At 40.9% G+C, this 575134-nt stretch overlaps 3 protein-coding genes, 4 long non-coding RNA genes and 1 pseudogene across 16 annotated transcripts; 5 read left to right on the forward strand and 3 right to left on the reverse strand.

The window, feature by feature from the left end:
• Window positions 1-82008: 82008 nt before the first annotated feature.
• LOC148145288 (uncharacterized) lies at window positions 82009-112557 on the forward strand. Its single transcript, XR_015761389.1, has 3 exons — window positions 82009-82061; window positions 93873-94029; window positions 110240-112557. It is a non-coding gene; the product is annotated as an uncharacterized LOC148145288 (long non-coding RNA).
• A 34791-nt stretch (window positions 112558-147348) lies between these two features.
• Window positions 147349-221123, reverse strand: LOC148145289 (uncharacterized). Of its 6 annotated transcripts, none has more exons than XR_015761386.1 (6): window positions 220995-221123; window positions 218205-218426; window positions 216937-217140; window positions 215557-215698; window positions 214067-214226; window positions 147349-147934 (listed from the first exon to the last, which is right to left on the reverse strand). It is a non-coding gene; the product is annotated as an uncharacterized LOC148145289 (long non-coding RNA). The 6 variants fall into 6 exon arrangements; XR_015761385.1 differs by lacking the exon at window positions 220995-221123 and adding an exon at window positions 220184-220309; XR_015761383.1 differs by lacking the exon at window positions 220995-221123 and adding an exon at window positions 219945-220062.
• Window positions 154623-168541, forward strand: pirt (phosphoinositide interacting regulator of transient receptor potential channels). 3 transcript variants are annotated; one of them, XR_006315192.2, is made up of 4 exons: window positions 154655-154761; window positions 162603-162727; window positions 164313-164467; window positions 168406-168541. XR_006315192.2 is itself a non-coding variant. In XM_088000484.1 (2 exons), the coding sequence occupies exon 2, from the start codon at window positions 162366-162368 to the stop codon at window positions 162768-162770; it is 405 nt and encodes a 134-aa protein (XP_087856610.1). In that variant the 5' UTR covers window positions 154623-154789; window positions 162338-162365; the 3' UTR covers window positions 162771-163051. The 3 variants fall into 3 exon arrangements, 2 of the variants coding, with proteins under 2 accessions (XP_087856610.1, XP_087856611.1); XM_088000484.1 differs by lacking the exons at window positions 164313-164467; window positions 168406-168541 and having other exon boundaries at window positions 154623-154789; window positions 162338-163051; XM_088000485.1 differs by lacking the exons at window positions 164313-164467; window positions 168406-168541 and having other exon boundaries at window positions 154637-154761; window positions 162338-163051.
• On the forward strand, window positions 220225-224549 carry LOC148145290 (uncharacterized). Its single transcript, XR_015761382.1, has 2 exons — window positions 220225-220897; window positions 221055-224549. It is a non-coding gene; the product is annotated as an uncharacterized LOC148145290 (long non-coding RNA).
• Window positions 224550-229115: 4566 nt separating this feature from the next.
• On the reverse strand, window positions 229116-348310 carry LOC148145291 (uncharacterized). Of its 2 annotated transcripts, XR_015761391.1 has the most exons (5): window positions 347848-348310; window positions 344719-346417; window positions 322556-325476; window positions 301711-301814; window positions 229116-229295 (listed from the first exon to the last, which is right to left on the reverse strand). It is a non-coding gene; the product is annotated as an uncharacterized LOC148145291 (long non-coding RNA). The 2 variants fall into 2 exon arrangements; XR_015761390.1 differs by lacking the exons at window positions 229116-229295; window positions 301711-301814 and having other exon boundaries at window positions 322323-325476; window positions 347848-348270.
• Window positions 348311-348333: 23 nt separating this feature from the next.
• foxk2b (forkhead box K2b) lies at window positions 348334-487223 on the forward strand. The gene is made up of 9 exons (XM_043714480.2): window positions 348334-348972; window positions 452154-452348; window positions 454224-454377; window positions 457955-458101; window positions 458208-458401; window positions 469213-469388; window positions 476113-476397; window positions 477653-477862; window positions 481740-487223. Exons 1-9 carry the CDS (start codon window positions 348443-348445, stop codon window positions 481934-481936), a joined length of 2088 nt encoding a protein of 695 aa, XP_043570415.1. The 5' UTR covers window positions 348334-348442; the 3' UTR covers window positions 481937-487223.
• On the forward strand, window positions 373035-373908 carry LOC148145292 (ufm1-specific protease 1-like; annotated as a pseudogene).
• A 13983-nt stretch (window positions 487224-501206) lies between the features above and the next one.
• Window positions 501207-555967, reverse strand: wdr45b (WD repeat domain 45B). Of its 2 annotated transcripts, none has more exons than XM_043714482.2 (10): window positions 555783-555967; window positions 535055-535129; window positions 525313-525414; window positions 521487-521574; window positions 519193-519287; window positions 517366-517556; window positions 516090-516175; window positions 508322-508423; window positions 506556-506677; window positions 501207-503569 (listed from the first exon to the last, which is right to left on the reverse strand). In XM_043714482.2, exons 1-10 carry the CDS (start codon window positions 555847-555849, stop codon window positions 503463-503465), a joined length of 1035 nt encoding a protein of 344 aa, XP_043570417.1. In that variant the 5' UTR covers window positions 555850-555967; the 3' UTR covers window positions 501207-503462. The 2 variants fall into 2 exon arrangements, with proteins under 2 accessions (XP_043570417.1, XP_043570416.1); XM_043714481.2 differs by having other exon boundaries at window positions 535034-535129.
• Window positions 555968-575134: the final 19167 nt, after the last annotated feature.

The raw sequence follows: 575134 nt of genomic DNA on the forward strand, positions 1-575134 counted from the left end.
GAGTAAGCAGTTGATCATTTAAGCCTTGTGTGTCATGCAACAAGGTCAAGGTATATCTAAAGAGCTCATATATTCCTGCCTACACTGAACAATACCCAGTGCATATCAAGAATCATTCCATGTATTTCTTAATATATTTAAAGGCACTGGAATGAATAGTATATGCCCTCACTGGATATGTTTTTGGTGGACAGCTCACTCACCTCTCAAACTCGCCCCCCGAATATGAGAATAAATCAGCAGTTCACCCACCTACCTAAATAAATAATTAAGGACGAATTGTGCTTGTTAAAGCTTAATGGACCCCAAACTTACACTCACTAAACTATAAAACAGTCATTATGAGCAGGCAAGCAGGAGTGAAAGTTCTTTTTTCTTTTTGAGTGTTAAAACTGTAAGAAGAAGTAGACTATTATTTTTGTGCATTGACCTTTTGCCTATTCAGGACACTCTTTGTGGAATGAGTGTCTTTCTTCCTTCCTTCCTTCCCATCTATAGCATAAACCCCACTCCCTAGCGCTAGCTGTCCCCTCTCTGAGGTGCCAAAAGACCCTTTCCTCATTCTGAATTCCATGAAGTTTGCTTTGTGAGCATGCCTGCAGTTCTGGTGCTGTCGACGTTGCTGGAGCTGAGGATTTTCTGCAGTTGGTAGAGTTCTCCCTACACATGTTAAGGAAATGCTCAAAATCCAGGTTGATTGACTGGTTGGGTAAACTGAAGGTAGCATTGTCTAGCAAAACTAAAAAGGCAGGGATAATTGAGATACTAACATGGCACTTGCATTTCGAGAAAATACAAAAGGAATCAAGAACTCCAAGTAATGAAACATTGGAATCAGATGATTTTCAAGTCGCGGTTTAACCAGTATGAGACTGAAAGATTGAAGAAACTAGTGTTGAAAATGAGAAAACTAGAATTAGAAGCAGAAGAGAGATAAAATGAGAGAAGAAGAGAATTTGAGTAATCTTTTGAAGACCAGTAAGGAAATGATTAGTTTGCCACAGGCAAAATTTGAGGAAAAGGATGTGCAGGCATTCTTCATGTCATTTGAGAAAATGGTTTAATGAATGAGTTGAGAATAAGAGTACTGGACATTGATCATGCATGATATGTTGACAGGTAAAGCACAGGAAATACATGTTTTACTGTCTGAGGAGGTTTCTTGGGATTATGATGCTGTGAAGAAAGTTATATTGACAGCATATGAGTTTGCACCTGGGGCATACAGACAAAAGTCCCAGAATAGTATGCAGGTACAGTAGCTAATAAGAAGAGCAAATGGAATTTTGGCATTAATTGTTAAAGGAATGAACTAGAAAAGTAGGGAGGTATTGTTGCAACTGTATGAGGAAACGGTGAGACTCCTTCATGAGCACTGCATATAGTCTTGGTTCCCTTACTTGAAGAAAGATATAATTGCATTGGAGGCAATTCAGAGAAGGTTCACTAGGTTAATTCCAGAGACTGCCAGAGGATGTGGTGGAGGCTGGTACAATTGCAACATTTAAGAGGCATTTGGATGGGTATATGAATAGGAAGGGTTTGGAGGGATATGGGCCAGGTGCTGGCAGGTGGGACTAGATTGGGTTGGGATATCTGGTCCGCATGGACGGGTTGGACCAAAGGGTCTGTTTCCATGCTGTACATCTCTATGACTCTATGACTCTAAGACTGGGAGATCTATTTGAAGAATGTAAGATGTTAAAGGAGATTCATAAAGTAAATGTAGAGTAAATTTTTCCCCTTATTGGACAATCTAGAACACGAGGTCATAGTCTTAGGATAACGAGTGGTAAATAGTTAAAACAGAAATGAGGATGAATTACTTCTCTTAAAAGGTCATGAATCTGTGGAATTCATTGACCCAGAGTGCAGTTCGGGACATTGAATAAATTTAAGAAGGAGATAGACAGATAATTTATGAGTAATGGGTTGAAGAGGTGTGGAAAGTGGGCAGATAAGTGAAGTAGAGGCTGAGATGAGATCAGTCATGATCGTATTAAATGGCGGAGCAGGCTTGGGGGGCTGAATTGCTCATTCTTATATTGCTATGTTCATGTTTTCTTATGTATTTTAAGGAAACAGCCGAAACAAACCTATATAGAAATTTGAAAGGGTTAAGCAAAGCCATTTTTATTAAGTACAGAAACCTTTGTCAATCTGGTCTACAAGTCAAGTGAATAGGGAATGTCGCATACTTTTAACAATATTTAATTTGAGAATAGCAAGGCTTAATTTCCAATGTGCTATCAGAGTGAGATGTAACAAATAATTCCAATGAAAATCCAGCTTGACAAACTTGTTCTTTTTATTGTATAACAACTAATCAGAAAATCTTCGTCGATTGACAACTCTGATAAGCATGATTTGGAGATGCCGGTATTGGACTGGGGTGGACAAAGTTAAAAATCAGACAACACCAGGTTATAGTCCAACAGGTTTATTTGGAAGCACTAGCTTTCGGAGCACTATTCCTTCATCAGGTAGCTGTGGAGCAGGATCATAAGACACAGAATTTAACACTAAAAATTACAATGTCATGCAACTGAAATTATATATTAAACAAACCTACATTGCTGTTATGTCAATATATCATTTCAGTTGCATGACACTGTAATCTTTTGCTATAAATTCTGTGTCTTATGGTGCTGTTCCACAGCTACCTGATGAAGAGCGCTCTGAAAGCTAGTGCTTCCAAATAAATCTGTTCGACTATAACCTGGGGCAGTGTGATTTTTAACTCTGCCAAGAACATGAATAACGTAAAGAAATTATTTAAATTATTTTCAAGTAAATGTTAAGAGAAACTTGCAGTGAGTGCAGCATAATGAGAATGCATATGTAAATGACATCATGAACATGTAAAGGTATAACTTTGACATCAGCAAGCATCTGCAATTAAGATTCTGAAGTAAAGGTTAAGTTGCCTCCCAGACCATAGGGCTGCTTTCTCATTAAAGAGAGAGGATTGGTGGTGGTTTAACCTGAGGGTCACGGTGTCGCAGGCGAAGGAAGAGGCTGAGAAAGCAGTAACATCAGCCAGTGCGTGAATTGAACCCGTACTGAGAAGGTAGAGCTATTGTATCAGGATGGGTGTTCTATACTATAGTATGCAAAGTAAAGAGTTCAGTAGATTTCAAGAAAGTCTGTCATAAGTTGGTCTTAGATAAGGCAAAACTTGAGATGCTGTAGACTCAGAGTAGGAACGGTTTAGTCAAAAACAGCAGCTGCTACGTATTGAACTCAGCCACAAACCTCATGGTTGGCAGCATTGATGAGGACAGAGCAACTTGTTTGTATCCATCAAAGCAGATCAATCCATCATGCCTGCTCAAGCTAACCTGAGAATGTGATTGTCATTCCATACGGCAACATCTCTGTACCTTTCTAACATTCACCCTGGGTTCAATAACAAGCTGGGCAGTTTCCTGTCTGGACTGCTGAGTTATTGTAGTCTGCAACTGAGTCCTTCAGGTAAACTGTCAGGGATGACCACAGTTATCTTGTGAATCTTTGATCAAACCATAGCAGCTTATTTCCTCTTATTTGCAGATTGTGTCCTTTAAAGCACTGTAGGAGGTAAGAGAACATTTAAGATATGTATCACAAGCACAGACTAGGCCTGTTTCTAAGACTGAGCCTGCTCCCATAGCAGGTCTGGATCTTACAAGATTACTAATATGCACCGAGTCTTTGACTCAGTGTGTTAATTGTAGAAAAGACTGGAAGCTATGTTGTGAAAATCTGCATTTATCCATTAAAGCACAGAGATGCTCTTGAAACTTGCTTCCAGTTTGATTATTTTGGAAAGATTGCAACAATGTATTAAATTTGATGAATTTTCTACATGTGCAGAGTGCTCAAAAGCACAAAGCAATCAGTCTTCAAGGAGGGTACAATAGAACCTACAATGTTCCATTTTGAATAATTATCACAATCTTGTTGTAGATGTTTTAAACAGATAAGGTTGGACACTATACAGAGAAAACTGATGAACATTTGTTAAATATATAAATCATGTACAAAGCCAAATTTCACTAGAACCTTCTTCACTCAGGTCCTCTTTCTATGAGATCTGATGGCACAGATGGAAATGTGTTGCTGGAAAAGCGCAGCAGGTCAGGCAGCATCTAGGGAACAGGAGAATCGACGTTTCGGGCATTAGCCCTTCTTCAGGCACTTTATTGACTGATCTGATGGCACAGTTTGATATAATCTAGCTATTAACATCCAGCTATTAATGCCATTTACTACAGCTTCTCTGGATTTGTATAAGTAATTATTTACATTTTCATCCTGCTCCTATTTTCCCTGGCTGCCACTATAACCACTGCTAAATTCGCTGTCAAGTCCTTGGAATCAGATTTAAACATGCAATGGTTTGACCAAACTGCCTGAATGCATTCTCACAACTGGGCTCTGGATGCTTAAGACAAATGAAGGATGGTCACTATTGTTGTGTTATAATCTGAAGAGAAACAGTATGTCAGTATACCTTTAAGAGACATACTCACGATATCATCACTGTATTTTAGCATGTGAATTGATGGTGTAAAGGTCTCACATTCGGCCACTTGAAGCATGACAAGCTGATGGAAGCAAACTACTCTTTGTATAACAGTCTGTGTAATGTAGTTGAATCTTGGCATGTACAATCTTTCCACATAAACCACACTCATTCCTTGACTTGTGAAACTTGTCACCTGGTTAAAGAACTAAGCATGTTGCTAAAGATTTAAATACGGATGTGCGTGATGTGCTGCTGTAATTAGAGTTAGTATTCAACTCTGGAAATAGTAAGATAGTAATCAGTTTTTCTGTAAGAAATCACATAGTGTAAAGACTCTGAAAAGAGATGCTAATGTATAGACTTTGTCCTATGTCTTAGAACGTAAATAGTTTATAGCATGTTGAATAAACAGTAATCTTAAAATAACCTTAGATTTCAAGAAGCTCTCTAAACATTGGAGAATTCCTAATATCTTCTAATAAATCAGCAGGTACCTGCTATTAAGATTCTGAAGTAAAGGTTAATTTGCCTACTAGACCATAGGGCTGCTCTTTCATTAAAGAGAAAGGACTGGTGCTGGTTTAACCTGAGGGTCACCATGCCGCAGGCAAGGGAAGAGGTTGAGAAAGAGGTAACTTCAGTCAGTGCAGGAATTGAATCCATGCTGAGAAGACAGAATAGCTGTACTACAGAGCTGTAATACAAGGATCAGTGTTCTGTACAATAGTGTACGAAATAAAGAGTTCAGTGGTTCGTTGTCAGAGCAGGGTGTTTTACTGTTCCTCAGAACACATCTGTTTGACTATGCAAGAGCGTGTGCTTTGTACTCTCCCAACAATTCTGCACAGCAAGAGAATTGTCAGAATGAAAACACAGCTCCACTTTCCTAAGGGAGCTCTGAACAGAATCGTCTGACAGAAACAAGGAAGTCTCTCCCTTCTTATAAAAGAAAGGGTGGAGTGCCAATCTGCGTGAGATTACCATTCACTGGAAAATGCAAAGGGGTCTGGTCCAACCTTGTACTAAGATTAAAGAACCCAAACCAGATCATTGTCAAACAAAGTTGTGCTTCAGTTTTCCAAACCCTTGGTCAGATTTCATCTGGATTATTGCATTTCTTTCTGAACATGGCACTTTAGAAAATTAGACTTGGTATAGGATTTTTGGTCTCCAAGAACAAAACTAAATAATGTACCAATTAAGCTCAGCAAATATGAATGGCAAAACTATGCACCCAATTCACCAAGTGTACCTTTATTGACTATTCTACCTTCACAACATTATGATAGCACTATAGGTCTTTGTGTAGTTTGAAGGAACAGTAATATATTCTCATCCACAGAGAAACATTACATCAAGAAATCTATGAAACTTAGTGCTCTCCTAAATTCTTTTAAGTTATAAGACTGTATAATTAATAAAGTATTAAAAAGGACAGTTAAGTATTAAGTTGTTGCTTCAAAAGAATTTTTACTAGTCTATTGCTACATGTCTGTGGATCTGTGCAGTTGCATGATTTGTAATAGGCTCAATCATCATTTGTAATTGAGTGGTATAGGTTGACAGAATGGCATTTCCACTCAGGACAGGGTAACTTCAATAATTCTCCAGAGTATTTTATGTTGGTTTTTAGTAATTATTAATCTCTATTTATTTTATGTGATGCATTAAAGAGAAGAAAGTTTCACTTTATGGGTATTGCAGGCCAGGCTTTAGAAAGCGTCAATGCAGTGTATGTATTACTAAAGGGAATGCAAGACAACCCCAACTATAACAGTGTCAGTGAGACTCTTGAGCATGGTCTGGAACACAAAACTAAACAAATTGCACAAATTCCTAACAATGTAATTCAAATGTAAGTGCCTTATTGTTCTGCGAAAAGGTATATTAGTGATCTCAAAATATGTGCTTTTTCATGATATCAGTTTGGACAATCCCCAATGTCTATAATCAATAATGGTGTCATGAATTATGGGAATATTTTCCCACTTCAGATTTAAGAGGTCATCTGTTAAAATATCCTGAACAGTTCATGTTTAAGGTAAAGTTATTATTGCAATCTGAGGATATATACTTCTCTACAAATGTTACAGCTCTTGTCTGGAATGAAATTGTGCCACAAAATATTTGATGGTGAGCGTAAGAACAAATTAATGCACAGCAGTAGTGCAGGGTTATCTTGTGTTTAATACAGGAATCTTATTTTCAGCTTAGATGGAATATTAACCTTTTTGACCTATAAATTGTATCGGTAGCTAGAGATGACATGGCATTCAAACAGCAACAGAAGTACCAGCCAGACTTGGAAGGAAAGTAACAACGTGGACCACACCAATAGGATTTGGAGTTAATATTTTCAAATGTAAGTCAATGAATAATTCTGCTTTTCGGTCAGTGCATTGTCCAGGGTAATCTTTCTGAATCCTATAATGTCAACTACACTGAAGTAAATCATTCATCAAGATCTAAGAGTAGAAACTGCAATTGAAATCTATAGTTATCTTGTCACATGCCATAAGGATTACTTGCCATAATTGTAATAACTCGATAGATTAATTCGCCTTAGAATAATGTGAATTACTTGGTTCAGTTGCATTATTTTATGTGATAGCATTATGTACATGTTAGATTGGTTGAACAATAAATGCTGGCAATAACATACAATGTTACATTTCAACTTATGATCACAATTGATTGAAATTTCTTGTATAGTTCAGCAAAATATTACAGTACTGACATCTTTACTGTTTATGCAAATCTCATTATTTTTGTAATAAAAAGGAGACTTGTCCTGTGTTTTTCAGAAAGCTCACATACTTTGAATTACCTCGAGGCTTTATAACACATAATTGGTTAGTGTGGAATTCAACACTTGAATTGGAAGCTGTTAAAAAGTAGGTGCCGTTTTTGAAGATATCAACTATAATCGTTTGATTTATTAAATAGCCGTTGGCAATTTTTTCAAAAAAATGGAAGTGGATCTAACTGGAATGAGGGTACAGTTATTGTCTTTTCTCATTTGAAGATCATATTTAAACATGGATCATAGAATGAGATAATAGTCAAAGGCTTTAGTTGAAGAGTTGGTGAGATCATGACTGAGGCAAATCGGTAGCCCTGTTTCCAATTCCCAAGGTACACTAATCTCCAGCATTCACAGTTAACAATTTATCTGTTCCAATTCTGAAAAGGACAATTGAAGAGTGAAAATGGCTCTTGAACAGCAACATCTGTGAAAGTTGTTCTTTTGGTGTAAAGAGATTCCTCTAGCCAAAGGGCAAACGGAATATCAGCTACTTGCCATGTTTCTAAGTGTTGAATAAGGTAATGGTTCTGACAGGCTTAATGTTCATAACTGCATTAACATCCATGCAAGTTATAAGGCCTCACTGGGAAACCAGAACACCTCAGAAACTCCTCATAGCCTTTGTAACAATATCTAACTCATGAAAGTAACTCGTACATTGATTGCTATCATTACAATTAACTACAACTTACAGTCATAGAGTTGTGGAGTCATAAAGTTATACACATAGGGAAACAGACCCTTCAGTCCAACCAGACCATGCTGACCATAATCCCAAACTAAACTACTCCCACCTGCCTGAACTTGGCCCTTATCTCTCCAAACATTTCTTATTTATGTAGTTATCTAAATACCTTTTAAATGTTATAACTGTACCTGTATCCACCACTTCCTCTGAAAGTTCATTACACACACCAACCACTCTCTGTGTAAAAAAAATTGCCCCTCATGTCTTTTTTAAATCTTTCTCCTCTCACCTTAAAAATATGCCCCCTAATCTTGAAACCCACCCTAGGGAAAAGATGCCAGCCATTCACCATATCTCTATCTCTTGTTATTTAAAAATCTATATAAGGCCACCCCTCAACCTCCTATGCTCTGGTGAGAAAAGTCCCAGGCTGTCCTTATGACTCAAACCCTCCACTCTCGGCATCATCCTGGTAAATCTCTTCTGAACCCTCTCCAGCTTAATAATGTAGTTCCAATAACAGGGAGACTAGAACTGGACACAGAAGAAATCTCAACAACGTCCTGTATAATCTCAACATAATGTCAACTCCTATACTCAAAGGTCTGAGCAATGAAGGTAAGCATGCTAAATGCTTTCTTAACCATCCTATCTATCTGTGACGCAAACTTCAAAGAATTATGTACACTTATTAATGACAAGAGCCTCTTCTTGTTAATACTCACTGGTGGTTTTCGTCTACCACTGTAAACTAAGTTTTCCTTTAGACCCAGTCAAAACATTTATCAACCACATTTACATTCTGATCCCTGTGGACACTGGTAACATTTTTAAAGAAAGAAATCCCCATTATGTCAGAGGAAAGAAAATCAATGAATGACATTTTACTTTTGAAATCTTTTAATGTAATACTGCTGAGATGGGGGTGGGGTCATGACATTGGAACTAACCCTAACTCCCAATTCTTGTTTCTGATGAGAAATTCCAGCCTTGATCTTTAAATCTATAGTGCAGGCTTATTCATCACCACTCAATCTGGGTCATGATGCCAGGAATTTAACCAACAATTCTAGACAATCAGTGGGTTGACCAGAATAGACTGGCACCCTCTCTTGACTTTATTTTTCACATATGATTTCACATCTTGCACTGGGCATGAGAAGGTTTTTGGACTAATATGATATATTATGCTTTCTTGGAATACTCATGAAGCTGTCATACATTATTAATGTGAGACACTGTTCTACCAATCTCCAGTGCATAATTTACAACTTCCCAGTAATGTTCTACTGGGAAGAGTAACTGTGGGAGAATCTAGAAAGAACCACTTACAATTATTTCATTTTACAGATGCCTCAGATGTGCAATCATTTTTTTTCATTCATGGGATATGGGTGTCACTGTCTAGACAGCATTTACTACCTATCCTTAATTACCCAAAAGGTGGTCAGGAGTCAAATATATAGCTGTGGATCTGGAGCCATGTGTAGGCCAGACCAGGTAAGGACGGCATTTCCTTCCCTTAAGGACATTAATGAACCAGATGGGACTTTTTCTTGATGATTGATAATGGTTTCATGGTCAACACTCGATTCTTCATTCCAGTTTTTTTTTATTGAGTTAAAATTCCACCATCTGCCATTGCAGGATTTGCATGAGGGTCCCCAGAATATTAGCAGGGTCTCTGGATTAATAGAGCCAATACATCTCCTTAAATTTGCTCTATTTTCTCCCTGGGCTTGCTTACTCATAAGTCAAAATATAGCACTTTCAGCCATGATCTGATTGAATGGTGGAGCAGGTTTATAGGGCAGAATGGTCTATGCCTGCTTCTAGTTTCTATGCTCTGTTTCTCATATTACTTGTCTAAACAAGGAACTGGCATTAACTTGTGAGGCCCCTGTATATAAAAAATAAAAGAGATGAATAGCACAGGAACAGGCCCTTCGACCCTCCATGCCGTAACCTATCATCATGCCATAACTAAACTAAAAAACAAACCTTCTTCGGTCCATATCCCTTTATTCCCTCCCTCTTGATGTAACCATCCAGATGCCTCTTAAATGTTGCCAATGTGCCTGCTTCTACTACCTCTTCTGGTAATGCTTTCGAGGATCCTTCCTCTCTCTGCATGAAAACCTTCCCCCACACATCTCCTTTAAATGTTCCCCCTCTCACCTTGAACCTGTGTTCCCTTGTAATTGAAACTTCAACCCTGGGTAAAAGTCTTTGACTATCCACCCCTACCTTTGCTTCTCAAAATGTTGTAGACCTCTATCAGGTCTCCTCTCAGCCACCGTCTTTCCAGTGAAAACAATCCTAGTCTTTTTAACCTTTCCTCATAACCAATACCCTTGAGACCAAGCAACATGCTGGTGAACCTTTTCTGCACTGGCTCCAAAACTTGCACGTCTTTCTGGTAGTATGGTGACCAACACTGCATGCAATACTGCAAGTGCAATCTAACAAGGGTTTTATTTGGCTCCAACACGGTTTGCTAACTCTTGTACTCCACATCCCAGCAAGCATGCCATATGCCTTCTTAATCACCTTGGCGACCTATGTTGCCATTTTTAGGTAACTGTGGAGCTGCATCCATCTATATATTAATGTTCCTAAAGGTTCTACCATTTACAGTATAATTCAACCTAAATTTCATCCTCCAAAATGCATCACCTTGGATTTGTCTGGAATAAAGTCCATCTGCAATTTCTATGCCCAAGTTGCCAACCTATCTATATCCTGTTTTATTCTTTCGAAATTATCGGCATGATCAGCAACTCCACCAATCTTCTGTCGTGGAGTAAAACGGCAGTCTGTCCCAAAGTACGGCAATACACTAAATGGTAAGGTCCTCAGGAGTGTTGCTGAACAAAGAGACCTTGGAGTGCAGATTCATAGCTCCTTGAAAGTGGAGTCGCAGGTAGATAGGATAGTGAAGAAGGTGTTTGATATGCTTTACTTTATTGGTCAGAATATTGAGTACAGGAGTTGGGAGGTCACGTTGCGGCTGTACAGGACATTAGGCCACTGTTGGAATATTACGTGCAATTCTGGTCTCCTTCCAATCAGAAAAATGTTGTGAAAATTGAAAAGTTCAGAAAAGATTTAAAAGGATGTTGCCAGGGTTGGAGGATTTGAGCTATGATGAGAGGCTGAAAAGGCTGGGGCTATTTTCCCTGGAGCATCAGAAGCTGAGGTGACCTTATAGAGGTTTATAAACATCATGAGGGGCATGGATAGAATAATAGACAAAATCTTTTCCCTGTGGTGGGGAAGTCCAGAACTAGAGGGTATAGGTTTAGGGTGAGAGGGGAAAGATATGAAAGAGGTCTAAGAGGCAATGTTTTCACTCAGAGAATGTACGTGTATGGAATGAGCTGCCAGAGGAAGTGGTGGAGGCTGGTACAATTGCAACATTTAAAAGGCATCTGGATGGGTAAATGAATAGGAAGGGTTTCGAGGGATATGGGCCAGGTGCTGGCAGGTGGGACTAGCTCGTGTTGGGATATCTGGTTGGCATGGACAAGTTGGACCAAAGGGTCTGTTTACATGAAGTACATCACTATGACTGTATGATTCTAAGAGAGGCTCTGAGACCCTCATTAACAGTTTCCTCAGGTTTGTATTCAAACACGTTGAAAAAGTTGACGTGATAAATATCTGAATACAATTGGTGCACACATTCCAATCAGACACTTCAGCACTGCTCATCACCTTCTTGCCTGGGGTCTTCCTGCTGCTCAATGACAGACTGCAGAGCAGGGAGCATTTTGTGTGAAAGCACACATTGAATGCTGTTGTGAAACCAAATACTATCAATAGAAATCCAAGGGAGTCTGTATCCTTGAATCACAGCTGTGTGTTTAGAGGGTTGAGTCCATGTCCATTGCTTTGCCACAAGCACAGATTATGGTGTAAAAACAGGCTATGAATATTTCGAGATAGTGTGAAGAGTGATGATAGGATCTGGGATTTTAGAAGGTGAAAAGAAAATGAATCCAAGTGAACACTTAATTAGTGAAATAGCTCCACAGAGGCTGGTATCCAGTAACCAAGTCACCCTTCATTTACACACGACCAGTCTTTGACTCTATTACTGCATCTCTCAGAGTGCCAGAATCTTGAGCATTTCTGTTTTTATCTGTCAATCGGGCTGTTAATCTGGTCCAATCAGGAAACTCCTATTCTATGAGGTTCACCTGGCTGACCTCATTTCAATCACTAATTCCCTCCCCCTCTGAGTCCAAGGACACAGGCCAATTCTTACTCTTGGAGAGAGTCCTGGGCTGATTTAGCATTGGCTCAGGTTCCTCTAACTCAGCATCCAATACGGGCAAGTGTGTAACACATCAGGAACTCACCTCTTAGGCCAGGAGCACCTCAGCAGAATTTCACTCTCTCCTTCTTGTGGCAAAGACATCGAAGCAGCTACACCCATAGTGTCCATCTCTGATTCTGAGGACACGTCAATGCTTGACAGAGAGGGTGAAACCACAGGTTCCAGCAGCCTTTCCAACTGGACAGCACGTTTTCCTCCCACACCATTTGCAAATGCGTAGCTCTCGTATGGTCCACATGCTTATTCAGGACTGTTGCCCCCTACCCAAACTTTCCACATTGCATTGACCATGCCTCTTACTCATGCAGGACCATTTCTGTGATTCTTGCACCAAACTTTGTCTCCTGTATCAAACTGTCACACTCACTTAGCAGCATCTTGTGTTCAGCATTGGCGTTCCTGATGTAATTTCATCCTCCCACCCAGGACCAGTAAGATCAGACATAACCTGGTGTGGAGTCTTCTCCCCACTAGCAACTCCACCAGTGCCATCCCTGTAGTTGCATGTGGTGTGGTCCTATAATAAATAAGAACCACAACAGCTTAGTATCTAGCATGGCTGTAGGCTGTTCCTTCAAGCCAGCCTTCAACATTTGGACTGCTATTTCTGCCACGCCATTAGGTGATGGATGGTTTGGAGCTGTCCTTCAATGTCAAATTCCAAACATCGACTCTCCTGCTCCTCGGAAGCTGCCTGACCTGAGATCAGCAGCAAGTAGGATAGGAAGGAATACAGGAATGTTTGGGGAAAACTCAGTTAACCCAGGGTAAAAGTTTAGCCTGTCAAACCTCTAGTGAAGAGTGTTAACATGGAGGTGATTCACAGAAACATGAACACATACAGTTGCAGATTGTCTTTAACAACAAAACAGACGTTTATTAGATAAAAAAAGAAAAAAATGAATAAACCAAGTTCTGCAAATGTAGAACAGTTTGAAAAATCTTAAATCACACAGCAAAATCAAGTCATAGCTACTCCCCAACACCACCATTGCTATATCAAATCTTTCAATTTGACTCAACTGTTTCTCTCCAGGTCTGTCCTGTGAACTGTGAAGCCCTCTTACATTAATGCTTAAAAAAAAAACTAACAGCTTAGACATTCTCAGTATCATCAAAATCTACCAATTTCTAACCAAACACTTTTTACTGGAAGTTTCACAGGCAAAACTTTTACCCTGAGTTAACTTTCCTGTACTCTTTCCTATCCTTCTTGCTTCTGATCTCAGTCAGGTCATCTCCAATACTGCCCCAAAAGCTTTCAATCTCTGGGATATTCTACACTAAAACCCATCTTTGAGTATTCTAAACCAAAAGCAAGCTATTGCATTTCAATGTTTACTTTCTGTTGTAAAGCAGACAGTAAAATTAAACAATATTCCATTAACAGACTAAGGGACCTGAAGTCAGCTACTTTCTGGCACATACCAGATGAGGTCACATTTCCAGAGGGGGTGTGGGATCTTACAGGAGTCTGACCAATGTGGGCCTTGGCAAGCTTTGTGGCAGAAATGGATGGGAAGTCCTGTGAACCCTTTCTCAACATCAAGAGAATCTTGCAACACTTCTTCTGCATTTGCCAAGCAGAGAGCTAAGGTTTTCACTAGGCAGTGGCAAGTTCCCAATTAAGGTGGATTGTAGCTTGTTAAACAGTTTATTCATGCCATAACTCAACTCCAGAATATTCTGCTTCCTATCTTACCATAAGCACCAATAGACATCCTCCATCCATGGACATTGGCATCTAGCATTTGCCAAAATGTCCCAACTCCTTTGCCACCTTTCTGATGCTCTGGCAAGGCGCTCTGAAAACACACACTTGGTTTTGTACAACTCACCAGCAATTAGCCTTGAAAGGCTGCAGCGGGAAGACTTTGTGCAAATGGATAGTCACCCAACTCATGGATTTGACCAGGCTATGTCTGAGGGCTGCTCACTTGCTCTCACAGCACTCACTCACTTAGCGTCAACTTGCATGTTTGCAACACCCATACCTGACATTGCCTGCCATGCCAGTTAGACTGAAAATGTGTTGCTGGAAAAGCGCAGCAGGTCAGGCAGCATCCAGGGAACAGGAGAATCGACATTTTGGGCATAAACCCTTCTTCAGGAATCATGCCAGTTAGACTATTACTGCTTCAGCCCAAGCCAAAGGCTGTCAGGACTTCTGAATTGATAAGCACTTTTACGTAGACAATAGACAGGCTAATTGTGATGTTTGAGAGTCAGGATCTATCCAGTGAGGACATCCTGATGTACATCATACCAAGACTTTAGTTTAATGCCGACAGTACGTTCCAGCTGCTTGCACAGCTAACACACTGCACATTTATTTCACCAAATAGTCAAGTCAGAAGTTGAGTGGAGTTGCATTCTCAGTCTAGTCAGGGAGACAGGTGTCAGTGTCAACCAGTGGGCCCCAAACCATCAGTCGTGGGCACAGTCTGCAATCCCACCAGGGGTCTGGCCAAGATCAGTTATCCACCTGAGACGTTCACAGTCAGTGAATCTGTCAGACCACAGTCTGGGTAGTGTGCATTGGTCAATATTGTAGAGCCAACACAGGCAGTCAGGAGTATTGTTCGTCAGGGAGCTGCAAACACAGTGGTAAAGGGTCTGGTTAATCATGTCTGTTCATCAAAGTCGGTCAGACATGAACACAGTCCTGGGGCAGCATCTATTAATTGTTTAAAGAGGGTGCAAAAGGACCTTTAGAGGCAACAGGAGAATTACTGGTAAAAGGGACTGCGGTGTTAATTAGATTAGATTACTTGCTGTGTGGAAACAGGCCCTTCAGCCCAACAAGTCCACACCAACCCTCTGAAGAGCAACCCACCCAGACCCACTCCCTTACACTACGGGCAATTTAGCATGGCCAATTCACCTCACCTGCCCATCTTTTGGACTGTGGGAGGAAACCGGAGCACCCAGAGGAAACATACACAGACACAGGGAGAATGTGCAAACTCCACACAGACAGTCGCCCAAGGTGGGAATTGAACCCAGGTCTCTGGCAGCAGTGCTAACCACGTGCCCCCATGCCACCTCGCAAAGCAAAGGCACTTCTGAAGCTGGGACCAAAACGACAAGAGGCGAAAACTCATGGCCAATGTGCAGAACAGCATCTGAGGGCATGGTTGGCTATGGGAGTGGGAGGGGAGTTATTGCCATGACTATACCTTTGTCTACAGAGAAGGAGTGTACTGAAGTAGGGTGAGCATCAGTAAGCTGCAATGTGAAGGTTCAGGGGACAGGCAGGATTACTGGAGTCAAAGTTCAATGTGGAGTGTTTCCATATGGGGGGAATGGACTGTTAAGATAGAGAGAGCTAAAAGGGGACATGGAGATCAGGCCACCTGGCTGGCCGGCAGAGCTCCATACTGACGGTGTCTACTGCGCATTGTTGAATTTCAATGGAAAAAGGCCGGGACAATGCTCATGGTCGGCAGAGAGCCACTTTGCAACATAAACTGCAATGAAACTAGTGATTGTATTATGCAGTCATAACTTGTTCTACCCATCTAACAGTTTGCATAGCTGATCCCTTCAACATACAGGAGCTGTGACTAACCATCCTGCAAGTTGGAAAGCTGTTCAAAATAGGTGTCTCCAGGCTAAGATGGTGCAAAGTGCTGCTGAGAGGCTTAGTGGTGAGAGGACCTGTCTTGCTGCTCCTAAGGTTGAGAGATATTCACAAGAAACAGGCACATGTTAAATCAATACATGTAGTCAGGTGTACTGTTGTCTTGGAGGTAGTACATTACACATTTTGTACAATAATCTGTTACACCTGAGGAAACGTAATTTACACAGAGATATACAGTTTGAGTTCGACATAGCTGGAAAGTATTCTACTCATTCAACTTATCTGTCATCCATGTCAGCACTTATAGCTTTACAACGGATGACCTCTCTGATAGTACTTTAAAGAGGGTGAGAAGTTTAACCTGCTGAGACCTCCACCTGTCTGCTCTGTGCCTTCTGCTGATGGCAGCCTTCTTTTGTGGGTGATAAATATGCAGTGCCTGAGTGAATGTTCAGTCCTGTATATTTAGGGAGCAGCTTCCCAGCAATACAGCCTTATTATACTTGAATTACCTGAATATAAAGTGCTTTTTGCTACAGAAGGTTTGTGAGAAAGTTACAATTGTGTGAGTGCATGGTAATGTCAGCTGCATATCTGAATAATTACCGAGATCTTTCAATGTTTCCCAGCGACATCATTATGCGCTTACATTATCCTGGTTCAGCTGTGTACATTCTCAACCTTCTTCATTATTTCCCTTTATGACATATGAAGCTGAGCCAGGGATCAACTTAAATCCAGTAATCGAACAATCTCGACTGACATCCATAACTCATTTTGTTTGCTGTCAGCAGCTACCTGCACAGATGGCAGTCTCTATATAACATTATTCATGCTCATTTCTCTTTTCTCTCACCCTTAGCACCTTTCTTCAAATCTGACATCTTCTTTGAAATCTCTTTCCATCCTCTCATGATGCTGAAAATTGCGATACTAGTGTAATGGTTTCCTATCATCATTTTACTCCCTCTGTATTTATTGCCCACAACGCAGGCAAAGAAATGGGGCACAAAAGGCCAAAGATGAGGGAATAGAAGCTTCAGAGGACAATGTGGAGCTGTTACTGATGTAAGGAGGGATGAGGAATGATTTAGACATAAGCATTTTAAATCCTTGGAGCTGGAGATAAGACACCAATACAGGTCACCAAGAATAGTGATCAATACTGAGGGGCAGTTGATAGGATCCAGGCTGATTTGATGAGCTGAAAAGTTTATGGAGGATCAGGTATGGGAAGTGGGCTAGTAGGCAATATGATAGTCTTACCTGAAGGTAACTCAATAATGAGCTTTGCTGCAGCTGGGAGGCTGAGGTAGGGGAAGCCATCATTAACATATGAAAGTAAAAGGTGGCAATCATCACAGTAAGGTGGATTTGAGGTCAGACACTGTACTCAGTTGAATAGGATATCAGGAAACAGGAACAAGTGAACAGTAACCTCATAAAGGAGTAATTTTCAGATCTACAAAACAATCACTCTTGGCGAGGAAACAACATAGGTCATGTAAGAGCTGAAAAAGAAAGATAAAATGTATGTACAATGTAGCTAATACAATAAATTGGAAATAAATGTGATCCAGGGCTCTGAGTTTTGGCCAAATAATCTACTTTATCTTATTACTTATGTAATTACCTATCATAAAATGTGAAAAGCCTGAACTAAGAAAAACAAATATGCTTCTGAGCATTTTTCTGAAATGAATTTGTGAATCCATAAACAAATTAATCTCTCTTCAGAAATGCATTATGTACTCCTCTTGCCCACGTGATTGCCTGAGAAACCTCACAAGGAGAAAGAAATAGCTTGCATTCATATAGCGCTTTACACCAGCCCAAGACATTTCAAAGAGCTTTACATTTCATGAAATACATTTTGAAATGTAGTCACTGTTGTAATGTAGAAGAACCGATACTAATTGGCCTTTATTTCCTTTGAAACATTTACCAAGCTGACATTTTCACGTTTGATGTTTGCAGTGAGAACCAAGTTGCAAGATAATTGTAATCTGTCCAACAGTGACAATGAAATAAAATATAATGGGAATGGGTAGACCTGGAATTGAGGCACTATGCTGAAAGCAAATGAAAGGTTGTACATTGGATGTGGTTATTTCTGTCAGTATCTCTCATGATTCTTTTCTTTGTATAAAAGACATGACAAAAAAAGAAAATAATCTGCAATGAGTTCTTTGCAGTTATTCCCTCCCACTACCTGACTTTCTCTACTGAAGCTTTGAGCTGTTACTACAGTTCCATGCATCCTGACTGCCTAAATGGTGATTCCTCATATGAAACCAGGACAGCATGTGTTGGTGAATGATTTGACTGCGGATAGCATCAAAGATCAGCCCAACCTAGCAACAAAATGAAACCATTTCCAACAACTGATGTGTCAACACCAGAGAGCACAGGTTTAAGCTAATTGACAAAATAACCAAAGATAATTTGTGGAAAAGCTTTTCATGCGAAAGGTAGTTATGATTTGGAATGTGCAGCCTGATATAGAAATCAATGACCAGTATGTTCAGTTTGGCTGATTCTTAACTGTCCTCTGAAATAGCCCGAGCAATTAGGGATAGATAATGTCTGATGACACATCCAGTGAAATAAGGCAAAAGTGAGGACTGCAGATGTCCACTCTGATCTAAACATCCAGTGATATCCACATCCCATGGATGATTTTTTTAAAAATCAATAGAAGACTTCAAGAGGAAATTAGGCAAAAACTTAAAGGAGAAAATCTGCAGGGATATAAGAAAGGAGCAGGGGATTAATGGGATTACTCTTCAAAAGAGGCAGTACAGTCTTAACGGGCTGATTAGCCTCTATCTCTAGTCTATGTACAAGTCTCTGATTCCTCATTTCAAAGTACACACACACACACACACACGTGTACACAGACACACACACTACACGATCCCCCACACACACAAACATGCACAAACCCACAGATAGACACACTTACACACTTTCTAACTGTTGTCGCTGAATATGAAACATGACAGCATTTTCTTTTTCTCAGCCCATGGTTGGTATGAGTGAATGTGCCACCTCTAATCGCGCTCCCCAGACGAGATCTATAAAACCAGGACAGATCGGGGCTCACTACATCTGATCAAAGACTTCCTAATGATGAAACTATTTTACAATATCAATTTTTCAAATTTCCTAAAATCTTTGGTTTCAACTTATTGTAAATAAAACTTATTCAAAGTTCCTGCCTTTCAAAATAAGCCATGCATATTTCATTGAGCATTAATTATTATATTCTGCTACTGGATCATTAAACTCTGCATTGTTTATTTGATAGCACTATCTTAATGATATAAATTTGAATCTAATTTTAAGTGCCTTAAGCCATCTCTTTTATATTCATGTTTGAATTTACATTTAATTTTACTCAAAAGTGTTTCATGTCAATGAGATTTAATAGAACAGAGTTGAGATAGATCAATTTTATATGGTAATGGAAGAGAAAGCAGCGGTATTCTATTTAAATACAACTCAAATCAAGGACCACATACACTATAGTCCCCACAAACAAGGCAAACCAAGGATAAATTTAATCTCAAAAGTGAGCCACCATATGGAATCTGAACTAAATGGTTTGCTTTCTTACTTTTTAGATGAAGGTTGCTCGAAAAAAAAATCATAGTTCAATGAATAATTATCAACACTGATAGAATGAAGGAAGAAAAGAAGGAAAGAAGAACAGGGGAAACAAACAAGAGGAAGAAAAGAAAGACCTATTAATATTTATAACCAACAGACATCTCAAACCACTTTACAGCCAGTAAGGCACTCTTCGAACTTTAATTACTGTTATAATGTAGAAAACACGGCAACCATTCTTCACAAGCAAACAGCCATATGATAATGATCAGATAATCTTTTTCTTTTGTGTTATTGACTACAGAATAGATTTTGTAAGAATACTGGGTACAAATCCCTTGCTCTTCTTCAAAATAGTGCCATGGGATCTTTGCATCCACGCAGGTCAGCAGATGGGGGCCTCTATTTAAAATAAAGTTTCATCCACAGGCTGACAGTTCTGTCAGTGCAGCACTCCCTTGGTGCTGCAGTGGAGCATCCACCTTGACCTTTGAGCTCAAGCCCTCGATTGGGACATGAAACTTCAAAACATTTGACTCAGAAGGTGAGACCGCTAGCAACTGAACTGTGACTGACACAGAAGATGGCTTTTGCTTAACCAAATGCATTAACGTCTAATCATTGATATAAAGCTGAGAATTTCAAGATTTACAGTTCATTCATTGCAATATATGCAACCAAATTAAAATAGAAAATTAAGTAAATGCTTGAGTTTTCAGTTTTCCGATCTGCCAATGGTTTGATCAGCATTTCTTCAAAAGGTTGCTTCTATTTCTTATAAGCAGAGCAAATACAGCCTGGGACAAAACAATGCAAGGCTAAGGAAATTGCAGTAGCTTGGATGCTATCACATGAACAATCTACAGCTCTGTCGTGAGACAGAATCTTGCCAGTTGCAACTTCTGTTTCTACCACTACAGTATTTTATAACATTAAAACACAAGGCTGTCACTCATACACAAAGCAATATTTCACAAAGAGAAAGCATGACAGAGTAGGAACCTCTTCACTGTCTACATATTTCAAGACATTTATTCATCACCTTCCTGCCATAGCATTTAAAATGATATTCCCCCTCCCATATGTGCTCAGAAAGAAGTTGGGTGTTGGTAAGGTGACGCCTACAATTTCAATGTATCCTTCTATTACTGACCCACACAACCTTCCCATAAACTGGCAACGCAGACAGTCAGGACCGTGCACATACATCCTGAGACATCAGGTCACTATGGTAAAGGCATCACAATATTTTAATCATGACAGGAGGATCTTGGAATCTTAGGGGCACCAAGGGAAGTCTCCACTGGGGGTCGATAACCTTTCAACAGGTCAGTTGCTGTAGCGTTGAAACGAAACATAGCCATCTGTTCCATCAATTCAACTTTTATGGTTTGTTGACACGTCTGAGACCATTATGAGTGCTTTGCCTCTAATAGTCTGAACTCATTATTTATCAGTTCAGTTCAGTTTCTGATCAACAGTAACCCCCAGTTTGCATGGATTCATTATGGTAATGCATTAAGTGTCAAAAGGAAAGGGATAGATTGTCTGTTATTGGACATGATCAGAAGGCTATAAGACCATAAGATATAGGAGCAGAAATAGACTATTCAGCACATCGAGTTTCCTCTGCCATTCAATCATGGCTGATATTTTTCTCAACTCCATTCTCTTGCCTTCCCCCCATAACCTTGATCCTATTACAAATCAAAAATCTATCTATCCCTGTCTTAAATACAGTCATTGACTTGGTCTCCATGGTCCACTGCAGCAATGAGTAACACAGATTAACAGCTAAAGAAATGCCTCCTCATCTCCATTCTAAAGGGTCATCCCCTCACTCTGAGACTGTGCCCTTGGGTCCTAGTCTCTCCTACCAGTGGAAACACCTTCTCTACATCCACTCTATCCAGGTCTCTCAAGTATTCTGTTTGTTTCCGTCAGATACCTCCCCCCACCCTCCATGCTTCAGCAACATTTGACTCTATATCAGTTCTTGCTATAAATTTAATTTTGTTTCTTACTAACAAGGCAACAAGTGTACCCTTGGATATTTAGTTCCCAGCTCTGATCCCTTTGCAGACATGTGATAACCACAACATTGTACCCAACAATTTCAATCTGCACCACAATCAGCTCATTTACCATGTTTCCATTCTGCATACATGGACGTTCAACATCCTCAGTCCTGCATTGACTGACCCCCTTCTCATAGTTGTCATCTTATTTGCTGTGCCTGAAGTTAGATTCCTGCCCAGTTTCATTCTCTCTATCCTTATTAATTCTGGAAATATTAATAACCACTGCTTAGCTCTATCCCACCTTTAATTGTTCTCCTAATTTTCCATTCAACTGAACCCACCCCCATAAAGCACATCAATTCACAGGCAGTGCATCCCTCCTTTAAGTATTGTACTGATATTGTATGCCTCAGATTTATTGCTCCATTCTAATGTTTACCACTTGGAGTGCTCAGGCCTTGGGAAACTTGGCAGCTAAAGGGAGGTAAATTCTGCGAAACTGAGGTGTATATGTAGTTCCCTGCCACTGAGCTTCCCCGATGCTCCTGACTATTCCAATAATGATTGAAACTCCCCCTCTCCCACAAACTGAGCATTGCCATCTCACCACACTCTCCATGATCATCCTCCCATGATCACTGATCCTTCCAACACAGCCTCTTTCTCTTGTCTAAAATTCCATTTTATGATTTCCCGCATGCCTCATTCCCAACCCTAATCCTCTCTATCCCCGCAGTTTGGAAAGCTACGTGGTCCTGAGTCATGACCTCTGCTGCAGCTTTCCCCACCCAAACGTGGAGCCAGGCAGGGATCCCTTTGAAAGGAAAATACTCCTAGTCAGAATCCTACTGGAACACACCCTCACAATTTGGAAACTCCACTCCAGGAAAAGCCAAGGTGCCCAGTGTTTGTGCAGATTAGTTTTGGATTTGCAATTGTCGAACAGGCTCTCCACCTATAACTTCAAAGTTTAAGACTTGTCAAGCTCCATGTTGCTTGGATCAAAGTGAAATTGGACTCCTGGGGTACATGAGAGAAACCATAAACAGATAATGAAACTGACATAAAACACCATCACACTGTATAACAGCATGATGCTTGGCACTAGGGGAGCATGGAATAATATTCCAACGAAACTGTTAGACTGAAAGGAAGGTGTTAAGGTGAGAGAAAAGAGAAATCAGCATTAAAGATACCTATAGAAGTTGCCATCTGCGTGGGTATCTGCTGATACTAACCAAATTGAGTTATGGTTATCATCCCAGATTGTTTGGCTACCTGACTATATTGGATCTAAGTGGATCCCTGGTTCTGCTCCAAATGTACCATAAAGGGAAATAATGAAGATGATAGGGAACTTACATTGTGGATTCATGATAATGAAAGCACATAATGATGTCTCTGAGAAACATTTGAGGATCTCAGTAATAATCCAGGTATATAGTTGACATTACCATGCACTATTACCATCTAATAGGAGGCAGTAATGTAGTGATACTATCACTGAACTAGTAATGTAGAGATCCAGGAAATGTTCTGGGGACCCAGGTTCGATGGTAGAACTTGAATTCAATAAAATCCTGGAATTAAATGTCTAGTGATGACCATGAATCCATTGTCAATTGTCAGAAAAGCCCACATGGCTCACTGATAACCTTTAAGGAAGGAAGTCTAGATTACATGTAACTCCAGACCCAAAGCAATGTGGTTGCCACTTAACTGCCCTCTGAAACGGTGGAGCAAGTTGTATCAACTTAGAAACTGTCAACAAAGGGGTAAAACATGGCAAAACGTTGACTAAGGCAGAAACAATGCAAACACATCCCTATCAATCCAGCAAAGTACTCCTTACTAATATCTGGAGGCCAACTATAATTGGGAAAGCTGTCAAGCACAGGATGAAACATTCACACTCACAGAATCATATTTTACAGACAGTGTTCGAGACACCACAAGTGGCAGCAGAGGGCAATAAAGAGGGAGTTGCTCTGGGAGACCTCAACATTGACTGTGGACTCCATGAAATGGCATGGTATCATGGCATCATGTCAATTATAGGCAAAGAAATCTGCTGCTGATGACCACATAACACCTATCCTTGTTTGATGAGTCATGTTGAACGCCAGTTGGAGGATGCTCTGAGGGAGACAAGGACACAGAACATCACTCTGAGTGGGTGATTTCAATGTGGAGTGGCCAGCAACAATCCTGATCAAGTTCATCGAGTCCTAAAGGACTTAGCTGCCAGACTGAGGCTGAGGCAGGTGCTGAGGGAACCAGCAAGGGGGAGAAAACAGACTCATCCTTACCAATCTGCCTGACAGTACTGTCCATGACAGTACTGGTAGAAGTGACCACCACATTGTCTTTGTGGAGACAAAGTCCTACCTTTACATTTAGAAAACTTATAGCATGTTGTATAACACTATCGCTGTGCTAACTGGGACAGATCTAGCAATATAAGATTGGATGTTCATGAGACACTGTGAGCCATCACCAACGGCAGAATCAAACTCTAGCACAATCTGTAACCATCCATGACTATCCAGCAGGAGGATCAACCCTGGTTCAGTGATATGAAGGAGAGCTTGTCAGGAGCACCACAGGCTCATCTAAAAATGAGGTGTCAATCAGGGGGCTGCACGGTGGCTCAGTGGTTAGCACTGCTGCCTCACAGCACCAGGGACCCGGGTTCGATTCCAGCCTCGGGCGACAGTCTGTGTGGAGTTTGCACATTCTCCCCGTGTCTGCGTGGGTTTCCTCCGGGTGCTCCGGTTTCCTCCCACAATCCAAAGATGTGCAGGTCAGGTGAATTGGCCATGCTGAATTGCCCATAGTGTTAGGTGCATTAATCAGAGGGAAATGGGTCTGGATGGGTTACTCTTCAGCGGGTCAGTGTGGACTTGTTAGGCCGAAGGGCCTGTTTCCACACTGTAGGGAATCTAATCTAATCAGGTGAAACTGCACACAGGACTGCCTGCACACTAAACAATATAAGTCCAAATGACAGTCAAACCTCAGTTATTCCACAACCAATGGATCAGATCCAGTGTTTGTCATTCTGCCACATCCAGTCATGAATGATGGTGGACAATTAACTCAATGGAGGAGGAAGCTTCACAAATATCCCCATTCCTCAACAATAGAAAATCCTAGCACATCAGGGCAAAAGGTAAAAGTGAAGCGCTTGCAACAATCTTCAACCAAAATTGCCAAGTGGATGATCTATTTCAGCCTCCTGCAGTGGTCTCCAACATCACAGATGCCATTCTTTAGCCAATTTGATTCACTCCATGTGATTTCAAGAAATGGTTGGAGTAATTCGATACTGCAAACACTACAGACCTTGACAACAAAGGCCTATTCTTGTTGAAGGGCTTATACCCAAAAAGTCGACTCTCCTGCTCCTCAGATGCTGCCTGACCTGATGTGCTTTCCAGTGCTGCACTTTTTGACTCTGACTCTCCAGTATCTGCAGTCCTCACTTTCTCCTGACAGCATTCTGGCAATAGTACCAAAGAATGGTGCTCCAGTATTTGCTAAGCTCTTCCAGTCCAGTTACAATACTGACTTCTCCCTGACAATGTGGAAAATCAGGCCAGGTATATCCTGTATACAAAAAGCAAGACAAATCCAATGCAGACAAATATTGTCCTATCAGTCTACTCTCAATCACCAGTAATGTGATAAAAGATGTCATCAATCGTGCTATCAAGCAGCATCTGCTTAGCAATAACCTTCTCAATGACGCCAGGCTACTCAGCTCCTGACTTCATTACAGCCTTGGTTCAAACATGGATAAATTCCAGAGCTGAGGCGAGCATGATTGCCCTTGACATCAAGGTTGGGTGTAGCATTATGGAGCCCTAACAAAATTGGAAACAATGGGAGTCAGGGCAAACTCTATGCCACTTGGATTAATACCAAGCACATAGGAAGGTGTTTGTGGTTGTTGGAGGTCAGTCATCTGAGCTCCAGGACATCTCTGCAGGAGTTCGTCAAGGTAGTTTCCTCGGACTGACTATCTTCAGCTGCTTTATCAATGACCTTCCTTCCATCATAAGGTCCAAAGTGGGGATGCTTGCCATTGATTGCACAATGTTCAGCACTATTCACAACTCCTCAGTTACTGAAGCAGTCTATGTTCAAATGCTACAAGATCTGGACAATATCCAGACATTGGGCTGAAATGTGAAAAGTGACATTCATGTGACACAAATGCCAGGCAGTGATCATCACCAAGAACAGGGAATCTACCCCTCCCCTCTTGACATTCAGTGGCATTACCATCACTGAATTCCACACTATCAACACTCTGGGAGTTACTATAGACCAGAAACCGAACTGCATTAACTATATCAACACTGCGGCTACAAGAGCAGGTCAGAGACTAGGAATACTGCAGCAAGTAACTAACCCCCTGACTCCCCACAACCTGTTCATCTACCGAACACAAATCCAGAGTGTGTTAGGATATTCCCACTTGTCCAGGATGAGTGCAGCTCCAACAACACTCAAGGGGGTTGACACCATCCATGACAAAGCAGCCCACTTGATTGACACCGCATCCACAAGCATCCATTCCTTCCACTACGGACATTCAGTAGCCTACAGATGCACTGCAGAAATTCACTTATGCTCTTCCAAGCTTCCCAAACTCAAGACCAATCCCTTCTAGGAGTTCAAGGGCAGCAGATACATGGGAATACTTCCACCTATACATTTCCTCAAAGTCAGTCACCATCCTGACTTGATATAGATCACTGTTCCTTCATTGTCACAGAGTCAAGATTCCGGAATTTCCTTCCTAACAGCATTGTGAATCTACTTACAGCATGTGAACTACAGAACCATAGGGTCATACTGCACTCAAACAGACCCTTAAGTCCAGCAGTCCACACCAACTATGTTCCTAAACTAAACTAGACGTAACTGCCCACATTTGGTTCAGATCCCTCCAAACCTTTTCTATTCATTAATTTATCCGAATCTCTTCTAAACACTGTAACTGTATCTGCATCCACCACTTCTTCCAGCAGTTCATTCCACACACTAACCACTCTTTGTATAAAATTGTTGCCTTTTTAAATCTTTGTCCTCTCACTTTAAAGTACGTCCCCTATTTTTGAACTCTCCCAGCTGAGGGAAAAGATCTTTGCTCTTCACCTTATCTATGCCTCTCATGACTTTATAAAATTTTATAAGGTCACCTCTCAACATCCTACGGTCCAGTGAAAATCACCACCTTCCCAAAGGCAACTAGGGATGGGCAATAAAATGTTGGCCTGCCACTGATGCCCACATCCCATGATGGACAAAACTGTGGTAGATAGATTTCAATGTAAGCAAATACGAGGTTATCCATTTTGGACCAATAAAGGATAGATAAAGTACTTCCTAGATGGTATAAAGATAAATATAGTGGATACGCGAAGAGACTTGGTCGATTTCAGGTACAGGTGTGGAAAATACTCGACAGTGAATGGAATGCTGGCCTGTATATCTCAAGGACTGAAATGTAAGGATGTATGCTGCAGCTATACAAAATCCTGGTTAGACCCTGTTTGGAGTACTGTAAGAAGATCTGGGCATCACACTTTGGAGAGAGTACAACATAGTTTAACAAGAATGATATGGGGACAAAAGGGATTTTGAGGAGACAGTACACAAGTTAGGTCTGTTTTCCCTAGAATTTAAAAGGTTAAGGGGTGATCTGATCAGTCTTCAAGGTATGAACAGAAAAAGACCAGGTGGATAAAAATAAACCATTTCCGCTGGTTGGGAATTCTTGAACTAGGGGGCATTCTCGGATTAGGGATAGACCATTCAGGAGAGCTGTTAGCATAGTAGAGGTTTGGACTCAATCCTAATTTTCTCAAAAACCTTCTACAGCACAAAATGCTTTAAGTTCTGGTAACTCAAGTGAAATAAGTTATATTACTGTTGATCTGTTCTTTAAATATACAGCACTGAACATTCACTCAGTCCATGCTGTCAGCAGAAGGCACAGAGCAGACAGGTAGAGATCTCAGCAGATTAAACTCCTCGCCTCCTTTTAAAATACTATCAAAGAGGTCATCATTTGGGAGGTTTTGTGTGGTGACAGACAACTGAATGAGAGGAAGGCTTCCCATTAGCTTGCCACGCCAGCCTGCTGTTCAGGATTGGACCATATTCCATGCCATTAGATCCCAAACTAAAGTCTTTCCAATTTCATCCTTCCTCCTCAGCTACAACCTTTGATCTTCGTCATCCTTCAAGCCTTAACTCCTCTCCTAATTCCCCTTGTCATTTCATGTGATCTCTCCTCCAGTCCCTCATCCTCTACTCCTTCGATCTCACCCTGGCCTGTCCAATCTCTCTCAACCTCATGTCTACACACTCCAAAGACAGCCAGTCTCTCCATCTGGTTGACATCTAGAGGCAAAACAGGACTCAAAATAAAAATGGCAATCAACTTCTGCCATTGAACTTTTAACAAGTGGATGAAAGGGGCAATTCTGAGGCCCTTATGCAGGCACAAAACCCACAGTGGTTCAGATGCATGGAGATTTGTTTGATCATAAGAGTCACTTTCCAGGCTAAGGCAGAGAACTTGTCCTCAGCAGGAGGTCACTGCTGAGAAGCTAAGTAATCAGCCCCCAGCATATAAATAGATAATTGAAGTCAAATCTGTTTGAAATCAGCGACACAAGCTAAAGGGAGCCAGTGGTAGCGAAAATCTAACACCTACTGGAGAGCTGGGATAAACACTCCTGCTCCTTCTTACCCAGATGGCATTCCTTTCATCTGATTCCAGCCCTGTCTTACCACACACCATTCCCAAAACAACTCTCACTCACCGGACATCCACCGATATACCGGCAACACTTAACTCCTGTGTCACCTTTGAGAGGCTGCGGTGCATCTGGACAAGCATTGTCAATCCAGTGTTGCCCTCGCTGACACAACAGCACAGAAGCCATGCTATCCACAGCACACAGCCAGCCTTACTGACAGTCCTCAAATATTCGATCCCATTCTCTCACCCTCATCATTGTTTAACCACCAAGCCATAAACTCCACCTGTCCTTAAATACATCTCACCTAAACACCCTCTCAGAGTCCCTGCCATTCTTTCCATTGTGCCCAGTGGTCATCCTCACTGTGTCATTGTCCAGCTAAGGATATCATCTCATACAAGCAAATATTCAGCAATTGCAAACATGAGTGTTTATTATCTGCCAGTGAAAGGGAACACAAAGAGACTGAATCCAGGCTACAGTTTACACCCACCATTTGAACCAAATGCTGGCCTCTTGACCTTGACAGTCCACAATGATCCTCTGTACCCAGCTCACAGCTGCTGGAGATGGGTCTCACTTGGACAGCCTGTCTGCCTTGGACAGTCTAATATAGCTGAGCTTTGTCATCCGTAAGGAGAGCTTCCTCCAGCCCAACATCCTCAGCCTTCTCCTCAGACAGCTCCCATTCCCCGGTTCCTCAGCGTCTATCGCATCACCTTGTTGCTGATTCCAATTATGGAGAGCACACCACACTAGGAGAGTATGACATTATCTGTCTGGACTATACTCCAGGGTTATCCTAGACCAATCCAAGCTGCAGAACTGAACACTTAGCAGCCCTATCATCTACTCTGTCCTGGTCTGTTCACACATGTGTACCAACTTCATGAAGATGTTGTACCAACTGAGTGACCAACACATCACATCCAAAAAGAAATGTCAGCTGCATTATGACCCTCTTCCATTCCCACACCCACCTCAATCATTCAAGGTTTCATTCATTAAGTCCACCATTATACTTACATGTTAGATAATGCAGCAATGTCCTCCTCACCCCACAGCACTTGGAAGATCCACAAGTGATGGGATGCTGTTGGCCAACATTAACCTCTTTTTAAGTCATTGCTGCTAACTTCTCCATTGCTGAAATGACAATGTTAAATTTGCAAGCACCACTCCAACATGGACTAGCTTTTGATGCATAAGCACCTTCACCCTTCACACATTGAAGAAATGAGAGAGATGTAGCTGGCGTTTGTAACCACATGCTTCATGCCTCTTCAATGTCTTAACACAGAGCAGACATGGTCCTCATACTTTCACCTATCAAAGTGACACTGACACCACTCACCTTGGACATCGGTCCAATCATTCTCCAGTTATGGCAAGGATGGCAAAGTGCTGGCAGGGAATATAGCTCACGGCGAACATCAGTTCTGATCCCCACTTGATCAGCAGGTGCCCTCCCCCAGATTCTCTATGTCCCCTACTCTCTGACAATCTATTTTCAGTAATATCATTCATGTAGAGACCCAACTGAATATCACCCCTAGCAGTCCCAACTCCTGAACCCAACATTACAGCTTAATAATGTCCACCCTGCTCCACCATGCTCCCTGTTTGCAGACCACGTTAGTGGTCATTGCCAATAACCCTCTCTCCCAATGCCTACAATGCCCTCTGAGCTGTTCCACATACACCTTGAGTTTCATCTCATGAGTATCTTTGTTCCCAAACTTTACAAATGACTCTGCTTTCACCTCCAACAGTCTCCTTTTGATCTTCCCCAGCTCCCCAAACCCCTCCTTAGCGATCATTGGACAGATCTCCCAGAACTATATTTGCCCCAGATCTCTGACTGACTTTGACAAACAGTCCCTACATATGACTGAGCAGGTCCTTGACCACTGTCTTTACAGCTCCTCAAATGACGATATGTAACTCCCATGACTGCTGCTGCTGGCCTTCAGATGGACAATTGCTCACTGCCCAGGCTGCAGATCCCCTGACCATGAGTGTCCCAATCTGACGACTGACTGTGATGGAGTCCCTGAATGGAGTGCGAACTGTGCCAATGACCAGAGGTACTGGGATACCCTGACCCATAGCTGCACAGCTTTGGCTGGACTCAAGACCACCCAGTCTATGAAATGGCCATTCAGTTGAATACCCATATAGAGTGTTTGCCACTCAGGCAATGGCATATGCTGTAGGTATTAGATTGATGTTCCCCTGTACTGTACTGTACATCAAGGTATCATCCATACCTTGAACAGATTCCTAATAACAAGCATGACAAGCAGCTAATCTGTATTTCTGTGGAAAAGGACATGTCATTACAGCTGGGCTGATCACCATCCACTGTGGATGAAGTGCCAGTGAACTAACAGACATAGCAAGACAAAACAAGGCATGGACACTGTGACATGTAGGAAGGTGCAAATTGAGGCTAAGAGAGCAAGCAAGCAGCCCTGAGGTGAAGCCTGGTCCAATCTGTGGGCCACATGCCTGCCTGTGTACTCAAAGTGTCTTTGAAGCAGCCGCTTCCATGCTCAATGCTGGTGTGCCATGCAATGCAGGTCTGTGCCTCATGAGTGCCCTGAAAGTGGATCTGAGGCTACCACAATAATAGTGAGTGGTTGGCAATGTCAGTGGACGAGAGATGCATGCAGCTGGTGCCTGTGGATCATGTCCTGACATGCTGTTTGATGCCGAGTAACGCCAAAGTTCCTCACAGCCAGCAGGAAGCTGAAGTCACCCTGTACCCCATGTCGAGAATTCTCAATGTCCACTCAGTTTGACATGTTTGGTATAATAGGTCATTGAAGAGTAATGAGGCAAGTTACACTGTTCATAAGGCATTTAGCAAGCTGTAATCCTCTTTAATTGGCACCTTGCTGCTGCCTAGTGAGAAACTCACCTCGCCACTCGCCAAGATTCAGTAACATGCTCCTGAGGTCAAAATCACCTCGCCAAGCCTCCCATCTGATTCTACCATAGATCTCACCATAGCTAGCATTGCCCAGACCCCAGAGAGATTCTGATTAAAGTCTTTTACTCGACTGTTGAATGTGAAGAGGGTGGCAGCCACTTCATCTTTTCCAGGCAAGGCACATTTGATGGTCTAAAACGTTTGTACAGCTATTTATGAAAAAGAGAGCTTAATGTGCTGGGAATTCTTATGAAGCACAATGCAATAAATGCCTATCTATCCCTTCCAAAGACCGTCTGATCCAAGGAAATCTATTTTGGAGAGGTTGCTTACTTTAATTTTGAGAATTATTGACAGTGGCATAATTGTACTGTCACCGGAGTAGTAATCCTGGAGCCTAAGCTAATGCCCTGGGACATGGGGTTTAAATCCCATTATTGCAGATGAAATTATCATCCATTGCTGCAAAACCCCATCTGGTTCACTAATGTCCTTTACAGAAGGAAATCCCTTCTCTTAGTCAGGCTGTGACTCCAGACACTCAGCAATATGATTGACTGTTAACTGTCCTCTTAAATGGTCTAGCAAGTCATTCAGTTCAAGGCCAATTAGGAAAGGAAATAAATGTAGACCTTATGAGTGACAACCAATGCCATGAAAACAATAAAGCAAAAAACTCAATGAAGATATGTCAACAGTACTTTCTAATCATGGATGAACAAAAGGATTTGTGTGTCCCACTACACAAATCACTAAAATCTAGTGAATAAATGGAAGACGTAATCTAAAAGATTAATGGGATGTTGACCTTTTCTCAAGGACACTGTGCTTTAGTTGCCACCTGGAGTGCTGTATACACTTCTCCACGGCACATCTCAGAATGGATATATTAGCCTCAGGGAGGGTACTCTGATGAAGAGTACCCATTCATCAGAACGATACTGAGCATTGTCCAGATTGCTTCCTGTTGGCTTGTATTCCAGTCTGTACAGAAGACAAATTCAGTTGAGGCATTTAAAATGAAAGGAGAATTTGACGTTAGACTAAAGGAAACTATTTCCTTTGGAGGGTGGAGTCTAGACCAACCGGGTGTAAAGCTGAAGCTGCTCGCAAGCTCAGCCCTTCACAACTGAAGTCGGAACAGACCTCTGAACAGAAATCTCGAACTCAACCAACACTTCCCACCCCCCCCCCCCACCCCCCGCCACCCCTCAACCCACCACCACCACCACCACCACCAAATACAATGGTGGATGCTGAGACAAATCTAAAAATGCAACATATCCATTAGCTAAAGGTACAAAGGCAAATGAAGAAAAGACTGGTAAAAAGTGGTATCAATGAAACACAAAGAAACTGAATGAAATAGCCCAGAGAGGCTGAATGGCCTCTTCCTGTATGTTGGAAGGATGTGCATCTTCAGCTTATCCATTTACCTTATTCACTCTCCTTATTACTTCAATCTGCTTTCATCAAGCAGGAAGTCCATGTTTATACAGGACAGTGCAAACTCTTCCCTAATCTCATTCATTCAGAGAAATGTCAAATGTGTTTCCATGCACAATATTAATTTCTTTGTGAAATTAGGCACAGATTTGATTAAAAATGAACTAAATCAGTATTAATAAAAGGAGGAAAGTAGTGCTGACAGCCTAGTACATGAAACAGAACCAATATTGTTCTCCAATTCTCTATTATGTTATGATTAAGAGATAATTGACTGATGAATGACTATTGTTAGCTGCAGCCTATAATTAAGAATGATTGGATGTAAACTCTCAAAGCAGCTCAGACTACAGTGTTCACCGGGAGAGGGAAGTGAAAAGGTTATCTCTAATTTACTTTGGTACTAAAACTTCAATTTCCAAAATTACAGCCTGCCGCTTGCACTGTGACATGATTTATACCCTGCCGGCTTTCCCACTTTTCGCACAACTTTGTCACTGGAAAAATCAATTGAATTCTGGCTCATCTAAGGCATGTTACCCAAGAGTGTAATTTATGTGCTGCATTAGAAATTCCACGAGAAAAGATGATCTTCTGTTTTTGTGTTCTTGCTTTACCTTTTTATTCTTCAAAGAGTATAAATATCGAATTGTACAAAAGCTTTCAGAAGTAGCCAGTATGTGTTTTGTATTTCAGAGAACATAGTTAAAAGGTGGATATCTAAATTAATTTCACTCCAGTGCAATTCGATAGAATGATGTATGTGGGCGTACTAAACAAATGTGCAGAACTGTCACGATTAATTAGATACTTTCTGACAAAAATTGACCAGATTGTTGAGTGAGTTTAAAAGCGTTACCATAAATTTTATATATGAACGCACACACACATTAAGTTCAAGCCATACATTATCCATAAATAAATTCCTAAGTATTGCATAATGATTTTACAGTGGAATTATGAACATTTTTGTTCAGACAGCAATTTCTCTTAGACAAGTTCTGAAGATGGGAGAGAACAAGAGTGAGAAGAATTAAATGTTCTTTCAAAGATTAGGCATAGACTTGATCGGGTGAATGGACTTGCATGTGTTCTATGACACAATGAGGTCTCTTGGTAGTTACTTTTCTAATAAAATAGCTCAGTGCAGAATGCCAGGTGCCTTTCATGTTGCACTTTGTAAAAGAACTTTGCAAAAGTGGGGGGCTATAAGAGTCCAGGTAAAAGAGTGCAGGGTATATTGTCATGGTTTGGCCAACAATCATGCTGCCACCATCATCACCATAAATAAGTTACCCAGCCATTCATCTCATTTGCTTAATTTTGGATCTTGCTCTGCACAGGTTTGCTGCCACATTTGACAACATAAAAACACAATCGTATTTCAAAGGCAATTGATTGTTTATAAAGTGCTTCGAAAAGTCCTAAGGACGTGTTCGAGTACTATGTTAATTCATTCTTATGTATCTTTGGACCATTTATATATAGGAAGAAGACCAGGAATTTGGGATGCAGCCTTATAGAGGTGGACTATGTAGCTGTGGGGAGATGTGAAAAATCTCTTTGAGATGGGAGATCATAAGACCATAAGATGTAGGAGCAGAATTAGGCCATTCAGCCCATCATGTCTGCTCTGCCAATCATGGCTGATATGTTTCTCAACACCACGGTCATGCCTTCCTCCCATCTTTTTTGATATTACTAGCTAGTTTACCTTCATATTTCACCCTCTCATGCCTTTATGCCTTTGTTAGTTATCCTGTGCTGGTTTTTAAAGACTTTCCAATGGTCTGGTTTCCCACTGATCTTCACTACATTGTATGCCTTTCTCTTTTGCTTTTATGCTGTCCCTGATTTCCCTCATCAGCCATGGTTGCCTCGTCCTCGTAAACATGTTCCTTCTTCCTTGAGATAAATCTCTGCTGTTGCCTCCTGAATTGCCCTAGAAACGTCAGCCATTGCTGTTCCACTAGTTTTCCCTCTTAGGCTCCCTTTCCAATCAACACTAGTCACCTCCTCCCTCATGTCTTTGTTGTTACCATTACTCAACAAGGCCACACAGAGTCAGAAAACAAACTTAACTTCCCCTGCACAGCACCTTGGCAGTGAAGCACTCCTTTATCCCATGCAATTTCAGCAGGGGCCATCGGTAGTGATGGCATTGCTGAGTGCCAGTCCACTGATAGGGTTGGTCGCTCCAGGAAACAGGCTACCATCCTTAAATAGGTAGCAATCCTGGTGGTGGCCTGTCAATTGATTTTTGGTGGCAGAATTGCATCCCAGGTCCCACTGCCTGCTGCCTCACAGCCAAGTCTCACTTTTGAGCCCAGTTGTGGGAGGCTGTAAGCCTCAGCTCTTAGTCTGCAGTTTAATGCAATCATTGTTCTGATCGCAGATAGGGTGGTAGAGAGTTGTTAAAAGTTTTCCGAAGTCGCATGGAGGTGAATTTTTAGCATGGAGGGAGAGTGGAATAAATAGAATAAGCATGCAAGATCTTAAAGTCACTCTTAGAACTAGTGTGCTCTCAGGTGAAAGATGTTCTCTGATAAATTTTTTGGTTAGCTGCTCAATTGTCTCAGTGCAGTTTGTAGGATCGCACAGTGTACAAACTAATGGATTCAAGATGGTTACATAACAGGGATTGTGTTTTTACAGCGCAGGTATGTGCAGCAAAAAAATTTGGGTTATCCTAAAGGTCAGGCCTTTCAAATGTAATGTTATCTTTACTTGCTATTTTGAGAAGATTTTTAATATGTCTTCTGCTCCACTGGGACACTATGTCCATTATGATATCCTCTGATTGTCAGGATGTATCAGCAGGGTGAACCTTTGCTTATGTTCCTCTGTCCTCAGACAGCAAAGGTAAGGGGAAAATGACTCAAAGAATTGTATTTGACAATATCTCAGCAACGAAAAGCAACTTGCATTTATACAGCATGTTTTATGTCATAAAATGTTCCACTGATTTTAACAAGGGTATTATCAAGCAAAATTTAATATCAAGCAACAGAAAGAATTATTAAGATAGATTTGTCAAAGAAGAGGGTTAATAGAGAGTGTCTTAAAATAATGGAGAGAGGTAGAGATGCAATAGGATTAATGGAAGGAATTCCAGAGCTAGGACTCAGGTATTGAAGGCACAACCACAACAATGGAGCAATTAAAATCAAGATTGTGCAAGAGAGCAGAATTGGAAGAAGCCTGGGGATCTCAGAGCACTGTACTGATGGAGAAGTTTACTAAATGAGGATGTGAAAGATCACGGAGAGATTTGAAAACAAGGTCAAGAATGTTAAACACAAGGTGCTGCTGGGTCAGGATTTAATGTTGATTAAAGAACACACTGATCAAGGGGTCTCAAGGCAGAGACAGGCATGAACTCCTTACACTTGCTGTTGGAAATAAGAAAGGAAAGGACAAGGGAGAAGAGTTTCGGAATTTGGCTTGTTGAGGAAAAGAGAAATTGACTTTGTGTACAAGGATGATACTGGTATAGTTCACAGTTTTGAGAACATTGAGCTTGATTCCAATATTATTTCATATGGTCTGGCCAGATCTGATGTTGAATGGTTAAGCAAGATGTTCACAATCAATTTTCAAGTCAGTGCCTGATGGAACTAAAGGACTAGAAATGAGGGTGGTGCTCCTGAGACAGAGTAAATGTTTTAATGAGGTCTCAGGCATTAGAAGTACCAATAGGAGTGTGATTGAGCCAATGAGTAGCTGCAAAGATGTTGTGGTGAATGGAGGGATAAAAGTTACACAGTTGGAAAATTGAAATGTATCTGTGTATAACATGTAGGACTGCACTTTTTCGAAAGGTGAATGTGGAAGGGAGTTGGATTGGGAGGGGAGGGGATGAAAGTCGGGAGTAAGAAAAGAATGTGATCAGAGTTGACCTAATCTATGATTGAAACAATGTGCAAGATCAGTGGGACATCTATGAATATGGATTAGGGAGCTAATACAGATAAAGAGAGAGAGAGATTAAGGGTGTAATGGAGGGAATTGAACTCAGGACAGGCAACATGATGAAGAGCGATGAAGGCAGGACATACAGGGTAGAAGCTGAAGGATAAAAACACTTGGGATATCTCACTGACATTGTTGACATGGGACTTAGTTATGTGGTAGAGAGCAGGGGAACACTACAACTTGACAGGTAAAGCAGCAGAAGTTATAGGCGGGTGGGAAAGCTTCAATATGAGAAGAGGCTCTGTCACTTGAAAACCATGTGTCTATCAATGGCATAACATTGATATAGTAATCACTGGCCATGTCACAGCTAGGGGAGTGTTACGAAGGAAGATGCAGAGAGTGCTGTTGTGAGCTGATTGGGTACACAAGGTCAGCAGTGAAATCAATGCAGGACAGGAAAGTGATTGACAAGATTATTTTCTGAGTAAGCCATGAAGCAAAATCAGGAAGAGGAGGTTGGAGAAGTTAGTGGTCCTAAGGAGTCAACATCAGTCCCTCAGTTGTCTCTATGGTGGTTGCCAAGAGAGGCAAAGAGGAGGACTGCTAACTCGTCTTAAGGGAACCAAGGCTGGGATAGCAGCAGATGCTTAGATGATTCAATGATTGATGAGGGGTTAGCATTAGATTTGGAAGGGTAGAGCAACTAAAAGAAGGAGGCACGTAGACAGGAAAATAGGACATAAGGGGTAAAGACAAAAAAAGAAGTGGAGGAAAAGTCTCTTTCAAGGGGTATTGCAAAATAAATTTGCATATACAAACAGCAGTGAACAGTAAAAGATAAGTAAGTAAACCAGCAATGTCAAATACAACAATGATTTGGCCTCTATATGTTATACATCGCAATGTACTAAATTATATCTCAACTTGATTCCTAAAAATGATCCAAATAACTTTGGCATTATAGAATTAATACAACTTTTAAGGATTAATGATCAAAAATGATCAATCGTTCGTGCTTGATACCTCTTGTTATATTATGCTCAGTTCTACTTCCCAAAGAATATTTTTAAAAGTTTTTATTTTGTTTCGGGTGCATAATGGTCTAAACATAACATTCCAAATATGTGCAGGTTGGCCATACTAAATTGTCTGTCGTGTCCAGGGATGCGTAGGCTAGGTGGTAAATGCGGGCATACAGGGATCGCTGGGTCTGGATGGGATGCTATTCAGAGGGTTAGTGTGGACTCGATAGGTTAAATGACCTCTTGCTGCACTGTAGGGATTCTATGATTAGAGGAGGAGGAAGTGCTTTTTTTGTAAAACAAAAAATTTTCATCCTGGAGGAATTGGTTCTTATATTTTCCTTTAAGTATCTAATTTGGAAGCAGATGAGATGCAGCCAAGGATAATGAAGGAGCTGAGACTGGATTTTCCCGTCATCCTTAATCTCAAGGGTGGTGCCAGAGGACTGAAGAACTGTAAACATTAAACTCTTGTACAAAAAAAGGGTGTATGGATAAGCCCAGCAATTACAGACCAGTCAGTTTCAATTTGGTGGTGGGAAAACTTCTGGAAAACAATAATTCTGAATATATTAATAGTCTCATGAACAAATGTGGGTTATTTAAGGAGAGCCAGGATCTCTTAAGGGAAAAATCATGTTAACCAAATCACTGGAGTTTTTGACAAGATATCAGAAAGGGTTAATGAGGACAATGCTGTTGATGTGCTGTTTGTGGATTTTCAAAAAGTATTCATTATAATGCTGCTTGTGAACAAAGTTAGAGCTCATGGAATATAAAGGACAGTGGTAACGTGGATACAAAATAGGCTGAGTGATTGGAAAGAGATATGAGCAATCGCTGAATTATAAGCATCCAAATCACGAACACTCATACTAATGAACAAGAATCCATAATAATATTAATTTTAAAAACCTGACACGTGCACATTTGTTCATACTTACAAACAGTTATTTTATGTTGTACTGTGAGAAAAATACTTCCATACAGTGAGTAGATAGGTCTGGAATGCACTGCCTGGGAATGTGGTGGAGGCAGCTTCAATCAAGGCTTTCAAGAGGGAATTAGATTGTTAATTGAATAGAAGCATTGTTCAAGGATAGAAGGAAATAAGCAGGAGATTGACACTAAGTCATGGTGCACATTTGGAGATCTGGAGCATTATCAATAACCACTTCTGCAATTTAACCGTTTTATGACTCCATGAAAGCTGAAAACTGCTTTAAAATGAGCTGGTAAACTGAGACAAGAGAATGTTAATTCAAGTTAATGAAAAATTAAGTTAAAACACAAGATGTGGAATGATTTACCAGATAGACTAGAGGCAGGAAAACCCTTCAGACTGCATTTAAAAAATATCATTGTGGCAAAAGTGAGGACTGCAGATGCTGGAAACCAGAGTTTAGATCCACACCCAATAGGTGAATGGGGGTGGGGATGGAGGTGATAGGTCAGAGAGGAGGGTGGGGGAAGGTAGCACAGAGTACAATAGGTGAATGGGGGTGGGGATGGAGATGATAGGTCAGAGAGGAGAGTGGAGCAGATAGGTGGGAAGGGAGATTGGCAGGTAGGACAGGTCATGAGTGTGGTGCTGAGCTGGAATGTTTGAACTGGTTTTCCATCCCCACCCCCATTCACCTATTGTACTCTTTGCTACCTTCCCCCACCCTCCTCTCTGACCTATCACCTCCATCCCCACCCCCATTCACTTATTGTACTCTTTGCTACCTTCCCTCACACTCCTCTCTGACCTATCACCTCCATCCCCACCCCCATTCATCTATTGTACACTTTGTTACCTTCCCCCACCCTCTTCTCTGACCTATCACCCCCACCCCCACCCCCATTCACCTTTTGTACTCTTTGCTACCTTCCCCAATCCTCCTCTCTGACCTATCACCTCCATCCCCACCCCCATTCACCTATTGTACTCTTTGCTACCTTCCCTCACACTCCTCTCTGACGTATCACTTCCATCCCCACCCCCATTCATCTATTGTACACTTTGTTACCTTCCCCCACTCTCCTCTCTGACCTATCACCTCCATCCCCATCCCCATTCACCTATTGTACTCTTTGCTACCTTCCCCCACCCTCCTCTCTGACCTATCACCTCCATCCCTACCCCCATTCACTCATTGTACACTTTGCTACCTTCCCCCACCCTCCTCTCTGACCTATCACCTCCATCCCCATCCCCATTCACCTATTGTACACTTTGCTACCTTCCCCCATCCTCCTCTCTGACCTATCACCTCCATCCACACCCCCATTCACTTATTGTACTCTTTCCTACCTTCCCCCACCCTCCTCTCTGACCTATCACCTCCATCCCCACCCTCATTCACCTATTCTACACTTTGCTACCTTCCCCCATCCTCCTCTCTGACCTATCACCTCCATCCCCACCCCATTCATCTATTGTACACTTTGCTACCTTCCCTCACCCTCCTCTCTGACCTATCACCTCCATCCCCACCCATTTTACCTATTGTACACTTTGCTACCTTCCCCCACCCTCCTCTCTGACCTATCACCTCCATCCCCACCCCCATTCACCTATTGTACTCTTTGCTACCTTCCCCCTCCCTCCTCTCTGACCTATCACCTCCATCCCCACCCATTTTATCTATTGTACTCTTTGCTACCTTCTCCCCAGCGCCCCACCCCCTTCAACACCCCGCCACTTATCTCTCCACCCTGGAGGCTTCCTGCCTCCATTCCTGTTGTAGGGCTTTTGCCCAAAAGGTCAATTTTCCTGCTCCTCGGATGCTGCCTGACCTGCTGTGCTTTTCCAGCACCATTCTAATCTAAACTCTGATATCATTGTGACCCCTTTCTCATCCTATTTTGTTTGCAGGTTTTTGTGTTCCTAAGATGTCAATTAATCAATTATTCCATAGAGCAAGACATTCATTGTAGTTTTACATGAGAGAACAGTTTAGTATGGATTGGTTAATTTGGTTTCCACCGCACACACCACACTCCACCCCCCCCCCCCCCCCCCCCCCCCAACGCTGTATTGGCTTCTGTTTCCTATCATCCTCACTCTGACCATTCCATTCCACTTTCCTCCCCTCACTATTCTCATCTCTCATTCCCTTTCCTTTAACTCTGATTCCCCCTCACTGCTTTCCATAACCCTCCCCTCCCTTCAATCTCTCCTATTCCATCCATCCCCACTCAAATTCTTTTCTTTCCCATCAATTCCACTCCCCTTTCCATCTCACACTCTCAGCTTGCCGGCTTCTCTCCTTTACTTACCATTTGATTTCTTTATCTGCTCCTTCTGTTCTTCTCTTCCTGCCTCATTTTCCTCCCCTCTCCTCTTTTCTGTTTTGTTCAATCCCATTTGGTTACTTTTCCTACACTTTCCAGTTCCTTTTCTCCCACATATCTCCTTTTCATTTGTTCTCAGTCCATTCTTCATTCCTTCCCTCTTACATTTTCCCCTTTCATCTGTTCCCCTTCCCTTTCTCTTACTTCTATCTCTCCCCTCCCTTTATTTATCATCCCCTCCCTTTTATTACATTAACACAAATAAAAGGTTTTCACAATGTTGTTATTTACATGCTGGCCTGAACCTTTGCCCCCGTCCCCACCTCACGCTGGGCAAAACTGTCTCGGAACACTGAAATAGATGGTGTACTGGGCTGCAATTTCAAACTTCCCCTCTGATTCCCACTGTCTAACACTAGACCTTGTTGGGTAAAATGTTTGTGACTCAAAATTCAACATCTCTTTGCTACTTAAATACCTGCTGCAAATTCAAGCTCCCTTTACATTGCTGCTTTCATGGAGATTTACTGGGTACTGAAAGCCATGGGAACAACATCATATATATCAGTTCAGAAACCTGGAGAAAGCCTGATGTGGAATCACAAATCTCTTTGTAAATAAGATTAAAAACTCTTGCTAGCTTCAACTCTCATAATACAATGTTATTTGATGATTTCAATCTGTTGACAATGTGATTGCTGATCACACTACTCTGACCTTAAAGTTTAAGAACGCATTAACTTGATTAGCACCATGCGAGGGTGCAGATGCATTAGTTATCTTAGTGCAGTGGTTAAAACCCTTTGCTGCATTCTCCAGTATGGTGAATCAGATATCAAATATTGTAGGTGAGCTTGTGTTTTGATTTTCATGTTGATTTAATGCCATTGTAACTGATGAGACTTTAAAGCACTACTTCAGTATCGACTACCTATTTAACAAATAATATATTATAACATTGGTCAATCTTTCAAATCCTCATGAAATAAACAAAAACAATCAGTCATTTAAAAATAATTTGGTCTTTTACAATCTCAGGAAACTTTCAATCAAACACAGGCAGTGACAATTGAATTGAAGCAACACTTAATTCTCTTAACACCTCTTAATCACATTTAATTAGATAATCCTTTGACAAACCAGATCCCATCACCTTTTCCCATGGACTAGATGCATTAGTCAAGTTTGGAACTCAGCCAAACTTTCATAATGAGTGCATTAAGCTAAACAAATGTCTAACCATCTGTACAGCTGGCTTGTGATAATACAGTTGCAAGATGGCCTCTGATATTATTAAAAAATGAGGCATTCTTGCAATTCTCAGCAGATTATTTTACTAATTTGAAAATTGAGTTCACAATCAGCTTGATATTTTTAATAAACTAGTTTTCACTCATACACATTCATAGTATGCAGGATTCCCAATCTTCATTGTTTAAGATTAATTCTTCAAATTCAGCATTCACTCTCCACTCAGAAGGAGTACTGCAGGCTTTGTAATAATTTAGATTAGTTTTTGCACTTTGTGTGTTAATACAGATTCCTTATTACTTCATGCCTAAACTGAATGGCTCGAGCAGACCAAAATCAGATCTGATATATCATTGCTTGCAGTATTATTTTCTCAAGTTTGTATACGAATACTGAAAGCATACATTAGAACATGACTTGTTTTGTTTAAATCTTTAAGGTTTGAAATGCCTTTAGCTGATGCTTTAGTCCTCAACACAAAAATAAGCATTCTGAAAAAAAAAAGCAACAATTTGACACTCTCACTAAACTATTATGAGAATACAGGGTGATTGAAATAGAAATTCAGTTTTGTAATGTTGCATTGATATTATTTTAATGAATGGTCACTTCCAGAACCCGCATAGTAATGTGGTGAACAAATAAGATTCAAAACCTGCAGTCAATATTTGTCATATTATACCTTTATAATCAATGCTAATTTCAGTGCAATCTTAGAATCTATCAGCCTTTGAAAATGAAAGTGTTCTTTGATCACATTTTAATCAATGCCCAGAGAAATTTTAAATCAGCTCTGTGGGTTTTCTTTCTAATTAAGGAAGATTACTGGCCCACTCAAAGATTCAAGGTCATTGTGACATGTAAATGCATGTAACTTGCAAAATTTATTATTAAACAGGTCCAAAGTGAATTTATAAAACAGGCCAAATACTGCCACACCAGACGGACCCACAATGGGATGCATAATTGAAAGCATACTGTCCGGCTGCATGACAATACAGTATGGCAACTGCTCTGTGCAGGATCGTAGGAAACTACAGAGGTTGGAGTATACAGCCCAGGCCATCATGGAGGCCAACATTCCATCCATGGACCCCATTTACATGGCTCGCTGCCATGGAAAGGCTGCCAACATTAACAAAGACTCCTCGCACCCCCGTAATGATCTCCTACAACCTCTTCCATCAGGCAGAAAATACAGAAGCTTGAACAAACGTATCCGTAGGTTCAAGGACAGCTTCTTCCTGGCCATTAATGGGCTCTCTTCTTCTCAAATAATGCTAACGTTGATCCCTCTTGTAACCCTGTGCAATGTATGCCTCCATCAAAACCTTTTGTTCTGTACATCCGCCCGTACTGCTCATAAACAAAGCTCTTCACTGTACTTCGGTACAAGTGACAATAAATACATCAATCAATCAATCAAACAATCAAAGAACTACATTATAGAATATACAGTTAACATCCCAAGAATAGATGTAAGTCAGAAAAAAAAGGGGAGAACTTAAAATGCTTATAACTGTCTGAAAAGTACACCAAAATAAGTCATTGGAACTGTTTTCTAATAACTTGAAAGGGTTCAGAAAAGATTTACACAAATGTTGCCTGGGTTGGAGGGTTTGAGCTATAGGGGCTGTTTTCCCTGGCACAATGGAGGCTGAGGGGCGACCTTGTAGAGGTTTATAAACTCATGAGGGACAAGGGTACAGTTAATAGACAAGGTATTTTCCTTGGGTTGGGGGAGTCCAGAACTAGAAGGTTTAGCTTTAGGGTGAAAGGGGCAAGATTTAAAAAGGGACCTAAGGGGCAAATTCTGTACTCAAAGGGTGAAACGAGCTGCCAGAGGAAGTGGTGGAGGTTAGTACAATTACAACATTTAAAAGGCCATGGTTACGTGAATAGGAAGGGTTTAGAGCAATATGGGCCAAATACTGGCACATGTGAATAGATTAATTTAGGATATCTGGTCAGCATGGACACGTTGGACAGAAGGGTGCATTTCCATGCTATACAGCTCTATGACTCTGTGACTCTAGGTCCCCGTATCCTGATGGACTTCATTTTAAGATGTTGGAGGTATTGGCTAGGGAGATATCTGTTTAGTTTTAGAAAATTTCCAAAATGTATGGAAGGTTAAATTAGATCATAAAATAGTGAATAGCTCACTATTCAAAAAGGGAGAGACACAGAAAACAAGAAACTTTGAGAACAGTCGGCTTCTCACCTGTCATGGAGAAAATGTTAGAAGCTATCATTAAGGCTGTTACAGCCAGACACTTAGTGAAGTTCAAGGTAATCAGGCAGATTCAACATGGTTTCGTGAAGGGAAATCATGTTGAGCTAGCATGTGTTGTGAATAAATGGGAATTAATGGATGTACTATATTTAGATTTCCTGAATGCAATTGATATGGTGCCACATCAAAGAATATGGTGGAAAATAGTACCTCATGTTGTAGTGGGTAAAATATTGGCATGGAAAGAAGATTGGCTAGCTAATTGGAAACAGAGTATGCATAAATGGGTCCATTTCTAGTTAGCAAGATGCTACAAATGGTATGCCACTGTGCTTGTACCTCATATAGTTACTGATTTGCTGATGATAGATAGAAAAATAAGTTTTGAAGAGGAAATAAGGAGACTACAGAGATATAGACATAGTTGACATGTAAAGTTGTCCAAAAAAAAGCAGCAAGCCTGAGATTGGGAGTATTTTACAATTCAGGAAATACGGACAAAAAGTCTAATTAAGAGGGGAAACTAGCACGTGAGAGTAAAATTGCCAAGGAACATATAAACTGACCATAAACACTTCTACAAATAAGTTAAGAAAAAAAGATTAATAAAGATAAATGGATATCCCTTACAGTTAGAAGCATGGGATTTTGTAATGGGGAACAAAAAGATAACAGGAGAATTGAACACATGCTTTGGTTCTGTCTTCACAAAATAAATAACTTCTCAGAAATATTAGGGAACCAAGGGTCTAGTTAGAGAGCAGAATTGAAAGAAGTCAATATGTGTAAGAAAATGATGCTGGGGAAATTACTGGGGTTAAAGGCTGACAAATCACCACAGCCTGATAATCTACATCCCAGAGGATTAAAGTGGCTGTGGTCATATTGGATGCATTAGTGGTCATCTTTCAAAACTCTATAGAGTCTGGCATAGTCCGTCCAGATTGGACAGTGGGAGATGTAAACTCACCATTTAGAATTAGAATCCATACAGTGTGAAAACAGGCCCTTTGGCCCGACAAGTTCACACCAGCCCTCCGAAGAGTAGCCCACGCAGACCCAGTCCCCTACCTTATATTTTCCCCTGACTAATGTACATAACTTACACATTATGGACAATTTAGCATGGCCAATTCACCTAGCATGCACATCTTTGGATTGTGGGAGGAAACTGGAGCACCCAGAGAAAACCCATGCAGACATGGGGAGAATGTGCAAACACCAAACAGACAGTCGTCCAAGGCTGGAATCCAACCCGGGTCCCTGGAGCTGTGAGGTAGCAGTGCTAACCACTGAGCCACCGTGCCGCTAAAAGAGAGGGGGAAAAAAATTACAGACCAGTTAGCCTAACATAAGTAGTGGGAAAAATAATAGATTATAAAATGCCATGATGACAGAACACTTGAAAAGCATTAACAGGACTGGGTAAAACAAATATGGGTTTATGAAAGGCAAATCATGCTTTAATAATCTATGGGGTTTTTGAGGATGTAACTAGTAAAATAGACAAGGGAAAACCAGTGCCTGTATAGTGTTTAGATTTTCAGAAGGCTTATAAGAAGCTAGTGGGAAAGTTAAAGCACATGGGATGGCGTAATATATTGGCAAGGATCAAGAATTGGTTGACAAACAGGAAACAGGATGAAAATAAATGGGTGTTTTTCCAAGTAGCAGGCCATGGCTGGTGGGGTACCACAAAGATCAATGTTTGGGTCACAACTATTAATGATATGTACTAAATAACCTGAATGGGGGAACCAAATGGAATATTTCCAAGTTAGCTGATGACACTGAACTGGGTGGGATTGTGAGGAGGATCCAAAGAGGCTTCAAGATGACTTAGACAAATTTTGTGAGTGGACAAACACATGGCAGCTGCCGGACAACATGGCTAAATTTCACTTCAGTGTGAAAACAGAAAGAGAGAGTTTTATTGAATGCAGTGTTTGCTGACACCTGCAAGTGCAGGCAATTACACATGTGAGCTAACCCAGAAACATGCACATGTATGATTCCAGGCACCATATCACCATGTCAAATGTAAGTGTGACATTATATGCAAATGCCACATTGCACATTGAAATGTATGCACGTATGTGAAATGGGGTCAAAACTTGGGAGGAAGGACATAGGACAGGAAGGGAGAGAGTTAGGTGGAGGGGAGTGAAGTCAGGGAGAGTGTGGGTGAGGATGGGGGAGGGGGAGTGAAGAGGATGGGTAATGAGGATGAACAGGGCACTCCCAACCCCGACATCCCTTTCCCGACACCCTGACTGCCCCCTCTCCTAATCTCGACACTCCCAATCCCGACCTCCTAAACCCCCCAACCTTTTTGACTCACTGAGCCCTGATTCTCATCTCTCAAACAGGGATGAGGAGAACTTTTCACTCACGGAGAATGGTAACTCTTTGAAACTTTCTTGCTCAAAGGATGGCAGAAGCAGAGGCTTTCAACATTTTTAAGGCAGAGGTAGCGAGGGGGTGAACGGGTCTGAGGGCGAGGTGGGAATGTGAAATAATCAGTTCGCCTATAATCATGTTCAATTGCCAAGCTGACAATTGAGGGTGTTTTGTATGTTTGGAAAGCAATTAAACAACTTAACAGTGAGGTGCATACTCTAACCACAAATAGGTCCACAGGAAATTACATTACGCTGCACTAAACAGCTCAAAGCATCATGCATAAATCAGGTCCAGAGTAAGCGGAAAACAATCTAATGGCCTAATGGATTTTACAATTTATCTGAACATCATAGGCCTCGAGTATGCTTGGAATCAGACCTTTCAGTCCAAATCGATCATGTTCCCAAACTAAGCTAGTCCCAACTTCCTGCACTTGGCCCATATCCCTCCAAATCTTTACTATTAATTAACTTATCCAAATGTCTTTTAAATGTTGTAACTGTACCTGCATCCTTCACTTCCTCTTGCAGTTCATTCCACTCCCAAACCACTCTCTATGTAAGAAGGTTATCCCTTCATTTCCTTTTTAAATCTTTTTCCTCTCACCTTAAAAATACGCCTCCTAGTTTTGAACTCCCCCCGCCCTCGGGAAAGTGCCCTTGTTATTCACATTTTCCATGCCCCTCATGATTTTACTAACCTCAATAAGGTCACCCCCCCAAAGTCCTATGTTCTGATTGTGAATGTGAGATAAGGTTTGATCAACACAGGAGGCAATAAAAATCAAAAGGAAATAAAAACAGTTCTGCCCATTACAGTGATAACATTCAGAAGGTATATTGTCAAAGTTGTCACTGTACTCTCAACTGGGAATGGAACAATCATCTTTTTGATTAACTTGTTTCCTACAATTTATTTGTTTCAGTTTGAATGAAACAGACATTATTGTGGAGTTGTGATAGCAATTTTCCAATAATCCTACACCAGCCTCTTAAAATTGATACCGCCATCTGAAAAGGAACATGAATAAATCAAAAAATATCACAAGTGCTAGAAATCTGAAACACTAGCAAGAAAAATAAAACAATAAATGAATAGCAAGTGGGTCAACATCTGTAGAGAGAACAGTAATATTTTATTTCTGAGAGGTATAAAAGATGAATGGCTATACCAAAATCCGAGACGGCAAAGAGAAGAGTATGGAATGAACAAGCTATTATCAGAGAATTCATTTTCCAGCTTTTGCTGCTTTCCACAACATAAGGCCACTCAGATCATTGGCGCAATGGCAGCACTTGGCATAACTGTGTCCAGGGCTAATCTCCAACATATACTCTAGGGGATTTCAAATTAACTGTTTGTAGCCCAACAAAAAGTGAAACAACAAATCGCCCTCAGATAACCATACTGTTTCAATGTCAGTGCTTCCTACCTGATGGGCATTAATGTGTATTACTGAAAACAAGACATGCTGTTGAAACTTTTCAACTTACACTCATCAGGGAGATAGTGCAAAAATATTATACTTGCATTTAATAAATAATATTTTCATGACCACTGTCATAACTACAATGTACTATGGGCATTTTCAACTTATAATTTCAAAATGCACACAGAAGGACCCGACTCCACAAAAATTGTGAGGCTGTTGTAATGGAGCAGGCAGTGGCAGGACTGCTACTGGCTGGCTGATGGTACAACTTTATCCCAGGCTGGTACTCCACAAATAAGAATGGGGTTGGAATCTGAGAATTGGGTCCTAGCTGCCATTTTTAAACAGCAAAAATTCAGATCCATTTCATCTTAACCTGCTGCAGGATTAATTCTCAGCTTTGACTGCTTCTCAGAATGATTGGAAGAGTCGAGCAGCAATACTTAGCAATTCATGCTTGTATGGCATGGAGACTGATCAATGTACAGCCCTGGAGATTATACTTGGGGGAATGATACATAGTGGGGAACTTGAAAAAATTGAGATCTGCTCTAACATGGAGGTGAGCCCTTCTGTTAATTAAACCAAACACCCAGAAAAGCTTGCCTTGGCTCATAATCTGTTGAAATATGAGAGACAGAGCTCCCAAATTCCACAATTTAAAGAAAATAACTTCAATATATATTTTTTACACTAAAAGTGAACATTAAGCAACAACTATTCACAATTCCATGCCCCCTTTCACTTAACCGCACACTATCTGCCTCCAACTCTATAAAGATATGCTGTTCCAATAAGATACTTATTAAGATTACATCAACTTAATTTCAAAACCACACAGCCGCTGTCTTCGCCTGTGTCTTCACTCTTCCGGCTGCTGATCTTCCTGGGTCATCTCCTTTCTTTTTACTATGAGTATGTTTCACATGAAAAGGTCTCTTTGATAAAGAGTGTTTCTAATTTCTTTGACAGCAAGCTGGTAGATGGGCAATTAGCTCTGCATGATTTTCTCTCTCCATGGCAGTTACTCTCTGACCAATTTTCAAAATGTCCATGTTCTTATCCCCAAACATCGGATCTTCTCATTGGTTTAATTTTGGCAGAACAATAACGTCAAACTCAATTGGGTTTTAGTATCCTGGGGCATAATTTAAACTGATTGGTTAAATTCAAATTGTTGTCAAAACAGCAACCAAAAGTCAGGTCTCCATTTCACAGCCAAATGTTACTTATGTTCAATTTTCCAGTACACTCTGGGACTACCATCTAGTCATATACACAGGTGCGTGTAAGCTCTTAGTTCAGAACAGCATTCTCTCTTTCTTAAAGATACAGTACACATCTTCAGCTTCATAATAGATCATAAATAATATTTTCATGACCACTCTCAAAACTACAAATTATGATGGACATTTTCCAGCATGTGTGTTTTTAAAAAGAAGGCTGATAGAGCCAAAATAGTCAACAGATGCAGGGTTGCAGGGATGGGGGTGGGTCTGGGTGGGATGTTATTTGGAGGGATGGTGTGGACTTCATGGGCCAAATGGTCTGCTCTGTATGGATTCCATAACTACCAACGTCAATGCCACCAATGTCTTAATCTCCACTGCAACAACTGCACTGTTCAAATATCTGAACTTCATGGACAATTCAGGGACTAATCCATGCATCTATTTCCTTTTAAATTCTATCTGTTTGTTGCATCGCTTACTTCTAATCTATATTTATATGCATTGTGTTAATAATTCTGCTGATGATTTGTAATGAATAAACTCACTCTTTGTTTACTCCAGGAAACCTGGTTGCGTTAGCATTTTTCAAAAATATAAGTTCATTTTGGTCTAAGGTAAAGGTATCTATTTTTAAGTTGACTTTGCTGTGACCAACCAAGGGGGCAGTTTCATCACTATCTACCCAGGATCGTAAAAGTGTGGGGAAGCCCACCTAGAATTATATCAAATTGGGCAATCTCGCTCTTATGGTTTGTGTGTAAAAATATTAAAATATCTTTATTCATTTGTGATCGGTTTAAAAATCTGGCCATGACTAATTTTGTTCATCCATTCTAATCCTAATATCAGCAGAAGCCACAGGTTTGGCATTCATTAAATATTTTAAGAAGTATTTTAAGAAATGACATGGATACCATGAGTGAAATATCTCAAAGCAGCCACTATTTCTCCACAGGGATACAGAGGAGGGTGTTCAGAACTGCTGAACTACACCAGGTCACAAACAGCTATAGCCTGCAGTGCCTCAGCTTTTCTTTCCTCCTGGGACCTGTTCTGTGCGAGCAGCCTCCACTAGCCAACTATAGAAACGATTCCAGTTGCTAAACCTGACTTCAAAATTTCTACCCCTTGACGTCAGAAAGAGAATTTCAAGCAAATCAGATCTGCACAGTAGCAGAGATTAATTTAATTTTCATCTTAATATGTAACATTTATTCCTAGCTACTTTATATCATTGTGTTTTAATGTAACTTAATTTTCACCAATATTTATGTAATAAACTAACCTGTTATCTTGTTTTACACAATTGTTGCTAGTTATTTTTGACTTAAAACACTTGAAAACTAAAATTGGGCGACAAATGAGTTTATGCAAATTTGTTAATTCACAGGCCATGATTGGTGTGGACGTGACCCATAATACTGATCAGGATTTTCACCTCAAGCTTACAAAGTAAATAATCAACTTGCAGTAATTAAATAAGAAAATAATATGAGCCAATATGATTGTCAGTGCTTCTGGCTTTAAATTTGTAAAAAAAGTAAATAATATGTAAGGCAGTAATTAACCCTTTCAGTCAGGTGTATGTAAATTGACTTCACCAAAGCTATGTTTAGAGTTAGGTTTTCATGAATATCTGACCTCAGTAGTCTTGTGTTTACTACACTGCAAGAAAGTTAGAACCTGTACAGCAGAGAGTGCATTGTTCTGTATCTTATCATCTTCTATAGTTTACAAATATGCATTGTATAGCAGTAACTTGCAAGATTTTCCTGAGTTTGTAAGAAGACCCAAAGTGACCCACATGTTGCAACCTGTTCAGAAATGTTATGAGGCACCTCTAGGGCAGGTGGGATTTGAACATAGACCTTGTAACTCAGAGACAGGAACACTACCTCTGTGACATCAAACCCTTCAAACTATGGTGCACTTGCCTAAAGTAGGTTCCTTCTGAATGTCTGTAAAGCCAATTAAATGCTGGGAATTGGTATAAGGTGATGTCAAGCTGTAAAAGCGATTCTGAAGGGACCTTGTGACACAGTGGTAATGTCCATATCTCTAAGCAAGGAGACCTGGCTTCAAGAACCACATGCTCCAGAAGTGTGTCATCTCTAAACAGATTGATTTGAAAATACCTAAAATTCTATTCTGCAGGACAGAAGAATACCATATGTGTAACTTTGGCTCCCATTACTCTACTGAGCTTCTACCAGTAAACATGACAATGGGCAATACTGGATGCAGCAGAAAACCCTTAGCATTCAGTTGCTGCTGCCACCTCTTAACTGTATACAAAAGAGATCAAATTCACGAGTCATCAGAGACATGTCTATATATGGTTGGTTGTAATGTTTGTCGAGATGATGGATAAAGTACACCACAGGGGATGAGAAACTGGTTGCCTGCAGCAACTATTCATTAAAACAAAATTTCTGTGTTTCAAACAAAAACTTCTTCCACATTTTCTTCTTAGTCTTGATCAGAGTCCAGGAACTTGAAAGTAAATACATTTGTAAAGGTTTTTGACTTCATGGCAAAAAGGATTGAAATTCCTTTCCTCCTTTAATCAGGCATCAATTAAAATCACAAAGATTGTGATCTGATGCCCAGTACCTTCCTGTCTGAACAATTTATATTTTAGAAGAGAAAACATCTGTTACTGTGAATATAAGCCAGGTTTCGATGGGAGCACTGGAAAAGCCAAGTTGGAAACCGTCCTGGTTCTACAGACCACTTCCTTTCCTTGTCCACTATTTTCAATCCGATTGGTAGGAGTGCCTTTGGATGGCGGCGTGAGGCAGTAATGAAGGAGCGGGTGGAGAGACCAGTAGGCTAGAACAACTGCCAGCATCAACTGCCACACCAGTCCAGTTTTATAATAGATGTCAAGCCCTCAAACACTCACAGCCTATGTGTCCCCTATATGCCCCTCATATACTCCATTCTCCCACAATCCTACACTCTGTCAGTAGCCTCTGTAGTCACTCCCGCAGTATCCATTATGAACAGATATCAGGAGTCATATCTTTGAAATGGCAATAGAATAAAATTAAACTTCTACAATTTAATAGAGTTCTCCCTCAACACACATCATACTGAATTTTATCATGTGACAATACTATAGCTGTAAACAGGAACAAAATACACTTTTTTTTGAAGAGAGGTTTTAAGGTAGGGTTATTGAGCTATCTGTTTGAATCCAATAAAGTAAACAGCTTCTGAGGCCTTGGGTTTTTTTTAAGCAGCCTGAATGGGTGGGATCAAGCTCCCACAGAGCCAGGATTTGTAGGTTTAGTTTTTCATTGGCAGTTGTTGCTGGGATTTTGAAGTTGGGTTTGGAAGCTGCAATACTCTCTCTCTCTCTCTCTCTCTCTCTCACTCGCTCTGTCTGAGGTTTCTCTTGATGTTATTCCTCCTGAATTTCCCTTTCCCAAGGGTGTGTTTATGTGATGTTACTATATTGGAACAGTTACTCTTTAGTAAGTAATCTATTATTCTGTTAAGTTTTCCAGTAAAGTTATTCCAATTTCTTCATTCTTTTGTCGTATTTTAACTATAGTATATGAATAAAATGTGTTTTGCTTCAAGACTGGAAGTTTGACCAACTGAATTGCATCTGGAGCACAATGCCTGGCATTTGCCTATAAACTAAGTCTAAGTTAGGGTCTAGGCTATCTTCTTAATACACTTTGTGGGGATTTGGTCTGGTTTGTAACAATCATAAAACACAATCATCAACTTAACTGAATAGTCTATTACAAAGACAAATATATAGGCCATTTACTACATCTAAGATACATAATTCTGTAATAACCTTTTCTAATTGTAAGTCAAAATATAAAAATGGTTCTGGAGTTTTGAAATTCAGCCAAGAATTCATAACAGATCAAGCTGTAACAACAAACATTAGAAAACCTGAACAGTGGAGGATATGGTAACTGAAATAAAGATGGTCATGCTTTTAAGTTACTCTAGGTATCCACTCCAGTAAAGCAGGCAAGGAGTAAATGGAACCTTCCTTCTCCAAGTAAAAGCTGCTCAAGGACATTCTTTTTCAATTTTCTAGGGCTCTCGGTGTTTAAATCTTGTTAGGTTATTTCACTGAAGATCCTAAGAAATGTTTTCTTCAGTTTGAATGTATAAAAACAATCTCCAATGGGAAAAGTACATACCATATCCAATGCTGATCAATGTAATGATGCGCTTACTTATACAGAACAGAGAGCAATGAATAGTGAAAACACATCCAATGTACTACATGGCATATAATTTTGACACTAAAGTTTCAAAGTCGCAATGAAAAAATTCCAGGAAAAGCAACTATTTTTGGTTTCTCACTTGGGATTGTGGTCCTTACTGGTTCATGCCACCCATGATGTGAATCACTTTTGCATGCGGAATGGACTCAACTCGAATAACATTGCAATGGAGTAGGCAAAGGCAGGGCTACTACATGCTGTTCGATTACACATCTTTATCTCAGGCTGGTACAAGCTGGTACAAACAGGAATGGGTGAGGAACCTGGGAATGGGAACCTGCCAATTGTAAAGGGTAAAAATTCAGACCTATTTCATCTTAACCTGCTGTGGGGTTAACTCTCAGCTTTGAATGTGTTGCTGGAAAAGTGCAGCAGGTCAGGCAGCATCCAAGGAGCAGGAGAATCGACGTTTCAGGCATGAGCCATTCTTCAGGAATTCCTGAAGAACGGCTCATGCCCGAAACGTCGATTCTCCTGCTCCTTGGATGCTGCCTGACCTGCTTCTCCTAACTCTCAGCTTTGTCTGCTTCTCAGAATGGCTGGAAAAGTCAAGCAGCAATACATGGCTAATATATCCTCTGCAATGTTGATTGTCTCGATCACCTTAAAGCTTGATAATTGAGCTCGTATGCCATGGAGACTGAACACCGTGCAAACTGGAGATTATACATAGTGGGAACAATACATCTAAAAATTGAGATATTAATGCACATGATCTCTTCAGTTTCCCAGTCTTTCTCAGCCACACTCATCTGGGGAATATTTTCACAACATACCCATTCACACCTTTACTCTAAATTCTAATCAATGAGCAAACATCCTGCATCTGCTGATTATGTCATAACTACTATATATAGCAATCCTCACCACTAACACCACTAATTGCATGAGGCCATCTGTACTATTACTCACCATGGAGTAGATTTGCTGTCACCTTTCAGGAGGCAACCTATAGGATGCACTTGGTCGAGTGTAATAGAAGAAGACTATTTACCAATCTAACACGAAGAGGCTCTTGTCTTAAAGATAGAGTTTTTTTGTATAATTTAACAACATATTACAAGTTATACTAATACGATAGAGATTGTTACAGAGACTAGGAGGTGAACCTAGATTGGAGCTCTCACTTCTTCCAGGTTAAACGGTGTTCTGCCCCAACTCCATACAACATCATCATAGTGGGTACAGCTTAAGGCACTCCTTGGTATTAATCCTTCCAAAACCTGACACCCTTATACAGCAACAAGACAGAGAGGACATCATCCTCTAAAGTTCTTCAATGAGAAGAATGAACCTCCTGTGGTTAACAAAGGCAGTCAAAGAGCATATCCAATTAAAACTTCAGGCATACATAGCAGCAAAAACTAATCCTGGGCCAGAGTATTGGAAATTTTTTCATGAGCCAACACAAAATGACAAAGAAATGAATAAAAAAGGAGAGATTGATTATGAATATAAATTGGCATAGAATATTTTAAAACAGCAATAGCATCTACACATATAAATAAAGAAAGAGAATAGGTAAAGTGAGTGAGACATTTAGAGGATGTGACTGGAAAATTTGATCATGAGGAATGGGGAAATGGTGGAGAGTACCAATATTTTGCATTGATTTCATTGTAAGGAATAATATAAACATCCCGAAGATAACATACAAAAATGGTGTTAATGGGAGTAAACATCTTGTAACAGTCACTATAAGTCAAGGGACAAAGTATTTGACAAACTAACCAGGCTAAAGACAGACCTGTTGCTATGAACCAATGGACTGCAGCCAAGGGTTTTAAAGGAAGTGGCTGCAGAGATAGTGGAGGGATCTGTCCGAAATATTCCAGAACTCACTGGATTCCATGAGGGTTTCACAGGATTGGATGTAGTGTGTTTGGATTTCCAGAAAGCATTCAATAAGATGTCACATAAAAGGTTATTGCACATGTCAGAAGCTGACGGTATTGGGGGTAAAGTATTAGTATGGATTGAGGATTAGTTAACCTGCACAAGACAGAGTCGAGAATATGGTGCTGGAAAAGCACAACAGGTCAGGCAGCATCCGAGGAGCAGGAAAATCAACATTTCAGGCAAAAGTCCTTCATCAGGTTCCTGCTCCTTGGATGCTGCCTGACCTGCTGTGCTTTTCCAGTACCACACTCTCAACTCTAATCTCCAGCATCTGCAGTCCTCACTTTCACCGACACAAGACAGAGTCAGGATTAATGCGTCTTTTTCAGATTGGAAAGACATAGCTAGTGGAGATCCAGAGGGATCAGTCTTAGGTCTTCAGTTATTTTGTATCTACATTGGTGACTTGGAAACAGGAGCAGAGTGTCACATATACAAATTTATTGCTTATACAAAAAAAGAAGGGAGGCTATGTTGCGATGGAGACATATTGAATCTGCAAGGTTGAGTGAGTGGGCAAAAACTTGGCAGATGGAGTTTAATTGAGAAAAAAAATGCAAGGCAATATACTTTAGTCGGATGAATCAAAAGGCATATTCCTATTTAAATAGAGAAAGATTCCAAAAAACTGTAACACAGAGAGATATGGATGCGCGTCTGCATAAAACACAACATATTAGCCTGCAGGTACATCAAGTAATTACGAAAGCAAATGCAACTTATTAAAAAGTGAGATGTGAATCAACTTCTTCTCTGAGAAGGTAGTGAATGTCTGGAATTCTTTACCCCAGATAACTGCAAAGGTGAGATCACTGAAAGTATTTAAAGAGGAGGTTGATAGTATGTTTAAATATTGAGGAGTTGAGGACTATCAGGATCTGCCAAGAAAGTGGAATTGAGGCCTGAAACAGATTCCCCATGATCTTACGGAATGGCAGGGTATGCATGAAAGACCGAATAGCCTACTCCTGCTCCTTTTCTTCTGCTCTTATGTAATGTTCCTGGAAATATATGCCTGAACTTGGAAGATGAGGAAATGGACATTTTTGAATTATGTTAAAAATAACTGATATTGATCTAAACCATTTACATGTACTTAAAAGACTTACATACAAAGTATCTAATATGTGGAATCAGACAAGCAGCAGAGACAGTCACAGCTGAATATTGTATTGCTAAAGTAATGTTGCACTGGCCAGAATTATTGAGAATCAGAATGTATGATGCATGGCAGAATTTTATGTTGGTAGGGTTTCTTTGCTACTTGCATACAGAATTCCTTCTTTGGCATATCATTTTTTTCTTTCTGGCTGGACTGTCTGACTAAATCGTGTTCCATATTACTGGCACTGCTATGCTTCTGACAGTCCTCAGATTTACACACTTTCTGTGGTGATAAATGGAAACTGACCTTGGGGGTAGGCTTAAAGCATCTAGTATGTTTTACTTAAGAATACGCTGATGACATACATTGGGGAGACCATTGGTTTTCATGACTTAGTAGAAGCAGACTCCATTTTTATCTGGTTCCTGACTGTGCAAATTTGAAAAAAAAAACATTTGTGTCAGTCAAGCAATTAGATCATAACTCAAATAATTATAATGCCAATTGCCAGTGCATTATCATTTTGTGTTGTGCTTGTTCGTTTATCAACCCAACTGAACATAGCAACAAATAGGAGTAAACCATTCAACCAATGAGCTTCTGCAAATTTAATATGATTTATTGATGATTGAACACTTTCATACCTTTTACACACACTTTTCCCATAATCCTTTACACCATTAATAGTCTAAACTTTCTACCTTTGGTTTAAATATACTTAAAGACTGAGCTTTCACAGTCCTTTAGGATAGAGAATTCAAGATTCACCACCCTCTAAGTAAATATGTCTACTCACGTTGGTCCGAAGCAGCAGGTCCCTTATTTCTAAATTGTGTTCCTTGGTTCTAAACACTTCCAAGCAGGGGAAGAATCTTAAATTAAAGCAAAATAGTTCAGATGCTGGAAATCTGAAACAAGCACAGAAAGACTTAAGAAACTCAGTAGGTCTGGTAGCATCTGGGGAGAGAGAAACAGTGTTAATGTTGCAAGTCCCATATGACTCTTCCTAAGAACAGTTCTGAAGAAGATTATATCAGACTTGAAAAGTTAACTCTGTTTCTCTCTCTACAGATGTTTCCAAACATGCTGAGATTCCCCAACAGCAAATCTTACCTCCATCTATGCCTTTCTATCCTTTTAAGTATTTTGTAAGTTTCAATAAGATCACCTCTCATTCTTTGAACTCTAGGGAGGTTCAGGCCAGTATGTTCAATCTCTCTTCATTGGACAGTCCTACCATTCCAGAACCAAGCATGATGAACATTTGTTGCACTTCATAAGACCATAAGATCATAAGACCATAAAACATAGGAGCAGAAATTAAGCCATTCAACCAATTGAATCTGCGCCACTATTTAATCATGACTGATAAGCTATTCATCCCTATTCTCCCGCTTTCTCCCCGTAGTACTCGATCACCTTGATACCCAAAAAACTATCTATCTGGATTAGTGGTGCTGGAAAAGCACAGCAGTTCAGGCAGCATCTGAGGAGCAGTAAAATCGATGTTTCAGGCAAAAACCCTTCATCAGAAATACAGAGTGCCTGTATTTCTGATGAAGGGTTTTTGCCCGAAACATCGATTTTACTGCTCCTCAGATGCTGCCTGAACTGCTGTGCTTTTCCAGCACCACTAATCCAGAATCTGTTTTCCAGCATCTGCAGTCATTGTTTTTACCTAAAGAAACTATCTATCTCAGTCTTAAATATATTCAATGACCTGGCCTCCACAGCCTTCTGTTGCAGTGAATTCTATACATTCATCACTCTCTGGTTGAAGAAGTTTCTCCTTATCTCCATTTTAAAAGGTCTTCCCTTTACTCTAAGGCAATGCCCTCGGATCCTGGTCTCTCCTACCAAATGAAACATCTTCCCAACATCTACTCTGTCCAGGCCATTCAGTATACTGTGTGTTTCAATTGGATTCATCCTCATCCTTCTAAACTCCATTGAGTACAAAGCCAGATTCTTTAAATGTTCTTAATATATTATGCTTTTCATTCCTGGCACCATTCTCCTGAACCTCCTCTGAACAAGGTCCAAAGCCTATACATCCTTCCTGAGAGATGGGACCCAAAGCTGCATGCAATACTCTAAATGTAGTCTGACCAGAGCCTGATAGAGACTCAGAAGTAGATCCCTACTTTTATATTCAAGTTATCTCAAAATAAATCTCAAATAAAACTTCCTAAGGCAAATGCACTGACTGACTCAACCTACAAGTTTTCCTTGAGAGAATCCTGGACTAGAACTTGCAAGTCTCTTTGCACTTCAGCCTTCTGAATCTTCGCCCCATTTAGAAAATAGTCCATGCCTCTATTCTTCCTACCAAAGTGCATGACCTCATACTTTCCCACATTGTACTCCATCTGCCACTTCTTTGCCCACTCTCCTAATCTGTCCAAATCCTTCTGCAGCCTCCCCGCCTCCTCCATACTACCTATCCTTCTACCTATCTTGGTATCATCTGCAAACTTAGCCAGAATGCCCTCAGTTCATTCATCTAGATTGTTGAAAAGTTGTGGTCCCAACACTGAGCCTTGCCATACACCACTTGTCACAGGATGCCATCCTGAGAAGGATCCTTTTAACCTTGCTCTCGGTTTTTGCCAGGCAGCCAAGCTTCTATCCATGCTAGCACCTTGCCTCTGACACTATGGGCCCTTCTCTTACTCAGTGGCCTCCTGAGTGGCACCTTGTCAAAGGCTTTTGTGAAGTTCAGGTAGATAACATCCATTGACTCTCCTTGGTTTAACCTGCTCATTACTTCCTCAAAGAATTCTAGCATATTTATCAAACATGATCTCCCCTTGATGAAACCATGCTGACTTTGCCCTATTTTGCCACACACACTTCCAAGTATTCAGAAATCTCATGCTTCACAATGGATTCCAGGATCTTACCCACGATTTTCCATCTTTTGCCTTAGTCCCTTTTTAAACAGGAGTGTCACATCTAATGTGATTTTCTAGTGTTCTGGGACCCTCCCTGATTCGAGCAGTTCCTGAAAGATCACCACTAATGCCTCCACTATCTCTCCAGTTTTCTCCCTTAAGTTTCAGGGGTGCAGTCCATCTGGTCCAGGTGATGTGTCTACCTTCTGGCCATTCAGTTTTTCTAGCACCTTCTCCTTGGTGATGGCCACCATACCTAGTTCTATCCCCTCACTCTCTTGAATTTTTGGGATATTAAATGTGTCTTCCACCGTGAAGACTGACACAAAGTAATTATTCAGTTCTTCAGCCATTTCCTGTTCCCCACTATTACCTCTCCAGCATCATTTGCCAGCAGTCCCAAGTCCATTTTGCCTCTCTTTTCTCCTTTTCATATCTAAAGAAACTCTTACAGTCTTCCTTTATATTGCTTGCTAGCTTACCCTCATATTTAATCTTCTCCTTCCTTATTTCATTTTTTGTTGCCCTCTGTTGGTCTTTGTAAGCTTCCCAATCCTCTGGTTTCCCACTGTCCTTCGCCACATAATATGCTTTCTCTTTTGCTCCCTCTAAAGCAGTATTACCTTTCCTGAGAGAAGGAGTTCAAAACTCTACAATTATCCAAACGCAGTCTAACCAAGATCCTGCACCAATCAATCAAGATTTCACTATTCTTGTGTTCAAATCTTTGTGCGAAAAAGGCTAACATTCCATTAGCTTTCCTCCTGGCTTACTGCACCTGCTGGTTAGGACTCAGTGACTGAGTGACAAGGACACCCAAGTCCCTTTGCACTTCTCCACTTTCCAATCACTCACTATTTAAGGAATACCCTAGATAGAATAGAGAAAATGAGGGAAAGCAGGAGTGATATATTCTGCACATCTGTTCTTCCTACTAAAGTGGATGACCTCTCAGTTTCAAATTTTATTCCATTTGCCATGTCCTTGACCAATCGCTAAGCCTTCTGAAAATCCTTCTGAAAACCTTTTAACAACACACATTCCCATTGAGTTTAATATCATCAGCAAGTTGGAAATATAACATTTTGTGTCATGTACAAATCATCAATATATATTGTGAACAGCTGGGAACCAGGTACTTATCCTTCTGGTATATCACCAGTGACAGTCTGTCAAGGTGAGATGGAATCATTTATTCCTACACTTTGTTTTTCTGTCTGTTAGCCAATGCTAAATGTAAGCCTGCGCATTACCATCTATACTATGTCCCCTAATCAACCTACTGTGGGTGACCTTATCAAAAGCTTTCTGAAAATCCAAATATACTACATTCATCGATTCAAATGTCTCAATTTTGTTAGTAACTTCCTTAAAAAATCTCCAACAGATTTATCGAATTGATTGTCAATCTGCAAATCCATGCTGATTATGCCCAATCAGATCCTTTTTATCTAAGTGCCCATTTATCATGTCCTCTAGCATATTCCCTATGTCTGATTAGCTCCTTATGTTTTTTTTCCCTATCTTCTTCTCCTAAATAGTGGTGTGACATTTGCAAGCAGAAGGGTGTATACCACGCCTTGCCCAGTGATCCAATGTGCAAGGGTTACTAGGGATTTGGAGCCACAGGTATATTTCTTCTGCTCTCCTGTATGGGTCTGTGTTATTGGAGCCTCTCATCATTGGGTTTTACTGTCCCTTACCTTATAGTTCTAGCCAAATACATGGTCCCTTTCTTTGGCCATTTCACAGTAGCAAATTCTAAAACCACTGAGAACATTCTTTAGACAGTCATTTCCAGGCTACTTTTTTATACGAGGGAACCCCTCCCCCTCCCTAAACACCTAAATCCCCTTCCTGCCAGCTCATCCTGTGAACACCCTAAGCTTCACATATTGCCAGACAACACTCAATCCATAAATATGAGTTGTGTTCACCTTACCCCTCAACACTGACAAATGCCATGGGTGTTCATACACTGCTCCCCGCTTGAAGCCCAAATGCTGCTGCCCATGATGAAACCTCCTCGTGCATGCCTCAATTCCTAACCCCGCTTTATTGTATCCTCCCTACATATTGAGTTGCCCCCACCTTCACAATTTTATTCATCCCTACCTCTTAGCCTGCACCCCCCAGCCCGGCAAACAGAATCTCCTGTCTCCTTTCTGCAGCAGTCCCCCCCTACCCCACTGCCTTTATTGCATGGACCCCAGCCCTTTAAGAGGCCTAAATGGGCAGCCCTAGATAAGAGGTGCCCACACTTCTCACTGATGCCTGACTATCCACAATGGAACCACAGTGTTAACCATAACCCCAGAGTGCGGCAGCACTGACCCCGTTGGTTGAGATCACCATGACCAGCCTGACCCTGGTTAAGCTACTTTAGAAAGGCTGCCTTTGACATAATATTCCTGGACTCCAACTGAAGGGTGCCTTCAAGGACTTCAGAAAGGAGCACACCCCCATAGACATTCAGATGTGGCCATTTGCTTACTGCACGCGCTGAGTTCTCACTGTATGTAAGTTGCTGGCACATGCTTCAGATGTGAGACTGTCATACATAAGCCGTAGAGGAAGATGTCCATCCTCTTGACTGAGGACCGCTGTCAAGCTGCCTGTCTGTGTGACTGCACTAAGAAGCAAAGCAGGGCCAGAATGCTGTGAACATGCAGATGAGCGCTAAGAGAGTAAGAGCTGAAAGTGCAAGTCAGCAGCCCTGAGGTGTAGCCTGGTCCAGCCTGTTGGCTTGGCACTTGTCCCTGTGCACAAAGAACCTTTGCAGCAATATTGCAATGCTAGTCGTCGGTACACTCGCAATATTGCTGCTTTCATCCACTTGCAGAACACTTCTGCATTTTGCTTCTGCAAGTCGATCAGAGAGGTTCCAGGAGGGTTCTGAAAGACTGACAATTGTCAGTGTGTGGGGAGGTGTGTGTGATTGGTGCCTGAGATATTGTTGTTGAGTGTCAAAGATGGGGAAGCAAGCGAACTGGAGTCTTAAATAACGCTCAGACTGTCATATCTGGAATTTCCTAGTTCTATTATAGTAAGTGGGTCAATTGGAAGCCGCGTATTATTGAGAGGAAATTTGGTTTTAATGTGCTGCTCACAAGCAGTAATCCCCATTAACAGGCAACTCACCATTATTGCCTAGCACGAATCTCATCTTGACACCCAGAGCTTAGTTTGAAGTAGCAAAAGGTTGTTCTCAATGTTGATATAGGCCTTGATGGACTTTTCACATGATTCATTCAGATTTGTTGCTATAGACCCAATGAAGTTCTGCCCAGTGTTCACATTTGTGCATTTATATGATTAAAATTAAACACCTGATTCCAACAGAATTGATGTATCATAGAAAGCATTGAGAGTGATGTTGATTACATTACACACTGGAGTTCAACAGAGAGGCATTAGGACATTTGAGGACATCTGCCCTACTGTATAAAAGTGCTTCAAGAAAGATTGCACCAACCTTGAAATAATGTTACTATTATCTTTTTACATGAAAGGGTGTATATGCTCTGATATGGTCAGTCTGCAATAATAGTATATTTTGCAGTTGTATGTCTGAAAGTAAGATTTTCCATTCTAATTTCAAAAACTTTTAAACATGGATGATGAATTGGCATTGCAGTCATCACCGACACCTAGCAAGCTTTTAATGAAGCAAATCACTTGGATGCAATTTACACTGCAGTGTATTATTCATGAGCATTCTGTCCATTACAAGTGGTTTTCTAAATAGTTTTTCTGAGTTTTTAAAATTGGAAGGAAAGAGAAGATTAAGGCCTGGATTTTAGCTGTAATGGAGACCCTCCCTGTTATGGTGAAAATGCTGAAAATCCCTGAGAATTATCCCAGTGTGTCACTTTTGATTTGGGTCAGGGCAGATTTGTGGGCTTAATTTATGGGCAGTTCCCAGATACAGTTCCCTGTCCGTTCTCTCCATTTACAATGGATTTTGACAGTCTGCTTTCTGAGTGTGCAGGGCAGACCAGATCAAGCCAGGTCTGTCGATCAATCTATTCTGAGATGGCAATGATGGCCTTTTAGAGTGGTATAGTACCCCAGTGTAGATAGTTCAGGCTATCTTGAGCTGAAATTTGGATGCACTTAAATTGGAGATCAGGTGCCCTTCCTGGAGGTAGATAGCCCCTAGAGCCCTTAGGCAAAGGTAGTCTAATACCCCAAAAGGTAAGGGCTGGTGTACCCTCGAGACTCTGAGGTTCTTCCAAGGTTCTGCATATGAAGGTATACTGACAAATGGAGAAAAGCATATGCCTAAAGAGTGTATATGGGCGGCATGGTGGTTCAATGGTTGGCGCTGCTGCCTCACAATGCCAGGTACCCGGGTTCGATTCCAGCCTCAGGTGACTGTCTGTGTGGAGTTTGCACATTCTCCTCATGTCTGAATGGGTTTTGTCTGGGTGCTCCGGTTTCCCCCCACAGTCCAAAGATTTGCAGGTCAGGTGAATTGGCCATGCTAAATTGCCCGTAGTGTTCAGGAATATGTAAGTTAGGTGCATTATTCAAACATAAATGTAGAGTGAAAGGGAAGAGGAATGGGTCTGGGTGGTTTACTCTTCGGAGGGTCAGTGTGGACTTGTTGGATCAAATGCACTTCCCCAGACACTGGCATCTGACGCTTGCCAGTCTTTCAGAACTGGGGGAAAGTGAGGAATGCAGATGCAGGAGATCAGAGCTGAAAAATGTGTTGCTGGAAAAGCGCAGCAGGTCAGGCAGCATCAAAGGAGCAGGAGAATCGATGTTTCAGGCATAAGTCCTTCTTCAGGAATGAGGAAGGTGTGCCAAGCAGGCTAAGATAAAAGGTAGGGAGGAGGGACTTCGGGGAGGGGGCGTTGGGAATGCGATAGGTAGAAGGAGGTTAAGGTGAGGGTGATAGGCCGGAGAGGAAGTGGGGGCGGAGAGGTCAGGAAGAAGATTGCAGGTCAAGAAGGCGGTGCTGAGTCCGAGGGTTGGGACTGAGATAAGGTGGGGGGAGGGGAAATGAGGAAGCTGGAGAAATCTGCATTCATCCCTTCTGGTTAGAGGGTTCCTAGGCGGAAGATGAGGCGCTCTTCCTCCAGGCGTCATGTTGCCATGGTCTGGCGATGGAGGAGGCCAAAGACCTGCATGTTCACAGCATTCTGGCCCTGCCTTGCTTCTTAGTGCAGTCACACAGACAGGCAGCTTGACAGCGGTCCTCAGTCAAGGGGATGGACATCTTCCTCTACGGCTTATTTATGACAGTCTCACATCTGAAGCATGTTGTGTTCTTTACAGTAGAACACCAGCAACACTTTAAAAGTACTTGACTGGTTGTGAAGAACTTCATGACATCCTGGGATAGTGATAGGTGCTACATGAAGGCAAATACTATCCTTTGGTACATATTTTTTAAAGAATTTCAGAATGCTACCACTACCTTTTACCAATTGTTACACACTTCTGAGCCTCTGGTACAAATGTCAAATGTAATGACATTTGGTGCAGAAATTTCAGAACATTACTTTTTCACAGGCAAAGTCTCAAAACAGATTTCAACTGCCAGGAGACAGGCTCTGAAATATCAATAAAGATCAAATCTCTTTTTTACACAGTATGTGATTACATTCTAAGAAACTTGTCCATTGAAAGCAGGATATCTGTGGGTCAGAGGACCGGCTCAATGTGGCAACCACTAAGATCCATATCAAATGAGTTTACACTCAACATATTCACTGGCAGAGAATGACAGCCTGCACCAGCAGATTATGCAGTAATTTTCAAAGAATGTGCTCAGTTTATTTTTAAAAAGTCAGAAATTGCTGGAAATAGGTTCTGAAGAAGCATCACTGAGCCTGAAACATTAACTCTGCTTTCTCTTTACAGATACTACCAGACCTGTTGAGTTTTTTTCCAACAGTTTTTGATTTTGTTTCTGATTTCCAGCATCCACTGATAGTTTTTCAGTTTTATAGTCAGTTTCCTGATTGCAACTAATTCTGTTTTAAACCCATTAAAATCAAGGGACGTAGCACAGGGAGTGCACCAAGAATAAAAGAACAGAGAAGATTTGATAAATAAAGAAATAGTGGGTAGTTAGCTTCCTAGAGAAGCTTCACTGCTAATTTACTCACATATGAAAAGTTTGTGATGGCAATTTATCTGTCTTCTTTAGGCTGGAAGATAAAGTTGAAATGAAAGTGCATTAATGAATCACAAAGGAAGGCTAAATTTTCAATCAATGAGGCCAAGTAAACCATTGACAGGAACAGACAGATGAAAAGACTAGATTGTATGTAGTTTTGAACAATATGCCGTGTGATGTTACATGAATTTTGAGTTGACCTTGAATCTTGTGCACTTAAAGTTAAGCAAACATTAGTCTCTCTGAGGTGCAATGGAAGCACGATTGAAGTTAGACCTCTCAATCAAAGTTTTTACAATGTTCTCAATTGCATCTCAAGGCATTGAACTGCAATCCAGTGAAGCTGAATAATGGAATACTGTGACAGTTCAGGACATAATGTGAAGCATTGCTCATCTCCAATGGTTAGGTAATGAAGGAGCAGAAGTCGTGAATGGTTATTTTTAAGAGGTTATTATAGTAGTGAGATAAAAGGTGTCAAGTTAAGTACCATAAAGACCAGAGTAAATTTCAGTGTGTTATGATACAATCCCTACAGTTGGAAAGAGGCCATTCACCCATCAAGTCCACACTGGTTCTCTGAAGAGGGTATGCTACGAAGACCCACCCTATCCCTGTAACCCTGCATTTCCTATGACTAATCTGCCAAGCCTGCACAATTTAGCATGGTCAATCCATCAATCCTGCACAACTTTTAAAGGAAGCCAGAGTAAATCCATGTAGACACAGTGAGAACATACAACTCCACACAACAGTTGACCAAGGGTGGAATTGGACCCGTTTCCCTGGTGCTATGAGGCAGGAGTGCGAACTACTGAGCCACTGTGTCTATACATAGCATATATATCTATTAGGAATGTGAGATTTAAGACAAAACTAGAATGTTTCATTTTGTTAAGCTAATTCCACCATGAAATGCCCACCTTTAAAAGTGAAACCAAAAAGCTCTCATACTTCCTTATTCATAGAGTCATAGAGCTGTACAGCATGGAAACAGACATCTATGCCAACCAGATATCCTACATTAACCTAGTCTCATTCACCAGCATTTAGTCCATATCCTTCTAAACCTTTCCTAATCATATAGCCATCCAGATGCCTTTTAAATATTGTAATTGCACCAACCTCCACCACTTCTTCAGGCAGCTTATTTCATACACACACCACCCTCTATGTGAAAATGTTGCCCCTGAGGTTCCTTTTAAATCTTTCCCCTCTCACCCTAAACTAATGCCCTCTAGTTTTGGATTCCCCTACCCCAGGAAAAAAGTCTTGGCTATTCACCTTATCTATGCCTCTCATGATTTTATAAACCTCTATAAGGTCATCCTTCTATCTCCTTCCATCTCCAACAGACTGGGAAAATAGTCCCAGACTATTCAGCCTCTCCTCATAGCTCAAGCCTTCCAATCCTTCTGAAACATTTCATGTTTCATAACCTCCTTCCCATAGCAAGGAGAGCATAATTGCACACAGTTTTCCAAAAGTAGCCTAACCAATGTCCTGTACAGTCGCAACATGACCTCCCAACTCCTCAGCTCAATGAACTGACCAATAAGGGAAAGCACATGAAATACCTTCTTCACTAAGCTGTCTACCTGAGACTCCACATTCAAGGAATTATGAACCTGCACTCCAAAGTCTCTTTGTTCAACAACATTCCCCAGGACTTTATTGTTAAATGTATAAATCCTGCCCTGATTTGCCTTTCCAAAATGCAGCACCTCGCATTTATCTAAATTAAACTCCATCTGCCACTCCTCGGCTCATTGGCCCATCTGATCAAGGTCCCATCGTACTCTGAAGTAACCTTCTTCCCAGTCCACTACATCTCCAATTTTGATGTCATCTGCAAACTTCCTAATTTATACATTTAATGGTAAGGTCCTCAGGAATGTTGCTGAACAAAGAGACCTTGGAGTGCAGATTCTTAGCTCCTTGAAAGTAGAGTCACAGGTAGATAGGATAGTGAAGAAGGTGTTTGATATGCTTTCCTTTATTGGTCAGAGCATTGACTAGAGGAGTTGAGAGGTCATGTTACGGCTGTATAGATCATTGGTTAGGCCGCTTTTGGAATATTGCATGCAATTATGATCTCCTTCCTATCTGAAAGATGTTGTGAAATGTGAAAAAGTTCAGAAAAGATTTACAAGAATGTTGACAGGGTTGGAGATTTGAGCTATAGGCAGAGGCTGAATAAGCTGGGGCTGTTTTCCCTGGAGCGTCAGAGGCTGAGGGGTGATCTTATAAAGCTTTATAAAATCATGAGGGGTGTGAATAGGATAAATAGAGAAGGTCTTTTCCCTGGGGTGGGTGAGTCCAGAACTAGAGGGCATAGATTTATGGTGAGAAGGGAAAGATATAAAAGGAACCTAAGGGACACCTTTTTCACACTGAGGGTAGTATGTGCATAGGATGAACTGCCAAAGGAAGTGGTGGAGGCTGGTACAATTTCAACATTTAAAAGGCATCTGGATGTGCATAATGAATAGGAAGGGTTTAGAGAGAGATGGGCCAAGTGCTGGCAAATGGGACTAGATGAGGTTAGGATATCTGGTTGGAATGGACAAGTTGGAGCAAAGGGTCTATTTCAGTGCTGTACATTTCTATGACTCTATAACTCCTTTGTTCACAGACAAATAATTTATATAAGTTATGTAAAGCAGTGGACACAGCACCGATCCTAGTGGCACACCACTAGTCAAAAAGCAACCCTCCACCACCACCCTCTATCTTGTACCTTCAAGCCAGTTCTGTATCCAAATGGCTATTTCTCCCTTATTCCATGTGATTTAACCTTGCTAACCAGATTCCCATGAGGAACCTTGTCAAACAACATACTGAATTCCATGTAAATCACATCAATTGCTTTGCCCTTATCGATCTTCTTCATTTCCTTTTCAAAAAAAACTCAATCAAGCGAGAAACAATTTCCCATGCGCAAAGTCATGTTGACTATCTCTAATTAGTCCTTGCCTTTCCAAATCCACGTTAGTCCTGTCTCTCAGGATTCCCTCCAACAACTTGCCCACCACTGATTCAGGTGGTATTGAAATTAAACATCTAGTCATTTTAGGAATTTAAAAAGGTTTGAACATTAGAAATGTCTTTCTGCAAAACCCGTCATAATAAAATAGCCTTGCTATCTCTCCTAACCAAGTGTTAAACAATGCTAAACCTCAACTAATGACAGCATGTGTGAGCTCAGAACTCATCCACCATTCATAGAGAGCTCCTTGTGTAAAGGAAATGTCAGAGTGCTTTAAAAGAAAGAATTTGCATTTACATAGTGACTTTCATGGCTTTAGCATTTCCCAAAACAGTTTAGAACTAATTACGCACTTCTTAGGCATAATTACTATTGTACAATAAGAAACACAGCAACCCATTTGCCCACAGCAAACTCTCATAAGCAAGAACATGATGATGAGCAGATAATCTGTTTTGGTCATTCTGGTTCAGAGATAACTTTGGTCTAGGATAGAAAGGAGAAAGCTTCTGTTCTTTTTAGAGAATCGTGCAATGGTACAGGAACCACTGAGGACAGACAGGCCTCAGTTTTAGCACTTTAACAGACCAGCACTACTTCAGTACAGCACTGGATTGTTAGTTCAGATCCCATGCTGAAGTCTCTGGGGAAGAACCTGAATCCATAACCTTCTGACTGAGGCAGGAGCATCACCATTGAACCAGAGCGAACAAAAGTGGGGACTGGCAGAAGAGATTTGACATCCATCAAGAAGCGAGTGATTTTTTTGATGTAAATCTGAGCACATTTGAAGAGCCAGGCTGTTAGGATGCTTTGGCAGGGAAGCATATGAAAGAGCTATGTGATTTAAGGAGAGAATTCAAGGGCATAGAACATAGAACAATACAGCGCAGAACACGCCCTTCGACCCTCGATGTTGCGCCGACCTGTGAACTATTCTCAGCTCATCCCCCTACACTATCCCAAAATCATCCATGTGCTTATCTAAAGATTGTTTAAATCTCCCTAATGTGGCTGAGAAATTTGAATGTGGCTGTTGGCTGAAAATTTGAACACAGCTGCTGGAATATAAATAGTTAACGAGGAACGTGATGAAAGGCCTGAAGCCAAAACATTAGCAAGCGTGCTACAAATGGAAGTCTTCCCTCAGCCATAAAGAGCAGGATTTGGTTCGTTATGGACAGAAATCTGAAATTATACAGAAGTCCTGTGAAATAGCAAAGGTACTTTATCTGATTGTTAACTTTCTCTGATACTATAAGTTCATATTAGATTAGTGGTTTGAAACGGGGATAGTGTAGGAAAGTGATGTTAAAGTAAAAGATCAGCCATAATCTTACTAATTAGCAAAGCAGGCCTAGATAGCTGAATAAACCTAGTCCTGCTTCTACTGTTTACATTTTTCATAAAATTGCAACGTGGTCTGTAACATACCGATAACAAAGCAAACATCAAAACAAGCAAATGAGTTGCTTGAGCTTGTGAAATATCTGTTGTTACTATTGTTTTTATCATTTGAGCCTCAGTCTAATTTGGCTCACCATATCAATTCCATCACCCATGTGTTGATCATGTGATACACTATCTGTTTCACTAGACCAGCTGTTGTACAACTTCCATGTAAAGAAAAAATGCTTCACTGTTCAATTTTGAAAATATACCACAATATAGCAACTCGGTTTTTATTTGCTTCATTATATTCAATCTGAATACAATGAAAAGTGTTCAAATAAAAATTCTGATAATTTCAGGCAGATTTCCCTGGTTTCTGTAAAACAGGCAAGTTTCCTCTCTTGAATATATTTACAATTTGGCTGGAAACAACAAAGCCAGTAAGTCTTCCTGCTAAGTATCCCACAGCTGGCAACAGTACTGAAGATTTGCACTCCACAACTCACCACACCACCAGCCAAGCTGTTCCAAGCTACACCTCTGGCATCCACCTGACAATATGGAAAAGAGCCTGGATATGTTCCAATACAGAAAAAGCTAAACAATCCAATCTGGCTAATTTCTGACCAGCACAAGAATCAGGAATCACTGAACTGCTTTCCCAGTTTCTCTCTCTATCCATGGAAACTGTGCTTTCTTTTGGGTATGTGTGCATGTGCATGTGTGTCTGGGTGTCCATTACCTGTGTGTTTGTGTCTGTCTGTATCTATGTCTGTGTGTAAGTGTGTGTGTCTGTGTATGTGTATCTGTGTATTTAAAGAGGAGTTATAAAGTCATACAGCACGGAAACAGACCCTTCGGTCCAACCAGTCCATATTGACCATGATCCCAAACTAAACAAGTCGAACCTGCCTGGGCTTGGCCCATATCCCTCCAAACATTTATTTATGTTCTTATTGTGTACATATCTTTGACATGTTGAACTGTATCTACATCCACTACTTACTCTGGAAGGTCATTCCACACATAAACCACTCGCTCAGTAAAAACCTTATTCCTGTGTCTTTTTTAAACTTTCTCCTCTCACCTTCAAAATATGCCCCGAGTCTTGAAACTTCCCCACCCTCAGGAAGAGATACCTGCTATTCACCTTGTCTGTACCCCTCATCATTTTATTAACCTGATAAGGTCACTTCTCAACCTCCTATGCTCCAGTGAAAAAAGTTCATAAGAGGATTTGAGTCTCAGCTAGTTGGGTTATATACTGATGGTTCATAACTGTTTATCTGTAACTGGAGTCCATTGACTTGTAATTCTTGTGTAGTACAGAAACCTAGTCCATGCTTTCTGTCAACCTGGGTCTGAAAGTCAGATCAATTGGGGTCTTCTGCATATTTTTAAAAATCTTACACTTTTGCGATGATTCCAGGAATGGCAGGATATGACTTTCAGCACTCTACGCTAGTAAGACATGACAATACTGTGGCTGCAAGAACAGGTCAGAAGTTAGGAATCCTGCAGAGAGTAACTTAACTCCTGACTTCCCAAAACCTGTCCACCATCTACAAGGCACAAGTCAGGAGTCTAACAGAATACTGTCTGAATGAGTAAAGCTCCAACACTCAACTAGCTTTACATCAAAGATAAAGCAGGCCATTTGATTGGCACTACATCCACAAGCATTCACGCTCTCCATCACTGTTGCTCAGTAGTAGCAGTATGTACTATTATCAAGACACACTGCAGGAAGGTGCCTTTGACTGCAACTTCCAAAACCATTACCACTATCATAAAGGATGAGAAAGGCAGCCCATGCTCCAGGTACTGTAATTTTACCCACAAAGTCACTCACTGTCCATATTTCCATTTCACAATTTCTTCAATGTCACTGGGTCAAAACCATGAAATTTCTTTTCTGTACCTGCATCACCAGCAGATCAAGAAATCAACTCATCACCACCATCTCAAGTACAGTTAGGGATGGGCAATGAATGCTGGCAGAGATAACTCTCAAACAATGATTACAGTATCATTGCAATTGTTTTCATTTATACTGAAACTCCAAAAGGGCTTCATAAATTGGCTTGTAGACACCACATGTCAAGTCAGGAAAGATTAAAATTGGTGACTGTAGTGTTCAATTGATTTGTGTTCAATTATTTCTGTCTGCTAAGAGATCCATGTTCATTGTGCTTGATTGATTTAGTCTGGATATTGATTCGGAGAAAAGTAAAATTAAGCAACCACCACAGAAGGAGCTGAAGTTCTTGCGCATGTAGAAACTAATGACATCTTTGCATTGCTCTGAGACAAAATAAAAACTGTGCCATGAACAGCCAAAAGCTTTGATGAAAAACAGGTTCCAGTGAGGTTTTCAAAAGAGAAGAAAAATTGAGACGCAGAAGTTTAAAGATGAAAGCAAAAAATGCATGAAGGTGGCAAAGGTTTTGCCAGCTGTAGTAGTATGAAAGAAGATGGGTAATACAGAAGGGTTCAAAGAGAAGGAAACATAGGACTGAAGGAGATTGGACAAATAGTGAGTAGTAGAACCTGTGTCCCTGAAGTTGAGGAAAGTCTTGCTTTATCTGTCAGGTACTTAATTACATTTGAGACCTCAATCTGTGATTTTCACCATAATATTTTTAGGCTCTCAGAATCGCAAAATGTTTGCAGATAAGGACCTACAAAATAAACAAAATTTCAGTACTCTGCAGGATTGAAAAGAATAACACACTTTTAATCAACATAGCACCAGAAAGCAATTATTAAACTAGTAAGCATATTCAAATCCATGAGCTGAATAAATATACATAATTCAAAAAACTATACACATAATATCTCTATTAGACCAGCAAAAGGGATTCGGTACAGACACACTGACTGTTCTACCACTGATCATCAAAGTCAAAACAAATCAAAAACACAAAACTAACAACTGCCAGAAAATTGAAAGAGAAACTGAAAAAGCTGGAAGCATATGATGATAGCGCAGTGAAGAAATAGATAAGTTAATGATTTCAAGAACTAATACCTTCTGAAAACTGAGAAAAGTGAACAAGCATTTTGTTTTTCCTCTGGTACCTATTCACCTTAACTTTCTTGGATTACTTTCAGCTTTCTTAGCTATTCACAATTATTTTGTTCCTCTAATGCCTTTAATGCTACGTGTCTGATGTAAAAAAAAGTCTTCTGACAACCCTGTTATCCTTTCGATGCTACAAACACTATATTTAGTAGCATCTAAATATGTTACAGGTTACAATTCATCCCTCCCCTTGATACCTCCTGTCTTTTTGCCCTTTCCCCTCAACATTATTTCCATTCTATTAAAATTATGCTATGTTTCATGTTTTTCCCATTTTCATCAAGTTACTGGGTTTTTGGTATGTCCTCTCCACAAGATATGAACTGATTTGCTCTTGGTCTTCTGCATTTTCATGCTTTGACCTAAATTTGAATACAGAAAATCCCACCATTAATCTCCCGTTAGAAAGCATATTGTTAGAAAGATTTATAATCAAAAGGCTGCACTTGCTGATTCCCGGGAACATATACTTTTGCTTCGATCTTTCTTGAATATATTTAAACAAAGAGCGAGAAATACCTAACAACTAAAAAAACAAAAGAGTGAACGATGTTAGAAAACTCAGTAGGAATTTAATATTAGTTTAATATTGTACACACATATAAAATCAAACAAGATGGAAAGAGACCATTCAGTCCATCTTGCCCAAGTTGGTTCCTTGAATGATAATACAATTAATCTGTCCCTTGCTCTTTAGTCATAATCTTGTGATTTTTTTTTGTTCTTTTTCAACAACTTACCCAATGCTGTTTTGAAGTTTTCTGTTAAATCTGTCACTAGCACCTTTTAAGGCAACACACTGATGCATTCGTTCTTCATTCTTTCATGGGATATGGGCATCAATGCCAAGAGGGCATTTCAGAGGGCAGCTAAGAGCCAACCACACTGTCATGGATGTGGAGCCATGTATGACCGGACAAGGCAAAGATGGCAGCTTTCCTTCCCTGAAGGCCAGGTGGGTTTTGAGAACGATTGATGATAGTTGTCATGGTTAGCTTTACTAAGCCAAATCTTCAATTCTAGATTTTTAAAAACATAAATTTAAATTCTGCCTGTGATGCAAGAGAATTACAACTGATCTCTCTCATCAAGCAAAATCTTTTCATCCCTTGAATGATGTGGGCATGAAAGAATCAGTTCGGAAGACAGGGTGAGATCAGAAAAATTGAAAAATCCAATTCTCTAACCAAGTGTTATATAGTCATAGAATTTGCAGCCTGGAAACAGACCCTTCAGCCCAACCCATCCATGCTGACCATGTTTCCCATGTTAAACTAGCCCCACCTGCCTGCACTTGGCCCATATCCCTCCAAACCTTGCCTATTCATGTACCTGTTCAAATGTCTTTTAAGCATTGCAACTGAACCTGCATATACCACTTCCACAGACAGTTAGTTAGGGATGGCACGGTGGCTCAGCAGTTAGCACTGCTGCCTCACAGTGCCAGGGACCTGGGTTCAATTCCTGCCTCGGGTAGCTGCCTGTGTGGAGTTTGCACATTCTCCCCATGTCTGTGTGGGTTTCCTCCGGGTGCTCCGGTTTCCTCTCACAGTTCAAAGATATGTAGGTTAGGTGAATTGGCCATGCTAAATTGCCCATAGTGTTAGGTGCATTAGTCAGGGGTAAATACAGCGTAGGGAAATGGGTCTAGGTGGGTTACTCTTCCTAGGGTCGGTGTGGACTTGTTGGGCTGAAGGGCCTGTTTCCACACTGTGGGGAATCTAATGTAATCTAGTTCCACATACAAACCACTCTCTGCCTGAAAAATTTGCCCCTCAGGTCCCTTTTAAATCTTTCTCCTCTCAGCTTAAAACTGAGTATTGGCAGTGGAAAGGTGAGATCAATTGTTGAACCCAGTGGGTTTTTATATCAATTGATGATAGTTGGCATGGTTAGCATTACTAAGCCAAATTTTCAATTCCATATTTTTAAACAATTAAATTTAAATTCTGCCTGCTACGCAGACCTTTGCTAGTCACCTTATTTCTTTTAAGTGTGGAAACAGGCCATTCGGCCCAACAAGTCCACACCGACCCTCCAAAGAGCAACCTACCCAGACCTATTTCCCTCTGACTAATGCACCGAACACTATGGGCAATTTTGCATGGCCAATTCACTTGACCTGCACACCTTTGGATTGTGGGAGGAAACCGGAGCACCTGGACGAAACCCCCACAGACACGGGGAGAATGTGCAAACTCCACACAGACAGTCGCCCGAGGCTGGAATCGAACCCGGGTCCCTGATGCTGTGAGGCAGCAGTGCTAACTACTGAGCCACCGTGCTGCCCCTCAATGCCCCTTATGCCTCTTATCTGTGCCCTTTATGATTTTATAAACCTCTATAAGGTCACCCCTCAACCTTCTACGCTGCAAAAAAAAGGCTAACTGAAATTCTCCAGTCTCTGCAAAATCCTTGTAAATCTTTTCTGCACCCTACCAATTGTATAGCAGGCTGACCAGAATTGTACATAGTACTCCAAAAACGGCCTCACCAATCCCCTCTACAACCTCAACATTGATGTCCCACCTTCTATACACAAGTCTGAGCAGAATTCCTTTCAGCTTAACATTAGAAAAACCAAAACAACATTGAAATTCCAGAAGCAACTATGGTATAAATCATTAATTATTTTCAATTACACGTTTGGATGATCAGATTCCAGATTCAACCTATAATCCTATTCAGCACTGAGTTGACCTTCCTCATGCACATGTAGTCTGTTGTCTCGACAGCTTTCTTTGTTTCAGAATTAGTGACTTTACCTTTCCACTGCCAATATTCAGATCATCACTTATTACCTCAAACATCAGCTTCCAAACATTTTCTGTTTTTTTCCAAGCTTCCCTCCTCCATAAATTCTAAATTATCGAGACGCCAATGTTTCCTCTCCAACATCCATCAAAGCCAAACTCCATTCAACCTTCAAACATGTGTAGAACCCCAAACCACCGCTATCTGAATGACTTTCACTAATTATACCTATCCTCCATTCAGATCATTGTGCTGATTATCTTCCATTCTCCAGACACCAGTTTAAAGTTCATCTTCCATTCCCCACACACCACACTACTGCTCCTTTTCCTTTCTCCAGACACCCGTCTACAATTCATCTTCTACTCCCCAGTCACCAGTATAAGGCTCATCTTCCATTCTCCAGACACCACACTACTGTTCCTCTTCATTCTCCAGACACCAGTCGACAGTTCACCTTCTGTTCTCCAGATACCAGTCCATGACTCATCTTCCATTCCCCAGACACCAGTCTATCTCTCATACGTAAGTCCCTCAGTGGTACACATTGTTTCGCCCACTATGCGCAACCCACCAGAATTCCCTTTCCAATCTTTTTTCCTTGTCACCTCTCCCTGTTGTGTTAAGACCTCCCCAGTATAATTCTGTTTCTCACTGTACCTCAGTGGTTGTTTGTTCGCAACAGAATTTGTCTTTAATCTATTTTGTTATTCAATTGAAGATTTTTTTTGTCAGGAGCATTATAAAAATGTAAGCTGTTATGTGGTGTTGAGTGACAGAATCAGCAGCGATATATGATCATAACTCTCATGATAGTTCACGAGATGCCACTTTCAGAACTTGTTATGATTCCTAACAGAGACCATGATCCGTTCCTTTCATTGTCAGTCTGTCACTTTAAGTGAATGCAAGATTCAAGACACCTATTTAACCAAACACTTGGTATATTCTTTGAACTATGTCATGTTCTTAAAGAAAAAAAATGAATTCTTTGCAACATTTGATAACCTTTAGCTGCCTTTGTGGTGAATAAAGGAGACCAGTAGTTTTTAATTCATTGATGAAATCTTGTATTACACATGGCAACATTTCTGTTGCCACTGAACTTCAGCATTCTATGGGTCCTGGTTCTGTACTGTGTTCACAATGGTTTATTTTACTCGTTTTTTTTAAATCTCTTTAAGCTGCTTTAGAGTCAAACTGGTTCTGCTGAAATTTGCTCAAATCACACTAAAGAGCTCCACCTAATGGAAATCAAGCAGCATGACAACAATCTTGTTCTTCCTTGGAGGTGAAGATGGCCATGTTCATCATCTGCAGTGCTTGGTAGGCATACATGGGTGACTGCTGAGGTGAACCTGCACACATGAGGTTCTGCTGCAAATAGCACTGGGCTAAGTACTGGGTGAATTTCATCTCCTTGTGGTTTTCTCTGCATATCCATGTGAACTTGCGTTTGAAGGAGGCCGCACTTTTCTATTCTGTGCAGAAATCCTGAGAGAGCTTCAGGTTAGGCCACCAGAGTGTCATTGGAGTTCTTCCTTTGACTGCCCTGAATTGGCACGCTAGCTTCAAGCTTTCCATAAAAGATTCATTTCTGTAAGCACTCATCGGGCATCCTGGCCCCATGATCAGTCCACCTCACTTGTCACTGCCTCAGCAGGGTGGGGATGCTTAGCATGTCAGCTCAGGTAGGCCCCTCACAGGTATTTTGTCAGCTATTTGATCTTCTGAAGCTTCCAAAGGCCATTCAACTGTGTGCACAAACTAACCCTCACACGTAGACAGGACTATTGCCCTGTAGACTTGCAGCTTGGCAAACAGACTCGCTTATTTTCATTTCAGAGTTTGCTGAAGGCCGCTGTTGCTTTATTCTTGCATGTGCTACATCATTAACAGGGATACCCCGAGAGAGAGAGAGAGAGAGACAGAGAGCCACAGCGAGAGAGAGAGAGAGAGAGAGAGTGCTGTTGAGAAAAATGAACTTATCCACTGCTGATGTGCTGTGGTCATGGTCTGAAACCCCGAGGGTCATGCTTTCCTGAAGCAGGCTAATACATTACTTCACCTTTATTTGTGCTGATTGTAAGATGTCACACGCATTAGAGAATATTTCCAGCTCTGAACCAGCAGCTAGGGCACAACTAATACAAAACAGGAAATTGTGAAATATGTTGTTGGAGACATTGGTCTTTGCTTGGAACAGCCTCGGGTTGATCAACTTTCCAACTATGTTATGCCTTGACTTTGAGTCCAAGATGTCCATTGTGGAAAGAATTGAAGACCATTGGGCAGAAAACATGCTGAAGATGATTGTTGCTACCATGCAGCCGTTTTTAACTCAATTTGAGACTGGGAATGGATCAGAAGATTGACTATCATCCAGGGTCTCTTTGAACATGCCACCACAGAACAGTTGAACCATTGTGATTAATTTATCAGGGCAATGAAATTTCTCCTTTTGCCTTCCAAAGTCTTTCACAGATCCACAAATATGGTGTAGATGTTCATATTTTGCTCTTGTCACTTTCTTTGGAGATGTCTAACTGAGTGGTTCCTTGTTCTGAAACGTACCTGACTCTCTGGCAGCAGATTCTGGTCAAAATGTTGGATCTCATTCGAGAACACAGAGAGGAGGGCCTATTTGGATCTATTTGAACACATTAGCATGCCATTATTACCAAATTTTGCCTCATTTATATATTCCCATGTTCCCACCCATCTGATAGAAACTAGACGTAAACAATTCCTGACATGAAGGTCAGGGCAGGTACCTAATAATGTCAACTCATTGCTTGTTCCTCCGGCTCCCTATTTAGCCAACTGTCCCCAACATTTCAGGGCACAGTCAATAGGCACCAATTGCCTCACCAAGGCAAAAGTGAGGACTGCAGATGCTGGAGATAAGAGTCTAGATTAGAGTTGTGCTGGAAAAGCACAGCCGGTCAGGCAGCCTCTGAGGTGCAGGAAAATCAATGTTTTGGGCAAAAGCCCTTCATCAGGAATGAGGGCTGACCCTCAGTTGAGGCATAGCTGACTGTAGAGAGTTTAGGTGGCGGCGCATGGCTGCAAGTGAGGAGCAGAGGATCCTGAAGGAGAACCATTGCTGATGGTTTTGAATTTGTAGTCTACACTGGTTGTCCTGTTCGGATCCAAACTGTGCTGGTTTGAATGTAATCCGGAGTCCATGTGGGATCAGTTGGTTACGCAGGCAGGCACTGAGGAAGCAGATGTGACTGTGGTAGTGAGTCTATTTCAGGACATGGTTGAAGAGCTTCAGGGCAGAGGAGATGACCTGGGGGGTTGCAGTGAGAGAGAGACTGACTGAAATCCTTGTAGAGAGAGGAGGAGTACTTCTTCAAGGTAGGCATCCTTGCAAGAGGATTCGCAGTAAGGTTAAAATCAACTAGGCAAAAGTGAGGACTGCAGATGCTGGAGATCAGAGTCTAGATTAGTGTCGGATAAACAGTTTATTCCAGGCAATATGGCTGGAAGAGAAATTGACCCAGGCTGACACAGAACTGATAGTCTGCACAGACAGATCAGATTTTCTCTTCCCAGAGCTGAGGATGAGACCAGTTTTATAGTAATGCTGCACAATGACACTGATTAAGAAATGGGAAACTACAATGTTTCTGGAAATTGAGTAATTTAGTTGCAAGGATGCTAATTGGAAAACAGTTTATCGGCTGAATGTCCTGTTCCTTCACACAATGCAACATGCTGACAGTATCGTGGTTCCATTCATCTTCACAGGTAGGTGTTAAAGTCTTTTCTGAAATGGTGAAGTGCTTCCATTGTCCTGTGGTGCCTTTCCGTCTGACCTGCTCTTTGTGTGGCTTTGGTATTGCTGGGCTGTGAAACTGCCCTTAGGGCTTTAAGATCTCTGTCATGTCCATGAGAGCTTAAAGCGTATTCCATTGTCTGTGTGTTGTCTAACCCTCTTGTGAGCTGCTCGGGAATTCTGGGTGTCCTGGTACAATTTGGCCAATTTGCTTTTGTGGGCCTATCGTGGGTTAGTAAATTTTTTCTCACAATTAGAGTGTTGCTGGAAAAGTACAGCAGGTCAGGCAACATCCAAGAAGCAGGAAAATCAATGTTTCAGGCAAAAGCCCTTCATCAGGAATGAGGAATCCTGATGAAGGGCTTTTGCCCGAAACATCGATTTTCCTGCTCCTTGAATGCTGCCTGACCTGCTGTGCTTTTCCAGTACCACTCTAATCTAGACATCAAGTGCATGCAAACCTTGTGCAAAGAGGTTGGCATCATCCACATACCAGCCTCACACCCTCAAGGCACATCTCCAACCCACTTACAATCTCATTTTGCATCACAATATTGGAACCCAGAGTGCACTGGCACCTTTCATTATAATGCTGCTGCCAGAACACTTTAGATGTCGAACTCATGGATTTGACCAGGGCTTATCTCAGAGATCTTCCCTTGCTCTCTTAGTGTTCACTCACTCTGTGTGTACTTCCATACTTATAGCATCTCTGTCTTGCCTTGTCTTTTGCCCTTTGTCACCTCAGCCAGGGGTAAAGGCTCCAGTATTTCTGCCTTTCACGTTACTGATTGTGGACACAAAGCCAGTTCTCAACAGCCCCCATCAATCAAGTGGATGGACATGTTACTGTCCGGCACAATGCAATGTCAATCCCACACCTACAGCAAGTGAGCATCTAAAATCTGGATTTAGGCTGTTGTCAGGAGCAACCATTTAATGTATGCTTTTACTAACTACAAAATGGTTTCTCAATGCAAGTAACATAAAGTAACATAATAAAATGGCTTCAGGCTGTAAATTAACACTGTGTTTAAAATGGCTGCTCACCTTGCTAAATGCTGCATTCCTGCATTGCTGAGCTAACTGAATCAAAAGATTACGCAGACAATGGAGCCTTCACAGTATGGAATTAACTAAGCTAGATAGGAGATTACTAACCATCCTAGCTAACCTTTAAATGCAAGTGCGAAGATATAATGGGTGGTAAACAATTTCATTTCCCAGGAAATATCATTGGCTTAACCTGCTATCCATTATGTCATTTTGTTGCACTTTATTGGATTTACTCTGCATTTAAGGCTGCACTATTTCTTAAGAAACATATAAAAATTGCCTTTGTTCCAAGTGAATTGCGCAGTTTCTCCCAGTAACACAGAAGCTTTTAACTTCTGTGCTACTGGACAAACCTGTGCCCGGTGTTGTAATAAATTGTGAAATCTTGCTGAAGCAGACCATATTCCTGTTGTTTCTTTGACCAATCGCGGAACCGAGAGATGCCTCCCTGGGGGTGTGAGGTCTTCACATGTGTCTGTGACACAGGCAGTAACCATTCTGCATATACTTTACAGCCTGAAGCCATTATATTATGTTACTTTATGTTACTTGCATTGAGAAACCATTTTGTAGTTAGTAAAAGGCCACGTTGCAGTCTAAGCAGAGACTCAGTCAACTAAAGGGAGATAACCTTTAGTCAGTGGGCAGCAGCACAGTAAGTTAACAGCAGTGTCCACTGTCAGTCTAAGGACTTGGACACAGTCATTCAGCCACTCAGCATGCTCAAAGACAGGCGGTCTGTGTCATCACTGTCCTGAGAGTGGGCCACAGTCAGCCCTGTATCTCCAGATCAAACACTCTACAGTTCGTCAGAGAGCTACACAGAGATGTGTCAGGGGTCTGATCAGTCATCAGTCAGGGCTCGCCATCCAAGTCAGTCAGGGAGAAGGGAGCAACAGCAGTCTCAGGATCAGCTCAATGTAAGTCAAAGGAGACTATTAGGGACCACTGGCAGTGTGTATGACTGGGAGAGTATGGAGATGGGAAGTAAATGGGTAATGCCATAGTGTTGATGTCATCAACATCAGCAAGATCTAGACTACTACTTCATTGTGACTTTCAATTAATAACTCAGAGACATTCAGAACAATGAAGCAGCCACCCTTTGCCTTCTAGAAACCAATGGAAGCATCAAGAGAAGGAAGAGAGAGAAGCAGTATCTGATCAACACAAGAACCATCTTAGCAGACCCTGTGAACAGAGACCACAGGTGTGTTTTCCCAATGGCCCACTGTCCATAATATGATATGTGTGTGTATGTGTATATGTGTATGCGTTCACGGACACATGTGTGCACGTGTGTGTGTAGTTTTCTGTGTGCGTGTGTGTGTGGTGAGTGTGATGTCTATGTGAGTGCATGAGTGCATCTGTGTGCATGGTGCGTGCGTGTGTCTCTGTGTGTGTCTGTGTGTGAGTACACATGCAGAAGTGAGAGTTTATAAAGGGGTTAGAGCTTTAGCTAGTAGTGTTATATGTAGCTCAGGAGAAAGTGAGGATTGCAGATGTTGGAGATCAGAGTTGAAAGTGTGGTACTAGAAAAGCACAGCAGGTCAGGTAGTATCTGAGGAGTGGGAGAATCAACATTTTGGGCAATAGCCCTGCATCAGGAAGTATATGTAGTTCAGTTGGCTGTTCAACTAGTTGTGATGTAGAGTGATACTGACAGTGTGGGTTCAATTCCCACACAGGCTGAGGTTACTATGATGGAGTCTCCTTCGTGACCTCTCCCCTCATCTGAGATGTGCTGACCTTCAGATTAAACCGCCATCAGTCATTTTTCTCTCTAATGAGAGATCTGCTCTATGAGCTGGTCAGACTATAGCAACTTTACCTTTATAGGCAATCCCCAGGTTGTGAACAGATTCCATTTTGGAGTCTGCTTGCATGTCAGAGCACAGTACAGGGCAATGGAAAGCAGCTATTTGTGAGTATAAGCAATGTTTAGGCGTCAGGTATTTAAAAATTAAAACCACATAGTGGGTTGTATTTTTGAATCAGGGAGACCCTGTACCTTTAGAGCCAACAGTTCATAAACTGTTTACTTTTTTTACTTATTTGTAATAAACATTAATTCTTGTTAAACGCAGCAACCCGGTCTGTGCACTTTGTCAACCTGGATCAAAAAGGCAGGTGAATTGGAGAATTCTGTGTTATTAAAAAATTGTTAAACTGGGAGGCACTGTGGCACAGTGGTTAGCACTGCTGCCTCACAGTGCCGGAGACCCGGGTTCAATTCCCGCCTCAGGCGACTGACTGTGTGGAGTTTGCACGTTCTCCCCGTGTCTGCGTGGGTTTCCTCCGGGTGCTCCAGTTTCCTCCCACACTCCAAAGATGTGCAGGTTAGGTGAATTGGCCATGCTAAATTGCCCGTAGTGTTAGGTAAGGGGTAAATGTAAGGGTATGGGTGGGTTGCGGGTCGGTGTGGACTTGTTGGGCCGAAGGGCCTGTTTCCACACCGTAATGTAATCTAAAAAGCAGAATTTGATTTTCCATCAGCTACCCCAGTGAGGAGTAACAGCAGTGAAATAGAGATAGAAGTTCAGCTGTCTGATGAATACATTCACGGTAGCCTTAAGAATAGAGCAGCACAGCAATGGGCAATGATTCTTACTTGGTTGCCAGGTTATGGAGTCTTCTGCATTACATTAAATCAACAGGTAACATGTTAAATTTATTCACAGCAGAAAGGAAACAAGCGTCATGCACCTCACTGGCTCAAATTGAACAAAAACATTAACAAGCAGTTGCCAGTCTAGAAATAGACCACATTTGACAATTATGCTCAAATTATTCCTACAATAAATCTATTCATAACAATAATATATTGTTTCATTAAAGAGACCAGAGTACTAATCCCGAATGCCAAATCGGCTAATAGAAATGGCTGCTGGTGCATGCATAGATAAAGTTAGTGGTAGAGCTGTATTAGTGCAGTGGTAGTATTCCTACCTCTGAGCCAGGACACCCAGGTTCAAGTCCCCACCATTCCCCCTCGCCATCCCCCTCTCCATCCCCCTCCCCCCCCCCACCCCATTCCAGAGATGTGTAATAACATCTTGGAGCAGATTGATTAAAAAAATCGAAGAATATCTGGTGATGTCAGCTGGCCCCAATAGGTTTGAGATCCATCTGTCAATGTCATCACGCTCTGTATACAGTGACCTCTGCGTGCATACTGACTGCCCACCTTTACTTCACGGTAATTAGTTTTCAAAAGTAACAACTAGCCCCACACCCTCCCTCAGCCTCTTCCCCTTACCCTCTCTCCCAGCTACCTCATGTCAATCAAGTCCAGGGTGGGGGCAGCCGATAAACTGGATCCTCAGAAGGAAGGTAGCATTTTCGTAGAATAGAATAGAATCTCTACAGTATGGAAACAGGCCCTTTGGCCCAACAAGTCCACACTGACACTCCAAAGAGTATCCCACCCAGATAAAAACAATGACTGCAGATGCTGGAAACCAGATTCTGGATTAGTGGTGCTGGAAGAGCACAGCAGTTCAGGCAGCATCCAAGGAGCTTCGAAATCGACGTTTCGGGCAAAAGCCCTTCATCAAGGGTTTTTGCCCGAAACGTCGATTTCAAAGCTCCATGGATGCTGCCTGAACTGCTGTGCTCTTCCAGCACCACTAATCCAGAATCCCACCCTAATACTCTACATTTACCCTTGACTGAATACACATCCCTGAAAGCCATGGGCAATTTAGCACACCTTTGGATTGTGGGAGGAAACCAGATGCACCTGACGGAATCTCACACAGACTTGGGGGGAACTTGCAATCTCCACACAGACAGTCACCCAAGGCTGAAATCAAACCCGGGTCCCTGTAGCTGTGAGGCAGCAGTGCTAACCACTGAGCCACCGTGCTGCATCAATTAGCCAAGATCCCACAGAAGCGCCCCATACTTTGTTTCCACCCAGTGCGTGCCTTTACAGTGTGGTTATATCAGCAACACCACCTTTGTCACAGGCAACTGTTGCTGCTACTCTGTCACTGCGTAGTGACATTGACCTACAGTACTGTGTTCCAGCTCGTGCTCATAGGCACAATAAACATGTCCTAAAGGAGAAGGTCATGTAAAATGTGACTCCATTTTAACAGTGGACAACTTCTATATTACACCCTTTAATGCCTATTAAGAATTGTGACAAGCCAATTGTAAATGCTCCCCGTATTGTCTAATCTTACATTATGTATTGCCTGGTATGGCACATCCACACTTGTTAAGGTTGTGTACCTCACAGAACTGTGCAATATTCAAAGTGCAGTAATCTTTAATTACTTATAATCAATACAGTTTCCCTGCAGACAAGTGTGCTACAGCTCAATGAAATAAATTTATTAGAAAGTAGGTATTGGTTTTTGATTGCTTGAAAAAGACTTGTTATTAAGAAATAAAAAACTTGAATTGGTATAGTATTTTTCCCACCTCAGCACAGCTCAAAGTACTTTGCACCCAATTAGTTTCTTTCAAGGTAGTTTTGCTGATGTAAGGTAGAGAAATGGAAGCCAATTTGCACACAGCAAGAGTAATCCATTTTCATGATGTAACCCAAGGGATATATAAGCTGAGAACACAAAGAAAACTTCCTTGTTCTTCGAATTATGCCCTGAAATCTTTTGTGTCCATCAGAAATGGGTAGACATGATTATATTTAACACCAACCAGTATTTATGTAAAAACGAATTTTTTAAAAATCCCACTGCGTTTCACAGAAACATTGTAAAACAAAATCTGAAGCCAAGCAAAATTAAGTTAATCCACAAGGGAGGTTGTTAAGAGTGTCTTAAATGGGGAGACTGAAGTCAAAAGGATATGTGGTGTGTTGGCAGGATTCTAGCCTTGGCATGGTCACCAGTGATGAAGTAGTTAAAACTGGGAATGATTGAAAAGCCCGAATTAGAGGAATACAGATATCTCAAAGAAATACAGGTCTGAAGGGCATTACAAGGATAGGGAGAATTGATGCCTAGGAGGGATTTGAAAACACAAATGAAAGGTTAAAAATCAAGATGTAGCTTGACCAGAATCCAGTGCACAGCTGCAGCAATAGGGGTGATAAGGAAACTAGGGTCAGTGAGAGTTAAGTCACAGAGTTTTGGATGACCTCAAGTTTACGCAGAGAGGAATGTGGAAGTGCACTGGAATGGTCAAGTTGAGAGGTCACAAAGACATGGCTGGAGATTTCAGCAACAGATGAACTGAGTCAGGCCTGATGTCATGGAGTTGAAAATCATCATGAATACAAGGTCAGAAGAGTTAAACAGATCCAAGCCAGATGTTAAAATAGGAAACAATACACAGAGCTTTCCTTTGATAGTAGGTTTATTCACAGGAGGCAGTGTTACAAATCTCTGTCTCCGAGCAACCACCCCACTCAGCAGCCCCTTGTTATATGTGCTTAACAATCAACTGAAACCCATCATTCATTCTCCTTTAACTGAATAATATAATTGACATGACCTAAACAGGAAGGTCATCACGGAGTCAAATGTAACACCAAGTTTGCATGTAAACCAGCTTTATATACACTATTAGGAGAAAGTGAGGACTGCAGATGCTGGAGATCAGAGCTTAAAAATGTGTTGCTGGAAAAGCGCAGCAGGTCAGGCTGAAGAAGGGCTTATGCCCGAAATGTCGATTCTCCTGTTCCTTTGACGCTGCCTGACCTGCTGCGCTTTTCCAGCAACATGTTATATAAACTATTGCCAGGCACAGTGTGAAGTCAGTTGTAAGGTAACATAGTTTGGAGGGGTGCCCTGAAATGATGGCTTTTGTTTCCCTAATATTTGGTTGGAGGAAATTTCAACTCAAATTGAATTGTGGTGGAGGAGTCAATAAAAGGTGGAGGTGAGGGAGAGCTGGGAGCTGTCATCATACATTTGAAAATCATCATTGTGCTTCCAGGAGATGTCACCAGTGGGCAGCGAGTACATGAGATATAGGAGGGAGCCAAAGATAGATCCAAGGGGGAATGCCAAAGGTGAGAAGAGCAGGTTCAGGTAAAGAAGCTATTACAAGTGATTTCCTGGCTACAATTAAATAAGTAAGCATGGAACTTTGCAGGCAGAATCCCACTCATCCAGTTGGATGACAATGCAGATGTATTGGAAGAGGAGAGTGTGGTCAATCATATCAGAGCTGAAAATGTGTTGCTGGAACAGCGCAGCAGGTCAGGCAGCATCCAGGGAACAGGAGAATCGACGTTTCGGGCATAAGCCCTTCTTCAGGAATGAGATAAGTGTGTCCAGCAGGCTAAGATAAAAGGTAGGGAGGAGGGACTTGGGGGAGGAGCATTGGAAATGCGATAGGTGGAAAGAGGTCAAGGTGAGGGTGATAGGTCAGAGTGGGGTGGGGGCGGAGAGGTCAGGAAGAAGATTGCAGGTTAGGAAGGCGGTGCTGAGTTCGAGGGATTTGATTGAGCATCTGCAGACCTCACTTTCTCCTCAATCATATCAGAGGCTGTGCAGTAACTGCACAGGGGAAAGTTATCTTTGTTGCAGTCACACAAGCTGGCACATTTAACGTTGATACGAGCCACTCAGTAGGGAAGGGAACCTGTTGGAAAGGATTCAAACATAGTGTTCTGGAAAAGATTGTAATGGACTTCGGGGGAACAACATGCTTAGGATGCAGAAAGGAAAGGGAGTTGGATGATGAGCTGGCAGCTGGAAAGGATAATGTGATCAGAGTTGTTTTCTTGAGGAGATCTGTGATGATTTGAAGGCATGTGAGAAGACACCTGAAGAAAGAGAGATCCATTAACATCCATGAAAGGATGGGCTGCAGTTTAGTGGGAATAGAACGGAGTGAGCAGGAGCTAAGTCCAATGGATAAGATTTGCTCCTTGGAAGGTATGAGGAACAACAGCAAAGAACCTCGAGAAAAATGAGAGTTTATAGCTACGGCATTGGGACTTGTTATGGACCAGACCAAACCTCCTCAAGGTGATAGCTTAGACCCTAATTTTTATCTTAGTTAAAGGCAAGAGTAGGGCATTGCATTCCAGATGTGATTTGATTGATCAAACTGCCAAGCTTTAAGCAAAACATATTTTATTCTTACACCACAGTTTAAATACAAACAGAAAAATTGGCAGGACTTCAGCTCTATCAAAACTTAACAAAATAATAAATTATTTAACTACTACTCATCAAGTAGAACAGCATCCCATAAACTTGGCAAAGGCAAAACAGTTTTCCCTCAGTACTATCTCCTCCAGTCCAGGAGAAAGGAACACCAACAGAATGAGTCTCAAAGCAGACAGAGACCTCACACATTTGCAACAGCAGAGAGAGAGCTGTATCTAGCAGCTTCAGTTCCAAAACCCCAACATCAACAACTGAAACCAAAACTAAAGCCCTGCATCTGTATGAGCCTGACTTCACCTGTACATGCTTCCTTTGTCCAATAAAAACTCCAAAGCTATTTACTCTGTTTTACATGGAGCAGATAATCCTGTTGTACCAGGATTACAACAGCCCTCTTCAAGAGAAATAGGACAGAACAAACCCTCTAAAAGGCACATCTCATCACAGACCATTGAAAAAAAGTTTGGTCCAGTGGGCTACTGGAAGAAAAGGATGTGATTTTGATCATAGTGGGAATGAAATCCATAAGCACGTCACACTTATTGTTAGAGAGGAGGATAGACGACTCTTGAAAGAGATTTGAGAAGACAATATGCATTCAAGAAAGAAATTCCAAGAAGATCCTGGAGCAATTAATAATTTTAGTCAATGAGAGCAAATCCACTCATATCTTATTACCTAGCCAGAGGTGACTGTGAATGCTAAACCAGTTATCTAACTTATCCTTTCAAATCAAGCTGTTTCGACTTCAGGGAGAAGAGATGAAATCCTTACCAGGTGGAGCTGCCAGAGTTTAAGAATGAGTAATGGTCTGATCAGGCATCATAGCTAGAGGCAAGGATGAAGCTAGCCGCTGAAATCCTATGATGAACATAAGTCCAAAGCCTAGATAGCTGGCATTTTGAAAATGCAGTTTCATTTGATTTGATTTATTACTATCACGTGCACCAAGGCACAGTGAAAGGTGTTGTCTAACATGCTTTACAGACAGATCATATATACAAGTACATCAGGGTAACAAAATAGAGTGCAGGATACAATGTTATAGCTGCTGAGAAGTTACAGAGAGAGATCAACATTAACATTAAAGAGGTCCATTCAAAAGTCTGATAACAGCAGGAAAGAAGCTTTTCTTGAAACTGTTCATTCATGTATTAAATTTTTATATCTTTTGCCCAACAGAAGAGGGTGAAAGAGAATACAACGGGGGTGGGACGGGTTTTTGATGAGTTGGTTGGTTTCCCGAGGCAGCGGGATGTATAGACAGAGTCAGTGGATTGGAGGTGGCTGGTCATGACTCTTGCGGTTTTGGGAAAAACAGTTGCCATCCCACGCTGTGATGCATCCAGATAGGATGCTTTCTAAAGTGCATCTATAAAAATTCTTAAAAATCTTTATGGACATGCAGAATTTCCTTTGCTTCCTAAGGAGATATAGGCATTGCTGTACTTTCTTGACCATAGTGTCAATGTGGGTGGACTAGGACAGATTGTTGGTGATCGTCACTCCAGGAACTTGACACCCTCAACCATCACCACCTCAACACCACTGATGCAGTGCCCTCCACTTCACTTCCTGGAGTCAATGACCAGCTCCTTCATTTTGCTCACTTTAATGGAGAGATTTTGTCTTTACACCATGTCGCTAAGTAGTCTACCTCCTTCCTAAACTCCATCTCATCATTGTTTGAGATCCAACCTACAAAGGTGGTGTTGTCAGCAAACTTACATAAGGAGTTGGTGTAGAATTTGGCCACATAGTTGTAAGCGTATGAGCAATATAGTAGGGAGCTGAGTACGCAACCTTGTGGGGCACTGGTGTTAAGGATTACTGTGGAGGAGGTGTTGTCACCTATTCTTACTGACTGTGGTCTGTCTGTTGGTCAGAAAGTCAAGAATCCAGTTGTGGAGAGGGAGCCCAATTTGAAGTTGAGTTTGTTTGCAATTATTGTGTTGAAGGCAGAGCTAACATTAATAAGTAGAAGCCTGATGTAGATATCTGTCATGGAAATTAAATCGACTCGACTCAAATGCTAGCAAGAGCAAAGAAAAAGTTTATTTTCAGACTCTGCAGAGTCGACCTGATCCATTGGCAAGATGCCTTATGTAAGGGGCACTTAACAACTTTCACATACTCTCTTTATACTATACTTTGCTTTTCCTTATCACATCTCAAGGCCAGGAGCTTGGATCATTCAAGCTCCTTCCCACATATGGAGTTGTTTTTCTCATTCCTTGACAGTTGATATGATAGCTTACTGCCCTTGTAATTCCTTACTGTCAGTACATTTTTCTGTCTGTCTGCAAATGCTTTTGCAAAGTCAGGCCTTTATTTCTTTGAATCGATTATGCTTTTATAGATTTCACAATAAATGTTCATTTTCCATTACAGTATCCTTGTTGTTGGATGTCCCAGAAGTGAGCATAGGGCCAGGGAGATGGCATCTGCCATAGAACCACCGCATCGGTGGGCAAATTACAAGGGATGAAGGCAATCTGGAGTTGACGTGAACCATGACCAACCTCGTGAAGCACTTCACAATTGTAGATGCCAGAGCCACCAGGCTGTAGGCATTGAGGCATGCTGCATGGTTTTGCTTTGGCACTGGGGTGATGGAGGTCTTCTAGGTAAGGACTTCAGATCGTAGTAAATGAATTGGGGAAGTATTTTTTCCAATGACCAATAGAGAAGGAGGGTTGGAGTGCAGAATATGGATGTGAGCAGAGAGTGATACAGAGCAATGATCTCAGGACATGATGATAGGATGTGATTTCATGATTAAGGAGCATTTATTCAGATACCTCATGCTCTCTGGCAAAGCCTGAGTTAGCCCCCATCTACACAAACTACAAAGACCACCGGTCTTCAAGGTAGTATATCAATAATTTTTATTGCTAAGGACAATCCAATAATGGCACAAGCTGCCAAAGGAAATAGTCACATCTCTATCAGAAGATCCATTTCCAGGTTATTTCCTTAAGCTTTTCATTATCTGAGCTATCGTATCAGTGGGCCTGAACCATGAAAATATAGGCAGAATAGCCTGAGATATCAACACAACCAAAGCTGAAATAACCTCGTCGCCCCAGCCCCGAAAGAAATCAGAAAAAAAAGCAGATTGATCCTGATTGTTCATGTCATTTTCATCAGTTTGACTCACAAAGGGACTCATTTATGCTTGCCAAAAGATGCATATAATTCACATGCAGGGTTCCATTCTCTGCAGGAAAAAGGAATTTGTCGAGGCAACTTGCCCATTTTTTAATTAAATAAAAGCCCTAGTCCATTTTCCATGGCAATGCCTTAATTTATCAGAGTTGACTTGCCAATTGAAAAGCACCATTTTCTCATGCAATATAAAGCTTTGCTCACTTTGAAATTTGGCATTCTTAGACCTGTCCCATCAAGTGCAAGGCAAAAAGCTATGACAGAACTGTACTCCAGTGCAATAGCAGCTGGAATGTGTTACTGGAAAAGCGCAGCAGGTCAGGCAGCATCCAAGGAACAGGAGAATCGACGTTTCGGGCATAAGCCCTTCTTCAGGAAGCTTATGCCCGAAACGTCGATTCTCCTGTTCCTTGGATGCTGCCTGACCTGCTGCGCTTTTCCAGCAAAACATTTTCAGCTCTGATCTCCAGCATCTGCAGCCCTCACTTTCTCCTCCAGTGCAATAGCAGCCTGGATTAGGTGGTAAATCCTTGGGTACAAATTTTCTGATTGGAAGATGGTCATTGCAGTGGTGCACGAATGAGTTGGGTATGAGGACCTTGCAGAAGGCCCAACGTAGCTGAGTCCAAAGGAATTGCCCAGGAAACTGGAACTTCTGATGGCCTAGTGCCTGGAACTGTCCAAAACGCTTGCCAGATCTGAGATGGGCATAGTGATGGTCTTCAAAGACGTGGGAATGATTGGAGACTTGAGTGTGGGAGGAAAGAGGCCTCATGTGGAAGGTCAGGAAAGAGGTGTGCTGCTTGATCACAAGATTGGCCCAGTCAAGTACTTTAGATCAGGCAGGTATGAGTAAGGGTTTTTATCTCACACATCCAGCAGCCCTTATCTAGTCTTAGCTGCTGAGTTTCTCAATGATGGGAAAACCATCATTTAACTCAAAACTTGAATAACAAAGAGGCTCCTGGTCTCATTACAATATTTAAAGGGCCATATAAGATCCTCAGAGTAATTTGATTGCCTACTCATCTCCACAAAAGTTGATATTACCATCAGATATTTTACAATTTAGCCACCACTCTTTCATCAACCCACACTCACTATTTTATGGTTAAAATTTCCTTTTATTGGCTTGTTGCAAATGAGTAGCTCTCTTGAAGTCATAGCAAGCGCCTGTGGTGACTAATAGATCATCATTCCCATTTATTGGTTTTGCAAGAAGAAATATGAGCGATCGTTTAGCTAACCGAGTACTTCTTTCTTCAGTTAATTTGAGAATAGTTATAAAACAATCCATATGTTAAGGACTAAACAATCTTTGTGTCTTTAGTTGCAATCCTAGCTGGAAATTAAATAGCTCTGAATTTTGGTTCGAATTTCTTTTGATATCAAGGCATTCTTTTGCTAAATGCAACTTGACATAGACCGAGTTGAAAAGCTTTAGTGCATTTTGTAAGGATAGATCTACATTGCTGACAGGAAACCTCATGGGTCTTTGCAAGAGAGATGGCTGAAATTGCAGCTTGAAATGATATGCTGTACTTCTTCATACACAGACGCACATGCACATACAAAAACACACACATACACACAAACACACATACACACGCACAAGGTAGAAAGAACATGGATATCAAATGGATGAGCACATTGGGAAATCAGAGCTGAAGTCCAAAACAATGTCAAGAAACCAGAGTTGGATTGAAAGGAGAGGGAGGAGATCTTTTAAGGATTCAGCGAGCAGCAACGACTCGAAGAGAAACTTATAAATTAATAATGAGGCTCATAGAATTATCCATTATGTGACTTCATTAATAAACCATGTGGTTAATGCTCTGAGAAATCAGAAAAATCAAGCTGGCGCTTAAGATAGGGCAATCTACCCCACCTCAAAAATTTTGAAATAAATACTGTTTGGAAGATTTTCGACTGATATGAAAAAGGGCGGGTCTGGAGCCAAATGAGGAAGAACAAACAGATGTTGCACAAATTACAGCCAAGTTCTTATTGGAAGCACAGACTCTTCCAGTAATTGCACCAGTTTAGGTGATGGACTTCCCGTAGACAATTGCATACTGCACTGTTGCTGATTTAGTAATGGAAGGGGGAGTTTTACTTGTTTAGAGATCATGGTGATTATTCATACAGTTTAATTTCATAGTTTAATTTCTAAGTTGGTAGTTTAGCAGATCATGGCAAGCTATGACAGAGATAGTGTGTTTACATTTCTCTTTAGACAAGAAAAAACAATGTTCTGATTTGTTGATGGATTAATAACCAAGGTAGTAAACTTGATTGTAGCTGCAAATATTTTAGATTTCTTGCCAAACTTCTGTACTTCGTCTACTCTCTCACTTTATAAGCTAGATTCAGTCTTGAGTTTCACAGAGAAATGAATAAATCATTCCACCTAGTTTTTCTTATCATCAACAATACTTTAACACTATTCTGTACAAAGCACAGTTCTATTTGTGCCTCTCCACTCTATAAGTGTTGGTTTTGGCTCAGTTTGTTACAAACTTGACCCTATCTCAAGACAGGGTCCCACTCCAGAGATTTGAATGCAAAATAGGCTCATAGTTCAGTGCTGTACAGAAACGGTGTTGAGAAGCTTTCCCTGGTATCCTAACTGATGCTCAACTAACTAACAAGCCGACCATTATCAAATTGCTGTTTATTGGATCTTGTTGTGCACTAATTGGCAGCTGTGTTTCCTACACCAACCATATCTACATAACTAATACATTGCATTTAAATAGATTACAACATCCTGAACCCATGAAAAGTGCTGTCGTAAAGTGGTCTGGGGTCAACAGAGAACAGACATGATCAAGTCGGCCATTATTTAGTTGGTCACTGCCAATCTCCAAACTTTACTATTGATCTTCTCCAGAAGGAACTCAAAGTCACTGCCAGGTATGGAATTGACAGCAACAAACTGAACTAAGATATAAAGTGACACTAAGCACAGTCCAAATCCCCAGGTCGTCCACATATTGAACAAACACTAATGACCATTCAACCTGAATCTTAGTAACATAAACACCCTAATCTGATGATCAGTACATTATTCTACATTTCTCTCTTCCAGCTTTTGTATTTTATTACTTACTTGAAATGATTGATTATTAAACTTATCTCAAGTTTACTCTTGGAAGAGACAAAATTTGTTTTTTTAAACAAATAAGCAATTGATAATAATAACTAAAATAATTTGCCTGAGATGTTCTCCTGCTTGTGTAGAGACTGGGCTTCTTCATTTTCAGGAACGTCCATCAGATGTCCACACATTTCTCATCCTCCCATTGGTGCTCCACAAATTTGTATGTGGCTCCAGAGATTTAACTTCTCTGGCTGGACAAACAAGCCCAGAGCTGTCCTCTGTCCTCCGATGGAGACTACTCAAAATGGCTCCCCCCCGCCCCCCACATCTCTTGTTCTTTCTTCCATGTGACTTGTGTCATTCATTTCAAGGTCACCTGAAGCCCCAGTATGATGTATGCATGTACACAAAGGAAGAGTGCACCTTGCAGTTAGACAGAGAGCAAGTTATCCCTTGCGATATCCTCAACCCTCAAAATCCACTATTGGTTCTCAGTTAGCTGTGACCCTGTATTAGAGAGAAAATGTAAGGCACTTGTGGGAGAAAATTCGCTACCCTGTCCACCCACAGCATGGCCAAAAAGAGTATAAGGAACCTTGTCTGCCTAATCCACAACAGAAACTACCCAGAGTGCCTCAGCCTTGACCAAACAAGCTAACTAAGACAGTAGGCAGCAAACAGGAGATGACTCAAACCACTTCCAGACTGGGAAACACTTCCCAAGACAGTCTGACAATAGACTTCCTAGCCCTCAATAAGCACAACTACTCCTGAAGCCATAAGGGCAACCTCGCTCCTCACATTTAGTAGAACTCCACAAAGGGTGCCAAGACTGAAAGGCACCAAGGTAACCATGACCAAGCCACAATGGAAACTCACTGATGCTGGGATGAGAGACACTCACACCTACTCTCACACAGGACCAAAATCTCCTGTTTCGATTATGGACTGGTTGCTACTCCCAGACAGCTGATTGCTCTCCCAGCAATTTCATTCTTCTCTTGATCAATCTGTAATTCACACCATTGTAACTGTATCCTTATAAAAACTGCCCGCACTCACCGTTTGGGGGAGAGAACTTTTGACCTACCTGTACAGACTGCCAGTTCTGTGTCAGCCTAGTCAATTTCTCTTCCAGCCATATCACTCGTAATAAACAGTTTGTCAATTTCACCCGATCCGCGCTTGTGCAGTCTCTGTTCAATTGGGTAATTTCTCTGACTGTACTCAACCTCCTTCATCTCAGAGGCTACTTCATCTGACATCTGCCAGCACATCCATTTAAACCTCCTGCCTCCTGTCCATAACCAGATAGAGAAGCAGGACAATCTACAATCTGATTATCTCCTGCAAAATGCTAACAAAAGTCACCCTCAAAAGGGGGCAGAGTCCCCAGCATGGGGTCATCCATAAGTACTGCTTTTTCTTTAACATCATACAAATATAAAGCCTTAAAAGCCCCAGAAGGAACTTTAGACTCCCAGACTTATGCCTGCAAAATCACATAGGCAGCACATGAGAAATTTGTTTATGACTTCCATGGTCAAAGCCATGATGGTTGCTAATGAGTCTGTATAATGAGGAACTATGTGAAAATGATGTAGGTTATATCCCACATGGCCTTATAATGATAAGAAAAATCGGAGCAGGAGTAGGTTTAATGGCCCATCCAACCTGTCAGATAATTTATGGACTTCATCATCTTCATATACCTATTTATTTGTTGGTTACCTTAGTGTTTAAAAATTTATCGAGCCCTGCCTTGAAAGTACTGATCAACTGAGCATTGAAAATAGGCAGCACGCTGGCTCAGCGGTTTAGCATGCTGCCTCATAGCACCAGGGAACTGGGTTTAATCCCACCCTTGGGCTGTGTGAACTTTGCACATTCTCCCTGTGTCTATGTGGATTTCATCCAGCTGCTCCGATTTCCTCCCACAGTCCAAAGATAAGCAGGTAAAGTGGATTGGCCATATAAATTGCCCTGCAATGTCTAGGGAGGTGTTGGCTAAATGGATCATAGCCACGGGAAAATGCAGGGATAGGATGCCACTGGAGAGTCGGTGCAGACTCCATGGAACAAATGACCTCTACTTGCATGGTAGGACTTCTAAAACCTGACATAGAAATTGCAAAGATTCACAACCTTCTGAGTGGAGATATTTCTCCATATCTCAGTTCTAAATGACTGAGACTACTAGTAACATTTCTAGACTCTGTTACTCAAAGAAGCAGCTTTTTAGTACCATTCATTTTGGATTGCACCTAGTGTGAACAGAAAGGATATTATTTGTACCAATATCCTTTGGAGCTTTAGTATGTCAGGCAAATGCCAATCCCCATCACAGAGGTCGCTGATCTCACTCAAGTAGGTCATTCATTTTGACAATTTAATTTCTTCTTGTCATTTTTGCATTGCCTCGATAATAATGCTGACAAGATCATTCATAGTGTCTTTGAAATTCTTTTTTTTTGTTTTTATAATGAGGTTTCCAAATTTCTAAGAATCAAAACAATTCTCAAGCACAAATTCCCGAGCATGATGTTCTCCATTAGATATTCCATTTGTCCAAAATGCCAACTCATAGAAGCTTAAAATAGTTAGCCTCAGTTTGCCGCTGAATGAATAACATCACTCAATGATTCTTCCATGTGACGTGGAACCATTTGACCCAAAAATTGTAGAACAATCTTAGCTTATTAAATTTTATTATTCACCAAGCAACATGACACTCATCCTACAATGTTCTAAATGGCAACTGACAAATAATGGAAAGAAAAAAGCCTATTTTCAAGTATTTTATAAATCACAGATAGACTCGAACCCTCTAAAAATATAGAAACCAAGGTGTTGCTCTTTAAAACTTCCTTAATCCTCAGGCTTACCACAAATCTTTGCCAGATTTTATATTGTTTTTCCTTCGATTTGACACTATCCTTATCATCTCTTGTTAGCCATAGTTGGCTTATCCCCTTCGTAGAATCATTCTATCTAACTGGGATATTTTTATTGGAAGCCATGATCTGTTTGCTTAAATGTCTATCATTTTTCATCAACAGTCTTTATTGCTAAATTCCTTTCCCTACCCAATTCCAGCTTGCCACATTTCCCATGTTACGATAGTGACAAAACATCAGAAGTATTTCATTAGAATAAGGTGTTTTGGGACATCTGAAACACTTTATATGAATGCAAGTTTTCCCTGCCGTCTGTAGAAAAGTTACAATGAAAACAGACAGTTACAGTAGCAAATTGCGATAGCAAATTATTCCACATGTGCATGAAGAGATTTATTAATGTCACTGTGGTAAATGTTTATCTACTTGCAATAAGTGAGTAAAGCATTTCACCCATCACAATCATCCACCCCCCATCATTTCAAGAATCAATCAAGAAACACCTTCTGTACCAAATTCTAATGGAAATTATATTCCCACGTTCTACAATTGAATTATGTAGTAGAGGATTCGCTAATAATTACAAAATTGTCAGCAATGCGTTTTTAAAGTGTTAAAACTACTTTAAGCCTCAAATGGCAATAAAGAGTTGTTTGCCACAATTACCCATGTGGGAGTTTCTTCAGTATTAAGCAAACAATGTTACATTATCATAGAAACCTAAATCTCTCAACTTATAAAACAAAGATTCTGTGAAATTGTAAAGTATTTATTCCTATCGATATTTTAATAGGGAAAATCACAGTTCCCATTTATAATTAGTGGATAAATTAATAAACTAACTAATCTTCAAAAAACAATCAAAGTTCACTCCAGTGGACAGGTCATTCTGTGATAATGCATGTTTTGTTAACTCGAAATCACTATATTACGATTGTTGAACAGGGACAGAGTTTCTATAGTGCAAAGTTTTAAAGTGTGTGTTGGTTATAACACGATTCTGACCCCACTGGTTCAAATGGTGCTGCTATTATGCGATTTTCTTATTACACAGGTTGCATGAGAACGGAACTACTGCGTTATAGAAGAACTGATTGTACATTAAGAGGTCTAAAATTCAAGCCAAATTAATAACTTAATTGGTATCTGTATTCCACCTTTGAGTGACTTCTATTAATTTGACTGTTTTGACTAACAAGACAAAGTATAACTTGGCAATTGCTTCTCCTGCTTTGCTCATATGGTGACCCATGGAGTACTTTTGGGAGATGTCCTTGGTCTCATCTGCTTCATTTTATGCCTGTTATCCAAAACCAATATTACTCAGAAGTGTGTTGTCAATTTCTGCATGTATGTCAATGCCAACCAGCTATAGCTGGCTGCAACTTCAATTGTTGTCACCACACTGTCAAGCTACGTTTTGAGCATCAGAAAATAGACGAACCAAAACTTCCTCCAGTTGACTTTTGCTGACCCTGAGACATCCTCGTGAGTGTCTTCACATCTCTGTCTGAAGCCCACTAACCTCTGCAACAAATTTAGTTGAAGTCAACATTCTTTCCCTATGCTCAGCCTGTAACCAAGACCAGTTTCTTTGACTCTCAAGTTGCTGAGAGAGGTCCTTTTGCTTACGTTGGGTTAAGAGTTGCATGTGAGCTTAAGGCATTGCATCTTAAACTGCTGCCAATCACTGCCACCATAAAAAATTGTCCCACAACTTGTCTGTCTACAAGCAAAAATGGAACTGTTAATCCAGAGACTCTGGTAATGTTCTGGGAACCCAACTTCAAATCCCACCATGGAAGAAAGTGAAGGTTGAATTCAATAAAAGAAACTGGAATTAAGAGTCTATTGATGGCCATGAATTCATTGGCGATCATCAGGAAAACCCATCTGGTCCATTGGTGTCCTTCAGGGAAGAAAATTGCTATCCTTACTTGGTCTGGCCTACATGTGACTCCAGGCCCAATCAATGTGATTGACTCATAACTATCCTCTGGCAATTAGGGATGGGCAATAAATGTTGGCCTAGCCAGTGACACCTTCATCCCATGAATTAATTTTATAAAAAGGAGTCAAAGACATAAACGTAGCTTCCTAGTTAACAGTACTTGTATGTAGTCTTACCTTTCAATAAAAAAAACACAGTATTATTCCTCTTTGTTGTATGATCGGTTCATTTACTTTGAAGAGAAAAACGTAACACTGACATGCCCTGTGCTCTCATCACTTGCTTTCTACCCTCTCGAAAAAGAGAGCAGAACACCCAGTGATCGTGTTACACCCTGGTACTAACTACATAAGTAAACAAAGGGATGTGGTCATAAAAGGAGAATATATAGAAATGTAGGACCTCAGAGTTAGTTATCTCAGGATTACTACCAGTGCCATGAGCTAGAGAGTAGAAACAGCAGGATATATAGGATCAACATTGGCTGAAAAGATGGTGTGAGGGGAAGGGTTTCAGGTTCATGGAGCATTGGGACTGATTCTGGGGGAGGCAGTTACACCTGGGCAAGACCAGGACAGATGTCCTTGTTTGCCATTTGGTAGAGTGGTTAGGGAGGGTTTACATTAGTGTGGCAGGGGGGTGAGAACCAGAGGAGTAGGGCACTGGATGCAGAAATTGAGGCAGAGGTAGAAACCAGGGTAAATGTGACGAAGAACAGACAGGGAAACGTTGTTAAAAAGAACAGTGAAGGTGGTCTGAAATGCATATGTTTCAATGCAAGAAGTATTATAGACAAGCTAGATGAACTTAGTTCCAAGTACTAACCAATGCTCTATGACATTATTGTGATACAGAAACTTGGCTGAAAGGGGGACAGGACCTGCAGCTGAATGTCCCAAAATGTAAATGTTTCAGGTGTGATGGGAAGGAATGTAAAAGAAATGGGGGAGTTGCATTACTGGTAAAGGGGTATCTCACAGCTGTACTGAGGGAGGATACATCAGAGGCAGTATGGGTAGAACTCAGGAATAGGAAAGTTGAAATCACAATGCTGAGGGTATACTACAGGCTTCCCAACAGCCAGCGGAAGATAGAGGAGAGAATATGTCAGATATTGGAAAGATGTATAAATAGCAGGGTTGTTGAGCTGGGTGATTTTAACTTCCCCTATATTGACTGAGACTCACTTCGTGCTAGGGGCTTGGATGGGGCAGAATTTGTAAGGGCCATTCAGGATGGATTCTTGACTCAATATGTAAATAGTCCAACCAGGGAAGGGGTTATACTGGATGAATTTTTGGGAAATGGGCCTGGACAGGTGAGTGAAGTTTCAGTGGGGGAAAATTTCAGGAGTAGTGACCATAATACTGCTTTTTAGTTTTAAGATACTCATGGATAGAGGTAACAGCAGTCTCGGGTGAATGTGTTAAATTGGGGGAAGGCAAACTACAACAATATTCGGCAGGAATTGGAGAGTAGGCAGAAGTGGGTACTGCAGATGCTGGAGATTAGAAGCAAGATTAGGGTAGCGCTGGAAAAGTACAGCAGGTCAGGCAGCATCTGGGGATCAGGAAAATCGATGTTTCGGGCAAAAGTCCTTCAACAAGAACCAGAGAGTGTTGACTGGAGGTGATTATTTGAGGAGACATGTGGGAGTATTTCAAACGGCAGTCGATAAGAGTTCAGGAGCAGCACATTCCTGTGAGAGTGAAGGATAGGTGTAGCAGGTTACATGAACCTTGGATGACCAGTTTTGTTATGATCATGGTCAGAAACAAAATGGAAGCAATGTAAGGTCTAGGAGGATGGGAATTGATGCAGCCCTTGAAGTATATGAGGATAGTAGGAAAGAACTTAAACAAACAATTGGAAGAGCTAAAAGGGGTCATGAAAAGTCATTAGCAAGCAGGATTAAGGAGAATCCTAAAGCTTTTTACACAACTATACAAAGCAAGAGGGTAACCAGGGAAAGGATCACCTCAAGGACAAAGGAGGGAATCTATGTGTAGATCCAGAAGCGCTAGATGAGGTCTTAAATGGTTACTTTGTATCGGTATTCACCAAGGAATTAGTGGAGGATGATCTCAAGGAAGAAAGTATCGAATTTCTAAGCCACATTGCTATTATAAAGAAAGAGGTGTCATGCGTCTTAAAAAGTATTAAGATGGATAAGTCTCCGAGTCCTGATGGGATTTATCCCAGAATATTGGAGGCAAACGAACAAATTGCTGGAGCACTGTCAGGCAACCATGTATCCTCTTTGGCCACAGGTGTGGTCCCAGAGGACTGCTAATGTTGTCCCATGCTTTTAAAAAGGGTATCAGGGATAATCCAGGAAATTACAGTCCTGTGAGCCTCATTTCAGTGGTAGGGAAATTATTGGAAAAGATTCTCAAGAATAACATCTACAAACATTTAGAAGCAAATGGACTGATTAGCAATAGACAGCATGATTTTGTCCAGAGGGAGGTCATGCCTCAATAACTTGATTGAGCTTTTTGAAGAGGTGATGAAGATGATCGATGAGGGAAAAGCAGTTGATGTTGTCTACATGGACTTCAGTAAAGGCTTTGGCAAGGTCCTTCATGGCAGACCGGTACAAAAGGTGAAGTCACGTGGTATTATGGGTGAGCTGGCAAGATGTACACAGAACGAGCTTAGTCATAGGAGACAGAGGGTAATGGTGGAAGGATGCTTTCAGGATGGAGGGCTGTAACTACTGGTGTTCAGTGCTGGGACTTTCTGCTGTTCATGATCTACATAATGATTTGGAAGAAAACATAGTTGGTCTAATTAGTAACTTTGCAGATAATACAAAGATTGGTGGAGTTGTGGATAGTGAGGAGGATGGTCAGAGGGTATGGCAGGATATATTAGTCAGTGGAGGCATGGGCAGGAAAATGGCAGATGGAGTTTAATCTGGCCAAATGTAAGGTGATGCATTTTGGAAGGTCAATTGCAGTTGGAAATTATACAGGGAATGAGAAAACCCTGAGGAATATTGATATGCAGAGGGATCTGGGTGTGCAGGTCCACAGATCACTGAAGGTGGCAGTGCAGGTAGATAAGTAGTAAAAAATACATATGGCATGCTTACCTTTATTGGATGGGGCATTGAGTATAGGGATAGATGAATTATGTTGCAGCTTTGTAGAACTTTAGTTAGACCACACTTGGAATAATGTGTGCAGTTCTGGTCACCACACCATAAGAAGATTGTGGATGCTTTGGAGACAATACAGAAAAGGTTTACCAGAATGTTGCCTGGTATAGGGGGATTTTAGCTATGAAGAAATGTTCGATAGACTGGATTTGTTTTCACTGGAATGCAGGCGGTTGAGAGGCGACCTGATAGAAGTTTATAAGATTGTGAATGGCATGGATAGAGTGGAAAGTATGAGGATTTTTCCCAGGATGGAGGGGTCAATTACTAGGGGACACATGTTCAAGCTGTGGGGAGCCAGGGGAAGTTTAAAGGAGATGTGCGAAGCAGGTTTTTCACACAAAGGGTAGTGTGTGCCTGGAATGCACTGCCAGAGGAGGTGGTGAAAGCAGACACAATAACAGCATTCAAGAAGCACTTGGATGAATACATGAAAAGAAAGGGAATAGAGGGGTATGGTGAAGAGTTTTAGTATGGAAGGGCAAATTGTCAGCACAGGCTTCGAGGGCCAAAGGGCCAGTTCCTGTGCTGGATTGTTGTTTGTTCTTTATTATTGGTAATTGTTCTTTCAGGTAACAGATCTGGATTCTAGTTCTTTCTACATACTTTCCTCACTGATTTCAGAAATACAATAAGTCTTTTCTCTTCAGTGTTATCCTCCTTAGCTTCTCTATTTATCTCCCATTTCACTATGATCAGTGTTTTGTATATCCCATTCCTCCTATTGTAAGATGTCTAAGATATCTGCACATGAGAAGTGCCACTTGTCTTTATATAATGATGTGCCAATTTATCATGTTTACATATTGCTTTGTTTTTTAAAAGCAATTAAGTTGTTAATTTCTCATTCCTCAGCAGGACACTCTTTGAGTTTATTTCTGGCTTCCTAAACAGTAAATGCCTTGCATTATCTAATTCAGCTATAGCCTTTGCATTGCTGTGAAGTAGTTCAGAAGCACATAGATACAAAATAAAAGTAACTCACTGCAACACCAAAACTCAATTTGGCAGAACACGTATATTTTACATTAAGTGCAGTCAGAAGCCAATTACTTTGTTAGAGAGTCAACTGCCCTGAAATATTTAAAGCCTTAGGATTTCACCAGCATTTTAAAGACAGTGAACAAAGCCCAGTAAACACATTCAACCAAGGAAAATGGTTGAAAAACTGTATGGCTGCCTGTCGTATAACTTGGATCTGCTGGCCTTTGCATCACATTCTGCAGAGGTCAATGCTTACAGATCAACTGGCCACATGAGGTAGGTTTATAAACAAATGATCTGCAGCTTACGAGAACATTTTGTGTGCAAATGTAAATTAGAAATATATCTTCCAGAAATGTAAGGCAACAAGAATGAACCCTCAATAGCTTCAATTCATCCCATAATCTAACATTGCTTATAAAATTTGAAAATATTCTTGTCAAAAATAAAGACTTATAGCCATAGACATTAGGTCATTGGTGTTGGAGTATGATTCCAGCTTTGGGTGCATGGATTAAGCGAGAGAGGTCCTGGGTTCAAAGCCTGGATAAGGTTTAGCATGGGGCAGCACGTTGGCTTAGTGGTTAGCACTACTGCCTCACAGCGCTAGGGTCCCGAGTTTGATTCCACCCTCGGGCAACTGTCTGTGTAGTGTTTGCACATTCTCCCCTTATTTGCGTGGGTTTCCTCCAGGTGTTCTGGTTTCCTCCAAAGATGTGCAAGTTAGGTACATGGGGGGTGCTAAATTACCTATAGTGTTTAGGGATATGTAGCTTAGATGGATTAGCCATGGGAAATGTAGGGTTACAGGGATGGGTCTGTGTGGGATGCTGTTCAGAGGATCGGTATGGACTTGTTAGGCTGAATGGCCTGTTTCCACACTGTAGGGATTCTGTTCTAAACCAATAGCTCTGGTCAATCTACAGTGATGAATACATGGGAGGTAACTGGAGAAAGAGAAGTGAAGCAATTCACTGCAGGGTGAGAGAGTTGTTGGAAGGGCTGACTCACATTACTCTGTGCTGTCAGAGAGAGGTTTCAAAGGGTTGAAACAAAATTCCACCTTCCCTGTCGACAGAGCTAACACATGGGAACAACACTGAAAAAGATGAAACCCCATCAGTCTGAAATAGCTAATAACTCTACACAATGTCATGATTTTAGGCAAACCAACAGCAAACTTTACAACCTGTGTTGTAAAAGAAATTAATTTTTCGTCAACATGTAACTGAATTCAGATAGCATGTTGTTTTTCAATTCAACTCCTACACATCAGATTAAAGGAGAAAGATGATTGCAGAAGACATCCTGATGAGCAAGAGGATACACAATAGAGCAATTTCTTGTTTTATTTGAAATGGATTTTTCAGACTGAACTCAGATTGTTATATATCAATGATTTCATCAAGTTTATGCCACACATTCAATTAAAATGTCCTCACGAGCAAGCAGTAGTCGATCAATATTGTCAAACTGATTCTGAACTACTACTGCCAAATCCACTATTCTGGCGATAGGCCCAACTGGCTTACATAAATGATTATAAGATCCGCCTGTCTTAAAAACATAAGCACAAGCATTCCTTGGAAAACAATGAGGCAATATTCACCCACCATAGAATCACTATGGGATTCATATTGCAGGAATCAAGTCAATCTAAATACACATGTTATGAGCTCCCCCTACTGTAACATAAGCAGAAGTCACACAACACCAGCTTATAGTCCAAAAGGATTATGATGAAGCAGCACATCAAAAGCTTGTGATTTCAAATAAACCTATTGAACTATAACCTGGCATCATGTGACTTCTGATTTTGTCCATCCCAGTCCAGCACTAGTATCTCCATGTCATGGCTACTGTAATATAGAGTGAAACTTTGATAACATCAAATGGAATAGGAATATTGGACTGGGCTCCCTCTCGGGTGTGGGGGAAGAGAAGTCAAGAGTGTTTCAGGGATAGCCATTCTTGGAGATTATGATAATGACATAGCTTTAACTGACACAGAGACAAGTTCCCTGCACAATTCAAAGTAATGGATGGGCAGAGAGATAGAGTGCTTGAGCAAGGAGGCACCCTCTAACCAACTTCCTTCAAATTTTAATTAAAGCGTGGTTCATCTGGCCTTGAGGGGAGGCATGGATTTCCCTTGACAAGATCAGGGCTGCAGACACAGCCATACCCAGGCAGGAAGGAAACACCTCTCGGAAATGCCCCAGACTGCCAATTCCAAGCACCTGAACTGACCACGCTGAGAAACTGAAAGCAAGCAGCAGAATGCCAGAGGCCTCCTTTAAGAGAAGTTAACAAAGCTCTTAAAAGAAATCTAATTGAGTGGGGGTGCATCAATAGCTGCACCTGCAATGGATTTGAGAAGCATTGTGAACCTGTTCAACAACAGTCTGAGGGTGACACATTGGGGTTATTAGCCATGCTTTCTGGATGTACCCCTTATCATCGATGGGTCAGCCCTGGATGTGATGTAGGAGAATGAACAACTTTGGATTGCATCAAGAGTGTGGCGCTGGAAAAGCATAGCAGGTCAGGCAGCATTCAAGGAGCAGATGAATCAACGCTTCAGGCAAAAGCCCTTCCTCAGGCTTTTGCCCAAAACATCGACTCTCCTGCTCCTCGGATGCTGCTTGACCTGCCGTGCTTTTCCAGCGCCACACTCTTGACTCTGATCTACTGCATCTGCAATTCTCACTTTCTCCAACTTTGGAATTGTGTAAAATGTAAGCATGGGAACAGTTCCCTGGATAAAGTATTCACACCTACAGGAATTATTGCCTGTGGTCACAAACTAGCTGGATATTGAGGGGATGAAATCCCTTGCTGTTCAGGAATCTGTCTGGATGACACCAGGGAATTCTGAACTCCAGTGTTCTCTTGGATCCTGAGAAACCCAGCAACACAATTCAGGCTGTTTGGGTCCCACATGAATTGCACAATCAAATGTGTTATCTAAAGAGGGGAATTCGTGAACTCACAAATGCCAATTGGGAGGTGCCATATGTATCCTCAGCTGCAGTTTCAAGGGAACAGTTGGAAGAGGGATTCAATCCTGCTACAATCTTCAGCTCCATAGGTACAGTGCTTCTTCCAATTCACAGGGTGGGAGATCTTCTTGCACAGGTTGGCTGAAATAGGTTAAAAACAATAATTTAATAAAATAATTTGCAGTGTGAACCTTTAGACTCATAAGGACACAAAACTTGTTAGATAAACAAAACATGGTGAAAGAACGCCTCCGGTATCCTGTCACCCTGTATTTACACATGGAAAGAACTTGACACTGATCGAGCTCCTCAGAGCCAGCTCATAGAGTGGACAGAACCTCTGATACTCCTGTTTATATCTGTCAGCTGGGATCCCTGATTGGGGCTGTGAATCTTATCCAATTAAGGAGCTCATATTCTGAGGTCCACTTGATGAGGCTGACCTCATTACGATCACTATACATGGGACCATTTGTTCTCGGAGCTAGGTTTTCTGGAAGATAGCAAAGGAATAACAAGCTAATGCCCACAGTCTTACTGAATGGCACTGCTGCCTCACAGCGCCAGGGACCCAGGTTCAATCCCAGCCTTGGCGACTGTCTGTGTGGAATTTGCACATTTTCCCCGCATCTGCGTGAATTTCCTTTGGGTGCTCCGGTTTCCTCCCACAGTCCAAAGATGTGCTGGCCAGGTGAAATGGCCATTCTAAATTGCCCATAGTGTTAGGTGCATTAGTCAGAGGAAAATGGGTCTGGCTGGGTTAGGCAGCATCTAGGGAACAGGAGAATCGACGTTTCGGGCATTAGCCCTTCTTCAGGAAGAAGGGCTAATGTATGCCCGAAACGCCGATTCTCCTGTTCCCTAGATGCTGCCTGACCTGCTGCGCTTTTCCAGCAACACATTTCCATCTCTGATCTCCAGCATCTGCAGACCTCACTTTCTCCTCTGGGTGGGTTACTCTTCAGAGGGTCGATGTGGACTTGTTGGGCCAAAGAGCCTGTTTCCACACTGTAGAGAATCTAATCTAAAAAGGTTATTTATTTAATGAACCACTGAGTCTTGAAAGAAGTCATTAAAACATCAGGGATATCAGACAGGAAAGCATTTTTGATATAAACAAATCAGATATGAACCATTAAGTAAGGACAAACTGTCACCTCTAGTGCAATCAAACCTGATAATATGTACATGCCTTTACACTAATCATATATTACAGTTAGATCTATATAGTGATAGATTAATTGCACTCATATTCTATTCATGATGTAAACCTAACCAATAGTAATGATTCGGTTTAGATAATTGTACACCTCTTAATTAATTAATTTCTTGTGACCAAATCTGAGAGTATAACTGCTTCTGTAATTCTTTATTCTGTGTCTCCAACTTATTAGCTTTTAGATACTATGGAGACCGTGGCTACAGCTAAGTAATAAAGGCAATTTTAACACTCCACAGATCTCTATCTCATCACTCTTTATTGATAAGGGCCAGTGGGTCTACTATGTGACCCCAAAAGTTCACACAACAGTGGCACTTGTATGTGACACTATCTCTTGTCACATAAAGACACCTGTGGCATTGGCAATCACTCATCTGCAGGTTGCTACAACAGCATTGGTATGCCCTCTCTCGATACATTGGTACTGAAGACCCTGGTTATCCTCTCCACACATAAAGTTCCCAGAGCCTTGGGTCTCTGGTCCTCTTGTCACTGGGTATCCCCTAACCTCCTCCATAGATGCAGCAAAGGCAGGGCAGCTGCTGAGTTTACTTGGCAAACATTTTGCATTTAACTAAGGGTCTGAGAACAAATTGCAGGAAGTAAATGCTTGGTTTTCTTTAGAGAACTTGTCATAGTCAACCTAATCTTTAAGCCTTTATCGGCAGCTTATGTTGTGTTATGTCCCATAGCCAGTTTGACAGTGTGCCTTTAAGACACATATCGTAGCATGAGGGTATCAAAATCCCATACTCCATCTTACCTCAGATCACTTGAAGTATGGCACTCCTTCATCGTGAATGCTCTCCACCATACTACATTCTTCCTGCTGTAGATGGTCTTCTCTTAACCTAAACCACCTCCTCAGTCATGCTTTACCCTGCTCTCTAACTGTTGTTTTGTCCATGGGAAGGAAAGATGAACGAGCTCCTCATTCTTTCACCCTTTTAGCATGCAGCTATTTCATACCTCAATTAATGAGATCAAAATGAAGGAAACAATTATAAGGTTTTATTGAGTAAAAGAATGTAGAATTTTATAAGGTATCACCGCTCAAAAAATAACAAAATCTCATATCAAACATGCCCAGAAACACAGGTATAAAGTTGAAAATGGAGATGTTGAGCACGAAAGGAAAGATCTAAGGAAATGCACTTTAAAAGCAAAATCCTTAGAGTTCTTGACATTTAGTTTTAACGTGACATCATGGTTGTTTAATTAATTACTTCAATTCTCACTACCTGAATGTTTCCCTGATTTGTTTTTCACCAGCTTTTCTGAGAGGCTGAGAGAATACAGAAAGGTGGAGAACAAATGATGTCTTGATCCTTTCAGCCAATAAAGCTTCCTGTGGCCTTCAGCAGGTCTCAACCAGGTCAAGGGGCATTGCCTTCAGTCCCGGCACATTTGGTCAAGGGCAACCTTCAAAATGGAACCATTGGTTTGGGAGCAGTCAGTCAGCCACTCAGGATAGTCAGTGTCAGGATACTTTTTACATAAGGAGTGAGGAGCTAAATGTCTGTCGTCCACGCCCATCAAGTGATTTTTGGCCTTACTGGCGTCTATTTTCCTCCTAGAATGAAAGAGAAAGAGAGGCAAGGACAAGAAAGATGAAAGAGCTGACATACATATTACATTTGGTGGAGATTACAGCGGTTTATAAAATCATGAGGGGCATGAATAGGGTGAATAACCGAATTGTTTACTCCAGATTAGGGGAATCCAAAACTAGAGGGCATAGGTTTAAAGTGAAAGGGGAAAGATTTTAAAATGACCTAAGGGTGGGGTGGGGGGCGGGGGTAACCTTTTTACAGAGAGGTGGTCCCTGCATGGAATAAGCTGTCAGAGGAAGTCTTGGAAGTGGGTACAATTACAACATTTAAAAGGCATCTGGATTGGTATATGAATAGGAAGGGTTTAGAGGGATATGGGTCAAATGCTGAAAAGTAGGACTAGGTCAGATTGGAATGGCTGGTCAGTACAGACAACTTGGACTGAAGTATGTGTTTCCATGTTCTATGACTCCATTAGTTATTGGGCAGCATAGAGGGTGTGCAAGGTTAATGATATCAGGGATTGAGTTGTGTGACAGCCAGTTATGGAAGATGTCACAGCCATTAACCAGAGGATGAACCTTGGTGGGAAATGGGTACTGTAGTAGAGACAGAGTGAGTGTGAATTTACAGAGAAAACATACCCTGGTGGAATGGGGAAGGACATTGACCTTCTGACAAGCCACAACAAGACTGCCTCACCTGGAGACTGCCACGCTGTGCTGAGGCCACTACTTCTCCTTAAGGCCAGAGCCTCAGCCTAGCCTGTGAGTCTGGGCCAGGGGAGTCAGCCAGGGATCTGCTCCTCACTTGCCGGGAGACCCCGGGCTGGGATGGAGCCATGTCCGGCTCGTCCTGGTGTTACAATCGTTGCCGCTGGAGGCCTACTCCTTCACCCACTGCTCTCCAGGCTCAAAAGAGAAAAGAAAATGAAAAGAAAAAGAGCTAAAGAACAAAAGAGGGGAAAAAAGGGAAAGAAAGCAGACGGGAACTGCTGAGCCCCAGGCTCAGCCCATGTACTCCATCGCTATCTACATCTTCAGGGTGTTCCATCCCTTAATCAGCTTTCCCTGAGCCCAGGAGCCAAACTGTTATGACTTTCTCTTCATTTTACTTTTTATTATTATGAATGACTTCTGTCATTGATGTGGGTGCCACGGTGGGGTGACTTATAAAACTGTTCACTGTACTTTTCATGTAAATATACACATGATAATAAATTTCTGCTCTATTCTATTCTCTTTCCTGCAGTGGTGGGCATTCCTCTGGATGGCTGAGACTGTTCTAAACCAGGTGTCAACCTCAGATCAGGCTGGTGTAGTTTGTTGTCAAGGCCTCCACTCCTGAACCTGAGAGCATTTGTCAGTGTACACAACAGGCTTTTAAAGATGGATGCAAGGGATGTCAATGGCAAGTTGTCCTGGATTGTCTGAATAGAACTGGGTGAAATCAAATGTGTACCATATCTTAGGGGTATGGTAGCTAATTAATGCAGCAGGTTTAGTACAATATGTTAAAATAACTTGCTAGGCCTCATTGTAAAAACAAACCTCCATGCAGCTGCCATCTTTCTTCGACCCTATCAATGTGAATCTTCCCTCTTCCTCCCAGTTCTCTTTCCATTCCTCAATTGGGCATGCCTAACAAGCATGACCTTTAAGTTTGATACCTTGCCATATCTTTCCACCTTTTTCTGTAAATTTTCTGTTGACCCCCACTTTCATTTGCTACATCCTTGAAGCAAAGAAACATTGTGGTGATGAAGGAGCCATGCTACTAGAGAAGTGTGTACTTGTCAGAGCTTTCAGGAAGAAGTCTACCCCACCAGGTATACACTCCCATTATTTTGTTGGGCTTGAACATAGCTTTTCTCACTTCTGTCTAGCAAGATTGCACTGAGGTTAATGAGAACTCATGGCATGCACATGAATGGGAAAGAGTTTCTGAATCATTGGGAATAGACACTTGCCTGAAAGTTTCTAAGAACTCAATACCAAAACTCTAATCTACTATCAGGAATCTGAATTTTGGCCTCCTAACCAATTAAACTCAGTCTCCTTCCTATCTAATCTCTCCAGGTGGGCCCAGAAAAATCCCCCTACTGAAAGCTATCTTTATCCCTTTGCAATATCATTGTGTTCCCTTCACTACCCACTTTCCCACCTGTCTTTGTATTGTTGAACATAATACATTCAGTCATAAAATCATAGAGTCATAAAGATGTACAACACGGAAACAGACACTTCAGTCCAACTCGTCCATGCCACCAGATGTCCTAACCTAATCTAGTTCCATTTGCCAGCAATTGGCCCATATCCCTCCAAACCCTTCATTTTCTTATACCCATCCAGATGCCTTTTAAATGCTGCAATTATTCCAGCCTCCACCACTTCCTCTGGATGCTCATTCCATACACACACCACCCTCTGTGTGAAAAGTTGCCCCTTAGGTCCCTTTTATATCTTTCCCCTCTCACCCTAAACTTATGCTCTCAGTTCTGGACTCCCCCAACCCAGGGAAAAGATCTTGTCTATTTATCCTATCCATGCCCCTCATGATTATATAAATCTCTGTAAGGCCATCCCTCAGCCTCTGATGGTCCAGGGAAAACAGCCCCAGCCTATTCAGCTTCTCCCTATAGCTCCAACCATGGCAACATCCTTGTAAATTTTTTCTGAACCCTTTCAAGAATATCCTGCTTGTGGCTGACAAGTGGCAAGTAACATTCATGCCACATAAGAGCTAGGTGGTGACAAGAGAAAAACTAATCATCATCCCTTGCTTCTCCCATATCAACATTGCCGCAGCTGTCAGAAACAGAACTGGACTAGTCATATAAGTATTGATGGAACAAGACCAGATCAGAGGCGAGAAACCTTGCAGTGTGTAACTCATTTCCTGGCTTCCCAAAACCTGGATACCATCTATAAGGTACAAGTCATCAATATGCCCCACTTGCCTGGATAAATGCCCCTCCAGCGACACTCAAGAAGAAGCTTGATGCCATCCAGGACAAGGCAGCCCATTTGATTGGCACCACATCCACAAACATTCAGTCACACCACTAACAGTCCGAAACAGCAGTGTGTAATACCTACAAGATGCACTGCAGAAATTCACCAAGGCTCCTTAGGCAGAATCTTCAAAACCCATGACTCATGCCATTCAGAAGGACAAGCAGATACATGGGAACACCATCACCTGCAAGTTCCCCTCCAAGCCACTCATTATTCTGACTTGGAAATTTATCACTGTTCCTTGTATTAATGTGTCAAAATCCTGGAATTCACTTCCTAATAGTATTGTGGGTCTACCTGCAGCAAATGGACCGCAGAAGTTCAAGAAGGCAGCTCACCAATACCTTCTCAGGGGTAACTTGAAATGGACAATAAAAATTATTCCAGCCAGTGACATCCACATCCCATGACAAAATAATGAAAAAGAATACTTTGAGCCCCAGCTAACATATCATCAACAGAAGCGTCAGCTGAATATGTAAAAACTTTTATTCATGGGGTGTGTTCATTCAATGGTCTAGCTCTGTATACATCTTATTACATTAAATTCGAAATTACAGAAATCTGAAGTTTCCATAAAATTTGGTGTTAATTTTTTTCACTTTGTGGAGTCTTTTTTTTTTCTCAACTAGTTTACTAGTTTTTTGTATGTCATCTTTAATCAGAAGTGAGAGAGACAATGATATTGGTATAAACAACATTAGTGAATCAGTTTCCATTAATAGAGAAGAATTGCAAAACAAGACTTCATATCACACAATCATGGAAGAATGTTGAGACAGAGATCACTGCCCTATTTCTGGAAAGAGTCAACAAACAGTTGAAGTCAGAGAAGGTAGAGGGACAAAGCAGGGTTATGTGATTAGGATTTGCAATTTGTATTTCTTGAGCAAAGTGCCAGCAGTGAGATAGAAACTGTAGCACAGAAGGAGGTCATTACAGACTGCAGTAAATTCAGCCCTATTTTGAAGGCTTACTCATACTGATATTTGCTGTTAAATTCTGTGTCATATCAGCACTGCTACCTTGTTTTTAATTCTAGCAGCAAGATTCCTGACCTTTCCAGCATTGATCTTTCCCTGTAGTATTAACACAATATACTTTCACCTCAGATTTCCTTTTGAAGTCATACCAGATCCTTGAAGTGGAAACCTCTGCCCTCTGTTAGCTTTGTAGACCTGATGTGAAATAAGTTCAGTCCATCTCAGTCAATAACTGGCCAATGGTAATAAGCATGAAAACGCATTGTCAGTCTCACTCAGGCTCCAACATTGAATATTATAATAGGTGGAAATGTCTCACTGGTTGGTCCCAGAGCAAAGGTAAAGTTGCCATATATTACAATGGAATGGGGCAGCTCTCTTCTAGAGAGAGATGACTGGTGGTGGTTTATCCTGAGGGTCACAATACCTCAGGTGAGGGGATCGGTTGAGAAGGAGACTCCTTCATGGTAACCTCAGCTGGTGTCGGAATTGTATCCATGCTGTTGGCATCACTTTATATCACAAGCCAGCTGTCCAGCCAATAGAGCTAACTGACCCCAACCTGTGTTCTTTCAAGATTCAGTTTTTAGCATAATGTTGGGAGAGAGGTGAGCTTGCCAGAAGTAAGAACAAAGAGAAATTGCACAATCTTTCAACTTCATAAGCAAAATCACGCAAATAGCTTACAAAATGTTGATATTAAATACAGTGTAATTAAAGAGCATAGAACAATTTTCTGATAAAAACAAAATAACAGATGCAAGCATTGTGACAAAAGCAATCAGGATGAAATAGCATCAAATGATGTGTGTAGGGAAGATTTCTCCTGCTTCCTATTCATTACAACATAGTTAAAATGCCATTTGCAATTGTTCATGAGCTTGCTCTAAAGAAAGAATACCAGATTTTCAGATAATAACCTTTAAGGGTCACATAAGTGAATGGCCCAAATTTAGCCATGGTATAGATAGTAAAACTATCAATGTTGGCCATCATAATCCACTCAAACTGACAGCAAAGTCCACTCATGCACAGAATAGTACAGAAATCCAGATGTTTCTGTTAGCGGTTCTACATTTTTTTATAGAGGGTTTGATGTTGATCCACACATCCCAGATTACAAAAGTCTGAATTGACAAGTATTTTGCTGACTCATGGTAAAACTCTTGATAAAGTCACATTTTGTTAAATGTGATGTAACTAAGGTTTTAACAGTAAACTAAGCTCATAATCTCTATTAAATTTCCAGTCCAGGGAGCTAACTTTATATTTGTGAACTGTCATTGTTTTACTCACAGATGGAGTATGGAAACAGGCCCTTTGGTCTAACATGCCCATGCAACCCAACCTTCACAGTTAAACTAGTCCCATTTGTCTGCATTTGGTCCATAACCCTCCATAACGATTCCATCCACGTATCTGTCTAAATACTTCTTAAATGACAAAATTGTACATGCTTCCACCTCTACCTCTGGCAGCCCGTTCCAGACACTCATCATCCTCTGTGTGAAAGAATTGCTCCTCTGGATCCTAGTTTTAATTTAAGACCCCGCTACCATGGGAAAAGCCATTGGCTATCTACATTACCTATGCTTCTCATGATTTTATAGACCTCTATAAAAACACCCCTCAAAATGCTATGCTCCAGGAAAAAATGTCCCAGCCTACTTAACCTCTCCTTAGAACTCAAATCTTCTAATGTAGGAAGTATCCTAGTAAATCTTTTTTTGCACTTTTTCTAGTTTAATGATATCCTTTCTACAGCAGAGTAACATAGTACTCCAAATGTGGCCTCACTAACGTCTTGTACAGCTGCAACAAAACATCCCAATTACTATACTCAATGCTCTGACCAATGAAAGAAAGCTTGCTGAATTCCTTCTTCACCACCCTGTCTACCCGTGACTCCATTTTCAAGGAGCTATGAACCTGTACCCCTAAATCTCTTTGCTCTACAGCACTTCCCAAGGAACTACTATTTTCCATAAGGATAAAATAAACACATTCTTTGTTAATTGCCACGTTAGCTTCTATCTTAATTCAACCATAATGATTCAATTCACTATTTAAAAAGTTAAAGTTGAAGTGAAGTAAATACATTTAACTTCCTGGATTACAGTGTATGTGAATAATTCAATGTTATTTGCTGTTTACCTGCTTGCTGACATTACTTTAACTTGGCATCAGACATAACCAGTTGTCAGGAGCAGGAATACACACATCACTGTGTTGTGGGATCTTTGTGAACAGCTTTTTTGAGCCACTAGCAAGACTTATTACTTCAGCACTGACTGCAAATCCAGCTTGATATTTTCCAGCAACTCTCTAATATTCTGATGAAAGTAAATTAATGCCATTAACCACTTTTGCCATTAATGTCAGAGATGGCCATGCCTAGGTTACACCTTAATGTAGAACTTGTAATCTCTTCAAAATGTGATTAACTTCAAATAGATACCCATCAGTTACTAGGATCGTAGCTCTCCAGTGATGAAATAAATAATACATTCATATAAGGATGTCCCTTGTGTGAATGAGTCAAGGTCCAATGCACCTTTGACAAGAGCTAACAAGCGAATAAGGTAGACAAAGGTAAGATGTTGCTGGAAAAGCGCAGCAGGTCAGGCAGCATCCAAGGAGCAGGAGAATCGACGTTTCGGGCATGAGCCCTTCTTCAGGAATGAGGAAAGTGTGCCATGCAGGGTAAGATAAAAGGTAGGGAGGAGGGACTTGGGGGAGGGGCGTTGGAAATGCGATAGGTGGAAGGAGGTTAAGGTGAGGGTGATAGGCCGGAGTGGGGGTGGGGGCGGAGAGGTCAGGAAGAAGATTGCATGTTAGGAAGGTGGTGCTGAGTTCGAGGGTTGGGACTGAGACAAGGTGGGGGGAGGGGAAATGAGGAAACTGGAGAAATCCCTTGTTCATCCCTTGTGGTTGGAGGGTTCCTAGGTGGAAGATGAGGTGCTCTTCCTTCAACGGTCGTGTTGCTATGGTCTGGCGATGGAGGAGTCCAAGGACCTGCATGTCCTTGGTGGAGTGGGAGGGAGAGTTGAAGTGTTGAGCCACGGGGTGGTTGGGTTGGTTGGTCCGGGTGTCCCAGAGGTGTTCTCTAAAACGTTCCGCAAGTAGGCGGCCTGTCTCCCCAATATAGAGAAGGCCACATCGGGTGCAGCGGATGCAGTAAATGATGTGAGTGGAGATGCAGGTGAATTTGTGGTGGATATGGAAGGATCCCTTGGGGCCTTGGAGGGAAGCAAGGGGGGAGGTGTGGGCGCAAGTTTTGCATTTCTTGCGGTTGCAGGGGAAGGTGCCGGGAGTGGAGGTTGGGTTGGTGGGGGTGTGGACCTGACGAGGGAGTCACAGAGGGAGTGGTCTTTTCGGAACGCTGATAGAGGAGCGGAGGGAAATATATCCCTAGTGGTGGGGTCCGTTTGGAGGTGGCGGAAATGACAACGGATGATACGATGTATATGGAGGTTGGTGGGGTGGTAGGTGAGGACCAGTGGGGTTCTGTCCTGGTGGCGATTGGAGGGGCGGGGCTCAAGGGCAGAGGAGCGGGAAGTGGAGGAGATGCAGTGGAGAGCATCGTCGATCACGTCTGGGGGGATATTGCGGTCTTTGAAGAAGGAGGCCATCTGGATTGTTCAGTATTGGAACTGGTCCTCCTGGGAGCAGATGCGGCAGAGACGAAGGAATTGGGAATATGGGATGACATTTTTACAGGGTGCAGGGTGGGAGGAGGTGTAGTCTAGGTAGCTGTGGAAGTCGGTCGGTTTATAGTAAATGTCCGTGTTGATTCGGTCACCCGAGATAGAAATGGAGAGGTCTCGGAAGGAGAGGGAGGAGTCTGAGATGGTCCAGGTAAATTTGAGGTCAGGGTGGAAGGTGCTGTTAAAGTGGATGAACTGTTCAACCTCCTCGTGGGAGCACGAGGTAGCGCCGATACAGTCATCGATGTAACGGAGGAAAAGGTGGGGGGTGGTGCCAGTGTAGCTGCGGAAGATGGACTGTTCCACATATCCTACGAAGTGGCAGGCATAGCTGGGGCCCATGCGGGTGCCTCACCTTCATTCCCCTATGCTCTCGGATTAACCAGTTCAACATGCGGCGAGACATCGAACAATTCTTCCGTCGCCTTCGCCTCCGTGCCTACTTCTTCAACCAGGATTCTCGCCCACCCTCTGACGACCCCTTCTCCCGCCTCCAACACATTCCATCCACCTGGACACCCCGTGCTGGCCTCTTACCCGCCCTCGATCTCTTCATAGCCAACTGCTGCCGCGACATTAACCACCTCTCCACCCCTCTTACCCACTCCAACCTCTCACCCTCAGAACATGCATCCCTCCACTCCCTCCGTTCCAACCCCAACCTCACTATCAAACCAGCAGACAAGGGAGGCGCGGTAGTAGTTTGGCGCACTGACCTTTACACCACTGAGGCTAAACGGCAGCTCACAGACACCTCGTCCTACTGCCCCTTGACCATGACCCCACCTCCCACCACCAAACCATCATCTCCCAGACCATCCATAACCTCATCACCTCAGGGGATCTCCCATCCACCGCCTCCAACCTCATAGTCCCGTAACCCCGCACCGCCCGTTTCTACCTCCTGCCCAAAATCCACAAACCTGACTGTCCCAGCCGACCCATTGTCTCAGCCTGCTCCTGCCCCACCGAACTCATCTCTGAATACCTTGACATGGTCCTGTCCCCCTTAGTCCAAGAAGTCCCCACCTACATTCGGGAGACCACCCACGCCCTCCACCTTCTCCATGATTTTCGCTTCCCCGGTCCCCAACGCCTTATCTTCACCAGGGACATCCAGTCCCTGTACACCTCCATCCCCCATCACGAAGGACTCAAAGCCCTCCGCTTCTTCCTTTCCCGCTGTACCAACCAGTACCCTTCCACTGACACCTTCCTTTGACTGATTGAACTGGTCCTCACCCTGAACAACTTCTCTTTCCAATCCTCCCACTTCCTCCAAACCAAAGGAGTAGCCATGGGCCCCAGCTATGCCTGCCTCTTCGTAGCATATGTGGAACAGTCCATCTTCCGCAGCTACACTGGCACCACCCCCCACCTTTTCCTCCGTTACATCGATGACTGTATCGGCGCTGCCTCATGCTCCCACGAGGAGGTTGAACAGTTCATCCACTTTACCAACACCTTCCACCCTGATCTCAAATTTACCTGGACCGTCTCAGACTCCTCCCTCCCCTTCCGAGACCTCTCCATTTCTATCTCGGGCGACCGAATCAACACAGACATTTACTATAAACTGATCGACTCCCACAGCTACCTAGACTACACCTCCTCCCACCCTGCACCCTGTAAAAATGTCATCCCATATTCCCAATTCCTTCGTCTCTGCCGCATCTGCTCCCAGGAGGACCAGTTCCAATACTGAACAACCCAGATGGCCTCCTTCTTCAAAGACCGCAATTTCCCCCCAGACGTGATCGACGATGCACTCCACCACATCTCCTCCACTTCCCGCTCCTCCGCCCTTGAGCCCTGCCCCACCAATCGCCACCAGGACAGAACCCCACTGGTCCTCACCTACCACGCCACCAACCTCCATATACATCGTATCATCCATTGTCATTTCCGCCACCTCCAAACGGACCCCACCACCAGGGATATATTTCCCTCCGCTCCCCTATTAGCATTCCAAAAAGACCACTCCCTCCGTGACTCCCTCGTCAGGTCCACATCCCCCACCAACCCAACCTCCACTCCCGGCACCTTCCCCTGCAACCACAAGAAATGCAAAACTTGCGCCCACACCTCCCCCCTTACTTCCCTCCAAGGCCCCAAGGGATCCTTCCATATCCGCCACAAATTCACCTGCACCTCCACACACATCATTTACTGCATCCGCTGCACCCAATGTGGCCCTCTCTATATTGGGGAGACAGGCCGCCTACTTGCGGAACGTTTCAGAGAACACCTCTGGGACACCCGGACCAACCAACCCAACCACCCCGTGGCTCAACACTTCAACTCCCTCTCCCACTCCACCAAGGACATGCAGGTCCTTGGACTCCTCCATCACCAGACCATAGCAACACCACGGTTGGAGGAAGAGCACCTCATCTTCCGCCTAGGAACCCTCCAACCACAAGGGATGAACTCAGATTTCTCCAGTTTCCTCATTTCCCCTCCCTCCACCTTGTCTCAGTCCCAACCCTCGAACTCAGCACCACCTTCCTAACATGCAATCTTCTTCCTGACCTCTCCGCCCCCACCACACTCCGGCCTATCACCCTCACCTTAACCTCCTTCCACCTATCGCATTTCCAAAGCCCCTCCCCCAAGTCTTCCTCCCTACCTTTTATCTTAGCCTGCATGGCACACTTTCCTCATTCCTGAAGAAGGGCTTATGCCCGAAATGTTGATTCTCCTGCTCCTTGGATGCTGCCTGACCTGCTGCGCTTTTCCAGCAACACATTTTCAGCTCTGATCTCCAGCATCTGCAGTCCTCACTTTCTCCTAAAAGGTAAGATGTTCTCATTATAATTAAGAAATGCTTATCTTTAATTCATCAGTTAGTGGCAGGTATGGGTCTTTTTAAAAGACATTTTTTAAGCTATATAAGGGCTAAAACTAAACAAGATCACTACCAAGTTGCATTACTGTGTAGCCAGCATTTTATTCTATCAGGATGGAAATACAGGATCTATGAAGGCCATTGTAGAGATAATAAACCCTTGCAGAGGAAGAAGAAACGTCTTTTCTACTTTATCAGAAATAGAGACTCACAGTCTGCAATCTTGGATGAATCAATTATTCAGAACTCAATTGCTTGGGCAAAAGACATTGATTTTCTTAAGATGATTTGAACTAATCAAAGTTACCTTTTGCAACATACAATGGATTTTTGAACTTCCGATGGAGTTGGCAAGAAGTCATGTAACTAACCAAGTTGTGTGTGTAGATTTGGATTTAACTTTGTAGAAAGTATTAGTAACAGAAAAGACAAGCCACTTTCCCATGTTCTATCTCTATCGAAGCCAGCAATCTGTTTGTTGTGTATATATTCCTGCAAGCAGACAGAAAGACTTCAACAATGTTCCTAGAAGAGAGACATACCAATTATATCTTCAGTCAAGAATCAAAATCTCTGGATCTACCTGTATTTAATTTGTATTTATTTTTGCCTTATACTGATTCTTGACTCAGTCAAAGTTAGCTTCCTTTAATCTGTAACTTGTATTTTCCATGTTTGATTTAAGTGTGTATGCCTATCCAGGAGTTGCAGAAGTTCAGATATATTTTTACCTGGATTAAGTGGATTGTTTGTAACATAATAAAACTGACTCTGAACTTCTTTTTCGTTCAAGAAAACCCTGTCAAGCTAATTCTTTATAAACGTCTGCATATGGTGAATTATAAACTGAGTTGACAAAATACTTTTTTTAAAATTAAAAACCACTGTTGCAATCAGATGAGGCATGGGAAAAGAGGGGAATCTATTCACCCCTCCTCACTTGGTCAGAGGTACATTAGGTCCCCCCTCCCCAGAATACTTCTGCCAAATGTACAAGCTATTGAAATAGGATAGGTGACCTTGGCTCACCTTCCAAAGGGATTCGAGAGAATGCTATGTGCTCTGTTTTACAGAGACATGGCTCCCTCCTGTTAGACCTGACTGTGTCTTATAACCTGAGGGATTCTCAGTTCACCGAATGGACCACTCAGCATCCTCCGGCAAGGCAAGGGTCGGTGAGGTCTGCCTCCTAATCAACACCTCCTGGTGCTCAGACATGGTGACCCTGGCAAGTTTCTGCTCCCCAGACCTCCGCTAATGTGAAAGCAGTCTACATTTCATCCCATCTGAAAGCAAAAAGTGCACTTGAAGAAGTATAAAACACTACAAACAGTCTGGAGACAGAATACGCCGTGGCCTTGATCATAATGGCCAGTGACTTCAACCAGGTCAACCTCAAGAATGTGCTTCCAAAATACCATCAACAGTATCCTGTACCAGCAGAGGTCTGAACATCCTTGGCCATTGCTATATAACCATCAAAAAATCAAATCACAACACAATGCTGCTCCTCACAGCTTACAAACAGAAATTGAAGCATGAGGACCCCAGACAGGGAGTATTGCAGTGTTGGTCTGAGGCAACAGAAGGGCTATTACAGGACTGCTTAGAGTCAGTGGGCTGGTCCATATTCAAGAACTCAGTAGCCAATCTAAACAAGTATGCCACTACCATTACAGATTTCATTAGTTAATGTGCAGAAGACTGCGTTCTAAAGAGGTTAATCCAGATATTCCCCAACCAGAAATCACAGATGAACTGTGTGATCCACTGAAGTCCAGGCCTGAGGCATACAAGTCAGACAACACTGACCTGTACAGGAAATCTAGGCACATAAGGCAGAGATTCCAAGACGCAATAAGCTTGAGATATGGACACACTCATTTGTAGCAAGGCTTATGTGATATAACAGGCTACAAAGCCAGGTCAAACAGAATCGTGGGCAACCGTACATCCCTACCCAAAGAGCTCAATGCTCAATGCTCAACGCATACTCACTTTGAATAAAAGATCAGTGAAATGATGGCATCTATCCCAGCAGCTTCGAAGGCACCAGCACCCACAGTCACCACTGTGGATGTTAGATCGGCTTTTGTGAGATTGAAGCCATGGAAAACGATTGTCCCAGATAGAATCCCTGCCCGTGCACACAGATCCTGTGCAGATCAGCTGACGGCATTTTCAGCCCCCTACTATATTCTTTACACACTCGTGGCTGTGTGGCCTAATTCCACACTAATTCAATTTACACATTTGCTGATGACACCACCATTGTAGGCTGGATCTCAAACAATGATGAAACAGAATCAGGAAAGAGATAGTGTTTATCAACATGGTGTAAAGTAACTATGTTTATATTAACATCTGCAAAATGAAGGAGCTGGTTATTGACTTCAGGAAGTGGACTGGAGGGCACACCCCTGTCTGCATAAATGGTGCTGAGGTGGAGATGGTCGAAGGCATCAAGTGCCTGGGAGTGACGATCACCAACAAGCTGTCCTGGTACACCTACATCAACGCAATGGTCAAGAAAGGAAGAGGGAGAAAGTGAGGACTACAGATGCTGGAGATCAGAGTCGAGAGTTTGCACCAGAAAAGCACAACAGATCAAGCAGCATCTGAGGAGCAGAATAATTGACGTTTCGGGCATAAACTCTTCATCAGGTATGAGGCTAGTGGGCCAGGGTGGATGAGAGATAAATGGGAGGGGGTGAGGCTGGAGGGAAGGTAGCTGGGAATGTGATAGATAGATGAAGATGGGGGTAATGGTAATAGGATGGAGAGGAGGGTCGAGCGGATAGGTGGGAAAGACGATGAACAGATCATGAGGGCAGTGCCAAGTTAGAAGGTTGGATCTGGGATAAGGTGGGGGGAGGGGAAATGAGGAAACTAGTGAAATCCACATTGATCCGTGTGGTTGTAGGGTCCTGAGGTGGAACATTCTTTCTCCAGGCATTGGGTGGTAAGGGATTGGCAATGGAGGAGGCCCAGGACCTACATGTCTATGGTGGAGTTGGAGGGAAGTTAAAGTGTTTGGCTACATGGTGTTGTGATTGGTTGGTGTGGATATCCCAGAGATGTTCTCTGAAACGATCCATAAGTTGGCATCCTGTCTCCCCGATGTAGAGGAGACCATGTCGGATGCAATGGACACAGTAGATGATGTGTGTGGAGGTACAGGTAAATTTTTGTTGGATGTGGAAGGATCATTTGTGGCCTTGGACAGAGGTGAGGGGGGACAGAGTGTGGGTGCAGGTTTTGCACTTCCTGCGTTGACAGGGGAGGGTGCTATGAGTAGGGCGTGGGCTAGTGGGGGGGGGGAGGGGGCATGGATCTGACAAGGGAGTCATGGAGGGAATTGTCTCTCCAAAACACAGATGGAGAGGGGAGGGAAATATATCCCCCTTGGTGGGGTCTGTTTGTAGGTGGCGGAAGTGTCAGAGGACGATGCAATGTATCTGGAGGTTGGTGGGGTGGAAGGTGAGGACCAGGTGGGTTCTGTCCTTGCCCCACCCCCCTCACCTCCATTCAAGACCCCAAAGGATCCTCCCACATCTGATATAAATTTATCTGTACTTCCACACACATCATCTACTGTATCGTTTGCACCCGATGTGGTCTCCTCTACATTGGGGAGACAGGACCACAACTTCCCCCAGCCCCACCCCTCTTCCATTTATCTCTGAGGGCCCTGTCCCACAAGCCTCATTCCTGATGAAGGGCTTATGGGGGTGAATGTTTTTCTTATTCAGCTAGTGGAAATGAGCTGCTTATGTTGAATAGTGAAACAGACTCAATGGGCTAAATGGCCTACTCCTGCTTTATTTTCTATGTTTCTACAAGGTTGATGGAAGCAGACAAGATGAATGATTTCAAAATAAAATTTGACAGGCACTTTACAGAAGCAAACCTGCAGTGCTGCAGGGATGGATTGTGGGAATAGGACGGAATTGTCAGTTCTACAGAGAGCAAGCATGGACTCGACGTGTGAGTAGATGGAAATGTGGAATTCAGAACACAAACAGATCAGCATGACCTTATTGAACAACAGAATAACGATTGTGTGATTCTATGTTTCACTGCACCAGACTGCTAGTTGGATTTAACATTAATAGTATATTAGACAATAGGTGAGGAGCTCCACCAAGTGGCTTTATGTCTGCTATTAACAAATGATCCAATTAATGTATGTATGTATGTGTAGATGGGCTGTGGTGCTAGTAAAGCACAGCCGGTCAAACAGCATCCAAGGAGCAGGAGAATAGATATTTCAGATATAAGCCCTTAATCAGGAATGACAGGAAATGAAGGGCTTATGCCTGAAAGTTCAATTTTCCTGCTCTTCTGATGCTGCCTGACCGGCTGTGCTTTTCCAGCACCACACTCTTCAACTCTGATTCCCAGTCCTCACTTTCTCCTGTGTGTGTAGGTACAAAGGATCATTCTGTATATATTGCATATTGTCGATATATACTTCATTACTGCTCAGAATTCATTTTTTGAGGTGTTTGTGCCCCTGAAGGTCAATGAAAAGTTCATGATCTAGAATATAATCATTCTCCCGCTTTGGACAATCAGTTTTAGTGTTAAGTAATGGTAATTAATATTGTGTGTTGAATGCAGGTTAAAGCCATGTCTAAATTCCACAGTTTTCTTTGTGCTGATCAGAAAGCTGAGCAACATCTTTGGCTTTATGGCCAGCCCAAGAAAATATGAACATACAAATTAAGACCAGAAATAGACCATTCAGCCCTTCAATTCTGCTGTTCAACAAAGTCATTTTGTTTGTGCTCTAAATTTCACATATCCATCTATTCTCAACAACCTTTGATTTCTTTGGCCTGACAATAACCTGTGTACCTCCACCTTAAAAATATTTAATGACTGCAACTCCACTGACACAAATTTCCAAAAGTGCCAAAAAACCCTTCAACAACATCCTTAATTTTAAACAGTGTCCCTAGTTCTGGACTCACTCACAAGAGCAAACATCCTGTCCATGTGCACATTGTCGAGGATCTCATAAACATCAATCAAGTCACCCTTCGTTCTCATGGAAACAAATCCAGTCTGTCCAATCATTTCTCATAAGGCAACCCCTCATTACAAGTATCAATTTACTAAACCTCTTCTGTACCACTTCCAACGCACTTAAAAGCTTCCTTCAATAAGGAAACCAAAACTGTACGCAGTATTTGAGATGTGGCCTCACCAATACCCCATATAACCAATGTGTAGAATCCTTACTTAAATTTTCAACCTCTCTCAAACTCAAGGTTAACTTAACATTAGTTTTTCTGATTATGTGATGTACCTGCAGACTAACGTTTTCTAATCCATGCACTAGAACACTGAGATCCCTCTGCACTTCAGAATTCTCCATTCTACTTGTGTATCTTTCCTGCCAGATTTACACATTTTCTCACATCATACTAGATCTGCCAGATTTGTTTTATTTGTTCATTCAACCTATCTATTTCGATCTGCAAAATTGCAATGTCATCTTCTCAACACACTTTCCTGCTTATCATTGTGTCTTCTAAAAGTTTAGCCACTGCAATCCCCTCACTGAAGTTATTGGTGTAAATTGTAAAAGGTTGAAGGCCCAGTATAAAACCTCACATGGTGTTAATCGCAAAAGACCCGCTAATGAATAATGAATGCTAGCCAGCCAATCTTACCTCTATGTTAGTATTTTAACACATGAACATCTACTTTGTCCAATAACCTTTTTTATGTGGAAACTTGTCACATGGAAATTCAAGTAAAATACATCAATGGGCTCCTCTTTAAGGACAGTGCAATTTACTCCTTGAAAAGACGTTCAAAAGACGATCCCTGTCACAAAACCATGCTGACTCATCCTTATTACCTTGAATATTTGCAAGTGCCCAGTTATAACTCATGATTGATTGTAATAGATTCCCCATTACAGGTGTCAAGCTAAATTCAAAATGTGAAATAAATGTATTCAAAATGTGAAACAAATGTCACATAATTCACTTAATGATCCATTCTATCTTATTTATTTTTGTTTTGGCAATATCCAGTGATATCATTGGCACTGTCAAAGTACATATAATAGAACTGACTTGTTACTAATCATTATGTGCAAAGTAGCATAAAGATCTTAAAGTGACAAGATTTTCCTTATTTAAAAAATATGACAGAGGTTGCTAGAGGTTCACCTGTTTCAGGATCTAGTTTGCAAAATGAAAACATCAAGTTCCAAACACAATGCACTTGCTTTCAGTGAAAGTCTTAGAACAGGTCCAATATGTTGGTGCTAATTATTTGTTATATCTGAGCAAATCATGCTGGATAAGCAATGAAAGAAAGAGAAAGCAATGGACTCACACCAAACAATCATTTTATCAACTGTTGAAGATGGTCTGGCTGTAATTTATGATTATCTCAGGATTTCAGGGAGCAATGTAATTGGAAAACATTGCTTAGTTGTCATAAGGTACTTAGGAACCAGCACTTAAGATATATTGAGTGGAGAAAATCAAGTCTCAATCATTTACCGAGCTCTCAGGCTTGAATGCTAAAATTGAACAATTCCTGTCCTTTGGAGATGATGGACAACTTAAGACCCTTTCGGAACAATCAAACTAGTCGAAAATATTCCAAGGAATTAAAGTAATTTATTGAATGGAAAAAGCATCAACTTCATGACAAGGAATTAATTGTTAAATTTCCCAACCAGCATTGAAATAAAAACTCCCATTGACCATTTTGTTAAAGAAAGATGCCATGATACCTCAACAAATCAACAAATTTGGCAAAATAACAAATGTCAGTTCTGGCAATTCTATTAAATGGCAATGTCAAACAGGCTGCTAATGAATTTTGAACCATGTGCTGGAGTACAGCTTTCTAATATTATATTGATAGTTTTATTTGTGAAGTCTGGAGACACACTTAAGATAAACCAAAAATATTCTTACAAGGAGAAAAAAAGACAGTAAGTTTGCTTACTGAAATAACATGATGGTAAATGAGCCTTTTGTTTGCAGTGTGAAATCTAATTACTGTTGCCAACTCATTCCAGAATTAAACTGAAAGAGACCATCTTCAGCATCTTACGCAATGAATGCAGCCACTTTACTTGATGGTGGAATGAAGAAAGGTGTATGGGAACACCTGCCTCTCAAAGACCCCTCCAACCCACACACCATTCTGATTTGGAACTGTATTGTTTCTCCTTCACCGTTATTGCACCAAAATTCCAGAAGCTCCCTTCCTAAAAACATTGTAGTGTGCCTGGGACAATTGGATTGCAACAGTTCAAGAAATCAACTCACTTCGACCTTCTTCAGGGCAATTAGAATTGGGCAATAAATGCTGGACTGGTCAACAGTGCCCACTTCCTATTAAGGAATGAAATATTCAGATAAAACTGCATTAATCGCATCAAACAGCTTGTTAAACTGCCCTCAATTGACCTAATTTGTTTAAAACCTGTGTCTGTCATTTGTATACATCTGAAAATATATTCTAGGTGATGAAGTAGAAAGTCAAGGAAATGTAATTCATTTATTTTGTTTATCGCAGGAGATTACATAATTGCTGCTGGGAAGAGTGATGAGGATTATGCAGTTATATTGAAGGTATGATACAAGCTTGAAGTGACTAGTTGGTCTTTCCTGTCTTATTTTTGTGAATAAATCTCATATTGACAGAGCTCATAATAATGCAAATAAAAAACTTCAGTCCATGTTCAAGTGCCACCTCACCAGCATTCAGATCCAGAGGATCATTGTCCACATTTTCCACCACCTCAAATAGAATGCCACTGCCAGATATATATTCCCTTACCCTCTCCTGTCAGCCTTCCACAGAGATTGTTTCCTCTGGGACACCCTGGTCCACTCCTCCACCACTCCCAATACCCCCACACCCCCACAACACCTTCCCTACAACTGCAGAAGGTGTAACCCCCGTCCATTTACTTCCTCCCTCCTCACACTCTAGGGTCCGAGACACAGCTTCCAGGTGAAGCAACAATTTACCTACACTTCACTCAATCTAGTCTGCTGTATTCGCTGTTCACAATTTGGTCTCCTCTTCTTTTGAGGGAACAAAGTGTAGACTGGGTAACCCCCTCGCAGAACACCTATGTTCTGTCTGCAAAAATGACTCTAAGTTTCCTGTTCCCTGGACAACATCTCTGTCTCAGACTTGCCTGCAGTGCTCTAGCGAAGCTCAGTACAAGCTGGAAGAACATCACCTCATTTTCTACTTGGGGTCCTTGCAGATTTCTGGACTCAATATCAAATCCAACGATTTTAGAGTTTAAGTGATTTCTCCCCTGTCTTTACTGCACCTCCACAGACCAGGCCTTGTCATCAGATGATATGTTGCCGCAAACAACCCATTGTCAGCCACTGGCGGACAGTTCTGAGGAAGGGTCACTCGATCCGAAACATTAACACTGATTTCTCTCCACAGATGCTGCCAGATCTGCTGAGGTTTTCCAACAATATCTGGTTTTGTCAGCCACTAATGGTCCCCATTAGCAGGCCTAGACTGGCCACTCCTTTGTCTGCCCAACTGTTTTTGTCTCTCTTTAGGCTCCATCTGTACCTACTGTTTACTCCTTCTCTTGTCTCCCACCTCATGTTTAGCACATATACCAACCTTTTTTGAGCTACAATCAGTTCTGAAGAACAGCCTCTGGACCCAAAATGTTAACTCTGATTTCTCTGCTCAGATGCTGCCAGACCTGCTGATTTTTGTTTAGCAATGTCTGTTTTCGAAGCTATTTTCATTTTGTTGGTTGAGTGATAAGTATTGGACAGGATACCAAGGAGAATGTACCTACTTCACTCTGAATCACACCATAGAATCATTGACACACTTTCTCCTGGGAAAGCAAACAAAGCATCAGTGTAATGTGTCATCTCAAAATAGCACCTCTGACTGCATCCATACTGCATTCAAGGGTCATCTTTGATTTGATTTGATTTTGATTTTACTGCCATGTGTACAAAAGTACAGGAGTATGGTGAAAAGTGTATAATGTCACCACACAAGGCACCATCTTAGGTACAAGTACCCAGGTACAGATACTTAAAGACAAGATAGAAAGAAAGAACAAAGTTAAAATCTAAACTTTCAAGATGGCGGTGACCCAGTAGGTCTGCTTTGCTGAGCTCTGCATCAGAACCCAGACAAAGTAGGGCACTTACCCTTCCTTTACTACTTACTGTGCTGGAAATAACCATTTCTTGACCCTAGAACTAGCTTGTATTAGTTTGAAATTGTTATGAAAATGACCAAAGGGAAGGGAGCATGAGGATCGCATCAAGCAGGAACCCCCCTACAACGACGGACATATCTGTGGCAACAGCATCAGCCTCCACGACCACCCCAGAGGATTCACTTGTGGAGCAGAGCCTGATCTCAGAGTTCATGAAACTCCGAGAGAGGATTGATTCATCGATGGAGGAGACCCGGGCCAGGCTTGAATCGATATGAATATGGAGAGGAGAGTGCTCCGGTCTATGAGTGCCCTCTCGGTTAGCACTCTCTATCACTTGTTAGGAAGTAATGTTTCTAAGGACATTGAGCAGATATGCAGAACTTGGACTCAAGAATTGGGAGTGGAAATCTTGTCAATAATGTGGGAGGATCTCTGGGAAAATGTTAGGAAGATCTCAATTTGCAATAGGACTCAGGCTATTCAATTGAAAGTGCTCCATAGGGCTCACTTGGCACCGGAATGGCTTGTGAAATTTAAGACAGGAGTGTCCCCAATGTGTCCCAAGCGTAAAATGAATGTTGGCACTCTTACTCACAATCCGCAGATATTGGGATGCCATAACGAGTGTCTTGGAAGAGGTTTTGGGAACTGAGGTTAAGTTGGATCCGGTGTCCCTCCTTTTGGGTCTTCTTCCAAATCTTCCCTCTATGGACATGCAGGAGAAGAAATTGTTTAATGTTCCTTCATTCTGTGTGAGGAAGAACATTCTAATGAGCTGAGCGTCGGAGAATCCCCCGGGACTTTCGAGTTGGTGTAGGTTAGTTATGGCACTTCCCCCTGGATCTCCTTACGAGTGTGGTGCATCAGAATACGGAATTGTTTTATAGAAAATGGCAGCCCTTTCTGAATCATATTGATGCAGACTGGTTGGCTATACTGATCATGGCCTTTGTGTAGCCGTGAGGGTTATGTCTGGCAGACCGGGGACTCCTGGGGAGGAAGAATCCTGAACAAATTAGAATTTGCTTACTATTGTTCCCAGAGGTGGGGAGCTTTACTGAGGTTGTGCTCGGCATGGTGGCTCAGTGGATAGCACTGCTGCCTCAGAGCACCAGGGACCTGGGTTTGATTCCTGCCTCAGATGACTGCCTGTGTGGAGTTTGCTCATTCTCCCTGTGTCTGGGTGGGTTTCCTCTTGGCGCTCTGGTTTCCTCCCACAATCCAAAGATTCAGGTTAGCTGAATTGGCCATACTGGTAGGTGCATTAGTCAGGGGTAAATACAGCGTTAAAGGAATGGGTCTGAGTGGGTTACTCTTTGGAGGGTCGCTGTGGATTTGTTGGGTTGAAGGGCCTTTTTCCATACTGTAACAAATCTAATCCTACCTTGCTATAACTTGGTTTAATGTTATTTTGTTTGTTTATTTATTTTTCTTCATCTTTTTCATTGATTATTGAATTGTAGTTTTTGTAGAGGGTTTTTTTTTGCTTTTTCTCGTGTTTCGGTAGTTTGTGGAGCAAATTAGCATTTTGTTTCCTATTATTGTTATTATATTATAAAATTGTTACACTATTTTGTACTGGTTTTGAAATTTTGTAAAAAACTTAAAATCTTTTTTTTCAATGAAAATATTCATTTAAAAATTCTAAACATTGCAGTAATTATAGTAAAACATACAAACTAAGGTTAAAAGTCACACATTGCAGGCCTTCTTATTTTTAAGTAGAAAATTAAAAAAAAGCTGGAAGTTGAACCATTACAGTCTTTCTTACGTGCTTGGCCGCGGTGGGATTGAACTTTGAGAAATCGCCTCGAGAAGTCCAATGCTGAGGCCATACTGGGCTGACAATCCACCATACAAGGCTGAAGGTCCAGGGTGCGGAGCTGAAAGACCACCCCGCCAGATCAAAGGTCCATCACACCGGGCCAAGAGGTCCACCACACCGGGGCTGGAAGTCACCATACCAGACCAGGTCTGGATTGTATGCTCAAGTCTCCAGAGTGGGATTTGAATGCACAGAAACACGAATGCCATCACCTAAGGCCACAGCTGACACACATATGGCCTGTGAATAGGTTGTAAGAAATCCAGAACAGCTGTTGGATAACATTTACTTACAAACATATTATAATTAGGTTACAATTTCTTCTGCAGCCTTTCAACAGCTTCACCAAATACTTCATCAGTTGTAAAGTTCTTTGAGGCATCCAGTGGTCGTATAGAGTACTTAATAAATGCTAGTCTTGCTTTCTTTTAGAATTGGTGCTCCATTGTAACAGAAACCACATAATTGGAGAAGGTGCATTTGATCACCAAAGGGATCAAAGGTCACAGGGAGAAAGCGGGAAGGGGTTGAAAAACCTATCAGCTATGATTGAATGGCAGGACAGACTTGATGGGCCGAATGGGCTAGTTTCTGCTCCTATGTCTTATGATCTTATGACCTTATGGTTTCACATAGAAGAAGTTTACCTCAGATTACAATGGGATCTTGATCAGATCGGCAGAGGAATGGCAGATGAAGTTTAATTTAGATAAATGTGAGGTGCTGCAATTGGGAAAAGCAAATCAAAACGGGATTTTTACACTTAATGGTAAAGTCCTGGGGAGAGTTACTAAACAAACTGACCTTGGAGTGCAGGTTCATAGTTCCTTCAAAGTAGAGTCGCAGGTAGATATGATACTGAGAAAGCGTTTGGCATGCTTTCCTTTATTGGTCAGAGTATTGAGTATAGATGTTGGGAGGTCATGTCGCGGCTGTATAGGACATTGGTTAGGCCACTGTTGGAATATTGTGTGCAATTCTGGTCTCCTTCCTATCGGAAGGATGTTGTTAAACGTGAAAGAGTTCAGAAAAGATTTACAAGCATGATGCCAGGGTTGGAGGATTTGAGCTATAGGGAGAGGTTGAATAGGCTGGGGCTGTTTTCCCTGGAGCATCAGAGGCTGAGGTTTATAAAATCATGAGGAGTATGGATAGGATAAATAGACAAGGTATTTTCCTTGGGGTGGGGGAGTCTAGAACTACAGGGCATAGGTTTAGGGTGAGAGGAGAAAGATATAAAAAGGGACCTAAGGGGCAACTTTTTCACGCAGAGGGTGGTACGTGTATGCCAGAGGAAGTGGTGGAGGCTGGTACAATTGCAACATTTAAAAGACATCTAGATGGGTATTATGAATAGGAAGGGTTTAGAGGGATATGGACCAAGTACTGGCAAATGGGATTAGATTAGGTTGGGACATCTGATCGGAATGGACAAGTTTGACTGAAGTGTCTGTTTCCGTGCTGTACATCTCTATGATTCTATGACTCTAAGTGTTTACCTGGTAATGGTATGGAATGAAGTGAAACTTTCTGAGTAAAATGGTATCAAGGGAAAGACACATGTTGCTCAGATAATGGAAGAGTGGACTGGAACAACAGACAGAACAGTCCTTCTGCAAAACTGACAGAAGAAAGGGAAGGTGTACTTGTGGTGGAATTTTGCTTAGGTGGTGGAAATACAGATGTAAATGCTAAAATAAAGGGATACTTGTTTAAAAGAGAAGCAAAAGAGACACAGAAAACAAAACAGAAAAGATTAAAGGGCCCATTAACAATAAGCAGAAATCAAAACATTGTGAACAAAGGGCCATTTCAGGAGCTCCAATGTGGAAAATGGAATCACCAGAGGAAATATGATGGAGAGGTAGAGAAGAAGGGGCAAAGAACAGAGTGGAAACAATAGACAATGCAACTGGTGTTGGAATCTACACACAAGATAGCTTTTGGATTTAAATGAAAAATATAAACTTCAAGTGTATATGAATGCAATTCTTAATCCTGTAAATGATAGATGTGCAGATGAAGCTTGAAAAGATGGTAAAATAAATTCCAGCTGAAATGGAATAGATCTCTCATTGTCTGTGCTGCTTCAGGAAGGACTTTACCAAAAGTATTATTTTTCATGACGATTTTCTTTTCAATGATTTAATATATTTTACCACTTGGGGTCAGCCAAGTACAATAAACAACACAGAAGACATTGCTTCCTGTTAGCTGGCAGCATGTTGCATTTGCTGGTGCCATTCTTGTTGTCAGGAAACTAATGACAGTAATTATGGGAGATCACGAGGAACGTGGTGCATAGCAACAAAATCAAGAGCATGACAACAACCAAACCTTTAGAAATACCTGAACTTTATTTTGAGTTATTATTCATTTCATCTAAAATTCTCCATGCTTCTGTTAAAATCTGTGCTTTCTCAAAGTTCATTGTATTCAATCATACTTTTGCCCATCTGCTCACCCGCTCCTACCCTAACCTCTTTCCATCTTTCCCTCCCAACTTGGTCAGCCTGTAAAGTACTCTCAACAATCTTTTGATGGCAAGGTGCTAGAGAAATATGAAGTGTTATTTTACAATTGTAGCTGTTGGTTTTATTAACATTTTTGAATGCATTATTATTGCTTATTTTCCATGGATTTTCATGTGCCTTTGCATTTTTTTTGTGTAGCTTATTAAGCTTTTGCAATATTAATTTCAACTTTTGTATTTTCTTGCTGCAAATATTGCAACAGACAGTCCAATATTCACAATGAGACAGCAGACAAAATCAGTAAGTCATCCAGCAATTGGAGAAGACAGGTGGCAGATTGTTTGTATGCTGTAATTAAACTGATTGTTGGGCCAAAGACAGTCACTGCAGCTGGATATGAGCGTTTCAGAGTAAAGTGACTGGAACTGAATTCGGCCAAATGGTTGGGGAGGGGTGGAATGAGATACTGTAGGGATGAACTGTGGTGAGGAAGAACGGATATTGACATAAATATAAAAGTGAATAGCAAATTGACACAATATTGAATTTAGATCAAACAGCAATTTAATCAGGTGGCTCAGATGGTTTTGTGAACACAAAAATACATCACATTGTAGGGAATAAGAAACCACCCATGAATCCACAATCTTGGCAAAGATTTCATATTGTCTGGTGCTGACTAAACCATTGACTTAGCCTTGTAAGGGAGCATTCTGCTCAAAGTCCCCCGGTTTGCTAAGATAGCACATAAAGTTCCAAAATACCTGTCCATTCTCATTTTTCTGTTTTTCAAACCTCACCCACTGTGCTTGCATCCTTCCTCACCCCCACTTCACAGAACAGTACTAATCATGTACCAAAAGGATGTCATTAATATTGAATAAGTGCTTTTCACTCACTTCCGCTGCATGCTCTTTGTTTCACATTTCTTGAATAGATACACTGTTATTTGCTGATGCTGAGTTGTTACTGGTTACCAATGAAACTTAGGTGTAATATGTAATTAACATGGTATCAAAACATTCACAATTGTATGATTGTGTAGTTTATGGAATTGAAATGAGCAAATGAATTTGTTTAGTTGTACAGCAGAATTTCAAAAGAAACAGGTGTTAACAATATCTTTTGAATAACTCTTACATTTATAGAGAAGACAACAGTTCATGCTGCTGAAAGCTAAAGATCATTTGTTCTGCAGGATTAAAGATGCGATAGTTTATCAGTTAGTCTGAACACTGTAGTCAATAATTATTTGGACAAAACTAGATTTTCCTAGATTGCCTTACAATGAACAATAGAACAAGAAGCAATTTTGTTTGTCTGATGGCCTGAGTCTGTTTTCAAGATCTAATTCACCTATTACAGAAATTAGTAATTGCATTCACTGTTACCATGTGATTGGATTAGTAAATAGATTATCAAAATGAACACACCATCGCTCATTTCCTATGATAATTTCATCCTTCCTTTCCTTCTAACTTTAATTGGCAGAATCAGTAACACAAAGAAAATTATCACCATATTTTAACTAACGTACATTGACCAGGATATGATGTCATGTAATTGTTATTGCTTCTCTTTTCCTAAGGGATCAGTTTAATCTCAGATGTGACCCTGACTTCATTTTTCGAACACTTCCTCCGTGAAGTGATTTCATATAAAACTGACTAGTAACTGGTCAGGGAGTCTGGTACTGTTTCCAATTAGATCTCGCTCAAAAACCATAATGTATCTTCATATTTAAGAATCATGCATGAGCCATATCAAGGTCTTTGTGTCACCTTAGCATACCATACTTAATCATATTTAAAGAGCTGGACATATCTTTCCAAAGATCATGTGTCTTTCCAAACGTTGGCTAATAGGAGGCAGTTATTTGTGGACTGACACTTGTTTTACTTATCACGTAGGAATGGATATGCAGGTGAAATGGATATATAGTGTCAGTAGAATCAGTGACCCACTAAAACGTTTTGAGTTCATGATGTAAGATCTGATTTTGATGCTGGGTTTCCTCTTGGCTTTCTGTAGATCAACTCATAATGCAGCCTTTTCATGCAATCAGTCACTGGAAATTGGAAAGTAGCACAGTGGTATATTAGTGTTGAGAGTGTCTCCCACGGCTCAGTCGCTAATAGTCTGCTTTCTGAGTTATATATTCTTGGTTCAAGTCCTACTGCAGAGTATTGTAGAAGGAAAGCTAAACTGTGTTAAGCCCTCGCTGACTTTCTTTTATTATTTATTTTATTTATTATTTCTTTTATCAATTTTGTGTTGGAATTGTAAAAATGGGAATTATAAATTCAAGATGGTTTATGGATTTTGGGAAACACCTTGTGGTAAAACAATAAGAACAGACCAAACAAGCATTTATGTCTTTGTGAGGTCAGGCCTGGAGGCTCATTTCAGGCTGATTCTTGGTTAAAAGAGTTCTGACATACACAACAACCCTGGAAGGGGTTTTGCATTTAAAAAGATAGTAGAAGTTGGCTTTTAATGAGGTCAGTACCTGGGAATTGGTGCTGGCAAGTCTGGAAGATACACTATTTTCAAGCAGATGGCAGGTGTTGAATAATAATTGAAGACTTGGGAGAAGGTGGTCAGTCTGTTGGAGAGGCACCATAGTTAAAGTTTATTTTGAACTGTGTTTGCTGCGAGAAGTGTTTGGCTGCTGTTGAACACAACTTGAAGATTTGAAATCTCTGTGTGTAGCCTCTCTTACCAGCTTTCAGAAGATCAAAGAGTAAAAACTGAGTTAGAAGAATTACCTTTCCCCAAGTGAACTGAAAAGATGACTCTGAGTGGCATTTCAACAAGGAAATGCACATTTATACCTGTGGAAGAAGACATTATGAAAATCATTTATATAATCTGGCCAGTTTTCTTATTTCCTTTTATGTACACCTTAACTGTGTTTGAGGGTTGAAACAAATGTTTTGGGTTTAAAGCAATTAATTAGATTACCTTGTTGTTTATTTTTTTTCTCTGTTAAAATTATTGCACATTTAATAAATAGTTAAGTCTTTTGATTACGATACAAAACCAGTGTCTGGAATTAATTATTCACAAAATCGGAGATTGGTTATTCAAAAGTCTGGTTTGGAACCATTGGAGTAACTATTGAGGATCTACGATGGATTCAATTTTACTATGTTGTGAATACAGACATACAAAGGCTAATTTGATTCAGCCGTCTATCTCCATGTCATAACAACTGTTACAGTGTCAGCTTTTGAATGAGATTTAGGCCCCCTGTTCAGGTGGGTATAAACAATCCTGTGGAACTACATCAAAGAAGACCAAGACAGTTATCATGAGTGTTTTGACCCATACATATCCCTGAATCTACAGCAGAAAAACAGAGTACCTGTTCATTATCACATTGCTGTTTGTGAAATTTGCTGCTGTGTTTCCTACAATAGCGACTACACTTCAAAAGTACTTCATTGGCTATAAACCGTTTTGAGACATCTAGTGGTCATGAAAAGAGCTATATAAATATATATATATATGTATATATTTACAAGTTTTATATACAAGTGCAATGTATGTTATGTCTTTGATGCAACACAGTTTTTAATAAATTTACAGTTTTCAAAATACTCTTTCAGAAGGCTTAAGGTGGATGGATAGGTAAATACAATCTGTGATGAGATCCTGTGATCAGCGGCTGAAGCAAAAACAGTACAACTGGTCTCAAAGTGGGAAAATTTGTTCCTTCTTGCTGCCATTCTCCAAGTGCAAGTGGAGCAAACCTTTAGGTAAAACATTCAGCAGAATAAGGATTTCTTGAGGGATGTCTGAACCCAGATTAGTCAAGCAATATTCCAGCATCCTTGGCAGCCATATAATCCGATGTCAAATACCTGCTGGGGCGCAATGACAGTTTCATGGCTTTCCTCTGAAATCCACTAACACTGAGCAAGACTGGTGTTTGACACTTTACGCTGGCTTTCAAACCACCATCAGATGTTGTCATCAAACAGTGAATATTTTTAAAGCTGCCAGGCAAAATTTTTCATTTTAAAGTTAAAGTATGGTGCCCAGTGTGTTGGGTGGTATAACATCTGCCATTGCTCAGAACAGGTTATCTTGCATGGGTTACCTGCTTTTCAGCTCATTATCTATGCCAGGATGCTGCCGGAGTTACTCAGTGAATCATATGGCAAGTGAGTTGGAAGTTCTCACAACTGGCTAGATAACCTTCCAGTTGCCACTCTACTATCTACATTGTCCCCTATCATGAGAAGGATTCTGGGTAATCCAAGATGGAGGATGGGAAAAATTTCTGGCTGTAATAGGCTGCTCCTTGTTTGAGATATTTTAGGTGTCCGAGGTGATTTCCTCGAATTCCAAGAGCAGCAATTAATGTTGTATATGCTGTTGCATTGTTTTGGAACTTTGGAGAAAAAAACAGTCAACACAACAGCACTTTTAAAAGGGAGAGGGACAGACAAAGGCAGCACATGGTCTGAGCAGGAGAGAGAGAGAGAGGAAGAAACCCACATTGCTAACTGAAACAGCAGTGAACCTATTGAATTCATGTATCGCTGGACATCAGAATGTGTCTAGGAAAATTTAACAAACAGTAAAATTCATAACTGATCTTGGAGGAACCTGTTCGGTAGAGGACACAACATAGAAACAGGTAAGTGAATAGTTTTAAGTATGGCCTTGCTGTAAATCTACAATTGTGAGTAGAGTGGGTCCTTTCTTGATTGTATGTTACATTGAGATATGTCTCTTGATTAAACTTAAAAATATAAGTCATAAGTATTAAGTTAGCCTGGAGCAGTGTTTGTAGAGGAATAAGACGGTGCTATTTTCTGGGTTTGCAGATTTGAAGAAGCAAAAATGGCCTTTAGGAGAGTGATATGCTCTTCTTGTCAGATATGGGAGCTTAGAGAGAGTTTATGGGCTACTGAGGATTATATCTGCAATAAATGCCGTTGATTGCGAATCATAATCAGATTGAATGGATCGGTTGGAGTGACAGTTAGAGGCAATGAAGAATTTACAAGAGCAAGAGGGTGTGATGGTTGGCAGTTACAGGAAGGGAGAAAGGTTGCATTGATGGGTACACTCCAGGAAAGGTAAGAGAGATAGGCAGGTAGTGCAGGAGTCTTCTGTGGCTATCCCCATTTCAAACAAGAATGCTCTTTTGGAAAATGTAAGGGGTGATGGATTTTCAGGGGAATGTAGCACGAACAGCCAAGCTTCTGATATCAAGACTGGCTATAATGCAACATCGGGTTCCAAGGGATTGATTGTGTTAGGGGACTCTCTAGTCCGAGGCCAGCAGCAAAAAATCAGAATGATGTGTTGCCTTCCTGGATCAAGGATGTCTCATAGAGAGTGTGCAGAATATTCTCAAGGGGGAGAGGGCCCAGTAGGAGGTGATTGTATACATTGGAACCAATGATGTAGGAAGGGAAAAGGATGATATTCTGAAGGGAGAATATAGAGAGTTTGGCAGGAATTTAAAAAGGAGGTTCTCGAGAGTAGTAATGTCTGGATTAGTGTTATGAGCTGGTGAGGGTAGGACTAGGAGGATAAAGCAGATGAATGCATGGCTGAGGAGCTCGTGTATGAGAGAAGGATTCACATTTTTGGATCATTGGAATCTCTTCCGGGGTACAAGTGACCTGTACAAGATGGACAGATTGAACCTGAATTGGAAGGGGACTAATATACTGGCAGGGAGATTTGCTAGAGCTGCTCGGGAGGATTTAAACTAGTAAGGTGGGGCGGTGGAATCCAGGGAGATAGTGAGGAAAGAGATCAATCTGAGATTGGTACAGTTGAGAAAAGGAGAGAGTCAAATAGTCAGGGCAGGCAGAGACAAAGCAGAGGACAAGGTGGGACTGACAAATTAATCTGCATTTATTTCAATGCAATGGGCCTAACAGGGAAGGCAGATGAACTAAGGGCATGGTTAGGAACATGGGACTGAGATATCATAGCAATTACAGAAACATGGCTCAGGGATGAACAGGCAGCTTAATGTTCCAGGATACAAATGCAACAGGAGAGATGGTGAGGGGAGGGGGGGGGAAGAGAGGAGGGGGGGTGGTGGCATTTTTGATAAGGGATGGTGTTACAGCTGTACTGAGGGAGGATATTTCCAGGAATACATCCCAGGAAGTTATGTGGGTGGAACTGAGAAATAAGAAAGGGATGATCACCTTATTGGGATTGTATTATAAATTTTAAATCCCCTAATAGTCAGTGTGAAATTGAGAAACAAATTTTTAAGGAGATTTCAGTTATCTGTAAGAATAATAGGGTGGTTACGGTTGGGGATTTTAACTTTCCTAACATAGACTGGGACTGCCATAGTGTTAAGGGTTTAGATGGAGAGGAATTTGTTAAGAGTGTACAAGAAAATTTTCTGATTCATTATGTGGATGTACCTACTAGAGAAGGTGCAAAGCTTGACCTACTCTTGTGAAATAAGGCAGGGCAGGTGACTGAGGTGTCAGTGGGGGAGCACTTTGGGGCTAGCGACCATAATTCTATTAGTTTTAAAATAGTGATGCAAAAGGATATACTGGATCTAAAAGTTGCAGCTCTAAATTGGAGGAAGGTTAATTTTGACCGTATTAGGCAAGAACTTTCAAAAGCTGATTGGGGGCAGATGTTCGCAGGTAAAGGGACGGCTGGAAAATGGGAAGCCTTCAGAAATGAGATAACGAGAATCCAGAGACAGTATATTCCTGTCAGGGTGAAAGGAAAGGCTGAGAGGTATAGGGAATGCTGGATGACTAAAGAAATTGAGGGTTTGGTTAGGAAAAAGAAGGAAGCATCTGTCAGGTATAGACAGGATAGATCTAGTGAATCCTTAGAAGAGCATAAAGGCAGTAGGAGTATACTTAAGAGGGAGATCAGGAGGGCAAAAAGGGGACATGAGATAGCTTTGGCAAATAAAGTTCAGGAGAATCCAAAGGGTTTTTACAAATATATTAAGAAGAAAAGGGTAACTAGGAAGAGAATAGAGCCACTCGAAGATCAGCAAGATGGCCTTTGTGTGGAGCCACAGGAGGTGGGGGAGATATAAACAAGTATTTTGCATCAGTATTTACTGTGGAAAAGGACATGAAAGACATTTAATGTGGGAAATAGATGGTGGTACCTTGAAAAATGTCCGTATTACAGTGGAGGAAGTGCTGGATGTCTTGAAACGCATAAAAGTGGATAAATCCGCAGGACCTAATCAGGTATACCCTAGAACTCCGTGGGAAGCTAGGGAAGTGATTGCTGAGCCCCTTGCTGAGATATTTGGATCATCGATAGTCTCAGGTGAAGTGCCGGAAGACTGGAGGTTGGCTAACATGATGTCACTATTTAAGAAAGGTGGTAAGGACAAGCCAGGGAACTATAGACCAGTGAGCCTGACATTGGTGGTGGGCAAGTTGTTGGAGGAATCCTGAGGGACAGGATTTACACGTATTTGGAAAGGCAGGACTGATTATGCATAGTCAACATGGCTTTGTGCATGGGAAATCATGTCTCACAAACTTGATTAAGTTTTGAAGAAGTAACAACGAGGATTGATGAGGGCAGAGTGATGGATGTGATCTATATGGACTTCAGTAAGGCGTTCTACATGACAGGTTACTCATGAGAGATTGATTAGCAAGGTTAGCATGGAATACAGGGAGAACCAGCCATTTGGATACAGAACTGGCTCAAAGGTAGAAGACAGAGGGTGGTGGTGGAGGGTTATTTTTCAGACTGGAGGCTTGTGACCAGTGGAGTGCCACAAGAATCAGTGCTGGGTCCACTACTTTTCATTATTTATATAAATGATTTAGATATGATTTAGGTATAGTTTGTAAGTTTGCACATGACACCAAAATTGGAGGTGTAGTGTACATCGAAGAAGGTTACCTCAGATTACAATGGGATCTTGCATGACTGTGTCACCAAATATCAGACTAATGCCATTTACAAGTTCGCTGATGACACCCCAATAGTCAGTTGAATCTCAGATGGTGACGAAACAGGCTATAGACAAGAGGTGGAAGACTTGGAAAAATGGTGCACTGAGAACAGTGCTCTCAAAGCCGGCAATGTAAGGAATTCGTTATTCACTTTCAGCGGGATGTTACTCATGCCCCCCTACACATTAACAACACAGAGGTGGAACAAGTGGATGCATTGGTTACAAAGGCCCAACAACGTCTCTTCTTCCTCAGGCAGCTGAGGAAATTTGGCATGACGGTGAATACCCTTGCCAATTTTTATAGGTGCTCCATCGAGAGCATTCTGTCTGGATGTATCACTACCTGGTATGGCAAGTGTACCATTCAAGATCGGAAACAGTTACAGAGAGTGATGAACTCAGCCCGGACAAACATAAAGGCCAACCTCCCATCTAGAGAATTCATCTACCAGCCCCGCTGTCAAGGAAAGGCCGCCAGCATTCTCAAAGATCTATCCCACCCTGGCAATGTTTTCCTATAACCTCTATCATCGGGGAGAAGGTGCAGAAGCCTGAACACACGCACCAGCCGGTTTCATAACAGTTTCTACCCTACAGTTGTTAGAATACTGAACAGACTCACAAACTCTTAACATTCACCAGTACCTGTATTTTTGTTTACCTATTATTTACTATCTGTGCTATTTACCTATGTAATCTGTCTGTATTGCTTGCATGACAAAGCTTTTCACTGTGCCTTGGCACATGTGACAATAAATTTAATTCATTCATTCATTCTTGATGAGATGGCCCAATGGCCAAGGAGTGGCAGATGGAGTTTAATTTAGACAAAGGTGCTGTATTTTGGAAAAGCAAATCAGAGCAGGACTTATCCACTTAATGGTAAGGTCCTACGGAGTGTTGCTGAAAAAAGGAGATCTTGGAATGCAGGTTCTTAGTTCCTTCAAAGTAGAGTCGCAGGTAGATAGGATAGTGAAGAAGGTGTTTGGTATGCTTTCCTTTATTGGTCAGAGTATTGAGTACAGGAGTTGGGAGGTCATGTTGCAGCTGTACAGGACATTGGTTAGGCCACTTTTGGAATATTGTGTGCAATTCTGGTCTCCTTCCTATCAGAAGGATGTTGTGAATCTTGAAAGGGTTCAGAAAAGATTTACAAGGATGTTGCCAGGGTTGGAGGATTTGAGCTATAGGGAGAGGTTGAATAGGCTGGGGCTGTTTTCCCTGGAGTGTCGGAGGCTGAGGGTGATCTTACAGAGGTTTATAAAATCATGAGGGGTATGGATAGGATAAGTAGACAATGTTACCCCTGGGGTGGGGGAGTCCAGAACTAAAAGACATAGTTTTAGGATGAGAGGGGAAAGATATAAAAGAGACCTAAGGGGCAACCTTTGTCACACAGAGGGTGGCACGTGCATGGAACGAGCTGCCAGAGGAAGTGGTGGAGGTTGGTACAATTGCTACATTTAAAAGGCATCTGGATGGGTATATGAATAGGAAGGGTTTAGAGGGAAATGGGCCAGGTGCTGGCAAGTGGGACTAGATTAGGTTGGGATATCTGGTCGGCATGGACAGGTTGGACAGAAGGGTCTGTTTCCACGCTGTACATCTCTATGACTCTATAACTGTGACTTATGACTATTCCCTCAGCTACCAGATATGACCAGGCCAAACAGCATGTGTGAACTGCCTGCAACCTCCATGACACTATAGATTGTCCCTAAAATCCCACTGGATTCTGTTTGATTCAGCCCATAACTGGCTGCAACTCCTCCTCCAGACTGACATTTGACCAAGTGAGCAGCAAGGCCTTGCTTGACTGCCAGGATTGAGTGTGGCCCAATCCCTAGACTGCACCAGCACAGGTGCCCTGACTTGCATTGAACCAACCCTCACCCCAGACTATGAAATGCCCAGCCTCTGGACTGACTATCTCCCAACCAGGACTCCCAACTGGTGTCTCCCCTCGTTCCACTAAGCATATCTAACCTTTGTGCTTTATGCATTTCAAGTACGTGCACTGCATTTGAGTGCAAGGGATAAGGCTGCTGCCTGACCCTGCCCACAAACATGTAAACTGAGAAGCTGATGCTGGTGTGTTGCAATTGCCCAGCTGAGAGAAACAATGGCCCAGGGAGACTAGATTAGATTAGATTAGATTACTTACAGTGTGGAAACAGGCCCTTCGGCCCAATAAGTCCACACCGCCCCGCCGAAGCGCAACCCACCCATACCCCTACATTTACCCCTTACCTAACACTACGGGCAATTTAGCATGGCCAATTCACCTAACCTGCACATCTTTGGACTGTGGGAGGAAACCAGAGCACCCGGAGGAAACCCACGCAGACACGGGGAGAACGTGCAAACTCCACACAGTCAGTCGCCTGAGGCGGGAATTGAACCTGGGTCTCTGGCGCTGTGAGGCAGCAGTGCTAACCACTGTGCCACCGTGCCGCCCAGACACTGTGCCTTAATCACTATGGAAGTGATTCTATCTAAAGTGAAGAGAAGGAATGTGATCACTCTGTGGACTGAAAGCAGAGGGTTCAACTTGACAAGTACTTGCTTGGTTTACACGGTTGAGTTTTCAAAGCTTTGAATATTTCAATTGGCAGAGGTTGATTGAGAGGGAGAAGTTAATTCCAGTGGGTGGTGTAATTAAAAGCAAATATATATTCTGTGTGAAATCGATCTCATCATCTGAGAAGGAAGGACTTACAACTATGATAGTTTAACTCAATCTGATCGTTGGGACTTTTAGTAGTATTCATCATTATTTTCAACACCCCAGCGATGGAACGATTCTACCTACCATTCTGAGGAGTCACTCCAAAAGGCATTGGCATCCATAAGTGCCATCAACCTAATCTTGCTCCTCACCACACACGTTACCCCACAACCACCATCGACAAGGCAGGTGGCTCATGGTTGTCATTGTCAAACCAGCAAGTTGAATCTGGAGGCTTCACATCTTGTTAAATGCCAGTAAGGCAAGAATCCCAATTTCATTAAGCCTTAGAGATCTAGCCTCTGGTAAAGTCTCCTAACTGAGAGTGTGGTTAATAAAGCATAGAGTATCATAGAGTATTGACAGAAGTGTACAATATATGAGCAAAGAAGTTATTTAAAACTTGCACAAGACACTAGTTCAGTCTCGGAGTATTGCGTCCAGTTCTGAGCTCCGCACTTTAGGAAGGACTTGAAGGCTTTGAAGAGAGCACAGAAAAGATTCATCAGAATGGTTGCAAGATGAAGAATTTCAGTTATGAAGATAGGTTTGGGAAATTGGAGCAATTTGCCTTTGAGAAGAGAGGCTAGGAGATGATTTGAAAAGGTGTTCAAAATCATGACGAATGTGCACAGTATAAACAGGGAGAAACTGTTCCCATTTTGGAAAGGATCAAGAAGATGATTTAAAGTAACTGTTAAAAGACAAAGATGACTCAAGGAAAACCTTCTTTCACATAGGAAATAGTTAAGGTCAGAAAAGCATTGCCTGAGAGTATGGTAGAGGCAGTTCAATTGATGTATTCAAAAGGCAATTAAAAAAGGAAAGCGGCTTTAAGTTAATTGTTCATTTAGAGATTTGGTGCAGACACAATGGGGAAAATAGCCTCCATCTACATTGTAATGATTCTGTGATTCTGAGAGGAATATGCTTTTTATTTCAGCATCAAAAGCTGACAAGACTGATTTCTATACCAAAATCATCACATCTATTGGATGAAACTCATTATAAACAATTAGATTACATGTTAAAAGAGGAAAACTATTAGAAATGAGGCATGAACAATATTTCATATTTAAGCACTTTCAAAAAGAGGTTTTGAGAAAGGAAAGTTGTACAGTTCATTTGCACTGAGGTGTTTTCACTATGACATATTCAGGTGGTTGTATGAGTGTTTTGCTTCGGAATATTTATTTACATAGGGATTTCCAATCAATTTTGTCAGAGAGATCACAAATAAATTGCTCTAATTTTCATATTTCTGCCACGTGCTCAGTCCATTAGTTTGGTACAGAGTGAAAAAGTCCAACTTCTCATTTGCTCAGACCTTTGCGATCTTGGGTGGAATAAACAGCAGCACAACCAGCTTCTGTCTCAGGCCACAATAAATGGCAAAAACTAACAAAGTAAAAGTTTAAACACAAACAGTTAAAATGATTCCTGTTATGCAATGCTCACTTACTCAGAGTGAAACCATCGCCAAAACACAACAGCAAAGTGGCTGATGTCAGAGAGGCAAACGGGACAACATGGATAAATGACCATGTTAGTGTTCACTAATCACTATCAACAGAATCTGTCTCGTGAGATTACAGCTGATTACAACACAGCAGTGTTCCAATACTTCAAAGATAACAATGACTAGGCAGACTCCCCTGACCTTCTAGACTCAATATTAAGTGCAATAATTTTAGGGATTAAATGTATGCCATGTCCGTACCCCAACCACAACACCATCAGGCTTTATTGTCACATGGGCTTCTACCACAAACAACCCATTGTCGCCACTAACAGTCCCCATTGGCAGCTATTCATTATCCCAGACTGACTTTTGCCATTCCTTTATCTGGCAGAAAGTGAGGATGCAGATGCTGGAGATCAGAGCTGAAACATGTGTTGCTGGAAAAGCGCAGCAGGTCAGGTAGCATCAAATGAGCAGGAGAATCGACATTTCGGGCATAAGCCCTTCTTCAGGAATGAGGAGGGTGTGCCAAGCAGGCTAAGATAAAAGGTAGGGAGGCAACACGACGCCTGGGGGAAGAGCGCCTCATCTTCCGCCTAGGAACCCTCCAACCACAAGGGATGAATGCAGATTTCTCCAGCTTTCTCATTTCCCCTCCCCCCACCTTATCTCAGTCCCAACCCTCGGACTCAGCACCCCCTTCTTGACCTGAAATCTTCTTCCCGACCTCTCCGCCCCCACCCCCTCTCCAGCCAATACCCTCACCTTAACCTCCTTCCACCTATTGCATTCCCAACGCCCCTCCCCCAAGTCCCTCCTCCCTACCTTTTATCTTAGCCTGCTTGGCACACCCTCCTCATTCCTGAAGAAGGGCATATGCCCGAAACACCGATTCTCCTGCTCCTTTGATGCTGCCTGACCTGCGGCGCTTTTCCAGCAACACCTTTTTCATTCCTTTATCTGCCCAACCATTTTTCTCTCTCTCTGGGCTCCATATCTACTTATCATTCACTACTTTTTCCTCCTGCAATCTATCTTCAGCATATATACCAATTTTTCATAGCTACAATCAGTTCTGAAGAATGCTCATTGGACCTGAAATGTTAGCTCTACTTTCTCTCCACAGATGCTGCCTGACCTGCTGAGTTTTTCCAGCTATTTCTGACTTTGTTCCCTTGACCTGTCAGTTTAGAATTATTGCACTCAAAGTCTAGAGATTCAGGTATAAATGTCATCTTTACATATAATTTGTCTTCAATTAATAAACATAAGTCATTTTTAAATATGAAAGAGAACACTTAGCACTGAAAGATGATGTAAGTGAATGAACTGAAATGGCCCACACATGAGAATATAACATCAGTAACACTTTTAAACCAAGCACATTTATTGGCAAATGATAGTACCCATGTTCTTCCCTGCTTCCTGACTCTGAGGGTTACCGTCTGCTTCTGGTGAGCACAATCTGTGTGGAAACTTAAAAGCCAATTTGTTTTCTATATTACCCCAAACTACATTAATTGCACTTACAGGTATAGAAGACAGCCAATCTCAATCAATATGATTTAACACTGTCGTTAAATTGGTAAAAGTTCTCAATGCATTTACCTTTGTAACAAGCTTTTACCCATGAAGTATTAATTTAAGATTTTTAAATAAAGGCATTATATATGTACAAGTACTATCATTACCTCAGCTTGAGACCAGCAATAGAATTAATACATAGAAGAAGTTTTTTAAAATGCTGGAAAAACTCAGCAGATGAGGCAGCAAGTTAACATTTGAGGTCATTGGCCTTCCATTCGAGCTGGATAGAAATGTGGAAGGTTTTGAGCCACTGGAAATAGGGGTTGGGTGGGAAGGTCAGCTGGAGAACAATATTGTACTATTGTTTGTGGGCATCCTGCTTTGAGTAAGTTAGTTGCTGCATTGCCCTCAATACAAATGCAACTTCAAAAGTACTTCTTTGAGTTGAAGCACTTTGGTATCTCCTGAGGTTGTGAATGGTGCTACATAAATGTAAATTCTTTCTTTCATTCGCATCTAGCATAATGAATTTGAATCTAACTGATGTCAGAGCACACTTAGTCAGAATATGAAGATTTCATTTTCCAACATAGACATTCATCACTTCCAAAAGCAATAAGAGCACATAAATTATTTGAAAAATGAAAGTTTAATTAAGTCCTGACATTGACTCTAAAGTAAACAGAAAATCACAGCAGCATCACTCAAGTAATGCACAGTAACCCAATAATCTATACCAAATTTGATTTCCCATCAGGGAAATTTGAAATTAATGGTAAGCTCAAAAAGGTGCTAAGAGCTTGTGACTTAAACCTTAGTAATGAAATTATACATTGACAAATGTAATACTAACATGAAGTCTGACAAATAGGCATGTATAATTAACAACTTACTGAACTTCAACATTCCGATAGTTGTAATTAACACCACAACATAGCTCATGTTCATTGTAGTAGTCAATACTTATCCATGTTTTATGATTCTAGTAGAGTAGCCATTTGACATGTTACACATTAACACAATTTCTTTCATGTCCTATATTGGTGAGTCTTTGTTTTTAACGGTTGATCTTATATTGCAAAAAATCCATCATGTTGAACAGGGATCGCACCCAAGTGTTGGTGACCTCCTCCAGGTCTGGCAGGGCTATTCAAGTTACTTTCCTCAATGTCCCTCAGAATAGGTAGAAATTAGCCATCTCTAAATATGTTCCCCTTTATCTCTGGGAAGAAAGAAAGATTGATTGAGTTCTTATAGCACATTTAATGACCCCGGAACATCACAAAGGACTTGGTGTCAATGAATTGTTTTGAAGTGCAGCCATGAAAGTAATGACAAAAAAAATGCCACAAGTCAGTTGGCACACAGCAAGGTCCCACAATTAAATAGTTATATTGCTGCCGCTTGAGGTTAAGTGTTAGCCGTAACAACAAGTGATTCCCCTTGCTATTTTTCACATGGTAATATGAAACAGCAGATAAAATCAAGTCATGGATAGGGTCAGGTCAAATCCTAATGTAGAAAACACCAAGGTTTCACTCGGCTTCCTTGAAATGGGAGATTTGGAATATAACTCCAGTCTATGTTTAATGCCTGTTATTTAACATTCTTCAGTTATCTTCTCTAAGGATCTCCCAGTTTGCTTCTTTCTTATCAGTCCAAAACCCAGGAACTGTTCAGTATGTGTGTTAGGCCCAGCCTCTCAGTGGGAAGGGAATTCCAGAATATTAAAGTGAAGCAGTGGGAAAAATCAGAAACCGAGACCAGGCCCCACATGAGCACAAGACCTCCACCAGGATACTTTAACATCGATACAGGCTGCCCACTTTAAGGAGAAAGAGAATAAATTTACAAATTCCGCAGTGTTTTTGGACTCATACTTTGCTGAGGAGGCCATTTGTCCCATTGTGCCTGTGTCTACTTATTCAAACAGCTCTCCAATTAGAAGGGCCACCAACTTAAACAGTTAATTTTGTTTTCCTCCACAGTGCTGCCTGAACTGCAAAGTACTTCCAGTACTTGTCTTTACTTATTATATTCCCACTGCTCTGCTCTTTCCTTGTAGCCCAGCAATTTTTCCATTTCAGTGTGAATGGTTAGAATATGGAACTAACCACCACAAGGTGTGGTTATACACATCAGAAAAGAAACTATATAATTCCATGGGGAATAGTAAGTGTAGCTGAAAGGCTAAACCAAGATCATTGGAATGGGAGATTAAGCAAGTGGTGCATAGAACAGACTAATTGGGCGAAATAGTCATAGAGTCAAAGAGATGTACAGCATGGAAACAGACCCTTCGGTCCAACCCGTCCATGCCGACCAGATATCCCAACCCAATCTAGTCCCACCTGCCAGCACCCAGCCCATATCCCTCTAAACCCTTCCTATTCATATACCCATCCAAATGTCTCTTAAATGTTGCAATTGTACCAGCCTCCACCACATCCTCTGGCAGCTCATTCCATACACATACCACCCTCTGCGTGAAAAGGTTGACCCGTAGGTCTCTTTAATATCTTTCCCCTCTCACCCTAAAGCTATGCCCTCTAGTTCTGGACTCCCCAGCCCCAGGGAAAAGACTTTGTCTATTTACCCTATCCATGCCTCTCATAATTTTGTAAACCTCTATAAGGTCACCCCTCAGCCTCCGACGCTCCAGGGAAAACAGCCCAAGGCTGTAGAGTCTCTCCCTGTATCTCAAATCCTCCAACCCTTGCGACATCCTTGTAAATCTTTTCTGAACCCTTTCAAGTTTCACAACATCTTTCCGATAGGAAGGAGACTGGAATTGCACGCAGTCTAACCAATGTCCTGTACAGCCGCAACATGACCTCCCAACCCCTGTACTCAATACTCTGACCAATAAAGGAAAGCATACCAAATGCCTTCTTCACTATCCTATCTACCTGTGATTCCACTTTCAAGGAGCTATGAACCAAGGTCTCTTTGTTCAGCATCACACCCTAGGACCTTACCATTAGGTGTATAAGTTCTGCTAAGATTTGCTTTCCCAAAATGCAGCACCTCGCATTTATCTGAATTAAACTCCATATGCCACTTCTCAGCCCATTGACCCATCTGGTCCAGATCCTGTTGTAATCTGAGGTAACCCACTTCGCTGTCCACTACACCTCCAATTTTGGTGTCATCTGCAAACTTACTAACTGTACCTCTTATGCTCACGCCCAAATCAGCACCGACCCTTGTGGCACTCCACTGGTCACAGGCCTCCAGTCTGAAAAACAACCCTCCACCACCACCCTCTGTCTTCTACCTTTGAGCCAGTTCTGTATCTAAATGGCTACTTCTCCCTGTATTCCATGAGATCTAACCTTGCTAATCAGTCTCCCATGGGGAACCTTGTAGAACACCTTACTGAAGTCCATATAGATCACATCTACTGCTCTGCCCTCATCAATCTTCTTTGTTACTTCTTTAAAAAACTCAATCAAGTTTGTGAGACATGATTTCCCACACACAAAGCCATGTTGACTATCCCTAATCAGTCCTTGCCTTTCCAAATGCATGTACATCCTGTCCCTCAGGATTCCCTCCAACAACTTGCCCACCACCGAAGTCAGGCTCACAGGTCTATAGTTCCCTGGCTTGTCCTTACCACCCTTCTTAAACAGTGGCACCACGTTTGCCAACCTCCAGTCTTCCGGCACCTCACCTGTGATTATCGATCATACAAATATCTCAGCAAGAGGCCCAGCAATCACTTCTCTAGCTTCCCACAGAGTTCTCAGGTACACCTGATCAGGTCCTGGGGATTTAACCACCTTTAACCGTTTCAAGACATCCAGCACTTCCTCCTCTGTAATATGGACATTTTGCAAGATGTCACCATCTATTTCCCTACAGTCCATATCTTCCATATCCTTTTCCACAGTAAATACTGATGTAAAATACCATTTAGTATCTCCCCCATTTTCTGCGACTCCACACAAAGGCCGCCTTGCTGATCTTTGAGGGGCCCTATTCTCTCCCTAGTTACCCTTTTGTCCTTAATGTATTTGTAAAAACTCTTTGGATTCTCCTTAATTCTATTTGCCAAACTATCTCATGTCCCCTTTTTGCACTCCTGATTTCCCTCTTAAGTATACTCCTACTTCCTTTATACTCTTCTAAGGATTCACTCGATCTCTCCTGTCTATACCTTACATATGCTTCCTAATGTCCTTCTTCTGTGCTGCAAATTGTATTTAATACATTTGTCCCCCTTTTGAAAGTTACAAATCCACCATCCTTTCAAGCAGTGCATTTCAAATCACAATTCTATTCCCAATGTTCATCACACTCTCTGAGTGTAGCTCTGCACAATTTGTAGAGAGAACTCAAATGCTGCAAGGGTTGAAGATAATAAAACAAGGAGCAGCAGATGCTGGAACTCTGCTCAATGATTCCAGAAACACTGACTCACTGCCCTGTCATAAATAAATAGGTCCAACAGTTTATCACTGCAATAACTGCACACGGAGAAATTTACCTTTGATGGATCCCTTTTGAGTAATAATTTCCAAAGAAATAATACTGAAGTTGAGCAATGCTCATCCGAATTAATAAAATACAGGTATGGGGGAAATAGTCATTATTTCCTTTGAAACTAAGTACTCTCACAATAAATCCTTAAAAACTATTGAGAATAATTCTACACAATGGGTGTGTAACTTGCTCTGTAAAAATGCTGTTCGAACCTATATTTGTATAAAAGATAATCAATGTGAAAATAATTAATTTCTCATAAATCATCTATTTTGGAAGATAAGCTTAAAACTGGAAAATCACATATAGACAGATTGCTTCAGTTAAGCTGTGCAGTGAAATTGTACTCACAATTTACAAGGACAAGGCATATCATTTCATAAGACCCAGAAACAGACAAAATCTTTTCTCCCCAAATAGGAATCACTACTTCATCCCACAAAATATAATTGAACTATCATTTCATATTCAAAGTATGAAAAAAATTGCAATTATATCGTGGCTTTCACAGCAGCAGTATGTCCCAAAGCACTTTACAGCCAAAGAAGTGTCTTTCTAGTATAACTAAGAGCCATGTCAGAAATGCATTAAACCATGAGGATGCAGAAATGGAAAGGAAGAGAAAATAACTGCATTCTGGAAGCAGAGAATACCATCAACTTATGAAGCAAGATCACCTCATAAGTGAATAACAAGGGTGCAATGAGATAATAATTTAAGTAGGCCCTCAATCCTGTTGTTATTGCTCACAGCAAACAGGCACATTTACAACAAAGAAGGAAACTGATCAACTCATTGAGTTTCAAAGAGTAATCCAGTCTATCCCATTACCCACTCTATCCCTAAATCCTCGAGTGAAAGGCTTTTCCTCTTGAAAAGCTAGTTCTATAATGCATTCATTTTAATCCTCAATGGGGAGTTATACCGAACAGTTATTCTGCTATTAGTAACAAGCAGGGTTCAAGTATTAACAATCATTGTCAAACGTGAAGTTAATTTGCAAAACACCATTTGTCACACACTTAGTGGTTTACATTTGGTACAGTTAATAGCATTTGCTAAGAGAGATGCAGGTTTGGCAAACCCACCCAATGTTGTTACCTTCAAACCATGTTCTGACCACAGAGAATGGAACATTGCACAGACATACACTCACTGATATCCAGAGATGCCTTTTTAAAATGATGACCCCTCAGTTTTATTTTCTGAGGCTTAATGACCAAGAACCACAAATCAAACTTCTAATTGGTCCATTTGTCAATCAACAAATTTATAACAAAAAGCTCAACCCATCCAAAATGGTCAGATCTGTACTAGAAAGCATAGTCTGAGATTTTCATTTGTTGTATTAAACATTCTTACAAACTCCAAAATTGAAGCAAAGGACTATGGATGCTGATGATCTGAAAATAAAAACAGACAATGTGGAGAAAATCAGCCAGTCTAGCAGCATCTGTGGAAAGAAAAACAAGAGTTAACATTTTGAGTCCAGTATGGGTCCAATAGATCAGAAGACTTTCTTTAATATATAGAAAAAAAGGGCCAGCACGGTGGCTGTGGTTAGCACAGCTGCCTCACAGCACCAGGCACCCAGGTTTGATTCCCTACCTCGGGCGACTGTCTGTGTGGAGTTTGAACATTCTCCCTGTGTCTTGCATGGGTTTCCTCCCACAATCCAAAGATGTGCAGGTTAGGTGAATTGGCCAGGCTAAATTGCCTGTAGTCAGGGGTAAATATAGGGCAGGGGATTGGGTCTGGGTGGGTTACTCTTTGGAGGGTTGATGTGGACATATTGGGCCGAAGGGCCTATTTCCATACTGTAAATAATCTAATCTTAAAATATAACTCTTTCTTTCTCAAAGAGACTACCAGACCTACAAACTTTGTCCAATACTTACGCTTTTTTAAAAAAAATTTTTAACAAAGTCTAAGTTTAGTACCTGTACCATGTTATGGGTAAGTCAGACTGTGGCTTTGTACAGGTACATCTCAACTTGCTGCCGAGCTATAAAATAGGCACTGCAGTGGCCAGCTGCCAAAGTTCTTCAGCATTACCTTTTGTGAAGAAGAGTCATATCAGACTCAAACTATCAACTCGGTTTCTCTCCTCAGAGATGCTGAAGACCTGTTAAGTTTCTCCAGCATTTTCTGTGTTTGTTTTAGATGTCCAGCATCTGTAGTGTTTTGCTTATATTTGACCTCTTCAAGAATAATCAGCAAAGCTTGTTTAGATGAGTAAAGGATAAGGTTTGAAAGTAGCACAACACTTCTATTGTGGCAGGGTTACAAATAAGTATTGTAATAAATCTTTAATAGTTTTCTTCAATGTATTGTGTTTATAAACAAATAGAGCAAATGATTTGTATCTTTTTATATCAAGGTTTGGCCCTTTCATACGTTATTTTAGTTTATTTGGTCATGTGCTGTGAACATCACTGGCTAGGCCAGCATTTATTACCAATCTCTAATTGTTGTGGAGAAGGGGGTGACATTCTGGAACCTCTGCCGTCCATAATAAACTAAGACATAGGAACAGGAGTAGGCTGTTTGGCCCTTCAACCTGCTCTGCCATTCAATAGGATCATGGCTGATTCAATATTCCCCATGTGGTGTAGGCACACAGACAGACAGGGAGTTCCAGCATTTTAATCCTGCATCAGAAAAGTAACATCATATGATTCCAAGTCAGGATGGTTTGTAGCTTGGATTGGGAGGTGGGGGGGGGGGGGGGGGAGAGAGGGGGGAGCTTGTAGTTAGTGATATTCCCATGCATCTGCTGCCCTTACCCTTCTAGATGATGGAGATCACCATTTTGGAAGGTGCCTTAGCAAGTGAGCCACTGGGCACCAGCAAAGAGCAGGAACATTCCAGATGAAGGTAGATAATTGAGCAAACACTTTCTCCTTGATGTCTCCTTGAGTGCTGTTGGGGAAGTGCAGTAAGACAGGTGTTTATGATCCTGAATAAAGCTGGAGGTGCGGGCAGAAGGAATTTCTTATTCCCTTAAACCAGCATCTCAACACAGGGATGAATGCAAAGAATTTCAAATGTATAACAGTTTCCATTAATGTTATGCCTGTGCAGCAGCTGCAGAGCAGTAAGGAACCAAACAGACACCAACTTTAGCCATGGGTTAGGGTTAGGATAGCGGGGAGAGGCTTGGGTCTGGGTGGGATGCTCTTTGGAGGGTCGATGTGGACTTGATCGGCTGAATGGCCTGCTTCCCCACTGTAGGGATTCCGCGATTCTATGAAATGATGTGAGCCATCTCCCTCCAATGTGCTGGAAACTTAAATACTGCAAGCATGACATGAACTCCCTCCAAAAGCTGCAGTTTCTAACCTGAGCCGAGCCCATCGATGATGTCATTCAGTTTATCCGCCCTGTGGAAAGGACCTCCCTGTCCATGCTCAGATTATGAAGCATCCGTGGCTGTTCAGCACTGAGCTATGCTTCCTCCTGTGCCAGACCTTACAGCACAGCATTAGTCCATTTACTTGGCGGGGCATTTCAAAGACCGGTCGTTAGAGAGAGAGAGGGAGAAACAGACAGGAGATCAAAGTGAGTATCTCCTGTGAGGCTGATGTGGGTAAGTAATCAGAAGGCGATGGAAAATAGCAACGACAGTCATCGGTGAGGGCAAGGACCTGAGGAGTTAGAGACGGAAAGCATAGTTTGTGTGTGTGTGAAATAGTGGAGTACGGTCGTTCAATTTCCTATTTCTCCCCCAGAAACCGCGCACGGTATGTTAATCCCATACTTTCAGGCAAAAGTGTAGAAACACAGGCTGGCGCTGGAAGGGATAATGCGAGTCTGAAACGAGACTCCAACTGCCCTTCAACTTTCCCCTCCCCCCAAATACTTAGAATTTGAGGCCAAGTTAGGAGCTGATTGCGAGTTGCCCAAAATCTTTCCCGAGTGTCAGGTATCGCTCCAATTTTGCCAAGGACGGGCTCAGAGGTTGAGAAGGTGGAGGGAGGGGGTGAATGAATAGACTGACATGTGGGTGATATCTGGCTGAGGTCCCCCAGTGATCAATCAGGGCTGATCTGTCAGGATGAGACGGCCAGAAACAATAGCCGTGGACACGACGGGCCGAGCGGACGGCTGGTGAATTGTGCGGACACTGATCTTCAGCATTTGTCCGGGGGGGGGGGGGGGGGTGGATTTCGGTGCAGAATTTCCAGGCGTTCAGATCGAGGGCGATGCGGTGGTGGATGGAGCCTGTGCTGGAACAGCAGCCCAATGCAATTATCACTCTGAAGGCAAAAAGGGCTTGGTGCCTCCTGCAGACTGTTAGCTGCGCCCAAAACTAGCACAACAACTCCACAAGGAAATAATCTCCAAGCAAGCTAGGAAAGTAGACTGGTATGAGTCAATTGGGAGAATTCGGCAGAGTAAATCCATGGCTGGTCTTTAGGAAGCCAGCAAACGGGCTATGTCGAAATCTCTTACCCAACCACCCCCAATCAATTCCTACTTAGGAAGGGAGCATTGGTTTAAAGCAGAGGTACATTGGCCACAAACCAACAATACATTGCATTTATTCGCTCTCTTCAATGTGTTCCAAGGTCAGTCAGTTTAGTTGGCTGGACAACTAGTGATGACAACTGCACAATTCCCACAGAGGCTGTTACCATTATCTTTGCAATCTGTCCACTTGCTTGAGGTCTGGTGACCCTCAGGTTAAATGACCACAAGTCATCTCTCTAATGTAAGAAGCAGGACTATGAGGATTTTACCTTCTTAGTGTCCCGGGGATGCTTCATGTAAGCAGAACTTGGCATGATGGCACCTCAAGAAATATTTGGACAGGCAGCCAAAGAGATGGGGGTGTAAGGGGAGTCTTCGAAGAGGAGATAGATGTGGAGAAGTGTAGAGCTTGTGGCCTGGATTGCTGATAGTGCAGCCAGTGGTGAAGTGAAATCAATCAGGGACGCCAATCAGACCAGACGGAGAGGAATGAAGACACCTTGGAGAGTCGTGGAGTTTGAGGAAGTTACAGAGGCAGGGATAAACGTGTTTGTGGAGGACTTGAATTTGAAGATCAGAATTTCAAACTTGGGGCGTTGTTAGACTGAGAGCTAATGCAAGTCACAGACATGATGGGGAATGGGTCTTAGTACAAAGTGGGATATGGGCAGCAAAGATTGAAATGGAAATTTTAGAGGCAGTAGGTAGGCCAGCTGGACAGCATTGGATATCTGAAGTGAACAGATGTGGACTGATCAGCAAATGAGCTGAGACAGAGATGGAAATGAGTGACAGTAAAGAGGTAAAAGTAAGGGCTCTTGGTAATGGAGAAGATATGGCTTAGAAGCTGAGTTCAGAGTCCAATAGAATACCAAGATTATTAACAGTCTATTTTAGACTCAGATAGTGGTAAGGCGGGGAGATGGAATTACTTTCTACGGAACAAAATTTCAACCATTGTGAGTTGAGCTTGCACTTTATATTTTCAACATGCAGAATCATTGGTAATGGTATGGTCTCACATACTAATGAACGCTAAGAGATTATTCAAATTGATGTGGTTAAAGTATAGGCTTACGGTAAAAACGTTATGCCTGCTTCCAAAAATATTTCATTTATAATGTACAATGCTTATATAGCTTTGGACAGTTTGATAATCTACACCTTGCTCTGCATCCAACCTGAAGGAGCCTGTATGTCATATTTTTTAAAAAGTTACAAAATACTCATTGGAATAGATTCAATGCTCTTGTTGCCATCAGTATATAAATTTATAAATCTAGGTTTTGTAAAATAGAGAGAGCTCTGAATCAATGCAGTGTAACTGCTCATATGATTCAACTTTAACAGAATTGAATGCAGATGTAACATTGTCCGAGTGCATAATTTTTACTGGATTTTTGGTTTTAAGGTTAAATTCTAAACTTGCTCAGCAATACATTTCACCCAAGACTGGAATCAAACTCGGGTCCCTGGCATTGTGAGGCAGGATACTGTGCCACTATAAGCTCTCCAAACTCTACTGTTTGCTCTGTGAACCCACCCACCTGTCAATGCTTGAATACTACTTTGTATAGTCTGAGTTTGCATTTTCAAGTTTCATTCAGTATGAGCATATTTCATGTCAATCCTGCAAACTTCAGTCCATTGACAGCTTTGAGGTTTTGCTCGACCTAATAGGGCCAACACTTTTCTTTTTATAAAGTCACCATAGTCCCAGAGAACCATGAGATTACTTTCTTATTTGAGACAGGGAGAGAGAGAGCGAGAGAAATGACTGGTGGTGGGTTTAACCTGAGGGTCACCACGCCTCAGGTGAGAGTGGGATTGAGAAGTTGGGACTCTCATGATTATCTCGGCCAGTGCAGGAATTGAACCCAAGATGTTGGAGTCACTATACATCACAAACCAGCCATCCAGCAAATTGTGTCTCTATGTAGCACCTGAAAATATTTTGAGTTTTTTTGGAGAAAGAAAGTGTTAATTTACCTTTAAAAATTTGAAAAAGCCTATCCATTATAAAAGAACTTGCATCCACAGCAACTTGCATTTAAAAAACACCTTCAATCCACCTGGATTCAGTGTGTTCATTTTTAAGTATTGTTTTTCCATGGTTCTTGAATTTGTTTTTAGATTTTTAGATATGTACAACTGATGTTCTAAACATCTGCCAATCTGACTCCCCAAATAGAAATTTAGTTATATTGACAATGTTCAGGACTGTCCTGATGGTCTGTGTAAATCACTGATCTCTTAACGCACCTTAAACTTTTAATAGTTCATTACTAATGAGGCTTACACCTTGTTCTAAGCTCTCCAGATCAGTTGTTTGCGCAATGACCCCACCCATCTGTCAGTGCCTGCATTTCTAGTTTGTAATGTCTGAGTTCACATTTTCAGGTTTCATTCAGTTTTGTACTTACACTTCTGTTTTGAAAATGAAACCATTGGAGAAATACCAAATATTTAGTGGATATGAAAAAAAATGTTAATTAGAGATCTAAATTGTCAAGATCAAATCATGCTTGTAAAGAACGACTTTTTTTTATTTGGTCAAGGGGCATGGATGTCATTGGCTTTGTTAGCATTTATTGCGCAATCCTAATTGAGCTGGAGAAGTGATAGTGAGCCTTGGTGAATGTCTGCCAACAGTAAGGTGTAGGTAGACCCACAGTGCTGTTAGGGAGGAATTTCCAGGTTTTTGACCGAACAACTGTAAAGGAGTAGCAATATATTTCTAAATCAGGTTGATGTGTGACTTGGAGTGGATTTTGTTAATAGTTGTATTCAACTGCAGCCCTTGTCTTTGTGGGCAGTAGAAGTTGTGAATCTGCGTGATCCTGTCGAAGGAGGTGTTTCTTTTTGTTCAACTAATTGCAGTGTTTGAAGCGAGTTCTCCCCATCAGAGTAAAGGCCAAAGTTATGATCAGAACAGACTGAAATCTATCAGTGGCAACCTATTAAAAAGACACATGGTCATCATCTGGGATATCAAACATCATAGTTCAAGAATAGAATTTGTATTAATTATACAAGGTTAGAATCATAGAGAATGCAGTTCAGCATCATTATCTATATATGGGATTATGCAGGACAACAATATGTGTACCCTTGGTAGGAGTGCAAACTTTGGCAGTCAAGTGCAGCCTTCTCAACCACAGCTCTAAGAGAGTGTGGGCTTTTAATTATCTCATTTTGTAAAAAAAATTCCCTGTCAAAGATTTGTAATTAATGAGACCTGCCTAGAAATAAGAAATTAGCCTAAATGTACATAGTTTTAAAAACCTTTATTAAAATATAATAATCATTTTACCCAGGTCTGCTTGACATTTCATGTTAAATTTCACAGCTTTCTGTGCTAACCATGAGTATTGCAATCATCTGATTAAAAATGACACTTCTGCAATAGTGAGTCTCGTGTACAGTGAAGTGGTAACCAATTCCCTAATTCTGCAGCATCTTCTAGAAGAATGCTAATGTGTATTGATTAGAACTTATTAGATGCAGTTTTTTTTTTTTAAATTGCCAACATAAAATTTCTATTATTAAATGACCAAAAACGGACACTGGATGTGTTATGCAAGAAATAGTAACTATCCTTGTTTGTATTGAAGAGTCCATATGGAATCTTAAATCAGCATTTCATAAACTTTATCCCTGTCCCTGAAATCATTCCAAACATTTTCCTTTAGGTTATAAGTTGTGCTATAACTGTGAATAGTTTTATTCTGTTGTTGATCTGCTTGTTTTGCTACTGTCACATATTGCATAGACTTTTGATGCTAAAATATTTGATTCATGATGGCAACATCACTTAGGATTATTGATTGTGATATAATCATTGCAAATTCACCATGTGCCAATCTAAACTCAATTACCATGAAATAATACTGTCAATGCTTATTACAGTATTTGACAATTTATCAAGCCCTGTGCCAAAAGCTTCTTTTCATCTGAGTGCTAATTTGTGATATTAAGGAAGAATTATTTTCATCACTGTGTTTGATATATCCTTCTTCATTGCCTAACATGATGACGTAAATCCTGTTAAAACACAGTATCACACTGCCTGTGTGTGACAAGAAGCAGAACTATTTCAGTTCATTCAATTACATAAAATGTCCAAGTCATTTGACCAACTGGCCAATACTCCACAGATGTTTCCTCCAAACCTGCTTCATTTAATTCTATCATCTTAACCATTTACATCTTTCTGCCTCATAAGTTTATACAGCGTCACCCTAAATATGACTCTCCTCAACTTCTACATTGTGGAAGTGAAATTAACCATCCCCTGGGTGAAGACATTGCTCCAGTTTGATTTATTCATGACTATATTGCATTTGTCTTCCTCAGTTTAGTTCTCTCCACCAACTTTCCTACGTTTAATCTGCTAAACCTCTTCATAATCTTAAATACATTGATCATCTCAATTTTCTTTCCTGGTCAAGAGATTCCCATCCTGATCTAACTTTCCTAATAAGTATAATGTTATTGTTCTGGTACCATCATTATAAGTCTTCCATTTACCTACTCCTGTCCCTCTATTTTTTTAAATTGTCAGCAGATCTCTCAAGAGATCTACCTAAGGTTCTAGACAAGTTTAACATAACTTTTTTCTGCTAGAAGTGTATAAAGTATATAGGATGTGACTGAGAGGCTTACAGCATTGGTGGATGTGAGAGAATGAGATAAAGCACATAAACAGTAAATTTAAGTCCTTATCTAGTTTACTGAGTGATAAGCAGCTTGGGAGATTGCAGATCTGGGGGATACAAGATGCCATTGAAAGATTCATTCACTGATTTTGATGATTTGGGTAGGATCGGTGATGTTTCTGTGACAATGCAGTCAGGTTCCCTGGGTTAGACTCCCAGAATTCACCTCGTTGACTACCTATTCCTATTCACCCCTGAAGGACGTCTGGGCCCCCTGCAGTAACATCAACTTTCTCCTCAACTTGACCTCCAGGACTATGGCTTCCAGCGCTGAAACAGAGAACTTGACAGCCCCCTCCCTGACCTGGTTCTTCACTGGCAATCTTTTCAGTCTTCTGCCTCCTTTCAAAGATGTTCACAAAAAATTTCACCAAGTTGTTGCAGTTTAATTGCACCATCCTTTTGAGAAGCAGGCTGCCTTTAGGTATTGCAGGGTACCAGTAAATCTTGCAGCTAAGCATGAATCTGGGTCTCCTGTTATTTGTGTAGACAGTGAGCAGAGTTTTACAAATTAAATGGCATAGCACAATCAGTGGTGAACATGCAACACAGATAATACATATTACCTGCATCACCTGGATCAGATTAATCTCACGTCTCAATCCCTGTACCCACAAATGAATGTAGTCAATTTTTTAGCCCAAGGAGTGATATTCCCTTTACGCTGCCCCAGCCGACAGCCGGTCCCAGGAGATAACTTCATATAGCATCATTTTGACTTTTTCCCTTCCTAGCCATTTAGTTTCCTGATACCTTGAGTTCAGGCTTTCAGCTTAATGCAAAATTACAGGCATTTTCGCAGAGTAAACTCACAGCGTGAAGAAGTGGGTTACTACCAGCTGTATTCATTTCATGTTCAATCCTTATGACCTTTCATAGTCAGCCTTTCATCTTTTCACTATGACCTAGATTTAAAAGTGGGCTCCAGATATGAATGGACTGTGGCAGTCATCTCTTTCCAAAGTCACATTCCTGTTCTTTATATTGCAGACAGAATAATAAATCATATCAAGATTAAATTTCCGGTCATTGATCAAAAAAGGCAAAGCTCTTATGAACCAACTCACTGAGCATTATTGAACTGTGAGATGAGTGGAATAAGACTAGCAAAGGTTACAATGTCATAGGCAAAATGTTTAAGTATATATTAATTCAAAGTGAGATTCACACACATTTATTAACTTCCTCTGCATTGTAATGCCCATGATATACTCGCTGACAACATTGCATTGAGATTATTTAACTGCTTCTCTGATCTCTTTTGTGTAAATATTATTCTCGGATCACATCAGCAGCCATTCATTAGAGACTGGATGTCTAATAGTAAATCTAACCTCCAGTTTTTATATCATAACTTTTAACAAAAAGAACTATATGCCAGCTTATAAAAATAGAACCCCCTAAAGCAAAAACTAAACTGTGTTGGAGCCATTTTTCATATTCATCTTCTGCCTCAGTAGAAATTGATGAGATGATTGCAGCTCCCTGCAGTTCTTATTTGCTTCATCCAGGCTTGAATTCAAAGTTTTTTTTTCAACTGTGTTTGTATAATGTAATTTAGTTAAACAAACTTGCCAGGCTGTGCCTATTGATTTGTTTATCCATTATGTTTTGAAAAGCTGCTCAGTTCACTTGTTCCTGTTTTGAGGAGGGCTATTTTAGCATCCTATTCGAATGACACTGCCAGTGAGCATTGATGCTGGTATACTTTATAAATCTATATTTCTGCTTTTAAATGTTTGAAAAATTTCTAGACATTTGGAAATATATCAACAGGAGGAACTTATATCAAAGGAATATGGTACACCTGAATTAAAGTCACAGTCAGACATTTAATGAATTTTTGGGTTCGGTGATCATTAAAACAATGAAAATAGCTTAATTTTTGCTTCTGCCAATTTAGTTAGTGCTTATTTTCAATAATGTATTTATTTGTTTAAACACAGATAAGTTGGCACCCATTCAGATCCAGTGATGAAGACAAGTTCAACTGAGAACATTGATCTGGGCATGCGATTATGCTCTGAGTCCAAAGATCTGCTGACCAACCATACAGAAAGCACCTACTACAGCAGTTCCAGAAGTGTATCCATTTGGACATCAGAGCCACGGACTGCCTGGGAAACCTATCACAAACCTATTATTGTCATGTCAGTTGGAGGGGCTTTTTTCTTTTTGGGGTCCATAATGACTGGTTTGTATTTTGGGCAGATCACAAAGAAAACATGCAACGTGCTGGGGCCTGCTTTTCTCTCCATTGGGATGATGTTTCTCATATTTGGATTAGTCTGGCTCCCTATCCTCAAAGAAAAACAAAGAAAAAAGTCTATGTCAAGGTATTTAAGGAACCACAAACCACCATCATTCTTTAACTTGTGAGATAGAACTACACTACAGAGAAGCTGATTGTTAAACTGACTGTTTCTATGAGTGGATTTCTCACTGTAATTCATGTTTACTTGGGCTTGTGGAAGTTAAAAGGAGATGTATGAAAAGCTCTCCTCATTTATTCCTTAGCATCAGTGAAACTGGTGAGAGAGAAAGAAAGACATGCATTTGTGATGCACCTTTTATGAACCAAGGATATCCCAAAGTGCATTCTCGCCAACAATTACTTTTTAATGGAAGAGTAGATACTGTGAAAGATCTGGAATAAAGTCACAATGTAACATTTAATGAATTTCATTAGCTTGATGATCATTGAAGAAAATGAATTACTTTTTTCAATGGTGTATTTTTTGTCAACATTTCTACCTGATGGAATTTTATCAAATAATTTAATTTTATGGCTTCTCAGAGCTACCCAGTTCCGAGCATTACGCTGTTTTAAGCAACAAACTAATGAATGCATCAGCCAATCCATCAAGCTGTCCAGTATGTCGCAAACCATTTCTGAAGTCATGAAATTAACTGTGTCAGTAAAACGTTATCAATTGTGATGTAAAGTTATTTGTAAGTACTGTCATGGATATAAACCAATGAATCAATAGGAGGCATGATAGAAAATATGCATGTTTTCATGTGGTGCATAATTTTAGGTGTCTTTGCAAGAGAGTAAAACATGCATCAAGCTAAATATTGCACTTAATCACTAATTATCTGCCTTGCTGCACTGGAAATTATTTGCGCACAGTAAAGTGTTAACCCTTACTTTAAATACTTGCAGTACAATTTGTTTGTCCAAGCATATTTCAAGTTGACTTGTTATATTGAGTGGATTTTTAATGAGATTTGTAAATGATCGTGTTTGGTGTAGCAGCTACTGTTAAAAATTGACAGTGTAATTCTCTTAGTTTTCAAATAGAAAAATTATTGAACATTGCACAAGACTACCTTAATGTTAATCTCTAACAAATCACAAACAGATCCATATGAGGCATCTTCCAACAATAAAATTCATTTATATATTGCCTCTAACATAAAAATATATTCTACAGTATTTCACGGATCCATTGTCAGATAAATTTCACAAAAATCATCACGATCTTTCACTTCTTATATGAAAATAGATACAACTCAAATGCATTTCTTTGTCCTGAAATTCAATAATACTTAACTAAGAAATAAAAAGTTAATTAAAAATAATTGAAAGTAGAATTAAATTGACCAACTTAGTCCATCTTTCTGTTTAAACACGGTGTAAGTTTGAATTTGTAATTTCGTCTGTGATTTCCACAGGTACTTTTAGGAATTCTTTCATTTGGAAGGAATTAACAAACTGTTTTGAATAAATGTAAGCAAGTTGAGAGGAATATTTAAACGGTTCTGGATATTTTTTGCCAATTATTCACTTTTAGTTTTATTGTATAACACACCCATGCGTCAGCTAAGAATTTAAGCAGGATGCCGATGCAAGGGCCAGTGGGCAAAAAGTGTGCATCACCTGGAATAACACTCACTCTCTATCATTTTTCATCTTAGGATCTAAAACCTGCTGCAGATTTTACCTTCTCTCTCCATCACAAGGCAATCAATATCTACCCACAGCATCACCGCATTGAAATAGTGAGCAGAAATTGAGAACTCACAACATGAAAAACTGAAATCAGGAGTCTACACCTTATTGCCCTGGAACGGTTTGTGCTGAGATATTAATCTACCTTTCCGTCAATGTCAGAAGAACATCTTTTTCTTTTAACTTTTTCTAGTGATTTTACCTGTAGCCACTCAGGAGCAATATGACTTCAATAAAAACTAAAAAAAAATTTGCTGATGCTGAAAGTCAAAAATGAAAACAATGTGCTGGAGAAACTCAGCAGGTCGTACCAGACTTAAAATGTTAACTCTGTTTCTCTGTCCACAGATGCTGCTGAGTTTCTCCGGCATTTGTTTTTGCATTAATATTAGGTTTCCATAGAAAACCAAGACTCATTTTACATTATATTCTTGAATCTAAACATAGAAATGTAATTAGCGATTTTTGAGAAGATTTGTAGCTCAGGTTGATAAATATATGAGTTCACTGAGCCTGAAGGTTTGTTTTCAGATGTTTCATCACCGTACTAGGTAATATCATCAGTGAGAGTTTCTGGTGAAGCGTAGGTGGCATGTCCCACCTTTCTATTGGTCTTGGTTTCTTAAGGTGGGTGATGCCATTTCTTTTTTTTTCAAAGGAAGATACATAGGATCTAAATCGATGCCATTCTAACCAGAACTCCATCAATAAACACATCAATTTAGATCATATCTACCTGTCCTTGAAAAGAAGAACCAAAAATGACATCACTCACCTTAAGAAACAAAGACCTATAAATAGAGAGGCGGGACATACCACCAGCGCTTCACCGGAGAATCTCCCTGATGATGTTACCTAGTATGGTGATGAAACATCTGAAAACAAATCCTCCAGCTCAGTGAGCTAACCTACATACTTATAGAAATGTAGCTCCTATAAGCAATACAATTATCTTATAGTTTTGGTACTGAATTGTTTCTTAAGCTACTTTCATACATAAATTCCTGCCTGAAATGTAGAGCTTGATTGCATTCTGAGTATCGTAAAAGTAGGTCTGTATCAACAATGAGGCTCCTGCACAGTGTTTCTAGTGTAATCATCTGCTTTTAGTGCCAGGTGTTTTATTCCCTGTGTGAGAGCCATCGGAAAACTTACTTGCAGGCCATTAGTTTAGATTTTTTGTTAATGGATTGATCTAATTGATCCCAGTCAAGATGTAATGGCACACTATAATATGCGGTAAGACCTGGAAAATATCCAGGTTTGGACTGATAAGTGGCGAGAAACCAATCGTGCCACACAAGTGCCTGACAATGACTATTTTCAAAATGAGAGAATCTAACCTCTCCCCTTGACAATTCCCATCACTGAATTCACTCATCGTCAACTTTCTGCTGGCTGACCATTAATGAAAAACTGAACTGAACTGGCTATATAAATACTGCAGCTACAAAAGCAGATAAAAGACTTGGAATTCTGCAATGAATAATTCACCTACTGTATTCCCAATACTACTTCAAGGCACAAGTCAAACATGAAGGAATACTCTCCACTTGCCTGGATGGGCATGGCTCCAATGACACTCCAGTAATATAGTGTCATCTAGGACAAAGCAACTGAAGTGATTGGCACCTCATCCATCACTTGCAACACACATGTCCTTCACCAACAATGCACCCTGGCAGCAGTGTTTAACACCTAGCACTTCCACAACTCACTAAGACTCCTTGGACAGCATTTTCCAAACCTATGATCTCTACCACCAAGATGGAAAAGTTCTGCAAATGCTTGGGAATAGCACCACCTGTAAGTTCCATTGCAGGTCACTCATCATCCTGACTTGAAACCATATCATCATTTCTTCATTGTCGTTGGACCAAAGTCCGAGGGCTTCATTCTTTACAGCACTGCCCAACAGGTATAGACCCAAGGACTGAGCAGTTCAAGAAGGAGCTCACCACCACGTTCTCAAATGGAGTTAGGAATGCGCAATAAATATGGCCTAATCAGTGATACCCACATCCCATGAACAAATAAAAATAAAAAATGGATCTCACCACAGACTCAGGAAAACCAAAATAAAGCCAGAATACCACTATTGATCTTAATCCAATTACCCATCAATGAAAAATGTACCAATACAGTTAAATCTGCAGTAAAATAGCATCCGAACATTTACTGTCTAAGCAAATAATTGGAGACTGCCCATGTGAGACGTACTAGAAAGAGTCCGTTGTCTGTACAATGCTACCAAAATATAAATTAATAGCTTCAGATGAGACGAAGGGAAACAAAGCAGCAAGAAAGATTACTTTGAAGTATGAACAGAATTAACTGGAGCAAATGCAAGGCCCAATTAATGTATTAAGTGAATTATATCTGTAGCCACTATTCCTCAGTCAGCAATGCCCATATTACAACAAAACCTTGAGTTTGGGGCTGCAAAAGGTATAGCAAGACATTTCCCACTGAGATGGAGGGGATGACAGTGGTAGGCTCACTCTATAACGCTCTTGTGTATCTCTTTACCATTTGTTATGGAATAGAATTCAGGATTATAAAAATACTTTCTGTCCCCTAGGATGAAATAATATATAATACATGAAGCCACAGAACCAGAAGATAGCAAAATTTAAAAAAAAGAAAACTAACATTAAACTCCATAAGAAACGATACAGTGGGTAATTTATCTTAGTAGAGAAATGACAAAGTAACTGAACAGCTTATGACTCAATCCATACACATTATAAGGGAATATGACCAAATATTACATGCTGTGGCAATTAAGACTTTTTTTTTTAAATTGTTTCCTGGCTATAAAGCAAATTTGTTGAAATCTGTGACTCATCAGGACAAGTGTATAAATAGTCTTAGCTCTCAGATGGAACTTCCTGCAAACATTTGGTTGTTTAATAAATTTCAGAAAGAACTCAATTTTTTCAAATGGGCTATTAAATATTGACTTAGTACAAAGGAAATATACTTGACTTTCTTTTCATTTCCATTAGAATTGTAAAATATTTATGTGTGCAATAGAATAGTGCACATTGCTTTAAAGTTTCATTTTTGAAGGTGATTGAAGACAGTATATATAGAATAAGCTTACAGAGCATCATGTTTGAGAATACAGATCCAATGTGGTGTTACATAACCAAAGGTTAAGTACTATACATGTACTACCCCCAATCATAAATTTCTTTCATAATACCGATGTTACATTTTAGCTTGAATTGTCTCCTAGAAAAGACATCAATATCACATTAAGGTAAATTGGTTATGTGAATCAGCAGGCAGTCTGTACAGATCCCAAATGGATGGATAGCATTGATGAAGTATGCACATAAAGTACTGTGGAAGTTTCATGTAGCATTGTGCCATAGTTATATTTGATAAAGTACAGACATTCAAAAGGAACTAATGACAGACTCTGCATACTTGATAGATTACAATGCCTGAGGCCGAATACTAAGGATATCATTGTACGCTCAGTTTCAGCTCCATAATTTGAGACAGTTTAGTTCTTGCAAAGCACCATCTATTTCAATTATAATTTATATTGTGCTTTTCATCCAAATCACTTACTGATAATCTAACTTGAGTTGCAGTAGATGATGACTGAGTGATGTCTAGAGGTTGGTTTACTAATGTATTTTCATAGAAATTAGGAACAGGGCTAGGCCATTTGGTCCTTCAAGCCTGCTTCTCTTTCAGTACAGCCATGGTTGACTATCCAACTGTACCTGCTTGCTCCTTATTCTCCTTGCTCCTTTAGCCCTAAGTACTATATCAAGCTATTGTATCATGCCAAAGCATGAATGATCATCTAATTGATGGATTTGTCAACAAACTGCACCAAGAGTCCAGGAAGTCCTTTGCATCATCACACAATTTGGGTCACTACAACAGACACTCCAAATGCTAAGGTACTGAATAGTACTGACAGATGCCTAGCCTTTCCATTGTATGTAGAAAGTTGAAAGAGAAACAAAAATATATTAAACAACTTGCACCATTTTCCTTGTTGTACCAACAATCTTGTGTTTCACTTAATCCAAACAGATGCTGGCATTAATTGGACAGCATGATTTCGGATAAGTCATCATTCTGATCTCATCCAGATATCATGGAGAAACCTAAGGCAGTATACTGGAAGAAATCACAGCAACTTGAAACATTCCACATGGCTGTGGGTAAATCCAATCTGTAGAATACAACTTGTATTGAGTAGTATAAAACTCACTTCCCCTGATGATCACTGTACAAACGAGTCATACGGTGAAATCACGTTGGCAGATTATTATCATCAGCCTGGGAATAAAACAATCATTCCATGGAGCCCAGTTAATTTAACCTGTTGTGTATTTATGTAAACTTATTCCCCCCAAATTAGTTTGTAACCTTCATAATATAGGAATGTTAATATTTGGCTTGATTTGTCTCTGGAAAAAGATGATCAATATCACAGCAAATGGGCTGTCCAGCTCAGCAATCAGGGCTGTATGACTGTTTGATTTTGGTGACTCCCATTTATAGCAAATACAGACTGAGCAAGCTGAAATTGTGCCTGGCAAAATTTGCCTGTGTATTTTCTGTTCAAACCATTTGGTGTGGAACAGTATTAACTAGCAGCAGTCAGATGGGAAGCAATGGCCCTATGGTATTACTGCTAGAATATTTAATTGAAAATTCAGCTAATGTTCTGGGGACCTGGCTTCAAATCCTGCCATGGTAGAATTTGAATTTAAAAAAAAAACAATTAAGAATTTACCAGTGACATGAAAATATTGTCAATTGTCAAGAAAAATCCATGCGGCTCACCAATATTCTTCAGGGAGGGAAATCGGTCATCCTTACCTGGTCTGGCCTACATGTGACACTAGATCCACAGCAATGCGATTAACCCCCATATTGTCTGAAATGGTCTAGCAAGCCACTCAGTTCAAGGATGTAAATGCTAGCCAGCTTGTGATGCCAACATCCCATAACTGAATTTTTTTCTTTTAAATTCAAGTGAGATATTGTCAGCTGAATCATACCATAACAAACAGAGGGGTTTCCTGTCAAAACAAATTCAAAAGTAATTTCCCCACGCAGATTTTTTAAAAAATATGTTGTGGGATGAGTGCTACTTGTTATATTTGGGACAATACTTTAAAAAGTAGCATTGACATTGATTCTGGAGTTTGGATGATAATTTGCACAATCCATTGGGGGCAGACTTTTAACCTACTCTCATTAGTTCAATACTTTAACATTTGTTCTATTTTTTTCAAAACCTTTGCTTCAACAATGATTTCAAACTAGAGACTTCCAAAAATCAAGCTTGATGCTTCCAAATCATTACCTGATGTTTTAGCCAAATGTTAGCCCTGTTCGGAGTGTTCCATGTCCTTTTAGCACATCAACCTTTTAAAGTAGAATTAAAATTGAAGAAAATTGCTGTCTGATGTGTCCATATGTTGCTACAATTTTCAAATGCACTCACTGACCATTTGTGGTAATTGCTTTCAAACAGTTGCAAATGGACAGCATTGCAAGAAGAATTGGCGTCCTATAAGGATTTGTGTGAGGGTCTCAATTACTCACTGATTTATTAATAAATTGGATAATGGCATGAAAAGTTTTTTATCCAAATTTGCTGATGTCACAATATTTGGCAGCCTTGCAGCCATTATAGATGATAGCATAAAATTGCAAAGGGATAGTGATAGACAAAGTGGATGGACAAAACTGTGACAGATGGATTTCAATATAAGTGAAATTGTCAATTTTGGATTCGAAACGGATAGATAAAGGTTCTTTCCAGATAATATGCAGTTAAATACGATGGAAAGCGTCTTGGGGATACAGGTGCATAGATCTTTAAAATGCCACATAAGTGCAGAAAATAATCAAGGCGGCTAATGGAATGCTGGTCTTTATGTCTAGAGGACTGGAGCATAAAGATGCTACAGTTATACAAAACCCTGATCACACCAGACTTGGAGTATTCTGAGCAGATCTGGGCACTAACCCTTAGGAAGGATTCATTGGCCTTGAAAGGGGTACAATATTTAAGTTTATAAGAATGATACCTGGACTTCAGAAGTTATTAGGAGAGATTATACAAATTAGGCTTCCTGTAGAATTTAGAAGATTAAGGAGTGATCTGATCAAATTCTTCAAGATAAAAACAGGAAAGGACAAGGTTGATAAAGATAAACTATTTGTTGATTGGAGATTCTCCAACTACAGAGCTTTGAGTAAAAATTAGAGCCAGACCATTTAGAAGAAATATTAGGAAGCACTTTTTAACACAAAGGGTCATAGAGGCATGAAACTTTCTTCCACAAACAGCAGTGAATGCTAGATCAATTAGAATCATAGAGTCATAGAACGGTACAGCACAGAAACAGGCCCTTCAGTCCAAATTGTCCATGCCAACCAGATATCATACATTAATCTAGTCCCATTTAACAGCATTTGGCCCATATCCCTTTAAACCCTTCCTATTCATGTACTGTACCTATCCAGATATCTTTTAAATGGTGTAACTCTACCAGCCTCCACAACCTCCTCCAGCAGATTATTCTATACACAGACCACCCTCTGCGTGAAAACATTGCCCCTTAGGTCCCTTTTAAATATGTCCTCTCTCACTTTAAACCTATACCCTCTAGTTTTGGACTCCCTTACTGTGAGAAAAAGGCCTTGGCTATTTATCCTATCCATGCTTCCCATGATTTTATAAACCTCTATAAGGTCGCTCCTCAGCCTCTGACAGTCCAGGGAAAATAATCCCAACCAATTCAGCCTCTGCCTGTAGTTCAAACCCACCAAACCTAGCAACATCCTTTATAAACCTTTTCAAGTTTAACAACATCCTTTCTATTGCAGGGAGACCAAAATTGAACACAGTATTCCAAAAGTGGCCTAATCAATGTCCTATACAACCACAACATCCCCTCCTAATTCAATGCACTGACCAACAAAGGCAAGCATACTAAACACCTTCTTCACTATCTGGTCTACCTGCGACTCCACTTTCAAGGAACTCTTTGCTCAGTGATGCTCCCCAGAACCTTATCACTAAGTGTATAAGTCCTGCCATGATTTGCCTTTCCAAAATGCAGCACCTCGCGTTTACCTAAATTAAACTCCATCTGCCACCCCACGGCCCATCAGCCCATCTGATCAAGATCCTGTTGATTGTTAACTTTAATTCTGAGACAGATTTTTGCTATTAGGCAAAGGCATTAGGGAATATGGATCAGAGGTAGTTACATGCAGTTAAGTCACAAATCAGCTAACGAGCTCATTCAATGGTGGAACAGGCTTGAGGGTCTGAATGGCCTACACTTTTCCTATAAGAAAAATCCATGGGGATATTATAATTTAGCTGTTGCTTTTAGCTTTTGACAGAAAGCATTCCCCAAGCCATCAAGAGTTCCTATTCTCTTTCTTTGTCGATGTTTGGGCCAAGACTAGACTGTTTACAACATTGCTGTAATGTTGGCCCCTTGGAAGGGTATCTACCTGGATATATGCCCCATCACTAGGATCACCTCTATAAAATCACTCAACTCTTCCACTACATCAGCTCACTTGTTGCTGGAGCTTTGATCCAATCCTAAACTTAACATCAATTGCAAAATATTCCTGGCTGGGCAGGAATTTAAGGTAATCCAAATCACAGCTGCCTTTATCCTCACTCTCATCTGGTCTGGTTCATTAACCATTACCACTGTGCTCCCTGACCTACATCAACTGTGCATTCAGTAACCTCTCTGCTTTAAAAGTCTGATCCATGTTTTCAAATCTCTCCCATCTCCTGTTTTCTCTCGCCCTAATATCATCCAAGATATTGGTATTCCTCCAATTCTCACTGCCTTAGGACTGGGTATTTTAATCAGTCTCCAGCTACCTGGAACATAAAGTGGAGAATTCTCTCTTTTAAGATATTCCTGAAAACCAACTTCTGGAATAAGCTATGCCTCATTTGTGAATTGGTGTGAATTCAGTTTGTTAAAGACATGTGAAGCAAGTTTGGGGATTTAAGGATTGATTTAATTTTTGGATTGATAGTGATCTTGGTGTGGATGCATTTTCTATAAATGTTCACACTGCACAAACAGACTAACCTACTAAGTCATTTTAACACCCCCACAAAAATGAAATGGTCAAAAGAACTGTTTCAGACTTATTATCAAGAAACTGCTGCTCCAGTGAAGTTTTATGTATTTCAGTTTTAAACCATCATTTAAAAAATAAATTTCTCAAAGTATTATCTTTAATTTTGAAAACATTTAGCCCACGTCTCCCTAACCAAATAAGACAGGATTTACGTCACGGGAAGCCACTATACCCAGCACAAACAGTTAATGGGACAATTTGCACTTCTCCCAAATTTGTTTTGGAAAGGGTGTGAATGTAGCTGGGCTGCAGGCAAAAGGCGATGGTGCTGAGAGGTATTGGAAGGTGTCCTGCTTTCTTCTGGATGGCCATTAGCTTGGACGTGGGAGGGCTTTCCTTACTTTTAGTTGGCATTTTTGCTAATGTGCAGGTGGGTGGTAGGGGCTTTGGGGACTGTCTCGTTTACAGCGGCTCGATCATCGTCTTCTTCAGCTTGGTCTGGTGGCTCTTCTGGTGCACGGGCAACATCGAGCTCCCTCCGGAGGAACTGGAGAACGCCAAGAGCTTGGCCCAGTTGACCAGAGGGTTTTCCGAGAGGTTGCCCGTGAAAAGTAAGGACTCGCCGCGGGAGGTGGACGCTACGGCCATCCGCTGGGACACGGTGCAGCGGTTCAGTGAAACAGCGCCTCCCCAGACACAGCAGCCCAGATATGTTGAACTCAGCAATGTGAGGTACCCCCAGTATATACTGACCAGCAGAGTACAGCAACAAGGAGAGCGACTAGTCTAAACGGCGAGATCTACTGAGTTTGCAGGTAGAGTTATTACCACAATTATTTATCTAACAAAATCGGCAGTGAAACTACACCGTGTTTCATAATTGCAACCTATGACTTGACCTGGTTGGAGAATGAGCTTTGGACTCCCTTAATGGGGAATTCGCTAAACTTAAATATTCGAGCTTCACAATTAACAGGACATCCGCTAGGAGGTAGCTCATCTGTGGGAAATAGTCTTTCAACCTATTTTTTGAGCCGAGTCTACTCTTCATTCATGAAACGAATAAGCAATTAGTAGAAGTCGAAACTTTGTGTCTTTTAGGTCAAGTGTTCTTAAGGGGAGACTTGCAGAGTTAATGGGCTCAACTGGAATTAGGATCAGCAATTAAAGGGGTTGTTAGCCTTTGCACACTGGTAATTAGAAGTTAAATTTCAGTTTCATTCAAGTAGACCCTGCTGGTTACTTCACTCTCGTCTGGTTGGGTTCACCAGAACTGAATCTGATGGAAGCTTGGAAGGATTGCTATTATAAAATAGGTTGGTCATATTGGGACCACAACCAATGTAGGCTTGTCTGCTGGCCATTTGAAAAGCTTTATTCATTCAAATCTAGTCCATTCCAGAAATCACAAAAAAGATATTTTTTTAAAAAAGTTTAAATAAAATCTTCTGAAACAATTAAGTTTTGAGTTAAATGTTGTAGACTGTACTGATAATAGTTGAATTCTGTGTTTTGTGAATGCCTGGTCTAATACTGAGCTGCAGAGTAAGTAATCAAGAACCTCTGATTTGGCAATCTTCTCTAATATATTCTCTCTTTTTCAAGTAATTAAATAGTTTCCAAAAGGAAATAAAGGCAAGTGTAGTTACATAGGGCTTTTCACAACTAAAGGACATTTTCAAGAATTTCAGTCTTTGATCTCAAAACATTAACTCTATTTCTCTCTCCTCAGATGCTGCCAGACCTGTTGTTTCTTTATTGTTTGTCATTCTAAGAATGCTTAATATTCAGTAATATACTTTCAATGTAGTTACTGCAGTAATCTAACACATACAGTAGCCAGTTTGTAAGGAGCAAATGCTCTCAAACAGCAACATAATTGTTTGTTGTGATATTATTTGAGGGATAAGTATTGACCACAACAACAGAAATAACTCTCTTCTTTGAAATTCCACCTTGGGATCTTTTACGTCCATCTGACAGGGTAGATGTAGCCAAGGTTTCAATATCCTATCCAAAAGAGATCACAACGGTACAGCACACCATCCGTACTGTACTGGAGCACCAGCCTTGGTTTTATGCAATAAAAGCAAAGTCTTGGAGAAACTCAAACAGGTTTGGCAGTGTCTGGCGAGAGAAGTAGTGTTAATGTTCGGATCCAATATGACACTTTTTTGGAAGTAAGGAGGTGAAAATTTGATAGGCTTTAACTGTAAACAATGTAGGGAGGAGCAAGTGGAACAGAAGGAAGCATCCGAGAAACCCACATAACTAGGGAAGTAGAGTGGGTTTTAAATGAAATAATGGGGACAAGGGCCCAAATTTGGGAAATTGTCAATCAGCGTGGAGAATCTATAGCAGAAAAAGGAATTAATGTGAGAAATGATAAACAGACAATGACTGGAAGGTACAGAGAATGCAGATCAGATTACACTAGATCTTACAAAATTTAAGAAGTTAGGAAATGGAGATGAAGACTGAAGGCAATCTACCACTTGTAGGAGTTGTGTACAGAGCTGAAAATGTGTTGCTGGAACAGCGCAGCAGGTCAGGCAGCATCCGGGGAACAGGAGAATCGACGTTTCGGGCATAAGCCCTTCTTCAGGAATGAGGAAAGTGTGTCCAGCAGGATAAGATAAAAGGTAGGGAGGAGGGACTTGGGGGAGGGGTGTTGGAAATGTGATAGGTGGAAAGAGGTCAAGGTGAGGGTGATAGGTCAGACTGGGGTGGGGGGGGGCGGAGAGGTCAGGAAGAAGATTGCAGGTTAGGAAGGCGGTGCTGAGTTCGAGGGATTTGTCTGAGACAAGGTGGGGGGAAGGGAAATGAGGAAACTGGTGAAATCCGAGTTCATCCCTTGTGGTTGGAGGGTTCCTAGGCGGAAGATGAGGCGCTCTTCCTCCAACCGTCGTGTTGTTGTGGTCTGGCAATGGAGGAGTCCAAAGACCTGCATATCCTTGGTGGAGTGGGAGGGGGAGTTGAAGTGTTGAGCCACAGGGTGGTTGAGCTGGTTGGTCCAGGTGTCCCAGAGGTCTTCTCTGAAACGCTCCACAAGTAGGCTGCCTGGCTCCCCAATATAGAGGAGGCCACATCGGGTGCAGCGGATGCAATAGATGATGTGTGTGGAGGTGCAGGTGAATTTGTGGCGGATATGGAAGTTTCCTTTGGGGCCTTGGAGGGAAGTGAGGGGGGAGGTGTGGGCGCAAGTCTTGCACCTCCTGCGGTTGCAGGGCAAGGTGCCGGGAGTGGAGGTTGGGTTGGTGGGGGGGTGTGGATCTGACGAGGGAGTCACGGAGGGAGTGGTCTTTACGGAACGCTGATAGGGGAGGGGAGGGAAATATATCCTAGGTGGTGGGGTCCGTTTGGAGGTGGCGGAAATGACGGCGGATGATACGCTTTACATGAAGATTGGTGGGGTGGTAGGTGAGGACCAGTGGGGTTCTGTCCTGGTGGCGGGTGGAGGAGCGGGAAGTGGAAGAGATGCGGTGGTGGGCATCGCCGACCACGTCGGGGGGGAAATTGCGGTCGACGATGCCCTCCACCGCATCTCTTCCACTTCCTGCTCCTCCACCCTTGAGCCCTGCCCCTCCAACTGCCACCAGGACAGAACCCCACTGGTCCTCACCTACCACCCCACCAATCTCCATGTACAGCGTATCATCCGCCGTCATTTCCGCCACTTCCAAACGGACCCCACCACCTAGGATATATTTCCCTCCCCTCCCCTCCCCTATCAGCGTTCCGTAAAGACCACTCCCTCTGTGACTCCCTCGTCATATCCACACCCCCCCCCCCCACCAACCCAACCACCACTCCCGGCACCTTGCCCTGCAACCGCAGGAGGTGCAAGACTTGCGCCCACACCTCCCCCCTCACTTCCCTCCAAGGCCCCAAAGGAAACTTCCATATCCGCCACAAATTCACCTGCACCTCCACACACATCATCTATTGCATCCGCTGCACCCGATGTGGCCTCCTCTATATTGGGGAGACAGGCCGCCTACCTGCTGAGCGTTTCAGAGAACACCTCTGGGACACCTGGACCAACCAACCCAACCATCCTGTGGCTCAACACTTCAACTCCCCCTCCCACTTCACCAAGGATATGCAGGTCTTTGGACTCCTCCATTGCCAGACCACAACAACACGACGGTTGGAGGAAGAGCGCCTCATCTTCCGCCTAGGAACCCTCCAACCACAAGGGATGAACTCGGATTTCACCAGTTTCCTCATTTCCCTTCCCCCCACCTTGTCTCAGTCAAATCCCTTGAACTCAGCACCGCCTTCCTAACCTGCAATCTTCTTCCTGACCTCTCCGCCCCCCACCCCACTCTGACCTATCACCCTCACCTTGACCTCTTTCCACCTATCGCATTTCCAACACCCCTCCCCCAAGTCCCTCCTCCCTACCTTTTATCTTAGCCTGCTGGACACACTTTCCTCATTCCTGAAGAAGGGCTTATGCCCGAAACGTCGATTCTCCTGTTCCCTGGATTCTGCCTGACCTGCTGCGCTGTTCCAGCAACACATTTTCAGCTCTGATCTCCAGCATCTGCAGACCTCACTTTCTCCTCGGAGTTGTGTACAGGCCCACTAACAGTAACCCACATGGTAGGACAAGATACCAAGGAATAAATAATGGGAGCTTGTCAAAAAGGTATGTGATTATCAGAAAAATTGGTTGGGTAGACAAAGGAGTGGGTAACGGTCAATCTGCTATTCATTGGACTCTTTAGTGGCTTTTAACCTACAGATAGATGGAAGTAATCAGACATGGAGTAAAAGATAGTCTAGATAAGGGGTTCTATTGAATGTTTTCAGGACATTTCAGAGACCAGCATATTATAGCACTGACCAGATAGCAGGCTATCCTAGACCAATAAAATAGGATTAATTACTGATCTCATAGTGAAAGTGCCCCTGGGTAGCAGTGACCGTAATGTAATTAAATTTTGCATACACTTTTAAAGGGAGAGAAGTGGAGGTCCAATATTGTTTTGAATTCAGACCAGAGCTATTATGGGTATGAAAGCAGAGCTCACAAAAGTGAACTGGTAATTTAGATTAAAGGATAAGCCATTTGAGATGCATAGGAAACATTTAAGTGGATATTCTAGAAGCGCAGAATAGATACATTCAATAAAAGAAATACTCTAAGGGATGGACTCACTGTCCCTGGACAACTTAAAATCAAAGATAGTATCAAATTCAAATACATATAATGATGCAAAGATAGTGACAGGTGAAGATTGGATGGAATATTTTAGAGAAAAGCATTATTTAAAGATTAATAAAGTGGGAAAAATTAGAGTATGAGAGAAAGTTAGCCAGAAATAGAAAAACGGATAGGAAAAGTTTCTTCAGATATCGAAAAACTAAGAGCTTTTGGAATCATAGAATCATGCAGTACACAAAAGTCCATTTCACCCATCAAGTCAGTACTGCCAAAAATATATTATTGCCTACGTTCATCCCACTTTCCTGCACTAGGCCCACACCATTAATGCTATAACACTTCAAGTGCTCATATAAGTACTTTTTAAAGTTTCTGAGGTTTCCCACCTCAACTACCCTCTTGGGCAGTGGATTCCAGACACCTGCCACCTTCTGAGTGAGAAGGTTTTTCCTTAAATCCCCTTTAAACCTCCTGCCTTTCACTTTAAAATTATGCCCCCTTATTGCTGAACCTTCGACTAAGATGGACAGTTAACAGAGTAAGTCTTGGTCCTTTCAAAACTGAGTCAGGGAAATTAGTAATGGAGGATAAAGAGATGGCAGAAAAATTGAATAGATGTTTTGCATTCGTCTTCACTAGAGAGGATGTAAGTCCTATCCCAGAAATATCTGTGATCAGGAATTGAAAGGGAGGGAGGAACTCAGGAAAATTACAATTGCCAGGCAAGTAGTACAAAGTAAATTGTTGGAATTGAGAATTGGCAGTCCCCAAGTCCTGATGAATTTCATCATAGGGTCTTAGAAGAAGTAGTTAGTGAGATTTAAAAAAAATACAAAGAACTGCAAATGCAGAAGATGAGAATGGTCCTAAGGGAAGAGTACTAAACTGGGCCAAAGCCAATTCTATCAAAATTCGGCAGGACTGAGAAATGTGGATTGAGGGCAGCAATTTGAAGAGAAGTCCACATTTGATATGTGGGAGGCTTTCAAAGATAGGTTGAAGACAGTGCAGGATAGGCATGTCCCTTTGAAAACAAGGGATAGGAGAAGCAAGATTCATGAACCATGGATGACAGGAGTAATTGTGCCACTAGCCAAGAGGAAAAGGGAAGCGTACATAAGGTCCAGGCAGCTAAGAACAAAACAGACTGTGGAAGAATATCAGGAGAGTAGGACCAATCTTAAACAAGGAATCAAGCGGGCTAAGAGGGGTCATGAAATAACTTTTGCGAGCAGACTTAAGGAGAATCCCAAGGCCTTGTATTCATATATAAGAAGCAAGAGGGTAACTAGAGAAAGGGTTGGTCCACTAAAGGATAAGGAAGGTTGTGTGTATCGAACCTAAGAAATTGGGTGAGATTCTCAATGATTACTTCTCATCTGTGTTCACTGAGGAGAGGGACATGATGAATGTTGAGATTAGAGATAGAAGTTTGATTACTCTGGATCACACTGACATAAGGAGAGAGGATGTGTTGAGTAGGCTAAAGGAAATTAAGGTGGACAAACCCCAGGACCAGATGGGATCTATCCCAGACTGCTGAGGGAGGCGAGAGAGGAAATAGCTGGGGCCCTGACCGATATCTTTATAGCATGCTTAAACACAGATGAAGTGTCGGAGGACTGGAGAGTTGCTAATGTTGTCCCTCTGTACAAGAAATGTAGTAACTACAGGTTTCAGGTAACTACAGACCAGTGAGCCTGACATCAGTGGTGGGCAAGTTGCTGGAGAAGATACTGAGGGATAGGATCTATTTATATTTGGAAGAGAATGGGCTTATCAGCGATAGGCAACATCGTTTTGTGCAGGGAAGATTAAGCCTTATGAACTTAGTAGAGATCTTTGAGGAGGTGATCAAGTTGATAGATGAAGGAAAGGCTGTAGATGTCATATACGTGGACTTAAGTAATGTGTTTGAGGTTCCCCATGGTAAACTCATGGAGAAAGTGAAGTCACATGATGTGCAGGGTGTTCGAGCTAGGTGGATAAAGAACTAGTTGAGCAACAGGAGACCATAGTAGTTGAAGGGAGTTTCTTGAAATGGAGAAAGGTGACCAATGGTGTTCCACAAGGATCAGTGCTGGGGCCACTGTTGTTTGTGTGATACGTAAATGATCTGGAAGAGGGCATTGGTGATCTGATCAGTAAGTTTGCAGATGAGACGAAGATTGGTGGAGTAGCAGAAAGCATAGGGGACTGTCAAAGAATACAGGAGAATATAGACAGACTGGAGAGTTGGGCAGAGAAGTGGCCAGATGGAGTTCAGTCTGGGCAAATGTGAGGTGATGCATTTTGGAAGGTCTAATTCTAGAGCGAACTATACTGTAAACAGAAGAACCTTGGGGGAAAAGTTGATGAGCAGAGAGATCTGGGAGTTCAGGTCAATTGTACCCTGAAGGTGGCTGCACAGGTGGATAGAGTGATCAAGAAGGCATATGGTATGCTTGTCTTCATCGGACAAGATATTGAGTATAAGAGCTTGCAGGTCATGTTAAAATTATACAAGACTTTGGTTTGGCTGCATTTAGAATACTGTGTACAGTATTCTGGTTGCCACATTACCAAAGGGATGTGGACGCTTTGGACAGGATGCAGAGAAGGTTTACGAGGATGTTGCCTGGGATGGAAGGTGCTCTCTATGAAGAGAGGTTGAGTAGATTAGGATTGTTTTCATTAGAAAAAGGAGATTGAGGGGGGAACCTGATTGAGGTCTACAAAATCATGAAGGGTATAGACAGAATGGATAGAGATGAGCTTTTTTTCACAGGGTGAGGGATTCGATAACGAGAGGTCACATGTTCAAGGTGAGAGGAGAAAAGTTTTTAAGGGGGATACACACACAAAGTACTTTACACAGAGGGTGGTAGGTGCCTGGAATGCATTGCCAGCAGAAGTAATAGAGGCAGGCACAGTAGGTTCATTTATAGTGCGTCTGGACAGATGCATGAGTAGGTGGGGAACAGAGGGATACAGATCCTTAGGAATTGGCTGTAAGGTTTAGACAGTGCATTTGAATCAGCATAGGCTTGGAGGGCCAAAGGGCCTGTTCCTGGGCTGTAAAGTTTCTTTGCCAGAAATCAGAAACATCAGAAATTGCTTGAAAAAGCTTTACAGATCTGGCAGTAGTGGAGAGAAATCAGAGTTAGCATTTCATTTGCAGTGGCCTTTCTTCAGAAGTGATTGTAGCCAGGAAAACATTGGTATTTATTCTGGAGAAGAGAGGGGATACAGGAGAAGACGTAAACAATAAGTGAAAATGGAGGCCAGAGGAAAACAGTTGGACAGACAAAGGAGTGGATAAAGGTCAGCCTGGGGAAATGAATAGTTCTGAAAGGGGGACTTGTTAGTGGTTGACTGTGGGTTGTTTTGGTAGCAGTCCACATGATGACAAGGCCTGGTGTGTGGGGGTTGGGGTAAGAACATTGGACAAGGTGCTCAGGTCCTAAAATTATTGAACTTGATATTGAGTCCAAAAGGGTTCCCAAATACAGACTGGGTGTCCACTTTGTATAACACCTACATTCTGTCTGCAAAAATGGCCCTGAATTTGTGGTTGCTGTCATTTCAACACATTGTCAAGTTCCCCGGCTTACATCACTGTCTTGGGTCTGCTACAGAGTTCAGCACAAGCCAGAAGAACACCATCTCTTTTTCCTCTTGGCAGAAAGAATAAAAAAGAAACATATGATGTGAATGGTGAGAGCTAGCCGAAGTCTGAAGTACAGAAAGATTTGAGTGTCAAATTGTATGAATCGCAGAAGATTAGTACGCAGGTACAGCAAATAATCAGGGAAGCAAATAGAATGTTATGCTTTATTGGGGGAGTTGAATACAAGAGGAGGGAGTTTCTACTTCAGTTATACAGGGCTTGGTTAGACCACTGTGTAGAGTATTGGACTCTGTACTTATGGAAAGGATATTGATGCATTGAAAGCAGTCCAGAGAAGCTTTTTAGACTAATACCTGGAATGAGCAGAATGCCTTCTAAGGAAGGGTTAGGCAGGTTAGATCTATATCCTCTAGAGCTTAGAGTCAGAGCTGACTTAATGGAAATGCATAAGATCCTGAGGAAACGTGACAAAGCTGCTTATGGAAAGGATGTTTCATCTTGTGGGAGAATCTCTAGGACTAGGAGTGACAGTTTGAAAATAGGCAATGGCCCATTTAAGACAGATGAGGAAACTTTTTTTTTCTGTTGATTCTTTGGAACTCCCTTCCTCAAAAGGCAGTGGATGTAAAATTATTTAAGTATTTTTAAGGCAAAGGTATCCCCTTGATAACTAAGGGGATGAAAGATTATCAGGGCTATTCAGGAATATAGAGCTGAGGTTAAAATCAGATTTTTTTGTATGTTAGTGTGAATAAAGATAGCAAGCTAAAAAAACCAAGTGGAAGAATATTTTAGTGTATAGTGCATTATTCAGATCTGGAATCTGAAAGTAGTGGAAGTGGATTCAATATCTTTCATTCAAGTATTTATCCAATTTCCTTTTTTATGATAGATTTCTGACACTGGGACAAGTACAGAAGAGTGGGAGTAATTGAAAAACTGAGCCAATGTGGCTACTTGAGCCATATGGCCTAACATGTTGTACAATCCAATGTTTAGATTTACTGTAACTCAAGCCAGCTTTGTTTGGAGGAAATCTATTGAACCTCTGGAATTTTGCTTTTCATACTTTGCTGCAGATCTATATATGATGCTCGAGTCTGCTGGCATTATGTTAGTACAGGTTTTGGTAAACCAATGTCATCCTTAGGTATACACTGTGTTTGGCTCTTTAGCAATACACAATTATTTATCCATCTAGACAGAGGAAATGGAATAGGTACTAGTTTATGTAAATATTTTGGACTCCATTATCCCATCATCAGCACACTTATTTCCATTAGCTGTTTCTCTCCTCCATTATCTGAAACATAAACAAATGTTCATTTGTTTAATGACTATTATCTCTCTTTATTGATTGCATGAAGAAAGCTGTGAATTTAAAATTGATGCACAGCTCTGAAGGGAATCATGAATGCATGTGCTTCCTATTGGTTGATGTATTATTTCAGGGTTGGATGCTACTAAAAGCAAAGCCTTTGGTCATAGGAAGAAGTGGCCTAATGTTTGCAAAGTAATTGGATCTTCACTTTGCCTGTCAGTTTGTGGCATATGCACGTAGTCCAGGATGGTTTTCAATGTGTCATGAATGGATTTTGAAAGTTTCATGTTGATGCTTAAGTAATTTTAGTCACCTCTATCATACAACAGTCTGACCACACAATAGTGAAAGAGAGACAGACAAATCAGAATCTGTTGATACTCCTCAGTGGCTAGTTTGTACTGAATGCTCTCACACTTATTTCATAAAACTTTTAGAGCAAAAATAATTCCTGATTTCAAGTTAAGAGATCTTTATCCTGACTAAAGAGCTCTTTCCAATTTGAATGCCCAGTATGATACACTACTAATTCTATATGCAGAGTAAATCACCATCTCCTGTTCCCCAAAAATGGACCAGTGACTCGACCTCCGAAGTGTAATATTTATTTCTAATTATTAATAAGTATCACTCATTAAAATAGACTTCATTTGAATCTAAACTGAGCAGCTGCCAGTTGAGTTTTGCTTGGCAGGTCTGTGCTTATTAAAAGCATAGGATTTGCTGGGACTTGCCTGTGGTTAGAAATCTTGAAGGTTTGAACATTTACATTCCATAATGTGATATATGTAGTCATTGCTTAATATAAAGGGAAGGCATTTGGGTGCTATCACTGTTCAGGCTTTGAAAGAAATCCTTCCATCTTTATATTGCATTTTTGGAATATCCCAAAGCACTTTACAACCAAGAAAGTACCTTTTGCAGTGTAATCACTGTTGTAATGAAACCATTTATTTCCACCTGAGAAGACAGACCTCTACTTGGTGCCTATTTTAAAAGATGTCACCATTGACAGTGCAGAACCTGTCAGTATTTCTCCAGAGAGTCTTTTGTTGGTGTGGGTGTGTACTCCAATCTCTTCACATGAGACTTGAATGTACAACCATCTCATTCAAAATCCAAAACTGAGCCACAACATTTGACATTGTGAGATAGGAAATCTTAGGCCTGATGTATGACTGTCATTGTCATATACATTGTAAATAAAATTTATGCTGTACATGAAGCAGGACAGGCAGCCTAGCAGAAGGCAGTAGAAAGTTTAGTTTGGATGTATGTGCAGATGAAGACAAGAGAGGCAGGATATCTTTTGCATAAAGCTTGGACAAATCAGCAAACAAGCAGTAATTTGAATCTACTGACTTTGCATTAAAGGAACTGAGTTGGAATAAGTGTTTTGTTGCGTTCAGAATACACAGGTGTTATAAAAGTGACTTTATAAATCAGGGCTTATTTAATGCAGTGATTCTCCTGTGCACATTTACTGGGCTTTGTCTTGAAAAGAAACAATGGATGTTGTACTGTTCCATTCAGAAGGAACGTGTGCTCGTGGACTGCTTTCTAGAGTTCTCCTTTGCTACTGCATGAAGAATTGGAGATGGCGATAAAGATAGGCAGAGCAGCAACAGGCCTGTACAGGATCTGAGTCTGTTTCTCCTCTGCCACAGATGTTGCAGCATAATTGGAACTGTGTTGTCTGTGACAGCAAAGGTCACAGGAGTTAACGTTTATGCCTTTGGAGCTTTCTGTGCATCTCTGGATGGACTTGCATCAATTCTCTCCATTTCTGGCACTGAAGGAAGGTGCTAGAAATCATGCTGCTGCAGTGATCTGCTTCTCTCCACTGCTGCTGAGTTTCCAAGTCACCTATCGCCCAATGAGTCTTAGACTCATACAGCACGGAAACAGACCCTTCAGTCCAACTTGTCCATGCCGACCAGATATCCTATGTTAATCTAGTCCCACACCCATCTTTCAAAACAGAACATTTTCTCCACACTCCAAAAAAGTTTTTCTCGAGTAAAATGCTCATTCTAATATAAACTTTGTGATTTTTTTTTCCCCCCGATTCTGCCTCTGTGACCTCCTCCAGCCACATGTGCCATGCTCTTTTATCCAGTTCTCCCTCTGCTCTGTTTGTTCCTCCAGCTCCTTCCACTCTATTCTTGGTGACAGAGCAGTCAGGTGTCTGGCCTCTTCTTTTGGATTCTGCAATCTATCGTTCTGTCTACCTTAAGACGGTCCATCACTTTAACAAAACCATTAATCCCCTTCTCCAATCCCAAAAAAAGCTTTACATTACTAACCCTCTTTGGGAAGTTTCTTGCAGAAATGGAGGCTTGTGTATTAAATTAATTATATTGAATAAGTTTTCCTTGTTAAATTTGTAGTGGAATTATATTTACAGAAAACAAACATAGGAAGTGGCTGAACTAGTTCTGCACGTCTGAGTGACCTGCTTCAAGATGCATTCAGCAATTCTGATTAAGGGTGGAAAGATAGTGAACAATAATTTACATCTCAGTGGCTGAATTAGGGACCCCATCAATCTAGAATTGTTTTCAGGCTAATTTCTAAAATAGTAGCATGATAAAAAACTGAAAATAAATCTTTTGAAAAGTAATTAACTTAACAGAAAGTCATAGCATTATTGAAACTTTTCGGGGGGGGGGGGTCGTAATGGCTTTGATATGTATTAGCTGAAACCATTGTCACGTTTATCTTCATGATTGAGGTTGGGTCGAGCAAATGTTTACATTCCAGTTATTCCCTCTGACGATTATCTCAAAAACTTTCTTAGCAAAGCTTAGTCAAAGTCAGCCGACACCAGGTTTGAGTCCAACAGATTTGTTTGAAACCACAACCTGACAAAGTGGCAACACTCCAAAAGATTGTGATGTCAAATAAGCCTGTTGGACTATAACCTGGTGTCATCTGACTTCTGACCTTGTCCAACCCAGTCCAACACTGGCACCTCCAAATCTTAGCAAAGCTTGGTGACAAATAGGGAACACTCAGGAAGAACTGATGAATTTCTGTTGATGATACGGATCAAGATCTCGACTATAGCTTTAGATTAGATTCCCTACAGTGTGGAGACAGGCCCTTCGGCTCAACCAGTCCACACCAACCCTCCGAAGAGTAAACCATTTCCCTCTGACTAACGTACCTAACACTACGGGCAATTTAGCATGGCCAATTCACCTGGCCTGCACATTTTTGGACGAAATGTATGGTGGAGGTATGTACTTTACTGAGTTACCTCTTCGTTTGTTATTCGTGCATGCATCAGACTTAAATCTTCCTATGAATGAAATGATTTCCCACACTATCTTGCAACAACTTGAGGTCATCCAAAATTTTGTCTATGTTTTAACTCTCAAGAAAATCCGTTCCTCTATAACCATGTTTCTCACTGATATAATTTGGCTGTCAGGTAAGCAGCCTATGGATTTAAATGCTTATCTTTGTTTTCAAATTCCACCCATCGCTTCACCTTGCGTATCTCTGTAATCTTCCCACAGCCCTCCAGGATGTCTGTGTTGCTCGCAATCTGGCCTCTTGTGCATCCCCGACTAATAATTGCTCCAACCATTGGTGGCCGGGCTTTCATTGGTCCAGTTCCCGACCTCCATACAGACCCCCACCTCTCTACCTTGTTTTGATATTTAAGGCACCTGCAAAACTTGTGTATTAACTAAGCTTTTGGCCATCTGATTAAATGGGCTATATTTTCCTGCCCCCTTGCCTGTTTTTCTTTCTTTCAACAATCAGGACTCGCAATGAGTCATGACCCAGTGCTTTCTTGAACCGTAGAACTGATATCACTTTAAAACCTTGCTGAACTCTTATCAGTTGGTATTTTTGTCTAAGCAGGTGGGTTCTTGGTGCCTGTGGGACCACCATCAGATCAGTCCATATGTGAATCTTGGACGTAGCCCCCCCAAGGAGTTTGAAACTTTTCACCAACATTTCTATAAACTTTTGGCAAAGTGTGTTCCTCCTCCTCTACATGCATTCTCCAGGTATCCACAATGTATCGAACCATTGAGCCACTGGCAAGTCTTTGAAATGCTCCTGAAGCTGACAGAATAAACAATGAGCTTTTAAAGCTTCTTTTAAGACTGCAACTCAACCATAAAAGAGTCAATCACAGCACTCATTTACAGTATCCCTGGCAAAAGTTATGATCAACTTCATACCTATTAATTTTGCGCAAATAAATAAATATTAAAGAAAAATTGTATTGTAATAAAGATACCAAATAAACACAGCTAGTAGTCCCATTCAAGCTGTGTAGACAGACCCTCTACTGAAATCCAGTAGCCATTCTTAACACTCTGATAAAATGAGGCACTGAGCCTTTGACCCAGAAGATGTAAAGAAAGGAAAGCTTATAATTTCTTTAAAAAATCTGTGAAATCTAAATTGTTAAGATTTTGAAAGAAGTTTTAAGAGTTTGTGTAATTGTGAAGGGATTGAGTGATTGTTGTGGATAAATGGGCATGGGGTACCAGAGCAAGGAGGCTATGCTGTGCAAGACATTTGCTTAACATTAGCTCCAGTATTCTGTGTAGTTCTGGGTGCCACACTATGGGAAGGATATGAATGCATTGGAGAGACTGCAGAAAAGATTTACAAGAACAGTTACAGGGGTGAGAAACTTCAGTTGTGAGGATTGATTTGGGAGGTTAGGACTATTCTGTTCAAAGCGATGAAGGCTGATAGAAAGTTTCAAAACCATGGGTGTTCTGAATAGAATAGAGAGAAACTATTCCAGCCATAAGAGGATCAAAAACAACAGTACAGACTTGTGAAATGCAAAAGTAGCCAATGTGATGGGTGAAAATGTCTTTTCTTTAGAATGAGTTGTTTGATTCTGGCATACATCACCAGCAAGCATGGTGAAGGCAGATTCAATTGAGGAAGCCACTACACATTTATGTGAATAGAAACAAATGTGCAAGGGGAAGGAGGAAAAAGCAGGAGAATGGCACTTGGTCATAAAGTTCCTTTGGAGACCTGGTGTAGACAAGGTAAGTATTTCGTTCTGCATTTTAAGACCTCTGTGATTCTGTGATTTAGAAATACTGATCCATGTAACCTGTCAGCCGCTGACCTGGATGCAATACCAATAGGAAGAAAATTGAGATCCAGACACAATTAAAAAGAAACAGCGGCAGAAAGAGGAACACACCGACATCTTGAGATAGCAGCTGAAAAATGTGTTGTTGGAAAAGCGTAGAAGGTCAGGCAGCATCCAAGGAGCAGGAGAATCGACGTTTCGGGCATAAGCCCTTCTTCAGGAATGAGGAAGGTGTGTCAAGCAGGCTAAGATAAAAGGTAGGGAGGAGGGACTTGGGGAAGGGGCATTGGGAATGCGATAGGTAGAAGGAGGTTAAGGTGAGGGTGATAGGCCGGAGAGGGGGTGGGGGTGGAGAGGTTGGGAAGAAGATTGCAGGTCAAGAAGGTGGTGCTCAGTCCGAGGGTTGGGACTGAGATAAGGTGGGGGAGGGGAAATGAGAAAGCTGGAGAAATCTGCATTCATCCCTTGTGGTTGGAGGGTTCCTAGGCGGAAGATGAGGCGCTCTTCCTCCAGGTGTCGTGTTGCCATTGTCTGGCGATGGAGGAGGCCAAGGACCTGCACGTCCTTGGCGGAGTAGGAGGGGAAGTTAAACTGTTCCGCCACGGGGTGGTTGGGTTGGTTGGTGCAGGTGTCCCAGAGGTGTTCTCTGAAGCGTTCCACAAGTAAGCGGCCTGTCTCCTCAATGTAAAGGAGACCACATCGGGTGCAGCGGATGCAGTAAATGATGTGTGTGGAGGTGCAGGTGAATTTGTGACGGATATGGAAGGATCCCTCGGGGCCTTGGAGGGAAGTGATGGAGGAGGTGTGGGCACAAGTTTTGCATTTCTTGCGTTTGTTGGGGAAGGTGCCGGGAGTGGAGGTTAGGTTGGTGGGGGTGTGGACCTGACCAGGGAGTCGCGGAGGGAATAGTCTTTCCGGAACGCTGATAGGGGAGGGGAGGGAAATATATCCTTGGTGTTGGGGTCTGTTTGGAGGTGGCGGAAATGACGAAGGATGATACGATGTATCTGGAGGTTAGTGGGGTGGTAGGTGAGGACCAGTGGGGTTAGTCCTGGTGGCAATTGGAGGAGCGGGGTTCAAGGGCAGAGGAGCGGGAAGTGGATGAGATGCAGTGGAGAGCATCGTCAACCACGTCTGAGGGGAAATTGCGCTCTTTGAAGGAGGCCATCTGGGGGGTTCGGTATTTGAACTGGTCCTCCTGGGAGCAGATGCGGCGAAGGAATTGGGAATATGGGATGGCGTTTTTACAGGGGGCAGGGTGGGAGGAGGTGTAATCTATGTAGCTGTGGGAGTCGGTCGGTTTGTAGCAAATGTTCGTGTTGAGTCGGTCGCCCGAGGTAGAAATGGAGAGGTCTTGGAAGGAGTCTGAGATGGTCCAGGTAAATTTGAGGTTGGGGTGGAAGGTGTTAGTAAAGTGGATGAACTGTTCAACCTCCTCGTGGGAGCACAAGGTTTCAACCTCCTCTTGAGGTAGCAGCAAATTTCTACCAGCCAGTGGTCAGTTTTTCTGTCAGGCAGAAAGGGAGGTGAGCTCTCTGGAAGCTTTGGTCATAAGCCATCAGAACTGTCATGATCTGAAGAAGGGCTTCACAGACGTGACTCTTGCTGATGATTATCACACCCATGAAATTCTGGGGTGAAAATCCTATTTGGATAAGACATGGAACTTACTTTTATATGATTCAAAACATGATATTCTGAAAGTGTATTTAAACACTACCAGCTGAAGGGGAATACTTGTGGTTATGTATGACATGTATCTTTGTATGAAATATTTAAAATGAAATTAACCTTTATTTGAATAATCATTTTCCCGTTGATTCATATTAATTTGTATTGGTTAAATTTAAGGCTACAGAGAGTGAAATTGAGTTGGTCATTTCTTCACCGGAATTGTCTGATAACTTAGCTTATTTAAGTTCATGGTTTCGCCATAGGCTTCACAACATACCTCTGCCTCAGACCTGACCAGTGAGGTGGCACAACAAAACCTTGCTTTCCCATGTGTCACAGGGAGAAAAAAGATTTGGGCGTGGACCACCTAGCTGGAAAATCTTGCAACTATGTTACCTAGGACTTAAAGAAATGTTTTTGAGTGTACTAATTGTATAATGGTGCAATTTTTACGAAAGTTAAACTGTTCAATTTCCTGATGGTCTTGTCTCTCATTTTAAAAATGCTCATTGCCGAGTTATTAATTGATGATCTTACCTCCTCTTGAATGCAAGTGGTCACATGATGCCTGGTGTACAGTGTGTAAAACATAAAGGAAGAATCTATGCCCCTAAAGAACGAAAGTGATTTTTACATGCAATTTTCAGCCTTCAAACAATGAAAGCCTTCATACCTCAAAAGTTTCTGGGCATATGATCCATATTATCCTTCTATTAGCAATGGCACATATCCTCAATTCTTTTCAAAGTACAATATTGCAACTACAGTCACTATCAGGCCAGCACTGAATATTTTCTCTCCAGTTACAATGCAAGAAGAGTAGTATAATATGCACTCATGATCATGCTTGAGAGGGTTTGTTTACTTTTGCACCAATGTGTAATCTATTAAATTCAATATTGCATCGCGGACAATATGAGAGTCTCTGTACTTTGGCGGCTTGCTCCCACCTACCATCATTTTTCTCCCCACACTCATAAGTAATTGTCCATTATTATTATTAAATTGTGACATATACAAATTTTTGATTTTGAATTTTTGCATTTTCCAAGGTATTTAGTGCGCACATTGAACCACTCTATCCATAACTGGGTGGGGAAAGGTAAAGTATTAAATTGTTTGGTCAGTTTACACAGTTGTTGTCATGTGGAATATCTAACCGCCACACCAGGAAGTTGCTGCTGGGAAAGTAAGTTTGCACTGCTGTGACAAAGGTATATAGTTTCAAAAGGGATATGTTTTGGCAAAAAAACAAACACTCTGTGACATAGAAGATCCTTTCTAGATTGGGTTGGTTACTACTTCCTGCTGTACAAGAGTGTGGGACAAACAAAACCACAGATCAATTACAAGTAGAATCTGTGGAGATCATTGACACGGTTAGTGGTAGCAGAGCCTAAATCCACAATAGGTTGACACATATTTTCCTGGACTAGGGTAAGAGACTTGGTAACTATCAACAATTTTATATAACAGCATTATGCTTAGTCATTCTTTCTTCTTGCAAACTATCATTCTCATAATGCAGATATGTTACACACACAGGAGATGTGCTTTTTAACAAAAAATGAAGACGGCTGTGCTCTTTTCAAAGTGAAGTGTTACTGTTACAATGCTTCAGATATCACAAAGGCATTTCTTTTGTAGTTAGTGTACGTGAAAATTCAACAGAATTTATAAATGATTGCTAATGTTTTCTCTTTTTGACAAACATAAAAATGTTTTTTCCAAATGTGTTTGTAATAAAATTGAACTAAATGTTTTAGTTGAATTCTTAATGTTGATTGGGTGAGTGTGATACATCGGTGTAATAAATATATTTATGAAGTTTTCGTAATGGCTATCCCACCACAACACTTGCGTTTGAATAATTGTTTCAGTCAGCTCAGCATAATAATTAGCTGAAGTATTGCACAACATAATTTTTTTCAAACTCACCATGATATTACTTTTCAGCAGAATTGATTGTGGCATTGTTTCTGTGACTTTGTGTGGTAAAGTTGGAAGATGATCCACCCTGACCTCCTGTTACTGCCTGTTTTCGGTTCAACATTAACTCAACAGGATGATGCCAAGCATGGGGAAACTATAATTATGAAGATATATTGGAAAGACTTATATCCAGCAGTGCACAAAAGACAAACCAGATAATCTAACATTTTTGTTCTAATTATGAAGGGCTTTGAGATTAGTAACAATTGGCAATTTTACTATCTTGAATGTGCTTTGTAAATGCAAATTTTTATTCTAACAACTGTTTCTTCTGTTTGAGAACTTGGCAAACAAGGGGCCATTAATTTAAAACCGAGTGAGGAGAGGAATTGAGAGAAGGATCCCTTGTGCACCTGTTGAGTGGTTGGAGAGGTTTTGGTTGAGGACACTAACCTCTGTAGTGATATTCAGGGGCTGAGATAACAGACAGAAATCAACCACAGTAGTCATCTTTTATGGCTGGTGTATGTCTAGCTAGTGATGGGTGTTTGCCTAATTCCCATTGGTTTCAATGTCACCCTTGGTCAAATGCTGCTGCTTTAATGTTTCAGACAGTCGTTTTCATCTCTCTTGATGAATTCAGCTTTATTTTTTTTATCCAAATTTGTATAAGATGGAATCTTGTTGAGAGACACGTTGTTGTATCTTTTTCAGGGAAAGTGTGGCTAAATGAAGCAAATGATGCAGCAGGACGATGGAAAGATGGTTTTTCATTTGGGCATGAAATGAGAGTTTTTTTTTATGCCACCAATGACCTTTTGATTCCAAAGTTGGAATTTGGCATATTAAATTTAGGTATTAAATGTTTGTAAGTTACTTTCACAATGGGGCTCAGGAATGTACACCTTTTGTGCTTTCTAAAAGAACAACTGAAATAATTGCCTTGTGTTGCTTGCAGTGTGGAATTAGTATGATCTATCCATCAACATGAGAACAACTCTTCCCAAGAGTCTGACTTAATGGAAAGTGCTATGCTCACAAGTGAGGATCATAAAATAAGCATTGGCTGCAGCATACATTGTACCATAAGTTAATCGTAGGAATCAGATGTGTTTGCTTGAGACCCTTATGCTGATTTTTTTTTCAAATAAAGTATCTGTTACAATTGTAAAATAAGGGGAAGAAATTAATTATCACACTTCTTAACGTGTGGACAACAGAAGATTTTAATTTATTTTTACTTGGAACTGACCATTTTAAAGCCTTAAGTCAATTCTGTAGGTGTGGCAGTTTGCAGTATTAGACCGAATGAATTTGTTCGGATTCCAGAAATTTGAGGAATCCTGTTCTGCATTTTGTTTTTCAGTTGTTCATGTTACAGAGGCTATTACTAGCAAAGCCTGCAATCTGCCCTGGAGAGCAATTAAAGTTCATAAAATCCCTACAGTGTGGAAGCAGGCCATTTGACCCATCGAGTCCACACTGAATAGGCTGGAGCTGTCCTCCCTGAAGTGTCGGAGGCAGAGGGGGTGACCTTTATCGAGGTTTATAAAATCATAGAGTGAATGGATACAGTGAATAAAAAGGGTCTTTTGCCTGGAATGGGGGAGTCCAGAACTAGAGGGCATACGTTTAGGGTGAGGGGAAAAGATTTAAGAGACCTGAGGGACAACCTTTTCACACAAAGGGTGGTGCATGTATGGAATGAGTTGCCAGAGGAAGTGGTGGAGGCTGTTACAATTACAGCATTTAAAAGCCATCTGCCTGGGTATATAATTAGGAAGAGTTTAGAGGAATATGGCCAAGTGCTGGCAAGTGAGAATAGGTTAATTTAGGATATCTGATAGGCATGGATCTGTTGGACTGAAGGGTCTGTTTCCATGTTGTACATCTCTATGACTAAGTGTCATGTTGTGAAAATGTTTAAACCACATTTATGTGGGTCTGGGGTCATATGAGCTAGAAAAGGTAAGGATGGCAGAACTCTCTCCCTAAATGACACTTGTGAATCAGTGTTTCTTTTTTTATGACAATAGATGATAATTTCATGGTCATCATCATACTGAGACTACCTTTCAGTTCCAGATTTATTTTTAATAGAATTTAAATTCTATCAGCTGCTGTGATGAGAATTGACCCAGCATTTCCAGAACATTACTAACCCAGTGACATTACAACTACACCACTGTCTCATCAAATACTCAGGATCAGCAGTTCATCATGTCTGAAAAGTCATTTTGTTAATTACAGACTTGGGACTTCTGGTCTTTTTGAGCATTACACTTTGGAATAGCACTACAGTTTTCTGTGAATTTACCATTGATTTGAGTAACAAAGACCCTACAATTATGTTGAGATGGATAATAAAAATGACACAAAAATTAATTCATTGAATCAGTTATTTTCTCCCAATACTGAAAGGCAGCACTTAGGAGCTCAGGATGACAGATTTGTTATTTTCAATGACTCTGGTTCAATCTGATTTCTGAAGAGGCAACTTTATTCCAATCTTGTTTGACTTAAGAATATACAAGAATCTTTGCTCTGCATACACTGCAGTTACTCAACACCAGGTGTGGCAGTCAGGATGTTGTTAGGCTGTGCTGGGAAGGAAATATGTTCCTGAAAGTTCTATATTTAAATCTCATTTCCATGCAGAACTTGAGATAAGTTAAGAGTTCATGTTTAGTTTCATATTTAGTGAATATTTATCCAATTCATTATTGTTTCTCTGAAATGTTTCAGGGCTTTTCACATGATAAATTACGAGTTGAGATATTTCAAAGTAAAATCACTTGGACCTTAGCAATGTCCCAGAAGTAGTAAAGAGTTGATTGGCTGGCTGACTGACTATTCTGCTCTTGGTGCTTTTGTTGAGGAAGAAGTAGGGGCCAGGAGAGTTTCCTGGGTTTTTAAAAGTGTCCTGAAGTCAAAACCTTGGGTATAACATCTGATTAGGAGAAAGTGAGGACTGCAGATGCTGGAGATCAGAGCTGAAAGTGTGTTGCTAGAAAAGCGCAGCAGGTCAGGCAGCATCCAAGGAGCAGGAGAATCGACATTTCAGGCATGAGCCCTTCTTCAGGAATCAGGGCTCATGCCCGAAATGTCGAATCTCCTGCTCCTTGGATGCTGCCTGACCTGCTGCGCTTTTCTAGTAACACATTTTCAGCTCTAACATCTGATTAAACAACAAACACACCATCCTCTCTCTTTTCCATTAGTCAAGCAACTTCTGTTTTCTTTTGATGTATGACACTTTAAGGAAATATTTATTCCCAGAACACACACTTGTGGTAGCTTTGGAAAATAAACATCATGGTTCAAGTGTCCACAGTATTTCACTTAAGTTTTGTTCTGATTTTCCATATTTTACTATTGTATCCGTAACAGCCACTATCAGTACAATCAGTGAAAATGGTCCTTGCTATTGCATAGGAATCTGCCTTAACCAAGTCCTCATAATGCCTTGTGTTCTTGCCCCAACTCTGAAATATTTCATCTCCCTACATTAAGCAGCTTTGTGGCTTCTGATCAGATTTGTTTAGTACAAAATATCATGCTATGGTTTAGTCTCCAATCTGCTAAGAATGGGAGTTCCAAAGATATTTTTGTGTTGGGCTATTGTAGTTATTTATATTGGGAAGAGGCATATTTACCTCCTCTTTCTGAATGGGTGTAACTGTATTCTTCCATCTATGATCTCTTGTGGGTCCACAGAGAAAGTGAGAACTGCAGATGCTGGAGAGTCGGTCAAAAATTTTGGCGCTGGAAAAAGCGCAGCAAGTCAGGCAATATCTGAGGAGCAGGAGGGGTAGAAGTCCTCCTGGGCGGACTTGTGGGCGGCACTGTGGCACAGTGGTTAGCACTGCTGCCTCACAGCGCCAGAGACCCGGGTTCAGTTCCCACCTCAGGCGACTGACTGTGTGGAGTTTGCACGTTCTCCCCATGTCTGCGTGGGTTTCCTCCGGGTGCTCCGGTTTCCTCCCACAGTCCAAAGATGTGCAGGCCAGGTGAATTGGCCATGCTAAATTGTCCGTAGTGTTAGGTAAGGGGTAAATGTAGGGGTATGGGTTGTGCTTCGGCGGGTCGGTGTGGACTTGTTGGGCCGAAGGGCCTGTTTCCACACTGTAATCTAATCTAATCTAAGTCGGTGCACCATACAATCACTGTGCCCCCAACCCCACCCCCCCCCCCCCCCCCCCCCCCCGGGCAGTTTCTTCTCAGGTGCTGCCTGATCTGCTCTGCTTTTTGCAGCACCATTTGTAAATATAACCTCTTTGCCTTGATGTTTCCTTGGTTGTTTTTTTAATATATAAATTAGAAAGCCTATTCATTTCCAACAGCACGTTCATCTTGCTAACAAATGACTTTGTTGAACTCTTCTGTAGTGCAACCAATGGCATTAGGCAATGCAGCTGAAAGCATCAACTCATGGTCTAAAGGAAGACACAGAGTGTTGCCATAGGATCATGGTGTAGGCTTGCAGTGTCCTGACTCCTTCACTTGCCCCTTCTCGGGTGTGAGTAATGTTTTCCTTGGTTCCCCCTTCCTCAACTATTAAATTATTAGCCTGCTCCAGGGTTTGGGAATTGGGTTGGTCCGGACTCTTAAGTAGGGCCAACAAGAAAACATTGTCCAGTTCCATAGCATACTGCAGAACAGCATAATTCTACATGCTGCTAACAATTGTACTCGAGGGATACAAGAAGGTAAGTGTAGAGAGGGAATTTAAAAACTATATTTGCTGGATGGTAAAAACACACCTTAAAATTCAGCCTCTCAAATAGCTTCAAATGTTTTCTGTTGGGAACCAAGTAAATTATGCCCTCTGGTGTAAAATCAGATACTTAATGGTGGCTAGACCCAAAATTGTTGTCAGCTGCTGCTAGTAGTTGGGCTTGCAGGCACTATATTAGATCAATGTAAACTATACCACAAACTGTGATCTGATGCTCAAAACTGTACTCCACCCCACTACATGCTCCCACACAAGGCCATGTTCAACCAAAATTATTGTAATTCAACCGCTAGCTGGCTCACTGTTAAAAGATGGCAAGAATGAAATGTTTTCACAAATCAAACATTTTTTTAGCTGGAAAAATGGCAATTGAAAAGCTTGATGCAATGTTCATGTTCTTTCTAGTATACTAGATTATATATTAATAAGCACATTATATATATTATACACACACATATATACACATATGCCCAGTCTATAGTTCTCCAAAACTCTAAATATAAACTGGGCTATAGCCCAGCTCACAGCTCAAAAAAGGAAACCCATCCTTTATTTGAATAAGTTGTTGGCAAGTGTAAAGTTTGTTTAGTAAACTTTGCCTACAGCACATATTGTTGAGGAGTTTAAAATAAGATGAGGAATCAGGCCTTGATACACTGTACCATGCTATTAATGGGAAATTATTGTGGTGACAGAAAATTGGATCAGTTATTCATAGTGATTAAAAGTAAATTCCTTTATGTTTCACCCAACCTGTACTTCCATCCAGACACATGAGAAAGGGTTTTCACAGCTGAGTACGACCTCTGCAATAAGAGGCTGAAATATGATTCCCGCACTTTAGTAGCAGAGGTGCATACCTCGGGCAAGGGAACAGTGATCTTTGTGAATACGTCTGCTTTTTGTTTTCTTCAGCCTTTCTGATAAGATTGGTCTAAGGCACAAGAAGCTTCTGTTGCCCTTAGTACAAGTCTAATTACATCATTCAGATGGGAGATTTTCAGCAATTCTTGATGCCCATTGATCCAAAACAAGCAGTACTCGAGTATTTGGAGCAAATTAGATTCCTGCAAGCACACAAACGGAATTTGCTTCAAAACTATAACAATGACAATTTGATGTTATTAGTTTTTTTTTAACTGAATTGGATTCATTGGTAGTTCACCACTGTTAGATTCATTGCCCCATTTCTTTGGTTGCAGCCATTTTAACTACTATACTTAACAGTGGCTATCTTGTGTGTCACCTGCACATTAGTAGTCTCCTGCCATATCTCAGTGTTAACTATAGGAATTGAACTGAATTGAATCATTTATTGTCACATGTATTCAATATAAAATTTAGTGAAAGATTTATACCGTCGCCATAACTCTCTGCCATCCTCATTAACATAAATAAAATAAAGAAAGATAACTTAGAAAGAGTCCAGTATTTCTTTCTCTACTGTTAGAGACTTTCTCTGGGCTACATCAGCTCACACCATGCAACTGCCAGAGTCCCACTCCAGGTTTCACAAACCAGCTGACACAGCCTTCGAAGACACTGCTGCTCCAGACCCCATCAAAGCCATCTTCCTGACAGATAGGAAGATGGTTGTCATTGTGGAGGTCAGTCATCTCAGCTCCAGGACACCTCTGCAGGAGTTCCCAGAGTAGGTGTTCCTCAGGAGATGCCTGATATGAAAAATTTCCGTCAACAAAAATTATTGCAAGAAACTGCACCAGCACAATTCTGCTCCAGCATAGGAAGCTTAATGCCAGTGCATGACATGAGAATCATGTTGGGAGATCACTAGCCGTATCTAAATGATTGGACTATGGGGGGAAACCAGAGTAGTTCTTCCGAGTCTACTGGATGTGTGAAATACACCAAAGCAAATACATTAGTGCTGCAAAGCTCTCATTCTATAAGCTTAGCCCCAGTGGATTTTCATGGTTAAATATGATTTGTTCAGCAAAGTACTTTGTGCAAACTGACTAATTGATAGGTCTGTCTTCACTACACATGAAAGAATATGACTGTAATGTGTTACCTATTCCTTGTTTTAGAGTTTTGTTTTCAATGCTCATCTGATGAGGTATGCATTGCAGTTATCCTAAAAAGCAGAAGCATTTGCAGTTAACTTGTCCTCTCCTTACCAGCACAAAGTAGCAAAGATCCTCTTTGCTCTCAGTCAGATTCTGTGCCAGTCTTTCTCATACAGTAATGTGCTGGAGTGGGTAGAAATGTAAGAGAGAATTTCTATTTCGGAACAAGCATGAGAGAAAATGTAGGATTCATGAAGATTAAAAATCCAGATAAAAATTGTTGCTTTAAAAAGGGAGGATCAAAATGGCAAGAATTTTTGAGTAAAATGAAACAAAACCAAAAATATGTAATTTACTCCATCTTCTGACCTTTACTATCCTTTCAAATATCCTACAATTATTTAGTATTATAGCAGACAGTTTGAATAGGACGATATAAGTATTTATTCTGAAAATAGTTCAAGTTATTAGAAGCAATATTTTGGTCGTGGAACATTTCTCTTTTTTCAAATTATTTTCCTCACCCATTTTTCTAAAGCATGTTAATTGCTGTCGGCTGCTCTCCAGTACCTCAAGTGACCAGTTGTTACGTATAAAGAATAGAGGATAATAAGAAATAGGAGCAGAAACAAAGTTAAAAATCACACAACACCAGGTTAAAAATCACAAACCACCTAATGAAGGAGCAGTGCTCCGAAAGCCAATGCTTCCAAATAAGCCTGTTGGACTATAACCTGGTGTTGTAATTTTTTAACTTTGTCCACCCAATCCAACACCAGCTCCTCCACATCATAGTGAACAGGAACAAGTCATCTAACCTGTGGAACGTGCTTCACTATTCAATAAGGTGGCTGACCCGATTGTGACTTTAACTCCACAATTATGCCTGTGCCCCACATCCCTCGATGAGCATAGGATCCCGACAATGTGGAAGCAGGCCATTCGGCTCATCGAATCCACACCGATCCTCTGAAGGGCATCCTACCCAGATTCTACACTCGACCCTCTCCCCTGCAACCCTGCATTTCCCACTGCTAATCCACCTAGCATACAGATCCCTGGATGTATGGGCAATTTAGCATGGCCAATCCACCAAACCAGCACATTTTTGATCAGTGTTGATCAAAACTCTTTTCAAACTGATCTTAATATATCTGCTGCACAGAAGGAGGAAACTTGGTCCATGGTATTTGTGCAGGCTTGTTGAAAGTTGAACCAATTTTTCTGACTTCATCGTTCTTGCTCCATAACCATGATTTTTTCTTGTTTTTAAGGTATATTTTCCAAATCACTTTTAGAAGGAGCTGTCAAATCTGCTTTCACATTTCATGTGCCACTTTCCAGATCATAACAACACAATCAAATTTTGGTCTTTCCTGGTCAGCATGGCTCAGGACCAAAAGGAGTCTTCTTAATCAGAAAGTGTTTGGATGCCTTTATATTAAAAATGAATTATATGATGAGGTTCAGTCAAAATAACCAATGGTGATTGCAAAACGCTTCCTAGAATGATAACTGTAGTGATTGGAACAAAGTGAGCCTGGTGGACTGCGTGGAAGGAGTTCCCTGATGGGGGATGTTAACCTGGTTCAATCAAGGAGCCCTGTTTGACAGATACAAACAGGAGTGTTGCTTCCCTGAAAGATTATAAAGATTGTTTTCAGTGTTAGCTGCCTTGCCCTGATCATCTGGGCTTGTTGTGAACAAAAAGGATATCACTAGTAGATCAGAGCTTACTGCACTTTGCCTCTTCACAATGTTAATGTGTTGCTGTGGCTTCTAAAGTGAGCATGACAACCTAGAAGATGATTGTACACAACATATAGTGGTAACTATAACACACAAGTCTAAATTGATCCAAACAGTGCTCTGCACTTTTCTCCCTGCCTCAAGAGAAACCCACTGTTTGTATATTTTTGTGTGAATTCTGAATATTTGAGATTGCGGGGAGCATTGAGTGTTGTTCAAAAGTATTTTGAGATATATAGTTATTGTACTCACTCCACATCAGGTAAATAGTTATAATAAAGTTATGGAACAAAAAAAAAACAAACAGGAGCGTCAGAGGTAGTGTTCCTATGAGAGCCAGATCTGAGAAAGCTGGAACAGTGTCAAAGACTTTCTACATATAATTGAAGAGTGACCTAGTGATTGGATACCGGCCTCTATGGAGTTATTTCAATAAAAGATAAGCAATTACAAGATTCACTGAATTGGGAGCTTGTTTTCTGCATCTAGGTGTTACTGGCAAGGCCAGCACTTATTGCCCAACCCTTATTGCCTTTGAACAGAGTGACTTGCTAGGCCATTTCACAGGAATAAGGATTCACTACTGTGGATCTGGAGTCACACATGGGCATGACTAAGGATGGCAGGGTTCCTAAAGGGCATCAGTGGGTATTTATCACAATTGATGATAGCTTAATTTAACCATCAACTAGTTTTATATTCTAGATTTATAATTTGTTGAATGTAAATTCAGCTAATTGTGATGGTAGGATTTGAACCTACATTCCTCCTCTGGATTATCACAATGCCACCATTTCTCTGGTTGAACTATTTAATCTGATGATTGAAGGAATTGGGTGAATCATCCCACAACACAACAATGTAAAGTAGTTGAAGCAATATGCGTTGCTCATCTTGGCTTAAGTGTCCAATAATTCCTCCAAACTTGGTGTCTGAATTTATGAAATGTATTTTTTTCAATGGGGTTCTCAACAAAATAAATTCATGTTTGCATTTTTTGCAATTAGTGCACGTGGCAATGTACATTTGTATCTATTTTCTGGAAGGACATTGCTGTGACATATTCCATTACCCAGTGTTTGTAGGAAGATTGTGACAATGCATTATATTTCTTGGCATGACTGTATTGGCAAAAGCTGTGTAGACAACAAACAAATTATCGGAAAGAAAAATAAAGTGAGGAGGTTAACCACCATGAAGAGATTACACTGGTGCCAGAAGGTAAAAGTGAAAACGTTGACTTGGATATTTCAATATATAGTCATTTGGTCATACAATACATGATTATTGCTGTAAAGAGACACATCTTGTTGTAACTTTTCATCTGTAGGACAACTCACAAGAAACCAAATTGAAGGAGAACCATACTGTATGAGAGGAGAATCCTAATTTACGGACAAGTGGACTCTGATTTCTGGAGTCAAGATTAGAGTGGTGCTGGAAAAGCACAGCAGGTCAGGCAGCATCCGAGGAGCAGGAAAATCGACATTTTGGGCAAAAGCCCTTCATCAGGAATCCTGACGAAGCACTTTTGCCCGAAACATTGATTTTCCTGCTCCTCGGATGCTGCCTGACCTGCTGTGCTTTTCCAGCACCACTCTAATCTTGACTCTAAACTCCAGCATCTGCAGTACCCAATTCGGCCTCTGATTTCTTGAGGTTTTGCCAAGCAGAATGCCCTAATTAATGATAATTTACAGTTAACCATCATGTTTTATTTCACTTTTAAGCCAGGCAGTAGGCTCCGATTGGTCAACGCATTGCCCCAAAAAATCAACAAGTGAATGGTTTTCATCTATTTTGTTGAATAGAAATAGGTACAGTGTATGAACACATTCTTTATGTCTGTAAAGAACAGGAAAGTGTCTAATCATAAATGAAGTTTGCTGTACAGCCTGACTGATGATTCTAAAATCATAAGACCATAAGATATCAGAGCAATTAGGCCATTCGTTTCATCAAGTTTGTTCCACCATTTGATCTTGGCTAATATGTTTCTCAGCACCATTCTTCTGCCTTCCCTCCATAATTATAATATATAATTTATAATTGACATTCAATTGAATACAACAATGCCCATCATAACTGGAACCCTCAATTCAACATCCTTCCCCGGCTCCCAGTCCTCACAATGTCACTCACCGACACATCCACCAAATGACAGAAACACACAGGCTGGCTGAAACCATTGTGCTGCACGTCACTTACCAACTCCATGATGACCTACTATGCGCTTTCCATTTCAATACCCCATATACAGCAATCTCTCGGAGCATGATCTACCAGCAGACATCCTGTGGATCAAGGAATGGCAAACATGGCACTAACAACTTCCTGATGGCTAACCCCATCTGTTGACTGACAGAGCCTTTGAAGTAACAGGTCAAAAATGGTCCTTCATGAACAGGTTCAGGATAAGGCATGGCGCCCGTACAGTCAAACTCCATTACTGGGGTGTCAGTACAAACCCCCCATCCACCACTTGTGGAAGGATATAAACAACACTGCACATAACTGAGGAGTGTGCCTGTGCAGGCTAAGTGATAGAATAATTGACTTTAAGTCAAAAAATGATGAGGTAATCACTTAGAATTAGAGAGTCATACAGTACAGAAACAGACCCTTCGATCCGACCAGTCCATGCTGAACATAATCCCGAACCAAACTAGTTCCACCTGCTAGCTCCTGACCCATATCCCTCCAAACCTTTCCTATTCATGTATCCATCCAAATGTCTTTTAAAAGTAATTGTACCCACAACAACCACTTCCTCAGGAAGTTCATTCCACACGCACAAACCACCATTATGTAAAAAATAGCCCCAAGTATCGTTTTTAAATTTCTCTACTCTCACTTTGAACATGTGCCTCCAATCTTAAAATCCCCATCCTAGGAAAAACACAACTACTATTAACGCTATCTGAACCTCTCATTATTTTATGAACTTTTGTAAGGTCACCCCTCAACCTCTTATGCTCTGGTCAAAAACACCCCAGCCTAACCAGCCTTTCTTTTTAACTCAAACCTTCCATACCTGTCAAATACTGGTAAATCTCTCCTGCATCTTCTCCAGCTTAATGGTATCCTTCCTATAACTGGGCAACCAGAACTGGACACAATATTCAGAAGAGGCCACACCAAAGTTCTGGACAACCTCAGCATGACTTCCCAACTCCTCTACTCAAAGGTCTGAGCAATGAAGGCAAGTGTGCCAAATTCTTTTTTAACTAGCCTGTCTATATGTAATGCAAACTTCAAAGAATTATGTACCTAAACCCTTAGGTCCCTCTGTTCTACAACACTACCCAAGGCCCTACCATTAATTGTGTAAGCCCTCCTTTTTTTGTTGTAAGAAGATGTAATACTCACTAAATAAATAACCAAACTAGCTTGGTCTTTGAGTTGATACTGTTGCCTTATAATAAAGTGCTGAGTAGATTAAGCCTACATTCTCAGATTAGAAGAATGAGACGGAATCTTATTGAAACACACAAGTTGCTTCCCCTGACTGGAGAATCTAGAACAGGAGGACACATTCTCAAGGTAAGTCCCATTTAAAACTAAGATTAGGGGAAATTTCTTCACTGAAATGTCCGTCAGTCTTTAAAATTATCCTTCCAAGAGGTTTGTGGACATTGCATTGTTCAGGATGTGTAAATCTGAGCCAGGCAAATGTTTGGTCTCTCAGGAATCAAATGATATGAAAGTGGCAGAAGCATGAGGTTGAGACAACAATTAACTCAAATACAGGGGAGCAGCTGTGAGAGGGCCGATGGTCTACTTCTACTCCTATTATGTATGTTCTTTTCTCAAACGTTCAACTCAGAATGTTAATGCTGCAGGATTAAACACTTAAAAGCAATTACTTCCATTCCTGCCCATCTGGTGAATCATGATTTGATGTAAAGCTTCCTGTAATCTACGGCAATGATTTACCTTAATTCTAATCTCAATTTCCTTCAGTAACATGACAACAGATTTCCTTTTATCATGCTAGTTGTCTCATAGCTGCTTTCAGTAAGACCATCAACAGTCCCACAGCCTCTCTGCTGAGGGAGGCAAGTTTGGCCCCAAGGGTGTTCTCTGTTTGAGAGTGGGTTGAGACTGTCCAAGTTTCAGACATGCTTCCTTACACCTGTCAACTGAGGAGAGTTTCTGCAATGGAATTGAAAGCAACATCCATGGTTGGGCGACATGGTGGTTCTGTGGTTGGCACTGCTGCCTCACAGTGCCAGGGACCAGGGTCTATTCCAGCTGCGGGCGACAGTCTGTGTGGAGTTTGCACATTCTCCCCGTGTCTGCATGGGTTTCCTCCGGGTGCTCCAGTTCCCTCCCACAATCCAGAGCTGTGCAGTTAAGGTGAATTGGCCATGCTACATTGCCCATAGTGTTCAGAGATGAGTAGGTTAGGTTAGGTTAGGTTAGGTTAGGTTAGATTAGATTAGATTAGATTAGATTAGATTTGTGGGCGGCACGGTGGCACAGTGGTTAGCACTGCTGCCTCACAGCGTCAGAGACCCGGGTTCAATTCCCGCCTCAGGCGACTGACTGTGCGGAGTTTGCACATTCTCCCCGTGTCTGCGTGGGTTTCCTCCGGGTGCTCCGGTTTCCTCCCACCATCCAAAGATGTGCAGGGTCAGGTGAATTGGCCATACTAAATTGCCTGTAGTGTTAGGTAAGGGGTAAATGTAGGGGTATGGGTGGGTTTCGCTTCGGCGGGTCGGTGTGGACTTGTTGGGTCGAAGGGCCTATTTCCACACTGTAATCTAATCTAATCTAAACTAATCTAATCTAATTACTTACAGTGTGGAAACAGGCCCACTCATACCCCTACATTTACCCCTTACCTAACACTATGGGCAATTTAGTATGGCCAATTCACCTGACCTGCACATCTTTGGACTGTGGGAGGAAACCGGAGCACCCGGAGGAAACCCACACAGACACGGGGAGAACGTGCAAACTCCACACAGTTAGTCGCCTGAGGTTAGGTGCATTATCAAGGGTAAATGTAGAGTAATAGGGGAATGGGTCTGGGTGGGTTTCTCTTCGGAGAGTCAGTGTGGTCTTGCTGGGCCAAATGGCCTGTTTCCATACTGTAGTGGTTCTATGATGATCCAGATGTGTCTAAGGTTCCCAACTTTCCCAGGTCGGCCTGCAGTCTGAAATCATTGAAGATATCATGGGGTATAAAAATAATTATTTTTCTCATTTTCTTTAAATGTTTAAATTTATTGAAAATGGAAGAAAGGGCTATTTTGAAAGAGACCTTGGTATGCAAGTTCATAGTTCCTTGAGGGTGGGGTTATAGGTAAACAGAGTAGCAAAGGCGTTTGGTACACTTGCCTTTATTAGTCAATGCATTGATAATAGGAGTTGGGAGGTCATGTTGCAGCTGTACAGGGCATTGGTTAGGCCACTTTTGGAACAGTGCATTAAATTTTGGTCTCCCTGCTATAGAAAAGATTTACAAGGGTGTTGCTGGGGTTGGAGGTTTGAGCTATAGGGAGAGACTAAATAGGCTGGGGCTATTTTCCCTGGAGTGTCGGAGGCTGAGGGGTGACATTATCGAGGGTTAGAAAATTATATGCGGCATGGATAGGGTCAATAGCTAAGGTCTTTTTTCCCACATTAAGGGAATCTAAAACTAGAGGGCATAGGTTTAAGGTGAGAGGGGAATGATACAAAAGAGGTAACTTTTTCATGCAGAGAGCTACCAGAGGAAGTGGTGGAGGCTAGTACAATTACAACACTGAGAAAACATCTGTACCGGTACATGAATAGGAAAGGTTTAGATGGATATGGACCAAATGCTGGCAAATGGGACTAGACTAATTTAAGATATCTAGTCGACATGGACAAGGTGGACTAAAGGGTCAGTTTCCATGGGGTACAATTCTATGAATCTATGATTGATCAAACAATTGGATAATGAAGAATGTTTTGCTTTCCAATTGATAATGGGAAGGTGCTGGGGACTTAAGTCTGAGTATGGATGTGTTGGGCAGCTATTGAAGGCAGTATAGGAGTGAATTTGGATGGACAGAATCATGTGATGAAGACCTCCAGGAATATCTTCAATGACAATTAGCTCTACTTCTGCTTAATCAAGTATCTCATAAAAGATGCTTTAGTTATTCAGTAGGTTTGTAGAGAATAATATCAATTAATCAAAGATAGAATACCAGTTGGTGTGGCAGTATGGTGGTTAGAACTGCTGCCTCACATTGCTGGGGGTCCAGGTTCAATTCCAGCATTAGTTGGGTGTGTGTAGAGTTTGCATGTTCTCCCTTTGTCTGTGTTCCTTTTGGGTGCTCTGGTTTCCTCCCACAGTCCCAAGATGTGCAAGTCTTGTGGATTGGCCATGCTAAATGCCCTGTAGTGGATTAGCTGCGATAAATGTGATGTTACAGAGAAGTGTGGAATGGTCTAAGGAGGGTTGGATAGGCTAAATCCTGATAGGCTAAATGGCCTTCTGTAGGGATTCTATGGTACAAGAGCAGAGTTATTATTCACATCCACTGATGCCAATGCTTTTGGCTTAGATACAGACATTGGTGATACTGCTGACCTGGAATAAAGCCTTGCTGGGAAAATCTAGCAACTTCTGTGGCAACAGATATACCTCTCCTTCCTGCACTATAAAATTTGTTCCATGGAAATTCTCAATTTGGAGTTGCAGTGATGTCACCAAGATGCCCAAACTGCCAATCAAACTAAAGAATTCTCACAGAAAACCAACCAACCAGAAAATCATGTATTTTTTTAAAAATGCATAGATTAACTAAAGACTGGGCATACATAAGGGGTGAAGGTAGAAGCTGAAGCAACATTTTCAAAAACAATTCTGAAAAAGAAATTAAACAAAATTTAATTTACAAAATCTAATAAGTAGCCTTAACATATCACAAACATAAAATTATTGTTTCATAGTTAAATTTGCTGTAGTTATCACTCAGTATGTCAGTAGAAAGCCAGTTACACCTGACTTTTTATCAGTGATGTCAGAGGAGATATGGGGAAGTTCTCACAATAGTTCTGTTGGTACTGTGTACATTTATGACAAGCATAGGGCAACCTGTTAGGACAGTTTAGAAACATCAGTGATAGCTTCCAATCCATGTTGTTCACATGTTGGTTCACACCATTACCTCTGCTCTATAGATATACAAACCAACCTGTTCAGATATGTCATTACACACCTCTGAAGCAATCTGGGCCTTCTGACTCAGAGCCACACTGAGTCACACAAACTCTATGTTCTCACCATATTAGTGATTGACTGATTTTACTGTTTACCAGTTCTGAGCATAAGGAGCTGAATTTCCATATTTACCTTCCCTCTCCCACATCATGACATTGCAGTCAGTTTCAGAGGGAAATAGTTGTGAATACTATTATAAGTTTACCAATTCCAGGCCATTGCCTTATCTGCAGTAAGAATGTATTTCAAAATTTAAGTGATGTCTCCGCAGAAAGCAACAATTCCATCATCACCACCCCTTCAAATTGGGTGTTGGCTACATAGTAGAAAGCTATTGTGCATGTTTTGTTTCATTGTTCTCTACATATGTAAAGGAATTTCAAAATAGGGTTTGGTGTAGTAACGTCATTATTGCTGGAGTGTGGGTAGGAACGTCAAAGTTCAGATGGCCTTGAGAGGTTTTCACAATGGCTGCAATCGGCTCCAACCAGCCACCAGTCACCAAGTAAAACTGTTGACACCTCATTGATACTGAATGTCATTGATGTTTAAAAAATGTATGTAAAGTATTGTCACAAAATGCTGACTCACATCTTACTTATTAAGCCTGAACAGCAAGCCAATGATTATTATTCCTTAAAGATCCTTCTCATTTCTTTCATTCACTCCAGCAGTTGAGATATTTCCAAATATTTTCCAGTATTACAGCGTTGTTTATATATATATATAAATATCCATTAGCTTTTTTTCTCCATACTGCGCAAATTTCAAAGTAAACTTGCCAGCTGATTTGCTGGAGCCGTCCCTATGTTTACCAATATAAAGAAAGCAAATCTGAAGCAAAAACGAAAAAAAAGTGCTGAAAATATTCAGCAGGTCAGGCAGCATCCATATAGAGAGAAACAGGTGGCTGAATCTTATGGGTTTTTTTTGACTAAGTGTAAGTGACCTTCTTTCTGTAGTGCTAGGCATTCCTCCCAGTAGCTGACACTTTCACTGTGATGCTGAGCGAGATTTCTCGTTGTATTCTACCAAACACATTGCATTAATTGATGTTTCAGCCCTTGTGGAAGACATCACATCTGATTTCTACACCAACTTACTATGTGCCATTCCTGGAGCAACTCACCACTCATCAGAGATTCCAGAATTAATTGGCATCCCTGGTGCCAGTCCCATATTTAAAAGGACATTGCACACCTGGGCAAGCACTTCCAGTCTAGTTCCTGACAGTTGCCCCAGACATGACATACGAGGACACATCGGGCGTGGTCCTGGAGCTCCTGCTAGACAGTGTGTCACACTGGCAGGATTTCCTCTTCCTCAAGGACCAGCAGTGGAGGCCGCAGTCATCCGAGATTGCAACCTCGGTTACAGCACTTTCAGCCATCTGGAGAAATACCAGAACGGTAGGAAGAAGGTCAATGTCCTTCTCTAGTCTGCCAGTGTAAGTACCATTATCTTCTCTCAGAGAACTCTATCACTGCTCCTACATCCTCCTCCCACCAAAGCGCATGTCCTACCATTCTCACCATTGCCTGCAATATCTTCCCCATTCACCCTAGCCTACCCCAACTCCTCATGTCCTCAGCATGGGCTACTCACTCACTCAGTTAACAGCTTAGTTAACCACTTCCATCTTCCCTAATGACTGCCCCGCTCTCTCAATCCAGGAAAACAGCCCATAATAGTGCAGTATGCATCAAGACAGAGTGTGTGCTACACATCATTTGGCTCAATACCCATTATGAGCAGAGGATCCTGACTCTGAAAACCCAGGCAGAACCTGACCTGGTATCAAAGGCTGCCCTTGACTTACTGTGCCAGGATTCACTGGGTGAAGGCTATCCTACTTGATGAAATGAGACTTGCTGACAACTGGGACATGCTTTCTGGCTTTATTTCTGTGCAAGGTCAAAAGTCACACAACACCAGGTTGCAGTCCAACAGATTTATTTGAAATCACATGCTTTTTGAGCACTGCTCCTTTGTCAGGTGAAGTGTCACTTCACTTGACAAAGGGGCAGTGCTCCAAAAGCTTGTGATTTCAAATAAACCTGTTGGGCTTTAGCCTGGTGTTGTGTGACTTTTGATTTTGCCCACCCCAGTCCAACACCGGCACCTCCACATTATTATTTCTGTGCTAAAAGACATTGCAAGGCTGTAGTAGTATGAGCCTGTATCTCTGGCTGAGGGAGCAAAGTGCAAAAAGGCAAGGAAAGGTCCTGAAAGATAGGAATGCTGTGAGCATCCAGCATCTAAGCACTATGGCAGTGAGGAAAGAGACCAGAGATACAGTCTGCTCCAGTCCATGAGCTGGGTGCATGGCCCTGAACACAAAGTTTAAATGAGTGAACTAGATCGATTAACCACAATATAATCCCACCATTAGGTCAAATCAGGTCAAACTTAACAATACTGGAATTACCAAGAATATCCATGATTTGCCAAAGTACTTATTAGAGAATTGAGATGATATCATTTTGAGTCTGATTTCAGAACTTTTATCCATTAAAACTAAGCTGAGATGTGTGACACCAAGCCCTGATTTTGTCCAAGAGGCATGAACTACCAGCAACCTTGCAGGATAATAAAAACTTGTATTTGTGTAATAAATGACCTTTCTCTCAGGGGATTTTAATATAAGCACATCACAACCAAGACAAGAAGAGGGAATCGGCTCCCTTTTTAACTTCCGCTCAGTTGGTCGCAACAAATGTTCTCATTTGTTTTTATAGCATTGCTATCACACTTCAGTTAAAACATAATTAACCACATCAAAATGAAGGACCTAAAGCAAAATTTTCCTTGAGTGTAAGAAAGAGGAATTTTATTATTACTGATCCTGAGAAAAATAACAAAATTGCAACTTCAATCATACTCACAGACACAGATAGCAACTCAAAGAAGAAAGTGGCTGGTACAGACAGGAAGAATAAGCTACGGAACCTTAAAATAAAAGGTCCTTAGAGTTTGAGTGGTGTCAGATTTAAAACCTGAGGCCAGTAATTTAATTGTTGGCGCATATTCTGCAGCACTGATGACATTTGTAAATCGTTATTTCTTGATCAATTGTTGTTGTCCCAAGTTGTTTTTTCACTAGGCACTAACTTCAAGGCTGATAGGCTGGAGAGAGAGGCATACATCATCCTTGTTGTCACCAGTTCATTTGTTTTATCTCTCTGTTTTGCTGTTAAGCAGTTGTTGATATGGACACAATCCTATATTCCTGAATCTCCTGCATTGTTATTCCAAAATGAATATTCAACCAAAACTGTTCATTTCTGAACATGTGAATATATTGTGGAAGTATGAATTAAACAAGAGTTGTGAATTTTCTTGATGTTGACTCAGTTGGCTGGTTTCACTCTTTAGATAACATGGCAATCTTAATATAGTTGGTTTCATTTATTCCATCTGGGTTTTCTGGACTTGTCTCAATCTGTGGTCAGGTGATCATAGAATCCTCAAGGTGTGGAAACAGGCCCTTTGGACCAACAAGTCCACACTGATCCTCCAAAGAGCAACCCATTACTCTACATTTACCCCTCACAAATGCACCTAATCTGCACATCCCTGAACACTATGGGCAATTTACCTTGGCCAATTCACCTAACCTAGGCAAAAGTGAGGACTGCAGATACTGGAAATCAGAGTCTAGATTAGAGTGGTGCTGGAAAAGCGCAACAGGTCAGGCAGCATCTGAGGAACAGGAAAATTGACATTTCAGGTAAAAGCCCTAATTTGGATTAGTGGTGCTAGAAAAGCACAGCAGTTCAGGCAGCATCCGAGGAGCAGTAAAATCCTCCTCGACGAAACGTCAATTTTACTGCTCCTCGGATGCTGCCTGAACTGCTGTGCTCTTCTAGCACCACTAATCCAGAATCTGGTTTCCAGCATCTGCAGTCATTGTTTTTACCCATCATCAATTTACCTAACCTGCCCATCTTTGGATTATGCAAGGAAACTGGAGTACTTGGAGAAACCCGCACAGACACGGGAGGATGTGCAAAATGCACACAGACAGTTGCCCGAGGCTGGAATCAACCAGGACTCCCTGGCATTGTGAGGCAGCAGTGCTAACCACTGAACCACCACGTTGCCCCATCACAGCAACTTTTTAGGTCATATTTGTCCTTTTTTAAAACCATTGAAAAATGAAAGGTCTCAGGCATGACAAACAGTGCAATGGAATATTGATAGACCACATTTACTATAATTGTAACAACATGTCATTAATTCATTTTGATGTAATGTTGCTGTTCTACAGGTAAATATATGAGACAAGTTATGTACAGTAGATCACACAATCAATCATATCATGACCATCTTATGAGATGGAGTTTAAGGGATAAATATTGAGCAGAACAATGAGGAGAGCTCCTATCCTGTTCTGCAAAATAGTGCACTGTGATGTAACCTGTGTGGGCAGATGGAGCCTCACCTTTGCATCTCATTCAAAGATTTATGCTGAAGTTCCTGGAGTGGGATTTGATCTCACAAGCTTCTGATTCAGAAGCAATGACCAACTTAACCAAGGTTAATCACTAAAGAACATTCTCATGAGATAGTGTGTTCCCTAGTGTGAATGTGACCATGTATTGTGCTTCTTGCCATGACTGTACCAACAATCACTGTTTGAAAATGGTAGCTGAGAACAATATTCGACCCGGGGAATTCCCTGCTGCTTTTTTTAAGAGAGTCATGGATTATTTTACAGCTCCCTGATGGAGTTACGGCCTTCATATAAAAGCTAGAACTCGAACAATGCAACACCTCGTCAGTACTTCACTGAAGAATAAACACAATACTAAAATAGTGTTTGCATCCACAACTCTTTAAGACTTATTATTATGTGTTAACACAAAACCAAACACATAAATAAGAGTGGTAAAACAGAAACTTAATATGACCGAAGCTATTCATATTCATGAAGACAAATTCAATTATGGTGAATCTGGCATTGAAATGGGAAGACAGCGGCAAAGGAACATAGTAGCAGGAAATGGTCATTCAGTCCATCAAGTCTACTCCACCATTTTATTATGATGGATCATGCCACTTTTCTGTATTATTCCCATATCATTTGATGTCATTAGAATTCAGCAATGTATCGATTTTTCACTTGAACATGCTCAACGTCCTCTGGGGTTTAGAGTTCCAAAGATTCATCAGCCCCTGAGTGACAAATTCTACCTCATCTCATTTATAAATAGCCTACCCCTTATCCTGAGATTACATCCATTGTTCCTAGATTCAACAGTCAGGGAAAACATCCACCTGTCACAGTCTGTAAGAGTTTTGCCATTATCAACAAGATCACCTCTCAATCTTCAAAAATCTATGCAATACAGACCCAGTTTCCCCAATCCCTGATCACAGGACAATCCTGCCATCCTAGGGATTAATCTGGTGAACCTCTGACACACTCCTATTATAAATATATCCCACCATGGATATGGAAACCAAAACTATATGCAATACTCCCAGTAAGGTTCCACCAAGGCTCTACATAACTAGAGCCAAGACATTTTTACTTCTGCACTCAAATCCCTGTTTGATGAAGGCCAAGATACCACCTTCCTAATTGCTTGCTGCACCTGTATGCCTTTATGACTTTCATGACTCATGAACAAAAATATCCCAGTCCTTTTGGACACTAATACTTCTGAACCAGTGACCATTTAAGAAATACACTGTTTTTCTACCAAAGTGGATCATTTTCTATATATTTACATTATATTCCATCTGTCCTGTTCTTACTTGTTCACCTAAGCCTGTAAAGCCTCCTCACATCCTCATCACAACTTACATTCCCATCCAGCTTTGTGTCACTGGACTAGTCACCCTGAAGCCAATATTCCAGAGACCTGAGTTCAGTTCCGACTGTAGCAGCTGGTGGATATTAATATTTCCTAATCAGCCTGTTCAGAGATGTTATTACCACAACTCTGGAGCAGATGAGACTTGAACCCTGGACTTCTGGCTCAGAGGTAGGGACAATACTATTGTGCCATAAGAGCCCTCAGGTGGTGCATTTTTAAACTCTTGAGGGATCTCATGATGTAGTGATAATGTTGCTCCTCTAAGCCAGGAGGCCGGGGTTCAAGTATCACCTACTCCAGCAGTGTGTAATAACACATCAATATGGATTGGTTAGATTTTTTAATTTTTTAATATGGGATTGAAAGATAGGTGACCATGACAACTACCCGTGATTGTTGTGAAAACGCATATGGTTCACTGAAACTCTTTCAAAGAAGAAAATCTGCTTTCCTTACTAGGTCTGGTTTACATAAGACTCCCAGAGCTATGTGATTGACTCTTCACATTCCTCTGAAATTATTTAGGAATTTATTCAATGTCAAGGAGAATTATGGATGGGCAACAAAAGCTGTCTTGACACTAATGCCCACATCCCATGAAATAATAACAAAACACAAAGTATTCAGCAGGTCTAACAGCAACAGTGTAAAGAGGAATACAGCTAACATTTCAGGTCAATGATCTTTCAAATGAGGACCTGGAAAAACCTGTCTTGCTGTTTGTTTGTGCACTTCAGCAGTACATGACTGCCTCTGGCTTGGACCATATGGTTTCACAGTGGGAATGTTCAAATTATTTTTAAACACAATTTTGGCATCAAAAAAATTGTTATTAAAATATTTGTAACTTCTTTCCACTTAGTTAAAATGTTTAAACATATTTGATGAATTCTTGTTTGCAAAGAAACATTCAAAGCCACTCCTTGGGGTGCTCCACCCTCTATCGTGCCCAATGCTTAATTTTTAATTTGGCAAAAGATCACAATCTGATTAGCAGCGGTGTTCCAGCAACAGGCTGGAACTTCCCATACAGCTATTGTTATTTTCAACAGCAGCAAAAAGAGAAGCTGCTTTAATTAAAATCTGCGTAGGTTGTCCAGGAACCCACGTGGATCATCCATAAACATGGGAGGGAACACCAGACAATAAAACAGCATTCCTTTATATTTTTAGCACTGGCAAGAGGTTGCGCAAATTGGCCACTAAATGCCTGCACTTAGTCATTTCAGTATAAAGCAATTTTCAATCTGGTTCAGTGACATTTCTTACCAACTTCTTTGGTTCACATGTACAGTCATATGGTCAGTAAACCTCAAATCCAGTTCAATTCCTGTTGGCATGGGACTTTAAAAGGCCAGGTGTCCCAGCATTAAATCATCTGACCTCATTCAGCTCGGTGTATCCGGTAAAGAAAATCAGCCATGGTTCCCTGCACGTGAAGGATAGGCATATTTAAAAGTTGTAACGTTAGCAATTTTCACCCTGGGTATTGTAAAGACATTAACCTTCTTGGTGGGCTTTACAAAATGCAAGCCCAGCTTTATAATATTAGTCACCTATGTCCGTCCATACACACCAAACATCTACAAGCTATTAGAACACAAACTGTGTGATCCCAATCCTTAAATGCAATCTACATAATCTATGGTGAGGTTGCATTGAGATGATACAGAGGTGGATTCATGCGTCAGTCTTCAGACTAGTGACATGAATCTTTTATTAACTATAAACAGAGTGAGGTAAGTCATTCCTGGGAGATTGTGAACTCTGTCCTGGCTCCAAATGTGTCAGACTATCAGCAATCATCACTGATGTTGTATAGTATTTCTCAGCAGAACAGGGCTTAATCCTTATTCAACACTTTCTAACTGGACAGGGTCAAACAATTAGTTTATTTTTCACCCCAATCTGTCAAGGGAGTTGAAACCAATTCTGAAAATCTTCTGAAAAACTTAACTCAAGTGAGTTAACTCTCAGGACAAAAAGGAATTAAGACCTTGAGTTTATTGCAATTAAAAATAATAACCCTGTGCTTATAAATCATTTTGTTGCAGTTGACTCAGTTCATGCTTATTTTTCCATTCACAAGTGATACAAAATACCACAAAATCATCCACAACTTGAAACTAGTAAGTTATGCAAGGCACTTTTGTGGAAAAATAAATGATAACAGTCAGGCAAGAATAAGGGAAGATAATAAGAGATTTTGCAGGAAGGAGGCAGCAAAGCAGAGACCTTTAAGAAGTGTTAATTCTGGGGCTGAAATTGGTTTATCAGCTCACAGTGAATGGGGGCACTGCCGTCAGATTTTATTTTCGAACCATGTAGAAGCTCTACTAAGGCTAAGAAACAGTTTCTAAAAAGTGTTGATGTATTATTCTATGAATATTAGAGGAGAGAAAAGTGGGCACACCAAGTGCCAATTCACTAAACTTCATTTTGTGCTGCTCCTACCATTGGATGCTTAAGGTCTCACTGAATGCCATCAATGGAAGGCTGGGGGCAGCGTGGAAATAGAAAGGAGGCCAGAATCAGAAGAGAAGAAAGTACACACATATGGCAGAAAGACGCTCAGGAAGTAATTTGTGTCATTACAGCCTTGGTTCAAATATGGACAAAAGAGCTAAATTCCAGAGTGAGGTGAGAGTGACAGCCCTTGACATTAAAGCTGCATTTGACTGAGTGTGGCATCAAGGAGACCTAACAAAACTGCAATCAATGGGTGTGGGGGACAAACTCTGTGCTGGTTAAAGTCATACCTGGCATGCAGGAAGTTGGTTGTGGCTGTTGGAGGTCAGTAATTTCATTTTCCAAGACTTCTGTGCAGGAGTTCCTCAGCGTAGTATCCTAGGCCCAACTTTCTTCAGGATCAATTACCTTCCTTCCATCAGAATGTCAGAACTGGAGATGTACACCAACAATTGCACAATGTTTAACACCATTCATGACTCCCCAGATACTGAAGCAGTCTGTGTTCAAAGGTAGCAAGACCTGGACAATATCCAGTCTTGGGCTGACAAGTGGCAAGTAACATTCATGCCAGACAAATACCAGGCAATGCCCATCTCCAATAAGAGACAATCTAACCAATGCCCCTTGACATTCTACTGTGTTACCATCACTGAATTCCCCCACTGTCAGCATCCTGGGGGTTACCATTGACCAGACACTCAACTGATTCATCACATAAACACAGTGGCTACAAGATCAGATCAGAGGCTAGAAACACTGCAGCGAATAACTCACCACCTGACTCTCCAAAGCCTGTCTACCATCCAGAAGGCACAAGTCAGGAGTGTGTTAGAATACTCCCCACTTGCCTGGATGGGTCCAGATTCAACAACGATCACAAGCTTGACACCACCCAGGACAAAGCAGCCCACTTGATTGGCACCACATCCATAAATATTCATTTCCTCCACAACTAACTTTCAGTAGCAAAAGTGTACTAGCTACAAGATTAGATTACTTACAGTGTGGAAACAGGCCCTTCGGCCCAACAAGTCCACACCGACCCGCCGAAGCACAACCCACCCATACCCCTACACCTACACCTACACCTAATACTACGGGCAATTTAGCCTGGCCAATTCACCTGACCTGCACATCTTTGGACTGTGGGAGGAAACCAGAGCACCCGGAGGAAACCCACGCAGACACGGGGAGAACGTGCAAACTCCACACAGTCAGTCGCCTGAGGCAGGAATTGAACCTGGGTCTCTGGCACTGTGAGGCAGCAGTGCTAACCACTGTGCCACCCGTGCCGCCCACAGATACAATGCAGAAATTCACCAAAAGTTCTTAGATAGCATCTTCCTGGTCAAAATCCTGGAATTCCCTCCTTCATGGTATTATGGGTCAATCTACCATACATGGATTGCAGCAGTGCATTACCACCTTCTCGAGGGTGGCTAGGGATGGACAAACAATGCTGGCCAACTAGCAATGCCCATGTCCTGTGAATGAATAAAAAAAAACAGCAGACTGATTTCAAAAGGAGAACAAAGGTTTTGAATTCAATACAATAAGAGTCTATAGGAACCAATAAACTGTGCCATCAATAGGAGTGATAAAGAGCTGGAGTTAGTATAAGATAGATGAAACAACAGAATTTTAGATCAATTGGAAAGGAGGCTCACCAAATTTTGTGGACAAACTGAAGATATCAAAGTCTGGAAGAGACACAATTGCAGATCTGGCTTTCTTTGGCAGTTTGGGAAATTAAAGGTGTCTTCATATAATTTTTCCACTTAGGTGGGAAACGTGATTTGAAGTACAGATCAGTTTATAATATAATTCTGAGTCATTTGCCAAAGATGTTTTGGAATAAAACAGCCACCTGCCTGTAACATATCAATATGAAATTCTACAAATTAATAAATTAAATTTTCCTTCAAAAAACCACAAGGATGTTACCCAACCAGGGAGGAATGTTTTAAATTTATAAACTTTGTTGTAAATGAATTTCTCTGTTGTTATGATTGTAGTCTTGAAATTGAATGTGGCTACTTTAATTAAGAGAAGTTATTGGAGTCGAAGGTCTTTTAGGTAGCTGTTCATTTAACATTCTAAAACTATACTTAATAAAGTTTTGCAAGAGGTCTGCACAGTCACATTTCTCTTCAGAAACTCACCATTGTTTTGTGATTTTGTACCTCACTAACAACACGGTTGACTATTTATTCAAGTAGAAAGTGAGGACTGTAGATGCTGGAGATCAGAGCTGAAAATGTGTTGCTGGAAAAGCGCAGCAGGTCAGGCAGCATCCAAGGTGCAGGAGAATCGACGTTTCGGGCATGAGCCCTTCTTCAGTATTTATTCAAGTACTCACTCTACAATCAGTAATTCTCTATATTTCAGGCAGTCTTATATTTTTGCATTCAGATATTCTGGTATTTTATGTGCACACTTTAATGATGGAAAGCTACTTTAAATTTTATCTTTTAGTTTCTGCACTCTCTTCAAACAATCCATTGATAAGATACAAGCACGCGAGCAAAATATCCAAATGAGCCACTCCTTTAAACTCTGTCGCTCTCCTCTCTAAATGTCAGAACAGCTGAATACCATTTAACCTGGAAAAACCAGTTTGAAGACATTTTCAAGTGTGAATAGACTAAGAAATGGATAACAAGGATAATCGTGGCTGCTGGCAACAGGTTGAACATGAGTTCAAGTGAATTTTCAATTTTGGATTCACACATTTATACAGATTATTAGTTTTAGTTTCAGTATTACCTACAGCAAAGACAAGAGTAATTTGTTCTTTTGCCTACTTTTTACAGTATTGTATTTCACATTGTTTATAGATGCTTTAAGCCTGAATATGTTCATTGCAGATAAACAAAACAGCACCTCATGGACTTAGACTATTATAACAAAACAATAGTGACTGAACTATACTCACCAGAAAATTTTGTGTATTTTGGAAAGAGGTGAGTTGGACAAGTGAGCTGTAAACATTGAATGTCCTGTTGGTCTGTCATACGTCTTGACTACTGTTCACTCTTCTGGTGTTGACATTAAAATTTACCAAGGCATGTGTATTGGTATCATAAATCATTGGCCACATTTTTGACCTTACTCTTATTTATTAAATGTCGGGCAACGGTTCAGCAAATAAATAGGTCTGGAATCAAAAGAACAAAATTTTAACTCTGTCCAAACCCATCCACTCTTACAAAATTTAGATCAAATCTAATTTCCCAGAAAAGTTGCAAGTGAACTCTGAATTCTCTAAGTTCCTAATATATATGCAGGAAAAAACAGTTAGAAATAATTGGTTTTCTTCACCCATTCCAAATTGTTTTTCTTACCTAATCTTGATTTTGCTAAGAACGGTTTAAAACAGTATTTATTTTTTTTCCCAGATATACTTATAGGCAACAACAAAAACTTATTTTTCTGTAATACCTGTCATCCAGACAAGGTGTGTGGGTGGGTATATGGGTGACCATAGGGATGGAATGATCAACAATATGATCAACTTAAGGATTTTGTTTTCAAAGATCAAGTGGATGAAAAGACAAGAGGCTTGGAGATGGAATTTGGGAGTACCAATTTCTGATTTCTGGAAGATTCTGTTTGATATGATTGAACTAAATTGGTAGGTCACTCATAAGATACAATTACAAGGTGTTCAGATTGGACAAGGCAACATTGGAGATTGTACTGGGTGGGTGGGGGTGGGTGGGGTGGGGGGGTGTAATGTTAAAGCTATGATGGAAGTCATTGAACCAACAGTGTGAAACAAGGCTTAGAAACGAAAGTGCAGTTGGATTGGTTCAGATGAAGAGTCACTGGGCTCAAAATGTTAGCTCTGTTTCTCTCCACAGATGCTGCTAGACCTACTGAGTTTCTCCATCAATTTCTGCTCTTGTTTCAGATCTCCAGCATCTGCAGATATTTGGTTTGTATTCTGCGAAGATAGATTTATCTGAGTAATAAGGGAGGGAATGAACTGCTCAGCGAAAATGATCGCAGACGCAGAGACACTTGATGAGGTTGGGAGGATGGCATAATAACAAATTGATAAGAAGGATGAGATTAGGGTGACCCTGTGGTTCAGTGGTTAGTGCTGCTGCCTCGCAACGCCATCGACCCAGGGTGACAGTCTGTGGGGAGTTTGCACATTCTCCCCGTGACTGCACGGCTTTCCTCCAGTTACTCCAGTTTTCTCCCACAGTCCAAAGATGTGCAGGTTGGGTGCATTGGCGACGCTAAATTGCCTATAGTGTCCAGGGTAGATGAGTTTGCCATGGGAAACACAAGGTTATAAGTTTAGGCTAGGGGTTGGGTCGGGGTGGGATGCTCGTCAGAGGGTGGAATGAACTTACCTATTCCTATTGTATCTGGAGGTCCACTTGGTCATCCAAGGCAGGGGGCTGTTTGCGAATCAACACAGAGCCTCTCTAAAATAGCAGGGGGTAAAATGATTGTATTTCAGGAAGGGGGAGGAGGGAAGTGAGGGGAGGGGGAGGAGGGCAGTGAGGGGGGAGGGGAAGGAGGGCAGTGAGGGGAGGGGGACAGTGAGGGGAGGGGAAAGGATGTTGGACACTTTCTCCTCCCTGGCCATCACGAGATGTGAGCCTTGGAAATTGGGCGACTGCGGGTTGTTGAGAATAGTCTCGAGGACTTAAAGATGTACCTGTCCAACGCTGAAGAAGGTGGGAAGGTAAAGGGGAGCTGGTCTCAGTGAAATGGCCATTCACCTTCCGAACCCTGAACGAAGGGTTTGAGATCTTAACTCTCATTTCCCGGGCGCCCTCATTCTCTTGACAAACTGAAATCTCGGTCAAATCTCTCACCTCTCCGCGGGAGCTCTGTGAAACATTCCCCGCCCCTTTGCCCTTTCGACTTTTACAGGTGTCGACAGGAGGCGCTCACCTGTCTGACTGCTCACAGTCCCAGCTCATCCGGCAAGTGTCACATTTTAGACCCACACAGAGCCCTACACAGCGAGGCACAGATACATTCAGGTCCAGACACACACACACAGGCATAAACACGCAGAGAGAGAGAAAGAGACAAAGACACACACAGTCTCACAGAGTCCAGTCATACACACAAGTACAGAAACAAAGTCTCACACGGAGAGGTACACACACACACACATACATACATAAGGAGGCGCAGACACAGAAAATAGTCTCACACAGAGAGGTAAAGACACGCCCACCCACAGAGGTACAGAGAGTCTCACACAGAGAGGCACACACACTCAGTTTCACACACACAGTCTCCCACAGGTGTACACACACGGTCTCACACGGACAGAGTCTCACGCAGACCCCAATGCTAGGAGCTGCTAAGATAATCGGCCGATGCGGTCTGCTCTTTCTCCTCGCCGTCATCTTTGATGTGGTGGGTGTCATTCTGCTGCTGGTGGGCATTTTCGGCTCCCTGTCCTACTGGGACTTCTTCATCTACACGGGAGCGATCGTGGTCGCCCTGAGCTTGGTGTGGTGGACCTTCTGGTACACGGTGAACATCGAGGTTTCTGAGAAGGACCTGCTGACAGTGCGGGTAGGATGAGAGGGACAAGAGGCTGCTCTGAAGGAGGAACGGGGAGAGAAGGAAATCCCACAGTCTGGGACTCAGGTAGGTCCCTGCAGGATACATTCCGGGATGTTTTGTTAAAGGGGGAGGGGGGGGGGGGGGAACAGGAAACTCATTCCCGGACAAACTCCAAACGCACCGTGCCGAAAGACTGGAGTCCACATCACTTCCATTAATGGTCTCCTTTTCTTCCCATTAGCCACGGAGTGGAGCTCCCGGAGGGTGACGGTTTCAGCAGGAGTCTGGGTGAGGTGTTGGGGGACTGAACTGGAGCCCTATGCGATTGAATCCAACAGCGGACACACACACACCTCCTGCTGAGATCCCGGAATCTCCTAACTGAATCCTCGCCAGAGCTCCATAGGGGGCTGTGAGTCTCTCTGCCATCTCTATACCTCTCTCTCTCACACACACACACACACACACCAGAGAGAGCAAACTGCTGCTATACAGTGTACTGCTCTGCCCTAGAGACCGACAAACCTTCCCCACAGCAAGGAGCAGCCTGAACCCACGGACTGGGGAAAACACAAACATACCAAGCACCGACTGACAATGGAGAGCGAAGGACTATTTCCAAGAAAAGTGATAATATTTAATTTTTAAATAAATGGGAGATAACCCCTTCATTCAACCTATGGTTGGAAGTTTACGTGAAATGCCGTGAAAGAATTATTTCTCTCCCGGTACGCTACTTGCTCCGCCGGAATTACATCATGTTGGAAAAAAACCTTTAGTTTTACACTCGTCGTTTTCTTTTGAGAAGATCTCTTCAAACTTGCGGGATTCCCTCTGAACGATAAAGCTACAATCTGCCACCAACTTTACAAATCAGTGTCTCCCCGCTGGCTTCCAGCTTTGCGAAAGGATGGTCGGAGTAAAAGCCAATTGTGCAACTCAAAAGTCGAATTCAAATTCCCATACAGCATCTGGCCTTTACCTCAGCATTGCTTTAGCCTGTTTAATATTCCTTGTCCTTTTCTAGTTGGTGTGAAGTCAGCCGAAGCGCCGAGTTGTTCAGATAAAGTCTGTTTGTAGCTTGATTTAGAGTTAGTCACTTCTTGTTGTAACAGTGGTTATGCTATTCCGGGGCAACACGACAGTTTCACTGGGGCTGTTAATGTAACTTGAAATATCTTGAACTGTTAATGTACTAATAACACGCCGACGTGCGTTTTTAAGAAGACAAAAACAAGTTCAAGTTGAATTGTTTACTGTGTGGCAGTGGCTTGGGGGGGTTGGTCCCTATTACCTGTGTCACAGAATCGTGTGCTATTCATCCCTAAATTTAACGAAGCTTCACAATACGTCCACAAACTCCAAACCTGCACACGCCAAAATTCAGGCCAAATCTTAAAAGGAAGCCAATATATAGATTGAGGAAAATATTATTAATATAGTTTAGACTGCTAAGAATAGAGGTGTTCACTGCAAAAATAGAATCAATTGCAATATTGGAAAACTTGAATTAGGCTGCAAATACAATTAAGAAATATCATAGATTACTTACAATGTCCTCCCAAGACTGGAGAGACACAGGGCAGGTGAAATATATGTTTATATCTGTTTTTGTAGCTAGTTTTGCTGAGCAGGACAATAGCCTACCGATAGCCTGTTAAATTGCCCATTGTATCCAGGGATTTGCAGGCTAGGTGGATTAGCCATGGGAAATGTGGGGTTACAGGATACAGTAGGGGGGATGGGTCTGGGTCGAAGGTCAGTGTGACTCCATGAGCTGAATAGACTGCTTCCACATTCAATTATTCCATGACAGAGCCAGATGCCTCTCCTCGCACTTGCATCTTTCCTTTAGCATGTTGACTATCAAACTATTTGGCTGCCTCATGAGTACATCTTCTGTGAATGGGCATGTAAGGAACATGAGTTGATATCGAGTTGGCATGAAAAGTATGCCAGCACATGGGAAGTGACTGGAGGCATGGACAAGACATTTTGAACCTGCCTTCCAGAAGGTTCCTCAGTCCAGCCTCTGGTTGATGACTCTATGGACCTTGAGTTATGGGGAAGTTGACCCAACTCCACAGAAATTAAGAGATGTTAACCGCTCCCTGGAGCTGGCTAGGCCAGGAGCACGCCCAAGTCTCACAGCTATGAAAATAACTGGTGCCAGTAAGATTAGACGTTTTCTGCCATTTTCCACAAAAGTTCAGCTCAACTTATTGTTACTTTTGAAAAGATGATTGGCTGAGTGATTACATTTTAACATGATGATTCATTGCCATTAATATCAGCCAAAATATTTCAATTCCTTGATTTTCTTTCCTCTGGTCACTTGCTATATTTTGGAACTTAGCTGTTTCATCACCCCTCCCACCGACCAGCCTCCAAAAAGGCAAGATTTAAATTAAAGCATCTCATATACATTAGAAATTATGGAAATATTCTGAAGCACTACCTTCCCAAAATTTCAGTACAGAATTCAAATCATTTTTGTATTGGGATAAATATGATGTTTTGAGATTTTTGTATAAACCATTAAATATCCTTCTTGTATTAAAACATTTAAATGGATAACCATTTAAAACTGAAACATTTACAGGAGTATGAGGAAAGTGTAGATAAGTGGGTGTAACTGAATAACACTGCTAATGAACCATAACAGCTAGGGTGGGCCAAATAGCAATTTGAGATTCTTATAGTTATTTCCCCTTATCTTTTCGCTGAGTAATCTTGGTAAGACAAGAAACTGTGGACCTGTTTCAGATTATAAGGTCATAACCTTGTTACAATACCCAACTTGTTCTAATATTGATTAATAAAACTCCCTTAATACTTATAATAAATAGAGTCAATAGTAAAAGTGCATTTGTACTTGAAGCAATAACCTAGAAATTAGTGTTTGCAAGAATATTGTAAGAACATTTAATATAATACTATCAAATTCCACTTCTATTTTAATAAAACTTTGAAGCTATATATGAAAGTTATATGCCTACTAAATTGGCAGTAAAAGAAAATGAATTTGAGTGTACTAAACATTAAAATGCTAATATCATTTGCTGTAATCTTGACCTAAATAATCTTTGAATTATTGCGTTCAAGTCAATTCAAAACTAAAATAAACAGACTAGCAAGTGACATACTGTGACAGTCCCAGAGAGATACTAAAATCTGATCCAAATATTTTCATCAGGGTTTTGCAGATTTAATCTGCATTTCATTACAAGATATTAGATTGACAGTAATTGTACAAAGTGTTGATATAACTTTTTAATGGTGATGAACATAAAGGTTCTTTTGTGAAAACATACACAAATTATATAAATTCACTTTTTTTGTTAAGCCTGGCAAAAAACGTCTTTGGCTTTGCAGTAATTTACAGCATCATTATAGTTAAGATTTGACTAATATGCTATATTTAAATAAGGGCTAGTCACCAAATAAGCAACAAAAAGAGATTAGGAAAGAAATAAAATGTGGGCCCACCACTATACAGATAGACTAATCCCATGCTCCCATCAATACTTAGACAAATACAGGGTTTTTACTGAATAGCGCCTATAGTAAAATTGACAAAAATTGTACTTTTTATATATGCAAGTGTTTAATTAATTTAAATGTGTTTAATTAATTTGAGTATTTCTCATTTAATGATAATATTTTTGTATTATTTAATGATTTGCTGACAAATATTCCTTTATTGTGAGAATTAAAAACTGAGTGGTACCTTCAAGTCCTATAAAATTTTCTCCACATTGTATGCAGCGCACTTTGTGTGGTTCAATTTTGCAGAAATAGTCCTGAGACAGAGGAAATGTCTTTGTGAATTTGAGAAATAATGGATCACTTGTTACGAAAAATCTTTTCTCCTATTCATTCACAATACATTACAATTTATATCTCGATTTAAAAATGTTCTAAAAATTAAAATCTGTTTAAAAATAATTTTGGCACAAAATTTGTTTAAAAGTCCTCAGAAGGTGAACATGGAATCGTTAACTGAGAATTAATTTGGTTCTCATGGCTATAACACCTGTTAGATAGATGCCCAATTTTGTTTCTACAATTGAGGGGATAGGTATTTACTCATGAGGAGAGGTAATGTGGAAATATCATAATAAAGCGAATTGCCTGCATATGATCCAAGAATCCTGGCCTCCTTCATGGACTGGTGTTTATTAATCAGTGCCATGTTTTATAGTCCATAGTATGATTAATACCTAGGGCCAGAAAAGAAGGCAGTCAGAACCACTAGTCTATGCCATCTTAGCCCACTCTCTGCAATTAGCAAATTTCATCTAAATATTCCAGTTCCATGTTAAATATTGAAAAGGTAGATTCCACAGAGCTATGCCAGCAATTTAAAAGTTTTATCCTCTTAAATGAAAGAAAAAAAGCAAAAGTTTAGTTTAACTCAATAGATCTAAACCCAGAAAATGCCAGAAACACATAGCAGCATCTGTAGTGAGAGAAAAACAAGAGTTAATAATTGAAGTGGATGATCTTTCAAGCAACATACTTTGTAGTAAAATCATTTCCTTATTATCTTTCCTGATATTTAAATAATTAATATGACACGCAATCCTGGAATGTGATACACCTGCAAGGGCTACTGTGAGAATTTAATTAAATGAAAGAGGAAATTCTGCTCCATATCTAACTTCATTGACTTTATCTAAGTTTTAGATTATTTTGATCACAACATGGGAATTTTTTCAGAAATAAAATACTTTTAGTATTTTTCAGAATGTGCTGTTATGATAATATTTCTTCTAATACCAGAACCTTTTGGTTGAAAACTTTAAAATAAAGAATGGCAAATCCAGGAATCTAGGGTTTCTTTGGAGTTATATATACAATTATTGCAAAGTAGATTGCACTTCAGAGTGAGACTGGATGAATTGTCAGAGTTGAATGAGTGCCATTTGGCATATGTGCCACTTATGACAGCCTTGGAAAAGACAATCATACCATTTGACTTTTCATGGATTGCGATTTAATTCAGACCGCCAAAGTTTAGATTTTCGATTTCATACAAAAATGGCCAGTTGTACAGTTCACCAATCTATAAATTCTTAGTTTTTGAAAAAAAAAGTTAATTGCAACACTTAATCTTGTATCACTAGAAAATTCCTGAGCAAGTAGCAACCAATAGTGAATAGTGATATATATGTGGCTGAATATGCATGATTGTAGTTTGTCTTCCACGATTGCATGCAGGGCACTATAACTATGTGTTTTTTATTCGCACTGTTCAAAAAGGGTTACCAGTGTCAAAAGTTACATGCTATTACACAATCTTCTCATATTTGGTAATACAGTCCTCAGCATTTACACAACCACATTTAATCTCAGCAATCACATAAATCGAGCAAATTGCACCACCATCACCTTCAATGTCAAAGTTGCTGGTTACATCATCCTCTTTGGGCATCCACACATCTCCTTGTTAAGGTATGTGGTATCAGTGAACATACTTCAAAAGTACTTATTAGCAGTGGTACACAAAGGGACGATAATAAATTATATTCTGCAAACTATGGAGTGTAGGTCAACCCAGTGTATAACAGGCCCCCACTCTTCAAGACCCAAAAATCATATTTTTGTGGATGCTCGACATATAAATTGACTGCCCTCCCCCACAACTTTACAGCCACAACATTCATTGGTTTGCATTGGTTGTCAACTTCAGACTTTTTACTCCTTAAAGGCATGTTTATGCCTAATAACTGGGCGCAAGGAGTCAAGCAGGTGATACAGGTTATGTTGCAAAGATGAGCAGGGACTGAAGACATGCCTATTCTTTACAATGGCTGCTGATGACACTTCAGATGATGAACCACGCCCATGCTGACGGTTCACTTTTATACTCAATGCACAAGTTAACTCCTATGGAAAGGTTTTACAAGGCTTTATAAATGAACTTACATCGTGACATCTACAGTAAACACAACTTATATCTATACATCATCTTTAACACAATAAGTTGTCTCAAGTTACTTGCAGAAGCATTATAAAGATCAAATTGACACAAGCCAATAACTGAATATTTAGGTAGATGGTGCAAATATTGTCCAAAAATGTAAGTTTTAAGGAGTGCATGAAAACAAAAAAAGAATGGCAGAGAAGCAGAGAGGTTTAAGAAGGTAATTCCAGAGTTTTACGCTTTGCATCTGATATCATGGTCACTAATGATGGTACGATTAAAATCTGAACTGCTTATGAGGCCAGAATTAGATGAACTTAGATACCGTGGAGCTTCGGGGAGGCAGGTGTAGATTGCAGAGTTAGGGAGCAGCAAGGCTATGGAGGGATTTGAAATTCAAGTTCTTTCTTTTTTATCTATTGTACTTAATCATCCCAATGTGCCATGGGCTACTTACTGAAGAGGTTTGAAAAAATTATGAACACCATGATAGAAAAATGCACAAATAGGGTCAGCCAGTGACGTCTCAGTTAAAGACTTTTTAAAGTAATTTCAAATAGACAATTTGATTGGCAGGTGCGAATGTTGAAAACCAAGTTAACCTTCAGACATCCTCCTTTAAATAAATATGTCATGTTTATTGGTGGCAATTGAAGCTCCTCTCCACCCCCTACTTTGTCAGTCACATGCACACATCAAGCATTGCGTGTAACAAGCAACTATTTCTTATCATACTGTACCATTTTATTGGATAACCAAAGAAAAAGTGAACCATCTATAGTACCAATTAAAGATATGGATAAATCTATAATCTATTCAATGCAAAAAGTGAGTAAAACTCATTTACATCCATAATAAATTGTGTTTAAGAATTTCTTCAAATATACTCTTCCCTCACCGTTCAGGAGTAATACAATAATTCTCAGCACTTTGAACGAGGTTACAAACATGCCTTCTGTGGCCTACAAACCCCAATGTGAGACTTGATCCTAGAGTTTCTGGCACAGAGGTGGGGACCTAACCACTGTTCACAAATCCTCCTTAGCCAATAAGCATTGGAATCTATATGTTTAGGTTGACTAATCTAATTTTTTTTGATCGGCAAAGAAGGATTTTATTAATTGGACTATAGACTGCACTATTTAATAAAGGTGTGTATGTTCTTGGGTGACTAATCTAATTTTATGCATCATTTATTGACTAAAGTATTAGTACGCCAGATACCACCAACGGCTTGCAATAGTTTGTAAGATAAGACTGATAAGGTCCACACAATCAGATTGTAGCACAAGAGATATTATTACTTTAATTTCCAGTGTTATTGACCTCTGTACAACTGGCATTCCCTCAAGAAAGAAAAATAAAGCCAGGTTTCTACTGACGGGCAGTAGGATCTGTCAGTGTTTACTGTCTCGCAGAAGTCCTGACCACTGTCAGCCCCCTTTTGATACTTTTTTGACATAGTAACCCTCGAAAATGAATAGATTTTCCAGACTAAGTTCTTGCTGGACTGGATAATTGAAAAGCCAAAGCTACCAACATGCGTCTTCTGGTATTGTTCAGCAAGTGTTACAATGGCAAGAATGCGCCCCTATGACATACCATCTTTAACCGGGTGATTGATCTCAACATTATTCACAGAGTCAAGAATCGCCTTCTGTAAATGATTTTCCATCAGTCCCTGCTTTTATTTTTAAGTCTGTATCTCTATCTCAATATCTTTGCCAAAACAGTTACTCATCTTTTTCTTAAGTCTCTACGTCACTCTTTGGTTAGCATGTTTGGGGAAGATTTATAGCTCAGGTTAAGGATCTGGATGTAGGTTTGCTCGCTGAGCTGGAAGGTTCATTTTCAGGTGTTTCTACATCATACTAGGTAACATGAGTCTCCGGTGAAGCACTTGCATTTCCTTAGGTTGGTAATGCCATGCTTCTGTGGCATTCCAACCAGAACTCTATCAAAAAACACATCGATTTGGATCCCATCTATCACACTCTGAGAAAAAGAACATCTTCACAGGAAATGACATCACCACAGGAAATGACATCACCAACCCATGGAAACATAAACACATAAATAGAAAACGGGTCATACTACCAGTGCTTCACCAGAGGCTCACTGATGATGTTACCTAGTATGGGAATGAAACACCTGAAAATGAACCTTCCAGCTCAGTGAGCAAGCTTACATCCAGATCACTCATTGGTAATTTGCTTGATTGTCTCCCATTTCTTTCCCTGATTCCTTTGACTTTTATGTATTGCCTTTGACAATGTACTAAACATTTACTTTATTTTCATAACCCCAGATATCCCAGGAGAGTGAAGGAAACATTTACTGGGTTGGGGGTGAGGCAGCTTTAGCTGTTCAAGAGCTACTTGAACGCTTGACAGGAAGACAGCAAAGAAATTAGGCTAAATTGGGGTTTGGAACAGGAGCAAAGTAGGATTTTTACCTTTTTTTTCACTTCTTAATCTCTTCCTTCATTTCTTGCTATGTGTTTTTGTCCTTCATTACCATTAGTTCATTACCATTCACTTTTCCTTTTGTCTCCTATTGGGAAACAAAAAGCCTCAGAATTAACCAAAGAAGCGCCTGGGACAATAACAGGAACAGAAGGTCCAAACAGATTAACAAACAGCAATCACTGAAGAAGGGCTTATGCCCAAAACATCGATTCTCCTTCTCCTTGGATGCTGCCTGACCTGCTGCGCTTTTCCAGCAACACATTTTTAAGCTCTGATCTCCAGCATCTGCAGTCCTCACTTTCTCCTAGCAATCACTAACTTGTGGTGGTCAGATTAAAAAATAAACTAGAAAGGTTAATGGAACGTTAACCTTTTTATCAAGAGGGATGCGGCACATGGCTCAGTGGTTAGCACTGCTGCCTCACAGCACCAGGCTCCTAGGTTCAATTCCAGCCTTGGGGTGACTGTCTGTGTGGAGTTTGCACGTTGTCTGCATGGGTTTCCTCTGGGTGCTCTGGTTTCCTCCCACAGTCCAAAGATGTGCAAATCAGGTGAATTGGCCATGCTAAATTGCCCATAGTGTTAGGTGCATGGGAAATGGGTCTGGGTGGGTTACTCTTGGGAGGGTCAGTGTGGGATGGTTGGGATGAAGGACCTGTTTCCACACTGTAGGGAATCTAATCATAATGGGATGGAAATTTACTTAATTGTCATGTGTGATCTGCCTGAAGTCAGGTTGTTGTTTCATGTCATTTTTTTCATGTTTCACTGTCCTGCAACCAATTTTTCATTTGCCAGTAACTTTGTTCAATTCTCAGCTTTCCAGCATTGATATACTGTTCCTTCATCTCCTTCTTTTTCCCAAAATGTTCCCTTCCTAATGACTCTTGATCCATCTATATATCCCTCCCAAGTATCTCTCTGTTGAGAATTACATTCAGTCAATGTCATTGTTCTAACACTCTCCTAAACATTGCATCATTTCTTCCTTTTTTTCTGTTCAACTGACTCTTTCCATTTTCCTCCAGACCCACATTTCAAAGCTTTCTCATTTAGCAAGTTGGGTCTTTTTTTTTTAATAAGGGCCATGCAAACACATAACAATCCAAATCAAGTTCTTTACAAGTCATTTTGTGAGCTCATTATTCAGCTTTATGGTTAGCAATCATCTCCTCTTAGTAAATACAATCATTCTCAATGCAATCCTTGCACTTATTTCTTTGATACACCTTCCACATGCAGATATTATCCTCCCTAAATAATTGAATTGTTGTTTCTAATCTGAGTATTTTCCTTCTATTCATGTTTTCGTGATTTTGAGACATGCATCACATTGGGATTGCATTTATATTTGTTGTGTTGTCTCACAATCAGTAGTCTGTGTTTCTTTGAAAGAGTCCCTGTGCTGTCGAAACTTTATTACATCATGTGACCTGACGACACAAAACTCACATACTCCATCTTACCTGAATAACTTGAAACATCACCAAATTTCTTGATTTATTAACAACGACCCAGAATTTGGTGAGTAGAGCACGTTTTTGAAATTGCCCAATGTTGCAAAATTTAGAACTATGAGGGAGGTAATGATAAACTTTAAGTGGACTTGCACAGAGGAATGGATAAACATTGGCAGACTGAATTTGACATGGAGAAGCACAAAGTGATTTACTTTGGTAGAAAGAATGAGAAAAAGAAATATAAAATAAAGGTTGCAATTCTTAAGGCAGAGGAGGAGATGGAGTGGAGAGGGGTCTTGGTTCAGGGAAGGGGAGTTAATCAGGGCCCAATAACAGGGACTTAAGGCTTAAGGTGAGTCTCTGTGTTCAGGTCAAAGGTGGGCCTGTTGTGTTTTAGTCGAGAACCTGGGCCAGGAGCAGCACTCGGGCTCCTGGTTGATTTCTGTTCCTCCTCCTGTCATGGGTCTTTCAGTCCACAAATCATTATAGGTGGCCAGACAGGTTGAGACAACAGTTGACAAAGCAAACAAGCTTCTGAACTTTATAACTAAGTGCATAGAGTACAAAAGCAAGGAAATGTTTATGAACCTGTATAAAGTATCGATTCAGCCTCATCTGGAGTACTGTATCAATTTCTGAACTGGAGTACTGTATCCAATTCTGATAAACTGGAATATTGTATCCAGTTCTGATGCCACAGTTTAGAAAGGATAAGAAGGCTTCTGATAGGGGTGCAGATGAGATTCATGAGAATGTTTCCAGAGATTAAGAATGTTACTTACATGATTAGGAGCTGTGCGGAAGTTCAGTGGTTAGTACTGCTGTCTCACAATGCCAGAGACTTGGATTTGATTGCAGCCTTTGGCTGTGTGGAGTTTCACATTCTCTCTATGTCTGTGTGAGTTTCCTCTGAGTGCTCTGATTTCCTTCTGCAGTCCAAAGATGTCCAAATTAGGTGGATTGGCCATGGGAAATGCAAGGTTACAGGGATGGGGGATGGGGGGGGGCGGGGGGGGGGGGGGGGGTAGTCTGGCTGGAATGCTTTCCGGAGGATCGGTGTGGACTCAATGGGCTGAATGGCCTGCTTCCACAATGTAGGGGTTCCATGATTAAATCTAGGAAGCTGGAGCTGTACTCGTTGGAGAAGGGAAGGTCAGAAGCTGGTGTGATAAAGGTATTCAGTCATGAGGATTTGGATAAAGTAGAACAGGACTTGTTCACATTGACAGAAGAATCAAAAATTAAAGGACTTTGATTTAACATAATTGCCAAAACAAGTAAATGTGACATAAGGAGAGACTTGATTACACAGTGTGTGATTTAGGATCAGGATTGTTCTGCTGAAGGTCAGAGAACATCTCCAGGACACCCGCACCAATCAACCCCACCACCCCGTGGCCAAACATTTCAATTCACTCTCCCACTTTGCCGAGAACATGCAGGTCCTGGGTCTCCTCAAACACCACTTCCTCATCACCCGACGCCTGGAGGAAGAACGCCTTATCTTCCGCCTCGGGACCCTTCAACCCCAAGGCATCAATGTGGACTTCACCAGTTTCCTCATTTCCCCTCCCCCACATTCCCTCAGTTCCAACCTTCCAGGTCAGCACCATCCTCATGACCTGTTCCCACCTGTCAATCTTCCTTCCCACCTATCTGCTCCAACTTCCTCTCACCTATCACCTTTACCCCCAACTTCATCCACCTATCGCACTTTCAGTTCCCCTCTCACCAGCCCTACCCCTCTCCCATTTATCTCTCCACCCCCGAGACTCCCAGCCTCATTCCTGGTGAAGGGCTTTTGCCCAAAACATCGACTTTCGTTCTCCTCGGATGCTGTCTGACCTGCTGTGCTTTTCCAGCACCACTCTAATCTTGAAACTAATCTCCAGCATCTGTAGTACCCACTTCTACCTAGATTCAATCAAGGCTTTCAAAGGAAGATTGAATAATTACCTAAAATTAAAACAACTGCAGGATTGTGGGGTAAAAAGCAATGGAATGGGACTAGGTGAGTTAGTCTTCAAATGATCCAGGATGGAGACATGAGCCAAATGGTCTCCTTCAGTGCTGGTACCCATTCTTTGCTGCTAGGGCTTAGAGTGGGAAATGTAGCAGCAATGTAGGACTTTAGGGAAGCAGGGCTGGGTCGATTATTTGAGGTGATATCAAAGGTGATGGGTGCATCCACAACTGCTGCAGTTCAAGAAGACAGCTCACTACCTCCTTCTCCAGGGCAATTAGAGATGGACAAGAAAGACTGGCCTTCTCAACATTCCAGAAGAATTCTTTTCTTTCAAGTGTCCCTAGGTGACTTTATGAGAAGTGTCACTTTGAGGAAAGTATATTCTCAAACTAAACATCACAAGATAATATTTTAGGGAAAGCAAGTGAGCTTTCAAATGATTCAATTGCCATGTGAATTATTTGCTCCTCATGGTGATAGATATCAGTGCTTAGGGATCATTTTAGCCCCATACATCCCAAAGCAGAGGTTACACAGTTGAGGTAATTTAGCTAAACATGAATTAAGGGTCAATGGTGGTTTCTTCTCTTTTTCGCAAGTTTGATTTTGGGGAACCAATAAAATCACACAATAAATGTAAGTCTACAGAAGCAGCCATTACAGCCACATGTTGCAATAAGCATGTGGTTCCTTGTGTTTTTTCTCGAGGTCTGTGTGTTGGCATTTTAAAAATTCACATTTTCAGCCAGAAGTTAGGAAAGTACAAAGTTTGACTCAGCATCAATAAAGCAAAGAGATTTTGTTGAATTTGTTTTTTTTGTTTTCACTGTGCGTGGAAGAACTTTCTTTATATGGCATTTTAACAAATCCATGACGTTCTAAAGTACTTCACAGGTGATGATGTGTCATGTTGAAGTAGTTATGTGGGGAGATATACCAACCTCCAATTTGTCGATTGTAAACAGCAGAAGATTCATAACAGCATCATCTGATTAAATTAAGCCATAAATATCGGCAAGGCCATCGGTGCGGCTAACCCAACTGTTCTTCAGATAATACCATGGATAATCTTGCATTCACATAAGAGGTTGTCAGAATCTTGGGTTTATGCTCACACCAAAATTAGTTCCTATGACAGTGCAGCATTCGCTGATCACTGCATTGAAGAACTAGCCTGGACTACAGTCTTTTGCATGGGGCTTGAATTGTACTACACCTAAATCAAAGCTGAGAACCAATGAGTCAAAGATGAGCAATAGCTATCTCTTGGAGTCAGCCTCTGAATCATAAACCTTTTATTACGAGAGAAAGAGATATGAGCAATAAAGTGGAGGTAAATATGAGATCTATCTTTACATGACCTTGTTTTCCTTAAAGTGATTTCTGGTATCTAAACATTTCTCCCAAGGAATTTATGTGAATATGTATTTTCTAATTTCTGAGAGGGGTCAGATTTCAACTTTAAGAAAATGCATTTAAAGTGAAGTAATTCTTTTCCCCCAATATTTAGGTTTGACTGTGCTAAAACCATAATTTTGCAATGCTGGGAGCCTACAGAGATTAACCACTAATATAGAATGTTCAAAACAAAGAATATTACTCTCTTAAATGGAATCAAAAATCTAGTCCTTTGCAATCATACATGCTTGAAGAGCACCCCTTACAAAACACCACTTCTTCCTGCACCCATTGTTACTGTGATGTTTTTCTACTTCCTTCAAGTAAAATTGTCAATTTGTGTCAAACTACAATGGCTTTAAAATACTTCAACAGGACTGGACTGCAGTTCTCCAAGATCATTTTGGTAAATGTTTTGCCTCAGTGGAGAAAACATTCTTGCCTCAGTCAGAAGATGCTCAAGTGTCAAAAACAAGATTTGGAGATGCCGATGTTGGACTGGGGTCACTCGACAACCAGCTGATGAAGGAGCAGCGCTTCGAAAGCTAGTGCTTCCAATTAAACCTGTTGGACTATAATCTGATGTTGTGTGATTTTTAACCAAAAGCAAGATGATAGAGTGGAGGATTATCTGGGGGAGGTTGGGGGTTAGTGCGCCTCTATTGGGCCTCAAATGGTCCCAGGGCAGGTGAGCTACATGGCCTATTTCCCTACCAACATCATGTGGAAGACAAGTCAGACATGGGCACAAGGGTGATGGGATCGTCACCGCCTTTATTTCATGAATGCCCCAGTGCTGATGGGCACAATTCCAACCCATTGATGTGTAAGCGCTGCCTGTGGGGAGATAGTCCATTTGTGGGCACACATCTCTGAATTGTAACCACAGACAAAGCTCCCAACTGTATAATACACCTCAGTGACTGGCCTTTGTGTTAGCTTTGGAATACAATTGACAAACCCTAAAGAATCATTGACACTAATAAAATAACTAGGGCAATGTATTACTTGCTTTGGGATGAACTCTTTAAAGAGCACTTTCATGCTTCTTATGCAGGCAACCAAAACAATTCTATGAACCTCTTTCAGTTATTAAAGATCAGAAGTATTAGTCACATCTCCAGAGTACATGTACTCATCATTTCCACAGGCATATATGCTGTAATAATGATGATTGCTAAATATCTTGGAATACTGGACCACTTCACAGTTTTGCACTATCAAGAAGGAACTAAGTTAAAAAGCAAGTTTATTTCAAATTGTTTGCAAAGTAAAGTGCAACACTGTATCAATAGTTAGTAAAGTGGATGTCATGCACATCTGCCGATTAGTGATGGATATTATTTTGAATCTGAGAGACCCGGGGTAGAGCCATGATATACTGCAGGGCTGCAACAGGGGAATGAGTGAAAGAGAAGTTGAGGTAAGTTGAGAAATCACAATTAGGTGATGCAAATGTAGGGTTTACTGAACAGGAAAATTAGCAGGGAAAGTTGCCTGGAGATAAGGAATTTCACAGTTTGAGAGCTTGCAAAATCTAAGCTAGACGGGAAATAGTACTGTACATAAAACCAAGATACCCAGGGTGAGGTTGCCTGTAATTAACTCATTTATGTGTTTAACATGAGACAGAACTATTTTCAGCCATTGACTTCACAAAGTTATATGTAAGCATCTTTATAAAATATGCCTTTCACTGCAAATTTATTTTTAAAGAATATCAAGGTCCAATGGACTTAAAATTTAAATAAATTGTAAAAAAAGATAAATTTTGTTCAAAGTTCCAAATGCATCTGAAAATCATTTCTGTTAGTATGTTTTTTTTGAGAGCTGAGGATTGCAGTGACAACATTCAGGAAAAGCAACCAAATATCAAGATGTGCGATCTTCAAGAAGATAGTTCCAAGATTGCCTACTGCAAACAGTGCAAAGTTTACTCCTTAAAGTTTTTAATTGCCTGCCATTGTCATGTAGTTCTTAGCAAGTTACACTGGGTAATATCAATTAATTACTGAGTAGTGCTCAATTAATTGGGGCAACGTACTTTATTGAGTTCCAAGATTTGTCATAGAAATAGAGCATTTGGTTGACGTAAAGATAAATTACCTTTCCAGATGCAAAAATGGTATGTAGTTTACATGTGGTGTGGCCAACATTGGACATTCTGTTGGGGTTGGCTGATAGAGCAGGCACTAGTCGGTGGCAATGGAAAGTGCAAATATTATTGAGAAAGTATTGACACTACGTTGATGTAGAACAACATAGCACCAGGATAGTATGTGTTGAACTCCAAACAAGACTTTTCTTTTGTTCATTTATTTTAAATACAAATAAAAAAATGTTGATAATATTAGGAAAACTAAAATAAGTTACCTATCCACAGACAATCAGAGGAATAAATTCAAGGCATTGTTTCATAATAAAGCAGTTTAACAACTTTGTCCTGGAGTAGATTAGATTCATAGAGCCATAGGGATGCACAACATGGAAACAGTCCCTTTGGTCCAACTCGCCCATGCTGACCAGATATCGTAAACTAATCTAGTCTCATTTGCCAGCACTTTGTCCATATCCGTCTAAACTCTTCCTATTCATATACACATGCAGATGCCTTTTAAATGTTGGAATTGTACCAGCCTCCACCACTTCCTCTGCAGCTCATTCCATACACGCACCACCCTCTGCATGAAAAAGTTGCCCCTTAGGTCCCTTTTAAATTTTTCCCTTCTCACCCTAAACGTATGCCGGCTAATTCTGGACTCCCTTACCCCAGGAAAAAGACTTTCTCTATTTATCCTATCCATGCTCCTCATACTTTTATAAACCTCTATAAGGTCACCCTCAATCTCCAACGCCCCAGGGAAAACAGCCCACCCTGTTCAGCCTCTCCCTGTAGCTCAAATCCTCCAACCCTGGCAACATCCTTGTGTGTTCTTGGATTGAAATGCTAGTATAGGTTACCATGTTTTGCAGGTCACAGCTTTCGGACAGCCATTAGATTCCACAGCACTGCTGGTATCTTTCCTCACTAAGTGCTGAGAGCAAGGCAAGTGAAGTAACAGTCAATAGAAAGCACAATAAAAGCCTATTGCCTAACTTGCAGAATCTCAAAATCAATACTTCAGTACTAATGTGAATGTTGCCACTATCATGCAACATTACAGCTGTAATGTTCCACCATTTACTCTTTATAGAGCTCAGAGTTTGATTTCTAAATCATTTTGACATTATTACTTTTACTGAATTTAATTTCTAATCTGTGTGCATGCATGAGATGTTTTATTACCTTTTCTCATTTTAATAGGTGATAAACTCACCCTTTCTTTATCTCAAGAAAACCTGGCTAATTTGGCTCCTTTAAAAACAAATATTTTCAGATTGGAAAAGGTAGCCATGAAGATGCTACCTATTAAAAATTAACCTTGTGACCAACCAAGAGAGGGCAGCACATTCATTCAACCAGGTGTATAACTCTTCAGGGGCATCCTGTCCAGAATCATAATGAGTTGGGGATCATTACCCAGAGGCCAGTCATAAACAATGTTTCCTCTAATCTGTATGTGCAGCTGCTCCAAGGTCTCATGTATGGCGAACAGTGTCAGCATGTCAATTATAACATTGACTTTCAGTTCCAGTTACAAAATGAAGTCTCTCAGACAACACTAATTTGAAACTAACTCAAAAGCATCTGGACCAAAACTCTGCTTCATCCTCAACTGAAAGCTGAATTCTGCAAATGAAAACAAAGTGCTGGTAGATCTGGAAGCACATGTAGACTTAGAAACAGAATTATTCATTGTTAAATTATTCATTATTAAATTAAATTATTTTAAATTAATGTTGATTGTGCTCTTTGTGCACCTTCTCTGTAGCCATAATATTCTTCGCTTTGTTCTATTACCTATGGCTTTGTATGGTATGATTTGCCTGTACTGTATCAAAACAAAACGTTTCACTGTACATCAGTACGTGACAATAATAAATCAAATCAGACTTACAAATCAAAGAGTTAACATTTCAAGTCCCATGTGATCTTTCTTCAATTAGGCTCAAATTATTAGTTTGTTTCTCTCCCCACAGATGCTGCCAAACGTGCTGAGCTTTCCTAGCAATTTGTTTCATCAACTTTATCCTCATCTCCTGTTTTGTTTGCAATGACCAAACATGTCAGTTTTTTTTAAAATTGCAGCAGCCTTCTCCAAATATGCCTTCCGTAACATTTTGTTTGTAATTACACACCGTGGGCACTGCTGCCTCACAGCGCCGGAGACCTGGGTTCAATTCCCGCCTCAGGCGACTGACTTTGTGGAGTTTGCACATTCTCCCCGTGTCCGCGTGGGTTTCCTCCGGGTGCTCCGGTTTCCTCCCACAGTCCAAAGATGTGCAGGTCAGGTGAATTGGCCATGCTAAATTGCCATAGCATTAGGTAAAGGGGTAAATATAGGGGAATGGGTGGGTTGCGCTTCGGCGGGTCGGTGTGGACTTGTTGGGCCGAAGGGCCTGTTTTCACACTGTAAGTAATCTAATCTAATCTACACACTGTGCAAACTCAATGTGTAACTGAATATAGTGTGTACGAAAAAAGCAATCATTCAAATTGCTCAAACACCCTTTAACTTTGAGTTCCAAAAATGTATCATGGCATTATATGGTCCTTAATTTCTCAAATTTAACGCCAAAACAAAAATTCCATCCCTGCCTCAAAATTTGGTCATGAGCTTATTGAGATGTTCAAAATTATGAATAATTTTGACAGGGTAAAGAAGGATATTCTGTTTCCACTAGTTGGTATGTCAAGAACTAGGGATCACAATTTCAAGAGATGAGGAGAAACATCTTTACTCCGCGTGTTGTTAGGATTTTGAATGCACTGTCTGGATGAGTGGTGGAGATAGATTTAGATTGAGGTTTCTGAAGAGAGCTGGATGTAAAATTGAAAATGATTAATTTAGAGGATTACAGAAATAGGGCTGGACTAGCTGGGTAGCTGTTTCAGTAGCCAATAGAGAGATAATGGGTCAAATGGCCTCCTTTTGTACTGTAAAATTCCACGATTCTATAACACAGTCTATCAATTTTGTGTTGCATTGAATAAGACAAGATCAACTGTGGGGCAGGTATATGGAACTATGCCCAACAGGTAGGGCAGCAGAGAGAGATATTAGATTTGTTTCAAATCTTGCAATTTACCACACTTTGAACATGCCTTCTATTATCCATTTTTCAGTGTTCTTCCTGCACAAATATTCTTCCCCATCCATTTCCACCACATGCAAAGCAGAATATGTCTCTCCTTTAAGAGGTGCAGGGTAACTCCACCAATGAGCAGGCAGCGCAATGTTTGTGTTCTATCTGACCTGACAGAACCAATCATATCAAATTCCACAGCCTAAATCTTGGGCAAATCCAAAAGAGCAACACAATTTTATACTACAAGATGTTTTCACTTTCCAACTGACCAAGAGCACAATTTATAGAATCCCCACAGTGTGGAAGCAGGTCATTTGGTCCATCAAGTCAACACTAGCCATCCGAAGAGCATGTCATCCAGAGCCACCCTCCCCGCCACCCTGTCCCTGTATTTCACATGGCTGCACACTATTGGAAATTTGGCATGGCCAATCCACCTAACCTGCATGTCTTTGGCCTGTGGGTAGAAACCAGACACCCAGAGGAAACCCACACAGACATGAGGAGAACACACACACTCCACACAGACAGTTGTCTTCGGCTGGAATCAAACCAGGTTAATCAGCATACCAGCAGTCTGCCTGTGGGTTTATTAAACAGATGAATCTTACTGATCTTGAAGTAATACAGACATTTTAATCCATTTGTCAATAGTCAATTAAAGCATGCAATGCTCCATACTTAAACTATTCAGCATTTTATTTATTCATTTGTTTTGTCACTTTTATGCTCTTCAAAAGCATGCATCAGAATTGAATTTTGCTTATGTCTCCAAACATGGCTACTCCAGATCAAAATCGGAATTGCATTATTGAGAATATTAAGTTGAATCACCTAACTATTATACCTTAACTGAAGTTAGTTGTCAACTGCACCTCAGTTTAAATGCACCACTATTGCATTTCAATCAGAAGACTAAGGCTTCAAGTTTGAACCTGAATACATAATCTAGGCTGGCAACTCTGTGCAGATTTATGGGAGATGCCTTACATTGCCAGCTTCAGAGATCCTCCCAACCCAAAAGCTCCTCTCCCCAAGCCACAGTTTCATCACCAACCCATGATTTCAATTGATAAATGCCAGACTGCTGGTTTGACAGAGCCTTAGGCAATTTTTTTCTCTTCAGTGATTTATTTCTGGTTGTACTCCAAACTCCAAGCCCACTGATTATTGTATCCCATCTGTGTATAAATACACACTCACATGTACATAGATTGAAACATCCAGTCAAGTGCTCAGCCAATTATCCTTAATAAACATATAATCATTACCTATTCCTAGTTCCATTTTGTCTCAGGCACCCTTGTTGTCCTTAGGCCAGACCCTGCCGAATAAATAACATATATTACCTCTTAATTTCTTCAATGCCTCCCATACGCCAATACTTTCTCTCCGCCCTACCCACATCCCACAATCCCTACAACCTCTGAATTACAATCTCTTCAAACTCCCCACAATTCCTTTAACACACAGACACTAACGCCAACTCCTCCCTGTGACTCATAACCTCCTCTCTGACCTGCGACCTTTTCAAATTCTGCCACTTTGCTCCTTTCCAGTCTGCTGACCGTGACTTTCCCACCTGACAGTCTGGATGGCAGGGAAACAGAGAAAGACATTTCATAAGGTGCATTGGTCTTAAACTTGGTAGAACCTCCTTAACTGGGAGGTTGCCAGTTACGAACCAATTCCTCACCTCCCCACCAATCCACACACATCTATCTAGCTTGTTCATCACATTTGATAGGATGGGCAATTTGAACATTAATGAGACAAATTAATAAGACTTTTAACAAATAGTAATCCTCCTTAACTGCCAAATTGTGTTGCCTAGTAAGATACTCACCTCACTGATCAGCTAATGAAAGAAAAGATGTGGTGTATGTTCTTGAGATCTAGAGTCTTGCCAGACTTGTGGTGCAATTCTGCCACAAAACCCATTATTACCTATGTTATTCAGGCCCCGTTAAGATTGCACCCAAGTACCCTGTTGGATATCAACCTAGTTATGTGGACTTAATATTCTAATCTGTAATCGCTGAGGCTCTGAGACTGAGGTGGAAATGTGTTGCTGGAAAAGCGCAGCAGGTCAGGCAGCATCCAGGGAACAGGAGAATCGACGTTTCGGGCATAAGCCCTTCTTCAGGAATGGGGAAAGTTTGTCCAGCAGGCTAAGATAAAAGGTAGGGAGGAGGGACTTGGGAGAGGGGCGTCGGAAATGTGATAGGTGGAAAGAGGTCCAGGTGAGGGTGATAGGTCAGACTGGGGTGGGGGCGGAGAGGTCGGGAAGAAGATCTCAGGTTAGGAAGGCGGTGCTGAATTTGATGGATTTGACTGAGACAGGGTGGGGGGAGGGGAAATGAGGAAACTGGTGAAATCCGAGTTCTGAGACTGAGGGTCAATCCTTCACTTTCTGTTTCAGCTGTTAGTAAACCAAAGGTCCGTCCAATCATTTGTTACAGCAGAAAAATATTACATTGTTGTCAGAGGCTTAAATGAATTTGGCTGAGTTTAATGATGGAAATGTGTTGCTGGAAAAGCGCAGCAGGTCAGGCAGCATCTAGGGAACAGGAGAATCGACGTTTCGGGCATTAGCCCTTCTTCGGTTCCTGAAGAAGGGCTAATGCCCGAAACGTCGATTCTCCTGTTCCCTAGATGCTGCCTGACCTGCTGCGCTTTTCCAGCAACACATTTCCATCTCTGATCTCCAGCATCTGCAGACCTCATTTTCTCTTCTGAGTTTAATGATGTTAGACAAAGGTATCACAGGAAGCAATTCTGTTCCCAGGGATGTAAATAGCTACAAATTGATAGAAATTGTACTTTTTGTTAAACTGACTGCATATATATTGTTAAGAATTACAAAGTATCCTAACCACATTGCTAATTACATACTGAATGACCTGTTAATGATTTTGTCCCTAATTTCAAGAAAGTATATTGTTGAACAGACCAAATTGACAGCAAAGAGAACGTTGTACAATGCACTGCCCGAATTCACACAGCAAATGCTGTCAACACAATTCCCATTGATCACAAAACAAGTACAAGATTTTTGAAGAGTGCAGAAGTTACCATGAGCTGGGGATTTGTGCAAGTTAAAAGGAAAAGCAATGGTAATTTGCTGGCCTGATTAATAATTAATTCAACATTCTCAAGATGCAAAAGAGAATGCATACTAACAGTCTGCTTGCTCAATATTTGTGGCTTCAAAGCTTCAATTTTATTTGAATCACTAAAAGCCATGCATAATATGGGATTAGTTAAGATTTGTCAGCCAAGTTATATTTACAGAAATTGAAATAATCGCTTGTATTATTTATCTGACTGGAAACATGCCTTCCCTTCATTGTCATGGTATAAGGTCTGCCCCACCACTAGTCCTTTGTTTAGTTAACCAAACAGATGAGGTGAGTTCGACCAGGCATTTGCTACCCAGTCTCTCAGAATCTGGTTAATGTATCTTCACAGAATCCCCCGAAAAAATGATAGGAGTCATTGAATACATCTGCCTACGTTTGGGCGAACAAAATGGAGGTTAATATTGGAAAATTTGGTTAGTTTTCTTCTTTATACCAATATGGATACCTGTCCCATTATTCAACATTGCTAACTTTGTGGAGGAAGGCATTAAAGAACTGCCAAAATACTACCATTTTCTGATTTGCATTTTGCAAAGGACATTTTTTTGCTGTGCATTGTATTTTCTATGTGGCACTCATGGTATTACTGATGGGTAAAAATAGCAACAGTTAGTATCTCAGTAAAACAATTGCTGATTGGACAATTCAGTCCAAATCACTGCAAACCTACAATCATAGAATCCCTATAGTGTGGAAGCAGGCCATTCAGCCCACAATGACCCTGCGAAGATCATCCCACCAGACCCACCCCCTGACCTTATCCCTGTAACCCTACATTCCCATGGCTATCCCACCTATCCTGCACACCCCTGGACGCTATGGGCAATTTAGCATGGTGAGTCCCATACATCTTTGGACTGCGAGAGGAAATATATAAACTTATGAAGGCAATAGATAAGATAGAAGCAGAGAGGTTGTTTCCACCGGTGGATGAAATTAGAACAAGGGAGGGATAGCCTCAAAATAAGGGGGAGCAGATTTAGACTCAGTTGAGGAGGAGCTTCTTCACCCAAAGGCTTGTGAATCTGTGGAACTCCCTGCCCAGTGAAGCAGTTGAGGCTACCTCATTGAATGTTTTTAAGGGAAAGATAGATAGATTTTTGAACAGTAAAGGATTCAAAAAGTAATAGTGAATGGAGCTGAGTCCACGAAAAGATCAGCCGTGATCTTATTAGATGGCAATTTGATGGGCCAAATAGCCTACTCCTACTTCTTATGTTCTTAAACCAGAGCAAACCCATGCAGACATGTGGAGAATGTACAAATTCCACACAGAACTTTGTGTGAAGGGTGGAATCAAACCCAAATCTCTGGCACTGTGAGGCAGCAGCACTAACCACTGAGCCACCGTACCATCCTACATTGATTTGCGCATAGCTGAAAAGTATCCAAAAATCCTGATGAGGTACAACAGAGAACAAACTGTAACATAAGGGCAAAATGTACCAAACTAAAATATTGTAAACTGCTCCTATTAATATTTAAACTGATTTGATGTGCGATAACAAAAGCTTTTATGTATGTAATTTTCTGCTGTGCTTAGCATCAATAAAAAGTTACATCTCAGAGCTTTTCTCCTTTAGTCCATCGTTTCAACAAATCAAATACAAAGAACAGCAAGGAGCTTCACTGTGTCATTGGGTACTTGGCGTCTACAACAACTACTGCCCCATGATGTCGCAAAAACTAAGCATGCCTATAATTAAGGCAAGTGCAGTATTTACAGTATTTTTTAAAAATTCATTCAGGAGATATGTGCATTGCTGGCTAGTCCAGAATTTATTCCCCATCCCTACTTACCCTTGAAATGGTGATGGTGTTGATTTCTTGAATCAGTGTAAGCTATTTGCTATAGGTATCCCCACAGTGCTGTTGGGAAGAGTGTTCCAGGATTTTGACACAGCAACATTGAAAAGTTCAGGGTCGTGATTTGAAGAGGAGCATGCAGGTGGTGTCCTTTCATTTTAGATTATAGCGGTTTTGAGCTTGGAAAGTGCTATTTCAGGATCGTTGGTGCAGGAATTAGTCTCTGACCTGCTCTTACACCCACAGTATTTTTATGGTTAGTCAAGTTCAGTTTCTGGTCAATGGTAACCCCCAGGATGTTGATAGTAGTGAATACAGCAATGCTAAGCCATTGATTGTCATGGGGCAATAGTCAGATTCTCTCCTGCTGGAGATTGTCATTATCTGGCAATTGTGTGGCGCAAATATTACTTGCCACTTTTCAGCACAATCATGGATATTATCCTTGTATTTCTGGAATTGTTCATGTACCGTTCCAATATCTGAGGAGTTGCAAATGGTGCTGAATATTGTGCAATCATTGGCAAACTTCCCTACCTGACCTTATGATTGAGGCAAGTTCATTGATAAAGCAGTGGAAAGTGGCTGGCCCAGCACCTGAGGAATTCCTGCAAAGATGTCCTGAAGCTGAGATGATTGTTCTTCAGCAGTCACAGCCATCTTCCTATCTGCCAGGCATGACTCCAACCAGCAGAGAGTTCTTCCCTATTACCCATTGAATCCAGTTTTGAAAGGGCTCCTCAATGCCACACATTGTCAAATGCAGCCTTGATGTAAGGGCAGTCACTCTCACCTCACTGCTGGAATTCCGCTCTTTTGTCCATGTTGGAACCAAAACTGTAATGACTTTAGGAGCTGAGTAGCCTTGGTGGAACTGAAACTGGGCATCACTGACCAGGGTGTTACTGAATAGGTGCTTAATAGTATTGTTAATGGCACCTTCCAACATTTTATTGATGATTAAGAGTAGGTGGTCGTTGGTCAGTTTGGATTTGTCCTGCTTTTTGTGTACAGGACACACCTGGTCAATTTTCCATATTGTTGGGTGAATGCTTGTGTTTTGGCTGTACTGGAACAGCTTGGCTAGGGGCACGGTGCACATGTCTTCAATACTATTGTCAGAATACTGTCGGGGCCAGTAACCTTTTCAATATCCAGTGACTTCTACAGTTTCTTGGCTTTATCATTCACTGCTTCCACTGTGTGATACACTATACTCCTGTTTGGTGGCTTCACTAGGTCGACACCTCATTTTTAAGTATGCATGGTGCTGCTCCGGTATGTCATTCTGCATTCTCCATTGAACCAGGATTGATCCCCTGGCTTGATGGTAATCGTAGAAGTGGGAGGGGATATGCAAAGCAATAAGATTGAAGACTGTATCTAAGTACAATTCTGCTGCTGATGGCCCACAATGCCTCAGGGATGCCCAATCTTGAGTTACTAGTTCTGTTCAAAGTCTGTCCCATTTAACACAATGATAGGGCAGCATGGTTGCTCAGTGGTTAGCATTGCTGCCTCACAGCACCAGGGACCCGGGTTTGATTCCCGCCTCAGGCAACTGTCCATGTGGAGCTTGTACATTCTCCCCGTGTCTGCATGGGTTTCCTCCAGGTGCTCCGGTTTCCTCCTACAGTCCAAAGATGTGCAGGTTAGGTAAATTGGCCATGCTGAATTGCCCGTAGTGTTCAAGGATGTGCAGGTGAGGAGCACTAGTCAAGGTTAAATGTAGAGTAATAGGATAGGAGAATGGATCTGGGTGGGATGCTCTTCAGAGAGTCAGTGTGGATTTGTTGGGCCGAATCCACACTGTAGGATTCTCAATGTGAAGACTGTACTGCACAAGGACTGTGTTGTGTCCCTCCTGTCAATACTCTATAATTTCAAATTAAACACCAAGACATGTCTAAAAGAGAGCTATGGTTCTTTTACAAAAAAAGACTTACTTGTATAAATGAACATAAAAAGAACTCTACAACACCTTGCACAGCTCTGTAATCCTGACACCAGGGTACTGTGAACAGATATATTTCAGCAAACGTTACACCATTAAAATAAAAAATAACAGAAGCATAAAATGCATAAAAATTCATTCAAGAAATGAGTAGTGCCAGGGGATCATATAAAACAAAGAACTGCAGACACTGGAGTTCTGAAATTGTGGAAGAAACTCAGCTGATCTGTAGCGAAAAAGCAGTTCAGTGACCCTTCTTCAGAACTGATAATAGCTCAGATAAGATGGTATTTATGTTGTTGACAGTGAATGGCAGGGGGGAAGGAGTGAGTGGATAGGTGGACGCTGGACCCAAAGCTGAAAATGGGGACAATATTGACTTCAATAATTTTACAGCCTCTTCACCTCCTTCAATGTCTTTTACCCAGCCCCACATCCCAGGCCCTGTCAATGACATGGCTTGCTTCCATCAGAACCAATGCATTTGCATCTGCATACTGTCCCATTATCAGCATTGCTTCTTCCCAGTTTACTATCAATTATCTTTTTGTCTGCTTAACTTTCTTCTCTCTCTCCCGCTGAGCTGTGTCTCTACCGATGTGTTCATTCTTTTGTACACCTGCACCCTGTCATCAGCATAATTACCACATTTCCCTTGCTACTATCAGTTCTGTAAAGATGAGTCACCGGATTTGAAATGTTAATCCTGCTGTCTGTCACAGATGCTGCCAGACCTGCTGAGTTTCTCCAACAATTTCCATTTTTGTGCTGGGGACAGCTAATGTGATTCCTATATACAAAACAAGATGGAGCAAATACAGCAAACCAATTAACTTGATATTGACATCAACACTGGTAAAAGATAATGCAGTCCTTAATGATAATCCTTACTCAAATACATATATCAGAGAAAATCAGCTAGAAGAAGCTAATAAAGACTAGCCAGCATGGATTTCAAAAGGAGAACCTAGCTGAATTAGTGGAAGAAGTCACAGAAAGTATAGAGAAGTGTAACAAGGTATATCTAATACAGTTGAGCTTTCAAAAATTTGGATAATATGCTGTACTGTAGATTAAAAAGTAAGGTTAGAAAGTGTGGCATCAGGGAACTTGTAGCAGAATATAGGCTAAAAACGATAAACACAGAATAAGTTAAAGGAGTAGTTACTCACTGATAAAAGATAGCGGCATTTAAAGAAATGTTTTCGTACAGTAGAGCTTGAACATTATGACTTGCCACAAGCCGTGTGATCTCTGAGGTATTCTTGTTTAGAGGCATATAGGCAGATGTCACTAAACATGGAACAAGTAGTGTTCCAGAAGAAATAATGGTGAGGTCATTGTTGATTAATACTTACATAGAATGTGAGCAAGATGCCAAACATTGAGTTAATCAAGGTTAGATTGTGGCAAAACACAAAAAGACATTAATACATCAGGAGATACTTAGCTGGTGAGCAAACTTCAATGTTGATAAGTGGTATGTTTTAGGTGGAAGAAACTCTTGAAAATGAATTTCTAAATGGCTAGAGGAGCAGATGAATCTGGGGATACAGATGCACAAATCACTAAAATTAGTATTGTGTCCTGTCAGCTTAAGAAGCTGAATGCATTCTTCAGCACACTTTGTGAGTCTGAAGGACCCTTATGGGAAGTCTTCAGCGTTTCATCCATCCTGATTGCCGACCTCATTTCCTCATTGCCAAAAGCTGAGCTTTCTGCTGCATCACACTGCAGATCCTGTTCTCCCTTCCAGAAGCCATCCCAAAAGGTTATGCACCTCTGAAAGACTATGGCCTTTTGCTGTTGATTTAGGATGTTGGTTTACTCGCTGAGTTGGAAGGTTCATTTCCAGACGTTTCATTACCCTATTAGGTAATATCTTCAGTGGGCCTCAGATGAAGCAATGCTGAAAAATCCTGCTTTCGATTTAGATGTTTGGGTTTCTTTGGATTGATGATGTAATTTCCTGTGGTGATGTTATTTCCTGTGGTGAAGTCACTTCCTGCTCCTTTTCTCAGGGGGTGGTAGATAGGGTCTAACTCGAAGTGTTTGTTGATAGAGGTCTGATTGGAATGCCGTGCTTCTAGGAATTCTCGTGCGGGTCTTTGTTTGGCTTGTCCTAGGATGGATGTGTTGTCCCAGTCAAAGTGGTGTCCTTCCTCATCTATATGTGAGGAATCTAGTGAGAGAGGATCATGTCATTTTGTGGCTAGTTGGTGTTCATATGTCCTGGTGTTCAATATACAGACAATGAGCAAAACTAACGTCATTTACAAAATACCATACAAGGAGTGTAACAAATACTACATTGGACAAACAGGCAGAAAACTAGCCACCAGGATACACGAACACCAACTAGCCATAAAAAAAAATAGCCCTCCCTCACTAGTACGCTCACATACAGATGAGGAAGGACACCACTTCGACTGGGACAACACATCCATCCTAGGGCAAGCCAAACAAAGACATGCATGAGAATTCCTAGAAGCATGGCATTCCAACTAGAACTCTATCAACAAACACATCGAGTTAGACCCTATCTACCACCCCTGAGAAAAGGAACAGGAAGTGACTTCACCACAGGAAATAACATCACCACAGGAAATGACATCACCAAGCCAAAGAAACCCAAACATATAAATAGAAAACAGAAATTTTCAGCATTGCTTCACCTGAGGCCCATTGAAGATGTTACCTAGTAGGGTAACAAAACCTTTGGAAATCAACCTTCCAGCTCAAGGAGCAGACCTACATCCAAAACCTTAAACTGAGTTACAAATCTTCTCAAAACTTGCTGTGGATTTAGCTTTATCCTCCACACTACCAGAAAGCCCTGGCCATCGACCAGGTTGTCAGGGTAACTGACTTCCAGGCAGGAAACAGAAAGAGGAAATAATAATGGGGTCCTGTTATTAAGTGCAACTAGACCTCCCCATCCTCAAACCTGTCAGATGTTTACCGCAGACATACATACCCACATACATGCACACATACAGCGTTAGCATGCTACTGGAGAATAACCTTGGCAGTAGGGAGTTTGTCTTTCAACTGAAATGACTGGAGGAAGTTTTCTCAGTGATCGTTGTTTTACAGAGAATGGGACAGAGCCAATCAAAGCCCGTGCTTGACATTTGATCTTTGCTCAGGTACGACCACAGGCGGGAGGCAGTAGAACAACACTTAGCCTCACAAAAGGAGATCGGCAAGGGTGAAGGATTGTTTAATGTATTAAGAGTGATTTGCAGGCATCATGGTATAAACCCAGCATGAGTCAGCATCTTCAGAAAATAAATTACCATCAGGAATTGTGGCTATTTTCCAAATAAAAAGGAGTTTATTTCATTCCTTTTGAAGGAATACACCAGACAATTTCCAAATCGCAGAGCTTGTTCATGATTGACTACACATCAACATTTCATATATAAATAGTTCATGATTTAGAAGAAATTGGGCGTGTCATATTAGTAGCTAATAAAAAACATAGTTTTACATGATCAAACCATAGGGAATCAAAACCATCTTTAAAATTAAGACATCACAGACTTGGAAAGGGCAAATAAGGACATATATATTTCTAATGAAGAAAAACAGACCTTTCAACTTTGTGCAAAGAGCAAGTGCGTTGATGATATTTGTAGTATGTCATGTTACTGAGCTACGATAAAGGAAGCAGTTTTGTCACTGGAAATGTTGCTGTGTGTGTGTAACCAAAGCGTATCTTTGCTGTGCTGTAGCAGAATAGTGTGTGATAAAGGCAGACCTATGCATTTTTGTAATCAAAGTGGTATAGGTTAAGGTGCAGAACATAATACTATATTTCTCTATTATGTACTCTGTATTAGGATAATTCCTTTTGTCTATTTTTCTGCCTTTAATTCTTTTTCTCCCTATAGCTGGCACATATTATTTGCTTGTCATCTCGGTCTCATTAACACTCTCTTCCTCTCTATGCAAGTCTGTCAATTTTGTCTCCCTTCTCCTCAATGTTTGTTACTTACAGTCTTATGGGCAGGAGTTTCTAAACTTAGAAAAACATCACAGGCTGACTTGCTGCAGCTGCATACCTTTCAATTCAAGCTTGTGAGAGATAGTCGATTGGGAGACCCCCTCCCTGATTGCTGTTTATTTAGGGATGGTGAGTTCAGGAAACAGGAGGAGACTTCAGCAAGTGCCCTTTAAAATGGCAGAATACCAGAAATGGGAAGATCAAAGTGGAAGACAGATAGGAAAGCTCGATGGCACACTGCACAGACACCTTTGAGGTGACAAACTGGAGAAACAGGAATATTATGTAAAAAGGCATTCTCAGTTCATAACCCATTACAATAAGCAAAATTTACCATTGCTTGCAAGTGCAAATGCAATTTTTTAATAAATATTTTTGTTGAAAAAGAAAGATTTGGGGTTTTTTTTTTACAAAATTACAAAACCAGTACAAAATAGTATGACAACTTCATAAAATCGTAGCAATAATTAAAGAAAACAAGCTACTATTCTACTCCGACTGAAACATGAAATAAAACATAACAACTCTACAAAAACTACAATTCAATAAATAACCAAGGAGAAAGAAGAAAAACTAATAAACAAATGAAATAAAATTAAATCAAGTTACAGCAAGGCAACTTAAATTACATTCAATTAAATTACTGCACTCAGCGCAATCTCATCGAAGCTCCCCACCGCTTGAAGCAATAGTAAGTAAACCCATATTTGTTCGAGATTCTTCCCCCAAGGGCCCCCAGACATACAGACAGACACAACTCTCACAGCCACAAAGGCCCTGAATAATATAGCCAATATGTCTGCACTAATGTAATTCAGAAAGGGCCGCCATGTTCTGTAAAACAATTCCATTTTTTGGTGCACCATACTCATAAGGAAGTCCAGGGGGATGTGTTCCATGACTATCCTATCAACTCAAGAGTCCCAGGGATTCTCCCATACCCTGCTCATTAGTATGTTCTTCCTAGCACAAAAAGAAAGAATATTAAACAATTTCTTCCCATGTGCATCCAGAGAGGGAAGACTTGGGAGACCTAAAAGGAGGGACACGAGATCCAACTTAACCTTAGTTCCTAAAATCTTTGCCAAAACACTCGTGATGGCATCCCAATACCTGCAGAGCTTGTGGCAGGACCACAAGCAGTGAGTAAGAGTACCAACCTCCATTTTACACTTGGGGCACATTGGGGACACTCCTGTCTTAAATTTCGCAAGCCGTTCCAGCACCAGGTGAGCCCTATGGAGTACCTACAGTTGAATAGCCTTGGTCCTTTTACAAATTGAGATCTTCCTAACATTTTCCCAGATACCCTTCCACCTCTCTGATGAGATTTACACCCCTAATTCTTGAGTCCAGCTTCATATAGCCGTTCAATATCTTTCAAGACATTACTACCTAACAAGTGGTCGAGAGTGCTAACCGAGAAGGCACCTGTAGACTGTAGCACTCTCCTCTCCATGTCCGACCTGTAGGGATTGACCATCGATGTAGTCTTTTTTTTTGACCAAAGTCACTAACCTGGATGTAACAAAAGGGATCTCTCCTAGGTAGCTCGAACTTCAGACTCATCTATTTGAAGGACATCCTGACATCCCCGTCAAATAGATCTCCCAAACAGGAAATTCCTCTGGACTCCCAGAACTTAAAGCCAGACTCCATCAAACCCAGCTGGAATCCCGACATTCCCACTATAGGGATGAAAGGGGAAGTTTTTTGTAAATTGCCCTCGCCCTGCCGCATCAATCTCCATGCTTTAACTGTGTTTAGGACATTCAAGTTTTTACAGTGATCCATAAAAGTCCTCATCTTATTCATAAACAACAGATTAATGAGAGGGCATTTTGTCTTAGAGACCTCAATGTCTACCAAGATTGATCGCGGATCCTGACAGACCCATTCAACCACTTAGGAACTCAGCTGGTATTTCTTAAAGTCTGGAAAATCTAGACCACCCCCCCCCCCCACCCCTTGTAGAAGCTGCAATCTATCCAGCTAAATAACAGGCCACCTGTAATGCCAAATAAAAGATCCAAGCCCACTGTAGAGCCTATGCAGTGTTTGCTTTGGCAGCATCAAAGGGAGCATTCTCATAGTATATAATGAACGAGGAAGAACATTCATCTTAACCAAAGCTATTCCGCCCAACTAGGATATCAGAAGGTCTTCTCAGCACTGATGGTCCTGCCTTATCTTCTCTAGCAACTGCCTATAGTTGGCTTTATATAATTGATCTAAAGCCAGGGTAATAAAAATGCCTAAGTACATAAAACCTTCCTGTGATCACCGGAAGTGGAAACGTGTTCCATCCCCAAAATTGGACATCCTAGTAAGACCTCCCCCACACACACACAGGCATAGCCTCTTATTTCATTACATTAATTTTATACCCTGTAAACAAACTAAATAGATTAATCACTTGTATTAAGTGGGGCACAGCTGTCATTGGAACAGTTAAAAAGAGAAGGACATCATCCGCATAGAGGGTGATTTTATGCCGACCTGACCCTACCTCCGGAGCAGTTATATTGGGATCCATCTGGATAGCTTCCGCCAGTGTCTCGATCACCAATGTAAATAATAATGGCGAGAAAGGGCACCCTTGACAGCAGACTCTGCCAACACTAAAACTATCTGACCTTATACCATTAGTGAGCACCTCTGCTTTCAGATCACTATACGGCACTGCCAGCCATTTGGTAAAAACCTCTCCAAGACCAAACCGTTCCATGACATTAAAGAGGTACGGCCACACCACACGATCAAATGCTTTCTCTGCATCCAGGGAGACTACCAAACCCGGGATCGCTCTTTGCTGGCATAGTTCAACACTCTCCTAATATTGTTGGTAGACTTGCAACCTTTAATAAAACCTGTCTGGTCCTCCTTTATAATAAAAGGCAATACCCCTCTCCAGTTTTAATGCCAGCATTTTTGACAGAATTTTAAAATCCACGTTCAGAAATGATACGGGCCTGTACAAAGTGCAATCCTCTGGAGGTTTTCCTTTCTTAAGAATAAGAGAAATATTTGCTTCTCTCAAAGAAGGTGGGAGGCAGTCCTGACTGAATGAGTAATTGTACATATCCAAGAGTGGCCCAGCCAGCTTGTCTATAAATTCTTTATAAAAATCACTTTGAAATCCATCTAGCCCATGCGCTTTACCACTCTGCCTCCAGTACTTCCTGAATTGTCAGGGGGGTACTCAGAAAGGACTCCTGCTCTGAGGTTACACCCGAAAGGTCCAAGGTCTTAAAAAAGGACTCTATCTTCATCATTCTATCCTCACAGTCCCCCGACAGATGCAACTCAAAATAAAACTTTCTAAATGTTGTGTTAATCTTTTTAACATTGCATGTAAGAGTACCAGCACTCTCTCTTACGGATGTAATAGATTGCGGGGAATTCTTCCTTCTGGCTAAGTACGCGAGATATCTACCAGGTTTGTCATCAAACTCAAATAATCTCTGTTTTGCAAAAGAGATTTCCCTCTTTGTTGTTTGGGTAAATGCAGCAATCAAAGTAGCCCTAAGGGCTGTAATCTGCTGCAATTTATTATAGACGGCCTATCAAAGTATGCTAATTCAGCTGCCTTCAGCCGAGCCTCGAGCAAACATTGCTGTTCTCCCCTCTGTCGTTTCTGGGTCGCCGAGTAGGAAATAATCAAACCCCGTGCATAGGCCTTGGCTGTCTCCCACAGCACCAATAGATTACTGGCTGTACCTACATTAACATCCCAAAAGATTTTAAACTCATGCGAAAAATACTCTGTAATCTTGCTATCTTTCAGGATCCTGTTTGGGGATTATCGAGCACGAGGAAGGAAATTGAAGTACAGGTCCTCAAGGGTCTTAATCTCCGGATTACTGCCCAAGCCACGTGCCAATTGGCATAGGGATAAGAAAATTAGGGAAGTAAACACATGGCTAAGGGATTGGTGTGGGAAAGAGGGATTCCACTTCATGGGGCATTAGCATCAGTTTTGGAACCGGGGGGATCTGTACCGTTGTGACGGTCTCGACCTGAACCGATCAGATACCAATGTTCTAGCAAAGAGGATAAATAGGGTGGTCAGTAGGACTTTAAACTTCTGAGTTGGGGGGAAGGGAAAGTGAAAGCGACAGGGAGTATGGAGTTAAATGGAAAGATAAGCAGCAGGATAGCATATGTGCAGGCAAATTTAAACTTGAGACAGACTGGGAATGCAGCAAAAAGGAAGGATAACTTAGGACATCTTATGACTTCCAATATCTCTAATGATAAGAAAGGCACTTTATCTGAATGCTCGTAGCATTCGTAACAAAGCAGATGAACTAATAGCACAGATCATCATGAATGATTATGATGTGGTAGGCATCACAGAGATGTGGTTACAGGGGGGTCAGGATTGGCAGTTAAACATCCAAGGGTTTTCAACTTATCGAAAAGACAGGGAGGTAGGCAGAGGGGGCGGGGTTGCCTTGTTAGTTAAGAACAAAATTAAATCTATGGCACTGAATGACATAGCGTCGGATGATGTGGAGTCTGTGTGGGTGGAATTGAGGAACCACAAAGGCAAAAAAACCATAGTGGGAGTTATGTACAGACCTCCTAACAGTGGTCAGGACCAGGGGCGCAACATGTACCGGGAAATAGAGAAGGCATGTCAGAAAGGCAAGGTTACGGTGATCATGGGAGACTTCAATGTGCAGGTGGAGTGGGTAAATAATGTTGCCAGTGGATCCAAAGAAAGGGAATTCATGGAATACTTACAGGATGGCTTTTTGGAACAGCTTGTCATGGAGCCCACAAGGGAGCAGGCTATCTCCTCGGATGCTACCTGAATTGCTGTGCTCTTCCAGCACCACTGATCCAGAAGCAGGCTATTCTGGACCTAGAGCTATGTAATGAATCAGACTTTATAAAAAATCTTAAAGTAAGGGAACACTTAGGAAGCAGCGATCATAATATGGTAGAGTTCAGTCTGCAGTTTGAAAGAGAGAAGGCAAAATCTTATGTAATGGTGTTACAGTTAAATAAAGGTAATTATGAGGGCATGAGAGAGAAACTGACAAAAATCGACTGGAAGCAGAGCCTAGCGGGGAAGACAGTAGAGCAAAAATGGCAGGAGTTTGTGGGTATAATTGAGGACACTGTACAGAGGTTCATCCCCAAGAAAAGAAAGATTATCTGGGGAGGGATTAGACAGCTATGGCTGACAAAGGAAGTCAGGAAATGTATCAAAGAAAAAGAGAGATCCTATAAAGTGGCCAAAAGCACTGGAAAATCAGAAGATTGGAAAGGCTACAAAAACAAACAGAGGATAACAAAGAGAGAAATAAGGAAGGAGAGGATCAAATATGAAGGTAGGCTAGCCAGTAATATTAGAAATGATAGTAAAAGTTTCTTTCAATACATAAGAAACAAATGACAGGCAAAAGTAGACATTGGGCCACTTCAAACTGATGCTGGAAGCCTAGTGATGGGAGATAAGGAAATAGCAGGGGAACTTAATAAGTACTTTGCATCAGTCTTCACAGTGGAAGACATGAGTAATATCCCAACAATTAAAGGGAGTCAGGGGGCTGAGTTGAATATGGTTGCCATTACAAAACAAAAATTGCTAGAAAAGCTAAAAGGTCTTAAAATTGATAAATCTCCTGGCCACGATGGGCTACATCCTAGAGTTCTGAGGGAGGTGGCTGAGGAAATAGCGGAGGCGTTGGTTGAGATCTTTCAAAAGTCACTGGAGTCAGGGAAAGTCCAGGATGATTGGAAGATCGCTGTTGCAACCCCCTTGTTCAAGAAAGGATCAAGACAAAAGATGGAAATTATAGGCCAATTAGCCTAACCTCGGTTGTTGGTAAAATTCTAGAATCCATCATTAAGGATGAGGTTTCTAAATTCTTAGAAGAGCATGGTCGGATTAGAACAAGTCAACATGGATTTAGTAAGGGGAGATCGTGCCTGACAAACCTGTTGGAATTCTTTGAAGAGGTGACAAGTAGGTTAGACCAGGGAAACCCAGTGGATGTGGTCTAGCTAGACTGACCAAAAGGTCTTTGATAAGGTGCCACACGGGAGACTGCTGAGCAAGGTGAGGGCCCATGGTGTTCGAGGTGAGCTACTGGTATGGATTGAGGATTGGCTGTCTGACAGAAGGCAGAGAGTTGGGATAAAAGGTTCTTTTTCAGAATGGCAGCCGGTGACGAGCGGTGTCCCGCAGGGTTCAGTGTTGGGGCCGCAGCTGTTCACATTATATATTAATGATCTGGATGAAGGGACTGGGGGCATTCTAGTGAAGTTTGCCGATGATACGAAGATAGGTGGACAGGCAGGTAGTACTGAGGAAGTGGGGAGGCTGCAGAAGGATCTAGACAGTTTGGAAGAGTGGTCCAGGAAATGGCTGATGGAATTCAATGTGAGCAAATACGAGGTCTTGCACTTTGGAAAAAAGAATACAAGCATGGACTACTTTCTAAACGGTGAGAAAATTCGTAAAGCCAAAGTACAAAGGAATCTGGGAGTGCTAGTTGAGGATTCTCTAAAGGTAAACATGCAGGTTGAGTCCGTGATTAAGAAAGCGAATACAATGTTGTCATTTATCTCAAGAGGGTTGGAATATGAAAGCACTGTTGTGCTACTGAGACTTTATAAAGCTCTGGTTAGGCCCCATTTGGAGTACTGTGTCCAGTCTTGGTCCCCACACCTCAGGAAGGACATACTGGCACTGGAGCGTGTCCAGCGGAGATTCACACGGATGATCCCTGGAATGGTAGGTCTAACATATAAGGAACGGCTGACGATCCTGGGATTGTATTCATTGGAGTTTAGAAGATTAATGGGAAATCTAATAGAAACTTACAAGATAATACATGGCTTGGAGAGGGTGGACACTAGGAAATTGTTTCCATTAGGCGAGGAGGCTAGGACCCGTGGACACAGCCTTAGAATTAGAGGGGATAAATTCAGAACAGAAATGTGGAGACATTTCTTCAGCCAGAGTGTGGTGGGCCTGTGGAATTCATTGCCGCAGAGTGCAGTGGAGGCTGGAACGCTAAATGTCTTCAAGACAGAGATTGATAAATTCTTGATGTCACAAGGAATTAAGGGCTACGGGGAGAGTGCAGGTAAGTGGAGTTGAAATGCCCATCAGCCATGATTGAATGGCGGAGATGACTCGATGGGCCGAATGGCCTTACTTCCGCTCCTATGTCTTATGGTCTTATGGAAAGGGTCCATGCACCAGTGCCAGGAATCCGTCCCACCACCACCGGCCTTGACCTCCATATACACTGTTGCATGTTCAGAAACAGCTATGTTCCCTACTCTGCAGACAGAACCGAGTTCAAAAAGGTCGATGGGATAAAAAAAAATCAATTCTAGTATAGCATTTAGGTGGATTAGACAAAAAGGTAAAATCCCTGCCTTCGGGGTGAAAACATCTCCATACATCCACCAACCCCAGCTCTCTGTTCAGGTCCAACAACTGTCTGGATTGCGGGGACATACCCACAAGACCCCTCGGCATCTTGTCCACCTTGGGGTCAATGATATCATTAGAGGCTACCCTTATAATTGTATGAAGCGCCCCAAGAGCCATCAATCTAGATAGCACATCTGTCACAAATTTAAAGGGATGTGCCGGGAGGCAGTATACATTCAGAATTCCATACTCCTCTCCATATATTAAAGCTTTAAGTATTATGAATTGCCCACACTCACCCTGAATTTGGCTTAGCATTTGAAACGGGAGGTTCTTCCGGATGAGAATAGCAGCTCCTCTACTTTGAGGTAAATGTTGAGAAAAACACCTGGCCGAATCCTCCCTGTTGCAACTTCAAATGCTCCTTATCAATTAAGTGCATTTCTTGTAACAAGGCTACATCACCCCTCTCTTTTCTAAGGCTTGACAGTGTCTTTTTTCCCTTAATTGGAGAATGATTCCCCTTAACATCCCAGTTGCACCATTTAAACGAATGGCTAACCATGATCGTCCATGACCCCCCCGTGAGAGGAAGAGCCCCACTCATAGCACACTGAGTGAAAACCATAAATAGTTTGTATAAATTTTAAAATGCAACTTCCAAAACTACTAAGTCAGAACTTCTAACAACTACTTCTACAACATGCCGGCATAGAACATAACTGAAAGGAGACTTTCCCTGTTGTCCACAGGGAGTAATCATACCACCCATTAGTCCCACCATGACTCCTTCTAGCTGGAGCCATGGCACCACCCAGACAACACAAAGTAAGGAAAAAATACGAATATCTTACAACAAGGAAGTTAAAATTGGGCACCCAACCCTTCCCCTCCATACTGTAATCCTAGGCACTCCTGGTAGAACAATGGAAAAAGAGGTAATATATGACCTCTCACTGCTTCCCCCCACCGCCCACCCCATCCAAAACCAAGGATGACAGGGAGGGGGAGAGGAGGGAGAGAAAACAAAAAAAAAGAGATAATCATGACCCCGACATATATTAAAAAAAGACCAAGATCACCCCCCGACAACCGGGTAAACCATGCAAATTACAAACAAAAAAAACCAGAAAATAATTGTTCATATAATTCAAGCCAGTCAGTCTATTTTAAAGCATCCAAGAAGTCATTTGCCTTTCCAGTGAATCAAAGTTGAACACGGACCCTCCATGGCTGAAATGCAATATTGCCGAATATCTAGTGGAGTACTGGATATTCAGGTCCCTCAGCTACTTTTTTACCTTATTAAAGGCCTTCTTTTTATGAATCACGACTGGAGAGAAGTCCTGAAAAAGAATGGCTCGTGATCATTTGTATATCAGAGCCTGAGGACTCTGCCCCAGTGGTCAAGGGGCTTCCAGCATCATTTATTTATCTCTGTAGTGCTTGAGTCACACTCGGACTGTGCGGGGGTGCTGGGCCGATCGGGGCCTGCGCACTATGACTCAGTGGGCCTGCTCGATCCACACCCAGCCTACCTCAAAAAACCTATAAAATCATGAGGGGCATGGATAGGATAAATAGACAAAGTCTTTTGCCTGGGGTGGGGGAATCCAGAACTAGAGGGCATATGTTTAGAGTGAGAGGGGAAGATATAATAGAGGCAACTTTTTCACACAGACAGTGGTGTATGTGTGTGGAATGGCCTGCCAGAGGAAGTGGTGGAATTGCAAAATTTTAAAAGGCATCTGAATGGGTATATGAATAGGATGGGTTTCGAGGGATATGGGCTAGGTGCTGGCAGGTGGGACTAGATTGGGGTGGAATATCTGGTCAGCATGGACAGGTTGGACTGAAGGGTCTGTTTCCGTGCTGTATATCTCTATGACTATGACACTAAATGCTGGTATGGATTTATTATACCTAAATATACTTGCACCGTTGTGAAAGACAATAAAAATGTTGTTTTTATAAAGTATAAACTTCCTCTTTGAACCCCTGAAGCTATGCTCACAATAGATCTGGCAGACATTCAAAGTGAACTTTTCAAACAAATGGTTCGTTTTAGTTAAAAGAATGGCACTTGTTTTGCACTGTTTAAAGATTCATGGCATCATTGACAGCTTTTCAAATTAGGTTTCACAGCTGACATGAGATATTGAACAATCAGTTTGAAAAAGATGCTAAGAAGTTAGTAAATTGTTGATATTCAAATGCCACCTTCCCTACTGAGACTTCCAATAAGCTTAATATTGTTACTAATGATTTCTGCTTCTGTAATGGATTTGGTTATTTTTCAATTGCAATCCTTTTTCAAAATTGCATCAACTGGTCCTGTGTGTGTCTACAAATGTTCCATTCCATCTTCTTGCAAACAAGCAGAGCAGGTCATTCTTCTGACAAGTTATCTTAAAATTCAGAATGCAACAAGTTTAGTGTTCGCTTTATACATACATATATAAATGCCAGGCATGATTAAATTTTAAGTTCTAAATGTGATTGGACAAATTAATCCTTTCAGCTCTTCAGAGAGTCCCACAATAAATTCTTCGATTTTTTTTTCCCTTTCCCGCATGCAATGGTTTTCACATTAGTACAGATAACATAGAGACAAACCTAGCAGCTTTAAAACATTATCTGCAGACATTAAATGTCACTCTGAGTGATAATTTGGATCAAAGGCTTTGCAATTTGACTTCAAGCCACTACCATTTAAGATAAGATGCTTGCATTGGGGAGATATGGAAGCCATGTTGAGAAAACTGTGAGCAGTTTTGGCTTAAATTTAACTCCCAAAGCGTGAAAAGTTTTGATTTCTGTTTTAAATCGGAGAATATTGTATTGGACAATAATATACTTCCTGGATCATGAATGGTACACCCATTTAGAATACCAGATGGAGACAGGAAAATTTATCCCCAGTAGGAATTGGAAAAAGGATCATTGGGATGCAGCTTATGGAAATTGATCAATGTCTTTTTTGTGTATTCATACATAGAATGTGGGCATCACTGGATAGGCCAGCATTTATTACCCAATCCTACTTGCACTTGAGAAGGTGGGTAACAGCTGCCTTCTTGAATTATAACAATCCATGTGCTCCATGTAGGCCCACAATGCCATTAGGAAAGGAATTCCAAGATTTTGACCCAGCAACTCTGAAAAAGTTCATGCACTCATAAATTCATCTGCATTCCAGTGAAATTCCAGAAATTGTAGGTAAGCATAGCAAATTGGTCAGTTTTTCTGTGAGATGTTCATATCCTTTCCATGATGAGGACCTTTGATAGTTTTGTTGCCACCTGAGGCATCAAAACCATGCAGGAGAGTCATGTGGCATAATATTAGGACAATGGCATGATTTGCAAATTCAATTTGTTATATGTGATGCAAGTAGAACTGCATAGTGAATTTGCTGAGGCTTAGCTCCCAGAAATGTGTAGACATTGACAATAGCACAGCATGAAATAGTTATTGAGACCAGTAAAGTGAGGCAGCATTTGAAATCATCAAGGCATTCACGCATAAGTTACAGTGAAATTTCTTTCAAAGACTTAGGATAGAGTTAAACACACGAAAACCAGACAGAAGTGCAAAAGTAAAATAAGAGAGATAGAAAAGCTAGTTTGGGACAATTGAGGACAAAGGAAAAATAATATTTAGTAAGAAATATCAACAAGACAAATCAGGTGAAGGGAAAGTTAAGGACTACATTCATATTTTTTGACGATACTGTATACTGCAGATTTCTGTACAGTATTAACATTTATATTTATATTAATATTTCATGGCAGTGATGCCAAGTTGATTTGGGAATTCGAACAGCAATTTTCAACATTGAAGCCAAATAGCAAGAGAAAGAAGGTAGTCATTGACGCACCTAGATGATAACAAACTAAAGGTATACAAATATATATGAATAAAATGTCAGCTAATACCATTACGTGTTGTGTATTCTGACTTCACCTTGATCTTTTTAACAGATGGAACCAATCTTACTCTGCATACCATCCTTTGTGTGTCAGTTCCAAGGCAGAGGAAATAGGGGTGGACACCAACAAAACTGGTGTCATCTCTACTCCCTTTGCATTAATTGCTTACTGCTGAGGCATTTTAGGGAACATGTATCTTGAATAAGTGGATACTTTTAAATTTTGCCTTTGTACAAAGAAAATATGTTGAAGTTACTTCCCTGTGCTATTTTTATGGCGAGTATGGCAATCTCAAGAAATATCTAATTGAATGACAGAGCTTCCAGGGCTGGAGGGGCTTAATTATCTGTTCCTGCTACCAGAGATTTAGTCAGTGTTCTTCCTTCCCTCAGTTAGAGGCAGGGCAGCATCATAAGACTGACTGAAGCTCACTGGGCTGTTTGTTTAGATGGATGCTGGAAGGGCAAACATCATCAAAATTCCTTTTGTTGCTACACTTCTTTTCGGACATTAGCAGCCTCCAAATATCCTTTCTCAAACTAAAGTGAATATCCCAGCATGGGTGTATTTCCATCTTGCCATCTAAATAACGATTTGGATCTGGGGGGAGTACCTCACAGGTCTGAGGAGGGGGTGGGCAGAAATTTCAAACTTCTGGGAATCACAAGACATAACAGCCAAGTATCTATTCTCCAGAGATTACTACAGTCCTCATTGAAAGGCCATAAATAGAAAACATGTAGGAGAACTCATTCCCCTAACTCCAATTAAAGATTCATAGATATTTGGGAAAGTCTTCTCAACACCTCCGTACCATTGTTCTGTGACTCAATAGATGTCCGAGGCAATAATTTTATGCAGCTTTGTACCTCTCAGCATCACAACACTGCAGCCTCCGTACCATTGTTAAATTGTCCTAAATAATCCTAGATAATAGTTCACTTCAGTTCACTAAAATCAGTATATGGATCTATTTCCAGCATCCTGGGTGCTTTACAGAAAATTGCACTGTGAATAGCTTTCGAAATAAGGGGCTATACATATGTAAAGATGGTGATGGGGCTATGGCCTTTAGGCTGAGAGACCCAAGTCACCTCATTTCGGGGAGACACCCAATCCACCACTGAATTGGGTAGTGGGACCAGAGGTACCACTCACCAAGAACTGCCATTAATTACAGGTTGGCAGCTATCCACTGGTGCCAGCTGCCAGTATCACAACCACCCGAAGCCGAGGATGATCAATGACCCAGGCATGGATGAGTGATGATACCAGGCAGCTTGCCTTGTGGGAGTTGCTGGGAAGGTTGGTGGGGGGTCAGCAACAAGGGAAGGCGATGGCTCTTAGAAGCCCCCTCCTCTTTTCTTGACGCTAGGTTCTTTGTTCAGGCACTCACTGCCTTTGAAAGAGGGACCCCTGCCACCGTTCCCCCTCTCAAAAGCCCTCAAATAAAAATGCAAGGATTGCTTTTCTGGCTTCCTACAGAGCAAGTATCCCCACCACTATTAGAAAGCAATGAAGCCAACAAGACTGATTAGTTGTCCATCTGAAAGCCTCAATTGTCAACAGGACAACGTAATCAAGGCAGAGGTGAGAAGACAGCACAGTCTCCACCCAATAGCCTCCTGCCTGGATAATTGCCCCTTTCACCAGTCCTGCCTCAGTTTAGGACATTAGGTGTGTCAACACCTTATTGAGGGACCAGGCATCAGGAAGGGTGGATTTTTTTTCAGATGACAGTGTTTCCTGCCTGGGCATATCCTGGAAACCCCTTAATAAGGTGTCTCGGGCAGAGACATTCACCATCATCCAGCAGGGAGGGAGTACCTGAGAGAGGTGTTGGCCATTCAAACCTGGCAGCAGCTCTATAACCCCAACTGTGCCTGGTTCCAGCAGCGACCACCAGAGAAGAGAATGTTATGGATACCAGACATTGGGTATTTACCAAGTATGGGCAGGCCCCATTATGTAACAGGGTGGGGAAAACCAGGGGGTGCAATGCCAAGACTGGCAGATAGGAATTTTTGGGGTACTTTACACTGATTAGCGCAAGACACTCTAGTGGACGTGCCAATGCCACCATGCTGTAAAAGTGGCCAGATTACCCACCTAGCATGGGCCTCCCACTATGCTAGGGGGCACGGAGGATGGGTGAATTTAATGACCTCAAAAGGACCAAAGACTGCCCAACATCTCCACTGCCTGGTTCTGCTTTGTAAAATGGGACAGAGGTCAATGGAACTGGGTGGATAGCTGTTTTACAAGCTCAACTACTTTCAAACGCACTGGTGGGGGAAGGATTAGATTTTGACATGTAGTTCCTCACATCTTCCACTGTCACTAAACCTGTGCTCGTCCCAAAGGTTGCTGCCTATATCCTAACTCATCCTAAGAAAATAAAAGGTCGGAGTGCAGCTAGGTCATTTGGAACTCCACTTTCCTGCCTGATTCCCACATCCCCTAACTTCCTTAACATTTGGAGTATTGTGAGTAATTTTGGGTCCCATATCTCAGGAAGGATGTACTGGCCCTGGAACATGTTCAGAGGCGGTACACAAGAATAATTCCAGGAATGAAAAGCTTAACACAAGAGGAACACATGAGTCTGGGTCTATACTTAATGAAGTTTAGAAGGATGAGAGGGGATCTAATTGAAACTTACAGAATACTGAATGGCATGACAGAGTGAATGTTGGGAAGGTGTTTCCATTGGTAGGAGACACTAGGATCCAAGGGCATAGCCTTAGAATAAAGGGAAGTCCTTTTAGAATGGAGATAAGGAGAAACTTCTTCAGCCAGAGAGTGGGGAATCTATGGAATTCATTGCCACAGAAGGCTGTGGAGGCTGGGTCAGTGAGTTTATTTAAGACTGAGAAAGATAGGTTCTTGATTTTCAAGGGATTCAAGGGTTACGGGGAGAAAAGCAGGAGAATGGGGATGAGAAACTTATCATCCGTGATTGAATAGCGGAGCAGACTTAATGGGCTGAATGGCCTAATTTCTGCTCCTATGTCTTATGGTTTTATCATCTTATGGTCTAACTCCCTCACATCAAATCTTGTTCACTAATCTTGTGTTTGCCTCAATTGTAAAATTCTCATCCTCAAGCTCAAATCCCTCCATAGTTTCACACCTACCCATTTTGTATTTCCTTTCAGATTTGCAATTCTAGCTCACTCCACATGCTATCAACTCAGTCCTTATCTGTTTCTCAATTATTTCAAACCACCATTGGCATCTGTTGTTTTGACCTGTTTATTTCCTAAGTTCCGGAATTCCTCGCCTAAACTGCCCCATCGCTTTTTATTTCTTTCTGTATTTAAGACACTCTTTTAAATCTTTTAGTCTAATCTTTTAGTTACTCCTTCTATTACCTCTCTTGGCTTTATGTCAAGTTTTAACTAATTGCAGCCTTGAAGCAGTTTCAGATGTCCTACTGCTTTAAAGATGCAAGATCTTGATGTTATATAGCCAGTGATCCTGTTATGAAAGTCTTTCCTAATAGTCTTGGAATTATTTTGATGGTGACAGATCCTATTATGAGGCTAATTGAATTCAACTGATTTACCATTGCTATTTACTCTTGTCATTAAGATCCAGCTTCAAGCTGATCAAAAGTGAATAAATGTGTTCCATAAATGCAGTTCCGCCTCCTTAATGCCTTAAATGCTGTTGTCACTTTGCTGAGCACGTTTTCAAAGAAAGTCTGAATTGTAAATTCTTCATCAGTAAAAATAGAATTTGCATTATTTCCCTGTAGCTTTTCCAGGATCTTGAACATATTTGATGTTGCTTTATCCACGATGAAATTATTGGTTTTCAACATCTATGACAAAAATCATAGAATTATAGAATAGCTACAGCATGAAAGAAAGCCAGACAGCCATTCATTGATCAGGCTGGCACTCAGCCAGAGCAGTGTAGCTACTCACAAAGCCTCACCTTTTGCTTATAGCCCACAAATAGTTTTCTCTTCAGATCAGAATGTTGTGGGAAGGGAGGAAATTGCAAGACCCCTTGCAGAAGTGACTGTGGGTGAGGCGCGTGATGACCGAAGGGTAGCTAATGTTGTACCTTTGTTTGAGAAAGGTTGTGAGGAGAAACCAGGTATCTATAGACTTTGAGTCTGACTTCTGTTGTGGGTGAATTGTTGGTGGTGATTATAAAAGATAGGAGGTGTGGACATTTAAAGAGGCAAAAATTGATTAAGGATAGGCAGCATGGTTTTCTGTGAGGAAAATCATGTGTCAAAAACTTGATTGAGTTTTTTGAGGAAGTTAATAAAAAGATTGATGAGGACAGAGCAGTAGACATTGTTTACTTGGGCTCTAGTAAAGCCTTCAACAGGGTTCCATGTGGAAGACTAATTAATAAAGATGGATCATGTGGGATTCAAGGTGATCTTGCCAATTGGAAACATAATTGGCTTAACAGCAGGAGACAGAGAGTAATGGTGGAGGGTTGTTTTTCGGACTGGAGGCCTGTCACCAGCAGTGTTCCACAGGGATCAGTTCTGAGTTTCTCTTTTGTTTTGTCGTTTATATAACTGATTTGGATGAGAATATAGATAGCATGGTTAGTAAGTTTGTGGATGACAGCAAAATTGGTAGCATAGTAGACTGAAGAAGGTCTTCTAAGACTACAAACGGATTTTGATCAAATGGGTCAATGGGCTGAAAAATCGAGTTCAGTCTGGATAAATGTGAGGCATTGCGTTTTGGTACAACAAACAAGGGTATGGCTTATACAATTAATGGGAGGGTATTGGGTAGTATTGTAGAACAGAGGGACCTAGGGGTGCAGATACATAATTGTTTGAAGTTTGCATCATATATAGACAGGGTGGTTAAAAAGGTGTTTGGCACACGTGCCTTCATTGCTCAATCCTTTGAGTATAGGAGTTGGGACATGATGTTGAGGTTGTACAGGATATTGGTGAGGTCTCTTCTTGAGTACAGTGTCCAGTTCTGGTCAGCCAGTTAGAGAAAGGATATTATTAAGATGGAGAGGATTCAGAAGAGATTTACCAGGATGTTGCCAGGTATGGAAGGTTTGCGTTGTAAAGAAAGGCTGGGTAGGCTGAAACACTTTTCACTGGAGCATAGGAGGTTGACAGGCAATCAGATAGAAGTTTATAAAATCATGAGGGTTATAGATAGGGTTAATAGTAATTGTCATTTCCCTAGGATGGGGGATTTCAAGACTAGGGCCACATTTTTAAGGTGAGAGGACAGAGATTCCAGAAAGATAAAGGGCTATTTTTACACAGAGAGTGGTTCACATGTGTAGAATGAACTTCCTGGGAAAATGGTGGATGTGGGTAAATTACAGCATTTAAAAGACATTTGGATAAGTACATGAATAGAAAAGGTTCACAGGGCTATGGACCAGGAGCATTTAGGTGGAACTAGTTTAGTTTGGGATTAGTTCGGTATGCACTGGTTGGACTGAAAAGTCTGTTTCCCTGTTGTATGACTCTATGACTCTATCATTGCAGATGAAACCTTAGTGCTTTTCTGCATTTTCATATGCTTCAATTACATAATTTTATCAAGCTTTTATAAGAATTATCTAAGGACAAAAACATCATAGAGAGTTATAGAGTCATAGTGATGCGCAGTACGGAAACAGACCCTTTGATTCAACTCATCCAGGCTGTCCAGATATCGTAAAGTAATCTAGCCCCATTTGCCAGTATTTGGCCCATATCCACCTAAACTCTACCTATTCATATACCCATCCAGATGCCTTTCAAATGTTGTAACTGTACCAGCCTCCACCACTTCCTCTGGCAGTTTATTCCATACACATACCACCATCTGCAAGAAAAAGTTGACCCTTCAGTCCCTTTTAAGTCTTTCCCCCCACCTTAAACCTATGGCTTGTACTTTTGGATTCCTCCACCCTGGAAAAATGTCTTTGTCTAGTTACTCTGTCCATGCCCCTCATGATTTTATAAACATGATTTTATAAGGTCACCCCTCAGCCTCCGATGATCCAGCCTATCTAGTCTCTGCCTATAGCTCAAACCCTCCAACATATAGTTCAAGCCTCCATTGGAGCAGGGTTCCAATGTGCTTGTGTGAGAGAATCCACTCTGATACACTGAATGATTTAAACACTCCCCGAGAGGAGGGAGTAACTTGCTGATTTTTGTTTATGTGGAGAAATGTGGGAGGGAATTGTTCAAACACGCTAAGGAGATAAGGGATAGTGCAGTTTGCCAGCAGCAAGACATCTTCATGGTGCTCGATGGCAAGACGATGAGACCTCTCATTTTTCTGCCTGTGTTTTTTAATTCTTGATCACATGGTGCAGCCTCCTCTTACTTGTTGGGGTGGGGATGCAGCAGGGTGCATAGTGAGTTTGCAATCTGCTCACAAAATCTGTACTTATTGGTTTAACTATCAGTTCCAGGTTGGGCATGTGTACTCTGCCTCTGAGAAATGTGCCAGGACATGGAAAAATTTTGCAGAGGCAGCCTAATGCTTAAAGTTTTTATTTCTGTGACACCCCTCCCCCCACACCCCACCAAAAGCAGCACCCACAAGGCTATGGAAATTCCAAAGTTTATTTCACAGAGCCATTTTCATCTGTCTTAGACCTGTTTCTGAACTAGAATAAGTGTTTGACAAAGCGGCGAGTCTATTCTGCCACTGCAAATGCTGTCGGCCACTCCGACATTGCTCAAGGAGAACTTTGGTTATTCCAAGCCCAGCCTGGATTTTCTAATGAGAGTCTTCACTGCAACAGAGACTATGCAGGAACAGTTGAATTGCTTGTCAGAAAATCTTATAAGGATCACGAAGAGCTCAGAGCTCAATTGATCCTGAGCCACACATTTCAAACACACTTTGCCAATATCAATGCACACACAAAACCGGCCCTTCTTGTCAACTTGATTTAATCCAATTCTGATGGCTTTTAGATGCATTGCTTTGATGGGAATCCACAGGAAACTTTTTAAAGTGTAAACAGTACGTAAAAGCTTTCAAATGCTGTCAACCATGTAATAAAACCCTGCATCAAAGAAACATGCATTCAATAACAACGACCAAGTTATCAAATAAAACCACTATGTTTTCCTTCTCGGTAGTCATGAGCTGTCTGAGACACCCACCTGAACTAAAAGAGCCCCCAGTCTGTTTAAACAAGGCCTAGGTCTCAAAATGACACAGTTCTCTTCAACCCCAGCACATTTCTGTGCTCTTAATTTTATGTAATTCTATCTATTGCCAGGGCAAACATCTTTTTCACTTTGTTTCAATTAAAAAGAGATATTGGAGTCAGATAATTTTGATATTTCATGCATGAGAGGAAATCAAAGGGAATATTAATATGATGCTTCACCAGTGTTTCAGTTGGTCGCAACTGTTAGTTCAGTGGAATGAGGGTTGATCAGGTTGACTCCGGAATGAGGAAGTTGTACTGTGATGTGAGACTGAAAAGTGTAGATCTATATTCACTAAGATTTAGAAGAAAGGTTATCTTGTTGAAACATACAGCATTCTGAAAGGGCAGATGTTGGAAGGATGTTTTCCCCTCACTGGGGTATCTGAAATTCAGGGATCCACCATTTCAGACGGATCTTTCTTAGGTTTGTGAGTCTTTGGAATTCTCTACCTCACAGATATGAGTATATGCTGAATTGTTCAGGGAGGTGGGGCTTGTGTGGGAAGGTAGATTGATGGATCATTAGCAATAGCCTTATTGGTTTAGAGTCAATGGCCAGGACTCCCATGTTCTCATGGGAAGAATGTTAAGGTTCCCCTGCTGGTAGATTTGTGGGCATTTGGACACAGTAAATTTCCCCTTCCCTCTGTCCTACTGACTATCTCAAACGGTCCGCAATTGTACACAGGATAGTCAAGGACAAGGGCCGACACAACCACAATCCAACTGAAACCCATAAGAGCCACTTCCCAGTCCAACAAAGGTTTTGAAGCTAATGGGAAGAACTCAGGTGCAAGATGTCCAGGTTTAAAGGTGAGGGAGGATTGATCTGGGGTGATGTTGCCTCTGTCAAAGGCCCCCGTTAAACATTGGGTGCTCTCACTCCCACCCAAGCCAAGGTCAACCCCTGTGGGTGTTGCTTCTCCCATCCACCAACCTTCCCCTCATTTTCAGCAAAGCCCCCAATCTCCTAACCTGCCTGAGTCCCCGTTCTGGCCACTGATGGCACTGGCACTGCCTCTGATCAATCAGATTGGCTGACAGCTCTCTGAGGCAGGAATTCTGGCTGTGGGCTAAGCATATTCTCAACTCAGAGCATGAATTAGTACTTGAAACTATGATGTTATGGCCATTACAGAGACTTGGATATCAAAGGGGCGGCAATGATTGTTGGATGTTCCAATGTTTAGATGTTTTGAAAGGAATTGGGGGCGGGGGGGGGGGGTGGGGGTGGCGGTGGGAGGGAGGTAAAAGATGTGGAGGAGTGGTATTGCCAATCAGGCATAGTATTACAACTGCAGAAAGAGAGATTGTCAAGGAGGGTTTGTCTTCAGATGGGTGGAAGTCAGAAACAGGAAAGGAGCAGTCACTTTATTGGAAGTTTTCTACGGGCTCCCCCCAATACCAAGAGAGACACAGAGGAGCAGATTGGGAGGGAGATTTTGGAAAGGTGCAGAAGTAAAAGGGTTGTTGTCATGGGTGACTTTAATTTCCCACATATTGATTGGAAACTACCCATTTCAAATCGTTTGGATGGAGCAGTTTTTGTCAGGTGTGTCTAGGAAGAGTTCCTGGTGGTATATGTAGATAGGTCAACTAGAGGGGAAGCCATATTGGATTTGGTGCATGCCCAGTGTCAGATCTCTCAGTGCGAGAACATCTTTGTGATAGTAATCAAAACACCTTGAACTTTACTATATTCATGGACAGGGATAGGAGCAGACGCTATGGGAAAGTATTTAATTGGGAGAGGGGGAATTACAATGCAATTAGGCAGGAACTGGGGCACCTAAATTGGGTATAGATGTTGTCAGGGAAATGCATAACAGAAATGTGGATGTTGTTTAGAAAGCACTTGCTGATAGTTGTGGGCAAGGAAGGGATGGTGGGTTGAAAGAACCTTAGATAACAAGAGATGTGAAACATCTAGTGAAGAGGAAGAAGGAAGCTTACTTAAGGTTGAGGAGGCAAGAATCAGACAGGGTTCTAGAGGATTACAAGGTAGCCAGGTAACTTAAGAATGGATAGGAGAGCTAGAAGGGGGCATGAGAAAGCTTTGGTGGGCAGGACTAAGAAAAACCCTAAGGCATTCGACACTTATGTGAGGAACAAGAGGATCGCCAGAATAAGGGTAGGGTCAATCAGAGATAGTGGAGGGAGCTTGTGCCTGGAGTCGGAGGAAGTAGGGGAAGTCCATAATAAACACTTTGCTTAGCATTCACTACTGAGAGGGACCTTGTTTCTGAGGACAGTGTGAAACAGACTGATATGCTGGAACAGATTGATGTTAGGAAGGAGGATGTGCTGCAAATTTTGAAAAACATAAGGTTAGATAAATCCCGTGGGCCAGACGGGATATACTCAAGGTTACTACAGGAAGCGAGGGAAGAGATTGCTGAGCCTTTGGCGATGATCTTTACGTCCTTATTGTCCACTGGAGTAGTGCCAGATTATTGGAGGGTTGCAAATTTTATGTCTTTGTTCAAGAAAGGGAATAGGGATAATCCTGGGAATTACAGACCAGTCAATCTTACGTCAGTGGTGGGCAAAGTATTGGAGAGGATTCTGAGAGACGGGATTTATGATTACTTGGAAAACCATAGTTTGCTTAGGGATAATCAGCATGTTTTTGTGAGGGGCAGGTCATGCCTCTTTGAGGATATTACAAAACACACATTGATGAAAGTAGAGCAATGGATGTGGTGTACCTGGATTTTAGCAAGGCATTTGATGATGTTCCCCATGGTACGCTCATTCAGAAAGTAAGCAGGCATGGGATACAGGGAAACCTGTCTGTCTGGATACACAATTGGAAGGAAGTGAGGACTTGGAGTGTCGTGTTGGAAAAGCACAGCATGTCAGGCAGCATCCAAGGAGCAGGAGAATCGATGTTTCGGGCAAAAGCCCTTCATCAGGAATGCGGCCCCTTGTAGAGAGAGGAGGAGAACTTCTTCAAGGTAGGCATCCTTGGAAGAGGCTTGAAGACAGAGGGTAGTGGCAGAAAGAAAGTATTCAGCCTGGAGTTCAGTGACCAGTGATGTTCTGCAGGGATCTGTTCTGGGATCTCTGCTGTTTGTGATTTTTATAAATGACTTGGGTGAGAAAGTGGAAGAGTGGGTTAGTAAGTTTGCCGATGACACGAAAGTTCAAGAAATTGTGGATAACGTGGAGAGCTGTTGTAGCTTGCAGTAGGGCTGAGAAGTGGCAGATAGAAATCAACCTGGAAAAGCGTGAAGTGATTCACTTTGGAAGGTTGAATTTGAATGCAGAATACAGGGTTAAAGGCAGGATTTTTGACAGTATGGAGAAACAGAGGGATCTTGGGGTCCATGTCTATAGACCCCTCAACATTGCCACCCAATTTGATAGGGTTGTTGAGAAGCTGTATGGTGCATTGGCTTTTATTAGCAGGGGAATTGAGTTTAAGGGCAAGGTTATACTGCAGCTCTATAGAGCCCTGGTTAGACCACACTTGGAATAGTGTTCAGTTCTGGTCACCTCATAATGGAAAGATGTGGAAGCTTTGGATAGGGTGCAGAGGAGATTTACCAGGAGGCTGCCTAGACTGGAGGACATGTCTTATGAAGAAAGATTGAGGCAGCTAGGGCTTTTCTCATTGGAGCCAAGAAGGATGAGAAGTGACTTGATAGAGATATACAAGATGTTGAGAAGCATAGATAGAGTGGATAGCCAGAGACTGTTTTCCATGGCAGAAATGTCTATCATGAGGGGGCATAATTTTAAGGTAACCGGTGGAAGGTTTAGGGGAGATGTCAGAGGTAGGTTTTTTAACACAGAGAGTGGTGGGTGTGTGGAATGCACTGCCAGTGGTTGTAGCAGAGTCAGATACGTTTGGGACATTTAAGTGACTCTTGGATAGGCACATGGAAGATAGTTCAATAAAAGGTATGTAGATTAGTCTGATCTAGAGTAGGATTGAAGGCCGGCACAATATCGAGAGCCGAAGGGCCTGTATTGTGCTGTACTGTTCTATGTTCTATGCAACCCCAGCCATTAATGCTCCGTGAAGATGTTGCTAACTCTCGGTGAGAAGTTATCTCCACCACACATAAAGTTATCTCCACCACACATAAAGTCCTGCCCCATTAAGTATTGAAAAAAAGGAAGACATTATATTTAAACAATACCTTTCCTAATCCAAGGACATCTCAACAAACCAGTACAGCCAATGAAATACTTTTGAGTAGTGGTTACTGGTGCAGTGTAAGTTTGATAATAAAATTGATTGACAATAGACAATAGACACTAAGTGCAGGAGTAGGCCATTCTGCTCTTCGAGCCTGTACCACCATTCAATATGATATGGCTGATCATCCTTAATCAGTATCCTGTTCCTGCCTTATCTCCATAACCCTTGATTCCACTATCCTTGAGAGCTCTATCCAACTCTTTCTTAAATGAATCCAGAGACTGGGCCTCCACTGCCCTCTGGGGAAGAGCATTCCACACAGCCACCATTCTCTGGGTGAAGAAGTTTCTCCTCATCTCTGTCCTAAATGGTCTACCCCGTATTTTTAAGCTGTGTCCTCTGGTTCGGCACTCACCCATCAGCGGAAACATGTTTCCTGCCTCCAGAGTGTCCAATCCTTTAATAATCTTATATGTCTCAATCAGATCCCCTCTCAGTCTTCTAAACTCAAGGGTATACAAGCCTAGTCGCTCCAGTCTTTCAGCGTAAGGTAGTCCCGCCATTCAGGAATTGACCTCGTGAACGTACGCTGCACTCCCTCAATAGCCAGAATGTCTTTCCTCAAATTTGGAGACCAGAACTGCACACAATACTCCAGGTGTGGTCTCACCAGGGCCTTGTACAGCTGCAGAAGAACCTCTTTGCTTCTATACTCAATCCCTCTTGTTATGAAGGCCAGCATTCTATTAGCCTTCTTCACTACCTGCTGTACCTGCATGAAGTTACTATAAAACATTTCAAAATATAGGACAACAAAACTCACCATTTCATGATATACAGCAGTTACATATGATTGCTTTTTCCCACAGAAGACAAGAAAATTAGCTTTGTAGTCAATTTTGAGCCAAAGATCTTTTATATTGTCCTGACCTATCATTGCCATAGGTTTCAATAACTGTATTACTGTCAACTCCTTGCGTTTTAAAAAAAACTTTTTGTGGAAATGTACCACATCTGAACTGGAAAGTCCCAGTATTAGCTGAGAATTTGAAACATCCAAACTCATGACCGGAACATACTCCATGCAGTCCCACATAATTAACATTCATTTTTGATCAACATCTTTTTTCAAAATCAGTTGTCCAAAGACCCCAAACTCTTCAATTCAATCATTTCTTCTTATTTACAATTGTTGCAAATTATTTTGCTTTCATAGAATCCATACAGTGGGGAAACAGGCCATTCAGCCCATCGGGTCCGCACTGACTCTTCAAAGAACATCCCACCCAGATCGATGGTATCCCCTGCATTCCTCATGGCCAATTCACCTAACCTGCACATCTTTGACCTGTGAGAGGAAACTGGGGTACCCAGAGGAACATGTGGCAACAAAGGAAGTATGTGCAAACTCCATGCAGACAGTCATCCAAGGGTGGAATCAAACCTGGGTCCCTGGCACTGTTGGTGCAGTAGTGCTAACCACTGAGCCATCATGTTGCCCCCGCTAATCTTCATGGAAACAAGATTTTTTTTATTAAGTCACTAAATGTCAGAGCATATTTTTGGGGAGTGTGCTATCTTTATTGACAGTAATTTCAAAATCTTTAATTTTATTTTTACAGCAGAATATACCATTCTTGGGCTTTTTAAACAAAATGGTGCTATTTCAGTGCCTTGCAAACTACATCTCCAACTTCAACCTTTTTTTCCTGAAGAGATGGCAACAGATTTGAGAGGAATACACCAGTGTTGCGGGATCTTTAATTTCCCGTTCTGCAAATTTTCGTCATAACATTGTGTAATACATTAAATAACATTAATATTTTGTTTTACTCTTCCACCGAAATGCAGAGCTATTACTTTATTATAAGAAGTGCAAACTCTTTCTCTCAAATCCATGAAGGAGCTTTTTTTCTGTTACTGTTTTGTTCATTACGTAATTAATATCCAAATGAACATTTATTTTCCTTAAAAGTTGCATATTTCCCAAAGACAACACTAAGTTGATTTTGAAGACTTGGCGCGGGAAATAAATCAATCCCTTTTCCATTTCGTAATTTCAACTTCAATTTGCTGTCTCAAGAAATTATTTATGTATTTTCAACCACAATGATGTGACTATCAATTGATTTACTTTCTACTCTTCAATGCTTCATATATTTGGCTCGATCTATTTTGAACAGCCCCTTCATTTCCTCTGGTACAAAATGTATTTGTTTACAATTAAGATAATGGCATGCAGGTGTTTTCAGGCTATTTCCTTACAGATTTTCATTGTCATTGATTTCATTTCGATGTCACTTTTGCTCCCTTGCATTTAAATAGGCAATTCTTCTTTAATCTTGAGAGATAAATCTGTTTTGAATAGCCCATACAACAAGAAAAAGTTTAATTATGGCTAAACCATATTTAAGTATGAACTGAGAAATAGAAATATATCAGAACGTTATCTGTTAGATAAGGGCAGCTGGTAACCAAGGGTAATTTTTTTGTTGCTATGGAACCTGCAGAACAGACTTGCACAGTATTGAGATAAACATATCTAGACGACAGTAAGTGACATATCCGATGAATTAGCCTCATTAAACTTTGAGTCAACCATGAACAATGAAGGTTACAGGTGGGCCTGAAGGAACTTATCTTGAGATGTGCAGTTGAAAATCACAAAGGAAATGTGGGTGCAAAGAATATAAAAACTTAATACCTAGTATCCAAAATTCAGTTGTATAGGTCCAAGAGAAACTAGGCTAATGTAAAGAAGATACCCCATGATTCAAAAGATTTCAATGGATAGTTTATTTGGTTGACTGAGGCACTTGAAGACTCCAGTAAAGTCAAGTTGTGTTTGTTGCTTAAACCATGTTCTAGTGATTAAATAATTCTCATTTCTGCGAGAGAATGCAGAGAGCTTTAACATGGGTGTTTGGGTGGGAAGAGGGGTGAATCTGAGAATAAATATGAACAGAACAGGAAGAGGACCCTAACCCCTTGATTTCCACATCAAACTGCAGCACGTAGGCTGTGTGTGAGCTGCTCCCTCAGATGTGGATTTGAATTGAGCTTTGGTTTCAGGCGTTCCCCACCCTCCCCAACATCTGCAGTGAAAGTCAGAAGGTGAGAGGGAAGCAGCAATTGAAAGGGGGGATGGGGTGAGATTACAGAGGAATCTTGATTATCTGAAGGACATGGGTGGGGAGTATTTTGTTCAGTTAATTGAATTCTGGATAATATAATTTAGCCAAGTATCGGGACATTGCAATCTTGCTGGATATCCGATATTCGGATAATCGAATGCAGGATAATTGAGGCACCTCTATAGTGCATTAGGAATCTTTGTGCAATGTACCTCTCTGTAAATAACAATGTTAGGAGAAGAAACGTGAGACCCCAGTGCTCGTCCCTCTCTACCTGGCCTTACAGGTTTTGACAACCTGTTCCTAGGTTCCTTCTACCTTTATTGGTTCTTTGATCCCTAATGTCCCTGCATAATATTCATTCATCAATTCCACTTTCAAAATCTCAAACACAAGACAGACCAAATACGGCTTCATCAGAAATTGATCCAAATCTTCAGATCTGCTTTGGAGTCTTATACCACACCCAGATCAATACAAAAAGAGTCAGGGACAAAGGATAGGGGTGTCAGGGCCAAAGTTCCCTCTGAGCTGCATTCCCTACCACCCCATCAGAAGATCTGGGCACAATGATCAGAGTACGAATGCACTGACCTCCCAGTTTCAGATGTCATTGCCATGCACAGACTTTAGAGGACTGCACAGCGATAGGAAGAGTTAGAGAGATCCTAGAGAGAAAGTCGGGGATACTCTGGAGCCAGTTAGGGGCTTGCTAGGGTCTGACATCAGGTGTTTGGCTGAAGTCAGTAAATTAATTAACCAACTACATCATAGAGCAACAGGTGAGTGGGCTATGGTGGCACAAAGTGAGGGGTAGGATGGTATACTGCTGGGCAAGGGGCTGCCAAGCATCATAGGGTAGCTAAGTTAGTTTGAGGGTTAGTTGGGTGAGAAGGGTAGTTAGGTCAGGAGTTAGTCGAGTAAGGGAATAGTTGAGTGGGTAGGAGGTCATCAGTGGATCCCAGGAAGGGCAGTCAGTCATTGGTAGGGCATTCAGTTAGGTCAATGGGTAGTCAGGACTCTGCCAGGGTATTTAGAGAAGCAGATTGTGGAGTTGGGGAATCCAATGGGAGAATGGGGGGGATTGGTTTGTTGTATACTTACCCAGCAGTTAGACATGTGTTTTAGGTGAACAACATTTATGTGGACTTGATGGACTGAAAGGTCTGCTTCCACACTCTAGGCATTCTATAATTCTGTGAAAGACAATACTCTTTGAAGGCTCTTGAGAGATTTTTTAGAGGGTTCCGGACGCTTTAAAAGTTTAAACTTCTCTAACAAGTCCTACTTAGTCATTACCTTGGGTCTTCCAAGGTGTCCTCATGGGAAGCTTTGGGGTCACATCTAGTCTCCACTGTCTGGAAGATCTAGACCATTATTGTCCTTATTGTAATGGATCCGTTTAATGCCATTATTTCCCATTGACAGTAACAAATTCAACTACAGATTCAGTATATTGTGGAATAAAGTTAAAAATATTAATTCCCATCATTTTCTCGCCCAAATCATCTGAGCTGCATTGGGATCTGTATTTTCAGTGAGATCAATGAACAAATTGCACAAATACTTATCCGTGATTTTCCAGGCTCATTTTCCAATAGAGGATTCTGCAGAACACATCAAGTGCGGGATTCCTTGCAGATGTGGAAAATCTTTATGGAAATCATTTTTACAATACTAGCAGTTATAAGTAAACGCTATTGTGATGCTAAAGCATCTTTGAGCAGGTGCAGAGGGTGGTATAAAATTATGAAAGTACACTGTTGAGGGGTGAGTTATGTAAGAGAATAGGGGTGGCACATTATGGGGTGGAAGTGCAATAAGGGAGCAGTGTGACTGGTGAGGAGGTTAGAGGGGCCAATGGGTAAGGTGGCAGGTGGATGGGTGAGATGTTAGAGTGTAAGGCAGATGAGAGGTAGTTCAGGTAGGAGGTAATTCAGGTGGTTGGGTTAGTCATATCAGGTCAGGATGGTAAATCAAGTAGACCAATCAGAATTGGAGCATTTGTGTCTGTAGCCAGGTTGTTGGGTCAGGTTATCGGGGTGGGTGGGGGGTGGAGGTATCCAGTGGGAAGTCAGGAGTCCGTTGGATACTTACCCAGGAGTGAAACATGTGTTTTATATGCTTAACATTCCTGAGTAACTGTCCAAGTAATTGGATCAGAACCCTGCCAATTCTATAGCTCTAAGTCAGTTTTGGGAGCTTTTCTGAGGTGTTCAAATGCAGAGGAATTGCCCATTAGAAATTTCAAATTCCTGGACAATTCCCACATAGTCAATTCATCAAGACTTCCAAGCGGTCTGGGGTTATGTCCAGTCTCCAACTATGCGGAGACCTGAAGATCTTCATGACAATATTAGCTTCACTCCCCTGTTGGGGCAATTCATAATTCAAAGTATAACAGCATGGGGATTGTGGCCCCAATAATACCATTCTATTATTGTTAGACTTAGCACACTCTGCTCATGCCTGCTAAAGTATTTCTACCAGGTGACAGGTCTATTTCCTCGATATTTACCTTGAAGTTAAGCTGTATACTTAAGAGGAGTTGTACACATTTTTAACAGCATTGAAAATACAGGTCCCAATGTAGCTCAGATGATTTGGACAAGAGAATGATGGGAACGAGAATTTTTTAACTTTATTCCACAATATATTGAATCTGTAGTTGTACTTGTCACAGTCAATGAGAAATAATGGCATTAAACTGATCCATTTAAAATAGAAATTATTGACTTGTTTTCAGAAAGGAATTTTGCTGGAAGACTTTATTTGTTCCACTTTAATGATTCTTGAATTAGTCATAGAATCATAGAGTCATTGAGATGTACAGCACGGAAACACACCCTTCGGTCCACCTCGTCCATACCAACCAGATATCCCAACCCAATCTAATCCCACCTGCCAGCACCTGGTCCATATTCCTCCAAACCCTTCCTATTCATATACCCATCCAGATGTCTTTTAAATGTTGCAATTGTACTAGCTCCACCACTTCCTCTGGTAGCTCATTCCATACACATACCACTGTTTGTGTGAAAAAGCTGCCCCTTAGGTCTCTTTCGTATCTTTCCCCTCTCACCTTAAACACATGCTTTCTCATTCTGGACTCCCCCACCCCAGGGAAAAGACCTTGTCTATTTATCCAATCCATGCCCCTCATGATTTAATGAACCTCTATAAGTTCAGCCCTCAGCCTCCGACACTCCAGGGAAAACAGCCCTAACCTATTCAACCTGTCCCCATAGCTCAAATCCTCCAACCCTGGCAACATCCTTGTAAATCTTTTCTGAACCCTTTCAAGATACACAACATCTTTCCGATAGGAAGGAGACCAGAATTGCACGCAATATTCCAGCAGTGGCCTAACCAATGTCCTGTACAGCCGCAACATGAACTCCCAACTCCTGTACTCAATACTCTGACCAATAAAGGAAAATATACCAAACGCCTTCTTCACTATCCTATCTACCTGCGACTCCACTTTCGAGGAGCTATGAACCTGCACTCCAAGATCTCTTTGTTCAGCAACACTCCTTCCGATCTTACCATTAAGTGTATAAGTCCTGCTAAGATTTGCTTTCCCAAAATGCAGCACCTCACATTTATCTAAATTAAACTCTATCTGCCACTTCTCAGCCCATTGGCCCATCTGATCAAGATCCCATTGTAATCTGAGGTAACCTTCTTCGCTCTACACTACACCTCCAATTTTGGTGTCATCTGCAAACTTACTAACTATAACTCTTCTGCTCACATCCAAATCATTTATATAAATGATGAAAAGTAGTAGACCCAGCCCTGTGGCACTCTACTGGTCACAGGCCTCAAATCTGAAAAACAACCCTCCACCACCACCCTCTGTCTTCTACCTTTGAGCCAGTTGTATCTAATTCAATAAGTCACCCAAATAGCAATAAATAAATAATTCTCTCAAGTATATCTTACCAATGCATTTCAAAGCTCAGATTTTAAAAGAGGTTATAACAACACGCTGTTGTATATCCTGCTGGGCTACGATTAGATGGCTTTTCACCTCTGCCACGTTCAGTTATGTCCACTGAATGTGAAGGAGAGTCATTTAGTGTCATATTAACATGGGCAAGCATGCTGTAATGGGCACAAATAATGGTAATAATTCACCTAATGTATTATTCACTATTTATGCCCTGTCTGACGTAGGCTCCTCGGAACCACACAGTCTTCTTCGCACACAGTATTACTACAGCTGTATCTGGAAGGACCATTTAAAGAATGAGGGTGATATTACATTGTGCTATCAATTTCAGAGCTATGTTAGGCTATGGCAGACAATTAAGAAATATGACAGCATATCTATGTCCACTCCACCAGCAGTGGAGGTAGAAGATCAATTCTTGTTTAGTTTATGCAAAATAGCCTAATACTGGAAAACCAAATGAATACAAGTGCAAATGGAAAGAACACACTATCATGATATTGCCACCATTACATCAAACCTACCTTTATGGTTAACATATTTTACAGGATCCTCATTGCAATACATTTTAAATGTTTTCCGTAAAAATATCTTTTTTTTAAAAGATAAGCAAATAAATAAGTTTCAGCCCAGACCAACAGGAAACAGTTACACACCAAATGATTCAATAATTTCGGCTAATAGTGCCCATGTCTGAGCATTGTCTGTCAGCAAAGTCAGATTGAGTTAAACACTTTGAAATCCTTTAAATTTAATTTGAGCTTTTATCCAGCACTAAATGTAGTGTTACCCTCAGACTGAAACATCCTCTGGCGGAGGGCTGTCCTTGGAGGTTCCAAGGTGAAATGTCTTTCCCTGATCAATATTAAATTTAGCATCGACATAATAAAAAGATTAACCAAAATGACTGGTTTCAGATATCAATTTATTTCCGTCATTTTAGAACAGTATCCATAAGATAGAAAACTAACAATTATTTTAAGCACAAACTCAATCCCTATTGTGTGACTATTGCCAGATAATTTTACTGTCTTTCAGTAAATCAATGTACACTACATTTTTCAACTTACTTGCATGTTTTTTATCAAGTGGTGAATTCTCGAGAAACAGGTGAGACCACAAATTAGCGAATTAACCTACTACTCCCTCAAAGAAGTTACAGATTTGTGCTCTCATATCCAAGTGATTCTAATGAAATTGTTCCACTAAATTCATATTCTACTTTGAAAGGGTTTTTCTAGCAGCTACTTATCACATCATTTTGCTGTCTAATAACATGTAGTCATGCACAATCCTCATTAATGGATAAAAACCCACTCATATGACACTTAAGAGTCTGGTGCTGGAAAAGCACAGCCGGTCAGGCAACATCCGAGGAGCAGGAGAGTCGACGTTTCGGACATAAGCCTTTTATCAGTAAAGAGACTTAGTACAATTTCCACAACACACTTGAAAGAAAATATATTGTGAAAAGGTAATGGTTCACATAAAAAGAAATACTGGAGAACTTACACATTAGTGTAACTTATATAAAAATACATATAAGGAAATGTTAATCCAGCATAGAGTATAAATGAAACATTTCACAGAGAAATAATGAAATTTGCTTTGTATCCATTGAATAGCATTCACCGTGACTCAGGATATCAGATCAGCCCATGTGTGTGATACAAATTAGGAGCCATCTGTCTTCTAACTAAACAATATGTTGATGACAATCGTTAACTGCTGGTTAAAAAATTATTTTGATGACGTTTATTATTCGATAACGAATTCCCACAACTATTTTTATCTAAAAGATTTCAATGTTTTATTGCAAGCAAATTATCTGACGCAATGTTAAAGTTCAAGTTTACCATGTTTTTGAGATTTTGTATCATGTTTCGATCAGGAACTCAAATTTTTACAGATCTGCTAAATACAATCAGGCTGTAATGAATCATCTCAAACAGTAGACATGATGAAAAGCCTGCAGCAATTGGATTATTTCCTTCATGAATTGTAAAAAGGGACAAGAATAAAAGGTTTACATCTCTACTGAGCAAATATTTGGATAAATATTACTTATTTTTGACTAATCACTCTTTGGACATTGAGCACATCAAGATATGGTTGAAACAGATATGTCAGAGAAATTGAATGCTCTGCACTGTGAATTAGAATATAGAATATAGAACATTACAGCGCAGTACAGACCTGTGAAACCGATCTGAAGCCCATCTAACCTACACTATTCCATTTTCACCAATATGTTTATCCAATCACCATTTAAACGCCCTCAAAGTTGGCGAGTCTACTACTGTTGCAGGCAGTGCATTCCTCGCCCTTACTACTCTCTGAGTAAAGAACCTACCTCTGACATCTGTCCTATATCTATCACCCCTCAATTTAAAGCTATGCCTGCTCTTACGAGCCATCACCATCCGAGGAAAAAAATCTCTCTCTGTCCACCCTCTGACCATCTTGTATGTCTTTATTAAGTCACCTCTCAACCTCCTTCTCTCGAATGAAAACAGCCTCAAGTTCCTCAGCCTTTCCTCATAAGATCTTCCTTCCATGCCAGGCAACATCCTAGTTAATCTCCTCTGCACCCTTTCCAACGCTTCCACATCCTTCTTATAATGTGGTGACCAGAACTGTACTTAATACTCCAAGTCCAACCACACCAGAGCTTTTTTTACAGCTGCAACATGACCTCATGGCTCCGAAACTCAGTCCCTCTACCAATAAAAGCTAATGCACCACACCTTCTTAACAACCCTCTTCGCCTCGGTGGCAACTTTCAGGGATCTATGTACCTGGATACTGAGATCTCTTTGCTCATCCACACGACCAAGAATCTTACCTATAGCCCAGTATTCTGTACTTTTGTTTCTCCTTCCAAAGTGAATCGCCTTACACTTTTCTCCATTAAACTTAATTTGTCACTTCTCAGCCTAGCTGTAAGCTTATCCATATCGCTCTGTAACCTGTAACATCCTTGGGCACTGTCCACAACTCAACCAACCTTAGTGTCATCCACAAATTTACTAACCCATCCTTCTACGCCCTCATCCAAGTAATTTATAAAAATTACAAACAGCAGTGACCCCACAACAGATCCTTGCGGTACACCACTAGTAACTGAACCCTAGGATGAACATTTCCCATCAACCACCACCATCTGTCTTCTTTCAGCTAGCCAATTTCTGATCCAAACAGCTAAATCACCCTCAATCCCATGCCTCTATATTTTCTGCAATAGCCCACCATGGGAACCTTATCAAATGCTTTCCAGAAATCCAAATATACCACATCAACTGCTTTACCCTCATCCACCTGTTTGGTCACTTTCTCAGATAATTCAATAAGGTTTGTGAGGCACAACCTACCCCTCATAAAACTATGTTGACTATCCCAAATCCTTAATCCCTTCTAGATGATTATAAATCCTAACTCTTAGAATTTTTTCCAACCCTTTACCCACAACCAAAATAAAGCTCACTGTTCCATTATTATTAGGGTTGTCTCTATTCCCCTTCTTGAACAAGGGGATAACATTCGCTATTCTCCAGTCTTCTGGCACTATTCCTGTAGACAATGACAACATAAAGATCAAAGCCAAAGATTCTGCAATCTTCTCACTAGCTTCCCAGAGAATCCTAGGGTAAATCCCATCTGGCCCAGGGGACTTTCCAGAATTGCTAACACCTCCTCCTTATGAACACAAATCCCGTCTAGTCTAATAGCCTGTACCTCAATATTCTCCTCGACAACATTTTCCAGTGTGAATACTGACAAAAAACATTCATTTAGCGCTTCTCCCATCTCCTCAGACTCCACGCATAACTACCCACTACTGTCCCCGATTGGCCCTAATCTTACTCTTGTCATTCTTTTATTTCTGATATACCTATAGAAAGCTTTAGGGTTTTTCTTCATCCTACCTGCCAAAGACTTCTCATTTCCCCTCCTGCTCTTCTTAGCTCTCTCTTTAGGTCATTCCTAGCTAACTTGTAACTCTCAAGTGCCCTGAACCTTCATGTCTCATCTTTACATAAGCCTCCTTCCTCTTGACAAGAGATTCAACTTCTTTATTAAACCACAGGTCCCTTACTCGACCACTTCCTTGAACAAATTCTATATTTCAATTGTGCCCAATCCCCGCAATTTCCTTCCCCATCGAATACATCCTAAATCATGCCTAATTGCATATAATTGCCTTCCCCCCAGCTATAACTCTTGCCCTGCAGTACTTACCTATCCCTTCCCATCACTAAAGTAAATGTAACTGAATTGTGATCATTATCACCGAAGTGCTCACCTACCTCCAAATCTAACACCTGGCCTGGTTCATTACCCAGTACCAAATCCAATGTGGCCTCACGTCTTGTTGACCTATCCACACACCGTGTCAGGAAACCCTCCTGAACACACTGGACAAAAACTGACTCACCTAAAGTACTTGAACTAGAGTGATTAGAGTCAATATTTGGAAAGTTAAAGTCCCTCATAACAACTACCCTGTTGCTATCACTCCTATCCAGATCATCTTTGCCATCCTCTCCGCTACATCTCTGGAACTATTTGGAGGCCTATAGAAAACCCCAATATAATGAGCTCTCCTTTCCTGTTCCTAACCACAGCCCAAAAAATCCTCAGTAGACGAGACCTCAAATGTCCTTTCTGCCACCGTATTACTATCCTTGACTAACAATGCCATACCTCCCCCTCTTTTACCACCTTCCCTGTTCTTACTGAAACATCTAAACCCCAAAACCTACAATAATGATTCCTGTCCCTGCTTTATCCATGTATCTGAAATGTCTACAACATCGAAGTCCCAAGTAGCAACCCATGCTGCAAGTTCACTCTCCTTACTCTGGATGCTACAGACTTTGAAGTATACCTCTTCAAACCATCTTCCTGCCTGCCGGCACACTCTTGTGACCTTGAAACCTTACTTATAACCTCATTATTCTCAACTTCCTGTACGTTGGAGTCACAGTTCAGGTTCCCATCCCCCTGCTGAATTAGGTTAAACCTTCCCAAAGAGAATTAGCAAAGCTCCCCCCCAAGGATATTGATACCCATCCTGGCCAGTTTAGACCAAATGCAAATAGGAGAAATTTGCCTCCATGTTTAGATCAGTTAAAGCATTCAATTCGGAGCTGACCTTTCTAGTGTAGCAACTTTAGAAAAGAAAAATAACATGTTTTTTTTCTGTGCTCCAAATGCTGCAGTAAATGATGCTGTGGCTGGGATCCTGGACTTGGATAAATCATTGATATTGGGCCAGGTTTGCCCTAGAGTTCAGTAACAGTTTTGATGGTTTTGAGAAGCTGGAACCCTGTGCAATGTTTAATTTAAACCCCTTCATGGAAGTGGCTGTTAGTGACATTTCCGAACACATTAGCGTGCTGTTTAACTTTGCTTGAGTCAGTTGGGAAATGGAAATTGTCAGTTTTCAAAATAATGCTCAGTTGACATGAAGGCAATCTAGCACAAATTTTTGAAGGCCAGTTGATACTGAAAAGTCCAGAAATAACTGCAAAGCAGCACTGAAAGTGGCTTTCCCTTTGGTTCTATGTAAATTTGCAAATCCACCTATTCTGACATGAACTTCATTAAATCTAAATTTTGAACCCATCTGACTAACAAAGATCTGAATGACTCCATCATGGTTGTCCTCTCAGGGTAAACACTAGGTTATACTGCACTGCGAGACAGCCTGCAGAAAATTTTACATTGAAATGAAGGTAAAGATCAATCTTTCTTCATTTTAAAAATATATTTTTGTCCTATTAAGATGAATATTCTCCCCCCTTGCTATACCCTATAGAGATGCTTCCCCTGATTTTCAATAAGCAAACATTCAGGAGACTGAACGGCTGGTTCAGCTCCTTTATTTGGCATCATAAGTGGCCCCTCATTTTGTTAGCTAAACTGCAATTGCCTCATACATTGGGGGGAGTGGACCTTCCAGACATTAAAAACTACCAGGCAAAAGTGAGGACTGCAGATGCTGGAGATCAGAATCTAGATTAGAGTGGTGCTGGAAAAGCACGGTAGGTAAGACAGCATCCAAGGAGCAGGAAAATTGATGTTTCGGACAAATGCTCTTCATCAGGAATGAAGGCAGGGAGCCTCCGGGATGGAGAGATAAATGGGATGGATAAATGAGACAAAACTACCAACTAAGCTTGCTTTTATCCTACATGAGTGATTGGGCATGTGGGGATTCTCTTTCAATATGGCTAGATATCAAAGCCTCCCTTACCAGTTTGCTGTTTTTGGACAAAATGAGGATAGTTAGGGAGTATTGCCATAACCCAATAGTCATCAATACTGTTCAAGCATGGAGGGAAATTCAGCATAGAAAAGGCAATGTTGGCAAAACATCTTCTTTTACACATTTAGTTGATATGCCAGGTTTTCAACTGGGATGATAGATTCAAGCTTTAAGTGTAAGGCAGCTAGGGGCGTGTCTTGTATGGGCGATTTATTTGAGGGAGACATAATGATGTCCTTCGATCAGTTAATACAGAAATACGAGCTATCTAATAGGGACCTCTTTCGTTTTCTTCAAGTTAGGGATTTTATTCAAAAACAGACTACACTTTTGACTGATTCCTACAATCCGACATAGAGAGGGGGTGCTCAGTGCTAAGAATACACTTTCTGTCAGCACTTTATATCATCAGTTGGGGGGTGCCTCCTCAGATGAGTTCGATCGACTCTGCAGGGGGACAGGGCTAGATGTTGAAGTTTCCTCAGAGGCATGGGAAGATATTTGGGAAAACGCAAGAAAGATATCAATTTGCAATAGGACCCATGCTTTACAACTGAAGATTCTCCACAGGGTCCACTTGGCCCCGGACCGTTTGTCTTCAACGGTCCCAAGTGCAAGGTTGGTATGGGCACTCTTACCCATTGTCTCTGGTCTTGCAGGAGGCTCCAAACATATTGGAGTGCTGTGGCGGGTGCAATGGGGAGGATTTTGGGTGTAAGGGTGGAGAAGGACCCGATTTCTCTTCTTCTGGGCCTGCCCAGTGCAGATGCACATAAGAAAAACCTTTTAAATATCCTCACTTTCTGCACAAGAAAGAATATCTTGCTAGGTTGGGTATCCAAAAAACCCCCCGGGCCTGTCGGATTGGCGGAAGATTGTTACGGAGCATATTCCCTTGGATTTTCTCACACAAGTATGGTACACCACAAAACTGAGAATTTTTATAAGACAATGACAGCCTTCTTGGAATATCTGGATACAGATTTATCTGCCAAAATAACAATGGCTTTTATATAGCTGTAGCGTTTGTGTTTTAAGAGTCCATTATCTGGGAAGGAGAAACTGTGAATGTATGAGTGTCTTATTTGGCTGAGCTGAGTTATTACTATTTATTAGTTTGTTGTTGGTTATTACGTATTTATTTAATTAAATTGTTTGTTTTTTTATTCTATATTTTTCTATTCTATATTTTTCTATATATGTTTATACATTTGTACATGAGGGTGGGTAGGGTTTTTTTTTAAACTTGTGTTTTTTGGTACTGTTTGAATTGCATTGTTTTGTATTTGTTGTAATATTAAAAAACCTATTTTTTCAATAAAAATATATTTAAAAATATATATTCTAGTCATTCAAATGTAACAACTAAATATGAACCCTGATCAATTACAGGCTCTAATTCCTGCATTACAACAGCAATTACACATCAAAAGTACATCATTGACTATAAAGTGCCTTAGGACATCCTGAGATTATATATAAATACAAATACCCTTGGTCGGATTTTATTTGGGACACTGCGTTAGTATTAGGTGGTCAAAAAGGATTCTTCCAACAGGTAACAGCAAGACAGCACATCCAAATATCCTGCATTTCTCTTCCCAATCTATTAAGCAGAAGCACAGCTAAAGGCTACTCAATTAATGCATTTTTTCAGCTTCAGAGATAATACTGGGTGTATTGCTGAATCTCGGGGAGCAAGAAGGGGGAGGTGGAGCCTCTGCTCATCTCCAGTAATTCCTCCGTTCTTCTGAAAATGCTTCGGGTTATTTTATTACACAGCTGTGATGAATGATGTATCATTTGTCTACATGATGCATGTTTGGTGCTCATCATTGGCTGCTACTGGGGGCCTATATTAATCTAGAAGGAAGCAAAAGCAAAAGAATTGAAATGCTGTTAACTGGCTGACACTGGCAATGCCCAAAGGCAGACTGCAGATAATTTTATAGCAAATACCAGAGTTCCTTACTGATCTGCAGCTGATCAAACTAGTTCCCAGTTAATATGCTGATGACATTGTAGTTGCAATGAACACAACTCTGATGCCTACACAGCTCATTATCAAACATTGTTTCAACATGTACCTCTGAGCTTTCATAAAAGAAATGTGTTTATAGCTTCCATTGCAGTTGGTAGCAAGTAGCAGTAGATTAAAGAGCAAAAGGTTATCAATCTTGTTTTAGACAGATACACGAGAACTGCTGAAATCTCTGGGGTACTCAGCAGCTAGCACATATTGCTACGATGCATGTTTGTTGTGAACATGTAAAAGGTGCCGTTGCCTTTGTCCTGATCATGACGAGAGGAGACACTTTGGCAACACATCATATTCAAGTTTGGTACCAGCAAGTGTCAGAAATTGAAAACTGTCCAGTAGCCCACCATTTTTTAATTAACATATTTTTCTGATCAAACTGTTCAGGAACATTATTATACATCTATGGAGCAGGTAGGACTTGAACCACGGCCTCCTGGCTCAGGAGCAGGGCCATTACCACTGTGTCACCCACGTTGGAATGGTGTTAAGTGGGATTGTCAGTTAATGACAGCATTCATTCTAGCTGTGTTACTTCTGCAAGCACATGTCTTCTAACTTACAGTTCACAGTGATAGTATCCATGTAAAGAATGGCCAGTCAGATAAGGTTCCATAGGGCAACTGGCTGGTAAAGAAACTTTGGCATTTTCTACACATCTCATACATTAGCAAGAAAAATGGTGTCATCAGAAAATATACCGCTGATAAAAGCAAAAATGAAGGTAAGAATGAATTGGAAAAATGTAGCTTATGCCTGAACTAACTTCTCACTCACTTTCAAAAGAAAGAAATCAACACAGAAAGAGTTGGAAAATGAAGGGGGACAGCCCTGGAATAAAGCATGCAGTATTGTGGGTGGATTGTAGGGTCAATCTGCTTTAATGGGTCAAGTTGGGACCTTCGTCCATGGTGATGCTATGAAGTGTGACAGGTAGGCTTCTCCTCAGTGCATAATGTCCAAGTTCTTAGGCTTTACACAAAATGTAGAAAAACAATTGAAATGGTATTCTTGCACCTAGAACAGTCTTGAATGAGAAAGCAAGAGTGCTTTCACTGGGCTAACGTTCTTCAATCCCTATTTTAATCAATCAACATCCACAAAATACACAAAGCTGGGAGATTAAGCTTTCAAAGTGCTGATGTTACAAATCACTATATCCGCACTTGTTGGCAGCCTGGATATCTTGTGTGCTCCAATACCCTTATTCAAAATAAATTATTCATGCTTGTAAAACTTCTCTCAAATGGGCATTCTCATTTCCGAATTGAAACAGGCTAGATCAGATTTTCGTAAAAGTGCTGTTTTAAACAAGCTCAATAAAATAGCTTGTCGTAAATTTCAGATTTCAACCTGAATTCGGATTCAGTGCATCTAATTGAAGAATATTTAAATTGGGCTGCAAAATCAATAATTTCTTGTCACTATTTTGAAGGTTAGGTTGCCCCTTGGACAAGCGTCAACTCATTAAAAATTAAACAGTACTAATTTAAACAGTTCGTGATAACATATGTCAATGAGTAATACCATTTATAATCTTGCATGAAAGTACCTTCTCCAGAATGCCGACAGATCTTGCGCTCTGAATAATGGCAAACCACAAGCCAGGCTGGAAAGTTATTTGTTCCTTCCACTGATCTACACTTATAGACAACAGAGAATCTCCAGAGAGAACTTGAAAAGCTCAGTAATTCAAGGGTCGTTACATTCATTGTAAACTCAACTTTACATACAGCGTTAATTGTCCATCTGGAAGCTTTAATCATGTGTGTATCAAGTGGATTAGATTATGCTCCCCTTGAATTTCATTTATAATTATTACCATGTTATTTTGTAACCAGGGATACAACAAGTAGTACCAGATCTAGTTTCGCACTTTGTTTACCTTTGACCTTACAGGTAGTTGTATTAATGAATTTGTCTTTTCTAGCTTAAAACAAAGTTCCTTTAACTGTACTTGAAGCATATTTGTAGGTTAAAAGGTAAAGTCCCCATAGTCTTACTAGAACATTTAGTTCACTTATTAAAGAGAGCTGACTGGTGGTGGTATAAACGAGGTAAAAATCTGAAGGTCACCACACCTGATGATTTGGGGATGCCGGTGTTGGACTGGGGTGTACAAAGTTACAAATCACACAGCACCAGGTTATAGTCCAATAGGTTTAATTGGAAGCACTAGCTTTTGGAGCGCCGCTCCTACCTGTTGAAGGAATAGTGCTCCGAAAGCTAGTGCTTCCAATTAACCCTGTTGGACTATAACCTGGTGTTGTGTGATTTGTAATTTACCACACCCTGATGTGTGGGGAGGATTTGAGAAGGCAAGACTTTCATGGTAACCTCAGCCATGCAGGAATTGAACCTACATTGGCATCACTCTGCAAGGAGATACTTGCTGTCCTGCCAACTGAACTAACTGTTCAAATGTGTTATGACACACCCTCTGTCACTTGTGGACATTCTGGCCCAGAGCTAAGGATTCTACAGTGCCACCCCTAGTCATAATGCTGGACATCTGGATTAGTGGTGCTGGAAGAGCACAGCAGTTCAGGCAGCATTCGAAGCTCCTTGGATGCTGCCTGAACTGCTGTGCTCTTCCAGCACCACTAATCCAGAATCTGGTTTCCAGCATCTGCAGTCATTGTTTTTACCACCATAATGCTGGACATTAAGAGCACAGCATTCATGAATGTGCTGCTCCACTTGCATTTCAAAAGAGCAGATAGCAGGACTAAGATAAAGTGTTTAAGCACCAATATACGTTTCCGAGTCATTTGATGATATGGGGTCAGAAACAGACATTATGATTACAACAATAAGTAACTGTTGTTTCAACATTCCAGGATTAATAGCTTAATATCCTGTAGCTTTCTCCATGGAGTGACCTCAAATGCGAATTTTTAAGGAAAGGGAAGGGAAGCTTCAATTCTTACAATATTACGCTTTCTGCTTCTAGAGCAAACTGAGTCATATATAAACAGGAGAATAAGGTATTTAATTTCCTGACGGATCTCGGAGGAATGCAATGAAAGGATTTTGCTACTTAACGACAAATAGAACAGCTAAAAGCATTCAGTCTTTTCCCTTTCTGCAAGTTCAAAAAAAGCCTGCAATAAATTGCCTAATGGATGTTAAAAGCTTTTTCATAAACTGTAACTAGCCAATTAGGCTTATTAGAAGCAAGAAAACAATTTTATTTTGCTTGTACTTTTGTGAAGGATTTGGCAGAGAGGGTGAATAATATTTGTCTGTCATTTGTGAGGTTTTGCGCTTGACTGTCTATTGATGAATGGTGTTTAAAATCACCTCTTTTTCTGTTGGGCCTTGTTCTTTTTTGCTTTTCATCTCCCACTGGAAAATATTGCTATTCTCCCTGCTGGCTGAAGTGGCCAAGGTACACTCACTCATTTTCTCAAGCAAACTAGAGTGGCACGGTGGCACAGTGGTTAGCACTGCTGCCTCATAGTGCCAAGGAGCTGGGTTTGATTCCTGCCTCAGGCAACTGTATGTGTGGTGCTTGCACATTCTCCCCCGTGTCTGCATGGGTTTCCTCCCACAGTCCAAAAATGTATAGGTTAGGTGAATTAGCCATACCAAATTGCCCATAGTGTTCAGGGATGTGTAGGCTAGATGCATTAGTCAGGGGGAAAGGTAGGGGAATGGGTCTGGGTGGGTTACTCTTTGGAGGGTCAGTGTGGACTTGCTGGGCTGAAGGGCCTGTTTCCACACTTTATGAATTCTAATTCTGTTCTGACTTTACCTCCAAGATGAAAAAAAAACTCTCAACTGTCATTCCCCTGAATATCCCAGGATATTTATTGAGCCATCACTCTGAACTCCTTATAGTACTTTACTGGAACTGAATCCTTCACTCTTGTATGAGCAGCTTGACCTTCCCTCCCATGGAAAGAAGCAGATAGCAAGGACTGTAGTTGCTGGAGAGTCAGAGTCGAAATGTGTGGCTTTGGAAAAAGCACAGCAGGTCAATCAGCATTCGAGGAGCAGGAAAACCGTGACAGAGAGACGTCACTAAAAAAAACTGCTGAGATGCTTCAAATGTAATATGAAGAAGTATTGTAGATAGTTCTTGACAGACCTCAAGTAAATTAAGAAATTCTCTCCTTGACTTGCAGATCAAATTGTTTTATTCTATTACAACACGACTGTGTTTTCATAAAACTATCCATTTCACACAATCATAGTTCCTCATGGTAGACTCGTTAGCAAGGTTAGATCTCATGGAATACAGGGAGAACTAGCCATTTGGAAACAGAACTGGCTTGAAGGTAGAAGACAGAGGGTGGTAGTGGAGGGTTGCTTTTCAGACTGGAGGCCTGTGACCAGTGCTGCGCCACATAGATGGGTGCTGGGTCATTTACATAAATGATTTGGGTGCAAACATAAGCGGTATAATTAGTACGTTTGTAGATGACATCAAAATTGGAGGTGCAGAGGGCAGCGAAGAAGGTTACCACAGAGTACAACAGGATCTTGGTCAGACGGACCAATGGGCCAAGCAGTGGCAGATGAAGTTTAATTTAGATAAATGTGAAGTGCTGCAATTTGGAAAGGCAAACGTGGGCAGGACTTATATGCTTAATGGTAAGGTCCTGAGGAGTGTTGCTGAACATGGAGTGCAGGTTCATAGTTCTTTGAAAGTAGAATCACAGGTAGATTGGATAGCGTTGGTATGCTTTCCTTTATTGGACACATCATTGAATATAGGAGTGGGAAGGTCATGTTGCAGCTGTACAAGACATTTGTTAGGCCACTGTTGGAATATTGCGTGCAATTCTGGTCTCCCTCCTATTGGAAGGATGTTGTGAAACTCGCAAACGTTCAGAAAAGATTTACAAGGATGTTGCCAGGGTTGGAGGATTTGAACTATAGGGAGAGGCTGAATAGGCTGGGGCTGTTTTTCCTGGAGCATCGGAGGCTTATAGACGTTTATAAAACCATGACGGGCATGGATAGGGTAAATAGACAAGGTCTTTTCCCTGGGGTGGGGGAGTCCAGAATTAGAAGGCATAGGGTTAGGGTGAGATGGGAAAGATATAAAAGAGACCTAATGGGCAACTCTTTCACGCAGAGGGTGGTGCATGTATGGAATGAGCTGCCAGAGGAAGTGGTGGAGGCTGGGACAATTACAACATTTAAAAGGCATCTGGATGTGTATGTGAATAGAAAGGGTTTAGTGGAATATGGGCCAAGTTCTGGCAAATGGGACTAAATTAGTTAAGGATATCTGGTCAGCATGGAGGAGTTGGACTGAAGGGTCTGTTTTTGTGCTGTACCTCTCTTTGACTCGATGACTCTATAATCAGACCCTTAGTCACTATTCAACAGAGAATATGTACAGAGGAACCTCGATTATCCAAATATCATTTAGCCAAATTTTGAATTATCCAAAGGAGATCTCAAGGTCCCAATAGAAACATTACATCAAACAGGTGTTTCCAACACTGATCTCATTTTTTGTTCACAAAGATTAAAAATTAACTCGGCTTCCTGAAATGCTGCCGAGAACAGTCCTGGGCTTCGATGGGAGCCCAGGGACCCTCAAAGGTGTTCAGTCCGGCTGCCCCAGAGAGGGGATTGGGGGACAGACAGAGGGGGAGGGGACTGATGAGGGATCAAGGGGGCTGATGGGGTGAGGGGCACACAGGAGGCGGGGGTGCGTATAGCGGCAGACGGGAGGGCGGAGTTGGACAGGGAGCGGGGTGGGGACAGATGGGGGCGGGGATGGAGGCAGACAGGGGCAGGATAGGGGCAGAGAGAGGGTGCGGATGGGGGAAGGGGCTCGTGAGCACTGTGCTGCTGCCTAGTCACCTGAAAGGTGCACAGACTTAGCAAGTGATCGCTGTGTCAATCCCTTTGAACATATTGGGGGGGGGGGGGGGGGGGCTTCAGCAATGCTGCAAGTGTTTCTGCTCAGAAACAAACCCCGAGACAGAGAGAGGGGCAAGGCAGGCAGAGCAAGGAAAAAGGAAACTTCAGAAAACTCCGCGCCCTGGAGGACAGACATTCAAGCAATTAATCAAATAATCGATTATCCGAACGAAATACTGCCCGCCCATCTTGTTCGGATAATCAAAGTTCCTCTGTATTTTAACATAACTTACTGTCAAATTTTTAACATGAATTTAATTTTTTATTTCCACAAAAAAAACCCTGATATTTATTCCACATATGTTCAACAGTGTATCCCATCACGTTGCTCACCTCCTTCAATATATGTTGGGTGAGAGATGGTTTACAGAACTAACAGCTCAAGCAGGAAGAAATACTACATTTTTTATCCAAACATTAAGTGATTCCGAGCAAGTGTATAAGTCTTTTATGCAAAGGCTTAACTTAAAAGCTTACAGAACTTTGAAGTTTATGTAGAGAAAACAGGCAGCCTGGTTAAAAACATTTAGTAAGTATTTAACTAAACATTCTTACAACTGTATCTATGTTTAAGAATATAGACTGCAGCCACAGCAGTTTCAATAATACATTTATTGTCCTGATTTATTAATTCATTATCCTGAATACCCATCTGCTAGGCTTGGGACCACAGATATCAGGAAGAAACTTGGTACTTGGAAAGTCTGAACATTTATCGAATCGTTATTGTGTAGAAGGAGGCTATTCAGTCCAACATGTCTGCTCACAGGCTGTCTGGGTATTTTGTCTCAATGCCAGCTTCCTCAAGCCCTGACTCTCTACGTTTGATTAATTCCATGGGTTCTGTCCAGCTCTACTAAGTGTTTCCTGCTGCCAGTGAGATTTGCAATTGCTTCCTACCACGTTCACAGTGCAAATCAAAATGATAAGCAGTTGAAAATGGAAAAGGTATCCCACATACTGTCTATGTAACTTTACTATCCAGTCTATCTCAGAATTAGAGACTTGTGCTCTCAAACAAAACAGTGGCCTTATTAAAATATTTAACTTACCATATGGTAATGGTTATAAGGGTTAAGCTATAATTCTTAAGTACCAATGGGCAAATGTGTGCAGTCCTTTGGCATGAAACAACTTGTATCTCATCCAATCATTTTTCTTGGTCTGCTGGGGGTAGAAAATAATTAAAATGGCTGTTTATGTCGAGCCAGAAGGTAGAACCAGTAAAACTGGTGAATGAAACGTATTGTCCGACTCATACCTAAACATGGAGCTCCAATATAACGGGCATTCATTTCTAAGAATTGCAGTTTTTTTTGTTTAACTAGCTATCCTCTCTTGAATGGTCCACAAAACTCACCAGCCACACATATCTCCTCTTCCCACTTCCCCCACCCCACAAAACTTTCCACCATCTCTATGGCATGGATTCCTTCCTCAAACATGATTTAGGAATCCCCATCAAAGAGAGTAAAGGGAATGACTAGTGCATCTTTCAGATAGTGGGCAGTGTATCTTCTGTTGTTCCAGGTTCTGGTACATTCCAGATTGCTTCATCTGCAACTGAAAACTGTAGTGATTGACATGATGTCAGCCAGGTGGACCTCATAGAATATGAATGCCCTGATTGGGACTGTTAATCTGATCCAATCAGAGAGCCCAGGCTGATATAATGTCAGGGATATTGGGTCCCATCTGTGCAATCAAATAATAATACTTGATAAATAATACAAAAAGAAAATGCCTGAGAGGCAGGGTTATTGTGTATATAGTGGGAGAATGGTCTTATAAAGGGAGAATGGGGTTGAGAAATTTATCAGCCTGGCAGAGCAGACTTGACAGGCTGAATGACCTGATTTCTGCTCCGATGTCTTATGGCTATGCATTTAAAAATAAAGGGTGATTGGTGGTGGAATGCCAGTCTCTGAAGAGTTATTTCAGAAGCCTTTGATGAATTTGTTTGATTCTATATCCAATTATTCTACTGTGGTGTTGTCAATAGCCCATCAATGGATATAACTTTTGATGTTTTATCACAGTGGCAATGGAATTAATGGCAATGATCCTAGAGAACCACCTAGTGGTTGGAGACTGAAACTCCATTATGACGTGTAGCATCAAACTGACTGAGGATCTTGACATGGGAATTCATTGTGACTTGTATGAGGAGAAACGTGTGGTCAGAAACATCACAGCAGGAGTTCAAAGCAATTCATGCATTATGTTCATGACTGAATATATCTATAGATATTCAAATACAGGTCATTCTGCTATAACACGCATTTTGTTAACACAGATTCGCTACAACGTAATTACTGAATTAGATGAGATTAGATTACATTACATTACAGTGTGGAAACAGGCCCCTCGGCCCAACAAGTCCACACCGACCCGCCGAAGCGCAACCCACCCATACCCCTACATTTACCCCTTGCCTAACACCATGGGTAATTTAGCATGGCCAATTCACCTTACCTGCACATCTTTGTGACTGTGGGAGGAAACCGGAGCACCCAGAGGAAACCCACGCAGACACGGGGAGAACGTGCAAACTCCACACAGTCAGTTGCCTGAGGCGGGAATTGAACCCGGGTCTCTGACGCTGTGAGGCAGCAGTGCTAACCACTGTGCCACCGTGCTGCCCAGTTGGGAACACTGTTTTTAAAGCGCAAACTTTTAAAATGTGTGTGAATTGTAATGGATTATATACCAACACTTTAAGCGCTGTTTCTAAAGTGCGATTTTTCTATAACATGACATTGCACTACCATTGCATTATAGAAGGATTACCGGTACATTGACGTTTTCAGGATTGCCAAGAATAAATGGCATTTATCACTGAGAGGTAAATGACTCAAGGCATTGTGAGGTCTTGACCATAATTATAGTGACTCAGTAGACACTGAGATATTGTACATTGGAAGAAGGTTAATATGTTGTTCATAAATCAATAAGAGTTTATTAATCAGATAGTGGTCATGACAGAGGGATTATTGTTACTACGGATTTGGTCTTTGATAACGGATTTAATAATAAGGTGTAAATGTGAAGAGTATCTGCACAATAATGACTTAATAAATAATACAAAAAGAAAATGCCTGACCAACCTCCTTCATTTCTTTGAAGAAGGGCCATCCAAAGACCAACATAAACTTATCAACATAAAGAGACCTGTTATAGATAAAGCTAAACTGAAATTATACCTCATTATGTAATAGGTTCATTACCACTATCTGCTTTATTGATAAGAATCTATCTGGCTTGCTTGGTCCACTGTGGGAGAGGAAAACCACTTCCTGGTCAAACTAGTAGTCTCCTGTATTGAACAAGGAGTAGTTTATTGTGTTAACAACTAGTTACTGGTTATATTGATACAATAGACGTTGTTAGAGCCGAGATGTAGGGTCTTATTCCTTCAAGGTCCTAATCTGCTCTGCCCGCAAGTGGTACTTAAGGCATTCCTCAATCCCGCCAGGTACTTATAACTTATACAACAATACTCAGACAATCACAAGGCATCAGCAGACTTCCATAGGGAAGATTATTAGATAAATTGAAAGCTTTTGGGATTCAGCTTAAAACCAAGCTATCAATATGAAATTGTCCAAAGGGTAGAAAGTGGTGGGGGAGGAGGTAGAGGGAAAAACCAGTTTAAAAAAAACTAACATTTACCGGTCCTCCAACACACTGCTTCCAACCAGTACGTCTATCAACCATCTAGCAGAATGACCTGTATTTGAATATCTATAGATATATTCAGTCATGAACATAATAGTTTACTGGCTATTCCTTTCATGAGCGAAGTGTCCCAGAAATCAGTGCAGCTATCATAGCTGTTTCTAATTTGAATCAATGCCTTGAACGTGGATGCCTGATGTTAAGTGGTGAACTCTGGGCAAAACCAAACTGGGATACAGTGAAATTAGTGAAAATAATGTAATATAACTGAGCAAAACAAAGGATAATTTAAAATTACTGTAGACAAATGTAAACATAGAACGTTACAGTGCAGTACAAGCCCTTCAGCCCTCGATGTTGCGCTGACTTGTGAAAATAATCTGATGCCTATCTAACCTGCACCGTTCCAGTATTATCCATATCTATGTCCAATGACCATTTAAATGCCCTTAACATTGGCGAGTCTATTGCTGTTGCAGGCAGGCCGTTCCATGTCTCTACTGGTCTCTGAGTAAAGAAACTACCCCTAATATCTGTTCTAAATCTATCAACCATCAACTTAAAGCTATATCCCCTCATGTTATCCTTCACCATCTGAGGAAAAAGGCTCTCACTGTCCACCTAATCTAACCCTTTGATTATCTTATATGTCTCGATTAAGTCACCTCTCAACCTTCTTCTATCCAACAAAAACAGCCTCAGTTCCCTCAGCCTTTCCTCGTAAGACCTTCCTTCCATACCAGGTAACATCCTCGTAATCCTCCTCTGAACACTTTCCAAGGCTTCCATATTCTTCCTATAATGCGGTAACCAGAACTGCACAGAATACTCCAGGTGCAGTCTTACCAGTGTCTTATAAAGCTGAAGCCTGACCTCGTGGCTCTGAAACTCAATAAATGCCAACACACCATATGCCTTCTTAACAACTCTATCAGCCTAGGTGGCAACTTTCAGGGATTTATGCACCAGGACACCGAGATTTCTCTGTTCATCTACACTGCCAAGAATTTACCATTAGCCCAGTACTCTGCGTTCCTGCTATTTCTCCCAAAGTGAACTATCTCACACTTTTCCACATTAAACTCCATTTGCCACCTCTCTGCCCAGCTCTGCATCTTATCTATGTCCCCCTCTAACCCACAACTTCCTTCAACACTATCCACAACTCTGCCTACCTTAGTGTCATCCGTAAATTTCCTAACCCATCTGTCTATGACCACATCCAGATCATTTATAAAAATAACAAACAGCAGTGGCCCCAAAACAGATCCTTGTGGCACAGCACTGGTAACTGAGCTCCAGGATGAACATTTCCCATCAACCACTACACTCTGTCTTCTTTTCAGCTCGCCAATTTCTGAACCAAACTTATAGAAATGACAGCAGTGACCCCAAAACACATTTTTGGGTAAAGTAAATAGAAGGGAAACTGAGCAGGGTACCTAGATCATAAATGATGTAAAAGCTGAAGACACAGATAAAAGATACAAAAATCTCAACAAATGATGCAGAATACACAGATAAAGCTAATGAAATTTTGAACTAGACAGTCAACGTAATAATATACATGTTCTTCCGTCACCTCACCTGTGACTATCGATGATACAAATATCTCAGCAAGAGGCCCAGCAATCACTTCTCTAGCTTCCCACAGAGTTTCGGGTACACCTGATCAGTTCCTGGGGATTTATCCACTTTTAACCGTTTCAAGACATCCAGCACTTCCTCCTCTGTAATCTGGACATTTTGCAAGCTGTCACCATCTATTTCCCTACAGTCTATATCTTCCATATCCTTTTCCACAGTAAATGCTGATGCAAAATATTAATTTAGTATCTCCCCCATTTTCTGTGGCTCCACACAAAGGCTGCCTTGCTGATCTTTGAGGGACCCTATTCTCTCCCTAGTTACCCTTTTGTCCTTAATATATTTGTAAAATCCCTTTGGATTCTTCTTAATTCTATTTGCCAAAGCTATCTCATGTCCCCGTTTTGCCCTCCTGATTTCCCTCTTAAGTATACTCCTACTTTCTTTATTCTCTTCTAAGGATTCACTCGATCTATCCTGTCTGTACCTGACATATGCTTCCTTCTTTTTCATAACCAAACCCTCAATTTCTTTAGTCATCCAGCATTCCCTATACCTCCCAGCCTTCTCTTTCACCCTGACAGGAATATACTTTCTCTGGATTCTTGTTATCTCATTTCTGAAGACTTTCCATTTTCCAGCCGTCCCTTTACCTGCGAACATCTGCCTCCAATCAGCTTTCGAAAGTTCTTGCCTAATAACGTCAAAATTAGCCTTTCTCCAATTTAGAACTTCAACTTTTAGATCTGGTCTATCCTTTTCCATCACTATTTTAAAACAAATAAAATTATGGTCGCTGTCCCCAAAGTGCTCCCCCACTGACACCTCAGTCACCTGCCCTGCCTTATTTCACAAGAGTAGGGAAAGTTTTGCATCTTCTCTCGTAGGTACATCCACATACTGAATCAGAAAATTGTCTTGTACACACTTAAGAAATTCCTCTCCATCTAAACCTTTAACATTATGGCAGTCCCAGTCAATGTTTGGAAAGTTAAAATCCCTTACCATAACTACCCTATTATTCTTACAGATAGCTAAGATCTCCATACAAGTTTGTTTCTCAATTTCCCTCTAACTATTGGGGGGTCTATAATACAATCCCAACAAGGTGATCATCCCTTTCTTATTTCTCAGTTCCATCCAAATAACTTCTCTGGATGTATTTCTGGGAATATCGTCCCTCAGCACTGCTGTAATGCTATCCCTTATCAAAAAATGCCACTCCCCTCCTCTCTTGCCTCCCTTTCTATCCTTCCTGTAGCATTTGTATCCTGGAACATTAAGCTGCACCTGCCAGGGGATGTGGTAGAGGCTGGTACAATTGCAACATTTAAGAGGCATTTGGATGGGTATATGAATAGGAAGGATTTGGAGGGATATGGGCCGGGTGCTGGCAGGTGGGACTAGATTGGGTTGGGATATTTGGTCGGCATGGATGGGTTGGACCGAAGGGTCTGTTTCCATGCTGTACCTCTCTATGACTCTATGTTAGAGAAAGTTGTGATGAAATTCCATAGTTCTCTGGTCAGGGAACAGCGTAAGTGTTCTGAATTATTTTCTTCACTGAAATGCGAAGGAGACATTCAAATAATGGAACCAGTGCATTCAAGAGCCACATGGCTGATCTACATTGTGTGAAATCACAAGAGAAATATACATATTCCCATGTTGAAGGGAAATACTTATATGTGGAAATATATGATGGCAAACAGTATGGAAAACATTTATCTGTACAATGAGTTTAAATTAATCTGAATAAGTAGGGAAACAAATAGCTACACAGATGAATTAATGAAATGCAAATACACTGATTAAAAAGCTTTTCTTCATACATAGAGTAACGTATTCAGGAAACAAACTTCTACATAAAACAGTAAATACAAAAATGTCAGCATCATTTGATTAATTATTAGATTAATAGTGTTTTGGATGGATGAAGTAAAAGGGTAAAGTTGCTATAATCCTACTGGACCATAGTGCTGCTCTCTCTTTAGTGAGAAAGGCAGAGAGAGAGACAGAGAGAGAGAGAGATAACTAGTGGTTGCTTCAGCTAAGGGTCATCAGGCTCAGGTTAGGAGATAGATTGAGAAGGAGAGTCCTTCATCGTAACCTTAGCTGGTGTCAGAAATTGAACCCATACTGTTGGCATCACTCAGTTAGAGGCAAAAAAAAACCCTGCAGATGCTGGATCGAAAGTAAACAAGCAGAAGGCTCTCTACATCACAAACCAGTTGCCCATCCAGCTGAGCTGACCAAACCCTGAAAGGGTGAAGTGAGCTGAGCTCTAACCATTTTGTCATTCTTAAAGACCTTGTTCCTACATTACAACTGTAACTGTTCTATATTCAAACGAAAAAAGTCTTACCTGCGAAGTGCGGCTGCCTCCTATCTGCACACTTCATGGCACATGTTATATGACTATGGCAGACCAGGAGATAATTTGTCAAACGTTGTATCCCAAACATCATTCTTTAAAAGACAAACACATTTGCATTATTTATAACTGTAATTTCCCAAGCTATCCACTTTACAAAACAATTCTCATTCATTGATATCTGTTTGTATTGTAGCTAGTCTAACCTTTATCTGTTTAGCTACATGGATGGCACATGTGATCTCTACAGAGTTTGGGTCTGGTGATGATACACATGTTGGGTATCAGCTCTTCCTGCTGATTGGATTGAGGTGGTCTCTGGATCAGTTTCAAAATCTTCTCAGAATTTATGCTTTTTCCTTAAATATGTCTTTCACATAGTTTCTGTCTCACTTAATTTGGTTGTCTACTTGTCAGTTAATGTGGACAGCGAAACACAACAAATCTCGAATGCAGAAGTGAAGTTTGATTCGCTGAATGAATGAATGAATGAATGAAGTTTGATTAATTGAACGAATGAATGCAGTTTGATTCACTGAATGAATGAATCAGGCTTGACAGGATTTACAGGAGAGACGTCAGAGAGAGAGGTTCAGCATGGATCTGCTTCTCTTGAGACCAGCAGCTTTGCAACTGCCTGACTGCTTTCAGTGAATAGTCAGACTGCCAAAAACTCCAAATTAAACCAGAGGAAAGCTGAGCTGGGAGAACTGGTCAATCCCCTTTCATTGCAAGTTTTTTTTTAACTTGAAAGCTTTTTGCCTGATGCAGCATCTGCTAGCTACAATCAGAGTGGTTCTAAAACCCATCCAAGCCCAGACATTTCGGAACCTCCTGAAAAGTAAACCAAGGACAACATAATCTTGTTAAAGGAGCAGCATCATCACAACAAACATTGCCAACCAGCTTTAGGGTATAGACCAAACACTAGGAATCTTCATCCAACATCTCTCTAATACTCGGAATCTTCATCCAACATCTCTAATACTCAAGTTTGATTTGTCCTAATCTTGACATCACTGCAGTAATTGTCTCTTTTTCTATAGTTTTGATTGTCTGATTCAAATATTTGTGTGCATATTAACAAAGATCTTGGAACTTGCTCTTCAGCTTTCATCTTTCTCCTGGTTCTTCTATGAATACTCATTGCTTTTCTCCACATTTTTCGCAAAGCTTTTCAATATAGGAGACCAGTTTGAGTCACTTATCAAAATGATGCACAGGGTCATTATGGACACATTATGGACAAACGCATCAGGTATGTGTTTAGCTGATCACTTACGAGCTTGGAGCTTCTGTACATGATTATAACTTCTTCAAGATTCAGATGTCCATTTCTTAGCTGTAATGCTGTTTCATGGAATCCCTTATTCCCAAATGTTCCTGTTTTGGGGAAGAACACCCTTAAGGTACCTGAGTTCACAGCTTTCTATGAGCTGTGTTAATGTAGTCACATTTCTATCAACAGACTCTGGTAAACCTTGAGCTCTAATTGCCATTCCTGCATAAATTCAGTCAAGGCTCAAAGAATGCACTTCAGAGCTTTCAAATTTTTTGCAATTTGTTTGTTCTTCAGAGAGGTTTAAGGTGGAATACACTTTGAAACAATCTCCTTCCAGCAAGTCATAAGACTGGAGTTACATGTAGCTGCTCCGGTTTGTTGAGCAGATCTGACACAATTTTATAATCTTGTCAGTGTGATAGAAAAACTGTCATCTTTGTTTCATATTCATATTTTCATTTTAAAGTCACAAAGTCAGAGAGATGTACAGCATAGAAATAGACCCTTCGGTCCAACTTGTCCATGCTGACCAAATATCCTAAATTAATCTACTCCCATTTGCCAGCACTTGGCCCATAGTCCTCTAAACCCTTCCTATTCAGATACCAATCCAGATACCTTTTAAATATTGTTATTGTAGCAAAATCCACCAATTCCTCTGGCAGCTCATTCCATATATGCACCATCCTCTGTGTGAAAACGTTGCCCCTAAAGTCCCTTTTAAATCATTCCCCTGTCACCTTAAACCTATGCTTCCTATTTTTGGACATCCCCACCCCAGGAAAAAGACCTTGGTTATTTACCCTATCCATGCCTCTCATGATTTTATAAACACTTATAAGGTTACCTATGACATTCCAAGGAAAATAGCCCCAGTCTATTCAGCCTCTCCCTATAGCTCAAACCCTCCAACACTGACAACATCCTTGTAAATCTTCTCTAAACCCTTTCACGTTTAACAACATCCTTCTTTTAGGAGGGTGACCAGAATTGCATGCTGTATTCCAATAGTGGCCTAACCAATGTCCTGTACAGCCGTAACATGACCTCCCAACTCCTATATTCCTATATTCTTCATTCCTGAAGAAGGGCCTGTGCCCGAAACGTCGAATCTCCTGTTCCCTGGATGCTGCCTGACCTGCTGTGCTGTTCCAGCAATAAAGTTTCAACTTTGATCTCCAGCATCTGCAGACCTCACTTTCTCCTATACTCAATGCACTTACCAATAAAAGAAAGTATACCATATGACTGCCTCACTGTCCTATCTACCTGTGGCTCTACTTTCAAGGAGCTCTGAACCTACACTCCAAGGTCTCGTTGTTCAGCAATGCTCCCTAGGACATTACCATTAAGTGTATAAGTCCTGCTCTGATTTGCTTTTCCAAAATGCAGCACCTTGCATTTATCTAAATTAAACTCCATCAGCTACTCCTCAGCCCATTGGCCCATTCTGATCAAGATCCTGTTGTATGTTGCTGTCACTACACCTTCAATTTTGGTGTCATCTGCAAACTTACTAACTATACATCCTATGTTCCCATCCAAATCATTTATATAAATGATGAAAAGCAGTGGACCCAGCACTGATCCTTGTGCACATCACTGATCACAAGCCTGCAGTCTGAAAAACCACCACCCTCTGTCTTCTACCTTTGAGCCAGTTCTGTATCTACAGTGTGGAAACAGGCCCTTCAGCCCTGACCCTCCGAAGAGTAACCTACCCAGACTCATTTCCCTACATTTACCCCAACCAATGCACCTAACACAATAAACAATTTAGCATGGCCAATTCACCTAATCTGCACACCTTTGGACTGTGGGAAGAAACTGGAGTACCTGGAGGATTCTCTATTCTGTGTGAGCTAACCTTGCTAACCAGTCTACCTTGAGGTACCTTGTCGAACGCCTTATTGAAGTCCATATAGATCACATCCACCACTCTGCCATCATCAGTCCTCTTTGTTACTTTCTCAAAACACTCAATCAAGTTTGTGAGGCATGATTTCCCACACACAAATCCATGCTGACTATGCCTAATCAGTCCTCGCCTTTCCAAATACATGTGAATCCTGTCCCTCAAGATTCCCTCCAACAGCTTGCCCACCACCGATGTCAGGCTCACCAGTCTATAGTCCCCTGGCTTTTCCTTACCACTTTTCTTAAATAGTGGCACCACGTTTGCCAATCTCCAGTTTTCCAGCACCTCACCTGTGACTATCAATGATCCAAATATCTCAGCAAGGGGCCCAGCAATCACTTCTCTAGCTTCCCACTGAGTTCTAGACTGATCAGGTCCTGGGGGACTTTATCCACTTTATGCATTTTAAAACATCTAGCACCTCCTGTGTAATGTAGACATTTTTCAAGATGTCACCATCTTTTTCCCCACATTCTCTATCTTCTATATCCTTCTCCAAGGTAAACACTAATACAAGATACTCATTTAGTATCTCCCCTAAACTTCTGCAGTTTCACATAGGTTACTTTACTGATCTTAAAGGAGCCCTATACTCTCCCTAGTTACCCTTTTGTCTTTAATGTATTTGCAGAATCCCTTTGGATTCTCCTTAACCCTATTTGCCAAAGTGGTCTCATGTCCCCCTTTTGCCCTCCTGATTTCCCTCTTAAGTATACCCCTACTGCCTTTATACTCTTCTCAGTTCATCTGAACCTGGGAGAGGAAAAGTTGCAGCAACTGCACCTTACCCAATGTTTCAGTTGTGGCTTGCTTATTTATTCTTTTCCAGTTTCTGTTATTTGTAATAGTTTTCATAGCTCTTACCATTCTGGTGTTTCTCTGTAAGTAGATGTGCTTATTTTCCACACTAAATCTCAGTTCCATTTCTAAAACCATATTCTGAGCTCACACGACAGCATTTATATCTCCACTGTGTCTGCCTATGTTGGGTCCACACTCTCATTCTCACTCACTCTGCAGCAGTTCACACTTTCTCTTATTCTATACCCAATCCACATTTTTTTCTCTCTTTCCCTGCATCAGTCCATTCCCTCTCAATCTGCATTTGTCTGCTATCTTCCTCTCCCTGCATATCTGCTGTCACTCTGCCTCAACCCATTCCTTTTTTCTCACTCCCACTCTTCATGAAAAGGCAGTGAATGCAAAATCTTTAAATATTTTTAAGGCAGAGGTCGATAGATTCTTGATCACCAAGGGAATGAAAGATTATCAGAGATATATAGAAATGGAGAATTGAGGTTAAAATTAGATTAGCTTGATCTTATTGAATGGTGGAGAGAACTGAAAGGATCAAGAGGCTTATTCTTGTGCATTGTTCATATGTCCACTCTCACTCACAAATAAACAGTCCATTTTCTATTTCTTTCTCATTCTGTTACAGTGCATCAGTCTGCTCAGCGTCTGCGCCCTCACTCATGCTGTTTCTCTGTCCTAGAATCGATACAGTGTGAAAACATGTCCTTCTGCCCAACAAGCCCATACAAAGAGTAACCCACCCAGACCTATTCTCCTACCCTATTGCTTTACACTTACCCAAGACTAATTCACCTACCACACATATCCCTGAACACCATGGGCAATTTAGCATGGCCAATTCACCTAACCTACACATCCTTGGACTGTGGGAGGAAACCTACGCAGACACAGGGAGAATGTGCAAACTTCACACAGACAGTCTCCCGAGGCTGGAATCAAACCCAGGTTGCTAGCGCTGTAAGACAGCAGTGATAACCATTGAGCCATCATGCCAGCCCAAATCTCTCTATCATTCTGCATCAGTCCATTGTCTCTCTTGCTTTTCATCAGCCTGCTGTGTGCAGGACAGATTAAAACAATTTGCAGCTCATGGGACATGAATGTACAAGACTCAATTATGCCAAGACAGAAATTGCTGGAAAGGCTCAACAGGTCTAGCAGCACCTGTGGAGAGAAATCATTGTTAACGTTTCAGGTTCAGTGAATCTTCCTCAAAACTCATTAACTCTGATTTCTCTCCACAGATACTGCCAGACCTGTTGAGCCTTTCCAGCAATTTCTGTTTTGGTTTCTGATTTCCAACATCCACATTTTTTTTGGTTTTTTACTGAATTAAGTCGGTTTCTTCTCATTTATACATCAATGGCCACAAGAGGGTGCTATTACACTGCTCCCTCCTCAAACATTTTCCACAATCAGTATAACTCATATCATCTCTTGATTTATGATTTGGAGATGCCGGTGTTGGACTGGGGTGTACAAAGTTAAAAATCACACACAACCACCTGATGAAGGAGCAGCGCTCCGAAAGCTAGTGCTTCCAAATAAACCTGTTAGACTATAACCTGGTGTTGTGTGATTTTTAACTCTTGATTTACACTTTTTTACAAATCTAAGAAAATCACTAGTTTCCTTTTCCCAAGAGGATACTTCCTTTTTGACTCAAACTTTCAGAAGGTAAGGAGTGATCTTGGCCTGAGACTGGGTAGGAATTCTCTCTCACTCTAACTGATTTTGTCCTACAACTGTCTGACTCTGACTCAATCAGTTCTGGTTTCCATCACAATTTGGTTTGTTGGAGTAACAGTTGGTATTTTACTCACACCTTAACTATGAAATTCATTACACTTTTGGTTCTTCCAATTCCCTTCTTCTTCATGAAACCCTGAGGGTTAAACATGATCTATACACACAAACCCAATCTTTTCACTGCCAAACATTTTAACTAAATACCTCCAAGGCCCACATATTTTTTAAACACGTCCTAACAGCTATTTCAATCATGTTTGATGATGTTCTTTCACCTCAAATGTCTAGTTCAACTTCAGACTTCTTACTCTCTAAACCTGTCACAAATCTCTTTATCTGGCTTGTTTATCTTCTACTGACTGCACTCTATGGTGGCTTCAGCAATGTAAACCTCATGATAGGTCAAATCCTAAGAAACAATTCAGCTGATGTTCTATGTGTAGAAGGTTGAGGTGTGTTACAACAAGTAAACAGAAAACCTGTCCATTTGCAATTCAATGGCATCTGACATTTTTTTCCAATTTGTATCGAGCATTTATTGACCAACAGCATGCTTGACAATTGGTGCTCTGTGTTCTACTGCTCCATTTGAAGCAGAATTGTAGTGTGTCTTATCCTGTACATTCTCATAAAATTTGAAAACTCTTCTGAACAAACCAGAGCCTCGTTGTTAGAAGCAATTCCCTGTGGGAGCCCATAAGCTTTAAACTTTAAATCTTAAAACTTTTTTTTGTTATTTGTTTAAGTGAAAACACCTCAATTCTGTTTGAATAGCCATCATAATCAATAGCTCTCAAATTCTGTAAACTCATTGTGAGGTCCCTGCCACTCGCTAACTCACCATTTCCATCAGGGTAAAGGTACCAATCTTGGGCTTCGTTTTCTACAATGTAATAGACTATGCCTTATGACATTATGTCTTCTGTGTCCTTATGGAATCCTGGACACCAATGTTAATATTTCACTGGGCTCTTTATCAAAATCATCCTTAATGTTGATCATAAAGATCACAAGCTGATTTGTACCTTTCCGGAATTACAATTCTGGCTTCCCACTTTTAAAAAACTTTATTTACTGACAACGGACCTTTATGGTTTAAAAAAAGGCCTAATTTCCTAACCCAGTATCTTTGTTGGCCACCCATTTGCCATACAGTCGTACAGCCTTGACACCACAAGGTGTTTATGAGTTATTCTACCAATGCCATCTGCTGTGACTGGCAACTCAGCTACATGTGAAAAGAGAAATATATCCACCCTATTGGATGATGATGGTAATCTGTGCATCTTTATGATTCTAGTTATGACATTGGCTTTGCAAATATCTTCCAATTATCAATATTAATCCCACAGCTTTAAACAGACAAAAATCAAACCCCATTTCTGCATTCAGGCAGCAGATAAAGTGGGAACTAAAGCCTTCGGATTCAAAATAATTGTCAATGGTTTACCATCAGTCTCAATTGTAAAACTACCACTGTATAACGTCTTATGAAATCTTCTTACTCCAGCAATCAAAGACAAAGCTTCATACCCCATCTGAACAAATGTTCACTCACTGGATCTGAGGGTGCATGAGGCAAACACAACAGCTTTCTCCTCACTATTTCAGGTTTCTTTTTTTTCTTCTCTTCCTTTGTTTAGTTCTGTGTGGGCTTTCAGAGTAGCGGGACATGGATGTTAGGGCAGTTGCATGTTCCTCCTGCAGAATGTGGCAGGTGAGAGACACTTCACATGCCTCTCCCGACTACATCTGCGGGAAGTGCACCCAACTCCAGCTCCTCGGAAACCGAGTTAGGGAACTGGAGCTAGAGCTGGATGAACTACGGGTCATTCGGGAAGCTGAGGGGGAAATTGAGAGGATGTACAGGGAGGTGGTTACTGCCCAGACACAGGATAAGGGCAGCTGGGTTACTGTCAGGGGGAGGAAAGGGAACCGATGGTCAGAGCAGGGATCCCTTGTGGCTGTTCTCCACAGCAATAAGTATACTGTTTTGGATACTGCTGGTGGCGACAGCCTACCAGGGGAACCAGCCTACCAAACCATAGTTGTCAGGTCTCTGGCACTGAGGCTCAGAAGGGAAGAGGGGGAAATAGAAAAGCATTAGTGGTAGGGGACTCAATAGTTAGACAGATTGACAGGAGGTTTTATGGTCAGGAATGGAACTCCCGGAAGGTATGTTGCCTCCCTGGTGCCAGGGTTCGGGATGTCGCCGGTCGGGTTTACAAGATTCTGAAGGGGGAAGGTGAGCAGCCAGAAATCGTGGTACATATTGACACCAATGATACAGCCAGGAAAGGGATTGAGGATCTGAAAAGTGACCACAGAGAGTTAGGTTGGAAGCTGAAGAGCAGGACGAGTAGAGTAGTGATCTCAGGTTTGCTACTGGTCCCAAGAGATAGTGAGATGAGGAACAGTCAGCGAATGCAGCTTAACACGTGGCTGCGAGGCTGGTGCAGGAGGGAGGGCTTCAGATACCTAGACCATTGGGATACCGTCTGGGGAAGGTGGGACCTATACATGAAGGACGGGTTGCACCTGAACTGGAGGGGTACAAATGTCCTGGGTGGGAGATTTGCTTGTGTGATTCGGGAGGATTTAAACTAGTTTGGCAGGGGGGTGGGAATCAGAGCCACATGTCAGAGAGGGGGTAAGTTGCAGACAGGACAGTGACAGAATACAATGAATATATCAGGAAGGTTTCTCACGCAATGAAACATAGGGATCGGTTAAAGTGTGTCTGCATTAATGCAAGGAGTGTCCGGAATAAGAGTGATGAACTTAGAGCATGGATCAGTACTTGGGGCTACGATGTTGTGGCCATAACGGAGACATGGGTTTCACTGGGGCAGAAATGGTTGCTTGATGTTCCAGGCTTTAGAACGTTTAAAAAGAACAGGGAAGGTGGAAAAAGAGGAGGGGGTGTAGCATTGCTAATCAGAGAGTGCATCACAGCTACTGAAACGAAGGTTGTTGAGGAAGGTTTCTCTACTGAGTCAGTATGGGTGGAAGTTAGGAACAGCAAGGGAACAGCCACCACATTGGGGGTTTTCTACAGACCATCTAACAGCAGTAGAGAGATTGAAGATCTCATAGGTGGGCAGATTCTGGAAAAATGCAAAAATAGCAGGGTTGTTGTTATGGGTGATTTCAACTTTCTCAATATCGACTGGAATCTTCTAAGTGCAGATGGTTTGGACGGAGCCGTGTTTGTCAAGTGTGTTCAGGAGGGTTTCCTTTCTCAGTATGTAGACAGACCAACGCGGAGAGAGGCCATTTTGGATTTGGTGCTCGGCAACGACCCAGGACAGGTGTCAGATCTTGCGATGGGAGAGCACTTTGGTGAAAGTGATCACAACTGCCTCATATTTAGCATAGCCTTGGAGAGTGAAAGGAGCAATTACCGAGGGAAGATATTTAATTGGGGAAAAGGAAATTATGATTCTATTAGACAGGAGTTGGCAAGTACAGACTGGTAGCAATTGTTCCACAGAAAGGACACAGCAGACATGTGGAGACTATTTAAGGAGCAGTTGTTGCGAGTGATGCACAAATTTGTTCCTCTGAGACCGGTAAAAAGGGGTAAGATTAAGGAACCTTGGATGATGAGAACAGAGGAACTTCTTGTCAAAAGGAAGAAGGCAGTTTACGTAAGGTGGAGGAAGCAAGGATCTGGCACAGCTTTAGAGGATTACAGGCTTGCTAGAAAGGAGCTCAGAAATGGACTGAGGAGAGCCAGGAGGGGGCACAAAAAAGGCTTGGCAAGACGTATTAGGGAGAACCCAAAGGCATTTTACTCATACGTGAGGAATAAGAGAATGATCAGGGAGAAGGTAGGGCTGATCAGGGATAGCGGAGGGAAGTTGTACATAGAGTCTGAGCAGATAGGGGAAGCCCTAAATGAGTTTTTTGCTTCAGTTTTCACCAAGGAAAGGGAACTTGTTGTAAATGAAAATTTAGAGGAGCTGAGATACAGTCTTGACCAGATCAAGATTGATGAAGTTGATGTGCTGGAAATTTTGGAAAACATTAAGATTGATAAGTCACTAGAGCCAGACCAGATTTATCCTAGGCTGCTCCGGGAAGCGAGAAAGGAGGTTGCTAAGCGCTGGTGAAGATCTTTGTCTCCTCACTCTCCACTGGAGTCATACTGGAGGATTGGAAGGAGGCGAATGTTGTTCCACTTTTCAAGAAGGGTAATAGGGAAATCCCTGGCAATTACAGACCAGTCAGTCTTACATCTGTGGTCAGCAAAGTTGTGGAAAGAATTCTGAGGGATAGGATTTATGACTATTTGGCAAAGCATAGTGCGATTAAAGGCAGTCAGCATGGCTTTGTGAGGGGCAGGTCATGCCTCACAAATCTTATTGAGTTCTTTGAGGAGGTGTCAAGACAGGTTGATGACGGTAGAGCAGTGGATGTGGTGTATTTGGATTTCAGCAAGGCATTTGCTAGGATTCCCCATGGTAGGCTCATTCATAAAGTCAGGAAGTTTGGGATACAGGGGGATTTGGCTGTCTGGATTCAGAATTGGCTGGCTAACAGAAGGCAGAGAGTGGTTGTAGATGGAAAATATTCTGCCTGGTGGACAGTGTTGAGTGGGGTCCTGCAGGACTCTGTTCTTGGGCCTCTGCTCTTTGTAGTTTTTATAAATGACTTGGCTGAGGAAGTTGGGGGAGGGTTAGTAAATTTACAGATGACACAAAGGTGGAGGTGTCGTCGATAGTATAGAGGGCTACTGCAGGTGGCAGCATGACATAGACAGGATGCAGAACTGGGTTGAGAAACGGCAGATGGAGTTCAACCTGGGTAAATGCTAAGTGATGCATTTTGGAAGGTCGACCTTGAATGCTGAATATAGGATTAAAGACAGGATTCTTGGTAGTGTGGAGGAACAGAGGAATTTGGGTGTGCAAGTACATAGATCCCTCAAAGTTGCCACCCAAGTGGATAGGGTTGTTAAGAAAGCATATGGTGTTTTGGCTTTCATTAACAGGAGTACCGAGTTTAAGAGCCGCAAGGTTTTGCTGCAGCTCTACAAGTTCCTGGTGAGACCACACTTGGAATATTGTGTCCAGTTCTGGTCACCCTACTATAGGAAAGATACAGAGGCTTTGGAGGGGGTGCCATATGAAGAGAGTTTGAATAAGCTCAGACTTTTCTCTCTGGAGAGAAGGAGGAAGAGAGGAGACCTGATCGAGGTGTACAAAATAATGAGAGGAATAGATAGAGTCAATAGCCAGAGACTTTTCCCCAGGGCAGGAGTGACTGATACGAGAAGTCATAGTTTGAAGATATTAGGAGGAAGGATAAAGGAGACATCAGAGGTAGGTTCTTTACGCAGAGAGTTGTGAATGCATGGAATGCATTGCCAGTTGAGGTGTTGGAAGTGAAGTCATTGGGGACATTTAAGCGACTGCTGGACATGTACATGGATAGCAGCGAGTTGAGGGGTGCATAGGTTAAGTTACTATATTTTACATTAGGATTTCCTGATGTTGATTGGGAAAGCTATAGCTCAAGTTCGTTAGATGGGTCAGTGTTTGTCCAATGTGTGCAGGAGGGTTTCCTGACACAATATGTAGATAGGCCAACAAGGGAACCCAGACTGTAGCTTTAGGGTGCAGGACCTGGAGTGTAGGGAGGTTAGGAACATGGCATCAATTTCAAAGGAGGGTGCCTGTAAACAGGAAAGTGGTTTGAAGTGTGTATACTTCAATGCAAGAAGTATACGAAATAAGGTAGGTGAACTTGCAGCGTGGGTTGGTACCTGGGACTTCGATGTTGTGGCTATTACGGAGACATGGGTAGAACAGGGACAGGATTGGCTGTTGCAGGTTCCAGGGTTTAAATGTTTTAGTAGGGTCAGAGGTGGGGGTAAAAGAGGGGGAGGTGTGGCATTGCTTGTCAAAGATAGTATTACAGCTGTGGAAAGGATGATGGATGAGGTAGTTTGGGCTGAGGTTAGGAATAGGAAAGGTGAGCTCACCCTGTTAGGAGTTTTTTACAGGCCTCCTAATAGTCCTAGAAATGTAGATGAAAGGATTGCGAGGATGATTCAAGAGAAGAGTGAAAGTAATAGGGTGGTTGTTATGGGGGACTTTAACTTTCCTGATATTGATTGGGAAAGCTATAGCTCAAGTTCGTTAGATGGGTCAGTGTTTGTCCAATGTGTGCAGGAGGGTTTCCTGACACAATATGTAGATAGGCCAACAAGAGGTGAGGCCATACTGGATTTGGTTCTGGGTAATGAACCAGGCCAGGTGTTAGAATTAGAGGTAGGTGAGCACTTTGGGGACAGTGACCACAATTCGATGACTTTTACTCTAGTGATGGAGAGGGATAAGTGTGCACTACAGGGCAAGAGTTATAGATGGGGGCAGGGAAATTATGATGCTGTGAGGCATGACTTAGGATGTGTGGCTTGGAAAAGTAAGCTTCAAGGCAAGGGTGTAATTGATATGTGGAGCTTGTTCAAGGAGCAACTATTGAGTGTCCTTGATAAGTATGTACCCGTCAGGCAGGGAGGAAAGGGTCGTGTGAGGGAGCCGTGGTTTAATAAGGAATTGGAATCCCTTGTTAAATGGAAGAGGGCGGCCTAGTAAAGATGAGGCGTGAAGGTTCAATTGGGGTGATTGAGAGTTATAAGGTAGCCAGGAAGGACCTGAAGAGAGAGCTAAGAGCAGCAAGGAGGGGACATGAAAGGTCCTTAGTTGGTAGGGTTAGGGAAAACCCTAAGGCTTTCTATAGGTATGTCAGGAATAAAAGAATGACTAGGGTAGGAATAGGTCCAGTCAAGGATAGTAGTGGGAAGTTGCGTGTGGAGGCTGAAGAGATTGGGGAGACACTGAATGAATACTTTTCGTCAGTATTCAATCAGGAACAGGACATTGTTGTCAATGTGAGTACTGAGTCACAATTAAGTAGAATGGATGGCTTTGAGGTATGTAGAGAAGAGGTGTTGGAAATTCTGGAAAGGGTGAAAATAGATAAGTCCCCTTGGCCTGATGGCATTTATCCTAGGATTCTCTGGGAAGCAAGGGAGGAGATTGCAGAGCCATTGGCCTTGATTTTTATGTCCTCGTTGTCTACAGGAGTAGTGCCAGAAGATTGGAGGCTAGCAAATGTGGTTCCCTTGTTCAAGAAGGGGAGTAGGGATAACCCTAGTAACTATAGGCCGGTGAGTCTCACTTCTGTTGTGGGCAAAATCTTAGAGAGAATTGTAAGGGATAGAATTTATGAACATCTGGATAGGAATAATGTGATCAAGGATAGTCAGCATGGTTTTGTGAAGGGCAGGTCGTGCCTCACAAACCTTATTGAATTCTTTGAGAAGGTGACTAAGGAGGTGGACGAGGGGAAAGCGGTAGATGTGGTGTATATGGATTTTAGTAAGGCGTTTGATAAGGTTCCCCATGGTAGACTACTGCAAAAAATACGGAGGTATGGCATTGAGGGTGAGTTGGAGGTTTGGATTAGGAGTTGGCTGGCTGGAAGAAGACAGAGGGTAGTAGTTGATGGCAAAGGTTCATCTTGGAGTGCCGTCACTAGCGGTGTTCCGCAAGGATCTGTTTTGGGACCATTGCTGTTTGTCATTTTTATAAATGACCTGGAGGAGGGGTTAGAAGGTTGGGTGAGCAAGTTTGTGGATGATACGAAAGTCGGAGAAGTTGTAGACAGTGAGGAAGGATGTGGCAGGTTACAGCGGGATATAGATAAGCTGCAGAACTGGGCAGAAAGGTGGCAAATGGAGTTCAATGTAGCTAAGTGTGAGGTGATTTACTTTGGTAAGAGTAATAAAAAGATGGGGTACTGGGCTAATGGTCAGATACTTGGTAGTGTGGATGAGCAGAGAGATCTTGGTGTCCATGTACACAAATCTTTGAAAGTTGCCACCCAGGTAAATAGTGCAGTGAAGAAGGCATATGGCGTACTGGCTTTTATTGGTAGAGGAATTGAGTTCCGGAGTACTGAGGTCATGTTGCAGTTGTATAAGACTCTGGTGCGGCCGCATCTGGAGTATTGTGTGCAGTTTTGGTCGCCATACTATAGGAAGGATGTGGAGGCACTGGAACGGTTGCACAGGAGGTTTACCAGGATGTTGCCTGGTATGGTAGAAAGATCGTATGAGGAAAGGCTGAGGCACTTGGGGTTGTTTTCATTGGAGAAAAGAAGGTTTAGGGGTGACTTGATAGAGGTGTACAAGATGATTAGGGGTTTAGATAGGGTCGACAGTGAGAATCTTTTTCCACGTATGGAGTCAGCTATTACAAGGGGGTATAGCTTTAAATTAAGGGGGGGGGGGGGGGTAAGTATAGGACAGATGTTAGGGGTAGGTTCTTTACTCAGCGAGTCGTGAGTTCATGGAATGCCCTGCCAGTAGCAGTGGTGGACTCTCCCTCATTATGGGCATTTAAGCGGGCATTGGATAGGGATATGGAGGATAGTGGGCTAGTGTAGGTTAGGTGGGCTTGAATCGGTGCAACATCGAGGGCCGAAGGGCCTGTACTGCGCTGTATTCTTCTATGTTCTATGTTCTATGATTAAGTCTCGACACAACATCGTGGGCCTAAGGGCCTGTTCTGTGCTGTACTTTACTATTATCCAATAGCACCTATTCCTCATGGAGAGGGGTTGCATACTGGCTCTATCTTTGTTGATACACTGTAGTACACAAACTTTTTACACAACTTGAGCTTTGTCTCACTCTATTGTCCAAACCCACAGAAACCCTTCTTCAAGTGTTCATTTCATCGATGCAATAAGGTTGCCAGATTTGGTATAAATTGTCTGTAATCATTTACTAGACAAAAGAAAAGTTGAGCTCAGAAATATTCTAAAGGCATGGCACATTTTTTACTGTTTGATCCATAAGCAGGTAGAATGCAGCCCATTGTTCTCTACTCTGTGACCCAAATACACCTCAGATGTTTCAAATATTTCACAATTAGACTGCTTTCCCAAATACTGGAGGACCTCTTTCAGACTGTCATCACAGGACTACCTATTTGAAGCAGATGTAAGTATACCAACCAAAGAAGGCACTCATCCCTGAATTCCTTCCAAAATCTGGTTCCTCATCCTTTGAAAAATTTCAAGTGCTGAAGACATGTAAAGCGGAAATTGACCCATATGGGTTTAAATAGTCAAATGCGACTGACTCATTATTGAATTCAAATTGCAAATAAGCATTTGTCAGACCCAATTTTGAAGTGCATCCTCCTATATCACAGTGAACAAATCCTTGACATTCAGCAAATTATGAGTGAACTACATTTTGCTGCCTGATTTACAGGTACTTTATAGTCCCCACATAATCTTATACTACCATTCACCTTTGCTATTGCCTCAATGGGAGTAGCTCAATTAATCTGCTTAACCTGTGCCATAATGTTCTCTGTCTCCTGTTGTTTCAGTTCTTGCTCTATTTTTTCTCTTACAGCATAGGGCACTGGACAGGAACTGCAGTTAACTGGCCCAGCATCCCTCTGGACCTGTGCTTTGGGCCTTCTATCCTTGAGTCAGGTGGACAATTTCAAGAAATAACTTCACAGAGGCCAATATCCCAACACCAATTCATCCTTCATTTTCATGCAGAAAGTCCTTCACACTGATCCAACTCCCTCAGAGCCAGCTTTCAGTGTTTTAGAACCTCTGACACTCCGTCAGCCAGGGCTCCCTGATTATCCCAGATTAACAGCTCCAAACAGGAAACTCATATTCTATGAGGTCCACCAGGCTGACCTCATTACAATCACTCCTGATATCCTCTTGTGTGACAAGTTTACTTCTAAGCAAAACAGTTTTGTTCCAGTTTAACTTCAGAATTTTTACCCAGTTCCTTGGCTAAGCAAAGTTGGTTTCTGACAATTCACCATGATGATGGGTAATCTTTTGATAACTAGAACCATCACTCTGCTCATTGTGGAGTTTTCACTCATCCTTAATTCTATGCATCTTCTCTCCAACTGATGCTGATGCATTCTTGACAGTAGGGCAGTTCAGGAATCAAACCAACTGATAATCAGTCAGTGTCAACCTTCATGTCCAATGGGGCACCACCCAGTGTTTTGTGGACAACTATACTCTGTGAGTGGTCATCAGATATCCCTGTACTTCTGATTATATGGACATCAACCAATTCTGCATCAATCTGCTGCTGTTTGGCATTCATTTGCAATGATTAAATTTCCTTCTGCCAATATTTCTCTAGGCATCTTCTTCCAACATGCCTTGGTGAGATTACCCTTCTTGCATTTGTAGCACCCTGCGTTCACTGTTGAATGATTCTGAGCTCAATGTTTGCTCAAACATTGGTAATAGGACTTTGTAACTGACCTTCACTGGCGCTTTTGGCTTACATATATTCCATATGTTCAGAGATGTTGTTATTATACACCTTAAGAGGCAGGTAGGACTTTAACCCAGGTCTCCTGTTTCAGAGGTAGGAACTGTACCACTCCACTGGAAAAGCCTCTAGAAGCTTCAGCTTAGTCAGTTGCAGTTTGTTGACTTCAGCTAATAACTGGTAGTTGTTAACTCTGACTACTCTCTTACCCCATTCCAGGAAATCCATGGACAGTAATGTTTGACAAGCTATGTTAAAAGGTAACCTTTGCAATATCAGTAACTTACCAGAAATGTCCTCATTTTTTAAATCGCACACAAATCTGTCCCATAATATGCTCACTTTAGGTCTTCCAATATTACAGTGGATAGTCAACTTCTTCAAAGCCAATCCGAAACAGTCCAATATCCTAACAACATAATATGGCAACTCTAGTTTACTGTTGACTTCCTATGTGCTGCATACTGTTTTAGTCTGTTCTGGAAAGATATTAGAGATCAGACTGCTGCAGAAAGAGGACTCTCTCGCTCTCTCTCTCTCTCCCCTCTGCATCAGTCCACTTTCTCTCGCTCTTTCTTTCCTGCTCTGCATCAGTCCTCTCCCTTACTCTCCTGCTCTGTATCAGTCCACGCTCTCACATTCCTACTCTACATTAGTCTACATACTCTCTCTTTCTCTCTCTCTACCCTGCTCTGCATCAGTTCATTTTCTCTCTCTGTAACTTGGTGTTGGTTCATTTTCTATCTAGCTCATTCTGATGTCATCCACTATGTCAATCTGCTCCCACTCTCACACTAAACAGAAACATGGCTGCTTTCTGAGGAGGAAATAAACAGTTATAATTTAAGTTATAATATTTTTTGGAGAAATTAGGTCACTCAGAAAATGTATATCAGTGCAATATGGATGAAGAAGGATTTGTGCTGTGGATAAGGGATGTCTATGAAAAGAAGAGCATAGAGTCAATGTGCTTAAGATGAGAGCCATAAGAGGCACTAGTACAGCTCCTCCATTGTAACACAGAATGTCCTAATTATACAAGCGAAAAAAAAAGGATACCTGTAGGCATATCAGGTCAGAATTGGGGAGAACTATTGTCTCAGTAATACCGATTACCAATTCATTGACTGGGAGAGAGTACAGAGTAAACAAAAAAGGAGAATAGAATTTCAAAAATGTGTGCTGAATTCTTTCATCCACACTTCTGTTTTGTGCTTGTACAAGAAAAGAGATTACTCTGTCTCGTTACCAGCAATGAAAAAGACCAGGCGATTGAGTTAAATGGAGCACCCGTGGAACAGTCTGATTAAGTGCAAGGTTTAAACTTTAAAAATGAAAAATAATTAAAGGAGAAAAAGACAACTTTTAAGTTTCAAGGTGCAGAAGATAATGAAGTTAGAATCAAACTAAAATTAAAGAGAGCATGTGGAGCCTGAATCTAGGATAAATACCTGAGAGAATCTGACATATCAGAATTAGAACAAACATCGGGAAAAATGCCTTAACATAGAGAGTTGCAAATCAACCCCAGGATTAGTGATTGGCTAATTGTTAGATTAGCTTTGGTAGATGAAGGAAGGAAATGTGCTCGAAAGGATATGGGAACATGATGGGGAAATGTGAGTGAACACAAATTGGGAGCAGAAGTAAGCCTTTCAGCCTGTTAAGCCTGCTCAGTCATTCAATAAAGTCATGGCTGATCCTTAAAGAAGACACATTTTTTTGCAGAAACACTGTTGGGTTTATTTGCCTATTTCCATGGTGTGGTTTCTTTGTGCTTCAATGCAATGTCAATTGTAGCAGCTAAACTATTGCCCTGGATGAGTTCACTTAACAGCAGAGATAATCTGGTCTCTGTGACTTCAGACAACATTTGTTAGTACCTTTAGCACTTGAATTCCTACATCTAGGGCAATACAAGGCATGTTAAACAGGTTTCCAATATGTAAGGACCATGCCTTTTTATGTTTATAATTTACAAAAAATAATTGTGAACAGAAATGGGAAAGAACCGTTTTAAAATTAATGTTTGAAAGGGTGGCTACAGATTTCAAAAGCAAATAACACAACACCCAGGGAAAGTATCATAAACAATTGATGGAACAAGCTGTTATTGAAGTTTGAATTTCAGATGATTTGAGTCGGAGCTGGGAGGTATGCACAGCTGCAGCAGCTCTTGTTTGCAACAAGCAGTTAATTGGTCTATGGGCTAGTGACCTCTTATTGATAATTTGCCTCCCAGTAACTGTGTGATTAGTTGTCTGGTAACTAAACAGCTTGGAGCTGAGAGAGAGGTAAGGTATTCAGTTATTCCCCAACTTGCAAATGATCTGTATTCTCTGCAGGCAATGCTCAGTTTAACCTGAAGAAAATTATTTTATGTTCCCTACCATAGTTGTAAGCTCTGAATTTTAACCAACAAGAAATGAGAGGCTGGATATGCTGGGACTTTTTCCCTAGAGCATTGAAGGCTGAGGGAAAACCATTAGAGGTTTATAAAATCATGAGGGGCTTGGATAGGGTGAATAGCCAGGGTCTCCATGGTGTTTTTTAGAGGGCTTAGGTTTAAGGTGAGAGGTGAAAGATTGAAAAGAGACCTAAGGGTCACGTATGGAATAAGTTGGCAGAGGAAGTGATGGAGGCTGATACAGTTACAACATTTAAAAGGCATCTGGATAGATATATGAGTAGGTAGAGTTTAAAGGGATATGGGCCAAAACATAGCAAATGGGACTAGATGAATTTAGGATATCTGGTCGACATGAAAGTGTTGGACCAAAGAGTCTGTGTCTGTGCTGTACATCTCTATGACTCTATAAATGAAACCGCCTCCTTATATCTCTTACCAACCAATGAAAGCACCTGAAGGAAGATGACTGCAGCAATGTGCTGGCCAGCAAAAGAGACATAAGGATAATTTCAACAGAACCCCAGAACAAATACTACTGAACTGTCTTTCAAATTTTCCCCATCTGCTTGCCTGTCAGTATGAATGTCAGGGGAGTTTAAAAAGGGAATTAGAGTTTTAATTAGTAATGTTATATGCTGATGGTTTCTAAGTGTTTGCCTGTTGCCAGAGTATAATTACCTAAAATGTAACTAGTAAAGTGTAATTCTTGTTCAGTATAGAAATCTGATCCATGCATTCTATCAGGCAGCATCCAAGGAGCAGGAGAATCGATGTTTTGGGCATGTGCCCTTCTTCAGGAAGGGCTCATGCCCGAAACATCGATTCTCCTGCTCCTTGGATGCTGCCTGACCTGCTGCGCTTTTCTAGCAACACATTTTCAGCTCTGATCTCCAGCATCTGCAGTCCTCACTTTCTCCATGCATTCTATCAGCCTAGGTCTCAAAGTGAGCTAAAGAAGAGCTTAAATTTTATGAAGACTCAGGGAATAGTGGGACTTGATTTCCAATGCGTTACCCAAATAAATTGTAAAACGTAGCTTGTTTTTCCTGGAACAGGTCACAAATCTGAAACCAAAGTCGACTGCTTGAAGTGCACCATCCACATCAAACATGGTCAACCATGAATAGAAACAGAGATTGCTGGAAAAACTCAGCAGGTCTGGCAGTGTCTGTGGAGAGAAAACAGAGTTAATGTTTTGGGTCCAATGACTGTTCTTCAAAACTGGTAATAGCTAGGAAATATGAAGACAGGAGGTTGGGATGTGGGTGTGTGTGTGTGTGTGTGTGTGGTGGAAGTGCAGGGAGGGGATAGTGGGTGGGGGGTAAGAGAGAGGGAGATAGGGCAGAATTGGAGCCCAGAGAGAAAATGACAGAGAGTGAACAACTAACAGTTAGAGAGACAAAGGGATGGATGATGTAATGTCAGAGAGAAGGAAAAGCTGGTAATGGGAATTATAGATAGGTGAAAATGAGCTGGCTGTCCAAAAGCAGCTCATGTTTGCAGGTTCAAAAATTATTGAACTCGGTATTGAGTTTGAAGGCTGCAGGGTCCCCAAGCGGAAAATCCAATGCTGTTCTTCCAGCTTTAACTGAGCCTCGCTGGAGCACTGCATAAAACCGGAGGCCGAGATGTTGGCAGAGGAGTTACTGGCTCAAAGGCAGAGATGCTATGAGTTGCACCAGAAGACCTCCTTCCTTTAACATTGGGAAGGCCAACTTAACTTGTTTGATAAAAATGTTTAAAATTGTGACTTGGTCACACTTCCTACTGGGAGCAGAGAGGTCAATGAAAGTTTAAAAATTGTTATCAAGAGTTGAAATCAGTATTGGGTTATACTCTGACCATTTAGGTTATAGTAAATGGGAAATAAACCATATTAAGATTAATCTAATAAAAATAGGTGAACAATAGTTAAGGGAAAGAAAGGATGACAGGATACAAATATTTTTGTTTAAGATTATGTACTGTTCATTTTGAAACTTAAGAGTTAATGCGACAGCAATTAACCCCATTTTGTGACTTCTGACTAGCTTACTGTGCTAGTCATTTAAGAGTACACAGAAAGATACTAGGAAGAAAACCACACTAAATAAGAAGAAGGCAAAATTCAAATAACAAAACCTTAAAATGAACAGTAGAATGGGAATTAACCATAAAATAAATGAAACTACTCAAAATTTGAAAATAAAAACAAATGCTGTTGTTCTACTTATACATACATTTTGTTTGTTCCACACACCAAGTATTTGGACAATGCTGATAATGATGTACAACTTTAAAAGAAATTGTAGTACCACACGAGGAGGCACTTACATGTATATTTTTCAACCCAAAGTTTAAAATTGTAATCAGTCCCCTTTCGACCACAGGAAGTTCTTCTATAACTTGATGGTTGCGTTCTTGTGCAACTCTGCATTGTAGAAAAATCACGCTTTAGAAACAGCACTTAAAGTGTTGGAGATGCAATCACGTTACAGCCAATACATGTTATAAAAGTTTGTGCTTTAGAAACAGTGTCCCCAGTTCATCAATCGCATTAAGGAAACGTGTGTTATAGCAGAACAACCTGCATTAATAAAGCTATTCACACCTTAGAAATGAGTTTATTGCTGCAGAACAACATAACATGATCATCGTGGGGAGTAGCAAGGTTGCTGGACAAGTAATTCAGAGACCCAAGCTATTGCTCAGAGGACACAAGTTCAAATCGCACAATGGTGGAGTTTGAATTGAATTAACAAGTTCTTACGTTTGTCTCAATAATGGAGAATATGAAACTAGTACAGTTGGTTCCGATATAACGTTATAATGCCGTTCTCATGCGATCTCACATTATAAGAAAATCATACAACAGCCACAACCAGTTAAACTAATGGGGCTGGAATAGTGTTATAGCCAATACAAGTAAGGAAAGTTTGAGTTCTACAAATAATGGTCTAAATTCTTCAATTGTGTTAAAGCCAATTCACGTTGCAGAAACGTGTTATAGCAGAACCAACTGTATTCATTTTCATAATAGGCTTGATTCTTCACATCTGGAAAATCTGCTGTCCTTAGCTAATCTAGCCTACATATTACTCCAGATCACGTCAATGTGGTTGATTCTTAACTGTCTTCTGAAATGGCATAACAAATCACTCAGTTCAAGGCAATTTAGGGATGGAAATGAATGCTGACCTTGTCAGTGATGCCCGCATCTGATGAAAGAATGTTTAAAAATCCTGACTTCCCTTATTTCCTTTGCACATTTCGACTACACCTATCTCCATCATTTTATTTTTAGCATTATTTATTTATCATTTAATCTCAGATAATTAGGCATAAAATATTAGGCATATGCTAACTTCCTGTTTAAAACATTATTCTCAAACAACAAATTGATCTTTTCAATGACCAATGGTTCATAGCTCTTTGTTTTCCCATTTGTTATGCAGAAGTTTAAACATGAACTGCATCCAGTTTTTAGTTTTATGGAACTGTTTTATACTGAATAAAATGGACATTAACAAGACGACTAAAATGGTTGCTAGTGGCCAAATGATCTTTGCTATTCCTGTACAAGATAGCCCCTAGTCTTTGGCAAATTCCTAATTGAATAGACAAGCCTGGATGGAAGCCATATGCGGAACGTATAGCAGCTGTTATTTGTGTTCAAGCCAAAACTCGATGGACCTTCATCTTTCCAAGTTTGAAACTTAACAAAGGAAGCTAAGTTGCCAGTTCAGTGAGTGAATGTAAGCAGATCTCCTTCCCACCTTCATATCATCCAGATATTCACCTCCATCCCTCCCATCCTTCCTCCACGTACAGCAATGACTTCTGACTTTAAACTGTTGTTGTTGGACAATAGCAGATTTGATCAAGTGAGCGCGATTGGCTACAGGTAACAAACCTGTTATTCAAAAAATAGAGTGAAAGTGGCCAGTCCAAACAGAACATTACAGGACGTAATCAGCCAAACAAAAAGCAGTAGTTTCATGCCTTTTAAACTTGGATCCTGCTACATCTTTAAAGTCTCTGACCTTTCTCCTATTCAAAGTCCACCAGGAGAGAAACTTGATATCCTGGCAAGTAAACTACAAATGATTAATTTTATAACATGCTGAACATCCCACTGTTTGAGAAACCCTGTAATAATCTGAATATGTGAATAGTGTCGGATTGTGGTGACAGTTGGAGCTTTTCACTGTATTTTATTGTGTTGTTCACTGCGGAGTACAAGTGACAATAAATCTTCATTCATTTGTTCCAGAGTTGCCTTTCATTGTCAATGGAGTGGCACAGCAGCCACAAAACAATGTCGCTCTTGGCATGTAGATGGCACGGTTCACACTTTCCTGCACATTAATTCTGCAATCGGTATTCTAGTGCCACTCAGTTTACCTATTATCAGCCATAATCCCCCCTTCCAATCCTCTAAGTCATTGCAACTCTTTGCTAAATGCTCATAATAGCTCAGCATCTCATTATTGTTCAATTTGAGACCATGACACATAGAAAGGTCTTCAAAGGGTTCAAACACTTACCTTTAATCACCAACACTAAAAGTGAATCAATCAGAAGTTGCACTTGCCTCTTACAAAATGGATTAACTACTTGCATGTTGAGCATCAATACTTTTACAGTGAGTGAATGATCATTGCACATAGTTCCCACCTACTGGAACCGAGTGTCAATTAAGTCCTGTCTAGTTTGTAGCTACCAACAGTGCTGTATTCTGTCACATGGAAGGTAATGTTCCTCATGTTCAATGTCAACATCACCATTCTCTGAGGACTGCTCCTGTTCTTCCAGCTTGTCTATCTCCGACACGTCTCCTCTTTCCCTGCTCCAGTTGTGCAGAGCACTGCATGCTGGGATTGGGTGACACTCGCTGTCCAGAGTGTCCTGCAACGCACCCCCATACCCAACCCCTGGCTTATTAAGCAACGTAACCTCATCCTCAGGAGGCCTAATGTATACTCCACCATGGCTCTGATTGAAGAATGTACTGCATTTTCTCAATGTGCCTCAGAGGGTTGCATTACAGAGTCATGAGCTGTGCTTACAAAGGGTAACCCTTGTTCTGCAGTCTGCGCCAACACTGGACTTTGCTCATCTGGAGTAAGTGGCATTGCGGGCCTCCTGTATTTCCTGTCCATCCTGAGGGGACCTTTAGCTATGAGCTCTTAATGTGCAGGCTGTGATCATAATACCTGCAGTGGTTCGAACCATCAGTCATGTTTGCATTCAGCCTGTGTGGGAACATAAGGAACAGTACAGGTCCTTAGTAATGTGAGCTGTCAGCATTCACATCACTGACAAATAACAGCTTTGCATACTGCTCCATACAATGGGACATGGCACACTTTGATAAGGAGGGTCATGGAATGACTCTACATGGACCTTTGATATTAAACTTCATTCTGATTACAGCACCACCAGTCATGTCACAAAGAGCCAGGAGGACATTGCACGTGCTACATGAGTCTCCAATCAGTGTCTCATTACCTATGAAACACATCATTGCATTTAAGAGTATCTTACATTTTACTTACAGATCAAGTGGAGAGAGTATCGGTTCCATGTCATTGTACAGCCAATGAAGTTTTAGATTAACTGTGTGTTTTCTGGCCCACCCACATTAATTTCAAGGTTGCCTGGAACTCGTTCTGTTTCACAGAGAGGTCTGACTTAATCTGCAAGGACCTGTGGCTTGGTCAATTTTGCCTGCGACCAGTATTTGCAACTCACACTGCAGACATTTCATATGTACAATGATATAATTGCGAGTGTTTTCAAACTGTGCTCTGTCATTGTATGATTGATGCAATTGGCCAATCACTCAGACTGGAGTTTGGATTTTGACCAAGAAAAAAATGCTAATTCCGCCTAATCCAGGTATAATCACAGCCATTACTGATTCCTTACATGTTATAGTACAACACCTGAAGTTACAACTGCAACTCTCATCTTTATCCACTGAGTACTGTCGCTAGTCCTGACCATCATCGTGATGCACACTCTCCCATCAAGACACAGTAGTATAATATTTTACTCCAACAGCATCCCTGATTGGCCCATGCACCATGTATATGGTGCATGAGCCCTGAAGAAGGGCTAATGCCCGAAACGTCGATTCTCCTGCTCCTTGGATGCTGCCTGACCTGCTGCGCTTTTCCAGCAACACATTTTCAGCTCTGATCTCCAGCATCTGCAGTCCTCACTTTCTCCATGCACCATGTCCCAATTCCAACCTCCCCCAACACCCATATGTTGAATTTCTCCCTGCCCTTCACTGTTCTTGTCCCTGCAGCATCCCAGGTTATTGCTTCCAATCCCATTGATTCTACCCAATTCCCTACAGTGATCTCTTTGCTCAAAACATCAATTTTCCTGCTCCTCAGATGCTGCCTGACCTGCCGTGCTTTTCCAGCACCGCACTCTCAACTCTGGTACCTCATTCCCCCTGACATTCAGTGAATTGACCCCCAGGACTAACCATGGCCCAACTCCTGACCAACTTGGAAGGACAGCCCAGACTGATGACTGATCAGACCCCTGAATGCTCTTTCATATACATTCCTGAACGAGAATCCACAAAAGTCCGATTGTTTACTCTGGACCTGAAGAACTGACTGTGACCCATTCCCTGGGCTGGAGTGAGACTGAACCACTGATCATGATCATCCCAAATGAATCCAGTTTAGGTAACATTTTGTCAAAAAATCTTAGATCTTAGAGACAAACATGTGAATAAATAATCCTTTCTTTTAAACCCACGTAACTAAGATGCTTATTATGAAGTGAACATAGACTCGTGGAATTGAGAATCACATTTTCTTTTGTCCAACATCACAGTGATTATAAACAGCATGGCAAGGGAATAGGGCTTCCAGTTCTCTCCCAGCCATATCTGTAACACTTGCCAACTGCAATGCTAATTTACAAAGGCTAGAATATCTATGTAGTTATGTAAACTCAACCAGGGTGATAGTTTTGATGCTACAACTAACTGTGTGTAGAAATAAAAATAAAGGTAAAGTTGCCATAGTCCTACCAGACCATAGAGCTGCTCTACCATTAGAGAGAGACAACCAGTGGTGATTTAACCTGAGGGTCACCATGCCTCAGGCAAATGGAGAGGCTGAGAAGGAGAGTCCTTTATGTTCACCCCAGCTTGTGTGGGAATTGAAACCACACTTTTGTCATCACCTTGCATCATAAACCAGCCATCCAGTAATATCACCCTATCAGTTCGTTCTGAACACTCTTCCTCTTGGTGTTTTTTTCCATCCTACGTTTCTGATTTTTCTCCCCCCTTTTGACCCTTGCCATTGATTCAGGAACATGGCCTTATGTTTGTGCTTTAATAGGGTGTCCAAAAGATTAGTTTGGGTATCACAACCGAGAAAAAGGAAGGCTAGAAATAGTGACTGAAGCTAGGTCCAGGAGATAGATTTTTGAGGAGTTTGTTTTTCAGATGGAGAGAGGCAGCAAGAGGGAGAACATCAGGGAGACTTGCCAGGACAAAGCCAATCCATTTGATTCATTCCTGCTCTATGTGTTTAGCTTGAGCTTATAACATCTAGTACTCCCCTGGTTTCATTCTTTTCTGTCTGACAAAGAGTTACTTTGACATTATTAAAGATTAACACGTCCATCTGCTTCAACATCAAAGGAATTACTCTGGGACCACTGCACAATATAGTGCTTGCGTGTTATTTTGTTCGATCCTTTACTGAATAAATAATACATCTGTGACACACTTTATATTCTTTATGCATTCCAAGCCATCTGCCTTAAAGAATTCACAGCTATGGACAAATTAAAAGTGAATTATCACTTTCTGTCCATATTGACACTAACCAACCATCAGCAGCAATTATAAAATGTGCACACAAAACTTTTGCTGAGGAATATCATTGCAACAGAACATTTCTACAATCTCACATTTAAAAAAAATTCTGCTGACTAATTTGATCGATGCAGTTTCTCCTGAGAATCTTAATTTAAATGATAGCACAACCCCCCTCCCCCCCCCCCCCCCCCCCCATGGAAACATTAAGGAATCTGTCAACTCAGGTTGTTCTTCCAGACTTTCCACCAAATAACACCTTTGGTATGTAAACAAGTTCACACTGTAACACTGAGAGGGCAGTGATCCTTGAATAACCATGCTAGAAGATTATTGACTGTCTATTTCTGATCTTATTAGCAAGCGAAAACACTTGTGAATTGTAAGTTTTTCATAAATAGAGGATTTTTAAGCTTTGCTTGCATCTCAAACAGCATACTATTACAAAAATTGGATTTCAGGTGCTTGAGGCCTCAGATGCTTTAGATAAGATTTTGTTGGAGCAGGACATCATACAATTTATCCTGATGTTAGAATTAAAATTGCATGTTTGAGTTTTTAACTTTCTGGCCTCATAACTTCTTGGAAGTACAAGTTGATAACAATTTGGTAAGAGCAACCAAATACCCAGGTCTGTGGTGAACACAGAATAACAGGATAGCTTCTTAATTAATGTGGGACTTTAGCATTGAATACCAAACCAAAAGATGGAAAATAAATTAACAACTGTGAATTTAATATCCAATCATGTAGTCAACCAGAATTTTAGATAGAGGGAAAAAAATTGGATTAAGAGAGAGAATAAAAAGAGAAAGTAAAAGTTTGAACATTTATTTAATTTGCCATTTTTAGAATTTCCTAAAACAATTAATTTACAATTCAAAGGAGTGAAAATTCATGCTTAATAATTGTTCACGACAAGAGTGATTGCCAGTCAAGTGGAAAGGACGATGGATGAAGACTCGCCATCTGAGGTAGTTTGGGCTGAGGTTAGGAATAGGAAAGGTGAGCTCACCCTGTTAGGAGTTTTCTACAGGCCTCCTAATAGTCCTAGAGATGTAGAAGAAAGGATTGCGAGGATGATTCAGGAGAAGAGTGAAAGTAATAGGGTGGTTGTTATGGGGGACTTTAACTTTCCAGATATTGACTGGGAAAGCTATAGCTCAAGTTTGTTAGATGGGTCGGTCTTTGTCCAATGTGTGCAGGAGGGTTTCCTGACACAATATGTAGACAGGCCAACAAGAGGTGAGGCCATACTGGATTTGGTTCTGGGTAACGAACCAGGCCAGGTGTTAGAATTGGAGGTAGGTGAGCACTTTAGTGACAGTGACTTTTACTCAAGTGATGGAGAGGGATAAGTGTGCACTACAGGGCAAGAGTTATAGCTGGGGGCAGGGAAATTATGATGCGGTGAGGCACGACCTAGGATGCGCGGCTTGGAAAAGTAGGCTTCAAGGCATGGGCTAAATTGATATGTGGAGCTTGTTCAAGGAGCAACTATTGAGTGTCCTTGATAAGTATGTACCCGTCAGGCAGGGAGGAAAGGGTCGTGTAAGGGAGCCGTGGTTTAATAAGGAATTGGAATCCCTTGTTAAATGGAAGAGGGTGGCCTATGTAAAGATGAGGCGTGAAGGTTAAATTGGGGCGATTGAGAGTTATAAGGTAGCCAGGAAGGATCTGAAGAGAGAGCTAAGAGCAGCAAGGAAGGGACATGAAAAGTCCTTAGTTGGTAGGATTAGGGAAAACCCTAAGGTTTTCTATAGGTATGTCAGGAATAAAATAATGACGAGGGTAGGAATAGGTCCAGTCAAGGATAGTAGTGGAGGCTGAAGAGATTGGGGAGACACTGAATGAATACTTTTCGTCAGTATTCACTCAGGAACAGGACATTGTTGCCGATGTGAATACTGAGTCACAATTAATTAGAATGGACGGCTTTGAGGTATGTAGGGAAGAGGTGTTGGAAATTCTGGAAAGGGTGAAAATAGATAAGTCCCCTGGGCCTGATGGCATTTATCCGAGGATTCTCTGGGAAGCAAGGGAAGAGATTGCAGAGCCATTGGCCTTGATTTTTATGTCTTCGTTGTCTACAGGAATAGTGCCAGTAGACTGGGGGATAGCAAATGTGGTTCCATTGTTCAAGAAGGGGAGTAGGGATAACCCTAGTAACTATAGGCCGGTGAGTCTCACTTCTGTTGTGGGCAAAGTCTTAGAGAGAATTGTAATGGATAGGATTTATGAACATCTGGATAGGAATAATGTGATCAAGGATAGTCAGCATGGTTTGTGAAGGGTAGGTCGTGCCTCACAAACCTTATTGTATTCTTTGAGAAGATGACTAAGGAGGTAGACGAGGGTAAAGCGGTAGATGTGGTGTATATGGATTTTAGTAAGGCTTTTGATAATGTTCCTCATGGTAGGCTACTGCAAAAAATACAGAGGTATGGCATTGAGGGTGAGTTGGAGGTTTGGATTAGGAAGTGGCTGGCTGGAAGAAGACAGAGGGTATTAGTTGATTGTAAAGGTTCATCTTGGAGTGCAGTTACTAGCGGTGTTCCGCAAGGATCTGTTTTGGGACCATTGCTGTTTGTCATTTTTATAAATGACCTGGAGGAGGGGCTAGAAGGTTGGGTGAGCAAGTTTGCGGATGATACGAAAGTCGGTGGAGTTGTTGACAGTGAGGAAGGATGTGTCAGGTTACAGCGGGATATAGATAAGTTGCAGAACTGGGCAGAAAGGTGGCAAATGGAGTTCAATGTAGGTAGGTGTGAGGTGATTCACTTTGGTAAGAGTAACAAAAAGACGGGGTACTGGGCTAATGGTCGGATACTTGGTAGTGTGGATGAGCAGAGGGATCTTAGTGTCCATGTACACAGATCTCTGAAAGTTGCCACCCAGGTAAATAGTGCGGTGAAGAAGGCATATGGCGTACTGGCTTTTATTGGTCGAGGAATTGAGTTCCGGAGCCCTGAGGTCATGTTGCAGTTGTATAAGACTCTGGTGTGGCCGCATCTGGAGTATTGTGTGCAGTTTTGGTCGCCATACTATAGGAAGGATGTGGAGGCACTGGAACGGGTGCAGAGGAGGTTTACCAGGATGTTGCCTGGTATTTTAGGAAGATCGTATGAGAAAAGGCTGAGGCACTTGGGGCTGTTTTCATTGGAGAAAAGAAGGTTTAGGGGTGACTTGATAGAGGTGTCCAAGATGATTAGGGGTTTAGATAGGGTTGACTGTGAGAATCTTTTTCCACGTATGGAGTCAGCTATTACGAGGGGGCATAGCTTTAAATTAAGGGGTGGTAGGTATAGGACAGATGTTCGGGGTAGATTCTTTACTCAGCGAGTCGTGAGTTCATGGAATGCCCTGCCAGTAGCAGTGGTGGACTCTCCTTCTTTATGGGCATTTAAACGGGCATTGGATAGGCATATGGAGGATAGTGGGCTAGTGTAGGTTAGGTGGGCTTGGATCGGCGCAACATCGAGGGCCGAAGGGCCTGTACTGTGCTGTATTTTTCTATGTTCTATGTTCTATAATCAAAACAACTACCTGTCTTAACTTTGTGACAAATTTAGAGGCCAATTAATGAAAACCATATGGAAGTTAAGGGGTGATATACATCTTCCCAAAGTTAATCGCAGAGCTACATAAATGTCGGTTGTACCAATTTACAAATTCCAGGATGTCCTTTCCTTACTCTGTGCTGCTGGCTGAATTGCACTGTTTTGCCATAACGATTCAGAAAAAACATACACTGTCGATATATGACCAACTTCTCAGCAATATTTGACCAGTACACTTCATTAAAAAAGTTTGGTTATAAAGAATCTGATTGGTTGAATACTAATTGGGTAAAAGGCTTGAAGTAGGTTAAGCGACGGTTTAGCTCTATTTGGAGAAATTGGAGGAGCTGGCAGGTGGGACTAGATTGGGTTGGGATATCTGGTTGGCATGGACGGGTTGGACCGAAGGGTCTGTTTCCATGCTGTACATCTCTATGACTCTATGACTCTATGTGCAGTAGTATCACTAAAACCTGATGGGAAAAATCTGCAGGACAGTTGTGATGCTGGTCTTAGATTATACAAACTTGGGTTACATCAAGATGAAGGGAACAGCTACAGGTGAGATGTAGATGCTGAGATGGATGTGTAAAATAACAATAGGACAGTATTAGGAACCAGCACATCAGAGAATCAGTGCATATAATAGGCGTATCTAAGAATGTAGGAGAAAGTGAGGACTGCAGATGCTGGAGATCAGAGATGAGAGTGTGGTGCTGGAAAAGCACAGCAGGTCAGACAGCATCTGAAGAACAGGAGAATCGAATTTTTGGGCAAGAGCCCTTCATCAGGAATGAGGCTTGTGAGCCAAGAGGGTACAGAGATAAATGGGAGGGGGGTGTGGCTGGGGAGGTAGGTAGCTGAGAATGCAATAGGTAGATGGAGGTGGGAGTAATGGTGATAGGTCGGAGAGGAGGGTGGAGCGGATAGGTGGGAAGGAAGATGGACAGGTAGGACAGGTCATGAGGGCAGTGCAGAGTTTTTAAATTTTTTTAAATTAGATTCCCTACAGTATGGAAACATGCTCTTCCGCCCAACAAGTCCACAATGATCCTCTGAAGAGTAACCCACCCACACCCATTCCCCTACCCTATATTTACCCCTAACTAATGTACCTAACACTATGGACAATTTAGCGTGGTCAATTCACCTGACCTGCACATCTTTGGACTGTGGGAGGAAAGCGGAGCACCCGGAGGAAACCCACGCAGACATGGGGAGAGTTGGAAGGTTGGAACTGAGATAAGGTGGGTGGAGGGGAAATGAGGAAACTAGTGAAGTCCACCTTGAAGCTGTGTGATTGGAGGGTCCCAAGGGAGAAGATGAGGCATTCTTCCTTCAGGCGTCAGGTGGTTAGGGTGGCGATGGAGGAAGCCCAGGACCTGCATGTCCTTGGCAGAGTAGGAGGGGGAGTTGAAGTGTTCGGCCACAGGGCAGTGGGGTTGGTTGGTGCGGGTGTGCCAGAGATGTTCTTTGAAGTGCTCTGCAAGTAGGCGTCCTGTCTCCCCAACACAGAGGAGACAGCATCAGGAGCAACAGATACAGAAAATGACATGTGTGAAAGTGCAGGTAAAACTCTGATGGATGTGGAAGGCTCCTTTGTGACCTTGGACGGAGGTGAGTGGGGAGTGCGATGGCAGGGGTAGGTGCTGGGAGAGGAGGGTAGGTTGGTGGGGGGCGTGGACCTTACAAGAGAGTCGCGGAGGGAATGGTCTTTATGGAAAGTGGATAGAGGTGGGGAGGGAAATATATCTCTAGTGGTGTGGTCCGTTTGTGGGTGGTGGAAATGGTGGAGGATGATGCGATGTATATGGAGGTTGGTGGGGTGGAAGGTGAGAACCGGGGGGGGGGGGAAGTTCTATCCTTGTTGCGGTTGGAGGGGTGGGGCACAAGAGCAGAGGTGCTGGAAGTGGATGAGATGCGCTGGAGGGCATCATCGACCATGTGGGAGGGGAAATTGTGGTCTTTCAAGGAGGCAGCCATCTATGGTGGAACTGGTCCTCCTGGGAGTAGATGCAGTGGAGGCAGAGGAATTGAGAATAAGGGATAGCATCTTTACAGGAGGCAGGATGGGAGGAAGTGTAGTCCAGGTAGCTGTGGGAGTCGGGGGTTTATAGAAGATGTCCATGTTGAGTTGGTCACCATTGATGGAGAGTGAGAGGTCCAGGAAGGGGAGGGAGGTGTCTGAGATGGTCCAGCTGAACTTAAGGTTGGGGTGGAGTGTGTTGATGAAGTCAATGAACTGTTCAGCCTCCTCGTGGGAGCACGAGGTGGTGCCAATACAGTCATCAATGTAGCTGGGAGGAAAAGGTAGGGAATGGTGCCACTGTAACTGCGGAAGATGTACTGTTCCACGTAACCAACAAAGAGACAAGCATAGGTGGATCCCATGCAGGTGCCCATGGCTACCCCTTTCGTCTGGAGGAAATGTGAGGATTCAAAGGGGAAATTATTGAGGGTGACGACCAGTTCAGCCAAACGAATTGAGTTGAATTGAATTGAATTGAATTGAATTGAATTGAAATGATTTGAATTCACTGGAGCCCCCCCGGGGCGCCTACTCAGTCCCCTACTGTACTCACTGTATATCCATTACTGCGTTGCCAAATACCAGACTAACGCCATTTACAAGTTCACTGATGACACCACCATAGTTGGTCAAATCTCAGATGGCGACGAAACAGATTACATATGGGAGATGGAAGACCTGGAAAAATGGTGCACTGAGAACAACCTAGCTCTCAATGCTGGCAAAACCAAGGAACTCATTATTGACTTTCAGCGGGATGTTACTCATGCCCCCCTACACATTAACAGCACAGAGGTGGAACGAGTGGAGAGTGTCAAGCTCCTGGGAGTGGTCATCCACAACAAACTTTCTTTGACTCTTCTTGTGGATGCACTGGTTACAAAAGCCCAACAACGTCTCTTCCGCCTCAGGCAGCTGAGGAAATTTGGCATGACAGCAAATACCCTTGCTAACTTTTATAGGTGCACCATCGAGAGCATTCTGTCTGGACGTATCACTACCTGTTATGGCAACTGTACCATTCAAGATCGGAGATGGTGAAGTGGTGAACTCGGCCCAGACAATCACAAAGGCCAACCTCTCAGCTATAGAATTCATCTTCCAGACTCAGTGTCAAGGAAAGGCCACCAGCACTCTCAAAGATCCATCCCACCCTGGCAATGTTTTTCTACAACCTCTACCATTGGGGAGAAGGTACAGAAGCCTGAACACACACACCAACCGGTTTCATAACAGTTTCTACCCTACTGTTGTTAGAATACTGACAAACTTTTACCATTCGCATGTACCTGTGTTTTTGTTTTGCCGGTGTCTACCTATTATTTGCTTATCTATGCTACCTAACTCTGTGATCTGCCTGTATTGTTCGCAAGACAAAGCTTTTCACTGTGCCGCGATACACGTGACAATAAATTCAATTCAATTCAATTCAATTTAACTAGTTTGTGGCAACCCAAGCAAAATGAAAGAAGTTTCTGGAATAACGATTTTCCCTGACTTTTGTTCCAATAACCAACAATATACTTTAATTGAAAATGACCAGTGTTTGGCAAAATTAAAAATCACACAACACCAGATTATAGTCCAACAGGTTTAATTGGAAGCACACTAGCTTTCGGAGCGAGGCTCCTTCATCACGTGCACTACCAATTAAACCTGTTGGACTATAACCTGGTGTTGCGTGATTTTTAACTTTGTACACCCCAGCCCAACACCGGCATCTCCAAATCAGTGTTTGGAAATGCAGCTTTAAAGTCAGTAATTTGAGACTGACTTTAAAGCTTGACTGATAAATATAGCAATCCACTAGTTGGGCCAAAGGGCTTTTTCTGCACTGTACAAATCTATGAATATCCACTGACCCATGTTGAATGTCAAATGTATTGAAGTGAGAAGATTTCAGCCATTTGAAAAGAGGTAGCTTGAGAAAATAGCAGAGCTCTTCAATGTGAGTGATGAAGGAATCATCAAAGATCTGAAAGCATTATTGGAAATAGATAACACTGAGGCTTTTACAGCTGCCACATCGGGAGAACAACCATCAGGCAATTGTGCAATTTGCAGGACCTCGTTTTGCCACTTGTACATGAAAAATATAAATTGCAACAATCAACATGATCAGTGAGTCGACTACTCACACAACAGGATGTGAGGTACTTTGAGATAAATAGACGGTGGTATGGGAAGAAATGCTTTTTGCATTTTAAACTATTGTACCTTTTATTTTCTTCCGTATCACAAGTTAAAATATAATAGACAACAGCAACGCACCTACTAAATATATTAATTTGCAAGAAATGAATTGCCATATTCATAGTAATATATTACAAATGATCAACTTCTAGTGTCAAAGTAAAGATGCAAAATCAATTTCTAAGCTGTTGTACAATGACAATCTATGCTATTAATGTGTGTCATTAATCAAATATTTCCTAAGAAACAGTGCACAGTGAAGAAATGATCTGCTTTCACACTGTAATGGTTGTGAATTAAATTATTCTTGTGTTAACCATGCCAGCCTTTAAATGATCCAAATGCTATCATAGAATCAGTTGTACAGCATGGAAACAGACCCTTTGGTCCAACTCGTTCATGCTGATCAGATATCCTAAATTAATCTAGTTCCATTTGCCAGCATTTAAAAGGCACCCATCCAGATGCCTTTTAAGTGTTGTAATTGTACCAGCCTCCATCACCTTCCTCTGGCAGCTCATTCCATAAACGCACCACCCTCTCTGTGAAAAAGTTGTCCCTTTTAAATCTTTCCACTCTCACTTTAAACCATGCCCTCTAGTTTTAGACTCCCCCACCCTGGAGAAAAGATCTTGACTATTTGTCCTATCTATGCTCCCCCTGATGTTATAAACTTCTGTGAAGTTATCTTTCAGCCTCAATGCTTCAGAAAAAATGGTCCGAACCTATTCAGTCTCTCCCTGTAGCTCAACCCCCCCCCACCCCCCAATCCTGGCAACATCCTTGCAAATCTTTTTGGAACCCTTTCAAGTTTCACAAAATCCTTCATATAGCAGGGAGAACAGAATTGCATGCAGTATTCCAAAACTAGCCTAACCAATGTCCTGTGCAGCCACAACATGACCTCTCAACTCCTATACTCAATGCATTGACCAGTAAAGGCAAGCATACCAAACACCTTCTTCACTATACTGTCTACCCGTGACTGTACTTTCAAGGAATTATGAAGCTGCACTCAAGGCTCTTTGTTCAGCAACATTCCCCAGGACCTTGCCATTAAGTGTATAAGTCGTTTTGATTTGCCTTTCCAAAATGCAGCACCTTGCATTTATCTAAATTAAATTCCATCTGCCACTCCTCAGCTCATCGGGCCATCTGAACAATATCCCATCGTACTCTAAGGTAACCTTCTTCGCTGTCCACTACACCTCCAATTTTGGTGTCATCTGTAAACTTACTAAATATCCTGTATATCGCTTCACTTAAAACATTCAACATTATAAAGAGCATACTTCAGTTTTAGACTTAGCAGCAGTGTTTTTAGCATTAATTAAATTAGATAATGTTGGAAGTGGGTGCAGGGATCATGGTGCATAGAGGTAACTTCCTTGCCTCTTAAGTTCCAGGTTCAAGTCTTACTCCGGGACTTGATGGCCAAGGAAGCTATGTTCATAATGCAGCCAAACAGGCAGAGCAACTTGCAAATTCTTCTAACATATGCCAAGGACAGGTGATGGGGTGGGAGAGATTTTTGATCAGGTATGTAATGCAAAGAAAATTCTTGCCTCTATCATTACTATCATAACTCCAGGCTACAACATGCATATAGAAGTGTATAATGCCAATATAATTTGAGTTTTCCAGTGCATGTCCTTGCCAGTGATTAGCACTGCTGCCTCAGAGCGACAGGAACCCGGGTTCAACTCCAGCTTCGGGCGACTGTCTGTGTGGAGTTTGCACATTCTCCCCGTGTCTGCGTGGGTTTCCTCCAGGTGCTCCATTTTCCTCCCACAATTCAAAGATTTGCAGGTTAGGTGAATTGGCAATTCTAAATTGCCCATAGTGTAGGTTATTAGTCAGGAGTAAATGTAGGAGAATGGATCTGGGTGGGTTACTCTTCGGAGGGTTGGTGTGGACTTGTTGGGCCGAAGGGCCTGTTTCCATATTGTAGGGATTCTAATTCTAATTCTAATTCAAATAATATTACTCTTATACTGTTTGTGAACCATTTTCCTTCCTGGCACCTAGGCTAGCTGACATTATATACAGATTGTTCCCATCAACTATTGTCCCCTATTTCTTGAACTCTCTGCCATTACAGCATAACAGCCCATCTCTAAAATCAATCAATGTATAGTCACCTCAAGTGTTTGAACCTCTCCAATCAGCTGTCTGTCCCTGTCCCAACACTGATACTGCCCTGATTGATATATCCTCTGTAACTGTGACCATGAATTATTTTGGTTTTTTTTGTCCAGTTCAAACTCTTTGCAGCTTTTTACCCAAGTCATTCATGCCATCCATCTGCAATGTCCTTCTTTTAGTCTCCAAGTGAGTGAAAGTTAAGTGCAAAGTTACAAAAACTCCTGGAATGGCTTTTCTTCCTGTATTAGCACTGTTCCCTCTAGAGTCTCCCATGGATCTACCCTTAGACTCTTGAAGTTTGTAATCTGTTTCTGCAGCTTTTTAATAGAGGCAGAAGCTTGTCTCAGTACCTGACTTTGGCTACCCAGATTTCCACCTCTCTCTCATACTGGAAACTGACTTGGAGAGGTACTGTCACAGGTTCAAGGGCAGAAAAAAAAGTAGTTATTGCTTATGATAATCAGACTCTCAAGCCGAACAAAAGCAGGATAGAAAATTACACAGTATGAAAAATTACCCAGTATGAAACCTCAATTCTAGTTTTGAGATGGACTATTTCCCAGATGTTCACAGGCAATCTGATCAGTGCAGAGTCTTAAGGGTTTACCAACAACAACCCATTCAACTACTTTCAAATGTCCTGACAAGTCTGTAAGGTTAGATGTGGACAGATGTTTCCTCTTATGAAAGAGTCTAGAACTAAGGGGGTCAATGTGTAAAGATCAAGGGTCATCCATTTAAACAGAGGTGAGGTGAAAGTTTCCTTTCAAAGGGTTGAGTGTCTTTGGAAATCTCTTTCTAAACAGGTTGTAGACACAAAATCTTGGAATATTTTTAAAGCAGAAGCAGATAGATTCTACTTTACCAAGAAAGTGGAAAGGTTATCAGTTTAGGCAGGAATTGGATTTGAGGTTATAATTATATCATCATTTTATTGAATGGTGGATTAGGCTTGAGAGGCGGAATGGTCTAGTCTTGTCCCTGATGTACATGTTTGTATGTCCCAGCAGTGGTGAGCATCTTTCCTGCAACATGATTACACAAGAAGGCTAGTGAAGGGCCTACCTGCATAATGAATAAGGTGAAGAGCAAAGATCAAATGAAATGAGTCACATCATTTTCCTCCACATGAATCTTCCTCCACAAAACTCGAACTGCGAATGGCAAACTTCTGCCCATTTTTGTACCTAAGAGGCATGAACTTTCACTTAAGTGGTTCATGGAAATCCAAAATGATCAGCATGAATTTAAAGAGCATCCTTTGCAGTCATTGGCGTAGAATGTTGCACTCGAGATATAAGAGCTGGATTCTGAAGAAACAGGCTGAGAGAGAGGATAGCTTTCAAAATGTGGAAATGATGAAGGATGCTCAGAAGCAGCTGGATAGCCAGGAAGATAAATGAGTGTGTTATACCAAGAGTAAAGGTTCAGGAAGGTTCAAAAGGCTGTTCGCTATGGTTACAGAGATAAAGATTGCCAATTACAGACATTGCAAACAAAGACCTGACAGCCTTGTCCTGGCAACAATTCAAGAAACTGAGGGTAAAAACAGAAGAGGAACATTAAAAATCGGACAGAGGAGTAACATTGTGATATGGACTGAAGGAATCTTGAAGAAAGTCAGAGAAGGAACAAGAAAGTGCTAATGGCTCCACGAAGGCTATGTTGACAATAAACATACAAATAATGATTATAAATCATTAAAGTTTCTACAAGGAAAAATTCACCTTTAAAAAAATACTTTTATTACTAGCTTGATTATGGAGTTGAGAAGTGACATTGTTGTGAAATATTAAACATGCATTTTCATGAAAAATTATGCACATTGACCGGAGACCATTTGAATAACTTTGTCTTTCAAAGGCATCCTATAATCAGTGACCTGGAATCAAGTGAGCACCATGGGTTAACTTGCCTTTAGAGTTCCAATCCTGTTATACAACAGTACATTGTTAAAACATAACTGGCTTTTATTGTTTACCAGCCCACCCTTTGAACTTAGTTTTTAAAATAATAATGATTTATTTGTGATGTTTTGAACATATAATAGTTTTCGTGACTTTAAGAAGCTTTCCTTTGCTTTACAATCCAGTAATGTGAATAATCATATTTGCTGCCAGAAACGTTGAAAAAATGCTTCAATATTCTTTAAGATGTCGCTTTATTGACCTTGTCAGAGATGTAACAATCTGATGCGTTTGACTTCAAAAGGGCTTTTCATAAAGCTGTGAGCGTAGTGATTGTAACGAGGTCAGCCAGGTGAACCTCATAGAATGAGTTCCCTGATTGGGGCTGTTAATCTGGTTCAATCAAGGAGTCCTGGCTGCCAGATAAGAACAGGAATGTCAGACATCCTGTTCACTTTGAGAACTGGCTCTGAGGTAGTTAGATCGGCATTAAGTAAATAAAGTAAGGGTAACTTGGTGATTGGATAACTCCCTCTGTGGAGTTATTTCAGTAGGGTTTCAGGACAAACCTGGGCATGAACTAAGGAACTTGCTAAAGAGTAGAAAGTAACAAATCCTGCTATGAAAAGTTATGTAGAGGTAGGGACGTTGGTGAGATGGTATGGGGGTGAGATGGTGGGGGAGTGAAGGATGCACAGCTTGATGCTTTGACTCGAACTGTTTCTAGTTTACACAAATGATTGGGATTCAGAACCTATGTACAAAACGATCAAATTGGGATTCAGAACCTCTGGACAAAACAATTCAATATTATATGCAGTAAAAATGGAGAAGGCATTTCAGAAGTTAAAGAATGAATTGGACATAATATTCAGATGAGCAGAATAATGAGTGATGAAATTTATTCTAAAGTTCAAGCAAAGTGCTAACCCTGAGACTGAAAAGTAGATGATGTCCATACTTTATCAACAATAGGAATTTTTTCAGAGTCAACACTAAACACATGTAACATCAATCAACAAAATGACTATGATGTTACACCTATCTAAAACAGTAGCATGTTGGTAAGATGAGGTAACAAAATAATGCTCTGTTCAGAACACATCTTAAATAGCACATTGAACTAGCATGAAACTACCATGAATTGTACAACGAAACAAACAAAATATTCAAGCACTGGCAGCAGAGCAAACAAGAGCCATTCACTTGCATCATTGTTGATTTCATTAATGCTGTTGCACTAAGTTCTGAACAAAGATTTGGCTTTTTTAAAAAATGGTGACTGCAAGTAAATCAAATGTCATCATCTGACAGCTGCTGCATGCTATATGTAAGCAAGACAATGATCATGCTCTTCAGAAACAGTAAGTACATGGCTTAGGAGAACTGGAGAACTCCTAACTTGTACAAAGACATATCAACATACTTTACATTCAGGACAAAGGAGGGACAGGTTGGGGGTAGAGAGAGAGAGAGAGAGAGACATACAGAGAGAGCAAAAGGCAGAGGAGAGATAAAGGAGAAAAGAGATACAATCAGTGGACAGTTGAAGTTCTCTCCTTTCAGAAGGTTTTTGAAAGCAGGAATAGAAATAGCAATCTTGAAGGAACTGAGGAGAAGAAGAATTGCTGAAAAAATTGCGAATAGAGGTAGAGCAGAGAGTGTGAACAGCTTTGGTGTAAGGACTGTGAAATATGTAAGCAAGGCATCAAACAAAAGATCATCAGTAAAGATAAGGTTGTGGAAGTATCAGATAATCAAAGCATGGTTTTTTGAAGGCAACAAAGAATCATGAAGAGGAATAAAGTTAGCAACTTCATGCAAAATACAAATGCAGATTGTAAAAAAAAATAGTATAACCCAGAAGGAGGCCATTCAGTGTATTGTGCCAATGTGGCTGAAGAGCTATCCCACCTAGTTCCACTTTCCAGCCCTTAGTCCATAGTCCTGTAGGTATGGCATTTCATGTGCATATCTAAGTATTTTTAAATGCTGTGAAGGTTTCTGTCTCTACCACCCTTTGGATGAAAATTTGCCTTTCAAATCCCTTCTAATTACTCATTCAATTATTTTAATTCTATGCCCCTGAGTTATTGACCTTTCTGATGAGGGAAATACTTCCTACATAATAATTCCAACTACACTCCTTATAATTTTAATATAATTAAATCTTCCCTTAGCCTCCACTGTCCCAAAGAAGCAAAACAGCAACCTTTGCAATCTTTTCTTTTCACAAGGCTTCAACTCTCCAACTGGCCGGATCTTATATTCCCATGTTGTTTATCCCCTCACAGCTACTATATGTGCAACATGAACAAACTTCTCTTGTTATCCAACTGGATGATACTTACAGTCAGATAGTTTTTTCCCTAACGATGAAACAAAATATCCATTTTTTAAAATATTGAATATATTGTGCTCTCAAAATTATATATTAAAATGTTTTAATGTAGAAACAATTTTTCTCTCAGATTTCTTACAACAGTTTAAGAAAAGTAAGCATTAATATATAGCCAGTGAAATACCACAAATTGGGGCACTTAAGTCAAGTTTTGATGCCAAGGGCAAAAACGCTACAACATCCATTATGAAGTGTGGCTTTGCAACACCTGTAATGATCGAGCTGGTCAAGTCTGAAAGGACATATCTGCTAGACTTAGGTATATGGCAAGTGGTGAAGGAACCAACAAGAATGTAAAACACACTAACCCTCATCCTCAACAATCTGTCTGCCATTGATACAACAGTCCATGACAGTATTGTTAATAGTGTACACCCCACAGTCCTTGAAGTAATGAAGCCCCAACTATACATTGAGAATATCCTTCAGTGTATTGTGACACTTTATCATTGAATTAAATGGGATAGATTTTGAATAAAATCTAGAAACAGGGCTATCAAGAGCAGCAGAATCATTGTCTTATCAAGTCCACACCGACCCTCTGAAGAGTGACCCACCCAGATCCATTCCCCTACCCTATATTTACCCTGACTAATGGGCAATTTAGCATGGCCAATTCACCTAACCTGCACATCTTTTGATTGTGGAAGGAAACCACAGCACTCAGAGGAAACCCACACATCACAGGGAGAATGCGCAAACTCCACACAGATAGTCATCCAAGGCTGGAATTGAACTCAGGTCCATAGTGCTGTGAGGCAGCAGTGTAAACACCGAGCCACCGTGCAAAGGGCCTGTTTCCATACTGGAGGGAATCTAATCTAATCATAATCTGCAATTTCATGGCCTATACGATATACCACTATAATAGCGACAGGAGATCAACCCTGGCGCACTGAATAGATGCAAGAAGGCAGGCAAGGAAAACAGCACCAGGAATACATAAATACACAGAAACTTAGAAAATAGGAGCAGAGTAGGGCATTTGACCCCTCTAACAAGCTCTGCCATTCATTATGATCATGGCTGATCATCAAGCTCAGTGCCCTAATCCTGCCCTCCCTCCATTTCTGTTGATCCCTTTAGCCAGAAGAATTTTAGCTACCTCATTCTTGCAAATGTACAATGTTTTGGTCTCAACCATTCTCCATGTTGGTGAATTCCACAGGCTCACCACTCTGAGTGAAGAAATTTCTCCTTATTTTAGTCAGAAAAGATTTACCCCTTATCCTTAAAGTATGACACCTGACTCCGGACTCTCCCACTATTAAAAACATTCTTCCTACATCAATCCTGTCTAGTCATTTTAGAATGTTTATAGGTTTCTACAAGCTCCCTGCAGCCCCCACCCCCACCATTCTTCTAAACTCCGATGAATACAATCTTAACCAAATCAACTTCTCCTCATAAATCTGTCCAGCCACCCCAGGTAAACGTTTGCTGTATTTCCTCGATAGCAGGAACATCCTTCCTCAGATAAGGAGTCCAAAACTGCACACAATATTTCAGGTGTGGCCTTGCCAATGCCTGTAGAATTGCAGCAAGACACCCTTGTTCCTGTATTTGAATCCTCACTATGAAGGCCAATATATAATTTGCCTTCTTTATTGCCTCCGCACCTATGTGCTTACTTTCAGTGACTGCTGCACAAGGGCACCCAAGTTTTATTGAAAATTTCTCTCTCAAATGATAGCCATTCAAATAATAACCTGCCTTCCTAATTTTGCAACCAAAATGTATGACCTCACATTGTACTGCATCTGCCATGCATTTGCCCACTCATTCAGCTTGTCCAAATCACTCTGCAATATCTCTGCATCCTCATCATAGCACACCCTTCCACCTAGCTTTGTACCATCTACAAATTTTGTGGTTTTACATTTAGTTCCCTCATCTAAATCATTAGTTTATAATGTGAATATCTGGGTCCTATATCAATCCCTGCAGTATCCCACTTGTCACCGCCTGCCATTTATTCCTACTTTTCCTTTCACCCTGCAACACAGGACTACTTGCGGTGAAACACCACAAGCAGCAAGTGATCGAGTTAAGTGATTCTACAACCTATGGATCAGATCTAAGCTCTTCAGTCCTAGTCCAGTCCTGAATGGTAGGTAGTGTCAGGTTTGTGTCCTTGGCCCAATCATCTTCTGCTGTTTTCTCATGATCTTCCCTCCACCATAAGGACAGAAATGGAGATTTTCATTGTGCAATCAGCAATGTTCAATACCATTGATAAATCCTCAGATACTCAAACAGTCCTGAGAAAAATGCAGTAATGGATAGGGACTACAAGATGCATTACAGAAATTCACCAAGACTCCTTTGAAATCCAAGATCACCATCAACTAGAAAGACAAAGGCAGCTGATACATAGGAACACGACATCCAGCAAATTTCTCACCATCTATTCACCATCCTGGCTTGGAAAAATATCACCGTTCCTTCAGTGTTGCTGAATCAAAATCCTGGAACTTGCTCTTTAACAGCATTGTGAGGTTATATATATCATATAAACTGTAGTGTTTGAAGAATACAGCTCACTAGTCCTCTCAAGGGAAGATAGCTGTGGGCAATAAATGCTGGTCCACTCAGAAAAGCCCACATGCCCTGAATGATTAAGAAAGGTTCTTGAACAGTAGTCTGATGTTCAAGATTACCAATATTGACCATATTGGTAATTGACATTGACCATTAGACCATTGTCTCCCCATATATTTTAAAATGATGTGTCCAAACATGAACTTTCCAACAATCTTCACTCAAAGTTAGTAAACTGGAGAAGAAATTCTGGGTGATATTGTTAGTTCTGTCTGAGAAGACTGAAATTCTCATCACACTATCCAGTAACTGGTAGCAGATAATCCAAAAGTTGAATGTCCTCATTCAAGAGGTATATGTGTTCGCAGTATATGGTCACATCAGTTTTGTTGAAAAGTTATTGATTTGAAACATTATCTCAGTTTGTCTTTCTGCAGATGCTGACTGGCATCTATATTCCAGCATCTTCTCGTTTGTTTTAGATTTCCAGGATTGTCAGAGTCTGGCTGTTGTTGCCAAAGGTTTTATGGCCCCAAACAATGGGCCATGAGTATAAACACAAAATACTGTGGATGCTACAAATGTCATAAACGCTGCTCTGATGAAAGGCCGCAACTTGAAATGATAACTGCTTTTCTCATCGCAGATCCTGATCTGGTTTAAATATAAAGGTATTACATGAAACAGGGAATGGTTAGAATGTTGAACTTCCAGAAGCAGTATTTGAGGTGGGTAGTTTCCATTCATTCTTGGGGAGGCAAAGAAAATATATAGAATCATTAGAAATAGAAAGAAAAAAAGTACAGCTCATTGAGTCTATTCTGCCAATTATGATAATTAAGGCTGAATTTGGGCTTCAACTCCACTTTCCCACCCGCATATCCTTGATTCCATGAGATCACAACAATATTTCTATCTCCACTTTACATGAAGGAGGACAGAAGGATATGGTGATAAGAGAGTCGGGATATGGACTCCTATTAAAGAAAATAAGGAACACTTTGACAGTGAAACAGGAAAGCAGTGGGGTGGTCCTGTGCGCGAGACAGCTGGTCTCAGGGCATTGAGAGGTTTCTGGATCAGTGGTGCTGGAAGAGCACAGCAGTTCAGGCAGCATCCAACAAGCAGCGAAATCGACATTTCGGACAAAAGCCCTTCATCAGGAATAAAGGCAGTGAGCCTGAAGCGTGGAGAGATAAGCTAGGGGAGGGTGGGGGTGGGGAGAGAGTAGCATAGAATACAATGGGTGAGTGGGGGAGGAGATGAAGGTGATAGGTCAGGGAGGAGAGGGTGGAGTGGATAGGTGGAAAAGGAGCTAGGCAGGTCGGACAAGTCATGGGGACAGTGCTGAGCTGGAAGTTTGAAACTAGGATGAGGTGGGGGAAGGGGAAATGAGGAAGCTGTTGAAATCCACATTGATGCCCTGGGGTTGAAGTGTTCCGAGGCGGAAGATGAGGCGTTCTTCTTCCAGGCGTCTGGTGGTGAGGGAGCGGCGGTGGAGGCCCAGGACCTCCATGTCCTTGGCAGAGTGGGAGGGGGTCTCTGGTGACCATAAAAGCTGGCTGGAAGATTTAGAGAAACCAAAATTACGACATATCTTGTGGAGTCACGATATTATCATTATCCTGACAGCCAACTCACAGACTTGCAGTCCAACTCTAATCACCCAATTGAGGGTCCCAGTTCAGCCACATCCGAGAAATACAATACCAAGCACATCCATGATGGGATGTAGGACAGTTAAAGTAAGGAACAGTACCTGACAATATAGGAATAATTTACTGCAGATGCTGGAATCTGTACTGAAAACAACAAATGCTGGAGATCACAGTGGGTCAGGCAATATCTATGGGTGAAGAGTCATCTGGACGCGAAACGCTTGCTCTCTCTCCATGGATGTTGCCTGACCCGCTCTGATCTCCAGCATTTGTTGTTTTCATCTGAAAAAATAGAGCAGTTCTGTTTCAGTTGTGTCAGCATTACAGACTAATATCCATATTCTACTTTTAAAAATTTATGAATGTGATTAATAGCATGATAAGAGTATAGAAATTTGTCAGGGCAAATGGAATGCCATTGCATCTCTTTGCCTCCCCAAACGAACTGGCAGATAGACTTCAATTTCACAGCACGCACAAATTATGACGCCTTCGATAGTGTAGTACACCTTCTGCACTACCTGGGTGGTCGCTCTGGGCAGTTCAAAAGTTAATAGTGGTACCCACCCGAGCCGCAGCCAAAGCTGAGTGGGAGCTGCATGCCTACTGGCGCTGCAGACTCCGGTGCAATTCAGCAAGGCGCGGGTGATGTTTGTGGGTGGGTTTTGTTTTTAATTTCCCACTTTTAATAATGCAAATCCTGCCCCAGCAGCTCCTGTGTGCATCCGACAGCGAGGCTGTCTATTGGTTGTGAGAGTGTGCCTGCCCCTCCCTTGCTACTGCTGCTGAGGCTCAGTGTTTACAAACACTCCCCGTGCGCCTGGGGGCAGGGCCAGACAGACAGAGACACACACACACAGCTATGGGCACCACTGCCACTGAGCGGAGCACATGTCAGGGTGGGGGAGGGGAGAGCCAGATCCGGGCACACCCCCTGCCAACCACCCCCTCCCCCACCCAGGGCCCAGGCAGACCCCCACCAGGCGGCGCAGGCAGTTTGTTTTGTATTTTCCACCCGGTTTCTTCCCCCGCCGCCCCCCCAAAACCCTTTTATTAAGCGGAGTGGCTCCCCCACCCAAACCCGTCAAAGCGACGGCCCGCCGGCCGCAACACCCGGACTGGATCACATCCGAAACCCCACCTGGGAATTCAGGCTTTTACCTTTAGTTTTGGGGAAGGGGAGGGGAGGTGGCTGCTGGTTGAGAAAATATTCTAACCAGCTTCCACCCCCTCCCCCACACACACACCCCCCGCCAACCCCGTCTCCCCGGTGGTGATTTGCCATGTCCTTTGCACCGCATTGACGTCGAATGTAAAGACTGATGGCTACCCACCGTCCAGCAGGTGGGAGGCCTGCATCAACACCACAATCTGTATCCGGGACGCCGCAAAACTAAAAGGAGGAGAGAGAATCGAATGGTACCCCCCACCCGCCTTTCCAAACTGGCCGCCTCGGCGTTAACCGGTAGTCCGCTCCGCCGGTTGGCCGCTGATCCAGTCCGGGACTTCACTCCCTCTTCTCCTTTCCGCAGCCCCGACCCTTTGCGCTTCAACCGAACCTGCTGGGAGGGCGTGGACTTCCCCGCCCCTTCACTCCTCGCGCAACGCAGCCATTGGCAGCGACGGCGGTCACCCTTCGACCCGGGAGAGGGGGAGGAGGAGCCGCGCCGGGCCACGATTGGTCGGCGGGTCTGCCGATCAGCACGAGCGGCTGTTCGGGCCTCCGATTGGTCGGCGCAGCCGTCCATCCGAAGGGGTGGTTGACGTTTCTTCCGGCGTCAAGTTTGGTTTCTGTTGATGCACTCTCCTTCCCCCCCCCTCTCTCCAACCGTCTCTGGGCTGCCGCCGCCGCCGCTGCTGCTGTAGGGGAGCGAAAGATAAAATAAATTGATCCCCGTTTTTTTAAAATTAAAAATATACTAATATAAAATGTCTGGCGCCACCGCGGATCTGACGGATTCGAGTCCCAATGCCATCAGTAATAATAACAATAATAGCAGCAGCAGCACCAACTGCGGGGCCCGTGCCCTTTTGGCCCTCAAGTCGGCTCCGTGCAGCCCGTCCCGGGTCCAGGTTCACTGGGAGCCCGGGGAGGATGTGAACGGGGGCGGCGGCGACTCCTCTTCGTCCTCTGCCCCGGCTCACCCCCATCACCATCACTCGGGCGGCGGCGGTGGCTCCGAGGTGCTGGCCCGCCTGGAGGGCCGCGACTTCGAGTTCCTCATGAAGAAGAGGAGCGTGACCATCGGCCGCAACTCCAGCCAGGGCCAAGTAGACGTCAACATGGGCCACTCGAGCTTCATCTCCCGCCGCCACCTGGAGATCTTCCGCGGCGGGGACCCCTCGTCTGCAGCCTCCGCCGCCGCTGGATTCTACCTGCGGTGTCTGGGCAAGAACGGGGTGTTCGTGGACGGTGTCTTCCAGCGGCGGGGAGCGCCGCCCTTGCAGCTCCCCAGAGTGTGAGTAACGAGATAAAACCATCCAAAGTATGTCTCCCAACCATCAGACAGCGATCAATAACACATCAGCATTAACCTTGATTCTCCACCTTGCAATCTGCCGTATTCCTGCTCTAAACAATGTATGTGACACACGTATGGCTAGTGGCAATATGAGGAAGGTTAAAAAATATACCTGTGCACATCTGAAACACACTCCTGTTGCAATCCATCTCTGTTTAACTGTAGTGTCGTTTATCTGAAATGCATATGTAAACGCACGTGTGTGAGCTTATCCGTCACTCTCCCAATACAAACACGTGTTGAGATTTGAGGCACTGCCCTGAGTAAGTACGTCTTGTCCCTCATTTCGCCCTCCGGGAGGTTTAATTTTCAGGATAATTTATCAGCGGTCTCCTCCTGTGGAAGCATTGTACATTTTCACCTTGCCGATGTTACTAACCTAGATCAATGTGTGGAGATCCGCAGTGAAGGTGTATGTGACAGGCTTGGAAAAGGGAGGGGTGCCTTTCGTTTTCCTTTTTTTTAGCTTTCGTAATTATTGCTGGAAATTACGGGAAGTCGAACAAAGTATTTGTCGACTTTATGTATGTTATGTAAATATGTTAGAAAATCATTTTACTCTGTAAACACCTGCAGTAATACTGTACGTCTCATTTCCGTAACCAGTTGTTTTCGCCCCTACAGGCGAGTTTATTATTGCAAGGCGGTGTGTGTGTAGCAAATCGTTGTATTGGGCAATATTAGCATCGAAAATCCTCAATAACATTGAACTCGTTTAGTTTTTCTTCAGATGTTTTTAATCGCCTTTTATGGCCACTTTTTCTCTTCTCTAAACGGGGTTAAGTATATTTTTAATTTTACATAACGAATGTAAATTCCGGAATCGGCCCTTGTCGGCTCAATTGATGGTGCATAGTCCGCCGCCTAGTCTGTCGTGGGGTCATAATAAAAGTCAGGTGGAAATGCCTGGAAGGCTTGGTTGGATCTGGAATGTTAATATTTTAGACCGAGTCCGGGGGGGGGGGGGGGTGATGAGAGCTGTATACTTTGAAAAATGGATTACGTTTACCATCAAATGTACTAATAGTTCAGAGTGGATTTATAAATGTTCATATTTGTTTAAATTGTACTTTGTAATTAAGGCAAAACTGAAAGCTGTTTTGTCTGTTTTCACAGCCATGTGAGGGGGTAGTACTGAGTTATATTTATTTGCACAGTTATCATTAAGGGTTAGCAGGTTTTTCTGCCATTGTAACAAAATTTCGTTTTATCCACTGATGGAAATATTTGATTTTCTATAGTACAGTCAAAACAGCTATATCATTAGAAGCTCTAAACCCTGGAGTGTTGTTAATTTCATGTTTTAAAAAGTTGATCTTGTACTATTTTAATTGTGTGTCTGCCACATGGAAGCAGTTCTGTTTTATCCATGAGTTAATTTTAAAAATTAAGAAACGTGGAATTCAAAACAGAGATACATCAGCCATGATCTTATTGAACGGTAGACTGATTCTTGGGATGGCAAGACTGATGTGTGAAGAGGGTCTAGATTAGTTGGACCAAAACTCCCTCGGTGGAAAGCTCATAGAAACCTACAAAATTCTCACAAGACTAGACAGGTTAAATACAAAAAGGATGTTCCCAATGACTAGGGAGTCTGTAACCAGGGATCACAGTTGGCCATATAGGAATGAAATTAGAAATTACTTCATTCAGTGGTGAGTCTGTGGAATTCTCCGCAATTGTGCAGAAAGCAATTGTGGCCAAAATGTTGAGTGTTTTCTGGAAGGAATTAGATGTAGTTCTTAGGACCATTGGGATCAAGGGCTATGGAGAGAAAGTGGGAACAAGGTATTAGGTTGGATAATGATATAGCTGTTTTGACTGTACTATAGAAAATCAAATATTTCCACAATTATATTAAATGGCAGAGCAAGCTTAAAGGACTGAATGGCCTACTGCTACCTCTATTTTCTGTGCTTCTATGGAAAGATCATATGGCTCTACTTCTGATCCAGATTCATATGTTCATATGAATTTTTTTGTTACTGTGAGGTTGAAACTGCCTTTTTACTGACTAGAGGATTTTCAATATAACTAACTGAAACACTAGAGAAGATTGTTTGTTTTTACAGCAAAGATGTATATTAGATGCTTGTATTGTGGGGAAAATATCCCAATGCACTTTATGGGAGTGGTACTTCATGGATTTGACAGCCAGCCACACCAATATTAGAACATGACCAGAAGCTTGATCAAACATTAAGTTTTAAATACAAATTTTAAAGTGGGAAGAGAGGCAAAGAGGTCAATGTAGGAAATTTCAAATCTGATTCTGGGTGTCTGAAAGCACGGCTGCTGCTGATCGAATGATTAAAATCAGATGTACACAAATTCAACTTTGGAGGAGTGCCGATATCTCAGAAGGTTCTGTGGCTGGAGGAAATTACACAGAGAAGGAGGCGGCGAGGCCTCGGAGAAGTTTGAAGGCAAGTTTGGAAATTTTAAAATTGAAGCATTGCTAACTGGTAAACCTTGTAATGACATGGCGGCTGAGTAAGTGGAACGTTGCTTTAGACAGGAATTTGAATGCTCTGAATTTTGTCAGGGTTTTATATGGGAGATTGGCATGGAGTGAGACGGACAAGTAAATCTAGATTTAACAAAGGTATAAATAAGGGTTTTGGCAGCAGGGAACCTTAAGAAAGGATGGAGTTAAATAAGGTTGCATTGGGAGAAATAAATGGTTTAAGGGATTGTACAGATACTTATAACCGGACCAGTATTTAAAAACTGGCCATGTCTCTTCATTCATTCGCTGTTGGGTTAAAAGGTGCAAGATGAAAGACTGAGAAATTGTCTTTTAACCGGATATTGTCAACTGAGCAATTCTGAGCTTGGTGAAATACACATGGTATAAAAACTTCATGTTTTGCTTGGTGTGTGATCACCTGGAATAAAGCCAAATATGTGACCTAACAGACATTTGTTGCTTGGCAATCGGGCTGATGAGTTTATAACATCAGACATTTTATTACATCATGCTTGGGAACTGGGGTCAAGCAGCAGGTGATTGGTGGAATGTGGCTACAATATCTTCAGGACACCCACGTTGAAAGTAGTGTTTCAAGCAGTACAGTTAATGATGGGCCTATTTTGGCAATAGAATGGAACAGAGATATTTGACTTGCCCCTGCTTTTTTATCTTTTAGTCCCTGTTCAATCATTTATCCATTGTTCATTTGGGTCAGTACCATTGTGGCTGTGCCACTAGAATAGTAATCCTGAAGCTGGGACTAAAAATCAGAAATGAGTTCATATCTTACTCTGGTAGGGGGTTTAAATTCAATTCATTGATTGAATGGCCATGAACTCACTGAATTGTTGTTTAATGAGTTTGAGATTTTTTTGGAGAGGAAATCTTCTATCCTTGCCTAGTCTAATGTATGTGCAACTTGATGTTTGTATGTTTTCAAATTCCCTGATGAATCTCTTACTACATCTGCAACATGCTTCCGCAGTGACTGTGGAACAACAGTACATTAACCACATAAGGCAATATCAAATAATGCTCATAGCAATGAACTCATTTTGAACACTGAAGACCAGACGTGTGAATAATTTATAGACACATGCTTGATCATGAATTTCTAATTTCATGATTCTATTGACCCCACAAATTTGCAATACTTTATCTTGTTTTGTTGCTGTTTTAATGTCCACTAATTATGGTAACTTTGACACCATATGTAGATTTATGTAGTCAAGGCGTCGTTTGATGATCTTTTTCTTTATGCCAACTGTCAGTCTTGATCGATGGCTGTTGCTACTCAACCAGGATTTAAAGACCAGGAGCTTGTGATCTTGGATTTTGAGTAGGTAGATTTCTGTGTGCATTATTGATCAAACTTATTTGTGACATGATTGGTTACCTCCAAACTTCTTCCATATAACTAGGGATGAAAGTGTAAGATACTCCATATGGTTGAGGGTCCTCATGCTCGCTCTCTGTTGTGCTCGCACGTTTTCTCCAAAGAACTGCTTACAAGCCAATATCATTGCACCACTGCAATATAAACAGAGCCATGACAGGCTGGCATGTAGTAGACAGCTTGCTGACAACTGTGATTTCATCTGATGTACAACTGGTTTGTGTGATGCAGTCTTCTCCAAATTGGTCTCTTTTGTCAAATCACATGGACAAATATATAGCAAGATTACGAATGAAACAACACAACACCCGACAGATTTAAAACTTTCTTTATAATTGTAGGATCCACTGTTCTTGCAGTGCCTTTAGATTATACTCTACTGCTGAACATATGGATGAAGAATTCAATTTTATCATTTTAATAGTGACTTTTGAGGCTACATTCTCTAAGGTGTTGTAGGTATGCCTTGAGTTTACAGTCAGTGCAACCATAGATGAGGATGTCATCATGAATGTTTACTATGCCTTCATGTTATTGAAGTGTCCGCTTAATCCTCAAGTGTTAAGATCTGATGAATTGATTCTAAGGGTTGAGCCTCCTGTGCAAAAAGTGTCCAATGTGAATGGAGAGTGCCGTTAAGGGCCCCTTGATTTTTTTGCGAGCCTAATTTGATAGGAGCCTGGTTTGAGGTCAAATTTAGTAGAGTTTTTAGCTCCATTCACTTTCTCTATGATAACATCGGTTGTCGATATTAATCGTCTGTCTAGTTTTTTTGTTTTTGTTGACCACAAATCAGTGTAGATTCTAATCTTTGCTCTGGGGTTATTTGACTTGTGTGGCTAGGAGCCAGGGGTTCGGCTCATCCTCAACTTTCTCAAGGTCAAATTGGCACTGAAGTTCTTATCTGTGCTTTCTGAAATAGTAATTGGGACTGTGCAATTGGGAGCACATTGGGTTAATAAGCAATTTGCAAATAACACCGTTGCAGTTTGCTGGTACCAGTGAAAATTTCAACTGTAATTCTGTGTAGATCTATTGCTTGTGGAAACTGTTAAGTACATTACCACATTCTCCAGATATGATGTAGAATGCAGCTTTCTAGTGTAAGTAAAACATCAGCTTCTAAGCCCTGTGAACCTAATGCTTCACTGTAAAGTAAAACTTCCTATTCCCTGGTTTGGAGAGAATGGAGCAGTCCTGAAGCTGTGGTGAACGTTTTATCCACCATAACATTGACAGATGTACCAGTATCTGAGAAAGCATCTGTGTCTGAACAACCAATGGTCACTATCACATGAGGATAGTTACTATGTCTGAAAGTGACTGGGTTCAAATTTCACATAGCCTGTCTAAACAGATTGATGGAAATAATAATATTAATTGGTATTTTCAGGGTCCTTAGCTGCATTTTCTTCGACTTCTCTTGAGCATAGTAGTTGTCATCTTTCTGGTGGTGTTGATCTTAGTTGATTTTGCACATGAGCAATATCTAGGACAATCAACGCAAGTAAATCATTGCCTTTGTTACAGGCTTTACACTGTTTCCTCATAGCATGCCATTCTTGTCTGGTGTGGCTAGCAGCATCACGGAGAAACATTCTTTGGACAAGTCACAGTGACACTTGTTTATCAACGTGTTTGGATGTATTATTACACACGACGTGTGGCTGTCGCATCCTGAGGAGGGACCTCTGGCACAGAGTTAGGGATGCTACCATTGTACCAAGACCCCAAATACTTGATGATGTTTGTTTCTGGTTTTAAACCAGGACCTATCGTGGATGGTGAGTAGGGTACTTGAGTTATGAACAGTGTTTATAGAAGTACTTTAAGTGTAAAAACAAAATGATGTGGATGCTGGAAATCTAAAGCAAGCGCAATGCTGGAAAAACTTGCCATGCCTGGCAGCATCTGTGGAGAGAGAAAAAGCGTTAACATTTTGATTCCGCTATGACTCTTCAGAAGAATGCTTCTATGACTTTTTCAGAAGAAGAGTAGGGCAGCTCAGTGGTTATCATTGCAGCCTCACAGCACCAGGAGCCTGGGTTTGATTCCAGTCTCATGTTCCAATTTGCACATTCTCCCCATGTCTGTGTGGGTTTCCTCTCAGTGCTCTGATTTCCTCCCACAATCCAAAGATGTGGTGGTTAGGTGAATTGACCATGCTCATTACCTTGTAGGTTAGGGGTAAATGTAGAATAATGTGGAATGAGTTTGGGTGGAGTACTGTTCGGAGGGTTATTGTGGACTTGCCGGGCAGAAGGGCCAGTTTCCACGCTGTAGGTGAGAACGTGTATAGGATATGAGCAGGTAGGGAAAGAGTTAAATTTTGGTTTTGTGAAACAGAAGGTTTCGTTAAGCATGACTCAGATCAGATAAAAAGTTGCAGTAAACAATGAGGTGCTGGAAGCAAGTGTAGTGGGTTAACAAGGTGGAAAAGCATTCACTATGTAAAGCCATTTAACAAGATGAAGAAGCATTCAGTATGTAAAATCAGTTAACAAGGTAAAAAGTATTCTTTATGTGAAGCCAGTTATTCATTGTGTAACAACAGATGGCTTAATGTTTACTGTTGACGCTCACTGATTATAACAGTCACCCAGTCAATATGTACGTTGCCTTATCTGGATGCTCTTGCCTGTAAGTGACTATGTAATTCAACCAGAAACTGCTGTTCGAGAGAAGACCAAAACTTATGTCTCTGTGCACATGAGCGATCATTCTTTCTCCCTCCAGGGCCCGGAGTAAGATGGAGGAGGTAAAACTTCTCTGAGCATTTTGCTTTGATTGAGGCAGGAATGGGACGACATATGGATTCTTAAAAAAAAGTCATCCGGACTTAAAATGTTATCCTCTGATGTTGCCAAACCTAATGAGTTTCTCCAGCAGTCCTAGTTTGTTTTTGAACTTTAAGTGTGATAGTTACTATTGTTACTTAAGTCACAACTTCTCAGCAAGCAGAGGATTGGTGAAGTATAAACAGGTACGTCTATTTCCAGACGAGATGTAATATACGCAAGTTACAAGGGAGCTGAGAAACGGGTCTATTGTAAGCTGCTATTCACTGGCAATGATGATTGTTTTCCGTGAGGCTGAAGATGGATGCTGATGCACCAGTTGGAATCACCAGGCTTTATGGTACATTTGGCAATTGTCATGTGTGATGTATTGTGTATTATTAGTTCAAGTCATGGCTTGTCCTTTTCAGCACTGTCACTTGACCTCTTCATTTTGAATATTAAAGTGCTGGGAGTGTTCCCACAGTCCATGCTTCAATGTACTTTGGTCCAAGGCAGTGGTGTTTCAGGAGTTGTTACCAATGTTGGATTTTTTTTTTCCATGTTGGCTGTCAGCACATCCTTGAAGTACTTCCTGGAATGAGTCTACTCTGTCTGAGCTAAGAGAAGATGGTCTGCTTTGAGACTTTGTATCTGGCATCTGAACTATATGACTAATCCAAGGATGCTGATGGTAGATAATCATAACTTGATGCTTGTGAGAGCACACTGTTTTGATGTGCCTGTCCTCCTAGTTGGTGATAGAGGATTTCTGCAGGTAGTATTGATGCAGCACTCTAGTGCTTTGAAGTGCCTCATGTAGGTTGTACATGTTTCAGTCTATACTGTACTGTAGGGACCATGACTACATGGTAGGCCATGAACTTAATTTCAATATTGATGTTGCAATCTTCAAACATCCACTTCCTCAAGTGGCCAAAGTCTGCATCAGGTTTCAGGCAATGTTGAATTTCGTTTGTGTCAGCCTTCTTTGAAAGTTGACTTGTAAAGTATTGGAAGTATTCTATATTTTGCAGGCACTCATGAATCCTAGTCATTGTGGTTGGTATGTCTGCATTTGGAGGTTGCCACTGGAGGACTTGGGTCTTACACAACATTCAAAGACCAGTTTTCATATATACCTCAGTAAATATGTAAACAAATCTGAAGATGTTTCCAACATGACTCTCAGTATGGAACTATTACATTTGAGCTCTTTGATAAAAATCAGGCTGGTCTTCATTTTCAAGTGGTATAGTCTGAAATTAGATAGTCATCAGTCATTTCTTCACTATCACTGTGTCACTCTGAATTTAGTATAATGCAGTCTCTCAAATGATCAGAATATTGACTTCCATACTCAGTGACTAGCAATATCAGGGTCACCATTCTGTATATGACAAGTAGAACGCTTTTGGTGCCAGTGCAGACTTGCTTTAGCTGTATTGCAATGTCATTTCAGCAATGCAATAAATAGGTGACCTATTGCACCCAGTTACTTTGGATGCTGAGGATTGGTATCATTTACTCCCAATAGTCAGATACACATCTTTCAGGATCCTGACTAGAAAGATGTTGGCATCTATTTATGTTTCTTTTTGTCTTTAGCAGTGCGCATGTGTTTACCATTTTTCTTCAGGTGAATTGCTGATTGCACCCTGAGCCACGAACTGAAGGTCTAATTTAACTGCATGTTGTTCAGAATAATGCCTTCAAGATGGATCCATTTCCTGTTCTGGCTAAATTAGACTTGGGAATCTAGCTCTTCACTTGTTCTTTGTATTCTGCAGAAAGGTGCCTCAGCAGCTTCATAAACGTTTTCTAAGTGTCATAAATGTCCACGGTCCTTTATTCACTTTGTTAGAGAAAAACAAAGATAGAAAAAAAATGTTTTTTAAATGGTTAGAGTTTGGAAAGTGTGGGTGTCCAAAAGTGGCCTAATGTTTCATTTAATTAGCAAGCAGGAGCAGCAAGCAATTAGGAAGTCTATTGGTATGTTGGCCATCATTGCAAGGGGATTTGAGTACAGCAGTAAAGAAACCTTGCTACAATGTATAGAACTTAGTGAGACCTCACCTGGGTTATTGCATTACAGGTTGAGTCCCCTTATCTAAAGAAGGATACACTAGTCATATTTATTGAGAGAGCAACAGAGGTTTACCAGATTTATTTCTGGTAATGAGACTGGGTTGTATTTCCTACAGTTTGAAGAATGAGATGTTGCCTCATTGGAACTTGGATAATCCTTACAGTGTGAGATGTGGGATGTCCTTTGGCTGGTGAGTTTACCCCTTATAAGGGATAGTCTATTTAAGACTAAAATGAGGAATTTCTTCACTTGGGGTAGCAGACTTTTGGAATTCTTTATACCGAGGACTGTAGAAGTTCAATAATTAACCGTGGTCAAGACTGAAATTAATAGTTTTCTGGAGACTGATGACATTAAGGAATATGGAGATCATATGCATGATAATTGAATGACTGAGCTGGCTCGAATGACTAAAGACCTTATTCTTCTTTTGTTCATCTACGCAGCATGTCACATTCTCAATGTTGAAAGTCTGCTTGCTTGTTGAAAATTTACCCTTTCTGAATCGTCACCTTGATCTGATTTGACATTAATCCTGTATGTGTGCTTTTACTTATTGGTGTTGGACGCATTCTCTGTTTTGCTGCACAGATTTCTTGTTTTGACATTTCTTATTGTAACCATTGGTTCCAGAATCCGATTCCTGCAGGGTGATGAGCCTATGCGTTCTTCAGAGGAGAGCTTCATGATCGGTCTAAGACTGTACTTGTCACTTGTCAAGAGTGGTATTGGAAAAGGAATGTGTTGAAGGGCTTATGCCTAAAATGATTTTCCTGCTCCTCGGATGCTGCTTGACCTGCTGTGCTTTTCCAGCACCACACTCGACGCTGATTTCTAGCATCTCAGTCCTCACTTTCTCCTCTGTACTTGTCATGTGGCTTACTTGGTTACTACACCAATGCTCGAAGCTACAGTGTGGTTCATATTTACTGTCATCTTTTAGTAATGTGCTTTTTCTCTGTAAGGCCTTTATAGAAAGTGTTGGCTCCAATTTCTGAAAGGCAGCTTCACAGAAAGCTAATTCTCTGGCTGATCCATAGCTTAACAGATTGCTTCTCATCCACTTCATGCAGGCATACATTATTAAATATATGGGGATTACCTCATTTATGATAGTGGTATATTTATTTTCACATGTTGCTTGCCCAAGTCTTTAAGTGACTAAATCTCAAAAGCACACTTTGTCAGAAAACGCTAAACATTGTCCGGAAGTCTGTAGCCTTCCAATTCATGTTGGGGAAATGGGTGCTCATTTTTCTGATGCTCCCTATCTTTTGCAGATGTTCCCAAATTGCAGAAAATTTAGAATTTCTCCTCCAAGATGTCCATTGTGTTGTATGTGTTCTTTTTATATTCTCTTCCCCTTTTACTTACTGTTCAATGTCTGCCATGCTCTTTCCAGTCGCACTGTTGTCCCATTTTGTCCTTGTCCTAACCCTCACTCAGCACTTTTGTCTGGGGTTGCACCGAAGATCACCTCAATGGCTGGCAGATTTTTTTTGTACTTATTCAAAACTGACTGCAAAGGATGACCCTGAGCTAATTTAGTTACCAAGTGCTACTGATCTGGCTGCCCTTCAAATCTGGTACTCCTTGTTCTGCATAAGCATTGTATGTGGAATAATTGTGTTTCCTGGGATTTCATCAAACAGGCAGCTTCTGCTTTACTGCAGGCAGCTTGTAGTGTACCAAATGTTGTCTGATGCTTCCCTCTTTGGTATCCTTTGTTGTATTATGGCCATCATATTGCGTTACTTTCTTCATGTAAGCTCACTAGTCTCTTTGTCAGGCTCGGTAGCTACAATAGGTTGTTTTATTTGAAAATAAAAACAGAAATGTAGAAGTTACAAGAGAATTCGGCATACAAATCTAACAAAGAAATTCAGCACGCACAGTCTGCTGCTCATATTTTTATATCTTGATTCAGCGATAACAGGCAATACTATCTGAACATTCTCTTAAAATAATATTCAAAATGTTGCTGTTGGCGCAATTAAGTAAAGTAACTGTGGACTCCCATAAGGTAGTAATCTTACTGATTGTAGAGTGAGTACTTGAATAAATACTGAAGAAGGGCTTATGCCCGAAACGTCGATTCTCCTGCTCCTTGGATGCTGCCTGACCTGCTGCGCTTTTCCAGCAACACATTTTCAGCTCTGATCTCCAGCATCTACAGTCCTCACTTTCTACTTGAATAAATAGTCAACCGTGCTGTTAGTGAGGTACAAAATCACAAAACAATGGTGAGTTTCTGAAGAGAGATGTGACTGTGCAGACCTCTTGCAAAACTTTATTAAGTATAGTTTTAGAATGTTAAATGAACAGCTACCTAAAAGACCTTCGACTCCAATAACTTCTCTTAATTAAAGTAGCCACATTCAGCTTCAAGACTACAATCATAACAACAGAGAAATTCATTTACAACAAAGTTTATAAATTTAAAACATTCCTCCCTGGTTGGGTAACATCCTTGGAGATTTTTGAAGGAAAATTTAATTTATTAATTTGTAGAATTTCGTATTGATATGTTACAGGCAGGTGGCTGTTTTATTCCAAAACATCTTCGGCAAATGACTCAGAATTATATTATAAACTGATCTGTACTTCAAATCACGTTTCCCACCTAAGTGGAAAAATTATATGAAGACATCTTTAATTTCCCAAACTGCCAAAGAAAGTCAGATCTGCAAATGTCTCTTCCAGACTTTGATATCTTCAGTTTTGTCCACAAAATTTGGTGAGCCCTTTCCAATTGATCTAAAATTCTGTTGTTTCATCTATCTTATACTAACTCCAGCTCTTTATCACTCCTATTGATGGCACAGTTTATTGGTTCCTATAGACTCTTATTGTATTGAATTCAAAACCTTTGTTCTCCTTTTGAAATCAGTCTGCTGTTTTTTTTTATTCATTCACAGGACATGGGCATTGCTAGTTGGCCAGCATTGTTTGTCCATCCCTAGCCACCCTCGAGAAGGTGGTAATGCACTGCTGCAATCCATGTATGGTAGATTGACCCATAATACCATGAAGGAGGGAATTCCAGGATTTTGACCAGGAAGGTGCTATCTAAGAAATTTTGGTGAATTTCTGCATTGTATCTGTGGGCGGCACGGTGGCACAGTGGTTAGCACTGCTGCCTCACAGCGCCAGAGACCCGGGTTCAATCTGACTGTGTGGAGTTTGCACATTCTCCCCATGTCTGCGTGGGTTTCCTCCGGGTGCTCCGGTTTCCTCCCACAGTCCAAAGATGTGCAGGTCAGATGAATTGGCCAGGCTAAATGGTCCGTAGTTTTAGGTAAGGGGTAAATGTAGGGGTATGGGTGGTTTGCGCTTCGGCGGGTCGGTGTGGACTTGTTGGGCCGATTACTTTACACTGTAAAGTAATCTAATCTAATCTAATTGCTAACTCCAGCTCTAAGTTTCTTTTTCTCAAATTTGTTTTGGCATAGTTGACGAGATAGACAGCCTTTGATTATTTAACAGCATTGTGAGTCCAAAGTGATTTGTTTTTCAGCACTTCAATTCAGAAGTCACATTGGATTCCGTTTTTTAATTCGTAGGATGTGGGTGTTGCTGGCTGGGCCAGCATTTATTGCTCATCCCTAGTTGTCCTTCAGAAGGTGATGGCATGCTGCTGCCTTGAACCACTAAAGTCAACATGCTGTAGTTTGACCCATGATGCCATTAGGGAAGAAATTTCAGGATTTTTAGGCAGTGACACTGGAGGAGCCAAGATATGCTTCCAAGTCAGGATGGTGAGTGGTTTGGAGGGGAGCTTGCAGGTGATTATGTTCCCACATACCTGCTGCCCTCATCGTTCTAAATGGAATTGGTTATGGGTTGGAAGGAGCTGTGTAATTTCTTTGTCAAATTTCTGCAGTGCATCTTGTCAATAGTACACACTGTTTCTACTGAGCATTGATGGTGGAGTGATTGCATGTTTGTGGATGCGATGCCAATCAAGCAGGTTGTTTTGTCCTTGATGGTGTCACCCTTGAATGTTGTTGGAGATGCGCTGATCCAGGCAGCATATTCCATCACACTTCCTGACTTGTACCTTGTACGTGGTGGATAGGCTTTAGGGAGTTTGGAGGTGAGTTACTCACACAAGTGCTGCTGAGTTTTTCCAGCACTTTATTTTTGTTTCAGATCTCCAGTATTTGTAGTACTTTGCTTTTAAGTCAAGTATTTGTATTTTGAATTTTTTGTTTGTCATGTTCTACATAATCAAAGTCACATTTGGTTACCAATTGCATACAATATTGGTCACTTCTCTTTTTTTGTTTGTTACGTAATACACCAGAAAACAATTATTTGGCCCAGATTGTCTGGTCTTCACAGTTGAAGATTGGACATACTCCAACATATGTGCTACAGGACTCATCAGAGGTTGTGGCGTACTGTACATTAACAGCCCAGAAGTTTAAACTTCCAATGTGCAATTGCTTTGCATATAGACTCCTCCAAAATAATCCACATTTCTAAGTTAGGTTTAGAGACTTTGGAAGGTTCAGACTTAATTGTGTGAATAGTTATTCAGAATAAGTGTTTTTTTGAGTAGATTTTAATTTCCTAAATCACTGAAAGGAATTAAAGAGAAAGTGGTTAGCACTGCTGCCTCACAGTGCCATAGAGATGGGTTCAATTCCCGCCTCAGGCAACTGTCTGTGTGGAGTTTGCACATTCTCCCTGTGTCTGCGTGGGTTTCCTCCGGGTGCTCCAGTTTCCTCCCACAGTCCAAAAATGTGCAGATTAGGTGAATTGGCCATGCTAAATTGCCCGTAGTGTTAGGTGAAGGGGTAAATGTAGGGGAATGGCTCTGGGTGGGTTGCTCTTCAGAGGGTTAGTGTGGACCTGTTGGGCCAAAAGGCCTGTTTCCACACCATAAGTAATCTAATCTAAATATAATTTTTGAAACATCAGGGGATTGTAAGATATCAGCTGGCACATATGTTGCCTGGGGTGGATAGGCCTTGTCTTGTTGAATGGTGGAGCAGGCTTGAGGGCTCAGTAGACCTCTGGCTGCTTCTGTTTCTTATGTTCTAATCTCCTGGATTATTGTGACTAACTGAGGACCGTTTTTACTCTAACCTTTCTATTATCTCCCCACACGTGACTAACCCCCACACCTGATCTATCCTACTCCTTCATCCACTTAACCACACAAATTAAATTTTCTCTGTAACTTGTAACATGCCAATGGGATCTTTCACTCCCTGAATAAGGCAGTTACTGTTGTTTAAAAATAAAGGTGCACGATTTGGTTTCCAGAGCTAACCCTTCACTTCTTTGAAGACTCACAGCGCAGTTGTGCTCCATGGTTTTCTAGATCCGAATTAGAAGTTAAGGCCAGAAACGCAGAATTCCGGGGGAGACTAAGTATAAAGGAGTAGAGTGATAGTCCATGTGTGATTGCCATTCCTTGGAACATTCGGTACATTATATTTTGCTTTGGGCGTGGAATAAGTTAGTGCAAATCTTGTTCAGTTCTAGGTTTTTCTCAGGTGTAAGAGTTTCAAGAATATCTTCCAATTTGCCATCTCCAAAGGAGAGGTCAGGCCTTTTCCTTTATTATCTTATTGTTGTAAAATCTAATACCTTTGTGCCTTTTGAAATATAATCAGTTTTGACAGCATAGGAATTCATATGATGGCTGTAAATGCTTATCTGTAAGTAATAGATTGAATGTAGATATTCTTTTCTTCTGATCAAAGACAACGGGGCTGCATTCCTTTGAAAGATAAACTTACAAATAATGATCAGATTTTATCATTGAGCAGAATTAATTAGCCAACCAATCTAGTTTGTGTGTACAAAATGTAGGCCTTCCTCTTGTTAACCCTGAACTAAAATGCCTTTCTGTTTAATAACAATTACAACCTGAACATATTCCCTGCTAAATTTCCAGTGTAAGTTGCTTTGCTCCCAACATAAACAATGACTGTCTAAAAGTTGTACTTTCTGCCCGATACTTTCTTCATCTTTGCCATTGTGAAGTTCTTTGGAAGAAATTGAAAATATTCAATAAGGAGCATTCAGGATCTGAATTGTGTACACTATTAAGGCATGGATTATTTTATTTTCATTCCAGACTGCCTTTGTTGGTTACATTAGTGATGTAACCTTAAATAGATAAATTGCACGTTGCAATTTTCAAAACTCTACACAGTCACCCAGAATTAATATTTTTGGTGCTACGTAATGTGTTCTGAATGTGTGAATCTTTGAGCTGTGCTGACTGTGCCCAGTCTGATGTCTCTCAGTCTCTGGTTGGAAAATCAGCTGACCTTTAGCACAATTTACTGATGGAGGCGTACATATTTTTAACTTGTGTTAGTAATAGTTAACAAGGTTATTTTGTTTCTGTTACATAGTGAACTTTATCTTGCTATCTAATTCTCATTTGCTGAAACTTATTCATGGTCTACCCTCCACTTAAACTACCAAAAGAAGAAAGATTGATGACAGCACTCTACCCAACCACAAGCTACCAGTGGTTGGTACATGGGCATCATACCAAAATACCATACTGGATCACTATTGACAAGAAACTTAACAGAACCAACCACAGACCTATGATAGTTTCAAGAACACAGCAGAGATTTGATAGCCTGTGATGGATGACTCTTCTCTTCCTTTCTCTATAGAGCCTTTCTCTCTTTGAAGGATAATTCCAGAGTTGGATAATCCTTGCTTGCCTGGATAGGTGTAACTTGCAACATCACAAGAAGCTTCACAACATCCACTTAAAAGCAACCCCACTTGTTTGGCAATCCATTCATTGTCTGAGACGTTCGCACCCTCCATTGCTAGCCAACGCACCATGAATGCCTTTTAAAATGCATTGCACCAACTCATCAGGGAATCCTCAACAGCACTGCTAGAATCCACTACGTCTACAACCTAAGCAGCAAGCAAATGGGAAATCCAAGCATTATAATTACACCTTCGGAATCAACCAGTATTCTGTCTTGGAAATATATGTCCATTTCTGCAATGTCACTGGCGCAAATTCCTGGAAGTCTTTAACAGTGCTGTGAGTGTACCTTTACTAAATGACTTTCAGTAGATTCAGAAGGTGACTTTGTCATCTTTTTGAGGGCAAGTTTAAAAATAGGCAAAAATACATGCTTTGCCAATGAGTCCCACATCCTGCGAATGACTTTTTGTTTTAAAACGTGGTTTCTTACAATTATTTTGGTAATGAAAGAGAGTACAACATTTAGGAAATACAGTACTAACTTTTCTAATTTATTGATCTACCCACTGATCAAATTGGATTAGTTAAAAAGTAAGTTAAGTTAATCTTAGTCACTTTTTTTTTAACTCCCAGTGCACATTTGCTGAATGTATTTTGCCTAGAAAATCAGCATAATAACTGTTTCATGTGCCTTTCCACGAACTCAAAAGAAGTATTTTCTTGGTAACAAGAAGACCCCATGAAGCTAACCACATCCTGTCGTCTGTGTAGAAAAAGCTAGGTCATGATTGATGCAAACATTGTAGAGTATTGGATGCAGATTAAGATGACATCCCATTTTTATGCATCAAACTGAAATATATACTTCAGGAAAAAAAAATCTTAGCTTTCATCATTACCTAACAAAACGGCTGACTCCAGTAATGCAGTTATATATAACCTTATTAGCCTTGCCATACTTGATTGTGATTTTATAAATCTCAATTCATTTAAGTTACAGGCAAGTAGTCTTTCTAGTGAATGGAATAGCTTTTTTAAAATTTCACCTCTCATGAGATTTTGGCATCACTAGCTGACCAGCATTTATTGCCAGTCCTTAGTTGCCCTTGAAAAGGTGGTGGTGTGCTCTTTTCTGGAACCACTACAATTCATGTGCTGTAATTTGACTGACAATGCCCTTATGGAGGGCATTGCACTGAGCCCATTTTATCTTGTCTCTTAAGCTTGTCTTAAAACTGTAGTTGCAAATATTGAAAATCTAAAATTGAAAACATTGAACAGATGGAGAAGGTTAACCAGCACGTGGAGAGAAGAATACTTCCACCTCTGGGACATCACTTGTCTTTGCTTTTGTCTTAGCTCAACTACTGAAGTCCTCGTCAGTGCTTTTTTGCGATATCCAGATTTGATTTGTTTCATAACTTTCTTAATCGAAGTTGCTCTGTACACTGATATCCAAACGTCGATGATCAGAATTTTGGATTATCTGAACAAGATCTCAAGGTCTCGATGCTTGGGTAAACTCGATTATCCAAACTTTCGATTATCCGAGCAAATTACTCCCTGTTCGTGTCGTTTGGATAATTGAGGCTGCCCTGTATAGCCTTGCACCATCCATAAGTTTCAACTCATCCAAAATTCCCCTGCTTGTATCCTAATTCTTGCTTTTTGTTGCACCTTCATTCAAAGTATCATCTGTTTCTTCCAAAAATGTCAGCTGACTCATTTTAGTTTATAGTTTTGTACTACTTCTGTGCCCACAATTGACTTCTGCTAATGAAACAAATCATTTAATCGGACAAGAATATAGGAGCAGCAAAACGTAATTCACTTCATTCGATCATATGAGTCTTCTGTACTCTTATCATTTTCCTGCCACAGAGCTGTTTCCCTGTGTCTTTTAGTCCTTTAACTAGTTTGTGGGTTTAAGTTTGTGCCTGCATTTTCCATTAGCCTATGCAGCATGTTCAGCACTGTTTGTCTTTGTTCATTAATGAACTTTTATATTATTGTTTGTTTTGTTACCCCTCTTGCCCTCCCACCAACCACTTGCTCCCCCCCCAACACACACACACCTCTGTGTCTGTCTGTCTCGCTCTCGCTCTCGCGCTCGCTCTCTTGCTCTCGCTCGCTCCCTCCCTCTCTCACTCTCTCTGTGTATGAAATAGTGTCTTTGATCTGCTCCAATATTCTCAATCATGGCTGATCATTGACTTCAATGCCACATTCACTTGCTGTCCCAATGTCCCTTGATATTATTGGTAGCTCCAAATAATTTTAGTCTTAAATTTAATGATTGAGCTTCACAACCCTCTGGGATAGGGGCTTGCACAGATTGATCACCTGAGTGAGCGTGTTCCTCCGCATCTCAGTCTCAAACAGCTGGCCTTAATGCAACTTTATTACTGATATTAATTTCTATGGATTTTAATAAGTCTCCATGAAATAATTATCTTCCTCTGAAAACAGAAACAGTAATAATTTGGCTTCTCTGCCATTTTTCTCTTTCTTATAAATTTTCCAGTACTTGCCTGAATTGAACCCACATTTGCCTTACTAATCTCTTATATTTTGCATGCCTGGAGAAACTTTTAGAATCATTTTCTTTCTTGCTATTTTACATTCATATTCAATTCACTTTATCAATTTATTGGTTCTCCTTTGCTAAATTCTAAAACTTTAAGTCTTCAGGATTACACATTGTGGGGAGTTTTAAGCTTTTTCCTTTGCAAACCCACTGTTAAATTCCCTTGTTAGCCATAGCGCTCTTTTTCTGAAAGGAATGTATGATTTTGAAAACCGTGCATTAATTCCCTAAATATTAACCATTGCCACTCTAACAACAAACCTCTTGATGTACTTTTCTAGTCTACCATCACCAACTTCTTCTCCTCAAATCTTCATAAACGCTGACACTTCGAATCCTTGAATTCCCTAGATTGAATGGAATAATCTATCATACTACAGGAAATACTGACAAGGTCCTTTTACAAGATTATTAATTCATCCTTTTGCATAATACAAGAGCTCTCTCAACTTTCTATCTTTCCAATCCCCAATCCATTATCCCACTGTCTAATTAAATAGTTTCTTGTTTTCCCAGCTTCATTTCGTAATTTTTGTGTTACTGTTGTTCTTTCCACGAGCCTTCTATCACTTAATGCAGATTAGACTTGGCAAGAATGTTACTGTGCCTCTCCTGTTGCTTTGCATAACAGAAACAGACACTTGGATTTAATATTTTGTATGGTTTGTCTTCCTTTAAAACCAAAATCTGCATATACTGGAAATCTGAAATAAAGCTAGAAGTGCTGGAAAAACCTAGTACATCTGGCAGTATTTGCAGAGAAACGGTTAACGTTTCATGTCCAGTGACTCTTCTTTGGAATTGAAGAGGCTGGAAAATGATGGTTATTATGCTGTTAACTAAGGGAGATAAGGACCGAGTGGAACAGATGGTGAATGTACTCGAGTAAAAGACAAAAGGGTAATAGTAGTAGAGGAGCAATATTTTTGCAGTTGGGGAAATGCAGTTAGAGGGAGGGGTTCAGTTTATTAGTTTCTTAGGTGTTACGGTAAGTACTTACCCTCTAAATTTCCTTTCTTGATTATTAAGCTCAAGCGAGCTGGAACGTACAAAAAGCTGTGAGTTGAGGGGATTTTTCCAAAGTGGATGCCAGGGAATTGCCAGTTGGAAATTTCAGTTGCTTGCGTGATTATCTTTGAGTCATCTGCATTTGAATTTCTGTATACAAGATCAGTCCACGCAACAGAAATGACTCTCCGGACATTGAACTTTCTGGACCTGTGTCGTTCATTTTCCCCGTGTATGCTGACTGCTTCCCAACTCTAATATTTCATCATCAGAGGGCCTAGCCTTGATGTCTTTGCTGTCAGACTGCTTACGAGCATCCAGACTTTACGTCATAGCTTGCTCTAATTAAATATCTCCTTGATATTTATTCTTTTTCTCATTCTGCTACTGTCTAGAGTTTAACAAACTGTTTGCAGTCCCAATTACTTTCCTTTCTCTGTGCTGAGCATCTCCGTTTATGCAGCTTTGCTGTCTTTACTGTTGTTGCTACCCTATGTTGTTTCCCCATTCCCAGTCCTTCTCGATTTTACAATTGTAGTCCAATCTTTTGTGCATCCATTTCTGATTCTGTATGGCCTTCTCCTGCCATCCAAACTTCGTCCACTCTCTTTGTCAATTTCTAACTTGTGCAGCCTTTCCTTTCTCCAATTTGGTATCTTTCCACTTGATGTTTGGACACCCATTCGATTTTTTTTGGATTTAAAACACAATGCAAATGCAAGTTGGTATTCAAATAAATGAACATCAAAGAAAGAATAGTGTGTTCATTTTTGCACTTCCATTCTGCCTGCTTTAATCTGTTTTGTTGAGACAATTGAGAGCTTTTAGGAAGGGAAATAAAGTTCCATGTTGACTGTACATTCTAACAATTGTCTTCTCAGACTTAAGTGGCGTATATGACTTTTTACTGAAGACAAGTTTGTAAAATTTTGTATATTGTCTTAACCTTAACATCTGTAAAGTCAGAGTTTCAGTCCATATAATTGGTGTCATGATGATTATAGTATTAGTTATAAGACTGCTTCCCCTTCCCATTGAGCAATACATCTTTTTAATCTAGGTGATCAAACTTAAATATAATTCAGTGTATAATGCCATAATTTGCACTTAATGCAGTGTTTCAAATCACAGGTTTCCTCGTATACTAGATACTTTTGAACCTGGGTTATTGTATTGACTTTTGGAGTACTTGATGCAAAGGAACAATTTGATGAAATTCTGATAAAGGTGGTGTAAAATATTCTCTGCAGAATTTTTGAATTTGCATAGATTGTGGTGCTGCATTAAACAAAGTTGAACTTGCACAAATGGACACTTACAGACAGTTGCTGTGGTTCTGTTCGCCGAGCTGGAAGTTTTTGTTGCAAACGTTTCGTCCCCTGTCTAGGTGACATCCTCAGTGCTTGGGAGCCTCCTGTGAAGCGCTTCTGTGGTGTTTCCTCCAGCATTTATAGTGGCCTGTCCCTGCCGCTTCCGGTTGTCAGTTTCAGCTGTCCGCTGTAGTGGCCGGTATATTGGGTCCAGGTCGATGTGTTTGTTGAGGAGTTTGTGGATGAGTGCCATGCTTCTAGGAATTCCCTGGCTGTTCTTTGTTTCCCTTGCCCTATAATGGTAGTGTTGTCCCAGTCAAATTCATGTTGCTTGTCGTCTGCGTGTGTGGCTACTAGGGATAGCTGGTCGTGGCGTTTCGTGGCTAGTTGATGTTCGTGGATGCGGATTGTTAGCTGTCTCCCTGTTTATCCTATATAGTGTTTTGTGCAGTCCTTGCATGGGATTTTGTACACTACATTAGTTTTGCTCATGCTGGGTATCGGGTCCTTTGTTCTGGTGAGTTGTTGTCTGAGAGTGGTGTTGGTTTGTGTGCTGTTATAAGTCCTAGTGGTCGCAGTAGTCTGGCTGTCATTTCGGAGATGTTCTTGATGTATGGTAGTGTGGCTAGTCCTTTGGGTTGCGGCATGTCCTCGTTGTGTTGTCTTTCCCTTAGGCATCTGTTGATGAAATTGCGAGGATATCCGTTTTTGGCGAATACCTTGTATAGGTGTTCCTCTTCCTCTTTTTGCAGTTCTGGTGTGCTGCAGTGTGTTGTGGCCCTTTTTGAATAGTGTCTTGATGCGACTTCATTTGTGTGTATTGGGGTGGTTGCTTTCATCGTTCAGGACTTGGTCTGTGTGTGTGGCTTTCCTGTGTACCTTAGTGGTGAATTCTCCGTTTGGTGTTCTCTGTACCCTCACGTCTAGGAATGGGAGTTGGTTGTCCTTTTCTTCCTCTCTCGTGAATCGGATTCCTGTGAATGTGGAGTTGATGATCTGGTGTGTTTTCTCTATTTCTGTGTTTTTAATGATTACGAAGTTGTCATCAACGTATCTGACCCAGAGTTTGGGTTGAATTTGTGGTAAGACTGTTTGTTTGTTCTGCTTTTTGGATGTACTCTGCTTTGTCCAGGATGACCGTCATTCTGCCTTTGTCTGCTGGTAGTATGATTATGTTCTTATCGTTTCTTAGTGATTTTAGTGCTTCCCTCTCCTTGGTGTTGAGGTGATGTGTTTGTCTTTTCCTTGTTATCAGGGGTACGATACTTTGTCTCACTGTTTGTTGTGTCTCTTCTGTCAGTCCATTGTCAGTCCAAAAAGCACAACAACTACTTGCAGATACCAACACCTACCAAAAGAGGGAGTTTGACCCCACCCCACAGCTCACCAATAGGATAAACAACACACTGAGGAACCTACAAAAAAACGGACAGATAACCAGGTCGGACCTACAAAGAATGAAACCTGAAAGCAACAACACCCCCAGATTCTATGGACTACCTAAAGTGCACAAACCAGACATCCCACTCAGGCCCATAGTATCACTACCAGGGACACAATCACACAAACTGGCTAAAGAACTACAGCAGAAACTGAAACACCTGATCAGTGGATCCAGACACTCTACACAATCAACACAGGAATTCTTGGACATCATCAGAAATATACACATAGACAAGGAAGAAACCATGGTCTCATTCGACGTAACGGCACTGTTCACCTCTATTGACAAAGCCCTAGCCAGAGAAACAATAGCCAACCTGCTGAACAGACATAACAGACAACAGGGCGTTGAACCCATCAACAAAGACGGCATACTTAAACTACTGGACTTGTGCCTCACAACACACTTCACATTCAACAACCAGATATACGAACAAATCAACGGAACGCCCACGGGCTCACCGATCTCGGGGACTCATAGCAGAAGCAGTAATGCAAAGGTTAGAACAGTCTTACCACAAATTCAACCCAAACTCTGGGTCAGATACGTTGATGACACCTTTGTAATCATTAAAAACACGGAAATAGAGAACACACACTGGATCATCAACTCCACACTCTCAGGAATCCGATTCACGAGAGAGGAAGAAAAGGACAACCAACTCCCATTCCTAGACGTGAGGGTACAGAGAACACCAAACGGAGAATTCACCACTAAGGTACACAGGAAAGCCACACACACAGACCAAATCCTGAACGATGAAAGCAACCACCCCAATACACACAAACGAAGTTGCATTAAGACACTATTCAAAAGGTCCACAACACACTGCAGCACACCAGAACTGCAAAAAGAGGAAGAGGAACACCTATACAAGGTATTCGCCAAAAACGGATATCCTCGCAATTTCATCAACAGATGCCTAAGGGAAAGACAACACAACGAGGACATGCCGCAACCCAAAGGACTAGCCACACTACCATACATCAAGAACATCTCCGAAATGACAGCCAGACTACTGCGACCACTAGGACATATAACAGCACACAAACCAACAGCCACTCTCAGACAACAACTCACCAGAACAAAGGACCCGATACCCAGCATGAGCAAAACTAATGTAGTGTACAAAATCCCATGCAAGGACTGCACAAAACACTATACAGGATAAACAGGAAGACAGCTAACAATCCGCATCCACGAACATCAACTAGCCACGAAATGCCATGACTAGCTATCCCTAGTAGCCACACACACAGACGACAAGCAACATGAATTTGACTGGGACAGCACTACCATTATAGGGCAAGGGAAACAAAGAACAGCCAGGGAATTCCTAGAAGCATGGCACTCATCCACAAACTCCATCAACAAACACATCGACCTGGACCCAATATACCGGCCACTACAGCGGACAGCTGAAACTGACAACCGGAAGCGGCAGGGACAGGCCACTATAAATGCTGGAGGAAACACCACAGAAGCGCTTCACAGGAGGCTCCCAAGCACTGAGGATGTCACCTAGACAGGGGACGAAACGTTTGCAACAAAAACTTCCAGCTCGGCGAACAGAATCACAGCAATGAGCACCCAAGCTACAAATCTTCTCACAAACTTTGAACTTACAGACAGTCCCAAAGAGATTATTTTGTAATAGATAGAAACCATTTGTTGAAACCACAATAAATTACAAGCTATAGATAGCCTTCAGTGGCGCAGATCTGTTGCAGCCTATAACGCTGAGTTTACATTTAAGACCATTCAACATTGGGTGAGAAAAGAGGCCTATTTATCTTTTGCAGTTTCACTGTTTAGTGGCAGAAGTATCTATCTGAGGGATTCAATGTTTGCCTTTATAGCTGAGAGAAAGTGTGGTTTCTCAGGTACTATAGCTGCTGGATTAAAATATCTCCCGACATACTGCAGGCCTAGGGTTGATGGGATGCTCCTGGGTGGTGATGGTAATCTCAAGGACTGGGGTGGAAAAGAGCATATACGTTTTGGGGCAGGGGAAATGATGATGATGAGAACGGTTTGCCCTGTTCATTGCTCTCAGGTGGCCTTTCTTTGATTTCTCACAAGAACTCCTTGGGCAAAAGCACAAGTGAAGATACCTCACCTTTATGAAAAAACTTAACTCTTGTAAAAACAATATGACCTGAGATTGTGATCTGTGGCATAGAATATCACTTCCTCAAACCTCCAGGAGTATATCCAACCAGAATTTGCAGCTCAACTCGACTAGAACATTGAGAGTACTCATGAGATACTAATAATCTCCAATGGTGGTGGCAGCTGAAAGTTGAATGTGTGACGGAGTGAGACTCCATGGCTCTGAGCAGAGTAATCCGGGCCAAGCTCGTCCACCAGCATCGGATTCATGAGTAAATTTGAGTTGTTTAAGAACTAAACATGGAGTTGAAGACCATTCACTCTTGTCGTATTTTTCCTGAGCCAGACTCTGAAATCCTCCTTTCTCTTGTCTGCAGCAATGAACTACCATGATGGCTGCGGTGGGATAGGCAACTCTGGCAGGGGTTATGGCCACCCAACAATGCAGACACTGCCCTCCTGGATTATTCTGCAACAGACAAATGTAAAAAAAACCACTCGGTGCCCGCACTGAAAGAGAAAGAGGAGGCAATGGAGAAAAGCCCCCTAATTTTGTTGGCTGCAAGACCTGGATTGGCTCCTTCGAGATCTGACTGTGCATTGACAAATTGTACAATGCCTCATGCAATTTGCTTCTCATGCCCTCCTGCGGAATATGAATGAGCTGCACTTGCACTTGTTGAGATCCCCTCTCAGGCACGGTGACAATGAAAGTGCTTCTAAGGGGAATCTGGGCATGTGCGTGGGGATGGAGCGCAACTACTTCATTGTCCTGGTCCCCAGTACTCCAGGAAGGCCCTGGATAAGGAATATACCCAAAGGAAACAGTGGTTGTTTGGAATAGGCAGAACTTGTTTGACCAGAAATTGTTCTTTCACTCAGACTCAGTCATTGCAAAGGTATATGATCATGCAGTATCACTGCTGCATGCTGTTACTGTTTACTCCAAACGTCATGTATGTCTGTTTTAGAGTCATGGTCTTTTTAGTGAACAGCCACTTATAATTGAATGAAAGAAAGCTTCAATTAAATGATTCTCATTAGCACAAGTAAAAACACCTCAAACATTAGCAATCCTCACATGTGGCGGAAGACAGTATGTAGGTCCTAACCCCCAGTTTCAAGGGGTTTACCAGGTACTCCAGCCATGCAACAACCATTTTATTTTCTGTTCAAGTTGCCAACATAGATCCAGGATCAGGATATGATCCTACTCCATTGAGGAAATAAATAGATGGCAGTAAAATATGAAACCCCTCAGCCAGGAAATAAGCAAATCACATCCTGATGACCACTTCGAATTAGGCATAAATAAAAGACAATGAATGCTGGAGATTGCAGCAGATTAGACAATATCCATGGAGAGAGAGCAAGCTAATGTTTCAAGTATAGGGATGGGGACAGCATTTATGCTGTAGTTGGGGGCTGGAGGGAGTTGCTGGGGTTAGTGGTGTAGGGTGTCAGTAAAGAAAAGATGTTGATAGTTCAGCTTAAGTGATTGGAATGTGAGAATAGCATAACAATGCTGTGTCTCCTGTCAGACTTGAAAGGATAGAACGTGGATGAGGGAAGGGGAGGGCATGATAACAAGCTAAAAGAAATGGAGGAAGTGTTCGCAATTTAAAGGTGTTGAACTCAATGTTAAGTCCCGAAGGCTGTAACGTGTAGAGTCTGCAGATAAGATGTTCCTCCAGTTTGTGCTGTGATTCGCTGGAACTATGTACCATGCAGAGGACAGACATGGGCATGCGAGCAAGATGCTTTGTCAAAATGACCGGCTACAGCAAGGTCGGGATCCTGCTTGCGCAGAGGCCGGAAGTGTCCTGCAAAGTGGTCACACAGTCTGCACTTGGTTTCTCCAATGTAGAGCAGACCACACTGGGAGCAGTGAATACAGTATATAAGATTGGAGGAGGTATAAGTGAAATGCTGCTTCACCCTAAACCTATGCTGTCTCGTTCTGGACTCCCCCACCCCAGGGAAAAGACTGTCTGCTTATCCTATCCATGCCCCTCATGACTTTATAAACCTCTATAAGGTCACCCCTCAGCCTCCAACGCGCCAGGGAAAACAGTCCTAGCCTATTCAACCTGTCCCCATAGCTCAAATCCTCCAACCCTGGCAACATTCTTGTAAATGTTTTCTGAACCCTTTCAGGTTTCGCAACATCTTTCCGATAGGAAGGGCAACAGAATTGCATGCAAGCATGAAATGAGCTGCCAGAGGAAGTGGTGGAGGCTAGTACAATTTAAAAGGCATCTGGATGGGTATATGAATAGGAAGGATTTGGAGAGATATGGACCGGGTGGTAGCAGGTGGGACTGGATTGGGTTGGAATATCTGGTCGGCATGGACACGTTGGACTGAAAGTCTATTTTGCTGTACATCTCTCTGACTCGATGATCTGGAAAGAGATTAGACCCTTGGATGGTGAACAGGGACGAGGTGAAGAGGCAGGTTTTGCATCTTCAGGAGTTACGTGGGAAGATGCCGTGAAGAGGAGGGATGGGTGGTGGTGGTTGTGGATTAGTCTAGGGTGTCCAGGAAGAAACATTCCCTGCAAAACAGTTAATTTCTTACAGGATTCTGGGTAATCTAAGACGGGAAAATTTTCTGGCTGTAACAGCTGCACCTTTTTTGAGGTATTTTAGGTGTTGGAGGTGATTTCCTCGAATACCAGGAGCAGCATTTACTGTTTTATATGCTGTTGCATTGTTTCGGAACTTTGGGGAAAAAAAGTCAAAACAACAGCAGTTTTAAAAGGGAGAAGAACAGACAAATGAAGCACATGGTGAGGTCAGTGCAGGAGAGAGAGAAAGAAACTGACACAGCAGTGAGCCTGCACAGTTATTGCCTTTGCTGTTTGAATTCATGTATCGCTAAACATTTGAGTGCGTCTGGGAAAATTAACAAACAGTGAAATTCACAACTGACCTTGGAGGAACTGGTTGGGTGAAGTTCACAGCACAGAAGCAGATAAGTGTATTGTTTTTCAGTGGTGATTTGGAGATGCTGGTGTTGGACTGGGGTGTACAAAGTTGAAAATCTCAACACCAGGTTATAGTCCAACGGGTTTAATCGGAAGCACTAGCATTCGGAGTGCTGCTCCTTCATCAGGTGGTTGTGGTGGTTCATCAGGTGTTTTTAAGTGGGACCTACAGAAAGTCTGCAGTAGTGAGTAGAGTGGGTTCGTTCTTGATTATATGTTTTTGGAGATATGTCTCTTGATTAAACTTAAAATGTAAGCCATAACTCTTAATTTAACCTGGGGCAGTGATTTGTAGAGGAATAAGACAATGTTATTTTCTAGGTCTGTAGATTGTGAAGGCGCAAAAATAACCTTTAGTAGAGTGATATGTGCTTCTTGTCAGATGTGGGAGTTTAAAGAGAGTTTAAGGGTTACTGTGGATTATATCTGCAATAAATGCTGTTGGTTGTGAATCTTATCAGATCGAATGGATTGGTTAGAGAGAGACAGTTTGAAGCAATGAGGAATTTGCAACAGCAACAGTCTGTGATGGATGGCAGTTATAGGAAGGGTTGGCGGGGTGGGGGTTCTCAGATACAGTCACATAGATGGGTTAACTCCAGGAAAGGTAAGAGAGGTAGGCAGCTAGTGCAGGAGTCTTCTGTGGCTATCCCCATTTCAAACAAGTATGCTGTTTTGGAAAATGTAGGGGGTGATGGATTCTCCGGGGATCGTAGCACGAACAGCCAGGTTTCTGGTATGGAGACTGGCACTAATGCAATGAAGGGTACGCCGGGTTCCAAGAGGTCAATTGTGTTAGGGGATACTCTAGTCCGAGGTGCAGACAGACGTTTCTGTGGCTAGCAGCGAAAAATCAGAATGGTATGTTGCTTTCCTGGTGCCGGGATCAAGGATGTCTCAGAGAGGGTGCAGAATGTTCTCCAACGGGGAGAGGGCCAGCAAGAGGTCATTGTTCACATATGAACCAACGACATAGGAAGGAAAACTGTTGAGAGTCTGAAGGGAGATTACAGTGAGTGAGGCAGGAATTTAAAAAGGAGTTTCTCAAGAGTAGTAATATCTGGATTACTCCCGGTGTTACGAGCTAGTGAGGGCAGGAATAGGAGGATAGAGCATGGCTGAGGAGCTGGTATATTGGAGAAGGATTCACATTTTTGGACCATTGGAACTCTTTTGGGGTAGAAGTGACCAGTACAAGAAGGACAGTTTGCACCTAAATTGGAAGGGGACTAATATACTGGCAGGGAGATTTGCTAGAGCTGCTCAGGAGGATTTAAACTAGTAATGTGGGGAGCTGGGACCCAGGGAAATAGTGAGGAAAGAGATCAGCCTGACTGGTGCAGTTGAGAACAGAAGTGAGTTAAACAGTCGGGGCAGGCAGGGACAAGCTAGGACTAATAAATTAAACTGCATTTATTTCAATGCAAGGGGCCTAACAGGGAAGGCAGATGAACTCAGGGCATGGTTAGGAACATGGGACTGGTATATCATAGCAGTTACAGAAACATGGCTCAAGGATGGGCAGGACTGGCAGCTTAATGTTCCAGGATACAATTGCTACAGGAAGGATAGAAAGGGAGGCAGGAGAGGAGAGGGAGTGGCATGTTTGATAAGGGATGGTATTACAGTTGTGCTGAGGGAGGATATTTCTCGAAATACATCCAGGGAAGTTATTTGGGTGGAACTGAAAAATAAGAAAGGAATGATCACCTTATTGGGATTGTATTATAGACCCCCTAATAGTCAGAGGGAAATTGAGAAACAAAATTGAGAGGAGATCTCGGCCATCTGTAAGAATAATAGGGTGGTTATGGTAGGGGATTTTAACTTTCCAAACATAGACTGGTACTGCCATAGTGTTAAAAGTTTAGATGGAGAGGAATTTGTTAAGTGTGTACAAGACAATTTTCTGATTCAGTAAGTGGATGTACCTACTCGAGAAGGTGCAAAATGTGACCTACTCTTGTGAAATAAGGCAGGGCAGGTGACTGAGGTGTCAGTGGGGGAGCACTTTGGGACCAGCTACCATAATTCTATTAGATCTAAAATAGTGATGGAAAAGGTTAGACCAGATCTAAAAGTTCAAGTTCTAAATTGGAGAAAGGCCAATTTTGACGTTATTAGGCAAGCTGATTGGAGGCAGATGTTCGCAGGTAAAGGGATGACTGGAAAATGGGAAGCCTTCAGAAATGAGAACGAGAATCCAGAGAAAGTATATTCCTGTTGGGGTGAAAGGAAAGGCTGATAGGTATAGGGAATGCTGGATGACTAAAGAAATTGAGGTTTTGGTTAAGAAAAAGAAGGAAGCATATGTAATGTATAGACAGGGTAGATAGCGTGAATCCTTAGAGTATAAAGGCAGTAGGAGTATACTTAAGAGGGAAATCAGAAGGGCAAAAAGGGAACATGAGATAGCTTTGGGAAATAGAGTTACAAATACATTAGGGACAAAAGGATAACTAGGGAGAGAATAGGACCCCTCAAAGATTTACAAGGTGGCCTTTGTGTGGAGCTGCAGAAAATGGGGGAGATACTAAACAAGTATTTTGCATCAGTATTTACTGTGGAAAAGGATATGAAAGATATAGAAAGTAGCGAAATGGATAGTGACACCTTGCAAAATGTCCATATTATAGAGGAGGAAGTGCTGGATGTCTTGAAACGCATAAAGGTGGATAAATCCCCAGGACCTGATCAGATGTACCTTAGAACTCTGTGGGAAGCTAGAGAAGTGATTGCTGGGCCTCTTGCTGAGAGACTTGTATCATCGATAGTCACAGGTGAGGTGTCGGAAGACTGGAGGTTGACTAACGTGGTGCCACTATTTAAGAAGGGTACTAAGGACAAGCCAGGGATCTATAGACCAGTGAGCCTGATGTCGGTGGTGGGCAAGTTGTTGGAGGGAATCCTGAGGGACAGGATGTACATGTATTTGGAAAGGCAAGGGCTGATTAGGGATAGTCAACATGGCTTTGTGATTGGGAAATCATGGCTCACAAGCTTGATTGAGTTTTTTTGAAGAAATAACAAAGTAACGAAGAGGATTGATGAGGGCAGGGCGGTAGATGTGATCTATGTGGCCTTCAGTAAGGTGTTCGACAAGATTCCCTATTGGAGACAGGTTAGCAAGGTTCGATATTTCTGAATAAAGGGAGAACTAGCCATTTGGATACAGAACTGGCTCAAAGGTAGAAGACGGAGGGTTGTTTTTCAGACTGGAGGTCTGTGACCAGTGGAGTGCCTCAAGGATCGGTGCTGGGTCCTCTATTTTTTGTCATTTACATAAATGATTTGGATGCGAGCATAAGAGGTACAGTTAGTAAGTTTGCAGATGACACCAAAATTGGAGGTGTAGTGGACAGCCAAGAAGGTTACCTCAGATTACAACAGGGCCGAGAAGTGGCAGATGGAGTTTAATTCAGATAAATACGAGGTGCTGCATTTTGGAAAAGCAAATCTTAGCAGGACTTATATACGTAATGGTAAGGTCCTAGGGAGTATTTCTGAACAAAGAAACCTTGGAGTGCAGATTCATAGCTCCTTGAAAGTGGAGTCGCAGATAGATAGGATAGTGAAGATGGTACGCTTTCCTTTATTGGTCAGAGCATTGAGTACAGGAGCTGGGAGGTCATGTTGCGGCTGTACAGGACATTGGTTTGGCCACTGTTGGAATATTGCATGCAGTTCTGGTCTCCTTCCTATCAGAAAGATGTTGCGAAACTTGTAAGGGTTCAAAATGATTTACAAGGATGTTGCCAGGATTGGAGGACTTGAGCTATAGGGAGAGGCTGTACAGGCTGGGGCTGTTTTCCCTGGAGCGTCGGAGGCTGAGGGGTGACTTTATAGAGGTTTACAGGTTTATAGAGGGGCATGGATAGGATAAATAGGCAAAGTCTTTTCCCTGGGGTGGGGGAGTCCAGAACTAGAGGGCATAGGTTTAGGGTGAGAGGGGAAAGATATAAAAGAGACCTAAGGGGCAACATTTTCACACAGTGTGGTATGGGTATGGAATGAGCTGCCAGAGGAAGTGGTGGAGGCTGGTACAATTGCAACATTTAAGAGGCATTTGGATGGGTATATGAATAGGAAGGGTTTGAAGGGATACGGGCAGGGTGATGGCAGGTGGGTCTAGATTGGGTTGAAATATCTGGTCGGCATGGACGGGTTGGACCGAAGGGTCTGTTTCCATGCTATATCTATGACTCTGTGACTCTAACATCATGATAAGCCCGGAATTCATTGAGGTGGGGGCGTAAGGTAATGAAGCTGAGCCCTTTTGCCGAGGGCAGTACATTCAGCCTCCGAGGGAAGGTCAGGCGGTATGGTGTACACAGAGCAAAGGCTTGGTTTGGGGGGGAGTGGCCTCAGGGACAGAAAGTGGTTGCATCTGACGGGTGGTGCTAAGGACGGACGTTGGCATCCATAAGTTGCTGGAGCTTGCATGCCTTCATGTCCGTAAGACAGAAAAGTCTTTTGTTTCGGTGACAGATGAGGTGAAAGCTGAAGTGAAACTGGGAAATGGCTCACTTTAGAGAGGGTGAATCAATGTTGCTGCAAAGTGGAGTCGAGCGCACATATGCGGCAACAGCAGGAACATTGTTTGTCCTGTAGATATTTGTAATCCTCCTTCTCCCTCTGCCATTTTTCCCTTCACACTTCAGCACTGATGAGCAGTCATCTCAACTCAAAACATTCGCTTGCGCTTTCTCTATGGATGATGTCTCACCCACTGAGATCTCCATCATTTGTTGTCTTCAGTACAGATTCCAGCATCTGCAGTAATTTCCTTCAGATTCAAGACCCTTAAATTTTGAGGCTTCATTGTATCTGGTAAAAAAAAGTTGAGGATGGTTTTGGTCCTCCGTTTTGGAAGACTGATAATCTCCATACATTTTGGAGAAAATGGACTCTTGGATCTGGTCTCAATCGTACTGCATTCTTGACCAATCAGTCAATTTTCAACCCATGGAGCAGAGCTCATGCAGTCAACTCATAGGGACACTTTGGAAAAAGTGTTATATTTCAGATGAAGCTCAAATTTATTTAGTATATTAGCTGTTGTATTGTGCAATTGGCAGGCTGAAATCAGGTGTAAGGTTTTTAAAAAATGTTTTTGGTGTTTTAGTGTATTCCAAAGAGACAGTGGTAGATCTACCATGCAGTGCTGCAAATTGTGAAAGCTGCAATGAGGCGGAGGGAAAAGAAGACCTGGGGATGTAGGCCTTTCAGATCCTCAGTCCCACCATTCAATAAAATCGTGGCTAATTTTCCAAGGCATCAACTCCTGTTTGTGCTGGCTCTTCATAGTCCTCAACTCCCCAATATTTCAAACTTATCTAACTCTTCTTTAAATACTTCGTGAACCACCCTCCAGAACTCTTGGCTTAGACAATTCCACTAGTTCTGAGTAAAGAAATTTCTTTTAAATGAATGTTTCCTTATTCTGCAAGTATGCTTCCCTGTTTGAGGTTCTGCCATGAGCAAAAACATCTGCTCAACATCTGCCCTGTTAAGCCCCCTCAGAATTTTGTACATTTCAATAAGGTCACCCCTTATTCATCTAAAATCTAATGAACAAAAGTCTAAACTCTTTGTCCTCTATTAAGTCAACCCTCTCACAGAGGTGAGAACATTACCACTGTGCCACAATAGCCATCATGTTTTAGTCAGGACCAGCAAACCATGACCTGACATGAGACCTCATTGCTGCTTGTGCCTGGTTTTGAACTAGTGACGCTTCATATGGGAGGCAAATGTGATAAACATGACACTAAAGAAGCATAGCACAATGATAAACTAGCACAGAGTGCATGAACCCGTATTCTCTGGGAAGTGAACCCAGGTCATGGTGACAAAAGCATTGAATGCTGAATGACTAGACCACCAGGGAAACTAAAACCAAATCGTAATATTTTTTAATCAATCCGCTTCAATATTATCACAGTTGGGACTTGATTCCAGGTATGCTGACTTGGAGGTAGGGACTCCACTATTGTGCTACAAAAGCCCTTTTATAATGCTTTCATAATCCTTTCTGAAATGCAAAGACCAAATCTGGACGCAGTACTCCAGGGGTGGCTTCAACAACTGAATACAATTGCAACAGCACTTCACTATTTTTGAACTCCAACCACCAAGTAATAAAGGCCAAATTTGAATTTTCCTTCCCAATAACATTTAGACTTGCATGCTAAGTTTTTAATGCTTAATGCACCAGAACACCCAGATTTCACTGCTGCTTTTGTTTGGAGTCTCTCTCCCTTTAAATAATAGTTTGACTTATAATTTTTGATACCAAAGTGCATGGCTTCGCATTGTCCTATATTTAACTCCTTCCGCCAAGTTTTTGCCGACTCATTCAAAATATTTCCCCTTGCTGATTCATTATGTCCTCACATTACAACTTCCATTCCACCCCCCATCACTTCGTATTGCTAGAAAATTTGAATATATTACACTCTGCCCCCTTCTTCCAATTCTTAATATAATTTTTAAATAATTGAGACCTCAAGATTGATTCTTGTGACGCTGTACTGGTTCTGTCTTTCTAACCCGAAATAGACTCATGAGTACCAATTTTCTTTCTTCTGTCTATTAACCAATTGTCATTCCATGTTAATACATTAGCTAATCCTGAAGAAGGGCTCATGCCCGAAACGTCGATTCTCCTGCTCCTTGGATGCTGCCTGACCTGCGCTTTTCCAGCAACACATTTTCAGCTCTGATCTCCAGCATCTGCAGTCCTCACTTTCTCCTAATACATTACCCCCCCCAGTACCAGGAGCTCCTATCTTGTGCTAAAACCTTTTTTTAATGCAGCATCTTATCAAATACATTTCAGAAATCCAAATGCACTCCATCTATGTTCCCTTTTATCAACTCTGCTTATAATATCCTCAAAGAACTCCAGCAGCTTTGTCAAACATTGTTTTGTGAAAGGGAAATAATGTTGTTTACTTGTATTATGTTTTTCTTAATGTCCTGCTACAACTCTAGCGTTTGCCCATTGACAGGCGCCCAGACTACTGGCCAAAAGTTTCCTGCCTCTCCTCCCCTACTTAATTGAATAGGGGCATCACGTTAGTGGTTTACCAATCTACTAGAACTCTCCCAGTGAGTGTTAGAATATTTTGGTGAATATTTCCTCTATCTCTGCAGTTATTCTCTTTAAAATTCTTGTATGCAGTCATCACAGCCTGGCAACTTCTATGCCTTCAGTTCCATTGGTTAATCAAATACTTTGTCCCTCCTAGTAGAGCTTAAAAATGTGTTGCTGGAAAAGCGCAGCAGGTCAGGCAGCACCAAAGGAGCAGGAGAATCGACGTTTCGGGCATAAGCCCTTCTTCAGAATCTAACAATGTGAAATGAGATAGGATTAACAAGTGATTTTGTACTTAAGAATTTCTAAAGGTAGCAATCACAACACGGGAAAATTTCAAATTCAATTTGCAACTTACATATTCCTGAAGAAGGGCTTATGCCCGAAACGTCGATTCTCCTGCTCCTTTTTGTTAGATTAGATTACATTAGATTACATTACATTACTTACAGTGTGGAAACAGGCCCTTCGGCGCAACAAGTCCACACCGACCCGCCGAAGCGTGACCCACCCATACCCCTATATTTACCTAACACTACGGGCAATTTAGAATGGCCAATTCACCTGACCTGCACATCTTTGGACTGTGGGAGGAAACCGGAGCATCCGGAGGAAACCCACGCAGACACGGGTAGAATGTGCAAACTCCACACAGAGAGTCGCCTGAGGTGGGAACTGAACCCGGATCTCTGGCGCTGTGAGGCAGCAGTGCTAACCACTGTGCCACCGTGCCGCCCACTAATGCTGCCTGACCTGCTGCGCTTTTCCAGCAACACATTTTTAAGCTCTGATCTCCAGCATCTGCAGTCATCACTCCCTCCTAGTAGAGACTATTACAAGACCTTTCCTCTTGGGATACTTCGTGTTGTTTACAATGAAAACTGATGCAAGATATCGGTTTAAATTATTTGCCATTTTCCTGTTCTCTGTCATTAATTTCTGAGATTACTTTCTTCCAAGAGTCTGTTAGCTTAAGTTATGTACACTTGTATATGCTCTTGCTGTTTATCTTTACTTTGTGCCACAATAATTTCATAATCTATTTTCTCCCACTTTATTAGCTTTTCGGACATCTGGTTCCTAAAAATTTCCCAATCCCAATCATCTTTGCTGCTTTGTATGGTTGGTTCCTGATTGAATGCTCTCCTTGATGGCCTGTCTCAACTAAAGTTGTTTATCCTTCTCATCAAATCCTTTTTGACTGGGAAAAACATTTTGTTGAGTAATAAAAAAATATCGGCTTGAATGTCTCCCATTGCTCATGTTGGCCTTGCATCCCATGTTCGACAACTCTTACTTTCATGCCTGCTATTGTCTTTTTTTAAATTGAGAATACTGCATGACATAAATTGAAAATTGAATTTAAAATTTTCCCGTGTTGTGATTGCTACCTTTAGAAATCCTTAAGTACAAAATCACTTCTTAATCCTATCTCATTACACATTGTTAGATCTAAAATAGCCTGTTGTTGGGTAGGTTCTGCAATGTACTGCTCTTAAAAAAAAAACTATTCTTTTGCAATCTGAATTCATCTTCTGTGTCAATGATTTTTGAGTCAATATGCAAATTAAAATCACTAATGGCAATTGTCTTATCTATTCACCTTATTTCCCAATTTATATTTTGTCTTACAATGAAGCAACTTGTTGAGCACCTGTAGACAAATCCCCCATGTGACTTATTTACTTTGCTGTTCCTTATTTCCATCCAAACTGATTCCACCTATCTGTTCCACCTATATCCCTATTCACTGCCACACTAATATCGTCTTTTATTAACAAAGTTATGCTACCTGCTTTTCCTTTTGACCTATTTTCCCAGAACATCAAAAACTCTTGAATGTTGAGTTTCTAGTCTTGGTCACCCTTTAATCACATCTTTGTAATAACTGTTAAGTCACATTCATTTGTTTCTGTTTATGTCATTTTACATTGTACTTTCTAACAAATGCTGCTCACATTCAGGTAAAAAGTTTTGAGCTTTGCCTTTTCAACCATTATTACTTGCTGTGGTTCTAATTTCTACTGTACTCCTCTGAATCCATTGTTACACTGATTTGTCATTCACTAACCTGCAACTCAGCTGTTTTTGCTTTTTTTAAAAAGCTTTCCTTCAATCGAATGCTCCCCCACTAATTAGTTTAAAGTCCTGTCTGCTGGCTTGTGAGGAAGGATGGGCTGCTTGATCCAAATTCCAACTTGATTTGCTGTAAACTACTTATTTTTTTTTTGCAATCTTTGAGAATAATTTATCTGCCTGACAGACCCAAACCTCAAAAACAATTTGTGTTTATCTACTACTTTATGAAAAGTTGCAAGGATCTTTTGTTTTTTTTTTCCCCTAAGAATTTATTCATCATTATTTATATCTTTGTTCTCGTGTGCTCTTGCGGCAGAAAGCTTCTCCCACCCGCTCACCCTTACCTGTTAGTTGATTAACAAAACACACATTATTTTCTTTTTCGCTTTCATCATCAGTCAGTTATATGTAATTTTCTGTCTTGTCATAGTGAGATGTTAAAGGGTTAATTTGTTCTGCTGACATGTAAGAAATTGGGTGTCTTGGAGTGTTTTTCTGTCTTACAGGCATGACGTCACAATCTAATCATACTCTGTAAATGCTACAGTTTAAGGAATTATCTAATCTTGCATTGTTTTTGGGTGGCATGTGACTGTGGGAAGTGGCAGGGGATTGTGTCTTGCATGCATGACTGAATGTGATGTAAACCTTGTATAAAGGGAGGACGGTCCCCTTGATCAGGGAGCCTCATTGACACAGTCCAGAAGCATCGCAAAGTGTGTTACATGATCCTCCAAAAGCTTGTACTTAAATAAATCGTGGCTGTTCTCAGAAGTTGGCGTATTGCAGTTCCATCAAGCATGTAAGAATCTCAAGAAGGGAACCTCCTGTTTGGCATTGAGAGTGGGATTCCAACATATATGGAGCTTCTAGCGGACTGAGTGAGTGATCGCCTGCTTGATGGTAATGTGAGACAGATGGGCCCACTAGGTAAGATTTACCTTGATCTCTGTCACTAACCTATCACTCAGTCGACCCCTTGTCCCCTAGGACCCTGTAGCAACGGAATTTCTGAGATAACTTATGCACCTGTATGCCAATGGGTTCATCCCAGGGAGGTTAGAGTCCCCCTGGAATGTGGAGGTTAGAGTCCTCTGAACCAAAAGTTCTCTGAAAGGGAGGCTAGAGTCTCCCTGGGAGTCAGAGGTTAGAGTCGTCTAATAGCGAGGTTTGAGGCCCTGGAACATAGTCCATAAGATAAAGGATAACTACTGTGTCTGTATCAGTCACCCTGCCTGAGACCAGTTGTTAAGTGCGGAAATACCCCACGTGAAGGTCAGGACCCTGAAGTGGGGTTGGAGACTGAAGACACTGAACGAGTATACAGAAGAACCTCGATTATCGGAATGAGATGGGTGGGCATTATTTCGTTCGGATAATTATTCAGTTAATTGATTTCCTCTGGGGCTCGGAGTTTTCTGTGAAGTCTGCTGCTCGTTCAGGAGACTAGGCAAAAGCACACTGCGTGTGAGGCTCTGCTCCCTGCCCCGTTCACGCCCCACCCCAGGGCTGCCAGACTGTGCACCAGCAGTAAGACTACTGCTGCCTTTGTGGGGTAAGTCTCCAAATAGCACAGACGCACGCGCACACATACACACTTTTTTAAAGTTCCACTCTGCCCTGCACAGGACAATGTTGGAGAGATTATCTGGGGAAGTGGGGTTTAGGGTTCCCTGTGTAGAATTCCTGGGAAAGTGTGGGGGGAGAGAGGGAGGGCTGGAGATCAATCATTTAGAGATGATACCTGGACTGTCCAGGATTGTTCTCAGCAGCACTTCAGTGAGCCGAGTTCATTTTTTAATCACTGCCTGTAAACAAAAGACACGATCAGGGTTGAAACAGCTCTTTGACGTAATGTTTCTATCGGGACCTTGAGTTCACTTCGGATAATCCAGTATTCGGATAATTGATATTCAGATTGTTGAGGTACCTCTGTATAGAGATAAGTTAGGAAGTTGAAACTCAAAAAAAAAAAAGGGGTAGACATCGGATAAGTCGGGTGTCAGAACCCCTTTGCATAGGTTATGTCAGGATGACCCCCAAAATGAGGAACAGTTCAGGCGCCTGTCAGGATGTTTAAATTAAAAATTGGGAAATGAAATTGGGCCGATAGGAGGAACTTGGGACATAAATGTTTAAAAGCAGGAGGCAATTTGGAAACTTAATACAGGGACTAAATAGAAGACTTTTATATCTAAATGGAGAAAGACTGCTTAGGAAATGATGAATACATCTAAATAGGTCAGCTGGGAGAATAATGCACGTCAAAGAGAGATCGGAGTGTGTGATCATGAGGGAGATGCTGAAGCGTCAGTATGAGGATTATGATAAGAATAGAGAAGTACAGGAAAAATTGAGAAGGGAGAGGCAAAATAAGGAAGCAAGGTTGAAATGCCAAGTCGGAATATCAAGTGGGAATAAAATGGAAATACCTCCTGACATGTCTGGTCTGCCAATAATGTTTCAAAATAATGACACTAATTTAGGATGTAGGTTTGCTCGCTGAGCTGTAGGTTTGCAATCCAGACGTTTCATTACCTGGCTAGGTAATATCATCAGTGGTGACCTCCAAGTGAAACGAAGCTGTTATCGCCTGCTTTCTATTTATATGTTTGTCCTGGATGGGGTTCCTGGGGTTTGTGGTGATGTCATTTCCTGTTCGTTTTCTGAGGGGTTGATAGATGGCATCTAGATCTATGCGTTTGTTTATGACATTGTGGTTGGAGTGCCAGGCCTCTAGGAATTCTCTGGCATGTCTTTGCTTGGCCTATCCTAGGATAGATGTGTTGTCCCAGTCGAATTGGTAGTTTTTTTCATCCGTGTGTAGGGCTACGAAGGAGAGAGGGTTGTGTCTTTTTGTGGCTAGCTGGTGTTCGTGTATCTTGGTGGCTAACTTTCTTCCTGTTTGTCCTACATAGTGTTTGTGGCAGTCCTTGCATGGAATTTTGTAGATGATGTTGGTTTTGTCCATGGGTTGTACTGGGTCTTTTAAGTTTGGTAGTTTTTGTTTGAAAGTGTTGGTGGGTTTATGTGCTACTCAGATTCCGAGGGGTCTAAGTAGTCTGGCTGTCATTTCTGAAACTTCTTTGATGTATGGTAAGATGGTTAGGGCTTCTGGCTATGTTTGGTCTGCTTGTTATGGTTTGTTCTTGAGGAATCTGCGGACTGTATGTTTTGAGTATCCGTTCTTCTTGAACACGTTGTACAGGTGGTTCTCTGTTTTCCGAAGTTTGTCTGTGCTGCACTGTGTGGTGGCTCGTTGGAATAGTGTTCTGACTATTGGCAATGACACTAATGACCAGCTATGGTCACAACGTGGATTTCTGACCTCCTCAGGGACACCTATTTTGAACTCACTATATGTCCGAAATCTCCTCAAAGCCATCCTCCTCCCCAAGCAATTGGCCATAATCAAATCTGCTGCCCATGTAATGGACAATACAGAAGCAGCACTGGCAATGCCAGAGTTGATTGAGCTGCAAAAGATGCAGCAACAGCTCGTAGTTCTATTGTGCCGTCAATGAACCAGAAGCGCTAAATTGATCACCTGCCTTGAAAACAACAGGCATACCAGACATTGTCATTGTGCAGTGTTTACAGGGGGACACCCCTGACCCAGAAAACCAAACACAAAAGACATGAGTGTTTGCACTCTGCGTCAAAAGGCCTCTGGATTACCCCAGTTCGCCAGGTGTGTATATTTGATGCTTTGTTACCAATGCTTATTGACTGTCTTCATACAGATACCTACTTCAGCAAGGAGGGAAAGAGAGGGGAAATGCAAAGATAGTTTCAGCTGTTCAGACCACCGCCCATCCCTTCACAACCTGATCCAAATCCCAATGCAGATACAGCATGCAGTACAGCAGGTAGTGAAGAAGGCTAATAGCATGCTGGCCTTCATAACAAGAGGAATTGAGTATAGAAGCAAAGAGATGCTTCTGCAGCTGTACAGGGCCCTGGTGAGACCACACCTGGAATACTGCATGCAGTTCTGGTCTCCAAATTTTAGGAAAGACATTCTTGCTATTGAGGGAGTGCAGTGTAGGTTCATGAGGTCAATTCCTGGAATGGCAGGATTACCTTACACTGCAAGACTGGGCTTGTATACCCTTGAGTTTAGAAGACTGAGAGGGGATCTGATTGAGATGTATAAGATTATGAAAGGATTGGACACTCTGGCAGCAGGAAACATGTTTCCGCTGATGGGTGAGTGCCGAACCAGAGGACATAGCTTAAAAATACGGGGTAGACCATTTAGGACAGAGATGAGGAGAAACTTGTTCACCCAGAGAGTGGTGGCTGTGTGGAATGCTCTGCCCCAGAGGGCAGTGGAGGCCTAGTCTCTGGATTCATTTAAGAAAGAGTTGGATAGAGCTCTCAAAGATAGTGGAATCAAGGGTTATGGAGATATGGTAGGAACAGGATACTGATTAGGAATGATCAGCCATGATCATGTTGAATGGCGGTGCAGGCTCGAAGGGCTGAATGGCCTACTCCTGCACCTATTGTCTATTGTCTCCACTTACCCAGCCCCCTGGAAATGTTACCCATTGCGCACTCAGCACTAAGTCATGTTCCTGGGAACCTTGCTCAGCATTCCTGATAGACAATTGACCCAGGAATGTATCGCACCCATTCTGGGGACCTCTGCTGCTCTCCCAGCACCAGCACCGCCTCCCCGGAGTAGGGGAACATAACGGTTTCAGCCAGCTACCCAGTCATAAGCACGAAAGGTCTTGAAGCTAACAACGGTGAAGAGGTTCGTATGCTTTTTGTCCGTGGCCTTCCTGTGGATATTAAACCACGTGATAAAAACAATGACTGCAGATGCTGGAAACCAGATTCTGGATCAGTGGTGCTGGAAGAGCACAGCAATTCAGGCAGCATCCAAGGAGCTTCGAAATCGACGTTTCAGGCAAAAGCCCTTCATCAGGAATAAAGGCAGAGACCTGAAGCGTGGAGAAATAAGCTAGGGGAGGGTGGGGGTGGGGATAGAGTAGCATAGGTCAGTGGGGGAGGAGATGAAGGTGATAGGTCAGGGAGGAGAGGGTGGAGTGGATAGGTGGAAAAGGAGCTGGGCAGGTCGGACAAGTCCGGACAAGTCAAGGGGACAGTTTTGCTGGAGGTTAGAAACTAGGATGAGGTGGGGGAAGGGGAAATGAGGAAGCTGTTGAAATCCACATTGATGCCCTGGGGTTGAAGTGTTCCGAGGCGGAAGATGAGGCGTTCTTCTTCCAAACAGACCCCACCACCAGGGATATATTTCCCTCCCCACCCCTCTCCGCCTTCCGCAAAGACCGTTCCCTCCGTGACTACCTGGTCAGGTCCACGCCCCCCTACGACCCACCCTCCCATCGTGGCACTTTCCCCTGCCACCGCAGGAACTGTAAAACCTGTGCCCACACCTCCTCCCTCACCTCCATCCAAAGCCCTAAAGGAGCCTTCCACATCCATCAACGTTTTACCTGCACATCCACTAATATCATTTATTGTATCCGTTGCTCCCGATGCGGTCTCCTCTACATTGGGGAGACTGGGCGCCTCCTAGCAGAGCGCTTTAGGGAACATCTCCGAGACACCCGCACCAATCAACCAAACCGCCCCGTGACTCAACATTTCAACTCCCCCTCCCACTCTGCCGAGGATATGGAGGTGCTGGGCCTCCTCCACCGCCGCTCCCTCACCACCAGACGCATGGAAGAAGAACGCCTCATCTTCCGCCTCGGAACACTTCAACCCCAGGGCATCAATGTCGATTACAACAGCTTCCTCATTTCCCCTTCCCCCACCTCATCCTAGTTTCTAACCTCCAGCAAAACTGTCCCCTTGACTTGTCCGACCTGCCCAGCTCCTTTTCCACCTATCCACTCCACCCTCTCCTCCCTGACCTATCACCTTCATCTCCTCCCCCACTGACCTATGCTACTCTATCCCCACCCCCACCCTCCCCTAGCTTATCTCTCCACGCTTCAGGCTCTCTGCCTTTATTCCTGATGAAGGGCTTTTGCCTGAAACGTCGATTTCGAAGCTCCTCGGATGCTGCCTGAATTGCTGTGCTCTTCCAGCACCACTGATCCAGAATTAAACCACGTGAGCCTTACCTTTTCTTTTGACCATTTAAGGAAATGAAGGTTCATTGATCAAGGTCACATCAAAACAGCCAGTTGGCTTTGTTACATTTGACAACGGAGCGGGAGCAGAAGTAACAAAAAAATGCATTAAATGGGACTCCGTTTGATCTCAAAAATCCTCAGACTCACTGGTTAGAATTTGCAAAAGTGAACAAAAAGATGACCAAAAGCAAACTGGTGGCTACACCTAATCTCACAAATATGCACCCTGCCTTGGGAGCACACTTCATTGCATGGGGCGCCTACGACCTTGTAGGAACAGGACTGGTCCCTGCATCTCCAGAGACTGGGGCTTCCTATCCACTGTACACAACAGAACCCAACCCCTGCCAGACTGGATTTTGTTTTCAGGTTGGACCTTACTGAAGGAGATTTTGGATAACTGGCTCATTTCCACTCAACTTGGAGGGGGTGGAGTGGTCACTAAGGACATACACTGGCTTGAACCCAACTGATAGCAATTTTTTAAAGAAAAATGATTATAATAAACGCATGACTACTACAACAACAATGATGATGGGTCAATGGTTTCCTTGTATACTGTATGCAGTGATTTATTGAAGAAAGATCTGCGAGCAACTGGTAATCAAACCTGTCTGTTAAAAAATAAACTAACTAATAATTTCTTGTATAAAAAGTTTGTTGACTAAAACGCTGCAGAAACAACAGAGATGGTATGGAAAATTTGTAGCTAGGCTGTGAAATTTTAGATTTAGTTTCTAAACAGTATTCTAGAGGCCTAGGCTAATGCTGTGGGATGTGTGTTCAAATCCCATAACGGCAGCTAATGGAATTTTAAATTCAATTAATAAACTAGAACGTAAACCACAGCGTGTGTCAATAATGGTCATCATCAAATCATTGCAAAAACACATGTTCACTAATGTGCTTTTGTGAATGAAATCTGTCATCTTTACCTGGTCTGGGCTGAGAGGTGAGACTCACAGCAATGTGGTCCTTAAAAACACCAAGCAAGCCACTCAGTTCACAGGCAATTGGGCATGAGCAGAAAATGGTGACCTTGTCAACAACACAACCCACAAAAGAACAAAACTGTCACTAATACCAACCTTGAGAAATGGGTAGATATTTTAAAACCTCTATATTCTCATTGTCGAATTAACCGTTCTATGTCTTAAAAATGCATAAACTGCAAGCAGTCTGATTTTTGCATCGTGGTGAGGATACAACTTCTCTCTCTACTCAAGTGTTGCCAAATCTGAAACTTACACAGTGTCTATTTAATGAGTATTGTGAAATAACTTATTCTAGAAAAAGCTGCACACTTCAAGTTTTTCCTTTTTACTCCATTTCTAATAAAATAAACAAATTATTTTTCCCTAATCTATTGAGGTGAACAAATCATGCTGTAGAAAGAATAATTTTTAAAGGATGCATTTGAGTTTCATGTCAACTTCACTACTACATCACTATCAGGAGAACAGGTTCATTGCAATGTGGTAATCTTCACAATTTAAGAACATCAAAAACTGTCATCCTTTTTCGGCCTGAACACCTATGCTGTGCATTACTTCAGCTCACTAAGTGAAAACTCCCAATCTTGATACTATTATAGTTTAATGGACTGACAAAAGTTAACTTCTGAACCTAATTTTAAAATAGAAAACCCAACAAAATTTCACTAAAATGAGAGAATGGCTCAGCACATCTTCAAAGAAATGTTTTATAGGTTACGTCCCTTCAACAATATTAAGTTTCTGAAAAATTGAGTTGCGTGTTTAGTCCAGCCTCAAAAGCTGACATAAATGGAGCTTCGTTAGCCAGCTTAAGGCAGAAAATACTGAAGTGTGATGCTTACTCAGCCATCATTTCTCATCACATTAATCCCCAATAATGGAATGTCTGGAGTGTTAGTTTAAAGGGTTAAAAAAAAACAGGAAGCAGTACAAACATGCATGATACATTTTTCATGCAGCTTCTGTAGGACTGTAACATCCACTTTTACATCAAAACAGATAGAAAAGAGACAGTGGAACTTCTGAAGATAAATATAGTACTGCAGATTGATCTACAAAACAATATTTTTCATACGCGCCTCAACAAATCTACAGAACTACAATTGCGAGGTTCCCTTCTTGAGATTGCTAAAAGCTTAATGCAATTGCAATACGTCACCTGAGAAAAGCCATGATTTATTTATTTAAACAAGTACAAACTTTTGGAGGATCACTTACAGAGCATGTCAAGTGAATCATATCAGATAGGTAGCAGTATAGTTTTGAAATGTATATCCAATGGCACAGTGGATTAAGGTGTAATATTAAGAATGGTTCAAGTTCAGTTTCCCAGCTGGGTTCTCTGGGCAAACATTAAGATATTGTAATTAGCTTTTATCCTAATCAGTCAAATTTTCCATTCTTGAGTGCAGAGAAGTGATTCCTGCTTTGGATGAAGTGTGACCCTGTCCATATTTGGGGAAGCAGTGGCATAGTGGCATTATCACTAGACTATTAATCTAGAGGTCCTCGGCATCTGTGTTCAAATCCTACCATGGCAGATGTTGAAATTTGAATTCAAAAGCCATCTGGAATTAAAATTCCTAGCGATGAGCATGAATCCATTGTTGATTGTTGGAAAAAAACCATCTCGTGCACTAATGTACTTTTAGGGAAAGAAGCTGCCACCCCTACCTGATCTAGCCTATTATGTGACTTGAGACCCACAGCAATGTGGTTGACTCCTAACTGCATTCTGGGCAAAATTAAGGATGGGCAATAAATGCTAACCTAGCCAGTGAAACTCTTATCATGAATGAATCATTTTTGAAAAAAGCTAGGATTTCGAGGTTCTATTAATTTGTTAGCCGTTGGATGATGATAATCTGGAACCATGAATTTAAGTCCCATCGAGACAGTTGAAAAAGTTTAAAGATATCCGGAATAGAATGCTAATTTCAGGAATTGTGACCATGCAACCCTGCCAGATTGTTGTAAAAACCTGACTGGTTCCATGATTTTGTGAATGGAAACCTATCATCTTTATCCAGTAAGACCTTCATGAAGTTCAGCACTGCAAGCTGTCTGAAGTAGGCTGGCAAGCCATTGCTACATGAAGCCCGCACTGGAAGGCTGGCTTGTGTTGTTCAACAAAGCAGCCTGCTAGCTTATCTCAAACAGACTTGGAAATGGGCAATATACTTTGGCCTTGCCAGTGACATCTACGGTTTGTATATTACTAAAAGAAATCACTTGAATATTCTCATGACATTGAGGTCAGTTAAGCACCGTTACTGAGATATCCCACTCTAGAAAGAATTCTCATGAAAAATTACAGTGTTTGTCTCCTGGCTAACTCTTTTCTACTTGAACATTTTAACCATATTGTTCTTAGCTTAAAAATTGGCTGATTTTAAAAATACTGTGTTTAAATTAACATACATCACAGATTTCCTATGGCTCACACTTGAGTAATAAAGAGACTCGTTCGTTAAAGGATCATGGGCTATTTTTAAAAATAATCTATACAGTCCTCCCTGTTTGGTTTAGAGCAAGAAGGAAATCCTGCTGGTCAGCACTGCAGTCATTCATAAAATTGGCCTGTTTGTGATTTTAAAAGGAACAAAGACTACAACTTCCTTTCCTGTGGCTTGATTATTTACATTCTGTAGTTGCAGCTACTTTAAACAGGAATTGAGCTGGCCAAAAAGACTGATGAAGTAGGAAATGCACGTGGTTTGGTGGGACTAGATTGGGTTGGGATATCTGGTCGGCATGGACGGGTTGGACCGAAGGGTCTGTTTCCATGCTGTACATCTCTATGACTCTGAGAGTTTGCAACTGCATTACCGTAGAGCAGCCACCGTATCAAAACATCGCATGTACCTTCACCGCAATCACTTTTGAATAGTGCATAGTTGAACACCTGGATGTATTCAAAGTTTAGCAAGTTGTTCCAAATAACTTGGTTGATCACGTTATGGTTCAAGATTAGCTCATCAGCAAAAAGTGAACATTCTTTTACAAGAATGAGACATACTGTGTGTGCTGTGGGGAATTGATTTAGCTCAGTTGGCTGAATCGTTGGTTTACAGAGCAGTGTGATGCCAACAGTGTGGGTTCAGTTCCCATCACCTGGTTTGAGGTTATCATGAAGGACTCTCCTTCTCAACCTCTTTCGCCTGAGGTCTGGTGGCCCTCTGATCACCACCAGTCGCTTCTCTCTAATGAGAGAGAGCAGCCCCTATGGTCCAGTAAGGCGATGGTGTGTGCTGAAAACAGAATGCATAGCAACTCAATTTGAATCTGTAAAGATAGCCTCAAGTTCTGCATAGGCTACACCTATCTGAATATGTAGGGACAAGAGTAACATCACTTTGCTACAGTCAGGGTTGACAGTCCTTTAAGTACTGGAATTAATTCAATGTTCTGTCCAAACCTTGCCCAGAGTTAGGGATACAGTGCTTGATCACAGCAATATTCGTGTCCCAATTGTAGTTAAGGACTCAAAAAGCTCCTCACTACTCTTGGACTTTAAATGGTTTGAGACAAATTTTATATTTTGAACAATTGATGTAATGCAAAGTTGACTTACCTGCTATTTGGCTTCATGCAGAGTCAATGATTTACTTGCTACTTATGAGATATACTTCTAGGCTGTAAAAGATTGAGCTGCAAAGTTTGATTAATGTCAAAACTTGTAATTTATTCATTTGTTAAAGAGAACTTGCATTTTGTAGTACATTACAAGATTTCAGGACATCCTGAGGCACTTTGTAGAAATTCTTTTTTTGGTGTAGTCACTCTTATAATGTAGGAAATGCAGCAGTCAGTTTGTCCACTGTAAAATCTCTCAAATAGGAGCGAAGTAATGACCAAGCAATCCATTTTTGTGATGTTGGAGTGAGGGGTAAATATTGTCCTACCATAATTTTAGTGAGTTTTAAAGCGAAGTTCTGATGGAACCTAAACTGCACTGGTGAATGGATTGTTGGTTGGCAGCAATGTTGTTTTAAAAAATTCTCAAGGTCAGGTTCGTAGGAGAGTAGTCTGACACAGAACAAACGACCAAGAGGCGAGTCTGCTAGAATATGGGCATTTTATTCCCCGCAGCGTCGCCACAACCAGGTCCAAACAACGGGTCTGGCTTATACTCACTCTACATGTTACCGGAACTGGGAGCCGTCAGTTCTCGTAGAGCGGTTGCCAACAACCCACGCTCGGCGGTTAAACGTAACCCCGGAGCAGACTCACCGAACTGGAGACTTTTCCAGCTGATATACTCTTTTCCAGATATAAACATTCATGTGAACAGCAGAGCAAGGCTAAAAAACACATTCCATTCTGGTTACATACAGATAAGAAGATTCACACGGGGAGGTGTGTAATAAGATTCACACGGGACTAAGCAACACCTCCATTCCGGTTAGATTCACACATGTATTGGGACATAATTTTTAACCGTTTCACCACATTCCACTGCTTGGAATTTTACACCACAAATGTTTACAACACCTTTAGTACTGCTGATTCAGTGTTGGCTAATTGGGCAATTATTGACTGGATTGGATTTATCTTGCTATGGGCAGTCTTCCTTATCGAGATAAAATGATGCATCTAAACTGGAGTAGCAACTCTATAGTTGCAACTAGTTGGGGCACAAGTCTTCAGTGTACTAGCCAGGGAATTGGGTTCTGTTAAAATCATTTGAAATACTTTAAATAGTTTGGTTTCAAAATCTACCTACTTTTCTTAGCTTTATCGTTGCACTGATTGACAACACATTGGCGTTATTGCCATTTTTTTTTGTCTGTGAGCTTTGACTTAATAAATTTGAAGTTGTTATACATGTGGACATACATTCTATCACCAAAGTCTATCAGAAGTCACGCGACACCAGGTTATAATCTAACAGGTTTATATGAAATCGCAAGTTTTCAGCGCACAGCTCCTTCGTCAGGTGAAGACTCAGCAGTGTTCCAAAAGGTTGTGATTTCAAATAAACGTGTTGGACTATAACCTGGTGTCATGTGACTTTTGACTTTGTCCACCCTGGTCCAACATTAGCATCTCCACATCATGACCATAATCTCTCTCCACCCATTTCATCACTGTCGTATTTTGTCAATCAGTGCCACTTACTAAGGACAGCTATTGCGTAAGACTATATTGTTGTTGTCATTGTCACTGCCATGTGACCTCACTAAACCAAAATTTGTGCTTTGGTCCATTATGGTGATCATGTTGAAAAATAAGTTAAACTGCACTGCTGAGCCAGACCTGAGTTTGCCTACTACATAAATGCCAGTTTCAAGTGAATCCCTTTATTTTGCTTTTCTTACAGTCTGCCTCAAGTTAGCTAATAGTCTTCATAAAAATGTAAGTACTTGATTTGACTGAATGATTGATTGTATATTTCTCAACACTAAGAATAAGCAGATGCTATGCACCTTTAAGACTGAATTTCATCCTTGTCTGCCAAGCAACACAATACGTTGATATAGTGGACCAGAACGTAATGCGTAACATACAATGATAGGAAATATAAGGTGGTTTGCTTTGGTCACAGGAACATAAAAATGTTATTTTAAATGCGGCAAAAAATGTTGATGTTCTGAGGGATTTGTTTTGCCTTGTACCTGAAATTTGGCTTACATGCAAGCATAACTGATATTTTATCCCTTACTGCAAAATATTGGAGTACGTGCAAGAGTAAGGAAATCTTGCTGTAATTGTACAGAGGTTTGATGAGATCATACCTTTGAAAACTGTATAAATTGATTGCTCTATCCAGTAAAGGATATACATGCTTTAAAGGGGATATGATAGATGTTGACTGGATCCTTGACATGGGAAGGAATCTCTGTGGAGAGATTAAATAAAATGGCCTATTCTCGCTGGAGTTTAGATAAAATAGATGATCACATTGAAACATTAGATTCTGAGAGAGCATGACGGGTTAGATGCTAGGAAGATGCTTTCCTTGGTTGGATTGTCCAGGACTGGAAGGCAGAGTATGCCAATGTTCTGTGTAAAATATAGGGCCACAGCAATTTGAACGCTCTTGCACAAGCCACATGCAAGTCAGCCCCTTTTAAGTTAATATGATGTGTGGCTAGACAAAAGAATTCAAGAGCCTGTGCTACATAAATGGTCTGTACGGAGCAAAAACAAATTTGGAAATGTTGGCCTCCAAATAAGGGATCAGACATTTGAGAGTAAGATGAGAAATGTCTTCAGTCAGAGGGTTATGAATCTTTGGAATGCTTTGTTCTGAGGACGATGGATAATTTTTGTTTGCTCCCTTGAATATTATTAATAGACTTTTAGACTCTGGGAATCAAAAAATACAGGGGTTAAGTTTGAAAGTGAAGAGAAGATTAAAGTTCGGCCATGATCTCTCTGGTTAACAGAGCAGGCTTAAGGGCCTGCTTCTGTTCCAATGTTAAGTTTCTATCTGAACTTTTGTCGTAGCATTCCTAAGCTGCAACTTTAAATTTGAGTTATGGACCTTAACTACTGCTGAGAAAATAAAACCCGCCAAACCCCTTCCACTGTGAAATTAACTTGTAAAACTTTAGCTGAAACTATTTAATATTCACAAAAGTAAAATTTATTTGACTATAGTTCATTGCTGCTAAAATATGCCTATCAAAACTAAATTTCTAAAAACCTGTATTAATTTGTTTCTTTTTATCAAATTTTCTATTATTTTCTTGCACTTCAGGAATTTGGTTTAGCACAACAGAAGGCAGTTACAGCTTTAATATTCTAGTTGTCCAAGTTCAAGCAGTGGGAAAGATATTCTATGTGCAGGATCAGCTTTTTTTAACAATGCAGCATATATTCTTGATAAGCCCTATTCACACCATTTGCAGTTGTCTATTTTCAAAAATATTTATGCTATAATTATTATACTCAGCTGTCAGCATGTTTGCATTAAGAAACAATCAACTTTCAGGTTAGTAACCTGACAAATTACCAAACTGAAAAATTTTGATTGTGTTTCTCTCATGCTTCAGTTGCTACGTTTATCAGCATCTTTTATTTTCCTCAATTTCACAATTAGGATTCACAGTATTTGATTTATTTGACAGCTGGTATTAACAGAATCTTCATATTTTATTCTTAGTAATTCACCATTCAGCAGACTGCCAGGGTAAACTAGTTGGTGCAAAAGCCTAATTTTGAAACAGACACTGTTTCACCCTTGAATAATGAAATACTGCCATGCTAATCTTTGTTTGGATTTCCATTTAAAATTGAGGAATGGAATATTCGTAGCCAAATTTTAAAAAATACAAGCAAATGTTTTGCCAGTTGGAACATCATTACTAATGAATTGCCAGAGTAGATGCACGTCACTTAGGGATTTGAAATTACTTCACAAAATTGTTACCATGCAAGAGGAGGTCATTTGGCCCATTTGTGTCTTCACCACTTAATGCACGATTCAGTTTTTAATTACTATCCTCCTGTTCAACCTATTTGACTGACAAATTTCTATCGTGGTCTTTCATTAGGCTTCCCAAGCAAGTGAGGAGTGTACACTTAGTGATCAAAACTTTAAAAACTCCCATTAAATATTGATGGGTTTAAAGCATGTAGAATTGTACTCAGTTGGTAATATGTTGTTGATCATGAAGTAAATTCTTTGGAAATGAAATTTTCTCAGCAATAGCTGTGACATGCCAGGAAAAAAGACACTAAAATACGCAAATAGAATAAATTTACTGAGCAGAACAGCAACATGCCCTGAGTAACTTTGTAATAGTCAAGCACCTTGGTGCGAATAGGCTGAGCAAAATTAACAAACTAAGATGTGTGAAGTATTCTGGGAGTTCATTGATTGCTTCTAACAACAAATCATAGATCAGTGATATTGGGCATTTTCATAGCTCATTCCCACGGGAAATAAATACTTGCCAAGGGGGTAGTAATTTGAACTGAAAGGGAAAAGGAATTAGTGGAGATGTGGAAGAACCAGGAAATTACCAACCAGTCCTTGTAAAGTTGCAGGCTCATTCAGGTTTACTGTAGGCCTCAGGTGAAGTGGGCTGGGGGGGGGGGGTGCAGACATCTAGAAAATGAAAGGCTTTTTTTAATTGCTAAATGCTTTTAAGAACTGTTTTCAAAGTACCCAATGAAAAATTATTGAATTTGAAGATGCAGGAAGCATACCATAACTCCCCAAGAAGGAAGTGCAAATGACCAACAACGACTGGAGCAGACCAGTGGAGTGATCGTTGACAATGAGCTACATGCAAAAGGAGCATGAGAGACACCCAAGAACAGGCCATAGCACAAATATCCACAGATTGAAGGCTGTGAATAGAACACCATTGCAACACTGGAGTGGAATAAAATGAAGTAAAAAGCATAAGTTTGAAGTGTAAAGCATTGAACAGTGCTGTTATTATCCACTCTAATCACTGACAATGTAATTGTTGTTTTTCCGATCATTGGCAAAATCTTCTTGTGCTTCACAAAAGAATCAGTCGATCCAAACTGCATGTCTTCCTCTACCTGTGGCTCTCAATGGTGAGGTAGTCCTCTGGTCCAGTTTGCAGTTGTCTTGCTGAGATGCCAAATTAACACGCTTCCCCCTACATGCTGAAAACCACAGTCTTGTAGTGGTTCATGAAAAATAAAGTCCAAATCTATGATGCAATAATTCATCTTAGGTTTAAAAAAAGTCCCCAAAATGAAAAGTAGTAACTATCTGGAAAGGTCATAGTGTATAAGATATATCATTGCAACGTTGCCTAAATTGGGCCATTGGCAAATTAAAGTTGGTCCCTGGATGAAGACTGGTGCACAATAAAACCTCCATTATTATGAAAAGCACAAAAAAGAATAAATTCATTTCATGTTACCTATTCATGACTTGGTATGGCCAGCATTTGTCTATCTTAATTGCCCTTTAAAAATGGAGTATTGCGTTTTTGAAATGCTGTAGCTCATCTGATGTTGATGCAACCATAGTTCGGTTAGGAAAGGAATTTCAGATTTTGGCCATGATAATGAAGGAATGGTAGTGCATTCCTAGTTTGGACATGTATGATTTGGAAGAAACCTGACAGGTGGTGTGTTCCAATGTGTTTGGTGCCCTTGTCCTTCTAGTTGGTAAAAGTCATAGGTTTGAAAGGTGATGCTGAAGAAATATCGAGTTAGCTACTATGCTGCTTTTTAAGCTGGTTTTGTCCCGTTTAGCACTGAACGTTTGATTATTATTGGAGTTGCACTCAAGTCAACAGTGGACCATCCATACTCCTGATTTGTGCCTCGTCAACTTTAGTCTTTGGACATTTGGTTTCTGCAGAATTTTCAGCATTTGGATTGCCCTTATAACCACTGCATATTAGTTGTGGACAGTACAGTTTTGATAATGTCTTTAGTTGTCAGGAAGAGATGGTTAGATTATCCTCTGCAGAAATTATTTTGTCACTTGTGGCTTGAATATTATGTGCCTTTTATCATTCCAAGTTGGAAAGTTGTCTTGCTCTTAGTGCATGTGGGCATGGTCGGCTTCAGTAAGGAGTTGATTGGTAATAAACATTCATAGCTCGATCTGGGTACAGCAGAAGTAAAATGATTAAAATTGCTACTGGGTCAGCAGATTCAAATGGCTGGTTAATGCAAATAAACAGTGGGAGGTCGAGAAGGAAAGGAAAATGTGTATATATATATATATATATAAAATATATATATGCTTTCATGACCTGAAGATGTCTCAAGAACAATGAACTATTTTCAAATTAAAAGTGAAAATCTTGGAGAAACTCCACAGATCTGGCAGTTTTTTGAGAGAGAGAGTTAACATTTCAAGTCTGACATGTATCTTCAGGGCTAGAGAGTTCTGAGGAAAAGTCATACCCGATTCAAAATGTTAACCCTGGAAGTTTCTCCACAAAAGCTGCCAGAACTCCTGACTTTCTCATTCATTTTCTGTCTATTATATATTCAAGACACGAGTGAAATTGAATCCATCACTGTCTGACTTGTCTTGGAATACTACCACTCAGTCAAGGCTGACACTGATTGAGTTTTAAAATTATTGAAATAAGCAGGTCTAACTTTTTTAAAAATAGGAGTAAGTTGCATTTATCATAGCTTAGTTGTACAGATGCCAGGATGGAATGAAAACTTTCAAGTTGGCTCACAAAGCCAAATAGTTACAAAATGCTCAGTTACAAGATGATTCCAACATCAGAACTCTAATGAAAATATTCTGAAGAGGGTAGATTGACCAAAAAAACTTTACTTTTTCTTGAAGACATTGTCACTCCAGATATATTTTGAAAAGGAACATCTTCACAATGACAGATATCACATTTCAAGAAACAAAAGTATATTGGACAAGGGAAAAGCTGCATAGAGAAGTAATCCTGCTTGTTTCTAAACAAATAACAAAAATTAGCTTCACAGAAATGCATTGTGAACTTGAAGATGGCAAGCAAGCGAGTTAGTAGTTGTTGAGACTTGTACCTGTTACTGAAGACCTTGCTTGTACCTGAATTGATAATCCTCTAAGTAAGTAACCCAATGTATTTATATCAGAAGTTTTGGGTCAGGAATGTAAAATCACCTGATACAGGTGCAGAAATTCAAGATATATTTGATAGTACTTTTCTGCACCTGTCTTACTTGAAAATTCAAAATGTTAAAATAAATATTTCTGTATTTAATTGCTAAAGTTTAACCAAAATTTAAACTGAGGGATACTGTTATAGTTTGTCTGATGTGCTGAGCATAATGTAATCATCACTTTTTAAAGAAACTGTGGAAATATTGAGAGAATTGTGCGTCAGTATTGATTGGTAGTTTTTGGGCTAAGACAGGTGGGATTGTTTAGTTTCTAAAGACTGAGTGACTTTGGAATCCTCCGCTGCAGGAAGCAGCAGAGTACTTTGCAGGCTGAGGTGGATTGATTCCATTGCCAGACAGACATTTGAGGTTATTGGGAGTAGATGGAATTGTGAAATTTGAAATACAACAGTTCAGCCCATGGTGTTGAAGACAGAGCTGGCCTGAGGGGCTAAATGGCCTACTTCTGCTCCTAGTTTGTGTGTTTGTATTTGGGAAGCACAGTAATATTAATGTACTTCAGGTGATCCAATCCATTACTGGAATTTGAAAATATCGTTTCTTGCCAGGGAATGGAATGTAAAAGTCGGGATATTTTGCAGTAGTCATACAGGCGTTGGTAGGACCACATATTGAGTACTGTGTACAGTTTTGGTATCCTTATGCAAATGAGGAAATAATTGCATTATAGCAATTCAAAAGATTTACTCAACTCATTCCTGTGGTGACTGATTATCTTATGAAAACAGTTAGGACCTGTGTTCCTTGGAGTTTAGATAACTGAGAAGGAATCTTATTAAAGAATTCAAGAAATTGAAGTGACTTGACAGGGTGGATATTGAAATACCATTTCCCTTTTAGGAGAGACAAGAACAAGGGAGACACTTTAAAAATATGGCATCTTCTCCGTAAAACAGAGGAGATCTTTTTGTTCTGAGGGCTGAGAGTCTGGAATTCACTTCACTAGAGAGCATTAGAGGCAGAGTCATTGAATATCTTTAATGCAAAGAGAGACTGACTCCCTTGTTAGATAAGAATCGGAGGGTATAAGGGGTCGGTAGAAATCATGATCAGATCAGGCATTATTTTATTGAATGGCAGAGCAGGCTCTTCCACATTTGTTCCTAATTCCTAGGTTCTTATAAGACTGAAATACTCCTAGGAACTTCCTATTCTAAAACTATCAAATACTCAAAATGTGTTGTGAGAAAAAACATTATTTCCAAAAATGTGCAGATGTGCTGGAAATATGATTAAAGACGTGACATCTGATGGAATTTTTTCTCTGGTCTTTGGAAGTATACGGTGGACCTGTCTTGTTGGTTTCCTATAAGTTCTCATGCTGAGAATGAATCAAATTATTTTTATTTTGGATTTTTGAAAGGTTTCAATTCCTTGACTACTCCATCTTTCAAAATTGTTTTCTTTCCCAGTCCAAGGTTACCTGAGAAATACAAATGAAAACTTCAAGGCTTACCATTAAACTGGATGTCTTTTATTTCTACTTACTCCCCCTGCAGTGTTCTAATGATAGAACCATAAATCACTGTAAAAAAAAAAGTTGGGCAAAAGAAATGGAACATTTCATTTAAAGAGAAACCTTTGTATTTGTATGTGGAAGTTGTCTTTGAATCTTAGTTCAACACTGTCCTTAAGAACTGCAGTTCTAAAATCATCTTGGACAAAAGTGTAAATGCAGCCTATAATCTTGTGTTTAATTTGTGTTTCAGACTTTACAGTTTATGGTACGCATTACTGCAAATGTGCAAAGCTCTCACTTTTTATTGAATCTGTCAAAGTATCTAACGAGGTGAAATATTCTTTCATAATTGCTGTTGAGATGAACCTACCACCTCCCCTTGCTTCTGAGTTGGGATGGCATTGGCAAATCACAGCTAACAAAAAAACTGACAAGAAAATAGTTCAGGATGAAGTACCAGCAAACGAATGAGCCAAAGGATTAACTTAAGGCAAAGTATGTGAATGGTTTGTAACAATTCTACTATAAGGCCCAGTCCCATACCACCCCTCAGTCATGCCTTCCTATTCCTTTCATCCCCCTCATTTCACCCCATCCTATTTCATACCTCTCAGGCTGTTTGTCCTCTTTCTCCTCTCGTTGTTTACTTATTGGATAATTTGTTCTAATTTAGCAATGTGCAAGTAAAACTACTAAATTGGAATTCATAACAGCCTTATCCTGCAAGTTTCTTTGACTTAACAAACATAACTGAATTCTGCAACCAAAACTTGGCAACTTGATTTCTAAAACCTATTCTATGTAATGGATGATTTAATCATAAACAGCTGTGTGTTCTTCTGTGTAAGTGCTATCTTTTAACATTGCAGTTCCTCAGCAAGACGTGGAAACACCACAAAAAATGAATCTTGTACTTCTGGGAAAGAGTGAGGAAATTGAATAATGCCGAAGGGATCATCCGTATTGATGCATATCCAGATGTCTAAGTGACTCAAAATTTCAGGGATGCGCAGATATATTTGTGTAGTATATAAACTTGGTTTATAAAACAAACTAATTTCCAGCTGCAACAGAACATTAAAGTATGATCAAATACAGATTTCTTTAAAGTTGGGCATTGTGACCAGAAACATGAGCACTACACAAATATGTATTGCTCTTAAGAAACTTAATGTAATACAGTTATTTTCTTGAAAATGTCTTAATTTTCTTGTGTAGTTCAAAGTGCCCACAGTAAGACTCTAAAGGATTTATGACAAGTAGTTGAAGTCTGAAATGTAGGGCAAATAATACAGATTAATGAATGAGATATTAATAATGCAACTGCTTTTCAAATTAGATTTCACAAGTAGATTTTAGTTTTTTTAAAATTGTCCTTGATAGGTTACTGAGAATGTTAAGTATTAGGACCCTTACCAATATTTACTGCTGACCATAAATAAACTTTTTTGCCAAAGGAAGCCAAAATTGTCTTCCATTTCTTCTTTTTCCATAGCTAGTGTTTTTATGTTGAGGCATAATTCCACTGATGTTGAGCTGATAACTCGAACTGTCAAGTTATAAGTTGCTCAAATATGGAGGGGGGTGAAGTCACATCACTGCAAAGCCCCAATTCTGTTTTTGATTTGCAATTTCAACAAAGTGAGAAGACTCATTTTTACCTGCCAAAGCCAAGGGATTATTTTACGCACACAAATGTATTAGAGTCTTGACTTAAGAATGACCAATGATGACATGACCCCCAATAATTGGCACTGGGGTCATGGCCCACAATTTTTGAATCCCCATGACAGAGCAATGGCTATATTTGGCTGTTATTATAAAAATACTATTGTATATATTTGTGAAAATGATTGCAAAATTATGCACAAGGATGAACAGGGCATCTGATTTTAAGGAAGCCAACTACAATAAAGATAGTTATTCTGTACTGCTGAAACAAGACAGGTCATGTCCCCTAAAAATCAAGTTGTACTCTCATAGCAATCGATGTATCGGCTTGGAGTTGGAAGCATGAGAGCTGTTACAGGGTCAACAGGTCACTGGTTCAAATCCCATTCCAGAAGCATGTATGTTTTCCAGGTTGTGTTTTAGTGTAGTACTAAGTGCTGCACTGTTCAAGGAGAGATCTTTCAGATGAGATGTTAACCAGAAGTTCTAACTGCCAAAGTGGATATAAAAGATCCTTCGACTCACTTCAAAAAGGAGCAAAATAGGTTTCCCCGATTGTTACGATCAATGTTTATGTTTTGACCAGTGTCACAAAGCTATTATTGATTATCTAATTGTAAGGCGACGGCTAACTGACTGTTGTTTTATTTAGGAAATATGAATATTGGTGTTAGTGATGATTTATTGGATTTTAATTAAGCCATGGTTGACACACTAGCACAATGCGTTCTCAACAAACATTTGTCAACAATTGACAGCAGTCCTGAAGACATGTTTGCCAGGATTCGGTCAAGCTGGTGATTTGGAAAACCTGGGGCTTAAAATGTACTGATCATCTCTTCTGTAATCTTAGTGAATTCTGGTGTGTTTACCTTCTGTTGCAATGACAGAAATTTTAAGAATGAACAGTACTGGTATGGTTCAAGAGTAAAAACAGTTTTTACTGTTTTGCAAATTTAGTCCAAATCACTGCCATGTTAGTCCGGGGAACTAACCGAAATGGGAACTGCATTCAGAATGCTGGAACGTTGATGTCTCTACCTGTTACCATCTTCACCAACCCAAACGTATCAAGGTCTGTTTAAAGCAAAGCATTTTCAACTTTATTAAGATTGGTAAGCAAACCACTCAACAATAATCAGACTCCTATAAAGTATTCAGAATACAAATCAGCTGAAGCATTGGCCTATTGTATTTTTAGTAGTATTTTACTTTTTTAAAAAATTGCACGTAGAATGTGTGAATCTGCATTTCTTGCTCGTCCCTGATTGTCCTAAAGCAAAAGAACTGCAGATGCTGGAAATCAGAAACAAAAATAAATTGCTGGATAAGCTCAGCAGGTCTGGCAACACCTGTGGAGAGAAATCAGAGTTAACATTTCAGGTCCAATCATTGTTCTGAGAAAAAGTCATTGGACCTGAAATATTAACTCTGATTTCTCTCCACAGATGCTGCCAAACCTGCTGAGTTTTTCCAGCAATTTCTATTTTTGTTGTCCTTTAAGATGGTGAACAACCCTCTTGAACTGCTGCAGTTGTTGTGGTGTAGGTTCACCCATTGTGTTGTCGGGAAGGAGGTTCCACGGTTTGCTCCTTCACCATCCTTGGACCAGCAAAATAGTTCCAAGACAGGATTGTGTTGTGGTTTGGAGAGAAAGCTGCAGGTAGTGGTCGGGGATGACGGTCATGCTTGAGAAGTTGTGGTTGAAGGAGCTTTGTTAGGTTGCTGCAGTGTATCTTGTAAATTATTCATACCGTTACCTTGTGCATCAGTGAAGGGAATGAATGTTTAAGGTGATGGTTACAATGCCAGTCAAGTCGGCTGCATTGTTCTAGGTGGTGACAAGCTTCTCACATATTTTTCCACTCATCCAGAATGGAATATATGTCAATATTCACCTGGCTTGTGCCTTGTAGGTGTGTTAGGAAATGAGATACTTGCTGCAAGATTCCAGCCAGCCCTTGGAGCCATGGCATTTTTGTAGCATTTACCTTTCAATTTCTGGCCAACGTAACTGCTCTCCTCCCTGTGATGTAGATAGTTGGAGAATTCAGCAATGGTGATGTCACTGCATATTGAGAGGAGATTGTCATTTCCTGGTAAGTGTGTGGTGTAGGTGTAACTTACCACTTATCACATTGAACTCTCATATTGCACCCACCACGCATGTGCACACCGCCACCATATGCATTCACGCACGAACACGCCCACACACTGCACCCCATGCTGAATAAGGACATGGACTGCTTCAGTTTCTGAGAAGTTTGAATAGCACTGAACATTGTTCAATCATCAACGAACAGCCCATCTTCTGATCTAATGGAGAGAAAGTCATTGAAGTAGCTGAAGATGGTTGGGTTTGCGGCACCAGTTCCTCATTCCATGTCCCAGAGTATCACTTGGCCTGTTACCAGCGTATGCCACAATGATCAGTGCTGGGTCCACTGCTTTTTGTCATTTTATAGTAATTTGGATGTGAACATAGTAGGCATGGTTAGTAGGCTTGCAGATGATACAAAAATTGGTGGTGTAGTGGGCAGCCAAGAAGGTTACCTCAAAGTACAACGGGACCTTGTTGATGGATTGAGGGTTGGTATATGGAGTTTAATGTGCGGTGTTGCATTTTGGAAAGGCAAATCAGGACAGTACTTACGCACTTAAGTTCCTGGGGAGTATTGCTGAACAAAGAGGCCAGGAGTACAGGTTCATAGTTCCTTCAAATATCAACCCCGAGAGGGTTCAAAAGAGATTTACTAAGATGTTGTTGGGTATGGAAGGTTTGTGTTATAAAGAAAAGTTGAATAAGCTGGGACATTTTTTCACTGGTGCATAGATTGAGAGGCGATCTGATGGAAGTTTATAAACTTTTGAGAGGTATGGATAGAGTTAATGATGGTTGTCTTTCCCTAGAATGGGGGAGTTCAAGACTAGGAGGCACGCTTTAAGGTGAGGGGTGAGAGATTTTTAAAAAAGACATGAGGCACATTTTTTACGTAGGGTGAAATGAACTTTCTGAGAAAGTGGTGGATGCAGGTATAATAACAACATTAGGATAGATACATGAAGAGGAATGGTTTGCAGGAATATGGGCCAAGAGCAGGTAAGTAGGACTTGTTTAGTCTGGGATTATGTTCGGCTTGGACTAATTGGACCGAAGGGTCTGTTTCTGTGTGGCATGACTCTATAACTAGAGTCGAAGGCAGACAGGATAGTGAAGAAGCCTTTTGGTGTGCTTCCCTTTATTGGTCAGTGTATTGAGTATAGAGTTGGGAGGTCTTGTTGCGGCTGTACAGGATATCGGTTAGGCCACTTTTGGAATACTATGTTCCATGCCCCTCCATCTCACTGAGGCCTCTTCGCATTTAATGGGTGGCACAGTGGTTAGCACTCCTGCCTCACGGCGCCAGAGACCCGGGTTCAATTCCCGCCTCAGGTGACTGACTGACTGTGTGGAGTTTACACATTCTCCCCAAGTCTGCGTGGGTTTCCTCCGAGTGCTCCAGTTTCCTCCCACAGTCCAAAAATGCGCGGGTTAGGTGATTTCGCCATGCTAAATTGCCCGTAGCGTTAGGTGAAGGGGTAAATGTAGGGGAATGGGTCTGGGTAGGTTGCGCTTCGGTGGGGCGCTGTGGACTTGTTGGGCCGAAGGGCCTGTTTCCACACTAAGTAGTCTAATCTAGTCTAATTCTGGTCTCCGTGCTATAGGAAGGATGTTGTGAAGCTTGAAAGGGTTCAGAAAAGATTTACAAGGATGTTGCCAGCATTGGAGGGTTTAAGCTGTAGGGAGAGGCTAAATAAGCTGGGGCTATTTTCACGAGAGCGTTGGAGGCTGAAGGCTGAGCTTACAGAAGTTTATAAAGTCTTGAGGGGCATAGATAGGGTGAATAGCCAAGGTCTTTTCCCTGGGGTAGTGAACCCCAAAAGTAGAGGGCATAGGTTTAAGATTGAGAGGGGGAATATTTAAAAGGGACTAAAGTGTAACTTTTTCATGCAGAGGGTGATTCTTGTATGGAATGAGCTGGCAGAGGAAGTGGTGGAAGCTGGTACAGTTACCCATCCAGATGCTTTTTAATTGTATGTAAATAGGAAGGGTTTAGAGGGATATGGGCCAAGTGCTGGCAAAAGGGACTAGATTAATTTAGGATATCTGGTCAGCATGGACCTGTTGGACTGAAGAGTCTGTTTCCATGCTGTACAGCTCTATGACTGTGTGACTGTCATGTTTATGTACATGAGTCACACTTCTTTCTCCTGACTTTGATTTATTCTGAATTACTGGAAAACTGTCAAAATGAACTATACTTGAGAGAAGGAATAATTGAAGGTGTGGTAAGCTTTTTCACCCAAATGAATGCAAATGGACAAAAGAAAGTAAATGAGAAGCTGAAGAAGAATTGTTTTTAATTTTAAAGAAAACCGTACTTGAAGTCTTATTTGTGTATTTGTTTTAAAAATTTGCAGTTATTGCTTTTGATTCAGAGAATCTAATATAGTGAGATTTATAGTCTTAATTTGCACAGTAACAGGTATCCTGTGTCACAGTAGCTTGGATCAGGATCTGTTGCTAATATTCTTTGCAAAGTTACCATTGTGGTATTGGTTATATTAGTCAATGATAACTAAATAGTATTTGCAAATATACTTCAGTAATTACTGTGCTTTCACATGGTAAGTTAATTGTCAACTTGCTAACTCAGCTGTCAGAATACTTGTGTTTCTTTGGTTCTGCTTATGTTTCTTTACAACCACAGTGAGAATTTTTAGTCTTACACTATTTCGATGTTGTACTCAGCAGTGTCAAGGATTTGTTAAAAGAAAAGAATGTAGTACAGTCAGTACACTGTCTTTTATGCTACCTTCTATGGTCTCTCTACTTCTGTTTAGTTGACAGCTTATTATTTTTCCTATTGCAGGGCAGAAATAAAGTGCTGTGTTAAAACTGGGTGGCAATATGCGTAGCATTGAAAACAATTACATTTAAGCCTATTTTTGGTAGTTCGACTGGTGATCACTGGTACAAATTTTGTACAGTTTGTCAAACAGCAATGTGATGTTAACTTGCCTATAGCCATTTGTTTTAATTATAATTGTTTTATTTAAAAATAAAACATTGTGTTTTCTAAGGTTCCCATATACTGTGTAGTTTTGTTCTAAGTACACTTTTCCTGCACTATTTGTAATCAAGAACTTGTTTCAATTGAATATATGCACCAACAGCAATATGTAACGTAACAATGAAGTTGGTTTCCCATTTGTTTCTTTCCCATGGAGAAATTAAGAATGCATTTTTTTTGATACACTGAACCTCACCTGGTTCTCCTAGTGTCACCCAGCTCTACTTCACAATGACCAAGACCATCTTCTCCATCCCATTGCACAAGACTAAAGCAAACCTTTTGCAGCCTGATGTAGTATTTGACCCTAAGTTGATCTTCCATAACCAATGCTTTCTGTAATCAAGACCACTCACTTTAACCTCTATAACATCACCAACATTATATCTGCCTCTACATCTCTGCTGACATGTGAATCCATGCTTCTGTTACTCTAAGACGCTAACTACTTCAACAATCATCTGATCAGTAAACTTGAGCTCTGCTACCTATATCCTAATTTACACAAATTTGGTTGAACCATCATCAAAGTCCTCCACAGCGTGACCCAAGCAAATTTCTTGCAACCCTGTAACTGTTCAATATCTGTGTTCCTCTTCTCAGTTCTGGCCTCTTGAAGTGATGCAAACCAGAGACATTCATTATTGAGAGCCATGCCTTTAGCTTCTCAGAATAAAGAAGTTTATTCTAAATTGTGGAATCCACCATGCGTACACATGCGTGAGGAACACTCTCTGCACCCCCCTCCCCCACACGTGTGCAGACATTCTACCCCACCATGGCACCCCTACCCGCTGACACATTCCCCCCCCCCCACACAACCTAACACAAAACTCCACATGACATATGTGCACACAACACACACCCCTTCACACATGCCCACACCTGCACAACCTCTCTCTAATTTTAATCCATCTTTTTGTCACTTTTCTGAATTTTTATGTACACTGACATCAGTGTCATTAGCGAGTCCAAAATTCATTGCCCATCCCTAGTTGCCCAGAAGGCAGTCAAGAGTCATTCACATTTTGAGCTAGATCATGTAAGGATGAGTTTTTTTCCCTAAAGGATATGAGTGAACCAAATGTTACTTTAAACAACAGTTGTTAAATGGTCACCATTAGGAATATTTTTAAATTCAACCATTTTAAAATGTGTTTCAGATTTTGCCATCTGTCATGATGGGATTCAAACCCATGTCCCAGGAATATTAACCTGAGATTCTGAATTGCTAGTTTCTATGCCTCTATTGCCTCTACACCACCACCTTCCCTGAGGCTCAGTATCAAAATTTATTTGGGGATCTTGCTTGGCATCTTCAATTTTTATTACATTTTATTATATTAGAGCAAGATGGTGATGTGCTGGCGTAGTTGTAGTGTCTCTGGACTAGTAATCCTCACACGTATATGCATGGTGATTTCCACAATTTAGAATAAACTTCTTTATTCTGCGAAGCTAAAGGCATTGTTCTCAATGAATATCTCTGGTTTGTATCACTCCAAGAGGCCAGAACTGAGAAGAGGAGCACTAGTAATCCAGAGGCTCATGTTCTGGGACATCGATTCAAATGGCGCACAGCATCTGGTAGAATGAAAGTTCAATTGATAAATTTTAAATATGAGGCTAGCCTGAATAATGATGACCATGGCAACTATCATTAATTGCGATAAAAGCCCATCTGCTTCATTTGTCTCCTTTAGGGAAGAAAATCTTAATTGGTCTGGTTTATATGTCGCTTCAGACCCAAAGCAATGTAGTGGACTCAACTGCCCTGGAAATGGCTCAGCAAAGTCACTCAAGGGCAGTTCAGCATGGGCAACAAAAGCAGGTATTGTCATCAATGTCTACATACCCCAAGACAGATTAAATTAACATTTTGCTGGTACAACAGATTGAAAATAAATGAGTTTCTTCTATTTTAATACTGCATGAGTACTTCAAAGCATGACCTAGACTGATAGATCCAAAGTCCACAACCTTTAAAAAAGGTACAGTTTTGATGGCAGAAAAAAAATTAAAAGTTTCTACTTTATATGAAAATACTAGTTAATTTAATGGATAATATTTGGTGGAAAACCTCAACCTTTAAAAGTCGGTTGGTTGTGGATTTTGTGCAAGAATGCAAAGGGAAGAACGTTATATCAAATATTTTAAAACCCCTATTGGTCCTCTGCTTTTATGTCCAATTCTGTGCTGTTTTTCACTTTGCAGGAAATTCAAGAAACAGTGCCAACTTTTGCACAGAGTTTTTCTGACACCTCAAAACCCTTAAGCTTTTGGAGTTGACAAAATCTATGGAGTGTCCTCAAATTTAACTGTGCTAAGAAATATGTCACCATCCTTTGCTTATTTCATGAGATGATCTTTATCAATAGAATCACCACAAGCAATATGACAATAAAAATCAGGATCAAGCAAAGATATGTCATCGCACCAATTGTCTTCTCTATTGTCTTCAGTACAATACTGCACCTCACCACCAGAAAAGTACCTAGGGATAATCTACAAAATAGATTGGAAGCGTTCAACCCACACCACCTTATTTCAAAATCCTCCTATTACTCCATCTTCAGCCATGCAGCTTTAGTATGCAAATACTTGTATGCGCACTCACTCAAACTAAGTTCCAGGCAATTGAGTCCCCCCAAAATGAATGCAAAAATGAGCCTTTCACTAAATACCTGGAAAACTAAAGTAGTGAGCTCCTGGAAAATATGGGTCATTTTACATATATGTATTTGGGAGCTTCCGCTCAGCAAAGATAAACATAAGTGACACAACTGATCGTTGCATCCAGCATCTCTCAACATTACCTCCAATGTACCAGCACAGCTATCAGAGCACCAGGATCTCAAACCAAACATCGAGGTCATAGTTTACCAGGCCACCAAGACCTCTGTGGTCTTCCATATTTTGGCCTGTGGCAGATATCTTAGAGCACTTGAGAATTATCACTAGGAGTGTGTCTCCTTTTTTTGGCAAGATCCTCCAAATCCAATGACAGTTACGGCAATCCAACAGCAAATCAAATTGCTCTCCCAAATCAAATTGCTCAACACTGAGGCCCTAATCCCTGACAAATTGGCCCCTCTGGATAGGGCGTGTCATTTGTATGTATGACACCAGACCTCTGAAGCAACTGGTCTCCTTGGAACTCAATCATGACAAGAGAAATAGTTTAGTGTTGTCCTCAAAGCATCAAACATACCAGTCAACTTAAGGAAGACGAAATTTCATGATTGACCAAAATTGAGAAGACTCATTCAGGCATGCACAAAACACGTCAAGAGACTTTGTCATGTATGTGCAGAGGCGAAGTAGATTTATCAGAGGGAATGCACAACCCCCAAATAATCCATCTGTTTAACCCCGCAAACGCTTCATGCCACATGTGGCAAAATCTGTAGATTACACCTTAGACTTACTGCTCTCTCAACACCTATCAAACCAGAGTGGAAGAAGATCATCCAAGTTTAAGGAGGAATGTTGCTGAACAGAGAAACCTTGGAGTGCCGAGACCTGCAAAAGTGGAATCGCAGGTAGATAGGATAGTGAAGAAGGCATTTGATACGCTATCGTTTGTTGGTCAGAGTATTGAGTATAGGAGTTGTGATGTCGTGTTGCAGCTGTGCAGGACATTGGTCAAGCCACTTTTGGAATGTTGTGCACAGTTCTGTTCTCCTTCCTATCAGAAGGATGTTTAGATTAAGTTAAAAATCACAACACCAGGTTATAGTCCAACAGGTCTAATTGGAAGCACACTAGCTTTTGGAGCGACGCTCCTTCATCAGGTGATAGTGGAGGGCTCAATCCTAACACACAGAACTTAGAGCAAAAATATACAATGTGATGTAACTGAAATTATACATTGAAAAATTGATTGTCTGTTAATCCTTTCATCTGTTAGCACACAGTGATAGTTTCACTTCTTTCATGTGTAAATCACAAAACCTTTTTTATTAAAAAGTTGCATTCTCTGGTTAGCTGTAAACAATGGTGATAGCTAGACAATATGTTGAAGGTGTTGGCCCCCTGTATTCTCTGTCTATGCCATGATGTTTAGATTGATTCTAATCTAAAAAGTGAGATTACATAAATTCATGCAGTTTTTGAGCTCAGAGTTCTACATGAATGCATGCAGTTTTTGAGCAAAGTACAATGTAACCTTGAAAGTACAAATTCACCCCACAAAATATGTGTGTGCATGTGGGTCTTTGTCTGTCTGGGTTGGGGGTTGTGAGTGTGAGAAAGTGTGTATGTGTGTGTGTCTGTGTAGTGAGTGCAGAGTGTCTTAAGTCTGTGAAGGGGTGCCTGTGGGAGTGTGTGTGTCTGTGTCTGTGTGCGCGTCTGTGTGTCCGTGTGTATATGTGTATAGTGCAATGGTGGTCACCTGTAATGTGACATAAACCCAAGGTCCCGGATGAGGCCCTCCCTATGGGTACAGTGTGGGAACAGGCCCTTCGGCCCAACAAGTCCACACCGACCCTCCAAAGAGTAAGCCACCCAGTCCCATTTCCCTCTCGCTAATGCACCTAACTCTCTGGACAAGTTAGCACGGCCAAGTCTCCTGACCTGCACATCTTTGGACTGTGGGAGGAAACCGGAGCACCCGGAGGAAACCCACGCAGACACAGGGAGAATGTGCAAACTCCACACAGACAGCCACCCGAGGCTGGAATCGAACCTGGGACCCTGGTGCTGAGGCAGTAGTGGTGCTAACCACTGAGCCACTGTGCCGCTACTCAGTGGCCAAACTTGAAAGGGTTCAGAAAAGCTTTACAAGGATATTGCCAGGTTTGGAGCGTTTGATCTATATGAATAGGCTTATGTTGTTTTCCCTAGAGTGTCTGAAGCTGAGTGGTGACCTTAGAGGTTTATAAAGTCATGAGGGGCATGAATAAGGAAAATAGACAAGGTCTTTTTCCTGGAGCTGGAGAGTCCAGAACTAGAGGGCATAGATTTAAGGTGAGAGGGTAAAGATTTAAAAGGGACTGAAGGGGCAACTTTTTTTCATGCAAAGGGTGGTGCATGTACGGAATGAGCTGCCAGAGGAAGTGGTGGAGGCTGGTACCATTACAGCATTTAAAAGGCATCTGGATGGGTATATGAATAGGAAGGGTTTAGAGAGATATGGGCCAAGTGCTGACGAAAGAGACTAGATTTGGTTAGGATATCTGGACAAGTTGGACGGAAGAGTCTGTTTCACTGCTGTACCTCTATGACTGTACTGTACCCCAGCTTAAGGAGTCGGTCAAAGCTGGAAAAGATGCAGAGGATTATTACTGGAATTAAACTAAAGATGAATAAATTTACTGAATCAGAGAGGCTGTGATTATTCTCCACGCTGCAGAGCGAGTAGTTGATCAAAATTTAGAGTTTTGACTTTGTAAATAAAGATTAACCATTCTTATTGACACTTGACAGAGACTGCAGAATTAAAATAATCAACCAAAGAACTAGTGTCATCCTGTTCCCCCTCAGTCGAAGCAAAACGTTCAAAGACACAGTATAGTTTTACCTCCTCCAACTTTATTCCAGGACCCAGAGGGAGAGAGACCAATCGTCAATGTGCACAGGGACATGAGTTCTCGATCTTCTGTGGAAGAGCAGTTTCTTCGTGAATTATATAGTCATTTTACAGGGAGTAGCATCCAGATAAAGCAGGATACATATTGACTGGGTGATTGTTACAATCAACGAGCATCAACAGTAAAGATTAAGCCATCTGCTGTTACACAGTGAATGTTCTTCATCTTAACTGGCTTCACATAATGAATACTTTTCACTTTGTTAACTGACACTGAATTCTTCCAATGTTGTTAAATAGTTCTACATAATGAATGCTTTTCCACCTTGTTAACCCATTACCCTTTCCTCCAGCACCTGTGAGTTCTTACCTGATCTGGGTCATGCTCAGCTGAACTTCTTGTTTCACAAAACTCAGAACTGAACTCTTTCCGTACCTGCTTATACCCTATACACGTTCTCGCTAGAAGGGAAGAACACGCTTTTGCATAGTAATTTTATGATGTTCTGGAATACATTGACTGAAGGGATAGGAGAAGCAAATCCTTTAAAGCTTAGAAGTGGATTGCAAAAATACAGGAAGAAAGAGTTTCAGACCTATTTCGAAAGTGTGAGAATAATTGGATGGTCTTTCATAGACTCAGCACAGCAGTGGCTGGTGTATGTTTCTATGATTCTGAGGTTATATATGTATAATAAAAATAAACCTGTATTTCAGGTAATTCTCAATTTTATCATTGATTAATACAGTTGAGAAGTATTGTAGATTCTTGTGGGTGAAGCTCTTGCCAACACATCTTGCCATCCATAATATGCTGTTTTTACAGAAGTTGCACTTTTTTTTTACTGCTCCTCTGAATGATTTCCTCCAAGTGTGGGTGGAAATCATCGCAAGCTAAATGGATATTTTACAGGTTTTGGCAAAGCAGAGCAAAGAAATACCAAATTTCTACCAGTGTTTCCATGATTTTCTGCTGGTCATGATCTCTTTGTCATTAGCACAGTTAACTCAAGTTTTTGGAGAGAAAAGCAGTTTCTAAGCAAGTACGTTTGTATTTGAGGCAAATAGAAAATTTTGATTTGCTTTTACAAAATCTTAATAGCAACGTCATTTAAACAAACACATTTGAATAACATTGTGATGTAATTATAAATCTACTTTGCTGGGAAAAGAAGAGTTTGAATTACTTGTTAGGCTTTTATCATGCTGTTGGGGCATTGAGAAAAATAGTACAGGCAAAAACTGCATGTGTAGTTTCAGACCTTCTAAAGGTGCATGAATGAGTTATACAGCTAAAACTTAAATATTTTGCATGCAGAGCATGTGTAGTCAGTGTTTAAGTGTATATGGTGATTACATTGCATTTTAATAGTTTCTTGTTTTCATTTTCTTTTAACTGTTCAGATACAATTTAGGACCCCCTAACCATGACATCCAGCTGTTTTTGTTCATGAAATAAAAGATGAGAAAGTTTTATTTCCATAAGAGTTTTGTCTTTCCATTGGAGTTTTGTCTTTGTACTCAGACTGAGAAAACTCAAATTCCAATGGCATTACACGAGCAGATTTAATGAATTAATGTCTGGTTTTTGAACAACAGATGGGACGTGAAGCTTTATAAGCTCTCTGTCGATTGGTGCTTTCAGTCTCTTTTGTGTTCGTTCCAAGAAGTGCAAGACAAAAACTACTGTTTATGTTGGGCCGTAAAGGACAAAGATGGTTCATGGGGAGCTTTTTATTTTCCTCCTGAAGTGCATATCTCAAGAATTTCTTTTTTGCCAACATGGAGACCTTGTGAAGGGGCCCCTTCTCTGCCAGGTTGTATTAGAGAAGTCCCTTGCTTGAAATGGTACAGAATGGTTGCTGTGCAAACAGTGGTAACTGCAATGTCAAGCCAGCTTAAGTAGCTGGAGCTACATAAAGCCCAAGCTAGGAATGCAAATTTGCCAGTTTGTATATTGTTTTGCTCTTTATAGCAGAGTTACTCCAGAATTCATTCTGGATATGCTGTTTAACTAATTTTGCCAGAATTGCTGAGCTATCAGGAAGATCCTGCCCAAAACCCTGTATTGACAAAGTTGCATTTTACTTCAGCATCAAACCTACATTACAGTAATTTCAAAAGTGCTTCGCTGGCTGTAATATTTTAAGTCCTGTTAAATTTGAAGTAAGACTAGTTTCTGCGACAGATTTATTTGAGCATAAGTGACACTCTCATATTTTCCTTTCAAGAGGAGTATGGTTATATCATATGGTAGTGCTTGCTGCATTTGCAGTGAGTTTTAATTATACAAAAGGACTTGAAATTTTAGTTTGCTAATCAGTACGATTTTAATTTGTTTTCATTTGTTCTTGGGCATGTTTATCACTTTCTGGAGCACCATTATTGCCCATCCCTAAATCCCCTTGAATTGCCTTTTCAACCACATTACTGGAATCACATGTGGGCAAGGTAAGGGTGGCAGGTTTCCTTTCCTAAAAGATATTAGTGACCTGATAGGTTTTAACAACAATTGGCAATTATTATAGCTGTTAGATTAACTTTATTTTAATTCAGGTTTTTGTTGAATTAAAATTTCACCATCTGCCACAATGGGGTTCAAACTCCTGTCTAGGACTCTGGACTACAGTACTAAGCCAAAGTATACCACTATACCAACGTGTCCCTTGAAGGTTACTCTTGTTTCCTTCTGTGTGAATGTTTTGGAATTTATTTCTGTCTGGTTCCTTTTTCTGTTTCCATCTCTCACACCATTATACACCTAGAAAAAAGGTTTAAGTATAGTTTGATGAACCTGAGTTGGAAATTGAGTGCTAGACTGTTGCAGCTCAATCTACAATAGATGTTCAATAAAAAGGCTGTATCATGAATGGATTTTCACAGTAATCACAATTTTTTTTAAATTGAAAGGGCAAAATCACATCATCTGAAAAAGCAATTTACTAGAATGAAGAGATCGAAAATATCAAGCAAGTTTGAATAGGTTGAGATATTTTCTGTAGACATCACTCATGATTTTCTTAACCTAGGAGAGCGAAATTCAAAATTTGCATAGTTGGTCTGGCAGAAGCATGTTTGTGAACTTGTTTTGGACAGCAAGGAGTTCACTGTGAGGAAATCAGGTACCCCTTGGATGCTGTCTTCGGAAATCTCCGTCCTTTTGAATTACAATAAGTAGGCATGAATGTGCATAAAAAGAGCAGAAACCTATTAAATATGTGAAGCTCATTGGAACTGTCAAAAGCTACATTAGAAAGAGTAGTTAATTTGTCAAGGCATTTAAAAACCCTGTCTTTTTAAATCTTAATTGAAGAAATATCTGGAATGGTTTAATTTTAAATAAAGCATTGCTGTTTCACTGTTTGTTGATGTAAACCTGATGGTTTCCGATGCTAATCTAGTATTGCATGACTGGTTCGCAACTATTCATTATCATAGTGTGCCGGACGTTTCGCTGTTTGATCACTCCAAGTGGTCGTAGATTCTTTGAAATGGGACTATGAATTGCACTGCTTGTTGTTATAAGGTATTAAGTAATTGAAGGAATATAAAAATAGTAAATAGCTTTTTAGAAGTGAATATGTTTTCTTCAGTTTAATGAAGTATACAACAGACATTTAAGCATAATTTTATTTTACCTCTATGGTTCCTGAGGCCAGAAAGGATGGGGGAGCAAAAGAACGTAAGTTTGCACTGGGGATATAAAGAACTATGAGGGTTGGGTTACAGGTATGGATAGGTCTGGAGGGTATGCAGTGTTATGGGATGCGCTCTAGGTACAGGGCATAAGATCAAGGGTTAGCGTGGATGGGGATTAGAGACTTGGGGGTGGGGGGCAGCTGCGATGGACAGCAGTGGTGAGAGCCTGAGGGGGCTGTTTTGTTTTATTGTTTCCTCTGGAGTCACCGGAGCTCATTCCCAGGGAATCCCACCACTTGGAAGAAAAGCCCCAACTTTCAGGCCACGTTTTCCCAGTCTAGATTTGAGGGGTCACGAAAAGTCCTGATTCTGTGCTTCTAATCCAACAACAATTCTAGGCCATGTTCCTAGCAGAGGGAAAATCAAAAACCAGGGGCCATAAAGCAAACACAAAATAATTACTGGAAAATGAAATGGGGAAACACTGAAAAATGTCTTCACTTAAGTGATTAAAATGTTAGAAGTAGTTGAGCAAATAGCTGAGGTGCTTTCAAAAGGAATGTAGACAATTAATGAGATTACAAGTGAATATAAAGATGTACTTGAAAGGCCAAGGTAAAGCAGATGAAATGGGAAGTGGCATTTGTGACTTGTAATGCAACGTATTGTATGTGCTGAATAAAACCGCGGGAGTATCGGAGCAGAATTAGTCTATTTGATCCATCGAGTCTCCTTCACCATTTGATCATGGCTGGTATGTTTCTAAACCCCAGTTTCCTGCCTTCTCCTCCTGTACCTTTGATCCAGTATATGTCTTAAATACACTCAATGATTTAGTGTCCACAACCTTTGGAAGCAATGCAGATTCACCAACCTCTGACTGAAGAAATCCCATCTGATCTCCATTCACTCCAAGCTGTACCCCTTGGTCCTAGTTTTACTATTAATGGAAACATCATCTCCATGTCCTGTATATCCAGGCTTCTCAATATTCTGTTAATTCAGTCTGATCTCTCCACCCTGCCCCCCCCCCACCTCCCCCAGCATCCTTGTAAGTTCTGTTATGGATTCAGCCAGACCATTCAAAACATTCTTAAGCAGGCAGCCCCAGACCATAACTTTGCAATTTGTTTCAGTAAGTGTACAGTGAAAATTACCCAGAGTAAGTTAGCTAGGTTGACTACTAGATTTTAACACAGACAAAACTTTATTCACCATATTACACAATGAAACACAAAGACCACAATAAAGAATCCCTACAGAACTCAGTCTATCCAAACTAGACTTAATTAAGCTGTTTTGAATGTACACAACAGGACTGAACTAAACTGCTCAACTAGAGAGCTGACCACTCCACTTTCATTATACAGGTTACTTCTGAACATGACCCCTTTGGCCTGAAGTCTCATCTGTTTACATACAAACAAAAGGACCCTTGAAATCATTCTCATCTCTGTACCAAACCAGACTGATCAGAGCCCGACCTGGTTTATTACCCCTCCAAAACAAAATCAAAGACAGTGTATCCTTGAGCCACAGAACAGCTTTTAGAAAGAAAAGGGGCTAGCTTTGGGACAATTCCACATATCACAGGACTTAATCTGCAGGATCATTCTTGTGAACCACCTCTAGACCCCCTTCAACACCAGCAGATCCATCCTTCAATATGGATCCCAAAACTGTTCTTCACATTCCAAATGTGGTCTGACCAGAGTCTTGTACTGCCTCAGCAGGACATTCCTGCTGGGCTTGTATTCTAGCCCTCAAACTGAATGCTAACTGTCTGCCTCTGAACCTAGTTCAGCATTCTCCTGTGTCCCTTTATGCTTCAGATTTCCAAATCAGTTTCCAATTTAGAAAATAAGCTATGCCTCTGATCTTCCTCCTGAAGTACATAACCTCATACTTCCCACATTGTATTCCATCTGACATTTCTTTGCTCATTCTCCTTGCTTGTCCAAGTCTTTCTGCAGGTTCCCTGCTTCCTCAACATTACCTATCCATCCACTTTGTGTCATCTATAAAATGAATAATAATGTCATCAGTTCCTTCGTCCAAATTGTTAATGTATAACATGATTAGTTGTGGCCCCAACAATGACCCTTATAGAACGCCACTAATCACTGGCTGCCATCCTGAAAAAGATCTTTTCGTTCCCACTCTCTGCCTTCTGCCAGTCAGCCAATCATTTATCCATGTAGTACCTTGCCCCCAACACCATAGGCTCTTATTTAGTAGAATCCTGTGAGGTACTGTGTCAAAGGCCTCCTGGAAATTCAAGTAGATCATGTCCACTAGCTCTCCTTTGTCTGACTTGCTCATTACCACCCTAAAACATTCTAACAAATGTGGCAGGAATGACCTCCCCTTGTCAAAGCTGCATTAATACAGCTATGTTTTACAATGCACTTCCAAGCTATTTTCCCTGGAGTGTTGAAGACTGAGGGCTGATCTTATAGAGGTTTATAAAATCATAAGGGACATGGATAGGGTAAATAGACAAGATCTTTTCCCTGGGGTGGGGGAGTCCAGAACCATAGGGCATAGGTTAGGATGAAGGGGGAAAATTTTATAAGCGACCTAAGGGGCTCTGCTTTCATGCAGAGGATGGTGCGTGTATGGAATGAGCTGCCAGAGGAAGTGGTAGATGCTGGTACATTTACAATTGAAAAGGCATCTGAATGGGTATAAAAATAGGAAGGGTTTAGAGGGATATGGGCTAAGTGCTGACAAATGGGACTAGCTTACTTCAGGATATCTGATCAGCTTGGATGAGTTGGACCAAATGGTCTGTTTCCTTGCTGTATATCTCTATGACTGAGTAGTCCACAATCACTTGTCCTTAATGGATTCTAATACCTTACCAACAACTGAAATCAGGCTAACTGGTCTATAATTTCCTGTCTTCTGCCTCCATCTCTCCTCCAACATGGGTGGTATGTTAGCCATTTCCCAGTCCTCTGGGACCTTCCCTGACTCCTGTGATTCTTGAAAGATCAGCACCAATGCCTCTACAATCTCCTTAGCTATCTCCTTTAAAACCACGGAGAGCAATCCCTTCAGACCTTTTAGCTTCCTGAGTAATGGCCAATACACTCACTTCTGCCCTTGACTCTAGTATGAAGTTCTAGTATGCTACTGGTGTCTTCCACTGTGAAGACTGATGCGTAGTACCCATTCAGTTCCTCCGTCATTTCTTTGTTCCCCATTACTACTTCTCCAGCCTCAATTTCCAGCAGTGTAATGACCATCCTTACCCCTCTCTTACCTTTTTATATGTCTAAATAAACTCTTGCAATTTTCTTTTATTTTAGTGACCTGTCATTGCTGTGTATTCTATGCTAATTCCTCAAACCAACAGTAAATTTCCTTGTAATCCTGGTTATTCTCACCTCAATTTGAGGAAATATTTGCAAACAATGACACTTTGATAACAATCCTAGTTGAGTTCAGCTAGCTCCGCATATCAAGGTTAAATTAATTTAAGCACAAATTTACTGTAATCGGATCTTCCCAATGGCTGGATTTGAGAATCTGATATTTTGCTGAAGCAATTTCAGCTGTGCGTGATCCAACATTAGAAACTGGAAACATGGGTAATATGGTAATAAAAATAATTATAGGGACTGGGTTAATTTGCTTTTCAGGCATTTAGTTCAAGATGCATTTTGCAGACCACAACAAGGTCTCTACTCTATCTTAACCTCTCATTTGGAAAACATTGATGTAAAGTTTGTGACTCCTGAAGACAAACTAGTTCAACATATTTGACATGAAATTGTATACCCCATTGAAATAGATACTTGGAAACTCCTACTCTAGTGTGCTTTTTCCATTTCTGAGTTTGGCTGATTTTGGACTACTAAATATTTGCCCAGTTTTGAATGAGAATGCAAGAAAATACTTTCAGATATTATTATCCTGAGGGGAAGAATCTCAAAATAGCACACAGAGAAATACAGTGCTGAGTGCATTTGTAAATCTGTCTATGAATCTGGCTTGTAAGTGAAGGAAGATGACTATCAATCTGAACACCCCAGCATAACTGAGAAATTGTTAATTATACTGAATAGTTTTATTAAGAAAGGGCAGTAGAAAATTTGGAGCAAAAATTTTGAACTTTCATTTTGAACAGAAAGATAACATTAGAAAACTCTGCCTTTATTCAGGAGACTGACTGCAGTTCTTTAAAACATTATCCCATAAGAGAAGAGGGGTTAAACTGTGAATGTAAACAAAACACAGGAACTTTCTCACTTCTTAAAGTTGCAGTAGTATTCCTGAAAATTGCATGTTTAAGTTAAGTGACTTTGTGAAACATTAATTCCCATAGGAATCTCTGTTAAAAATGGAGTTAGGCTCCAGAGGGCTTTTTTTAGCAGAGAGCAAAAAAAGCTCATTAAGCCTGTATCCTGTAAGTTGAAATACAGAACTTTAAATGAATAAATTCCTACATTTTATTTTCACAAATTGGACATTTACAAATATAAGAATATAAAGAAAGTAACATTCTACAAATTCTGCTGAGATCTGTGTCCTGCTCACTGGGAAGTGCCAGGTTCCCACAACCAGCATGGCTGTATGACTCCATCGTGTCTAGGTTGATCTTGGGGGCAGTGACAATCACTTGTTAGACTACTGTGTAACCAATGGTGGGCGGCGGCTTCAACTGTTGGGTGAAGGTTCCCTGGTGCAAATAAGCCAAAAACTGAAAAGCTTATGGATGCCTTTACGTTAACTTGCCAGAGTAGGTTTTAATCTGGCAGTAATTCCCAGTGTAACAATTTGGTAATATTCTCAGCATTACAAACTAAACATTAGTATCTTTAAAAATCCAACTGTAATTCTCCCTTTTTATTGGGATGTATATATATTCAATAAGAGAAAACCAGCAGCTTGTTCACCCATTTGGTCCATTTTATGGTCAAATCAATTTTGTATTGCCAAAAAACAAAAGTCCCAGTTACTAACTGATTTTAAGTAGAGATTCCTGTGGACTGAGGTTTCATTGATAGCCATGCCAAATATAATCATTGGAGGCAGTGCAGTGAATGTTCATTATATTTGTCCCCATGATGAGAGAGTTGGCACATGATGAAAAGCTGAGTAAGTTGACTATGTACTCTAATGAGTTTAGAAGAATGAAATACCATCTCAATGAAACTTACCTGATTCTAAAAGGACTTGACAGAGTAGGTATAGTTCGCTCTGCTGTAACACGAGTTTCATCAATGCAAATTCGCTACAATGCAGTTGACAAAATGGGGATGCTGTTTCTAAAGCGCAGACATTTTAAACGTGTTGGTTGCAATGAGATTACAGCGAGTTGCACAAGAATGCAACCATCGTGTTACAGATGAATTGACTGTACTGAGAGCTTGTTTCCCCACCCGAGGAAGCTAGAGTGCAATGGGTACAGTGTCAGTATAATGGCCAATTATTTAGGACTGTGATAAGAAATTTCAGCTGAAAGTTGTGAATACTTTCTTCAGAGGGCTGTGTACCATTGAATTTATTTAAGGCTGAAATAATCTTTGATTTCTATGCAAATCATTGAAGATGAAGTGTTGACGCTAAAGATCCATTTTGATTTTATTAAATAGCAAAGAAGGCTCTGCAGACTTGATGGGCTACTACTTCTACTTCTGTTTTATGGAAATTAATCTTAAGCACCTAATATTATTCTTGGTTGCAAGTAAGAGCAAAAATCACAATGCGCTCTTTTTTGACAGTCTGCAAGTTGAGAGCATTTGTAATAGGTAAAGCCACGTTTATGGTTTTTTCTTCATGCTAAGATTTTCTGCAATGCTCTGATGCTTGCTCCATTATTGGAGAGAAAGACTTTGGTTAATTACGTTACCACTTTTCAAAAATACCTGAATTAAATCAACTGTTGTCACTGAATCAGCAAACCTGCAGCAGCTTTTTTGGCAATGACCATTGTAACGCTTGGTATTTCCCACTGTGATCTGTTATCCTAGGTTACTTACAAGCTCAGGAATGGAGCTACAACTCAGCAATGATACCAAATAAAATAAAACTCGCCATAGTCCAACTGGACAATAGGGCTGCTCTCTCATTGGAGCGAGACGACAAGTGGTGGTTTAACTTGAGGGTCACCACACCTCTGGCAAGGCGAGACCTCTGTGTACCCTCAGCCTGTGCAAGTATTGAATCCATACTTTTGGCATCACTTTGCATCGTGAACCAGTCGTCCAACCATCTGGCCAAACTAACCCCCTAAACTAAAGGAGCTTTGAAAACTGTGTAAATGGAAACTTTTTTTTTTTAGTTTCAGTTCATGATGGTTATAGAGTCATAGAGATGTACAGCATAGAAACAGATCCTTCGGTCCAACCCGTCCACGCCGACCAGATATCCCAACCCAATCTAGTCCCACCTGCCAGCACCTGATCCATATCCCTCCAAACCCTTCCTATTCATATTCTCTTTTATATCTTTCCCCTCTCACCCAAAACCTATGCCCTCTAGTTCTGGACTCCCCGACCCCAGGGAAAAGACTTTGCCTACTTACCCTATGTGAAGGAAGAATACTAACAATGCTGTACAGGTGGTAATACAGGATCTCTATTACCTAACAGAAGAGTGGATCAGTTAAATTTCTATCCAAGCGAATGTACCTCTGACAATGTCAGAGTCTTAATCATTGCTGACATCCTAATGTGAGACTTCAGTAACCTTCTGATTCTGAAAAGAATGCCACCACATGTTTTAAACTCTGATTGAGAAGCTGCTTTCTCCACCGTGTGGTACTCCTGCTTTCTCCGCCGTGTGGTACTCCAGTGTTCTAACCTTGTCTCAGTACTTGTATAGCTTAGATTTCCACATTAAAGCAGAGTAGAGTGAATGGATACATTTTGTGAAGTATTGTTTGGCCTTGTCTACCTGATTAGAAGCAAAATTTCAAGAAAAGTTCTTCCAGAATTATCCAAGTTTACACAGTCTATTTTTGCTGCTATGTTTACACTCAATAAATGACAGCATTTGAATGAATCCATTGGTTGTGAAACTTCTGTGATGCCCTATGGATAAGGTTTTGTGTAAATTGTTAAACTTCCCTAAAAAAATATATTTGTTGGCCAAAAGAAAAGTTGTAGAAAGAAATTGTAGATGGTGCACCACTTCTGTTTTATTTTCGTTTATTTTTAACGAACTTTTGTTTACTTCAATTTAAAATCTTGAAGTGTTGTATAAAATGGATCCTGCAGGAATCCTTTGGTTTTCAAACAAGAGCAATTCCATTTCGTCCATCATTCCTTTCTGTTGTCCCATAAAAGTAGAATATTTTGGTATGATATACAGTAGGTTAATCAGAATTCATTTTACCTTTTTTTTCCTTTTCATTGGTGCAATCACTGCATTAGTAACTGGCAATAGATGTTCCTGTTTGTTAAAACTGACAGTGGGCCTCCATTCAACCAGTCTGCCTTGATCACATGGCATCAGGAGATTTGAACCAAGTTGTACATTTGGTCTTTCTCATCAGATCTGCAGTTAGAATCATACAGCATGGAAACAGGCCCTTTGGTCCATGCCGATCATGTTCCCAAACTTAACTTGTCCCATTTGTCTGCATTTGGCCCAGATTCCTCAACCTTTACTATTAATGTACTTATCCAAATGTCTTCTAAATGTTTTAACTAGACTTGCACCCAGCATTTCTTGCAGTTCATTCCACACATGAACCACTGTGTTTACAAGAAAAACTGCTCCTCTTGCCCTTTTCAAATCTTTCTCCCCACATTAAAAGTATGTCCCCCCACTCTTGATATCTCCCACCTTAGGTAAAAGACCCCTGCCAGTCACCTTACCTATGCACCTCATGATTTTATAAACCTTCATAAAGTCACCCCTCAACCTCCTACACTCCATGTCAGCCTATCCACCCTCTTTTCATAACACAAACCTTCCATTCCCAGCAACATCCTGGTAAATCTTTACTGAGTCCTCTCCAGTTTAATAATAGCCTTACAACAGCCAAGCAACCAAAACTGCATATAGTACTACTGAAGAGGCCTCACCAACATTCTGTATAGCCTTAACATGACGTCCCAACTCCTATACTCCATTCAGCATTGGGATAGAGTGTTAGTAGCATCAATATTGGAGTGTACTATAAGTGATGTTAATAATGTGGTACAGTGTCGGCAATGTTAATATTGCAATACATAGTGATGATAATATTGGGGTACAGTTTGAAAGTATTAGATCTGACAGAATCTTAGTATGATGTCAAAGGGGGATGTATTTTCTAGTCAGGATTAATATTTTTGCTAACCTCCAGCAATTATATTAACAGATAGCTATCTATCACTTATCAGTAGGGTTCTACTTTTATCTGGTGTGGGCCCAGAGGTGCAACACTTGCGCCCACACCTCCCCCCTCACTTCTCTCCAAGGCCCCAAGGGAAACTTCCATATCCGCCACAGATTCACCTGCACCTCCACCCACATCATCTACTGCATCCGCTGCAGCCGGTGTGGCCTCCTCTATATTGGGGAGACAGGCCGCCTACTTGCGGAGCGATTCAGGGAGCACCTCTGGGCCACCCGGACGAACCAACCCAACCAACCTGTGGCACAGCATTTCAACTCCCCCTCCCACTCCACCGAGGATATGCAGGTCATTGGACTCATCCACCGCCAAACCACAACAACCCGACGGTCGGAGGAGGAGCGTCTTATCTTCCGACTGGGAACCCTCCAACCGCAGGGGATGAACTTGGACTTCACCAGTTTCTTCATCCCCCCTCCCCCCACCTTGTCTCAGCCGGATCCTTCCAGCCCGGCACCGCCTTCCTGACCTGCAGTCTTCTTCTTGACCTCTCCGCCTCCACCCTACTCCGACCTATCACCCTCACCTTGACCTCTTTCCACCTATCACATTTCCAACTCCCCTCCTCCAAGTCCCTCCTCCCTACCTTTTATCTTCTCCTGCTGAACACTCTCTGCTCATTCCTGAAGAAGGGCCTGTGCCCGAAACGTCGAATCTCCTGTTCCCTGGATGCTGCCTGACCTGCTGTGCTGTTCCAGCAATAAAGTTTCAACTTTGATCTCCAGCATCTGCAGACCTCACTTTCTCCTTCTACTTTTATCACCTCACTTTGTACACTTGGTAGTCCATCAATAGAAAATGCCATAAGTAAATCTCTAATTCCTAACATACATTAATTTAAAAACATCGTAGAAAACAAGTGCTATACTATGCACAGCAATATGTTGATCAATTAATACACATTTTCACTGAGCTTTAATATCAACATATTTTGAGTCATATTCTGGAAAGCATATGCTGTCATAATACCTTTTTTAAAAATTTTGTTTGGTTCACCTGTACTTCCTATCTTTGTCACTGCCTTTATGCTTTCATTATTTCTGTTAGATTAAACAAAAACTTTAATTTATTTACCACTATTCATACCATTCGATCCTAAAGCACGTTACAGTCCATGAAGTACCTTTGCAGTATAGTCACTTTTGCAAGAAACTGGGAAGTGAATTTATACACTGTATGCTCCCAAAAAATCGGTGATAATGAATCTATGACCTATTTTGTGATATGATAAAATATAAATACTGGCCCAAACACACCAAACAGCTCTCCAGCTTGTCAAATTAGTGACATGGTGCCTCCCATAATGCAACATTCCTCTGTACTTCCCATTAAGAATTTTCTGCTGCAAGCGTTTGAAGCTTCAAATTTGTTTGCTTTGGGAATGACTTAGCAATGTCTTACTAGCAAGAAATATTTACCAGCAAGAAATTCGTGAGTAATTACTGGTTATGTTTTAATTGGGAGTTTAGCAAGGGAATAGTCACTGCTGAAATTCAGATTTTGGGATGCAGCGCAGATTTTGTTTTTGGCTTTGGGCAGTTCGAGATTGTTTCAGTGGTTTTTATGTTTACCGACATGTTAAGACAGCAAGAGAAACTAATTTCCCTGACCATCATCCAAATTCAATTCGGTTCAGACTTGTCCAGGCTTATATATTTGGATTTTTGTGAAGTGATATACTGTATGGAAGATCACCTTAATTTTGGGAAAATAAGCACTGCGACAGCGTTTTCTGTCCGTTTGCATTTTATTTTTGTGATTTTATACCGTCCTATTAGCTGTCAACCTTGTCTCAGTTGTTATATTTTCATTTGAGTCTGAAACTTCAGGATTCAAGTCCCAATTTAGGCATTTGAGTTCATAATCTAAGCTATTGATTCAGTGCATAAAGAGGAAATTGTGTTTTCAGAAGCAAACTTTTTAGATAAGATGTGAAACTGTGGCTCTGCCCATCATCCCCACTATTTTTCATTTTGTCGAGCACAAGCCATTAAACTTTATTAAATGTAGACTCTTTGAGTTACCATATATGTGGCCTGCGCCAGAACTTTTGGATTGCTACACATGCCCGATAGTTTAAAGGGAGCGTTAGCTCCATCCACACCTTCAGATTGATGTATTGCACAGTTCAGAGTTTGGGAATTCTATGGTCATAGGCAACATTTATGTTCATATCTCGATCAACATCTAAAACAGTTTACAGTGTATCTGGTTATTTTATTTTAGTTTCCGGGGCCTTAATGTACATGATTGTAGCCAAAATATTTCACACAATGCAGAAATAATTACTTCTCAAAAGTACTTAAGTAACTGCAAAGTGCTTTCAATTGTCCTAGAGCTTGTACATGAAATACAAGTTATTTCTCTGTTTCTTACAGTACTTGTCCTTTCCCTTTGTTCTCTTTCATAATTTTGCAGTTTTTTTCTGCTTTTTCTCCATTGTGATGTCTATATTTTATACATTGGCAGGAGTACTATAATAAATTCAAATAAATTGGTTTTGTTCTGTGCCAGATATAGTAGTGCACAATTTGCACTCTATTGTATGAAATTTGTACTATTCAACAATCGAAGAATTTGATATCTAAACTAACTCATGAACACTGAGAGGCTTTTGGGACCACTGGTCATATAAGCTATCAGGTCTACTGCAGTAAACTTCTGTTGGCAGCCTACTTGCTAAATGTGCTTGAATGTTCAAAATGAAAACTATATTAGAAATGTTTAAGTAGTCATGGGGAAGCACTGCATTCTAGGGAAGCAATGCACCATTACCAGAGACCATAATAGAATTTGTGGCTGGAGGAAATTAAATAAAACTCCTCCAGCACCCTCAGCCATCTTATCGCATGGAGTTTGAAAATCTGTTCATTTGAGGGCGGCACGGTGGCTCAGTGGTTAGCACTGCTGCCTCACAGCACCAGGGTCCTGGGTTCAATTCCTGCCTGTCTGTGTGGAGTTTGTACATTCTCCCTGTGCCTGCGTGGGTTTCCTCCGGATGCTCCAGTTTCCTTCCACAATCCAAAAGATATGCAGGTCAGGTGAATTAGCCATGCTAAATTGCCCACAGTGTTAGGTTGTTAGGTATGTTAGTCAGGGGTAAATATAGGGTAATGGGTTTGGGTGGGTTTCTTTTCGGAGGGGCAATGTGGACTTGTTGGGCCAAAGGGCCTGTTTCCACACTGTAGAGAATCTAATCTTTACATATGAAGTCCATGCTGGAAAAGAGCCACACGAGTCTCATGCTGAGGGTTAGTGTACCCTAGAACTCTGGGAAGCTAGGCAAGTAATTGCTGCACCCCTTGATGAGATATTTGGATCATTGATAGTCACAGGTGAGGTTTCGGAAGACTGGAGGTTGGCTAACATGGTGCCACTATTTAAGAAAGGTAGTAAGGAAAATTCAGGGGACTATAGACCAGTGATCCTGATGTTTGTAGTGGGCAAGTTGATGGAGGGAATCCTGAGGAACAGGATGTACATGTATTTGGAAAGGCAAGGACTGATTAGGGATAGTCAACATAGCTTTGTGCGTGGGAAAGCACGTCTCATGAACTTGATTGAGTTTTTTGAAGAAGCAACAAAGAGGATTGATGAGGGCAGAGCGGTGGACATGATCTGTATTGACTTCAGTAAGGTGTTCAACAAGGTTCCTCAAGACAGACCGGTTAGCAAAGTTAAATCACCTGGAATACAGGGAGAACTAGCTATTTGGATACAGAATTGGCTCGACACCACGGTGGTGGTGGAGGATTGCATTTCGGACTGGAGGCCTGTGCCACAAGAATCGGTGCTGGGTGCTCTGCTTTGTCATTTATATGAATCATTTGGACGTGAACATAGGAGGTAGAGTTAGTAAGTTTGCAGATGACACCAAAATTGAAGGTGTAGTGGACAGTGAAGAATGTTACCTCGGTCAACAGGATCTTGACCAGATGGTCCAATGGGCCAAGGTGTGGTAGATGGAGTTTAATTTAGATAAATGTGAAGGTGTTGCATTTTGGAAAGGTAAATCGGGGCAGGTAATGGTAAGATTAGATTAGATTCTCTCCAGTGGAAACAGGCCCTTCGGCCCAACCAGTCCACACCGGCCCTCTGAAGAGTAACCCTGCCAGACCCATTTCCCTCTGTCTAATTGACTTAACACTATGTGCCAATTTAGCATGGCCAATTCACCTAACCTGCACATCTTTGGACTGTGGGAGGAAACCCACACAGACACTGGGAGAACGTGCAAACTCCACACAGACAATCATCCGAGGCTGGGATCGAACTTGGGACCCTGATGCTGTGAGGCAGCAATGCTAACCACTGAGCCACCGTGCCACCCCAAAGGTCCTGGAGAGTGTTACCGAACAAAGAGAGCTTGGAGTGCACGTTCATAGTTCCTTGCAAGTAGAGTCTCAGTTGATAGGGTATTGAAGAAGATGTTTAGTATAGAATGCCTACAGTGTGGAAGCAGGCCCTTCAGCTCAACAAGTCCACACTGACCCTCTGAAGAGTAACCCACCAAGACTCATTCCCCTACCCTATTACTCTACATTTATCTCTGAACACTGTGGGCAATTTAGCATGGTTAATTTACCTAACCTGCACATCTTTGGATTGTGGTTAGCAAGGTTTAATCAGATGGAATAAAGGGAGAACTAGCCATTTGAGAACTGACTCGAGCATAGAAAACAGAGGGTGGTGGTGGGAGGAAACTGGAGCAATTGGAGGAAACCCACACAAACCCGGGGAGAATGTGCAGACTCCGCACACAAGTCGCCCGAGGCTGGAATCAAACCTGGTCCCTGGTGCTGTGAGGCAGCAGTGCTAACCAATTAGCCACCATGCCGTCCCAGTATGCTTTTCTTTATTGGTCAAAGTATTGAGTACAGGAGTTGGGAGGTTATGTTGCAGCTGTACAGGACATTTGTTAGGCCCCTTTTGGAATATAATGTGCAATTCTGGTCTACCTCCTATAGAAAGGATGTTGTGAAACTTGAAAAGGTTCAGAAAAGATTTACAAGGATGTTGCCAGGATTTGAGTTACATGGATAGTCTTGGGCTGTTTTCCCTAGAGTGTCTGAGGCTGATGGGTGACCTTATAGGGGTTTATAAAAAAATGAGGGGCATAGATAGGGGAAATAGACAAGATTTTTTTCCCTGGGGTTGGGGGAATTCCAGAACTAGAGGGCATAAGTTTAGGGTGAGAGGGTAAAGATTTAAAGGGGACGTTCGGGGCAACTTTTTCACGCAGAGTATGATGCATGAATGAAATGAGCTGCCTGAGGAAGTGGTGGACGCTGGTACAATTGCAACATTTCAGAGGCATTTGGATGGGTATATGAATGGGAAGGGTTTGGAGAGATATGGGCCCAGGTGCTGGCAGGTGGGACTAGATTGGGTTGGGATATCTGGTCGGCGTGGACAGGTTGGACCGAAGGGTCTGTTTCCATGCTGTACATCTCTATGATTCTATGAATGTGTTAGGGTATGGGCCAAGTGCTGGCAAATGGGATGAGCTCAATTTAGGATATATGGTTGGCATGTTTGTGTTGGATCGAAGGATCTGTTTCCGTGCTATACATCTGTATGACTATGATTGAAAATAACAAGTGCTGGAGATGTAGCAGGTCATACTGCATCTATAGAGAGAGAGAGAGAGAGAGCAAGCTAGCTAACGTTTCAAGTCTAGATGACTGTTCAGAGCTGAAGTAAAGTGGAGACAGCATTTATGCTATGGTTTTGGGGGGTGCTGCGGGAGTAGGCGTAGGTGCTGGATAAGAAAAGATGTTGTTAGTTCCATTTAAGTGATCGGAATGTGGGAATGACAGAACAGTGGTGTCTCCTGCCAGACTAGAAAGGACAGTAAGTGGAATGGGAGGGGACGACATGATAACACCTCAAAGAAAGGGAAAAAATGTTCACAATTTAAAGGTGTTGAACTCCATATTAAATCCAGAAGGCTGCAAAGTGCCTCGTCTCATCATGAGAATGGCTAGTGCTAAATTATTTTATTCTGATGAACCGGTTTCACTATTCCTCAACTACTACAAAGAACAGCTGAGTGCAAATAAGTAATTACTCACCATACCCATCCTGTACAACAAGGCTGAGTGCCATTTTTACTTTTTATTATCCTTTCTGTACCTAGTTTCTGCCTCATGGAGTGGAATGGAGATCAAGTTTGTGTTCTCACTGCTTGATGTAACTTGAAAGTGCTCAGACACTTTTCATACCTCAGCAAGAAGGTTTTTTGAAAATTACTAAGCAGTGTAATGAAGTCCTTAAGGATCACTCAACTTGTAAAATGTTACTAAACATGATTATATGTATGTGTGCTTGTGCATTCATAGATTGCAGAAAAATAATCTTAATTATTCAGGTGGAGACGGTATAAATCAAAGATGCATGTAACATGAGTAATGTACTAATAATGTTTAACTTCAGTTTGAAACTCAGCACTAATGCTGGGAAGGTGCATTCTTAGAAACTGTACAAGATTGGTCTCTGTGCATTGAGGAACCAACTAGGGATTAGACTATTTTGGATTAGTAGTATATAAGGCGAAAGGAGATAATTAATAACTTGGCTGTGAAGAAGCCTTTGGGCGGCTGAGAAATAAATGGGAATGTAGCTTAGAAGGCGATAGGTGGATGAAGGTGGGGGCTGATAGTTATAGGTTGGAGTGAAGGGTGGAGCACATAAGTAGGAAGGATGATGGATAGGTAGGACAGTTCAAGAGGGCGGTGCCAAGTTGGAGGGTTCGATCTAGGATAAGTTGGGGGGCGCGGGGAGATGAGAAAACTGGTGCATTCAACATTGAATCAATGTGGTTGGAGGGTCCCAAGGCGAAATATGAGGTGTTCTTCCTCCAGTCATTGGATGGCTAGGATTCGGCGGTGGAGGAGGCCCAGGACTTGCATGTCCTTTTCAGAGAGGGAGAGTGTTGCAGTGTTTGGCCACTGGGCGGGATTTTTTGGTGCGCGTGTGCCGGAGATGTTCGTTGGAACATTCTGCAAGTCGGCGCCTGCCTTCCTAGTGTTGAGGAGACCACACCGAGAGCAATGGACACAGTAGCTGAGGTGTTTGGAGGGTGGTTTACTGTGGGGTGTGGACCTGTTTTAAAAAATTCTCAAGGTCAGGTTCGTAGGAGAGTAGTCTGACACAGAACAAACGACCAAGAGGCGAGTCTGCTAGAATATGAGCATTTTATTCCCCGCAGTGTCGCCACAACCAGGTCTCATACTTACAACGGGTCTGGCTTATACTCACTCTACATGTTACCGGAACTGGGAGCCGTCAGTTCTCGTAGAGCGGTTGCCAACAACCCACGCTCGGCGGTTAAACGTAACCCCGGAGCAGACTCCCGGGTCTGGCTTATACTCACTCTACATGTTACCGGAACTGGGAGCCGTCAGTTCTCGTAGAGCGGTTGCCAACAACCCACGCTCGGCGGTTAAACGTAACCCCGGAGCAGACTCACCGAACTGGAGACTTTTCCAGCTGATATACTCTTTTCCAGATATAAACATTCATGTGAACAGCAGAGCAAGGCTAAAAAACACATTCCATTCTGGTTACATACAGATAAGAAGATTCACACGGGGAGGTGTGTAATAAGATTCACACGGGACTAAGCAACACCTCCATTCCGGTTAGATTCACACATGTATTGGGACATAATTTTTAACCCTTTCACCACAGGACCTAATGTGGGAGTCGCTGGTGGAATGCTGAACGGAGTGAGGAGGGAATATATCCCTGGTAGTGGGATCTGACTGTAGGTGACAGAGGATGATTTGTTGTATCTGGAGGCTGGTGGGGGGAGGGGTGGTTCTGTTCTTGTTACGGTTGGAGGGGTGTGCTTCAAGGGTGGAGCTGCGGGAAGTGGAGGATATGTGCTGGAGTCCTCACTTTCTCCTCCTACCATACTTAGAACCCAACAAAGGAGAACCAAGAAATTGATTAAGAAAGTGAAAAGCAAATAGCATGAGACCTAAAAGTGCACTGTAAAAGCTGCTTCAGATATGTAGAAAGGAGAAGAATTGCTGTAACAAATTTGGGCCTGTGACAGATAGGAACAGGAATGTTTATGGTGGAGAAAATGGAAATGGCAGGGAAACAAAATCTCCTAGAAATGAGAGATGACCAAAGAATGTTTGAAACTGAAGAACTGAAAGAAATTAGTATTGGCAATTTTTAAAAACTTTATTTATTCGTATATGGGCATCTCTGGCCTGGCAAACATTTATTACCCATCCATAATTTCCTGGGGGCCGTTAAGTATGAACCACATTGTTATGGGTCTGAAGCCATGTGTAGGCCAGGCCAGGTAAGAAAGGCAGCTTCCTTCCCTGAAGGACATTAGTGAACCAGATGGGTTTTTCATGGTCATCAGTAGATTCCTTATTCCAGATATTTATTGAATTCAAATTCCACCATCTGCTATGGCAAAATTCAAACCCAGGTGTCCAGAACATTACCATTAGGCTATTATATCTCCGCATTCTGCTAATGCTTGAAATGTAAACTGGATTGAAGGTTGATAAATCCTCTGAATCAGATTAACTTGGTCCCAGAGATTTGAAGGAGATAGCTAGAGAGATAATATATACATTGGTGGTTATCTTTTGAAATTCTGTAGATTCTAGGATAGGTTTCTGCTGAATGGAGAATAGTGCATATAACCTTATTTAAGGAAAGAGGGAGACGAGAGAACCACAGACTGGTTTGATGTCAGTAGTAGAAAAATGTTCGAATCTATTATGAAGGATGTCATAACTGGGCGCAACATTGGAAAACTGAGCAAAGTCGATGTTTATTTACATATAGGAAATCCATATTTGATAAACTTACTGGAAGTTTTGAGGATATTATTTGTAGCATTGATAAATAAGAGCCAGTGGATGTGATACTTTAGGATTTTCAGAAGGCTTTTGATCATGTCTCTCACAGAGGGGTTCATGTATAAGATTAGAATTTGTGGGATTGAGGGAAATACATTTGCATGGAATGAGAATTGGTCAACAGACAGAAAACAGTACAAGTAGGAATAAATAGACAATTCTCAGGGTGAAGGACTGTTACTCACAGAAGAGTAACAAGAATGAGTGCTACATCCATATTTGCTGACTACCTATATGAATGGATGTGGGGACCAATTGTGATATTTCAAACTTTGACGGGAATGCAAGTTCTGCGGAGGCTGCAAGGAAGTGTTCAGGAGTACTTGAGTAGGCTAAATATATGGGCCCGGACATGGCACGTATTATATAATGTGAATAGTATGAAGTTATTCACTTCTGTTCTTTTTTTAAAAAGGCAGCAAATTTCTGAAGTGGTGATGGGTTGGAAAATGCAGGTGTGCAAAAAGACCTTGGTGTTCCTGTCCATGAGTTAACAAAGGTTAGCATGCAATTGTAGCAAGCAGTTAGGAAGATAATTTGTTTGTCGGTCTTTATCGCAAGGGAGTTTGAATACAGGACTAAAGGTGTACTATTGTGTACAGTTTTGAACTCTTTATCCAAAGAGGGATATATCTGCCATCGAGCGAGTGCAGTGGATGTTTACCAGTTTAATTTCTGGGATGGTATGATTGTCTTATGAGGAGCCATTGAGGATACTGGGACTGTATTTGCTGGAGGTTTGAAGAATGCGAGTGACTTCATTGAAACCTAACAAATTCTTATAGAGTGTGACAAGGTGAATGTAGATAAGGTGTTCCCAAGTTGTTCTAAAATCAAAGGACCATGATGAGGGTTGGTCATTTAGAACTGAAATAATGATGCATTTCTTCACTTGGGAATGATGACTCTAGAATTCTACCCCAATGGCTGTGAAAGCTCAATCGTTGAGTTTGTTCGAGGCAGAAGTCATAGAGTCATAGACATGTACAGCACGGAAACAGACCCTTCGGTCCAACTCATCCATGCCGACCAGATATCGCAACCCAATCTAATCCCACCTGCCAGCACCTGGCCCATATCCCCCCAAACCCTTCCTATTCATATACGCATCCAGATGCCTTTTAAATGTAGGAATTGTACTCTACTCCACCACTTCCTCTGGCAGCCCATTCCACGTGCACACTACCCTCTGCGTGAAAATGTTGCCTCTTAGGTCCCTTTTATATCTTTCCCCCCCTCGCCCTAAACCTATACCCTCTAGTTCTGGGCTTGCCCAACCCAGGGAAAAGACCTTGTCTATTTATCCTATCCATGGCCCTCATGATTTTATAAACCTCTATAAGGTCACCCCTCAGCCTCCGACGCTCGAGGGAAAATATCCCTAGCCTTTTCAATCTTTCCTTATAGCTTAAATCCTCCAACCTTTGCAACATCCTTATAAATCTTTTCTGAACCCTTTCAAGTTTCATAACATCCTTCCAATAGGAAGGAGACCAGAACTGCATGCAATACTGTAAAAGTGGCCTAACGAATGTCCTATATTGCCACAACATGACCTCCCAACTCCTGTACGCAATACTCTGACCAACAAAGGAAGGTATACCAACTTTGTCTTCATTATCCTATCGACCTGCAACTCTACTTCCAAGGATCTATGAACCTGCACTCCAAGGTCTCTTTGTTCAGCAACACTCCCTAGGACCTTACCATTAAGTGTATAAGTCCTGCTGAGATTTGCTTTCCCAAAATGCAGCACCTCACATTTGTCTAAATTAACTCCATCTGCCACTGCTCAGCCCATTGGCTCACCTGATCAAGATCCCTTTGTAATCCGAGATAACCTTCGCTGTCCACTACACCTCTAATTTTGGTGTCATCTATAAATTTACTAACTATACCTCTTAAGCTCACATCCAAATCATTAATATAAATGACTGAAAGTACTGGACCCAGCACTGATCCTTGTGGCACTCCACTGGTCACAGGCCTCCAGTCTGAAAAACAACCCTCCACCACTACCCTCTGTCTTCTACCTTTGAGCCAGTTCTGTATCCAAATGGCTAGTCCTCCCTGTATTCCATGAGATCTAATCTTGCTAACCAGTCTCCCATGGGGAACCTTATCGAACACCTTACTGAAGTCCATATTGATCATGTTTTCCACTCTGCCGTCATCAATCCTGTTTGTTACGTCTTCAAAAAAACTCAAACAAGTTTGTGAGACATGATTTCCCACACACAAAGCCATGTTGACAATCCCTAATCAGTCCTTGCCTTTCAAAATACATGTATATCCTTCCCTCAGGATTCCCTCCAACAACCTGCCCACCACTGACATCAGGATAACTGGTCTATAGTTCCCTGGTTTGTCCTTACCACCTTTCTTTGAGTGGCACCACCTTAGCCAACCTCCAGTCTTCTGGCACCTCACCTGTGACTATCGATGATCCAAATATCTCAGCAAGGGGCCCAGCAATCACTTCTCTAGCTTCCCAAGAGTTCTCGGGTACACCTGATCAGGTTCCATTTTTATGCATTTCAAGACATCCAGCACTGCCTTCTGTAATATGGACATTTTTCAAGATGTCACTATCTATTTCCCTGCATTCTATATCTTCCATGTCCTTTTCCACAGTAAAACACTGATGCAAAATACTCATTCAGTATCTCATGCAGCTCCACACAAAGGCCGCCTTGCTGATCTTTGAGGGACCCTATTCTCTCCCTAGTTACCCTTTTGTCCTTAATGTATTTGTAAAAACTCTTTGGATTCTCCTTAATTCTATTTGCCAAAGCTATCTCATTGCCCCTTTTTGCTCTCCTGATTTCCCTCTTGGATATACTCCTACTGCCTTTATACTCTTCTAAGGATTCACTTGGTCTATCCTGTCTATACCTGACATATGCTTCCTTCTTTTTCTTAACCAAACCCTCAATTTCTTTAGTCATTCGGCATTCTCTATACCTATCAGCCTTTTCTTTCACCCTAACAGGAATATACTGTCTCTGCACTCTCGTTATCTCATTTCTGAAGGCTTCCCATTTTCCAGCCATCCCTTTACCTGCGATAATCTGCCCCCTGCCCCCCACCCCCCTCCCCCCCCCCCCCCCCCCCCCCAAGTCAGCTTTTGAAAGTTCTTGCCTAATACCGTCAAAATTGGCCTTTCTCCAGATGAGACCTTCAACTTTTAGATCTGGTCTATCTTTTTCCATCACTATTTTAAAATTAATAGAATTATGGTCGCTGGCCCCAAAGTGCTTCCCCACTGACATCTCATTCACCTGCCCTGCCTTACTTCCCAAGAGTAGGTCAAGTTTTGCACCTTCTCTAGCAGGTACATCCACATACTGAATCAAAAGTTTTCTTGTACATGCTTAACAAACTTCTCTCCATCTAAACCCTTAACACTGTGTCTGTGTTTGAAACACAGTCTGTGTTTGAAAAGTTAAAATCCCCTACATAACCACCCTATTATTTTTACAGATAACTGAGATCTCCTTCCAAATTTGTTTCCCAATTCCCTCTATTAGGGGGTCTATAAATACAATCCCAGTGTGGTGATCATCCCTTTCTTATTTCTCCGTTCCACCCAAATAACTTTCCAGAATGTACTTCCAGGAATATCCTCCCTCAGAACAGCTGTAATGCTATCCCTAATCAAAAATGTCACTCCCCCTCCTCTCTCGACTCCCTTTCTGTCCTTCCTGTAGCATTTTGTATCCTGGAACATTAAGTTGCCAGTCTTGTCCATCCATGAGCCATGTTTCTGTAATTGCTCTGATATCCCAGTCCCATGTTCCTAACCATGCCCTGAGTTCATCTGTCTTTCCTGTTAGACCCTTTGCATTGAAATAAATGCAGTTTAGTTTATCAGTCCTATCTTGTTCTCTGTTTTGTCCGTGCCTGCCCTGATTGTTTGGCTCGCTTCTTTTGTCAGCTGTACCAGTCTCGGATTGATCTCTTTCCTCACTATCTCCTTTGGTCATCCACCGATCTATCCTCCTATTCCTACCCTCGGGAGCTCGTAGCACCGGGAGTAATCCAGATATTACTACTCTCGAGGACCTCTATTTTAAATTCCTGCCTAACTCTCTGTAATCTCCCTTCAGAATCTCACCCTTTTTCCTTCCTATGTCGTTGGTTCCAATGTGTACAATGACTTCCTTGAGAACATTCTCTCTGAGACATCCTTGATCCTGGCACCAGGGAAGCCACACACCATTCTGATTTTTTGCTGCTAGCCACCGAAACGTCTGTCTGTACCTCGGACTAGAGAGTCCCCAACACAATCGATCTCTTGGAACCCGGCATACCCCTCATTGCATTAGAGCCAGTCTCAATACGAGAAACTTCGTGCTGTTCGTGCTACGTTGCCCTGAGAATCTATCACTCCCTACATTTTCCAAAACGGCATACTTGTTTGAAATGGGGATAGCCACAGAAAACTCCTGCACTACCTGCCTACCTCTCTTACCTTTCCTCGAGTTCACCCATCTATGTGAGTCCTCTTAATTTTAAAAATGCCGTTGTTTTGACTTTGTTTTGGAACTTTGGACAAAAAATGCAACAGCATATAAATTGGTAGTTGCTGCTCCTGGAATTCAAGGAAATCACCTCCAACACTTGAAATACCTCAAGAAAGGAGTAGCCTGTTACAGCCAGAAATTTTTCCCGTTCTCCAGTGTAAAGACATGTAATGATATGGAGGTAATGCAAGAATGTGGCATTGCAGTAGATAATTAGCCATGGCCTAATTGAATAGGTTCAATGGACTAAACAACCATTCCATTACTGCAATACTGTATTGCAGTAAATTCTTCTGTTGTGTTTTCAATGTATTTCAGGCTTGGGGTGATAACTTGCAAATATCAATCACACCACATTGATGCCAGGCGATGCCATCTCTGAGAGTGACTCTAAATATTCCTCTGGGCATTCAGTCGTGTTGCTAAATCCCTAACCATTCATTTCTTGGTGTTTAACTTTGACTGGAAACTTGTCGGGCATATAAATACTATGGCTGCCAGAGCAGGTCAGAAGCTATAAATTCTGCATCAAGTAACTTGCCTTCTGGCTCCTCAGTCCCCGTCCATCATCTGCAAGACACAAATAAGTTTAATGGCATTCTCTCCTGTTGCTTGAATGAGTGCAGCTCCAAAAACCAACCAGCATATCCAATGCAAAGCAGCCCATTTTATTAGTATAACATCTGCCTTAAACAGTTACTTCCTCATCCAGAACTCTCTTGCTGTCCATAATCCTGCATCAAGTCCTGTTTTCAGCCTTCACCTGTGTGCTTGTTCAGGTACATGGACTGTTATTTTAAGAAATGCTTGATGTTTTAAAAAAAAAAGTCTATACTTTTAACTTACACCATAGATTCACCTCTCCTAGAACTTTATACCCCTACAACCCTTAATGCTCTCTACATTCTCCAGTTTGGGCCAGGTGTGCATTCCAATTTTAATCACTCCTGAATTTATGGTTCTTGAATTCCTTTTCCAAACCTCTGTCACTACCTCTCATCATTTATGTTGGTAGTTAAAACATACTTCTTTGATCAAGCCTTTGGCCATCTACTGTAATATGGCCTGGCCAGGAATAGGTTTTGTTTGCTAACTATCTTGTGAAGCACCTTTGAATGCCTTACTGTATTAAAAATGCTATGTAAATTTGGGTTGTTATTCCTACCTTATAGCTGAAAGTTTGGAAGTGGGTGAAAACAGTCATGGAGTGGTACAGGTCATGAAAGAAGAGATAACGTTTGTGACAAAAGTTGTCCATCCAAATTAGTACAATCCCATCTTTTTGCTAAGGTAAAAGAAGCACAAACTATATTTTAATTTTGCAATACTGTGCCCAAATGCAAGTGAACAGTGATTTAAGATGGCTTTCTCTAGGATGTCATGAATTCAAAAATTACATTGAAATTTCAATCAAAAGATGTTTTTCAAATTTTTTTCTTCATAAGTGAGTTTTTTGAAATGCTTTTAATATCTAAAAATACAGAAATAACTCAGTAAATTCTCTAAACAATTGGAGATGTTCACTTATTTCTAAATGATTGTATAGGAGATGTATTGTTTACATAATGTAACTACTAAAACTATTGTTGTATATCTTGTTACATAACTATTACTATTATTTCAATACTAGTGTAATTACATCCCGTGATTTTGATCTATAGATAGAACTAGACCACTAGTTGACTGTTGATAGTTGTCTGAATTAAAATGTTTAAAACACTGCTTCGGAGTTGATTCCTCCCTTTGGGTAGAGTGCAAACCACGACGAAAACAGCAACAGCTGATACATAGGAGACTGTGCCAGCCAATAGCATGGATGTGACTACTTGAGGTTGTTTGTGTTACAGTCTGTATATTATGCACAGTCCTGCTGGGGAATGTTCAGTCAAGCTGTTTATTCACTGTATCATCTATAAATAGCCTTTTGCTCTCCTGAAAATGAGAGTTGCAGTTAATGTATATACTGTGAAGTCCACCACTCATTTATTGGTATAAATTTTAACCCTTAACATTTGTTTTATTCATTCAATGGATATAGGCTTTGCTGGCTGGGCCATAACTGCCTTTGAAAAGGTGGTGGTGAGCTACATTTTTGAACCGCTACAGTCGACATATAGGTACAAGTAGGGAGGAAAATCCAGAATATTGATCTACTGACACTGTAGGGACAGCATTTTCTTTCCATATAGACTAGTGAATGGCTGGAAAGGAACTTGCAGGTAGTGGTGTTCCCATGTATCTGCTGCTCTCAGCCTTCTTCATAGTAGCATGTTATGAAGGTGTAAGTGTGTACTATACCTTTTGAGAGAGGAAACTAGCAAGGACTGACCAAAAGCATAGAGTGCTGAACAAATGGGCGACACGGTGGCACAGTGGTTAGCACTGCTGCCTCACAGCGCCGGAGACCCGGGTTCAATTCCCGCCTCAGGCGACTGACTGTGTGGAGTTTGCACATTCTCCCCGTGTCTGCGTGGGGTTGCTCCGGTTTCTTCCCACAGTCCAAAGATGTGCAGGTCAGGTGAATTGGCCATGCTAAATTGCCTGTAGTGTTAGGTAAAGGGGTAAATATTGAGGAATGGGTGGGTTGCGCTTCGGCGGGTCGGTGTGGACTTGTTGGGCAAAGGGCCTGTTTCCACACTGTAATGTAATCTAATCTAATCTATAAAAAAAAATTAAAATGTAACACTTGGTTGGAACATGAAACCAATGAAATAATCCTATGTTTCGGGGTATAAAACTGGACATTTTGCACAGTTAGGGAGAGAGCTGCCAAGTACCAACAAGTATAGACTGCTAGCCACATAGCTCTCTGAAAGGTGCCTTTCCATGAGAAAAGTTGTGCAGCAGAAGACCACAGAAGAGACTACTCGGGAAGATCTGTGCAGGAAAATCGACAAAGCTGACTTTTTTGAAACTTTGTTTTGGCAAAACTTAATCAGGGGTTTTTATCGGACCAGTATTATAGAGTGGGAGGTAAAAGATAGGTTTAAGAGAAAGAAGTTGTAAATAGTGGTTTTAATGTTCTCTGTCGGACTTAAAGAATTAAAATTGAAGAAAGAGAGGAGAAGAAGGGGGTAAGAAGAAAGGGGGGAGAAGGAAGAGGTTGAGAAGAAGTGTTGGGGGGGAAGTCAAGAGATTATGAAGAGGTCAAACAGGCTATTTTAAGTGCTTATGAATTGGTCCCAGAAGTGTATAGATTGCAGTTCAGAAACACAATGAAGGAAACAGGTCAGACTTATGTTGAGTTCGAAAGAATTAAACATAGTAATTTTGATAGATGGGTGCAGGCCTTAAAGGGATAGATAAGACCTGTGCAGCTCTAAAAGAGATTATTCTGCTGAAGGAGTTCCACAGATGGTAACAATTCACGTGGAGGAACAGAAAGTTCAGGAATTCAGAAGGGCAGCAGAGTTAGCAGGTGAATATATGTTGATGCATAAGACAAGCTTCCGGCCAGAATTTCATCCTGTGAGGGATAGAAGGGGAGATCCTACACTATGAAACCAAGAGTAGAGAGCACAGGTAATTGTTTGCCACAGGTTAAAGAACCCCAAGAGGGTGGAAAGGAGGTGAAAGGTCTCAGGTGTTTCACTGTAATGGAGTTGAACACAGAACTACAGTGTGGGTGGTTTCAGAAGGGCACTGGGAAAAGACATTTTCACTGCCAGGAAGTGGGACATGTAAAGTCACAGGCACTCTGGGAAAAGATGTGGTAAAATAAGCTAAGCCAGTGGCATTAGCGAAATTAGTAAAGGAAACCCCAAGGAAAGCCGAAGAGCAGTAGGAGAGTCCACAGCTTGGGCAGGAGCTAGGTATGGAGTTAGTACCCTATCTCTATAATGAACTCGCCTCTGTGAGTAAAGTTTACTCAGAAAGAACTGGGGATGAAGGACAAGAAGTTATAATTTTGACAGATATAGAATCTAACCAGTCTCTTATAGTAAGAGATGAGCGAATTTGCACTCTTTCTGATCTGTTACCTGAGAGTGTGGTAATTTGTGGGATAGTTGGATAGAAATTTAGCATTCTCCTATGGAAGATCAAGTTGGAGTGGCAACTTGGCTGGGGAAGTAACAGTGGGAGTGATTGACAGAGTGTCAGTTCCTGGAATCCAGTTTATTTTGGGGAATGATTTAGCAGGGTCCTAGTTGGGAGTGACACCCCTTGTGGAAAACTAAGAAACCGAAGAGTTAAAAGAAAAATGTATGCGGATGCGTACTCCGAAAAGGAGGCAGAGAATATTCCTAAGGGTTATTATCTGAAAGCTAGAATCCTAAGACTGAAATGGAGACCATGGCAGGTTAGTGTAGAGGAGAAATGAGCTGAAGTGCGCCACATTGTGTTGCCGGTAGCATACAGACAGAATGTGTTACAGGTAGCACATGAGCTACCTGTAGGAGGTCACCTAGGGGTACGAAAGACTCAGACTAAGATACAAAAACATTTTTATTGGCCTGGAATGCACAAGGATGTGATTAACTTTTGCCATACATATCATACATGACAAATGATAGGTAAGCCACAGGCAATCATAAAACCAGCACCTTTGTTGCCAATTCCTGCGTTCGAAGAACCTTTCATATGGGTTATAATTGATAATGTAGGTCCCCACCGGATAACTAGAAGAGAGAAAGAACTCAAGAAATGGGTATTAGTTACTGCCCTGCAGAGTGAGGAATCAAATTCAGATGTTGTGGATTTTGATGTGCCTCAAAATATGTTTAAAAAATGATTTCCTTGAGGAGTGGAAACTATCTATCTCAGGAGCAAAGAACGTCGTTGAAAGGTTTGTTACTGCAGTATGAGGACATATGTAGGAATCAGATGGCGAGGACTAATGCTGTTGTACGTAAACTAGATGTAGGGAGTACTGTTCCGATAAAACAACACCCCTATCTGCTTAAGCCTTTCAAAGCCAGACAGACAGATCCAGAAGGAGGTGGAGACCACATCGAGTGGAGTTCGTTGATTGTCTTAGTTCCCAAACTGGACGGGACTCAACAATTTTGGGTGGATTATCGGAAGGTCAATGCTGTTACAAAATCGGACTCATGTTCAGTACTGAGATTGGAGGACTGTTTTGAGGAAAGTCGGACAAGCGAGTTACATCACCAAGTTGGACTTACTCCGTGGTTACTGGCAGGTACCTTTATCAGAGATGGTAAAAGAACTTTGTGTTTGTAACCCAAATGGGCTATATCAGTTTAAAGTGATGCCCTTTGGAATGAAGAACGCATCTGTCACATTCCAAAGACTCATGAATAGAGTTGTGACTGGGTTAACTGTTTGTTAACCTTCATCTATTTGAACGATGTAGTGATCTTTACTAAGTCCTGGAAAGGTCAAATGGCACAGTTGGCAGAGCTCTTTGAATGACTACGAGAAGCAAAACTGGTAGTAAACTTAAACAAAATTGAATTTGCGAAAGCAGAGGTGACGTTTTGGGATATAATATCGGTCATGGAAGATTGACCCCACGGAATACAAAGATGAAGGCCATCAAGGAATTTTCATGACCAACCTCGAAGAAAGAGGTGCTGCAATTCTTGGGACTATGCAGATTCTATCAGAAATTTGTTCCAAACTTCAGCAGTGCAATTACACCGTTAACTGATTTGCTGAAGAGGAACCCAGTGTTTCGGTGGATAGAAAAATGCCAGGAGGCATTCGACCATTTTAAAAGCAATATTAACCACCACACCAGTTTTAGCTACACCGCATTTTTTTGAAACCTTTCAAAGTTGCCATCGATACTAGTAATATAGGAGTTGGAGCTGTACTGCTACAGTAAGCTGAGGATGGGATTGAATGGCCAGTTGGTTCCTTTTCGAAGAAACGCAACATCCATCAAAGGAAATACTCCATGATAGATAAAGAACTATTGAGTTTGGTACTGGCCTTATAACATTTTAATGTGTACATCACAATGCGTCAGAGATGGTAACATACATGGATCACAATCGTCTTACTGTTCTTAACTAATAGGTGATTAGATTAGATTAGATTCCCTACAGTGCAGAAACAATCCCTTCGGCCCAACAAGTCCACACCGACCCTCTGAAAAGTCACCCACCCAGACCCATCCCTCCACTCATGCACCTATCACTATGGGCAATTTAACATGGCCAATTCACCTCACCTGCACATCTTTGGACTGTGGGAGGAAACCGGAGTACCCAGAGGAAACCCACGCAGACACAGGGAGAATGTGCAAGCTCCACACAGTCGCCCAAAGTTGGAACCGAACCCAGGTCCCTGGCGCTGCGGGACAGCAGTGCTAACAACTGTGCCGCCCACAGTTCTTGGAATGCCTTAAAGGCAAGAATATGAAACTATTTCATTGGAGTCCTATGTTACAGGCTCTTAATTTACAAATCATTCATGTTGCGGGTCGTAAGAATGTAATCACAGATGCATGATCGTGAATTTAACTGATAAAGTATAGATGAAATTGGTATCTATTCAATGTTATATGTGGCAACAAGTTAATATGAACTTAGATTAAAGTCATATGTATGTTATGGTAATGTGATTAAGGAATAGAAAAAAAAGCCATCTTTTCGTTATGATGGTTCATTTTGTTTTATTAAGGGAGAAGGTGTTATGAAGGTGTAGGTGTGTACTGAACCTTTGAGAGAGAGGAAGTGAGCAAGGACTGACCGAAAGCACAGAGTTCTGAATAAGGTAAAAATGAAACAAATAGCTGGAGTTATGTTGCTGTGGAACAAAAACAAATTCAAATTTGGCCAATCAGTTTAAATTATGCCCCAGATATCAAAATCCAATAGAATTTGTATTTACTGTTTTGGTGACATAAAGCCAATGAAATGATCCATGTTGGGGTATAAAACCGGACATTTTGAACAGTTAGGGGAGAACTGCCAAGCAAATAGTTCTCTGAAAGGTGCCTGTCCAGAAGAAAAGTTGTGAGCAGAAGACCACAGAAGAGACTATCCAGGAAAACCCAGAGGAAAATCGACAGAGCTGACTGGTTTTGAAGCATGGTTTTTTTTTGTAAATCTAAATCAGGGTTTTTTATTGGACCAGTATTGTAGAGTGGGAGGTAAAAGATAGGTTTAAGAGAAAAGAGTTGTAAAAAGTGATTTTAATGTTCTCTGTTGGACTTGAAGTAAAAATTAACAATTTTATTCTTTAATGAAATATGGGATAGTTCTTTGCCTCTTAAAATTTAACAGATTATAGCGCAAGATGAGCTTCTCTGTGTTGGGTTTAAATTAGCAGAAGGGTTTATCCAGTGTCATAACAAGTAGTTACCGGTTTGAAACGTTCTGTTTAAGGACCTTGACGAATTTCTACAGTGCACTTTGAAGCTGGTCTATAATGCTATACTGTGCATTGGTAATGGAGAGTGTGAATACTTGTGGATGTGGTGCCAGTCAAGCAGCTACTTTATTCTGGATAGTGTAGATCATCTTGTGTTGTTGGAACAGCATTCATCCTAGGTTCGTAGGGAAAATTCCGTCATATTCCTGATTTGAATATGTGGATTGTGGACAGGCTTTGAAAGGTTAGATGAGTTATTTAAAGTAGGATTCCTAGCATCTGACCTTCTTTTGAAGCCACTGTATTTACACAGAGTCCAGATCATTTTTTTGGGTCAGTGTAACCCCCAGGATATTGATATTGAGGGTATCAATGATAGTGTGCCATTGAATGTCAAGGATGATGCTTTGATTCTCTTGTTGGAGATGGCTATTGCCTGGCATGTTTGTGGCATGAATAGTATTTGCTCCTTGTCAGCCAAAGCCTGGATATTGCTGTATTTGGACATATACTGCATCATTTTCTGAGGATTTGTGTACAGTGCTGAATGTTGAACAATCATTAGTAAAAATCTCCAGTTCTGACCTTATGATGGGGAGAATGTCATTGATGTAGCTTAAGCTAATTGGCCCTACAATACTGCGTGGTGAACTCCTGGAGCTGAGATGATTGAATTGATATGCACAACCACGTTTCTTTGTGCTAGATAAAACTCTCTTCTGATTGGAGTTTTCTCCCACAATTCCCATTGTTTCTATTTTTGCTTTGGCTGTTTGATGCTGCACTCTCTCAAATACTGCCTTGAGGTCATGGGCAGTTACATTTGCTTCATCTCTGGAATTCAGCACTTCTTGTCTGTGTTTGAACCAAGGGCTATAATGAGGTCAGGGAACAAGTGGCCTTGGAAGGACCCAAATTGAGTGTCAGCACGCAGTTATTGATAAACAAATACTGCTCAAGAGTGCTGTTGATGACACCCTTTCCATTACTATCGATTGATTGAGAGGAGAACTGGGGTGGTGATTGGTCAGGTTAGGTTTTTTGTAAACGGTATACCTGAACAGTTTTCCACATTGCCAGTTAGATGCCAGTTGTAGTTGGACTGAAATAGTTTGGCTAGAGAAGCAACAAAGTTTTGAGCACAAAACGTCAGTACAATTGGTGGAACATTGTTAAGGGCCATAATCTTTGCAGTATCTAGTGCTTCCAACCATTTCTCAAAAACACATGGAGTGATTTACATTGGTTGAAAACTGCATTCTGTGATACTGGGGTCGCTGGATGAGGTGGAAATGGCTCAGCCACTCAGTGCTTCTGGGTGAAGATTGTTGCTAATGCCTCAGCTCTATCATTTGCATTTTTAATGAACTTTTTAAATGATTTGTCGATTTGTTAAGAGCATTGTTACACGGTTATTGAATTTCTACGTTCTTGTGAAGGAGAAACAGCATCAAGTTCATTTTGGATGTTTGCTTTTTCAAAAATGACAAGTCTTCCAGGCCAGTTTTAAAATTGATTGCATGCTGTCTTTTTGAACTTTGTACACGTAGTATTGTCTGTCTTGGAGTGCAGCAAAGGCATGGCTGACAGAATTTCTCAAGCGCTCATGTTGCTGATGCACAATCTGGGTCTCAGTGATTGTGGATTAATGGTTAAGGAGTTTTTGAAAATATGCTTTCCAGTATCTTCAACCTTTTAACCCTTGACACACATGCTACATGCTAAGTTGGCAGTTTGAGAAGGTAGATTTTAAAGTTCATGAGAATGTTTGGAGAAACCATAAGCTGTCTTCCAGACGCTCATTCCATGTAGTTTTCAAATACAAGTAGTGTGCCATTCTATTTTACTTAAGACTTAATTGCTGTATTAAGATTTAAGTTAAGATTCTTAACCTTTGCATTTCCGCACATAAGAAACTTGATCTATCTTTAATTGTCGCTGAAATATAACTGTTCTATCAAATGTTCTACCGCCTAAGTATGAAGGAGTGTCTCTGGAATTTCTTGAACACTTTCCATACTTTCACAGCACCACACTCGGAAAGCCGCAATTGATGAGATCCACAGCAGATCAGCTGCGCCATTTCAGGCTTCTACAGAGTACAGCAGCAAGTGTTTGACATTGTTCTTCATAAGTCATCAAAATCTCATGTGCACTGAGCAACAATCATCACCACACTTCTGTGTTTCACTGAGACCCAGACTGTGTATAGCAATGCGAGTGCTTGAGAACTTCTGTCAGCCATGCCTCTGCTGCAGTCCACATTCAGTGGGAAGATGGTCATACAAATGTTTATGTCCTCAGTGAAGCAAGCTCTGCAAGCATTCGAACAAAATTCTTGCAGAATCAATTATAGCAGACTAGACACTGTCCATGTTAAGGTTAAAAGGCATCCCTACCACCAGATCCAGTTTTTCAGGTGATTACAAAGAAAATGCTTCAGTGACACTTTGAAGACCATAAAGTTTGGCAACGTTGGTTTTAACAATATATAGGAGCTTGCTAAGTCATTCAGAATAGTGTCAACTTGTCTATAAAGCTGCATCATATTTGGAGTCACATGTTGCAGAGAAGCAAAATAAGGAAGATAACCCTGCACTCCAGATCCCATTACTTCACGGGACATCCTGCACCCAAGATGTGTGGGTTAAGAATTAGTCTATTTAGCTCTGTGAAGACCAATGGCAGAAACAGCACACTTTTGATGTGGTCGTGTTAATGTAATAGTCTTGGGAAATTACTGTATTTTCTAACTTTTTTGTTTTCATTTGGCACCTTTAGAAATTATTGTTTATTATATATGTAAGATGTACAGATGAATAAGGGAACCTTTAAAACCAGAAAATAACAGACCTACTGAAAATGTTGTGTTTTCCAGGTGTACCTTTAGGTTCCCCAGCACAAATATTAAGATCTCGTTTACTGCACTCTGCAGTGAAAAAAAAGAGAAACAGGAGGCCCCAGAATCTCCAGTGAGGCCAGTCCAACCACAAATCTCCCCTCTGAAGATAAACATTCCAGACAACATAGCTGATCTGATCAGTCCCCTCCCTTCTCCTACTGGAACAATCAGGTAAGCTGCTGGATAACTGTGTATTTCTGTGCTACAAAATTTTTCATTTGTTACAGTTTAAATTATAGACAAACTGTACAGTAGAGGTCACTGAAATCTTTATTTAAACAGATGAGCTTTCAGAATTTCGATTTGAAGGGAGCAATACGCCAGAGGAAGAAATTGAGAGAGAGCATTCTGAAAAGTAGATTAAGATGTTCTTGATCTCCAAATTATCTAGCATTGTTATTTTACAAGTTGAATGTCCAGGTGCTAAACTACAGCATTACTAAAACTGGCTTATTACATGAACTTTCTCTCAGGAATTAAATTTGTTGACCTTCCTCATCCTGAAACATCTGACAGTCTGAGGATTTAAATCAGTCCGATTACAACCTGGGAGTCGTTGTCATAGAGATGTACAGCATGGAGGTCGAACTCGTCCATGCTGACCAAGTATCCTAACCTAATCTAGTCCCATTTGCCAGCACTTGGCCCATATCCCTCTAAACCCTTCCTGTTCATATACCCATACAGATGCATTTTAACTGTTGTAATAGTACCAGCCTAGACTACTTCCTGTGACAGCTCATTCCATACATCATCCTTTGTGTGAAAAAGTTGCTCCTTAGGTTCTTTTTATATCTTTCCCCTCTCATCCTAAACTTATGCCTTTTCTAGTTCTGGATCCTACTCCCCCCTCCCCCACAGGGAAAAGACTTTGTCTGTTTACCCTACCAATGCCCCTCATGATATAAACCTCTATAAAATCATATTTAACTCTGAGATAAACGTCTGACTGCATATATGTTATCACTAGGAAGACCTGTTTGCATTTCTGAAACGTTGCTTCAAACGTCCAAATCTCTACAATCTATCCAGTCTCACACCTTCCAAAATTGCTTTGTCTGTCTGATTTCTATCCCTTTGCATATCCCTGATGTTAATGACTTCACCATTGCTGGTTACCCCTATAGCTGACTCTCAAGTTGTGAAATGCCCTCACTTGTTTTCCTCCTTTAAGAGAATCCTTTTTGTTTATCTCTTCATGTGGGTTCAGTGTCATTTTGTTTTAGAATGTCCTTGTGAAACACACCCTTATGTTAAAGAGCGTAATAAATATAGATGATATATTCTCCTCCTGTCTAGTTAACAGCCTTTCTCTGCTGCACTTGGTATTCTGATCATGGCAAAGCCACTGGCTTTCACAAAGTAGCGACCCTAATTGTTACATGCCTATTAATGGCCACCCCGCACATTAATTGGGGCTTAACCTCCTCATTCTTCTTTCAACTCCTACCATTCCTCCCCAAGATTGCACTGGGGTCATTAGCAGATGAACCATATATATTGCCCTCTATTTATTGTGTTCTCGCAAATGATAACTGTCCATCCTTGGCATATCAAAGGAAAAAGAAAATTAGTTACTTGTCTACAATTTAGAGGAACCTAGCTCACAAATGATTTGTTCCCCATTCGTTGAAACCACTTGCCAGGCTATAGGTTTTATGTTGTGCCCTGTCCATAACACAACAGCAATGGCTCTTGTTGCCAGGTTCTGCCTTTTAAGATATCCCCTTACCCTTAATACCTCTGGGTACTTTTTCTTCATTTTAGTCACTTAAATCTTTTCCACGTCTCCAAACTTTCATGTAAATTACTTGTTTGCTGCCCTCCCAGGTCATTTACTTCTTAACAAGCATTTTGATCAACACTGTTAACCTCTCAGAGACTTGACATTTTATCACCGTATGTTATTTTTGGAAGCAAACACAATTATAGTTAGTAGTACATACTACTATTATAGTTAACTTTTTCTAAAATTTAGTGTATAACTGATTTTTTGTTGCACTTCTGCAACATTTGACTTACGGAGCTTTTCGGTTTTATTCGCAGTGCTGCAAACTCCTGCCCCTCCAGCCCAAGGGGTGCAGGTTCTTCTGGTTACCGAATAAGTCGTGGGCTTCATTCTGACCTGCAAATAATGTCTGACCCTACACAAAACAACTCTGAGAATGACAAGGAAACATCAGACGGAGACAGCCCAAAGGTCAGCACTCAAAACGAAGAAGTTGCTTTTAAAATATGTTTGACCAACTTTTTACAAAGAGAGGAGGAAAATCCTTTTACCGAACATGAACATCACTGGCTGGGCACGCATTTGCTGTCCATCCTTTACTGCCCTTGAGAAAGTGATGGTGAGCTGTGTTCTTTGAAGCACTAGGGCCATGTGATATAGGTGCACCTCCAGTGCTGATAAGAAAGTTGTGTGACATAACATATGGGTAATGTTGGTCAACAACTATTTCCAGACATAAAATAGCACATGAAGACCTTTCATATAGGGTCTAATTATGAATTTTTCATTTAAGGTGGTGGAGAGTACTCATCTATCAATGTATCAAAGCACCATCCAAGTATTACAAGTTCATTTTTTTCACAACAGTCTGAATTGTGTTGCTCACGAACAATGAAGCTTTATTTCTCTTCAGCCACTCTTGTCCTCATTAGTTTTATTTCCCTGTATCACCCCTGCACCCCCTCACTCCCCACCAAAATTCTCTCTCACATGCACTGTAGGTATTTTAGCCAACAGCTAAACAGCCAACAAGAATTCCACCTTGTCTGTATAGAAAAGCCAACCAAGTACTTGATAGGCCAACTACAGGCCGTTCCCCAGGAACGGAAAACCCACCATTGTTGCTGGTTGACACTGATCCAAGGCCAAGGATTGTCACTGGCTAGAGGGAACTGATGATCGGAGGGATTTTGAGGGAAATTTGCATGTAATGAGGATCAGCAACAAGAATTGCTCCACGTACACTCCTGTCCAATTCTGTGACCTTTGACCAGGCACTCAGTGCTTTGAAAGAGGGGCTCCAGAAACAGCCTCAGCTAGGTTTGCTTCCTATGCAGCAAGCATCATTCCCTTGCTGGGTGAATACCAGCAACAGTGGTATAGGGTTATTAAGTAGGCATCAATTTGCCACATAAGGGGATCAGTGGCAGTAGGTCCAGAAATTATTCACATGCTTTGCTATCACCAATTTAATTGACGAGGTGAGAAGGTGAGGGATCCCCACCCACTATCTTCCAGCTTGATCACATATCTATGCACAAACATCTCTCTACCCCCCGTTTGTTTTTTTCTATGTTCACTGATGTCTTAATTCAAGGGCTCACAGATTAGCTATTTAAGATTGTGGTGGTACTCTACACTAAACACTCGAAAGTACACCAATTTACATACCCTCCTACTCTTCACTGTAAAGAAAGAACTTCCATTTATTTGACCTCCTTCACACCCTTATGAAGTTCTAAAACACTTGATGCCAGGTGAAGTATTTTCGACTCTGATGACTCTTGTACTGTGGGGAAATGTGGCAACACATATTACATGACAAGATTCCACAAACAGTAGTGAAGCTAATGACCAGATGATTTGTTTTCATGGTCTTTGATTGAAAAGCAAATAATGACTAGGGCATTGCAAGAATTCTACAGTTCTCCTTTGAGTAGTACCATGTCATCTTTTATGTACGTTTGAGAAAGACAGAGCCTCTGCTTAATAAAACCACCAAATGATGATACTCAAGTACTGTACTGATTTTCAGGCTTGATTGTATGCCCCAGGTATCTGGAGTGAGTTTGCACCAACAACCTTCCAGTTTATGGGAGGTTGAGTGGCTGAAAGGATGCACGCTCGCTTACTTGCAATCTACCCCCTAGTCAATGACAAGTTCCAGGCTGGCAGAGCCAGAGAGGAGATAGAGTGTGGTTAGAAGGAGAGAGGTTAGCTGAGAGAGTCAGGGGCTTAGAATTAAGGAGGGCTAGCGTAGGCAGAGAGGAGATTAGGTAGGTAGGGTAGAGCAAGGCAGAGAAGCCCTGCCAGTATTGGAGAATGAGGCAGAGTGGAGGTTGGTATTCCAAGCAGGGCTACCTTGAAAGGGCTGGAGAGGGGAAGGGCGGGGGATGGGGGGAGGTTAGAGAAGTAACTGGGTTCCCTCCTGCTAGAGGCGGCACGGTGGCTCAGTGGTTAGCACTGCTGTCTCACAGCACCAGGGACCTGGATTCAATTCCAGCCCCTTGTCTACATGGGTTTCCTCTGGGTGCTGTAGTTTCCTCCCACAATCCGAAGATGTACATGTCAGGTGAATTGGCCATGCTAAATTGCCCATAGTGTTAGGTGCATTAGTCTGAGGGAAATGGGTCTGGGTGGATTTCTCTTTGGAAGGTCAGTGTGGACTTGTTGGGCTGAACAGCCTGTTTCCACACTAGGGAAGCTAATCTAATCTTACAAGCCTGGACTGGTGTGCTGTTTTCTGTTAAAAGGCACATAAACTCTCAATTTATTGTGAGGGGCTAGAATTAGTTTCTCACTATTCCATTATGGAACTGCAGTGTGTAAAAGCTTGAAAATTCCATATATTTTAACTAAATTTGTGTTTATGAAATGTGAGCTGTACAGCATTAACAGTATCATACTTGTTTTTATCCGTTAGCATGGAAGCATAATTTCTTGTGACAAAAATACTATTTCTCGTGATGATATTTTAAAATGTCTTCAGAATTAAACTGTAGAAATTTTTAAAAATGCAGTAAGGAATTTTATAAAAATACTTAGAGGTTTACAAAATTATGAGGGGCACGGATAGGATAAATAGTCCCCTGGGGTCGGGGAGTCCAGAACTAGAGGGCATAGGTTTAGGGTGAGAGGGGAAAGATATAAAAGAGACCTAAGGGGCAACTTTTTCATGCAGAGGGTGATAAGTGTATGGAATGAGCTGCCAGAGGAAGTGGTGGATGCTGGTACAATTGCAACATTTAAGAGGCATTTGGATGGGTATATGAATAGGAAGGGTTTGGAGGGATATGGGCTGGGTGCTGGCAGGTGGGAATAGATTGGGTTGGGATATCTGGTCAGCATGGACGGGTTGGACCGAAGGGTCTGTTTCCATGCTGTACATCTCTATGACTCTGTTTTCCATTTACTTTTCATAAATATGCCTTTGAATTGCTTTATCTAACAAACAATACTCATAAATTAGGTGCAGTATAAAGTTCTGTCTGCCATACCCAAATAATGTTTTGTGACCAACCTTGGAGCAATCCCTATTGCAATAAATGAATTTTACTCCATTTCCAGTTTGTTTTTTATAATCCGTTCATCAGCATTCTTGTGGCTTTTTGAACCCAAATTCACTTTATTTGTAACTCTTTCATCTAGGGAAAAGAGGGGAAGCACAAGTCTGGAATCGACTAAAATAATACATTCTTATTTTCAAAAACATTTTGACTAAAGCAAATCAAATTTATATTCATAAAGCTATATTGAAAACCATGGATGAGCTGTAGCAGTAAGTGCTTCAAAATAATAACTTTTTAAAATTTAAGACTTTTGGTGAGTTTTAGAAAACATTGATTTACAAATATGAATCTTGGAAGCTGCACACAATTAAACAGAATGTGATAAATCTGAAAGGTTGTGTTTGGTGGATGCTTTTTGGGTGTGTTGAAAAGCGAAAACTCTTCCATTTCAGAAAATAAGTTGTTCAGTACTGAATAAATAAGCTCTTAAATTTATTGTTTTAATTTTCTAGAATTAACAGAATGTTCTTTGATGACAGGATGATGCCAAGCCACCTTATTCCTATGCACAGTTAATAGTTCAAGCCATCACAACTGCACCAGATAAACAGCTTACGTTAAGTGGAATCTACACACACATCACAAAGAACTATCCATATTACAGGACAGCAGACAAAGGCTGGCAGGTAAGTGAACATCAGCTTTGTAGATACGAATAGAGTTTGTGTGGTGTCGGTAAAACAAAGTGTGTTCTTTTTGCAAAATCCTTTACCCTTCTCTTCCTTTTTGCAGAATTCTATCCGACATAATCTTTCCCTGAATCGCTACTTCATTAAGGTACCACGTTCCCAAGAGGAACCTGGTAAAGGCTCATTCTGGAGGATAGACCCTGCTTCTGAAAGCAAACTAACAGAACAGGCTTTTAGGAAAAGAAGGCCACGGGGTGTTCCCTGTTTCAGAACTCCCTTGGGACCTCTATCTTCCAGGTATGCAAATTGCATGCAGTTATGTACATCTAAAATGTAAACTTCCTGACCCATTTAACATAAATTAAAGAAGTAATTCTAAACGTTTGTCAGGCAACAATTTATAATATTCAGTTTATCTATAAAGTGTACATTGTGCTGGAGTTATGTCACTTGGTTGTATTGCACAGCAAGTTTAATGCTAATGCTCTGAATACCCTAATTGATTTCTTTTCAGGGTTATGGTAATATTGCTTTTTGATTATAACTGGAGGAATGCAGATTGGCATCTGGGTAATATTTTTTCATTTAACTTCATGCACTATGCGATTCTTTACAAAGAACCCAAAAATTGAAGTTTAATTAAAACTTTTGGTATGTTTTAATGTATATTCAGGCAAGACTGATAGTTAGAGGTTAAGTATAAAATTTCTATACAGTAACATCTGTGTTGTAAAATGTTACATATTTACAAGTTCTAAGTATAGAAATGGTGCAATAAGAACATTCAGTTGGTGTTGTACAGCTGATGTCTTTCTAAATATAAAGTACTGTATTAAATTGCACTATGGATTACACGAAAAACATCAGTGGTCCAGAAAGTTCTTTAGAGTGCCATCTGCAGGAATGTCAGAGAAACTGAAGGATGCAAGTTGAGCAAGTAACCCCAGAACAAATTGATGAGGTATGAGGAAAATGCTCGTTTTAAAGTAATGTGAAAGTATTGAGGTTTGTTGCTAGTGCAGTGATGGGAAACATGGGATACAGCAGAAATTAACCTTAATAAACTAGGGAAATATGGAATGGAAAATCAGGAAATGTGGAACTGGCATATTGATAATCCGGCAAAAGCAGAGATTTGATTAGATTAGATTCCCTACAGTGTGGAAACAGGCCCTTCGGCCCAACCCTCCGAAGAGTAACCCACCCAGACCCATTTCCCCCTCACTAATGCACCTAGCACTATGAGCAAATTAGCATGGCAAATTCACGTGACCTACACATCTTTGGGCTGTGGGAGGAAACCGGAGCACCTGTAGGAAACCCACGCAGACACGGGGAGAATGTGTAACTGCCACATAGACAGTTGCCCGAGGCTGGAATCAAACCTGGGACCCTGGTGCTGTGAGGCAACAGTGCTAATCACTGAACCACCGTGCCATTCATTATGCTGATACATGTGCTGGTAGAATGTAAAGATACTAGTTGAAGTCATAAATTATGACCTGTGATTGAAATAAATTTGAAATAAATCATTAGTAACTCCATTTAAATAGCAGACAGTTGGAAAGCCATACTGATAGATTCAGTATTTGGTCTCTGACCAGCATTGTCATTAAAACTATGACAATGGGGTCGTTAACATGGCAAATATCGAATGCATAAAGTGTATAAAATGAATTGGTTCCAGGTTTTTGAATTTTAGCAATGACTTGAACCAAATGTGGGACAATTGCTTTCCAACCAAAGCCTTGATCATCTTTTCCACAGTGTTATCCCTTTTGTTTAGTACTTACAGTTAGTATATTATGATTGGAAAATTTTGTATGCTGTTCCTTCTGAACTAAACATTTGTAATTTGACAGACAGGGGAATCTGCAATAAGTTCTATTTTACGAGCTCCAATAAGTTTTATGTTGAGACCAAGTCTCAAAACAAAAACAAATTGTCAAAATCTCTCATGAACCCATTAGAGTTATTGCAACTGTTTTCTGAGGATTCCCAGGCTTTCTACCATTCAACATGTAGCTTGAAGGCTTGGCACAGTTTTAACATTTCTTTTAAAACCTGAGAAATTGCTCTGCATTTCTCCACAGCTGTAGAAATTACTGGCTTTAGAAATGTGTGGTTGGAAAAGAGTGGAACCCTTGCTGGTGCTGTAACCAAGATTAGAAATCTGCTGGATGTTACTTGAGCTGCTGCCCTGACATTATATATAATCTGCAGCCAAAGCAATTTAGACACTAAAACTGCTTGTGGCCTGACTCTATTAGGTGTGTCCTCAACTTCAGTATCATTAGGACTGATTGCTGATCAACTCAGGGCCCTAAAACCTTTTCTGTACCTATGCCTCCACAATAAGAGCCTGTCTTTTTATTCTCTGCTTTTTTTTCCTGCAGAAGGACTTTCTTCAATAGAATATTATTGTACCCTCTACATTTCTGTTTCCTCTCTTGTTTAGTCATACCTTGGAAAAACCTTGCATTCAGAGATCCTCCACTGAACTATTAGGAATTTGAATTGGAAAATGCAGCACAGAGCCATGGCTTCAGTATTCTGCTGAGCCACCTCGCAAAGACTATATCCTTATTCTATTGGCTAGGGAAAAATATATTTCACTTTTATTTCATGTTCGGTTGAAGATTTTCATCCTCTCTTTAAATAAGTTTCTTCTCAATATTTGCATGTAGTTTAATCCCTATGCCACTCATTTTTGGTCACCTAATGGATGAGACACTGAGCAATTGGGTTTAATGTTGTGAGATTATTTTTGAGCCTGGCTAAAATAACTTTTCATAGGTTCTGCATGTGTAGAATCTGAATGCAGAGAGATCCTCGATAGCTTCTCATTCTTGTTCACGAAAGCAATCCTTTGTAGAATGCATGTGCTTACGGTAGGTTTGCAACCTTTGTGACAGAGGGTCTGCAGGATGTTAATTGCATTGTCAGCAGTTTATGTGGAGAGATCACAGGAGAGAAAAAAGATTTTACTTGGATTTTCTATATGCCTTAGTTTGGACAATCTATAATATACTTTCATATCTTGTACCATTAATTTTAAAAAATTGTAACTTTGTCCCCCTGTTTAATTTCTCTTGAGTCTTTTGAATGTGAATGTAGTTTTCAGTTACATAGGATCTACGTGAGATGTATTTTTACATGCAGATTTTGGTGATGAAAAAATCAAACATGTATTTGATCTGAAATGAACAAGTAGGTCCTTGTTCCACACCTGTATCACAGTATGATCGCAAAGTGAAATTGTCAAGCAGCACCATGTAATGTAGTAGTCATAGTTGCAAGTGAAAACCCATTGGAATTTTCTGTAAACTTAACCTTCACACAGTGTGAGAGCCAAATAAACTGCTGTATGTTGTTGGTCTGACAGATCTGAGAAAAATCTTAATGGATTATTACGTGTACACATTTCAAACTCACTAAAATGATAATGTACGTTGCTGGCTGTCTCTTTAAGCTTTGTCCTGATCAGCTGCACAGAACTATAAACTATTTTTTAAATTGCAATTTACTTTTTATAATTGTGTGGGTAGTATTTTTTTCTGTAAATGTTTTAAGTTGTTTTCTTGCAGTGGAGTTGTTTTGAAGATTCATTGTGCGTTTGACAGTATAACATTTCAGTTTGCTTTTACAAGAATGTGACTAACCCCCTGTTTTGAACTTTATCCCCATTTCCTGTTGAAGATTTGCCATGACTCATCTGATCAGACCACATTTGAAATTTTTGAGAATCATTTTACATTAGTGCCTTTATGTACTGAGATTAAGCATCTTAGAGTTTGATACTGTTTTTCACACTATCTGGGATAACAGGATGCAGCTGGAGACAAACTTAACAAGCTGATGTATCATGGTGATCACTTAGAATGAAGAAAATTCAGTTGAGAAATGTATAGCCAAACTGCAGATTTTTATCATCTTTATAAGTGCTCCTGCACCCTGATTCAGCAGTTCTGTGTTTGACTTGCTTACACATTGCTAAAAGCATTGATTGGGAGAGCTCCACAAAGAAAAGAAATGCTGTGTGAAAGTTATTTGTTGCTATTTGATCAGCTACGTGGATTGGTTTAAAAAAAATTGAGCAAGGATAAGAAGGCCTTGTTTAAACACTGAAAATGGCTCTGCTACTGTGGTCATAACCTTGTAGTTTCCCAATAGTGCACCACTTCTGATGTTTAAAAGTTTGAAATTTGACTCTGAAGAAGCTATCATAGTTAGTTTAGTAGACTCCATGTCTTTGAAATTCAAATGTTAAAAAGGCTAGTAATGGGTCTACTTTGCAGCTGTGTTATCTATGACATGTAACATTGAACTTGCAGTTTGGTTTGTGGTGAGCTATTAATTTTCAGTATCTTTCTAAAAGTGTGGTCTGTGAGTAGCATTTATGTATTTTAGGGTGGCTTAACAATTAAAGTAAGATGGGTATTTTTCAGCATTAGACATGGTGAACAAGCTCCACTGGAGAGTAGCTGATCAGTTATTAAAGTAAACTGGTTCAGTCTGGTTCTTGCATTCTAACTGCAACTAACATAAATAGAGAGATTCCCATGCAGCTTTCAAGTAGAGTGCAGATTCCAGGCAGAGCGAGTTTGATGAAGTGATTTAAGTAGAGGTGTCATTTCCCCCACCCCCAAAGTTTTTATTTACTTTCTTCATGAAGTATATGGTTCCTACTTCAATTCAGCAGTGCAAGATGTTTGTAAGCGGTAAGCTATTCTACTTGTAAATAAGGTTCATTTAAAATACAGCAAAATAACTCACTTGAGGGGAATGTGCAACCTATAGCATGTAGGTAGTCATTAACACACCTTGTGTCCCAATTGAACAGATCTGCAGAAGTTCTCACTGTCTACACAAACGGGATCTTTGGGCTTTGGAACTTGAGCTGTGGCTGGATTCACCGTTGCACAGCCATGAGAAGATAGGACATTTAGGAAGGTGATCACACTGCAGCTTAGGGTGTGCAGATTGATTATGGAATGGATGACCACCAAAAAAAACAGATAGGTAGCGAATCCCTGAGACAATCTTTTTGCAAATTGGTTTTCCACTTGGGATACTAGTCAAAGTAATAGTTCCACAGGGGAGTTCAGTCAAAACTAAACAATATGATTTGCGAATCAGCAGTATGGATGGGGAGGAAGAATGGACGAGCATTATTGCTCGGGTAACAGCTGGGCATTTCTGCAGCCATAAACATTATTCCAAGATTTTATGTTCCTTCCCCGGTATTAGGCTCAAGAATGCCATGAGGGACATGGATAGGATAAATAGACAAAGTCTTTCCCCTGGGGTTGCGGAGTCCAGAGCTAGAAGGCATAGGTTCAGGGTGAGAGAGGAAAGATATAAAAGGGACCAAGGGGTAACTTTTTCATGCAGAGGGTGGTGCGTGTGTATGAAATGAGCTGCCAGAGGACATGGTGGAGGCTCGTATAATTGCAGCTTTGGAAAGGCATCTAGATGGGTATATGCATAGGAAGTGTTTAGAGGGATATGGGCTAAGTGCTGGCAAATGGGACTAGATTGGGTTGGGATATCTGGTCAGCATGGACCGAAGGGTCTGTTTCCGTGCTGTACATCTGACTCCATGACTCCATGTCACACAGTGACTACAGGACATACTTCTGGAGATGTTGAACAGCTGGGGGTTGTGATCCATGTCAGTGCCAGTAACTTCAGTAGTAATGGAAAATAAGATCCTGAAAACAGATTTCAGGCACTTTGTGGCCAAGGGGGAGATTAAAAAGCAGGACCTCTAAAGCACAAACATCCAATGGGAAATATGACTCAACCGTAGTTAATGGAAGAAGTTAACTATTGCATTAGATCAAAGGGAGTGATTTGTAAGAGTTACCAGAGAAAATGGCTAGTCTGAGGATTGGGGGCAATTTAATGCACAGCCAAGAAACTAATAAGGAAAGGAAAAGGTAAATGCAAGTTATTGAGGAATATTAAAAAGATGGACTGTAAATGCTTGTATAGTTGTGAGAGGAAAATATGGAGACAGGAGAATTTATTGGGGAGAACTGGGAAATTACTAGGAAAATGGGAGTTGAATTTTGAATGTCGTCATAGAAGATATAGAAAATCTTAAAAGCTGAGTTGCTAAGGGAGTTGTGTAATTGAAGGGTTAAAGAAATTAGCAGAGGTAGCTTTTGAAAAATTATCTGGATTGGAGCTTGATAAATCTAGACTAGATGAGCTTCATCCCATAGCTTTGCAGTAACAGTAAAGATAATCGATGCATTGATGGTATCTTTTGTGACTCTATAAAGATTCTGGGAAGGTTCCTGCTGAGTGGTAAGTAGGAAGAGGGAGAGTGACAAATGACAACCCTTTATATGGTGTCCGTAGTGGGCATAATGTTGCAATCTATTCTCAAGGATGTAATAACTGAACATTTGGAAAAGAGTGCCAAAATTGGACAATCGTCATGAATTTCTGAAAGGGAAATTTTGCTTGCCGAACTGGTTGGAGTTTTTTTTAATGTTATTTGTAACACTGACAAAGGAGATGCAATGGATATGGTGGCTGTTAGACCTCAATCGCACAACATGCTGGATATCAAGCCCTGCAATTCTAGATTCATGACAAATATTAAAAAATTTGTAAAAGTGTGCAGAATTCCCTAATTTACCTGCAATGCAGGCCCTGTACATTCTGTATTAACAGAAAACATAGCCTGAGTTTTTGTACTTAACAATAATCACTATTTAATGCAAACAAATGTATTCTAGCTGCAGGTAAACAATTTTGAACTATTGACATAGAATTCTACTGGTTTAAACGATTAACCCCTTTATAAATCTGCTCTTACAAATGCACTGTACCCACACCGACAAAGCAAAATGGGTGTCATGGGTGGAGGGAGCGATTGAAAAGAGGCATTTGAATGGATATATGAATAGGAAGGATTTGGAGGGATATGGGCCGGGTGCTGGCAGGTGGGACTAGATTGGGTTGGGATATCTGGTCAGCATGGACAGGTTGGGCCGAAGGGTCTGTTTCCATGCTGTACATCTCTATGACTCTGTGTGCAATTCTGGTCTCCCTCTTATTGGAAGAATGTTGTGAAACTTGTAAATCTTTTCTGAATCCTTTCAAGGATGTTGCCAGGGTTGGCGGATTTGAGCTATAGGGAGAGGCAGAATAGGCTGGGACTGTTTTCCCTGGAGCATTGGAGGCTGAGGGGTGACCTCAAAGAGATTTATAAAATGATGAGGGGCATGAATAGGGTGAATAGACAAAGTCTTTTCCCTAGAATAGGGAGTCCAGAACTAAAGGGCATAGGTTTAGGAGGAAAGACATAAAAGGCACCTTAAAGGGCAACTTTTTCACGCAGAGAGTGGTGTGTGTATTTAATGAGTTGCCAGAAGAAGTGGTGGAGGCTGGTACAATTCCAACATTTAAAAGGCATCTGGATGGATATATGAACAGGAAGGGTTTAGAGGGATATGGAATAAATGGTGGCAAATGGGACTGGATTAGGTTCGGATATCTGATTGGCAGGGCAAGTTGGACTGAATGGTCTGTTTCCATCTGTGCATCTGTGGCTCTATGCCTCGCTTCTCCTTCAGGTACTTTCACTTGCTTTCGAGAGATGAAGAGTGACTGATTCACATCTTAAAATGTCTTTGACTCATTGTTTAAAACCCAAAGCTTACAGCAACTGATAAGAGAAATAAGCTGCCTTTCTTCAGGCATGAGGTCATTTTTACTTCAAGGAAGAACAGTTTCCTATGGTTCAGGGGTCTGGTTCCTTCTGACCCATATATTCTTACCCAGAAGCTGACAATCACACAGTTATTGACAGGCACAAGGCCTTTGTAATGGACCATGGATCACCATTCCTAAGTTCAAACTGTTACTTTAATGCCAGCAGAATCTCCATTTGAACATAGTGCTTTTCTCTAGCTTGTCTGCAACTAGACAGTTTCTCTCACTTTCATGCTCTCTCGCACACTTTTACAATGAGTGTCTGGTGACTTTTAAAAGTGCAATAATCCTTTTTAAAACAGTCCTCTTCCCATTTTAGTCCCCAAATTAAAAACACAACAATAAAAAGATAGTCTTATTTGGATTTTAAGATGATTTTTGATAGTGTCCCATGCCATAATTTAGTAAGTAAAATGAAGAAGGGCTTATGCCCGAAACGTCGATTCTCCTGTTCCTTGGATGCTGCCTGACCTGCTGCGCTTTTCCAGCAACACATTTTCAGCTCTGTTCTCCAGCATCTGCAGTCCTCACTTTCTCCTCTAAGTAAAATGAGTGCCTGGAATTGGGAATATACTAGCATGGATTAGGATTTGGTTAATAGCGAACGGGGATTATGAATAAATAGGTCATTCTGGGGAATTCAAGCAGTTACTAATGGGATACTGCAAAAGAGTCAGTGCAAGGTCCACAACTGTTGACCATCTACATAAATTATTTGGCAATTGGGACCTATTGTAATATTTCCAGATTTGTTGATGATGTCAAACTGGTTGGAAAAATTAAATTGTGATGAGGATGCAAGAAGATTTCAAGAGGGTTAGCCAGGCTAAATGAATGGGCTAGAAGATGGCAAAAGGGATATCACATAAATAATTGTGCAGTTATTTGTTTTGGGCAAGAAAACAGAAAAGCAGAATATTTCTTAAATGTTGATGGGTTGGGAAGTACCTGATTTCTAATACATGGTCTTCCCAATGCTAAATCTGACACATTTGTTTGCAAGTTGCCGAATTCTATATCTTGACAGCACTTGTTTTGGGTGAGGAAGTTTTAACCACTTAAGTCGTAACAGAGGAAAATAGTCTATTGTAATATGCAGCAGATCATTGCTGAAGAAAAAGCAGTGTTGCCATTTACAGTACAGGACGATTCCTAGGTTTAGAATTAAACATCACTCATTTATTATGGGTTAGTCACTGAAGAAAGTACATAACCAAGTGATCATTTCAATGGGATGACCATGTCAGAGAATGATATTCTTTGAGCAGGACTGAGAGAGACCATAGTATATTCACAGTTTATTGTGCAGTGGCAAAGAGGGTAAATCAGTTTGAATTCAGTAGGGAGTTAGAAAAGAGAGGTATGGCTGTGGAGGTCTTCCAGGAGTGCAGGTTGCAGATACGAGGATCTAGTTGAGGAATAATTTATATTGATAGGGGCAGGACACCATAGTGGCTTTAAAATTGAGTCTGTATAGGGACAGTCGGGGGTATTTTAAGTATTGGACAATTTGCATGGCAATCAAGGATTGTTAAAACAAAATCAAGACATCTGTTATCATAAATGATACAAAATAAGCTTGAAGACAGAATGAGGCAATAGTTGGAAGTGAGAACGTGGGAGAAACTAAATGAGGGCCAGGAGGAATTTGGACTTAGTGGGCAAGATGAAGAGAAAAAGCAGCAGTGGAAACTGTACGATCTCTCTTGGTGAAGAAATAGTCTGTAAGTGCAAAAGTAGTCTGCCTTTTTTTTTCTTAATTTGTTCATGGGCATCACTGACTAGGGCAGCATTTGTTGCACATCTGTATTTGCTGTTGAGAAGGAGAGAATGAGAGTCACCTCCTCAAACTGTTGAAATCTTTGGGGTGTAGGTGCACACACTGCTGTTATGAAGGGAATTTGAGGATTTTGTTGCAGGAAATGAAGGAATGACTGTGATCCCAAGCCAGGGTAGCATTTGTTTGGAGGGGAAGTTGCAGGTGCTGGTAGTCAATTTCTAGGTGATAGTAGTGACTGATTTGGAAGGTGATATTGAAGGAGCCTTGAGCTGCTCTAGTTAATCTTGCATGTGATAAATGTTGCTGACACTTGCATCTATACTGAATAGATGGAGTAGATGTTGATGGTGGTGGAGGCTGGGGTACCAGTCAAATGGGCTGCTTTGTCCAGGATGATGTCAAGTTCCTTGCCCACTGGAGCTGCACTCATCCAGGCCAAGTGGAGTGTATACCATCATTCTTCTGATTGTGGCTTGTTAGTGAGCAGACTTTGGGAAGTCACAAATGATCGGATGGTCTGCAGTGACACGAAGGTCTCTTTTTTTGAAGAAAAGTTCTTGACAGGCTTGTCTGAGAGAGGAATGTTGGTGAAGTAATCAGCACAACTTTGTTCTTTTGAATGAGTTCATGTAGTTGTTCTTATAATTTGCAACACAATCTGGTTATATGGCAGTAGTGATATTAATGCCGCATGTATGCAAGTGATTCTATGAAATATTACAAAATTAAAGTCAAATGGCAACTGAAGGTTTAGTTTAACCCCTCCTTTGAAAGTATTGTAGCTCCAGTACTAGCATGCTGTTATGCTGTGTTTCTTTGCTTAGTGACGCAACCAGACCAGGTCTGTCCTCAAATTGTCTGTGTACCAGATTTTCTAATATTTCAACTTAAAGATAACCATGTCATTAAGATTATATTCAGCCAAGAATTTTGATGTTTTTGTCTTGTTTGTTTTTTAAACCCATAAATTGACAGGAGTAGTATGGGATAAATTGTGTATAATATCTTGACTGTTTAACCATCACTGCCTCTAATTCACAGTGATCTGAGTTCAAGTTCCAGTCTGAGATTTGAACATACGAAGCTGTCATATCTCATATGTTATTACAGTGACTAAACTTCAAAATGCACTTTATTAGCTGCACAGACTTGGGACAGCTGATGGTGTTTCATGGTGCTTTAAAAATGCAAGTCGTCATCTTTTGAGCTATAGTGATGCCGTAAGCAAGAGTATAAATGTTTGGATAAAGCAAATTGATCAGCATGTGACCTGTATGCTATCTCATTTATGCAGTACATATAATTAACTTGCTGTTGGAACTCAGCGTGCTAAGACTACACCAATTTTAGAGTAGATTGGAGTAGATATTTAAGTATCTGTTGATTGCTATTTTGAGTACAGAAGATGTTTGAGGAAATATTTGCTCACATTGTATAATTGATACAGGATTTTTAGGATCTCAAACAGCAAGAGTTCCAATCTTAGTTTGTCAAATGAGAGTAAGCTTACTGGCCAACGTTTAAACTGCCAGTCTGCTGCAGTGCCATCCAGTTGTGTAATTAAGGGATGCTCATTTTTTTTCACCTTCTGCCACAGAAGTGCACCAGCCTCTCCAAGCCATCCTGGGGTGTTTTCTTCCCATTCAAGTGGTGTGCAGACTCCAGAGAGCCTGTCCAGGGAAGGTTCTCCAGTCCCCACTGAACATGAATCTAGCACTGTGCAACCTAAATTAGCAGTAATACAAGAAGCAAGATACGCTCAGAGTGCACCAGGTGAGTGCTAAATATATACAAATATATAAGCTAATGCATTATTAACTAAGCCCTGTTAAGGAGAAGATGTCTTATGAAGTAGAAATTTCATTTTTTAATCCAGTCATGAAACTGAATTTTCCTGTTTCCATGTTGGACATGAATCAGATTTTAATTCTTGTTTTGGTTGTAATATACATCTGAATTGTACATCTGAATTGTTACATTTTTATTGCACTGAAGCCTTAGTCATTCAAATTATATGGGAACAAATAGGAGTGGCAACTTATGAAATAATTGAAAATGGCTAAATTCCTTTTTTCACAAAATAACTTAGACAAGTGGTAAGATTTATAGTTAATATTTATAATTTTAAAAATCGCATTATTGGTACTGTTGTTATAACAAATCTCACATGGTCACCTCCATTATCTTAACTATAGACATCACATGGGTGGCACGGTGGCTCAGTGGTTAGCACTGCTGCCTCACAGCACCAGGGTCCCACGTTCAATTCCAGCCTCGGATGACTCTCTGTGTGGCGTTTACACATTCTCCCCCTGTCTGCGTGGGTTTCCTCCAGGCACTCCAGTTTCCTCCCACTGTCCAAAGATGTGCAGGTCAGGTGAATTGGCCACACTAAATTGCCCATTGTGTTATGTGCATTAATCAGAGGGAAATGGGTCTGGGTGGGTTACTCTTCGGAGGGTCGGTGTGGACTGGTTGGGCTGAAGGGCCTGTTTCCACACTGTAGGGAATTTAATCTAAAAGCCCTTCAAATAAAAAGGGTAAATGTTTGTAGTTGTTTCTGTAGTTGTTTGTAGGTACTTGACAAGAAAAGGAAAATAACTCCCCTCAGTGCTATGAATTCTTTCATTATATCAGAAAGGCATTGACCTACATTTCAACCAAATACAAACACTGAAACCTGATTCCCATATCTAAAGCTTGTGTACTAACTCTTCGTTTTCTCCATCTTTGTCCCCTCCACGTTCCCAGAAAATTGAGTTTGTCAGAATGCTTAAATTCTGTTATCTTTTTGAGTCCAGGCAACTTTAATTTAAATGATTTTGGGAAGACAGATCTGTCACACATTGGGGATACCTTACTATGAACCCTTGTGTAGTGTATTCTTCCCTCTGGAAATGAAGATGGGAACTCAGAACATCATCTAGATAATATGTAATGCAACTCCACAAACTTGAAAATTTTTTAATCGGTTAAATGTTTCTACACTTCCTCTTGTGGGGCAAAAATGCTTTTTGGTATGGTTGCAAAGTCAATAAAGAGAGAATTAATATTACATCAACTGAGAGATCTATTTTAAGAGGAAGCTAAGTTTATTTTAAGTAACTGAAGAAAAAATATAGTTCTAAAAGTGTATAATAATTATGTATTTGTGTTAGGTGATCAGATCTTACATCAAGTGGAATAGTTTCTAAGAAGAACAGGCCATTATTCCACAATTATTGTACAGTTTTGTACAGTTACTGAAGTCTTTTGAAATCAAGAAAACTTCCTCTATTAAGAGTTTTGCCCTATCATTCACAAATGTCATTTGGAAATCTATTCCAGCTGACAAATCATTCAACCACATCTGAATGTTAGCTTTAGGCTTGTAAAATACCAAGTCTCGTGCAATCATATCACTCCAGACAAGTTATTTAAGTCAGAAATTAAAGGAGATGAGCTTTTATTCTCTGGAGTTTAGAAGTTTAAAAAAATATCGACACTGACATTTAAACAAAACTAAAGATTATGGGGGACTTGACAAATATGTGTAGAAAGGCTGTTTTTCCCTGACTAGAAAGCCTATAACTTGGAGTCTCAGGATAAAGGGTCAACCATATAGAAAGAAGATGAGAAGCTTCTTCACTGAGGCGTGTGAATGTTTAGAATTTTCTACCCAAGATTGTTCTGTTACTGGACATATACTCAAGACTGCGATTGATAGAATTTGGGCACTAGGAGAATTGAGGAATTTGGGCAAAGATCAAGAACGTTGAATGGTATAGATGATCAAAAGTGATCTTAATGAATGGTGGACCAGGCTGTACAATCTTCTGTTTAATGATGAGGTACAAGGTAGAATATCAGATTGCTTGTTGTTTGGAATCTGAAATAGGTGTAGGCTATTCAATTGCGTGAGTCTGTTCCGCCATTCAGTGAGATTTTGTTAGATCCTATAAGGGATGAGTTCTTCTTAACTCTGAGTGTAATTCAGATCATTACGTCCTATAACTAAAAGATTGGAGGGCTTCCCTCACAAAGTTCTCTTCATGGAAATTTATTTTCCTACTACAAAACTTGTTCTTTTGTGTGGCATGAAACTTTCTTTGGTTGGGACAATCATTATGCTGTCATCTGATCAGCATTCCTATATATTTACTCCCTTTCACTGAAGATGCAATTCACTGAACTTATTTTAAGACAAATGTTAAGGAGTTTATAACTATTGAATTTCCTCTTTTTCAACCAATACAGCTTTGAATTTGAATAGCTGCCCACATCACTTGAATTTTATTTGATCTTTAGGTATATGTAAGGGCTTAATTCATTAGCACTGTTATCATTAGTTACTTTTAGGGACTAGTGCTTAATTGATCCTTGATGGATCTCTGGCCATTTCTCTACTTGCAACATTTCATCAATACAGAGTCTAGTGAGTGATTAGTTACTGGTGTCTGTTGTGAGTTGTTGTTTGTGCTTACATTTTGTTGATTTGGGGGTGGAGGGCAGAGAATGGACTTGGATATGAAGCTGTCTTTACTGATGTGTAGAGTATGTAATTAATTGTTTTTCTGATAAGGTTAAACATTTTGACCTCTAATTATATGTAAAATAGGGAATTAAATAAATGGGGCAGGAGTTTTATTACAAACTTTAAAGTATTAGTGTTATTGTGAATGCCCATAGATAATTAGGATTTTTCTTTGGATAATGGCTGTATCTTGCTTTGTAAGTAATCTGTGAAACTAGTGAAGTTTTCAGTAATCTTAAGAAGCCCTATAATTTAATATGGCACACCATTGTGTCATTCCATAAAACGCTACATATGTAGAGTTTATCAAGAATGAAAAAGTATTTCACCATTAATGAAAAATGCACCTCCTCTCTTGGTACAGAGTGGAAAGCATACCAGGCCTATGTTAGAGGAAGGATAATATATTAATCACCCACGCAGAAAAAGGTGAGCAAGGCTAAGTTAGATCAGTTAGAAAATACTTCAACAAAGCTTAACCTGTAGTATGTGAACAACCACAGTGTGCAAGTTGTGAAAATAATACTAACTGAACACTTGTTATTCCAAAAATGGGCCTTTCTGCTGTCACACATGACCCAGATCAGTGGTTTTCAAACTTTGCTGTAAGCTAAGCTACCCAAAGGGGGAAAATCCCATCATTGCAGAATATGGTTTCTGTTAGAATACAACAATTTAAACAAATTGGAAGTGACATTTATAAAAAGAGTATTCTCAAAGCATTATAATCATGATGAATTAATTTGCAGTCCATGTTTGATCCTACCATGGAGCCAAATTTGAAAACCTGTGGTCTAGATGTCATGAAATGTAGAGAGAAAATGAGATCTTAAAATGGAACCAGAGCAAATCTATTCTATTGAGGAAAGGTAAAGTTAAAATATGCGTTCACTTCTTATTGATGAATATTGTTCATATATTCTCTTCTGTGGCTTTTGAGGAGACTTAACTCCAGAAATCAACAACTGTCTGGTTTCTGTTGCCATGGATGGGGTGATGTGGAGGCCTTAGGGGTGTTCTTTATCCCATCCTTCCTTCTCATCAGCATTTACTAAAGTTTCTATGATTCTTCATAAAAGAACATACTTTCTTGATGAAAAGGTATATCTGTTCATCTGAATATCTTGTTGTTAATTGATGTGTTAGTCAGTCCCATGCTAAGCTGTTACATTTCCATAACTACTGTTGAACTGGTGTCCTGTCTGAGGTATCTTGGATATCACAACTGATGGCCATAGATTTCCAAGACATTTTCAAAGGACGTTTTAGATTCACTTAGAAATATGCTGCTGTTTTCTTTCGGATGAATTTGATATCTTTGCAACTAAATGCAGCTCAATTTTGACTTTGAAATAATTGCCCTTCCTAGGCTTAGAGTGATGCATTTGGCTTAAAAGACATCAAAGCCTGATGAAGTAGAAAAAGAAAATATGTATTTATTGTCACTGAATATGTTCAATTTTTAGAGATATGCAATGGGACTAGATGGAATCAAATTACTTCATTGATGGGTGGAATTTAAAAAAACGCGATAAAGAAGTAGGCCTTGCACCCTGGCAAGATTGCCCCACCTTTCAAAAAGATGGCAGCTGAACCTTTACATCTACTGCACATCTCCATCCATTTCATTCCCACCTCCATCGCATTTCCATATCGTTTGAAATCTGTTGGCCTCATTCTTGATATATTGAATAACACCTGTCTCACTGTGATAGGGAATCCTAAAGATTCTGCAACCCTTTTGTGTGAAGAGGTTTCTTCTCATTCCTAAAAGGACTCTTCCTGAAACGATAAGTTCTCATGCTAGACTTTTGGCTGGGGAGATATCCTTTCAGCATGTAACCTATTAACCTCACTCATCATCAGTTTTCAGTCTTAACTACAAACAGCATGAGGTCATTCAGATAATTCCTCCTAAGGTAGTCTGTCATCTCAGAAATCAATGTAGCGAACTTTGATTGAACTTTATCTGTTCATTGTACTGATGATATGGTCTCTCCCAAAGTCCTATATAATTTCAATAACTCTATTGTACTCCAATTACCTTGCAAGAAAAGTCACTATGCTATTAGCCCTCAAATTACTTGCTGTACCTGCATGCTAATTTTCTGTAATTCATGAACAAGGATCCCTGAATTCCTCTGCATATCAGGTTTTAAATGTTCCCCTAAGTTTGTAAGAAATAAATCTACTTTTCCATTCTTTTCGTTAAGTGGTTAATATCACACCATCTGTCATCTTTTACCTAATCACATGACTGGTCTGTTTTCACTTGTAACTGCTTTGCATCTTTCGCACATTTCACTTTCACAGCTAGCTTTGTATCCTCAGTAAATATGTTTCCCTTACAAATGTAGAAAATGTTGAAAATATGTGGAAGATTATCAATCAGAACTATTAACTCTGTTTCAGTCTTCACTGGTGGTGCCTGAACTGCTGAACTTTTCAACATCTTCCATTTTTCAGTTAGATTTCCAGGATCTATAACATGTTGCTTTCGTCTATATTAAGCAAGTTCAGTCGCAGGAATAATTTCCTCTGATATTCTGGAAGAGCCAGATCTAGTTAACTATCTTTGTAGCTGACTCTTTTAAAATCCTAAGGAGCAAGCTCCTGGGTTTGACTGATTTGACACTTGAATTTTTCCAGTACTTTCTTTAATTATTACTTTAAATTCCTCATCCTCCAGCTCATTGATCCTCCAGAATTTCTAATGTGTCCTTTGTGTAATTTGATGTGAAGATGTTGCGCAGAATATTTGTCCCATATCTATCATTTCCTTCACATTAGACCCACATTTGGTAATGTATTGTTTGTAAATTTGTAAATACTCTTACTCATTTTCATATTTCTTAGCTCACTCAGCCTGTTTTCTCCCACTTCATCAATTTCTTGGTTATCCTTGCTGATTCTTAAAACTTTTACCAATCCTTAAAACCTTTCCAATTTTCGTACATTTCGGGAGCATCCGACGTTGCTTTAAAACAAGTATGATATGGACGTGCCAGTATTGGATCAGGGTGGACAAGGTGAAATCACCTGACAAAGGAGCAATGCTCCGAATGCTTATGATTTCAAATAAACCTGTTGGACTATAACCTGGTTAAAGTCTTCTGACCTTAAACAAATAGTACTAATCCCATTTGGGCAATTTGATGTAGCTCCTTGACTGTTGATAGTTAACTGCTTTACAATTTCTAAATTTAATAGTTAAAATTGAAATGTTAAGACTAAGTTTCTGTTTGACCATCTTAGCAGCAAGGCCCACTTTCATCAGATTCTCAGCTTCCCATTCTGTGTGCCTTGGCTTACATAGTTAAGAGTTAGAGCCAAACAAACCTGATGACTTATTTAGCTTTTGCTTTATACCACAAGCCTCTGCCTTCTATACAAATTTTTCTATGTATTCTTGACAGTGATACAATTGTGGTCATTTTCAACATTTAATTTTATTTTCTTTTAAAACATAACCTATTAGCGATTAGTAAATTTACCCAAGCATGTGCCTCAATCTGAGCAGTACCGAAAATCTTCACAATACAGGATCTTCATGGGTAATACAATGTCATAGAGTCACACTGCACAGAAACGGACTGATTACAGTTCAGTTTTGACAATAATTTCAATGAGTATTGTAACTTGTTCAAACAATCCAGCTTCAATCATGAGATAAAATGCTTAGTAAGTGAGCACAAACTAATTGAGGACCATTTCAAAGTGACTCCTATAGGAAAATCAGCACAAGTCTATTTAATAATATTTTACAGCACTTTTAGCCAAATTTTCTACTGTTGTGTCAAGATTTGATACTTGGAAAGTTAATTTTCAAATTCTGTCCAACGGTTCAAGTTTTTGATTTCTTTATTATAGTAAAGAGGGAAGTGGTATTACATTCATGGATATATTTTCTTGCTATGTTTACAGCATTTGAAGCAGCCGTCCACAGAGGGATTAATTGCTTTCCAATCTTTTTCTTATTCTCAGGATCACCTCTGTCCGCTCAGCCAGTTTTAATCACCGTCCAACGGCAAATTTCACAATCCATGAAACCTGTCACGTATACTGTGGCCACACCTGTTACATCAACGTCCCAGCAGTCAATGTTGCAAACTGTTCATGTGGTTCATCAGATACCAACTGTGTCTGTTACTATGGCCAGTCTGGCCACAAACAGCTACACTGTAGCAAACCAGGCAGTTGTTACACAGGCTATGGTCAGCCAGGCTAAAATGGAGCGGCCAGAAAATGGAGAACATAAAGAAGTGAAAGGTAACTAGAGTTCAAATTTTCAAACCCTGAGCGTTGATATAATGAACCAGATGGTTACTATGTATTCAGGCATATTAATTATCAAATATGATGTCTAATTTTATTATTGTTCTGGTGAAACTTTTCAGTGACTAATAAAACTTATATATAGAAGAATTGTCAGTTGTCAGCAATTTGGGACAGAATATGGAGGAAGGATAAGTCCAGTATTGAATGCAAGATGAAAGCGTATTTACATGAAATTTTGAAGGCTGTGCAAAAGTTAAAAACTTAATGTCTAACGTAACACTTCACACAACAATCTGCCCAGTGACAATATCGAACTGTTATAGAGTCAGAGATGTACAGCATGGAAACAGACCCTTCGGTCCAACCTGTCCATGCCGACCAGATATCTCAACCCAATCTAGCACCGGCCCATATGCCTCCAAACCCTTCCTATTCATATACCCCTCCAAATACCTCTTAAATGTTGCAATTGTTCCAGCCTCCTTCAGATCCTCTGGCAACTCATTCCATACACATACCACCCTCTGCATGAAAAAGTTGCCCCTTAGGTCTCTTTTATATATCTTTCCCATCTCACCCTAAACCTATGCCCTCTAGTTCTGGACTCCCCGACCCCAGGGAAAAGACTTTGTCTATTTACCTTATCCATGCCCCTCATAATTTTGTGAACCTCTATAAGGTCACCCCTCAGCCTCCGATGCTCCAGGGAAAACAGCCCCAGCCTGTTCAGCCTCTCCCCATAGCTCAAATTATTCAACCCTGGCAACATCCTTGTAAATCTTTTCTGAACCCTTTCAAGTTTCACAACATCTTTCCGATAGGAAGGAGACCAGAATTGCACGCAATATTCCAATAGCGGCCTAACCAATGTCCTGTACAGCCGCAACATGACCTCCCAACTCCTTGATAAACTGTTTTTCTATATGCATTTTGAATTCTTTTCCCTCCTCCCCTCCCAAGTCATGAAAGTAGTAGAACTTATGGAGGTCAGTGCTCACATTGCCATTGTGGCTTGCATTTCTGTACCGAAGTACAAAAAGCACAATTTTCTTGCATATTTAGCGCAATCTTTTTCATGGAAGGAAGAGGACAAAAAGTAAAAATTACCAAAGAATACCACAATTGTTCATAATGCTGCATTGGAAAAGACCTCTGAATACAGTTACAAAATCAGTGATACAGTAAGTGCAACTTTCACTTAAGTGATCCAGTTGATATGTGACACTTTTACTACTTTGTTTTGCAGTGAAAGTGGAGCCTATTCCTGCAATTGCACCAGCTTCAATAGGTACTGCTGGTCGATTCATTCAAACTTCACAAGGTACACCCATACAGACAGTTACAATACTACAACAGGCTCCTTTGGGCCAGCACCAGTTACCCCTTAAACCAGTTGCACAGAACGGAACACACGTGGTGCCCATCTCTTCAGCAACACAAGGACAAGCTAACACCGGTAAAACTATACTATTGAACTTTGTTTGACTACATAGACATCACATTTCTTTATATATTGAATGTATATCCCAAGCTACAGTTGAGGTTTGATAACATTTCAATCATTTGGCTGTAAAGTATTTTGATACATCTTGTGTGGTAACATGAAAAACATAAGAACAAGGCAAGCCATTTAAACTTGCACGCCTGCTTCTACTAGTCAATTACATTTTGGCTGATCTGCAGTCTAACTCCATTTTACTGCATATCTGTTAACTCTTCTTGAATAATAAACGTTGTGTCAATCTGAATTCAAATTTACAATTGATCACTGTCAGTTGCTATTTAAAAAAAAGTGGGGGGGGGAGGTTCCAATCTTCTACCATTTCTGTGTATAGGTATTTCCTGATTCATTCATGAAAGATCTACGCTAATTTTTAGACTTTGGCCCCATGTCCTCAAGCAGCAGAATGTTTTCTCTCTACTTACCCTCTTTGTTATCGTTAATACCTTCTTGAAGGGGTGTAGGACCATTCAGCGCAGCCACTTTGGCGCGACCCATTTCGGCGCAGCTCTTATTTATTCCTTTTCAGGCTTACTTAAAAGCATTAATGAAAGCAATAAAAAGAAAAAATGTTTATCCTCTTCAGTAAAAATGTTAAAGAAAAAAATGAAAGCAATAAGGCAAATACAAAATTGTTGATGGCATTTTAACTGGTTTTATTTTATTTTAATAATTTGTACATTAATATGTTTTATTTTAATAATAGTTTAATAACTACTACTGAATAACTACAAAACAGTTCTGCGCTGAAATGGGTCACGCCAAACCAGCTGCACCGAATCACTCGCGCCAAAGTGGCTACGCCGAATGGTCCCACTCCGTCTTTTGAAGCATAGTCACAGTTATAACATAGAAATATGGAGCACCAATATGCACAGGACTGTCCATATGCAGTATTGAGATAGTTTACCCGCTGTTTGAGAGAGAATTCCTTTTATAAACATTGCCATAGTCTATTTTACACCCACCTCAGAGGAAAGATGGAGCCTCGACTTGGTACCACCCATTGGTGCATAATTCCCTCAGTACAGCAGTAAAAGTGTTAGTTTATAAAGTCTGTGGACTAGAGTTTCTGATTCAGAAGTAAGTGCTGTCACTGATCCATGTTAGAAAACAATTCTACAACCTATTGCCCAGAAAAATTAAATACATATATTAAAAAATATCAGTCGATATTCTATGCAATCTGATACCAAATTATTTATTGAACTTCTAAAGCTTTGTGCTATGAATACGTAGTCTAAAACATTTATTAGCAGGTCATGGGGTAAGACTTCTGCAGCAAGTGACTCACTACCTGACTGCCCAAAGTTTGTTTCGCAACTCCAAGGCACAAGTGTGATAGGTCAGGTATGATAGAACACATTCCTCACTTGCCTGGATAGTTACAGCTCCCAAAAATACTAAAGCTTATCATCAGTGATAAAGTGGGCTGCTAAATATTTTTAAAACTCATTTGTGACATGTGAGTGTTGCTGGCTGGCCACAATCTATTGCCTATCTCTAAATGCCCTTGAGAAGGTGGTGGTGGTGGCACCCTTTCACCATATTCTACATTTATTCCTTTCACCACCAACACACCGTGACAGCAGTGTATACCTATGTAAAGGGCATTGCACTAATGTTCAAACTTGCCAATCTCTCCCATCTCAAAGGACATCCATAACAGATACATAGGAATACCACTGCCTGCACGTTCTCCTCCAAAGCACATTTTGCCTCCATTATCTGTTATTTAATTCTCAGAAATTATGCAACAGATATGAATTATTTGTCTTCAGTTAACGTTAAGTCTCAATTTCTTTAGAAAGAAAATTTTTTGATTATGATAAAATTATATAGCATTTACAAAGCTATATGTTTCAGTATAGTACGTTAACGTAATCTGGTGAAAAGATTTGCTGGGTAACAACAATGTCTATATCAAACTGAGGAGGTTTAAGCACTTCTTAAAAGATATATATTTTCAGGCAATGGACATGCTGGCTAGGCCAGACTTATTGTCCATTCCTAACTACCTTTGAGAAAGTGGTAGTGGGCTGCCGCCTTGAACAGAACATGTGATGTAGGTATACCCACACTTATGTTAAGAAGGAAATTCCAGCATTTTGACCTGCTACATTAAAGATATAGCAATGTACTTACAAAGCAGAATGCTGTATGGCTTGCAGAGGAAATTGTAGGTAGTGGTGTTCTCCTTTATCTGCTGCCTTTGTTCTTGTTGGTAGTAGAGGTTACATGTTTAGACGGTGTCTTCATTGGAACCTTGATTGGCTGCAGTGCAATCTAGTATGGATGTAAGTTTGCACACTGAGCTGGAAGATTAATTTCCAGGCGTTTCATCACCCTACTAGGTGACATCTTCAGTGGGCCTCTGGCCAAAGCACTGCTGATGATTCCTGCTTTTTATTTATATGTTTGGGTCTCTTTCGGTTGGTGATGTCATTTCCTGTGGTGATGCCATTTCTGGTTCTTTTTCTCAGGTGGGGGGTGGTGGTGGTAGATGGAGTCTAACTTGATGTGTTTGTTGAGAGTTCTGGTTGGAATGCCATGCTTCTAGGAATTCTCGTGCGTGTCTCTGTTTGGCTTGTCCTAGGATGGATATGTTGTCCCAGTCGAGATGGTGTCCTTCCTTATCTGTATGTAAGAATACTAGGGAGAGAGGGTCATCTCGTTTTGTACAAAACAAGAATTTACATGCACGAGAATTTTTAGAAGCACGGCATTCCAACCGGAACTCTTATCAACAAACCCGAGTTAGTCCCCATCTACCACTCCCTGTGAAAAAGAACAGGAAATGACAACATTAACCCAAAGAAACCCAAGCATACAAATAGAAAGCAGGAATCATCAGCAGTGCTTCGCCCGGAGGCTCACTGAAGATGTTACCTAGTAGGGTGACAAAAAGTCTGGAAATTAACCTTCCAGCTCAGCGTGCAAACCTACATCCAGAACCTCAACCTGAGCTATAAATCTTCTCAAAACTCTCAATCTAGTATATGGGATACACTACATTCGGACACTGACAGCTTCAGTGAAGTAGCATTTGTTGCAGTTATCCGTTAATATCTTCTACCTTTACGATTGAGGGAAGGCCAGTAACAGAGTGGTGCGTGAAGAGACAGACCATCAGCACTCAAGACGCTTCAAGCATTTACTTTGACGATTTCCTGTTGCTTCTGACTAGAAGACTCACTACATAGATGATGTACTCCCAATCCGTGTCCGTTACAAAATACCTGTCATCAGCCCGAGATAACAAGTTATGTTCTCATTACAGTGAATATGTTCATGCATAGTTACCAAAATACTGTTATACCTTTCGATAGTTAAGTTTTTTTCGATCTTCAATGTTAGGTGTTGGTGACAACAGCATTCTGTTTGTGACTTGATGTTGTAAATGCAGTGCACATGTCCCAGCCCTGAAATCTGGGTAATCAATTGTAGTTCTCTCACCTCCCAATAGAAAAGGAGTAGCACTGTAAAAACGCTTTTTGAAGTTAAAACCAAAATACTGAATCTACAAACGAGGTTAGCATCTGAAAGAATTGCAATTAATCAGTAATTCCAGTGTAACTAACCTTTCATTAGAATCTGATGTTAACTGAATGTTATCTTTTTAATATATGGTTGAATTTCACTTTCCTGATATCTCACTAAACATAATCTTACAAATTTATTTAATTGAATACGGACATCAGGTTAGTATGCAACCTTTCAATAGAAATATTAAAATGCACCCTTTTAAAATTTGTTGGACACTATGTTTGCAAACTTTGTAGGAACTAACTCTGTAAATAGTCCTCTAAATATTCTGTTCTGTTTCCTGCAGCTGCTGCAAGTCCATTACATATGTTGGCAACCCATGCCTCTGCATCAGCATCCCTTCCCACAAAACGCCAAAATGGAGACCAAGGAGAGCAGCCGGAGATAAAGCGTATCAAAACAGAAGATGGAGAGAGCATACTTGTAGCTGTCAAAGTGGAAGCCCCAGCCGTGGCTGCAAGTGTGCACAACAGCCAAAACTAAAGACTGAGAAATGGGAGGCGATGCTTAATTTTTATCAAATGCAAGGTGCCAAATGGACAAGTCTAACTTAACATCTAGAACTTCAGAATGTGTTGACTCAGTATGGGTTTAGGGGACCTGTATGAGTGACTGTAAACTGTAGCACTGAGAAACAGGAAGCCTTAAAACACAGGAATAAGTTAAAGAAACTGAACAAATTTAAAAATGTGACTCCCCTCGTAAGAGGCTGTTCCTCCTGCTCAACTACCTCAGTGCTCACTGGGAAAGGGAGAGACAGGAAGAGCCACAGCTAGCCACGCACATCTGATGTTCTCCACAAATACTTACAGACTTGAGTAGACCAGTGTGACGGCAGCATGGCAAGTGCTTACTGTACACCTGTTACAAAAGATTGTATATTGCATAAAGGGAACAAAGGTGTGGACCCATTTCCTACATCTGGCAGCTAGCCTTTAATGACCTACCTAATGCAGTTGTTAGTAAATATGCAGTATTTTGTTCATATGTGGATTTAGGATATTTTTGAGTGTATTTCATTTCTGTAGATGAAAATGGAGTTACTATCATTTCAGATCACTCCATTTTATATTTCAGAAGCTTTGGAATCACAACTGTTTTCGTACGTAAATTTAATTTTATGTTCAGTGAAAATGAATGTAGTTATGTTTTTTTTAAATAACCAATGGAGTGGTTAAGTTTACTTCAGTCTGTTTAAATCCAGATAAATCTACTTTACACCTGCAGATTTTCATATTTTAACGGATTACTGATGAATTTAATCAATTTTTATTAATGTGTAGTGATCAAATGCTTCGGGTTTGCATGTTTCGGGCAAGAAGCCAATGTAACTGAGCCGTTATCTGACCTAAATGAACAGCTATTAATTTGACCAGCGCTGCACTTAACTACTGCTTATTTGCTTTCTTTGCTTATTTGTTACTTTGTGTTGACGTTGGCTATTCCTGGCTTGGTTTTGCAGGCTATATTTCAAAAGAAAAGAAGAAAAACACATTGCTGCAAATTGTTTATTTAAGAGGCGGAGAGAAAAAGAGTGCATATCTGTTCTGGGCTATTGGGACCTCGTAATACTGTTGCAACAAATCAAACTGCAGAATAAAAACATTGTTTAATTGATGTCAATGTAATCAGGGTTACAAGTTTTCAAAATGTGAAAGGGTGTAAAATATGGCATGTACACCTTCTACAAAATCCATTTTCTTCCATATCGAACAGCTCAGCGTGTTTTGTTTGCAGTGTAATGAGCTATATAGATCAGTGAGACCTTCTGTTCCGTTCAGGTCTGCTGAATTAGATGATCTCAGTTAGGCACGCTAGTAGATTTCACCAGCCAATTTCTCCACTCATTTGCTGTCCAGTAGACCCATGAACAGGATGAAGTTTATCGGAGTTGTTGTAGATTAAAGGCTCACTTAGATAACCAAAAAAAACTGTTTTCCTCTGGCACCAGTAAAGTAGCATAATAATTTTCTCTTACAATCTTCCTCAGCGATTTTTCCACAGCAGCTTATATTTGTATACTGCCTTTAGCACAATAAAACAAACTAAGGTGCTTCACAGCAGTACTGTAAAAGCATGTTTAATTGGAAGCGCACTAGCTTTCGGAGCGACGCTCCTTCATCACTATCAACTGATGAAGGAGTGTCCCTCCGAAAGCTAGTGTGCTTCCAGTTAAACCTGTTGGACTATAACCTAGTGTTGTGTGATTTTTAACTTTGTACACCCCAGTCCAACACCGACATCTCCAAATCATGTAAAAGCATAGTGAGCTTCTTAAGGTGATATTAGCTTTTGGCCATCTACCCTTATTCAAAGAGGCGTATTTTAAGGAGGGCCTTAAAGCAGAAAAATGATACCCAAGAGTTTGGAGAGGGAAATCTGATCTAAGTGCCTAGGCCACTGAAGCTGTAATGGGTGGACTGATGTAAAATTGGATGCTCAAGAGGCCTGAAATAGAGGAACATAGATATCTCCAGGTTGTGAAGCTGGGGCAGACCACCGAGAAAGAGGTATGGTCTTAGAGCAATTGACACAAGAATCAATGCAGATGGGTGGAGTTGGACTTAGCGAAAGTCAGATACTTTGGATAACTGTGTGGCATGTAAAATGTGGGTGTTAACTAGCATTGTGATGGAACAATAGAGTCCAAAGTTAAATAAAAAGTGTGAGTAAGGGTGAATGGAGCCAGGACAAATGATGAATAGCAATAGAAATAAACATACTTGGTGCCGGCATGTTGGTTGGGATCAAAACTGACATATGAAATATAACATGTTTGTGAACATTTTGGTTAATCTTTGTATGATTGCTAAGGATAGGGGTCGAGTTTATAGCTAGGGGACAAAGTTTGTAGCTGGCACCAAAGATAATGGTATCACCTTCCCAACTGGAGGAAGTCTCTGCTCACTGTAGTATTGGATGTCAGACAAACAGTCAAGTAATTTAGCAGGAGTTGAGAGAACAGGAGAGGAGATAGAGCTGAGTGTCATCAGTATAAAAGCGTGGACAGCATGTAGTTGAAAAACAGAAAGGGACTAAGATGATGGAGACCAACATATAATAGTGTGGGAGCAGAAAGCTACGTCAGTGCTAGTGATACTCCAGCTACAAGTTGATGGGTATGAATGAAATGTGAATTACCCAGGTGGATAATAGTGGAAAAGCATTCGACCATGGTGTTCTAGTTTTTGTCGGGTAGTAGTATTAAATAAGCAGGCATCAATCCAGATGGAAACATACCCCAAGTTAGAATGGAAAATCTGATGCTGACAGCAATTCAAGTGATTGAGAATTCAGGCAAGAGTTGAAGAGAAAAATCAGCCAATTAAGGCACCGCTGTTCACTGTAACACCCGGTACAATATTAAGAACAGTACACCTAACTATTGCAGAGTTCAAGATTTGCTGAATGGAGGGAGAAACTAAACATAAAAGATGGGTTGATTGTATATAAAGTAAAATGATTGTTTAAGAGGCAATAAGATTTAACTCTAATGTATTTATGGGTTTAATAACTCATTCATATTTAAGCTACATATGAAATTGTACAGTCTTATTAGATTCAAGCTGGTTGTATCCAAATGCAAATGCTTTTGCTTTTGTGTTGAAATTTACTGACCCCAAAGGCCATACATGAGCTTTATTGGTCATCCCACAGGCGCACACTATATTTAATATGCTAAATTAATTAAACTAGAAATGCTGGTACAACTGTACAGCTACCATTACATTATCCAACTTTACCTTGTACAAGTCACTGCACTATTAACAAATTCTTTGTACATGAGCACTTTTGTGATATTTGGGAGAGATGTGGAAGATTGCTATAGAAATGTATAAACATAAATGTTTCTTTCATCTGCAGAAATACATTTGTTTCTATCTTCTACAGTTCGAAGCGCTTGGATTTTGAGGGTTAGCCCTATGTGACTATGAATAGAACAACCACAGGGGGGTGACTATTGAAAACCTGCAGTAAATAGCAGTAGATAAGATGGCAAATATTCACATCTTGCATAGTTCCAATTTCTTTGCTAATATGTTAATTCCCCAGGAGAGGATTGGAACTGACAGAATTCAGACAGTCCGAAATAATATAAGGGTAGAAAAACATCTTGGGAGCTAGGCCAAATATATTTTCATCCCTTAATTTAAATTTGAGATACAATTGGAATTAGGTTTTTTTGTCTTAACACAAACAGCAATGGTTGTGTTGCATATGACCTCGCCAAACTTATTTTTAAACCTTTCTTCAACAAAATAAAAAAGTTTCCGTCTTTCCATCGCAACTTTAAAAACTCAGTTGTACGGCATCAAGAAGCAAAGTAACTGCACCATATTGAAATGATTAGTGTTTCACATTGTTTTGACAAAGTTGGCAATTAATTTCATGTTTTTTGTACAGGCAAGCTGCTTTGCAGATGTACTTTGTGCTAAGTGAGGGTTATAAAGATGTTTCTAATACATTGTGGATGCTACAGAGCATGTCAATTTTTGATTTGTTCATGGGATATGGGTGTCACTTGCTCGACCAACATTTATTGATCCTAATTACCCAGTAAAGGGCAGTTGAGACAATTGCATTGCTGTGGGTCTGGAGTCACAAGTGGACCTGACCAGACTGGGTAAGGATGGCAGATTTCATCCCTAAAGGACATTTGTGAACCAGATCAGTTTTTATAAAATTAACTTACAGATTTTTATTTAATTAAAATTTCACCATCTCCGTTGTGGGATTTGAACCCATACCAATAGCCTGGGGTTCTGGATTACTATTCCACTGAGATTGCCATGATGCCACCATCTTCCCTGCTTTAGAATTTAAGTTTTATTACTAATAAGGATAACTGTTTGGAAACAAAATCTTAGTTGAAACTAACAGGACTTAAAATGCTAACACTGTGTATGGGAAAGGGGGAAATCATATGTATTAGCAAGTAGTTTTAAAAGCGTGTTCTGTTGCAATCACACCTTTTCACTATAGTGTGCAGATTTTTAAAAATGTACAGCCACATTAACCATATTTATAAAATAATTAGAAGTTTATTAATTATATATTCAGATGGCTACAGTGTGCATAGAAGTACAATATCCTGGTTAGTATCTTGTAAATCTCCAAAGTAGAATTTATTCTCTTTCTAGGGCTTATAATATTGACCTCTGAACTTTGCCAAACAAAATAATAACCTATTATTTTTTCTCAAGTTATACATTTGCTAATACAAAACAAAAAAGGGGAAGAGGGATATTCTGCAGGCTTTTTTCAGTTTTCCCCAATTCTGTACTTCAGCTAGTCAATAAACGAAAAGGAGTAGTCTAGCATTCTGCTCAGCGTGAACCCAACACATGCTCATGGTGTAACAGACTGTACCACTAATGGCTCTTGGAGGTTATGGCAATCATTTTTATAGGAAACTGTAGGATACGGGTGGTGGAATATTTATGCAGCAATGGTAAATGCTGTTTTGAAGTTGTGAAAAACATGCATCACTGGGCCTGAATAAGGTGTAGCCCATTATTAAATCTGCTGTGCTAGTTGCTGATACAAGCTCTTGTCTTTCCAAGTCAGAAGAATAATTTTGCAGCCTTCAAACTGCCAACCTGAATATGGATTCACAAAATGTACTTGTCGGAATAGGGAAAGAGCTCATAGTCCTATCTCTGCATTTTGTTGGTAATAAGTATACATTGTGTATTTCATGTGGTCAGTTTTTATTCCATCTGGCAGAATTTTAACTAGTATTTCCACAATTAAAACATTTTAATGAGTGTCTTGAGTGTTTTCACATATCTGTTTGGCTCACACCAACAGTGCTTTGTCAAAAAAAAAAATAGATTACGGTATCTGGAACCCAGGCAGGAAGAACGCTCTGGTGTGTCTCAATATGTTTAAACAACTACTGAGCAAGATCTTTGAACATGCACAGAAATCGTGACTGTCAATCTATTTTTCTGGTTAATTAAAGTGTATGAGAGTGGGAATACAGTGAGAGGAGAGGTGCAGCCAGGTATACTGTTGTTAAAAATCTTGTCTTAATAATGAATCTAAATTTGAAGAATTAAACTCATTAACTAGATACTTGACACAGGACATTAATTCAATAGGAAAAGTCAGTCCAATATTTTGGTTTGTGCTGTCACTTGATTGAGAATGACTTTTTCTGAACAATGGAATAAATCAATCACCAATGCAAATGAGCAAATAGGAACAGCTTTTTAAACCTTAGGATTGTGATAATTCAATGGAATACACTTATTGTTTCAACTCAACAACCCCAAAGTTGATGGATTCCCTCCAAACAGAAGCGGGGTGGGGAGCAGGCAGCACTGACCCACTCCCCACCTCTTGAAAAGGAGGAGTTTCTCTTGAATAACTGTTCTTGTCATTTTTGGCAAACTATAGTTTCATTTCAACATTAATTTAGGGGAAAAAATATTTTTCCATGGTGTAAGTTGATTTCCCTGCCAAATTTGTGTTGTTTCCTGCTGTATAAGAGTGGGACTAAGCAGGCATTTTAAGCCACAGCAGAATGTATTTTTATTTATTTTAGAGGGAGACGTATGCAATGTGCGCTTTAGAATAATACAGCTAGACTCGATGTGTTTTTCAATGCACAGTAACTGATGTATTCACTTTTAAAATAATATTATTGGAATCTTACAAGAGATTGTGGATACATAATTGTTGATGATTAAATATATGTTGGATACTTGGTCTTTAATTTTCTCTGGCATTCAACTTCTTAGCGTTTATTCCCAGACTAATTAGAAAACTTCTAGATAGTTATATCCAAGGAAGCAGCATACAAATTACCAAAAAAGAGACACATCTGAAGATTGGGAGCAGTTTAGATTTCAGCAAAGGAGAACAAAGGGTTTGATTAAGAAGGGGAAATAGAGTATAAGGTAAGCTTGCAGGAACACAAAAATTGTTTGTAAAAGCTTCTATAGGGATGTGAAGCAAATGTAGGTCCCTTTAAAATCATAATTTCCCAAAAATGCTGAGGAATACAGGGTCTAGTGAGAAGGAGGAACCAAAGTAAATGGCATTGGGAAAGTTGGGATTAAAGGCCAATTAAACACCAGGCACAATAATCTAGATTCCAAAGAATGTAAAGAAGCAGCTGTAGGAATAGTGGATGGATTACTTGGTCATCTTCCAAGATTCTGTAGGTTTCGGAACAGTTCCTCTGGATTGGAGGCCCACTATTTTTTAAAATAAAGAGGTAGAAAGCAGGCCATTATACACTGGTTAGTCTACCTTTGGTAGTGGGAAAAATGTTAGACTCCATTTATAAAAGATTTAATAGTACAGCACTTGGGAAGCCATAATAGGATCGGAGTTGGTATGAATTTATAAAGAGGAAACAAAACTTGACAAATTTTTCAGAGATGTAATTTAATAGAGTTGATAAGGGGAGGAGTAGATATTGTTTACTTGTAACTTCAGAATGTGTTTGTTTACATCCTATATAAGGGATTAGCAAGTGTGGAGGAACCTCAATCATCCAACAAAATTCCAAGCTCCCAATGCTCGGCTAAACTTACCTGGAATTCGATTAACCAAACGGAATACTCCCTACCTGTGTTCTTCGGATAATTGAGATTCCTGTGAAAAGTGAAAGAGAGATTGGGTTAGTGTACTGACATTGGTAAAGAACTGGTTGGCAGACAGAAAACAAAGAGCAGAAATAAATTGAGTCATTTTCAGATTGCCACTGAGTGGCAATGTGATTTGGACAGGTTGAGTGAGTGGGTAAATGTATGGCAGATGAATATAATGTCAATAAACGTGAGGTTATCTACTTTGGTAACAAAACAGGAATACATTATTATCTGAATGGTCATAAATTGGGAAAAGGGGAGGTACTGTGGAAACGGGTGTAACTGTCTCCTGGAATACTGTGCTCGGGTAACATTTTTTTTTTCCCCCCATCTCGCTAACATTTTGTGTCCACAGCTCAAACTCCAGCTCATCAACTGTGACCTAAAGTTGCTCAAGTAGCTGTAGATGTCATTCTGGATTGCATTGGCATCTGTTAGTTCCCACATACGCCACTTGCAACATTAATGAATTAATTTAGATGTTAAATATTTAAGTTGAAATTTTAAACTATGATTAAGCTGTAATAACTTCTTAATTTAAACCACTTAGCCAATCAAAAAATACTGAAGAAATACTCAATCACTTACCTGTTTTCCTATGTCACACTTCAGATCCGACTGGTTGAAGAGACTCTGCATCTGGTTCCTATTTCCTGAAGCTGATGCCCCTTTTCACATACACTCACCCTTACAAAGGTACTACTCCTGATGTCATACTGTGCTGCAAGCATAGGTCTTTTTCTGTGTCACTGTTTGCAAGTATCAGGGTCCTCCTCTCTCTTGCACACTCAACTGTGATAGAAGGATTAGTTCACATCCAAGCCACACATCCTCCTGACTTGGAATTATATTGCTGTGTTGAAATCCTAGATCTCCGTCTATAACTTAAAGGGTTCAAGAAGATGACTCACCTCCTCTAGAGCAACTAGCGACGGACAATAACACCCAGCCTAGTCAAACACTCAGTCTGTGAATTATTTTTAAAATTACTCCAGTTAGGTTTGTGAAAGTGGTCAATAGAATAGAACATTACAGCACAGTACGGGTCATTTGGCCCTCTATGTTGCTTCACCCTGTGAAGCCAATCTGAAGCCCAGGTAACCTACACTATTCCATTCTCGTCCATATGTCTAACCAATGACTCTACATGCCTGGAAAGTTGGTGAGTCTACACCTGTTGCAGGCAGTGCGTTCCACATCCCTACTATCCAAGTCAAGAAAACATCTGACATTGTCCTATATCTATCATCCCTCAATTTGCAGCTATGCCCCCTCATGCTAGCCATTACTATTCGAGGGAAAAAAAAGCTCTCGCTGTCCACCCAATCTAACCCTATGATTAAACAGCCTCAAGTCCCTCAACCTTTCCTCATAAGACTTTCCCTCCACACCAGAGCTGAAAATGTGTTGCTGAAAAAGCGCAGCAGGTCAGGTAGCATCCAAGAAGCAGAAGAATCGACGTTTTGGGCATGAGCCCTTCTTCAGGAAGAAGGATGCTGCCTGACCTGCTGCGCTTTTCCAGCAACACATTTTCAGCTCTGATCTCCAGCATCTGCAGTCCTCACTTTCTCCTTTCTCTCCATACCAGGCAACATCCCCATAAATCTCCTCTGAACCCTTTCCAAAGTTTCCACATCCTTCCTATAATGTGGTGACCTGAGCTGCACTTAATACTGAGGAGAAAGTGAGGTCTGCAGATGCTAGAGATCAGAGCTGGAAATGTGTTGCTGGAAAAGCGCAGCAGGTCAGGCAGCATCCAGGGAACAGGAGAATCGACGTTTCGGGCTATTCCTGAAGAAGGGCTTATGCCCGAAACGTCGATTCTCCTGTTCCCTGGATGCTGCCTGACCTGCTGTGCTTTTCCAGCAACACATTTCCAGCTCTGCACTTAATACTCCCAAGTGTGGCTACACCAGAGTTTTGTACAGCTGCAACATGACCTCACCGTTCTGAAACTCAACCCTTCTATCAATAAAAGCTAACATACTGTATGCTGCCTTAACAGCCCTAACAACCTGGTGGCAACTTTGAGGGATCTGTGTACGTGGACATACAGATCTCTCTCTGCTTATCTGCACTACCAAGAATCTCAACTATTCGCTCAGCACTCTCCATTCCTGTTACTCCTTCCAAAGTGAATCACCTCACACTTTTCTGCATTAAACTCCATTTGTCACCTCTCAGCCCAGCTCTGCAGATAACCTGCAACATCTTTGGCACTATCTGCAACTGTACTGACATTCATGTCATCCGCAAATTTACTAACCCATCCTTCTGTGCCCACAACCAAGTTGTTTATAGGAGAAAGTGAGGTCTGCAGATGCTGGAGATCAAAGTTGAAACTTTATTGCTGGAACAGCACAGCAGGTCAGGTAGCATCCAGGGAACAGGAGATTCGACGTTTCGGGCACAGGCCCCTCTTCAGGAATTCCTGAAGAGGGGCCTGTGCCCGAAACGTCGAATCTCCTGTTCCCTGGATGCTGCCTGACCTGCTGTGCTGTTCCAGCAATAAAGTTTCAAGTTGTTTATAGAAATGACAAACAGCAGTGGACCCAAAACAGATCCTTGCAGTACACCACTAGTAACTGAACTCTTGCATGAATATTTCTCATTAACCACCACCCTCTGTCTTCTTTAAGCTAGCCAATTTCTGATCCAAACCGCTAAATCGCCCTCCATCCCATGCCTGCATATTTTGTGCAGTAGCCTACCATGGGGAACTTTATCAAACACCTTACTGAAATCCATATACACCACATCAACAGCTTTACCCTCATTCACCTGTTTGGTCACCTTCTCAAAGAACACGAGGAGGTTTGTGAGGCCATAAGACATAGGAATGGAAGTAAGGCCATTCAGCCCAGCAAGTCCACTCTGCCATTCAACCATGGCTGACAAGCATTTCAACACCACTTACCTGCAATCTCCCTGTATCACTTAAACCCTTGTGAGATTAAGAATTTATCGATCTCTGCCTTGAAGACATTTAACATCCCAGCCTCCAATGCGCTTCGTGGCAATGAATTCCACAGGCCCATCACTCTGGCTGAAGAAATGTCTCCTCGTTTCTATTTTAAATTGACCCCCTCTAATTCTAAATCTGTGCCCGTGTGTCCTAGTATCCCCACCTGACAAACAAATTCCCAGCAGCCACCTTTTCCTAACCATGCATTATCTGCTAAGTTTCTATTAGATCTCCCCTCAACCTCCTAAACTCTAATGAATACAATCCCAGTATCTTCAGACGTTCATCATATGTTAGACCTACCATTCCAGGGATCAGCTGTGAGAATCTCCACTGGACACACGCCAGTGGTAGTATATCCTTCCTGAGGTGTGGGGCCAAACACCAGACACAGTATTCTAAATGGGGCCTCAGAAGCACAATTGCTGCTTTTCGATTCCAAACCTCTTGAGATATATGACATTACATTTGCTTTCTTAACCATGGACTCACCTGCAAGTCAACCTTTAGAGAATCCTGGACTAGTACTCCCAGATCCCTTTGTACTTTGGCTTTATGAATTTTCTCACTGTTTACAAAATAGTCCATGCCTGTACTCTCTTTTTTTCCCCAAATTGCAAGTGAAAGATCTTGCATTTGTGAGGCATCACCAAACCCTTCACAAAGCCATGTTGAATATCCCTAATCATATTCCTATCGAAATGATAATAAATCCTATCATCTCTTATAACCTTTTCCAACACTTTACCAACAACCAAAGTAAGGCTCACAGGTCTATAAATACCAGGGTTGTCTCTACTCCCCTTGTTGAACAAGGGAACATTAACCATCCTCCAAGTCTTCTGGCACTATTCCTGTAGAAAATAAATGACAAAGATCAAAGCCAAAGGCTCGGCCATCTCCTCCCTGGCTTCCCAGAGAATCCTAAAATAAATCCCATCCGGCCCAAGAAATTTATCTATTTTCACACTTTCCACAATTTCTAACACCACCTCCTGTGAACCTCAATTCCCATCTAGTCTCGTAGCCTGTTTCTCAGTATTCTTCTCGACAAGTGTCTTTTTCCAGTATGAATACTGACAAAAAATATTCATTTAGCGTTTCCCTTATCTCCTCTGACAACTGGCACAATTTCTCACTACGGTCCTTGATTATCCTAGTCTAATCTTATCCTAGTCATTCTTTTATCCCTTATATACCTATAGAAAGCTTTACGGTTTTCCGTGATCCTATCTGCCAACAATTTCTCATGTCCCCTCCTCACTTGTCTTGGCTCTCTTTAGATCTTTCCTGGCTACCTTCTAACTCTTAAAATCGCCCTAACTGAGCCTTCACATCTTATCCTAACATAAGCCACCTTCTTCCTCTTGACAAGAGATTCAACTTCCTTAGTAAACCACGGCTCCTGCGCTGACGACTTCCTCCCTATTTGACAGGTACATACTTATCAAAGACACACAGTAGCTGTTCCTTGAATAAGGTCCACATTTCTGTTGTGCCCATCTCCTGCAGTTTCCTTACCCATCCTATGCATCCTAAATCTTGTCTAATCTTATCATAATTGCCTTGCCCCCAGCTGTAGTTCTTGCCCTCCAGTGTATGCCTATCCCTTTCCATTGCTAAAAGTAAACAAGGAGTAGATATAATTGTTAGAAAAGACATGGAGCATGAGGTTAAAGGTGATGGTTTGAATCTTTTTCAGTGTATGAACGAGCAGAATGGATCAATGCAATGGAGGGATTGAGAGAGTTACAGAATTGCAGAACTGTGCCTTGTTAATGTATATGTGAGAATCGTTTCTGGTGGTTGGATGATGTTAACAAGCAGAACGTGAGAAAAAGGAAAGGAGCCAAGGATAGAGATTTGGTGACACTATGAAGTCAGGAAGATAAGCCATTAAGTGAAATGCTGTAATTATGATTGAATTACTAAGAGTGCAATTGAGTGAAGTCAGTTTCTATGGTATAATAGAAGCATTAGAGAAGGAATGTGTGGTCAACTTTGTGAAAGACGTCAGAGGGGTTTGGGGAGCTATGATGTACAGGAGTGCTGTTTATCAAATATCTCAAAATGACTGTGTAAAGATCATTTTGACTCTGGGAAAGGTGGAGGCTTTATTACAGTTTTTCAAAAAGGAAGTTGTGACAAAGTTGGGAATTGATATGGAAGACAACATTGCATTCAAGAACTCGAAAGGAAAGAGGTTCGATATGAGGAAGTAGTTTGCATTGCTGAAGTAAGCTGGAGGTGACAGCTGCTTTGAAATGGCAGGGAAAGCAGCACAAGATGTGATAAAACAATATCAATCAGCAAATGTGTTCGGAAGGGAAGCTGGAGAATCACAAGTAGGGTTGAGTCAGTCTCAGGAACTAGGTGAGCTTAGCAAGTTACAAGAGGTGGAGTAAGATGATTATAAAGACTGTGGTTGGTTTGAACTCTTGGAACCTTTAAGATAGATTTAGAGAGAAGAGCACCAAATGTGGCAAATGTTGTGTTAGATCAGAAAGTAGTGAATGTAACTCCTTTATTCAAAAAAAAAGGGGGAGGGGTGGAAACAAAGTAGGAAATTGCAGACCATTTAGCGTTAAATCTGTCGTAGGCAAGATGTTACAACCTGATTCCAAAGACACTATAGAAAGGCACTTTGATTCTGCCTGATCTTAGAAAAATTCAAGATGGTTTTATGGAAGTCATAAAAGATGGCAGTCATCTTTTATCAATTCATTTGATAACATGATGTGGATAATAGGTTTTCAAGAGGTATCTATTGGTTCCTAAGTGTATTTAATAAAATGGCATATTAACAGTTCTTGAGGAATATGAAAGCTCATGGTGTAAAGGTATTCTATCAAATGACGGGAAGTCAGACACAAATAAGGAAAAAATGTTCCTATTGGTGAAAGGAGCAAATACTCAACGGTACAAATTTAAGGTCATAGGCAAACGAAGCAATGACAATATAGGAAAATCCCTTTTACAGCAAAAGATCTGGAATGTACTGCGTGAGAGTGTGGAGGAGGCAAGATTAAGTCAATGTATTCAAAAGGTATTGAATCATTACCTAAAAAGGAGAAACGTACATTGTTTTTGTGTGTGTGTGTGTGTGTGTGTGAGAGAGAGAGAGAGAGTGAGGGGGGGGGGGGGGGGGGGAGAGAAAGAGAAGAAAGGGGGGGGGGGGGGGGGGGGGAGAGAGAAGAAAGAGGGGGGGCAGCAGTGGTGGAGAACCACTAGGTGGATTCCTTCTGCAGAGAGATGACAGGCTGAAATGTATCTATGATTACAGAACAGTTGTAACCACTGATTTTTTTTCTCTTTAAATTCCTTCATGGGTTGTGTGCGCATCACTGGCTGGACAGAATTTAATGCTAATCTCAGATTTACCTGGAGAAAGTGGTAGTAAACTGTGTCTATGACACACTACCCGTGCTTGCTGAGTGCGTTCCTAGTTCCTCCTCTATTATTCGAGAACAGTGAAAAAACAGATTTCCTACTGATGTATTAACATTCTTACCTTTCTTCTTCAATCTCTCTGGCCTCTAACATTTTTTGGAATGCGGTGTAAGTTTTCAAGCTATCAAAGTGCAGAGATTCTGAAGATTGGACTTGTCCAATGTAATATCAATCATTGGCATGGAAATCCTGCAAAGACCAGAAGATCCATAGATCACCTATATCTGCATAAATACTACCATCTAGTATTCCTTCACCCATTGGCTTCTTTGGTTTAACTTTTCTTCAACAGCTGGTCACACAGAAACTAGGAGCAGGTCTAGGCCATTCAGCTGTGTGAGCTTGCTCAGTCTTTCAATATGATCATGGCTGATCCTCTATCTTAACACCACATTCCTGCCTTTTCTCCATACCCCTTAATACCTACCATACCATGTTAAAGTTATATTGAAAAAAGTCAGGAAGTTCTCTCCACCATTTCTGAATAAGAGGGACCCCAGTTACTGGTTGCTGCTTCACTCAGTTTAATCAGTTCCTCTTCCTTCCCTCATGAAAAGAGGTTCTGGATATATGTTTGCTCGCTGAGCTGAAAGGTTCATTTTCAGACGTTTTGTCATCATACTAGGTAACATCTTCACTGCTGGTGTTTCCTGCTTTCTATGTTTGGGGTTCCTTGGGTTGGTGATGTCCTTTCCGGTGGTGACGTTATTTTCTATGGTTGTCAATTCCTGTTCTTTTTCTCGGAGGTGGTAAATGGGATCCAAGGTAATGTGTTTGTTGATAAAGTTCCGGTTGGAATGCCATGCTTCTAGGAATTCTCATGTGTGTCTGTTTGGCTTGATCTAGGCTGCAAATGTTGTCCCAGTTGAAGTGGTGTCCTTCCTTATCTATATGTAAGGATACTAGTGAGAGGGGGTCATGGCGCTTTGTGGCTAGTTAATGGTCATGTATCCTTCTGGCTAGTTTTCTGCCTGTTTGTCCAAAGTAACGTGTTACAGTTCTTGCATAATACTTTGTAAATGACATGAGTTTTGCTTGTTGTCTGTTTAGGGTCTTTCAAGTTCATTAGCTGCTGTTTTAGTGTGTTTTTGGGTTTGTGGGTGTATAGTGTATTCAAAAAGAATGGGTACCCAATGAACACAGTCTGCCAGTTTCTCAGCAACAAGCCCAAAGAAGCAGAAAACGCATCCAAAAACCTTAGCCACTCTCCCCTTACATCAAGTACATCTCTGAAATGATTGCCAGACTACTCAGACCCCTTGGCATCAAGGTAGCCCACAAACCCACCAACACACTAAAACAGCAGTTAATGAACTTGAAAGACCCTATACAGGACAAGCAAAACTGATGTCATTTACAAAATACCATGCATTGGACTACATTGGACAAACAGGCAGAAAACTAGCCAGAAGGATACATGAACATTAACTAGCCACAAAGCGAAATGACCCTCTCACTGGTATCCATACATACAGATAAGGACAGACACCACTGACTGGGACAACACATCATCCTAGGATAAGCCAGAGACATGCACGAGAATTCCTAGAAGCATGGCATTCCAACCAGAACCCTATCAATAAGCACATTAGCTTGGATCCCATTTACCACCCTGAGAACAGGAAATGAATGTCACCACAGGAAGTGACATCACAAATTCAAGGAAATTCTATAAATAGAAAGTAGGAAACACCAGCAGTGCTTCCTCTGGAGACTCACTGAAGATGTTATCTAGTATGGTGATGAAACATCTGAAAATGAACTTTCCAGCTCACAGAGCAAACCTACATCCAGAACCTCAACTTGAGCTACAAATCTTCTCAAAACTCACTAGTGAGAAGAGGGTTTACAAAACGGAAGATTGATCTGGGGGCTAAAAACCAAATCAGCTTTAACTTTTAAAAAATACTTACTTGACTTCTGGAAATAGAAGAAAATTCTAAATATTGAAAACAAAGGCATCCTATATGACAGCAATATTTAAAACCAAAATGAATTACAGAATCTTCATGGTACAAAAGGAGGCTGTTCAATCCATTGTCCTACCTTGTGCCAATTTCCTGCCTATTTCACATATCCTTGCACTCTTTCTATCCAACTAATCATCTAATGCCTTTTTAAATGGTTCAATTGAACTTACCTCTCCCACATTTTTAGGTTGTGTATGCCAGGCCCCTACTATTCATTATCAATGTTCTTTCACACATCACCCTTGCTTCATTTGTACTTCATTTAAAATCCATTCCTTCTCTTTTATTTCTTAATTTAACAAATGGAAATGACTTAATCCTATCGATACTGCCCAGCCCACTCAATTTTGAGGACCACTATCAAATCTCTCTGCGGAGAATGTTCACAACTTATTCAATCTATCCTCATACCTGAAGTTTCTCATTCCTAGAATCATTCTTGTAAATTGCCTCTGGACTCTGTCCAACGTAATCAAATTTCCTATGTGCTGACAACTGTATACAATAGAAAAGCAAGAACTCCATTACAAGTGAAACATATCAGTTGATTATTCTGTTTCCTGACAGTGACATGGTAGCTCAGTGGGCAGCATTGCTGCCTCAGTTCCACAGACATAGGTTCAATTCCACCCTGGTGTGGAATCTACACATTCTTACCGTGTCTGCATGAGTTCCACTCAGTCCAAAGATGTGCAGGTTATGTGGATTGGCTATGCTAAATTGCCCATAGTGTCTAGGGATGTGCAGGCTCGGTGCATTAACTATGGGAAATGCAGGGTCTGAGTGGGATGCTCTGAGGGTCAGTGATGATTCAATGGGCTTCACCACACCTGTAGAGATTTTGATTTTTCAGCCAATTTTATATCCATATTGCCACTATCCCTTTTACGCTATGACCTATGATGCTTCTCACAAATCTGTCAAATCAATCAACACATTCTGGAAATCCATGTATATCACATCACTAGCATTACCCTCACCGAACCTTTCTATTGCCTCAGTGCATGAATACTTTGCTCAGGTTATTGCATGCTGCTTCTGATAATTGGCATACTTAACTGTATTGTAACAGCACTACATTATACCAGAAGCAGCAGCAGGCATAAAAAAAAAAGCTAGTCTTTTATACACATGGAAAAAAGGCTGTTACCCTGGCTTGATGGAATGGAATGGTGGGGCAATTGACCAAGTGATAAGTTTGATAGAATGCCATTCTACTGCTGCTGGCCCACACTACCTACCTACATCCATTCTGACTCTAACCCATTTCATCCAGTAGTAATGCCACATGATGGATATTTCCCTTCAGTATAAAAGCATCTCCAAAAACACTCGCTGACAGATACATGTGCAATAGGCAGATGAGTGAAGGTGAAGCTAAATGGTCACTTTCTCATGGTTTCTTTCACGAGTTGCCACCAGCTCAGCCTGGCAGTTACATCCTGCAGAACTCAGTCCATAATGATGCTACAAACACTCTTGATGACAGTCAGTGATAACAACTTTTCTCCTCACTAGCGTCAGTACTTCTTCCAAGTGGTGGTGAACAGGAAGTTCTGACTCATTAGTTGTAGATTATCATCATGGGTTTCATTTCCCTGGTGCAACTAGGTCTGCACACTGTTGTCCTGTTCACCTCTGGTGGGTCTGAATTGTCAGTGGAATAGAACAGGACTGATAGCAGAAGCAGTAATGCAACACTTAGAATATACAGCCCTCCCTAAACTCTGGATCCAGTATGCAGATGACACCTGTCATCATTAAACGTCAACAACTGGAAGAAATCCACCACCACATCAATGATATCCTCACCAGAAAAGTTCACTAAAAAGAGGAAAACAGCAGACTCCCCTTCCTGCGTGTACTAGTGGAACACACACCGACCAGGGAACTTCAGACCAGCATGTACAGGAAGAACACCCATACTGACCAGATACTGAATTATAACAGCAACCACCCCAGCACACACGAACAGAGCTGTGTTAGGACATTATCTAACCCGTCAAGGACACACTGCAGCAATCCAGAAGGCCAATTAGGAACACTATTCAAAAAGGATTTAAACAAAACAGGTACCCCAAGAGCAACATCCTCTGGAACTTAAGGGACAAACCAAAAGAAAACACTACACAACCAGACACTATATCAAAAGACATTAGAGATAACTACCCGACTATTCAGACCCCTGGGAACCTTCGTGGTCCACAGACCAGCAAACACCTTCCACCAGCTCCTCAAAAAAGGTCAAGGCCCAACACCCACATCCAACAGGACAAACGTTATCTACAAGATACCAGTAAAGAATGGGAAAAACACTACACAGGACAAACAGGAAGAAAACTGGCCATGAGAGTGCACAAACATCAGCTTGCCACTGTCAGATACACATTTCCAACCACACAAGGACACAAATTCAACTGGAACGACGTAACTGTCCTAGCACCGGCAAAAGAGAGAGATGTAAAAGAGTTTATGAAGCCTGGCACTCCAACTGGAACTCAGTCAACAGACACATTGAACTGGACCCCACATGCAAACCACTTAGATACAGAATCGGAGGTACCAGCAAACAGACATAAATACCAAGCAGGACAGGGCACTAACACCTTAAAGACTCACCTAGCAAGGTGACGAAACGTTTGCAGAAAAACACACCAGCCTGGCAAACAAATCCCCAACTGCAAACCAATCTGATGGATAATTATACTGGTGTGCAGTGATTTAGCAGAGCTAACCAGGACTTGGTAGGCAATTTCAGTCGGAAGTTGCGACTCAATCACAATTCCATGGGACAGATAAGAACAATCTTTTCCTTAGGACATGAATGAACCAGATTAGTTTCAATAACATTCAGGTAGTTTCTTCATTGGAGGCTAACAGTTAAATTTGTAATAAAACATATCTCCAGTCCTGTGGTGGGATTTGAAATAATGGTCTAAGATGGTCTTTATTCTTTGGGATACAGGCATCACTGGCAATGCCAGCTTTTGTTGCCCATCCTTTAATGCCCCAGAACTGAGTGGCTTGCTAGGCCCATTTCAGGAGGCAGTTTAGAGTCAAAACATTACTTTGGGTCTACAGTCACACACAGGCCAGGTCTGGCAAGGACAGCAGGTTTCTTTCCCTAACCAATAATTAACAATGGATTCATGGTCACCTTGACAGAGATTAGTGTTATATCCCAAAATTTCATAATTGAACATAAATTCCACCAGCAGTCAGTGGGATTTGAACCCAGCTCCCATTGCAATAGCCAGGGTCCAAAGTACGTAACCCATTAATCAAGAGACTCCCACTAGAAATGAATATGATGCATGATCAAGCCGACATGTTGTTTAGGGGTTTGCACATGTTAATTTAGGATTTCCACAGGAAATATGGCCATGATTGTGCCCAGGTTTACAAGTTGCAATCACTGAGTTTACATTCATACTGCAGCAGAATTTACATTTGTTCCATTGTCATGAATGAGCTTTAAAGTACTGTCAAACTTCAATCTATTAGCACATGACTAAAACCATTGACATGGTGCTGCAAATATTTGTCTCTCTACACTATTCAATTAAAACATTAATCATCATTACTCCCCTTCTTTCAAATCCCAGTCCCGTTCTGCATGATCACCAAACTAAAACTAAATATCAAATATTGTTTAGTGAAGAAAGATGACTAAGTAGAAGACAACTAGTGTTTTGCATCAAATGTACTTTTAGAATTAATGCGACATTTTCCCTGCAACTGTAACAATTAACAACTGTTCAAGGTTACTATTCACAACTTTTTTTTTATTAGTGCATGGAAACAGATAAAATACAAAGAGAAGGAATGACATGGATCAAAACAAGTTAGTGAAAAAATTTAATACAAATAAACATTTTTTTAGTAAAAAGTGGACATAACTGTCAGTTTTCCTCAATAAACAGAACTTACACAGGCACACACTTGTATTTACATCATTTTTACTTGATTTAAATTTACACTACAGCTCTCAAGTGAATGAACAGTGGTGCTCAAAACACTGGTTAATATTAGTAAAGAAAGGTGCTTTATGAAAATTATCCTATTAAGAATCCATTAAGTCCAGTTCAATAACTGTACAATTACAGGAGCAGGTAAGTGATCTGCTTAACATAGCTGTGATAAAAAGCTGCAGTGAAAATCTTTAGCAATGTGACAGCACACTTAACCCAATGCAGTTTCAATTGTAAGTTTCCTGAATTTTACTTGAAGTATTTATATTAAGCCGAGTTCTTCAAAATGTCTGCATGCTGTTGTCCTATTAGTTGCAAATTCAAACTGTATTGTTTGAGATGCAGTACTGCACAATTTTAACTTCAGTAATAAAGCAGATTATATTGTAACTTTGCTAATTAACAGTAGTTTGTCAGTTACAATTGTGTACTTTTCTGTCCTTAAGATGCAGCACGTTGGTTATTGAACCATTTCCACATATGAACTGTAAGTCTGCACATGCCACCAGAAAACTCTTAATAAGTCTATGTTAGTCTGGATAAATAAATAGGCTATTAACATTTGAAAGAAAGAAAATCAGTTTTCATTTAATCTCTGGAAAAAATCCTGTGGAATAACCATCATTCGAAGTAATCCTTTCCAGTAAGACACCACTGATCAAAACTGCCAGAAATATTTAACAAGTGGTATGCATTTAATGAAGTAGCTTCCATTAAAAAAAGCCAACCTGGTTAAATACCTATTTGAAGTTTTAGCTTACTGACTTAGACTTTAATTAATTTTAAAACCAAATTGGATTATTTTGTTAAACCTGGTCGCTGGGAGGATTATGTTAGACTTTGAGGCTCTGGTCTGATTATATTACACTATTAGATAGATTACAAAACAAAAAAAAAATCTTATGCCATCCAACTGAACAGAAATTAAAGGGAAGAAATATCAAAAGAAGAAATTTGGTTACTCTTCGAAAATTAAACTGAATGAAAAACCAACCAAAACAACATTGTTTTAAACACAAAATTCTCTGTAGATGTTTGCACTAGTTTATTCTACAAAAACTACAATGATTTGTTCCCTATACAGTATTTTGAACCTATGTAAGGTTCAGTATGGATACTAATTTACTTAAGTGCAACAAATAGACAAATGTTTGCATCTCCAACAGACAGAAAGAAATCTCACTTTTCCTTATATAAAAAAAAGTATCAGACCTTCTTTCTGAGCAAAATCAATCATCAGTAATATACAAGTTCAACTTAGTGTTTAGTTTAGATTTAAAAACAGCATTTTGCAATTAGAAAGGAGTTGAGTTTTGTACTTTATATACATCTAGCACAAAATTGATGCTAATAAATTGGACATCTTGTTTTAAACAGACACCAATTCATAACTTTCAGTACTCAGTGGATTCCAAACTGGAAAGAGCAAAACTCACTACGCGTTTAACTCCATGAGCTGACCTAAAAATAACAATTTAACTGCTAAACGGCGTTGTACAACTTGATGCCCGTTTAAGCTTTTCACATTCAGAGGCCACACGATACAGTGAAAATGAGATGAGATGTGATGGCTGCACCATTTTTTTGGGCTTGTGTATTTGACAAGTAATTGCTCACGTTAGGCATTAGCAAATTTCTTCGCCAGCAAACATTACAGAAAAACCTGCTGCTCCAAAAATGTTATATTAAAAAACATCCAGTCACAAAGAAACAAGTTTCAACAGGCACAATTAGTACAAGAGTTCTTTTATGAAGGGAAGGTTTGAAAGATTGGTTATTTCCTGTGGTCAAAGATTAACTGCTTCTATTCGTTTTAATTAAAAAGAAATTGGATTCTCCCCCAACCTGAAACATTCCAGAACAGAATTTGAACATGGCAAAAATAATAAATGGAGCCTTTTAAACATCATCTATCCAGTGGTCCATCCAGAGATTCATTCCATCCCTCAGTTTAATCACGTAACACTTTATCCTCTTTTAGATGGCAGGTTAAAACAGCATCAGGAGATCTGTTTGAAAAGTAATTATTTGCACTCATATCATTCACAGTCATATCTTATCATCTGTCATTTCCAGGAATTGGGCATAGACATCTCGGGTGCACTCGCCTTTGGTGTTGAATAAAAATTTGTAGTAGCTGCCATCTGCACAAATTGCTGAAATAAAACAGACTGAATTTTATTGCTAAAGAAAATAGATTTCTATTCAGCAGTTTTACATGTATCTGAAATTAAAGGGTAAAACAATCACAATTAACAAAAACAAAATACAGGTACAATCTCCAAAAGACTTAGGGTTTGGATTTTCAACCTCCAACTTGTACACTGACTACTGCGTCATTTCAAAAGTATCTGGCACACATATTGACATTGCTTTTTTTTGTTGACAGTCACGGTTGGGGACACACTCAAGATAACCTAATATATAACAGCACGGCAATTACGGGCCTTTCAGCATGGCTGCTCCTGCTCAAGCCTGGGCAAGCACTTCTCAAGCTGACAAGAGCCAGTATGCAGTGGCTCAAACTAGCAAAGTTTATTACAAAAAAGACTGGATTGACTCAGACTGGATAATGGGAATCACACTTGTAAATAATCATTTGGTTGGTTAATACTGCTACCTTACATCTGGAGTAGAATTCGTTCTAGGACTTCCAAAGAAACTTCTGGTGTAAAATTGTAGCTTTTACTATTTTGTAAAACTAAATAAAAATTTAAGCACTAGTTCATTGCATATTTAAGTACCATACTCCAGATTTTCTAAACATTACAAGTTATAATTTCAGCTTTGTACTTCAAAACAATAAAAGATTCATGGTAGACACAGGATAGAAGAATAACTAATGTCATATTTTTGTTGTGCAAGTCGCAGAATCACCTTGAAGGGAATGTGGAAATAACAGTAGGACAGAAACAAAGCCAATTCTATTCATTCCTAGGAAAAAAAAGACGTGTTTATTCTGCATCCATTACAGGTTCAATTCAGAAACAGTAAAGGCTGTGAATTGTGATATATTGATAAAGTAGTTTCACAGGCAACCCTATCAATACATCACAAATTCACAGCCTTTATTATTTTGTAATATGGTTATTTCAGAAGATACTCTTATGTGCACAACATCAAGTCCCATGTTAAGCTATTTTTCTATCCAGTGCCTGCCAGGAATCCTTTGTGTTTCAAGTGCCCCTAACATCAAGGCCCTATTTGACCAGCTGTGGCATCAATTACGTATCCAGTTGGCAAGCTCACCCCAAATCCCATATCACCAAGCTCACCCCAAATCCCATATCACCAAGCTCACCCCAAATCCCATATCACTTAACTTTACTCATTAGTCTACCACGCGGAACCTTGTCAAAGGCTTTACTAAAATCCAAATAAATATAATCTACTGCTCTACCATCAATCTTTTTGGTAACTCCCTCAAAAAACTCAAATCAAGTTTGAGACACACTATTTTCCTCACACAAAACCATGCTGACTATACTTAATCAATTTTTGCCTCTCTAAATGTCTGCAAGTCCTATATTTTATAATCACCTCCAACAATTTACCCACAACCGAAGTCAGACTCTCAGATGTACAGTTCCCTGGTTTCTCATTACAATCTTTCTAAAACAAACATTAGCGACCCTTCAGTCATCAGGCACTTCAACCATAGTTTTTGATGATGCAAATACTTCTGCAAGAGGTCTTGTAATTTCCTCCCTTGCTTCCAAAAGCATTCTCGGATACATTAGATAAAGTCCCAGGGATTTATCCAACTTTATATTCGAAGACTTCCCGAACTTCCTCTTCTGTAATGTGAACAGTTTTTAAAACATCACAATTTATTTCTCTGCATTCTCTAGTCTCCACTTCAGTAAAAACTGACGTGAAATATTCATTTATTATCTCTCTCATCTCCTGGGGTTCAAAACAAGGACAACCTTCTTCATCCTTAAACAGGGCTCTACCCTCTCTCTAGTTACCCTCCTGCTCTTAATGTATTTGTAGAACCTCTTTGGATTATCCTTAACCTCATCTGCCAGTGCTTTCTCATATCCCCTTTTGCCTTCCTGATTTGTCTCTAAGAATGCCCTACACTCTATATTGATTAAGAGACTGAATCTCCTCAGGTACTTTTTTCACGAGCTGTTGAGAAACCTCAGCTAAGCAGGTTCTAAAATTGCAGCATTAAAAACGTTGGTTTTGCAACTTTAAAAATAAATTAAGCAACTGCAAGAAAATGACAGCCAACAGAATGATTCAAGTTGAAAGATTTGATTCAGTTTCAAGCTTTATTATTAGTGTCATTTCCTCTGGGCTACCATTTATGTTTGAATTTCTTAAAGGAAGCACGATGATAACATTTAAAAAAGTGCTTGCAGGCAAGCTAACAATGAAAAATTGGGAGGTTCAACTAGGATGCCAGAAAGTTACTTATCCAAGGAGTTATTTCCTGCTTGGTGAAATCATTGCTAAAATTCAATAACTCTCTTACTTAAAAGCTATCCCTTATACTAAAAAAAAAAGTTACAACTCACTAAGCTTGTATGAATAGGTTTAGAAAAAGGAATATTAAATGAATAAATCAGCAAACCTATTGAACAATGGGTTTGCACCCCCAGCACTTCTACACATTTTTAACTCCAATGGCAATGCCATTGCACAAGCCTAGACTCAAGGCAGAAGTAGCTATAACGGTGCTGTAAAAACTCAAGTCATAAACAAGGACTGTGTTATGGAGCAAGACTGGTAGTTTGAAAGCCAGTGACTTAAATGATAAATGCTGAACTTAGCAGATTGGGCATCAAGGAAACAATTTATATCTTGAACCATCAAATTTAAATCTGCCCTTTCAAATCAAAAGAAGCACCCAATTCAAATTTTGTATTTTACAACTATAAACAAGTCACTAGGTCAGGATCTTGACAAATTTTGTATTTACATTCCCCAGGTCTGTTTTGACACATGCTCAGAGCTTTGTGTAGCTTTTTCCAGAGTGAGAAGTTTTGATCTTTTCAAGTCTTTGATAAAAGAATAAGCAAGAAGCATAAATTTAAAGTATTGCTTCAACACAGATACTAACACCATCACACACTTTATAGGCCACTTGGACTTTACATAATTATAACTTGGATGGAAAGAATGAAAACTTACCGACAACAGCATTTGGCTCAGTACCAAAGGCACAAATACAAGGCGAGCCAGAAGGAACCTGAAACTTGGAGAAGCTCCACTTAGAGCTGAAATATTTTGGAAGGAAGCTTGCTGATGCTAAACTGCAATTACAGATGAGAAAAATTAGCTATGGTTACTCTTACAAAATGCAACATACCCTGCTGCACCCATTACATGTGATAGCAGCATTTCTTCAGAAGAATACCTTGGATCCAGAGATTTTCTTTTAAACAAACAACTGCAGCTGCACACAACACCAGGCAAGTCATCTACAATATGGGCAATTCTGCAGACCTATACACGTATTAAAAATGTAAATAAAGTAAAAAGTCTGCTTAAGGGGATTGGAATTTTAAAAGTGTAGAAGTAATGCTTTTCAAACAATAATAAAAAAAAGACATATTTGCTACTGATGACTGGCCTGGAGAGTAGCACAACTTAAATAATTATCTAGGGAACACTGTGGACAATTCAACTCTTTATGTGCCATGCCCAGGCTGTCAACTGATTGTTTCCTGAACTGGTCAGAGGAGGATCAGTGTTATCCAATCAACCTCAGAAAATACTGATTGAGGAATTGTTGAATGTTCTGAGAAAACAGCAAGAAATAACTAAATACTTCTTTCACCAGTGACTTCAAAATTAAATATACAGTTACATGCCTATTGAACAACTCTCTACCAAAGGACTGAATGAAGGCGAGGTATCCACCATTTGGAAGTGTTTTATTGATCTGGCATATTAAAAATTCTTTTTTTCCTTTATAACTTATCATTTACCTGTGTCTGACTGAGAATGGGATTACAATCAAAACAGATCGGATTCAAATCTGATCTTAATTAGATTACCTCATTTCACGCTGTCCTGCTAAACATATGGTACTAATAATATATTGATAATTTTTGTTCAAGTTACGCACTTGGCGTCCAAGATTTGTTATTGATAATATCTGGTTAGGGACAAGTGGGCATTTGAGGATCATTGAATATTTTAATTTTACTATGTTGCAAATTCACTGATAGCAAGCCAAACCGAATCAGCCAGAGATTCACTGGCTGTAACAGAAAAAGTGTGTAGTAGATTTAAACAAGGTATTTCAAATGATTAAAAGGGATCTCTAAGGGTCAATCCAATGAAACTATTTTTCCTCAGTCAGGACGTCTACACCACAAGGAGACAAAATTTAAAACCAGACCATTTCAGAGCAAAAATCAAGATGCAGGTTTTGCACAAAAAAGGTTGTAAAAATGTTGTTAGCTTATGGTAGCTTGTGGAGCTTGTGCAAAATTACATTTATGATAGCATTCCATCATTTTCTTATGTAAGGATATGAAACAAAAAAAAAATTGGTAAACTGAGATACAGATCAACATAATCTAATTGCGCGAGAGCCCGGTCTTATACTTGCAGGAGCTTGAATTATTTTTTTTGTAAATGTTCAGTGTTCTTATATTATGGAACAAGACCATTGTGTACACGTCATCAATAAGTTGTTTGCATTTCAAAATGAGCTTCTGCTCAGATCACAGAATTGTTGTGGAGCAGAAGGCAGCCAATTGGACCATCTGGTCTGCAGAATATAAATGCAAGGCGTTATTTGTTCAAAAGCAACAAAGTTGCTTGGTAGGTCAGTTTAACCAAAAACACTTCTGGCAGCAATTGTGAGATGATCACTAAAATTGGAATTAACCAAATTTCAGATTGAGGTAGTACAAAATCATTTTAAACTTCTACATGTCAATTACCTGGATTGTTTATTCCTTTTAGAGTCCTCAGCAGCAAAAATGTGAACAGTCCCATGATCACTTGATACACAGATTAAAGATGCATCTTGATTAAAATTAATGCTGCAAGGCAAGAAAAATACATATTAACTGCAACAGAATGAAATTTCAATCATAAAAAGACAAAAAAAAAAGCTTAATTAAAGGAGCATCAACTGGTTGTATATCTTTAAAGGGAAGGACAATTGCATATTTAGTTCCTTATTATGCCTATTTGCATTAGGAATGGAAAAGTAGCAAAAAGGAGAAAACCTATTCTGTTTATTTGCCACAAAACAAATCAAAAGAGGAACTAGGATAACAAAAGTAAACAGCATTTTCAGCCAGGATAAAAAAAAGAGAACTGACGCAGTTAGTCTGTAATATTTCCAGTGTTTCTCTTTTGATTCAGCTCTGTTCCATGTCAGTCGCTCAGGTCTAACATGAAACAAGTAAGTTTTGTTCAAATGATCAAAGATACAAATGTTACAAGGGGACAGGCAGTTTGCTTAGTACATGGCTGTTCCACAAAATCTTAAGCTCATACTAATTCAGAGATGCATTTCAGTAACTGGTTACAAGAACGAATTCCAGCTCTCCACAAATATACCAATTCGGCTTTCTTTTACCTATCACCTTCTGAATTTTGACTACTTTTAATCAATGTTAGATCTCTAATATATTAGGGCATTGATTAAATATTATTCAGTTCACCTACAAACTGAGCCATTCAAAATTTGACAAATTCCATGGACTCAAAGTTCAATCCAATTATCTCCATTTAAAAAAAAACTTGCAAGTGATTGTTCACCAAGGTATTCTGCAATGTTATGATATTCGGATCAAATGCAAAGTGACAAAATTAGGGATACAATGTCACTATATCCCAAAACCTCAGCAGCATACCTGACCCAGTTACCATTTTAACCGGATAGCTGGTGCAATCTGAAATCTCCCCAACCACAATGAAATAGCATGCCCTGAAAGCACAGAGGGAAAAAGAAAATTGTGGCCCTTGAGTGAACATTATTTCAACATGAACTAGCTTGGCCTATGATCACATGAACTTTCGATAAATGATTGTCTGAAACCCTATTATCAAATATATTACCATTCATTAAGAGGAAAGAAACTCTCATAAAAGTGCAGTGCTGAGGAATCAGGGTAACCTTGTGCATTAAATACAAAAGGTCAGCATACAGGTGCAATTAATAAGGCGGCAAATGGAATTTTGGCCTTTAATGCTCAGGGGCTCAAGTTTAAAAAATAGGAAACTCTTATTACAACTGTACAGAATGTTAGTGAGGTTATACCTAGAACACCATGTACAATTCAAATTAAAAGGTCTTTAGGAAATACCTTTCATATCCATTACCATTTCCATCTAGAAAGATAAGGGCAGCAGATACATGTTAACACCACCTGCAAATTCCAGTCTAAGCCACACCCTACCTTACTTGAAAATATGTCATTGTTCCTTCACTGTCGCTGGGTCAAAATCATGGAATTCCCTCCCAAGGTCAACCTACAGTATATGGACTACAGCGGTTCAAGGCGGCAGCTCATCACCAGCTTTGCCAGGGCAAGTAGGGGCAGGCAATAAATGCTGGCCAACAAACAAATTTTTTTTAAAAAGTACTGATCACCACATTTAAGGATATACTGGCACTGAAGGCTGTTCAAAAAAGAGATATGCACTAGGCTGATTCCCAGAACGAAAGGGTTGACTTATCAAGAAGGGTTAACAGGTTAACTGCATCGCAGGAGTGATCTTATTGAAAAATACAAGATTCTGATTGTGGTTGACTATCTGATAGACACACAAGATGCTTCCACTAGTGGAGAAATGTCAGACTAGGGAACAGAGTTACAGAATATTGAGTCACTCATTAAAAACATAAGCAAAGGAATTTCTTCTCTCAGAGGATAGTAAATAATGGAATTTTCTGCCGTGGAGAGTTGTAGAGGCTAGATATTTCATCTCGTGAGGGCCGAGGGTCTGTGGAGTCAGAGTTATTGTGCATATTTAAGGCTAAGATAGATAGATTCTTCATCAGTAATGGGGAAAGGGCAGGAAACTGGATGTGAGGAATGTCGGATCAGCCATGGTCCTAATGAATGGCAGATCAGGCTCGAGGGGCCAACGGACTTATTCCTGTTCCTATTTCTTACAATGTCACACTAAATATTTAAAAGAGAGGAGGTAGATTATTGTTTTTTCCATAAAAAAAAGAGTTGTGGAGTCCGAGGAGGTAGCACAAGACATAGAAGGTGACTGGGGCAGACCCGTGATGATCTTATAGAATTGTGGGGCGGGCTTGAAGAGCTGAATAGCCTACTCTTGCTCCTATTTTTTACGTTCCACACTCACAGAACTGGTCAGTGAAATTATATTCAGACAGATTGTGAAACGCAGTCTTTGATTTTTGAAGCAAAAAGATTTCATAAAAGTGGGCATAGGCACACCCTTACTCACAAAATTGATTATAAGCTACTATTGTAAGAAGAAATTGCTACAGAAAGTCTGCAGGTCTGGCAACACCTGTTATAACAGATTTTAGAGTGCAGGTTCATAGCTCCTTGAAAGTAGAGTCGCAGGATAGGATAGGATAGTGAAGGTGGTGTTCGGTATGCTTTCCTTTACTGGTCAGAGTATTGAGTACAGGAGTTGGGAGGTCATGTTGTGGCTGTACAAGACATTGCTTAGGCCACTGTTGGAATATTGCATGCAAATCTGGTCTCCTTCCTATTGGAAAGATGTTGTGAAACTTGAAAGGGTTCAGAAAAGATCTAGAAGGATGTTGTCAGGGTTGGAGCATCTGAGCTATAGGGAGAGGTTGAATAGGCTAGGACGGTTTTCCCTGGAGCATCAGAAGCTGAGTGGTGACCTTACAGAGGTTTATAAACATCATGAGGGGCATGGATAGAATAAATAGACAAAGTCTTTTCCCTGGGATTGGGGAGTCCAGAACAACAGGACATACGTTTAGGGTGAGAGGGGAAAGATATAAAAGAGACTTAAGGGACAACATTTTCATGCATAGGGTGGCATGTGTATCAAATGAGCTGCCAGAGGATGTGGTGGAGGCTGGTACAATTGCAACATTTAAAGGCATCTGGATGGGTATATGACTAGGAAGGGTTTGCAGGGATATGGGCCGGGTGCGGGCAGGTGGGACTAGATTGGGTTGGGATATCTGGTCAGCATGGACAAGTTGGACCAAAGGGTCTGTTTCCATGCTGTACACCACAATGACTCTATAGACCATAAAGACAGAAGAGCAGAAATTAGGCTATTCGGCCCATCAAGTCTGTTCTGCCAATCAATCATGGTGGAGAAGTTTCTCAATCCCATTCTCCTGCTCTCTCCATGTGAGCCTTGATTCCCTTTATAAATCAAGAACCTGTCTATCTGCATCTTAAGCATACTCAATGACCTAGCCTCCACAGCCTTCTGTGGCAATGAATTCCGTGGATTTATCACTCTCTGGTTGAAGAAGTTTCTCCTTATCTCCATTCGAAAAGGTCTTCCCTTTACTCCAAGGCTCTGTCCTCAGATCCTAGTCTCTCCTAACAATGGAAACATCTTCCCAATATCCACTCTATCCAGGCCATTCAGTATGGAGCAATTAGATGCCCGTCATCATTCTAAACTCTATCTAGTATAGACCCAGAGTCCTCAAACATTCCTCATATGTTAAGCTGTTCATTACTGGGACCATTCTTCTGAATCTCCTTTGAACATGCTCCAGGGCTTCGGAATTAAACAGTGTTGGAAAAATGATGATCTTAAGTGCTAATGACAAAAAGGGAGAAGGAGCAAGTGGAACAGATGGTGAATGAAGGGAATACACAGATACAAAATAGATGCTAATGGCAGGTGTACATAACAGAAAGTAAGCTGAGAGCAAACCCACACAAAGATGGCACTGAGTGGGTGAGTAGGTAGATGAATATCAAATTCTGAACGTTTTGAATTCAATATTGAGTCCTGAGGACTATAAAGTATTTAAGTGGAAAATGAGGTTGCATTTGGCGTATTGGACCATTGCAGCAGCCCAAGGACAGAAATGTTAGCACAACAGTCAGAGTCAATCATACAGACGAGAGGTGTTCTGCGAACAGCTTTGCTTTCAATCTTGCCAAATTCAAGAAAATTGCATTGTGAACAGTGAATACAGTAGGCTAGATTGAAATCAGTGATACTTGTCTTATCACAATACAAGTAAGTCACTGATTCACTTTGAAGGTATGAGGGCTTGTACAGTGAGGAAGGAGATACAAAGATCAAGTGTTCGGGGAGTAGGATCATCTTCTGCCACATCCAGTAGGATCACACAACCAAAACAGATGTTCTTCCAATGTCAGCGTTCCACATAAAGGAATTCCTCTGACACATCCTGATTCACTCCAACATCACTCCTAACACTTTGTCACAATGGTCTCCAGATCATCCATAGCACCTGTTCAGGTAATTACATAAGTTAAAACCCTTACCCTTCCACCTCATCACTCCTCACTGTCAAAAGTCTTAAAACACATCTTAGAGGAGTATTTCTTTTAATCTAGTCCATACATTTGCTTCTCCCAATATGCTCTTTTTTTTTACTTCGACACCCTTCCTTTTGAGAATGTTAAAGATCCAATGTTTTTGATTTTTAAAACATCATCTCCAAAACCCACAAGTTCCACTAGAGGTACAAAGGTAGCACAGACATGGGAATATCATAAACAGCAAGCTCCCCTTCAAGTCTAAAGCATCTTGATTTGGAACTTTAATTGCTGCTTCTTCACTGTCCCTGGGTCAAAATCCTGGAACTCCCTTCCTAACAGCAGAGTGGTTGTCCCTAAAACCCAAAGCATGCAGCAATACACCTTCAACCTCAAGGGAAATTAGGAATGGACAATAATTCTACTCTGGCCAGCATGATCCACATCCCAGAAGCAAAAGAAAAATTCCCCTTGTAACAAAGTCATCTTTTGGCTGAGTGCCAGCTGGCATCAATTAATCAAGGGTTTGAGATCTGCCTTGCCACAGGGATTTTTCTGGTTTTTTTTTTAGATTACATTACAGTATGGAAACAGGCCCTTCGGCCCAACAAGTCCACACCGACCCGCCGAAGCGCAACCCACCCATACCCCTACATTTACCCCTATACCTAACACTACGGGCAATTTAGCATGGCCAATTCACCTGACCTGCACATCTTTGGACTGTGGGAGGAAACCGGAGCACCTGGAGGAAACCCACGCAGACACGGGGAGAACGTGCAAACTCCACACAGTCAGTCGTGAGGCAGGAATTGAACCCAGGTCTCTGGCACTGCGAGGCAGCAGTGCTAACCACTGTGCCACCGTGCCGCCCACAGTAGTACTAAAAGAATTGTTCTTGAAGGAAGGTCTTTTTCACTCCACTAGGCAAATTTGATTGACTTGGGTCTGAAAAGGTTTTTGCTTGTCAGCCTGGCTTGTGGATACTCCTATGGATTTGATTGAGATTTCAATGTAACATTTCACATCCAGTTGTCTTATAAGGAAACAAACCAAATGTGGTAACAATTTAATTCTACATTTAAGTTAGCTGCAATTCTTTACACAGCAATAGATGTTTTGTAAACTACAATTTAATTGGAATTTGAAAAACACAGAACACCTCCTTGTCCACAGGCATGGACACAATCTTTTGGTGGCCTTGTTTTTTTTCTCTCCATATTGCTGCCATGCTGATATCTTTGCCATCAGTCTAATGTATTGTTTCAATGATGCTTAGTGTAAGTTTGGGGAACAGCACTTCACCTTTTAGTGAGGACTTTACAGCCTTCTGATCTAAACATGGAGTTCAGCAATTTCAGACTGTTCAACTCTCCTCCCCTCCCTTTAACAACCCAACCCTAAATTTGTTTCCTTTGTATGTTTAGATTGCTCCCTTATTTTTTTGTTTTCAAAACAGCAGCATACCTGGGTGTAGGTATAAGCTTTGTTTAGTTTTCTTTCCCTTTCTGCCTCATGAGTATTCCCTTCAGCCCAGTAAGACTAACCCTGAGATTCAATCTATACCTTCCAGTCCATCACAGTTCTCTTTTCACCTTGCCTTACCCAGCCCTTGCTCAAAATCTATTACATCCCTAAAATTTTCCCAGCTCTGGTTAAAGGGATCAACCGGAAATGTTATTTTTTCTGCCTTAGTGAATGCTGCTTGGTTACAGTACTTGCACACAGTTTTAAAAACAGTGCTTGGTTGTTTTAAAATGTTCTTGTTATGACCAGTATCTACTAACATTTGAGGTGGTGTTTTGGGAATGCAGGTTCTCTTAATTAGAAAGCAACAGCATTCTTGCTTCACCGAAGATCTTTTGAAGAGAGACTGACCCCAGACTTCACCCACCATGCAACTTAAAGGGCTTATGAAACTCCTTGTATGCCACTTCCACTGCAATGTCCTTTTTCTGCTCTTTCCTTCAAAGAAATCAAAATAGGTTGCAAATTTATTCTCTCAATTCTCCGCGTTACGTAAGCACCAAAAAAAAGTGGTTTAGCATCCCTTATGCGCTTCGTAATTTCATTTTTCCAGTCTTTTTTAAAATTTAAAATCCATTTTATCCACAACTGAAATTTATGGGACTCTTGGGAAACTTAAGGATGCAAGTTGCTCACTGAGCTGGAAGGTTAGTTTCCAGACGTTTCATCACCATACTGGGTAACATCATCAGTGAGCCTCCAGTGAAGGCTCACTGATGTTACTAGTATGGTAACAAAATGTCTGAAAACTAACCTTCCAGCTCAGCATGCACACTTACATCCAGAACGTCAACCTGAGCTACAAATCTTCTCCAAACTGTCAAAACTTTTTAAAAATATATTAAAAAGTTAGAAGGAGCAGAGAGTTTAATCGCCATTGTAAGTGAGAGACAAATTAAAATTACCAAGGGAAGTTCTGATTTGACAAAGTAAAAAAAATTTGAACTTGAAAATCTAGAATTCAACCAACTGGAGCTATAGCTTCCAGTATTCAGCAGTGGAAGAAAGACTAAAACACCTGAAAAAGAAATGAAAAATTAACATGGCAATGTTAAATAAATACGTGCCATAATTGGGTAAACAATTGCAAATGTCAGGGTAAAATAAACATATTTAAATGCTAGATAAAACAAAAAATCAGCTATTTGTAGATATTGATCATACTAGATGTGAATTTGGCAAGATTTATTTATGCAATTACATTTATTGAATGGATGATGTACAAAGATATTTTGTAGACGTGGACCTAGCCATTTAATGTCAAAAGCATAAAATGACTAACACAATTGCCTTTTAAAATCAGAACCCACCCATTCAGAGAGGGTGTAATCCAATTGATCTGATTTAGAACGATGATCAGAGGCACACACTTTGAGTCCATAAAAGTTATAGTCATTTAGAACTACAATCTGTTCCAGAAATAAAATCGGATTAAAGAACATTATTATTGGAATCAATATATTGAAATAAAACAAACATTAATTTTTGCCTCTTTCCTAGTCTGTATGTTTCAGTCAGATGCAAATTGTTGAGTCACTTTGGTCTTTAGTCTTGGAACAGAACCGAAAACATTTAATTTTCAAACAGAATTTATGCCTAAGGTCAGACTAAATACAAGCCAAAGCACCAACTTTGAATCTCAAACACACTATCCTTTCAAAAAAAAAAAAGGACAAAAAACTCTCAGAGCCAGAACGAGTCAAATCATTGCTGAGCTGAGTTTTAAACGTACCAATAAATGTTTGCTGCTTGTGATCCTCTTCGTAACTCTTGGATGAGTTGTCCTGTGGTCGTGTCAAAAACTCGAACCAAGGTTCCCTGTACAAAATAATAGACTTTCTTTAGATGGACATATTAATAAATTTTTAAATGTTTCATATATGGTGCAGGGAGATGGAGGTGGGGGTGAGTGGAAAAAAAAAAGAGAAATTATTAAGTGTTATAGAGTCATCTTTCTATAGGAAGGATGTTGTTAAACTTGAGAGGGTTCAGAAAAGATTTACAAGAATGTTGCTAGGACTGCAGGGTTTGGATTAAAAGGGAGAAGCTGGAGCTTTTTTTCCTCTGGAGGTTGAGGGGCGACCTTATAGAGATTTATAAAAGGTGGTGATGATGGGCACGGAATGGAGTGAATAGCCAAAGTCTTTTTCCTAGGTGAGGGCAAGTCCAAAATTACAGGACATAGGTTTAAGGTGAGAGGGGAAAGATCAGAAAAAAAAAGGACCCAAGCTGGACTAGGTCCATTTGGGATGCCTGGTCAGTGCATGTGAGTTGGACTGAAGGATCCCTTTCTGTGCTTTATGACTTTGAGATCAACTAACTGTCCACACATCATGGAGTGGAGCAAGTAGAAAAACTGAACATTGATTTACATCAATTGTGATCAACATCCACACGTTCAACTGGTAGACAGTTTTTATATGCATTTCAGGTGGGAGCAGTACAGAGAAGTCAAACCAAATCCGTCTTTTAAAAAATACTAGGTACAAGAAGTCAATTTGAAAACCGGATTTTCAGTGGTGTGCTTCAAATCAACTACTTTGATTCTGCTTATAAATTCTATTTGTAAGCTTGAATGATAAAAGTTCCTTAACAGAGAGAATTAAGATAAAATGTCAAGCTCCTGATCAACAACCTTTTGCTGTATTTCTTGGGGAAGAGAACAGCAATTTTATTTAGTGCATTAAAAAAAGTTTAATTTCTGGGATGCTTATTGCCGTCTGAACTGCAGGGGGCACCCTCATTATCCATGCAGTTGCAGTGCCTGTGACACTGCTGCTAGTGATACCACAGCAAGGCACGCATCGAAGAACACAGCAAAATACAAGTGTTTCTCAAATTTTAAATTACTTCAAATCTTGGAATCATGAATTGCTCATGTCATCACTCTAAACACTTACTCATCCTGCTCCTAATCCCTCACTACCTCACAGTAAACCATTGCTGAAAGCGAGAGAACAAGGTAAGGTAAAGCAGTGATATTGAAAAAACAGTTTTACAAATCTTGCCTTTTCTGAAGCAGTGGCTATACGAGTCCCCTGAAGATTTAAAGCAATACAACTTAGAACTCCTTCATGTGCAGGTATGTCAACTGGAGGCTTTTCTGTGCTGGCAAGGTCCACTATTTGCACATGCCCTGTGTGTGTTCCTGGAAACGCTAGAAGGGAATTGTTGCTGTTTGGACAAAGGACACATAATCCTGAGGAGACAGGACAAAACAACAATTAAGCCCATTTACGGTACATGATTGCATTTTACCAAAGATCTTTAAAGTAAGCTGGTGTAGGATATGTTTAGCATGAATTCCAAACACAATGGATACACATTAAACTAGAAAATTGAATACATGTAAAGGGCATTTGTCCATATTAGGTTCTCTTGGTCAAGTCTCTTGTTATTCACCAAGCCTTTCAAGGTCGATTTGATTGAAAGCATAATCAACAGTCCCCTATTGATTTTGGTTTTACCTTTAAAAACTTAATGTGGAATAGTAGTCCATTTTCAAGGTTCTAAATATTTGAACAACATTGCCTTGTTTGGGGCCTCAGCAAAATGTAACTATCCCCTTGCATCCTGATACCTAGTTTTTAGCCAAGCATCTATGCAGCCAATAGTTTGCATCTATCCCAGAAACACATGCTTTGCAAATCAATCAATCAATCAAATGACAGATACTATGTGAAGCCTTTGTGAAATCCAACCGGGGAACATCCACACTCAATGCGTGCATTCTATTAGTAGGACTCTGGAAAGAATTTCACAAAACTGACCAGAGTTTCTTCCCCCCACCATTACTTGCAGACCTCCAATTACATGGACCACATACTTACAGGACAATGCAATAATTTTTGTGAATGATGCTTCAACAAACTCAATTTATTTTATTGGAATAAGTTACAGGACTGGTGTTTAAGCAAACTAAGTAAACTTTAAATTTTATAACTCAACTGGAGGCAGATGAATGACAGTACTTTCACCACAGACCAGTTTGCACAGGAAATAAATCTTTCCTTGACCAAATATTTACAAAATTAGTTAAATGCTCAAGCTTACCAAACATCAAAAGGATAGAAAATGGGTTATTTTATTCGACATTACATTTAAATACTTTTGAAAATAAATTCTTTAATCAAATTTAAGTACAAAAAATAAAGTTCCTGGGCAACTTCACTGTCTTCGAAAGCTAGCTACAAAAAGGAGCAAAGTTCAAGAGTATGGCCAAGAAATAATTGAGTAATCCAATTTGTAAATGTGTGTCTTTCTGAAAAAAATACCAAGTTTTACCAAATATAGCTACAGAGAAGGTTTTTAAAAATATATATCTAAAGTCAATGAACAACTTGTAACTACTTTTTTGCTCAGGACCTTATAAAAAAAATTTGGGAAATGCTTAATGGTGTATTGCAATTCAGATTTACAGACGATACAGGAGTTCAGAAAGGCCATCATTGTTTGTTAATCAAATAGAGGTGGTTGGAGTTGATTTTTGGAGAATAGTATGCATGTTCATGACAAGTATGAAAAAGGTTGAAGCATTAACAATTGCTGGCAATGTATTCAGAGGAAACAGGCAAGAAATAAACATCATGTTCCTGAAGCAGTATATACAGGGACAGGCAACTACACCAAATTTTATGTCACTTGCAAAATTCACCACATAAATGTCAAAACATACTTACATATTCTGGATTTTGCTGAAAACTAAACAAGAATGTAGTTGAATTCTTTATTTCCACAGTTACCCATAGAAAGGAGCTCTCAAATTTGTAACAATTAAAATAAAATCATTGGTACAGGTAAGCTCAAAAGGAATGCAGTGATAAACACTAACTCACCTTTTGGGTTGTAGCAGGTTTCAAAAACATGCAGCTGGTGAGGATTGTGAGTGAATGTGAAGACTTTAATCATGGAATCCAGAACTACTACTATTCTGTTAGAAAAGAAATGTAGAAATAACAACGCAGGTAAATGTTCAATTGTACAGAAGAGCTTACTGAAAGACCAGGTCAAAAACCCAAATCAATTAAGTAACTTCCAAAAATAAAACCATTATCTTAGGCACAACTTTCTTTTGTATGTTGATGACCTCTTCGGGCCCTTCCACGTTCCTAGATCAGAGGGAAACTACCTTCAAGCATCTCCACAATAGCAAATATCAGGTTGATGGACCTGTAGTTGTCTTGTTTGGATTTGCTGTTCTGTTTGAAAACTGGAATGGAGTTACCACGTCCATCTAAAATGACATTAGCCTATATTCTATTCAGTGAAGTTATAAGCTAAGGAGTCAGTGCACTTGCTCTATTGCTTAAAGGCCATTGAATGAGTATCTTTCCAATTTAAATCCTTAGATATTTAGATCTTCTACTCTGTCCAAGATAACATTTCAATTTATTTGAATAGTGTTGACTCGTCTCTGCCATTCAGTTAGTACATGGCTGATGTTTTCAGTCCTTTCTAGCTCCACATTCCTCAATACTCTAAGTTAATGAAAAAGTTGTATAATAGGAGTACTCATTAAGTGAAATATTAGCGTCCTCCATAGAATTGCGACTTCTGCAAATAGTAAATTAGTAGGGGGTCAATGGCCCTATGTTCATAGTTAAAAATCACAACACCAGGGTTAGTCCAACAGGTTTATTTGGAAGTGTTAGCTTTCGGAATGCTACTCCTTTATCAGAGGTGAACCTTCATCAGGTTCCAAATAAACCTATTGGATTATAACCTAGCGTTGTGATTTTTAACTTTGTACATCCCAGTCTGACAGCGGTATCTCCAAATCATGCCTATATTCATAAGTGATCTTCTGACTCCTGAAGTATCCGAGAAAGCTTTAGTTAGTACTATACAAAGGCTTATAGTGGCAACAAAACTGCCAGGAAATGCAATATGACATTAATAAACTTCCAGGATGGTGATGTAATTGGAAAAGGAATTTCAAGATGGAGAACAGAATTTTTGATCGGATAATAAAACTTTCCATAGAGCAAGTGGCCTGTTTGAAGTCTAGAGGAGCAATGGGTACTGGGGAAACAGACACACAGATCAAAAATAGCTGCTGTCAAGGTTAATAAGGTTATTGAAACTAAAGCAATACACTGGGTTTATTTCCAAAGGGTTAAATTGAAAAGTAAACAATTAATGATGAATTTGTAGAAAATTCTGGTTTGGCAACATACGGAAGTAATGCACAAGTTCTAGTCACCATTTTAGAAGGATAGCAAGACTCTTAAGATTAAAAAATACAATGATAATACCAGAACTGATATAACATAACATCAGTCATGACTGAACAGGTTGGGGTTTGTAATTCTAGGACAGAGAAGGCCAGAGGTGACCTGATTGGGGTCCAAGATTATGGAAGACCTCAGCAGGAAGATGTAGAGATGTTCTCACTTTTGGAGGATAAAATCTAGGAGCCATGATGGGTTTAAGGAATCCAAAAGAAACTTCTTCCCCCAGCTAGCAGAAGTTGTTCATACAAGGAGCAATTGTCGCAAATAGCTTCTAAGCATTTAAACAGGAAGCTAGATATGCAGAAGGGAGAAATAAATAGGAGATACTGAAAGGTTTAACAAAGAAGCAGGGCAGGCTTATATCAAGTCTAAACAAAACACTGATTAATTTGTCCAAATGCTCCATGTAAATCTATATAATGTCAGTATGTAATACAAAGGGTTTCAATGAAATAATTTCATCTGTTTAATAACCACCTATCAGTCAACGTGATGTAGAAAGAAGATGATCCTATCTTACCAATCTCATCGTTCTCTCAAGGAATTATAGCTCAGATATATTATGCGAAACTCTATGCCATGATATGGTCAAATTTCCAAAAAGCATTTCACCAATATTAGAAGCACGTTAAATTAAGAGTTAGGAGTCATGATGGAAATGCATTAACCACAAGGGAAAACTTCATGATCCAAGGGTATGAACCAAGATGAACTTGAATTGTCTTCCTCATCTTAGTTACTTTCTGATCTAGCCAAGATAGATATACAGAATAGTGTATGGAGTTAGAGCACTATATTTAATATTTAACTAGTTAGCCACCTTTAGATTTACAATACTTGTCAAAATGAAAACAAAACAAATATTTCAGCAGAGCATTCACATTTCCAAAAATTACCTGTCTCTCCGTAGTTTAACAGCTTTAACTTCTGTAGAAAATTCAATTTCAATAACAGTCTTCTTCTTTAAATCATCCCATATCATTACTGCAAAATACCACAGCATTTCATCATTTCCACAACATGAAATCAAATCAATCCCATAGGTTTAAATACATTATTCTTCCTTTCTTCAGGATATGCAATTGCTGCTGACTACTCGCAAACTTGGAATCAATCTTACTGCCTTACTTGTCACATTTCCCTAGCGCCTTCATCCTTCGGTTATTTACTCTTAGATCACAACTTTTTACTTCTAAAAGTAAATATCTGCTTTAGTTCGTTCTTTCCCTACCTTTGTAGGTAAATGCAATTTTTTTCTGTTCTAAAGAAAAATCTGCCCAAAACAGTCTCTCTCTCATACCTTTGCCAGATCTGAGTATTTCCAGCATTTCCTGCTTAATAAGTTTAAATTTCAGACCTCCAGCATCAAACTTTTGTGTTTGTTTTTAACAAAACCTTGTTAGTTTCCAGAGATTATTTCAACAATTTTGCTAATTGTTTCTTTGCTGTAATGCAGAGGTATCAAAGACTGTTAGTTGTTTGTTGGATATTTTCATGCAATCATTGTTAAAAAATATTTTAATTGAAAAATAGTTTTAATATTACAAATACAAAACAATACAATTCAAAATATAAAGAAAGAATGCCAAAAGAAATTTTAAAAATCCAAACCGCCCTCATGAACAAAAATATATAAAAATACTTTAAGACGACGACGACAACGACGACGACGATGATAATATAGCTCAGCAGAACAAAACACTAACTCTGGAATATCGAGAGCATTACTTTTCACACATTCATATATTCGCAGATCCCCCTCTGGATATTGGACTCAAAGCACAATTGTTACGGCTATATAAAAGCCCTTAATAGTATGGCGGACAAAGCATTGTCCAGGTAGTCAAAAAAGGGCTGCCATGTCTTATAGAAATTCTCAGTTTTGTGGTGTATCATACTTGTAAGAAAATCTAACGGGATATGCTCTATAACAATTTTACACCAACCCGACAGACCCAGGGAACACCCAACCGAACAAGATATTCTTTCTTGCGCAGAAAGTGAGGATGTTGAAAAGTTTTCTTATGCCATGCAATCGTTTTACATTTTTTCTTCCCTCAAACACAATTTTCCCGCCTCTTGTTTTTCTCTTATTAGAGGGAGACTAGCCTATTTGCTGTTGCAAATAGCCAATGCAGATTCAATAAGCAAAATTATCTCCTTTGATTCAGCTCAAATAAACAAACAAACAAACGTCAGTCCAGATGGGGCACTCAAAATAAAAACAGGTCAATGACGAAACTTACAAAAGGAAAGTTGTCAAAATTAAAATAAAATGTCATTTTGGGGTGATGCACCTAGCTCCTGTGGCATCTATTTATCACAGATGACCTGTTCAGTGCCAGTAGACTTTGCAAGTTGTCTCTTGGTGAACACCTGAGCACAGACAAAATCAAAGGAGACTTCCGAAGTTATGATTATGATTTATATTCCTTTCTCAATCTTTGTTCAATTTATTCACAACTCTTCAATCTGATTAGTAAAGAAAATATTTGATTGCTTTCCACTTCCACTCAGGACCCAGGCTCACAGACCCAGAGGTTGGTAGCTCACATTGACAATGTTTTGAGCTGTAATTTGGAAAAGTAAAACAGGCAATTCACTCCTACACCAAGATACGTCAGTGTTAATAGGGGGATTCCTCCCCCAAAGGTTTCCAAAAGGCCAGGAAAAATTCATCAATCGCAGGCTGTTTCTCACTGATATTTGCTACTAATACAGACATTGTGAGCCTCTAGCAGCAAACCTTGCAGAAATGCTGAATTGTGGTGCAGCAAAAGGGGAGTTGTGGCAGTGAGGAAGATGTTGGGTAATAAGTAATAGGATAAGTAAATAAAGAATAGGAATCAGCACAAGTTTGGCGGGCTGAAAGGTCTGTTCCTCTGCTGTACTGTTTTTTGTTCTTTATTCTCGATGACTACCATAAGTCAATTCCAGATTTTTATTAAATTCAAGCTTCACCAATTTCCACAGTGAGATTTGAAGCCATGTCCACAAAACATTAGTCTGGACTTGGATTACTGTTCCAAGTGACATTGCCTCTATTCTAATTGTACTTGGGCTCCAAGTGTTACAAGAAGGTATTAAACAAACAAGTTTTCCATAGAACTTGGAAGGTTAACTGATTTGATCAAGGGTTTGGAGTTAAGGGAAACAGATAGGGTAGATAGAAAGAAAATATTTCCACTAGTCGGTGTATCTCGGAATAGACTATCATGGTTTAAAAATTAGATCCAGATGTCTAAAGTAAACTTAGGAAACATTTGTATACAAAAGGAATGGGTGATGTGTGGCACTCTTTCAGCACATATCCACATGTTGGGACATCAACTGTGAATTTTAATCTCATACTAATCAATTCATCAAGAGTTTTGGATGTATTGGATTAAGTAACAATTCAGCCCTGATCCCAGTGAATGGCTCAAGGGGCAAAATGGCCACCTTATTTTTTTATTCACAGAATACAGCAAGATTTGAAAAGACTCAACTGAAAAATCAGTGCAAGTCACCTTTGCAAAACAATATAAAATATCATAATTGCCTGCATTTTTAGGTAATCTTCTGTGGGCCAAAGACTTTCAAGTAGTGGGAGTAAATTGTTATTGACGATTAAGACAGGATCAATTACAGTTTTCAATGTGGATGAATAACTTCAAATGTCTAGCCTATGTGCATGCTAACCAACTTTTTAAAAAGTTTTAAATCCCTGCATTTAAGTACCTGCTTCAATATCCATCTGTGAAAAAGAATGGTTAAAAAAGTAAAATTTGTGACCCAAGTATAAAAGTATTAAAACATGCATGCACAGCACTAGGTTAAATCCCTCATACCATTGCATTTTTAAAAAGTGTTAAGTATTACATGGAGTAATAAGGGGTGTACTTTCTGGTCTTAGCAATTTAATCTTTTGAGTTTTGAGAAGATTTGTAGATCAGGTGGAGGTTCTGAATGTAGGTTTGCTCGCTGAGCTGGAAGGTTTATTTTCAGACGTTTCGTCACCATGACAGGTCACATCTTCAGTGAGCCTCCAAATGAAGCACTGGTGGTGTGACCCACTTTCTATTTATATTCCTAAACATATAAATAGACAGTGGGCCACACCACCAGTGCTTCATTCGAAGGCTCACTGAAGATGTGACCTGGTATGGTGACGAAACATCTGAAAATAAATCTCAGCGAGCAAACCTATATCCATTCAATCTTAACATACAGCAACATGAATCAGTGAAAAGACATTTGGTACATGGGGTTAACACAGAAATCTAGATAATGCTGCAACATCGGGAACATAAAGAACACAATTTTTTTTAAACTTTCACATATGTGGCTGACACTGACAAGATTGCCTTTATTACCCATTTCTGGACGCTCTGGTATGGAGTGGTCTTCTTGAGACACTGATTCAGCGATAGTTCCTGAAGTATCAGCTATTATAGAATTACAATACTTGAAGAATAGTACTGAAACAGTTGGATTTAAATGTAAATCTAGCATATTATACAGTAATTTTCTCTGGTCCCAGGATATCAGTTTGCCATTTGCTATGGTTAGATCATAACTGAGTCACCAGTCCAACAGCATAACCACTACACTGCTGTAACCAACTTAAGTTGCATTTTCAAAGAAGTCACAAACCAGTTTCAATATGGCACAAGCATTAAATGGTCTAATCACAAGGAGGTTAAGTCTGAATAATACCATATTTCCACTGACAAGCTATACCTTTATTAGGAGGATACTTGGGCTTTTTACCACCTCCAACCAAAGCTAAGTAATTACATCGAAAAAGCATTTCAACATGACCAACTCCTCCTTCCATGAATTCTGCAAAAGAAAAGAAAAATCGTTCAAATGTAGAATGGTGGACAGTCAGATCTACAAAAACAGTGGCCTAAAATAAATCAAGAAATAGTGGGTAACATTCATACCTCTAAGACAACAGTCCTGGGTTTGAGCCTCATCCCAGAACATTTTTTGCATCGCAATATTAGCTAAAGCAGGAGAGATTCCTAGTCAACTGCGATATAACTAACCTTGGAGCCTCTGCCATCATTGAATTGATCAAGTGTACCGAAGCACGGTGAAAAGCTTTGTCTTGCCAACAATACAGGCAGATCACAGAGTTAAGTAGCATAGATAAATAAATAATAGATAAACAGTGGCAAAAACAAAAAAGAAAACACAGGTACAGGTGAATGTTAAGAGTTTGAGAGTCCATTCCGTATTCTAACAACACTAGGATAGAAACTATTGTTTCAAAACTGGCTGGTGCGTGTGTTCAGGTTTCTGTACCTTCTCCCCAGCAGCAGAGATTGTAGAAAAGCATTGCCAGGGAGGGCTAGATAAAAGATCCGTTGCAAATGCTAGCTGCCTTTCCTGGACAGTAGGCCTGTTAGATGGATTCTATAGATGGGAGGTTGGCCTTTGGGGTTGCACGAGCCGAGTTCACCACTCTGTAACCATCTCAGATCTTGAATGGTACAGTTGACATACCAGGTAGCGATACATCCAGACAGAATGTTCTCAATTGCGCACCTATAAAAGTTGGCAAGGGTACACGCCGTCATGCCAAAAGTCCCCAGCTGCCTGAAGAGGAGGAGACATTGCTGGGCCCTTGTAACCAGCATGTCCACTGGAAGAGTCCAAGAAAGCTCCCTGGAGCTTGACACTCTCCACTCGTTCCACCTCTGTGCTGTTAATGTGTAGGGGGGCATGAGTAACATCCTGCTGAAAGTCAATAATGAGTTCCTTAGTCTTGCTGGCATTGAGAGCTAGGGTGTTCTCAGTGCACCATGTTTCCAGATCTTCCACCTCCCGTCTAAAGTCTGTTTCGTCACCATTTGACATTCGACCGACTATGGTGGTGTCATCAGCAAAGTTGTAAATGGCATTAGTCTAGTATTTGGCGACACAGTTATGTGTATAGACAGAGTATAGTAGGGGGCTCAGTATGCATTCCTGCACAGGCTCCAGTGTCGAGTGTTAGTGAGGATGAAATATTGACCCGATCTTCACTAATTGTGGTCGGTGGGTCAGGAAACTGAGGATCCAGTTGCAGAGAGTGGAGCTTAGTCAGAGATCACTAAGTTTAGTAATCAATCAGTCTAGAGAGGATAATAGCATTGAAGGCTGAACTGTAGTCAGAGTAGGATTCTTATGTAGCTGCTCTTGGTGTCAAGATGTTCTACGCAGAAGTGAAGGGCAAGTGACATGGCATCTGACGTGGGTCTGTTGGTCAGATAGGCAAATTGGAGTCATAGAGATGTACAGCATGGAAACAGACCCTCCAGTCCAACCTGGTCCACGCTGACCAGATAGTCCCACCTACCAGAACCCGGCCCATATCCCTCCAAACCCTTCCTATTCATATACCCATCCAAATGCCTCTTAAACGTTGCAATTGTACCAGCCTCCACCACATTCTCTGGCAGCTCATTCCATACACATACCACCCTCTGCGTGAAAAAGTTGCCCCTTGGGTCTCTTGATCAAGAGTAGTGGGGAGACTGGAGTTGATTAATGCCATGACCAGTCTTTCAAAACACTTCATGACCACCGAAGTTAGGGTCACTGGCGGTAGTCATTGAGACATTGAGACACAGGGATGACGTTGGCCCTCTTGAAACAGGCAGGGAGAGTGGCCTGCTGCAGGGAGAGCTTGAAGATGTCCGAGAATATCTCTGCCAGTTCATCTGCGCGTGCTCGAGTGCACAGTCTGGTAATCTGTCTGGCCTCATTGTGTGAACCCAAGGAAAGCAAAGGAAAACTGATCGGACCTCTGATGCAGTGACTGTTGGGATAGGTTCGTCAGGACTTGTCAGAATTGGTGTTACCTCTCCGCCAAAATTCTGCTCAAAGCAAGTGTAGAAGGCGTGGAGACGATCTGGGAGGGATAGGTCATCGTCTGCTAGCTTGCACTCTCTTTTTAGAACCTGTGACATCAGTCAGACTTATATAGTCACCGGGTGTCTGTCTGGGTCTCTAGTTTGTATCAATATTGGTCCTTGGCTGTCTTAATGGCTCTGTGAAGATCATACTTGGATTCCTTATATTTGAGTGGGTCTCCTGATCTGAAGGCCTCACGCCTGGTTTTTAGCAGGTTCTGCATGTCCTGATTTATCCAGGGTTTCCTGTTGGGGAACAGCCAGATTGACTTCCTCAGTATACAGTCCTCCACACACTTGCTGGTACAGCCTGTGACAGTGATGGTGTTTTTGTCCATGGTCCCTGTGGACTGTTTGAACATAGCCCAATCAGCAGATTCCAGACAGCACCGGAATTGATCCTCTGCCTCCTCCAACCAGCACTGGACTTGCAACCGCGAGAGGGTCTCCCACTTGAGCACGAGCCTGTAAGCTGGGAGAAGAAACACAGCATGGTGGTCGGAGTTCCCGAAATGAGGGCGATGGAGCAGTAGGCATCCATCACAGGTCTAATGTTCAGGCCCCTGGTGGGGCAGGTAATATTCTGGTGGTACTTGGACAACACCTTCCTTAGATTAGCTTGATTGAAGTTGCCAGTTATAATAAGCAGAACCTCAGGGTGTTCTGTCTCCAGGGTATTAGTGGTGGAGAACAGCACATCCAGACCTTCCAACGTTTGCTTGTAACAGTATGTACACAGCTGTAAATTCCTGTGGTAAATAGAAGGGGCAGCATTTGATGGTGAGGAATGGCTACTCAGGATTGCAATGCTCATGCACCACAAGTCGTTAATTAAAAAGCAAACCCCTCCAACCCTTTCTTACCCAAGGATGCTATACGGTCCATACGATGGATAGAAAAACCAACAGCCTGGATGGATTAAGCCAGGTTTCTGTGAAGCAGAGTGTGCAGCAGTCCTGCAGTCCATACTGGAAGCAGAGCAGTGATCAGAGTTGGTCCATCTTGTTCTCCAGAGATTGTACATTTGGTAACAGTAAGCTAGGAAGGGGGTCCTGAAACCACGTAGTCTCAGTCTTACTGGCAGGCCAGCACGTTTACCCCGCTTCCTCCCAGGTTTCTTACATTTGAGTGGTCCAGAGTTCTGGTGGAGTGGATTGCGACTGTTCAGTTAAGTGATCCTTCCTCAGATCCTGTGGAGCAGGTAGGTTGCAGTTTAGTGTATTTTTTGCAGAGGGCCCGCTTAGGACCCAGTGAAGCAGATAATTTATTGTGTGATTTTTTACCAGAGGGAATTCTCTTAGGACCCAGTGGAGAAGTTCCTGGTTTCAGTTGCTGCACCAGGTGCAGCCAGGTTGTTTGCAGAAGTGTTTGGGCTGCTCTCCAGGTACATTCTGATAGATTTCACATCAGGCAGCGTCTTATGGGGCTGGGAGAGTTTTGTGTCAGGCCTCCTTCCTGAGGCAGGTCTCTGGGGTCCCTCCAATTTCTGGCAGGCCCCAACCATGGGGCTCGTGTAGGCTGCGTCCAGCTGGCCATTATCCATATTTCCACAAAAAAAACATCCATGTTAAAATGCATTTTGCCACAGCAACTCCAAGTTAACTGTAACACACCATCGCCATTGTATACCTGAAGGCAGTCAAAATGTACTTGCACAAACGTTCTAATGAATGATCAAATATTAAAATGATTCAAAACAAGGTGGCAAATACCATTTTAAAAAAAATCAGCATATTGCTTAAAAACTAATGTTGATTAGTTAGACAGGTCAATGTTTTCAGTTGAGAGAGGACTATTTTCTTCAAAAAAAAAAAAAAGGGTACCCACCAATTGAGCACTACATCATTGCTCTGTTACAAGTCACCAGAAAGAAAATCATACCATGGCCTATACAGGTCAAGAACTTAGCTTTGTTGACTGCACGGAGGCACAATGGTTAGCACTGCTGCCTCACAGCGCCAGAGACCTGGATTCAATTCCCCCCTCAGACAATTGTCTGAGCGGAGTTTGCACATTCTCCCAGTGTGCGTGGGTTTCCTCCGGGTGCTCTGGTTTCCTCCCACAGTCCAAAAATGTGCAAGTTAGGTGAATTAGCCATGCTAAATTGCCCATAGTGTTAGGTGAAGGGGTAAATGTAGGGGAATGGGTCTGGATGGGTTGCTCTTTGGAGGGTTGGTGTGGACTTGTTGGGCCGAAGGGCCTGTTTCCACACTAAGTAATCTCATCTAAATGTTAAAAAAAAAATTTGAACACACAGGTGTAGTATTTTTGACTCTTATCTCCAGCAGCTGCAGTCCTCAGTTTCTCCAAGGTGCAGACAAATACTTTATTTGCTGTTTTCAAGATAATCATTCAAGATGGCGGAGACACGAAGGTCTCGTCTTTGAATTCTGATTAAAAACAATGCACTTCTTGATAAAAGGGTTCACATCCTTTATTAAAAATCAGTATACATTCATATTTAAAATAATTTAGACCCTGGAGAGATCATAAAATGGTGGACAAGGTAGTGGCTGAGAGCTGCTCTTGGTTTTGAGGGGTTTTTTTTCCCCCCAGCGCTCAGCTGGATATACTCATTTCCTTGAGGCAGTAATTGCAGTTTCTTTCAAAAAAAAAGTTCTGCATTCTTTTTTAAACAAAAGTTCCAAAAACAAAGATACTTTTAAAAAAGGAGAGAGAGAATTTTGGGAGAGTGACCACATGGCAAGGTGGGAGACTGAGAAATTGCACAGGCCTCTGGATGTCAGGTTTCACTGAAAGTAGTGCAGTTTCATAGCTGTTGTAAGAAGTCTAACATCCAGCTTCTGTGCAGCTGCAGAGATATCAGAGATTTAGGGGGAAAAAAAAAATCACTGCCTGAAACTACAGGAGAAGAGGACGACTTTTGGGTTGAGATTGATCAGTGAAATGTAAGATTTATAAACTTTCTAAATTTTTTTTTTGCAAATCTATAACAGTGAGAATGGGGAGGGCATTTTTTTCTTATGTTTATGAGGTGATCTGTCTCCTGATTGACTTTCAACATTAAGGATTGGTATTAAGTTATCCCAGAGGAGTAGGGACTGTGCCAACGCTTCCCCTTGTGAGCGAAGTGTTTTGTGTTTGTTTTTAAGATTATTTCTGGGTTTGTAGATTGTTAAAAGAGGGCGGAAATTGCTTGTAGCAGGGTGATGTGCTCTTCTTGTCAGATGTGGGAGATCAAAGAAAGTTCCTGGAGACTCTTCTGCAGGAAGTACGTTTGGTTGCAAATCCTATTGGGCCACATGAATCAATTAGATTAGCAGGTAGACACAACGAGGAGTTTACAAAAGCAAGTTGGAGTGATGGATGGTAGTTTCAGGAAGGTAGAAAAACCACGGATACAGTCAGATGGATGGATGTCTGCTAGGAATGGTTGGATAGGTGGCCAGGTAATGCAGGAGTCTTTTGTGGCTAACTCCATCTCAAACAGGTATGGTGTTTTGGGTACTTCTGGGGGTAGGGGTGCTGCAGGTGTTGGCCTCTCAGGGGAATAGAGCACTAATAGTCAGATTTCTGGTAGTGACTGGTCTATAGTCAGGAGGGATATTCTCCTTCCAAGTGACCAATTGTAATAGGGGACTCTAGTCTGGGGCACAGACATTCCTGTGACTGTCAGCGATACACCTGGATAGTTTGTTGCTTTCCTGGTGCCAGGGTCAAGAATATCTCAGAAAGGGTATAGAATATTCTGAAGAGGGGAGAGAATGACAAGCAGGAAGTCATTGTGCAAGTTGGTACCAATAACGTAGGAAGGGAAAGGGATGAAGTTCTGCAAGGAGAATATAGGAAACTAGGTAGGAGGTTGAAATAAGTAAGTCCTCAAGGGTAGTAATATCTGGACTACTGCCAGTGCCATGTGCTTGACAGAGTAGGAATAAGAGGATAGAGTGGACAAATGTGTGTTTGAGGAGCTGGTGCATGGGGCAGAGATTTGCATTTTTGCACCATTGGGATCTCTTCAGGGGTTGAAATGACCTGTATAAGAGGGATGGGTTCCACCCCAATATCCTTGGGAGAAGATTTGCTACTGCTGCTTGAGAGGCTTTAAACTAGTAAGGGGAGGGTGATGGAAGAACAAGGTAAGACTGATAAATTAAACTGTAGTTACTTCAATGCAAGAGACCTGACAGGTAAGGGAGATGAACTTGGGGCATGTTGGGAACATGGGACTGGGATATCATAGCTACTACAGAAACATGGCTCAGGGATGGCCAGGACTGGCAGCTTAATATTCCAGGGTATAGATGTTATAATCAACTAGGAGAAAGGTGAGGACTGCAGATGCTGGAGATCAGAGCTGAAAAATGTGTTGCTAGAAAAGCGCAGCAGGTCAGACAGCATCCAAGAAGCAGGAGAATCGACGTTTCGGGCATAAGCCCTTCTTCAGAAGAAGGGCTTATGCCCGAAACGTCGATTCTCCTGCTTCTTGGATGCTGTCTGACCTGCTGCGCTTTTCCAGCAACACATTTTTCAGTACAGATGTTAGAAGAAGGACAGAGAGGAGGAAAGGGGTGGTGGCATTTTTGGTTAGGGATAACATTACAGCTGTACTTAGGGAGGATATTCCTGGGAGATTGCAAAGTTATATGGCTGGAACTAAAAAATAAGAAAGGGCTGATTACTTTTTTGGGATTGTATTATAGGCCCTCAGTAGTCAACAAGAAATTGAGAAGCAAATATGTAAAGATTTCACACATCTCTAAGGATAATAGGGTTGTAATGGTAGGGGATGTAAACTTTCCAGGCATAGACTAGGATTGCCATAATGACAAGGGCTTAGATGGGGAGGAATTTGTTACGTGTACACAAGAGAACGCTCTTATTCAATGTGTGGATGTACCTACCAGAGAAGGAGCAATACTTTACCTTCTGTTGGGAATTAAGGCAGGGCAAGTAAGTGAGGAGATCAGTGGAGGATCACTTTGGGGCAAGTGATCAAAGTTCTATTGATTTTAAAATAATGATGGAAAAGGATAGAACTGATCAAAAGGTTTTTGTTCTAAATTGGAAGGCAACTAATTTTGATCTAATTAGATAGGAACTTTCAAAAGTTGATTGGGAGAGGCTCTTCTGAGGTAAAAGGACAATTGGGAAGTGGAAGTTTTTAAAAATGAGGTAACAGAAGTTCAGAGACAATATGTTCCTGTTATTGTGAAGGGCAAGGCTAATAGGTATAGGGAATGCTGGTTGACTAGAGAAATTGAAGCTCTAGTCAAGAAAAAGGAGACATATCAGGTATTGACAGCTGGCATCAAGTGAATCCCTGGGAGGAGTATAAGGACAGTAGGAGTATACTTAATAAGAAAATCAGGAGGGCAAAAAGGGGACATCAGCTAGCTTTAGCAAATAGAGAGTTAAAGAGGAATCCAAAGCGATTCTACAAGTACATTAAAGGGCAAAAGAGTAACTAGGGACAGAATAGGGCCCCTTAAAAGATAAACATGGAACCACAGAAGATGGATGAGATACTAAAAATGAATATTTCACATCAGTATTTAGATTAGATTAGATTAGATTACTTACAGTGTGGAAACAGGCCCTTCGGGCCAACAAGTCCACACCGACCCGCCGAAGCGCAACCCACCCATTCCCCTACATTTACCCCTGTACCTAACACTATGGGCAATTTAGCATGGCCAATTCACCTGACCTGCACATCTTTGTGACTGTGGGAGGAAACCGGAGCACCCGGAGGAAACCCACGCAGACACGGGGAGAACGTGCAAACTCCACACAGTCAGTCGCCTGAGTCGGGAATTGAACCCGGGTCTCTGGCGCTGTGAGGCAGCAGTGCTAACCACTGTGCCACCGTGCCGCCCACAAACTGCAGAGAAAGACATGGAAGCTAGGGAACTTGGGGAAATAATTAATGTCTTGAAAAAAAAGAGCTCATATTCAAGGTAGTGGTGCTGGAGGTCTTCAAACACACAAAAAAAGGTAGAAAATCCCTAGGACCTGATCAGGTGTTTCCCATAATTTTGTGGGAAGCTAGAGAAGAGATTGCTGGGCTCCTTGCTGAGATGTGTGTGTGTCAACAGCCACAGGAGAGGTGCCAGAACACTGGAGATTGGCTAATATGGTGCCACTATCTTAAAAAAGGCTGCAAAGAAAAGCCAGTGAACTATAGACCAGTAAGCCTAACATCAGTGGTGGGTAAGTTGTTGGAGGGGATTCTGAGGGACAGGACTTCCAAGCATTTGGAAAGACAAGGACTGATTACCAATAGTCAACATGGTTCTGTGCATGGAAATCATCTCACTAGCTTAATTGAGTTTTTTGAAGTGGTGACAAAAAAGATTGATGAAGGCACAGCAGTAGTCATTGTCTATATGGACTTTAGCGAAGCATTCGACAAGATTCCACATGGTAGGCTGGGTTAGTAAGATTAGACTGGGAGAGCTAGCCAACTGAATATAAAATTGGCTTGAAGATAGGAGACAGAGGGTGGTGGTAGAGGATTGCTTTTCAGACTGGAGACCTGTGAAACCAGCAGTGTGCCACAAGGATCAGTGCTGGGTCCATTATTATTAGCCCTTTATATGAATGATTTGGATAGGACTATGGAGGTATGGTTAGTAAGTTTGCAGATGACATTAAAATAAGTGGTGGACAGTGAAGCTTATCTCCAAGTACAACTGGAACACGATCAGATAGCAAATGGCCTGAGGAGTGGCAGATACAGTTTGACTCCGGTAAATGCAAGGTGCTGCATTTTGTCAAGGCAAACCAGGGCAGAACTTATGCAGATAATAGTAGGGCCCTTGAGTGTGTTGCCGAGCAAAGACACCTCGGGGTTCAGGAGCATAGTTCCTTGAAAGTTGAATCGCAAGTAGACAGAGTGATGAAGGCAACGTTTAGTAAGCTTTCCTTCATTTGTCAGAACACTGAATATAGGAGTTTGGATGTCATGTTGCAATTGTACAGGACATTGATGAGGTCACACTTAGAATACTGTGTACAATTCTGGTTGCCCTTCTATCGGGAAGATGTTGTTAAACTTGAAAGCATTCAGAAAAGATAAACAAGAATGTTTCAGGGATTAGAGGGTTTGATTTATAGGGAGAGGCTGAACAGGCTGAGGCTTTCTTCCTCTGGAGTATCAGAGGGTGTGGGGTGACTTTATTGAGGTTTATAAAAACACAAGGGGCATGAATTGAGTGACTAGCCAAGCTTTATTTTGCCTAGAATGGGGGGGGGGGGGGGGGTGAAGCTAGAAGGAACAGATTTGAGGAGGACCTGAGGAGCCACTTTTTCACACAGAGGATGGTACATATACTGAACAAGCTGCCGGCATGCAGAATTACAAACATTTAAAAAGGCAGCTGGATGGGCATATGAATGGGAAGGGCTGAGAGGCATGTGGGCCAAAATGCTAGCAAATGGGACTGAGGATGTCTGATTAGGCTAGATGGGTTGGACCAGAGAGGTCTGTTTCGGTGCTATTTGATTCCGACTTTGGTCAAAAATAAAGATCATAATCTCAAACTCAACAGTTGGAAAATTTGGAAAAAGCAATAGTAATCACAAATCTGCATTACCTGACTGGTGATACGCCTCACCTTGTTTTTCCTTCTCCTTTAGTGGATCAGTGTTATAGACACGGAATCCATTTTCCATTCCACATGCAAAACAACCTGGAATCAAGAAACAAAAAGCACTGAGAACATTCATGAAATCCCTTATGCTGAAAAGCACATTTAAAAAAAAAAGATTGGTTTTAATTAAAATCATAGTATTAAGTAGATTAAATAAAATGGTCAAGGATTTCTTAGAACCTAAAAATGACTGTCGTTTCAGGAAATCTAGTCAATTTTACAATGCTCATAAGACACTAAACAGAAACTTTAACTGCGTGACAGCTGACAAAGTATCTAACAAGTAAAGAAAGTTGAAGAAGGTTTAAAGATTGCACAGTCATGCACAAGTGAAATAAATTTAGTCTTTGAATAATTGCTACAGAACATTTAAAAAAAAAGCTGAGAGTCTAGGAATATTCAAGACCACTGATGTTTTCTTTTACCCCTAAGTAGTATGATTTCAGTGTCTTTTCAGAACTTGGAATTAGATGAATAGCAAAGATTACCTCAGAATACAACTGGATCTTGATCAGATGGGCCAATGGGCTGAGGGGTGGCCGATGCAGTTTAATTTTAGATAAATGCGAGCTGCTACATTTTGGAAAAGCAAATCAGAGCAGGATTTATACTCTTTAATGGTAAGGTCCTGGGGAATGCTGATGAACAAAGACACTTTGGAGTGCAGATTCATAGTTCCTTGAAAGTGGAGTCACAGGTAGATAGGAGATTGAAGGCGGTGTTTGGTATGCTTTCCTTTATTGGTCAGAGCATTGTGTATAGGAGTTGGGAGGTCATGTTGCGGCTGTACTGGATATTGGTTAGGCCACTGTTGGAATACTGCATGCAATTACGGGCTCCTACCTATCGGAAGAATGTTGTTAAGCTTGAAAAGATTTACAAGGATGTCGCCAGGGTTGGAGAGCTGGCTCAATAGGGAGACACTGAATAGGCTGGGGCTGTTTTCCCTAGAGCATCCAGGACTGAGGGGGTGACCTCAGAGGTTTATAAAATCATGAGGAGCATGGATAGGATAAATAGACAAGGTCTTTTCCCTGGGGTAGGAAAGTCCAAAACTGGAGGTCATAGGTTTATGGTGACAGGGAAAAAAGATATAAAAGGGACCTAAGGTGCAATGTTTTCACACACACAGGATGGTGAGTGTATGGAGTGAGCTGCTAAAGGAAGTGGTGGAGGTTAGTACAATTACAGCATTTAAAAGGCACCTATAAAGATGGGTATATGAACAGGAAGGGTTTAGAAGGATATGGGCCAAGTTCTGGCAAATGGGACTGGATTAGGTTTGGGTATCTGATCGGCATGGACAAGTTGGACCCGAGGGTCTGTACATCTGTACATGCATGCTGTACATCTTTAAGACTCTAGATGAGTATTCATTTCGGAATTGGTGTCAACGAATCTCAGCCATATTATGCTACTCATGAGGTTGCAAAGATAACTTTTAAAATTGATAGAGATTAACTTTTCCTCTTGCTTTAATTTGATTTAGAACTTCATCTCGCAAACTAATTACTATTTTGAGCACTACTTCCATGGCCAAATCTAATCAACAGAACAAATAATTCCTGGGAGATTCACACATACCAGTGTGACGATGCTGTCACTTTGAAAAGTATATTTTGTCCTTGTTTATACGGTTATACAAAAGGATGTTCTTAACAGGATTCATACAATGGATATTTTTGCCCTTGTTAGCTGACCTTGCATACGGAATGCTTCCAATATTGTTAAATGGCTCTGCATAATGACTGCTTTTCCATCTTGTTAATCCATTGCCCTTGCCTCCAGCACCCCATTGTTATCTGTAAATTCTTATCTGATTCGAGTCATACTCGGCTGATCGCCTGGTTTCACAAAACTTGGAACTTAACCTTTTCCCTGCCTGCTTATATCTGATACACATTCTCACATCGATAGAGGAAGGACTTGAACTCATACATGGGATTTTTCTCCTTCGGGTCCATCACTGAACCAACAGCTGCCTCCAGCATTAATTGGGATAAATTCTAGCAGCAATTATGTTTCTATTTCTTAAAATAGAAAAGATTAGAGACACCATAAAAGAGATGTTTAAGATGATCAAAGAAGTTGATTAGCCAGATTGAAAGAAACTCTTCCCTTTGGTAAATGTCAAGAGTCTCAAAACTGATCTTACTATGGACACAGAATCTGACATCCGCCACCACAGTATCTTGAGGGCTTTCATTTTTTCCTCTATCAAAGATTCAACCGGTTGTCTTCACCGCCACTTGGTTGAATTTGTTCTTGCATTAATTAACACTGCCTTCAATTCCACTCATTATCTTCAAATAAAAAAACCGTATTGCCATGTTAGCCCTTAAGGGTCACAAACTGTACATGTCTTTTTCTGGGACATGTGGAAAATTCTGTGTGATTGGTCCATTCAGGTTCCATTATGCACCTCTTTCTTACACATTCAGGCCTGAGTCAGTGCTTCTTCCACATGAAATAGTTATTTACCAGCACATCTTTCAATTTAGTTGCAATCTATTCATTGCTCAGTGTGCCGGTTCCCACACTGAAGAAACCAAACAGACTGATGGACAGCTTTGTGGGACATCTCCATTTAGTTTGTAAAGATAACAGAGTAACTTATTATGTTAATCCTCATCTCTTCTCTCAAACGGATTTCTGTCCTTTGCTTCTTACGCTGCTTCAAAAGATGATTAACACAGACTAGAGGAGTAGCACCTCAACTCTCCATTGGATATTTTACAGCCTCCTGGACAACAAATTCAAGAATTTCATTTTATCACCAATTCCATTCTTCTAGACACTATGCCTCCCCCAGACCTACTGGGTGTTTCCGGACTTATGCCATCACTGCACCCTCTTGTCCTGTGCAATCATCCTCTTTTTTTTAAAAACACCTTATGCAGAACTTATTTTCTGCCTTTTAATGGCTTCAGGCTGTTATGTAAACTGTTTAAGCTCTCACCTTTTGTTAGAACTGAAAAATTATGTTGAGCTCAAACATTAACAGTTTCTCTCTCCACACACCCTGTCTGACCAGAATATTTCTGATTGCCAGAATATACATTATTTTGACAGACAACAGTATTGAAGGTTATGGTGGGAACATGGTGGATGAGGACAGGAGTGGGGGTGCTGAATGACCTCCTTCTGGTCCTGTAAATTATTATTTAGAACACACCAAGCCATTTGGAAATGACTACAGGTGCTACAATTCAGGAAGGAGAAAGTGAGGTCTGCAGATGCTGGAGATCAGAGCTGGAAACGTGTTGCTGGAAAAGCGCAGCAGGTCAGGCAGCATCCAGGGAACAGGAGAATCGACGTTTCGGGCATAAGCCCTTCTTCAGGAATGAGGAATGACCTCTCCGCCCCCACCCCACTGACCTATCACCCTCACCTTGACCTCTTTTCACCTATCGCATTTCCAACGCCCCTCCCCCAAGTTCCTCCTCCCTACCTTTTATCTTAGCCTGCTGGACACACTTTCCTCATTCCTGAAGGGCTTATGCCCGAAACGTCGATTCTCCTGTTCCCTGGATGCTGCCTGACCTGCTGCGCTTTTCCAGCAACACATTTCCAGCTACAATTCAGGAAAACAAGTATAGCATAAGCATGCTTGGAACACTGATCCTCAAACCGCTAAAATTAATGGTGCTCAATAAGTGAGTCATTAGCCATCACTAACAACGTGTATTTACACAATACCTTCTAAAAAGCAAAATGTCTCAAGGTACTCCATGAAAATGTTCATCAAAATTAGTCAGACAAGACTAATTGGGAATCTAGATGTGACAACTCGCGTAAATGAAAGCAAAAGTTGCCATCGTTGAATATTAAAATTCAAATGCCCATTCATTTATTCAGGACATTCACGTATATTTCAAAAGTTTCCCCAGTTGATCAACACTTCAAATTAATTGAGCATCTTACTCTTTCAGCAACTCACTAGATTCTTTGGAGTGCTTCCTAAATCCACAACCTCCATCACCCAGAAAAAGAAAAGTGACAGATGTATAGGAACACCATCATCTTCAAGTTACTATCCAAAATCATAACGCTGTAAACTTAAAATCGATGTAAATGCCAATCCTTCATGGTGGGTCAACACCCTGGAGTTTCTACCTAACTACAATTGCAGGTGACAGCCCATAAACACAAAGCACAAAAGTGAAAACAAAAAATACTGCAGATGTTCCAAATCTGAAACAAACACAGAAGATGACAGGAGAAACTCAGCAGGTCTGGCAGCACCTGTGGAGACAGAAACAGAGTTAATGTTTCGATTCCGATAGGACATTTCTTCAGTTCGGTTTGCAACGCAAAGCACAAACAGACTTGCTGGTCTTGGCAGCAAGATCCAATCCTCAAGAACAGTTGCGTATTAGTAGAGTTAGATTAAGGCCTGCACTTAAAACAAGCTGCTCACTTGTTTGCTGCAATAAAATTAGTCAGTGCTGCACTTACGTTAACTCGAATGGACACTGGACCACCCTAAAAACGACTATGTAACACCCCATAAACATAAACTGATGAATATCATTTCAATGCAGATTTAAACAATGTCCTTCTTTGGTTATATCTGTAAGAGCTAAGAGGTAAGCAGTGCCAATGTATTTTTATTTATTTATGCCCACATTAGTTTCTCAAAAATTGCTATTCTTCACAACTCTCATGAGTAAGCATCTCTGTTATAACAGGAGTTAGCAGCCTGTTGCTTCAACTCACTGCAGGCTTCCATGTTCATAACAAGATGCCCATTAACAACTGTTTACTATCCTCTTGGATGCCAACCAGTGCTGCTGCATAGTGCTTACAGCCAAGTTTGCCAGTATAACTGGCTGCTAATTCAGTAGACTCAAAATTGCAAAGGAAACAGCAAGATCTTCTACAAGGTTAGAGCTTTAAATTTTGTGAATTACTCACTTACTGAAATTTGAAGGAAAAAAACGTAAATGTTGAAAGGGCTTGCCTGTGCCAAGTATCTCCATCACCTTCCTTGATGAGACAGCAAATTCCAAAAACAGTTATTACATTGTGCACAGTTCATTGCTTTCTCCAGATGGCATCTGTCACACTCAACTATTTCTTAATTATTTTGCTGACTAATTTATTTATACTAGGGATGTTAATTTAACTTTACAGCTGGCAATCACAGAATACTTCCTGTACTTACTAAGGCAGTTCAAGTAAACCTACAATTGAAACAAAAACTTAGAACCACCTCACACAAGATGGAACCATATCTATTTGTGCTCAGAATATGTCTGAGCTAATTTTAGAAATGTATAAAAGCATTTATGATGAGCAACAAACAATGCAATAGCTCAAGAGCATGTACTTTGTCACTGTGCAACTGGGAGAAGGAAGAAAGTTAAAGTGAGTGAAAGGTTTGTATGTTTTAAATAAAAACAGGAAATTGGTATATGCAGTATGTAGAGATTATTGCATTGACACCGCCATGTGCAATTAAGGCTCAATTGCTCAGCAGTTGTATAAGGGGGTGAGCTGGCTATGATGGATTGGGAAATGTTACTGAAAGAAACATCTGCAGATAGGCAATGGCAAACATTCAAGGACCAATTGTTTATTCCTGTCTGGCATAAGAGTGCAAAGAGAAAAATGGCCATACCACAGCTTATGAGGGAAGTTTGAGATAGTATTAGATGCTAAAAAGAGAGGCACACAAATTGGTAAGAAAGTAAAATATGCCTGAGCACTGGGAACAGTTCAAAAGTCAGCAAAGGAGGACCAGGGATTGATTAAGAAGGAGAATGGGGGAATTCATGATGGCGGCGACCCAGCAAGTCTGAGTCTGTAGTGTGCTCTGCCTAAGACTCAGGCAGAGTGGGGCACCCGGCTTCACCTCACCCTTTAAATCATTTAAGATAGTTTTTGCCCTGCATAGTCAGTCATTTTACATCAAACTTGGATAGTTTGGTGTTGTTTCTAAAAAGACTAAAGGGAAAAAATTCCCGCAGTTCGCAACAGGCAGGGAGCCCTCGCCCACCCTCTCCCACAGCAGCAGAGACGTCCGCGGCTGCCTCGGGGACTTACCTGCGGAGGCGAGCCTGCTCTCCGGGATCACCAAACTTCAAGAGAAGATCGACACCTTTATTGAGATGTCCCGGTCCAGGTGGGAGTCAATCTGCAAAAGCATGACCAAGAAATCGAAAAACTTCAACAGCACGGAGAGGCGGAGCAAAGGGCCGCGGCCTCAGAGACAGCTGCCGAGTCATCCGTGGGTCAGGTCCGGGCTCAAGCAGCAAATTCGGACCCTGGAGGAGCGCATCGACGACCTCGATATTCGGGGCCGTCGGAAAAATATTCGGTTGCTGGCCTTTCTCGAACGGGAAGAGGAAGGCCAACTTGCAGACATTTTGGAGCGATGGCTCTCACAATGATTAAAGTCGGAGTCAGGACCGGGCCAGGTGCGGGTGAAGTGGGCACACCGGGTTGCTATACGCAGGCGTGGATCAGACCAGCACCCCCTGCCCGGTTCTAATCCGACTCCAATGCTACAAAGAAAAACACCTGTGCCTGAAAACCTCTAGAGTCCTGGGGAAGGACCCCCAGGCCATGATGCACGAGGCTTCCAGAATAATGTTATTTCAGGACTTCTCGCCAGCTATGGTCCACAAGACGAGGGCATTTGATGAAGCAAAGAAGCGTCTGAGACCCCTAAATATCCAATACTCCACGCGCTATCCGGCAACACTGCGCTTCAGCCATGGAGGATCCGTCCACTCACTTTTAACTTTGATTTTGTACAATACTTGAATTTGTCTACTCCCACTTTATAACGACTGGACCGAGGGTAGGCCCCTAGCTAGGAGAGGTTATGGTGGAGTTATCGATAGATAGTTATGCCCCCTGGGAGCAAGGGGGAAAAGTCTTTCAAATATGTTTTGTGTTTTTTTAAAAAAAACTTGGGAATAGCTTTTAATTGTGTTGGTTTCAATGTTTTAAAGAATTTTTGTATTTGTGAATTTATTCTTCACGGGCTTTATTCAAGGTTTTCTGAGTGGGGTTCTTCCTCCCGGGGGGGGGGGGGGGTCTCGGGCTTGCCTGGACGATCACTGCTAGCCATTCGCTTAGGTGGTGCACTTGGAATGTCAAGGGGAGTAACTCACCAATCAAAAAGGAAAAAGATATCATTAAGTCTCAAAAAAAAAGGGTCAATGTAGTTCTCTTACAGGAGACACATCTACTTGTGAAGACCATAAGACATAGGAGTGGAAGTAAGGCCATTCAGCCCATCGAGTCCACTCCGCCATTCAATCATGACTGATGGGCATTTCAATTCCATTTACCCGCATTCTCTCCGTAGCCCTTAATTCCTTGTGACATCAAGAATATATCAATTTCTGCCTTGAAGACATTTAGCGTCCCAGCCTCCACTGCACTCTTCGGCTATGAATTCCACAGGCCCACCACTCTCTGGCTGAAGAAATGTCTCCACATTTCTGTTCTGAATTTATCCCCTCTAATTCTAAGGCTGTGTCCACGGGTCCTAGTCTCCTCGCCTAACGGAAACAATTTCCTAGTGTCCACCCTCTCCAAGCCATGTATTATCTTGTAAGTTTCTATTAGATTCTCCCCTTAAATCTTCTAAACTCCAATGAACACAATCCCAGGATCCTCACATGTTAGACCTACCATTCCAGGGATCATCCGTGTGAATCTCCACTGGACACGCTCCAGTGCCAGAATGTCTTTCCTGAGGTGTGGGGACCAAAACTGGGCACAGTACTCCAAATGGGACCTAACCAGAGCTTTATAAAGTCTCAGTAGCACAACAGTGCTTTTATATTCCAACCCTCTGGAGATAAATGACAAGTGAAAGAACACTTAAAGCTACAACAGGGCGATTTCTGATCATGCCACAGTATATATGGAAGTCAAGACAAGGGATGATGGGATAGGCCCCCGACATTGGCATGTGGATCCCTTCTTATTGAAGGATAGCAAATTTATGAAGTACTTTTTGCAGGAATTCAAAACCTTCCGGGAAATTAATTCAGGTATGGCCTGTAACCCGTCGATGTGGGAGACCACTAAGGCATATGCGCGAGGTTTGGTCATCTCATATTCTGCGACCCGGAAAAGACAAAAGGAAGAGCAACAGAGCCTGCTCAAGGCTAGCTTGAAGGCAGCTGAGACAGCATATCTTAACAGGCCTTCCATTACTAAGCTACAAAGGATCACAGCCCTTAGGGCAGCCTTGAATACCGCACTTACCCAAACAGCAAAGAGGGAAATGTTATTCACAAAGCAGAGATTACATGAATATGGCAACAAGCCTGGCAGATATCTAGCATACCTTACTAGAAAGAAAAAGGCTCCTCAAGCCATTACATCCATTAGAGAAAGTGCTGGTACCCTGACTAATGATCATAAAGAGATCAATACAGCCTTTAGAAGTTCTATTTTGAACTGTATAAATTGCAGGACTGTGAGGATAGAACTGAGAAGATGCAATCCTTCTTTAAAAATTTGGCCCTTCAAGGCTTAACCTCTGAGCAGGTACCTATCTGGAATGCCCCCTGATAACCCAGGAAGTACAGGACACTGTTAGGCAGCTTCAGAGTGGCAAAGCACCTGGACCAGACAGAGTCTAGCCTGAGTTCTATAAAGAATTTATAGGGTAACTGGCCAGGCCACACAAATATGTATAAATTATTCGCATAGTCAGGGCTGCCTCCCACCTTCATTGAGAAAAGCAAACATCTCATTCTTAAAAAGGGAAAGGCCCCAGAAGATTGCTCATCATATAGACCCATATCGTTATTAAATGCGGATTTCAAAATACTTTCTAAAAATGTTAGCATTAAGATTGGAGAGGGTCTTTCCATACATCATAAAAGAGGACCAGACGGGGTTTATAAAGGGCCGCAGGTCAACTAATAATATTAGAAGGGTCTTAAATATGATACAAATCTGTCAACAGGGAACAATACCGGGTTTAGCTGTCTCCTTGGACGCAGAAAAGGCATTTGATCAGGTAGAATGGCCACATCTTTTTTTTATACACTGGAAGGGTTTAATGCCGAAGAGGTATTTACTAAATGGGTTTCAGTATTACATAATGATCCCAAAGCAGCGGTGATCGCCAATGGCTTACGTTACGATAGCTTTAGTGTTGGCAGGGGCTGTCGTTAGGGATGTCCTCTTTCACATTATTATTCACGCTAGTGATTGAACCACTGACGGAAGCTATATAAACTGACCCCTACATAACAGCTCCAAGGGTTGGATCGGGCAAACATAAAAAAACACTATATACGGATGATGTCCTCCTCCTCTTAAGTGATCCTTTGATATCCGTGCCCCACCTAATCAAAGTGATCAATTTATTTGGTATGTTCGCAAGCTATAAAATCAATTTTGTGAAATCTGAGGCCATGCCATTGGGAGGTCTTGCCATTGTATCCAATTTACCAGATAGATCTTGCTTCCCATTTTGGTGGTCACAAAGGTTTTCTGTACCTAGGTATTTTTATCACCCCAGTATTTGGTCAGCTGTATAAAGCTAATTTCGTGCACTTAGTAGAGAAAATAAGACAGGACCTTCAACACTGGGGAGACCTCCCAATATCCTGGTCAGGCAGAGTAGCCCGAGTCAAGATGAATATTCTACCTCATCTTATATCCTATCAGAATGCTCCCCGATGCTGCCGAGACAGGCGTTACGAGAGCTTTACGGCTGGCTCAGCTCCTTTCTTTGGAATCATAAACAGCCCCTTATCAAACGAGAAAAGCTGCAGCTCCCACAAGCAAGGGAGGACTGGACTTTCCAGATTTTAGGAAGTATCAATTGAGCTCCTTATTATCTTATGTAGCTGATTGGGTCTCGCGACCCACAATCAATCTGGTTAGATATCGAGACCTCCCAATCAAATGCCCCCTCAATCTTTTATTTATGGACAAGATGAGAGCTATTATGGACTACTGTAAAAACCATATTGTATTAAATACAATTAAAGCTTGGAGGATAATGCGACAAGATGAAGGTAACCTGTAAAAAAACTTCCCCTTATACTCCTATAGTGGGAGTACTGGGATTCCAGCCAGGGCTGACAGATGCAACATTTAAAACTTGGAAGTCCAGAGGTATCTCCTGCATGGGAGACCTATTTGGTGGGGACTTTATGATGTCCTTTGAACAGTTAAACCAGAAGTTTGGACTGCCTAACTGGGACCTTTTTCGGTATTTCCAAATACGAGATTATATATAAAAGACCACACTGATAATTAATCCCTACAAATCTGATAGGGAAAGGAGTGTGCTATGGCTGATGGGCCATGGAATATATCCCCCTTGACTTCCTCACAAATATGGTGCACCAAAAACATGGCAGCCCTTTTTGAACTACATCGAAACATATCTCAAGCATACTGTCCAGGGCTTTTGTCTATTGGTTCTGGTTAGTTCAGGGACCCCCGGGAGGAGGAATCCTGTATAAACACAGGTTTTATTATGGCTTGATGTAAATCTATTTTGAGCATGTATCTAGTTATTTAATTATTTCATTGTTTATTGCTAGCAATGTATGATATTCTATTATGTTTTGGTTGTTTGTTGGATAGATTAGTAGTTAGTTGGGTTTTTCTCTCTCTTTTTTTGTTTTTTTTATAATAATTTTATATTGATGTTTATACTTGTTTGTACAACTTTTGTAATTTTGTAAAAAAATCTTAAAAATGTTCTTTTTTCAATAAAGAAAGAAGTGAGAGGGTAAGTTTATGAGGAACTGAAGAAATACTGTAAAAATGTCGATAGGTATGTGGAGAGTCAGAGAGGTACAACATGGAAACAAACCCTTCGGTCCAACTCGTCCATGCCGACCAGATATCCCAACCTAATCTTGTCCCATTTGCCACCACTTGGCACATATCCCTCTAAACATTTTCTACTCATGTACCCATCCAGATGCCCTTTAAATGTTGCAATTGTCCCAGCCTCCAACAATTCTTCTGGCAGCTCATTCCACATATGCACCCCTCAGCCTCTGACACTCTGGGGAAAACAGCCCCAGCCTATTCAACATCATACTAAAAGCTCAAATCCTCCAATCCTGGCAACATCCTTGTCAATCTTTTCTGAACCCTTTCAAGTCTCACATCATTTCTTCAATAGGAAGGAGACCAGAATTGCATGCAATATTCCAACAGTGGCCTAACCAATGTCTGTACAGCCGCAACATGAACTCCCAACTCCTGTACTCAATACTCTGACCAATAAAGGAAAGCATACCAAATGCCTTCTTCACTATCCTATCTATCTGCGACTCCACTTTCAAGGAGCTATGAACCTGCATTCCAAGATCTCTTTGTTCAGCAACACTCTCGAGGACCTTAACATTAAGTGCCCAAGTCCTGGTAAGATTTGCTTTCCGAAAATGCAGCACCTCACATTTATCTGAATTAAACTCCATCTGCCATTCCTCAGCCCATTGACCCATCTGATCAAGATCCCGTGGTAATCGGAGGTAACCTTCTTCACTGTCCACTACACCTCCAGTTTTGGTGTCATCTGCAAACTTACTAACTATACCTATGTTCATATCCAAATCATTTATAGAAATGACGAAAAGTACTGGACCCAGCACTGATCCTTGTGGCACTCCACTGGTCACAGGCCTCCAGTCTGAAAAACAACCCTCCACCACTACCCTCTGTCTTCTACCTTGGAGCCAGTTCTGTATCCAAATGGCTAGTTCTCCTTGTATTCCACGAGATCTAACCTTGCTAATTAGTCTCCCATGGGGAACCTTATCGAACGCCTTACTGAAGTCCATATAGATCACATCTACTGCTCTGGCCTCATCAATCCTCTTTGTTCCTTCTTCAAAAAACTCAATCAAGTTTGTGAGACATGATTTCCCTTGCACAAAGCCATGCTGACAATCCCTACTCAGTCCTTGCCTTTCCAAGTGTAAATCCTATCCTTCAGGATTCCTTCAACAACTTGCCCATCACTGACATCAGGCTCACCAGTTGATAGTTCCCTGGCTTTTCCTTACCACCTTTCTTAAAGAGTGGCATCACATAGCCAACCTCCAGTCTTCCGGCACCTCACTCGTGACTATCGATGATACAAATATCTCAGCAGGGGACCCAGCAATCACTTCCCTAGCTTCCCAGAGTTCTCGGGTACACCTGATCAGGTCCTGTGGATTTATCTACGTTTATGCGTTAAGACATTCAGCACTTCCTCCTCTATAACATGGACATTTTTCAAGACGTCACCATCTATTTCCCCCACATTCTATATCTTCCATGTCCTCCTCCACAGTAAACTCTGATGCAAAATACTGGTTTAGTATTTCCCCCATCTCCTGCGGCTTCACACAAATGCCACCTTATTGGGATTGTATTATAGGTGCCTTATTCTCTCCCTACTTAACCTCTGATCCTTAATGGAATCTCCTTAACCCTATTTGCCAAACTATTTCATGTCCCCTTTTTGCCCTCCTGATTTCCCTCTTAAGTATACTCCTACTGCTTTATACTCCAAGCATTCATTCAATCTCTCCCGTCTATACCTAACATATGCTTTCTTCTTTTTCTTGACCAATACTTCAATTTCTCTAGCCATCCAGCATCCCCTACACTTATCAGCCTTTTCTTTCACCCGAACAGGAATATACTGTGTCTGCACTCTCGTTATCTTATTTCTGAAGGCTTCCCATTACCTGCAAACATCTGCCCCCAATCAGCTTTTGAAAGTTCTTGCCTAATACCATCAAAATTAACCTTCCTCCAATTTAGCACTTCAACTTTTAGATCTGGTCTATCCTTTTCCATCACTAATTTTAAAACTAATATAATTAATGGTCGCTGGCCCCAAAGTGCTCCCCCACTGACACCTCAGTCACCTGCCTTGCCTTATTTCCCAACGGTAGGTCAAGTTTTGCACACTCCCTCATCGGTACATCCACATACTGACTCAAAAGTTTCTTGTACATGCTTAACAAACTCCTCTCCATCCAAATCCTTAACACTATGGCAGTCCCAGTCTATGTTTGGAAAGTTAAAATCCCCTAGCATAACCACCCTATTATTCTTACAGATAACAGATCTCCTTCCAAATTGGTTTCTCAATTTCATGCTGACTATTAGGGGGTCTATAATACAATCCCAATAAGGTGATCATCGCTTTCTCATTGAGTAAAAAGATTGGTGAAAAATCATTAGGTCAGTTAGTCAAAAATGGGAGAACTTATAATGGGGAACAAAGAAATGGCTAATGAACTAAATTCATACTTTGCCCTGTCTTCACAAAGGAAGACACGGGTAACGTACCAGAAATAATGTACAACACATGGTATATAGAGAGAGGGAGGAACAGAAGCAAATCCGTATTAGTAAAGAAATAAGTGTTGAAGAAATTGAAGGCTGAATAATCCCCAGGCCCTGATAATCTACATAACAGAGAGTACTTAAGGAAGGCGGCAGAGAAACAGTGGATGCATTGGTGGTCATCTTCCATGATCCTTTAGACACTGGAACAGTTCTTACAGACTGAAGGGTAGCTAACGTAACCTCACTATTTAAAAAAGGGAGGTCATAGAGATGTGCAGCATAGAAACAGACCCTTCGGTCCAACCCATCCATGCCGACCAGATACCCCAACCCAATCCTTTGTGGGCGGCACGGTGGCACAGTGGTTAGCACTGCTGCCTCACAGCGCCACAGAGCCGGGTTCACCTCCTGCCTCAGGCAACTGTCTGTGTGGAGTTTGCACATTCTCCCCGTGGCTGCGTGGGTTTCCTCCGGGTGCTCCGGTTTCCTTCCACAATCCAAAAGTGTGCAGGTTAGGTGAATTGGCCATGCTAAATTGCCCGTAGTGTTAGGTGAAGGGGTAAACGTAGGAGTATGGGTCTGGGTGGTATACGCTTCGGCGGGTCGGTGTGGACTTGTTGGGCCGAAGGGCCTGTTTCCATACTAAGTAATCTAATCTAATCTAGTCCCACCTGCCAACACCCAGCCCATATCCCTCCAAACCCTTCCTATTCATATACCCATCCAAATGCCTCTTAAAATGTTGCATTCTTCCAGCCTCCACCACATCCTCTGGCAGCTCATTCCATACACTTACCAACCTCTGCGTGAAAAAGTTGCCCCTTAGGTCTCTTTTATATCTTTCCCCTCTCACCCTAAACCTATGCCCTCTAGTTCTGGAATCCCTGACCCCAGGGAAAAGACTCTCTCTATTTATCCAATCCATGCCCCTCATAATTTTGTAAACCTCGATAAGGTCACCCCTCAGCCTCCGATGCTTCAGGGAAAACAGCCCCAGCCTGTTCAGCCTCTCCCCGTAGCTCAGATCCTCCGACCCTGGCAACATCCTTGTAAATCTTGAAGAGGAAGTACAGCCCAGTGAATCAGATGTCAGTAATCATAAAGATGCTAGAGTCCATTTTAAGGATTTTATAGCAGACCACTTAGGGGGAACAAAATGGTAGAATCAACACAGTTAACATGGATTTAAAAGGAGGGAAATTATTCTTGACAAATCTATTGGAATTCTTCAAATATTTAACTAGTAGAGCTGATGAGGGAGCCAGTGGATGTGGTTTATTTGTCAAAAGCCTTCAGAAGGTCCAAAGTCCCACACAACAGATTAATGTGTAAAACTAAAGCACATGAGATTGAGTGTAGCATACTGAGATGGATAGAAAATTAGTTAGCAGAAAGAAAATAGTGGGAATAAGTGGGTCTTTTTCTGACTAGTAGGCATTGATGAGTGGGGTACCACAATGATCAGTGCTAGAACCCCAGCTATTCATAATATATGTTAAATAATTTAGATGAGGGAACTAAATGTAATATCGCCAATTTGCAGATGTAGGGTGACTTGCGAGGAGGATGCAAAGATATTGCAGTGATTTGGACTGTGAGTGAGTGCGCAAATGCATGGCAGATACAGTATAGTATCGATAAATGGGAGATTATCTATTTTGTGATAAAAAAATAGGAATGCAAATTATTATTTGAATTAAATCTAAATTGAGAGAATAGTACATTCAACAAGACTGGTGTTTTGTACATCAGTTGCTGAAAGTAAGCATGCAAATGCACCAGGAAATAAAGACAACAAGTCAAGTTTTAAATATAATGGGGTGTTCTTCCACCATTCATTCAGACAACAACTGCCAGTTTCCCCATCATACTGAATGATGGGACATGGGTAAAAAGTGTGCGCCTTGGAAAGATTTTAATTTGTCATGTTTGATATAGTTTCATAGATATCTTACAATTGTTCCATAAGGGTTTCAGATTTCCACAACCCAGGCTGTAAAGCATATTTCTTGATTTCATTGCTGAATGCGTCAGCTCTGGTTTTAACAATTTGATTTCCACGTTCAAGATTTCAAAACCAGAGGAAATATTTTTCATGTATTCATGTTTAACCATTTCAAATACCTCAAAATCATTGAACTAACTGGATTTATAAAGCAGCAGTAAAGTTGCAAAAGGTTAGGGCTTTCCACAAGAGCTTTAAAATCTATTCCATAATGATCCACATAAGAAATCAGAACAGATAGCTAAACACAGTCAAAAGTAGATTTTAAGCAGAGACCATAAGGAGGAAGGTTGAGAGAAGAAATTTCAGAGTATCTGGTCCAAGCAGGCAACGGTATCGTTTCCTACTAGGCATTGGTGTAAAATCAGGAAGACACAAAAGCAAAAATAATAGAATTAAAGAGTTGACAGAGATTTGGGAATGTTGTAGGGCTGGAGCAAAGTCCAGGGATCGGGAACTGCAAGGCACCCAAAACAAAGATGAGAATGTTACAAATCAAACTGTTGTCAGAACAGGAGGAAATGTGGGTCAACATACAAATGGTTGATGGATGAACAGCACTTGGCGTGAGTGAGATTACAGGCAGAGTTTTGGATAAGCTCAGGTTTACAGAAGTTGCAAGGTGAGAAGCTGGCCAGGGCAGCACTGGAATGATCACTAAGAGAATACAAGCCAAGTTTATGTAACCTGGCCTCAGACTTGATCCACAAAAGGTCTTATTAATTTAAACCTTATACATCTATCATCAATTTCCTCTGCATTATCCTCCAACTATTTGTCGTTCTTGCAAGATCAATCCAATCATAGTCCAAATTAGCCCTACAATGAATTGAAATGAAATAACATTGATGTTTTGCAAGATACTAAAACAAACCATGTCAGTTTTAACCCAATATTGAGATAAGCAGGCAAGCAGCATAGGAGGACAAAAACAAAATCATAAATTTTATGAGTCGATAGTCTGGAAGGTTGTTGGCGTGGAATTTGCTGGAATAGTTATTATGTGATTAACACCTTAAATTATAGCGATTGCCCAATGCTCCCATGGCAAATTCACACAAGATCTGGAGGAAAGACAAGTCAAAATAGATCACAGTGACCATAATAGAGAATTAAGCTTGACACAGTAATGAACCAGTGCATCTTTCATTCTTCCGTTGACACTAATATCTGATAATTCTGAAAAACCATGCATGCTGTAGAAAATTCACAAATAGAGTTATGTACTATATTTTAAAATATAAACATACCCATTCCTTAAAAAACTCAAACAACATAGACAATGCAGAGTTTTCTTTTGACATTTGCATTATTGTAATTACTAATAATTTTTGCAGAAGTCACTGGCCAAGTGTACCTGGCATTTTCCAGACATTGAAAATTCTTGCAATTCACTTAATACTCAAGTTACCAATCTGCCACCTCTGACAAATTAGCACAAGCAACCAGTATAGGGGAAGAAACCTCTCCAGAGGCTGAATACTGTTGCTTACTAGAAAAGCAGTTCAAAAGATTCTATTTGATGGGTGTCCTTCTGTCTTTCCACACTCTCATTCCTTTTACAGTGCTAGTTACGTGATTAGAATTTTAATTTCCTCAAACTTTGGTTTCCTTGGGATGTACCCTGTTAAGGTTACTAAGATGGTGCTCATTTTCAAAAACAAAATGGAATTTGTCAAGTTTTGTAGTAGATTACACGCATCAATACACCTGAAGAGTGTCTTGGCTTTGGGACAATTGTTGTAAGTTTTAGATCGATTTATTTCCTTTGAGTATTCAATGGTTACATGCAATTAAATTCAATCTACATTCCCACCTCTCCTTCTTGCTTCTTATCATCCATGTTCAGTTTAAAGCCCATTTCAAGAGTGTGATTTGGTCTTAAAAACTAAAACATTCAATGCTAATTTATTGTACAAATGTGCAAAAAGTGAATTAAACATTTGAAAATGTAAATGACCAACTTTCTGCACTGAAACAAGAACATTTGAAGTCAAATGGTGCAGATGAAATCATTTCAGGAATTTAAGCAGATAACGGAATGATGGAATTAATCTGAGATCTTTTTACAAATGGACAATAACATAAGCTTTCCCTTAGTTTGGTGCTGCAATTCCACAGACAACTGTGGAAAGTAATGCGCCAATCAGCAAACATTTCGTATTTATTTAAATACAGACGGAGAAGGGAGGCTTTAATTAGACTGCTACTAGACGCCATGGATCATCACTGCCATCTAAGCAGAGAAGACAGAGACAGAATAAGAGCAGAACCAGAAATCACGAAGTATAATTCCCAGACTCAATATCAGGTAACTTTTTTTTTTTAAAATGTGTTAAGGCAAACCCATTGGATGGCCCAACTCATACAGGTCTAGCACAACTTTTGCATAAATCGGATTCTCAGAATCTTTATGTTTAAATAATTGCACATATCAAGGATACATTACTACCATGGACCAAGACTTTCATAAATTCAAAGATATTTCCTATCACCAATGGAAGTAAATAATGGTTAGATTAATTATCAAACGGGAAAAAGTAGCTTGTTTTATATTGGTACTGGATTCAAGTTTGGAGCAAAATAAAAACAGTAGTCTGTGACTACTGTAATTTAAAACAATAGATGTCAACTACCCATGGAGAGACACTCTCTGCAACGACAGGAGTCACTTTTTGCACTGGCAATGAAATCAACAATACTAAGAACATAGGCGTGCCTAGAAATACACGAGTAAAGATACAGATTATTAGAAGAAAAATGTGAATCAATTATCATAGTCCAAACATTATCAGAATGATATTGCTGAAGTATTAATTGTTGCTGCAACATTTGATATTTTTGAACTGCTGTTATTTAGAAACAAACCCATAGGCAATTTGTTTGATGCACAAATCACTTAATATGTGACATCCGGAATAGGAACCCACGAAGACTGTATTTCCTATTTGCGTTACTGCTGAAGCCTAGCAAAATCATGTACAGCAGTCTGAACAATAAAATATTTAAGCAATTGACGCCAGCATCCCAAAAGGAAATAATCACCTCTTTACCAAACAATTATGAAAAAAAGGTGAAGCCGTTTAAAAAAAAACTAGATCAGGTAGTCAAGCTTTTCAAATGTTGGTTAAGAGAGCATTAATAAATGCAAGCAAAATCCAAATGCCATTTTGAAGATAAATTAAAATTTCACCAACGTTCATCATATCAAGAAAACTCTTGTTAGTGTAATAAAGAATGATCAATTTGAATTTATGCAATCCTATTTCCTTTCAAAGGTGTGAATAGGACATGGATATTTGCAATTAGAAGGTGAACCTAAGCAGTCCTTAGAAAGAGTTGAACAGTCTGAATAGTAAATCTGCATCCCAACCAAAAGGCAATCAGAAAAAGACTCAGTAACAGTGGCATTTATTAGGGTCTTTGACAACCTCAGGATGCCCCAAAGCTCTGGAGTCAATGAAGTACTTTCAGAGAAGTCACCTTTCCACATAAAAGGGACTTGCATCCATGTAGCATCTTTAATATGAAAAACACCCCAAGTGCTTCACAGAGATCAGGTCTTTAAAAAGTGGCACTCAAAGGAGATATTCAGAAGGGTGAGTTCAAGATTGATCAAGTGGAAGACTGAGCAGCCTTATTAAAAATACTTATTATGGTGATAAATCAGTTTTCACAGTATTAAATAAAACTCAACCGAAATCAAAGAATGTTTGTTAAAATAGACAGATTAAAAAGTAGCAAAAGTAGCTACATAATGTTTAATTGCATTGGCTCACAGAAAAGTTATGACACAGCTCTGGTGAACCTTGAGCCCAGACTTCCAGGCTCAAAAAAGTAGGGACACTATCACTTTGTCACGAGCAATCTGCCAGATGGATTTTTTTTTTTAAAAAATCAACTTGTGCACTACATCACAAGAGTTCTCAGAGTCTAGATATTTTCAATTCAACCCACTCATATATGCTATTTGATACCTCTGGAGCAGGTAGGACTTAACCCAGCCCTCCTGGGTCAAACAGAGGGACACTACCACAGTGTTATAAGCACCCACCACCACCAAATTTCTAGCATCTATCTTTGTGATTATTAGGCAGAATTTATGACTGGCTAGTCCCACATGGGAAGCATTGTTAAAGGCACAAGAGTAGAAGTGCAAATTAAAGTAGCTCACAGTTATTAGACAAAGATTACATTTGTGTTTTTGGCAGTTCATATGCATGAATATTCCAAGTAATCCCTAGCTAGTGTAGCAAATACTGTGTTACTACCTTAGTGTAAACAAACACCTACAATTATTTTTCCAATTCCAAAGAAAATATTTATTTATAGTACTAATATTATAAACCTCTATTCTAGAATCCAAGCTATTACACACCAGCAGGGAAGAATCAAAACAGATTTAACAGGAATTTGAGGTCTTTACAGATCACTTATTTGCAATGAAACTCAACTTTAGTTGCTGCAATTTTGGAATATCTCCCTAGAATACCATTTTTTTAAAAAAAACCAGCATTGTCAGTTATTAATTTAGAGCATAAACATCATTTGCAACATTTCTTTTTGTGTCAGCCTTCTCAGGATGCCCCCCATCTAAGGTAACAGGAACCAGCAGATCATCAGGAGGCTGTACTGTCTGACAAGCACAAACAGTTTACACAGGAACATAAACCTCACATTCATGGGAAGCGGAGATGATAACACCCAGAAAGCCTGCACCCTGTGCTGGGGCAGATGTTAAAACCCACTTATACCCACTCCTGTCAGGAGACCTGTTATGCTGTGCCACCTCCACACACCCACCATGGCCTGTCTGCAAATGTTCTGTGCCCAGCAGCCAACTATGCCTAGGTCAACCCCTCTTTCTGACACCTTTCAGTTACAGAAGGAATTGCTATAGTTTTTCAAAACTGAGCAAAACACTGACAGATTGTCTGTTGGATGCCACCCCCTTTTCCCCCTAAAAGAGTACTTTGGTCTTGCGCCCAGCCGCAAACCCCTCTTCATTTGCCTTTTGATCTGTCTATTTTAAAACCAAAGTCCCTTAAGGGACGGATTGGAACAACCCGCCGTACCGAGAGAGATCACTAATCTCATTTAAAAACACGTGGAGCTTGTTTATTTCCCAGCGTCAACATGGATTACATTTTAACTGCCCACCCTGGAAGTCGAAAACAAAAGGCCGCAGTCAGACCTCGATGCTCGGAGTCCAGGGCAAAGTGCGGGAGGGCAGGGGAGGCCGGGTCAACCGCTCCCTCTCCCTCCACCACCCACTCCCCCCAACCCCATTACCCCAGCCCCGGGGCCTGAGATTCAGAGCGGCGGCCGTCCCGGGCTCCCAGTCAACATCCGCCGCCGCCGTGGCTCCGAGTCCGGGTGGCTACTCACCATGGTCCTGGTTGAAGCCGGCGTACAGCAGGCCGTTCCCGTGCGGGTTGGCCGGCAGCAAGTCCATCGCCAGCCCCCACTGCCTCAGCCACTCTCTCCGGGCCGGGCCGAGCCGAGCCGTCCAACCGCTCACTCACTTCCGGCGCCAGCTACTCATCCAGCACCGCAAGTCGAACGCCGAGCCGCCAGTACATTCCAAAGGATCGCCGCTGCAATCGCTCTCTTTAAAGGCAGCGCCTGCAAGTGACAATGAGGAGCGTCCCTCCTGTGGGCTTCAAAGATGTCACTTCACTGGAGATACTGCATTCTCAAAACATTCTTTCAAAAGCCCTCAATGGATTTTCTGGCTGTTAACGCTTTTTTGCTGAAATCTCACTCCTTTCTATAATGTTCCTGCAAATTATAAAAAAAAGTTTAATGATTAATTAAAGATGAATGATAACTGAACAATATTGTTAAAAATCACACAACGGTCCGAAAGCTAGTGTGCTTCCAATTAAACCTGTTGGATTATAACCTGGTGTTGTGTGATTTTTAACTTTGTACACCCCGGTCCAACACCGGCATCTCCAAATCATGAACAATATTGCATATACAAAATAAAAATACAGTGCTGGAGAAACTCAGCAGATCTGGCAGTATCTGTGGACAAAGAAACAGAATTAATGTTTTGAGTAGGTAAAAACAAGGACTGCAGATGCTGGAAACCAGATTCTAGATTAGAATGATGCTGGAAAAGCACAGCAGTTCAGGCAGCATCCAAGGAGCAGGAAAATCGACGTTTCGGGCAAAAGCCCTTCAACAGGAATAGAGGCAGGGTGCCTGCAGAGTGGAGAGAAAAATAGGAGGGGGGTGGGGGTGTGGAGAAAGTAGCAGAGAGTACAATAGGTGAATGAGGGTGGGGACGGAGGTGATAGGTCAGACAGGAGGAATGGGGGAAGGTAGCAAAGAGTACAATGGGTGAATGGGGTGGGGATGAAGGTGATAGGTCAGAGGGGAAGGTGGAGCAGATAGGTGGGAAGGAAGATAGGCAGGTAGGACAGGTCATGAGGGTGGTGCTGAGCTGGAAGGTTGGGGCTGGGGTGAGGTGGGGGAAGGGGAAATGAGGAAACTGGTGAAATCCACATTGATGCCATGGGGTTGAAGTGTTCCAAGATGGAAGATGAGGCGTTCTTCCTCCAGGCGTCGGGTGGTGAGGGAGTGGAGTGGAGGAGGCCCAGGACCTGCATGTCCTCGGCAGAGTGGGAGGGGGAGTTGAAATGTTGAGCCACAAGGCAGTGGGGTTGATGGATGCGGGTGTCCCAGAGATGTTCCCTAAAGCGCTCTGCTAGGAGGCGTCCAGTCTCCCCAATGTAGTGGAGACTACATTGGGAGCAACGGATACAATAAATGATATTGGTGGATGTGCAGGTAAAATTTTGATGGATATGGAAGGCTCCTTTGTGGCCTTGGATGGAAGCGAGGGAGGAGGAGTGGGCTCAGGTTTTGCAATTCCTGCGGTGGCAGGGGAGGGTGTGTTATTGAGGGGCCTGGACCTGATCAGGTAGTCACGGAGGAAACAGTCTTTGTGGAAAGCGGAAATGGTTGGGGAGGGAAATATACCCCTAGTGGTGGGGTCCATTTGGAGGTGACGGAAATGTCTTCGGATGATGTGGTTTATACGAAGGTTGGTAGGGTGGAAGGTCAGCACCGTGGGGGGTCTGTCCTTGTTATGATTGGAGGGGTGGGGTTTGAGGGTGGAGGGGCAGGATGTGGATGAGATGCGTTGGAGGGCATCTTTAACCACGTGGGAAGGGAAATTGCGGTCTCTAAAGAAGGAGGCCATCTAATGTGTTCTGTGGTGGAACTGGTCCTCCTGGGAGCAGATATGGCAGAGGCGGAGGAATTGGGAATACAGGATGGCTTTTTTGCAGGAGGTAGGGTGGGAAGAGTTGTAATCCAGGTAGCTGTGGGAGTCGTTGGGTTGAGTGTAGAGTCTCCTTCAGAACTGAAGAAGAGTTTGGAATGCAGGTTCATAGTTCTTTGAAAGTAGAGTTGCAGGTAGCTAGGTTAGTGAAGAAGGCATTTGGTATGCTTTCCTTTATTGGTCAGTGCATTGAGTATAGGAGTTGGGAGGTCATGTTGCAGCTGACATTGGTTAGGCTACTTTTGAGGGGCATAGATAGGATAAATAAACAAGGTCTTTTCCCTGGTGTGGGGGAGTCCAGAACTAGAGGGTATAAGTTTAGGGTGAGAGAGGGAAGATATAAAAGGGACCTAAGGTGCAATGTTTTCACACAGAGGGTGGTGCGTGTATGGAATGAGCTGTCAGAGGAAGTGGTGGAGGATGCTACAATTCCAACATTTAAAAGGCATCTGGATGGGTATATGAATAGGAAGGATTTAGAGGGATATAGGCCAAGTGCTGGCAAATGGGACTAGATTAGGTGAGGATATCTGGTCAACACGGGCTAGGTGGACCAAAGGGTCTGTTTCTGTGCTGTACATTTGTATGACTCAATGACTCTAAGAATCATGTTGGATTTGCAAGGTTTAATTTTGTTCGTTTCCCTGCAGATGCTGCTAGACCTGCTGAGTTTCTCCAGCACCATCTTCTTATTATTATTTGTTGGGACAACTCACTTTAAAGATGTAGCAAACTTCATTAATTATTACAATGAAGACAATGATTCAAGATACAATTACATTGTCGAACATAGACGATTCATCATTGGCACACTTCCAGCTATTAGTTGAGATATTTTTGAAACAACCTGTTCAGAGATGTTGTTGCATAACTCTGGAGCAGGTGAGAACTGAACACAGATCTCCTAGCTCAGAAGTAGGGGCACTACCACAAGAGCCTCCAGCTACACATTAATGGACACATGCAAAAAATCCATTTAGATGGTGTGACTGCATTTAGTGAATCTTAAATTGCTGATGATAGCAAAGGCCATGTCTTGAATGGGACAGCCAATTTAATGGCAGGTGCAATAGAGAAATCTCAGAGTAAATGTACAAAATATTTGCAAATGGTAGCATAGGTTGAAAGGCATCCAGGTTCCTTGACTTTATAAATAGATGTAGTAAACATAAAAGGGCAAGAGTAAGCAAATTACTGAAATATTCTGGGTGCTACACTTTAATAAAAAAAAGTCAAGACTTGAAGAAAAAATTACTAGATGGTACCAGGGTGAGGAACTTCAGTTACGTGGACAGATTTGAGTCAGAAGCTAGGTTGCTATCCTTAGACAGTCAACAATAGTGAAGTTGATGGATAATGAGACTTGTCACACAAGTAGCACACAGCAGAGTTTTAGACAAGTTGGAATATTTCTCAGGGCAGTGCAAAAAGTCCATACATTGAGCAGTCTGAGAGTTTAAAATTAAAATTTACAAAATTCTGGACATAAGCTTTAGCAGAAGTGGGAATGATATAACAGCAGAAGTGATATTACAGAGAAGGAGAAAAGGAATTGTCATACAAGATGTGAGATAGTTTTTTTAAACTGAATTCTGAAATGAACATGATATAAATGTTGTTTACTGTTTGGTCTTGGCCAGACTACTGAAGCAGGCAGCCCTAGACCATAACTTTGCAATTTGTTTCAGTCAGTCTGCAGTGAAAATTACCTGGAGTAAGATAGCTAGGTTGACTACTAAATTTTAGAACAGACAAAAATTTATTCACAAAATTACACAATGAAACACAATTAACAGAATAACAAACCCATACAGAACATAGTCTATCCAAACTAGACTTAAAGATGTTGTTCCAAATATACACATCAGTCCCAATTAGCACTCTCCCTTTTAAAAGCAGTAAAATGGAACACATACTTGCAGGTTAAAGTTGAAGGGCAGAAAAGAGAGAGAGAGAGTTTTCATACAGCTCCCTGTTGAATTTCTCAATAGTTCAGGACTGAACTAAAACCTGCCCAGCTCAACTCTGCTAGAGAGCTGACCATTCCCCTTTCATTATACAGGTCACTTCTAAAACATGACCACTTTGGCCTGAAGTCTCATCTGTTTGCATATAAACAAAAGGCCTCCCAAAATCCTTTTCTTCTCTGTACCAAACCAGATTGATTGAAGTCTAACCCGGTTTATTACCCCTCTGAAAATAGTCAAGGACAGAGTATCCTTGAGTCAAGGAACAGCTTTTAGAAGAAAAAGGGACCAGCTTTGTGACAGCTCCCCTCATAAAAAAGCCCCATCAATTCAAAAGGTGGCTTCATTTTTAACTCTTCAAAACCCAGTTAGTAGTCTAAACACACATATACACTATACTAACTATAAACATGCAAATTCAGGCCAAGGTACACCCACCACCGAATGCCACCGTATCTCATTCTAGTCTCAATAACATATTGGCAATCACATTTTCATGACCAGCCACATGTATAATTGTCAAATTGAATGGCTACAACAACAAGCTCCATCTAAACAGTCTGACATTTTTGTCCTTAAATTTTTCTATCAATGTCAATAGGTTGTGATCAGTGTATATGTTTGTCTCAGACGCGTTGCTGGCAATATAAACACTAAAATGTTGTAATGCCAACACCTAGCTCAAAATCTCTTTCACCACCATTGAATATTTCTGTTGATGAATGTTCAACTTCCTGGAAAAATATCCGATGGGTCTTTCTATTCCCTCATCATCCTCCTGTAGGAGCACCGCACCAACACCCACATCACTGACATCGATAGTCACCTTGAATGGCTTTGTGTAATCCAGTGTGGCTAATACTGGGGCAGTGTTTAAGCTGTCAAATGCCTTTTGACAGTCTGCTGTCCACTGAAACTTCTTACTCTTTTTTAACAATTCGGTGAGTGGAGCAGCCACACTGCTAAAATTCGGCACAAACTTTCGGTAAAATCCCACTCAACCTCAGGAACCGTAGTACTGTTTTTTTTGTTGACAGTGTGGGAAATCCCCCAATTACTTTCAGTTTTGCATCTCACGGGGCCTTTTGTCTGTGTACAATAACATGGCCCAGGAAGGGGACTTGGGCTTTGGCAAATTCACTTTTAGCTAGGTTTACCACCAAGCCTGCCTTCCAAAGTCGATCGAACACGTCCTTTAAATGCTGTAAATGTTCACTCCATGAATGTCTAAAAACTACCAGGTCATCAATATACACAACACAGTTGGGTAATCTGGCAACAACCTTATTAGTCAGTCTCTGAAATGTGACTGGAGCGTTTTTCACACCAATTGGAATGACTATGAACTGATTTAGTCCATTTGGCATTACGAAAGCCAAAATTGCCTTGCTCTCTATGACAGAGGTACTTGCCAGTAGCCTCTGAGCAAGTCCAGCCGAGAAATGTAAGTTGCTTGTCCCACTTTTTTCGACACAGTCCTCCAACCATGGAATTGGATATGCATCAGTCTTTGTAACGGCACTGACTTTGCGATGGTCCACACATAGAAACTGGGTGCCATCTGGCTTTGGAACCATGACTATGGGGGAGCTCCAGTCACTGTAACTCACTTCAATTATGCCATTTTGGAGCATGTGCTCTATCTCCTTCGGAACCTCTGCCAACTTTAGAAGATTATGTCTATAAGGATGTTGCTTAATCGGAACAGCATCTCCTGTATCGACATCATGCACAATTAGGTTAGCACTTACCAGTTTATTTCCGCATATCTCCCCAGGTGACTCTTTCAGGTCATTTTGATTTTCTTGTGGAAAGTAACTCGATAATTTATGCCAATTTTTGACAACTTCGTCATTGTCCAATTTAATTTGAGGAATGTTCAATTCAGAATCCTCTGAACTTGGTTCTTCCTTCTGTGCTGTAATCATTAACATCTCCTTCTCTTGCTTTCCTTCCCTGTCAAAATACCTTTTGAGCATATTCACATGACACACTCTGTGAGATTTCTTCCTGTCTGGAGTCCTTGCCAAGTAGGTCACCTCACTCAATTTCTTCTTAATTTCATATAGCCCACTAAATCTTGCTTTTAAAGGCTCAACTGTTACTGGAAGTAACAGAGCTGAAAATGTGTTGCTGGAAAAGCGCAGCAGGTCAGGCAGCATCCAGGGAACAGGAGAATCGACGTTTCGGGCATAAGCCCTTCTTCAGGATTCCTGAAGAAGGGCTTATGCCCGAAACGTCGATTCTCCTGTTCCCTGGATGCTGCCTGACCTGCTGCGCTTTTCCAGCAACACATTTTCAGCTCTGATCTCCAGCATCTGCAGACCTTACTTTCTCCACTGGAAGTAACACCAATACCTTAACCCCAATTGCAAAATTGTGAACTTGTGATTTCTAATCCACTTCCTCTTTCATTGTATGCTGTGATACATTTTTTATAGGTATCTTATTGAAAGAAAGAAGAGATTTTTTAAACATTTTTTACAAAATTACAAAGTAATACAAACAAATATAAACACTAATATACAATTAAATATATATAAAAGAAATAAATAATAACCAAAACACAACAAAAGAAAAATAAAGAGAGAAAAAAAACTCAGCTAACTACTAATCTATCCCACAAACAACCAAAGCATAAAATAAGATATCTTACATTACTAGTAAGAAATAACATAATAATTAAATAATTAAGTATGTACTCAAAATGGATTAACATCAAGTCATAATAAAACCCAAATATAAAAAATATTTATATGGGATTCCTCCCCTAGGGGGCCCCCGGACCAGCCAGAACCACTACCACAGCTATACAAAAGCCCTGGACAATATCTGTGTCTATATAGTTCAGAAAGGGCTGCCATATTTTATAGAATAATTCAGTTTTTGGTGTACCATATTTGTGAAGAAGTCAAGGGGGATACATTCCATGATTAATCTATTCCAATTCAAAAGTCCTGGAGGGCCCTCAGCTACCCAATTAACTAAGATATCTTTCCTTGCACAAAAAGAGAGAATGGAGAATAATTTCCTCCCATTCACATCCAGGGAGGGCAGATTTGGAAAAGCCCAGGAGAAGAGACACAGGGTCCAATCCAATCTCCGTTCCCAAGATTTCTGTCAGAGCATTCGCTACTCTGTCCCAGTATTTGCGGATCTTGTGACATGTCCATAAACAGTGTGTGAGAGCGCCCACTTCTATTTTACATTTAGGACACGCTGGGGATGTTCCTGCCCTAAATTTTGCAAGTCGTTCCGGTGCTATATGAGCCCCGTGGAGTATCTTTAATTGAATAGCTTGAGTTCTATTACAAATAGAGATCTTTCTGGCATTTTCCCAAATGTCCATTTCTGAAGGGATTTCTAACCCCAATTCCTGGTTCCATATTTTAAACAATCGTTCCATGTCTTTCGTTAAGTAATGAGTGACAAAGAGTACTGACCGAGGGTGGACCCATTGGCCATAGCACTCTTCTCTCCCTATCAGATTTGTAGTGACTGTCTAATAACGTGGTCTTCTTCTGTATATAATCTCGTATTTGGAAATACCGATAAAGGTCTCCATTAGGCAGTCCAAACTTCTGATGCAACTGCTCAAAAGGCATCATAACCTCCCCATTGAACAGGTCCCCTAAGCAAGAGACACCTCTGGACTCCATCTGTCTGCCCTGGCTGAAAACCCCATGCTCCCACTATAGGAGTATAAGGAGAGGTTTTTTTGTAAGTTTCCCTCATCTTGCTGCATTATCCTCCAGGCTTTAATTGTATTTAATACAATAGGGTTTTTACAATAGTCCATAATAGCTCTCATCTTATCTAAAAATAAAAGATTGATGAGAGGACACTTTGCCTGGGAGATCTTGATGTCTAACCAGATTGATTGTGGGTCACAAGAGACCCAATCAGCTACATAGCCTAATAGAGAGCTCAACTGATACCTCTTAAAGTCTGGAAAATCCAGTCCTCTTCTTGCTTGTGGAAGCTGCAGCTTCTCTAATTTGATAAGGCGCTGTCTATGATTCCAAATAAAGGAACCAAGACAGCTATGTAGTTTACGTAACTCGATCTTGGCAAAATCAAAGGGAGCATTCTCATAGGATATAAGAGACAAGGCGGAATATTCATTTTAACTAGAGCTCCTCTGCCTAACCAGGATATTGGGAGATCTCCCCAGTGTTGACGATCCTGCCTTATTTTCTCTAGTAGGTGTATAAAATTGGCTTTATACAGCTGACCAAATACTGGGTGTGATAAAAATACCTAAGTAAAGAAAACCCTCCAGTGACCACCGACAGGGAAAAAAGATCCGTCCGATAGATTGGATATATTAGCGAGACCACCCAACGGCATGGCCTCCGATTTCGTAAAATTGATTTTGTAGCCTGAGAATGTACTAAATAGATTAATTACTTGAATTAAGCGGGGTACAGATATCAAAGGATTACTTAAGAACAGGAGGACATCATCTGCATAGAGAGTGATTTTATGTTTACCCAAACCAACCCTCGGAGCCACTATGTTAGGGTCAGTAAGTATAGCTTCCGCTAGTGGTTCAATTATTAGCATAAATAATAACGGTGAAAGAGGACATCCCTGATGACAGCCCCTACCCACGCTCAAGCTATCCGAACCTAAACCATTGGTAATGACAGCTGCTTCAGGGTCATTGTATAATATTGAGACCCATGTAGAAAATACCTCTCCAACACCAAACCTTTCCAGTGTGTAAAAAAGATATGACCATTCAACCCAGTCAAATGCCTTCTCTGCATCCAAGGAGACAACTATCCCCAGTATTCTTTCCTGTTGACAGGCTTGTATCATATTTAAGACCCTTCTAATGTTGTTAGACGATCTACGGCCCTTGATAAACCACGTCTGGTCCTCTTTTATGATATATGGTAAGACCCTTTCCAATCTTAATGCTAACATTTTAGAAAGAATGTTAAAATCTACATTTAGCAAGGATACTGGTCTACATAATGAGCAATCTTCTGAGACCTTTCCTTTTTTAAGAATGAGAGAAATATTTGCTTCTCTCAACGAATGCGGGAGGCAGCCCTGACTATGTGAGTAATTATACATGTCTATAAATGGACCAGCCAGTTCCCCTATAAATTCTTCATAAAATTCAACCTGGAATCCATCTGGTCCAGGTACTTTGCCACTCTGAAGCTATAAAGATTCAAAATCACAAACTCCTCTCCATTTATTCGGGCTTTGATCAGTATATACCATCCAGATTCATCTTTTATCTGGCTTAAGATTTTAAAAGGAAGATTCTTCCAAATGAGAATGACTGCTCCCCTACTTTTTGAGCTAAAAGATGAGAAAAAGGCCTGGTCATATCCATCATGTTGTAATTTTAAGTGTTCTTTCTCAAGTAGATGTGTCTTCTGTAAAAGAGCTATATCAACTCTTTCTTTTCTAAGGTTTGATAATATCTTTTTCCTTTGATTGGTGAATTACTCCCCTTGACATTCCAGGTGCACCACCTTAGCGAATAGCTAGCCATGATCATCCAGGCAACCCCCCCAGGAGGAAGAACCCCACCCAAAACATCCTGAGTATAGACCATGATAAATTCACAAAAGCAAAAATTCTTTAAGACATTTGCATTAATACAATTAAAACTATTCCTAAGTAAAAAAAAATACAAAACACATTTGAAAGGAGATTTTCCCCCTTGCTTCCAGGGGGCGTAACTACCTATCAATAACTCCACCATAACCTCTCCTAACTAAAGCCTCGCCTTCGACCCAGGCATTATAAAATGGTGTAGACAAATTCAAGTGTTCTATAAAACCAAAATTAAAAGTGAGTGAACTACCCACCCCCAACACCAACATCTAGGTGCGTTGAGCAAGCATAATGCAAAATATAAATATATAAAACTACAAAGTTACAATCCTAGCAATTATTAGAAAACTAAGTAAGATGACACAAGAAGAGAACCCCACTCTAAAAAAAAGGTAGGACAAGACAAACCGCCCATTCCCACATAAATCAAATAAGCCATATGGCCTGTAAAAAAAAAACACATGGTTAATAACAAATAAGGCCCCCTTCCTGCAACCCGGAGAAGGTAATGAACAAAAAAAGGGATGGAGAAGGAAAGAAGGGGTAAACCAGGGTGGGGGGTGGGGGGAACGCAAAGCAAAATCATTATCCATACGATTTGAATCTTACAGTCTATTTAAGATAGTCCAAAAATTCTTTAGCCTTCTCCGTTGATCCAAAGTTGTATATGGATCCTTCGTGGCTGAAGCGCAGCGACGCTGGGTAATACAGGAATATTGGATATTTAGGTCTCTTAGGCGCTTCTTTGCCTCATCGAATGCCCTCCTCTTGCGGACCATGGCTGGAGAAAAATCCTGGAATAACATTATCCTGGAACCCTTGTGCATCATGGCCTCAGGATCCTTCCCCAGGACTCTGGAGGCTTCCACGAGCATTTGCTTCTCTTTATAGCATTGGAGCCGGAACAAAACCAGGCAGGGCGCTGATCTGGCCCGGGCCTGCATATAGCGACCCAGTGGGCCCACTCCACCCATACCTGGCCCGATCTGGACTCCAACTTTAATATTTCAGGGAGCTATTGCTCCAAAAATACTGCAAGCTGGCCTTCCTCTTCCCGTTCGGGAAGTCCCAGCAACCCTGATTATCTAGGTCATCGATGTGCTCTTCCAAGGTCCGGACTTGCTGCTCGAGAGCCCGGACCCGGCCCACGACCGACTCAGCAGCAGCTTCCGAGGTTGTGACCTTTTGCTCCACCCCTCCAACACGTTGTTTAAGTCTTTCAATTTCTAGGTCGTGCTTCTGCAGCACGTCCGAGAACAACTCCCACCTGGTCCTGGATTCTTTGATAAAAGCATCGATCTTCTCCTGCAGCTTGTTGATCACGGAGATCAGGCTCACCGCTGCAGGTAAGTCTCCTGAGGCGGCTGCGGGCATCTCTGCTGCTGCTGGAGGGGGTGGGGAAATGGTCCCTGCCTGTTGCGAACTGCGGGAATTTTTGCTCTTAGTCATTTTAAGAACAACACCAAACTGTTCAAGTTTGATGCAAAAGTATGCTGGGCAAAAGCTATTTTAAATGAATTAAAAGGTGTGGTGAAGGCAGGGGCCCCACTTTTCCTGAGTCTCAGGCAGAGCATTACAGACTCAGACTTGCTGGGTCGCAGCCATCTTGAATCTCCCATGCTATGATACTTTTAAATGCTGTCTAGCCAACTCTCCGGCTCTATGTAATCATTCTCTAAAATTTGACAATTAGTCCAAATGGGTGGTCTCTGAATTCTGACTTACGAATTTCTTCTTAATCAATTTTAACGGTCCTCTTACTTCATGCTCAAAAATAAATTCAAAGGGAATGAATTTGGTCGATTCATTCGATGCATCGCTCATCATTAAAAGTACAAACAGAATTCCCTTATCCGAATCAAATGGATACTCCTGACCATAAGCACTCAACATGGTCTTCAGAGTTTGTTGCCATTTCTCTAGTGCTCCTTGCGATTACAGATGGTACGCAGTAGATTTGAATCGCTTTATTAACAAGTTATCCATAATCTTCTTGAATAGTTTAGATGTGAACTTTGATCCTTGATCTACTAGATCTCTATTGGTAGTCTGTATCTAGTAAAAAATTTAAATAATTCTTCTATAAGCCTTTTTGCGTAATGGGATTGCCTCCGGAAATCTAGTTGGTACGTCCATTATTGTTAATAAATACTTATTCCCACTTTTTGTTTGAGGTAGGGGACCTATGCAATCAATCAACACTCTTGTGAAAGGTTCCTCAAATGCTAGAATCGGTATTAAAGGTGCAGGTTTTATTACTGTCTGTGGTTTTCCAATTAGCTGACATGTATGAAATGTGGGCGGCACGGTGGCACAGTGGTTGCCTCACAGCGCCAGAGACCCGGGTTCAATTCCCGCCTCAGGCAACCGACTGTGTGGAGTTTGCATGTTCTCCCCGTGTCTGCGTGGATTTCCTCCGGGTGCTCCGGTTTCCTCCCACAGTCCAAAGATGTGCAGGTCAGGTGAATTGGCCATACTAAATTGCCCGTAGTGTTAGGTAAGGGGTAAATGTAGGGGTATGGGAGGTTGCGCTTCGGCGAGGCGGTGTGGACTTGTTGGGCCGAAGGGCCTGTTTCCACACTGTAAGTAATCTAATCTAATATAAATGTCTGGCAAAATTAAACAACATCTTTGTGTAGTCCAGGCCAGTAAAAATGTCTTTGTATTTTAGTCTGTGTTTTCCTCACCCCAAGTGGTTAGTCATGCACCACTCGCAGCATCTCCTTTCTATATCCTACTGGCAAAACAATTTGATGAGTCTCTGCCCATTTCTCATCTGCTTGAATATGCGATGGTCTCCATTTCCTCAGTAAGACATCATTTGTTAAGTAATAACACAAAGGAATGCATTCACTTTCTTTCTCTGTAAATGCCTTTTGATATAACTGTTTTAACTCCTCATCGTTCTGCTATAACTCAATAAGCTTAGCAGAGCTAAAGGTACTTTGATGTTTACCTATTTCATCCTTCTCTCTTCCACTTATCTGATCAAAGCAAGTTTCAGATAACACTATATCAGCTTCCTTATCTGTGCCTTTTTATCTCTCCTGCTTCAGCTTGTGTCTCTGTGATCTTGTTATCACACAATCAGGTAAAATTCCTGAAAAAAACATTCTCCATGTCTTCTGTTGCCTGAATCTCCACTGGCTTTTCAACTAGAGTAGGCAGCACACTACCAGAGAATCAGCTATATCATTTGCAAGGACAGATTGTATTCCTGGAGCTGAGAGTTTGCCCAATACTCCTACCACAAATTCTCCACTCCTCTCTGGACTCCCTAGCCTCACTTTACATAATTAAGCACTTTTTGTCTCACCATGAATTCCTGTTACCAGTACCTTTTCTGATAATAGTCACTCAGGAGTACATATCGCTTCAGCATTACAGCCTGAGAGGATCCAGTATCCCTTAATACTGTAACCTCCTTACCTACTGCTCCTGGCCTATGTGAATAACCTTTACTCTTGCATGTGTATTTTTTAAGCAGATCTGGCACTTCCTCCTTAATCAACCTCTGATCATCTCGTACACTCTGAGACAGTTGTCTAACTTACCTTGTGCTTTTTGTTACTCGTCCAACAAAGCTTCCAGGCTTATCTGGTTTTCTTACATCTGGCTTTCCCCGAGCCCAACAACACTGTGATTTTGTGTGGCCCACTTTATTACAATGAAAACAATGGAGTTTTTTTAACTTCTTTGATTCCCCTCCCCCCCCCCCAAAGGGTTTCCTTTATATCCTGTGGTAAGTTCTCCTTATGATCTTCACTGAGATCTACCTTTCCCTTTCCATGTGAGGATTTCTCTTTGCCCCAATTTCTGTCCCTCATGGACTGAAATTGATTCTGGAAGCTAAACTGTGTTTTATGGAGTAGCTCATAATCATCAGCCACTTCAGCTGCTAACCTTGCTGTTTTAACTCTCTGCTCTTCCACATGAGTTTGCACTACTTTTTGAATTCTTCCAAAATAATTACCTTTCTTAGGGCATCATAGGTTTACTTGATTTTTAAAGCTCTTATCCATCTATCGAAATTACTCTGTTTGATTTTTTCAAACTCAAGATAGGTTTGACCAGGGTCCCTTCTTAGATTCCTGAAACGTTGTCTATAGGCTTCTTGTACAAGCTCATTTGCACTTCAAAATGGCTTTTTTTTACCTCCTCATACTCCCCAGATACGTCCTCTGATTGGGATGTGAATACCTCACTAGCCCTACCTACAAGTTTTGTCTGGATCAACAAAACCCACATTGCCACTGGCCACTGCATCTGTTTAGCCACCTTTTCAAATGAAATGAAAAAGGCTTCCACATCCTTCTCATCAAATTTAGGCAATGCTTGAACATACTTAAAACAGTTTTTCACTAGGCTTCTGATTACCAAGGACCTGCTCCTCCTCATTCTCTTCCTTACTAAGCCTATCCTCAGCGTTTATCTCCAGCCTTTTAAGCTAACTTTCCTTTTTAAGTGTCAGTTTTTGAAGTTCAAAAACTCTTCTTTTCTTTCTCTGCTCTCTCTTTTTCCCTCTTTTCAGCTGCTCTCTTTTTCTCTCTGTTCTGCTGCTCTCTCTTTTTCCCTCTCTTGTGCTTATAGTTGTAACGCAAACTGTTTCAATTCTGCTGCCCTTTCCTTATCTCTCGCCTCTAACTCAAGCTGCTTTATTTGCAATTGAATTCTTGCCATCTCTATAGATTCTGATGGTTTCTCCAGCAAGTTTAAATGCTGAGCGACTGCTGTAATTATGTCTCCTTTCCTCGCAGAAGCAAGCAGTTCCAATTCCAGTTTCTCTGCTAATTCTTGCAACTTGGTCTTATTCACTTTCTGCAAAACTTCCAAAGTCACTGCATTCACATCCAGAAAACTTTTGGCAACTAAAAGCCATTACTATTCCAAGCTTTGACTACCCAACGAAACCAACACTTGAAATAAAGACACTAGCCCCTACCACTCACTGTTTAAACTCCAATCTGTTATGGACTAGGCCAGAACACTCAAAGCATTCTGAATCAGGCAGCTCAGACCATAACTTTGCAAGTTTATTCAGTAAGTGTACAGTTAAAATTACCTGGAGTAAGTTAGCTAGGTTGACTACTGGATTTTAAAACAGACAAAATTTTATTCACAAAATTACACAATGAAACACAAAGAACAGAATAAAGAACCCCTACAGAACATAGTCTATCCAAACTAGACTTAAAGATGCTGTTCCGAATAACACAACAGTCCCAAAAAGCGCTTTCCCTTTAAAAACCAGTCTAAATGGAATACATGTTTACAGGTTGAAGTTGAAGGGCAGAAAAGAGAGAGAGTTTCCACACAGTTCCCTGTTGAACTTCAACCTGATTCAAGACTGAACTAAAACTGCTCAGCTCAGCTAGCTAGAGAGCTGACCACTCCTCTTTCATTATACAGGTCACTTCTAAAGTATGACCACCTTAGCGTGAAGTCTTATCTGTTGACAGATTAACAAAAGGCCTCTCAAAATCCTTTTCATCTCTGTACAAAACCAGACTGATCGGAGCCCGGCCTGGTTTATTGCCCCTTTGATAAAAATAAAGGACAGAGTGTCCTTGAGCCAAGGAACAGCTTTTAGAGAAAAAAAGGGACTAGCTTTGTGATATTACCCTCACGTGAACAGCTGTGGAAGTTGTTGAAGACACTGGAAATGTCACCGGGTACGTAAATTGTGCTAGTTCATCTTAATGTTCAATTCAAAGATATTCTGATTCATCTATAATTGTTGTCAGATAAGGGCTCCTCCCAACCTCACCCTCAGCTCCACTCACACTGAACCCAAAGACTTAACCTAAATAATGAACTAGATCTGGATAGACCTCAGAAAGTAAAATTAGGTTCTGCTCTCATCTGTTAAAATTATTTGGAATCAGTCTGGAATGTAAAAGTGATTTTCAGAGTCTTTTCTCTTCTGCAAACTGTCTTCTCAAACCATTCCCCCCCCCCCCCCCCCATTATTTCCCTATTCTCATCAACATCAATGACTACAAGGAACTCGCTGACCTTTTCTTCGGAAAGATTGAGATAGCTGTCTTTGGTCCCTCCTTCCCTTGTCCATTCTCTAAGATTTTCCTGCCATAGTCCTGAATTCCCCTTATGTTAAGGTTGCCTCCTTTCACCACTCTTGTCCTCTCTGAGATCATTTTATCCTTCATTATTATGGAATTAAATCTTGGAATTCTCTCCAGAACAGCACTATATTTCTACCCAAAGCCTTTTTGTTTCTTCATTCCTGAGACATAGGCATGAATGGATCTTGGGAATGAAGCTTTGAGCCGACCTTTTGAACCACTGCAGCCCTTGAGAGATACCCACAGTTCTGTTAGGATGGGAGCTCCAGAAATTTGAACTAGTGTCACTGAATAAGCGGTGATACAGTTTCCAGTCCATGTGGTATTGTTTGGAGGGGAACTTGCTGGTTGTGGTGCTCCTACATATCTGTTGCCTTGTTCTTCTCTGTGGTAGAGGTCGCAGCTTGGAAGGTGCTGTCGAAAGAGCCTTGCTGAGTTGATCAATGCATTTTGCAGATCACAGAACAAAAGGAGGTGCTTCTGTCCTTCATGTCTGCAGGCATTGCTGCTATTGCCCACCAGTTAATGGTGGATGAAGTTAATGTTAAAGGTCATGGATGGGCACCAATTATGTTAGGCTGCTTTGCCTTAACGGTGTCTCATTTCTCTCATTTCGGTCCTAAATGGCCTACCCTCTAACCTTAAACAGTGACCCCCGGACGCTTGCTGCATTTACCCTGTCTAGTCTTGTTAGAATTTATATGTTTCTAAGAAATCCCCCCTCATTTTTCTAAACTCTAGTAAATAAAAGTCCTAAACAATCCAGTTTCTCTTCATACGTCGGTGCTGCCAACCCAGGAAACAGCTGGTCAATGCTTGATGCACTTCCTTCACAGCCAGAACATTGTTCCAAAGTTAAGCAGACCAAAACTGCACACAGTACTCTAGGTATGGTCTCACCAAAGCCTGTACAATTGCAGCAAGATACCCCTGCTCCTGTAATTGAATCTTCTTGCTATGAAAGCCAAGATTTTTCCAGTACCTACTGGACCTGTGTGCATATCTTCAGTAACTGGTGTATAAGGACATCCAAGTCACATTGTGCCTCGCCAGTTCCCAAACTATCACCATTCAGACAATAATCTGTGTTCCCATTTTTCTACTAAAGTGGGTAACTGAATACCAAGAAGATATTTGCAGCTCATTTTATTAATAATTTTAAAAAGCAGTACGAGGATCTGCATTATATACAAAAAGTAACTGTGTGGACCAGAGCATGAATGAAGACTCAACATAGATACAAATGACTGAAAAATCCCTTTCTGTGCTATGAATCTCAATAATTCTATCACATTGAATTATTTTCACTTGGGTCCCTTTTTACAATTTCAGCTAACATTAGTAACTTCTTTTTAAATTAAAGTTAATCTGAAATCCCAATTTATTTTCTATCTCTGTTTTCTCTCTATGTCAAATTTAATCAGTGACAGCTCCATGTACTTTCCTCTTTTTAGAGTGATATAGAGTCATAGAGATGTACAGTATGGAGACAGACCCTTCGGTCCAACCCGTCCATGCCGACCAGATATTCCAACCCAATCTAGTCCCACTTGCCAGCACCCGGCACATATCCCTCCAAACCCTTCCTATTCATATATCCATCCAAATGCCTCTTAAATGTTGCAATTATACCAGCTTCCACCACTTCCTCTGGCAGCTCATTCCATACACGTACCACCCTCTGTGTGAAAATGTTGCCCCTTAGGTCTCTTTTATATCTTTCCCCTCTCACCCTAAACCTATGCCCTCTAGTTCTGGACTCCCCGACTCCAGGGAAAAGACTTTCCCAATTACCCTATCCATGCCCCTCATAATTTTGTAAACCTCTATAAGGTCACCCCTCAGCCTCCGACGCTCCAGGGAAAACAGCCCCAGCCTGTTCAGCCTCTCCCTAAAGCTCAAATCCTCCAACCCTGGCAACATCCTTGTAAATCTTTTCTGTGCCCTTTCAAGTTTCACATCTTTCCGATAGGAAGGAGATCAGAACTGCATGCAATATTCCAATAGTGGCCTAACCAATGTCCTGTACAGCCGCAACATGAACTCCCAACTCCCAACTCAATACTCTGACCAATAAAGGAAAGCGTACCAAACGCCTTCTTCACTATCCTATCTACCTGCGACTCTACTTTCAAGGAGCAATGAACCTACACTCCAAGGTCTCTTTCCAAGTAGAAAGTATCTTACGATTCCCACTAACAAGGGCTATGAGCATCCAATGTTTCAGATAATGCTGAGTTTTCTCTGTTCAAAACAGTGATTGGACACAAGCTCCTGACAATTATCCTGGTCAACATTCATGCAGGAGATGACACTGATCACCTTTAATGCTACAGACATAAGTCTTACAGCGTGACTTTCTCGGGAATGCCAGAACCAGCAATGTTCTTTGACGTGCCTTAGTTTCCTACAGTGGAAGCGCTTGGGGAATTTCCAGCCTGTGTCCCATCTGGATCTCTCCTTTTATCAGTTGGTGACAGTTCTATTTTCTCGGTCTGGCTTCCCTTTTTTCTCTGGCTTGCCTCAGAGGTATTTACCTTGCCTATATTACTTTCTGGGATGTGATAGTTTCCAGATTCTAGCTCGCCTGAGTTTATGTCACTGCCTATTAACTCAGATTCTTCAGTCAGAATTGCTACCTGTCTGAACCCTGCTACATGCTGTTCTTCAACATGCATCTGAATTGGAAAGGATATGGAGTTTTTGAACTGCACCATTAGAATTGCTTCATGAAAAATGTCATAGTTGGCTTGAAGTTTAAGTGCATTTACCCACTGCTAAAAGTGAGCTGCTCAAGCTAATTATATTTTTGGTTTACTAAGCCATTCCTTGAGGTCACAGAATTCTTTTTTGTCTGTGTGTATCCAGTTCTAATTAGTATGTACTTAAAGTAGCTCCTTTTGCTGTTTCATAGTCAGTGGCATTCTTTTCAGGTTAGGGGAAGTAAACCACATGAGCATTCCCTATCAATCTGCTCTGTAATAGCAGCCTCCATTGTTGGACTGGTCAATTTAACTGCTGTGAGAAAGTGAGGGCTTGCAGATGCTGGAGATCAGAGTCAAGATGAAGGGTTTATGTCCGAAACGACGATTCTCCTGCTCCTCGTATGCTGACTGACCTGCTGTGCTTTTCCAGCATCACACTCTTGAAGTTAACTGTTGACCTTCCAAAAGGGATAAAGAAGGCATCCATATCTTTGCCATTCAACTTAGCGATTATTTGAGCAAACTTGAACAATTCAGAACTGAAAGTTAAGTTGGGAATAACGCCCTCTCTCAGCTTGATGTGTTCCAGTTTAAACCTCCTTTCTCTTTCATCTTTTCCTTCTGCTTTTCTCTTTTTTCTAGTTTTTCTCAATTAAATTTACCTGGTGTCATCTCTTCAGTTACTACCGATAGATACTTGTCTACTCTTTTTGTAATCTCCAATTTTCAGAAAGAAATCCAACTCTGAGTGCCTAGTTAACCTTATTAATTCTTCCAAAGACAATGCTTTTAAATTTTTCTTTAATTATTTCATCCTGCCCTGTGAAAATATTATCACATGAATATCTTTGCACATCTATTATCAAAGACTCAAGAAACTCTTTTGAAGTTGAACAGCTTTCAAAGACACAAATTGCTTCCACCCCCTCATTCACTCTAATAATGTTTGAGCCCCCACAATTGTTTACAACCAGATGAAGAAAGGACATTAATCCCTTTCATTTTAACACCCTCTTGGTTGGTCACAATAATTTTAAAAAAATTATTCTTTAGCACACAGCTGTCACATGTCAATGAAGCATTTTCTATAAAATAAAAAAAAGATTGTCAA

The sequence above is a fragment of the Chiloscyllium plagiosum genome, unplaced genomic scaffold (assembly GCF_037043375.1).
Source record: "Chiloscyllium plagiosum isolate Xiang-an unplaced genomic scaffold, Cpla_swu_hap1 HiC_scaffold_25, whole genome shotgun sequence".
Lineage (NCBI taxonomy): Eukaryota > Metazoa > Chordata > Chondrichthyes > Orectolobiformes > Hemiscylliidae > Chiloscyllium > Chiloscyllium plagiosum.

What these genes read in the sequence shown, in the direction of transcription:
- foxk2b (XM_043714480.2), top strand. Translation starts at nt 348,443, where the DNA reads ATGTCTGGCGCCACCGCGGATCTGACGGATTCGAGTCCCAATGCCATC. An exon ending in CAGACGGAGACAGCCCAAAG is followed by an intron (nt 454,378 to 457,954) that starts GTCAGCACTCAA and finishes CTTTGATGACAG; the next exon opens with GATGATGCCAAGCCACCTTA. An exon ending in TTGGGACCTCTATCTTCCAG is followed by an intron (nt 458,402 to 469,212) that starts GTATGCAAATTG and finishes CTTCTGCCACAG; the next exon opens with AAGTGCACCAGCCTCTCCAA.
- pirt (XM_088000484.1), top strand. Translation starts at nt 162,366, where the DNA reads ATGAAGACAAGTTCAACTGAGAACATTGATCTGGGCATGCGATTATGC.
- wdr45b (XM_043714481.2), bottom strand. Translation starts at nt 555,849, where the DNA reads ATGGACTTGCTGCCGGCCAACCCGCACGGGAACGGCCTGCTGTACGCC. An exon ending in TGAGGCGTATCACCAGTCAG is followed by an intron (nt 525,415 to 535,033) that starts GTAATGCAGATT and finishes TTTCTTTTGCAG; the next exon opens with AATTCATGGAAGGAGGAGTT. An exon ending in GTTAAACTACGGAGAGACAG is followed by an intron (nt 519,288 to 521,486) that starts GTAATTTTTGGA and finishes CTTTTCTAACAG; the next exon opens with AATAGTAGTAGTTCTGGATT.